At 33.7% G+C, this 576,716-nt stretch overlaps 2 protein-coding genes across 3 annotated transcripts; both read right to left on the bottom strand.

Annotated features, from left to right (window-relative positions):
- Positions 1 to 200,277: 200,277 nt before the first annotated feature.
- Positions 200,278 to 432,153, bottom strand: LOC118186575 (protein amalgam-like). 2 transcript variants are annotated; one of them, XM_035356680.2, is made up of 9 exons: positions 431,700 to 432,153; positions 309,391 to 309,521; positions 292,431 to 292,638; positions 269,984 to 270,139; positions 267,296 to 267,424; positions 244,063 to 244,353; positions 225,709 to 225,819; positions 221,613 to 221,705; positions 200,278 to 205,342 (listed from the first exon to the last, which is right to left on the bottom strand). In XM_035356680.2, the coding sequence occupies exons 1-9, from the start codon at positions 431,782 to 431,784 to the stop codon at positions 205,236 to 205,238; spliced, it is 1,311 nt and encodes a 436-aa protein (XP_035212571.1). In that variant the 5' UTR covers positions 431,785 to 432,153; the 3' UTR covers positions 200,278 to 205,235. The 2 variants fall into 2 exon arrangements, with proteins under 2 accessions (XP_035212571.1, XP_035212572.1); XM_035356681.2 differs by lacking the exon at positions 221,613 to 221,705.
- On the bottom strand, positions 321,452 to 325,997 carry LOC146996846 (uncharacterized). Its single transcript, XM_085818900.1, is given in 2 exon segments — positions 321,452 to 325,139; positions 325,142 to 325,997. Coding segments are annotated over 2 exon segments (759 nt in total). The 5' UTR covers positions 325,800 to 325,997; the 3' UTR covers positions 321,452 to 325,038.
- Positions 432,154 to 576,716: the final 144,563 nt, after the last annotated feature.

The following is a 576,716-nucleotide window of genomic DNA, read 5'->3' as shown; positions in this document are numbered from 1 at the left end:
TAGAAATGAATAAATTAAAAATTTCAAAAAATAAATAAAAGAGAGCATTTTTAAAAGGAAGTATTAAAATTTAAGAAATGAATGGTAACATCACAAAAATTCAATATGAACCCGATGGAAAGAATCTAGGAGCAGCAAAATAGTTTAATGCAAAATACAAATAATTAGAATACAGCATGTGTTAAAGAAGCTAATTTTTTGAACAAATTGTGCTTCATGATATTTTATTTCAACAACAAATTGTAATCAGTGTTATACGTAATTAAACTTAAGACCATAAAGCAAAATAATCATGAAAATAATTCAAAAGATGTCAGATAGAATAGCATGTGGCTGATGCTCATTTACAAATGAAGCATTTTCAAAAGGTGGCTTTCAATGAATTTTGTTATAGTTACATGGTGAAACATATGCTTTTATTTTAGAAGTGTTAAATTTAAGAATTTACTTTGGAAGTTTTAATTACCTTTTTCGTTTATAAATTTAGCTTATGCAGACTCTTCACATCATTAAAGATAAAATTTGTTCATGGAAAGGCATTTTAGCACGATAATATTCTTCAAGTAATCGTGCAGTAGCTGAGGTGAATATACACAAAAGGATCTCTCTTGAAATAGCGCTAATCTCTGGCTCGTAAATTCATTTTTGCTTCAATGTAAATTATCATCAAAGAGAGTTTCATGGTTCCGAGATTTCCTTTGGTCTTGATAAACACCGGATTTGATACTTTTTAAAGTCTGCTGAAATCGTGGCAGGATTATGAAGTCAGATAGTATTTAAGCTTAATTTTATAGATTGGAAAACAGAGCATGTTTCTGCCTTTCGCAGCACGTTATGGTCGTTGCTGTCATCTCTGATACGTTTGTAATTATTCGGCTCTGAGTTATTGCAGCCGATGTTTGAATCTTCTCTCAATTTAGAATCGTTTGAATAATTCTTCAGTTCGAAGTTCTGACCCAGCATGGATATAAATTGATATGGTCTTCGAATGCCATTTCACTTTTTAAACTGGAATTTGAATGTTACTTTGTTGCATCGCCACGAGTTGTGGTTGATTTTGGTAGCACAAGAATGTGTATTTATGTTCAAATTTCATATTTAAATAAAAGGGTTAATTTTAAACCTTTTCAAAGTCTCTGTAGTTGCTTTCAAGCATAGTGATAATTCGCTTCGCATCTGGTAGGGGTTTCGGACTGATTAATTTCCATCAGATCAAATAAAACCCTAGAATATCTGTAGAGTCATTAGGTTTCTTTGAAGCAAGACATTTGAAAATGTGCAATGCCATCGCCGGGACTCTCTCCCTGGACTTCAAAAACGCGTAGAGTATGCTTCCAGTTACACCAGGAAGGCATGCGGAAAGGAGTAAGGAAATATCTTATACACTCGTCCTTTGAAAGGGCGACTTAAAATTAGGGGACCCAATCACCAAATCCTGGAGGTGACGAATTATCATCCACAACCTTTTAATCCGGGGGCCACTTGTACAGTCTTATTTAATTTTTTTTATGCTGGAGACGGAAAAAATGTGCATGCCTCTCGCACGGACTTGAACCTGGATTTTTCGGACACGCGCCAAGTGTGCTACCTTTATACCACGAAGGCATGCTGGAAGAAGGGGAAAAATACCTTATACAACTAACAAATAACAATATTCATTAATTATCGTTGTATTAATTGGACTTTACATTAAGACACTTTATTGTATAGAAGCTAACGTTTCAAGAAAAGTACTTCAAATGCTGAATTTTAAGGAAAATCCTAACGGTTTTCTAAAATAAAAGATCTAATTATGTCTCAACGGTCTTTAATTAGACACTATTTAGTTACTGAATACATTTCCCCAAATGATATTCATATCTCACACAAAAACAGAAAATGCTGTCCAGAAATAATTTTCCTAATTCACTTCCCAATATGCCGATTCTAAACCAGAACTGATTTAAGTACACAATACGTGCATTTATTATTAAATTTCGTTGCGTGATCTTAATCTGCTTAATGCAGTTCAGAAGTCTTTTGATAAGAACTGATGTGAACTTCTCAAATACAAACCTTGTTTCCTGCCATTTTTGACCAGATTTTCCGAAAAATACACTAAGTATCAACAGACTATCAAGTAAAGAGAAGATATTTTCCTTAAAAGATATTTTACCACGCAAGAAGATTATGATAGAGCTTAACAATAAATCGTACTGGCCAAAGTACACTTTTTTGTGTTCTTAACGTGACTCATTCTGTGTTCGAAATATCCTTTACAGCTGACGAACCGCAGAGTACACTGGTCTGTTAATTTTTCCAGATTAAAATTAGCAAAATTTCTCTCCTGATTAGATAGATAGAGATATTATCTGCCTCAGAAGAGAAAAGGGGTTGTTTATGAATAAAACATTTTAAATAAACGGTTTTCTTGTTTGAAGTCGGATGTTGAAATATACAAGCATTTAACATATATAAATACTGACTGTTTATGAAATAAGCATTACAACTAGTGATATTACGTACTGGTCATGAAAAATGTTGTTTGAAAGTGTATAGTATTTATTTATTCAGACACAATTTTCATTGACAGTAATTTCTGATTTTAAAGCATTATTCAGTTGGTGCTTAACGATTGGCTTGATATTTTCACACCATTAACTATTTTCTGAAAATTAACCCAAGGTTTCTAGTTCTTAGGGAACAAACCACGTCCTAGTTTTTAAAAATCTTATCAGTAAAAAAAATGCCTAACATTTTTATTAAACCATCGTTTTAAACTGAGAGAAGGATACCTTTCATGTTGCGATAATGATATTTTCAGTGAAGAAATATCTTCAAATTTATTATAAAAGATATACTGTTATTCTCCTCTGAAAGTTGAAACTAAATATAGGGTAGCTATAAAATCTTTTCCCGATATAAGAGCCTTTAGCGAATGATCCGCTTAATCAATCGAAATGAAATTTCAGGTATAATTATTAGTAGGTATATACTTGACATTGTGATGATTTAAAAGAGAAAGCTCTTATAGTAAAGTTTACAGTGAAAACATTTTGAAAGGCAGCACTCCCTTTTTTTCGAAGCAAATTGATGAGAACATTGAAAAAAAAATCATAAATGCTGTTGGAACTATAAAAGTAAGGCGAAAATCGCCGGGGTAAAACATTTTCAAAGAAAAACATTGGGAGGCATCAATAATAATACAAGAGAGGAAGAGGAGAAACATTTTACTGGAATTAACAAATTTTTAACGTGTACAACGCTCCAAGATACAGTTATAGTCCGTAAATTTGTAGTTTCGTTGCCACGGAGATCCCTCAACCTTACTCCAATGAATTTCTGATTCTAGGTTTATCTTAAATCCAAAGTGTGTATACAAAACCCCCTAGATTTTGCTGTACTAAAAGATGCGGTTAAACGAGAAGCTATATAGATTCCTAACGCGATGTTACGTTCGTCATTGTTGTTAACAGTTTCTCGTATGCAGTACGTTATCTGCTGCGAAGGTGAGCACATTGAAACTTTGCAATTCCAATAAGTTCTTCCCCCCCTCCTCTCTTTTACTTTTATTGGTCCTTCAGAATTATCCTTCTTTGCAAATATTGATTCCGACAGCTGCTTTTAACACGTGTATATCGTTCGAACGCAATTTATGGTTTTTAATGTGTTGATCGATTTGCCAAGAAAAAATTGATTGTTGTCATTCGAAAAGTTAGAAATGTTTTTCACTGTAACAGTAACCGTGAGAGCTCTATTGTTTTCAGTCATCACAATCTCGGGCGCATTCTGCAAATAACAATATTTGAAATTTCATTTCGACTGGTTGAGCGGATAGGACGCTAGGAAGCTTTTTCACGGCCTTTTACTTTTGTTATCGAGGAAGCTTTTTTATGACCACTGTATATGCATTCTATTCATTGACTATACATTGCTGTATGTTGACGTATTTCTAAGCATCAAGAAGGTACACAGTTACGGATATTTATACATTAGATTTCATAATATGATAATCATTTCATACGGACAACTTTAGCTTGAAGATGGTAAGAAAATAAAGGCAGTGCACTTCTTTGTTTTTCGTTTGTTTTTAGAAGAAAACTTATGTCTTATATCTGTATTTGTGAAGAGATTTATTAAAATTTTTAATTTCTTCACATTCGGAAAATTTCTACGTGTATTGTTTGAAATTACCTATTACTGAACTTATTCTTATACTTAATTTTACATTTTATTCTTTAGACATGTTTCAGAATTAAACTTCTGTTTTTTGATAGACGAATTATTAGATTACAGGTTATTTGTTAAAGTGGCCCAGGGAAAGCTAATTAAACCAGTATCAAAATGATTTAAAAATGCAAAACGTTTCTGCAACACAAAATGCAATGAGATATAATTACCAAATGGTAATATTCAGTTAGAAGATGAAATAAAGGTTACCGTATATTAATACCGCTGAGGAAATTGCAGTTTTCGCGGAAGGTTGGCCTTTTCTTTATACGTAAGTGGTAGTGTCGTCAGTTTATGTGAAGCAATTTAATAGAAAGTTCACATGGTGTAAAAATGAGTACATTTTTAAAATAACACATTTTCACATTTACTGATTGAAGATGGATTTTAAGAGAGAACTTTCGCACTATTAGCTTCTTACCCCTGACAATAGCAACAAAAAGTTACCTTTGTGTAAGCTGAATAAGGAAGATTAATACTGCAATCATGAAATGTTAAATTCTAATAGATTTAAAGCGCTAGTGAATGCTGCATAAGCAAATTATTTACGAAACTCAATTGTTTATTTCCAAACATATGGGATACAGAATTTCTAGAAAACGCTAAAACGTTTGCAGGTAATGAAAACATTTCTCCGTATCCTTTTTACTGCCCAGGTTCAGAATAGATACTCAGCTAAACATTAAAATCAGCATGTGTCTAAGCTTTACTCACGGCCAAAAATATCCGAAAACGCAGTGGTACGGATAGTTGTAGAATTATGAGCAATTTAAAAGCGGCGAGTTAAGCTTAACGAACCGCAATTTGTTTACATTTGAAAGTTGATAGAATAGTGAATTAAGTTAGTTTGTGCACCACCTCCAGCGTCGTTTTGCCGAGTGGAATAAAGGAATAAAAATGTATCACTCATTTTTGTCCACCGAAAATTTTGCCTTCCTGCCTGATGGCCGAACTGTAATTCACACAGAAACTTTAATTTTAATTGAAAAAATTATTTAATTGTTTTCAGGTTTTCGGTTATTCTGTATTTGACAATTTTTAATGATGATGCTTTGATTTTTTATGCATTTTTGCTTTACCGTGAAGTTAGAACTGAATTGTTTGAATGAGAAATATATATCTAATAACATTGGAAGAAATACGTTTAAATGAAGTTCAACAAAACTTTGTATAACTTAATAGGCCCTACAAGGAAGTCATGTGACGTCTACATCAGGATTTTTTCCTAGTGGGTACGACTAACATAACCTTACCCTACACACCATGTCTTTAAATGTTCTCACCCGGCCTTTATTTTGACAACCATTAATCATATACTTGCAATTACACAAATGCTTTAGAGTATGCAAATATTCATATTTTTTATTTTTAAATAAAAAATAATTTATTCTGTTACTGGAAGAAATTTTTAGAACATATTTCTAAGTGAATGTGTATGTCTACGATAACTGTTACGAAACGAAAGACCGATTAAACAGTTTTGTGGGCGCAGTGTGTATATACAAACTGCTGAATCGTAGAATTAAAAAAAAATTAGCTCAACTTATTAGCAGCCTATTTTCATTTTAATTCTGCAAATTTAAAAGTTTTAAATAGAAATGAAATGATACGCAATAAAGAAACAACTCAAATTTAAGCTAAACAATACGTTTTCCATCGTAATAATTTTGTTAAGAATGTATTTCGATTTATAATATTTATTTGCATTGTTTCTTCGGGCATTTGGCCTATAACGTTTCTGCATTATTGTATTATAACTCAGGAATTATTTGTAATTTTTTTAGGCATTATCTCCACGCATAAGGTTGCAGTTCCTTATTCATACCCGAGACTGCTCAGACGGTATAGTGCTTAGGGGAGCCAACTGCGATACGAAAGAACATGGGTTCGAATCCCGGAGAAGGCATGGTTGTGACTGCCCGTCCCTTCATAGGTGGGTGGGTAGGTTATGGAGGACTGGAACTCCTGGTGTCTAACAAACAGAGGTTAAGAGGCATGTGTTCGATGCCCTCCTCTAACTACAGCAAAAGCACCCTGTAGTCCCACGAGGTAGCACCAGGAGATTATTGAGGTTGTCAAAGGGAAGTACATGGCCTTACAAGGGCATTAGTAGGATTGTATTACAGATGGTAGGTAGTTAATCTAAAAATACAATAAGACGTACACATAAAAACACATAAATACACATAAGCAAATAATACACAAAACACAAAGCATAAAATGCATAAACAGAGAACACATAAAACAGGTATACATGATCACTTAAGGCACAAAAACAAATGGAGTACATGAAGTCACATGAAGGCTGGAGCACAAAGTTAGTGTTGGGCAGTTCTGTTGTATACAAATACAGGCACATTTTGAATGATGAGTTCGTGAATGCTCATGTGTGCAGAAGAGTGCAGTTAGATTGCGTAAGACGTTGATTATTGTTGCGTCACTAAGAACATAGGAAACAAAGGTGGCCCATCAGTTAAGTGCATAATAAAGTAACCACAACCTCTGATCTTAGTAGTGGCAAAGCCGAAGTCGGCTGAGAGCCCGCTGGGGGAGATTGCACATGTGAAGCACTGAGTTGCATTCATTTGCAAATAGAATACAGCAACGGTTATATTGGAAGGATAAACGATTAATACGAAATGGTTTATGGTTATGTTTTTTGCAAGTTTGGCTTAGGTTCATGTTGCCATTTGGAGTCACACAGTTGGAGTAGGAGGACAATAAAAAATGGCTGAAACACATGCTGCAGATTCTCCTAGAGATGGAGTTGAAGGGTGAATGCAAAATGTTCAAACTCATGATGTTACCTCAGTCATTGAGTGGATTAGAAAGATAATTACGAAATCCCTTTCCAGATGTTTGGCTCAAGTTTATTAAAAGATTCACGGTCTGCTTTCTATACCTCATTCGAAGCTATAATTAATTACTTTTGGCATTGTGCCTTCTACATTATATTATATATAATAAAAACATTCAATTTGTTATACATAAGCAGGCAAACACGCATAACGAAGTGCCATACGCAACGAATGTTATTTTCCAAAATAGGTTTAATCTAAGATAGCTGCCTCAGGGGCTATATTATTTAAAGATAAAAAAATCACAGTGAAAACTGTGTTTTTATTTTTCAGTGAACTTGTTTTCCGGAGTATTGCGATTCCCCTTTTCAAGGTAACTGTTGATGTAAAAACGGAATCTCCTTATTAGGATTAAGAAGGTGAAAGAAATTTCTTTTGATAAAGAATGAGATTTCTAATATATTTCGTAAAAGCTATAATGTATTTTTTCCCTCCTTCCAGCATGCCTTCGTGGTATAACGGTAGTATACTCGGCGCGTCTTCGAGAGTTCGAGAGTTCGAAAGTTCGAGGTTCGAGTCTCAGCGAGGACATTTCCCATTTTTCACATATTCTGCATAAAAAAGAATACACCCAATGGATTCTACAGTGGAAACAGAACTAAAATATCACTAGGATTTAGCGATTGGGTCGACTAACCCCAGTCGCCCTTTAAAGGGGGAGTATATAAATTATGTTCTTCTTCCTTCCAGCATGGCTTCGTAGTGTAACTCGGCGCGCATTCGAGAGGTCCAAGTTCGAGTCCCGGCGAGGGCATTGCTAATTTTTCACATCTTCTGCATCAGAATAAACCTAATGATTCTACAAAGTCCAAAGATTGATATTATATATGATATAATACTCTATTGAATCGCTAGTGTAGAGAGTGAGTAAGAAGTTTCAGACTATTAAACTAGTTTCAATAATAATTGAAATTACTATAAATTTCACTAATTCAAGAATGATAAATATCGAAAATAGATTTCTTTTATTTGATCAAAAAGTAAGATACGGAAAGTAAGAACTCAAAACAAAATTCTAAAAAAAAAAAAAAAAAAAAAAAAAAAAAAACTTAACGCATTGCAAATTGAAAGAAATGATATGAAGATTTGTAAGCAACAGATGGCACTAACATAGTGACTCAGTAACTGAAACATTCTTTCTTTAGTATAAGTTCGAAAAATACGCAAATCACTTTCAGTAACGAGAAGCACTTTGAGTTGCCGGCCACACCTAAGTGCACCTTATGTTTCATAAAGCACCGTGCATGATCACGGGGCAAATCAGTGTGACTATGATTTTTAAAAATAAAATTAAACTTGTATTATATCATATATTTTTTTGAAACATTTCGAACATTTATTTTCTTCAGCAAACACTATAAAGTGCGTATCCACGGGAAGTGTTTTAAACTGAAAGTATTATCTGAATTATTTAAAAAGTAAATATTTGTATAGACTTGTTATTATTTTTCAAAAAAATATATCTTATGCACATTTTTGTACTAGATAACAAAGAACGAAACAAATGTTTCGTTTCAAAGTAGTTGCTATTAAATAAATGCTAAGTAATATCAGTCAAATTTGAACAGAAATTCTAATAAATGAAGTCTAGAAAGTGGCCATAAATGGCATTTTAGCGTAACGAAACAATTTTACATACAATCCTTTTGTATTAATATCTATTTTAATCAGAGAACTTCAGCGAACTTTTCCCAGCGAGAAATAAAACGTGGATTATAGATAATTCAATCAAACACTAGTCACCGTCTATTCGAGTTTTATTACCCTGTTTTATACAGAAAGAAGATGGGGTTAGCAAAACGGTATCGGAACCGTTATCGATATTGCTGCAGTTTCATCCATTTAACTCTAGCAAATGAAAGTCTTGCAAATGCAGATAGTTTCTACGTAAGGTTGTATTTGCATTTAAAGTATTACTAGAACTACAACCAAGAATTCTTTTAAAATCTAGGGATTAGTTATCTTCAGAGAAAATACTTTAATTTTAAAATCTACCTTTTAGTTTAAAACTGAATGAGTATTAATCTCAAACATTATTATAGAAAGCCAATATGTGCGCATTAAGTATTTTTACAGTGATATTTTAGGAAACATAATGGTAAAAACATATACTTAAATAAATTATTTTTAAAAATTCGAGAAAACGTTCGATAAAGTAATATATCTATTAGTTCAATTAATTCAATTAGGCAAAAATATAAAAACTTATTTCCTTTTTGAAATTTTGAAAAAAAAAAAATATTAATTCAGCAAAATTTGCATATCATTTTGTTATTTTTGCAATTTATAAAAGCTGTAAATTTAAGTTTCATTTATATTTGAATAATATTTTGTGCTCTTAATTAGTCAGAGAAGCAAAAGTAAATAAAATAATACGATTTTATTAATTAACAAATTCCAAACAGAAAGATTATTCAAGCTGAATACTACACTATTTGAATAGTGTTCTTCTAACAAAACCAGATACTCACTTATACTTTTTTTAATGTTTGAGAGAAGAATACGAAACTGGATGCTCAAAAAATATAGTTATAATACAAATGGATTAACTGAAGTTGAATGAAAATTGCTATAATGTGGATTTAAAATTAGACAAAATTTAACCTTCTGTGAACTTATGTTTCATAAACTATCTACATGGGAGCGAATTTTGCACTTATACCTCTTCTTCAGGGAGTAAAACTTCTGACTTTGAAGAATAGGCAAAATATGCTTGTATTTTTAAGAAAAAGGATTTGTGTGTATCCCTCTCAAATGCAAAGGTCTTTTCGATTTCAATATAATTAATGTCCGCCTGCGATTGAATTGAGAATAAATGCATCATTCTGGTTGGTTTTGCATTTTTTCTCGATAGGTTTCTATGATTTTTTTCCATAGAGAACAAAGAGATAAGTATTTTTGAGTCTGTCTAATACCATTATCATCCAGAACAACTAAAAATTATATATGTTCGCGTCGTTTTTGCGTTTACATGCTGCCTTTTTGTTTACAGCTTTTGAATACCCATCCAATGAAAAATTAAATGCAACATATATGCAATTTGAAAAGAATCATTTACTTCTTTTGTTTTACATTTTTTAATCTTTAAAATTCAAATGTATTGGTATATGTGATTAATTAATTTGTTGACCTAAATGCTTTAAACTAAATTAATTAAAGCGGATATTTTATCAAAATGTCCAAGAGCTTCAATCAATAATGCTTCCTGAGATCAAGAAGTGGTTCTTTGTACATAAATAAATGTTTCTTGGAGGTTTAAGGCAACAAGGATCAGCATAATCAGTGTAAATTTATAGAACTAGTTTAGAAAGGTATATAATTTCTTCTTCAGCTGCAGAAGTGCAAATGACGAAAGACAAGTTTGTTTTTAAGCGATAACAGGAGGAAAGGAGTCAAGTTACTGGCGACAGCTGTTGATGAAAAATAAAAACAGTTATGACATAATTTCTATAAAATCTGAGGCTAAAGACGGACTGAATTTGAAATTGTTACCTAGAACAGAAAGATTTTTGTTTATGTGAAATGCCTCCGTAAATCTAATTCGCCAACGAAAGATATTTTTGAATAACTTCGGATGGAAATAAATGGATAAAAAATGGATAATGTGATTTTTCTGACTATCAGTGTTGAGCAACATATGGCTTATATGTCACTTTTTTCTTAATATACGAGGCTATAACATAACAACATTTTTTTCATCTAACGTTTGTTGACCAAACGGTTAAAAAATTCTATTTCAACACATCATCGCTCGTTTTAGGAGATTATAAGAATTTTGTTGTCATTCTTTTTTTCATCGATCACCAATAATATTTCACATATTTTACAGTAATTCAAATTTCTCTTTCGTCACTTTCATTTTCACAACTGAAGAGAAGGCTAACCCTCGGCGCTAGCCCGGGGAATTTACAAATATGAAGCTATTTTTTCCGCCTTCACACTTTCAATAATCGTGATTCGGCATGTTATTTAGATTCAGATATAAATAAATGTCTGTTCTATGAGATTACTATTTGCACCAAAAATCAGAACTCTCATTAACGGTGACTGAACTTCTTAAAAAGAATTCACTATATTATTTGCAGTACTCGATATCTGCAACCAGTAATTTAATGTAAATTTGTTAATTTTATGTTCTATTTTCTAGTTAAAAACATAATATATTATTCTGAAAATCGCTTTTTGGATTCAACTGTTTACTACTTTTAACGAACATCATATCATATCATATACTTAACTGGTGTCAGCGGCTTCTTTATCACCCTCTGTAAAAACATTCAAGGTCATTACCTCAACCCTTCGAAGTAAAGTGAAACAACCCTAAATGTAGTTTAATTTACAGAACATTTATATTTTCATAAAGCATGGAGAACAGAAACTTAATAAATTATAATTTCCTTTGCATTCTGTAGTCTTCTTTGCGATCAATGATATGAAAAAAAAATGAGTTTCAATTTCTCATCATTTAAGGCAACGTGACTGCGAATCAAGTCATATAAACTGTGCGAATGTTTCAAATGAAACGTATAAACGATTATGTTGTAGATTTGCTTTCTTAATGATGCAGCTGATTGTTTAGATGATCTGAAACTTTTTTCTTCAAAATTACTCAAAATATTATTTAAATGCTATTCCAGTATTCAATTTTAAATTAAAAATATTTAATACATTTACATTAATTTAACAGTAGTCAGGTTTTCATTTAAACTAAACAGAGTTTCTTTAATTTTTTTATCTGTTGTTCCTGGTTTTCAATACTACCTGATAACCTCGCTAGACAACTGAAATTCATTTGTGTTAAGGCTAGGTGATCGGGTGTTTAGCACTGCAGTAACATTCAGGCTGAAGGCTAATGTGAGCTCAATTCAGAACAGACGCGGATTTATTTCGTATTTAAGAAAATTTAATGAAGTTCAGGATATTGAAATTAAGAGCTGGTATGACTATATAAATAAAATGATCTTTTTAACCGTCAATTCATGCGACCACAATTTAGTTAACTCGGTTTTCCTTTTTTATACCCCCTAAAATTCAGCGACTGGACATCGCTTTTTATGTAGTCTTCGGGAAACGCCAAATCGTTTTGATAATTTAACCGAGTTTTATCAAAAATGTTGCCCACTGTGTACCATAGGAAGAGTTCAATATTACTTCAGCAAGAAGAAGGAAAGACAGCTAGAGAATGCATGCTTCGCGGAGTTCGAATCCTTGCCCAACAATATGGCAGCTGGTTTTACTAACCACCGCTTCGAACAGGGCGGCTAGATAACTGAATGAATTTGATGAGACTGAAGTACGCTACTTAAGTAAACCGCTAGAGTTGTAAGTCAATTCAATTCATGATTTATAATACTTGGAAAATACTTTAAGCCATTGTTTAATAAATCCTCCGCAAATGAAACTGATCATGTTAAAACTGGATGTTGATTAGCTGTCAAATAAACCATAAATAGTCCTTGTAACTAGTAATAGAGCTTTAAATTACGATTTAGTTTTGTTTTTGCATAAAAACTATAAATTGTAAAGAGTACTTTTAGTTTATTTCATTTTGATATGTTGTTTATCTATATTATATGCCAGCTAATTTTTTTTTTCACGGAGATAAGCTACCAACAACAGCAAAGTCAATTGAGCTGATGAGCTAAATATTATAGCAAGGTCAATCCTAATAATGAGCTAATAATGAGTAACACCTAGAGCCTTCCCCCCTTGTTCTGAAATTTGCATTCCTTGTTTACTGCTGCGCTGAGCCGAAAAAGGTAAAGTATATAATCTCGCGATAGACTCCAAGAAAGGGGTGAAGACTGTGTGCCCTCCCGATGTGCCTTGTCGACGTAGCCAACCACCGTCAATCAGTATAGCGTGGTGTGGCGATTTTAAGGCATGGAAACTTGCAGTGGAAGACCAGATTGTAACAGGAACCTAGCACGGTACCAGAGATAATGCACTACGCCGCGAAGTACCAGCCGAAATAAACGAATTGTCAAGTAGACCTAACTCATATTGTACCAGTCAAGTACGTTTATCTGTTATTTATCATTTGGTTTTACTAACGTGTCATAGTCTGGCATGATATGTTCACCTGCTTTGTTAAATGCAAGGGAAGCAATCATTAAATATTATGTTTTTCAAATTACAGCAAGTGTTCCGGTAGGGAACCACTCTTTACACTACTGCGTATCACTCTCAAGAACCCCAAAATTAAACGAAAACACCTCAGTTCCGGCAACAAAAGTAACGAAAGAGAAATACACTGACTACCAATAAGTATTTGGACACCCATGCAAATGACGATATCTGCGGTCCTAAAGTACGTCACGGACTCCGCCGGTCTATATCGTGTAGGAAACAGCATCGGCTTTAGTCGCATGCAAGATGCCTCGCAGTTCGGAGCTCTCTGATTTCGAGAAGATAAAATTATCGGGTATCACAAATGTGGCCGATCCTTAAGGGACATATCTAGCGATCTGAAGTACCCAAAATCGATAGTGACCTATGCGATTAAGAAGTGGAAGGTGAGCGGTGATTGTCGGAATGTGCCCCGAGTTGGCAGACCAACGAAACTGGGAGATAGAGACCGACGAGTGCTGTCCAGAGAAATTCCGAAGAACCGCACCCAACCGATGGCCCTCATCCGCGAGGAGTTTCAACAGGCATCCGGGAGTCTTATTCCAATGAATACCATCCGTAAGGAAGCACATCTGCTTGGTTTTCATGGTCGTGCTGCTGCCCATAAGCCTTTGATCCCAAAGTCCAACCGCGCTGCTCGGTTAATGTGGTGGAAAGCACATCGAAATTGGACCATAGATCAGTGGAAAAGGGTTCTTTGGAGTGAAGAATCAAGGTTCACCCTTTCCGTTCGGATGGCAGGTTTTGGGTCTGGCGTCTACCTGGAGAACGTCTCCTGCCAGAATGCATTGTGCCAATAGTCAAGTTCGGCGGAGGTGGAATTATGGTCTGCGGGTGTTTCTCCTGGTATGGACTGGGACTTCATGGTAAGTTCAACTCCGATGCCTACTGCACTATTTTGGATGACAATGGGCTTCCTACGTTGTGGCAGTTTTACGGGTTGGACCCCTGTTGCTTTCAGGACAACAATGCCAGTTGTCATCGTTAACCAAGGCTTGGTATGGTGCCGATGGAGTTCATCGAATGGACTGGCCTGCCCAGAGTCCAGACCTGAACCCTATCGAGAACCTCTGGGACGAGTTGCATCGCCGAATTCAGGGGTGCACTAAACGTACAAAATCGGTGAAGGAACTTCTATGTCTTCTCCAAACCGAGTGGAAGAAAATACCACTAGCTGTCATACAAAGACATGTGGAAAGTATGCCCCGGAGGGTCCACGCTATAATTACCTCTCGTGGAGGCTTTACCAGCTATTAATTTTGAATAAAGGTAGATTTTCTTTTCTATCACCGGTGTCCAAACACTTATTGGTAGTCAGTGTATGTGCCTATATGGGAACAAAAGTTAAAAATTCTAGAAAGTTATTCTTAAACGAAAAATATCAAAGTCACTCGTGCCTTTTATTGAGAAAGTTTTGTTTTATTTGCCCAAAGTGCCCAAATTCATAGCCCAGAAGGGCTATCAATTTCGTTTTGCTCTTTTGCGTTGCTTCACCATAAACGGCGTTTCAAATTTGATATTGTTGCCATCAAATTATTATTTATTAGAGCCCTGCATTATACTTAAAGAAATTAAAGATTGCATTGAATGAATTTACGTTTCTCGCGCTGTGAAAAAACAACGGTAGCCAGAGACATAAATTTTAAAAAACGTATTCCTCCACTCGAATATGAGCATCTGGAAGCCCAAATTTGGAATTTGTTTTATTATCTATTTCATATTTTTTAAAACTTTAACGAATTTTTGAAGCTCAAAATTTTAAAAAGCTCAAAGATATCAAAGCGAGCAATGGCAACACTGTACGAAAAAAAAAATATTTCCAGCGCGCGAGACTGTGAATCGGAAATTCTAAAGATATGCTTGCTCTTTACAAAATTATTTCGCGATATTGCTATTGAATTGAATTTTATGGTTTATGTTTGAATAACATATTTTACAAATAAAGGTAGCACACAAACCGTTAAAAAACGATTCACTTACAAAATCTGAAAGCTTTCAGATTTTTTTATACACTTTTTTATATTTTTCTTAAACGATATGGAGCACATGCAAGAACCTCCGCTCTCTAGAAGACATTTCTTGAAACTTTAAAACTGTAGCGAGGGAAATTATTTTCCTTATACCTCTATTGGTTGTTAAATATTAGTTTAAATTTTAGCAAGAAAAGAACTAAAACTGAGGTTGCTTTTATTTGCTTAATCTTAAATTTTACACTGGCATGTTTCTCCTCCATTTCATTTTAATTCCTTTAACATTTGTTCCTTTGGCGTGCTTTGTTTTCTTATATTAAAGTATCTATAGTCAAATGACTTATATCTGAGATTAAAAAACTTTAGCTTTAACTTGCTTTTTTTTCTTAGGCAGTCATTGATATCAACGTTGTCTTCAGAAAGTCTTTATCAATAGTTAAGCCTATTAATTTAAAAAAAGAAAACAGTTTGAAGTTACTAAGAGGTGTTTACACAATGCTGGCATGTTTGGATGACAACAACAACAATAAAAAACATGCAGTTTTTATTAAATCCTTCACTTAAAATTTTCTCAAGTAGAATTCTTCGAATAAAAGTGAAGTGAAATTTAAAAAAAATTAAACGTATCAAGAAAAATAATATTAAGATCGCAAATATTTCGCGTTAAGAAGAGGGAGAATACAGATTGCGTGACAGAGACTAGGACAAAGGATTTAATTAGCGCTGCAACATAATTTTTCTCAAACAAATTTGCAACTGAAAAGCAATTTTGATTTTGCTTTCAAACTTTTAATTTTGAATGTTCTTTATTGCCTCGTTATTCTAAAGATTCCCCTTCGTGTTTTAATTTGAATTTCTTACTTTACGTACAAGTCATTTTCATTGTTTTCTTCTATAAAAAAAATTAAAAGCTTGAATGAGCAAATCAGATGCGTATTTAATTTTGAAATTCCTATCGTTTTTGTTTATGTTACTTGAATTCACTTTAATTTAGAATGTGCTTTTATTCTCTCTCCACATCTTTAAAAGGATGTTATAATATGTCGTGTAAAATCAACCATTAAGCTGCAACTGATAATAAACTAACGTTTTTATAATAAAAATACGTATTAAAAAAGTTCGTATTTTTTTCTCCATTACCGCTATTGAGTCTTGAACACGTTTTTTCATTTTTTATCCATGCAAATTAGTACCAGTTAGATGCTTTCTATGCCACTGTAACATGCAGCATCCGACTTTAAATACTTCAATATTTCAACAATTTAGACAGGAAAGGATAAAGGATCAACATTATAAATATTTTTTCGAGGTTTTAGAACATCTTTATTGCAACACCACGGTTCTATTTCAATAAATGGCTCCAATGGGATTTAAAAAGTAAAAAATTGTATACAAAAATATTTGTTTCTATTTATCGTTTTTTTTTCTAATCAGTTTCTTTTAAATACTGTGAAACTTATTACATTTTTATTTTCTTACCTTATAAGGTAATTCTCTCGCCTTCTTAGCGTGCCTTCATAGTGTAATGGTCAGCACGCTATGGTCACTGGGGCCCGTACTAAAAAATGTGGTGGATGATGATTCTCCATCACCAGGATTTGGCGATTGGGTCCCCAATCGCCTTTTAAAAGGACGAGTATATAAGGTATTTCTTCGGCCTTCGTAGTGTAATGGTCTGCACGCTCGGCGCATATTCGAGAGGCTCGTGGTTCGAGTCCCGGGAAAGGCGTTTCTCATTTTTCACATCTCCTGCTTCGAAATAACCTAATGTGCCTACAACGTGTTAAGTGAGTAACTGTTAGCGATTTTTACTGTTTTATATACAACGGTTTTCATCTCCTTTTCATTATTTTGTCCTGTTCTTTTTTCTATAGAACAGTTAACCTTTTTGATATCATCGTACTTCATTTATTATTGTTCTCATTTAACATCTTTTGCCCCTTTCAACTTTTCTTCACTGATTTCTAAATATCCAACTGGATCATCACTTATATAATTAACAGATACTATTAAAGTATAGCGAACTTCGGCCGCATTAAGATTATTAAATTAAAGAAACGCATTTTTATTGGCTACAACTACACAATGAAAATGCCAGCATACTGAAACAACAAGGGCGTGTTACAAAATCATTTAATAAGAACTTTCATAAAGCAATGGCGCATTTAAGAAAAGGGCATAGGGCGGGAGCTAGGAAAATTTTCAGTCCCTCTCCTGCTACTACATATGCACCAAACGAAAGTAAACAAAGCACAGGATAAAACAAAATAAACTGCACTAAATAAAAAATATATACAAAAAGAATAGAAAAACATGCTCATTTTATTTACGTTGATAACATAGGAACCCCAGGTGGAGGAATTTTGGTCTTTTTGTAGCCGTGTTATGCGTACCACTTTGCAGTTTGTTATATGCAAAGCCATATTATATCTACAATAATAAATACAGTATTGTATTGAAATTCGATCTGCGTTCATTAATTTAAGAAGGGTCCGTGACACCGTGACACTTAGCCGAAAACCACTTAGCCGACGGGACACTTAACCGACACCGGTTAGCCGACAGGACATTTAGCCGACACTTAGCCAACAGGACATTTAGCCAGGACACTTAGCCGACAGGACATTTAGCCAGGACACTTAGCCGACAGGACATTTAGCCGACACGGACAGTAAGCCGACAAGACATTTAGCCGACACGCACAGTTAGCCGACAGGACATATAGCCGACACGGACAGTTAGCCGACAGGACACTTAGCCGACAGGACATTTAAGCCCCGTTCACAAGAGCAGATTCGACCGGTAGCGAAAACCGGTTCTTCCAACGTGCCCCGTTCACATGGGACAAGCATTAACTGCGTCGCCGAATTGGAGGTAGAACTTGGTTGAATGTTATTGAAAAAATGCAAAAGGTTTCTCAGTTTGCATTTGCAGTTTAAAGAATACAAACTGTCTAAATAGACATTTAATAATTTCAAATCTTCAAAATTTTATTACTGAATTTCAATACACATATATATATAAATCAAACCTAGTGCTATTTATTCAATTGGTAAATATAAACATAAATTACAAACCTATTTTTAAAACCTTATGTGCCCAGAAAAATTGCAAAAACTCATAAAACGCAATATTTTTCATAAAACGCATAATTTTTCTTTACCAGTTTTTGTTTTGTAAAACACGTTCAAAACAATTTTAATGCATTAATTAATTATAATATTGTTGCGCGCGTACGGGTTTGTAATAGATTGATAATAGTTCGTAAATGATTGCCATTGCACTCAAATCCGATGATAGCTTAATTAAATTAATTTTATCAACAGAAACACTTCAAAGTTCTGGAATTTTCCACAGAAATACTCGTACAAGTTTTTAGAATATCACTAAGTATAATCAGTAATTATGCTTCAATCTAATAAGAACGTTAAACACAACGGAATGCAAAACGCATCTTTAGAGAAAGTTAACTCAGAAATATCTCCAATCTCCCGCTGAACTAACAACTGGCAACAATAACAACTTATATAGCATAAATAATGTCATAAAAATAGTGTGGTATAATGAGATTATTACTTTGAAACCGAAATTATTACTTCCAAATATAATAATAATTTCGAATTGATGCCCAAGAAAAACCAATATTTCCCATTCTGCTTCATTGCATATCTTTCAAAAAAGTAAAAAAAAAAAAAAAAAATCATCCAATTAATTTCCTTTATCATTTTTTTTAAATGCGAAATGTTTGTTTTACAAGCTGGGAAAATGTCGAAAGTTTGTAACCGATATATTTTTAGATATGAAATTTTAAAATTAATAGGCGTCAAAAAGTCTAAAAATATGAACGGTTTTCAAAAATTCTCACAAAATATTTTTAAAAAAAATTACGCTAAAAATTTCATTTAATTTTTTTCCTTCACAGTGTGTTATGGTGCAAACTATAATATTATGAGATTCTCACTTTATTTGTTAATATTTGCAAAAAATCGTTTCAACTTTAAATTTGAAAAAAAATCTAACCCTAGAAAATCAAAAGCGTGACACCACATCCACAAGCAGTGCATGTACTAAGTTTGAGTTCTATATCTTATCGGGAAGCAGTTTAAAAATCCATGACCATCTTTTAACCATAGCGACAAGCTTCAAGAGTGAAATAAATAACAGCTTATAAAATAATAATAATAATAATTAAAAAGCATATATTTTTCAGGAACCATTAGGAAAGTTCAGGTACTAGTTGCGAAAGTACAGATTACAAAATTAACAACAGTAAACAACGTTAAAAGTGTGTAAACATTATTAGAAATCTGCTAATTCGGAGACGGGATTGTTCACAGAGGCTTAGGTGTAAAGGGAAGGAAGACGGTGGTCTTCTGAACGGGTCCTAAAGACGAAACTCTTTCATGTCTCCTTTTTCTCCTCTTGCTAACGGCAGCTGTACGAAGGAGCGTTGCATGTGAACGGAGCTTTAGCGGACACACAGAATTCTCCGTCAGGGCATTTAGCTACGGCACAGATAACTGTCAAGACATATTATCAACAGGACAATAAGCCGACAGTCATGTTTAGCTGACGCGTACCCAATAATTATTTAAATTTACTATCAATTACAAAATATTTCGAATCTGGCGATCGAAAACCGTGTCAAATCTGTGTGTAATCACAGAAATCTGGAAGTTACCAGCGATAACTTAGAAAAACTTAAGCAACTTATGCTTTCTGAGTTTCATGCTTATCAAAATTCATTTAATTCAAATAATGCGACTGAAGTTCACTTAGATCACGTCAATGCTATGGAAAAGGATATACAAATCTTAGAATTATACATTAATGAAATGAAACAAAAAGAAACTCTAAATAATCCAACACAGGAAACAAGTCAATCTGATATTACTGCTAGCAAAAATCTAGAATCAAAATGAAAACCACAATAGATAAAGAAGGATACATAACCCCTAGAATAACTCATAAGAGAACTCTATCAAATTCCGAAATAGAAGGACCAGCTCAAGAAATGTAAATTCGAGGAACTAAACCCTGAAGACAATATGGAAGCAGAGGAAGGTAAATTTATTATACCCAACAAAAAAGCAGGACACATTTCCCCTATAGTCTTATCAGACTTCACGGGGACTTGGGATAAGATGAAAGAAGATTTTGAAGAGCAATTAAATATCAAAAAATATCATGGAAACCTAAGTGGAGGTACACTGACTATAAGAGTTTATGACTCAGACCACTACCGCACAGTTACTGAATACCTAACTAAACTACATATCGCTTTTCATAACAATAACTTTTATTGCATTATTCAGATTTTTCAGAACGGTCTACTCCTACTACGCTGAAGACAGCAGCCAGTTCAGTCTAGCCTACGACGTCTCTCCAGTAACTGCGCTGCGTAACGCGAAGTGAATGATCCCACATCACTGCGGATTCTCGCATGTTATTCCTAGAAGCAAAGTTATGCTTATACAGTATCCCCCAAATCACTATAATTGCTGCCTACGAATATAATTGCTCATCACCTCCTACTTCGATAAAATGGTATCTGAATGCTTCGCATTCAAATCTCCTGAAATTAATGCTAGCACAGAATAAGGTTATGCTCAATAATTTCACTTGCTATATACAGGGTAAGGCAATGGCTGGATACCTACATGTGCGAGTGCGTCGCTTCATAGGACAGGGAAAGGAAATTTCATTAGTGGGAGGAGCCAAACGATTTTGTAAGGGAAATAATGTAACATGATGTGAGAAATAAAATATTAATGAAATGTAAAGATATTAGAAATTTGAAAGCATTTGAAAGAGCAAGATTGGAAAATTATTATCATTAAGTAAACAAGGGAAATTATTAATCATGTGCAAGTGTTCAAAAGAACCCAGTTGATTGAATGAAGAAGCATTACGGATAATTTTTGAAGATTCCATGTTAAAATGTAATTAAGTGACCGTCGTACTTAGCTAAATATATTCTTTTTTCCTTTCGAAATTTAATTCATATTCTCTGACGAGAAATTCAGCGCTTTTTCAATTTGGCCAGTATACACCAAACAGCACAATGCATATCAAACAATACTAAATTAACGCAATAATTAAAAGCACGTATGAGATCTTCAAGAATCGAAAACTGAATTTTACTGATAGGTGAAAAAATAACTTAGATATTGAACTTACGGAGAAGTCGAGATATTTTGTAATTGATAGTAAATTTAAATAATTATTGGGTACGCGTCAGCTAAACATGACTGTCGGCTTATTGTCCTGTTGGCAAAATGTCTTGACAGTTAACTGTGCCGAAGCTAAATGCCCTGACGGCGAATTCTGTGTGTCTACTAACTGTCCGTGTCGGCTAAATGTCCTGTCGGCTAACTGTCCGTGTCAGCTAAATGTCCTGTCAGCTAACTGTCTGTGTTGGTTAAATGTCCTGTCGGCTAACTGTCCGTGTCGGCTAAATGATCTGTCGGCTAAGTGTTCATGTCGGCTAAATGTCCTGTCAGCTAAGTGTCCGTGTCGGCTAAGTGTCCGTGTCGGCTAAATGTCCTATCGGCTAACTGGTGTCGGCTAAGTGATTGTCGGCTAAGTGTCTGCGACCGATTTAGGACATCCTGTATATCTGTAAGATGGGGATTGCTATTAACGTTGCTATTGACGGGGTGTAATAGGATTCAAAAATTAAAAAATTTCGAAATTTTTTACAATGGCAATACTTAATAGTTTAATACTAATAGACGATACTTAATCGTTTTATTACTTATAGACGATACTTAATAGTTTAATAATAATACTTTATAGTTTGCTTGATAATTTTTTCAAATCTAGAATTATGCTTAAGAGTTGGTCTGCATTCTGATGTGATTATACTGATAATATTGCAGTTTAAAAAATAAAAATTATGTAAAAATTTTACAAATCTGATGTAGCTTATGATCTCTTCCAATTTTGATGTTTTAAATAGCAATGAGTTTTAAGTAAAGTATCATTTGTGTTTGATAGTTTGTAAACAAAATCTAATTAATTGTTTAATAAATAGAAAGAAGAGAGTGTGGGTTATGTTTTATTATATAAAATTGGTATGTGTAAAAAAGTAGGTTTTTGAATTTATGTTAATAAATCAAATGTTTGCCTTAACGCGAAACGGAGCAAAAGCTGCTGTCACTCTGCAAATAGCACTCTGAGGGATTTAGAGTGATATTTCTGAGGAATGAACATCTTTTAAATAATAACTTTATCATAACCTTTTTTCATACTTTGCCTAAAGAGCACTTGTCATTCTATGGAATGCATAGGTATCATATACAATGCCTAGGGAAAGTATGCAATAATTCTCAAATTTCATACTTTGCCTAATTATTTCTTTTTATTAAAATTATTTTATTGGACAGTTGCATAACATAATATTTAATTGTTGCTCAATGAAAAAAAAATAAGTGTTTATAATACATTTAAAGTAATTTGAAGAGAATACCTCGACTTCAAATTTTCTTCTATGTTGTTTCAGTAGTATCAACAAATCTAAATTCATTTATATCTGCACATATATCCACACGATATTTAAGCATCAATAAACAATGCTCGTTAGTTTTTTGTATTGTAGTCAGCTGATCTGAACAGTGACAACCATGCGTTTCGGGATCAATAAGAATCAAAACAATAAATATTTTAGAATTTGCTATTTGCTTTTGTGTCGCGTTACCATCAACACTGCAAGATTATAATACTCTTGTATTTCAGGAACGTTTTGGTAATATGCCTGCATTGCAAGAGTTTAGAAGCTCAATGAAAGACAGTTATGAAAGTTATTCTATTATATGGCTTGATATATATAAACGTTAGGTTTAAGTATAATAAAAATTGCCTGTTCTGAATTATTTTAGCTCATACCGTTTTGATATACCTTATATCATACATTTGATACTTTTAAGATAGCTTATATGAGAGATTATACCCTTTCTATGTTTTCCACGAAACCTGCTTAGAGTTCCAATTAAAGTATCATAAATAATTAAAATCTAATAATATATTCTCAATTATGACTGCATATGCACCATTATATGGTTATAAAAGTTCTAAATACTAAATTTGAAACGTTTTGAATTGCATCATAATATATCTTTTCATGAAAAATCTGTTTAGAGTTTTAAATAAAATATCACATCCAACTTATCGATTTTAGCCAAAGTGTAATAAGATTGTTGACAATGATATAAAACTCTTAAATGCTAAAACTGAAACTGAAAAATTTTAGATTATATTTTAATGTAGCGTTTAATTAAAAACCGTTATGGGCTCGACGTAGAGTGACAATACGGAAAATAGAAATATTTGCATGTTTGATATAAAAATTACCCCACACAGGTAGGTAGACAAACCCACGGACTCTATCAAATTGTTCGAATCTAAAACATTAGCTCCCTTCCCTATGTACGTAGGTAAACATGCTTAAGAGATACTTGAAACTTAAGTCATTTCAGCAATATTTTTCTCTTATATACTTTTAAGACAATACGAACCATTTTAATTAAGATTAGGGTTGGAATTATTTTTTTTTTAAATCAGATATATAAGCTAGTAAACATTTTAATTACTTTCAGCTAGATTAAAACTAAACGTGTTCAGCTGAGTATTTCATATTCTTTCAATATTGTCTAATCCTTTGATTTTGAATATAAATTAATTTTACTGATAGGAACTTCGTAATCTTTCATTACAAAATGTGCCTGTTAAATATTGGCTTATAACACAAGGTGAATACAAAAGTTTCATATTATCAAAGAAACAGATTAAATGTTAAGTGAAAGAATAAAAAAAAAACTGTAAAATTTAACAAGAATTATTAAATAGCTATAATTAGAAAATTAAAAAGACTATTTATTAGCAGTCAGCTTACCTGAAAAAGGAAATTAATGAATAAAGTCTTTTCTCCTCTTATAATAAGAAATGTTGAATTAAAGTTTTTTCTCACCTTCTCTAATACCAGAGTGAATGAAAGTGTAAAAGCATGAAAAGTTATGAAAAGCTAACAAAATTTCATGGTACTACGGTTTAAAATATATTTCATTAACGAAAATTCGTTCTCAGATTTTCTTAGTTAAAAGTTAAAGCAGTGATGCATTTTTAAAAGCGGATCACATACGGCTTTAATTTCAAAAAGGCATATGAAGCGATCACAAATTAGGTTCTATATGTGAAATGGAAAAATTTCATCATTTACTAAAGCAAGCTTTTTATCTGAAAATATTATTAGCGATGACGGGGCTGCATTTTTATGTTAGAATAAATATAGCTCTAAGCTTTTAAGGACTCCCAGTTCAGTCGTTTGGTTTTTACAGTCTAATTAGGAACTTACGAATACTAAACTTTAATTGATCGCTTTGGATACGTTAGAATTAGCAAACTTCGCAAGGCAGAGTTTCTGAGAAAGAGATTTAATAGAATGTATTAAAAGAAATCTCAATTCAGAAACTGAATTCAGTCCTTGCGTGTAATGTGTGAAAAAACAGTATATCTCGCTTATAACTATTTAAGGAGAACACAGATTTAACGAAGAAATGGGAAATATTTGGTTGGTACAATGTTTAAGTTTATGGGAGCATAACTCGCTTTTAACGGGCAAACCCCGGTTATAGCGAGCAACATTTTTGTGATTCATAAAATTTCGATTGACTTCCATCTCTGCTCTTGGAAATGAGCAGAGAAGAATTTGAAAATTATGTATCTGTTTACTTAAATGTTATCACTTCCGAGATACCTTTTCCCGAGGATACTCTAGCTGAAATTCAAGCTAACACAGATGAAAAAAATAATGAAAGCGACGACAATAATGAAGAATGTCTAGAATTTCAAGTTGACTCGCAACCAACATACTGAATGGTTTTTGAGTGCGCAGTAAAAATGCAATGTTGTTTCGTAGCCAGGGGTGCAAATGATAATGTTTTTGAGCCCATGAGTCTTCTTCGAAGAAAAGTAACAGAAAAAGTAACAAAAAAGAGATTAAATAAAAATCTGAAAGGTTTCAGATTTTAAATTACGCCCAAAGGGACGTTTTTTTATCGTTTTGTGTGTTATTTTTATTTATTAAAATAACGTATGCTATTCAAAGCTTGGGCATCTGGAAGCCAGAATTTGGAATATGAAATTTGTTTTATTATCGATTTCATATTTTGTAACACTTTAACGAATTTTTGATTAACAAACTCAAAGATTTCAAAGCGAGCAATGGCAACACTGTACGGGGGAAAAACATTTTGATGTCCAGCGCGAGAGATTATGTATCGGAAATTTTACAGATATGCTCATTTTAAAATTATTTTGTGATATTGCTCTTGAATTGAATTTTATGGTTTAAGTGTAAAGAACATGATATTTAATAAATAAAGGTAACACACAAACAGTTAAAAAAACGCCTCTTTGGGCGTAATACAAAATATGAAAACTTTCAGATTTTATTAAAAATTTTTTTTTTCGGTTTATCTAGTGACTGAATAAACTCTGATTTCGAATTTGAATCCTACAAAAATTCTGCAATATCTAAAGTCCTTCTATAAGAAAGTAAAAAAAAAGACTACTATTTATCATAAGAAGTTTTAATTAAAGCAAAATTTGAAACCTGACTTTAATGGAATATAAATTTAGTAATACCGTTTTTAAAAATACATATGAAATAATACAGTGTGTTGAATATACATGTTGACATTTAAAGAAGAAGATTGCAGTATAGTGGCCAATTGTAATATTTCTTTAATCTGATCCACGAGTAGTTTAAGCCGACACAGATAATGTGGTGCTGTAAGTGCCTCTTGTGAAGAAATATATCAGTGTTATACAAAATTTTGAAATATAATGGAAGATACACGGAGCAGCGAATTAGCCCGCAAGAGACGCGGTGAACAAATGTGATCTGCTCATTATGAAAGTTTGGTACCTGTTTCGGTACTAAAGTGTGCAAATCTTAGCCCATTAGTACGTAGTTAGTTTCGATTTAGATGAATTTTGTATCCTTAATTTTAAGAGGCTAAATTATTACTGGCTGAAGCATTACCTAAGTATCTTCATCTTTAGCGCTAATTTAGGATCCTATGAAAGAGATTAATTTTGAAGTGATACAGTTTATATAGATTTATTACAAGCACTTGCTATTTTTAGGACAGAAATGGAAAATACCCAAATTAAAAGGTGAATTAACGGAGTAGTTCAAAGTAGAAATTTTTAGTTACATATTTTTACCTAACGTATATATATATATATAAAGAAGAAGTATGTTTGTTTGTCCTCTAATAATTCAGTCAGTGCTGTAGTTATCGTTACCAAACTTTCTACAATTCTTTTCTGGGTCCTGAAAAAAGTCGACGTAAAAAAAAAAAAAAAAAAAAAAAAAAAAATCAGTGATATTAATTAAAACTCGGAAAAACGATAATTTTCGCCCTCATCTTTCCGAGTGGCAACAGTCTTGCAAGCTGGAGATGAAAATCTGCTTTATTTCGAGAGTTCTTGCCACTGCTCCCTTTCATATCCTAGAGTTTGTAAATAAAAAATTTCCTAGACTTTGTAAATAAAAAATTAAAAGGCGAATTAACGGAGTAGTTCAAATTAGAAAATTTTAGTTACATATTTTTATCGAACGTATACATATATATAAAGAAGAAGTATATGTTTTAAATAAAAATAGCATTGTTAAACATTAAATACATTATTCATAATTCCTAAAACTCGTGGGAAGCCATTTCAGCTATTGCCATCTTCGCAAGACTTTAATTAGCCGAAATATTAATTAAAAACTCTGAAAGTGCTGATTTTCACACTCATTTTTCCGAGTGGCAATAGTGTCGCGCTTTGAAGATAAAAATGCTTTATTTCGAAAAGCGTTGCTATTGCTCGCTTTTAAATCGTGGAGTTTGTTAATCAAAAATTGGTAAGTTTTAAAAAATCTATACATGTAAAGAAGAATGTCTGTCTGTGTGTTTGTTTGTTCGCGTTATTGATTTCTGATCAATCATGATAATATTTTGCCACATTTAATCAAGTAAAGTTGAATCTAGGTGAAATATTGGATGGAACTTGAGCCTTTACGATCATTTGATTAGAAAGATGAAAGTTATCAAAAACTGCGTTCCATTGTTGCTGATATAATGAGAGAGAATTAGCTTATTTTTCCATCGAAATTTTTTATGTTGGTTGCATATCGCATCAGACTGAAAAATGTTTGACTATGGATCATAATTTTTGTATCGTTATTAGAGAAGGATTACAGCGGTATCGTTTTTTCTGTTGGTAGATGCATTACTCTTAGGTGAACTTAACTGGCATTGGATACTTTCCGCTAGTATATATATATGTTTGTGTGTATTACTTCAATATTCCGTAACATTTAGAACGTCTTTCATTTTCGGATTTTATTCTCTTTTAAATTAGCTATAATTTATAAAGTTTTTTATAGATTGCTCTTTTATATTCTCTGACTTTGCTCAGAGTTTACTTGATACAGCCTTTACTACATTTTTAATATATATATATTCTTCATAATTTTTGAAACTTTTTATTCTATCAGAAAAATTGAACTGATATGAATTTATACTTCTGTTAAATTGAAATTGAGATCATTTTGGGATTCATTTTCCAGCGAATTATACTTCAATTAAACTCAAAGTACTGGTTTTTGGTTTCATAATAAACTATCTCAAAACTATAAATGTGGAATTAGAAAATTACCAATACACTTAAGACGCATTTCAGAAAATTTAGCGAAATAGAAAGGAGTTATTTGTTGGAGGTTGCTCTTACTGTTAGATGCGGTGTAAATGCCTTCTTTGCCAAAGGGAAACATAGACTATGTACCCATGTTCTGAACTTACTTTAGAATTGCTGAGAATTGCAATTTTTAAAGAAGTAAAATTAATTATTTTTGAACTAGATTGAAATAAAATTTTCTCTTTCTTGGGTTAAGTGTGTAGCCAAATTGTAATCCATCCTTAGTGTGCGTAGATGGCATAATACAAGAGATGCGTTTTATTAGTGATAGCATTTAATTGCTTGTTGTGCTTGGTAATTTGTTGTCTCTGTTACTGCTAGAATTATTTATTTGTAATCCAAAACGAAGACATAGTGGAAATGAAGCAGTTATTACAGCAAATACATTTTAGAAAGAATTCTAAGTGTTGTGAGATATGACAATTAAAAACTAAACTTTTACATTATTTTCATGTTGCCAGATATTGCATCTAATAAATTAACATAGTAAATACACAATAGCCATAAAACTCCGTAAGCCAAACGATAAAGTTACAGGTACGGAACACTCAGCTTTTGCAGTGGAATATTAACACTACTTTGATTATCTAAAACCATAAGAAAGCAATTTCTATCTGTATTCTAGTTTCCATTTTTTAATGACTTATGAATATCGTATGTCTTCGTTTTTAGCATACAATAGATGTTACCTCATATGAAGTACATGTATTCTATTTATAAAAGGTTAAATGAAATTAATCTTTCATAAATAGAATAAACGATCACTCTCGCTATAAGTAATATGCCATTATCATGAAGCTTTCAATGTTGTCATGTGACAGCTAGCTGGTGGTGCATCTGTGGTTGAAAATACAGACGCTTAATGTATCCGTAATATTGTGCGAAAATTACAGTCAAAAGGTGTCAAAGTGTCTAGTTATTGAGAGTTTTATTTCCACTTTAATAGCAACATGCATTTTAGTGCAAGGTACTTTTCAGCATTTTGGTGTCGTCTAGCATACAATCAGGGATACATTATTTAGAATAATAATGTGTGAAAAGGGGTGTAATACAGTTTCTTTTTTAGCACTTTTCTTTTTGCTGCAGCATTTTTATTTGTGTCTGTCCCCTATAAACTGTTATATGTAATAAAACTGGAAGACCTCAAATCAAGTCCATATTTATTAATTCCGCTATGCTAATTGCTGTTAATCCACGTATGATAACGTACTCCATGTCTATAAGGAGTAAGTGTTTTGTTTCTCTTTCCCCGATTACCCTCTTGTACCCTCAACTCACTTTTTCCCCCACCTTATCTGGCTTATCTTACCGAGCAATCGGAGCGACGATAATAGTTACCCCCTCTTCCCTGTTAGGCACGTGGAGTAATAAGGCGTGTCAGAATTACCTATTTGCAGCAGTAATTTATGTTTCGAACCGATTGATTCTGTTCTGAAAGGCCTAACTCCTGAGAAAAGGGAAATATTTGGAACGGGGTGGATTGGAAAGATGCAAGAAAAAAGGTAAATATTTCCGTTAATGTTACAGAGAGCGTTGCAGTACTAGAGAACCCAGACCTAATGCATTATTTGGGCAAAGCTGTTGTGGAAAGAAGGAATGCAATATGTGTTTGTATTGATTGTATCTGATGCAGTTCCTGGGTATTACTTGTAGATGTCTGAGATTTTGTTGCTGGTTCTTTTTATCGCTGCTTTGCTAGCTGGAAGGGAAACTGAATTGTGAGTGTGTGGTATGCTTTCAAATAATGATAGTCGTCAAATTTGCTTTCTTGTTTAAAAATTAATAATTTATTAGCTGCTCGTTTTTACTGACGTGCAAGGATGACAGATTGGCTTTTATAAAATAAATTTCACAAAATAAGTAATTATGCAACGATATCAGAATTTCAACTTTTCCTTTTTTATTGTCAGAAGAATACATTAATTTTTGACTTTTCTTCATGTAGTAAAATATTACATTTGAAATTATATACATTTCGAATTTTGTAATCTTCCTCAGAAATTACTTTTTTTTTTGTCCGTAAAACAATTTTCTATCCCAAATGAAGGTTTGCTAAACTGTACTTCTGTATTTGCTAGAAATATTTGTTTTCCTAGCAATTATGGAAGCAAAATCAAGATTGTAAATACAATTGTATGTTTTTTCCCGACGGCCACATTTATAAACACTTTAGATAATCTTTGTTTAGCTGTCATAGGTATGAATGCGACTGTACGTTAAACTCGCGAAGCAGATCCAGTCCCTTATCTCATGTTTATGCCAGAAACTTGTTGCTAATTTATATGTACCCCCACTGAGACATTTTAATTTGATAAAACTAGTATTAGATTTGCAGTTATTATTGTACGTAAAACAAATGCAACTATTAATAAATGAGTAAGTGTATTATTGTTATCACACTTCATATATCAATAGCGGTGATAAAATACAGTCATTTTCGTAAGTTCTATTTATAAAAAAACTCTTAACGATTAAAGATTTTTCAAATAAGTATTTTCTTTCTACTTTATTCTGCAGGCGCTATTTTTCTTTCTACTAATTTTATGCACGCCACTATATTTGCACTAACCAAGAGCAATCCTTTGGGATCTGAGATCATTAAACGGACTAGATGTGAAGCACAAATTTTTAATACCGTGATGTGCCAAATCTCCTAACAAATCTTTCTCTAAATAAAGCAGGTAACGTATTTTCGTAGTATGAAAAAAAAATTCAATTTTATGAAGCTTATTTAGTTTAGTTTGTTTAAAAATGATCTGTAATTTGATAACTTCTTAGACTTCACAATACTTCATTATCAAGGGACTGAAGCTAGTTGCATTCTTTGGTTTAAATTAGTTTGAGCCTCATTTTTCTAGTTTTCTTAATGCTGCTCGAGGCAAGAGACAGAGCAATGTTTTATTTATGGCAAATTTCTATGTTTTCTAAAATAAAATAAATTCTGACAATAAAAATTTTGAATTGTCACGTGTAGATTTTACAAAGGAAATAAAATTAATGTTATTTATTGAAAATAATACAGGTGGTTCACAAATATTTGGTAAATTTCACCTTAGGTTTGATTCTGATATCAAATGTAAAATTCGAATATTTGAAGGCAACTTCTAATTTTTAAAGATAAACATTTGTACCTTTCAAAAAAAAAAAAAAATCTGAAAGCTTTCAGATTTTACATTACGCCCAAAAGGACTTTTTTAAACCTTTTGTGTGTTACCTTCATTTATTAAATATTCTTTGCACTTAAAACATAAAATTAAATTCAACAGAAATATGGCAAAATAATTTTAAAAGGAACATAACTTTAGAATTTTCGATACGCAATCTCGCGCGCGGGAGACAATTTTTTTTTTCTTTTGGTACAGTGTCAGCATTGCTGGCTTTGAAATTGTTGAGTTTGTTAGTTTAAAATTCATTAACGTTTTACAAAATATGAAATAGATAATAAACCAAATTCCAAATTTGAGCTTCCAGATGCCCATTTTTGAGTAAAGGTCTACCTTATTCAAAATTGACGTCTCTAGGTACCTCTGTTTCTCACAATGGGAGAAACATACATACATTCATGAAGACTCTTCATTATTTATTTTCTTTAAATGTAATGCAAGGGTCTAATATTTGGTGACAACAATATGAAAAGTGAAGCACCGTTTATAGTGGACGACCCAAAATGCCAAAATGAAATTCATAGCCCTTTCGGGAAAATTGTCCCTTTGGGTAAATAACATCTTATTTCAAGATTTACCTTTGGGTTAGTTCATCTTATTATTATACATTCATCTTATTTTAACATATAAAATTAATATGTTCTTAAGAACGTCTTTTGGTATGGAAAGTTTGATTTTCAGACCAACAGTGCTGAGTAACAAAAGATTTCTGTGTCTTGGTCAAAAAATCACGTTTTCCATTTTTCTGCAGCCAAAATTATTAAAAAAATCTTCCATTGGTGAATAAGATTTTCCAAATGCGTTTCACGTTCAAAAACATCTTTCTGTTCTAGTTAACGACCCTAATTTCAATCCACCTTTACCCTCAGCTGTTAAGGAAATTATGTTTTAGTTTTCTTGTTTTATAAATAGATGGGGCCAGTAGCTTGACTTCTTTCCAGTCATTCTTATCTTATCACCATATTCTTCCTCTCTCATTTGCATTTAGACAGCTGAAAAAGGTGGTCCTGCATTTAAACCATTGAACCTAGTCCTGCAAAATTTACAAACATAATGCTGATTCTTGTTGTTTAACTTCTCCAATAACTTTTAATTTGTTGATAATTCTACAACTGCTGCATCCAGATTAACTAGAGGCATAAAATCCTTAACCGGAATATAAGAACAGCATAACTGAATCGCTCTTGAGGCAAAAATACTCAATTTAATAACATATAAGAGTAAGAAAACTGAGCTCACCGAGCCGGGTAACAACAGAGTGGATATATCTGGGTACACATTTATATACCTTTGTTGCGGCCGATTGCAACAAAAAGGATAGGTGCACAACTACATGTATAGCAATACCATATACAAAATCTAAACGTTGTGAGACTATTTGTTCTTAAGTTAGGCGAGATACATTCATATGTACGTAGAGATGTAAAGAAAAATCTCTTCTGAATCCACTTTAAATCCATTTTACAATCCGTTTTGGCAAAGAGGAGTCTTTTATACGCTCCGTATGTACAGATGTCAAGCAAAAACATTGTTCAAATGAATTCGAAAGTATTCATAATGGATATTTTCTTTGAAATATAATACCCGAAATTGTTTCGCGATACTTCCCTTACTACGCAGGAGGTAAAATCACTTTAGTCTAAATCGGAATATTTTAATTGCATTAAAACTTAACTGGTTTTGAAAATTTATTACACTATTTTAATATTATCTTAATTATAAGCATGAAAATAAATCATTCATTTTATAAGGTATTAATGGAAAAGCAAAATTAAATTAATGCGCCAATTAAATTTTATTAATTTCACGACACCTGAAAAATGTATTTTAAAAATTTAATTGTAATAGGTAATAATTAAACTTAATTTCATATATATTTTATCTCTAAAGCTTACGCTAAATTCCATTAGTTCTGTTTCAGATGATAACGTAAATAATCCTAACACCAAACTATAGAACTAAATTTAAAAAGAAAACATGGAATTCATAAAAAAATCCCTTGCTTGGCAGGTATTTGTGAAACATGAAAATCAATCGCCTTACCTAGGGTCTCTACAACTTTCTCTTTTTAACCCCTCTCCCTCCCCTCCAAAAAGAAAAAAAAAGAATAAAAAGTGAGATCGTGTATTAAGTAAGAATTTTGATAAGTATCTCAATAAAATTTTTTATAACGAACTCTTGATTACGGTCTTTATAAGGTGATTACTTTTGTTAATTAAAGTTTATTTAAACCTCTCCGTGAATTAAATCATTGCCCAATCTTGGCGAGTGAAAGTCAATAAATCAGATCAGATTTTTTCAAGGATATTGTATTGATGGATATTGTATTCAAGGATATTGTATTAATGGACAAGGGTGAGGCAAGTAAGGCACTTGCCTCAGGTGAATCACAAGAAGGGGCGCCAAAGTTCGCAAATTACTTTGATTATGCTTTTAAATTTGTCAGTTATTATTAGGGAAAATAAGCTAATAAAACAATAGGGAGAATTGCAAAAAATCTGAAAATTAATGCAATGTGCATTTCGATGTTATTTCTTATTTATCAAAAAATAATTTTTTAACATTTTCATTTGAAAGTTATAAATAATTGGCTATATTATTTTTATGAATTTATAAAGCTACGATTAAAAAATACTTTATCAATTATGGTATAATTATGCTATAAGAATTATGATATTTTGATTTAATACATTTACTTTTGTTTAATACAAATATAGCTATTTTGATATATATATATATAGATAATAATATACATATATAGGGGCGCGCATTTTCCTTATTGCCTCAGATAAAAAAATATCTTGGCATGGCTCTGATTGATGGCGTAGGTGGTTCCTTTTGGTTTTAGCTTCTTTCAATTATCCCTAACTTCAGAATAATATTTCATCATTCAAAGTAAAATCTAATAGCAGAATAGCTCACCGTACATCTGGTAACGAGAAAGTAGTTTGTTGGTACAATGTGATGGTTTTATGTTATTTTCGTTAGCGGTACGTAGATTGTCAGATTACGGAGTAGTAAGGCGATAGACGTCTACTGCAGATATTGATATGTTGGTTTCGGTAAACTCGGCGTGCTAATGTCGCCTATATTTCTTTTGGAGTTTATTCAGAAGGTGAAGAAATAGAAGTTTAGCAGCCAAAAGTAATCAGAGTGGATTATAATATGAAGCAAATACCTATTTGGAATCCCACTAGGTGGCTACTCTATCAGTTGGAAAAGATTTACTCATTAATTTGTCAATTTTTAGCTAATTAATAGATATCTAATTATAGATTCTGATAACTGAAGTTCAGTCATTATTGCCAAAAACAATATGAAATCTAGGAAGTTTGAATTATAAACGTATATTATGCTAGATTAAAAGAAGAAGGGAAACGTAGAGGGCAGAACGAAATTTTGGCATTGAAATGAATACTATGATTTCTAAAATTGTAACATAAAATGCTACGAGTGAATGTGGCTTAGAATCGCGCAAGAACATTGATTCTCAGAATTTAAGTTAATAGTGTGAGCTGAATATGATTTTGCTATTAAATGTGATACAAAGAAATTTTGATTTATCTTCATTAAATATTATTTTTCTCAGGTTTGATAACTCGAGGAAGTTTGGAATTTACAGCGCAACTTTACAAGCGTCTTCCAGCTGATATAATAAAGAATTTGTTAAATATGCAGCACCTGCTACTGTAATTTGAAAGTTCGAAAGATTTGAAAAAAGCAATCAGTATAATAAATTAATTTGCGATAACTGGATATGATTGCCCATTAGCTTATCTACTTATTGCGTTTAACTGGTTTGTCTAATTTGACAAAGTATTTTTAGTTCGGCTAAATCAGAAATGAATTGCAAATTCGCATATTTTTGCAAAAATGCTGCGTTTGTGTAAGTATAAGAATGTTTGGAAAAATTAGTGTGAATAATGCTAAATGTTAGTTTACAGCTGTCGGAGAAAGAGGTATAATTTCGTCGATGTGTGTAAATAGGAAAAGCTATTGATTTTGAGCAACTTTGATAAAGGCCTGTGATTGTCTGAAGACAATAAATGAGTATCTCATAAGACTTTTTTATTTCCAGTGGCGGGCACTAGACTACTGTCTGGACAGTATATAAGAAATAATTGCACTGAGAAAACTGAATTGAAATACATTACGACATTATTCTTCGAAGACGTCTATTATTATCTAGGACATTATTCGTCAGATGTTCGCGAGTTGCCGTTGTTATCACCAGTGAAAAACAGAAAAAAAGTAATGAAACCGCTACAGGTAAGAAATGGACGGGACACCATAATTTATCGTACAGAATGTACGATATGTACAGATATAGTAGTTCCATCTTACTAAGTGGCAGCTCAGTCCCATTGTTGAATGACTCTGGAGGATGGATCCGACGTTTTCTGATCCATTTTTCGCTATCACTAAAACACTTGAGAGGACTCGAGATCCTCATTATACAAAGACGCTGTACTCATCCATTCGAATCCATTCGATCATCAATCCATTCGATCTCTGAGATTTGAACCCGGGCACAACGATACAACGATATGACAGCCAACATCTCTAGACATGATACTGATCAGGAAGGTCTATGAAACAGATTGTAGATGCCATGGCATTGGAAGCTCATGCCATTTTAACGAATGAGGGACGATGGAGACTGTCTCGCTTGTTGAAGGCAAATAAGTGAATTCACGTACGAATTATATGAAACTTTTTGAATACAGTAAGTCGACTTTTTTTAATATGGTGCTCCATAGCAAACGCTCTTTCAATACGCCTTTATTAATCTAGCAACTTCGACACTGATAACTATAGCAAGCCAGTTAATATTGTGAACGAGCATTTCAATAATGGAAAGGAGTTACCTGATTAGATTACTCAAGCTTTATTTTACGTCATTGATGACTATACGCCACATGTACTGCGGGATGTGAAATGGGCGGTGATGATTCTGATGACTTTCTCAAGAGCGTTTTTGGTTTTGGTGATTATGGTTAAGACATACCATGACAGCTACAGGCTACGTGGATGCGAACGATCGTAATTCACTTCAGACTGTTAGCTACTGTGGTGACTGTTACGACTGTCAGGTGAAGCTTTCGAATTTATAATGTTTCATGTCACAGTTCTAAGGGCATCCAGCAAAATTTTCAGGTTTGGCGATATTACTGCACCCGTGTGATTGAAGTAGTTGTCACCTAAAATAACTTTAGCTTCTGAAAAATGTCAGTTTTGAGATATTTTTCCAGATCAAGAAAAATGTTTGGAAAATATATATTAATATATAATTGCAGTCATTTCCAATAAAGTCTGTAGTAATATACAGGATGTCTCAGTACCAGGATTACAAACTTGAAGGAGGGATAGGTATCCTATATGATTCAGAATCACACAGCAAAGTAAAGTCGGAAAAGTAGTGGGCATAAATACAAATAACACCACTAAAGAAAGGATTGTACACGAAATGAATATGCTCTTTTTATAAATGTACGTTTAAAAAACTAACATAAACCAAGAAAGGTGGTCAAAGTGTCCTTCACGATTTGTAAAGCACGCCTCTTTATACGTCCGAATATTTTTGAAAAATTGCAAGTATGTCTCGGCTTTCCCAGGAGGTACCTCGTGTAATCAGTTCTCGTACCTATCAACGGGCTGTCATATAGCACAATATATAAGGTCACACAATAGGGAAGAACTATAATTTCCGATCCACTGTTGGCCAAAAGTAACGTCTGAGTGTTTCCATTTACCAGATGTATATCGGCTTACCCCGTGTTCATTATTATTACCCATTCTACTACCTCTGCGTCCGTCTATGAAACGACACATCTGTGTAAAACACTTGGACCAACAGCAGGACAACATTTTGCAACCTGCATTGCTACGGCATTCCGAGTTGTTTGTGTGCACTTAATCCCATCTAACACGTTCCTGTGTTTGTATAGTGGTTAACGATGCTGGCAGTTGATGCTCGAGTTTGAATTCCAGAACAAGCATGGAAATTCATAAGCGTATAATACCTGCTCCCCATGGGGATAGCTTGAAATACGGGCCAGCCGAAAGTCTCTCGAGTGACTTGATGCAGAAGAAGAGGAGTGGGAGACCCTCGCATCAATTTCCTGGGTCAAAAATAAAGCGGAGATGCATAGTTAGTGCAAAGGGATTATAACTGCGTGATCAAAGATGAATTTCTGATGTCCCGTCCATTTCTACTTAAATTTGGTACTGAGAAACCTTGTACACGACTAAATATTTTACAATACCAGATTTACGCGTATATTCTCTCGTGTAATTTTCTGTCTAGATTTTCCAGCGTATAATATAGAAACTTCTGATTTATGGTAGCAAAGTAAAATGTATGCATAAATAGGAAAGTATTTTATGTAAGTAAAAAACGTATAACTGAAACTGATAAATCCTTTGAAATGCATAATATATTAAAGTTAGCGAGTTTTTATGCACGCTTATAATGTGCTACATTTATAATTTAAGCCATATTTTTCAGAAATTATGTACAGCATGTATTTATCTCCTCCCAGTTTTCACTTAGTAGAAAAAGGGGGGAAAATATGCTAGGAACTACGGTATATTAGAAAGTGACACATGATAAGATAGTTAAAAGTATACCTTGTTATGGGTACATATCAATATATATGATTAATATTTTAAAACGTATCAATGTATTAAAATATGTATGATTGTATACTTACTGATTTTATAAGATGCATATGCATTAAAAATACTGCAAAACATCATTCTAAATTTATTAGCAAATCTACAGTTTAAAGCGGTCTGTACTTTAAAGTGCAGCAATATATTCTTTAAAATTAATTGAATTCCAACACTGGGTTTAAAAAAAATATTAGTAAATATTTCTGTGATTAAAATTCATTTCATAAAACTAAAATTACAAAAATAGAATTCCATTCCTTATGACACGTAGAAAGAATTGTTCAGACATGTTCATTCAAAACAGCATAGAATCCAGTTTAAAAAGAAATTAATAATTAAAGCAATAGCAAAATAAACTAGTAAAGGGAAAAAAGTAAAGGAAAGGTGTTTTAATTAAAATGACCAGACATGTTGTTGGCAATTACGAGATGACAAATGAAGAGAAATTTTGCTTTTCCCATGCACTTTCTAGGTATTATTTCATTTATCTCTTAAGGAAACTGGGAAAAAATCTCCATAGAAATAAAAATAATTTGTTGTTGGACATGTCTTGTCACTTCCAGATACTCAAAGCAGTAGATATTCTTTCTTTCGCGAAGACTACATTCAAATAATTTCTCTGCTTTTTGTAAGCCTTTAGTCAACTCTAATGGCAGTTCAATAACGGAATCTGGTTAGGTGCATTTGTTAGTATAGACATGAAAATCTGACTAAGAGTTTAATTGCTTAAATATAAAATTCGAAATGATAATTTATGATTTTCCTTTACATTTAATAAATGTGAAAACCTTAAAACAGATGTTTGGAGCTGAACGCAAGTAAAGCTATGAATGTTCAGTTGTCTTATCTAGTCAAAAATTTGGTATAGTTAAACCGATTATAGTCACATTTACTATTGATCCTGTTAATGAATACAGTAACAGCTATGTTATTTTGAGATAACTACCATTTACCTTTCAACCATGAAAATGTCCAATTTTTGCGCCTTTTTTGTACAACTGGATCATGCTCGACGGATATTTCGGAGGTCCGCAGTTCGAATCCAGGTGAGAACACTGCACATTTTTCCCGTTTCTGCATCGATATTACCTAATGAATCTTCAACTGTATCAGCTCAATAAATTCTAAACTATTTTATTTTATTTAATCCTGAAAAAAAATTCAGAATTAAAAATATCAAAGCTATTCGTTAGTGAGCATTGTCATTATTTATTTATCTATTAAATGCTTTGAATAATAATAATAATCCTATAGAAACTTATGTTCCCCTCCGTTTAGTGTGTTCAATAGATCTTCGAGATATTTAACTATTCCTTCAAAGAAAGATTTTGTATAGATGTGTTAATACATTAAATTTGACGCAAAATCGCATCTAAAATAAAGGCTGTCGCCAATCGAAAATACATAAATTTTTAAATTTTTCTCCAGTTTGATGATACCGCTCAAATTAATCATACCACTTAAGGTAATCATTTAAAAATTTCACCATTTATTAATTTGTTCAAAATCAGTTATTAATTTTTCCACAAGTCATTAACAATATTTTGGAACAAGTGTTGTTTTACACAATAAATATCATGTAGAAAATAGGCTTCTGATGCCTTAATATTCATCAATCGAAAAAAATTAAGTCATCTGTGTACACTATCCTTTGCATATAGCATAAAATTAATGATTAATTTTTATATTGCCATATTAATCATAAACATTAAGCATTTTGCTAGATGCTAATGCTAATATTAAAATATAGGGTTTTAACGAAAGTTTCCCGCCACCGCATATATCGTCTGCGCAAAGAGTTGGCGTTAGCGTGTTTAATCATATTTTGTCAAAGAAAACTTAGCATTTTAAAGAAAGAAACTTGCTTTACTGCTGAGTTGTGATATTTGTAAAAAATAATACCGTTATCATTAGGTAAAAGGGGTCTGAAATGGAACCATAACGCTGCCAAATTAAAAACCATCATTTTCTTCCAGTTCTGCCGCAAAAAATCAACTACAGAATGTTACCGAGTTATGTGTACTAATGTTGTATCGTAAGACAGTGTGAAGGTTTGCACCAAAAGTTCAAAAACAAGGACTATGATATTCAAGTCACTACGCGCTCTGGCTGGCCTACTGATGTTGAAGAGTCCCATTTGCGAGAACTTGTGGAAGAAGATCAGTATGCATCGCATAAACTTGACGTACATATTCAATCACTGGATGCCGCATGAGCTGACTCAAGCATATAAGGACAGACGCGTTCAGGCCTGCACTAATCTGCTTTAATATCAACACAAGGACAAAATTCTGGACCGATTAGTCACTTCTAATGAACAACGGATTTACTTCAACAACACAGGGCAGAAAGGGGGGTGGTCTACGCCCGATCAGCCCGTCAGCAGCTTCACGAAGCTCAATTTGAATAACAAAAAGGTCATGCTCTATATCTGGTGCAATTGCCGTGGTATAAAACATATCTGGGTATCTAGAGTTAGGTGAAATCCTCGACACTAAAGTGTAGAGCGAGATGCTAGTCTGTGTTGACACTGCTGTTAAGGAAAAACGTCGAACTGAGTTCCGGCGCAAAAAGATGTTCCATGAAGATAATGGAAGACCACATGTGTCTGCATTCGCCGGCTGGATTCTGTACGGACTGGAATGGGATTTTTTGCTACGCCCACCATAAAGTTCCGACATCGCTCCTTCGGACTTCTACCTTTTTACACACCTGCAGAAATATCTTGCTGGTGCTATCTTCCATTTTGCACAGGACGTCATAAATGAGGTTGATCTGTTTTTGAACTCACGCCCACCAAGGTTCTGGGCCGAATGGTAGCTTCCGAGGTCTGTGAATTATCGTACCATGAAATTCTGCTCTCATTGATCAAATCCACTATTCAGAGAATTTGAAGTCATTCATGTGGGCCGTGAAGAGGGAAATGGTCCCCACTCACCGGTCCCAACCACCAGCAGAGACGATAGACATCATGTTTGCTTCGTTACTGGGATTCTAGAACCACATCACATTCTATGGGTTAGGAAAACAGTAATAAGTATTTGCATGTATGGTGGGACAACGTCTGAAACGAGTTGGGCTTTCAGCAAAGAGAACATTGCTTTGCTTTCTCTTCACGTATATCACATTCCTGCGCTAGTACATAGAAATAGGACCTACACAGGTATACAAAAAAGAGCACCTACACTGGTACACATTCCAAAAAAGAATGGAAAGATGGTACAGCTCTGTATCTCCTGTTTACCGAGCCGATTGACAATATTTAATCTTTAGAAAACCAAAGCCATCGCAAACCTCCAGGCTTAAAATACCGAAACGCCCGCCTCCGCCCACTATCCGTCAGGTCCGTTTCCTACTTCATTCATTAACGCGCAAAGAGGTTTGGGAATTTCAAATGACATCCTTCGTAATTCCGAACAAAAAAGCTTCCATTAACATTTCGTGAGAAGCTATTTACAGTAAACTGATATAATGCATTTCGGGGAAATGGACCTGCTACTGCATACGCTTAGAGGAAAAAAAAATAACACCGCATCCTCAGCAATTTCCGACGGCTGTGGTCGTTTGAATGAAAAGCTATCTCGGGCCTATTGACCTTCAAAGGGATAAAAAGTTAGCTTCTCAACGTTAATTTAATTTAGTATATATTTATTAATATTACTTTTTTATGAAACTTACTTGATTCCTTCTTTCACAGTTTGAAATTTAGGTTCAAGCCAAATACAATTTGCAGGTATTTTCTGGTTTTTTTTTTTTTCAATATTTGTATTTTTGAGTAATTTTTAATAATCCGTTCAATAATATAGTTTAATGAGTTGATAGCAATGAAATATGGTTTCAAATTAAGGAAAGAAACCAAACATCTGCATATTTTTTCATGCTTTAAAGTTTTGGAGTTCTGAAGACTTTCAAGTTTTCTTATTTTAAACACTTATTTGAGATATTAAACTCTACTCTAAAAGCTAGAAATTGTAATTGTTTTATTTTTTAGATGAGGCCCCAGTATATACATTCTTGCGTAAGCATGAGGATAACAAAGAGTTACAAGCTTTACAAGATTGAAACTAGTGCTCTTCAGCGATTCCACTTGCTCACCAATCTTACAAAATGGTGCCGCTAGATTTGAAGTCAGAGAAGAAAGGAAACAGCTAGCAGTACCGAAGTATAGTCTCAATTCTGTGCAATCCTTGTTGTTAAAAGTTTAGCAACATAGCCCATATTTTGAATGATTAAGATATTTTTGTGCCAAAGGATTTCAGAAACAAGCTTATTAATCAGAACTTTCTCAAAGTATTATTACCTTTTTTCTTAAAGAAGAGATCTTCTTTCCTTTGAAAAAAAATTAGGCTAGAAGAACCAACGAATCTACAAATATAGTAATCTTTCAGTGTATTTCCCTCTCTGGTATTTTTGAAAATAATTCAATCCGATAAGACTGATGTAGTGGACCAAATTTAACAACTTGCCCAAGTACTTCAGTCTATTTCTACTGTATAGATAGATTCTTGTACATTATACCAAAACAAATAGCTGCCTCACTGACACATTCAATGCAATACAATGACATTGCCCAGCGATCATTCAGATAAAGACAAGGGTATAGGTAAAAGTGTTAATAGCACCAGAACTTCATTAAAGATTGCACAAGTATAGCTCCCAATCACTAACCGAATAGAGTAAGGACAGAAGAAGAATATAACTGCTGATAGTTCTTTAAAGGGAGATTTAAAAGCTTATTTTTAAGGGAGGAGGACAGAAAGGGCGAACGATTATTAGAAGAAATGAAGAAACCTAGAAAAATGGTCATTAGAAGGTAGAAATAATATTGCAGTGGGTAAATCAAAATTATTAGCCCACCGGATGAGACTAGATCTCGAAACTTTGTACTGTTGGAAAAGGAAGGAAGTTTGATAAAACAGGTTTTACATTAAGCTAGTATAGAATGTATTATATGACAAAATTTAGATTAATTTTTAATATAGAAAAAGAAACAGAAAAAATATACAGAGAATAATACATCAAGAATAGAATAACACATAATGTGCCATTATAACAAAATTTTGAATTTTCAAAATTTGGAATAAAATTCTAAAACATAGAATATATCATGTCAAGTGCAGAATAATACTTAAAATATCGAAAACAAAATTTGTTGTGTATTAAGTATAGAACAATATAACATAAGTTATTTAACATTTTGTGCAACTAGTCAACAACACTGAGTAATTAATATTCATAACACTGAGAGTATTTATGCCAATATTGTATTTGGTAAATATGTAATAGACGTTCCACATCTATAAACAGTTTTTCAGAGAGTAATTCATGTGTTTATAACAAGAAAAGAGGTGTGCATAAACAATATAACAATTCAGAAACAATTTTATATTCTTATAACCATTTTGTTGCGTTCTGTTTCAAATAATATGCTATAACCCATTCAATTGAAACCTGGCCCAGAGACTAAAAATTAATTAAAATTAAAACAAATACAGATATGTAAGTAAACAAAACAATCTAACGTTTATTTTGTGGCAACAAATGTTCAAGGTTACATTTTAATGTGGTGGAGGCTGGTCTATTACATATTTTTGAAGAAACAAAATAAATTAACCTACCTTATGAATTTTAACAATTTTTCACCTGGGTTGGATCACAAGATTCTTGACAATTTACATTTAACGAATGCCAGCTTGTTTACAAATTCTTCTGCGGAGGGAACAACAATCCTCCCGCGAGGCTTTTGTGGAACACTGTATTATCTACAAAATAAAGGAAAGATGAAATTAATTAATTAGATCAAGTCAAGTCCGTAATCATGGACGCGGTTAGGCTCCTATTCACCGTTCGGCAGCTTCCTTCAGTCAGGGTGTATACGAGCCAGTTTCCCTTAGAAAGTCCTCTACGAAGGCATCCCTCCCCTTAGGCAGATAGCCCTAGTGTGCTTTGCCGTAATTAAATAAATCAAACCAAAACCAAACCTTCCGTCAGGTTACTGTACTTCTTTTCTCTACTCGCCATACTTATTCAGGAAGAGTCAGCAGTTGATTCTGTACTGGTCCCCGTCTACCAGAAGTAGCTCTATATCTCCAAGTTATTCAGTTAGGAGGGATCCCCCTCCCTCTCTGGGAAAATACGTAAGTCTGTCCGCCATGATCTTTTCCAGCCGTTCCTTTTGCTTGCAGGCTCTGAAGTTGCCTCGATCTCGCGCTGTCTCAATGTGGAAATTCAGATCGTCGCAGCCCTTTTCTCTCAGTCTCCTCCCAACTACGCAGCAACTCTTTTTATTCATTGGTGAGATCTTGAATACCTGGCGAAGTAACGAGCAGTAAAAAAACGCCGATCCCGGCAGCCCCAAAAGAAAAACTGAGAAATTTTCAAGGAAAGGACTTTCTCTGACTACCAGAAGTTGGCACAACTCGCTGTCCAGCAGTGCGGCCCTCCAAGACCACTGCGCGAAGTCAAATACCCCTCTGCTCGAAGAAACGGGGGCACTAACCTCGCCTATGGGTCTCTATCTAGTATAGCGAGCAACCTAACTAACAAATATTCATCCCCGTAAACAACCCCCCAGCAGAACACTTCTATGCCAGAGGTGCCTGAGCAAACAGGGCGCGAATATATGGTAATTTGTTTTTCAGATGGTGACTACTTGGCAAAGGAATTCGGGGTGCAGCAATCCCCAGATAAGGAATTCTGAGAAGCGAGTTCCAAGCCGACAATATTTGGACGGGAAAAAAATTACTGGCCCAGCTCACAATAAACAAATTTAGTACTGTAAATATCAAAACTATTATGTAAAAATCAAGTTCAATTTAATAAAATACACACATAATAAAATTCGTTTCTTCAGAAAAAATAAGGATGAGAAAACATTTTCAAGATTGAGTTTCTTTTACATTTGATTAACCTTACCACCAGTCAGAAAATATGAATAGGAGAAACTTTAATAAAAAGAGGGGTAAAAATTAAGCTACCTTAATAAAATAAAAAATTAGCACAAGAAAAGTGCAGTAACCAAACTTCAAAATAATTAAAGTTAAAAGTTACATAACCTTAAGGGTTAAAATAAACTTTACAAATCTAAAGTAAAACTTAAAGTTCAGAAACAAAAATTAAAATTAAACAACTTCACTTAAAGAAAACTTATAAAGCTTCCAACTGAAATTTTAACGTTACCAAAAGTTTACAGCTTAAAACTTACAAAAAACTATAAACAAACTAAAACAAATAATAATAATAATAACCTCAATTACTGAGCAAACTGAATAAGGAGCACATTAACTTAAAGCTTGAAATTAATAGCAATTAATACATAACAAATTTAACATAATACATAAAGTATAGAATAATACATAATGTATCATATAATAAAATTTAGAATTTTGAATAAACTGCTAAAATATAGGATAATACATGATGTATCACTTAATAAAATTAATAAAATAGAAGTATAAAATGTAGACGCGAATAATATTGTATTTTAGAGTTTATGATCACAAATAGTTTTCAGTATTCATTAAGCAGAGTTCATGAGTCATTAAAGTGTTCATGATTATACAGTTCATAAAAAGTTCGTGGTTTAAGTTCATATATTTTACATGACCCATACAATATTCATAACTCATTTTTATCATGACACAGCAAATCAATATCATGACTCACCTTTTCAGTTCTAATTTGCTGTCATGACTCAGCTTTTATATTTCATTTTGTTTATTATGTATTTTGTAAGGCCTTTTTTGTTATGATCAATACAAGTAAGTATTTGTTACAAAGATCGGCAACTGATCTTTAAAATTCTACAAGGTTGAAAATTAAATATTTTGTTATATTTCGTTTGTTGTAGATGGGGTTACTCTGCATAGATTTAATCTAATTGTGTTAAGTTTTTGATGAATTTGTTTCATATTAGAATGAAGATGTTGAAGTTTGATGATCATTCTTTCATCAAGCTTCATGAATGTTCAGGTTCATGATTTTCATGTTTGATGATCATGAAGATAAAGAAACATTAAATGGTAAAAAATGTAGACAGAACCCACTCCTTTCCACATCAAAGAAGTTTCATAGCTTCCTTTTCTTCCGAAAAAGATAGCCTCTGGGTTGGACGGCATAAATTACTCAATCAGATAGGTAATTTATGATTCTCATCAGCCCATCTTTCGCATTTTTAACAAACTGCCAATGATCAAACTTTACCTCAGCATCTTAAAAAAGGGAGGAGTTGTGTTACATTTAATTCAATGGAGTCCCAACAAGTCTAGAATCTTTTCTTCGAATCTGCGTGCTATCATCTGTAGGGAAAGCTTATGAAAATTTTCTGGTCAGTGGCTTAAAGCATTTTTTATGAAAAAAGCTACTGACGACACGGTTAGTAGACAGGGAAATCTATAGTGCATTCAATCATGGAAATGAAAATATAAAAACTAGCTAAATTAGATAAAAAATTCCCACGTTAATTCTCAGCTTAGACTTATGAAGCGTCTTCGATACTCTCTACTGGCAAATAATTCTTCAACATTCATTCAAGAATGCCACACTTAAGCCAACTTACATGAAGTCTTCAGAAATTATCTTAGAGATCGCATCTGATTGTACATAATTAACGCATTATCATCAGAAAGCAAACTAACAAAGAACTAGAGAATCATTCTATAGACTCTGCTAAGATTAAATTGATTGCTTTAGTAATACTCCAAAATGGAGCAACAATGATCAGCAAACCAATATTCTAAATAAATGGGAATCAAAGCTATTAAATAACTAGCTTCTACATGCTATACGAGATTTACATTGATGTTATGCAGAATGGAATTTAAGCCTAAAATGTAGATCATTTAAAGACTAAAACAAATTTAAGGTGGAATGTAGGTTATCAGTCTCTAAATGCAAAAACAAATGTTGCACAGTACAGTAATAGGCAATATGAGCTCCATTTCGTGCAAGGTAAGAAAGCAAGACATCTGCTAAGCATTCAGCGTTCGCTTTCAGTTGCCATTATACAAGATTACGGTAGTATATCATCTCTGACAGCCTTGCCTTTATGCATACAAGTTAAGTTAGAAGTTATATTATAAACTCTCCTACGGTTTCAGATGCCAGTGGAATATAATGACAAATGACACTTTTCAGGAGAATATAAACAACAAATTATTCCTTCGCATATAGTACTTGTGTCCCATAAAAGCATAGGCATCAGCATATCCGCACAATGAAATGTATCGCTTTCACTAGATTACCATACCGTTATTTACACTGTTGGCTCAAGTGTGGATGACGGAATAGGAAGCTCATACATTGTATTGCAATACTATGACATTTGCCTGTTTACCTGTAACAAAGGTGTGCGGTTTCTTAACTAAGAGTTTCAAATTTTGACTGTGCATTACTGTACATGTATCTATATCGTTTCACTGATAAAATGTCTTCATGCGCTGCTTATGTTCCCATTAATTACTTTTCTCTAAGCATATGTAGTTGGCCCACCTCTTAAGGAGGACGTCCTCCAAGGGAATTTGCTGAAATAATTTGCTGTTCCAAAATTTTAAATGTATTGTAATGTATTTTGCAGTAATTGTCAAAATAACACATAATATTCTTAGTAAAACATAAATTTTATTTTTAATTTACGGAGATAGATAATTTGAATACAATTTCTTAGTGCCAAAAATTTCATACAACTACTAGCTGGTCAAACTTCAGAATTCTCCTCTTAAAACAATTTTTTACGTTGCTTAACAACAATTACATCATACAAATACAGCGTTGCCACATCAACAATAAATATAGTTATTTGATAAATAACAAAATATTACAGTATTCATCTTTAGACTGATTTTCTCTATTTTCAAAACATCTAATTTGTCTTCGTTTTCTTAGTGGACTATTTCTGCACATTATGTTGTCTTTTTGATTCCTAGTCCTCGACTAAATATTTGTTCAAGGATAAATTCTTCAACCTCCGTAACTTGATTTTGATAGAATTTTATTTTTGTAATCTATTCAATATGGAAATGACAAAACAATGTATTTATCTTCCTCAGAACTAGATGATGAAATGTTTTGGCCCTTTTCTTAGGAAGGAATAATAGAACTATGATGAAACGGATTAACTTGTTTTTATACGAATAATAAAGTTTTTATGATTAGTTGAAACAGAAACATTTCTGTATTCGTTTCATCAGAACTGATTTCCGAAGCAAAACTGTCACTAGATAATCCTTGTAAAGGTTTTGCCAGTTCTTCTCACAGAAATTCCGTTCCAATGGCTTTACGCACGGTGATAAATAAGGGAAAAATTCCAGACTAAGAAAAATGGCCAGAATAGCAGTGAATGGCGCTGTGGTATAACAAGCTAACATTCAGACAGAGAAGAAGTATTAAACACGAGAATCGAATCCAGTATTTTGTTGCTAGTGAAATACTGCACCAATACAGCTAGCCATCTTGGCCACATCTGGGCAGTTTTCACTATACCATAAGAAAAATGTATCTTTTAGGCTATTTTCGTCGTTCCGTTATAAAATGCTCGCATATGTAGAAAGTTTAATTATTTATTTTATTACATTATTTAGTTAAATAAAATGAACAATAATGAATATTTGAGACTTAAGATTTAACTAACGACAATTTCCGAAAACTAGTATTTATTGCAATGAAAAACATATAAGTCTGTCAAAAATCCAAACAAAATTGACCTTTTTTAGTCCAAAGTGTGTTGGCCCGGAAGGGCTATTAGTCTCTAAACGACATTTTGCGTTGAATCACTAAAATCCTTGTGTCACTTTTCAAATTGCTGCTACCAAACATTATCGCCCTGTGCTATAGTAAGTAATCAAATCATCTGCATGAATGTATGTATGTTTCTCGCATTGCGAAAAAAGGTACTCAGAGCCATCAAATTTCGAATAACATAGTCCTTCACCCATGTATGGAGACCTGAAAGCCCTAATTTTGGAATTTCGCATTCGTTCTCTTATAATTTCATATTTTGTAAAACATAAACAAATTTTTGATTAATAAACTCAGCTAGTTCAAAGCGAGCAGTGGCAACGCTGTAGGGAATAAAACATCTTTATGTCCTGTTTACTGTCTGCCTGTTAGATTGTCTGCCAGAAATTCTAAAGACATCCTGTTTTTAAATATTTTCAGTCGGAAGGGGAGTTAGCCTAAGTGCTCTCGAAAAGTGTAATATGCGTGTGAATGCAAAAACACTTTATGGATGAAACAGAAAATCTGAAATCGTCCCCTTTTTATTAACTTGATCAGCAACAATTACTGTTATATAAATATGATATAAAAGATTTGGAATTTTATGTACCCTATATGGTAAAATTCAGTCGAACAGGTAATCTTAAGACTAAGAAGGTGTCATTTAAATCACACTGTAGTAATTAAGAAGCTCTGTAAGTAAGCGGTTTCAATTTCTCCTAATTTTTTCTTAAATTTGCTTTACGTGAGTCAGGTTTTTAAAACTTGAACCATCGCTATAAGACGGTATTGATAATAGTTTTTTGGGGTATTAATAATGAATTGCTTTTTCCTAGATTCGAGAGAATTATTGACAGGCTTACTTATCAACTAGACGTGCTACACGACGGAAAAGTGCTGTAAATATTTTGGTGAAAGAATATAGTGTCAGAATCGCAATGTGTTTCATAACAATTTTACATAACATGCCTGAATGAAATTATTGTAAAACATCTACGAAATTATCATTACTATATAAAGTTTCTTGTGAATTTTCTTTCCATGATATGAAACTACCAGTCAAATTAATATGAAATAATGCGAAGTAAAAATGAATATTATTAAGTAATTTAAGCTAAACTACCAATCAAATTAATATGAAATAATGGGAAGTAAAAATGAATATTATTAAGTAATTTAAGCTAAACTACCAATCAAATTAATATGAAATAATGCGAAGTAAAAAGGAATAATATTAAGTAATCTAAACGAAACTAATTAGAAAATTCAGAGAAAACGTTAAGGTTAAACTTAGAACTATAATAGTATGATTATACATACGAGCTGCAAAGTATTTTGAAATGTATTGGTTTTTCTTTCTCTTTGGTGAACAGTTTACGCGGTCTGAAATAACCAGCCGAAAGAAGAGGTCTTCAAATAACATTCTTTGATGTGTTAAGTTGAAATTCCTCTCCATACGTATCGCGAAACGCGACTAAAATTCAGCGACTGCAACTAACAGCAGACGTTATTTCTCAACTAACAGCAGTCAAGAAAAGGAGAAAACTAATGAACAAATTCAGATGTCCAGTCACATCTCTTTCTCCTGTCGCTCCATTTACCTTGACCACTTTAACACAGAAGGGCAGTTGGCAAGGAGAGCGTCCATCCTATGAGTGGGGAGTAGATGAAAAGGAATTACTGTCCCCCCACTCTCTATCCCTCCTTATACTAAGATCATTCGGTGAAGAGTTTATAGTAGGGAAAAGGTGGGCTGGTTACGTGATGTTAGCAATAATAACCAGAAGACGATTTCTGTAAGCCAAAAAACTGACGCGATATTCTCACCTTTGTTTTTCCCCTAAGGGATGTTGTCCTCCAGAAAAGTTTCAATAAACGTCAGAACGTGCTGAGGGTGGTTATACTTTTCTAGTATCGTTAAAATTAGATAGAGGTGTCAGAAAGAGTTAGTAAAGAAAAATATGACATTTATTTTATTCATGTACTAGAAGTGGAAACACAAGAAGACGTTTTGTCCTTTTAACAACATGTTTTTGAAGAAACTTTTAATGTTACACATCATTACGTGATATCTCCAGTATTATAATAAAATTAAATAAATTATGTGTATGTTTACTAATTTGATAGCAAAATTGTAGAAGCCTGATTTAAATGATACAAATGTACAGAAGTTCTTTTATCACAACTAATTCCTGAGAATAGGAATGGCCGGAATATTCTCCCCCCCCTCCATAATGCACATTTTAGACATAATTTAGAGTTTTTATTTAAAAAAAATGTTTTTCTATTTAATATGTTGTATTTTATTCGCCGTCTTTAATTTTTCAACTGATTCCGAATCTTTAATAAATTCGAGGTCACGGAATATTTATAATACACACCGGATCTGAATTCCAGCGACCGGGATGGCTGCATGGAAGGTTTTGTGATTTTCCCTGTGTGAATGTGAATAGGAGTCAGTTTCTTTTATAAACTCCTCTACGAAGGCATCCCTTCTCTTAGGTAACTCACGTATGCTTTGAGATATGCTAATCGAGTCCAGTGCATAAATCATTGGTTAAGAATTAAATTACTTAGAATATGGCGAAATATCCAGGCATATATACCTAAGGGGAAGGATGACTTCGTTGAGGACACATTTAGGAAAATTGGCTCGTAATCCTGTAACTCATGGAGAAATCACAAAAATTCCCATGCAGTTAGTTCATTTGCCAGGATTTGGATCAGGGTCAAATTATCAGTATTCGGAAGTTTTACCGTAATAGTAAGAATATTTATTGAACTGAAAGTTTCTTTGGATGAATTTTGAAATTATTATTTTTATTTAATTATTTAGGGAAGAACTTATTTTGATATCTATTACATTGAAATTTCGTTTGGGAAGAAATATTTTATGACTTTTCCTTCTATAAAATTTAGAAAAATGATATCACTTGAAGTCTACGTAGTTACTACAGAAGAAAATAACGATGGAAGCGCACAGATTAATTAAAGTAATAGAAGCGCTTTTTTTCAGATTTTAAAGTTTTTAATTAAAGATGCCGAAAATGTTTGTGCTTTAATTAATCTGCATTCCCACTTTGCTGTATGCTAATAGGTTTGGTTAAGTATCACGTATTACTTTAAAAATTATTTTTAAGTGGTAATGATCTTTTTCATGATTTTAGGTGTAACTTTGCGAGGTATTTTTTCACTCCTTACTTTGTATCTGCGTGATGTAATTTGAATCACATCTGGCAAGCAGTCTCAGAGCTCTAAAGTTCAAATTCCGAAAAAAGCATTGTTGAATTTCCACATTCTTTGTTTCAATAAACCCAATAATTATAGAAGTGACGGCCGAACTAAAATGTCGCGGATGATGTTTTGTCATCACCAAGACTTGGCTTCCGACTCTCCGGCTTCCAAGTCGCACTTTAAGCAGGGGAGAATGTCAGGTATTTTCTCCCTTCTTGCTTCGGCACACTTACTGACACCTGATTAATTGTTTATTCAAGGAACTGCAGAACTTACGAAATGTACAAACGTACTCAAACTAATTAAACATTAAAAATTTCATAACAGGTAAGCTAAGACACTAGCACTAAAATTTTGTTATAATATAATATATTATACTACAAAGGTAAATCCATTAAACCTTTTATTTACATATTTCAAAAATGACTTATGTGTTCGCCTTTGATAATAAGGCATAGTTCTATTTGTCATTGGGAGGATTTATTTGAATATTCTTGAAATCAGACTTATGCCTTACCTAAATAAATTATGTGGTGATTATTTCTTTGAACTAGACATTTATCTGGCACACTAACAAAGAAAATAACACAGTTGTTTTGCGACATTACCTGAATCGCCATAAAGAAATAACAGCACTTTCTGATCACCCCTCTATCCAAATTAAATCCTATGTAACGTGTTCTTGTGAGGATATGTATAGGATACTGCCTTTTTTATTTCATTTTCCATTAATCTTCAGTTGGAAGAAACGAATTATTTCAAAGGTGTCTAACATAGCAAAGGTGGACACGCAGAGCATATGCGACAATGCAATAAAACGAACTCTTCTGCGTTTCAGCATTATGAAACTCGGTATCGGTTGAGTAGTTAGTTTATTAGTTTTAAATTTTTAAAATGTTTTTAGAAATATGAAAAATTCTGCATAGTAAGCGCTGAATGATTTACATATATAAGAAATTTAATACTTAAATAATTTAATACTTAAAGAATAGTCATTATTTATTGTAATATATAACGCCGCCTCATAGTTTTATTTTTTTAATTAAATCTCTTGGTTGTTGATCGAATGCATTTCTCCAATTATGTGTAGAATAGTTATCAGATAACAATATTTTCATGAATAATAGAAAGAAAATGTGAAAAATGATTAACTAAAATTGCATGAAATGGTATTAATAATGTGTTCATAATTCAAATATTTACTTAATATATATTATAATAGCTTTGCGAGGATTTCAAGTTCCTGCTTATGAGAAATCCTTTAACGTCGAAAATGATTGCGTGCTTACGATATGTTTGGGTCTCATTAAATAACACACACTAAATAAATTCGCTGGTTCGATTCTTTATTAATTCTCATAATTAATTACAATCACTCATTAACTCATAGCTGTGACCAGCCCTTTTACACCGTCGATGGCGATTCTCAAACTCGTTAGATCATCACATTACAGATGCGCATGCGTGGATTACATTACAGATGCGCAGGCGCGAACATGCCGCCCCGCGTTGCAATGCTTAGCATTCAACTATTGTAATTAAGATATAGCATAAAAAATTAAACAAGTATATCATAAACAATTTTGAATAAGTACTATTACATAAAATAATTATTATAATTAGACATTTACCATATACATTAGCGTACAACTCAAAGCAATACAATATAACATTTCAGTTACATAATGACATTTTATGTGAAGCACATTCAATACTGTACAATAACTACATAGAGAATACTCATTTTTGTATTGGTAAGACACATAATTTGGTAATTGGTCGTTTGAAAGTTCCAGTTTGAGTTTTTACATTACACACGCGAACCTTTCCATCTTTACCATAAAATACTTCTATTATACGACCAACCGCCCAATTACAACAAGTCAAATTATCTTTAATTAAGACCATGTCTCCAACTTGTATATTGTTTTTAGAACTTTGCCATTTAGATCGAATTTGTAAATGACTTAAATAATCGGAGTTCCATTTTTTCCAGATAATTTGTACTAATCTTGTGATCTGTTGCCACAATTTTAACCTGTTAATGTTAACTTCCGTGATATCTGGCTCAGGGTTCGAATTAATTGCTCTACCAATTAAAAAATGCCCAGGTGTTAGAACCTCTAAATCATCAATGTCCGAAGACAAGGGAGTCAATGGTCGGGAATTTAAAATTCCTTCAATCTGAATCATAATTGTTAAAAATTGTTCAAATGTCAATTTTGCATTACCTACGACACGTTTGAAGTGGTACTTAAAAGATTTAACTCCAGCCTCCCAAAGGCCTCCAAAATTAGGTGCTCTGGGAGGGAGAAATTTCCATTCGATATTCTCAGAACTCAAATAACCAGCCAAAATCTCATCTTGTTCGTTCACTAGTTTGTTTAACCTCTTTAATTCTGCATTTGCACCTACAAAATTCGTAGCGTTATCACTAAATAGTGTTAAACTTTTACCTCTTCGTGCAAAGAAACGTTTCAAGGTAGTTATTAACGCTTCAGATGTTAGGTCTGTTATCAGCTCTAAATGAATGGCCTTAGTAACCATACAAATGAATATACACAAACGTTTTGATATATACCTTTTCTCTGGTTTTTGTACTTAATTAAGAATGGGCCACAGAGGTCAACTCCAGTACAATTGAATGTAAGATTAGCTGTGATTCTTTCCTTGGGTAAATCACCCATGATTTGCTGAGCTACAATGGGGTTAGCTTTAAAACATATTATACAATTTTTTACAATTTTTCTACAAACATTTCTACCACTTACAATCCAAAATTTTTGTCTTATATAACAAAGATTGAGGACCCACATGCAAATATTTTAAATGATAGTAATTAACTATTAACTCTGTTAATTTATGTTTAGAAGGCAGAATAATAGGAAATTTTTTCTCATAAGTTAAATTGCTATTTTTTAATTTACCTCCAACTCTCAACAGTCCATTACTGTCAATGAAAGGGTTAAGACTTTTAATAGAACTATTTCTTGGAACAATACCTGATTTTATAAGATCATTTATCTCATTTATAAAATACTCACCCTGTACTAATTTTATTAAAGTTTCTTCAGCTGCTCTCTCCCACTTGTAAATTACCTACCTGCTTTTGTTCTTGCTTACAATTCTTGTAAAACCTAAAACAAAAACTTATAATACGAATTAATTTTAAATACTTATTACTCCAATTCAATAAATCATTAACAAAAATTTTCACATTCAGATTTAAACATGTAGATAGTTCAGAATCAGCACAGTTTTTAAGTTCATTACTGTCCTTTTCAGTAATTGCTGCAGGTATAACTCTTATAGGGTACTCATCCTTCATTAAGAAGTCAGGCCCGTTCCACCACAGTTGACTTAGTTGCAGTTTTTTGGCAGACGTACCTCTAGATATGAGATCTGATGGGTTTTCTTCAGAAGCGATATGATGCCACTGTGCTATTTCAGTCAGATCCTGTATCTTTGAAATCCGGTTTGCGACAAATGTCTTGAGCAGGTGTGGCTCTTTGTTGATCCATGACAGCACAATCATAGAATCGGTCCAAAGGTGGATAGTAGTAAGCTCCAATTTTGACGATGATTTCACTCGATGCATTAGTTTAGCTAATAGCACTGCTGCGCAAAACTCAAGTTTTGGGATTGTAGTCTTCTTTACGGGTGAGACACGCGAGTTACTGCATACCAACCTTACTGATGAATGGTTTGTTGCTGATGTTGCTTTACAGTAGATAACTGCTCCATAGTCGGCCTCTGAGGCATCACAGAAACCATGTAATTCAATCTTGATTCTATCCGGTAATAAAATACATCTAGGGACTTCAATGTTGTTAATTAGCTGCAAGGTAGTGGAGAATTCTTTCCATTCTTTAGCCTCCTTTTCTGGCAAAACATCATTCCAGTTCAATTTTAATAGCCATAATTTCTGCATAAATATTTTTGCTACAATTATAACTGGAGAAATTATACCCAATGGGTCAAAGATGCGAGATATGACGGATAACACTAGCCGTTTCGTAACCTTTACGTTGTCTTCGATTTTAACGTTGAAGCTCAAACAATCTCCTTTTGACTTCCATAAAATACCCAATGCTTTAGATTCTTCTGATTTACCAAAGGGATATGTTTTGTCGTTTGTTTGACACAGTTCAGTAGCATTACTACACTACTTACGGAGTAGCATGCCTCCACTCTTCAAAATGCCTATTAATTGATTTTGAAGTTCTAACGCAGAACTTAACGACTCAGCTCGAGATAGAATATCGTCCATGTACATGTCTTCTCTCAGTACAGGTGCTGCTAAAGGAAATTTATCTCCTTCGTCCTTTGCCTGCTGTACAAGTGTTCTCATTGCTAAAAATGGTGCACTCACAGTTCCATAGGTAACGTTAGTTAGTTCAAAGTTTTTAACTGGCTTATCAATACCTTCTTTCCATAAAATCCTTTGCAACTTCCACTCATCTGGATGGATAGAAATAGCTCGATACATCTTTTGTATATCAGCAGTGAAAGCAAAAATATATTTCCTGAATCTCAGCATAATTGAGAATAAATCATCTTGTATCACACCTCCATTATACTGTATAGAATTTAGAGAGTTTCCTTTGGTTGTCAAAGAAGAAACGTTAAATACTACCCTCAAGGGAGTCGACTTACTTTTCTCTTCTTCCCTATATACTCCAATATGAGGAATGTAATATGAACCTCGTTCCTCCTCGCTTTCACTCACCTCAACCATATGTCCTAACTGTTGATATTCTTTTAAAAAATCTGAGTATAATTTTAAATATTCGGGATTCTTTACTAAGCGTTTCCATAAGGAATTTAATTTACTCGTTGCAATTTGTTTAGAACTTCCTAAAGTGTCCGGATCCTCCTTTAATGGCATTTTAACAACGTACCTACCGGTTTTATCTCGTGTATAATTTTCTACGAAATGTTTCTCACAAATTAAAAATTCTTTGTTTTTGGGTTTATCAGTTTCAATATTTTCTAATTCCCAAAATTTTCTAAGAGTTTTATCTAAGTTATTCTAAGAGTTTTATCTTCTTCCTTTATCAACCCACAATGAACCCTGTTTTCAGTCTCTGTTGGAATACTTCCAGACACGATAAAACCAAAAACTGTATCTTGAAAAATAAGATCAGGATTATTCATTCGAATTTGACTCGGTTTCAAAAGTTCATAAAAAAACTCCCGCTCCCAACAACATATCTACCCTTTCTGGAACATTAAATCCTTCATCTGCTATTTTAAATTAGGAAGATCTTGCACTGAAATTTTAATTTTGCGCGAAGGTGTTAAATCAGCAGTTATTTTTGGAATTACTAAAAAGTCCAAATTCTTTATAAAAGTTCCTTCTTTATTGCATATCGAAGCATTAATTTTATGCTTTATTGTTAAAGTAGCATCATTTATTCCCGAAACGGAAATGTTTGTTTTTTCTTTCTCTAACTGCAAATGCTCAATAAGATTCCGTGTCAAAAAGTTCGATATACTGCCCCCGTCCAGCAGACACTTCACTCTGTGTTTCCTTCCCTCGTTATCAATGAGAAAACATACGACTGTTGAAAGCAGAACTGTACTCTGTTTATTCGAATAATTGCTAATAAATGCCTTTTGAACAAACTCCTGAGCATTAACATTCAAGGTCGATGAGTCATCTCGTTTGGGAATTTTGCAGGCAGATACATTTGTTTTGTTTTTATTTTGTTCCGATGAAGAACATTCTTTCTCCTTTACGATATTATTTGCTTTCGGAAAGTGAATAGTTTTGTGGTGCCGTTTTTAACAAAAACAAGAATATTTCGATGGGCAATATGATACTGAATGCATATGTAGACAGTTGAAACATAATTTATTATATTTTACAACCTGTACTCTTTCTTGTACCGGTAATTTTAAATACGATGGGTATTTTGCTAATCCGTGATTCTCGTGGCATAAAATACAGTTCTCTGTTTTAACATCTGATAAAAACACTTTAGCTACACATTTTGAGCTATTATACTTACGATTAACATGAGAATTCTCAGTAAGAGGTTTTCCTCGTGACGTGAAATATAAATCTATTTCTTTACCTAACTCACTAGGTGAAAACCATGAATCACCTTGCCTCACAGCAATGTGAGAAGCTGTTCCCGCATCTAAAGATTGGTATAACCTATTTGAAACTATTAGTTGTTTGAGGGTCTCGAAGTCAGTTACCTTCCTTAATTTTAAATAATAATCCCAGGCAGTTATTAAACGTGAAGCAAACTGCACATGAGTTTCATGTGGTTGTTTAACAGTTTTTCTAAAGTTTTCTAAACACGAATATGGTGTTGGCTGAAACTCCTTCAGAACTACTTCTTTTACTTTTTCAATATTCGCGATATCCTTATCATGTAAATAGGTTATTATATTCGAAGCTTTGTCTCCTAACAGATTTAACAGAATTTCTGCTTTATAGTCCTCCGAAACATTTTTTGCAATAAACGCTCGTTCTAATGACGAAAAGAAAAATCCCCAACTCTCAGGCCGTATAGGAATTTTTGCAGTTAAGGTTCTGATACTTTTTATTAATTGATCTAGTGACTCTGATTTTGTTTCGGTTTCGCTTACACCATCAAGCTTAGTTTCTGCTTTAAGCTTAGCCAACTCTAACTCATTCTTTCATCTCTCAAGTTTTATTTTTTCTAACTCGACAAGTTTTTGCTCTTTTTGCTCTTCCTGTTTTCTATTTTCGATAATAGAGTTTGCTATCTCTTTTACTAAATCGTGTTTAGTTTTGAAAATTTCACTATTCTCAATAATATCAATCAAATCTGCTATAGTCGTTTTTTCGTCGACATTTAGATTTATTTCTAAGGCAATAAGCCTTAAATCTTCTTTTTTAGCACCATTGAATAACATTGTTATTTATAACAGAACAAAGCACAGAATGTACAGAATTAACAAGAGAGGAATCGCTTACCTCTGCAGTGATTCACTTTTGATGAATATCCTTATCCCAAATCAGCGATATTCGTTGAAAAGAACAAGCTGCGAATACTGGCAAACACAAACATTCCTGTGTTCTCAAAAACGAAAGACTACTTATTCATACACAAACTCACACTCCGGTCGACTACGACCAGATATGTTTGGGTATCATCCCAAATAACACACACTAAATAAATTCGCTGGTTCGATTCTTTATTAATTCTCATAATTAATTACAATCACTCATTAACTCATAGCTGTGACCAGCCCTCTTACACCGTCGATGGCGATTCTCAAACTCGTTAGATCATCACATTACAGATGCGCAGGCGCGAACACTATTAATGAAGTTAAAGCTTGTGAGGGTCATCTGCTAAGGAAGGAACTCTTTATAGAGCACTTTCCCAAAGTAATGCGATAATATTCAAATTACAATTAGGGAAAATGAAGACAATGCCCATGTTGCCAGCTGGTTTATAAATGACGTTTGTAGAATTCTGATCTTAGGCCATCGATGCATAAGTCGATATTAAATTTTTGTTTGCAAAATTTAGTGCACAATTTTGCACTATCTTAATAAATGTGGCTTGCATTTCATCTTAAGCTACTCCTTAGGTAGCATATAAATGCTGCTTTTGTTTATTGAAAAGAAAACATAATTAAATTTAATTTTAAAATACATTTAGTTAATTTATAGTCTAATGATTATTAATATACAAATATAAAATTAGATAATCCGCGAAATTATTGTAAACAAAACCTAGAATGTGCTTGTTATGGCAAAAAATAGTCGAAGTTCGAAAGTCCTGTTAGTATTCATTCGGACTCCAGCTTTTCTAAGAGCTTCCAATCATATAGCTGATAGTACTTTTAGACACTTTGTTTACGAATAGAAAAGTCAGACATTTTCATAAGGATGCCTCAGCATAAGTTTCCGTACCCTTAAGCAGAGCAGTTTTTAACTGAAAAAATAAAACACATTTTTACAGATGCAGGATGTTTTGTGTTGTAGCATCATTTTCAAGTGGAAATTTCAATCTCTTTGCTACTAAAATCAGCAGATTTAAACCTTATTTGCATAGCTATGCCTTTGCAAAATGATGCAGTTTAACGTACGAATGAGGACACTTTTTTCCAGGGCATCTTCAAAAAGTTTCTTTCCTTTTCTTTTTTTCTTTTTATAAGAGTGTCAACACTTTCATGTCGGGGGCAGTTATGAAGCTACCCCGTTCCCTGATTCAGTTCGGATTTGCCTTCGAGAACATAAATGTTTAAAACTATGCAAGCAGTGTTGGTGCAGTTGAAATAGATGCGATCAAGATGCCAAAAATCTAAAACAATGACGAATGATATGACATTTACAAGAGATATCGTTACAAATTCGGTAAAAATTAACGCAAGTAAAAATTAAAATCAGTAAAAATTAAGTTAATAATTTATTTTGGTGTATGAAGGAAATTTTAACTGAAATATTCACTTTTTTTTACCTGACTAACGCTAAATGGTTTTACATAACAGAATTATTTTTCATGTGCTACAGTGATTTTCCAGTGCTCTAGTGGCTAATTGCGACATACTAAAACTCTGAAAAATGGATTCTTCAAAGGTTCGATTTGATTTATTTCATTTTGCAAAGCACTGGGTAGCTATTCATCTAGGGGTAAAGATGCCTTCTTGGAAGAGTTTCTAAGGGCTATTATACCTGTTATACATGACGAAAACGCTCAGACAAAACTACTAATGTTCAGCGATTTTACCCCTCGGCCAATGGTGGGTGGATTGTTCAAAGGAACACTCTAAATTAAATTAAGAATTTCAGAGTGGCTTATAATGTGACATCAATTAATTTCACTTTATTTTTCAGAAGAATGTGTTCTGACGCTCTGAAATAATGCTTTTTGAACTTCCAGTAAAGTTATTCGCATCATATTATCCAAAGCATTACCCATTCATATCAATCTCATCATTATTATCCAAGCATTAACAATAAAATACATAAGCTAAGTTTGCATTTCCTTGACATTGCAGTCATAAATGAATAAGTTTTGATCAAAGAAGGCCTTAGAGTAATATTATGCAATAAATTGCTGAATATTTCGGGTCTGGGTCATAATCCCGACAGCCGAAATCCCGACAAGTCAGAATCCCGACAGTCGGAATCCCGACTTCCAAAACCCCGACAGGGCCGAAATCCCGACAACCCAAAGTCCCGACACGGTCGAAATCCCGACAGGGTCAAAATCCCGACAAGCCAGAATCCCGACAGGGTCAGAATCCCGAGTGTCCAGAATCCCGACAGAATCGAAATCCCGACTGTCCAAAATCCCGACAAGTTAATATCTAAATACAAACACTCAATTTAGCTTAATAAAATACAATTTTTAACTAACTATTACATATTACTAATTAAAAGTTTAAATAAAAAAATCATAAAAATTATGTCAATACTTAAAATAATTTTTAACAAATTGAAATGACCGTTAAATTTGAAATGAAGATTTATAAAATTCTTTTTATTAAGAAAAAGATAACATCACTTACACATGCAAACGACATATTTACAGTGACACATTGTGAGCGATAGCACGAAGATTTTCCATCACAGGTCGATTATCACGATTGTCCACAACAGTCATAATTCTTCTTTCTCTGTCATCATCTACCTTTCTACGTTTTCGTTGTTGTTCTCCGCGAAGAATGCATTCAACTTGTTATTCCACATGCTCCTGTTCTTTTTGAAATCCTTCTATGATGTTATAAACGCCAAAATGGGCCCGTCCAATTAAGGTGTCTCATCTTCTGTGCCAATCCTCGACAGCATTTTGAGTGCGCGGAGCATTTATAGCTGCCTTTTCTAGATCACTAATGATTCTAGATGCCCTCAGTTCAATATTATTTTCTTCAGCGAAATCAATTAAATCTTAGAATAATCTTTTGTAATTTTCTTCAGATTTGCTAGTCATCAAAGCATATACTAGTTGCAGCTGTGGAGGTTTGTTAAGGGGTCATTAGGCCTTATTGGGATTTCGCCCGTGTCGGTATTTTGACATTGTCGGGATATTGGACAATCGGGATTTCGACCCTGTCGAGATTTTGGCTTGTCGGGATTTTGACCCTGTCGGGATTTTGGTTTGTCGGGATTTCGACCCTGTCGGGATTTTGGCTTGTCGAGATTCCGTCTGTCGGGATTCTGGCTTGTCGGGATTTCGGCTGTCGGGATTATGTCCGGATACCGAATATTTCTTTCTTCCATAGGAGGTCTTATGTCGTGAGCAGAATATTCTCACTTTTCAGACCTGACTGCAACTGCTTCGACATAAAATGTATACTCAACATCTACAAATTTAAATACCATTCCAGATTTTTAAGAGCATTTATTAGAATTCTATTCACCTTTATATTTACAAATTATATATAACCACAATAACATAAAATTTCACTTATCTGAACAAGGAGTATAATCCCATCGTAAATTTTTCTAAACTTGAGACAATTTTTGTAATATATAAACACAATAACATAAAATTTCACTTATCTGAACAACGAGTATTATCCCAGCGTAAAGTTTTCTAAACTTGAGACAATTTTTGTAATTTAAATACCTCAAATTTAAAAATAGGAGTCCTCAACTTCTAAAACGCAGCAAAATTGATAAATATCCCTAATACTCGCGCGGATTTCATTTCCTCCAAATCAAATATCAGTTCCGTAACGCAATAGTATCTCAAGAAGAGTTGACTGCATTAAAAACAAAATGCAGTGAGTATCATCCGCTGTTGCCATTCAAGCGTTGCACAATTTTATATATTGCTGTGACTAATACGGTGTAGGAAAACCTTTAGCATTCAAAGCAGCTTGAAGTATTCTCGAAAGACATAAATAGATGTCTTGTATGTTTTGCAAAGGAATCTTGTACTCCGCCTGTACAACGTTGGCAGCTTCAGTTAACGGTGATGCGGTGGATAGCGCTCAGACAGATGTTTCTCCAAAATAGCCCACAAAAGTTCAATAATATTGATGTCTGGTGAATGTAGTGGCCATGGTAGATGAGAAAGTGCGCCATCATACTCAGGAAACCAGTCCTGGACCATGCGAGCTGAGTGAACGGGAATGTCATCTTGGAATACGGCGTGACCATCGGGGAACAAATTTTGTACCATGGGATGGACGTGATCAGTCAGAATGATCACATTATCCTTGGCAGTTAAGTGACCTTACATAGTAATGTAAGTCCTATGGAATACCACGATTGATAATAATGGGTTCCATGGAACAACACGATATGGCTGCCGAACCCCTGCGATGTTTCACTCTTGGCAGCAAGCGGTCCAGGAATATACTCCAGGAATGGCCTTAGTCAGATGTAAACTCGCCCAGAACCAGAGTGAAGCAAGATTCATCTGACCAAAAAAGAGTTTTCCATTGCTCTACAGTTCCAAGGTTTTGACACAACTTTCTCCTCTTACAGGCATTTTGATCACTGATAGTGGCTTTTGAATTGCAGCTCGCCCCAAAATACCCTGCTCGTGGAGCTCCCTTCGTATTGTTTTTGTGCTGACAGAGTTTGCGAGTGCGATATTCAGTTTAGCAGTCACTTTTGTTTAGCAGTTTTTAGTTTGTTTTGTACAGTTGAGCAGTCACTGCAATCCTCTTATTTTTCATCACAATCTTCTTCAATGATTGTTATGTCGAGAATTTCAATTATTAATATGTGTTTCAAGTTATTATTATTCAAATATTTTTGTTTGTATTCCTGTGTATTTTAGTCTGGAAAAAAGTATTCTTAAGCTCTTAAGGTTTTATTTAACTCATTATTCTTGAGTAGGAATTGTAACAAAGGCGAGAGACGGTTGCGAGGACACACATCTGGTTTATTGGTTATAGCCTTTTACTAACAATGGAAGCAGTTGGGAGTCGTGTGTCGCCATTTTAACTCTTGGCGTGTGAAACGGAAATCGCTTTCCTCTCGCTTTGTTAAGGTTGCAGTTTTCTAACTTCAAGACAGTGGGTGGTTAAACTAACCTTGGGTAATTGGATTCTCGTGGAGCTTATTTTCCGCTTGTTAGTTGGGGGGTCTACTTTTTCTCACGTTATGTGTGCAGATGTTTTTCGGATTGCATTGTCAGATTTTCTGGTGTTTCATTCGTCATGGGTGTGTCATTTTCTCAATTTAGATAACATAAAATTCCGGCATTGGTAAGATTTAATTTTATGATTTTTTTGAAAGCCTATGAACTCACAGAGGCGGAGAAAACGAGATTTCCTGGGTGCTTGCACCAGGTTAGAGATCATTCTGATTCTGAGTTTCTAGAAGAGAAGAGGAAAAAAAAGTGGGAGCTTGACCCTTCGGGTCTTGCTTCTCGCGAGCCGCGTGAACAGCCGGCAGCGGGTATGGTTTTTCTCTCGGCTTTTAGCTGGCGAGAATTTGCGTTGGCATACGGCATAGGGCTCAGCAGAAGAATTTCGATTTCTCTTATCCTAAGAATTGTACGGCAGATTCTCTTGGTGATCCTGACATCCTGATGCGGTATTCCTGTTTTTTACCGGCTTTGACTTCCTAATTAGATTTTGTTCCAAAGGTGCTCTACGCTTATGGTGAGTTTCGGGGTTTCCAGAATGAGAGAGACTCGTGTAGTACCCTTCTAAGGTGTGCGTTGCTGTTTCTTCTGCCTGTGCCAGCTGCGTCGATTTTTTTTTCATCATTCCATATTCTGGAATTTATTTATTGTAAGGACAGCTTCAGTGATGTTGCAACCAAGTCATCTTTAAATTTCGCAAGAACTGTCTGCCTCCATTAACGATGATTTTGTGAATAAAGGACAGCAGGAATAATGTGGTGCTCGAGTAAACTTTGGACGCTGGACGATCTGTGGAGCTGTCAAATCACCTTATGAAATCAGTATACGAAGGTATTCCCGAGTAAAGTTAGTGTTGCGGTTTGGACTTCACCCCGTGAGTGATTTGTTTTTTTTTTTTTATTTGTTTTACTTCAATAATTATCTTAATACTCAAGCAAGAATCGTCATTTTAATGTTTGTTGAAATTTGAGCAATTACTTAAATTAATTAATCGATGTGGAAATTATCAGTGTTTTTAAGGTGAATTACCATGATAAATACTTAAAGTTAGAAGATGAAATGGGAGAAAATACTAGTGTTACACTTATGATAGAGTAGAATTTGTTAATGTTAATTTTAATTAATGTAAGCTGTAAATTGGGTGTAGTATTATGCGTTATTTTCCTTAGAAAAATATGTGGTAGGATTACTAATCAGTTATCCATTATTTAATTATATAATATATTCAAGAATTTAATAAATGTGTGTTTAAAATTTAATTGCATTTGTGTATTTACGTTGTGTATATTTTACTGTGGTCTGTCATGTCCCTCCATTTGTTTGAGCCGGGAGGCTTTTAAGAAACATGGAATTTAATTGAATTTGGAGTTATTGATATTTCCTTTTGCATAGGTTACTCACAACGCAAACCTAAAAGTTAGATTGTACTACCACTATACGATTGATTGATAGATATGATATACGATTGATTGATATATTTACTATACGAATGTTTATAAGAATGTCGATATGATATATGAATATTATGAATTAGATTTTGAATGTGAATTATATGTTATTTGATTTTTTTTTTTTTGTTTTGTTAATTTATCTGGCACCACAGTCAGTCAGTTAATTTTAAGTTATAAAGGAAGAAGGTATTAAAACACAAACGAAATTTTTTTCAATATAACATTGGTGCCGTGACCTCGCGACTGGCAGACCACTAGAATAATTTTTGTGTATATTATTTGAGTATTATTTGATATTTGATTTCTATTTTGTTTTTATGTGTATGCATATTACATTTTTTGATTATAAATGATGAAAAATATTTTTGCGCTCAACTAGACATTTGATCCATTCATCATTTAGTTTAAAGTTTTGGTGAGAATAGCATTTGTGTTAATGAGTTGATTTTGCTATTGCATTTTAAATAATTGCTTTGTAGATTTCTAATTTTAATTAATTGATTAAATATCAGAGCAGTATTTTTGTGTTCGAGAAATAGTAATTTTTTTTAACTCCTTGAAGTGTGTTAATAGATTTTATGGAATTTGTGCCTAATAGAATTGATTTAAAAATTTGATTTTGAATTTATTTAAAAAATCTGAAATGTTTGTTTCTTTGATAAAGATAATTTTGGTTAGATTTGTAAAGTTGCGCGGGACCAGTGATAGTTTATTTAGGGATTGGTTGAATTTTTTTTTTTTGGAAGTTAGTTTTCAGCCTGAGTGAAGTTTCTTGTTTAGCTTGTAATGTTGCGTGCTTCCAACCTGCACGCAACAATAGTGGCTACTGCTATGAACTGGAAAGTATACAAAGTCTTGAGAAGGGTTTAAATCCATTTTTATTCAACTTTAGAAATTACGGATGTGTGCGCTTGACGCTCAAAAACTACGCCGACTCGGCGTTAAAATAAAAATAAGAAACTAAAAATGAATAATAACAAGTGACTACCTACGAGGCTCTCTAAATGTAACTAACCTAACCGCGTTCTAAGATACCGCTGACAGTTCAGCAAACTTCTGAATATTACGTTGAAAGACTTAACTTTCTGCCGAGGTAAGCACACAGGCCGAAACGCGTGGTTCTTCAATTTCTACCAAGCCACCTCCACGCTCGTGAAGCAAGAAAGCACACTTTCGAACTCGTTTCCCTTTTATTTAACTCAGATTACTTCCGCTGACAATTTTGAATACTTTGCGCGTTCTACTAAAATTTACATACTCTGGCATTGGCAATTCCAGGGGAAAGTAAGGCTTGACAGGAAAGATAGTTTAAACTTAAAATAAATGTTAGTTAAAATAAATATAAACCATACATTTGCCGCTGCCAGAATTTGGTAAACTTGGAAGCAGGTCCTAGAAACGACCTGTTGAAACGTTTCCTTAATTTTGAACTAAAGTTTAAGAGCCTCGTTTACATAAAAAAACTGTTTTCTCACAAAAGGTAGAGTAAATTTCTGTAGATACTTATTTAACCCTCTCTTCTTACAGCAACATTTCCTGGACTTCAGCAATCAATCTGTTCTCTTCCTTCCAGCATCTGGAAGGAATAAGTATCAGTATCTTTCTAAATACATTATAATTTACACTGAATAAGTTTTTGTTTTTGATCGATTTATTTACCTTAGTTACTGCTTAATTCACATTCATTCAAGTATTCAAACATAAATTTAACTTTACCCTTGCTCTCCACCACGTGTGGTGTCAAACGGGAATATTCGTGTTTTAGTATTGCAACACTTCCCCTAACCACAATGATTTGTTAGAATTCAGCGACCAAATAGACACACCTTACTCGACATTCTAAAACTCGATGAGCTATTTTAACGTTCTTAAAATTCAAGTGTAGGTGGAGAACCCTACAAAACACATTCATTCTAAATTCCCCCTCATTCATCTTTAGACACGCAGGCTTTCGCTCTAAAGCATGATTTTATCTACAGTTTAATACTTAAATTTGAATTCATTTCTTTTGAGCATTTACTTTTAGCATATAAAATTTTATGCTTCTAGACTAAATTCTACTTTTACATAACTTTCAAGTATTTACGTATATTTACAAAATTCTAATACACATGATTTTTACAATTTACCATAAAATGAATAAGAGAAAAATAAATTTTTGCTTTACGCATTCTTCGCCAAGCTGCCGGCACTGAAACTAAATTTCTTATTAATACAAGAATACGAGGTTATTTTTATGTTCGGCCAAATTTTGGCTTTAACATAACAGAATTAGTCTTTTGACCAACAGAAACTGCTTGTTCTTAGATTTTATACTTAAAGAAAATAATACTTTTGCCTTAGCTAAATAAAGTAAATCAAAACAAAGTCTCAACCGAGACAAATTGAGTTCCGTCAAAACATAGAACTTTGTATTTACGCATAACATTTTGGAACAAAAGAAAAAAAAATTATAGAATATTTTTACTTATCTTTGAGTTTTCGATGATTGGAACTCCGACATACTCTTCTGGCAGAATTGCTCCCACGATATGGAATTCATCGACGTCAGTCGTCTCCTTTGTGTCCTTCGAGTGTCGTCCATGTTGATATTTCTTTTTCGCCCTCTGCATGCTGGCCTCTTGGAGTGGTAGTCGTCGGGTTTCTGTCTTTTCCGTTTTGCCCCTGGACGGCTGGTCTTGGCGTCCTCCGGTCTGGAATCATGCTTGAATTTCTTCTGTTGGTGGTGGTCTTTTCGTTCCTCCTGCTGTCTTTTCGTTTTCGGGAACGGCGGCTTGTTTGCACCTGACACTCTGGCCCTGGAAGAGTTTTCCTCGATGCAGAATTTCTACTGCGATACGTTGTAAGTGGTCTTTTCCTCTTTACCAAAGCTTCTTCACGCGGCGGCGTTGCTTTCTTAAATTTCTTAAATGCTGGAGTCTGAACATTTTCATTTCTTCTTTTCGGTACCGTCGCATGACTTATAGCAGCGGTAGGTTTCTCTTCAGTTCTCTGCTTCTTGGGTGGCGGAGCGGGTGACGTTACTTCTTGATCTTCCACTTCTTTTACGCTTGAGTCCTGCAAGAAACTTTTAAGGATTTCAAAATCACTTTGATTATAATATTTTTTCACCTGGTCGGGACTTGCTTTACAGATTTCCCTTCTCTCGTTCTTAAGGTACAATACGACTCCCTTGACTCCCTTGATTTCCTGAATTACATAGGGGCCTTCAAATTTTGGAGCTAACTTTGTAGTAAAATTGTCTGGGGCACTTGATAAAGAAAATTTCCGCTTCAACAATTTATCCCCAACTTTAAAATCTGCTTCACGGAGTTTTCTATCATAGTATAATTTTTGTCTATTTCTTGCAGTATCCGAGCTTTTAACCGCCTGGTCAATGAGTTTTTGCACATCTTTTTGTTTAAATTCTTGCTCTCTTTGTTGCACAAAGAATAATTTATCTAATGGCGTAATTAACTTCAGTCCAAAAATAATTCTGATGGAGTTTTTCCCGTAGTATCGTGAATTGCCGTTCTTAAAGCATAAGCTAACTCATTTATGTAGCCATCCCAGCGCTTGTGATATGTGCTAACATAACTTCGAATTATTTTTACAATATTTTTATTAACTCTTTCTGCTATGTTTGCCTGTGGTCTATACGGAACCATTTTGATATAGCTTATGGCAAGTCCAGTGCAAATATTTTCAAATATTTGGCTAACGAATTTTTTACCGTTATCGCTGATGACTTTTATCGGTGCTCCGTATTTTAAAATGTATCTGTGTAAGAATGTATCTGCGACTGTTTTGGCTGACGCGCGTTTAAGTGGAACAATTTCTGTCCATTTTGAAAAATGATCTACAATTACTAAAAGAAAACGATTTTTATTTAACCCACCGGGCGGCTCGCATTCGAATCTATTTACGTCTCGAAAACTGCAGCAAAAATTAACCATGTTTACAATTTTTTTTCATTTAGAGTGAACCAAAATTGTCCTGAAAACGGCCATTGTTAGATTTTCTTCCCCCCTCCTTGTAGCATGGAGGTAGGAAAGGGAGGAGGGGCCATTCCGCGCTAGAAGTGAAGCACTGGTTTGAAGCTTGGGTCACCAGACGGGGTGTTTTTTGTTTACATTCAGAAGCTTGCTTGACAAAATTCTGATAGTATTTCGACACACGACAGTTCCATAGAAATCGAAAAAGGGCCACTCTCGCATGAAAGAAACATTCATAGTGTGATGGATAATAGCAATTTGTATAGTTTACTGACATTTACGCAAAAATCACATCTTGGTTATTTTTCGATAACTAACAACAGCGATTTTGATTATGAATTTGTTTTATAAAATTCTAAGCAGTTTGCACTACAAAAATATAGATTTTAGGAAAATTGCTAAAAGAGATCTGCCAAAATTTATTTTCTAGAAGATTTGAAAAGTTTGAAACTTGATGGCTAAATGCAAATATAAAATTATGTATGTTAAAATATTTGTAATTAGGCACATAGGTCAGATTAAGTTTTTATTAAATAGAGTAACGCATGCAAGGGCTATCGGCCTAAAGAGAGAGATGCCATCGTCGAGGAATTTTGAAGAAAAACTGACCTTTGAGTGGGTATTAAAAATAATAATTTTCATTCAAATTATATTCATATATATTTTTTATGTAAAACTTTCGGGTGTATGCTAAATTAGTGTAAATTACTTTACACGAAAAATATAGTGAATGCACAGAAATTAAAGATTTGCACATGCCGGAAATGATAAATAGGAAATATGTATGGGTATCTGTATCTGCCTTTGACAAAAGCATGTATCTGCCTTTGACAAAATACTTAAATATTCATTAAATTATTTATAAATGTATTTGAAATGAAGAATTTATTCACTTATAAACAACTGTGAAAGTACTGTGAAGAAATCTAATGATTAAATGTATCTAATTTATAATGATTATAAATGTTATCTAAATATATAATAACCTTAATATTGAATTGTAAACATAAATTGAAATCTTGTTGACAAATACGTTATAAAACTATTTAAGCAAGAATTGTTCGTATTGGAAAGCAATCTGTTAAAAGGTATTGTAAAGCAAATGCTATGAGATGCGTACTTAAAAAAAAAAAAAAAACTTATTTTATTCCCTTTCAGAAATGTTCAGAGAAAGTCAAATACTATTTTCCTAATAATTCTATAATTTAAAATGAACCGAATAGAGCATTAAATATAAATTGACTTACATTTTTCGATTTAAAAGAAGCCAAAAAATCATGTCATATTTAAGAAAGTATTTTAGGAAGAAGCTCTATAAATAGAAAAGAAATAATGCATAATTTTAATATTAATAATACAATAAACTTTGATCTTAATTTTTGTACCTTAACCGAATAAAATCGAATTACCTTAATTTTTTTTTCTAATGTAATTAACGAAAACTTGTGAAAATATTTCATTCAAATTAAACCATTCTGAGAAAACTGTCCTGTGAAAAGTATAGCATTTAATTCCGTTCAGAATGAAATGTTGTTTAAAAATGTGTAGTTTTCACATTCTTAGGACTGTGAAGTGTTGTAGAAAAAGAAAATATATACATTTATATGTATATTTGCGACGTAATTACAAAATATTTACACCCGAACGCGTCAAATCCCATAGAACTCAATGGTAAATGACCCAATGTTTTGGTCACCAGGTAGGGATCGCCGCTACTTCAGAGCAGGGTACGGAGAAACTTGTTTAGGGCGACTCCTTCTTCCTACCTCCATGTAGGGCGATCAACAAGTCGTTTCACTTAAGTGATGGTTTCTTACTGTCCTTTGATTACTGCCTAGAGGCGATTAAGCAGATGGGCTGGTTTTGCCCTTATGGAGGAAAGAACACGTTTTATGTCCATGCTTTGGTTAGACGAAAAAAGATATTTTTTCTGGAAATCCAAAACAGAGTATTGCCTTGTTACTAATTTTGTGCATATTTCTGATCTTAATTGCTTATCAGAGCCGTGCCAAGATATTTTTTCACCTGAGGCAGAAAGGTAAATGCGCGTCCATATAAATATAAAAATAACTACATTTGTATTAAGCAAAAGTAATTGTATTAAATCAAAATATCATAATTCTTATAGCATAATTATACCATAATTCTTAAAGTAGTATTTTTAATCGTAGTTTTATAAATTCAGAAAAATAATGTAGCCGATTATTTATAATTTTCAAATGAAAACGTTAAAAAATTCGTTTTGGATAAATAAGAAATAACACTGAAATGCATATTGCATTAATTTCCAGGTTTTGTTGCAATTTTTTTTTTTGGTTTGTTTTATTGATTTAAGTTTGACGAAGCCTATTTCCCCTAATAATTACTGACAAATCAAAAAACATAATTAAAGTAATTTTCGAATTCGTATAGCCAATTTGGCGCCTTTTCTAGTGATTCACATGAGGCAAGGGCCTAACTTGCCTGACCCTTTTCCCGGCTTTGTTGCTTATTATAAATGTTATTGATTTTTATTGCGTTTCGGTATTTTAATGTACGTTTATAGAATGTTAATTTGTTTTTATATGCATATTTCAGTAATGTAATCTTACGACTAGTGAGACAGTGTAGTTTAACTGATTTTCTGCTTTTGATTCATGCTATCGAGCTTTAACGCTAAGAAAAAATTTATAAGAGGCTTAAAATACCTAATTCCTACTGAAAGCTACATGTAATTGATAATTAAATTACTATTAAAATAACAAACACATGCTCCGTGTCAGTCATTTCGACATAATGTTTGTAATTCATTTTACCACAAATTTATTTCGTTTATCTTGTTTCATATTTATAAAAGGGGAGTTTATCTTTATCGCATTTGTTGGTTGATAGAAGTTATGAAATATTGAATATTTTGAAACAAATTTCAGTCATAATAACCTTATTAAAAATTTTCTACATATAGACAAGATGTCACAGATACCTCTCGGTTTCCGAACTAAATTACATGATACTGAAATTCGGTGCATTTTCATATGATTATTTTTGACAGAAAGAGTTACCTTATGTAAATCACAAAAGAACATTGTTTTAATTCTTAATTAAATATAGCACTTGTATTAAATTGCTAAAATTCATTGTTAGGAATATCTCGCGCTAAAAAATTAGATACTTTTACCTTTCAAAGTGACGGCCCACCAGCGGCCGAGCGGTAAAGACGCTGAACACTGGTAGTTCGGTCCGAGGTTCGAATCCCGCGAACGGGCTGGCTGCATGGGCGCTTTCGTGGTTTTCCCCATGTGTAACGTGTATACGAGCCAGTTTCCCTTAAAAAGTCCTCCACGAAAGGCATCCCTCCCCTTAGGCAGATAGCCCTAGTGTGCTTTGCCATAATTAAATACACCACACCACCACCTTTCAAAGTGGAATTTTTGTGGTTTTCCCTGTGCATAATGTGGGCGCGAGTAAGTTTTTCTTATAATGTCCTCCACGGAAGCATTCCTCCCTTTAGGCAGATAGCTCTCGCGTGCTTTGAAGGAAAAATAAAGCAAACCCAAAAGCTTCAAAATTGGTGTTTAACATTTTTTGGGGTTTACGCAAATTATTTAGAGATCTCAATTCACATTATCAAATGTTATTATTTAAAAAAATAAAACCAAGCTGAGGATTTCCATTTAAATTGTTTGTTTTAAAATAAAAAATAAGAACAGTAAGTTTTGAATAAATCTTGTCAACAAGCAGGAATAGGAACATGCCAATGTAAAATTTAATATTAGGCCAAAAAGAAACGCTTTGACGTAGATTTTGGATAAAACTTAATCAAATTCGCAGGTAGTCAGAGACAGGCATTTCTTCAGTAGAGAGAAAAAAATGTTTCTGAAGTATTTGTGTTTTATTACATAAATGTTTTAATACTTCCATAGCACTGCTAATCGATCAAATTTATTTGATGAAAAGTAGGAAGTTTGCTTTTAAAATTCCGATTTTTCAACCGTTTTCAGTGCCATATGTGGCATCGAAAAACACGTCTGGCCAGGAGGCAGATTAATGGCTGAAAAATTCTTAGAATTTAAAGAGGCATCGAACAAGAAAATTTAGGGATGGCGAAATTCTAAGAATTTGGCACTTGACAACGAAAATTTATTGGACGGCAAAAGTTTTAGAATGTAGAGAGCTACAGAATATAGGCAGTGCAAAATATTTTAAATTTATAGAACATCGGTCAATAGAATTAAGATCCCACAGCGATTGCACTGAGAAGCAAAATGTCTAGCATCGACCTGCTTCCCGATTATTCCAGATTAACTTGCGAAAGCTCAGTGAAGCAAGAGCTATACATAATGCAGCTATTTACAATTTCTGCTATAATAAACTGAAATTTAATACAATAATTTAACACTATATATCAGTTTACGAAAACATGATGATACTTTTGAGAAATTTTCTTTAATTCCCCAGTACACTAAAAAAATTAAAAAAAAAAAATAAAAATAAAAAATACGATAGATTATATAATGATATGACTAACAAAATGATGCCGATGACGCATTTAATTTTTACCTTTTTATTAATCTAAATAAATATGTCATTGAGTTTCCCATAACTTATAGTTTTTCAAATTAAAAATGTTCAATAATATAATATGTGACTATGGTATTATTAGTATGGTACTATTCAATTAAGGCAAAGCACACGGAGTTATCTGCCTAAAGGGAGGGATGCCTTTGTGGAGGACTTTCTAATGGAAACTGGCTCGTATACACGTTACACATGGGGAAAACCACGAAAACGACCATGTAGCCAGCCCGTTCGCGGGATTCGAACCTCGGACCGAACTAGCAGTGTTCAGCCTCTTTACCGCTCGGCCACTGGTGGGTAATATGTGTTTATGAAAGCTGTGTAAAAGAAGAAAAATTCTTGCACATTCGTCAGGCAGCATACGATGGGTACCTGGTTGAGGAAAAGGATGCGTTTGTAGATGACTTTTTCAGGGAAAGTGGTTTGGTATATTCCACCTAAAATTCACCAAAATACCAAGCAACGAACGCATTCGCCGGAATTCAAATTTAGGCAAAACTACCAGTGTTCAGTTGCAAAAGAGAGTTGCATCCATGAACAGGCAACATGTCTGAAATTAGTATTTATTGCATCCAACAGTGATATGATTTTCTGATATAATTTAATGGAATATCACTGCAAAAGAATGGGAATCTTTTTTTGTCTTTTTGTAAGGAGATTTGTTTCCTCTTTGGTTTCAATTTGGTTGAAATGCAAATTAAATAAATATTTACAAATGCAGAATATTGGATAGCTATTGATGATTTTGAGATTTAGTTTCTGAAATCCATTTCATGTGTCATTTCCTTAAAAAGGTGATACTGAAACCAACTTTCGAGGAGTAAAATGATTACTAGAAAAGAGTTTCCGATTTCTTTCATTCTTTTATTCCCATTATAAATTTATCCCGTAGTTCTTAGAACATTTTTCTATCCGTAAGCGATGATTTGCTTTCCGAGAAAATTTTCTGAAAGGAATAAATTACTTAGTCTTCAAACCATGGGAAAATCTTGCCATCGCCGGTACTTAATTTCCTTCATTTACGGAGATAACTTGCTTTGTTATAAGTATGGTACTTGTTTTCTGATTTTTACTGAATTTGCATACTCAAAGCTATCTAAATAAAGAAACGCTATTGTTAATATCAGGGTATGAGTACATATATGAAAGGGTTATATATTTTTCAGAATTCCCCTATGAGCTGTTTACTCTTAGGGCAGAAAGCTTGCATACATCGCCATTCCTGGAAACTAGACAGTACCGAAAACATTACTAGACAGTCCGGTTTACCAAACAATAGAGTTTATCTGATTCCTAGTTGTAAACGCTGACAGTTATAAATTGTTATGTTCATGGCGACCTTCAGAAGGCATCAAATTACTTCAAAAGTTTTGCTCCCTTTTCAAAACTCTCTTCTATTTGAGATGAATAAAATCATTTTGTACGTTTCTAAGTTTCTAAGTTTATTGGATAAAATAGGGCATGGAGTAAGACAGCATTTGTATACATAATAAATTTTGTTGACAACATTATTTCGCTGGGGGGATACAGTTTAACAATAGCTGAGGCGCTTTAAATGTGAGGTTAGTAATGAAAACTCTTAGTTCTTTTTTTGAAATCCTTATGTTGAAGTTAACACTTTTGTATTCTGCACATTTTGTACTCTAGCTTTCTTCAATCAGTTATAGTTTTAAAATTATCAAACTTAAGTTTATTTTTCAACTTATATAATGGAGAGTGGCTCTGATAGTGAAGATGCACTACTTTCTTCAGATATTGAATCTTGCGAATCATCAGAATCTGATAGCGATTCAGAGTCAAGTTGTGGCATCACAGATGTTAGAGACTGGTGTCAAATAAATATGCAAGATATTCCACCAGCTCCTCCAAGATTTCCTTTCCATGGAGATCCGGGAATCAAAGTATCGTTAACGAATGAAAATCCTTTGGAATATTTTGAACTTTTTGCAGACGAAGAGTTTATTGCGTGTATAGTGAATGAAACAAATCGTTATGCTGGGCAGTATTTAGATCGAATTGGACTAACACCATCGTCTAGATGTCAAAAGTGGACCGACACAAATGAAAGCGAAATCAAAGTGTTTTTGGCCTTATTACTGCTACAAGGCATCTTACGAAAGCCTAAACAAAAGTGGTTTTGGACCACAAGGCCAAAAATCAGCACGCCTTTCATCTCCAAAATTATGTCAGAGAAAAGGTATGCACTTATTATGAAATTTCTTCCTTTTTCTGACAATTCATCGGATATAATGTCAGAACAGAATTTAGTTCTTCAAAAACTGAAGAAAAGATTTAATATTTTCAGCATGTTAAATAAAAAATTTCAAATGTTTTATGTTCCCGAAAGATATATCAGTATTGACGAATCACTGTTGCCCTACAAAGGACGACTCAGCTGGAAGCAGTACATACCCTCCAAAAGGGCAAGATTTGGCATAAAAATGTTTCACCTTTGTGAATCAGTAAGTGGTTATATTTGGCGTAGTATCATATATACTGGAAAAGACACCAGTTTCGATAGTAAATACAATGAATACGGACTCGCCACGAAGTCTGTATTGTCACTGTTAGATCCTCTTTTAGACAGAGGATACTGTTTAACAGTGGACAATTTTTACAATTCTCCTGAACTAGCTGACATTTTAATACGGCACAAAACAGATATATACGGAACTCTTCGACCATCACGAAAAAATGTACCAGCGGTTTTAAAAGCAACGAAAGTTAAGAAAGGAGACATTATAGCTTTCCAGCGAGGGAAGATGATGGCACTGAAGTGGACCGATAAAAAAACAGTGTGTATGCTATCAACAGTGCATAACCCTGCAGTGATTGAAGTTAATAAACAAAACAAAATCGTGAAAAAGCCTTTAGCTGTCATTGAATATAATGATACAATGGCTGGTGTTGATAAAGCAGACCAGTCACTTTCATATTATCCTTCTGCAAGAAAACAGCAAAAACGTCATTACAAAAAAGTTTCTTCACTTATTAAATCAACTTGTATGGAACGCATTCGTACTTTACAGTAAAAGGACAGGTACAATGTCTCATTTAGAGTTCCGCCTGCAGGTGATAGAAAATTTAATTCAGATCAATGCAAGGGAAAGTAATTACTGTCCTGCATCCTCAGTCGAAAAAAATATTTTGCGATTGAAAGGCCGACATTTTCCTAGTAGTTTGAAACAGACAGGAAAAAAAAAGACCCCTGTAAGGAAATGTGTAGTTTGCAGTAGTTTGTGCTTAAAAGTGGATAAAAATGGTAAAAGAAAACGAAGAGAAAGTCGTTATCAGTGTGAGGACTGTAATGTAGGATTGTGTATCGAGCCTTGTTTTAAGGAATATCATACGAAGTAGTATTTGTGAACGTTTCTTCCTAGAAAATAATTGTGGGCGAGTTTCCTTGCATTTTAGATATAATCTAAATGATATTCTTTTTCCTAACTGAATTATTACACACAAAGTGTTTTTTTTTTTTTTTTTTTTTTAATTTGCTAGTAAAAGAACTTTTTCTGACTTATATTGACTTATTTCAGAAAGCGAGTTCACAGAACTGTATTTTTAAAATTTTTATTTGAAATATTAATAAGTTAGAAGTGTTATTAATTTTATTCTAAAAGCATAAGTTTGAAAGTATTCATTTTTTGATATGCTGCGTTTGATTATTTTTAAATACTTATCACTTTTCATTATAAATAGAATTCAGAGTTATGTCTACATTTTTATTACTTTAATGCTTTTCTTTGAATGCTTCGTATACAGGCATATTGATATCAATGGTGAAATGAGCGGCAAATTATAAATATAACTATGATTCGTATTTATATGATTTTATGGTATATGTTTTATTATAGAAATTTTAATATGTGTTTTTTTTTCTGCTTATGAAGTTCAAAGTGTTTTCATATCATACTTTCAACTAAAAATATAAAATTTAAAATGAAATATCAAACATGTGAGTTGTTAAAATGGTTTTGATTTTAGTATTTTGTTACCTATTAATTTCTATAGTATTCATAGAAAAAAAAAATAAATGTCTATTCCTTTTTAGAACTTGAAAAGTACTCTTAATTTCTACTCCTTTTAAGAACTTGAATAGTTTTGTTTAAATTTTATGTTCGTTTTCCAAATAAATAACAGGCGATGCCGAAGGGCCTGGGTTCGAATCCCGGAGAAGGCATGGTTGTAACTGTCCGTCCCTTCATAGGAAAGACGATGGTGGTGCCTTCATAATAAAGAGATCACTACATCCGGCCTTGTATAGATTAATGGACTGGGTTACATTTGTAATTGTTCACAATCTGCCATTGAAAAAAAAAATAATAATAATAACAGGATTGAAATAATAATTATGTTCTTATGTTACTAAATAAACATTTAACTGATTGTTTCTTTAGATGACCAGTGTTTGGCGGAGAGTAACAATTCTGTTGATTGTACATATAAATTTGTATGGTTATACATAGGAATGTACGTGTACTCAGTTTTAAATCGCAAATGAAAAGTCATTTGATCTTTTTAAGGGGAACAGAATTGAACACCGGATGAAATTTGACAAACTTTGAAATTTGACTGCCTTAAAACGTTATCATAGGATTTTCAAAAATCGTTTTTATATGTGTAATTTTGTCTTTTTTTATCTCGTAGATTTTCCGATTAATTAAATTAGAATATATTAATAAACCATGATGTTAGTTTTGAATTTGATTATGAATGAATTATTTTATTTTTGTTTAAGCCTTAAATTATTTTTAAACATTGCTTTATCTTTGCTACTGATAACACTCATTTTACAAGTTTAAAAATTCCCATACCTGTATGTTGTGTACTTCGTATGAATTTATGAATAAGAAATAACTAAATCTTTTTGTGCAATACATTTTAAAAAAACACCCTGCAAATATAAAGTTAAACAACTTCCTGAAACAATATTCCTTTATAAAAATAATGTGTTTAAGCAGATAAATAATAGCTGCAAAAATATCAGCATTTATATGACCATTGAACATATATGTGCAATCTATGTTCTGCGCAATCAGTACATTTCAACAGCATCAGTACTTCTATTTCTATTGCTTTCATTGCAAACAAATAGATAGTTAGATTTCAATACCGTATGAAAAAAAAGTTTTGTATCAATTGAAAAAAAATATTTACACAGATTTAAATGTTCTTATATAAACTTAAAGAAAGTATTCAATAATGTGGGTTATCCTTACCCAAAGCTAATTAATCAAACACAAAATTCTAAGTTTCCGTAAGCAGACTTAAATATTTATCCTAATAATTTTACTATTAAAAAAGAAAGGCCCCCTAGATTCAACTGTTTAGTGTAAAATTTTACCTCAGAATACTTTATACATTGACTTATTTGCGATTTCCTCAATTTCTATTTTAACTAAGTGCTGAAACTTCTATTCACACTTTAAACTAAATAGCGATTCTTTTTATACTAGATAATAGAAATAAGGAAAAAATCGATATTACTGTGTTTCTAGCAATGAATTATTCTGTGCAATGTGATATTACGCAGTACACATTATTTACTTTATGAATGGGATTTCTGTGACAGAATGAATTTTCTACATAACTGCATCACTTAAACGGAGTGCATAGAAGACCTACATCAGAGGAATTTACCTCTTCTTTCTTTCTTTTTTTTTTTTTTTTTTTTTTTTTTTTTTTTTTTTTTTAAACTTCTGTGGTAATAGTAAATTTACCATTCATCTCGAAGGTATTGCTATAGTATTAGCTATTTTATTTATCCATTGTTTATATCAAGATGAAAAAAAAAGAGGTAGGATAGTTTACAGTTCAAATATAGGGGATGAAAAGGTAACTTATGCCAAACTTAGGTTTGTTCTTTGCTAACAGGTCAGTTTTGGGCTAAGGACCAAGACGTTTAAATTACAATTACATCCACATAATCGAAAATAATTGAACAAATAATAGAGCGGAATTGCTAAGCCTGTATTCAAAGGAGTCGTTCAGGTACATTTGAAGTAGAGATTTCATCTATTGAAGCGTGCAGCATACAAGGGGTAACCACTAATTGTGGAAGTCGAGAGATAGAACAGTTTTTCCTACTCTGTCACACATTGTTCTGAACAGCTGTAAGAACAGGCAGGGCATTTATTGTTTAGGAACGTGTTTTTTTTACTTGTTCTCAAGCTTTATCTAGCATTCTTTCTATTCCAATTAGTGGTACTTGAAAAAGCCGGAAACCGCCTCCGGTGTTTCTCTGTTTTTCAATGAAACTGTAATTCCAGCCTGAGTTGGGCTGAAATCGGATATTTTATCATTTAACTTTTTGTAATTTATTTAATTTGCTAATATTTTTATTTATTTCTTAACATTTTATTTAATTTTAATCATTGACGTTTTATTATTTTATGTATGTATTTTTGTCATCATTCCGGATGGTCTTCCATAGAGCTGTAAAATTTTAGAAATTAGACCCTGCGTAATAGGTAATGTTAAACTACAATATATAGTTTTCCCTCTTCTTAAAATGCGAGGAAGGCACGAATTAGACCCGTGTATTACATCTTTTCATATATCAAATAAAAATTTAGAAATATAATTATCGCTTTTAAGTAACTCAGTTTACTAAACAATTACAAATTGAATAAATTGAAAGGAAAATTAAAGATCTTAGACTCTGCAGAATGCTGAGTTTCTCTTCTCAAGACGGCAGGGAGAAATACGCATGTTAGCGGAACCCAATAGAATGAAATGAATGTAACAGTGAAAAATTTTTAGAAGGGACTCTACTGAGGATTATCTAACAATAGAAATGCAGAACTAATGCTCAACCTTTTAATGCTATAATTCGTTTCGAGCTGATTTATGTGTTAAGTAAATAGCAATGTAAATTTAATTTTAGGAAGTAGACACTTGATATCATTTTTAATTAAAAGAAAAATAATATTAATAATAATAACAACTTTATGGCGTTTCTAATTTAAAAATTATTTTAAATATTCTAATTTTAAAAATTCTGATAGTAAAATTTTCATTGAGATATTATGCTATAAAAATTCTGATAGTAAAATTTTCATTGAGATATTATGCTATAAATTTTCAGACTGCAATTTTGTTCCTTTAAATTTTCGAAAATACCTATTTTTAAGTATTTTTCGGTACTTATATTAATATTGATACAGATAATATAGAAAGCACCAAACGCAGCTATGATGTATTTCAATTTGTCCTTAGTATTTCCTCACATATTATTAACACTTTGTCTACACGTTTCTAATGTTTCACCATAGTGAGCCTTCTCTTTCCGAATGTATTCAGTTTCTTTTCGCTTTCGTTTTCTGCTTCTTATTTTATTTTATTTATTTATTTATTTAATGTTACTATATCCTGAGTTTTACTCTAGCTAGTAGCTAGAGTAGCTACTAGCTAGCATTCATTATAGTACATTCATTATATTCATATAGCTACTAGCTAGCATTCATTATAGTACAAAAACTAATATAGCTTGTCAATATCAACACAATTTTATCTTCAATAAAATCCACGAATTCGATTGATGCTGTAAAAATTACAATTTAATACTTTAGCCAATTATTCTGATTATAGCGATTTAAATTCGATTTTATGCAACATATGCATTCTTTCAGAAAACGCGATATATTGAGCACCGCTGTTACAAGTAAATACTGTACATTCAACCATTTCATATTATGTAAATGTAGCATAACTTCTTTTCGAGTGCTTGCACTGAGAGTCTCCTTCAAGTAAACCTTAATGGAACTTTATTTTATGAAAATTTAGAAGCATTATAAAAGCCTCCGAATTATTTCCATTGCAAACATTTAAGAATTATGCAGAAAAATATATAAGAAAAACACCAATGAGAAAATATTATCGAATATACATTTCATGACAGTAGTAAAACATTTTTTCAGTACCGACGGTATTAAAAAGCTCAATATTGTGATAAGCTAAATAAAATAAAACGGTATTAAAAGTTTAATATTGTGATAAGTAAAAGTATACTAATCTATAACACTTTGATATTTTTGCCATTACAACTATAATGTAATTCTAACCGCTAAAGTAACATTGTATTTGTATTAACTAGAATTACAATTGTAATTTCAATTAAATTTATCAGTACTCGTTGTTTTCTGCATCTTGAGGGAGACGCATTATTTTTTTTTCTATTATATAAAATACTGTCCTCGGAAAAAAAATGTCTCTAGACATGATTCTGTCTACAAAATTAATGCATGAGATGAACAGAAATAATCTTGGAACAGCCTTTGGGCAAGTGCTGCGAGTATGCGAAATGTAAGACTGTAATTAAACTTCGAACATCCTGGGGACTACACTTACTTAGAATATTGCCATTCGACAAATTATAAGACCTTTCATTTATCTTTAGAGTTTAAGCTATATGTTATTGACTGAGAAAAGCTGGTAATTCATTGTAGTTACTTTGTAGTTAAAACTACAACTAATGCAGTTATAATTGTAATTGTGCCGCCCAGATGGTATAGTGGTTAGGGAAGCCTGAGTGCGATACCGAAGGGCCTGAGTTCGAATCCCGGAGAAGGCATAGTTATAACTGTTCGTTCTTTCATAGGAGGCGATGGTGGCCCACGTATTAGGTGCCTCCATAATAAGGAGACCACCCCATCTGGCCTTGTATAGACTAATGGACTGTGTTACACTGTAACTGTTCACAATCTGCCATTGGGGAAAAAATTAAAAAAGAAATAAAAAATAATTGTAATACAACGATTGTTCGAATTACAATATAACTTCAAAAGCAATTAGATTTTTCGCTCAGGAGAGTAATAAGTCTGCTTTTGAATACTACTAGTTCAAATCGGATGCCAATTTTGGCAAACAATCTAAATGTTTAGATAGCTCCGTGGATTTCCTTATGTGTAACATGAATACAAATCATTTTATTTTAGAAAGTTCTCTATGAGTGCATCATTCTTCTTAAATGTTTCGTTGCATTCAATTAAATAAAGATCTTTTCCTGCTTTTATTAACGGGTGATGTGAACATGAGCCAGTTCCCTTAGAAAGTCATCCACAGAAGCATCTTTGCAGTCTTTACCGTAATCCAAATAATATAACAATGAGAGGTGCATAAAAAACACCTTTATTTGTTGTTACGTGAAACAATGGTGGAAAATAGTTCATGCAAGTACTTTCACTTGTAACTGAATAATGCATTTTAACTATTTACGGAAAATGTGTGTTATGTTGAATAAAAGACCAATTCGTAAAATGCTTTTTTTTCCAATGGCAGGTAGTAGCCGTTTATAGACATTGATCACTACTAAGGCCGGTCATGTTATTAAGGAGAAAACTAATACGTGGGCCACCGTTGTCACCTATGAAGAGGACGAACAAATTACATTCATGCCCTATCCAGGATTCGAACCCAGGCTCTTCGGTACGGCAACCAGAGTCACGAACCACTTTACTGTCTGGGCGGTAATTCATAACAAATGGATTTAGTAAAATGTCTAGTACACACAGTAATTAAGCATACTGATTGCTGATTAGAATCCTTTTTTACCACCTAAAGCAATAGGTTGGATAAAATTATGAGACTTAGTTTAGTCTTTGATGATCCCCTTTCTGAAAATAAAAGGATAAATGTAATTTTTATAATTTAGTTCTTATGTAATGTAAACAAGACAAGCTTCCCGTAACAAATCCTTTGCGAAAACATCCCTTTGCACTGGCATAAACTCTTTGCTTGCTTTTCCTTAATCTTGTAATTTAAGTTCACATGTATATCGAAGATCATAAGCATACATATTTGCTTACTAACGTTATGTGCATTTCGGTCTATATAAAATATTTCCTTTAAATAAACTCCAATTTATGCTGGTACCACAAACTACAATATATGTAAGATGATTCAGAAGACATGACAGAAAATATTAATATTTTTCTTATAGGTGATTATCCCGTTGTATTATTTAAAAACTCATTATCCAAAATGCAGAAACATTTCGAATATAATATTATTAACTGTAATTTTCAAATATTATCACGATTTCCTTAGCCTATGTCACTGAAATTATAAGGGGCAGTTGTTTTTCTGATTAAATAATTACAATCATCTGCTGCGCAATAAGAGGTCATTACAATCGTATTGTAATTTTTGTTAGATTATATAATTACAGTTATACTGTTTATTCAATTATATTTCACAATTAAAATGCAATTATAATTAAAATGCATTTGCGTAAATTGTATATGTAATCAAACATTGTTACATTGTAATTATAAAATAATTACATAATATTATTACAATTACCATGTGTTTTCAATAGCATTCTACAATTACATTTGCAATTAAGATCATGATTTTCCTGGGCTACGTAACTGCTTTTATCAGAAACAATTGCTATCCTAATTACATTATTATAATTACTTACTGGAGTTACAATGACAGTGTAATTGTAATTAGATTATATGATTACAGTTGCATTGAATATGAAATTGGATTTCACAAATATAGGGTAATTGTAATTTAAATGAAATTACGTAAATTGTAATTGTAATTAAAAAACCTCCTACTTTTTAACTATAACTACTTAGTAATTGCATAATTTTATTACAATTGCATACTACACTTAGAATTACAATTATGATCATGATTTCACTAAATTAAGTAATTCTAATTATCAGAGACAATTACTTTCCTAATTACGTAGTTATAATTACCTACTGCAATTGCAGTTAAATTTACTTTGTAATTAGCTAATATTACCATAGTTGTGATTAGATGCAATAAAATTTGTAATTGTAATTAGATTATATAATTATAATGTTTGTGATTATCATTGCATTGTAACTGTAAGACTTAAGAATTAAAATGCAATTACATACATTATTGTTGCATTTAAAAAGTACTTTCTAATTGTAATTGCAAAGCAATTGCGAAGCTAATTACAATTTCAATATAATTGAAATCACATATTTCAAAATATTGTTGCAGTTTCTTGCAATTTTAATTTTAATTCCAATTACATTTTGTCAAACTGCATCTAAAATTTGGAGAATAATTAGGCTGGAAAATGAAAATTCTCTTTACGAACATAAACATTTAAGTTTACTATATCTAGTATAAGCACAGAACAGCTGGAAGTTTTGAACGAGCTATTTATTCCGAGTTGTTATTCAAAACCTAACGATAAAACCCATTTGCCCCTAGCGAATAGATAGTTTCCTCTCCTCAATTACCTCCCGCAGAGAAAAATTATCACCTGTCAGTTTACATTAAGAGCAGAGAGGGGACGGCACTCTAAGACAGGCCGTATATATGCTGCTTTGCCGTTTCGTGCCAAAATTTAGGTTTACGTATATATGCTGCCTTGCCGCCATGAAGACCAAAATATTTGGACGCATATATGCTGCCTTGCCGCTATGAGAGCCATTATTTTCGAACGCATATATACGGCCTTGCCGCCTGGAGGGTTAACTCACTCTGGGGAAATGGACCAAGAAGATCTATGCCTAAAATTTCATTCGGAAATGTAGCGCGAATGCTATTTAAGTACCCGGCCGGGCTGTAATTAATATCATTTATTAACTGACATTGATTGCAGGACCTGACATACGCAGTTACTATTTTGTATAATTGCGGGAAATATACCGCCTTGCGTACCATTTTTAAAGTCTTTCTGACCCCTAAATGACCCGCTGTTTTCGCGTTGTGTAATTCCTACAAAATGCTTAATCGAAGCGAGGCTGGGAAGACTGTTTTGTACTCGAGATTTTCGTTTGTTGTTTTCGTATAAAATAATAAATTATCTATTATTTCATAGTTTTCTGCTCTATTTCTTATCGCATCGATATCTGTGTGCTCAAAGCTTTCGGGGTCTTTCAAATATGCATAGATACTTCCAAATTCAGAATCAGCTTTCAATTCAGCAATAATTGTTTCTCTAGAATCTAAAATTTTTGAAGTCAACACAGCGCATTTGATTTCATTTCCTTCATCGTCCAGTTTTATACGAGATATTGCGTCAGCTACATTGTTTTCCTTACCCGGTTTATATTTAATTATGAGATTATATTCTTGAAGTTTTAAAGCCCATCTTATTAACCTGGACGTTAGGATTTTCCCCGAGTAAAGTCTACCAACAGCCGCATGATCCGAAAAGACTGTTACTGGCGCTTTGCCGAAATAAACTCGAAATTTGTGTACAGCCATTAAAACGGCTAATGTTTCTCTCTCGGTAGCTGTATAATTCCTTTGTGTAGGGTTCAAAGTTTTACTAAAAATGCCAAAGGATGGCCATTTTGCATGAGAACAGCACCTACAGCATAGTCCGACGCATCTGCTGCAATTTCCAAATTTTCGTCCGCCTCCGGGAATTTCAAAACAGGGGCATTGATGAGCGTTCTTTTAATCTTTCAAATGCAGTATTTGCTTCTGCTGTCCAGGTGAATTTACATTTCTTTATTTTAATTACTAACAAGGGTTCAACAATATTAGCAAAATGTTTTAAGAAAGACCGATAATAAGAACATAACCCAAGTAAAGAAGAAAGTTTCTTGGCGGTTTTGGGAGGTGGGAAATTCTTGATGGCTTTTATTTTTGAATCTTGAGTTTCTATACCCTTTTGCGAAATTTTATAACCCAGATATTTAAGTTCTTTAGTTGCGAACTTGCATTTAGAGGCGTTAATTTTAAGACCGGCCTTTTTTAATAAATTAAAAACTTCTTCTAGGTCTTTAATATGTTGTTCCAACGTACTACTCGTTATAATTATATCATCTAGATAGATTAAAGTCGATTTTCCTAGGACAGGCTTTAGAACAATGTCCATAGCTCTCTGGAATGTTGACGGGGTCCCACACAACCCAAAGGGCATGCGTAAAAATGCATAAGTGCCAGATTTTGTTATAAACGTGGTTATATGTATATCTTCGGGTCTCATAGCTATTTGATAGTTGACGTTAAGCCCAACGTAGTCATGTATCTTGTAGACCTAATCTTTCTAATAATTTCCTCTATAACCGGCAAAGGGTAAACTGGGAATTTAGTAACACTATTAAGTTTTCTGTAATCGATAGCAAACCTCCAAGCCCTTTTATCCGAAGGAGGAAACTTGTTCTTTTTCCTACATAGTACGATTGGACTCGCGTACTCACTCTTTATGGGCGTTATTATTTGGTTCTTTAACATTTTCTGAATGTGTTCTTCTATGATTTGCTCTTTCTGTTTATCATAGCGGTAAGGTTTTGTTTTACAGTGTTTGTCGTCAGTTAACTGTATCTCATGCGTAACTCTTTGACAACTACCAGGCCGTTCTGAAAACAAGTTTGAAAAAGTACTCACCACTTGCTGGATGGCTTGGCTTTCATTGTCATTCAAATGGCTAAGGTCGACTTGCGGTTGTTCCACTGGTTCCACCACCCTCCGATCCATCTCCAGCACAATAGAATTTCCTGAAAATTCAGTTTGGCTTTCGCGGCTTTTAAAAACTCCATACCTAAAATAAGTGGACTTTGCAAGTTTTTTACTACAAAAATTAATAGTTTAAGGCTTTCGTTTTGAACCTGTATTTTTAAAGATACTTTTCCAATACAGTGACAAGTTTGTCTTTGCGCTGCTATGATTTCTGTGTTTTTATTTTTAAATAATCGTGGCCTATTAAAATTCTTCTTTAAAAAATATCGCTCATAAAATTACCTTCTGCTGCTGTATCGATGACGGCTTCTACTGGTACATCGCCAACCACGACTTGTATAATTGGTAATTGTGAGTTTTTTACGATGACCGTATTTAAGTATCTTCTTGAGGGTTTTTTCAAAACTTCCGGGGTCTGGACCCTCGCTTTCATAGGCCCCTCGTTTAAAGCTTACCTTTCAACTTCAGTCTTCTGGGTACACGGACGGTTGTTTTCAAATTTCCTTTTTGGGCCTTGACCTTCGAGCTTCGATGAGTTAGCTTGATAGCTCTTTTCCCCGTAAGAGTGATTTGCGTTTCTGGACTGCTCATTTGAAGATTGCCTACGAGACCTTGAGAATACCATGCCCCTCTAAATTTTTCCGCTATTCTGCGATTTTGGAACTTGACCGCCAATTCGAAGAGCTCCTGCAATGTGCTTGGGTTTCTAATTTCGAAGTAATCTTAAGCAGCAGGTAGCAATCTTGGTAAGATTATTTCAATAATCTCTGCGTCGGGTTTCTTCCCATACAGCATATCCGTCAGCTTAATTTTTCGCAGAATAAAGTCCGTCAACTCTTCTATATTCCGTTGATAAAAACTATATAGTTCGGCTTCTAGCCTTGCTCGGTCTTTCACTATGGGGAAGGCCTTTAATAACGATTTTTTGAAATTTTCAAATGTATATGTCTGGCCTCCGAATTCCCCTAATAAAAATTTTCCTATATTCTTCCACCCTATCGATGCCTGTCCTCTTAGTGCAGATGTGGCGATGGCAACTCTTGTCTTTCAGGTACAGGGTAGAGCTGGAAGTGATTTTCGAGGCCTTCTAGAAATATCGCCACTGAATATTTTCCGTCGAAATTGACGTTTGGCTTGATTGACGCTCTCATTGTCTGGACCAGGTATCCAAATCCTTCCAATTGGCTTGCCATTTCTTGTTGTTGTCCAGCAGCTTCAATCCAGTTTTCGGCCATTTCAGTTCGACAAGTGTTCGGGCGCCAATGTAATGTTGCGCGCTTCCAACCTGCACGCAACAATAGTGGTGACTGCTATGAACTGGAAATTATACAAAGTCTTGAGAAGGGTTTAAATACCTTTTTAATCAACTTTAGAAATTACAGATGCGTGCTCTTGACGCTCACAAACTACGCCGAACCGGCGGTAAAATAAAAATAAAAAACTAAAAATGAATAATAACAAGTGATTAGCTACGAGGGTCTCTAAACGTAACTAACCTAACCGCGTTCTAAGATACCGCTGACAATTCAGCAAACTTCTGAATATTACGTTGAATGATTTAACTATCTGCCGAGGCATGCACACAGGCCGAAACGCGTGGTTCTTCAATTTCTACCAAGCCACCTCCACGCTCGTGAAGCAAGAAAGCACACTTTCAAACTCGTTTCCCTTCTATTTAACTCAGATTACTTCCGCTGACAATTTTGAATACTTTGCGCGTTCTACTAAAATTTACATACTCTGGCATTGGCAATTCCAGGGGAAAGTAAGGCTTGACAGGAAGGATAGTTTAAACTTAAAATAAATGTTAGTTAAAATAAATATAAACCCTACAAGCTTTTCTGAGTTTGAGTTATTAATTTTCTACCTAGTTTGTGAATTTGGTGAACATTTATTGCTGTCGGAGAAATGTGTGAAAACAGTAGAATAGAGAGTTTTGCGTTTTACAGTAATTTTGAATTGTGAATTTTTGGAAAAACAAAGATTTCTTTTTTGGAAAGGTAGAGTTGGATTTGTTTGGAATTTTGGAAATGTAGTTAAAAAGTATTATTTGTTTTGGCTTTTCAAGTAGTTTTAAAGGTAGTTTCATAGTAAGGTTACTTGCGAGTGGTTTAACATTTGTTTTAACAGTGATTTTTTTTTTTTGGTTTGTCAATTTTTGAGCTTAATAGCTTATTGCTTTTCGGTTTTGAATTTATTATTATTATTATTTTTTGGTTCAACTTGTTGCAGTGTTGCAGTATCTTAGTGGATGTGAAATGTGTTTTGGAAATTTAAACATTGATACGATTGGAAGCGAAAATTTTTGAGAAGTTAAACTTGATTTTGTGGAATTAGAAATTACTTATGTGAGTTTAGTGTTGTGAAGAGTTGAGAAGTATTTTGATTCGATTTTGATGTTTTTAAGAGTGATTAACTCCACTGAGTTTTGTACTGAGTTTCTGTTTCCAAGTTGGTTGTCTTTCAAAAACTTTTTTTTTCTGGTTTCTGGTTATACTGTGTGGTTACTGAAAAATTTGTGATTGCTCTTGAGGCTTAGTGTATTTCAAGGAGTTTTGTTTTGAAGTGGTTTAAGGAGAAGTATAGAATTGAGTTTTGTGGGATTAGGGATTTTGAGATTTTGAGTTGAGATTTTTCTGTGTAAACACTTCCCTCTTGTCTGCTTTTGCATTTTTGTGCCTGCAGTTTTGTAGTCTTGTTGTGAAGTTGTCATGCTTACGATTGCTACCTAGAGTGCAATGCATACTCTTCATCTTCTTTAATTATTCTCCAGGAGCTAGACTTTGAGAACCTTGGTGCAGCAAAATTTTCTTTAAAAATTGTGGCAAACTCTTTTGTTGGACACTTTCTTGTTTACGTGTAAATTCTCTGTGTGTGTAACCTGCTTCAGTTCTGTTTTGTTGGATTCATTTTGGCTATTTTCAAAATGTGATTTTTTTTTTTTTTTGGTTTGAGCTTGAATTGCTTATGAATTTGATTTTTTTGAAGAGTTGAAGCTTTTGAAGAGAGAAGTTTGAAGTTTTTCTTGCAAAGAATAGTTAACGGTTTTTCCTCAGTATTTTACAACTGGTTTGGGCTAGGAGTTGTCTGCATTTTGTGTGAATTTCTTTTAGTTTCGGTTTGGAGTTCTTGACACAATAGTGCTTTGCTTTTAAGGATTTTTTTCGGCTGGTCCGAATTTTAATTTCCTTGTTTCCAGTAAGATTGTCTAAATTATTTTTCCCCTTTTGCTTCTAGATGCGCTCTAGATTCTTTCGGCTTAATTTTTTTTGGTCAAGTTTCTCTTTTCCATTCCTGGCGGTGTTCTCCGTTTTTTCAAACTTCTGGTTCAGTTCAGTGTTTAATTCATTTATAACTTTTTTTGTCACTGTTGGTTGACTGAAAAGTTAAGGTGCATTTTTTTCCCTCACTAATGATTTTTTTTGTTTGTGTAATTTATTAACTGGTTTTGCAGATGGATTTTATGACACTTCACGCCTGTTGCTGTTTAATTGGTTATATGAGTTGCTTTTAGATTTTGAATTAAATTTGTTAAACTTAATGATTTGTAAGTAAATTTTTAATTTTTTTTATCACTGCTCGCCGTGACAACTAGTTTTGAGTTTATTGTTTGCATGGCATTTAACTTGGTACTATTTTGAAATGCTGTTTTGTTTTGTTTGGAAAAAAAAAATATTTGATGCTCAAAATTTTTTTTTCCCTGGTGCGTGGGGGAATATGTTATGTCGAGAATTTCAATTATTAATATGTGTTTCAAGTTATTATTATTCTAATATTTTTGTTTGTATTCATGTGTATTTTAATCTGGAAAAAAGTATTCTTAAGCTCTTAAGGTTTTATTTAACTCATTATTCTTGAGTAGGAATTGTAACAAAGGCGAGAGACGGTTGCGAGGACACACATCTGGTTTATTGGTTATAGCCTTTTACTAACAATGGAAGCAGTTGGGAGTCGTGTGTCGCCATTTTAACTCTTGGCGTGTGAAACGGAAATCGCTTTCCTCTCGCTTTGTTAAGGTTGCAGTTTTCTTACTTCAAGACAGTGGGTGGTTAAACTAACCTTGGGTAATTGGATTCTCGTGGAGCTTATTTTCCGCTTGTTAGTTGGGGGGTCTACTTTTTCTCACGTTATGTGTGCAGATGTTTTTCGGATTGCATTGTCAGATTTTCTGGTGTTTGATTCGTCATGAGTGTGTCATTTTCTCAATTTAGATAACATAAAATTCCGGCATTGGTAAGATTTAATTTTATGATTTTTTTGAAAGCCTATGAACTCACAGAGGCGGAGAAACCGAGATTTCCTGGGTGCTTGCACCAGGTTAGAGATCATTCTGATTCTGAGTTTCTAGAAGAGAATAGGAAAAAAAAGTGGGGACTTGACCCTTCGGGTCTTGCTTCTCGCGAGCCGCGTGAACAGTCGGCAGCGGGTATGGTTTTTCTCTCGGCTTTTAGCTGGCGAGAATTTGCGTTGGCATACGGCATAGGGCTCAGCAGAAGAATTTCGATTTCTCTTATCCCAAGAATTCTACGGCAGATTCTCTTGGTGATCCTGATGCGGTATTCCTGTTTTTAACCAGCTTTGACTTCCTCATTAGATTTCGTTCCAAAGGTGCTCTACGCTTATGGTGAGTTTCGGGGTTTCCAGAATGAGAGAGACTCGTGTAGTACCCTTCTAAGGTGTGCGTTGCTGTTTCTTCTGCCTGTGCCAGCTGCGTCGATTTTTTTTTCATCATTCCATATTCTGGAATTTATTTATTGTAAGGACAGCTTCAGTGATGTTGCAACGAAGTCATCTTTAAATTTCGCAAGAACTGTCTGCCTCCATTAACGATGATTTTGTGAATAAAGGACAGCAGGAATAATGTGGTGCTCGAGTAAACTTTGGACGCTGGACGATCTGTGGAGCTGTCAAATCACCTTATGAAATCAGTATACGAAGGTATTCCCGAGTAAAGTTAGTGTTGCGGTTTGGACTTCACCCCGTGAGTGATTTGTTTTTTTTTTATTTGTTTTACTTCAATAATTATCTTAATACTCAAGCAAGAATCGTCATTTTAATGTTTGTTGAAATTTGAGCAATTACTTAAATTAATTAATCGATGTGGAAATTATCAGTGTTCTTAAGGTGAATTACCATGATAAATACTTAAAGTTAGAAGATGAAATGGGAGAAAATACTGGTGTTACACTTATGATAGAGTAGAATTTGTTAATGTTAATCTTAATTAATGTAAGCTGTAAATTGGGTGTAGTATTATGTTATTTTGCTTAGAAAAATATGTGGTAGGATTACTAATCAGTTATCCATTATTTAATTATATAATATATTAAAGAATTTAATAAATGTGTGTTTAAAATTTAATTGCATTTGTGTATTTATGTTGTGTATATTTTACTGTGGTCTGTCATGTCCCTCCATTTGTTTGAGCCGGGAGGCTTTTAAGAAACATGGAATTTAATTGAATTTGGAGTTATTGATATTTCCTTTTGTTAGTTTGTAGGTCACTCACAACGCAAACCTAAAAGTTAGATTGTACTACCACTATATGATTGATTGATAGATATGATATACGATTGATTGATAGATTTACTATACGAATGTTTATAAGAATGTCGATATCATATATGAATATTATGAATTAGATTTTGAATGTGAATTATATGTGATTTGATTTTTTTGTTAATTTATCCGGCACCACAGTCAGTCAGTTAAGTTTAAGTTATAAAGGAATAAGGTATTAAAACACAAACAAAATTTTTTTCAATATAACATGATCGTCTGTCATGATCACTTAACACACATTTTCATCCGCGGTGAGATTTAGCGGATGAGCGTTTTCCGGTTTTCCCATATGAATTAAAAATATCAGATACTTGGCCGCTTGAAACACTAAACACTTCAGATACTTTTACGGAAGCACCCACCATACAAGTTCCAACAATTTGCGTACGTTCCAATTCATTTAGCTCCGACGGGATGCGCTCACAACTACACAAGCATTCTTTCGATAACGACTGACACTTGCAGCGTATTGATGATATTGTACAGGCGGCATTAGTGAGCAAACACACCAGAGCCACCAACATATTTTGCAAGAATAAACTTTTCGGTTCAAGCATGCATTTTATGAGGTGTTTCCGTATTTATATCCAACCTCTGTATAAATTTCTGTCTCTCAAAGTGATATGTATTTTTGTTAACATAATTACATATTAAAAGTGAGCATCTCTGGTAGGAATAATTGCTAATGCAGCCAGCTGTGCAGAGGACCTAAATATCTTACAGAGTGGGGGCGTGTAAGATTTTGCTCCTTCTCATGGTGCATATATTTTCTCCTCAGTAAGAGAGATCCATGTTACATCGACCTCGAAATCTATAGAATTTTATCAGAAATCTATGTCATTCTAAGACTGCCTATTTACCTAATATAGTGTTTCACTGCATATTTAAATTGCGAATATTTTAAAACTTTAACAGAGTACCTGTTTTTACTGTAATTTGACAATTTTATTCAAATGATGTAGATGTTATCTTTATTTTCGAATGTTTGATTGGAACTTTCCTACAAGATCGTGAGTTTAAACTTGAGCTATATCGTGACAAATATACCATCCAAAAGTGCGTTGATTTTGATTCATGTGGGTAATAATTTGAATAATTGAATGAATGTCAGTTCTTTGCTATCTTAATTCGTATTTCGTCAGATTAGGAAACATATTAATATCAACTGAGTTTATCTCAATATTATTTTATTTGCAGTATGAAAATTGATTTCACCAATTAAAACTAATTTTATCCAGGATATAAACGATAACAAAAAATTCAGACACTTTTTTTATACATATATTTTGCCCTAACGTCTTGAGAGTAAAAAAAAAAAAAAATGCTCAAAATTGATGATTGATCTGTAAGGAGTGAAAGAGAAATGTTATCTTGAATTTACGCTATGCCACAACACGTTAAAGTTAAAAGCCATGCTTAAGCAGATACTTTGTCATATTTTTCTTTATACGAAATTTATATGCACTATACCGTGGATAAGCTCTCTGTGGGACCTCCCATTTAATTCGTTACAAAAAGCAGAACAGAACATAAATCTCGTTCGTTAACGAGCTTTTCAAACAGCTGAAAATTATCTTCTTGATATATAATGTATTAAGTCAACGGCTTGGTCTTAATAATAAATTTACAGCGCAGAAAATCATAATTTTCGCTCAGTAAACTCGAAAAATTTTGTTACTGGGTCTTGAATAAGAATAGTGACTCCAGAATTAAGATTAAAAACAATCTACATCCGGCTTTCCACAAGCGCAGGTGCAGAAGGTAGACGAAAGAAGAAAAAAAAAAAAAAGATTCTTAATTTTATAAAAATTCGCAGAATCTTTGAAAAGATTATTACTTTCTACTTAATGAGACGAAACTTAATTATTGCATCCTTAAGTTAGAAAGAACCGTGCAAATGAGGAAAAAACGACATATTACGCCTCCAGGACTAAACTGAGAGAAAGCCGAAGTTTGGGGATAAAAATCCAGAAAAAAAAGCGAGAAATAGATGAGGATTTCCTTTTCGTTTTTTGGTTCATTGCAATTTTATGCGTTGGGAATTTCTATTAAGTGACCTGTGGGCTTATTAATCAATTCACAATGCTCAGTGTCACGTAGAATCTGTTCTTGCCATTTCATTAACATTCCGTTTGCGATAAGTAGAGAAAATGATTCGATAAAAGCAAAAACTGTGTTTCGTAATTTTATTGTAATTACTAAATTTTATGATGATTTAAATTAAATTTTTTACTTGGTTTTGGAGTAAAATCCCTCGTCATCTGTTTCTGGTTTCAAAGATGTTTTTTGAAAAGTCAGTTTATGAAATCGAAGTAAAAGATGAGTTAAAAATATTATTATGCATTTGAAACGAATGTACTATGTTCTGTATAGTATACAGAGATATGGTATACATGGCGTGTTAAACTTGAAATTATTTCTTTTTTCATTTCACATAAAAGTCATGTACCCGAGGTTACATCATTAGCCGAGATACGCAGTAACAAATGACAAATGAATCAATGAACGAATGATTATAAAACAATGAGACTGTAGTGATTACGACGTGATTTTAATGCAGTGTGTTTACTTTTTACTAAGAGAAACCAGATAATACGATTGTTGCCTTTGAAAGGACGCGCAATACTCACATCATATGACTGTGTGAAATATGCAATCATGTTTCTAAGTAACAGCGTGGATAGCTCAAAATAATCACTAACATGTTTCCTATTAGAACAAAAATATACTTATTAAAAATACACAGTGCTTTTCAATATTTTTGTATTAGGTATATGTTTAAGATCGCGGTATTTCATCAAGGTGTACATTACTTCATCGAGGTGAATGTTTTCAAAGCTTTAAAGTCTATAAATTAAAAATTACATTCAAAGACATCTAAAATTATTTTAAAATAATTGTAAAATCTTTTAAAATTAAAAGAAAAGCTTTTAAAAATCTTTTTTAAAACATGAAAACATTGTTCTAATTATAAATATTATGCTAATTAAAATTCAAAGTTAGAATTATTCTAATTTCTAATTCTAATTAGAAAGCTTAGAATCTGAACTTATTCTACTTAGAAATGCATATTATTTTTATTAGAATAGCGTGTGTGTTTTGTTAAGATGAATATTTTTAAAGACTTTCAAAAAACTTTTAAATTAAAAAACAAATATTGGCATATTATTGTAATTAAGATTAGAAATATTAGAATATCAAATTCTAATCTTTCTAATTAGAATTAAAAATTGGAATTATTCTAAATTCTAATTAGAAATATTAGTATCTGCACTAATTCTAATTTGAAATGCATAATATTTTTATTAGAAATGTGCGCATTATTTCATTGAAATGTGCTTTATTTAACTGAAGTGAATATTTTTGAAAACGTTAAAAAACTTTTAAAAGGCATTATGAAAATTTTATTATAATTAGAATTAGAAACAGGATATTCTAATCTTTCTAACTGGGATTATTTTAGTCTTTGACATCAGAAATTAGAAATATTTTAATTACATTTCTTATTAAAAAAAATTAGAATCTTAACTTGTTAGAAGTGTAGTTATTTTTATTAGAATAAAGTTTGAGTTTAAGAGCGCATTATTTCATTAAGAATAATATGACGTTCAGAAACTTTTATGTTTTTAAAATATAGAAAACCTTAAACTATAACTTCTAAAGCCTTCCTACTGCTTAACTAAACTACTTCTATCTAATTGCTAACCTTCTTTAGATGTTACCTCGATGGTGTTGGTGAATTATTGTTGCTTCTCAATGTTACTCTTAATGAGCGATGCAAGAGAAATCTTGTTTCTTTAACTTAGTTCGCTTCTGAAGACAGTTCGTCATTCGAAACATTCGTAAACCGAAACAGTTTTCCTCTTAATGTGAAATGAATTAACTCGTTCTCGGATCCAAAGGGATTGACTAGAAAGGAATACTTTGTATATAAATTCGTTATGCAGAATGAATGAAATTTATTAAATCTAGAAGTGTACAGTATTAACATATACACAATATTTTACACAATGCTGGATGCATGAAAATAGGACGAAGGAAAATTGAATTTTTATTAAATTATTATTAAATTAATTTTTATTAAATTATTTTTATTAAATTGAATTTTAAGAATATGAAGTTAAAGTTGAAAATTTTATTGCTTGAAAGGGATATCGTATTCCGTAAAAGTATCAGGTAATTACTATTCTCCTGGTTTTTGCTTTCTCTTTACACCGCTTGCTTCTGTTTGAGGATCCCTGCATCTTTGCCCATTAAACATTTATTCGCTGTTATTTATTTCTATGTTTTAAAAATTTTCTAATGCAAGACACGGTATTGTTCTTGCAATGAGTTATGCTGCGTGTAGCTGCTGCTTTGTCAGAGGGATAATGTTTTATGAAAATTTGGATTTTATTTTTTACTGTAAATAAAATTTGGTTACATTACATTATAAATGAAACAACAAATGTTACTTGACTTGGTTCATTATCGTCGCTTTTAGTACATTTAGAAGAAGTATATGGTGAATTTACATTTGTTATAAGTTTTTCTTGAACCACTATCCAACTAAAATTTCAAAATTTGAAAAGACATTATGACTAGCTTCTTAAGAAATTTAGCTGGTTTGTACATGAAAGCTTTAAAAATGCGAGTGTTCAAAATTTCAACCAAAACAAAACTATGGTAGAATCCGAATCAAACGTTTCTCTCTCTCTTTCACACACACATACGCAAAAAAGTCTAAAATAAAAATAGAAAAGCGTCTCTTAGATAACTAGCTGATAAAATCAATTAATATATATGTCATAATATGTGCTGCAGTCTGCATACATTTACTTACTTATGAATCGTACTTCACAGAAAGCTACTGAAATCGTGAGAAATTGCATGCATTTTGTTAAACAGGCTGTTTTCATACAAGGGTCTATCTTATATAAGGCCGGCGAGCGCAACGTAAGGATAATACAATTTTGATGAAGTAAAATGTGTTATGTTGCAATCTGACTTCGGGGAAGTTCAAATTTCCTGTAGTACAATTAATGTCTTCTAATGTTTAGGGGAAAAAAGAGGATGGGAAAGTTTTTTTACCTATTAGAAAGCAGGTTTTCGTGCGCTGAAAATCAAATTGTACAAAAGAATTTCAGGAAAATGATACTTAAAAATATTATTTTTCTTTTATCATAAAAAACGGAAAACTGTTTACATTTTTGGAATCTTAATTACTTAAATCATTTCATATGTTACTGAGGATTCTGTACTAAAGACTTGAAAAACTAGAAGTACTATTCAAATGATCAATTGAGTAATAATTATTTTGTCTTCATTATATGCTTCCCGATGACTTAAAAAACATATGCTGCTTTGCGCAGATTTAATTCAAACTGTGGAAATTGCCAAAAAATATGGAATTACAGAAACTGAGAAAAATAGAAGAAATATTCTTTTTGTGTGCTTATTGTTGAGCGGAAAAGTTTGAAAAAAATTGCTTTTGTGTGGTTTCCGCTTGAGGTATTATGGTGATTGCCTATGCATTTGATAGTAGGAAATTAAAAATATTGTGTCAATGACCTGTGTTTTAAGGCAGATAAAGATAAACTCTTTTTAGTGAATTGCCTTTTCTTGTTTACCTATACACTACTGGAAGTATACTGGGGAATTATAATTTCTCTGTAGGGCGTTTGCATCTGAAGTTGTATCACGTATCGTTTTTCTGTTCTTATGAGATGGTTCGATATTCATTGATTTCCAGAAAATATTTAGAAATTGGCATTACCAATGAAAACTGACATGAGGCGCGGTTGTGTTAAGTGTTTGTGTTAATTAGTAATTGAGAAACGGCATACATAGAAAGAAAATGGAGGAAAAGGTAGGAAGGAAGAAAAGGAAAACGGTGCAAGCGTATCTTCTGAAGCCAAAGAAGACACTGGGTTTCGTCGAGTAATTTCATTCAGATGCCGGCATCGATGTTTCTGTATTGTGGACTCTTGCCGAAAGTGAGAACTCTTGTACTAAGGGTCCTACTGTTTTGTTTAATTTATTGTCTGACTTCCCTTCAGGGCTTCCAGAACTAAAGATTTCGTGATGAGTAGATTGCGGAACATTACGAAAGAACATACTGTATGCGTAGCATGACTTGGGAACTGCTATTTTCAGCAGATTTTCTCCGGCTGTTCCATACGAATGTAAAACAATAAAAGCTCAATGAAATGCTGAACTCGATTCAGATATCATCCTAGTGAACCTGTTTTCTTCTCTTTCTACTTATATAAAGTAGAAACAGCGAAGTCGATTGAGTCAAAAATTTGGCAGAAGGAGAAAGTCTTTCTACTAATAAACTTTCTTCTCTTACCGGCTGCTGAAACGAAAATTAACCAAAGGATAACTAGAAAAGGAAAATGATTTCAGAATCTTATGCTGAACTTTTCTTCTCTTTATCTTAGGTGCATAGTTATCAAAACAGATTGACTGAAGGGAGAGAAGTGACATGTATGACATGACATGAGTATGAGAATAACTTCCATGAATGTACCCTGGAAAATAGCATAACGACAATCAATCAGTCAACAAGAGCAGTTTTCTAAACAACAACAAACTAAGTAACTACTACGAACTGAGAGGTTTTCCTCCTTTTATAAGATTTTAAAATAGCGCGCGAGAATTTTCTAGTACTTTCTCGAAATCAAAAAGATATATTTATTAAATGTTACATGCACGCGCTCTTGTATTTTCAATTTTCCGTCTTAGCTTTCTTTTAATATTCGTCACGCGCTGCACTGCGCGGGAAATAAAACCATTTAATTTATAATTGAACTAACATTAGCTTTTTAAATACCATAATCGTAACAATATCCTCGACGTTTTGAACTTTTAAAACTATTGTTTGGTTCTTACAAGTATTAATTTTAATTACGATTACGCGTACCAAACATTTCATTAGTAATGAACCTGAAGAATATTTTACAGTGATTGTAGCAAACTTTCGTAATAGAAATATTCAAATTATAGTCATCAGAGAATTTTCTGAGAGTAAACAAGGAGTTCATTGATATATCCTTAACGTTTGGAGATTATTGAAAATATAACTAATTAGCAGCTTCGATGCCAGCCTTCGCCTAGCTTTTAAATGTACCAAAAAAATTGGTGAAGGGAACATCAAACGCGCAGAATTTTACTCTGCAGAACAGCTTCATAAAAAAAAAAAAAAGTTATTACTTATGAGAAAATTACAATGAAATAAGCAATATCCCTTAATACAAATATTAATTATCCTAATAAATAAATTAACGAACTTCCCTTTGCAAAACATCAAGATCTCAAATGGTATAAAGGAGGTTAAGAACTTTGTTTCCTAAAAAAATCACTCAAAACTTTTCAATATCTTAAATGGGTAGAACTGCGAACACTTTCCTGAAACAGTGAAATGAGCAATAAATAACATAAAAGAATACAAAAAACAAAACATTCTCTAAAGCAAAGTATAATTAATGATATTTTATCTTATATTTTCAAGAGAAAAAAATACAATGACATAAACTATATCCCTTAATACAAATATTAATCATCCTAATAAAAATAAAATTAACCAACTTTCCGTTCAAGAAAAAAAAATCATGCAAAACTTTTCAATATCTTACAAACAGTGAAATACGCAAAAAATAACATGAAAGCAACTCAAAAAACATAAAATTCCACGCAGAATTTTACTCTGGAGAACAACTTAATAAAAAAAATATTATCTCTACATATAATAAAATAAAGAGTCTGTCTGTGTGTGTGTGTGTGTGTGTGGGTGTCTTTCGTTCGCGTTGCGCGTAAGCTAATAGACCCACGGCTACGAAATTTGGTACATAGGTACATCTAGACAAGAGCCAGTGCACTTCGAAGCGATTTTTCGAAATTCGAATTCGCATTTTTTTTATTTTATGTTTTGTGACAAAAACCGCGTCATTTTGAGACATAATGGGCTATAGGAAAGCGAGATTTTACTCTAAACACTCCATTTTCACATCGTCATGAAACGTAGGCACTTAGCTATTTTACGAACTTAAAATAAATTTCGTGTTTCAATAAATCGATTAAATACGAATTTATTTAACAAAGGGAGCTTAACACCTTTTCAACAGGTTTTTTTCTAAAAAAGTTTATTTTTAAAAATGTACAGTTTATTTTTCTTTGATTTTTGGACACGTTAAACTTTCATCCTTGCGACTGCTTTTAGAAAAAGAATTTTGGAAAAATGATAATATTTTGTATTTAAAAAAAATTTAAAGGAAGCTTCCGAGTACACTTCTCACATCTCACATCTTAAAGTATGATTTTGGCAACAATTTTCTTTTCTTATTTGTTGTTGATGGATTTTTTACGAAATCGCATCATTTTGAATAATATCATTCTTTTAGAAATTTGGATTTGGCAACAATTTTTCATCGTATTTTTTATGTCACTGTTTTTAAGAGATTGGCATATTTCATTGTCATTTATATATATATATATATATATATATATATATATATATATAAATGTATAAAAAATCAATAAAAATGTATTACATATATATATATATATATATATGTAATACATTTTTATTGATTTTTTTTTGATAAAGTTGTTCTCCAGAGTAAAATTCTGCACGGAAGTTTTTGTTTTTTGAGTTTCTTTCATGTTAAGACACAATAACACGCCGAATAAATACTAATTCAGAAGTCAAACAACAAAAATCAGCGTTATACCTACAAAATTTTCACAGGACTAGTTTCGCAAATGATTTGCGGTTTTGCAGCTGAAGATGATGGTTCGGTAAAACCATCGAAACTAGTCCTGTGAAAATTTTGTAGGTATAACGCTGATTTTTGTTGTTTGACTTCTGAATTAGTATTTCTTTCATGTTATTTTTGAGTTTATTGTATTTTGAGTTTGTTTTTTGAGTTTATTGTATGCTTATTTCACTGTTTGTAAGATATTGAAAAGTTTTGCATGATTTGTTTTCCTTCAACGGAAAGTTGGTTAATTTTTTTATTAGGATAATTAATATTTGTATTGAGGAATATAGCTTATTTCATTGTCATTTTTTTCTCTTGAAAATATAAGATAAAATATCATTAATTATACTTTGCTTTAGAGAATGTTTTGTTTTTTGTATTCTTTTATGTTATTTATTGCTCATTTCACTGTTTTTACGATATTGAAAAGTTTTGAGTGATTTGTTTTAGGAAACAAAGTTCTTAACCTCCTTTATACCGTTTGAATTCTTAAGATTTTGCAAAGGGAAGTTGGTTAATTTATGTATTAGGATAATAAATATTTGTATTAAGGGATATTGCTTATTTCATTGTCATTTTTTTATACCTAATAACTTTTTTTATGAAGTTGTTCTGCAGATTAAAATTCCACGCAGTTTTTAAATTTATCGTTTGGTGTTCCCTTCAGCCAATTTCCGGTACATTTAAAAGCCAGACGAAGGCTGGCAGCGAAGCTGCTAGTATATATGAAAAAATGACAACGAAATATGCCAATCTCTTAAAAAAGTGACATAAGAAATACGATGAAAAATTGTTGCCAAACCCTTATTTCTAAAAAATGAAACTATTCAAAATGGTGCGATTTCATCAAAAATCCATAAACAACAATAAGACAGGAAAATTGTTGCCAACATCACATTTTTAAAGATGTGAGAAGTGCACTCGGAAGTTCCATTTAAAATTATTTTTAAGAATACAAAATATTATCATTTTTCCAAAATTCTTTTTGTAAAAGCAGTCGCAAGGATAAAAGTTTAACGTGTCCAAAAATTAAGAAAAATAAACTGTGCATTTTTAAAAATAAACTTTCTTAGAAAAAATCCTGTGGAAAAGGTGTTAAGCTCACTTTCTTAAATAAATTCTTATTTAATCGATTTATTGAAACACGAAATTTATTTTAAGTTCGTAAAATAGCTAAGTACCTACGTTTCGTGACGATGTGGAAATGGAGTGTGTAGAGTAAAATCTCGCTTTCCAATAGCCCACTATGTCTCAAAATGACGCGATTTCGTCTCAAAACATAAAATAATAAAAAAAAAAATCGAATTCTAATTTCGAAAAAATCGCTTCGAGATCCACTGGCTCTTGTCTAGATGTACATATGTACCAAATTTCGTAGCCGTGGGTCTATTAGCTTACGCGCAGCGCGAACGAACACACAAATACGCAGGCAGACTCTTTCTTTTATTATATGTAGAGATTATTGATATATAATAATTTTAACACTGAAGCAATTCGATTCAATGATAATGCTATATAACGGTTAAGTTTATTTAACTATTGCCCATAATTTAGTTTGAAATAATAATATAGTCTCAACGTTTTCACGAGCAGGAAGATTGAGCATATATACAAATATTTATGTCAATAATTGCAAATTTTTGTCTTTTTGTTTCTTCACTATTTATTTCATTAAATATAACTAACGCAATATTAATCCATATATTCAGTTTCATAAATGTATAATCTGAAAGTTTTTAATGTAGGATATTTAACCAGCATTCGCAAAAAATTTCATAATTCGTTCAGGGGAGGGTTATACATTCCTCAGGAAATAAAGTGATTTATAAACTTCGTAACTTTATTCACCGTATTTGTGATAGAAATTACTTTATTTATTAATGAGTTTCACGCATGATAAGGATATTCTAAAACTTCATGCGCAATATAAAAATGGATTTCTAAAATTTCATGTGTAATTCGTAACTCTTCTTAATTGCTTTCAATATTTACTACGGAATGCTAGAGAGCGACAGCAAATATTATGTCTCAGCTGCAGGTATCGAGCTACACATTTTAATACAATATAAAACTAGTTTGCCTATACTTTTCTTTCATTAATTCAAGATTAGTTAACGAAAAATGAAAACATAAAAGAGCCTAATTCAGAAGTCAAACAACAAAAATCAGCGTTATGTTTTCAAAATTTTCACAGGACTAGTCTCGATGGTTTTTACCGAACCACCATCCTCAGCTGCAAAATCGCAAAAGTTTTTGGATTTTGCGTTTTTGCAGTTGAGGATGGTGGTTCGGTAAAAACCATCGAAACTAGTCCTGCGAAAATTTTGAAAATATAAAGCTGATTTTTGTTGTTTGACTTCTGAATTAGTATTTATTCGGAATGTTATTATAGAATTATAAAAGAGCCAATCTTTGAAGATATCTGAGTTAAAAAAATATTGCAAAGTTCATATATTCATATTCCATTTGACCCATGACCTTTCCCTTGATGACCCATGTGCTTACATAGGTTGCAGCATCTTGTGGTGCGACTTCATGAAGCAGCAATCGAAGCAACACTGTAGCAGAGTATTTACGTTACAATGATACGCCCTTAAATATATTTAATTATTTTATTTCTCTTTATGAAGATTGATAGCCCTGTAATTTTTCACATAAAACTGGGATAATCGCAGTAAGTCATACATCATTCAATCCATTCAGTTTAACATATTGAGTGAATATTGTTCTTCATATCGTGCCTTTTAATATATTTTATTCACTTATTTCATTTTAAATAATTAAATATTATACAAATTTCACAGCCATTGATTATATTTCCGGTTTTGAACAGTTCCCAATTTTTGCCTTGTAGCGAGAGAAGAGATCAGCACACGAGAATCATGCAATATCAAGCATCCTGCTTCCCCAATTCCATAAAGATAACTTTCTGCCTTTTGCTGTCTTTTATCAGTCCATTTCTGACTCACCTGTCTGTCAATCAAGTCTATCTGTTCATCCAATCTTCTGTCACGAACTCGCTTTTGTTCTTCAACTGAACTCCTCCAAACGTAGAGCGGAAGGACTGGAAAGAAAAGTGAGAAATGATTTTTTTTTTAAACCTAAGGACAGGAGTCGATAACATTGCGCCGCTTTGTTAATGCCAGGATCAATCTTGGACGAATCAAGCGAAAAAAAGGATGGAGTTTTTGTCCGGTTCGTTATCTTAAACTTAGAAATCTTTATTTTGTTTTGGCGGATATTGGAGTGTCAACGTAGAGGAAAAGGAAAGACGTGTAACTAGTACTGAGCAAATACCTGTGATATATTTTAAAATAATATCCTTAAAGTATTAAAAGTAAATATTTCTCGTGAGGCATCATTCTAGTTTCCTGGAAAGTACTTATTTAAAAATGTGACTGACCTTAGTATGATGGAACAGATAAAAGAAAGTATTTTCTAAAGCAATAGTAATAGTAAGCTCGTATCTTGTAAACTAGCAATATACGAGCAATAAAGTAACAATGATATCTTTGGGTTGTTGGTAACAGTAAGTGTTCTGCATTGGAAAAATACATGACAACAGACAAACGGAATCTGCAAATGTACATAATAACAGATAGTTGGAGTTAGCAAAAATACATAGTAGTCGCAGAAAAAAATAGAATTACTGAAGGTACATAATGACAGATAGATGGAATCGGGAAAAGTAGATAATAATTCGCAGGTAAATGGAATCAGCATAAGTATCAATCACTTCTTCAACAATATTATTTGGAGTGAAGGTTCAACAAATTTGGTAGAAATATTAAATAATTATTATAAACAAATTCAAGAAATTATTAACAAATCGCTTCGGTTTTCTTATCAAGTAGCTAATTAATAATTTTGTTCCATAATTTTTACTTTCGAAGTATTGATAAAATTTAGTATTTATGATAAGAAAAATGAATAGAAGATAATCGACGAATAACAGAATTGAGATTACGATAATGTTTTCTCATTCATCTATATGCACTCGTTAAAACGGGTAACGTGTTAATTGTATTAATAAGTTCATTATACAGCGAAAAATATACATGATTTATAGGACTTTTTACTATGTCATTTTATCACATGCTATCTCTATTAGCGTTTCATTAGCTTTATTATCGAATGGAAAACATTGGATATAATTATAAAAGATTGTAGTTTGCGAAATATTCTGAGCGCTTAAATAGTAATGAGAGGGAGGGAAATATGCAGCAGATCTGAAACATAAAATTTACGATTGCAGTCAAATAAAAGAATTCTGTTTGTTAACGGAATTAAAATATCTAATTATGAAGGCTTTAAAGATTTAGAAAAATGCATATCCAGTTACAAATTTAATTAGAACTAATTTTTATTTATTTCGAGAAGTAAATTAAAGAATTTTACGAAACTATTTTCAAAACTGCGAGCAGGAAGATTAAGTACAATATCTCATAGTAAACAATTAAAATTGCTGATAAAAGGTGCACGTTTCTACAAGAAAAATTCACGAAGATATTACAGAAAGAGTAGTACTGTCGCATAGGGCGTTCACATATGTTAGACTGATTTCGACTGCGCAAGTAAAATTAACTGAACATAAAAATCAACTAATCAAGATCTTATGTACTGCGTGATAAAATATTGTCTACTGAAGTAAGAATTTTATAAATTTAAAACGATTCATGTAATTACATTTTGGATAGAAAGCTAATTTGCGCAATTTCCAAAGAAATATATCTTAATTTTTTCAGTGAAAAAGATGTAGTACGTGTAGTTAAAGCATCTAAAGGCGCTATAAATAAGATGATTCATAATAAAGTTAAAACAGAGAATCTCAGTTTTTTACAGGATTTTTTTTTTCATTTTATCTGACTGTTGGACGCACTTACTGGTTACGCACTTCTCTACAGTAACTGAACGCATTAAATATTTAGCCGTCTCTTCATCGAAAGTATTTCCCATATGGAACGATCCATAATGTACTGAGAAGAGGAGGAGAAGAAAGACCTCACAACAACCACAGCCACGGGAATTGAATCCACAACTTTGTTATAGAGGTCATAATCTGATAACCATTAAAGCGTCCAGGGCAGTTTTATATTGGAAACAGAACGGCAATATCTATCCTATAAAAGTGTGTAGTTCAAAAACCATATTAAAAATTAAATTTATGATCCTACAAGAATATTTTAATTATTGTAATAGACAGCAATCAATTTTTTAGTTTAAAATGAAACGAAAATTTTCTTTTCACATTTTTAAAGAAAATTTCTTTAAAAGTTTCATGATTATTACTGTTTTCTCATACAATAGAACAACTAGAATTTAGAAGTGTAAAAAAAGCAAAATAAACACTGCATTTTATTAACACTATGTCTTGATGTCTATGTTTCTCAAAATGAAATCCTGCTTTTTATGCATGAAGTTATACAAAGCCACGAATCATGCGTCAATATTTACAATTCATAGAAAGAGACGTTGGTATAATTTTTGAAATATTTCTAAAGGAAAATTGACATCCTTTTCCAAATATTCTGGAAAAGTCACTTACTGGAGAAGTCACTCAGTCGTCCGAGGATTGCAGTGCTTTTTAATGGTTTAAAGTACACTTTTCAACCTCCTAGAAGCACTATACTCACCGTAGGCAGCTGATAGAGAACAGAAAGTAACACAAGAGAAATAGAAAAAATTTCTCTTGGTAAAGTTGTAGAGTCCTAAGGTTCTATTAAAAGGTCAGATATTATATTTACAGAACTATTGCACCCTCATTAGAAGATTTTGCATAAATTCTCTACCTTATTTTCAAGAATTCTGTAATTGGAAATGCATGGCTAAATTTAATACATTTTTTTTTCTTCCTTTGAGAACATACAGACTCCCCGTGCACCACATATGTACAACACGGGGCTTACAGAAGTAAGTTAACTAGAATATTAAAGGTTACATGTATAAATAAACATTAAAAATTACATGCATAAATAAAGCGAACAAAAGCAGAAAACAGCAGTCTGGACTTCACGAAAACAGATAAGTTCACTGGCTAAGTCACTCCGAACATTTTCAAATCTTTCTGTAAGCATAATCTAGGGCCATCAAATGTAGGGCACGAGTAAATCAAATGTTCCACATCCTGAGGAACTCTTTTTGAACATTCACATAAATTGTTTGATCGTAGATTAAAACGAAACAGATAACTTGCAAATTTACCGTGACCAGATAAAAACTGAGACACTTTAAAATTTAACGAGAGGAAAGACTCGGAATTCAGTCTATGGTAAATAGAAGGAAGGAACTTTTTGGTGACTTCAGCATTACAAGAGGAAATGTATTCCTCATTCCACATAGCTAAAACCTTTTTGTAATGAAAGGACTTCCAATAACTCTTTGGAATGCTAATGTTGATATCAATGGGTAAATTTAAGGCATCTTTAGCTAAGAAATCAGCTCTTTCATTTCCGTAGAAACCATGATGAGCACGCACATAAGCAAAGCAGACATCAATACCTCTAATTCTAAGTGAACTAACAGTTACTAGGGTTTCGATAACTAATTTATCGCAGATGGTAATTCTGTTCAAAAGTTGAAGAGAAGAAAGAGAATCAGAACAAATAAGATACTTTGAGATTGTTGTCCCATGATCCTGGATCCATTTGACGGCAAGATAAATGCACAGAAGTTCTGCTTGAAAAACTGTACATTCATTTCGTATACGGTGTCTAAGAAAACAAATCTCGGAATGGCCTTCAAAAAGAACAAATGCAAGGCTAACCTTGTTGTTCATCTTGCTGCCACCTGTAAAGAAAACCATATGAAAACTTATTTCAGCAGTCTCTTTATAATCGCAGAAATTTATGGGTTCTAAAGCAGCGGGATGAGGAAGATCAGTGAAGGGGACAATTCCATTAATACAGTCTTCCGAAGCATGAGTTGCCAATGACTCAAAAATATTATTCTTATATGCAATTTCAAAATCAATAGGCGGAACTCCTGCAAGAACAAAAGTAGCCTCATAGCTTAAGGTTCTATAACCACTAATAATACGAAGAAGAATTCTCCGTTGAATCTTTCTTAAATTTCTTTTGTTAACCTTCTTGGCAAGAACATGTCCCCAAGCACGACAGCCGTACGAAATGAAAGGTACAATACACTGCTTATACAAGAGTTTCTTAACATCGTAGCTTACTCCAAAAGTATTTTTGGCAATTCGGTGAAAGCCATTCATAATTTTTTCACATTTAGCAGAAATGAATTCAAAGTGCTTTTTCCATGTTAATTTTTGGTCAAGAATGACACCAAGATATTTAACATTTTCTATAAATTCCAACGGAGAATTATCGAGCATCAAAGAAGCAATATTTTGTTCATCAAACGTACTGGGAACAAGCATAGCTTTACTTTTTAAAGGATTGAAAGTGAGTTTATGAGAAATCGCCCAACTGGAGACAAAATCTAGAACTTCTTGTGCTCTCAAAAGAATGTTATTCTGAATCCTTCCTTGGAAAATTAATAGTAAATCGTCTGCAAACGCAATTTTTAAACAACCGTCGAGATGACTTAAAAGATCATTTATGATTATGTTCCAAAGAGTAGGTCCGGATGCAGAGCCTTGTGGACAGCCTTTTTCAAGAGAATAAACCTTAGCTTCGTTCCCAAGCTGAAGCTCAGCAGTCCTCTCGTTCAAGAAGCTTTTAAGAAGTTTATAGATATTATGTGGTATACCAGCATCTTTTAAAATTTTTAATATAGATGGCCACCAAGCATTATCAAAAGCTCCTTTGAAATACAGGAAAATAAGAAGTGTAGTATAATTCATTTTCTTTGCACACTGCAAGATATTACAAAGGCGAATAATGGCGTCTTCAGCGGACTTCCGAGGGGTAAATCCGAACTGAGAATCATTATAAAAGCATTTTTGTCTCAAATATCAATTTATTCTGTTAATGAAGAGAGTTTCAAGACATTTTCCCAAAGTAGGCAAAAGACTAATGCATCTGATATTATCAAGATAAGGGGTTCTTGTATCTAAAGTTATAGGAATCAAAACAACCCGAGCTCTCTTCCATTGTGCTGGAAAAACTGCTAATTGTAAACAAAGGTTGAAAAGTCTGTGTAGAAATGTGCTATCCACCGCATGAAAGTGCTGTACAATTTCATTAGAAAGAGAGTCAAGCCCAAGTGATTTGTTCTTCTTGAGATTTTTAATAACACTGTTAACTTCTGAAGTAGAGAACGGACAGTCCATAAAAGAAATACAAGGTCCATCAGACTCAATGCGCATAGTTCTATGAGATTTTCTATCATGACGCGCATTATCTCTTGGGAAATTCTTTGTCATTATAGCAACAATTGTATCACTCAAACTCGAAGTAACACTGCCATCCAGGAGTTTAATTCCCGAAATCTCAATCCTTTTCGCAAAATTGGTCTTAACCCCATACTTATATATATATTTCCAGACATTGTGAACAGTAATAGTTGAGAGAAAATTTCTCTACGACTCAAGCTTAGCATTAGCTAATTTAGCCTTGTACTTATGCCGCAATTCGAAATATTTAATTTTATAAATATTTTTAAGAAGACAGTTTCTTTCTCTCTGGAATCTACGCCTAGCAGCATTTACATGCTTTCTATAACAATCAATTTCCTTAGACCACCAAGGGACCCCATTCTTTTTACTTTTCTTCATCGGAATTGAAAGTAAAGCACAATTAAAAACAACGGTAGAAAGTCTGTTTACAACATTTTATAATGCAATATAATCAGAGCAACTGTTAAGAAGGATATTCAAGTTACACAATTATCTCTTACAAAGTTCAGTAAATAAAAACCAGTTCGCTTTTTTTAAATTAAAAGTACACATATTAGATGATATAATCGGATGGCATAAAACAAGTTCAAAGATAATAATTTTATGGTCAGAAAGAGAATCTTCCTCAGAGATATCCCAACCTTGAACGTATGGCAGCAGTCTTAAGCTACAAAGAGTAAGGTCAATATAACTCGAGCCTTGCATGGAACAGAAAGTAGGTCCGCGATTTTCATTAAGTAGAAACAAATGATTCGCACTAATAAAATCACTAAGTTTCATTCCTCTAGCATCAGTAATAGGACTATGCCAAATCGTTGATTTGCTATTCGAATCCATACAACATAAAAAATTGCATGGTTTCTTCATCGTTAAAATTTGTGAAGTTTTTAATAGTTCTGTGTCAATATTAGTTTGGGGCTCGAAATAAGCGGAACAAATAGTCAAGTCAGATCCATTGATTTTTATATCTAAAACAACAGTATTATAAACTGTATGATTTAAGTTCAAAAAAGGAGAAAGATTCTGGTTTCGAATAATAACAGCAAACTTGACAACTTCTGCTTCGGAATCATAGTAAACTTTATATTTTATTGGAAAGCCAGGAAGAACACTTTTATAAAAGTGCGGCTCCTGAATCAGTGCGACATCAGTGTCATTTGCCTCCATATATAAAATAAGTTGCTGAGTAGCAAGTTTTGATTTGTGCAAATTTATTTGTACAAAAGAAACAGACAAATTGTCGGACTTACCCATAATAAATTTTTGAAGCTGCAAGATTCATCATAAATGTATGGCTGGGGCAAGTTCCAGAAAATGGCTTATGATTTACATCAACTTTCGTAGTTGCATTTTTCGTCTTTTCATTAAATCGTATGCAATTAATACAGACTTCTGTGGTAGCCTAAACATTTAAAACATCTATTTAAAACAACAAAATCTTCAGCTTTACACATATTCCACATCACTTTAATACGCCCAATATTTAAAATACGCTTGCGCACAGCAGGATGCACCTCAATAACCACGCTTCTCTCACGTTGAAACTTTTTCAAAGTAAATCGAATTTTAACGTCTTTCAAAGTCTCTTCACTCACGGTAATTTCAGGATTTTGTTCTTCAATAATTTTTAACAGTTCATCATTACTAATGCTGTTTGGCACATTTTTAAGTAAAACTGTAGGAAATTTTCGTCTTGGAATAGAGGGATTCAAAATAGATGAGTCTTCCTGCAAAGCAGTAAACAGTTTGTCTTTATCATATTCCGAAGCACATTTCACCATTACTTTATTGTTATGAACTGTTCGAATATTGCTAATTCCAATTTTATGTTTCCGAGGGTTGATTTCAACTTTAAGGAGCTTTTTACTTCATCAGATGTACAGTTTTGGGCACTCACAAAAACACAGCAACCTGAATCAGTCTGATTTTGTTTTATATATATTGATATTGTTTTATATATATTGTTTATATATATTATTTTATATATATTGTTTATATATATTATTTTATATATATTGTTTTATATATATAGATGGCGCCACAGCATTAGCATACGATTTCGTTTGCATGACTGAATTCAATAAGCTTTCTTTACAAGCTTCACGAAAATTTACAGATTTAACATGCTCAACATACCTAGTAATCAAACTTTTAATCTCACCCAAAGCCTTCTTCGCATCATCACGAATCTGCGAATTCATATTGCATTTCGATACGATGGCCGATTCCACCTTTTGAAGCTCATTGTCCAGAGCTGCATAGAACTCGTCACCACCACAATCCGCCATGTTGGCGTCACTCAATTTAATACATTTGTGAGACGAAATGAGAGAATTTACACGTTATGACGAATTTTTGAAAAACAAATGTACTTTTAATTGAATTTCGTGTGAATGTACACTAATAACAGAGAGAGGCAATATCCCATTCAAAAGTTATTTTGACATCTGTTTAATAATATATGATTATTATTAAAATTAACAGTGCTGGAATATCCCAAATCTCACGCTGTCATATCGAACTGAAAATAAGTCTAATACGGGCTCTTTCATAGCCAGACGGTTGTGCAGCGTGAAAGCATATTGGGAACAAGGCAGTTGAAGGCAGTTGAAGAGACTTTGTGGCAGTTCATTCCACTCCTGTAGCAATATAGTTTCAGATGTTCTCAGAGGGAAATGACGAGATTAAATTGCCTTCCCAAGAGCACACTCAGACATGTCGCATAAGGTGAAAGTCAGGACGCATGGCTGGCTAATCGATGTGGCGAATATCCTCACATTTCAAGTAATTTTCTACCAGCTTAGCCCTATGTGGACGACCGTTGTCGTAAACGATTCTTATTCGTCCTTTTGGATTTTGGCCTACTTTGTCCAGGTTTTCTTGATATGGATCCAGTGACCCGATATTGTTCACATAAATTGCAGATGACACTGGGCGTTCATTGAGTACCGTAGCCACCCCCTGCGTTTGTGATTGGCTTGTTTTCAATCTACCAGACAATTCTCAATTTCATTGTTCATCCATACGTTCCGTGTCTTCTCATTTTATCCGGTTCCTTATAGCACTTACATAACTCTTGCAAGAACACGTCGAATGTTGTGAAGAAGTGCGCGTACACAAATCGCCGAAAACACCTTGTGAGCTTATATCCTCTCCAGAATTCCAACTCCGTAGACAAACACGTATACGCTTACGTATTCGACTTTGAATATTTGCATAATTCTTCCGGCGGTATAATTAGTACCTTTGGTTCAATACGTTTCTTAAAAATAGATATAATTTACAAATTTTCTTAATTTTGCACACAAGTGTATTAAAAATCAAAGTTTGTAAGCTCTTCGTGTCGAACATCTTCTGTAAAAATTCGATTCTGTGGCCAAATGTTTTGATTGTTGTAATATTTAAAAACACAATTTTATGTATTATGTACGAATATAGGCTCGGAATCAAAATTTGATTAGAATCTAAAGTAGAGTGAAAGCGATAATAAGTCAGTATCTATGTAATATTATAAATATTGTTGTATAATATATTACATTAAAAACATATGTAGGAACTGTACATATATTTTAATAATTGCCAATTCATCTCTATCAGGAATATCCGCAAAAATGTGGTAAGAGGATTAGAGTTCAAATAACACGTCGAAAAACGATAATTGGAGGATGAAAAGCAACAAGAACCAGCGTTATTTTCATAAACTTGCGAAGTTGTGAATATTACGCTGATTCACGTTGCTTTCATTCCTCCAATAATAGTAAGTGGATGTTAAAATTAATTTGACAATTCTGCCATTTTATGAACGACAACAATGGACAACATTTTTGCACATTCTTATGAAGCAATATACGAATGACTAAATCAATGAACGTCTGGTAATTCATCTTGGATTCTGTTTCTTGTTGTTAAACGATATGTCTGCTTAGGCTTTTGTAGCCATCTTTAAGTGTCACACAAATATGAGATTTCTTAGAATAGCTTTCACAGAAGAATAGTAATTAAACTTATGTTTTATCGTTATATAATAATTTAATCTAATCCAACTCTACATTCATTACAGATCTAAGGTGTAATAATTGAAAGATATCTAATAATTTTAACCGATGTGTGGAGTGTAGACGCATATATCATCCACTTCCTCGAAGGACAGAAGTATTCTTTAAAAAGAAACTTAGTCTCGTTAAATGCAACAGGCACAAAGTGATTTATTTCAGCTGAATCCAAAAATAAGAACAATTTTCCCCTTATTAAACCTTGTACTCCTAACTGATATATTTGGATTATGAATTGCCTTTATGTCTCATGAGCGGAAAATAACTAACGAATGACAGACTCAGCGTGAAAACTGAGCGGTTAGATAATAGCAATGTAATTGTAAAAGCCAAATTTTTCATTTGCCTTAAGATTAACAGAATATCTCGAATTTCAAGTTTTCTGAAAACTGACCATTTGAAGGCATATGATCAATTTTTATTTTCCACAGCTCTACATCAACGAAATATATTTACTGGAGCATATATGATACGTCCAGTTGATTAGCGATTCCGATTTCTCGCCCTATCATTCCATGCTCACGATAATTACCACCAGCAAAATCATTTTTCATTTCATCTGAAAATTAATTTTTGTAAGCGGAGAGCAACGGTTTATAAGGGTTTCCGTCTCTTTGCTAATTGCCGAGAAAGCAGCTAAAGTGTGAGGGACATTAATCATGTATATTTCATTCTCATTAAAGGAGATGGAAAGACACATTCTGCCTGATTTAAAATTCTCTTTCCGCTAGAACAGCTTATTATTCTTCAATTCTGACTGAGATAGTTCCAAAAATGCACTTGTTCTGCAGTTACAGCTCGTGAGAAGTCGTTGAATTAACTAAATGAATAATTTGGTGTAGAATGAAGTTGTAGACTAAACAACTGATATCAAGACTTCATGTAAACTGATGTTTATAAAAGGTGATAATTAATAATATAACGTGTTAAATTAAAAACTTTTTTCGTTATAAATCAGATTATTTATTTTTTAATGCAGATATTTTGAAATTTTCGGAGACATCTTTTCAGGTATTTCTTAATAAGACGTCGCTGAATTTCTTTTTATAAGAAGTTATAGTTTGTAGCTATTAGATTATTTTGATATCAGGAAGCTAGAAATTGTACAGTTCTCTCGCTGGGACACGAACCTACACCTTTCGAATACCCGAAGATGCTACCGTTACACAATGAAGACATCCTCCATACCTTATAGAAATACCTTATATACTCCCCCTTTTAAACAGCGATTGAGGATTAGAAGACTCAGTGGCCAAATCCTGGTGGTGACGAATTATCATGGACTACCTTTTCTGGAGGACGTTCTAAGAGAAACTGTCTCGTATACACTTTACACATAGAGTAATATATGAATGAAAAGTAACTACAAGCATTAAAGATCAAATAACTATAAAACTAATTAACTTAAAACACTAAGTGATTAACAGTTTAATGGTGACTAAAATTATGTATATTATTATTTAAAAACCTATTAATTACTCTAAACACAGCTTAAAATTTTAAAGGTTGTGTGCGCTAACAATCATAGATTGTGAACGAAATATTACTATTGTTAAAGTAGCGCTAGCAGAAAACTTTCGGAAGATTTTAGAAACATTTACACTGTTTAGAATGCATGGTTTATTTAATTTGTTTAACCAGTTATTTTATGCTCAGCGTCTTTACTGTCACTTCTCACTTTCCGTTTTCCCGCTTGAATGCAAATTAGCCCACATGTATTTAACTGGAGATTTGAGATTGTGAAGTCGGATTTTGTTTTGCCTAGTGAAGGGCATGTTGCTAGGTGTGCTATTCTAAGATAATGATTCCTGTCTTTGGTCACACATTACCATTGCCAATGATATTTCACTCCAGTGAAGAATCACGCCAGCAATTAAATTGCTTTGCATAGCTTTTAGATTTAGGTTTACACTGATTTTCTATTTTGAGTTCTCGCTATAAATACTGGCTGATTTGTAACCACCTTATGCTCATATTACTTAGTTTTATAATAAAGGGTGTATTACATCCTTCAAGTCTCTGTAGTACTTTGAAGACATAGTGATAAATCGCTTACAGTTGAGGACTAATCACAAGTTACATTTAGTAAAAAGCTAATACCTTACAGGTTAAGAGCTGTTATCTAAAAAATATTGTTTTTGTTTTTGGTTTTTGTATATTTAAAAGCATATACACCAAAACAGAACATAAATTGAACGGAACACCTAATATTTGGAATTAACATTCGAGTCAAGGAGATATAAAAGTATTGGAGAATCTTTTCTCACTGTTTATAGAAAGCAAATCGCATTTAAAGTGCCCAAGAGCCGCAAGGTCGCTAGTTGCAGTTTGGCTATGCCTGGTATATAATACAAAATTGCCAGTTACATGAACATAGCTTAAACACAAGTTTTCTGCAACCTACTATAAATTCAAATAAATTAATCTAATTTTATCACAAGCTATATGGCTTCGTCTAGACCGCGACAGAAATTCAGAAGTACAACTTTCCAACATACAGCTATCCTACTCTCTTTAAGAGTCGCCAACATACAGGAAAACTTTGCAAAGCAAGGCAGTTGTGGTTAGAGGTCCAAAACTCTAACACGAACCTATTTTTAGAATTTGAGACCTTGAAGCAATTGTCTTTAGCATATGAATGCTTTTACCGATATGTGAAATACTGCCTTCAGGCAGTGGCTTTAAGTAAAATATTAAAAGCGTGAATGTCGAAAATGCGAAGAAAATTTGCTAAGCACGGGCGTAATCTAGCGAGACGAGAAATGGTTTCTAATCGGTCGAGTAAATAATTTTCTACTTTGCTGCCGAGCTGGAAACGATATTTAATTAATCATGAACAATCTAGTTCAAAATCATTTTTAGAAGCTTTGGATGTTTCTCAGCATTTCTCCTGAAGAATTGGCATTCTTAATTTCTTTAAAAACGGAATTAATACCTTTGACCATCGTAATTCAGCTTGTAAAAGCAAGGCTTTCTTGGTTTAAAATTTCTAAAGAATTACTCTTTCTTAGGATTTCATTGCATTTTATTCGGGTTTGGAAGCTAAAGGTTGTTTCAGGGATTTTCCCAAGTTCAGAAAATTTTTCTTGGTCATTTGTATTGGATTTGCTGTCTTCTTGTAGAATTTCTTTGCGTTTTGGTAGAATTTCTATATATTTAGTGCATCCACGATAACTACTGACATGTGGTCTACTACAAAAAATTCAATCTGGAGTTTCTTCTTTATTTTTCTTTCGGTATTCTCTGTTTTTGCGAATATTTCGACAAATCACACATCTTGTAGTATTAGTACACTAAAGTTGAGTACTGCCAAACCGCTAGCATTCAAAGCAATAGGTTGGCCCACTGTTCTTTGGTTTAACTTCTTCATTTTGTATATTTATGCACATAATTCTCTTAACACGAATATGGCCACTTTATTTTTATTCCTTTCCAAATCGAGAAAAGAGATCGAAATTTTTCTATGTTTTTTTTTTTCTATTTTTTTTCGTGTTAATTGTTTCACTTATCGGATAGGAAAATTTCTTTAGTTGAGTCATTATTAACTGTTCCTTCCGGAGTGGAGCGGGACGTTTTAAGGATTGCATCGAGTGTCTTCTCATTACTCGTCTGGTATGTAAGATATGTGAACGATGAAATTCTTAAATCAATTTAAAATTTTTCTTTACAAGTTGTGCAGAGTTCCGATCTTAGTGTAAAACATACTTTGCTAATAGTTCCGATCTTAGTGTTGTCACAATCATGGAAAAGATTTCTTTTAACGTCATTGGTAGTTCATTTCGCTTCCTTTCAGTCACTTCATTGCTATATGGAGAAAATTTGGTGCACGAAGCTACACACAAATTTCCCTAACTTTACAGCAAAACTGCTTGCCACACAAATCCGTAGAAATTCTGGAATAAGCAAATTTTGTGGCGAAATCACGCAGACAAGAAAGATGTAAGTTATATAAAAAAACTTTTTATAAAAATTTAAAGAAAAATGCCACAATTTATGTAAAAATTTATTAGTAAAACATAACCATAAGTTCCACACGTTTACCTTCAAACATTGTGCAAACCTGCAATTTTCATTAGGAATCAACATTGTTCTGTATGCTACTGTGTTGAAAATTCTGAATTAAACACTAGTTTGCTTGACTAATTTTCTTTCACACAATGAAGGGTCTGCATCTAATAAAATTTTCATAAGATTCTTTCTACTGTTTTACACTGCACTCAGCTAAAAGGGAAAGCAGTTAGATAGCATATAATAAAATGAAAAATAAAGAAAACTGATATAATGATAATAAATAACAGAAACGGTTAGTTAACGTCTAATGTCTAGTAAAACTGGAAAAAAAAATTCATGAAACAAGCTGTATAAAAACGGATGTATAAGATGATTAGAATTCGAAGTGCTGACAAAATTTAGCAGAGTTTCAAGAACCTGGAAAAATAGCATTGGTTGAAAGATACTTATTATAAATTAAAAAGAATTCTAAAAAGAAGGATTTTGGATAGAAAAAAATTAAGAAATTAGAAATAATATATTGTATAAAATCCTTTTCAATTTCTCTTTCTTAAAAAAATAGCGATTCAGTTCTGGTTTCAATATCATTAATGGTTGAGCGGATAAGATCTCTGAGTATTGGTATTATTACACGGGTTTCGAATCTCAATGTAAGTGCGGCTGTATGAGCTGAGTAATTTCATGTTTTTCACATGCATAACGCGAGTACGGGGGTAATTTCACTTTAAATGTCTTTTTGTGAATAGCCATATAGCTCTGAATTCATTGCTATAATTAGTTGAAAAAATATCATTCTTTCTAAACTCATTTAGTTTGATGGAAGCATAAAAACTGATACACTAAGAATTTCTGATTTTTCATATTAATCATAGAGAAATGGACCGATAATGTTATTACAAATTAAAATAACCTTAGAGTTGAATTTTTTGACGGAATTTGTTAAACATGCGAGCAAAGGTTATATTTCCTGAACAAAGCCTAGGAAAGAAATATTTCTATTAGTTAAACAACCTAGTTAACAATTTCGTAAACATTTTTATTAAAGTGGTTTCTGATACTTCTGTAAAAGATAAGCTTCTGTAATTATATTTTACGTTATCTATATAGAAGTATTCTGCATTCTTATGCGCAGTAAATACTTCAAAGGGAATACTTTAATTTTACCCTTTAAACGTTCGACACTGAGCTGAAATATTTAAAAGGAAGTCAAAGCTGAACTTTTATAACAGAAAAATTATACTTTGTCTTTAATATTTTATTCAGATTTATCAAATGAATGCTACTCGCTTTCATTTCTCAGAAGAAACATGATTTCTTCTCTAATGGTATTTCTGAAATTTTCTCTCATAAATTATGCATCTATTGTTTAAGAAATAAAACACTAAGCCTTATCAGAATGCAAGGATAAACTTCAATAAAAAGTTTCAGACGTTAATGCATATGTTCTCTATTCTTCTTTGAGAAGCAATTCGGATACAAGTTGGATTTACTAACATGAGTTTGTGATCTTCGCATTTTAAAAGCAATCTGCTTAATGGTTTGATTATGAATATTTAAAAGACTTCGTTGCGAAAGTGTTGCTGAAAGTGTTGCGAAAGTAAGTTCTTATAATAACATTTTCTCTGAAGTAAGCCTTTTATTTGCATCTAGAGTCTGCAAAGTTTAGAATTCTTCCATGAACGCCGCGCTCCACCATTTGAGTTAAGACTCTTGCGTAATGAATTTAAAAGACATTTTGTAAGGAATTTGTTTTAAATCCAATCAACATTGCCCCCAAAAGAAGGTAAAAGTGAAATAATACCATTAAAGAACATGAACCAAGATATTTGTTTTGTGAGCTGGAACGTTTTCTTTAAATAGAGCTAAGATATGACAATAAGACTTGCATAGTAAATTTAAAACCCTTCTTTAGAAAATTAGCTGCAAAATTTTTTATTTATACTGATGATGAACTAACTTTGCAATTAAAGCTGATGTGAATAAATGTTTTCTCCGTTAAAAATATTTCTCACTCAATTACCACTAATGCATTTGTATCTCCTCGCTTTAAAATATATTATTTTTGATTGAAGAAAAGTTTTTTTAACTTCGTATGTGTAGGAAGGTTTAATACAGAAAATGATACGGGAATTCAAAATAGATTATTGGGAGATCTATAGGTGGCAAATGCTGTTCACCATTAATGGAAGCACAATATTGATAAGAGACTATTGGCTACTGTGCTCTGTATTTGTTAAATTGTAATATTCTGTTGCAAAATGAATTTAAAAGTAGGTAATCAATATAATGCGGAAAACTACAGAATTACACAATGATTATAACGTTTAGGAAATATGTCTTCGGGGAGTATTTTCATAGGGAATTATTGTCTGACAGATATCTATAACAGCGTTGGTATGTATTAACTTATGTCAGTCGCAGTTTAAACTAATGACAATATAAGCAACTGATAAAACATCTTCAAATATTTTAATGAGCATTTTTAACTACTCCTTCTTTTTTATTGATTCATTTTCCCTTTGTTATACGGAATACGAAGAAGATGCTTCTGCCCTCAAGGAAACATATTCTTCTAGAGCGATATTTTTTATTAATTTATTAGTATATCCTTTCTACTTAATACAATACCTGACAAAGCAAATATTACACTATGAAAATTCTGCTGTAGCATTATGAAAATTCCAAGGCATATGTGGCTTCATGCAATACCTATACAAATAAAGTATATCTATGCAAATAATCTAAAATTTAAATTGATCAAACGACTCACGAGCGAGAAGAAAAGAAATAACTTGTCAGATAAGCATGCATTTGTCATTTTCTTTCTCACCCACGGGAAAACCTTTTTATGAGATGTTTTCTCCTTTCAGAACAAATATTAAGTTGATAAGATGCCTGAGAGACGCAAAAACGAAAGAAATTTCGTCAAACGGATGATTTAACGAAGTTTCTTTTCAGACCTGCATAATGCTGACTGATTATACTGTCGTATTACCATTGAAGTATATCGACATTTGGCCAACTGTTCACAGGATTTGGAGACGATGAATTCAGGATGAAAAGTGAATCATTATAGCACTTTAGGTACAAGTTACAGAATTACTATAATTTTGATATAACCGTTTATTTATTATTTTAGCTTTTACTCTAACTTCTCCTTTCCGTTTCTTCATCAGGAATTTTAAGGGTTTAGAGAGTATTTAAGCTGAGATTTTCAGATTGTAAGACAGAGCGTGTGTCTGCTGGCAAAATTAAAGCAACGTCTCAGCGCGATGTTACTTATTTTTGACAGCTCTGATAGAACTGTAATTATTCAGCTTTGCTTTATAGCTGCCGTCATTTAAATTGTAACGCCGGGGGAAAATTTTGAAAAAGCATAGATTACATTAAACTGTGTAGTCATTGACTACTAGGTTAAGTTTTAGATTTTGAATTTGACTGTTACTTTAAGTACTGTGATCATTTAAAAGGAATATAAAGTAAATCCAAGATTCAAGATGTTTCATATTTCAAGATATTTCATCTCATAAGCTGTTACAGCACTTTCATATTAGAATTAATTTATTTTTATGTATATTTATCAAAAGATTTTTTATAACTTTATTTAATCTATATATTATGTATAATAATATATAGATGGCATGGATGTTTCCAAAATCCAGAATCCCAGTTATAAAATTTAAATAAACATGGTCCCACTGAGTGAGCAATAAAGCTGAAAGTCTTCTTGTCGGCACAGCAGCTCACCCAGTGCTGTCCTGTCTCCTGCTACTTTAAGTTGGGAATATTGCAGCTCAGTGTTAACCTGGAAACTTGCTTTTCAATTTCAGTATACACTCTCCATAACAGAAAACATTGTTTCTAATAATATAATACTTCCTGTAAAATAAAATGCAATAGTGAAAACATTTTGAAAGCCTATGGAAAGCATCTTTAGCTCATTTCGGGGCGGGATGAGAATCTCTACTCACCTGTATGATACAGGAATGTTTTTGTTTATTTCAAACATTCAATTACCTCACAGTTATAGATTATATGAGAATCCACCGATTTATTACAAAGTTTTCTCCTGTTTTAGAGAGGCTTATGAGTTCCTCATTCATGATAGTCTACATTTTTCCTTTCTTGGGGTTTTAGTTTCTTTTGCCCACCAGTAGACGAGCGGTAAAGCTGCTGAACACTGTAGTTCAACATGGGTTCAATTTCATGTAAATGGGCTAGCTGTGTGAGCTTTTCTTGTGATCCATTTTCCCTTAGAGTGTCCTCTACGAAGGCATCCCTTTCTTAGGCCAATAGCCCTCGTGAGCTTTGCCATAATCAAATAAACCAATCTTAATTTCTTAGTTAAGGGGTTTCATCTTCCATTGAAGAGGTTCTTTACTTGAGTAAACTTTTCATAAATTTACTAACACTTTTCTCGTAACTTTATTTAATGTATGTATTCAAACTTCATGTATTGTATATATTATAAAATTTAAATAAACATGGCCCCACTGAGTGAGGAATACAGCTGAAAGTCTTCATGGCTCCACAGCTGCTCACCCAGTGGTCTCCTGACTATGAGAGTATGAAACGTTTATTTTATGTTCAAGTTCTGATCTTAATTAGAAGGCTTGTTTTAAACCATTTCGAGACTGTATAGTTTATTTGAGACACAGCAATAATTCGCTTAACGTCTGTTAGTAATTTGATGCTAGTTTATGCTCTTAAAGAAGGTTAAAACCCTGTAAGAGTATTTTAACAAACAGAACGTTTGGGTAGACACGCCCAAAGATGTACTGTAGCGGCTTCATAAACTACAGTCGACATTCTGTATGAAGTATATGGTATACGAGTATGAAGTATACGAGTATGAAGGAAGCTTTGGATACTGTAGTCAAAAGCAGCTTGCAGTCAAGCTCTTCTTTGCGAAAATTGCTTTTGATACTATCCCAAAGATGTGAAAAATTTAAATCGCATGGAAATTGAGCATCTTAATATAATGAATGGTTGCAAGTATTTACAAATTCCTTTTCTGCCTTGCTAATATTAATCACTGTGTGAAACTGCTGGCGATGCAATAACAAATCGAATACTGTTGCGAATATCATGAAGCTCGTTAAGATAGCATTAGCAGTAAATGTTAATTATTACCGATTACTGCTACCGGTGCTACCTATCTTACCTTCAGAAGCTGTAAAACTCTCATTTTCAACAAAATAGGCGTAGCTTCAGACAGCAAATATCAGCATGCAAATTTTGTAAGGACTGCTTGAGAATCGCGATTTCTAGATTACTATTCACTATGTGTGGGACGTTATTGGCCATCATATGTTTGTCGTGCTACTGCACAAAATGAAGGATGAACTGAGACCATCCGTATTTCAAAATACTACCTGACGCAGACTGAATCTGTATCAAGTTCCTGATAAGCAATTGCTCCATCTACCTAACAAAGGTATGATTTTATGTCCCACTGATCATCTCATATGTTCCATTACTGAAATGCTATTCTTAGATTTAAAATCGCTTATTTAAAAAATAAAAATATATTAGTGTGTGTCATTTAGAACACATTCATCCCATTTCTTGATAATATTCTTGTTTTCACTGCCAGATAATGTGCATGACTATACAAGCATTCGCTTCTGTTTAGGTTGCTTTTAACTATTGTACGAAGTATTCTAATCACGAAAAGTTTAGGGTATCATATTCGAACAGAAACATCCATTCTGACCTTTCTCGAAACCATTTGGATGATGCTTTTTTGCGTTACGTCTGTGTATACGAACAGAATAACGGACTCTTTGTCTCAAAACGGACAGTAAAATAGATTCAAAAGGGACGTTTTTCGAGACGTCTCTACGCGCGTACGAACGTAGTATGTTCGTAATACGCGTATGAACGTAATGTAAGCATCTTACATAACTCACAAATGATTAGCCGTTGAAATTTTGTATATGGCACTACTATAACATCTAGTTTTGCACCTTCTTTCTTTAACGCAATCGGCAATAGCAAGCGTGTATGTGTATCTATGCATATAATATATTACAGCATCACAATTGTTTTATTTAAAAATATAATTATTCAAAGTATTTTCTCACAATATACTCCTAAGCCTTAAAATATATACTAAAACGAGAAAACTGTAAAAAGCGCATTTAAATTTAAGAATGCCAAGAAACTAACGTGATAAATTTCGATATTCATTTCAAAAAGACGAATAATTTTTATGCGTTAAAATACTTTTAAAGCATATGAAATATTTTAAAAGCATTTAGAGTACCTTTAAAGAATTTTATGTAAAAATGCCCAGTGTAATTTTAGAATATAAAACATTGTCGTTCTTCTTCAGCAGGAAATTATTATTCGATAAGCACAAGTTTAAACAGGCTACAAGTCATATATAGAGACTTCTATGAGCAAGTGTTTGAGGATAAATATAAATGTAGGATAACATATAAATTTTAAGATAAATGTAAATGCGGTACAAATTTCATATCGATTCTCTCAACTGAACAGAAGTATGAAACACATACGTTAACTAAATAATGGACTAAGGATGATTAAATATACAGATCAAATATTCATAGGATAATTAATTTAAAAAGAAGAATTCAGTTCAAAAAGGCACGATAACTAATTCAATAAGGCACAAAAGAAAGCTATCTGCCTAAGCGGAAAGAAACCATTTTGGGTGGAATTTTAAGATAAACTCATATTTATCTTAATAATTAAAAAAATGAAATTGAAATTCAAAGAAATATAGTGCTAAACATATTACGTCAAATATAGTGCTATAAAATACGTCAAATATACAGCTACAAGATAATACTCTAAATAACTAAAGAAACCAGTACATTCACAGCTGAAGCAAAAAAAAAAAAAATTTCTATAGCCTATTCAAGACATGCAAGGCTCACCAGCCAAGCGGCAAGATCGCAGAACACTGGTAGTTCGGTCTAGGATGGGAACCCACAGTAGGGCTGGCTGCAGGAGTGTGTTTTCCTCATGTGTAACGTGTATATGAGCCAGTTTTCCTTAGAAGGTTCTTTACGAAGGCATCCCTCCCCTTATGCAGATAGCCCTTGAGTTCTACGCGAGAATTAAATAAACCAAAACAGGATACACGAACTCCTGCTGCTAATTTATCGTTTCTTTGACAAAGTAACATCAGCAGACAAAATTGTGGGAGGGGAGAACGGGAAGAAACAATTTTCTATGGACCAAGTTTCTAAGGTATAGAGATGAACAAATTACATTAAATAATTCTATCCACTATTAAGCTCGAAATATAACTAATAATAACATGCACCGAAGCATGCAATTACACAGTGAAGCAATGGGTAATCATCGATTTAACTTACTATTGATATGTAATCAGCGAGTGTCATTATAATTTCCCTTTGGGAGTTGCAGTGCATTCTAATCTCAATCCAAACTGTATACGTAAGCCGTTAAGCTAAATTAGGGTTAACTGGACTATTTTAACTAAATGCAGTAGCAATTAAATTGGGTTTCTGGTTGGCGATTATTGAATTTTCGAGAACGAATATTCCATTTGTGACTGAAATGTTTAGATGTCTTGCCGTTTCAGAAATGAATAAAGTAGTCAGTGTGTTAGAGCTCTGAGAAATTCTTGTTCCATTACTATAAAATATTATCATTCATAGGAGAGGTTTATGTTGCCGCAGAATTTTGCCAAAAATATTTGACCAAGAATAATTTTGTTAAAGAATTTCCCACCCACCCCCCAAAAAAATTCTGTTCATTTAAAAGTGCAAATGCGATTACTTGCAATAAAATACATTATATGATCTATTAATGGCCCTGTGGTTTGGACCTGATCAATTCTTCCAATGAACGAGCTAACTCAATGAGCACTGTTACGGTTTCTCCCTTCTGTAATGTAAACATTAATTATTTGCCCCTAGAAAATACTTCTCAGAATAACTTTCACATTCAAACAAGTAAATTCATGCTCAAACAAATGTATTTATGTAATATATCATATTAAAACAGATACAACAATTTGATACGTTCCAATGCAAATATCACTGCGTTAATACTTGATTTATAGATAGTTTACAGGCAGTAGTGGCCATAATTCCGACTTCTTGTGTGCTGTGCATCATGAGTCAAAACATCGTTGTAAATAAACGTGCAAAAGAGCTAGTAGTTGGCGTAAAAAATAATATGTCGTCTATTAAAATGTTTGACTGACACATAATTCCAGACATTCCAAAGAATAGAGAATGTAGCATGAATAATACAATTTTAAATAGAAACGTGCTGATAAAGATGGAAGCATAAACACTTAGTAAATGATTAAACTTAATTTTCTTTCATGTCAACAGGCAGATAAAGTAGTAAACTGTTTCAGAACTAACGAGAGAATTCAAAGCTCATTGTGTGGTTTAGACTTCAGAAATCTCAGGTTTACATTACAGTAAAACAATGTCCTGGTTATTTCATATATCAGTTTATACACTGAAGAAAGAAATTAAGAGAATTTTCATATTTGATCTACGATCTCCAGAACTACTGGATAGATTTTAATAAAATTTGGTGTGAACATAGGTTGGTATAATACAAACAAAATAAACATTCAACAGTTATAACAGACACACATTTTTGTGTGCAACACTCATGGGAGTCTGAAGGTCTGAAACAGCGGTTGCAGAAGACACAAAAGAAATGGGTTAATAGGAGATATGGTCTCCTCTTACAGCCTCTTACAGGTTCTCGGAAAGGGTTGCGAGTTGCAATTGCCCTACCTCAGAGCGTCCCAGACATGCTGTATAGGGTTGAGGTTTGGAGATCTAGCTGGCCAATCCATCCGACGAATATTGTCACTTTCGAGAAATTCGTTGACCAGAAGAGCTCCATGTGGTCTCGCGTTATCGTCCTGTAAGATGAACTCGGGCCCACTGCATCCCGGAAAAGGCGAACATAGGGCTCCAAGACCTCATCCCTATACCTCACACGAGTCACAGAGCCTCTGTCAAGGACGTGGAGAGGTGTGCGTCCATCCAACATGATGCCTGCCCAGACCATTACACTGTCATAATTGTTGATTTCGCTGACTCTGGAGGGTAGGTACCGGATCCCTGGCTTTCTTCATATGAAAGTACGACGAGAATCGGTGTTTAGGCTAAAACGGGACTTAAATCGTATAAACTGATATATGAAATAACCAGGACATTGCTTTACTGTAATGTAAACCTGAGATTTCTGAAGTCTAAACCACACAATGAGCTTTGAATTCTCTCGTTAGTTCTGAAACAGTTTACTACTTTCGGTGAACAGAACGGTTGCCCATTGCTCTGTATTCCAATCACTATGCTGCCTGCACCATGCTAATCGCACTCTCCTGTCCGTAGACGTGAAGCGGAACGCAAACAGCCGGTCTTCTGACAAACAACCCACTCTCGTTCAGTCTTTTGGAAACAGTCACGCTTGTTACACGTGTTCTTGTGGTTGCATGTAGTTCCCGAGAGAGCTCAGAAGCTCTAGCCCCTCTGTTACGGCTCGCTAAAGTGGACGAATAGCATCTTCTCTGGCCGTAGTGGCTCTTGGACGACCTTGCCCAGGCTTTCTCTTGATGAATCCAGTATCCTGTAACTATTTCAATAGGTTACACACGACGCTGGGCGTTAAATTAAACTTAATGCATATCTGAACTCGCGATTGGCCTGCCTCTAGCCTCCCCGCAATTCGCCACCTCATTCCATCATCTGAACGTTGGTAGTTACTCATTTGTACTGTTCCGATGTGAATTTAACCTAATGCTGCAAGATAACACCAAGAATGTCGCCGAGGTGTGCTAGCGAACTCAATTCGTCTTACTCTCCACGCGCTTATAAAGCCTGTTTTTCTGCTGCTTCCGCCTATACACACGTGCACGCTTACGTATATACCATACAAGACTTGCGTTTTTATCTAGAACCAGTGGTTTTTCCTTCTATTCAGTTCTTTTCATGCAATTCGATAAAATGTGCAAATTCTTTTAATTTATTTCACCAGTGTATCTCGGCCGTATCTATGACCATTTCATATAAAAACAAAGCTGAAATGAAACATTTTAAACTACTGCTTTCAGTAGACTGGAAACACTTAGCTTGACTATATAATTGAGATTATATTTATATCTCGGTCGGAATTCAAAACTTAGATTAACTTAGTATACCAAGTGGGCAATTTTGAGAATAGTGGAAGTTCATAATGATGCGCAGTTTTGTAGTCGACAATATAACCATCGGAACGCTAGCCATTTTTAGCCGTCCAGTTGTAAGACTTTTATAATAAATATCGAGTTTTTAATTCAGCTGGCTATCTATTTAGATGTCATCATAACAAAGATTCGGGAACAGATAGCTAAGTTATACCGCAGTATTATGAGAGAACAATGAACTAATATAGGAAATCCCAAGCATAATTCATTAATCGTTCTTTGGATGCATAGTATAGCACCTGTGTTCGCAGTGGTTATGGGGGCCTACTGTGATACCGAAGGGTCCGGATTTGAAACCTGGAGAAGGCATGGATGTTTGTAAATGTATAGTGTCTTTGCAGCATGGAAGCACTCTAAATACATGGCGATCCGAAAGTCCTCTCGAGAGATTGAGGCTAAAGAAAGAGGGCTGGGAGACCCTTGAAGCCATTCCACCCCGGGGTGCTCTTCATCAAAATTGGGGCGGCAGTGGGCGAAGTCTTACTGTGACCCGTAGTCTGCTCAAGGCTCTAGCCAACGACAGGCGCAATCTTGCTTTCCTCGCTACGATGGATTTCGTGGGCTTGTTCTGATGTTTTTGTCAGGCAAATGAGATAAATCACCACAACAACCCAGCACAAACGACAAACTCGTTGATTCACAGGTAGTAAATAGAATTGGATTATGGAGTATCATATGGTGTAAGATGTTTTTAAAAAATACCGAGACTTGTTGTAAGACGTTTACAACAAATACCAAGTTCTTAATTCTGTTTTTTTTTTCTCTATTTAGATACCATCATAAAAAAGTGTTGGAGAGAGATAACAAAGTTGTACCCGAATAGTATAATATAACAATAGACTAATATAAGAAACCCAAAACACAGTTAATTAACCTTATCTGTAGAAGTATAGTATGGCACCTTTCTTCACGAAGTCTCAGAATCATGGTAGCATCTATCTTATCACTATCTATCTTAATCATTGGGTAGCATCTATCTTAAGTAAATCGACATTTAGATAGCATATCAGTTTATCACTATCTTCACATAAATTGTTGTAACACAAAAACCTAAAAAGGCAGTATCTCATAAGCGTTATCTGATCAAAGAGTATCATTTCGCAGCAAAATATGCAGGTTATGCAGAAACTGGAGGAAATGGGGGCAGACTTGTGCAGTGTGGAATAGATCTTAGTCAATTAAAAAAAATATAGAAAAACAGTGAATTTCCAAAGCAAGGTAGTACTTAAGCATCTCATGAACCACTACAGCTCCTTTTTTTCTTGTATTTTTGGTAGAGATTAGCATTTTGTATAAAATGTAAAAATTATGAAATATGCATGTATTATGGACAACGAAATTTATTTTGAACTATGTAAGGATGTATCAGGAAAGAGGATCAACGTATGCCTTTGTGTAGCCCACGAGGGGTTGTCACGGATGGTTGCGGAATCTGGAACTAGACCCAAATAGTCTAAGTAAGCCGCACGGGTTTTTAGACTCTGCTCTCAACTGTTAACCGTATGTATAACATATACATTATTTAGTAAGACGCGTGCTACAGAACCTTTCATAAATTGATTACATGTGTCGCGATGGTCATTTCAAAAATGGTCCACCATAATTCATTTACCTGTTCTCTTCGTCTGTTAGAAATTAAACAATGCATCTAGTGTAAGTAGACATGGACAGTAACTATGCAAAATGAAAAAATTATAGCACCCTGTAATATTAGTAACCAAAAAGCTTCAAATATAGGTGGCAAACGATTTTTGGTGTATCGCACGAGTCATAAAACACTTGGCATCGTAAATTTTGAAAGGGGCTTTTCTGGCAAATATATTAAGAGTCATATCTAACAGAATTCTTTATCCCTACATATGGTTAGCATACACATAAATCCAGTATATATTATTCTAGGATCCCATATATACTACAGAAGGATCCATTGCACATTTAATCCAAGTTGATAGTTGAGGATAATGTAACTATGTTATACGTGTTTTCGGTTCAGAACTATCACTACAAGCATGTCATAAATAAAGAGATGAGATATATTTATCAATCAAGCTTACATGTCAGAACAAGTCGTAAATCCGCATAAAATTGAGGGGGCCTTAACTGAACAATTTCCTCTATCGCTTCCGAGGCTAAAAAAAATAAGAATAAAAATGAAAATCGAATTTTTTTTCTTCAAAGCTAAGAGTAGAAAAGGGAATTGTTTCAAATATTTCGATGCGTGTTTGAAACTTATCATTCGGTATTTGTGTAACGTAACATTTTTTTTCTTCCCTTTTTCCAAAACCGTTTTTCCTAGATAAAGTTGGGAAATACGAAAAACGCGTTGGTATTTTATATATTTGTTTATTTTTGCTTTTTTATTTATTTATTTTGTGCCTTTCTTGCTTTTTCTCTAGGTTCGGTGAGCTTTCACTGCTATCTACTCAGCCGTATTTCAACCTCCTAAAGAAAAGTGTTGACATTTTTTCAGGAATTCTGAGTGAGATATAGGTTGCCATCAAAATATGGAATTCTGGAAAAGTTTGTACTGAAATACTTGTAGTTTATTTTAGTCTTTCAGAAACACAAAGAAATGATTCATAAGTAAAGTATAAACCTACGAATATTTTTAAACTTATATTTGGCTTTGTTTAATCATTTTGAATAAGATTAATATTGAAAAATTCAACAACATTAATTCTCTTCTCCATTTGCTCGGCAAAACTTTATTCACTCCCACCTGAATTCCGTAACATTTCATTTGTTATGAATTATACTTTTTTTCTGTACATTAATTAAGTTTTTCATTCATCGTGTCAATCCATAGTTCAATTCGTGTCACTGTCAATTAGCTTAAATATTTCTGCCATTCTCTAGTTGAAATTTGTTTAGAGCAAGCTGAGAATTTTAAATTCCAGGTGAATATAAGCTTATAGGCAGCTGACAGTGAGCTTAATAATAAATCATTGAAAATGAAATGTCATATTTTATTACATCTCTTTCTAGAAATTAAGTGGGAATGCAGAGAGTATTATTGAATAAGTAAACATTACACAAGAGGATTTTGAAATTTCTTTTAAAATGGGCGACAAAGTGAAATTCGGCTATGATATGTCGGTTTAATAAAATCTATTGAAAGCATTTTGAATACTCGAAAGATTAAACGTAAATTTTAACTTGAATGTATAGTGAATAAATTTTATTAAATGATTAGGTCAACTTTTCTTTCCACTAATCAAATTTATGTCCGCTAAAGATTGCGCTAGTATGTTTCTTGAAATACAGTAAGCTAAGATTAATTTAATTTGGGGATTTTTGTATTTGTGAATAATCTCTCGATAATAATAATAATGCTTGGTGATAAAACCTCGATATCTCTCGACGCACGTGGATTCAAACTGCAAAGATTTGCTTATGCATGGAATATTTTTAATAAACGATTTAGAAGATATTTTAAAGGTTTAAAGCAATCTCTGAAAAATAATATAGCAGACAGACTTTAAGATCTGTGAATTTAAAAGCATTAGGTTATTATGTATGATGTGAATGCAGCTATGCATGAAGAGCATTTAGTTGTTGCTGCTTTTAGATATATAGAAAGCTTTGTACTTGTACATAAAAATTCTTTTCATTTTTTATTTCTTTTGCTGTTCTAAATAAGATCCACAGCATTTTGAATTCCATAAAAAAATATTAGGGTAGGTGCCGAGAGAAGACGAATAATCTTATAAACAGTTCGCTTATGTTAGGACCGTAATGCAGAACATTATTATAGGCGCAATTTTCTTTCCTTATGACATTCTATCTTAAAAATTACTATTTCTTATATATTACTTCACTATAAGAATGCAGTATGTAATATACATATCGTATGAACTATAAGTTAATATACTGTTTAACGGTGGTATGCATGGAGTGGGTTCCAACTAACTTTTTGATGTCAGTTACTATAAGAACCGAGGTGGTATGCTTGTTCTGAGCGGTGAGTTATCCGTAGCAGTATACCTAATCATAAAAAAAAACAGATACAGAATTAAAACGTTTTAAATTTGTTCTACCTCACTGCTTGTGAGTGACTGAATTTAAGTATGCAACATAAATGTACCAACCAATTTCTACCAGGTTTGAAAACAAGGCTTCCTTTTACTAAGGATATAAATTTAACATATTAAATCTAACATATACAGATACTACGAAATTAAATAGACCACAACACAATTTTGAACTCACACTTACTAAGCAATGCCGATCTAACTTCGCCCTAAGACAATCCTAATAAGAATACCTTTTCCTCCTATCGACAGGAAAACGGTAGAAGAAAATCGGAAGTCCGATGAATTTCTCCTAGCGGAAGTAGGCCAAAAGTCGCGTTCCTAGTTGTAAATGTCTGCACTTTATAGTCAAACTGCTTGCTACACAAGATCTACTTAAATTCTATAATGAGCAAACCTCATGGAGAAAAGTCGCAGAAAGGAAAGAATAAAATTAAATGGATTTCACCTATTGAAATCGATTTTTCCTATCGAAATAGGAATCCGAAGAAATTTCTCCTGTCGGCAGAAGATTTTTCTACTGAAATCGGAATCAATTTTTCCTATCGAGATCGGAATCCGAAGAAATTTACCCTATCGGAAACAGGCCAAAACTCTCACCTTCCTATTTGTAAAATTCTACACTTTGCAGTCAAACTACTTGCACTCAAAATCTACAAACATTCTGGAATAAACGAAACTTGTGGCGAAAAGTGGCAATAAATAAATAAATAAATATTTCGTTAGTAAAATATGCATTGATGCCACAATGGTTCTAGTTAACAGCAGTAATAATAGTTAACAACTACTAATAGTCATGTTTTAAGGGGGATAAAATTTATACATGAATTTGTAACTGTGTGCATTTTTAGTGCTTCTACCTGCGAGTAATTCAAGAGTCAGTTATGTATTCCTCATAGAAAAACTTCAAAAGACACAAATGTCTGATGCTTCTTCTTTACAACCGGTATAATAATTTAAATCTAATATAATAACCAGAGAAAGTCTCACTCCGATAAAGAACGTTTGCATTTTTTGCTGTGAATGGACGGTTAAGTAGTGTCTTCCTTGACATCGAAGAAATTCTCATAACGGTGGATATATTTGTACCATCTGGTGTAGAAGCTATGGCAAAATCAATGAGTTTTAAGCCTTAGTTTTTTTAATCCAAAGTACAATGAATGAAATTAAGCGAAACTTTAATTTAAGATCATTGTGCAAAATAAACAAAGTAGCCAAAGCATCGCCAAAAGGATCTAACTCTACATAATTAAAAAATTAACTTTTGCATTATGGATCATTTTTACCTTAAGTATATAGAACTGTGTAAAATATTCTGCTTGACGATAATATGCGTGTATTATCATCTTGTTTAGAAAATAAGATCAATCATATGCATTTAAATTAGAAAATTATTAACTCAGAGTATTTATTTATTAGCTTAAGCCTCAAGTTCTTTACAAATTTTTAATCGCTTTCATGCGGAATATTTTATATCCTTCTAATGCTGCAAGCTTATTATCATCTTTGTAAACTTAAGTTTTCATTAAACCAGCAGATTCAAACAGGAAGCACTTGAGGAAGTTACAGAATTATTTTATAAAACATACAGTTATCAGTGATTCATAGACTAAATTTAGATGCGTACTTTTCTTTTGAAACAGCTTCTAAATTTATATGCGTACTGTTTAAACTGATATTGATGATAAAAAATAATATACGCATATATTAAACATAACTACTAACATAACTCCTAGCTAGCTAAGTAGTTGTATTACGTATAGTACAACATACAAAAACTGAACAGCGGTAGTACTGAAGGTGGTCTAAAATGAATTAAAAGTAAATAAAAATTAGCTTTCATAAATTTTGAAAATACCTAAATTAAATATCTATTTTAAACATTTGTGAACTTAATTTCATTCTTTTGCATATTTGCCATTAAATTGGTATTAATTAGTTGTTTTTTCGAAATATTACAGATGCCTATTTAATAGAGTGGCTTAACGCCGCCTTTTTTAATATTTTCTGAATTTTAAAGAGAAAATTAATATTACTGTTTGTGGACTAGGCTAATTCTGTAGAATCATTTCTTTCTGCATGAAATGGGTTTTAAATCTGATTACTTCTAAAGGTACATTAAAGATAAAAGTTTTCAATTAAGATACCGTAAATGATTTAGATCTTCAAATCCTATTAATGCAGTTCAAAGTGTCAACAAAGCAATTTCAAGATGATGTTAATAATATATAGATTGTAATTACCTAGCTAAATTCGAGTTTCTTAAGAGCTAGAATATTGAAGAACTGTGGAGCGACTATTCGCTGTGTTCTGTAAGCCCAAAGAAGGGTTATATTACTCTTCTTCTTCCCTAAGATTACCAGAGAATATTAGCAGGCACGTAACAATTCGGCCGAATAACAGAAAGCTTAAACTAGCAGCAAAAACATGGCGGAAAGGCAGAACACGCTTTCCTATTCTATTCTACTGAAGTGACGCAAACTTCAGTTTAAATACTCATTTCTATCTTATTTACATAAATTGAAATCGTCAAAACTCATTCTGGTAAGGAAACGTAGGTGTGAAACGAGAAGGTAAAGGAAAGGCTTATTCCAAAATAAAGATTACTATTAGGAAAATAAAGTAAACCCTACAAGATCATAGCATATACAGTTAATCAATAAAGTCTGCATACATAAAGAAAAGTAATATCAAATCCAAATTTTAAGTGGCGAAAAGGGTAGTTTCTTAAAATTTTATTTTTTAAATATTTAGTTTCAATAAGGGACTTTGAAATTATTTAACTGTAATATTTTCATATATAATAATTTATGCACACTAATTTTTAAAAGATAAGTGGCCATAAATCAAAGCGAATAAAGTTTGCGTACAACGCGAAGGAGGCGGGGGATTTCTTATCTAACTTTTAAACTTCAAACTTGAGAATGCAAAGAAGGTTACACTTTAAAGGTCATTGACTTCCGAAGCAAATTTCACGTTGATTGGAAGTTGTTATTTCTATTTTCTTTGACGAAAATGACAATCAATAAAGAAATTCCTTTAGTTACGAGACAATTAATTATCAAATTGAGAGATGGAGGTAAAACTCTTCGTTATATTGGTAAAAACCATTGGAAAACCATTTTCTAGTGTGCAAAGAGTTATTCAAAACTATCTTGACACTGGTAGTCTTGCTGTAAAACCAAGATGTGGGAGACCGAAGAAGCTAACGCAGAGAGAAGAAAGAAAAATTCTTTTACGAATTATACACAATCCTAAACTTTCTGATGCAAGCATTGCAAAAGACATTTTTTAACTAGCAACAAGGAAATTTCTTCTGAAACTGTACGAAAAGTGCTGCGAAAGGCCGATTATCATGGACCCAAACCTAGGTCTAAGCCATACATTTCCGAGACAAATAGAAAGAAAAGAATTGCTTTTGCCAAAACATATTTAAACTCTTCGCAGGACTTCTGAAACAATGTAATTTGGTCAGATGAAAGTAAATTTACAATATTTAAAGTTAATGGCCACCCTATTGTATGGAGAAAACCAGGAAAAGAATTGAATCTGAGAAATTTAAATCCAACTGTCAAACATAGAGCTGGCGGTGTGATGGTATGGGGGTGTATGTCGTCGAAAGGAGTTGGAAATTTTCACATTATTGATAAAGTCGTGGATAAGTATGTTTATCTGGATATTTTGAAGAAAAATCTACGAGGCAGTGCTCGAAATTTAAGCCTTTCTAATACTTTTATTTTTAAAAAGTCAGTGACCCGAAACATACAGCTAAAATTGTGAAGGGATATCTCCTCTAGCACACTCCAAGACAGTTGCGTACTCCTCCACAGTCACCAGACCTCAATTCAATCGAACATTTGTGGGCAAAATTGGAGAAACGAATTCGAAAACACAATATTACGTCGCGAAATGAGCTAATTAGTAAATTTCAGGGAGAATGGGCGAAATTTACATCGGATGACACTGAAAAAATAGTTCAGTCAACGCCCAGACGTCTGCAAGCTGTTTTGAAGAATAAAGGATGTCCTATAAAGTATTGAAGTAATGTAAAAAACGTATACTTTGCTTTTTTTTTTAAAGTGTGCGCAGACTTATTGGAGGTAATTTCTGAGTTTTTTTGACAAAATATATTTTTGAAAAAATGTAAAAAGTATTACACTGATATTATTTACTTTTTATTTAAGCTTATAATTTTAGCTAATAGAAGAAAAAAATGCAATGATTAAAATACATTTTTCTATGCTTTAAGTGTTTTTTTAATTTAAAATTTAGTCTGTACGCAGACTTTTGTGGCTAACTGTATATCGTAGAAAATATTTTATGACAATAATTTTTAATAGTAACGAAAATAGCCTGAAACCTTTAAAATGCTATTTAATTACTGATGCGTATTAATGGTAAAATTAAAGGAGCATAAAAGGTTTCCACTTGAGTGACTTTATGACGATTATTAAAACTACATTAGATTAATGATTTGTAATTATTTGACTGGAACGTTTACTTTTAATTAAATAAAATTAGTCAAAAGCTTTCTTTTCATAATTAATGGCCTTGGAAGTTCTTTTTTATTATGTTTAATCTAGATTGGTTGTCTTTGTTATTTATTTACTTGTTATGTATAATTTCTGCTTCGAAATGATTTATAGGAGTGAAATTTTAATCAGCACTGTTGCTCTGATTACCTGTGTCTAACTTTTTCCCCCGAAGACAAAAAATATCTACAGTTTAAAAATGTATCGAGAATAATAGCTAAAATGAATAAATTAATTAATTTTAGCACCTCGCACTCTTCTGAGTTGTAAGTAATAGAATACTTTATTAAATCATTTTGATATTGCAAGGCTCAAAATAACAGTCTGTGGAATACTTGCGAATCACAAAAGTTTAAAAACCAAAGAGAATATTGAAGAAAACATTAGTAAGGAAAAAAATGTTCTCAAACGGCATAACATTAACATCTGCATTTAAATGTAAATTTTGAATGAAATTATTCTTTTTCGGACAGAAAATTCAAACAGAATTTTCAGAAAACAGAACTTTCGAAAGTTCCATCTTTAAGAATCCTAATGTATTATAATAATATCAAAATAAAACCATAAAATTTGTAGTACTTCCTTTCTGAAACTTGTGTCATCTTGAAGAAATTCGAACTAGCAAAGAATTCAATATTAATACATATATTGTATTTTCTTAATTATATTTTATAACATATATTATGTTATTTTACTCCCGTGGGAAATTGAGTTATATAGAAGTCAGTATACTTTCATTGTCTTAAAGACTTGTAAAACTACTATTTAAATATAGGTTTTAGACATTTTGCTAATGGTAAATTTTGGACTTCATTGTGTTTTACTTCTAAAAGGCAATTAGCCAGTGGGATTACTCGTTAACTTGTTACTTTCTTGCAATAGATAAATTTCAGTTAATTATCACCTAAAATAAAAATAACGAGTTTGTGTAGCCCAGAAATACCTGCATACATATGTAACAGCTGTACGACAGCCATACCATAGCTCAGCATTTTATTTATTCATTTATTTTATTAACTCTAATTCAAATCTTTCATGGTTCACAAAATATACAAGGAGGCTTACATAAGTAAGATATAACACTTGTAGGGTTTATATTTAGTTTAACTAACATTTATTTTTAATTTAAGCTGTCTTTCTTGTCAAGCCTTTATTTCCCCTGGAATTGCCAATGCCAGAGTATGTAAATTTTAGTAGAACGCGCGGAGTATTCAAATATTTAGCAGAAGTAATTTGAGTTAAATAGAAGGAAAACGAGTTTGTGGGTGTGCTTTCTTGATTCACGAGCGTAAAGGTTGCTAGGTAGAAATTTAAGAACCGCGCGTTTTGGCCTGTGTGCTTGCTTCGGCAGTTAGTTGAATCTTTCAACTTCTTATTCAGAACGTTTGTTAACGCAGATTGTTAATCTTTCAACGTAATCTTCAGAAGTTTGCTGAATTATCAGCTGTACCTTAGAACGCGGTTAAGTTAGTCACGTTTATAGAGCCTCGTAGGTAGTGACCTTGTTATTTATTCATCCTGATTATTTATATTTAGTAGTACTTTTCGATTTTTAGTTAACCGCCGGGTCGGCGTAGTTTGTGAGCGTCAAGTGAACGTATCTGTAACTTCTAAAGTGGAATAAAAAGGGAGTTAAACCCTTCTTAAGAGTTTGTGTAATTTCCAGTTCATAGCAGTCACTACTACTGTTGCGGGCAAGTTGGGGCCACGCAACACCACATGCTAACAAAATAAATAAGCAAATGTACAATAGAACTGAAAATGGGGAAAAATTATTAAAAATAATAATAATAAGTTTAAAAATAAAATAATAAAACAAAGGAAACTCAATCATTTAAATTGAGAATAAAATTCCGAAAAGCAGAAATTATCTCTTTAATCCGAAAAATTTCGGAAAAATTTGGTTCCCAATGTACAGACAGACATTTCAAAGTTCCCTAAAGTAACTTTCTCTGCTGAACATGATGAACTTACTCAAGAAAGATATGCTTTACATCTTCATCGCCGCCAACTCAGCTGCACAAAGCACTTGAAGTAAGTCGAAGTCGCTTTAAATAGTTCTTAAAATTGTTATGCCCAGACAAAAGTCAAGTTGCTTTAAAATCTGGTTGAAAATTGATCAACTTATCAGTTAAAAGAATTTAATGCATTTTGAAAGGAGGACTCTTGTTTTCATGAACAAGGACTATTTACAATTGTAATTCTGATATAAGAAGAATAGTCAGAATACTTTAAAGAAGCACTCTTTAAAATACATTTATGACTGACAAATAGTGAAAAGGCATGGATAATATGTATAAGCAGTTAATGAAAAGACACAAATCAGCTCTTTTAGTAAATGCAAATTAATTTTAGATCATTTGTGCAATGCACCCTTCTTCCATCAATGCACTATCGTCTTCGCCCAGCATTTCTTTGCACCGTCCCCAGCACTCGTCTTGAGCACAATATGTACCAAAGTGTGTTATGTGGACCAAGTTAATTCTGTCAGCGGGGCTATGTGGCTGATATGCTGATAAAAATTTAGATAGTCAAGCCACTTTAAATACGATTGCTGAAATTAGAAAAAGTACAGTATTAACCGAAGAAATAAAGCAGCACATAAACCATCGAAGAGATCTCAAAAAACGTTTTATTTTCTCTGGATAGAAAGTCATATGGCACCTTTCGAACTGAAAGGAAGCAGCAAGAAAGGGCAGAATTAAGTTTATTTTAAAAACTCCGATTAGAACCATAAAATACGAAGTTAAAAAATCTAAGCATAATTGTATGATAGAATAGACGAAACGATTAGTTATGTAAGGGAAGTTTTACACATATTCTATTCTTACCAGACTTCTTACTACGAGATGCATTTTAGAGAAATATCTGAATTTCAGATTCATATAAATCTTTTATACTATATAACAATTTTAAAAGAAATTTATTTATTAAAAAATAAAACATGTATTAAAAATAAATTTATATTTAAATAAAAATATGAATTTATTATTATTTAAATATAAATTTATTTATAATATTTAAATAAAATTTTAATATAAATCTTTTACAAATCATGTACACTTTAGGATGTATAATGGAAGATATAACATACATTATTGTATAGTCTATGTGATAGGTCGGATGCTCATATGTTCGTGATATTCTAGAGTATTCTCGCATTTCAAAGAGTATGGAGAAAATATCCTCCTTTGATAATATCAACTAATGATTTACAAGTGAGTTGTTAGTGTGGACTGCAAAGGAAGAAGGTTCCCTGGTATAATAAACTATTTGATACTTCAAAAATGCTACGGATCAGGTGAACTTATCATAATTAACTCTGTTATGCTCATACATAATGTATATGTTTTGTTTGTATTATATATCTCATTTTTATACATGTCTTGTTATATTTTTTAGATACGGAAACAAAGCTATGACATACCATTTAATGTTGCCTCAAATGGGTAGTGGCATCAATAACCTCGCCACGTACGAAAATTCTAGTCAGCTTTAAGAGACACACTTCGCCTTCTTCTTAAAAGTCCTAATAATCCTTAGCGGAACATTAAAAAAAACAATTTGTATATATATATATATATGTATGCATATATATTACTAAAGCGTATAACAAAATATTAATTATAAACTTAATAAAAAACTATATTTTTGTATACGTTATCCAGCTTAATAAGTATCTAAAATGCATTGGTGGTTAAATAACTAAAGTAAAAAAATATATATTAGTAGGTTTTTCAGAGATTTAATTACTGGCGAATAAATTGATTCCTTGTATGGAATTGTTACTGTTCTCCCCACCTGTAATATAAATATATCATATTTTCTTTGTAAATGAAGTACAGAGGTAGTACTGAGCTTAAGTAGATAATATATGCGCTTTATACAGTTAATATGTCAATAAAATTATTAAAAATATTTTTAAATATTTGAATCGTTTCTGACTGTAGTTTTGTCAAGACGGCCAATCAAGAAGACTTCTATTGTTCTTTACACATTTTCCTTAAATGTTTTGTCTTGAATGATAAATAGGTATGGTTCATGAAAATATTTTTGTGTGTGCCAAAAATTTAATTAAATTAATGCGAAAGTATAATAAGTAAATTAATGGAAATTCGTTTTTGACATGAGAATATTTAATAAACGCAGAATTATTTTGGAATTTTTTTATGTTATGTTCTTATTTATGAATTACTGTTATCTTGTTGTCCGATCCTCTCACAGCACGGTCCCGGATATATGAAAAAACACAACGCAATTGGCTACATTACAATACGATCACGCAAATGTTGAAACTAACTATCACTTGTGAGTCTAATTCAGTTTCTGCTAGTTAGCTTAAGGTTTAATAAGTTATTAGGAACTTAGTCTCGGATTCACCAATATTACATTGGTGTAGTCTTGTTACTTTTTCGGTCCCACCTGTCTGTTTCTGTGTCGGTATTGTTTTTGGATACCAAACAGAAACAGAACACCATCTAGGTGCAAAACGAAACGTGAAATGTGAATCTTACAATATTCTCAGCCTACACGGACGGGATCCGTATTGAAAATAAGAGAAATAAACTTACGTACGCTATTTTCACGCGACCAGTGTACGAGACGGATTTCGTATCTCACGGAAATTGCGGGGGCCGTACGCGGAGGGATAAGGGTTTTTACACCAGTTAATTACACTTAACATGTGTTGCATTCCGGGGAAACCCGACGGTTACATGTGAAGGTCGGAAATTAATTAACATTAAAGTTGTTGTTTTCTTAAATAAACATTAAAAGCCCACGTTCTGAATAGTATTGAAAATGAGAATATATAAGAAATTCATGATAAAAAGGATCCACTTAAATTTAACATAAATAATACTCTTACTTTAGTTATAACTTGAATCTTTTAATATTTGGAAATATCAATTTTTTATTTCATGCGCAGAATAATTATTGAAGCAACGTAGCTGTAAAACAGTTTAAAATTTTTTAAATTCTTAGAATCTGATGGAAATTACTTTCTGATTTATTTCAATTTTTACACGTAAATATTTTAATATGATTTACGTAAATGAATATATTTTTTGTTTGATTTATATATTCACATTTTATAGTTTGACTCTGAAATCCAGCATATACCATTTGGTGATACAATTATATACATATTGTTTAACTAAATTGATGAATCATTATTATTTACTTATATTGTATTTCACTTCGCTCACCAAGATTACTTATTTATTTTTCTAGTACTTCAATCTTACGTTTCTGATTTAATTTTTTGGTAATAGTAATAAACACTTCAATAAACACTTCTTGATTTCTATTTTCATTTTCTCTATAGTTTAGCGATTGATATTTTAATGGTTGTATATTTAGTTGGCATATTATTTTATTTTAAATGGGATTAAGAAAAAATAGCCTATATCAGTACACTACAGCATTAAAATTCTTGCAGCAGAAGAGGGGGATACTCAGATAACCGGCACTTGGCGAACTTCCTGAAATCGCGTTCACCTACTTGAGCGATAGGCGCCTTCCGAGGATTTGGCGATTTTCGCCGATTCAAGATGGCGGAAAAAATTGCGCCAGTGCCGGTTATCTGAGTCTTCTCCAGAAGAGAAAGAATATAGCATAATACTATTCATTTCACACATATAGAGTGTAATGGAAGAAAGTCATGATTCAGTTTGCAGGTGATTTGGAGTATACAGCGTGAAAAACTCAGTACATAGAGCTATCACCTCTGGTAGCAACAATGACTATAATCCGGCAGGGCATCGAGTTGAACTAAGCTTGGATGACAGATGAGGGTGCTTCATTGCATATGGCTTCAACTCTATGCGAGAGTTCATCAGTCGTAATGGCTGGCGGATACAGGTAAAAGTATTGGAGGGCATCATAAATGTACCATGGGTCAACTGGTATTGCCTTCTCATTCTAACTAAACCTTTGAAAAATAATAAATAAAATTTTTAAAAAATGCAAGCTTTATAAGAATTTACAAAGAAAGGTTGAGCAAATGAGCTATTGAAGCTTTCCAAATGATCTATTATGGTTCATCTTGCAATCCCACCATACGCCTCGCATCCAGTATTTGCTGAAAGTAATGATTTAGGACATAAACATGATTACAGTATAGTCTTAGTACAATTTGAAGTTCATAAATTAAATTGTACATCTCTTTTGGTGTCACAAAAATAACAGATAATCGTAACTAGTATACAGATAAACATAATGAAATAACTGTAATATGTACTGGAAACACAATGTTATAATGAACTGTAATAATAATACTAAGGAGGTGGGTGTCCTAGAGGTTATTTCAGTTATAAAAGGTTATTATAGTTGTAAAGGTTCACTAAATTTATCCAGCACGAGAACTTATATTTAACAAAGATCTAGGCCGCAGGAAGAGGGTCGTTGCATAATTTTTTGAAACTTCGGATACTGGTGTTTATCTTTAATTGGAAACCTCTGGAATGCCAGATGATCAGTTTGTGAGCATTTTATGTGAATATCCTCACTTAAACGGCATGAAAAAGTGTAATGATCACGAGTTCCCATTTCCCCACATATGAAGTTATCGAAGTTCGCCATATTTCGTGGGCAGAAATATGTGGAAAGGGTCTGTGCCTGTTATATGGTAATTTATTGAAGGATTTAAGTACAGAGATGTGAAGCTTGAGGATTAAGTTATGTGTGCGTCTTCCATGTGAAACATTATTTGCCTAACCATTACCAAAATGGCCACTATGTCCTTTGATCCTTGAAATTTGAATTTTGTAGTTTGAAATTTTAGCAAGAACATAATTTAATGTGGGAAATCAGGCAGTGGCATGCTAGCTTCTCGGTAACTCATGGCCAGTCGGTGAGTGTTTTCAGTGGGTGAGATGTCTGGAGAACATGCTAATCGGGACAACAGTCGAATACTCTTTCTTTTATACATGAAAATCTGGACAGCGCGGGCAAGATACTGTTATATATTATCTTGCTGCATCACGCAGGTCTCGATAATAGGTCACAGCCATGGGCCTTATGCATACATGCTTTGTGCGAAATAGCTTGAATGATGATCATTTGCACATCCCAGCATACAGTAACTTTCCTGCAAATTTGATATCTGTTGCATGCCGTCTAAGATTAGTAATTTTAAGTCTCAACATTTTATATTAAAACATGTGACGTCTTACCTACTTCAATAAGATCAATTATATCTTTTTTCTTTTCTTTCCGATGCAACATCGTGGAGAATAATTCTAAATTAAAAAATAAATGTGGGAAATATTTACTTTTAATTTGGTACACATTTGCTCAATCGTTTAAAGAAATATGGCAGAAAACTTTGAATGAAATCTGAGATGAAAGCATGGTAATAATAATGAAATTTTAATTTTTATATCAGGTTTCCATAAATATGTCTTGAATACATGTTTAATATAACAATCTATTTCGCATTCACATATACTTGTCAAACATTTAATAGAGAAAATTTGGACTCACCGATTTTTTTATGGACTTACGCATACATGTACCAGAAAATATGGTTAAAAATAACAGTTACCAGAACTCAAATATAAGTTTTCTCTCTCAAATATTCTTTCATTTCCATAGCAAATAAAATGAAATGTGCAAAATAAGCGATTGTGGAGAAATATTTAAATATTTAATGCTTCGAGGGAAGTGCCGTTCAAGTGAAAACAGGAATATCTCAATCTCAACAACAAAAATAATATACGCCAATAAAGAGAAAACCTCTTAATATCATGAGAATAGCGCATAAAGCTTGTTTAGCATACATACCTTCCCACATAAACGACACATTCATTCAACCGTAGAAAACCAAAGCAGCAGAATAAAAACCCACACCCGGAAATAAAAATGTATAGAAAATCACAAGCGCATCTGTCAGCCTGATGCCAGCAGGAGATATCATTCCTTTGAGAACGAAAAGAAATAACCAGAAAACGTGAAGAAAGAATAAGAAAAAGCAACAAGAAAAGAGAATCAGTCGTGGCGGAATTCCCAGCACAATTGAAGAACTTCCAAATCCTGTCTTTCCCCTACTATCTCTGGTTACATTGCAAAAATGATTAATGTGGCGGTGCGAGAACAACGAGAAAGGATATGGACGTGGAGGGATGGTTGGTTATGGACGATTTTGAAGAGGAACCAGACAACTCAATCTACTGAGATGGGTTATCTACCCAGTGGATTGGAAACAGGGATTTTTCTCGGTTATGAGTGGGAGCATGTTGTCGTCGCTTCGGAGACAGTGGGAAATGATTATTTGTGGTTGGGAAAGCGCGCGTGTGTAGAAAAGGCAATATTCCTCTTCTTTTTCTTTTTCTGCTGAATTGTCAGCTACGTGGGATTTTGTGTGGCTCTTTTACATTCGTCATAGTGTAAGGCCACTCCGATTCGGTATAGATCAGCGCCATCGATCTTTTAAATCGAAAAATTTCCCATCGATTATTTAGACTGTAAACTGATTTTAGGACTGAAATATAAATAACCAAATTTGCTCTAAACATTCTGAAAATATTTAGTAAAACTCTAATCTGCAACAAAATTTAGCGGATCAAATGAGGCAACTAAATTTAATTAGATTTTATTTTCAAATTTAATATTTAAAATTTTGCCTATTTCTCAATTTTAATACTTACATCCAATGTCCCAGCTTCGATCTTTGTCAGAACAAACATCCATTATTATCGATATTTAACTCTGATTTGTTTGAATTGAATAGTTCGAATAATTTCAGTTAAGTGCAAATACTAAATTTCACTCATTTACGCAATTTTTCTTTTTAAATTTAATTACTCAGGAAAAATGGACAAAGTTTCATTGAAATTTTATTTCTGCTTTTCATTAAATCCACTTATATTTGCAGCGAAACATATAAGAAAATCTTATGTTATCACGAGATTAAATCCTACCTATTTTTATCTATTATCTGCTGTCTTTCTGCATTATATTACAATGGATTTTACACAATTTTTATTCGCAGATTATGAAGTTGTGTTTGAACTATTGATATTACCCTAAATAAATTACCCCACATTTTAGTTAAAGAGCTTAAATATTGTAAAAAGGTATTCCTAGAGAGAGGGCTTAGTGTAGTTTCGTCGTTTCCCGTTTTACCCAAAGCTTGAAATGGTGCCATTTCGTCTGCTACCTTCCCTCGATTCTTTATTTCCTATTTCACCCGAAGTTCGAAAAGTCACGTAACAATAAATAAACGCATATTTTCGACTATTCAAACAGTTTAGACAATATATCTATTAAAACTTTGTAATGAGCGTTTGTGTTCTAATATTTATTAAATATTTCCTTTAAACAAATTATTCTGAGCAGAATAATGAATTTCAAGCAGGTTCAAAAGGTGTGTATCTGAAACCAGGTACATTTATGTTATGTAGTGTCCATTTTTAAATTTCGCGTATTTTGAAAGAAAAGGTACCAGACTTCCTCTGCTCTGAAAGCAAATAACAAATGCATAATTAAGATTATTGTACATGCTTTATTAAAAGTACAGTGAACCCAATTTAAATCTATCCACAGTTTTAGAGGAACTTGGAGCACTGCGGATTTGGTGGTCTTCAAAAGTTGATGTTCATTGTCAGTGTTTGCTTATGTTCTCAACATACAGATCTCTTTCAGAAGGCCAACTCTCAGAGTTGTCTCAAATAGAAGATTAACTATCTTCTATTTGCTATTTATTATATGTATAATAATTATTTTCTAATAGATAACGGAATTTATTTAATCTAAGATCAGAAAAAGCTCTTTATACTAACACATATTTAAAAGAAAAGCATTTTTTCCCCCACAGTATGTTGTTATATAAGCTTGACTATGTACTGAATATTTTTCATTGTATATAAATGTTGTAAATAACATTTATATACAATGTGCATAAGATAAATTATTCAAAACTTCAAGTTTGAGCCATTGATAATAATTGTTCTATTATTATACATAATACTAGTAATGAATAATGAAGTTACGTAATATCATATACATACACATATATAGAACCTAAAAACAACGATTTCTGAATTTTACAACTTATATAATTGTAAATATATATTCAAGTATTTACGGAATTTTATTCGAAGTCTATTAAATGAGTAATTATTCTTTATATTTAAAAACTGTTATAACGTGATTCATATTTATAACTAAATTGCATTATGAACCAAACAAAGTATGTTTTACATTTTTATAAATGTGCATGATAGATGTAATTTTTCTTGCTGCATATACTTAAGTTTCCTAAAGACATGAGTGCAGTTCAAGCAGATATCATTGCATTTTGAAAAATGTTATGAACGCGATTTTGTTATTGAACAACTTTGTCACTCCCTTCTTTCTTCTTCCATTTGGGAAACAAAAAGAACTGGGCTATTTCAGTAATTTTTTTGCTCATGAAACTGAAAAAAATAAGGGATCCTTGTTTCCTGTCGAAAGAATTGACCTAAAATTATAATTCTCCTCTGTTAGTTATTGTCATATAACTTAATGTTTCTCGAGCATTCTAGAACATAAGCTTAGCAAAACAGTAAAATTAATTCATTCTCTTCAATACAGAATATTAGTCTTCAAATATTACACTTAATGATTAAAACTAGTTTTTATACACATGCACAATAACAGCAATAATAATAATAAATAATATTGTGTACGCAATAAAATAAGCAAAAACAGTATTCTTTACTGTACTGACTACCAATAAGTATTTGGACACCTGTGATAGACAAGAAAAACTAACTTTATTCAAAATCAATAGTTGGTTGAGCCTCCACGAGAGGTAATTACAGCGTGGACCCTCCGGGGCATACTTTCCACATGTCTTTGCATGACAGCTAGTGGTATTTTTTTCCACTCGGAGAAGACATAAAAAATCCTTCACCGATTTTGCACGGGTAGTGCACCCCTGAATTCGGCGATGCAACTCGTCCCAGAGGTTCTCGATAGGGTTCAGGTCTGGACTCTGGGCAGGCCAGTCCATTCGATGAACTCCATTGGCACTATACCAAGCCTTGGTTAACGATGACAACTGGCATTGTTGTCCTGAAAGCAACAGGGGTCCAACCCGTAAAACTGCCACAACGTAGGAAGCCCATTGTCATCTAAAATGGTGCAGTAGGCATCGGAGTTGAGCTTACCATGAATGGGGTCCAAGGGTCGCAGCCCATACCAGGAGAAACACCCCCAGACCATAATTCGACCTCCGCCGAACTTGACTGTTGGCACAATGCATTCTGGAAGGAGACGTTCTCCAGGTAGGCCCAGATCCAGACCCTGCCATCCAGACCAGACCCAGACCCTGCCATCCGAACGGTAAAGGGTGAACCTTGATTCGTCACTTCAAAGAACCCGCTTCCACTGATTTACGGTCCAATTTCGATGTGCTTTGCACCACATTAACCGAGCAGCGCGGTTGGACTTTGTGATCAAAGGCTTATGGGCAGCAGCAAGACCATGAAAACCAAGCAGATGTGCTTCCTTACGAATGGTATTCATTGAAACAATACTCCCAGATGCCTGTTGAAACTCCTCTCGGATGAGGGCCATCGGTTGGGTGCGGTTCTTCCGAATTTCTCTGAACAGCACTCGTCGGTCTCTATCTCCCAGTTTCTTTGGTCTGCCGACTCGAGGCACATTTCGACAATCACTGCTCACCTTCCACTTCTTAATCACATAGGCCACTGTCGATTTTGGGTACTTCAGATCGCTAGATATGTCCCTTAAGGATTGGCCACATTTGTGATACCCAATAATTATACCTTTCTCGAAATCTTAGAGCTCCGAACTGCGAGGCATCTTGCATGCGACTAAAGCCGATGCTGTTTCCTACAAGATATATACCGGCGGAGTCCGTGACGTACCTTAGGACCGTAGATATCGTCATTTGCATAGGTGTCCAAATACTTATTGGTAGTTAGTGCACATTCTTTCAGCTGTACTATCATGAATAACTATCAATTTTGTATTGGTATTTTTATGCCAAAATTAAATCACCTTGAGTCCAAGCTGTAAAAGACAAGTATAATTCATTATGCCAATGTCTGTGCATCGAAAATTTTACCGATTGAAATTTAGGGATTTCTGTGAGAAATATAGTTCCAAATCTCATGTTTGTGATATAGTATCGTTATAAATTTGCTGAACTGGAGTAAGTTCATCAAAACCCAGTTTCTTGCACTTTGTGATATATTTTTCTATTCCCATCTTAGCTATGTTATGACTGCAAGTGTGATTTTCTGCTTGCAATACGTCACCTTCAAAATGTATCAATAAAATTCCTTTGCGATGAGTTTCTTTGGAAATTCATCGTTTTTTGTCATTTTTTTAAAAACTCATTTTTAATGTATATGATCTACTTTCGAATATTACAGCTGAACGACCCCATCTGGTTTCAATAAACTCGTGATAACGCTTTAAAGAGAGATGAAGGAAAATATCAAGGGACAAATTCATAATAATCACATATGATTGAAAACACGATTGCATTTCATGTCCATGTATCGTTCTGAATTTACTTCGCGGCAATTAATGTATAGAGGCAAAGAACATTATGTTTATTGCCTCCGCATATTATCCTCTCAGCACCGATCTTTTGAAAAGGTGATGAATCTGAGATAATTCAACATTTCCTCAATGGGGCTGTTGATGAGGGGGACGGATGAGATCAGGAAATGAAAGATTTTGTCAGCAGGGATGAGGGTAGCAGCGGATGAAATGGCACGATTTTGGTCACAGGACGGAAAGGTGAGAACGGAATGGGAAATCCCGGATCAGAGTATTCAGGTTTATTTCGAGGCAGGAGAAATGAGCAATGTCATCGCCGGGATTCAAACTCCGCACCTCCCAATGCTAATCGAACCTGTTTACTATTACATCTCAGGGTACGCAATAAGAATGGACAAAATATCTTAGGTTATTCCACAACTGAAGCTGGAATAGAGACGCTGAATGCCAGTTCTCAAATTCTGGTGGTGACGAATTATTGTCCATCGCATTTAAGTTCGTGTGCCACAGTAAAATCATATACTATTTTAATAGGTTAAAATGAAACTTTTAACTAAATGCACTCGCGGCTTATAACTTAAGTCTCCATAGCTTCTGGGATTTTAGGTAAATTCACATCCATGTTACCTAAAATCCCATAAGTTATGGAGAATTAAGTAATTTGATGCTGGAAATTTACAATACAAAAGCCTAACAAGCGTTGACTTATGTTTAACTAGATGGGTGAGTGGTTGAGCAGTTTGTCTAGCAAAAAGACTAATGTAGGATAACGTAAGTCGGAGAACCGAGGGAGAAGTATTACGGTCACATTTACATAAATGTAAAACAAGTATTTGCATAAATATATATAATATATATATATGTACGTGTGTGTGTGGTGTAGTATATATATGTAATAGAAATAAACTTAGAAATAATGAACAGCAGGAATTTTAATGGTGTAGAAATGTTGATCCACAGTGAATAAGAAATTTAGCTTTGGAGGCAGTTTTAATTCCACTTTTACTTGAATCCCCATTTATAGCCGCAGTTTCGTTGGCACTATAATCTTGCTCATTTCCAGAACATTTACAGTTTTGAATACTATTAAACAGAGCACAGCGAATTAACGTCAGGAAACAGGAGCAGGAACAGAGGAACAGAGCACAGCGAATTAACATCCAAGCAAGCAACACAGTTACAAGCGAAATGACTTTATCCAACACGGCAGCTCACCAAAGGAAAGTTGGCTTTGGTTTACGTTAGAAAAGTTTCAGTTCTCAGAGTTTAGGTTCCGAAATAACTACGTCATTAGCTTTACGCAAGCTTTGTGACATAAATTAATCTAGAAATGACACAGTCCAGAAATGCTATTATTATTTTTAGATATGTAATATAAAAAATATGTAAATCAAAATTATGACTTAAAAAGTCTCTTAATTGTTAATTTTTAATTTGGGTACTTTCTCTCTAGTAATAACTTTCTCAAAACGGCATCATACCAGAAAACTAATTTCGCATTACGTCATCTTAAACTTCTGTAGTGCCTATAAGATTTATCCAATCAGATTAACAAAAAATTTTACTATAAATACCGTTGCAATCCAACTACCCTCCCTCTTTCTCTGCCTAAGTTTGCTAGCTAAGCGACGTCTCTTGCTTGGCTGCTTATGTTAAAAATGTAATGCGTCATCATAAGAATTGGGTAGAGATTGACCCTATTGTGATGTGCCATACCATAGGTTGATCAACAAGTAATAAAAATATATTCGAATTATTAAGTGATTTTTGTAATTCTTCAAAAGTTGTCCCGAATCTTCCTCTACGTAATTGATATTTGCAGTGATGATCTAACGTCAATTCTCTCGCGACTGCAAAATGTCTTCTCTAGCTAAGCACTCATCTCTCAACAAGTTACTGCAGGGAAATAAATCATCATCATACATATACATATATATATTGGCAGTATACTTACATTTATATATATACAGAGAGAGAGACGCAATATGCTTAATGTTCTTATTATATTATAATTCTCAAAATAAATTCTACAAGCAAAATAAAATAAATAAATGTAAATATAGATGCAATGTTAAGTGAAATACATATACTAATAATAAATTATTAAATAAAAACTCAAATAAGTTGGAATACAGAGCTTAGAATGTTGCAGACAGGCTGAAAGAGAAAAGTTCGGGATTCGAACCTCAAAATTTTAAGAATTCACCTTATTTCTACCACCATACTATCATCATACGTATGGAGTATTCAGATTTAATGTACATCGTCCGAGTAAGTAAATGGGCTTTTAAACTAAACGTTTTGGTCCAATTTAAATGCGCTGCCCCCTAAAAGGTGTCATCACAGTCAGTTTTAAAGCTGTTATAGCTTTTAACTTAAACACACCCACTCACGTACATATACACAAAAGAATTAAAGTGGCATTTTGATTAAGTTAGAGTGACTGGAAAAGATGTATATGCAAAATAAAAGATCTGCTTACCGTTAAATGTAAACTAAAAATTGCATTTGTGAGTCAAAAAGACACATTTAACGTACTTTTAATGAAACAGAATATTTGAAAGGCTATCAGATTTAATTTTTAAAGCATGTTATTAATATTTTAACTATTTTTAAAAATATGCTAATGCCCTCTGAAATATTCAGCAGATTGATTTTTTTTTTAAAATGAACTTGTTCGTAGAACTAGGACTGAGAAATAACTATCAGAGAAAATTTTGGTAATTAATTAACTTGAATTACATTTTTATACTTAAATTTCCTTACACTAATTCCTGTTCCGTGTGAACTAACACTGCTATCTTTTCAATATGCAGATTTTGTACTGTAATGCCTTACGTGTTTGAAATTCAGAAACAAGCATTTTCAGTAAAATATTCTTCCCTTGAAGCCCATCGCTGTTTCTGCTCCCATCATGATTCGCTGAAACCATCAGATTTCTGCTATTTTTCCAAATATCTACAATTTAATTACACAGATAAGGATATAAGTAGAATATGGTTTTGTAGTCATATCTTCCGTCACCGCATCAGAGATATCAAGCAAAGTCAGTTCGGTCGTACACTGGAGAAAAACATATTCAGTGCATTCGTACCGCACTAATGGAAGCTAGGCTTACATTAGTACATATGCCTAGGAAGTTCATATCATATATGCACGGTATGGATTCTAAGCGAGCACCGCTTCGTTTTAGCGATTTCTTGATTGCTCCCAGCTGAATAGGCTTCATCGCCAGAGTAGTTTGATCCATATGGGTAAGGTGTACGCTTTGGCTAAAGTAACTCAGCGACGAGCTAGGCATAAACGGTATCCTTATAGTGATTAAATGGGATACTGTTTTTGAGGCGTTAAATCATAATTTTATGGGTGGTAATTTTTCACCACTGGTAACTCGACCAGGCACATGTGCCGAGCTTGCAGTTTTCGCCCATTACAAGGATTATTAAATAATCAGTATGATAAAATGAAGCAAATACTGAATTATGTATAATTCAGTATATGAAGCAAGTACTGAATTATGTTTCCACATTTATCTTTTCCTCATGCAAACGGAAATCCATTTCCGATTTCTTTAATAAACATAAAAACGTAGGAGGGTTATTCGGAAACTAATCTCCATTGTGGCGTGGTGGTAGTAGTAGTGAGCTGAGCACAATTATCGTTACATCAAGCAATCTGTGATTTAGTAAGCTTCTTGTGATCCTAGTGAGTGTGTAGTACTGTTGAAAAATGTGCATTGCTATTGAAAATTCCGCCAAATGCGGGGCAAGAGGAGAAATACAACTTCCTTTGGCAAAATAACTGTCAGCGGCAGACATTGATCGTGAATTTTGTGTCGTATGTGACCCAAACGTTATGAGAGAAGGTGTCAGTGGGTGAGAGTTTTCAAAGAGGGAAGAAAAAACATTCATGATAAAAGGAGTGGAAGGCCGTCAATAATGAGTAATCACATTAAACGAATTGACGACAAAATCCGCCAGATCCATCGATTCACAATCTCGGAACGCTCATAAGAATTTCTGAACATTTTTTGGACTGTTTGTAGAAATGTGGTAATCATCCGGAAATTATGTTACCAGAAATTCTGTGCTCGATGGGTACCGAAACTTCTCGCAGAAATGCACATAACCAATCGCATGGGTGCTGTTTGAAACTTTTTTTCCCGGCACCATACGGAGGGGGAGTGTTTTGATGAGAATATTGACTGGTGATGGGACTTGCGTAGAGAGCATGTAAGCACTGAGACAAAACAAAAGCTAATGTCACCATGTCACAAGGTTTTACCAGTTCTCGAACTCAGTTGAGGATAAGCCCATCGAACTTTGTCAGCGAAAAAGGTTATGGTCAGCGTGTTTTGGGATGCTAATGGAATCGTGCTTGTCGAATTCGTGGAACGCGCTGCGACAATCAGTTCTGAAGTTTTTATGAAAAGTTTGAGAAACCTGAAAAGAGCCATCCAGAAAACATTTCCCGGCCTGCTGACATCTAGGATTGTGTTCGTGCACGATAACTCTCACCTCAGAGTGATCAGCGAATACAAGATCTTTTGCGCCAGTTCAAATGGGACGTGTTTCAGCATCCTCCCTACAGCCTGGACATGGATCCTCCTGATTACCTGCAATAAAGAAGTATCTTGGGGTACAACACTTCAAACACCTGTAACGATGAGGAACTTCAAACCTTTGTGACAAGTGGTTGAAGCCGCAGGCGGCTCAATGTTATGAAGAAGGGATTGGTAAGCTGGTAAAACTCCATGACGAATGCTTAAATGTACATGATGATTATGTTGAAAAATATAGGACAGCTATACCTTTCAGATGTAAATAAAGAATTTGTTGAGTTTATGCGGATTTTTTATTTGTAGTGAAACCAAGGATAGTTTCCGAATTACCCTCGTATATAAATCAATCTTCCATAAAAGTGAAATGTACTGAGACGAAACGTTTCCAAAAGAGGAAGCTTGTAGCAATATACTTCACATTTTTTATTACTTATGTTAGAGAATATATAGTATCGACTATATATTCTCTAACAATATATATAGACTATATATTCTCTAGCTTAGAAATATAACTTCCAGAATGTTGTTCTGATGAGTACAATAGTTAAAAAGGCTGGTTGTTAAATCACAGGGGTTCGGGTTCAATTAACGGAGAAGATATGAATGTTTGTAAACGTAGTGTATTTGCAGGATAAGGACATAAGATCTACAGAGGAACTGAAGATCTCCTTGAGAAGATGATGTGATAGAAGGGAAATTAGAACCTTTTGGATCTGCCTTTCCGAGTACTGTCCTCTACCAAAAACTGGGACAGGGCTGATCAGAAGTATACTGCCATCTCTAATATATCCAAACACTTGGCCGAAGACAAGCATTCTATCTTTTTCTTTTCGACATAATTTTGTGTTGAAATCAGGCTTATGTAGCAAAATACACTATTATGCCTTATAAGCATCGAAAAACCAGTAAATCTGGCATTTCATTCTTCTGACAAGAAAATCATGGTTACTACGATTTGAATTTACCCCCGTTTGCCATACATTATCAACGCAATGACAACAAATGGGTTATTACAAGTGTGTAAGGTTTATTCTAAGTTTATAAAAGTTATTTTTTAGTTTATGCACCTCTCCTATCTCTCCTAAATTCATCTTACATTCCTTACCAGAATGCATTTTTAGGATCGCGTTAAATGCAAATGAGGAGTGATATTTAAGTCGCAGTTCCACAGAGTTTCTAAATAGCGCGCGTTTTCCTTTTGGCTACGTCTCTCTAAGCTGTTACTACGCTCGGCCGTATTAAGTGCCCTTGATAACTCAGCTAGCTAATTCGATATTTATGGGCCAACTGGTTTAGATTTATGGGCCAACTAGCTTATATTTGTGTTAGCTTCAGCTAAATCTCTTTAGTAAGTCATTAGTTAGTTCGTATTTCTTACACTTTTGAATATAAACCTAAGTGAAGGTTTTGCTGTACGCCCTGAAAACGGGGCCGACTTTATATCTTTATTTTGAGCTATAATGCTAATACCGTTCTAGAGCTCACGTTTCTTTTTCTGAGCTTAAGCGATTATTCGCTTAGCTGTTCACTAGGTTCGTCAACATTGAGTTAATAGGTAAAAGGAGAAGAACACTACAGTGGAATCAGGTGTTTACATGAAATAATTCTCCTACAAACCCCAACCGACATAAGTGAATAAATGTAATGGGACATGTTTTAGGGAAAGTTTTCCGAAATCTTGTACTTCATTTTCTTACTTATTAAGAAAAAATTACTCATAGATTTAAAACTTTAAACATGAAATAATAACTATCAAATATCGTTAGGATTTAAACCGATATCCTGACGAAACTGAATTATTATCCAATCAGAAGGAGGTAGTGGAGGGGGCGCGAAATTGTTGGAGATTTGCATATAAATTGGAAAACCTCCTTTATTTATTATGCAGTGTGCATATCCAAAATTCCAGTTCCCGAAACTATTTTGGTCATCAGTTTCACGTTATTTCTATGTTCTGGATCCATTATGATGCGTAAGAATTTCACCATCCTTTTATTTTTTAAGAATATTGCCTGGCGGCACGCTTTCTGTTAATTCGATATCGTGAATTGTTTCTATACAAAATAAAATTATTCCTTAATTTTCAGCCAAATTTATTTGTTTGTCGGAAGTTATTAACATTTCTTCTTCCCTCGTTAACTTCATCCACTGCCTTCCAAGTTTTGTTCTTTTTGTTGTTTTTCTTCTTCCTAGATTCATTTCTATTTTAGACACTTAATATACGCTAGGATGAATTTCTATTTCGATGCAAAAAGGAAATACAATTTGTGCTCATGTTTTACATTTTGCTACATACTTTAATTTGGAAAAGCAATTTATATTCCTCAGGAAGCAGTAGAAGAATTTCGAATGTTTTCTACAGAAAAGTGAATTTAAAATACAACGAAAATATGCATCATTTTACTATGGGAATATAGTGATTTAAATTCTAACCATTCACGTGTACTTTTCATAATTATAAAAATACTCATGAAAATTTTATGAATTACAAGATTGTTATAAATTACTTGTCTCTGAATGAAATTTTTTCTAGCTGGTTTCTAAAATTTTGTAGCTAGTAATTATGCAGAGTGTCCATAAAATCTTGGGAAACATTTAATATTAGCGGCTTTCGATGTACATAGAAAAAAAGTGAAACAAGAACAGCAGCAAATAAGTGCTTTATTTTTTTAAAACCTTAGCAGTAGAAACAATCATATGTTCATATAAAATTACTATGCTGTATTTTGCTTGATTATGATGTTATTATGATGCTGAATAAATAAATATCATAAGTTCAAATTTCAATTTTTTTCATAAGGCTATTAAATTTTATTGTAAGTTATGCAAACCAGTTTTCATAAAAAGTGTGTTAGCATAACGTATAATAAATGAACTGAAAGTTTTGTTCATGTGCCTTTAACAGACTGCGTTCATTTACCGCTTCTTTCTTTTATTATAACTATCATTATAAGATTAAATCACGTTACCGATATTCACAGCGCAGGTTGACAAGCATCTGAAAATTGTTAATAACTATACGTACAGAGTTTGCGCTCAAGTTACGCAAGTGAGAGGGTGCCAGCATACACCGGTTGAAATTTCGCACATGATGTTCTCCAAAATATAAAACTGGACGCTTTACGATAACAGACGTAAAACATATTGTGCTTAATACGTTATATGATTTCTTCCTTTGAAAATAATTTTAGATTTATTCCTGCAAAAGAATTATTATTTACGCGTACGAAGTTTTATTCGTTGATAGTAACGCATACAATGGGACTATTATATTGTGTTGTTGTGGGTAATCTCACTTGTCTGATCTAATGAGAAGAACCTCGCGAAATTTATCATGGCAAGGAGTGCAAGATTACGTCTGCCGTTGGCGTGAGCCTTGAGCACTAAGTGATTGTACGAATTTGCCCACTTCCGCCTCAATTTTGAAACAGAACAGACACCACTGGAGAAGAGTTCGAAGGCTTCCCACCCCTCTTCTTCTATCACTAAAGAACTCGAGAGGACACTTGGCTTTCCGTATATTTTACGTGCGCCATGCCGCATAGACACTCAACATTTACAAACATCACTTCTTTTCCGGGATTCGAACCCGGTAATTTGGTGTGGTAGTCAGCCACACTAACATTATTCCGGCTGGGTGGCTTACTTTATAGTAATAAGCTTAATGGCTGATTGCATTAAGCTTACAGTAGTAATTTATGTAATTTGTAAAACCTTTTTGAGGTAGTCCAACATAATGGTTCTCAGAATGGGTAACGAGACATTTGAAATTTTAACTAATAAGTAGGCGTCGAAAAACTTTAAAACTTTGGTCTGGATATATAGCATGATTTGTTTTTGCTCCCTAAAAGTAAATTCAGTTTTCAGTTAAGTACTTTATATGAATTTAAAACACTTCAGACCACAAATAATGTAACAAATGCAATGAAAAATAACTGAAACAACAAGAATCATAGGCTATTGAAATGCGTAATTTACTAGACTGATGAGTTATGCAAGCGGAGACGGTCACCGCATGGAATTTTAAGCAGATCTTTCCAATACCCGAGTTCACCAAAAATGAAAACCAAATGAAAAATTATTTAAAAATACAGCACATATGGCTATTAAATAATCATTATTTACCTCCATTTTTGCTGTCATTTCTATCGCTGGAAAACATGGATATGGGAAATCTGAAGTTGCCAATATAGTATTGGGAATATAGTGTACTAATTTTACACAGCAAATTTGTGTTAATTTTATGGCATTAAGGAAGGAAATAGCTCAAAATTTATTTACATGCATTTTAAACATTCAAGCTACAGCTAAATTTGCATATTTAAGAAAGTTTTATGCTGTTTGGTTATTACTTTGTAAATCTTCAAAACATATTCCTCCTATATATATCTTGAATAATATCTCTGCACAAGCGAACGTGCATAATTTAAGTCTACTAGTTAATGAGTCAATTATATTATTATATATAAAAAAAATGAATAAAATGTGAGCATTAGTAAAATAACGAAGCTTTTGATAAGAAATCTTTAATAACAGGGCCAACTTGAAAATTGTTGCAGGAAGCCTTGCAATCTATCGATATCATACTGAACTCTGTTCTCTTGTTATGTAACAGAGTGTCTCAACATGATTTTAGCACGAAGTAGCTCTCAAATGGGTCATAAGCTCATGCTTTTCAGTTCATGAAATGAATCCAGTTTGGATTCCAGTTTTTCAATTATAATTTCGATAATTTTTCAATAAAAGCAATTTCGGTTACCTGAAATCGTTTTAGTAAATAAATACAAACTTAATTTTGTTTTCGGGTTCCACTGAAGTAAATCAACGAAAAAAGCTTTTCTTGCAGATAAATTACTCAAAATTGTGAGAATAATCTATTTCTTACAATCAAATTTACTCGATTCATAATTAGTTAAAATACTGAGATTTGTTTAACAATATAATAATAATAAGCTGCTTTGCGTAGAGAGTTTTCAGATGAGATTTTCCATAAGGCGTATTTTGCGTTAGATAGTCATAAATTAGAAGCACCATTTTCAAAATTTTCAATTTGCTTTTTACAATTAATGCTGTTCAAAACCTTTCATTTCAAGAAAACTAATCTCTGTACTATCCGTTAGTAATCTTTATTTTCTTTATGTAAAGTAATTTCATTTGTATTTTAATGATGTTTTTTGGATCGCAATATTATAGATCAAACAAAAAAAAATTCTAAAGCATTTTTAATTATATATTGAACAAACGTATTAAATAGATGTTTAAAAAATTCTTATGAAGAATTTGATTTCATATATTTTTACTAAAGATATTAAATAGCCATAATTATCTCATTGCTAAAGCACATCTTATCTGATTCATTTTTTGAAGTGCAGCAGTTCGTGTAGATCTGTGACCAGTCCGCTTAAGAGATGTTTAACTGTGGATTCCTTTTGAAGTACGTAGTATATTTGAAACATGCTTCAAAGATTATTTATATATTTATATGACAACTTGCGTTAAAGATTTGTTACAATGTTTTGGGAACTACATATGCTACAATAAACACTGAGTCACAAAGGTATCCCAGTATAAATATCTTTGCTAGACTCCAGATCCCGTGAGAGTGTTTCATTTGCGCCTTTCTTACGAATGTTCAAGTTGTGTGACAAGGAACCCATTTTGCTTCTCTTTGCTTAAAATTTTGTAGCAATATTTATCCTCTTAAATAAATGACCATAGATTTTATGATGTTTAAAATTTGTGCAAATGTTTTGATGTTTGAAATAACTCATATTTTCAATATCACTCCATGCTTTAGCAGCAAAGTTTGTAAGTATCTATATGAAATAACGTAATTTTCTTATTATTTTAGCATTGCTATAAATTTTACTGTGGTCTATTTCCACCAGAATACGAATAGTCTAAACATAGAAAAGCTTCTAGATTTTATCAAGTTTTTCTGAGCACTTTGCGCTTCAGACTGCCTGATAAACGGTCCATTTTGTATCCACGCTGTTGCAGTTTGACTTGCTGGTTCAGAATTCGTTAGCTGAGTTTGATTCGTGACCACTTTGTTAGGAATGATCCAAGGGCTAGTTAGACGTGTTAATCTTATACTTCGCATCATATTTTTTTTGAACCTGTGTCTAGCTTACACTCAAGTTACTGGAGTTTTGTTTCTGTCAAAATTTAAATTAGTATAAGCGTCAGATGAACGTGTTAGTTAATAATTTTAATTTAACCTTTTGCTTTAGTTTTTATCCTTTTAGTCAGGAAGTGGACGGAGATAGTCTCTTACGATTGCATCCTAGTTTTAGCCTACTTCACTTGCTTTGCTCTCATTGAGCAAAGTACGAACAAGGTCATTCAAGAAAAGCATTAACAGTAAACTAATTATTAGTAAAATTTAAATAAAGAATGTCTAAAAATTGTTGTTCTGAAAATAATTTTAAAACTTATTGAACTGTAGCAACGAAAACCAAAAAAATCTCTGGATGCACATAAGCCTCCAAATCAAGACATGAGAATTAAATTCTTAGGTTCTATACGTAAGAAAACTTTATATTTACCAATTCAGAAAATGCAACCTTAAAGTAAAAAGCTTAATTTATTACATACGAATGAAATACCTTTTAAAATTTTAATTTTAAATACATCATAGCTCTATGTTACAAGCACTCACAACACAACACATATCATTATACTTCTTAAATTCCTCAAAGTGAAATTATTGCTAAAAATAAAATATTCGTTAAAAAGGAACATTTGTCTAAATCTTTGACTCAAAGACTTAACAACAGTAACTGAAAATGAATGATATATAGACACTTAATAAAGATATCCTTGGCATTTTATCTATCTTTACTTATCTAGCTTTGACTCATAGATTTTTGCGAAACTATTATATAAAATGTACAGCATGTTTAGTACCATAGTTACTAGAAATACCATAGTACCATAGTTACTAGAAATGAAAAAAAATGTAGACATTATTTAAGGTATCTTGGACTCAGAGATCTTCGATACTTTATCTGTTTTACCCACATATATCTTTTTTATCTATCATTGACTCACATATATTTCCGATATGTGGTTAATGCTTAAACATATAATGTACAATATACGCTCTAAAACGGCAGCAATAGTAAAATGAAAAAAACTGTAGATAATTAAGGTGATGTAACATTAAATGTTATTTTATGAAACGATGAACTAATTAGTTGTGAATAAAGCTGCGTGTTTCTATCCACTTAATTCCATACAGGTTGTTCGGGTTAAATTTGACAGTTTCGTAAGGAAAAAGAAAATCCGCTTGTATCAGTAGTAGCGAAAGTCTTCATTGAGTGCAAGCTTCATAGTAAAGGCTGCAACATTCATTTCACGTGACAAAGCCCGAATTCCAATGCCAGGGCTCTTCAACACCTGTTCCTGCAGATTTGCGAGGAATTCTGCTGTACGAACGCAATCCGATCGTCTGCTAGAGATCTCTCTTCTTGCTACATCCTCGTAGTCACCATTGCAAGTCTCTAGTTCATGCCTGATTGCTTTTACTGTGTTTAGGAAGCATTGGGCAGCAGTCATAATATCCTTATTTTGATGTCCGGCACGAATCATCATGATGCAAGTTATTCTCTTCTATGATTCAGGTGGGTTCCATTCATCCATCCTTTCTGACATCTTGTATATGAATGAAGAAGGGTCCAAACCTTTAAATGACGAGTAATGTGTGTAAATACCTCCAACCTACGGAAAAATATAATCAATTATAAATATGTCAAATTTATCCTGAACACCCTGTATATGGTAGTGCAAGACTTCTTTGTTATAGTGGTTCTTCCCGATTAAATCGCCAATCAACCGAGATATCTCGCCAAAATTCAGCTGCGTGTGCTTATACGCTGACTACCAATAAGTATTTGGACACCTGTGATAGAAAAGAAAAACTAACTTTATTCAAAATCAATAGTTGCTAGAGCCTCCATGAGAGGTAATTACAGCGTGGACCCTCCTGGACGTACTTTCCACAAGTCTTTGTAGGACAGCTAGTGGTATTTTCTTCCACTCGGCTTGGAGAAGACATAGAAGCTCATTCACTGAGTTTGCACGGGTAGTACACCCCTGAATTCGGCGATGCAACTCGTCCCAGAGGTTCTCGATAGGGTTCAGGTCTGGACTCTGGGCAGGCCAGTCCATTCGATGAACTCCATCGGCACCATACCAAGCCTTGGTTAACGCCGAAACATGACAACTGGCATTGTCGTCTTGAAAGTAACAGGGGTCCAACACGTAAAACTGCCACAATGTAGGAAGCACATTATTATCCAGAATAGTGCAGTAGGCATCGGAGTTGAGCATACTATGAATGGGGACCAAGGGTCCCAGCCCATACCAGAAAAAACACCCCCAGGCCATAATTCCACCTCCGCCGAACTTGACTGTTGGCTCAATGCATTCTGGCAGGAGACGTTCTCCAGGTAGACGCCAGACCCGGACCCTGCCATCCGAAAGGTAAAGGGTGAACCTTGATTCGTCCCTCCAAAGAACCCGTTTCCACTGATCTACGGTCCAATTTCGATTGCTTTGCACCACATTAACCGAGCAGCGCGGTTGGACTTTGTGATCAAAGGCTTATGGGCAGCAGCACGACCATGAAAACCAAGCAGATGTGCTTCCTTTCGGATGGTATTCATTGAAACAATACTCCCGGATGCCTGTTGAAACTCCTCGCGGATGAGGGCCATCGGTTGGGTGCGGTTCTTCCGAATTTCTCTGGACAGCACTCGTCGGTCTCTATCTCCCAGTTTCGTTGGTCTGTCGACTCGGGGCTCATTCCGACAATCACCGTTCACCTTCCACTTCTTAATCACATAGACCACTGTCGATTTTGGGTACTTCAGATCGCTAGATATGTCGCTTAAGGATCGGCCGCATTTGTGATTCCGGATAATTATACCTTTCTCGAAATCTTAGAGGTCCGATTTGCGAGGCATCTTGCATGCGACTAAAGCCGATGCTGTTTCCTACACGATATATACCGGCGGAGTCCGTGACGTACCTTAGGACCGCAGATATCCTCATTTGCATAGGTGTCCAAATACTTATTGGCAGTCAGTGAACAACATCAAGTAACCTTATATTAACACTGTGGTTGCATTTTTACTCTCGCGAAGCCATATTATTCATTTTTGATGAGGCTTTCAATTCGCAATGTTTATTAAAAATATATTCATTGTATTTTTTGTGTGAATATGATGTTAACAATCTTTAATTTACAGAGTAATAAACTGTGGATGCCATATCATTTTTTATAAGAAAGAAGTCTTTTACCTGACAAACGAATATGCGAAATTGGCCACAACATGTAGCTTTATGTTAACGACGAAACCATTTGGAGGTGCAATGTTAAAAATTGCTAAAAGAAGGAGGGCCTCCGTGTTGGATATTGGTTGAGTGGTTCCAGAATATCGTTCGTTAATGCTGTTTGATTTATGTATTCGTGGACAGTTAAGTTGACGTCCATGGAATGGTGTAAAAAAAAGCTCAATATGTGTAAAAATGCTGCAGTTGACTGGAACAATTACATGCGATGAAATAATAATAATAAAGATAAGCATAAAGATTCTTAAAAATATTCTTAGGAAACGAAATGTGAGTATGAGTGCTATTATTATAAACTGTGTTGTTTATTTTTACATTCGCACTTCACGAGTTTGGTGAAATTATAGCTGAGATCTTGGTGCAAATAAAAAATCACCAAATATGGTTAGGGGCCACTATAACAAAGAAGTACCGGTAGTACTATACAGGAAAGGATGTGGTAGTTATTATAACTAAATTTAATTAGTTCATGTGTTTCTGAACATAAAGCCAAAATATTTTGCATTCCTGAAAAGCATCATATGAATCATCCTGTTGTAACATAATCATCTTGAGTTTCATAATTTAATGAAGTAAAAGAATTTTACTTCAAAACCTGTAGCATTTTTCAGAATGTTTAAAAATACTGTAATAAACTTCGCGATGATAACAAATATTACGATCTGAAGAAAACATTGTTTAAATTATGCTTTAAACAACTTCTTTATATTTCATGACTTTACCGAATAAAACTTTTGTTTAGTTGAGAATCTTCTTTAAATTACACGTATCAGCAGTTCAAAAAATAAAACCACTGAACAGTGCAATTCAACTTATAGCAAATGAGCTGACTACATGGAAGTTTTCATGAATGTTCTCAAAGCGTACCGAGTTCAATTTCTAGTCTTTCGTAAAACCACCCTCATCCTTAAACTGATAGTCCTTAGCATTTTCGCACATTTTTTAGACGAGTGTGCTTTTCTGTAAAAAACTCGCCTGCGTAGAAAACCCTTTTTAACTGCAATTATAATTTTTGAAAGTGTAACTTATCGTCTACTACTGGACAATTTTGTTTTCTTGCAAAATGGCGCTTTCAAAGAAGAAAGGAACGGAAGGCTATACTTGTGCTCTTTCCGAAGAACATTATTCGTATTTAGTTATTAAAAATGCTGTAAAAGCTATGAATTTTCGGTATCTAAAATAACGATAGATAGTATTGAAACAAGAAAGGAAGAAAACGTCAAAGTTTGGCTTCAAGGAGAAAATTGTTGAAAATAGATATCCAAGGAAATAAAAAAGGAATGTTTCGAATGTTGCAAATGTAAGAGATTTAATCTTAAAAGAAAATCTATGAATTCAAAGGATAATTGCATAATCATTAAAATGCTCAGTGTCAACTGCAAACAAAGCAATTTATGCTAATTTGAATCTTAAAAAGGTGGAAAGCAGGAAACACTGCAGAGTTCTCCATGAGAAACAATTAAGCGCACAAAAATGGAAAAATGTTGTTACAATGAATCCTGGGTATAGGTAAATGACCGCAACAAAAAGATATACAATTATTAGCGTCAAACAACATAATAAAATTTTAGAATATGGTTATAAAAATCTAAAGAAAGTTTTTCAAAGGGATTTATGGTTGTTGCTTTTTATTGATATAACGGCTCAGACAAATAACGGCTTAGACAAGAGACAGAAAACTGTTAAGGTCAACTACACATACTATCAGAAACATATATGTTATACCCGATTTTCAAATATGGAATACCTTCTCATGACGTACAGGGCCATCAATCAGTAGAACTGCATCAAGGCAAAACAAGCAGTCCCACGTTAAAATCCAGTGTTAATTTTCTGGAAAAAAACAACAAGAAATGTGTATTAAAAGGCATATCCTTCATTCATATCCCTGCTAAATCACCTGATGTATCCTCCACGTATTTTTGCACTTTTGGAATTTTAAAAAGCGGGTTGTCCATATGTCGACCTGCAAGTCTTGTCGGTCTTTTGAAAGCTGTTCAAGAGGAATGGGATAAAATACCTCTTTCGATACTAAAAAAAGGCTTTATTGTCTTTGAAATTAAGGTATAGAAAGATAATGAAGAATAAGGGTTATCAAATGGAGCATTTAAAACAAAAAAAAAGTTTAGGTACAATATTTCTGTAAATACAATGAAAATCGTCTAAAATATGTACGAGCAGCCTCTGGAAACTCATTTCTTCTGCATTGTAAACAGACATCTATACAAGAATCATTTTCATAAAAGATTCTGCCCATTCTTCTAACCAAGAGTATATTCTTGCCTTAACAGTCTTATCGTTTTCATTTGCTCATTTCAGAGTTGTGTTAATGAAAGTCTAAAATTTAAAAATGAAGCATATGTAAGAGGCATGAGTGTCAGTAATTGATTAGCGTCCAAATCAACTTGACCTTTTTGAGTAAGTTTCTTTTGTGTGACAATTACTTTCATGCGATTATTGCTTATTTGCCAAGTGTTAGCTCTTCCTTGGACGACTTAAAATTCCTATGGAGTAAGTGATTTGGAACATACTTAAGTAAAGCTACAATTTCATGAGATTCAAATTTGTATACTTGCAGATTTAATTGCAATCCGTCTATTAATGCAAAATGGTTACATGTCGTTCTGAATCTTCTCTTATGTACTATCCGCTGTTCTGAATATTATTGTAAATCATTACCTAAAGCTAACTTAGATATTAAATTATGTTATTAAAGTAAAGATTGCATTTTATGCTTGAAAATGTAGGTTGTAGTCAAATGAATTTAATTTCGCTGCTTTATACTTGTGCATGTACGCAGATTTGTGGTCTACGTTTTAGCATTATCTCTTCAAAGAACGCACAGGAAGACGAAGGTTTAGTTAGTGAAAGTCAGGTAAATTTTGCACGTACATTTAATTTCACCCAAATTAATTAAACCTACCCAACTAAAGTTGATTTGGAAGTATTCTTTCGCACCTTTGAAATTAGTAACACTTAGCTTAAACACAAAATACGCTATGATTTATGTAACCATTTGCTGAAATGAGAAAATTAGAAACGTAAAACAATCGTTGTTAACTATTACACAATATCTAACCTGGTTGCTCATATTGCAAAGTCCCTTACACGAAGTCACACCTGCTTTTATCTCCTTAAGCCTAAAGTCAGTATTTGGAAGACGCCTTAATACAGCGCTTCGTTATAACGTGTCTTAACGTCATCAGTCTTCATTAGAGAGGACGACAGAGATTTCATAAATGTTTACAGTGCTTTGCACGTGCACTCTTGGAATCTCATTTTGCTTGCGCATCTATAAAACCCATTATTTTTGCAACGCCGGCTGGAGCTGAAGGATTTATACCGCTCGTCATCAGACGACAAGTTAATATCCTTATTTTAAAACAACCCTCCCCAATTCTCTAGTGAGCTGGCAGTGCTGGCAGCGATGAATATATGTTGCTCGTCTTGTTTAATCGATCTGAGAACTACGTGGTTTGCGTTAATTTTGGTTGTTAAAGGACATGTTAATGTACGTCGACTATTTGCGAAATACGTTGATCTAATGAGTAATGAGAATTCATTTATAGTCTGTTATATGTCTTTGAGTATTTTTAACTATGTAATTAAAAAGACATAGATAACTCCAAATAAATAAGAAATAATGTGGATCTAACAGTTATTTATAAATGAGATAAAATTTATTTATTGATATTAACAATAAATAAGAAAATGTAGCATCTTTTAAGGAAATAATTGTAACAAGGGGAGGAAGAATATCTAAGTTCTTTTAGGATTTTTAAATTTAATAATTATTATAAATAATTTTAGGTGTTGAAAAATGTTTCGTTATAGTGCAACATTTAAAAAAATACGTCGGTATGAGCAAATTCTAAAATGAACTGATTAATTTAAAGGTGAAGTTATTAGCAGTAAGAGAAATGTCAACTGTCTTTGAAACAGCAAATTATATTTGTCCCTCTTCAGGGAGTTAAAAGGAACATACTAAAATAGTGTAATCTGTTATTTTCAGCCAAATGTTTCCCTTTCTCTGTTGATAAGCAATATACATTAAATGAAAGTAGTAGTTATACTTTCTAATATTATTCGGTACTCGTCTGTTATCGGGACCAGGTTCAGAAATGTATGTATGCATGTCTATATGAATATATGTGTTCATATATGCGTGCATATATTTACGTACTTATGCATGTACGTGTACACACACAAATATATTTGCCCATAGACACACACACGTGAATACATACTTACATTCCTGAATCCGGTCCCAATAACAGAGGGGTACGTGTTATCCTGATGGTTCACTTACATACACTCTTTTGAAAACAAATCGAAGCATCATGAGGGAAGTGGTTGTTTTTGATGAAATTGAATATGTGTATAGCTTAAAATACAGATAATAAAATGATTAAAAATCAAGGTCGTAGTACCTGTTCACGGTTCACAATCACCCACTAAGTATTCAAATTAGTAGTTGGTCGAAACACCCCCGGCGGCAATGCATGCTTGAATTCGTCGAGGCAAGGAGGGGTAGAGGTTCCTAATGTTCCTAATGCCCCGTCCTCTCCAGACACGAACACGGGGGTCATCTGCTTCAAGAGCGAAGCGGGATTCATCGCTGAACACCATACGATGCCAGTCTGATGGCAGGCATTATGATCAGCTGCGACAGCACTTCAGACCACTCCGCCGATGTTGTGGGGTCAAAGGCAAATGTCTTAAAGGCCTCTGTGAGCGTAACCCGGACAAGATGCCGTGAGATAATGGACGGTACCACGGGAGGTATAGACGTGGCTGTAGTACGTTGAATAGTCGACAATCGTACCGTTGAGGCGGTTGGGGCCTGGCAAACAATCATCCTATCTTGCCTCGATTCATTTCGTCGGCAATTTCCTTCTAGCAACCATTGCTGCCGACATCTTTGCACATCAGGGTCTGTACGCTGCAGGTGGCGGACTTTCGCTTGGTATGACCCCCAGCTTCACGCAACCCTACAATGCGACCACGACTTTAGTCATTTAGTTGTCTGTAAGGTCTTCCATATCGTGGTAATAGCATATTTAGTTGCTTCTTTACGGAATTACAATGGCAGCAACAGAAAAAAGATAAATTTTCTTCCTCTATTACTGGTTTTATACTTCGCGAATTGCGCACTAGAAATGAGCGCTATTATCGCAACTCCCGTTCATTTGCCTTGAAACTTTTATCATTTGTATGTTCGATCAAGATGTTTTTCCATACCAAATTTTGTCCTGATCGCAAGCGTCCTTCTTAGTGCTTCGATTTTTTTTCAAAAGAGTGTATTAACGCAACAACCTTGACGCAAGATGGCATTTCTTGACACATGAAAAGGTAAAAGTTACTCATCCTGTGCAAGTTTCTCGTCTTTTTTAGAAAGATTCCCAAATTATCGATATTTATCGTAAGTTGGTAAACATTACAACGTATGAAAAGGAAACATACCTAAGCAACTTAAAATAAAGTTTAAATAAGTAAATAACAATTACGCAATACATTAAGAAACAAAATACTTACAATCTCTTTTCTAGAGGGGTTTTTTTTTTTTTTTTCGCTGTTTCTCTCCCGAACTACACAGTGATCTGTATTCGCTTAAAAACATCAGAAAATTGGTGAAACCTGGCTTGGTATATGGCAGTTGGTCTCATTCCTTCGGTAACTTTGTTTTCGTGTACTAAAGTGTTCTTGGAGAACTAAGACGAGTTGCAAATACCCTAAAGACCTTCCTAGATATATTCGATAAATTATAGGTCTGGAGATCTGGTTGGCCTTACACCCAATCAATATCTTCAATTTCTAGCAAATAATCCTCCCGATTAACCCTATATATATAAGCGTTTTATCCATAAAATTAAAACTGAAGGTAAAATGTACCTAAAGTCTTTTCTGTTTACAAGAAGACTTGATGTTTGTATCTTTGCTCCTTTCTGCGCACATAAGAGTCTTATTAGTACTTCACAGAGAATACCGACTTTAGACTACGTATCAGTGGCTGACTCTTCTTTCATTGATGTCATGATTGGTTCATTGAGTCATGATTCAGCCTAACTATTGATTCTTGACATATTTTCATCTGGAAAGAACGAAAAACTTGCTAGTGTTGCGAAACACCCAGCTGCGGTAAGATAGCTTCCCCGAAAAGGTATTTTGGGTTAACAGAAAATGGCAAGAAAAGGCAGGATTGCCAGATTTGACGCGAAATCGCCCATTTAGCGACATGCCATAGACAGAGCGATAACATTCTAGAAATAGTTCTTTCCGGTTTTCCTGAGAATGTTCTCTAAAGGCATGTGTAAAACAGTAATGACCTTGCCTGTACGCGGAGTAGCAGTTTATCGTGAGTAATATCTAGAGTATGCTGAAAATGGTAGAATTTGAATTCAGAAATTAGCTCGAGAACGATCAAGTACTTTTGTCGTGAAGCTGTCTTCATCATTTATAGCCTGATGGCTGTATTGCTGATTGTTTCAGAGTGTTTGTCGTAGGTTTTCGACAACTGTGACCCTTCTTTGGAACTATCCTGTTAAATACTGACAAATAAATTCTACTCGATTCTTCATCAAGTGTTGTCTTCAATTTTTCCAAATCCAGAAACCTGTAGAACACAACACTACTTTTCCTCCAACATACGGAAAAAGGGCCAGTATGGAAGCTACAGTTTAGAGATCTGAGTCATTTTGTCGGACGGGTGTATGGACATTCATGTTTTTGATATAGCCTCTGCGATTATTGCAAAGTTGAAGAAGAGATCATAGAGCTTTATATTCGCCATTTCTGGGACCAGTTGGCCCTCCATTTCATCTACATAACGCTGATGGATGCCACTTTGGAAATTTATAATATTTACGAGGTTTGGCGTCTTCCATACACAAACTATTTACTTCTTCAGCACCCGTTTTTGCACCTCTCAACACTCATCAAAGCACTCATCCTTCAAGAAATGCACCAAAATGTTCTGTGAACTTTTGGAAAAGACTGAAGCACAAAAGTTTACTTACTCTTCCATCAGACATAGATCTGGGGAGCCTGCCAATCAGGAGTTTTTGTAGCAAAGTTAATTCCGTCAGCGGGACTAGCTGGACGATTTGCTATCTGCCCGAGTGGATCAGGTGCCACAACGTCGGTGGAAAGAGAGAAAGAAAGCCAGATCATCTCTATATCTAATCAATACAGAATATATATCTGGGACGCTGTTGATAAGGCGACAATTTACACTCGTCTTCTTCCAGAAACATTAAAAGACCCAAAATCAGCATTGATTTAGAAGATGGAAGATTTCCCACAGGGTCTCATGAATTCCCTCACTTCCATTACGAAGTCAGGTTGTGAAAGCGGTAGGACTGTTAAAGAGGATTATGCATTCTTTCAGCCTCCTTTTCTTATTCTTTCAACCTCTGTTTTCGACCTTGTTCCACCTATAAACCTTACGCACCATCATGCAATATGTATCAAGAATGTTATATGTTATTTTGTTTAATATTAACCTATGTCTATAACAAATTACATTAAATTCTATCCATTAATTATGGAGATAATTTTCCAATCGTGAAAATTCTGAGTACAGGTTGTAGAGTCATTAGTTAATTGAAAGCAGAATGAAAACTATGCAACCGCCTTCGCCGGGAATCAAACCACGGACCTCTGGAATACCGGCCCAGCGTGCTACCGTTACACTACGAAGGCACGCTAGGGAAGTGGGAGAAGTACCTTATAAAGTGTTTGCCAAATGATAAATACTAATTCAGAAGTCAAACGACAAAAATCAGCGTAATATTTTCAAAATTTTTACAGGACTAGTTTCGATGGTTTTACCGAACCACCATCCTAGGCTACAAAACCGAAAATGAACAAGATCCGAAATAATGATTAGATAAGATAAGAAAGCCTGGACAAGAAGAAGCAAGTGGCGACATCTGTTGGTGAAACCAGAGCTAAAACATAATTTCTTTAAAGGCCGAATGTAAAGATGGATATGAATTAGGATTGTTAACTAGAACAGAAAGATTTTTTTTAATGTGAAATGCCTCTAGAAAATCCAGTTCTCCAATGGAAGATGTTTGAATAATTTTGGCAGCAGAAAAATTGAAAGTGGGATTTTCGGACCAACAATGTTGAGCAACAGAAGACTTCTGTGTTTCCTTTTTTCTAACATATGCCTCATGTTCCTTGACGCGAAATTTACGTTGGCCAATGTAAATCAAACCACATTGGCAAGGAATCTTATAAATACCCCAAGAATTCATATCCGGAATGGGGTCTTTGAGTATGGAACTCGGAATTTTATTGATGGGAGAATAAACAACCCGAAAGTTAAATTTCTGCAAAATATGTGCAACTTTATAGCTAATTGATGGAAAGAAGGGAATGACAACAGAATTTTTATGATCTCCTAAAACAAGAGTGTGTCTTTTAGTGTGTTGAGATGAGAATTTTTTAACTGCTTGATTAATAATGTTTGGTGAAAAGCCCCTGTCAATAGCTATTGCTTTTAAATAATTCAGTTCTTCATCAAGGGCTAGTTTGGAGGAACAAACTTGAAGAGCACGAAAAACATAGAACTAAAATGAAGCTAACTTTTGTTTAGTCTGATGACATGATTTAAAGTGTGGTGGAAGGCAAACCTATGATGGTTTACGGTAAACCTTAGTACTGAAGTTGGATGTGTTACGTGCGATCAGAATGTCGAGAAACGGAAGAGAATTGCAAGTCTCAAGTTCAAAAGTGAACTGAATGGCAGGATCAATAGAATTTATTGTTGAAAGAACTTTATTTAAATCATCTTTATTACCTTCAAACAGGGTAAAAGTATCGTCTACGTAGCGGAATCATACTGGGAAGTTTAAAGTTTCAAACAATTTTGATTCATAATAATGCATGTAGATATCAGCCAGGATTGCACTGAGGGGGCTTCCCATGGCTAACCCCTCAATTTGCTTGTAATATTTATTTTGGAAAACAAAATGTGTTTGTTTCAAACAGAGTTGAGTGAGAGAAATTAGCTCATCAATTTGGATGCAAGAAAAATGAAATTCGCGAAGTCTGGTTTCTAGACATTATAATGCACCCTCCACTGGAACATTGGTGAATAATGATTTTACATCAAAAGAAACCATGAGTAAATTTCTAGGAGAAATGGTTTTAACCTTTTTTACAAAATCTTTTGAATTTTTTATGGTGTAAATGTTATTGTCTAATAGCTACAATGCGCGAAATTCATTCTAACTCGGATATTATGAAGGTGGCCAGATAGTCGTCATGGATAAGAACACTTACATCGATGGTGTCACTATACTCTTAAACGAAGGACCATATAATCCGATCCCTAAGGATCCTTCACCTTCGGACTGGTCAAAAATAAAAACTGCGATCAAATCTTCACAAATCATTTCAAGTAACTTCTCAACAGTAATTCGCAACTTACTGTTGAGTATTCTCAACTTAATTTCAAGTAATTCGCAACTCGCTTATCCCATGTGTTGCGAATTGTGCCAGATTATATGCTCTTCCCAAAATTCATAAAAGTGGTAATCCTCTCCGCCCTATTGTATTAAATTTAGGTACTGCCTCGTATCCCTTAGCTAAATATTTAGTTTCTAGATTTTCAACTCTATTAGACAATAACATTTACACCATAAAATATTCAATAGAGTTTGTAAAAAAGGTTAAAAACATTTCTCCTAGAAATTTACTCATGGTTTCTTTTGATGTAAAATCATTATTCATCAATCTTCCAGTGGAGGGTGCATTAAGATGTCTAGAAACCAGACTTCGCGAATTTCATTTCTCTTGCATCGAAATTGATGAGCTAATTTCTCTCACTCAACTCTGTTTGAAACAAACACATTTTGTTTTCCAAAATAAATAGTACAAGCACACTGAGGGATCAGCCATGGGAAGCCCCCTCAGTCCCATCCTGGCTGATATCTACATGCATTATTATGAATCAAAATTGTTTGAAACTTTAAACTTCCCAGCATGGTTCCGCTACGTAGACGATACTTTTACCATGTTTGAAGGCAATAAAGATGATTTAAATAAAGTTCTTTCAACAATGAATTCTATCGATCCTGTAATTCAGTTCACTTTTGAACTTGAGACTTGCAATTCTCTTCCGTTTCTCGACATTCTGGTCATACTTAACACATCCAACTTCAGTACTACGGTTTACAGTAAACCTTCATCGGTTTGCCTTCCACCACACTTTAAATCATGTCATCCAACTAAACAAAAGTTAGCTTCATTTTATTCCTATGTTTTCCGTGCCCTTCGAGTTTGCTCCTCCAAACTAGCCCTTGTAACAGCTTTAAATAGTATTAAAATCTTGTAGATTAAATAATTTAAATAGATTAACATTAAGGTATTTGTGAATGGCAATATTTGAAACCAGACTCGAGTGCCTCGTGCGACTCTCGCACGAAGAATGTAATTTATTTTCAAATGATAGAATATGTTTTCTCTTTTTGTTTGTATGTCGCCATTTTTTTAGTGTTAAATAAAAGTTATTGCTGTGTTCCATCATTGGAGTTGCTTCATTTCGCCAAAGAAGTATTACAGTCTTAATTATTTTGGAGGCACCGACGAGATTCGAACTCGTGATCTCCTGTCAAAATAATTAAGACTGTAATACTTCTTTGACGAAATGAAGCAACTCAAATGATGGAATACAGCAATAACTTTTATTTAACACTCAAAAAAATGGCGACATACAAACAAGAAAAGAAAACATATTCTATCATTTAAAAATAATTTACTTTCTTCGTGCGAGTGTTGCACGAGGCACTCGAGTCTGGTTTCAAATATTGCCATTCACAAATACCTTAATGTTCATCTATTTAAATTATTTAATCTACAAGATTTTAATATTATTTAAAGCTGTTACAACCTAATTAAGACTGTAATACTTCTTTGGCGAAATGAAGCAACTCCAATGATGGAACACAGCAATAACTTTTATTTAACACTAAAAAAAATGGCGACATACAAACAAAAAGAGAAAACATATTCTATCATTTGAAAATAAATTACATTCTTCGTGCGAGAGTCGCACGAGGCACTCGAGTCTGGTTTCAAATATTGCCATTCACAAATACCTTAATGTTCATCTATTTAAATTATTTAATCTACAAGATTTTAACACTATTTAAAGCTGTTACAACCTCTCCCCCAACGGAGAGACTTTTTCCGAAGGGAAAAGTTCTGTAAAATTTGACAGTTTAATAAGCTCGGCTTGCTCATTTGCTTAAAGAGCAAAGGTAACTTCCCTCAAGTTTCCAAATTTCAGGTCAAAAATTTAAAGCTTTAAACAAATATTTTTACACCACATTTAAATAGGAATAAAATGGACAGTATTCAAATTAGTCTTCTTTTTTTTTTCTTGACGGCGCCTAGATCTCTTCCATGGTGGACCAGTTCCTCCGCTATAATTCACAGCAAAGCCTTTCCTCAGTTCATCTGTGCCTTTCGGATAATATTCAATTGTCATTTGCTTTCGACAATTGTTTTCTTCGTCTATTAGTAGCGGCTTTGATATTAAATCAAAAGCCGAAAGATGATGATAACGCTGCATTGCAAAATGATTCTCAATATTAATTTCTTTATCGTTTTTCAAATTTTCGTGAACTTCTTCCACGTTTAATTCCGGTGATTTAACTTCCTCTTCAAATACATCTCTGGATGCTTTATTTTCGTTCTTCATCGGTTCCAAGATCTGCTCTTCAGCTATTTTTCTTTTCCTTTGAGCTCTAGTAGAGACGGCATTAACCTGGTGAGGATGCCTATTAGGTTCCTTTCTTTGTTTATTCAACAGTGCAAAAGTTCGATTGCCTAATAAATACCTTCCCTTGTCGAGTTCATTTCTAATAATGGCAGCCTTAGTTATTACTCGCCCAAGATCGCAATGTAGTTCGATCTCAGCCAATGGTAAACAGATTGGATTCAAATCTAATGGCTGTTGCACCCACACATTTTCACCTGTCAGCATTTCCGGCGTGATGTATTTGCGACGAACTATATCAATACTAGCACCTGAATCCCTTAATACAGGAATTTTATGACCATTTACATAACCCATACTAGTATAAGGTAATAGAAATGTATCCTCTGGTTTTGCACTAATTCTGTTAAGATTAGCAGGAGATTCAGTACTATTCCTAAGTTTTGGACATTGGGGTCTTAAATGTTGATAGGACCCACACTGATAGCATTGTGGCGTTTTTCGTTTTTCATATTTATCATCTGGACGTGGACTTCTAGGTCTATGAAACCAGTTTGCGAATTAAATCCTGATGACAATTTTTTTTCAGTTTTATTTTTATTATCAGAACTCAATTTACCTTGAGTTAGTGCATTGTATCTTTCTTTCTGCCGATCCACTACAGGCCTTTTTTGAAAGTTTCCGCAAACGTTTTCATAGGCATCAAGTTTTTCAGCTAATTTTTTAGATGAAATCATCTCTACCCATTCATCAAGAAAATGATCTCGAATTTCAGGAGGAACTCGACGTTTAAGTTGGTCAAGCACCATCAAATCTAGCAACTGATCAAAAGTCTTAACTCCTAGACCAGTCACCCATTCTTTGCAATAATTTTCTATTTCATAATTGAAATCCACCCATGTAGATTCGGTACTCTTTTGATGTTTCATAAATTTCTGCCTAAACTTTTCCGGGCTTAGTTTAAACCGTCTTAACAATAAATTCTTCACGTGTTCATAGTCTTTAGCTTTATCGGAGGGTTCTCTAGCTATTAACTGGGTTACTTCGTAAGGAAGTAGTCCTAGTAAATGAGATACAAATTCTTCTTTATCAATTTTAGCCCATTCAGCTTGCCTTTCAAACAATAGCAAATATAGACTGATATCTCCTTTCTTGTCATCGAATTTCTGCATAAGGTGACGCAGCTCCGTTTTCGGCCAGATCTGTCCGGTATTTTGAGACTTTGTCTCTACTTCAAGTCTTAATCTCTCTAATTCATACTGTTCGTTCCTTCTCCGCTCTTCTGCTTCTTCCTGTCTCCTACGTTCTTCTCTTTCCCTTTCCTCCCTCTCTTTCCGTTCTTCTCTTTCCCTTTCCTCTTTCTCTTTCGTTCTTCTCTTTCCTCTCTCTCTTTTTCTCTTTTCTCCCTCTCTTTCCGTTCTTCTATTATTGTGTCTAAGACTCCTTTGACGAATACTTCATCATAATCACTACTTTCAACAATTTTCTGTTTTAAATCGACTATTTTCATATCTGCAGTCACATGAACTCCCAGTTCAGCCGCGAGATTTTGCAAATCTTCCTTACGAGCTCTTCCCAAGTAGGACATTTTTTTTATGTTTAAAATTAACGAACACTGTGTTCTTCATATTTCCTCAAAATAGCTCAATTCAATTACTTTAGTTAATTAAAGCAGTCAGGAATCACGAAATTAAATGCACTTTGTTAAGTACGTATACCTCAAAAATGAAATATTTAAATTATATGAAGTTCATTCTCTGTACCACATTAATTGTGATTAAAATAAGAATAATAACATAGAGCACTATATATATCTACCGTCTGGACAACTAAAATGAATATTAAATACAATATCAAATACGGTAATAAAATAAGACAATTTATTATTAACAGGAAGTAATAATCTGGTATCACTAATATTGCGTTCAGTGATGAACTAATAACATAAAGCAATTCTATTTAAACATTAAGTAATAATCTGGTATCACTAATATTATGTTCAGTGATGAACTAATAAAATAAAAATACGCACGATTATTCGATCTCGGTCAGTGCCTCCAAAATAATTAAGACTGTAATACTTCTTTGGCGAAATGAAGCAACTCCAATGATGGAACACAGCAATAACTTTTATTTAACACTAAAAAAAATGGCGACATACAAACAAAAAGAGAAAACATATTCTATCATTTGAAAATAAATTACATTCAAAGCTGTTACACCCTTGATGAAGAACTGAATTATTTAAAACAATAGCTATTGACAGGGGCTTTTCACCCAACACTATTAATCAAGCAGCTAAAAAATTCTCATCTCAACACACTAAAAGGCACACTCTTGTTTTAGGAGATTATAAAATTTCTGTTGTCATTCCCTTCTTTTCATCAATTAGCTATAAAGTTGCACATAGTTTGCAGAAATTTAACTTCCGGGTTGTTTATTCTCCCATCAATAAAATTCCGAGTTCCATACTCAAGGACCCCATTCCGGATATGAATTCTTGGGGTATTTATAGGATTCCTTGCCAGTGTGGTTTGATTTACATTGACCAAACTAGGAGAGCCTTAAAATTTCGCGTCAAGGAATATGAGGCATATGTTAGAAAAGAGGAAACACATCTTCTGTTGCTCAACATTGTTGGTCCGAAAATCCCACTTTCAATTTTTCTGCTGCCAAAATTATTCAAAAAACACATCTTCCATTGGAGAACTGGATTTTCTAGAGGCTTTTCACATTCAAAAAATATTTCTGTTCTAGTTAACGATCCTAATTCCAATCCATCTTTGCCTTCGGCCTTTAAAGAAATTATGTTTTAGCTCTGGTTTCACCAACAGATGTCGCCATTTGCTTATTCTTGTCCAGGCTTTCTTATCTTATCTAATCATTATTTCCTATATTGTTCATTTGCGGTTTTGCAGCTGAAGATGGTGGTTCGGTAAAACCATCGAAACTAGTCCTGTAAAAATTTTGTAAATATTACGCTGATTTTTGTTGTTTGACTTCTGAATTAGTATTTATTCGGCTATTAGTATTATTGTATCTTAAATGATAAATATTTAAATATTGAATTTCTTATTGTTTTGCTTTGCCGAAAAGATTAGCCGAGATCTGAGTTATAAAACTCACAGAACTCAAACAGATACATCTTTTTTTTAATTTTAATATACAAATTCTGAACAACCAAGAAGGAAACAAGCATCTTGACATCATATGAATTTTTAGAGTTTTCTTTAAAATCGAAACGTTTCGCCTAATTTTGCTGAAATGAAACAGTCATCAAGGATTTGATAATACTCTAAATGTAGGGTTTTACTTATTTTTTACTAATAGTTATTTTAATTTGGGAAATTTTCAAAATTTCTCTTATTCCTCTAGCGTTTCTATAGTAAATGTGTGAAGTAATATAGTAAATGAAGGTGTAAATGAATAAGGGTGAAAGAGCGTATTTGCACTGTTGGAGCGAAAGGTTTAGTCAAAACGTGGTCTCAAAACGTGAAAGGTTTAGTCAAAACGTGCTATTGTGAACGCACGTTGCTATTTTCTTCTAGCTGTTAACTTTAATATCGGCTAAGCATTCTTGCCTCCAGTTAGTATTCTGACTGTGTTTATTCTGAGTCAACCTGTCAGTTTAAATTGCACTAATAATTATCTTTAAATTTAGTTGTTACCTTATCTCTTAAGATCGTCACCGCAAGTAGTTGGTGTTTGTATATTGTTAAATGTTTTCAACATATAGGTATCATCGTATTTAATGTAATTTCTTCTCAATAGGGCACCTTTTTTAAACCTATTTTAGTGATCGCAGAGATATGGAGCTCAATTTTATATTTTTTTGGGCAATTCCTTAGAATGCTAGTGACGTTAATATGATTAAAAGTTCGAAATTAGAAAATAGAATGAACTAGCTGTATGTAGATGCCTACTGAATTTTAGAAACAAATACTGGTAAGAGAAATAAAATGGAGCTCAGGTTTAATATTAATATCCTCCTTAAGATGGCTATTAATAATTTCAGATTAATTTGATCTTCTATGAGCGTAAACGTCAGACAGCAAGAATATTAGGGATGTACGTTATCTTAACGTTTCATCTTTATCTTAACGTTTTCATTTTCCTGAAATGACCACTTATAGAGATCCTTCCTGATATAGATCACTTATAAATGTTATCACTTATAGAGGTAATCGCCGTGAAGTTTCATTGTGTTATTTTCCACTACATGTTTAGGAAAAAAACATTAAAAGCTTTCAACCCTGTGAACTTCAGATCATACTCTAAATTAAACACTTATAATCACTTATGTAAATTATCTTAAAAGTTTATTAAAACATTAATAAAACTCTTATTTTGCCCCGAAAATAAAAAATGCTGATTAAAAATGCAAAAATTAAAACACAGCTTTATATTTTTATATTTTTTCTCATCTCATTCTTATTTCTCACACCTGATCCCAAGTGTTTGAACACCACTTCGACTCCAGTGGGTTAACGAATACTGCAAGGACAAAGAATTAAAAAACAATAAAACTTAAAAAAGGAAAGCATTTAAAATAAGCCATTCACATGTCAAGTTAAAGTCAGAATTTTAATTGATTCAACGCGGGATGGCAAAAAAAGTCTTTAACGAAACCGGTTTAATCAAAATATTTTTTCTTTCTATGAAATGCTATTTTTTAACGTTCATTTATCTTATTTTTTTAATCTCCGTTTCTTTGCACCATCGAGTCTTTACGGTCTCAAGTGTACATACATACCCCTAATGCTCATCTTTTTTTAACTGCCTCTTGAAGAAGTTTAAGGATCTTGGCATAATGAGTCTTTGGAACTAATTACCTCATGGAGATTCCATACGGTGAGGGGTCCTAACTCTTTTTATTCCATACCCTTCGAAAGGGGAATTTAATGCTTCTAGCTTACATAACATTAATTCGTGGTTATTCGCTTCAAAGACGGGCTCCAGAGAATTATTTTGTTTGCTGGGATTTTCATTCTTTTATGTTATTGGGCTATACTTAAAGGAAGAAAAGTTCCATCTGGATTTCTCTTGTGTAACCGTGAAAATGACAAGCTATATGAGGTTATAGCTAATCTTTTTGATAGAATAACTCCATCTATAATAAAATACATCTGCATAAATGTAATGCTATGTCTTTTAACTGTAATATCTCCATCAATAACTAAGCGCATAGGAGATTTTTGACATAAAATGTAAGGTATTTCCCCTCGTTTCCGCAAGCCTTGGTGTAACTGGAAGCTCGAAGCCTATTCAGGAGGTACGAAATTTTAATCCCGGCGAGGACATTGCACATTTTTTACATTCCAACATCGATCTAACCTAATGACTCTACATAACTATGTTAGTGAATTCATTAGAGATCATCAAAGGCTGAATTTGTAGTTGCTGGTTCTGAGTTTGATTTTTAGGTTCAAAGGATGATTTTGATAAACAGTGTTTCTCCCCTGTTTAACATTCTCCTAATTTTATCCTCAGAAAAAATTGATGTAGAAATGTAAAAATTGCTTAAAATTCCCTGACTGGCATCATTCATCTTAAAATACGTGCATTTTAAAATATTTGCATCTTATGATGTTCAAAGAAATTAAAGCAATACATTCAAAGTACGTAAATTCAGATGTAAAGTATAAGAAACATTTTTATTCTAAAAATCAAGAAAATAGTTCTTTCTCATGGTAGGTTGGGAAATTTATGCTTTTTTACAGAAAAACCATGCCGATCAGAGGGTTAAAGAAGGCGGGTATTTGTTAAAGTTTAATAAACCAGACACAAGAGACCTCCCGGTACACGAAAACATCTTACTTTAAAGATGGAAACGTTAATGTTCGAAGAATGTCGTTCTATAATTTGTTTTTTTGACTTATGAAGAATGAAACCCTCTAAAATTCATTTTCATTCGAGTAAGACATATGACACTGTCGTTCTGGATACGAAAAAGGAACTGCCATGGGTGCGGTAACTGAAAGAAGGCTGACCATAGAGGAAAAACAAACCAGAGAAAACTCTGACATAAAACTACTCAGTCGGACAATTTTACTGTATAAGTGAAACTGCTGGTTATAAGAGACATGATAGTGGGCATCAATATCTATGAAGGTATTTTTAAAACAGAGTTTGACACTTTGACGCGCGGTGGTCGCGCCCTGAAACCACCATTTTCCAAATTTTTTCTCTCCTCTTTTTCCCGAAACTTTTGAGTGAAAATGAATTGATTACTGATCTTTTACATTTAAATACCACAAAATGACTGCGAAATCATATATGTTTTAGGTATTAATACTTCAGATCGGATGCCTTTTAAAATTCGTTTTCGATGAGACAAAATAACTTCCTTTTATTAATATAAGCAACTTTAAATTTCAAAAGTTAGTCATCGCACATCATGATTTCTACCATAAACAAAAATTTGCAGTAATTAAACTGCATATATTAAAAGAAAACCTCTATATGTATGGCATTTGCTATATGGTTTCAGGCCGCGACCACTGCGCCACTAAAGCATTGTGTCACAATGCTTACAATCCTCTAGAGCTGTGTTTCCCAACGTGGGGCTAACGCCCCACAAGGGGGCAATGTGACTGTTAAGGGGGGCAATTCGGAAATGGACTCGTCCAGAGTTTAAGGGGACAAAGGACGTTCTAAATATGTTTCATAAAGTCAAAATTGTTTGAAATTTCATTTTTTATTCCCCAAAATAAAGAAAAATGTAAGTGATATATATGTAAAAAGTTTTTAAATTACGGTGCATTTTAAATATTTTATAAAGAATTCTCGCTGCAGACATGGACATTTAAATGCTTTTAAAGGCATTTAAATAACTGACACATTATGCTTTCCAGACGTTTCTCACACATTTCAGCTAACTAATTTATTTTATTTTTTACTGTAAGAATGGCAATCGGTATATTAGTATTTCCTTATATGGAAGCTTTGTTTATATTGATCTCATATTTATTTCTTTCAGCCCTTAGTGAAATGAGGAGTGCAAGCAAGGAAAAAAAAAACGTTCGTCGGTATTCGGAGGCATATTTAAAATTTGGTTTCATACCCGGTCCACTAAACGGTCCACTTTTGTCTTTTATGCCAATAATGCCTGACCGACGAATTGATGAAACTAGGTCGTCTTGAGGCACATTTGAAGGCGAAACATAATGTTGATATTAATTCAGATTTGAATTATTTTCACACTTTAAGGAAATTTTTTGAAAAAGAGCAATATTAAAGTCTCTATTTACTGCTCATAATGCAACTGTTAATCGTACCTTTGAGGCTATCAAATTTCATTACTCATCGCTTAATCTGGAAAAAGCTGTACTATAGGGTAGAAAAGAAATCAAACCATCAATATCAGCATTTAAAACTGTTCTAGAAAAAGATGACAAAGATGTTAAAGCTATGCCACTAAACAACAATACTGAATCAGAAGAAAGATTAAATGAGGACATTGAAATACAACTTGTTGAAAAGCTGAAAATAAGAAAATTTTCGGTACAAATGGATGAACCAATTTTGAGAGACAGTGAAGCCGTACTTGTAACTTATGCAAGATATATTCATAAAGGGGATCTTGCCTAAGAAATGTTCTTCTGTAAATCATTAGAAAGCACCACTACCTCCAAAGATATTTATAGTAAGCTAAAAAAGTACTTAGATATAAAAAATATAATACATCTTGTACTGCAGATGGTGCTCCTAATATGATGGTTGAAAAATAAAATAAAGCACGGAATAAGAAAAGGGTTGCTTAAAATTGATAAAAGATGAGAATCCAGAAATGCTTCTTGTGCATTGTGTTATTCATAGAGAAAAACCTGCTAGCTAAAAACAATTCGCCTGTTCTTAAATGAAGTACTAAATTCAGTTATAAAGTGTAGTGTTATAAAGTGTATAAGTAAAGTGTATAATAGTGCTATTAAAGCTAGGGCCAAATGTGAACGTCTTTTCAAGTTATTTTATGAAGAACAAAATGAAAACTATATGAGACTTGTCCTTCACACTGAAGTAAGACGTCTATTGAAAGGGAACTGCTTGGAAAGATTTGTAGAACTATTTGATACTCTTAGTTATTTTATAAGCGACAAACCTGAAATGAAAAATCCGTTAATGGATGATAACAAGGGAATTGTGGGTTATTTAGCCGATATCTTTGAAAAATTAATATATTAAATAAACAATTTCAAGGAGCAAATAAAACTTATGCCGATGCAAAAGGAAGATATTTGGTTTCATTATCTTTGTTGAATTATGTCAGGCATATACTATTTACCACAAAAATTTTGAAAAGTCTCATTGGCTCCAAAAATGTGACGTGACTACCTCTATACTTGTTATTGATACCGCTATACTTGTCGATCATCTGAAAATTTTATCGGCTGATTTAAAAGATTTTGTAACTTAAACAAATTGATTTCCCAACTTGAATGATGCATGCTAGTGGATTTGGCTGATATTTCAAATATGCAGTAAAACGAACTCGCAGAAATGCAAAATGATGAGTCAATTAAAACTTTATTTAATATATAAAAGGAGCGATGACATAGCTTTGTGAGGAAACCAGAATCAGATATCCAAATGCAACAAAATTTGGAAGAGAACTTCATATTTTGCTGAATGCGGATGTAGTGCCTGCCATAAATGATTTGCTGCTAAAAAAAAAAAAAAAAAAAAATCGGTTGGATATAATGAAACCGGCAGACTTGAAACTCAAGTTATCTAAATTGGAACCTGATATAAAATTTCTTTGCAGCAAGTATCAAGCGCAAGGAATTCGCTAAATTTAAATAATAAAAATTGCTAATACTTAAAATGAAAAACTTTCACTAAAATGAGTTTTTTTATTGAATTTCAGTTCTCCATGTTTTTAAAGTTCACTTACTGTATTTGCTCACAAAACTTTGTAGTCATTTCTTCCTACAAGTTTCTTTCGTGAATATTTCAATTTTTAAATATTAAAAATTATGTATATGCTAGGGGGAGCTTGAAAATTTTAGAGAGGATTAGGTGGGGCATAGCACAAAAAAGGTTGGGAAACACTGCTCTAGAGGCTCGGTGGTCGCGCCTTGAAACCACTGGCGTTTGCTTCTCAATGGTGTTCGCTTGCATTTCAAATAGTTATGTTTATTTTTACCCGGATATAGATAAAGGGCTTTGAAACCACAGAGTTATTTTATTACTAAACAATACATGCACCTCCCCAGAAAAAAGGTCTTTCTTTTCCAAATACTTTTCTCTCACATCAACGCACTTGCTCCTCAAGCTAGTATTGTGATTTTATAAATTATTTCTTGTGGTTTAAATTTAATGTAAATATACTTTGCTATAATTAAAAATAGAAATTGCGTAAAAGTTTTATTTAAATTAAAAATATTTTCTGAATATTTTGGGACGAAATAGGAATAAAATAAGTAGGAATGGGAAACGAACGATCCGTACAAAGCCAAAAAGACCAAGCCCCAACCCCCATTAACATAAAAAAACCACAAATTTGATATGCCAGATGAAAAGAAACTAAATAACGCTGGATATACACCAGTGAAATTTAAATCCAGGCAGTGTATATTTTGTAGCACAAGGAAGAAACCTCATAGAACAAGATGTATGTGCGAAACGTGCAGTGTGGGTCTATGCATATACCAAAGAGACAAAACATGCTTTGAACAGTGTCACAAATAAAAATATGTTCTTTGAAATTAAAAAAAAACCACTGAGTTCTTTTTTATCCTTATTTTATTGAGTTTTTTAATCCATTTATCCAAATGTCCTTATTATGTAGGTACTTGTATTTTCACTGCTATAGAAAAATTACATAAATGTTTATTTTTTAATTTTTTCTGACGATTTACTTAGTAAAATAATGTAAAAAAAATATTTATAATGCAATTCTTACATACCTTTTTTTTTAAATCCGTAAATTTCTTTATTTATTGCAAACGCGCGCGAAAAATGGTAAGTTTTTTTTTCCTACTACATCAGTAAGTTTCAAAGTCCTAGGCGTGCGGTGGTTTCACAGTGCGACCACAACCCACAGAACAATGAGCAAGAATAGATTTTTTTAATTCATATATTATTTGTCTCTAGGATCATAATATTCAATTTCTAGAGTTTTTAGCTAAAAAATTATAAAAATAATATCGCGCGTCAAAGGGTTAAAGGGTATACTGTAAAGAAAAACTTTGCAAATGGTGCTGCCTTATTCTTCCAAGAAACCTTCGTGCGTCTCGTGTTTAAACGTTTTTTAATCATAACATATCTGAAGTGATCACTCATATTTTATAGTTTTCTGGTCTATACAAAGCATTTGCTGCAGCTATGCAATTTCTGCATCAAGGTTGAGAAAAAATATTTAGCTATAGATGTTATTTAGTATGTTGGAAAGAAATTTACCATCCATCTAGTAAAACGCGTTGAGGTACAAGACATTTTATGCCATCAAAAGCAAGCTTGAATAAGAAATGATATACCAACTTGTGAAGATTTGTTGCTTAAATTTACCATTATCTGGATAAAATGTTATCATCACGAAATTAAATTAGCTCTGTCCTTTCACAAAGATCGAAATTTTATTTTATTTTATTTACTTTTGAAGACTGTTACGTGTTTCATTGAGAATTCGTATGCTTTTTTCAATGAAAAAAGTTAACTGGTTAAGTGGAAAGGTTAACTGTTTAACCTTTTTGGTTTCAATCAAAAAGGTTAAGTTAAGGGGTTAATGAGGAATAGTCAACGTTCTTCAAAACCTACTTTATCATTCTTCTTACAGTGGCTCAAAATATTGTTATTGTATTAATTTGAAATTCACGCTGCTAATAAGGCGTTCAGTTCTGTTAAATTTTGTTTATATGCTTCTAGATTCTCAACATTACAAACAGCTTTAGATAATAAAACTAACATGCAGTGGCTCTTCATTTTAACTGACACTGTTTCATCTGATTTGCATTGGGGCTGAGGAGAAGTTGCAACGTCACGCCTAATCAGGAATTAAGATCAATGAAATTAGAAAGAATAATGTGTAGGAACTTTAATCAAATTAACATTTAATGTCAAATTCAAATGAATTATCTGGATGCATTTTGTGAAATAAACGAAATTTTAACACAACGAACAATTCATGCATTCCATAGACAGTTTAGTAAAGATATTACATGTCCTAGAGATTTAGTGAATTAACTGAAAAATCAGTTTATATGGCAAAATGTGAGACTAGCATTTTTGAGTATTTTTAATGCGACATGAATTTACATTAGCTACTTAGAATTAAGAAATTTTCTGTCGCAACGTATTGTTTTATATATACTGGAATTTTTCCTAAAAAGCTTACAAATTTCACTTCAGTTAAGACTACCATATTCTCATAAAAAAATCTTCAGCTTAAAAATTTCATTTCAGTTAACACTATCATATTCAAAAAAATATGTTTTGCTCCGCCAGATGAAACGTGATATTTTCGATACATCATTTAAATCACATCGGTTTTTGGCGTTCAAAATCATTCTTTACGTTCATTCCAAAAATTGATTGCTGTGCTATGATAATTATAGGTTGAACTTGCTTGATCTGAAATTTTTCAGAATCTAGTGTATTTTGAAATATCATAATTACACAAATTTACAAATTTTGAACTTGATCTTATTCATTACTTTATCACTGTGTTAATAGTACTTTGTATTAATATTTATCTTTCTACAATTAAGTGAATTCTGTCAAGGATGACTTCCTCCTATAACTGCAGATGAATTTGGACTTAAGATGTAGAACGTAGTACCATAGCAGAGGTCGCAATCAGCAGAGGACAGCAAAGGTCATTTATGGTATTAGAAATGCTAATCAATTTTAGAGATAGTCGTCTGAAGGAAGAGTTTTCCTGTACAGGGTGAATAACATATAAATTCCGTATGATTTAGAATGGGTAATGTTAAAAAGTCATGCATCATTTACAAGAGTGTCTATGGTAGTGATATTATAGCTGATTGATGAGTCACTATATACGAAATTTTTTATTAAAAATTATTAAAATTTATTGTAAAAGTAAAGACTCTTATTTGTGGTGCCCAGTGAGTTAGTTTTCCATCTGAAAATGTACGACATGGTTTTAAAGGTATTAAATAATTTTTTTTTATTTATGCTTAAATTTGACAGAAGGCACAACTTGTTTGTACGATCAAAACTTTGCTACTTGGATGTTGAAGTTGAATTTACAATTTAAAAAGGGATCCCCATCCTAGACAACGCAAACACGGACGGCCGAAATAAGTTAGCTCAATTTTGACGGCGCAATTTAACTTCAGCTAGCAAATGCCTAATGCCGGAAGACGATCTCCGAGGTGGGCGAAAATACCGCGAGCATCGGGGTCAAAATATATATGGCGGTCATAAAACAATTTCTCCGATATTTGAACCGCTAGTGGCCTGTCCGCTAACAATCAAAATGAAATTTTAGATATTGTTAGTTGAACGTATGCGCTCGAGATTGTGATGATATTTCGAAAGGCAATGTTCACTTTTCTCCTGCGCAAACTGATCATCAGTACATTTTGAAAACAGTCTTTTCTAAGCCCGTATTTCTTATCGGTGTTTTGTATTTTTCTTTCAAGGAAATGAATGTTAAAATAAACCCTTACAAAATTAAAGGATTAAAAATTGCATTAAAAGAGTATTTTTACAATAAAAATTTTCCCATTGAATATGATTAAAATACTTAACATTGTTTATGAAACATCTATATGTTTATGAAACACATTAGGTTTGCTCTTTTTGAATATTTCTTTGTTTCATAGAAACAGTAAGGTATGTACATTATTAAAAATATTGCATAAGCATGTTTTGCAAGACGCTTGAATTCTCAATTTAACTGAATAAACTTTCAGAATTTGTTTCCTCTTCTTCGCCTTTAGGCTGCCTAACTATATTCGTTATCCTATCACGTAGCAGTACATTAAGAATAACTCGTAATATTATGTTAAGACTTGGTAAATATTGTTTCTCTTGGGCAAGATTACTATTTAAACTCTACTGTTATGTTTACACAGTTTCGAAATGGATTTTAATTTTATTCAGTTCCTACTTCCACAAATTACTAACTTGTTCCGTTTATGAATAATATTTTATTTAATTTTTTCCGAAATCTGAAGGTAATTATAGAACACTGGAAGAAAGATACTCCCTAAATATTCAAACTGATGTGAAATTTTGATATCAAGTATATAAATAAATAGCTCTTTCGCATATACTTTTACCACATAAGTGATTATTATTAATGAATGAATGCTTTCTTTGCTTTGTTAGATTATGGCAAAGCTCGAGCGCTATGGACCTCAGGGAAGGGATATCTTTGTGAAGGATTTTCTAAGGAAAGCTGCCTCGTATACATGTTACAAATGGGGAAAAACTACGAAAACGCCTCTACAGCTAACCTGTTCGCCAGGATTCGAACCCCGGACCGAAATATCCATGTTCAGCGACTTTACCGTTCGGCCGCTGTTAGGCCTATGAATGAATAAATATCCATGAATATATGAATGAAGCAATTATTAGATATATATTCTTCAATTATTATTAATATGTATTTTACAGGAAAGGGATAAAGTACACATTTAACCTCTGGAGTTTTAAAAAAGGAATTTTTAGCCCAAAGGAGAGTTAGTCTAGAAGGACTATTAGTCTTGTTAGCATTAATCTCCGTTATTAATCTCAGGACGGGTAGGGGTAAGTTGGTCTTTCACCTTTCATTCAATCGGGATAACTTTTGCATTTTATAAATGCTTTATTATTACAGTAAATATATATATATATATATATATATATATATATATATATATACATATCATTATGGAAAATTCCTAACCTTAATCACATTCTCTCGCTTTCCGATTCTCGATTGATATCGTGCGCCCTCTATCGGCGGCTTTTCTACAATGCCATATATCGGCTGATTACAGTCTCTAAACGGCATTTTGCATTGTCTCACTGAAAGCGTTGAGTGACTTTTCAAATTGTTATCACCAAATATTATCGTCTTGTACTATATTTAAAAAAACTAAATAATGAAGAATTTGCATGAATGTATGCATGTTTCTTGCATTGTGAAAAAACTGCTGTAGCTAGAGCCTTCGAATCTTGCATAAAGTAGTACTCCACCCAAATATATGCACGTGGAAGCCTGAATTTTGAATTTAAAATTTTACTGTCTATTTCATACATTTGAAAGCTTTAATTTTTTGTTAACAAATTCAACGATTCCAAAGCGAGCAGTGACAAAAGTGTACGGAATAATACATTTTTATTTTCAGCGCGCGAGACTGCCTATAGGAAATTCTAAAGATAAGCTGTTTTGTATACTTTTAGCCCAAATATTTTCGAAACTTGTGCATGCGTTTAAATGGAACAAAATGCTCCTTTGGGCGTAATATAAAAATCTGAAAGCTCTGTTATTTTTCTTTAATGATGCATTTGTAGAATATGTTGTTTTGCACTGGTACAATCTCTTATTCAGTAATCTAATTGAGAGTCTCCCGCTGCCCAAATTAGATAATCAAGTAAAGATTAAGTGATATAATTATTTATTTCCATTTTTCCTCTTCCTTATAAAACTGAGTTTCAACTAGAATATATTGATTTTTTGCCTCTTCTGTTTGCCAGTGTATGACGTAATACAGGCTAACCGGCCCATTGGCATGGATTGGCATATTAACATTTACTACTAGGCGCATTTTAATTTTTTTTAATGGTATGGCATGTTGTTTAATAAGCGAGACAGAGATAATCACGTTTAGTTAGCTAACTGACCTGAAAATCCTTTTTATTAAAAGATTTAACTAACCTTTCGGTAAGACATAAAAACGAGAGGAGGAGAAATTTTAAATTTTCACCAACTAGAATAACATCTTTTTATGGATATCAATTTATATTTATTTATTTATTCCGATATCCAACAGCAAGTAGCTGCGAACTAACCAATCGAAACCGCATATCCCTGGCTTTCGAAGGTACGTAGTTAATCGAATGTTAGTTCTTCCTTAATCCTGTTACTGAGAAGGTGGACATGCAATTAGTGTTCGAGAAAGGCAGCCGAACGAATCTCTACTCTCCTACTTAATTGCTTGCATGGCTCGCTCGGAAGCCGGAGGGCTAAGAAAAGGCGCTGAAGATTTATCTGGTGTAAAAAGGACGGAGCTTAACCTTGTTAGTGGAGTAGGAATGCCTACGAAAGTGGACTGGCTTCACTTTTAATGGAACCGGGTGATTTAGGATAGGTCGCGAAGGCATTGGGTTATTGGGCCTGTCCGGATGGTGATAGGTGGTTCCTCTTTTTTCCCTCTGTTGATCTCTCGCTTTTCTTCTGAATGGACTCAGAGTTCTTTTGTGCAGATCTACATTTTTTTTTTTTTTTTTGAATTGTCGGATCTATACTTAACACATTTCCTTCGGTATCTAAGCCAGTTAAGGAATTTGGGAAGATGAGTTTTATGTTGGAAAAAGGAACCAAAATAATGTCTTTGTTACGGATTTCTTATTATAATAAGCTTTATAATAAGTTTATGATCATTTCAGGCCTATTGTCGCAAATAATGCCCATTTCTTCCGTTTCTAAATACCTTGAGAAAGAAATTGTTTCTTTGGTAAATGTAATAAAGTATAATAAAAAGGCTCCAACTTTAATGTAAATTATTAGCAATTAAATAATATTTGTCATTGCTTAATTATCATTAATGTATAGGATGCCGCAAAAGCAAAATTAATTTACAGAATACATATATTTATTACATTTAATAAATACATATATTTATTATATTTAATAAATACATATATTTATTATATTTAATAAATATATGTTTACATATATTTAGTTCTCTTACATATATTTATTATATTTAACAAATATATGTTTACATTTATTTCTCTTACATATATTATCTCTCTTCACATTTATTTATTATATTTTTCTTTTGATGATTTCATATCTCAATTTGATTGAATTTTTCTTACCTTTTGGACCTTTTCCGAGAACAATTAAATTGTTTTAAATTAGATTTTATATCTTGACGCGCAATAATTCTGTGATTTACGCATCGATAAAATTTGTTTATTTCTCTGCTTAGCTGAAAACGCCAAAACCCTCAAGGCGTAAGGAAAGTAATGCTTCACCTTATCTAAAAACATTTGGCTCATTTTTCATCACACGTCCCTTTGCTTGGAATACATTACTCTGTTATTGTTGTTGTTACTGATCCTAAATGTTTAGCCATTAGACTGTGTCCACTTAGAGGCCTCATCAAAGTAGTCTGCTGAACACTTGCCCAGGAAAGCAACAGCACCTCTCGGTTGCCTGCCAAAGTACCAGTCATGTGTCGGGGGGGGGAATGCTAGGAAGAGGCAACAGTAGATTTAATTCTCAGTAAAATTTCTGAACACTGGGAGTTCAGTTAAGGGCTCAAATCCTGGTGAACAGGCTAGCTGCTCGGGCGTTTTAATGGTTTTCCTCGTGTGTAACGTGTATACTAGCCAGTTTCCCTTAGAAAGTCTTCCACGAAGGCATTTATTTCCTTAGATAATTAGCCCTCGACTGTATTGCCGCAATTAAATAAACCAAACCAGCTACTGTAGTGCTCTTCCTTCCAGCAAAATACTAGGAGAAAATACTTTAACTCTTTAAGAGTTACATCTTTATCATCGTAAAGAATCACTGTTCGAATTTTCAAAGAAGTTGCTTGCTGAACCCTCTCTCGAGGTAGCTTCATTCATTTCCTTCTCTTTACAATCCGTAAGTGAGGATGATCAGCAAGTTGTGAAACACACGTAGCGAATAGACATGAAATTTGAAACGGAGATTCTGTTATAGGATTTTGATAACAGAGATTCTGTTGACACCGAAAATATCTTCATTACTTGTTCAACAACAGAAATATAGTTTAGCCATGATTTTTGAAAAATAGCTTATTTTATTTGAGGCTGCCGGAAATAACGCTCATTGTTTCCTTGTTAAACGGTTTTGTTAAAGCAGAAAGTGCATTTTTCGCCCTCATGTTACTTATTACAAAAGTGAATGGTAAAGGCATAAATTATTCTTTAAAAATTTGAAAATTATACTATCTGTGTTTAGAAAAATTCATTTTGGATTTAGTACGTACGAAAATTTTACATGTAAAAGTTTAATTTTACATTAATAATTCATAGAGTTATTTTATTTTATGTGAGGGAATATTATTTTATTGCCTTTTTTATTTGTTCTAAATTGCCTTTAATTTGTTAAACCAAAATTATAGCGCTTCTTAATTTATATAATTCCTGAGATTCAAAAGATTGAGAATTCTTTATAGCAATTTGTTGGAAATTCCAGGAAAGAAAATTTGCATATTTAAGACACTCTAGTACATATTATGATACTTAACGTCTTAGTTCCCTAAATGTAACAAATGGTCAGGTGACGGAGGACGAGGACGCCTGGCGTATAACATAGGTAAACAGGCATATGTCCCACGTACTCCACTATCTCGAAGAAGCAACTCGCTGGAGCCCCGTGAGGCTGCACCGGGAGTTTACATGGCCATATAGGTGCTAGATGTCGGGTAGTTTTTACATAGGACGTTGTTAATAACACAAAGTAACTTAAAAAAGAATATAAAGGATAGCATTAAAACACTAAAACACTCATATAAGCTGAAACACGTAGATATACAAAATTAAACTTAAAAGCATAAAAACACACTTGTAATTACGTAACATAAAGACATAAAAACACACACGAGAATACATATCATGACACATAGAATACATATGGAAACACGTAGAGCACATAAATGCAAATATTACACACAGAAGAAACATATGAGACATAGTAACGTGTGCGTAAAGCAGTAGCGCTGTGCGGAAATATGCTCAGTTCACATAATACATAATGTACATACTTTCATTAGGGGCTTCTGTTGCATGAATTACATATTTCGTTGCATACACTACATTCGTACATTGTACGGATATTATATATTTCGATTTACGATAACACATCATTCCATTGGGTGCCCAAAGCTTTACACTGATAAACATGTCAGTAACATTATTTCTGCAAGTTGGTGGCTACTGAAAGCAGATGTTAACACGAGGCTCGAAATTGAATGTGGAATGTGTATTACAGAATGTGTGCATACTGCGAATATCTAATCGTTGAGTACATTGTCTGCAGTACCATGCTACTGTGGCTCGCAATTGTCTTGCCCTAGGGCGTTGATTTGCTGTACAACTGCGCAGATACTCCTTATAGCTGGCGGGTGTTTGATTATGAAACGATAGTAAAGTGTTCTATCATTCGCTGGATGTGGTAAGTGGTGGTTTGTTGTTAGACCGCAGTCAAATAGGTAGTGCTCGGGAGAACCTAGCATGCCACAGACACAATTGTCAGATGCTGAGATGCCATGACGCATAAAATAAGATGGAAATGGGCCATGACCCGTTATGTACTGTGTCAGTGGGGCTATTGTTATAAGACGTTTCGTGTCTACCTTTGGTAGGAAGTTATACGTCCTTCTCCCTGTGTCGCAACTATTCCATTCTTCTTGCCACTTTTCTTTACAGATATTACGCAGAGTTTTCTTGAGGTGTGAGACGGGGGTAGGGGCTCTTATAGTTTGAGCGTGGATGTTGTTGGCAGCCTCATTAGCCAGTCGGTCTGCGACGTCATTCCCTTCGTTGTTGGAGTGTCCTTTCACACATACCATGTTAAAGCAGGCTTGATGATTATTGCGTAAAAGTTGCTGTATATCTATGATGATGGGTGAAGTGTGGTGATGATCCCTGAGTGCGTGTAGCACTGACATGCTGTCCGTGTAAAAAGTCGCATTGGTAAGGGAAAGGTTGAGGGCATGTCGTAGCACATTCAATATTGCTAGTGCCTCTGCTTGGAAGATACTATTGCTGTTAGTGAGATGTCCTTTCCATTCCTATACTAGTGTGCCATGTTCGTAGTGAGCAATCGCGCAGCCCACTCCCTGATCATGTTTTGATCCATGAGTGAACAGTTGTGTAATCGCAGAGGAAGTGTGTTGTCTGGAGTGCGATTGCTGATGTTGGATTTTGACATGGATCCCTCTACCTTTGATGGCAGGGTGGATGTGTTGCACACTGCCAGGGAGTTCATAGTCTGTTGTTCTGAACGTAATTCCTGCATATGTGGCTTCTTGTCTGTGATGGGTGATTCGTACATAGGTAGCCTCTGCCTCTGCCTTTATGTGTCATGGCAGCAGGCCTGCAAGTATCGTGGCGGAGCTGGACGCTCTTGTGCGATAACCTTGTAAGGATCTTAAGTTTTACTAACGTTTATTTTATTTTAAATCTTTACTATCACTTCTTATTTTCTACTTCCGGCCAGAATTATAAGCGTTAATGTATTTATGCAAAATTTGTCTGGCGAACGCCAAGTATTTAAGTTGTGGCTTTTTGCCAAGCGAGAGAGAGGAAGCAGTTAGTCGAAGCAGGCCGCTTACCTTAGAAGTTTACTCAGTTGCTGGTTGCCTTCCAGGCCAGAGGTTTTAATCCTCTTGATAATTTTTAAACGTATTGTAGTGTTCACAGTTCTTTGTACTACATACGGCTTCCTGTTAATATAAGGCCAATCTTCCACGTTATTATTTCAAAGTTAAATTAGAGTTTAGTTTTATTTTTATATTTTTACGTTAGACCACAAGTAGCGGGTCTGTGTATTCCGAAGTACGGAAGTTATTGTAAATAGAGAAAAATAAAGGGTTTTGTATACCCTTCTTGTGTATCCTGTCTACTTCCCACAGTTTTGAACATAGCTTTAGTAAGCTCTCTGTTCCGAGTCAGGTCCTTGCATGTTCCCGAAGAAGGTAAGACGGAACATTGAACCTGATAACCTCCGCAGATGTTTAATGCAAACGGCCGTTGAATTTTGGTCAGTAGCTTGGTCTTTCGGCTGCTCATTGGTTGTGCCCATATGACTGCTGCGTAGAGAATTATTCTCTCTGCCACTGTCAGATATAATAGTTTCCTGATATGGGGGTTTTGTCCCCAATTTCTCCCTTGAAATTGCCTGGCTTTCCTTGCGATGGTCGATGTTTTTGTACGTATTTCTTGGAGGTGCGGTAACCAGGTGAGTCTTTGATCCCAAGTGACTCCTAGATATTTAATCGTCTTCGTTATTTTTAAGTTCTTGCCCAGTAGCTTTATACATGGATGTCTTGTGGGATTTGTGCCAGGACGTGGAATTACGATGGCTGCGGACTTTTGTCGAGAGATGATTAACTTAAGTTTATTGCATAGGTCCGTGAATATCGAGCAGGTTTCTGTGGCATTCCGTTCCAGTTCATCTCTTGTGCGCCAGACACCAGAAGAGCTACATCGTCGGCGTATGCTATGATATCTGTGTGCAAAGGACATTCATGTTGTAGTATGGAGTTAAAGGTGATTATCCAGAGCAACGGACCGGCGCAAGAGTCTTGTGGACACCCTCTTTCCTGCCGCTTGATAGTGAGGCCATTGTTGTTGGCTACTATGAGGCTACGTGCATGTAGATAGTCCGTGATGATGTTAAAGATGTTTTGGGGACAATGTGCCTCTCTAAGTGCTTGCTTTATAGCAGGCCACCAGAGGGTGTCAAAGGCGCTTTGCAGGTCCAGGGATATGAATGCCGTGTGAAGATTTCTGCCTCTATTTTGTTCTATGCTATCTTTAAGATGACTCAGAGCATGCGTGGTTGACAAGCCAGTTCGGAACCCGTATTGCCGTGGGCTGAAGAAGTTGGTCTGCTGGAGATGGAATTTAAGTCTGTTTACCAGTAATTTTTCATAAATTTTTCCCAGAGACGAAAGTAGGCAAATTGGCCGAAACGAGCTTGGGTCATCTGGGGATCTCTGCTTCTTCAGGAACAGGACCACTTCTCCTTTTTTGAAAGCAGTAGGGAAGATCTGGTATTTTAAGAGCTTGCTGAAATATTTCTCGAAAAAGGTAGGGCGGGATGTGTAAGCCACCTTTATTATTGCATAGTCTAGACCGTCTGGTCCCGGAGCCTTTTTTATGGGAAGAAAACGGAAGATTTGCTGTATTTCAGCTGAGTCGAAGGGTATGTCGTCTGGTGTGTTAGGGATGGAATGGTTGTCCCGTATCTTCTGTTGTTCTGTTGAGTCATCATCCGGGTTATCTGCTAGGAAGATTGCATTAAGGATAGCAGATGCTGTGGTTTCTGCAAGATTGGTGTTGTCTGAGTTATTGGCTGATTGGGCATAAAGCTGGTCAGGCTTGTAAACTTTATTTGTAGCTAGTTTATGCAGGATTCCATAGACGTTGGTATTAGCTGTGCAAAATTTCCGCCAGCTATTGACTTTGGCTCGTAGTATGCATTTTTTATATTGCGCTCTTTCCCTGCGGAATGTGGTCAGCAATGCCATTTTGGTGGCTTCGTCCATTACACCTCGGAGACGCCGTCTTAGAGCTCTGCACTTTTGCCGTAATTGGCGTAGTTCCTTAGTCCACCAGCATATGCCTTGTATGCGTTTAGCAGTGCGTGTCTTCAGGAGCTTGTCGCAAATACATCGCAATGTATTGAGGAGATGATCTGTATAAGTGTCTAATTCATCTGGGCTGTTTATTTGGTCTATTACTTCCTCTTCACTCTGTAGGGTATCCGAGAAAGCCTTTGTTAGTGCACGCACTTTATTGTCTGGGATCTTGAAGCGCTTAAGGATAGTGATGCTTGTGTCGGTATTAATTGCAAAGTGGATATATTTATGATCAGAGCAACTCTAAATGGTCAGCACGTCCTGCCACAGAGAAACTCACTAGCGGCATAGTGGTAAAATCGTTGAACACTGTTAGTTCTGACCTGTGTTCGGTTGAAGGCGAAAGAACAGGCTGCATAGGTGTTTTCTTGGTTTTCCCCATGTGTAAGGTATTATAAGTTTTCAACCCTTTCTCTTGTAGCTATGTGAGTGGAACCTCAAGCGAATAATCGCTTTAGCTCAAGAAACAGAAACGTAAACTCAAGAAGGGTTAATTACCCTTCATTTCTCAAAATAAGAATTTACAGTTGGCTCTTCGTTTAGAGAGTACAAAAAGCCTCCACTTGGGCTTGAACTCAAAAGTACTAATAAATCAAACTTAGCTAATGTTTAGTTAAAACGATATAGCCGAAGCTATCAAAATTCTAAAGGAGTTGGCTCCTAAATGTTAACTAAACGGCGAATCTAGCAAGGGGCTGAAATACGGCCGAGTGTAGTAATAGCTTAGAGCGAGTGTAGCCAAAAGGCAAACGCTCGCTACTCAGAATCTCTAGCTCTCTAATGAAGTCAGTGGAACTTCAACTCAAATACCGCTCTTCCTCATTTGTATTAACCGCAATTCTAAAAACACACTCTGGCAGGAAATTGTAAGCTGAAATTAGAAGGGACAGGAAAAGAGCTTTAACTAAAAATAACTATTAAAAACTTAGGATAAACCTTACAGTCTATATGAGCCAGTTTTCCCTAGAAAGTCTTCCACGGAGGCATCCCCTCCTTAAGCAGATAACCTGTCTTTCTTACAGTGTGAATTAAATTCATGTATTTTGTCCTTGACTAACATACATAAAAACACCAACACTTGGTGAATTCGGCGAGTGATTTTTGCTTGTTTAAACAAGAATCTCCAACCCTCTAATTTTAGACTTTTCTGCTCCATACTCAAACGTTTACTGAAAATTATTGGCAAGAATTCATTGAAGAGTGTAATTAGCATATTTTAAAAGTCCAACAAGTTCTTCTAAGAAAATATGCGTATTGTATTAAATGTTTTGTTTATTCAATGAATTTTATAAGTCGCCGTTCAAAATTAAAATTGATATTTTCGTTCCTATTAGCCCATTATATTAATAAAACTTCATTTACTAGAGATGCTCTTTTAAATAATATAATGATTTCAAAATAGCCATACTATTTTTTGAAATAAGCAGAGCTAATTTTAATTTCAATGAGAAATAAAATTTGAAATTATCAGAATTTTACAAATTAGTAAACTTTGATATGATCGGTAAATCTCACGTTGTTAATTTTCTGAAAAGGATTGAGGCCGTTTGACTCAGATTTTGATTCGACATTGTGTGAAAAGTAAGTTTTCATGTTGAAGGAGATAGTTTTATTTTGCATTATTAGAATTTGCTTCTGGTTATAATTTTATAAATATTTTTCTCAAACTGAACATTTTGATACAAAATAAACTGATTTCTACTCTATAAAAGTCTTGAATCAATAGATAAGCTGTGAAATCTTAAATCATTCTTTAAAAATTTGCATCAAAATAGAAATATATTTGACATCTCTTAACTTGTAAATTATACAACTGCATCTTGTATCAAGTTCTAAAAATTGTTTATGGCTATAATTTTAATACAAAATAAGCCGCTTTGTTACCCTTTTAAAATTTTGAATCAGTAGACAATCAGTGGAACCTTGAATCAAAATAGAAATGTTTTTGCTTACCCGTAAACGGTAAATTATACAATTGCATTATGTACAGATCTACAAATGCTTCTCAATTTAGCAGACATTAGTCTCCATTTTGAGCTACACGCGTATATCCTCTTGACCTTTGCTATCCCAGTTAAAAGGCCCACTATTTAATGCCCGTGGTAAATACGAATGTTGCTTTAATTTACTCTACCACAACCTGGCTTAGAGATGCTGCACACAGGCAATCCCTAGCAATAGCGCATCAAAGGACGTTTAAGTAAGCACGGGAATATATAGCCTCCTATTCATTTTCCTGCGTCCTGTGTCCAACTTATCCGCTTGACCGAGGAAGGAAGCCTTTTAAATTAGGTTAATGCAAATTCCGTCAATCGCAGCCCTTATCACTTAGTTGGAAAGGAACTGATTACAGTGGAAACCTGTGCGAAAGGCATTCACGACGAAGGAAAGCCATCTGGTGTAATATATATCAATAATTGACTTAATTTCAGACTTCCTGTTCGTGATTGCTGTGATTGAATTGAGAGGCAACGCCATCTACTTTTAAACGCATTTAAAAATAATTAATATGTCTATATATTTTAAATTATACAGCCGATTTCATTTAGATTAAAATATAACGTAAGATTGTAGTAATGAAATTTTGATGTTATATAATTAGTCTAATTGTTGATCACAGCAAAACTCGAGACTTCAGGAGGGATAACATTATGCAGGACTTTAAAAAGAAAAATAGTTCATATTTTTAGTACATGGGTAAAAAAGCTATGAAATCAAAGGCAAGCATACTTTTCACTGGGTAAAGGACCATGATCAAACTATCAGTGTTGAGGGATTTTTATCCATTTGGCCACTAGTTTGCCCGTTTTGTATAGTAATACTCGAAAAAGTTCCTTACACAGAAAAAAAAACTGCATGAGTGTTTTGCTACATAAGCTAAATTTGGGTAAATACGCAAGTTGTGAAGTCACAATTTAGGATATGCAAATGTATTAGTTACTTAAAGTAATTTAAAATATTTTGTTTATTTATTTAATTAAATATGATGGAACACACGAGGGCTATCTGGCTAAGGATTAAGTTAGGTTAGGTTGAGATACAATAACACGCCGAACAAATATTAATTTAGAATTCTAACAACAAAAATCAGCATTAAATTTTCAAAATTTAGATTAAAATTTATTAATATAAATTTATTAATATAAATTTTATTAATATTATATTTTATTGTAAATATAACGCTGATTTTTGTTTTTTCACTTTAGGTTAGGTTATGCTAATATGGCAAAGCTCGCAAGTACTCTCTGCCCCAGAAAGATGAATTAAATATCTATTACTTTAATGCATAAAACACAATGCATTTGGTTGAGGTAGCTAGTCCATCATGGTTTGTGGTATTATCGTTGTAAAATTTATTATTATTATTTGGTTAAGCGTACAAAAGGATTCAACTTGCGTACAATTTACGTCAGCTGCCAGTGAGCCCGATTTGCAATGAAAATGTGAGATTATTTTGACTGTCTTGGTTAGAGGTGGTAGAGTTACTAGATTTTTTATGCTGGAGACGGGAAGGATGTGCAATGCCCTCTCAGGAACTCGAACACCGGACCTCCCGAATATGCACTGAGTGTCTAGCATACGAAAAGGTGGAAGAAAACACCTTATAAAGTGAATTTTTGCCAAGATTCTACTAAAGTCTACTAAATATTTTTGCCTATTTTTTGTTGAGATAAACACAAAACTTAACCATGTGGCTACAAATTTACCATCACAGCTTTTAAACCAAAGACCTATCCAAATACTGTTTTGTAAATTAAATGGAATGTAAGCCAAATATATTTATTTATAAGAAAATACGGTAAAAATAAAGTATTGTTCACATATATTATCATTGAATGCATCTGGATTGAAAGTCTGATACAGTAAAACTTCAATAATTACCAAAATGCAGGCTTTCATTTTTCAAGACAGTTTACTCCTGCAGAACAGAAATTTTATAGGTTATCTTTCCGAATACACGTTATTGAAAGAAAACTATTTAAAAATTTTAGTGAAAGAAAGGTATTTCAAAATTTGTACAAGTTCTTTATTTCCCAGTACGTAAACATTACACTAGCAGACTAATGATTTAGAATGCATAAATACAGGAAATATATTATACATAGAAAAATTCACAAATGTTTCGAAGGACAGCACAAGTAATATTAAGGAAATTCAGCACCTCAAAAATCATTTCTTATATTGATATGAATACAAAGTACTTCGCTAAATATTTAAGGAAATATATCATGCAGTTGGCACCTTTGATGGCAATAGAAGGCATTCAGCATATATTTATTTTACTAAGATTACACTGAAACATTTATTCAAAAACGATTTAAAGAGATTTTCAATATCGTATTTTCTGAAACAGGAAACTTTCTTTTTCCTACCATAACGTTTCTAATTTTATTATTAAAAGATATGTTTGTTTTTGAAAGATTTCTTAAACTGCACTACAATCTTTGCTATGATTGAAAAATAAGATTCTGCTATTGTAATTTATTTAAAAAAATAAATAATTCTAAAAATGTGCTTAAAATGGAACACATAAACTTAAATAAGGAAATTCAAAATACAGTATCATTTCTTATATATCTGAAACTTTTGAGATTGGTATTAAAAACAATATTTCAGCTGATCACGGTCAGTTTGAACACTTTTATACGAAATAAATGTCGATATCCATTTTAGTTTATTCATTTCATAGACTACTGTACTTTAATACATAAGTGTGACTGCTTCACGTGAAGAAGAAATCTCGTACAAAGTCGATTCCAGAGCCAATGGTTTTAGAGAAAAATTAAATGTTACTCGTATCTGTAATTTTTCAGTTTTATAAAATTCAGTTACATTTTGCTCAATTTTAAATTTAAAAAGATTCAATGATAAAAATATAATACTAAATATTATATTAATCAAAAAGTAATATGCAGACTAGCTTTAGTTAATGTTAAATTTAATCGGCTTACTGAAGCTTATAAACAATTCAGTCCTAGTATCAACGTTTTTAGATTTTTCAATAACAGGAAGTGAACATTACGCCACGAAACGAGTTCTAAGGTATCTTAGATTCTAATTTTAATTAGAGCTACTGGATCTTAATTTAAATTAATTAATTAAACTGAATTAAAAGTATTCGATGAGGGTACTTGTTAACGTCAATCTTTAAAATAATAACAATAATAATAATGCAATTCTTGCGCCTTTAAATTGGTAAAATTTGTACTTCTTATGTGGCAATTCTCTATAGCTATGTTAATGTAATTTAAAGAACTTATGTAGTTCTTTCGTTCGTTATGCTTCATTTGAAAAAGGTTAAAAATAAAGTTGTTAAAATATTTTAAATTCTTTTGTTTTAAAATGTATATTACATCCTACAACGGAGAAAGTTGACTACCAAAGAGCTATGAAAGTTGCCGGAGATCTCCGTCAAAATTACTCCAGTGTCTAATTTTCGTGTAAGGTACACACGGGATTTGACGATTTTTGGCGACATTACGATGAGCGGTATTTAAGATCAGTAGAAAAACGAGTCATTTTGGTGTTGACAACAGTTTTCAAAATACGCCAAGGCCGTACCGTATACTAGGATTTTATTTTGTTTTAATCATTCCTGATGAATTGTGAAGATATATAGTTTCTCTTTATTAAAAAAAACGATTAATATTCCACTCACTTCCTTTTTGCATTAGAAATAATCCACTGCTTATTTTTCTATAGAAGGCAGGTCCCAAATTTTAGTATTAGTTTACAAAATATAAGAGAAAAATCCAACCATAATAGTCAATTTATATTCTTGATCATAAAAACGAAACGTGGCACATTGCAAATCAATTGGAGTTATATTAAACAAAAGCGAGGGTGTTATGATTTTATTGCTACATCCTGCATGTCTAGAATTGGCGCTAAATCGCACTGCTTAGCGGCACTTCTACGGTCGAGGGGATAATATGTGAAGTATCCTTTCATTTTCAAAAATGCTATATCTACTGAAATATACTGAAATTCTTTTACAATTATTAATTTTGACTACTATGACGCATTTAGTCATGAATACGATTCAGAGAAAAATATGCTTTAAATAGCTTTCAGTCATTAAAGTTTTAAGTAAATTTCTTAAGCTAATTTCAGAAAAATAATTTTTTGAAGAAAGTTTTCAGAAAAGTGTTATTTTACTAATATAAGAAACAGTAGAAATCATCTTAATGCACACAAACTTTGATGAAATAATTTACGCACAGATTTATGCAGAGTTAGTAAGAAATCTGTACTATTAGATCTGCGTGCGTTCCTCTGTTTGTGACATCATCTCCTCCGAACAGCGGACAGTTGAGTTTTGACAGAGGTACTGCCGAATTCCAAAAATTCGTGGGAAGCCATTTCGATCTTTCTCATCTTCGTAAGCCTTTAATCAGCTGAGAAAGTAATTAGAAGCTTTGAAACTCTAATTTTGGCAATTATGTTTCCGAGTGGCAAAAGTCTCTCTCGCTGGATTCTGACGTTGAAGAAATCACGCGATTGCATGCGACGTTTATTGTATGTCGAAACTTTTACGTTAATGTCAACATTTTAAATAAGTAGCTGCTGTTGGCAACTTTTTTCTGTATCAGGGTAATATATAACTGACACGATAAGTTATTGCCACATTAATTCTTTTATTGATGTCGAGAAAAAGTTGTTATATTACATTAGATTTAAATCATGACGTTATACGCATACCGCAAATGTCAAACGTTTTTGTTTTCTGATTTGGCAACAGAGAATTATTTACGAATTGGTTGTTATTTGGAAAGAATGAACTGATTTCATTTATATTTTAATGTTTTAATACATTTTTTCCAGGTGTAGATATAACGTATAAATTTTGCTTTGGCAGCCGCCCACTCATCTGGCGAGCTTGCTTGCTAGTCTATAAGTAAAAGTGATTAGGTGTCAATAAAAATGTTCAGTGTTAACTTGCACTACAGAGTTATTCATGAACCGTTAACAATTTTAAAAATTCCTAACAAATAACCTGCAAAACATATACCAGAATTCATTACACTGAAATAAGAACGAACTCATTAAATTGTTTTCATATACTTCACGAACGCTCTATGTACCACCTTTGTTGATGCAACACATATCTAGGTCCAGAGGATAGTTATTTGATGCTATCAGTTGAGAGAAAGAAGTGATGATTATTTCTTTCAACAAGACTATCCATCTCATTGAGACCATTATCGAGTTCGTTTGGGGTAGTATTGCGATCAGAATTTACCACAAATACAATTTGCGAGAAAGTCTCAGTCATACAAGACAAAGGAAAGATTTATTTTCGTTCACGCTAGAAAATCTTATTAAAATAAAATAATTTTATATTGGTATTTATAAGAAATACAATTACTTTTATTAAATGATGCCTTGAAAAGGTAAGATTTTTCATTCTGCTAAAACCTCTTATCTTGTTAAGGCATTAAAATTGTTTCAACTTTCAAACAATCCCCCTACAAATGATTTTTAATAGCCTTAAGAAAGTAGGATTTTATGACCTACGTCCATTGGGCAGATAACTGCTGAACATTTTATTGAATCGATCTCATGTTAAATTCATAGTTTAATAAGCTTGGATTGATACTGTCCAGGAGTAGTCTCTCTAAATGACAGAACTTTATTAAACCATTTTGCCGCCCATACCAGTGACGGAGAGCGATTTTTTTTTTAAATTTCCGACGATGAGCAAATACGCATATGCCACCGATGTGTTATCTAACCAAACATTTCGAAACGTATACATCTTGTCAAACACAGGGTATAATGATCTGGAAAGCCATCTGTTACGGTAGCCTGTCTCCTTTGGTTCGTGTTTAAGTATTGTCCGCTATATTCTTGATAACTTTAGAAATTAGATTACACTTTTTTTAGCTGGTGTAAGCAATGCCTTATTTCGATAACGTGAAGCACACTTATATTTGAAATATCTGATATCTGAATATATATAATATCTGAAATAAAAATTACCAAGTATTACTATGTTATCATAACCTGCGAAAACCCTAGATACTAAAATGATTGAAAGATCAATTGAAAACAGCTGATATATTTAATGTAATATAAAGGCTATCTCCAATAAGAGAAAATTGTTCTTAATAAGTTGGCGAAGAATGCCATAGAAATTATAGAACATTTCCAATCTTCATTTTTCTCATAGTGAAATCCACTACACGACAATATTACATCTTTTCTTCCAGGCATTAACATTTTGTTGCATATTTCTCCCGTATTACCAAGTATTTTAACAACGTTCCGAGAAAACCGCATTGCCTTTATTTAGGGTCGGAATTTAAGTTTATTAGCCTAAGGAAAAAAGTGGAAAAACCCTAAATTTGTTTAAAAATATAGTTATTTTTTAATATATGAAAGATTTTACACGTTTTCAGTATTTTTTAAATTTAGATACTTTTGTTGTAATTAGTAAACGTTTTGCTTAAATATTCCTTATTTCAATTAAATTGAACCGTAAATTTTGCAGTTTTCTTCTAGGTATATTCTGAAGAATGCTTGATTCAAGGTGTTTCATTAATCATATTATTTTGAAATGAGTCTTACATATTGATTGCAGTTCTGCATTTTATAATGCATTTAGAACTTTCGTTACATTTGACTCCAAGCTACTTCATGCAGATTTCATGAATACATAATGCACAAGAGTATGATATAACTAAAATATAGTAGTTCAAAACTACACAAGCAATTTTCAACTGCGTTTATCATCAACATTTGTATATAACTTATTCATTCCCATATCATCATTAATCACTGTCAAGAAATGGTGACAAGATATAAAACTCGAAAGCTAGGGAGTGAGTAATGCAAGGTTTTATTTGTACAGCACTAACTTTAAGGTGTTCCGAAGATTAAAAACGGTTTTTGGAAGAGTTAAGGATATGATGAATAATTCAACACTCGTCATCTGGTTCAGCAAAGGCATTTGACTGATGGTAATAATCAAGTTGTCCTTCTTTCCAGTATTCTACGGAAGAGGTAAAAGAAGGTGAGTATCGAAGGCGACAGAAGGTTGGACTGGTTATAGAATCGAGCACTCTTAGAGTAACCTAAAATGAGAATTTAAAAAAAGCATATAAATCATTAAGTTTACAAAGTTAAATAAATCGAAAACTTTTTCTTAAATGTATTCGCAAGAAATACTGGATGGATTCAGCTGCGAATAATTATATGATATTTCATTCTTTTAGGTTTACAATTGTTTGACGCATTCGCAATAATAATTTGCTTTCATAAAAAACACTATCATAACAAAGGAAAATAAAATAAAATTAGTAATGAATATTTTACTAAATGTTGTCGGGCAGTGATCTCAAACTCAAATTGAAAGCAGGCCAAATGTACGATCTAATAATACCTAATGGCCCACATCTAAAAAAAATGAAATCGAAAAAAAAATTCATATTTATAGCCATTTTGTCTTGAAATCAAGCTATTATTAGAAACTAGGTCATTAAATCTAGCAAGCAAACGGCATATCTTCACGACTCTAACAAGGACATTCATCATATATGCATATTCGCTTGAGATTCAGTTACTGAGAAGGTGTTGCACCAGGTGCAAATACTGCAGTATAAGTTTTTGAGGTTAGTTGCGGACAGGCCATATTTTATTAGGTACCAGAATCTTCTTCAAGATCATTAAATAAAGCAAATTAAGGAATACCTATAAAGAATTAAGAAGCAGATTTTCGCAAAAGCGAGAACTTGTAACATGATCAGCTTCGAGAAAAATCTAAAGTATGTGATATTCCTCGATGAATATCATCCTAGGCCGTACACTGCATACGCAACTTGAAACTCTAGTACAATATGTGATATTCAAACAGGAGTTGAATTAACTATTACCTTATAAATACAGAATCAAGGGAAACGGGCGCCGCGGAAAGGTTCTTAGGTATTAAGGAAAGAGAGTACCAAAAAATTTACCATTGCCAGTTTTATTAAAGAATGCTTGGCTCGTAAACCAAAACCGACAGAGAGAGAGAGAGAAGAAATGAAGGAAAAAATAAAACTGGCGTAAACATATGTATGGGCACCAAAATCTTTTAAGTGCTTAGGACCTCTAAATTCTTAACTGGCCCTGTTAACTGCGCCTAGGTTACTCTCTGCCATCTACTCTAGATCTTAACTATATTAACTCTCCATATTGTTATGTAGGCTTCTACCTCTTTTCTTCTCTCTCCTCCAGCCCCCTCATATATCAATTCAACAAAGAAACATGATAATGTCAGTGAGGTATTTGTATTGCCGTAGCCTGAAAGAATTTATTTTACATACACTATAAGGCGCTACTCAGTGGATTCTAGTGTAACGTAATGATTCGAGAATAGTCACAGAACTAAGTCTTTCGTCCATTATTACAGAAGTTTCGCTAAATGGAAGAGCGTGGATTTTGCAGCTGTTTATTAATGAGTATTATCATTTAACGAAACTCAGCTGTAGCTTCTTATAGTTATTTAATTATTTCTTGCAATTTGTAATGCATCAGCGTTAACTAATTGTGCCAAACTCCTAAATTTTGTTGATCTATCATAGAACTCCGGCATATCTCTACGTATTTGTGAAATAAAAATTACACATACTAACGGACTTTATCAATAATCCTTAAATCTCCTAGACAACTTTTATTAATGATATTATTTCCTTCTGCTCTATACTGTTTAACCCTTTGAAAGCCAAAACGCTCGAAACGACTTTCATTCAAACGGACACAGCCGCCCGAAATGGCCGAGTTTGCGATGCTGATTTCTTCCCTTCCTTAAAGCGCGCAGTATCAGGTGCAGTTTCCCCAAATGCATCGTATCAGTTTATTGCTGACAGTTTGTCCTGAAAGGCTAATGGAAGCTTCTTTGTTAAGAAGCAGAAAGGATGTCATTTTGAAATCTTCAGAACTCTTCGTGCGTTAATAGACGGGGAGGGAAGAAAACGGAAGGGACGTGCAATGGATGGTTGAGGAGCGTTTCGGTATTTTAAAAAGCATGTTACCGAAGGCTTTGGTTTCCTAAGGGTTAATCAAACACTGTAAGGTTTAACAAACACTCATCGGAAGAAATGTTTTACTCGCTGCCAAAGAGTGTCCATAAAATGACTCAAGGGTCTAGGGATCCCAGAAATGTCAATGATGTGTTAGATTCTGGAAAGTTTTCGTGAAAGAGAGGTGCTCTTTAGCGAAATTTCATCTACAATTCCTTATAGCTGTTTAAGTATTATCTGCACAATTTCAATGTATCAAATCTAATTAGTTATGCCATTTCTAGTCAATTCTCTCTTAGATCATGGAAAACAAAACATTAAATCAACTTAATTTCATTCACTTTCTTCGTTTTATTAAAGATATGCGTCTGTGTGCGTCAAATTAGCGCGTCATCGTTCAAAAACACTAGGAAAAGGGCAGAAATAAGAATACTAAGAAATAAGAGCACTAGAAGAAGAGCTTCAATTATTTCCTTTTTGATTCATTATCTGAAGAGATGAACAAAGAAAAGAAGCTATTCATGTAAAAAATAAACTCACATTTTTTATTTAAAATATTTTAAGGGTATTTCCGCCATATTTCTTCCATTCTCTTGCCGTAAGTCTTTTTCATCTGTGAATAAGTATAGCATTTACTGAATGATTTTTTCCCTCCAACGGAATAAAGACATTTTACAGCTAATTCTATGGGTACAAACACAAATTAGTAGCAACGCAAACAAAATTTAAAGCAATTAGTGACTCTTGATATGGGGTCAGTTCACTTTTATCAGTATTTCGTATAAAATTTAATTTGCATTTACCTTAGTATTTTTGTCAAGGATTATTGATTTTTAACAGCAATTAAATGTGAAAAAGTTTAAAAATAAAATATGAAAAGTAACCAATGATATAGTAAGAAAAAACTATCGATTCACTGAATTTCAAAAATCATTTTCAAGTGAATTAATTTTAAATGCCTATCATATTTAGAAACTGGTAAGAAAGCTTTGCAAACCCTTTCGGCATACAGTGTGTAAATAAAATATTTATTTGTTTACTACCATACATTATTAATGGCAATATTATAAATTATTTCATACTTACATTTAAATTAATTGCCATACTAATTAATATATATTAATTAGTATGCAAATATGTTTTATTAAATTCACTTACATCTAATTATAATTGTCATAATAAGTATAATTTTTATATCGTAACACAGTTAATTACAAACTTTACTAACTCCTCTCCGGACAATTATCTGTTATTAGCTATCATGATATTTCATACACAGTCGAACTCACTTATAACGAGCGCAAAGAGACAGCGATATTTGTTCGTTATAACCGACTGCTCGTAAAAAATGGTTTTATGAAAGTGTCATAAAAGTTCATATAGAGTGGGTAAATAAAGTATTGGCAATTGTCTATAATTGATCATATTTCCTAACAAAAGAAATGCTTGACAATTTTAGCTAGGCATAACACAGGAGGTAATAACACCAAAATCTAATAAAATTTCAATTTAATATGTCATTTACACAAAATATACAACAAAAACATAAATTTGCATGTCAAAAATGCAATAGTAAAGTTTTAACTCCTATGCAAATTTTTTTATGTTGAGGTCACGTGTTTAGAATGATAAGAAACCATGTTAATATAAAGTCTGCAATGCTAGTTCAAAACTTTTAAAACGTTATTTTGCTGATACTATGATAAACTGTCTTCGAAGTCGGAGGAGGTGGATGTTAGTGTTAAAAACATGATTATTCAGCTCAGAAATGAGGCTTTAACTAATAGTGCTGTAGAATTACGGTTGAACTTAAGTTTATTTAGAAGTGGACGGCCTCGAATATTTTCTGCAAGCGAAAACATTGCATTATCAAACATGTTAAGAAAATCTCTAAAATAAGTGCACCCCAGTTAGCCAAAGATGTTGGTAATACTTTGCATAAAACGTTTAGTGTTTTACACTATACGGAATATTTGAAATAGAGGAAATTATTATGGGAGAGCAGCAAGAGAGAAACCTTTTATTTCAGAAATAAACAAGAGAAAGAGATTGGATTTTGCAAAATATCATGTTAATTTATGACGAATTTTGGAATGCAGTTATTTTGTCCGACGAATCAAAGTTTAACATTTTCGAGAGTGATGTACAAATATATGTGTGGAGAAAGCCAAACACTAAACCGGAAAACAACGTTTAACACCGACTGTAAAACATGTTGGAGGAAGCGTCGTAGTTTGCGGCTGTACGGGCACAAACGGAGATGGTAATCTGTGCTTCATTGATGGCATTATGACAGCACATACGTACATTGATATAGGACGCTATAACATGAAATTCAGTGCTCAAAAACGTGGCTTAGGTACATCATTTGTCTTTCAACAGGTTAATGACCCTAAGGATACAGTGAACTTCACCTGGCAATAGTTAATCTATAACGCTTCGGGTCAGTTAAAGACACTGCCTCAATTGCCTTACAAAAATTTAATTGAAATGTTAATGGCACAAATTAGACCTAGAAGTCAGGAAACATAAAATTTCGTGTATATGTTGTAGGATGGCAAAATATTCCTAACAGGACTTTGGTTTTCACAGCAGGACTTTTTTCAGCAACCAGGACTTTAATTTTCTGTATGAGAAATATGTTACAAGTTGTTAAAAATACAAAAGGTATGAATACAAAGTAATAAATTTTGTTCCCACATTTTGCTATATGATCTTGCCAATACTTTTTTGACATACAAATTTACGTTTTTGTTGTACATTTTATGTAAAAGGCATATTAAACGAAAGTTTCATTAGGATTTGTGTCTTTATTGCCTCCTGCGTTCATTATGTCCAGCTGAAACTGTGAAGCATTTCTTATGTTAGCTAGATTGATCAATTACAGACAGTTGCCCAAACATGTTTTACCCACTGTGTACTTACTATATTATATATGCTTTATTTAATTTTTATTTCTGTGCAGTACAAAAGAAGTTAGTTAATTTGCTTCGAACCGCCTTATTGTCTCTTTCATGTGTTACTGTTCTTCGGAGAAGACTCATGGCCTAAAAAACATCGCCATTTGCACCAACGGCTAATTTGGAAAACATTTGAAATTTTTCTGCGCACTCAAAAGCCATTGAGTATATTGCGGCGGTTCAACTTGAAATTCTTCACCTTCGTCGTATTCGTCGTTGCTTTCATTATATTTTTCATCTGCTTTAGCTTGAATTTCAGATACAATATCCTCGGGAGTAAGCTAGATAAAAGTTATAGAATTCAGTGGTAAAACTTCACGCCTGATAACTCCCCAAGATAAAATATGGCCGCCGTCACGTGTTCGCAGGATTTAGGGCTCATCACTAACTTTCAGTTGACTTCAGAATGTTAAAGAAATTTTCCCAAAAAAAAAAGGATTAGCTCAGCTGGAGAGGTGGAAGTAATTAGAAATTTTATGAATCATAAAAATATTGCTCGGTATAAGCTGAGTGTGCTTGTTAAAAACGTTACGCTGCTCGCGAGAGCTATCCTCCTAAAGACAGAGATATTTTTGTGGAAGATGCTGTAGGAGAAACTAGCTCGTATTCATGTTACACATGAAGCCAGCTTTTTGTTCGAGATTTGAACCCAGTCATACTAGCAGTATTCTGTTACTTTATCATTTGGGTGCTGGTGAGCATGAAACGATGCAAAACTTTGAAACTTTGGGTAACGGTTTTGCTTGGCGACAAAAAAAAAAAAAAAAATTGCTACGATACGTATCGTATTGAAATTTCTTTACGGGATCTGGTTTGGTTTATACTCATTTTGGCAAAGCTCTGGAGGACTATCTGCCTAAAGACAGAGATACTTTCCTGGAAGATGTTTTAGGAGAAACTAGGTCGTATCCGCGTTACAGATGGAAAAAATGCCCATGCAGCCAGCTTGTTCTCCTAGATTTGAACACGGCCGAACTACGAACTACCAGTGTTCTGCGAGTTTAAAATGAAGCGCAAGTTGCTGGTGAGCTTAAAATGAAGCATAACCTTAGATAACTGTTTTGTATAAACACAAAATAAGTTTGCTAAGATACGTACCGCATTGAAATTTGCCTTACGAAACTGGGAACTGCGAAACAACGCACAAAAGTATGTTAGATAGATTACGTTTTGGTATCGTCAATGCAAAAGAATAGAAATATATATAATTAACAACAAAAGCAGTACTTATATTACAATAATACGAAATTGTCAGCAGACATGGTCAAGGTATGTAAAATAATAGTTTTGATTAAATGAGACAACATTTTTGTTAAAAAATAAATTCTTAAACAGAAGTGACTCATACCGCACAATGACAAGTGAAGTGACACAATCTACTGTACAATGTATATTGCAAAATACTTACGAATGTTTCAAATTTTCCAATTATTTTCCTTTTATTCAATTTAAAAAAATATATTCTGTAAATTTAACTAGCTACAACGGAACGAAAAACCATAATCAATTAATTCTGAACCCTTGAAACTTTCCCATCTCTAACATTTCTACAAATCTAAACAAAACCATCAGAAAGAGTTTTCTTCCCTGCCAATTTTATAACCCTGTTACATTTCAGACACAACATTTCAGATTTAATAAATCAGTTTTTTTTAAATGCCCAAAAGCAACGTTCTATCCTAACACAAATAATATGTACAGTCAGTGTAGAAATTATTTGTTCAAGAGTTGTTTCGTAGAAAAAAAATATTGTTTTGGCATGCTAATTCTATCAAAACTTCTTAAAAAGACAAAAATTAATAATAAAAAAAGTTTATCAAATACGAATACAAAAATCAATGAGGAAAAAATATTGAATTAGTTTCTAAATATATGGGAATCTGAAAATTGAGGATTTATTGGCACATAAAATGTATTTTTACATTCCAACAAATGCAAAATTTTGGTAGCATTTTCCAATTGGTTTAGTCAGTTTTTGGTTGAATAACTGATATCATTTATTTTGCGGGTTATACAAATGGCCGGCTGTGAAATGTGATAAAATTTTAATATGGGTCGTAAAGGTAAAGGAATGAATGTTTTCGAAAGACAATTAATCTTTAAGCTTCGTAAAGGCGATAAATGGTAAAATGAAATTTCAGTTTTAGTCGTCAGATCACATTCAACTGTGCAGTCGGTTATTCAAAAGTTTATAACCTTTAGAACAGTGCTCGTTCAGGACGACCATATATGCTTACATCTGTTGACAGACGATTTCTGTAAGTTCATTGAATGAAGATTCAAAAGTAAGAGCTTCTAAGCTTATAGAAAAACTGAGAAACATGGGGAAAGAAATAACCTTAAGTACAACTGGAAATGCATACAGAAAACAAGGTTTCTATAGCTGTCTTGCGAGACAAAAGTTCTCAGTGAGTAATCGGAAGTTACGATTATACTTCGCTAAAAATACATGAATGAAAGCCCAATAACGTTTATAGGACGGGAGGCGAATGGTCTGGAGAAAACGAAATTCAGAAATATATCAGAGGAGTTTACTATCAAGAGTGAAACATAGAGGTGGAGATATGTTGATTTAAGGTTGTATGTGTGTGTGTGCGTGTATGATTATGGCAAAACCTCGAGAGCTATCTGCCTAAGGGGAGGGATGCCTTCGTGGAGGACTTTCTAAGGGAAACTGGCTCGTATACACGTTACACATGGGAAAAACCACGAAAACGCCCATGCAGCCAACCCGTTCGCGGGATTCGAACCTCGGATTGAACTACTAGTGTTCAGGGACTTTACCGCTCGGCAGCTGGTGGGCGAGTTGTATGTGTGTGTTCGGGGTTGGTAAATTAGTCATTATTAATGGTACTATGAATCGTCTTATTTTGAAAATAATTTACGGTCTACTACGGCAAAAAACGTAAGATACTGAAGATGTTTTCTTGCATGATAATGACCCCAATCATACAGCCCTAAATGTTATATAACACCCCAAAGTTTATGAAATTTCATCCTGAATCTATGAGAACTTCTTGATAAAAATAGGGCCCACCAGCGGCCAAGCGGTAAAGACGCTGAACATTGGTAGTTCGGTCCAAGTATCGAATCCCGCGAACGAGCTGATTGCATGGGAGTTTTCGTGGTTTTCCCCATGTGTAACGTGTATATGAGTCAGTTTCCCTTAGAAAGACCTCCACGAAGGCATCTCACCCTTTAGGCAGATATCTCCTTTCACCCTTTAGGCAGATATATTTATCGTGTTCTTTGCCATAACTGATTAATTTAATCCAATCCAATCCTTGATAAAATATCAGATCCAGGCACATTTCTAAGAAAAATGACTTAATAACTGCTCTTAAATAAGAATGGATATCTAGTTCGGTAACAGAAACTTTGATTGAATCAATGGCAAGGAGACTCGAAGCCGTTATTCAGGCTAAAGGATATCATACAAGGTATTAATTGAAATATATTTATTAAAATTTCAACATTATGTATAATGTAGAATACTTTTTACACCACAAGAGGATGGATTTTTTGGGTTTGTAAGCATGCATTTATTTTTATGCAAATTTCGCATGGAGATATTAAAGTGTTTTTCATTATACATATCTAATTACGTATTATTGAATTTAAGCTTATAGCTGTTATCAGCAAAGCACTTTTAGATCATAACACTTACTGTACGAATACTTTCTACAGTTACTGTATAAGAAATTTCGATTCCTATGCTTTCATCATCTAAGACAGGCTTACATTCCAAAATTACTTCCTAAAATTTTGGGAAAATATTTCTCGATTTTTCTTTTGCGATGCTCAAAATAGAGAGCAACTTGTTAAAATAAACGGAAGAAATAAATGTAAAGAAATTGTATAATCTAATAGCTAATTTTTCATTTCTCTAGGTTTGAGAAACGAATAAACCATTAACATATTTAAATTCTGCCCAATTTCATTCCATTTCCGCGTTCGTTGGAACTCAAAAAAGCTTCATAATAATCTGAAACCAAAAACCGGAGCTTGTTGTATAGAAACGTTCCAAGAGTATTTATTCAACGAGAAAAAAGAGATTATACTCCATTTATCCATGAAAAACCTATGAAAATGAGATTTTGAGGACACTGAGGAAAGATTTCTAAAAATGGTGTTATTAAAATAATGGAAAAGGTAAACTCTGGACACGTTAATGAAATTAAAAGAGTTCCTTCAGAGCATACATAACTGCAGCCAGTGAAACTTATGTAACTGATCGAAGTTACTCTGTAAAAGTTTAAGCTGCTTCAAGCTCAAAAAACTTATGATTTTCAAAAATGCACTTATTAGAGATTCTAAATCTCAGGTTTTCTATTAAATATTAATCAACAAAAAATAAAAAAAAATCATTGAAACATCACTATTGAAGTTAGTTTTCAGCATATTTTATATGCATATATATTAAATATTCTGATTTTAGTGCAATGTCTAATTTTAACCACTTGCGCTAAAAAGAAGTGCCACGCACGTCGAGATGTTTTTGTCTCAAACCGCGAGCGATACCACGTCGATAGGCATTTATCGCAAAAATGAAAATAACGTGGTGCACACGTCGCCTAACAACGAGATTGTTTATTTCTCGAGTTACAGCTCTGAATTGCACTCGCAGATGCGGAGCTGAGTAAATGAGACACTTTACCGCTTGTTATATTGTAGCGCAAGGCACCGCAACCGTGAAGTTTAGTCGTAGCGCAAGAGGTTAATGTATTAATCTTTCCTTTCGCGTCGATTTATCAAAAATTTGCAGTTGACTCAGAATTAACTGTGTAATTCCAGGGATAATGTCTACGATAAATCAAAATCGCGGCTACGTTGACAATCTTGTTTTAGACGAACAGTATATGATAAAAATTTTTCAATCATTCCGCAACAGACAATTTTTTTAATACAGACCCGTTTAACCGGTGTTATATGTTTGTCAAAAAGATTAGAAAACTGAAATTTAATGCATAGAAATTGTTGGCATGCGTGTTTATAGATATTCAACCACTCTCATTGCAGTACGATTTTTATTAGCCCAAAGTTGCAATTTGCCCAGAAAGGCTATTAATTTCGTTTTGGCATTTTGCGTTGATTAACTATAAACAGCGAATCACTATTTAAATTGTTGTCCCCAAATGTTAGAGCGCTGAATTATATTTAAATAAATTAAATAATAAAGAATCTGCATAAATGTATACATGCGTCTCGCCTCGTGACAAAATACCGATACCTAGAGCCATCAAATTTTGAATAACGTACGTCTTCACCAGAATATGGGTATCTGAACACTCAAATTTAGAATTTGGAATTTATTTTAATATCTATTTCATATTTTGTAGAACTTCATCGAATTTTTTATTAACAAACTCAATTATTTCAAAGCGAGGAATGGCAACACTGTACGAAAAAAAATGTTTATCTCCAGAGCGCGAAATTGTGTAATGAAAATTCTAAAGATATGCTCTTTTAAACATTTTGCGATATTGCTGTTGAACTGAAATTTATGGTTTAAGTGAGAAGGACATGGTATTTAATAAAAACGGTCACGCACAATACGTTAAAAAATCGCCGCTAAAATCTGAAATCTTTCAGATTTTCTGTTTCTTTTTTTATGAAATCGTTTTATTAAGGACTGACAGATTGTATAGAAGTGATTAATGACTATGGTATTACTGGTTGAGCTTTTAAAACTCTTGATGTAAATTTAATTCAGCCTAAGGATAGAATATCATATCATGCCGACTACACACGATGGTAGTAACTCGAACTGCTGATCTCCGAAATTCAAATCTCGGAGAAGGCATGGCTGATTGTAAATGTATAGATGGCATAAATACACTCTAAATACACAGCGAACCGAAATTTTCTCGTGTGGTAGGATAGAGGAGTGGGAGACTCTCGGACCAACCCTCGAGATGGAAGTTGGGTGGAAAAATGTTGGGGTAGAAGTATATGCCCAACCACGTTGAGGCCCTGGCAAATATTGTTCCATTAAATATAGACTCGACAACAACAATAGAAAGTGTTTGGACCAAAAACTGAGCCAAAAGAGAATGAACTTGATATTCACCTTGAAAGAGTCCGGAATTGGGTACAGTTTAGAATTTGCTTTTGTTGTCTATTATTGACAATGAAAAATTTAAATTGGAAAGTTATAACTCTATTTTTCAAGGAGAATTGTTCGCAAATTTTTAGTGGGTACAAAAAGAAGATAACCTGTAGTAGGAAAACTACTATATATTTCTGATTGTGTCTCGGTTTCGCAGGCTCTTTCTAACCCGGAGCATCCAAATATTTTAATTCAAACATTTAAAGAACTACATAAAAGCCTTCTTAAGAAACGCGAAATTAAGCTTAAATGCATAAGCCCATTTTGTGTATTTGATGAGATGACGTTAGTCCTTGCTAAAAAGCGGCCTTGAACCTAATGTAATGTGTAAACCTAATTTAATGTGTAACCTAATATATAAATGTGGAAACACCAGGTTCAAGAAGAAATACCATACGAATTATGGTAAACAATTTGTGCAAGAATTAGGATATGCTATGGCAAAACTCTCAAAAAAGAAAAGACGTTTTGAATAATTTTACCCCCCCCCCTTAAAAAAAAAAAAAAAACGAAAAGAGAGAAAAGAGGAGAGAGAAAAAGGAAAAATACAAATTCTGCTACGAGCATAGATGTTAATCAAATGACAAGAGGTCATGGAAGATTTCGCTAGTATTTTCATATATTTGGGCTTCGAGATAATGACAAATGGAAGTTATGCAATGTGATTGGTTGACGAGTATGCTGTCACTAGAGACACAGGAGGAGCAGACAAGTATTTCAAAACATTGAATTACAATATTGTAGCAGTAAAAAAGACTTAAGAGAAAATTATGGCAGGAATGGGTCAAAATAGAGACAACAGAATGAGTCAAAATAAGTATAATATACTAGTTTGTGCTAGTGTTTAGAGTGTAATTTAATTTTTGTTTCTAACACTCATTTTTTAGATGGTTGGTTTTGCTTTTCTGCTCTTATTTATCAGTGTTTGAAATGTAAAAAAACAGAGCTCTATACGGTAGTACCTTCTTTTCATATTTTATGATTTTTCGTTTGTGATGTTTTTCTAAACGTTTTTGTTGCGGTTGTTGTATTATTGCATCACTCAAGTTGTTATTGTTTAAGGTTTGCTCATGCGCAGCCGACGAACAGACGGTAGAGCGATGCAAAGTCTTCCAGGAGGATCGGGCTGCAACCCCACATCACATCACATAAAAATTGTATATATATCTTGGACTTTTGACAGCATGGAATTTTGCCCGTCAGGCACTTGCATCTCTCTCTCACGTAATAGAAATGAAAACAGTTGACCTATATTCATATTCAAGCAATTCTCTCTGCTATTTAGCGCAATAGAATAAGCCATTTTTGTAATAGTACAAATAAGTATGTTTTTCTTTGATAATAAACATTTTTAATTAAAGTAAAATTTGAAGTATGTATTAAATAAGAAACATTATTAAGAAAACATATTTTAAAAACATGCCTATATTAATTAAGATGATACAAATGAAATTTATTAAAAGAAACAAACTAAAACCGTTGAATGTCCATATTCTCAACATAGTTCGTCAAATTCCTTTTTGCATAATAATTAAAATTATTTTATATTCTTCAATTTTTCATATATATATATATATATATATATATATTATATATACTAAATTGAACTGCTCCTCAATACACTAAACAAGAAACATTAAATTCTGTCTAGGAAATAAAAAATAATGCGTTTAGAGGCGCCATAAGGTGATATTGGTAATCTAGACCCTGTCAAATTGCAGTGATCATATTCCTCGTTTGAAGAATGCTTCAAGTGGATTTCAGTAGAGAATGTATTTTAAAATTTTGAGTTAAATTATTTAACGGTTTGATCCTAGAAAATACAAATATCTGAGTACTTTTGCAAGATTTGTGGATTTGGAGATTTCGAGGGTTCTAGTATTTTGTCCTTTTTAATGAAAAGAGTAATTTTTAATTGTTGGTAAACTTGAGTGATGCAATAATACAAATATCACGACAGCTACTAAGTGCAATGATAGGATACTATATCACTTTCTTCGTTAGCAACTTCACTCAAGGGGCTCACCAGCGGCCGAGCGGTAAAGTCGCTGAACACTGGTAGTTCGGTCCGAGGTTCGAATCCCGCGAACGGGCTGGCTGCATGGGTGTTTTCGTGGTTTTTCCCAAGTGTAACGTGTATACGAGCCAGTTTCCCTTAGAAAGTTCTCCATGAAGGCATCCCTCCCCTTAGGCAGATAGCCCTAGTGTGCTTTGCCATAATTAAGTACACACACACAAACTTCACTCAAGGGAGATGTGAGACTCTTCTTACGATCAGCAGTTTTCACTATATCTTACCCTATCAGTGAGCTTATTTTGAAGGATTTATCCCAGAGAGCTATATTTCTTCGAAGGATATCACCACATTGTCTGCTCTTCCCCATGTATTAAAACATTTAATTTTACCTAAACTAAACAGTTTTTTCCTAATTTTATTCTTACAAGGAATGTCTATATCTAGACTCGTCACAGAAAAGCGTGCGATTGCCCGAAAGGTTGAACTTATGCTTGTTGGTCTACGGAAGGCATTTATATCCCTTCTACCACCCAAAAGAAAAACCAGTGAAGGCATTCTCCTATCCGTCACCTGGGGATGCGCTGTCTAGGGTTTACAGGCTGCCCCGAGCAACACTCATTCCAATAAGGCACCAGCTCCATAACACCAATGGTCTACTTATAACTAAAACCATAGTCAGACTTAGAACTGGCCATCACAGAGGATTAAGATTGACAGAAAGGGTAGGAAAACCTATAGAAACTGCGATGACTGACCGGATACAGAACTGACAACTGCACACATTTTTGATTATCCAGCCATCCTTGCTTGAATTGCTAAAAATCGGGGTCTTGTTTAAGAGACCGAACCTCTGCGATGATAACATTTTTCAGATTTGCCGTCATTTTCGCCCATGGCACAATTTGAATACGCTTTTCCATAGGCTCGACAACAACAAAAACAATAAGGATGGTCTTCTAACCTCTTAATGTTTCTGGATGAAAATGAATATAAATGTAAATCTACCTATTTAGAAATACATAACAATAAAAGAATTAGCTGCTAATATTCTATAGGTAAACATTGAAAAGGTGTAAACACATAATAAGATTTGCCGAAACAGCGCTATTTAGCAACTTTCAAAATTTTTATATTGATGTTTTAAAAATTTCATATTCCTGAATGTAGGAATTTGAAATAGTATCCAGACTACACTGCATTTTTTACCTCTAAATACAGACGAGTTTTCGAAAAAAAAAGTTTCTTTAATCCTTATACCTGCTAATAAGTTTGACAGGTAATTAAATAAAGTCACATGCAGCTTAAAAATAATAAATATTTAAAATAATGCATAATAAATATTTCTATAATGTTACATAAATATTTCTATAATGTTACATAAATATTTCTATAATGTAACATAAATAAAGTTTAAGGAATTTCGTTATAATAAACTTCAATGCTTAGCAAAGGGAAACTCTGTGCTAATATTTTTTGACCCAATGCTATCGGAACAAAAGAGTTCTTGAAGTACAAACGAATCTGAGAACAAATTTGCCCTGGGTAACTAAAAACGTTTAATTTGTTTATTTTGAACTCTTTACAGGAACTCAGCCGTCAAATTTAACACAGAGCTTTTTTTCTGAAGCCTTCATAATCAACTGTATTTCCCGCCTCCAAATCCGTTTAAAGTTCACGCAAGTGCAGATTGCCATTTTGCTGAGAAAGTGAGAAAGTGGTTTGGATGAAACATTAAAATTACTGGAAATAATTTAGTACATAAAATAGCTACAAATGTTTTTTCTCATTTGAAAATATAATGCTAAAAAATTTGACTGTTAAATCAGCATGAAAAGGAAACAATAAAAAGTAAATGCAACTATGGCTATTCATTGCTGTTTCGGAAAATTTAATTTTTGTCAGAAAAGAAAAATTTACTATTTGAACTTGTGAGAAGAGTAAAACTGAAAACCGAAAGAATTCACTTCTTCTAGATCAAATAAACGATATCTCATTTTTTATCTTATGCATTTCCTGAATACGAATTCTGTTAAAAGTAGTAATAAGCTATTGCAATCTCACTAATAGCAGCAATCTTGCAAATTGAATTTAGATTACATGCATATTGTGAGGGTATTTGTAAATCTAATCAAATTAAACGACTACCGAAACGTGAGTTAACAAAATGAAAATTATTATTGATATAGCGTAGGGATATATGAGATGTATACGAAAATTTACAGAGATTATAAAGACATATAGGAGAAAATTATAAAATTTTAAATTTATTTTACACCTTTCAAAGAAATAAAGCAGTGCTTGTTTTGAATATAGTCTTTTAATGTAAAATATAGATCTAATATATTGGCTTGTAATAACAGTGGGAAAAGGTAAGCAACAGGGGAAAATTACAATAATGAATTTATTAAGTTAACGGAGAAGTATATAAAAACACTATGCTTGTTGAAATAAGTAAAATGAAACATTCCCCATATAATATGTAATATAATCTAACATTTAAATGAATATGCTTGGTACTTACGTGTTATCGCAACCACCTTGGTAAAATTCACTAAATTTTCTGACTGCGACAAATTCTGGCAACCATGCGCATAACAATCCGTGCTCGCAACAAGCAACTTCGCCATTTTTCGCACGTGTTCTTTATGTCGTATTCCAAGTTTCAACGGTTTTTATAAATGAATCGTGATACTTTTTGCCTTAAACTTGATTTTAAAATATGCGCTTATAGAATTTGCCAGCAAAGGAAAAAACTTCGGTAAAATTTCTACAGGTATATAGAATTTTGCCGCTAAATATCTAAAGGTAACAGCGAGGAGATGCGTTTGAAAGACAGCTTGTTTGCGCGGTACCAATGCTCTGGAATTCTCTGATGCTTTTAAGCGAAACTAGATCGCTATGTACTCAGTTAAAAGAAGAACATAAAAACATTAAGGAAAGATTGAAAAAGAATGTAAGCGTTTTATTTTAATGTCTCATGTAATGCTTATTTAATAATTCATGTATATATTAAAATTACTAAAGTATTTTGTTATAGGGTGATAATGTTTATCGACTTTCGATAAATATCGATTGGACTTATTTGTTTGGGAACCTTTTTAGAAAAGGGCGCGAAAACCACCAACTTACAACTAATAAGGAACTTCTACATTTTCATGTGCAAAAAATCGCAAAACTGCGCCAAGTTTGTTGCGCTAATACGTAAGTACTACAAGCTTAATTAATTGCAGCTTATTATATTGCATGCAAATATCATACCTGCTTCCATACTTCCCTTTTCTATTGGCTGCCGAGTATCGGAGCTGAGAATACGATTGTTGTTACTATCAATAGAAGGCAGAGTTGGATTACCTAAAAAGTGTAGATAGCATTAAGTTTTGACACTTCTAAATTAAGTTTACCTTTCTAATTTAAACTGGAAAAAGAAAATTTATAATATATGATGCCAGAAATATCTTTCACTTATGACAGCAAAAACTGCAAACGTTCAGAATAATTTTTAGTTGGGTATGTTGAAAACTATATAAATTAATATACATTATAAAAATATAAATGAAAAATATTTATTATTTGTAAATCATCCATTTTTTTACGAATGAAAGTTGTCATTTCAAAGATAAAGGTGATAATGAAACATCATGTAGAGACATTAGGATTATTTCAGAAGCAGGCAAGAGGAAAAATTTGCAACCGCCTTCGCCGGGAATCGAACCACGGACCTCTGGAATGCCGGCGCAGCGTGCAGAACCACTACACCACGAAGGCACGCTAGTAAGGCGGGAGAAATACCTTATAATCAAATAAAAAATTCTGAAATATGGCTGTTTGTCAGGCGGGGTGAAAGATATGTTACATCTCATCTCATCTAAGCTTGTAAATGTTTGAATATTCCATATTCCACTAAGCTATCAAGCGAAAACTTTTCACTCAGTAATTAGAAAACGTTTTGTTGATGGTTGGATTATACACCATAAAAACAGTCGCATATTTCTAAATTAAGGATAAGGAAAAAAATAAAATATGCTTTTGATAATTGAAATTAGTAGTTGTATCTTTCAGATTTCTTGAATATATTACAATAAAACATGAAGTAATTATTAGAATGTCCTCATTTCATTTACTAGGTATTCATATTCATTTGTTAAGCTTATAACAATCACAATAAATAAACTGTTTTGAGTTAAATATCGGACATACAGATTTTCTATATATTTTCTCGTATAAGTCTAAACCTTTTCGCTTATATTTTCTACTCAAATTTGGGAGGGAGTATATAAATGAGTTCAAAGTGATTTACAAACTATTCATTTGCAAAAATTGTATTATAGATGAAACAAACGATATAGAATAGTTTTTTTTTATTATTATATGTATTAACGAAGTAGAATACTGTATTTAACTTTCGATTTTCAAACAATTTTCAAAAGTCTGTCTCGACTAAAGTAGAGTGAGATTTAGTCTTACCTTTATAGAGGTAAGTGCAAGTCATTGTTCTCTATATCGTGATTAGCATCATTGTCGTTCGTCTTTAAGTAATGCCATTTTTAACTAAGTGCTCAGAAAAACATATACCTTTTAACTTAAAACTATCAGAATGTGCAGTTCAATTTTATCTGGGCATCTTTGTTTATATATCAGAAAGGAAGCATGAGATGCATTCCGATGACGTTACAGATCACGTGACTTGAATACAGCTAATGTAACCAATGTAGATAACCTCGGAGATCACATGACTTTTATACAGCTAATGGGAACAAACAAGATCATTCTTCCTCTTCTTCTCTTGCAGAATGTATCTCATTGTCTTTTTTTAATCATAAAAGCACAAACACAATGAGAGTCCTTAATTCTTAATTTTCCTTAAAAATATATATGAATCTACTTATGAAGGAAAACATGATGATAAGGAATTAGATGCTAATATTCTAAGGAAATCGTAGAAGAAATTGATCAAATAAAGCATTTTGATCGCCAGTGGCGAAATTTTTATCGAAGTATACATACTTTTAAAATTTGTGAAAACTCCTACTACAGAGTTACATTATCAAATTTAATAAGAAATAAATTTTCAGTTTGTTATTTATATCCATTTAGCTCTTAATTCTTTTAATATTATGTATTTTTAAATAAGCTAAACAGTTGCAATTTTATCTTTACTCCATTTGTTTCCCAGTAATTTCAGTATTTTATCCAAAATGCTTCCTCTGGTTTTTAATAAAACTGCAGTCTGCACTTACTTAAATTTTAAAAAGGATCCAGGAAAAAAAAAACATTATTTTCTGTACACTCAATTAAAAATACCTGAACCATTATATTACGCCTAAGAGGTCGTTTTCTTCATTTACACATGCATGCACGTTTCGAAGGCAATTGTCCTAACGCTCCTTTGTGCTAAAAATATTTAAAAAACAGCTTATCTTAAGAAATTCCGACAAACACTTAGGCACGTTGGAGATAAAAATACTTTATTCCCGACAGTGTTACCACTGCTCGCTTTGAAATCGTAGAGTATATTAACCAGAAATTCGTTCAAGTTTAAAAAAAATATGAAATACGTGATGAAACAAATTCGAAATTCATGATTCGGACTTCCAGGTACCCATTTCGGATGGAAGACTATGTTATTCAAAATTGATGGCTCTAAATATTATTGTTTTTCCGCAATGCGAGAAAAATTTACACATTCGTGAAGATTCTTCATTATGCAATTTCTTAAAATATAATACAGGTCGATAATATTTGGTGGCAAATTTTGAAGAGAGATACGGCGTTTATAGTGATTCTACGCAAAATGCGGTTTGAAGACTAATAGCTCTTCTGGGCTAACGCCCCTTTGGGCTGAAAAAATATGAAGTTGCTAAAATTAATTACTTTATTCCTGCCAGGAAAAAATACTATTTTTAGTCATCAAAGAAATATTTTCTCTCAGGATCCACACGATTTAAGAAATTTTCTCTTTCAATACCCTTTTGTCAAACAAATACTTGTATAAAATTTTGCTTTACCAATTGTTATAATTATCTATACTTCATTTATGCTGCCTTATAAATATTCACTCACATGCAAAAAGGTTAATTTTTTTTACAAATAGTTCTATTTTTGCAAGCTGAAAATAACTTTAAATAACCTGCAGGCAAGTTGATTACTGAAGCCTAAGATTAGACAGGCATTGACTCAGACTTTAAATTGTAAAATGCGTAATAAAGTACACATAATGGGGTAGGGGTTTTGTTTCAAGGTTACACAGCCAAGGATTTGAAATTAACAGAATCTAAGCAAGAGAAAATTAAACTGAAAAATCCGATTTCTTAAATTAAAAATATATATATATATATATATGACTTAAAAAGTAAAATTTTAGTGTATAGAGCAACCGAAAAAGATCTCTGTCTCATCAGTTGAAGAGACTTACTTCGATAACTCGTTTTAAAGTGAACTGAGAGCTATTTCATAAAATTATGAATCTGGGAAAAATAGCCTTTAATTAAGACAAAATAAATTCAAGTGGCTGAACATTTCCAGCATTCATATTACTGATATAAAAGTTTCATATATCTGGTAATTGCAAAAATAATTAAAAGAAACTGAGGGAGAAAACCATAAAACTATTTATTATTTTAACCATACCGTGCTATCAACGTTTAGCGACATTACCGCTCAACCTCTGGTGCCTTGAATTCCTGAAGTTTGGAATTCGATTCAGTTCCCTGCTAGCAGTTGGGATAAAACAGTTGCCTGCTCTTATTATTAAAAAATTACCTTATCTGTACGATACATTAAATTCTTAATCAACCTAAATAGTATGTCCTGCTGTAATGCTCTTAAATGACTACCATATGACATACTTTTCTACTATAAGTCACACAATTTTTCAGAATGTTTTCCATTTGGGCCTAATTTTTCAAAGATCAGATTTTGTAAGCAGAGTAAAATCCCGTGATTATTTGAGAATGACTACAACATACGAGAAACAAACAGAATTGGCTACGCTGTTGCCAAAGAATCAAATAATGTACATAGTGAAAGGTTGAACGAATTCAAGTGCAAAAATTGTGGCACCAAATAATTCTGCAGTGATTATTCCTCCATTTTCGAATGGAAGTGAGGGTGAATTAGACTCACCTTCAGCTCGACTGACAAATATAGCTAAGCTATAACAACTTAACTTTATCTATATTATTCGCACAGTTGACAATATATGACTGGATTTATGCAGCGACCGCTTTCGTTATATATTTTAAATTTTGATTGAATTTTTGCTCTAAAATTTACCGCTTTATTACACAGATCAGCTTACATTCGGAAATGTACGGTAATGACATTGTCTTTCTACACAGAAAATTGTATATGATACCTCCAAAACTTTGAAGCTCTGAAGTGTTTTCTCCGTTTTGCAGCTTTTTCGATTTCATAACTGGTGAAACTTGATGTGAGTTAATGTCTGCCGTAGTAGGTGGTGGAATTTCTGTGAAAGATACAATTCTATTTTAAGTTAAAATAATATTTATGTAAAGAATAATGGAAATAGTATTACATAAACATGAAATTTAACAACAGATTTTTATAAAATTACACTTACATAGGAAATAAATGCCATGTGCAAAAGAGGCGAATTACATATAGGCAAATGATATCTGTTACGTACAAGGAAATAAAATTTTATATTAATACTGCTTTTTAATATAAGTTTTTAAACAGGTTATATTAAATCGCGTTGAGATATAAAATATCTTCTTTAATATTCAGTACCCTCGGCCAGAAAATTTACTCATGTTCAAGCTATATTATTTGTAAACAGAGACTATGTACTTTTTATACCATAAAAAGCGGCGTACTAAGTTGGAGTTATCTAATTAGGACGAAATTAGGTAAGCACCGTACCTTAGGATAGAATATGCATATAAAAACCTTTTGGCGTCCAAACACTGACTAGTTGAAGCTCCAGTGCATTGCAAAGGAGCATCAGCATCGTGTATAAAACAGACGGTATTGTACTGTTAAGGCATACTTTTCCAGCGCCTATCTGGAATTTCTCCCTTAGTGTTACAAATAGCACCAGATGAATGATGATTCCAGCTGCTTGAGAGACAAAGCGCCTTTCTCTTCTTTTCAACATTCAAGACGTCTTACATAGGATATATTTCACGTATCATTCCTTCTCCGGTTCCGTAAGAGTTGTGTAATTGCTCTGGGAAGTACTGCGTTAGGTAGCAGAGCCTCAGAATAACACTACATTATCGCTAAGGCACAACTCCCGCCGAATGTGGTTTGTTTGACCCCCGTTGGACTGTACCAATGCCTCGCAGACGGGTTTGCGAACAGTGAGAGCAGATGTCATCATCTGAGAGAAGACATATTATTAGATTAAAGAAAGCCGGGTGGTCAGATTGCAAGATGGCTAGATATTTGGATCGGAGCGATGCTACTGTAATGCATTTTGCAGTAATTTACAAACAGACAATCTTCTTAGTAGAACATAAATTTTATTTATAGTTCACGGTGATAGACAAATTTTATACAATTCTTAAGTGGCAAAATTTTTATACTACTCCTAGCTGGCAAAATCTTCAGAATCTTACCTTTTAAAACAATATCTCACGTTTCTGACTTTTTAATACAAATATGGCGTTGCCGCTTCAACAATAATTATATTTATTTATTAAATAACAAGATATTACAATCTCTCCCCCCTCCAGATAAACTTTAATTTATTTTTTTATAAATAATTTATATTTTTATAAACTTTAATTTATATTTTTATAAACTTTAATTTATATTTTTATAAATTAAAATTTACGTTTTTTTTTTCTTTCAAAAACAAGAATATCAGCACAATACAGAATTGAAATACAAGATATAACATAATAACATACACTGAGGAAGAGAGGAAGGAACAAAATATTTTTTTTTATCTATATAGAGAAACAAATTATTTAATTAGGCCAGGGAGTACGACTTAACGCGTCTACATTTTTATGGTTTTTATCACTTCGATGAACGATCGTGTAATTGTAGGGTTGTAGTACTAGTGCCCATCTCATAAGTCATGGATTTAAACTCACATTATTTTTTAGCCAAACTAAGGGATTATGATCGGTCATGATGAAGAATTTAGTATGCCCGTCTAAATAACATTGAAGTTTCTTTACAGCAACTATTATGGCGGCGCATTCCTTTTCTGTGGTAGAGTACATTTTTTCAGTTTCTGTAAACTTCTTACTGAGGTATAATACTGGATGTTCATTGTCTCGTTTACCTTTTTGAGCTAAAATGACACGCATACCAGAGTTTGAAGCATCAGTTTGCAAAATAAACTCCTTATTGAAATAAGGTGCATGTCGTATAGGCCTTTGAGACAGTTTCTCCTTTAGCTCTTCAAATGCTTTTGTGCGCTCTTCTGACCAATTTATTTTCCCTTTAAGTTTCCTTTCAAAGTTTCTGTTAAAGGTGCTGCGATAGATGAGAACATGGGAATGTAATTATTATAATATCCCGCTAATCCTAAAAATGCTTTGACTTGATTTTTTGTGGATGGCACTGGAAAATCAAGAATAGCTTTTACTTTCACTTCACTTGGCATTCTTTTACCACGACCTACAATATGTCCTAGATATTTTACTCTATCTTGAGCAAATTTACATTTTATTGGTTTAATAGTTAAACCAGCGTCCTTTATTTTGGACAAAACGGCTTTCAGGTAACTTACATGTTCTTCCCAGGTGTTTGAAAAGATTGCCACGTCATCTAAATATGGAACAGCAAAGTTTTCACAACCGTGAAGGATTTCGGCCATCATTTTACTAAATGAAAATGGTGCATTTTTAAGTCCGAAAGGCATCCGTAGAGGTCTAAATGTGCCAAAACGTGTAAGAAATTTGGCTAATATTTGAGCATTAGGTGTTAAAGGTTATTTGCCAGTATCCCTTTGTTAAATCCAAAAGAGTTATATATTTTACGCCTGCTGCCGTTTATACTCGTTGTTCGATGTTAGGCAAGGGGAAGAATTGTGTTTTAGTCAATTTATTCAATTTTCTATAGTCGATACAAGGTCTTGGATACCTCCCTGCTACTTCTACTAAAATCATAGGAGAAGTGTAATCTGAATCTCCTATTTCAATTATTTTACGCTGAAGCATTTTATCGTTTTCTGTTTTTAATATATCCGTTTGTCTAGGAGGCATTCGGTATGGTTTACAGTGGATTGGGGTGATTTCTGTCAATTGAATATCATGCGTTATTAAATGAGTTTTTCCAGGTTTATTAGAAAAGATTTTTGAAAACTTCAGCAGCATATCATGCAATTCTTGAATCTGTTGTTCATTTAGCTTATCACTTAGGGAACTGTTTTCTTTAATGTCCTCAAAATCGAACAATGTTGGTTCAGAGTCAATTGTTGGGAAATTTTCCTCCATATCCTCAATTTCAGATTGATCTTCTGTAATCATAAGGTTAACCGATTCTGCTCGCCTACGATAAGGTTTTAGCATGTTAACATGGTAGACTTGGTTAAAGTCATTTTCCCTTCGAAACTCACAAAATAATTAGTTTCGAATAATTTCTTCTCAACCTTCCCAGGACCTTTCCATTCAACTGCTAGTCTGTTTGGTTTATTCGTTGATACAACTAATACTAAATCTCCTTCAGAGAATTCTCTTTTGATAGCTTTACGATCGTACCACACTTTTCTTTTGGTTTGCATTTCCAGCATTTTATCTGTAGCCAGCTCTTTGTATCTTTTTAACCGATTTATTAATTGAAAAATGTATTCAACAACATTATTTCCTTCGTCTTCAGGATTCATCCATTGTTCATCTAATAATGTTACAGGTGTTCTAAGATTTCGACCAAATACTAATTTTGCAGGTGCAAATCCCGTACTCTCGTGCGTTATTGTTCTTAAAGCAAATAGAGCTGCGGGAACTTGCTTCTCCCACTCAGGGGCTGCTTCGATATATAAAACGTTTAAAATTCGTTTAATTGTTCGGTGAAATCTTTCAACAGGGTTGCTCTGCGGATGGTGTACTGAGCTTCTAGTTACTTTTATTCCAAATTTTTCTACAAATTCAATGGCTAGATTGCTCATAAAGAAGGTACCTTGATCAGTTTGTATTTCTTTCGGGAAACCCATTCTACTAAATATTTGTAACATGGCTTCAATTACTGACGTTGTGCAAATATTAGGAACAGGTACAGCATCCGGATATTTTGAAGCTAAACAAATAGCTGTAATTAAATATCTATTGCCATTCGGTGTTATTGGTAAAGGACCGCATGCGTCAAAGTTAATTTTTGAAAATACTTCTGAAATAATTGGTACTAAAGTCAAAGGTGCTTTGGCTTTATCATTAGATTTTCCCACTCTTTGACATGGATCGCAAGTTTTAACATACTCTTCTATTTCTTTATAGCAATTAGGCCAGTAAAAGTATCTTGTTAATCTATCTTTAGTTTTGACGACGCCTAAATGTCCAGATGTGCTATCATGACATAATGACTTTATTTGATCCCTATATTTTTCAGGAATAACAATTAATTCCCTTTCATTTCCACTTTTTATCTATTTTCCTTTTCACCAACAATCCGTTTCCTTTTACTTTTAAATCATATGTCTTGCTGGAATTTTCATTTTTAGCTTCGTTAAGCAGTGACGCTAGATCTCTGCTTTGATGCTGAGATTCAATTAATTCCTTTGAATTAACATTAATCACTTTCTTAATTTCCTTGTCTTCCTCATCAGCTTGCGGTAAAATATCTTCGTCAGTGTCAATAAACGTCAGTTCCTCTATTTTCTCCATTTCTGTTTCTCTAGTTCGATCTTCTTCACGAGATCTTTTTACCTGAGATCGTGTCAAAACTGCTTTTATTTTTTTTAAATTTAAGAATGATTTATTTTTGAACAATTGGGCAGTTTTGTTACCCAATACATATCTGCCTGGAGCATTTGTAACAACAGCTGCCTTTGTCTTTATATGACCAAGTTCGCAATTAATTTCAACTTCCGCTAACGGTAGACACACTAAATGGTCATTTAAAAAATATTGTACCCAGACATGTTCTCCAGTCATTTTTGCGTTATCTATGTATTTCCGAGTAATAACATCAACAGTGGCTCCTGTGTCTCGAAGAATAGGAATTTCATGCCCATTAACTAAACCGTTAATTGTATATGTCTCTAACAAATCATCATTCGAAGATACGCAATTTACTTTTTCATTTGGTTTTAAGCGAGGACACTGAGGCTTAAAATGTTCGTATGATCCACACTCGAAACAACGTGGTCGATATCTTTTGTCATATAAATTTTCTTGGTTCTTGTTTTGAAATTGACTTCTTTGTGGGTGTTCTTTCTGGTATTTTGAATCGTCCCATTTATCAGAATGCTTAAAAAGAGGCGGATGCTCTATTTTTTTTCACAAAATTATCATAACGCGGTTTAAATGATCCTTTGTTAATTTTCTCAGTCTGATTGACAGAAAATTTCGGTTTTATTGTTTTTCTCACATCTTCAAAATCTTCAATTTTCTTAACTATTTAGTTGGTGAAATGATGGTTGTCCATTGATCCATAAAATGTTCTTTGAAATCAGGAGAGGTACGCTTTTTTATTTGATCAACCAGCATGAGATCTTTTAGCTGTTCAAAAGTTTTAATGTTTAATCCGTTAAGCCATCCTTCTAAATAATTCTTTAATTCATAATAGAAATTATACGAAGTACTTTCATTAGATTTTTGGTGTTTATTAAATAGTTGTCGAAATTTTTCCGCACTCAATTTAAATCGCTGTAACAGTAAAGTTTTTACATATTCATACTTTTCCGCGTCCTCTTCTGGTTCTCTAGCAATAAGCTGAACAATGTCAGGAGGCAGCAATGAAATAAGTTGAGTCACTTGATTTTCAGCAGGTATATTCATTATTTTAGCTTGACGCTCAAATAACACCAGAAATAAACTTATTTAATCTTCTTTAGGGTTGAAACGTGGCATGAAATCGTGAATTCTGATTTTTAAAGGCTGCTCAGCTAACTGCGTAGTTTCTACCGGCTGTGCTGTTGCAGCCATTGCTTCCAATTGAAGTTTCTGTAGCTCAAAGGCTCTAATTCGCTCTTCTTTTTCACGCTCTTCTTTTCCACGCTCTTCCTTTCTTTCTCTTTCTTCTCTTTCGCGTTTCCTTTCTCTTTCTTCTCTTTCGCGTTTCCTTTCTCTTTCTTCTCTTTCGCGTTTCCTTTCTCTTTCTTCCCTTTCGCGTTCTTCTCTTCTTTCTTCTCTTTCACGTTCTTTTTCTCTTTATTATCTTTCGCGTTCTTTTTCTCTTTCTTGTCTTTCGCTTTCTTCCTTTCTTTCCCTTTCTTCTCTAATTGCAGCCAGTAGTTCTCGAGTAAAGTCCTCATCATAACCGGGACTTTCAGTAATCAGTTTATGCAACTGAGCAATCTTAAGTTCAGGTTTCACGGTTAAACCTAACTCTTCTGCTAGTACTTTTAAATCCTGTTTTGTACTCCTAGCTAAGAATGACATGTTGACACAAGTTACTTTTAATAGGTTTCCTTTTGAAATTAAATCTAAAAGCTCGTACTTGTATTAAAAATATATAATTTCTGGCGAGATTTAATTTCTCAAATACGAAATTCACACTAACCAATTGGACAGAATTATTTAAACAACTTTGCCAGGTTGGCACAAAATACTATAATACTACGTCGGGTTGACTGTTTAACTCACTATTTACAAGCCGCGTTAGCTATAACTATATAAACACCTTTGCCAGTTAGGCAATTACCCACGTCAGTTTGACGATTTTACTATCTATCTCCACGCTTCGATGGCGATAACAAAAACAATTTTTTGCCAGTTTGGCAATTCAACTTTTAGAATATACAATCCGTAATACGTCGGGATGACGTTACTATCTACCACACGCCTGGATGGCGAGAACTAAGAAAAAACCTTTTGCCAATTCTGCAATATAATCAAATCACACTACAGGGCAAAAATTGCCCTGTCTCTCCTCTCCGTTTAAAGTTTAGTTGCCAAAATTTCGTCACATAGCTTAATTTCTGTAATGAACACTTTTGTAAAAAAAATTAATTTTCTAATGTCTCGTTCTTCTTTGGTACACAGGTCATTTAAATCTCTTTTAGATGGCATTGAAATTCAATATTTGGATCTCACCTTATACAGCCATATCCGTTGGCTTTGTTGAGTTAATATCTTGAAAAAGTTTGTGTCATGCACGGAATCTAATACAGTGTTTCTTAATGAGAATTCTTCTCATGCAACATTTCCCCGAATTGAATGATACCGAATGGTTATGCAAACTGGTGTTTCTGGCTGATATAACTAAACATCTCAATGAACTAAGGATTGCAAGTAAGGGGCCAGACAGCGCTTGAATTTTTTTAATGTTGAGATGACTTTGCTACAAAATTATTTTCCCGCGGTATTAATACTAGTATCGATAAATACATCTTGAATGTAAAGCTCTTGAAAATACATCGACCTTAGAAAAAGATGAATTTCAAACATACGTTGAAGCACTTAATGAGGAAGTTTCTAAAAAATGCAAAGACTTTGAAATTTGTTTGATTACGCGTTTCTTCCTAATCAAACCGGATGTAATAGACCCATTAATAAGCCCATTCGAAATTTTTTAGTGGATGAAAGTTAATAATTTTGAAATGGAACTTTATTGAACTGACATCTTCAGAATTATGGAAAGCAAAATATATGGTATCACGAAAAAAATCTAGAAGATAACTCTGACGATAAATCGGCGGATATTTTAAATTACTGGATGTCTTTACTTGAAGAAAATTGCATGTGCTCTGCTTTCCGCTCCTCTATGTGAACAAATCTTTCTCATATGAAAAATATTTTGATTCTACATAGAAGTTATTTAATAACTGAATATTCAGAATCATGTGTCAAATTGGAAGTCACAAATTAAACGACTGGTATTTCGACAATAGTACAGGGACATAATTCGGATTCAAATTTTAAATTTTTATTTAACTATATTGAAAGCATATTTGTATTTCGTTAATTTTTGATTTTAATAAATATATTTAAAAGACACATAATATATGTACAATTTTTATTTTTTTATGTTAAAGGAATAGTAATATTTTTGTTGTTTATTTTTATGTTAATAAATATCTTTAAATGGTATATAATTAACATATAATAAAACTATAAATCTGTGTTCTTGTCCTCTATTCTCTAACTTTGCATACATTTCCGCGGGAATTGAATTGTTTAAAATATTTCCTGGTGTGCGGCATCCTGAATCATGTTGGTAAATTGGTTTGGCACACCACATCTACAAGGTTGCCGATCCCTGTTACAGAATTAAAATTAAAAGTATTCACTTACGAAAAATTCGTAAAGGTTTTATGCACCTGCTCACAGATTGAAATCAAAATGAAAATTAAAATATGAATGATATAATAATTAAACAAAGAATCGGACATAAATTTGCATTAGAATCAGAGAATCTATATAAATTAATAATACAATTATAAATTTATTATTCTGAGTTGGAATTCTACTAAATAATAAATCTATTAAATTTGTTTATTCTAATAATTAAACGAAGGTTCATTACTTTTTGTGAACTGATAGTGTAAAATATTTGATTATTTTTTTAACCTAAGCGTATGCTTATAGCAAACGCCTGCTAAGGTACGAATGACAGATGCCTAGAGACATTTTCTTGAGCATCTAATGTGATTTAGGTCACACGACATATACTGCATTATTATTAGACAGTCTTAAAATTTTAAAAAGTTGCAATATGAAAATTTTACATTAAAGTTTGATCCATCGTAGTGTTACCTTTACAGTTTCAAGACTATTTAAAAGTCTAGGAAATATAAAATTTCTAAGACTGAAGGTATTATACGCAGATTTCAGATGAATGTCTGAAATAATTTTAAGTAGTTACGCTAGGCCTACTGGCTTAAGAATTAGTCCTCAGAAATTAAGGTCTAGAACATTAAACCTTATAATGAGGTGACGAGGTTCAAAATGGCAAAGCCAAAAGGTAATAAAAACATTTAATATGCTATTATTTCACCTTAATTAAAAGGTACCCGGTAATTTGTGTACGCTACTCAAGATGTAGGCAAGAGTTTTAATTATTCAAAACTTACCTAATAAAACAAAAACTTGAATAGCACCTCAGAAGAAACCTTTTGGAGATTTCATTCGAGATATTTTAGAAATCTTGCAAAAGTATAACGTATATATTTAGATTATTTAGTAAAACACTTTTTTGACGTACGATAATACAATAATCTTATTTCTGTTAAACAAATATAAGTTGGTTTATGTGATTACGGCAAAGCTTCAAAGGCTATCTGCTGAAGAGGAGGGATGCCTTCGTGAAAGACTTCTTAAGGGAACCTGGATGGTGTATACACGTTACACATGAGGAAAACCACGAAACCGCGCATGCAGCCAGACCGTTCACGACATTCGAACCTCGGACTGAGCTACCAGCGTTCAGCGACTTTAACCGCCCGACTATAAGTGGGCAAAAACAAATTAAGATTGGAGATCATGGAAAAAAAGGGTCTGGTATTCTCTATTGCTTTCAGCGGGTTATAGAAAAGATTACGCTTTCATCATCATATCACTCGTATTACTTTAATAAAAAAGAAAATCAGATAGGTTATGTTAGGTTATTTTAATACAACATATAATTTGAGGCAATCTGCCTAAAGGGAGGGATGCTTACATGGAGGATTTTCTAAGGGAAACTCGCTCGCATTTAAGCCCCATATAAAAAAAACCAACCATGCACTGGCCCGTTCACCTGGGTTGGAACCCGGGTCAAACTACTAGTTTGATCTGATTTGGTTTGGTTTATGTGATTTTGACAAAGCACTCGAGGGCTAACTGCCTGGGGAAAACAATGCCCTCTTTGAGGAAATTTTAAGGAAAATTGGCAGGTATACATGGCGAAAACCACAAAACACTCATTTAGCGAGCCCTTTCCCTGGTATTCTAATATCGGACTGAACTGCTAACGCTTAGCGACTTTACCGCTTGGCCGCTGGTAAGCCTTAATCTATCAGTATTCAGCGGCTGTTTGTGGGGTCGAAAAGAAATAAACATTCCATCAGTTAATTAATAAAAACAGATTACTTTAACCACACACAAATTAGTAGTTATTTATAACTAAGACTACTCATTATGCTTTTATGGAAGAAAATAAAGATATCCTTACGTTATTACAAACTGAAACACAAATCACATTATGAATTTAAAATATCCTGAAAATGTCATTAAAGCATGTAATAATTGTTTTCAAAGAAAATAAAATTCAAATTTCGTTCGCTTTGAAAACTTCCCATAAGTATTCTGTTTGCTTTAGTAAATAAGATTGTTAGAAAAATTATGCAAATTACATCTTCTTTTAAATAAAATGTACCTAAAAAAAGAAAATTAATTTCATAAGCCATTAAAACGTTCCATTAATTTAAAAAATGCATTCCTAAAACTCCACTGTTACTTAATATTAGAAGAGAATGACATATATTCCCTCATCACTTAATTTGCAAAACTTCGTGACAGTGCTATTAATTTTTACGAGTTTTAATGACATCGTTTCATTATTTGACAAAGGAGGGTATTAGAACTCCCTCTCAAATTCTTATTGAATGTAAAAATTTTATTAAATGAAAAAATTCGCTATTGCACATTTTTTACTTTAAAATCTTGAAAACGTATATTTATACATTAAGGAGTTAAGTTAGGAATTGCAAATTTAATATTATGGATGCTTTTGAAACAATCGCTGTTAAAAGGGAAATAAATTGTAATGGACGATACCAACAGAATGTAATACATTTATGAAGTAATTTAATTTTGTATTAAAGATGTTGAAAATTCCTTATAAGTTTTCGTCTTCATATGCACAACTACTTTTTATTTTTTAATCTCTAATTATAGTAACAGCGTACCATACATATATTAGTCAGTGAATGATTTGCTCTTTGCCGAATGAAGGTCTGGTACAATGACGATGGTTTGGTCTCATTTAGTTAATTATGACAAAGCACACTAGAGCTACCTACCAACTTCGATATTGATTTGGTATGGTTTCAACTAGACGGGCCAGCAGCGAGCAGAGATAGAGAATGCATGAACTTTTGTAATTTACTGTTACGGTAATATATCTTGATTTGAACCTTTTCTCCCAATTAAATATGTAAATTTCTATTATGGACGTACCTCAAACAAGAAGGTTTCGAAACACTATTTTCCACAATATTGGGAATGAAAGACGTGCCATCGCCAATACATTTCGCGACATGTTATGATGAATAATGGTGTAGAGACATTAGGTATTTTTTGGAAGCAGGCAAGATGAAAAGTTAGCAACGCCTTCGTAGGGAATCGAACCACGGTACTCTGGAATACCGGCCCAGCGTGCACAACCACTACACCACGAAGGCATACTAGGAAAGTGGGAGAAATACCTTATAATAGAAAGTTTCTTAAACCACTTGGAGAAAATGTATAATGTAGGAAGATCATCATTTGACAGAGATCGTATTCAATTACTGACTGCAAAATGACATTTCTGTAATTACACTTCGACAAACAGAATAATAAATAGAAAGAATTTGTTCACTTTTGGTGTGATTTGATTAATACGCGGTGGATTCTTCCGCATCTTATATATCCAGAAAACATGTCCAGCTTGGTTAATTGAGTGGTGCTTGCTTATATATCTCTTACATATTATAAAGTATTTATATTCATCTATCTCTAAATTAAGTCTACAAATAAGATGATGCAAAAGGAATTCCGATGAAATGTTTTTTTAAATACCTTTGTAATGCTTTTAGTTGATCATTTTCATTGATGTCTGTACTTTACTCAAATTCCTTCGAATTTTCGTTCAGTTTTATGTTTTTAAGTTTTAATTTTAATTCTGAATTCTAAAATGGTGATTACTTAAATATTTGAGAACTGAAAGATGAAGTTAAAAGATTAAAGATAGAATTTGGAGTTAGAGAATCAGAAGATTGAAGTCTTAAATATTACAAGCTTACATAATCTCTACAGCAATGCTTATCATTCGTCAAAAAACTTACTTCAATAGTGTAAGTAAATTTTACTTCTTATTCTAACCCAAAATCAAAAGTTCGATTTTTTTGTTATTATATAACAAACGGAACCTCTTACATTCCATTTTGAAAAACAACGGTAAAAAGAAAAAAAAAATGGCCGTTTTTCAGAACCGCATTTTATTTTACTTCTTTGCTCTTCCGAAAACTCTATTAACTGTGCAAACTGCAAAAGTCTTGACTGATTGCTTTTTTCTTCTACTTTTTTTTCCTGTTCGCGTCTTCCCATGCATACATTTTACCGAGAAGATCTGCAAAAGAAAATGCGGAGAAAAAAAAATAACGAATAAAAAATACAGTTCTTCTCCCTTCAGAAAATTTATACTTCTACTACTTTCTTTCCATAAGAGTATTCTGAGGACGCGGAAATATTAAATGCAAAATACTAAGTAAATCTTCCATGCTGTGAATAAAATGTCTGCATTTCAGAACTTGTCAAATATAATCTGCATATGCTCGTTTTTTTCCTTGCTCACTAAACATACAAAGACAGATTTTTTTTCCGGTCATAGCAGTTGCTTGGACCTAATTTTAGAAGTGAATAAAATTCAATTATATTCTTCTTAATTAAGTCACTACTGACTAAGCTAGAGTTCATTAAGTAAAACAAATAAATAGGTTAACTCAGTATTCGAAATGTGAAGGTTTTCTAATATTCTAGTTTTATTCCCAACAATTTAAATCTTTACTCAGTTCTCCTAAGAGTTATTTATATTTCAAAAACCAATGCTTTCCTTCAAATAGATGTATTAATAAAAATAATTCGCATTAACGACCACTAGCGTTTTGAAGAAAAAGAACGTTATAACAAGTTATATTGCAGAAGAGAGATTTAATATAATTGCGCAGCTAGAAATTTTTGCACCGGCTCGTTCTAATAGAATGGTGTCACTATGAGAATTGACAGTATTTTCAAACATTTATCTCAATGTAAGAAAACTACTGCTACATATATAACTTTAATGTTCAAAAGCATGTTATAGACTTTCGTATTCTTTAGTGGTATCATACGTACGAGAAGTCTTAAGACTAAAAGCGAGCTATCGTTATGTCTTGTAATTATCGCAGAGACTAAAAAAGGATATAAAGGACCTTTTTATTTCACTAAGCCAACTATTATAGCTTAAATCAAAGATAATTGATTAATTAAAACAAAGAAAATTAAATTAGTCTAACGATTTCTCAATTATACTTACGTGATAGATAGTTTTGACCTAACATTGGCGTAACAAGTCTAAAGACGAGAATAACGCAATGACTATTTGCAAGAAAATCAAATTAGCAACTTGGCCTTCAGCAGGCAAAACATGCTCTGATTCTACCCTCTAAAACCTTCCCTCAAATACGCTCATCTTTCTATCTCATTTGAATATCACGCGAGCTAAGAATTTATATTCTAGCAGGAAAATGTAAAAATGGAAGATAGGAAAGTTTAACATAAACTAACTGGTTAAAACTCAAACGTAAACTCTACAGTGTAAATCCTACTTGTAAATACTACGTGATGTTCATGAATTGACAATGCGACCGCTTTGAAAGAGTTACGTTTCAAAACCTTAAATTATAAGAAAATGGAAACAGAAAATAGGCTAAGAAATTTAAGAAAAAATCATTTTTATCCAATAGAAGTTGAAATTTCCGTCTTAATAACATTATGTCTAATATTATTAAATACATTAAATGCTTTTGCTTTTTAGTAGCATCGAATTTCGAAGGGTGTTCTAATTAATAACTAATTTAGTGAACACATGTTATTCAAGAACTATCAATATTGTTTCTCAGTTACTCTTCAGATCATCCATTTATTAAAATAAAATTATTTATGTCAACGATTAATACCTTCTGCTTAAGTCTATTTGAAGATTAGATATTTCCATATACATCTGTAAACAAACCAGAAGTAATCTTAGATATCTGAACTTGTGATTTGCTTTTTGAGCTTTTAGCAAAAGTGAAAAAAGGAAATCACAAATATGTAAAATAATTTTAACCATGATAAAACTACACAAAGTAGCTCTTTAAAATTAGCATTTGTTTACGTTCTTTACAAAAGCTTTGTTCATAATTGCTTTCGTGTCCTACAAATATCATTTTTTCATGATAATCTTTCTACACATTCCAATCAAAACAATGATTATTATGATTGTAAACAGGGTGGACAAGGGGTTTACTCTCTAGCGGACTTGAAGATTTACATTTGTAATTCATTAAGACAAATTTGCATACAACAAAATTTTAGTTAATCTATTATATGTAGAAACTTATAATATTCATTTGTGCTTTTATAAATGAAACTTAAAAAAAAAGGCTATACATGTTTAATTTGATTAATCGAAGGAGTTTTCATAAGATGATTACTGTACACTAGCGGGCAAGCCCACCAGATGAACGGAATGCGGCCAAACCAAATTTATAAGTTCTATATACATCTGGAAAAGAAAATGAATAAAAGCATTTCAATATGAATAAATCAGTCCATTCTTTCCAAGGAACAACCAATTCGTAAATATTCTTTTGCTATCAAACCAGGAAAGAGAAACTGTTAACACTTCAGGTTAATGCGTATACATATGACATCATGATTCAAATTTAATGCAATATAACAATTTTTTCTCAATATAAATAAAAGAATTAATGTAACATTAACATATCGTATGAATTAACCTGACCTGAAATATATTTGTCAAAAAAAATCTGAAAGGTTTCAGATTTTAAATTACGTTCAAAGGGGCGTCTTTTTTAACGTTTTGTGTGTTATCTTTATTTATTAAATACCATGTTCTTTGCACTTAAACCGTAAAATTCGGTTCAATAGAAATCGCTCAAATTGAACTGACCTTCTGATCTTATATGCGAGAGGCTCATCACTCAATCTCAAGAGAATTTTTCTCTCGTCTGATTATTGCCATGATATGCTCAGCTACTGCCGTTCAGGAAGATCTCCCAAGCAAACAGAGAAACAACAGATGGACAGACTCGTGCAGAATTTAATAGTATAGATTACCTCTAGCCATTTATGGAAATTTAATAAATTTATTTTTATAGTGAGAATTATTCATGTTTAAGTCTGACTATGTATACAAACAGGTTCGCGAATCTTATGAATTGAAGATTCACCGTTAGGCGAATCTTATGAATTGGGCTTAATTAAACCAATTTATTGCTTATACTCATAAACAAGAATTTGAGATAATTGGAAATTATACACAGTCGCTGATAAGAAAGGTGAATTCTAGCATTTTTATAAAATTTACTAACTTCATTTTGGTACTTCAGGTAGAACTGAGAAATTTCGTTATACTTATCGAACTCACCAAGATAATTGAAAGTTATACATAATTTCCAGCGTTTATTCATTGGATTAATCATTTTTACCCATAATGTATGTTCATTACATTAGGAGAATGGCACAAAGACATAAATTAATAATGTATAAGAATAGACTTTTTATATTAGTAAATGTCCATTCTTATACATTATTAATTTATATCAGCAAGTTATTTTATTTGAATACACTGTTCTTGGACATGTGCTTTTAAATGTAAAGTTTATAATCTAAATTTAGATATGTGTTCTATTTGAATGATATTAAATATTCGATGTATTTAAATGGCTAAATGTTCTGACGAAGTGTAATTTAGATAACAGAAACTATCAAAGAAGGTAACAGCATTCCATATAAAAATGTTTTCATAGGCAAACTTTTAAGCTACAATCTGCAGAAACACAAGAGTTCAAAAATATGACACTTTTAAAACTTCTCCATTCCAATTCAGCGCACTTCTTCAGCAGTATATCAAACACGTTCCTGGAACGTTATTGATTGCAGCAATTAAACCTCACTTGCAACTGCTGTTATCTGCTGTTACGCCTCGAAGTTTCTGACGTAATTCAGAGAACTTAGAGAAATATGTGACAGACGTCTGAAACTTGCTTTTACTTCAAGAAATTCTCTTGTACATTTAGCGCAGAAATGAAAGCGAAATCGTACAAGATCCAGTCTGTTAAAGTTGGAAAAACAACTTAAGGAAGATATAGAATACTTAAGAATTAACAAAGAATTAAATATCTTTTTACTGCTGATCTTTATCCTTGACAGAAATATTAGATAGCATAAAATTTAATTAAATCTTTAAATGTCTATTAAAATGGTATTGAAAAATATTTTCATTTCCAAAAGCGTAAAATTATCAAAATACTTTGAAAAGTGCGGTGCAAGTATAAAATGCATCGAGCAAAATGTTTAATAAAATATTTGTCGTATTATGATGATATTTCAATGTCCAGAAACTTTACGCATTACCACATATCTGTTATTTATCTGTCCATATCTATATCCATCTATCTATCTATCAATCTATCCAAATCTATATTTATATCTATCTATCTATCAATCTATCCAAATCTATATTTATATCTATCTATCTATCAATCTATCCAAATCTATATTTATATCTATCTATCTATCAATCTAATCCAAATCTATATTTACATCTATCTATCTATCCATCCATACCTATATCTATATCTACCTCCTACAGGTGTTTCAGCAATGAGGTGTTTCTTACAGGTGTTTTAGTAATGCAAATGAGGTGTAGCGATCTTGCTGACCAATGAATCAGACCACCTCTGCTGATCCAATGTTAAGCATATGTTGTGTTCAGGTGGAGACGAATATCAAGGCTGTTAATGTAAAAATCAAGGATATGCAAAAATTTAACTTTTAACTTTTTTTAAAAAATATTACGTAAACGGTGACCTTTCTCTTGTTTCAATGCTCAATAATTTTTTTCAAGATTTGCAAGATTGCAAGATTGCTAAATTTCATCAAAATCGGAATAAAACTGCATATTTGTATTAAACCAATTTAAGGGCTGACAAATTTAAATTTCTACAGCTCTTGATAAATTAATGAAAATTTTAGCTGCCGAGTTGTAAAATCGTGGAACATTGGTAGTTCTGACCTGGCTTGAATTCAGGCGAACGGTCTTCCTTTCCCTTAGGCAAATAGCCCTAGTGGGATTTGCCGTAATAAACCAAACCAAATCATATGGGATTTTCTGAGCTAATTATTGAGAAACATTATTAACCAACATTTAACCAACATTTTAGCTGCACTGAGCATAATAAGCATGTTTTCTCACCCTGTTAGTGTTCATCCTTTCTTGTATTTTGTATCTTCACTACCGTGCCAAGAAAGCGTTTCCGACTATGCTTGCTGTGTGATTTTCCCTTCTCTAGATGTACTCTATCTTTCCTAAAAGTTCGTAATCGAACTGCTGAAACACTCGCTCTCTCTCTATATATATACATATGTACATTTCAACGACTAGCACAATTTGCCTGTTAATATAAATTTAAATTTAAAATTGTGAGAATTTAAAATAACACAAACATGGGATATTTATGATCATAGTAAGTTACATCTTCTAGGTATTTAAATTTATTTTAATCCTAATGTTTAAAAGCGGATATATTCCAAAAAAGCGAAACATGAAAATATGAAAAAAAAAAGAATTTGCATACAAAAATATCTACTCTTAAAACTTAGATACATCTATATGTAAATCACTATCTTACTTAATGTATGTTTAAATAATATGCATCTGCTTCAGAGCTGATAGCGGGAGTGGTAAAACGGTGATGTGAACCTGAGATGGGTGACATGATTTCAACATTAAAACTGTGTAGAAGTATCAATATTTATTTTTTGTAAATTTCTGGCACAAAATGTTTGATTTCGAATGATAGCGGGAAGGCAACAATGGATATTTAAACCTAAGATGGGTCGAGTAACCGCAACCTTCGAATATAAACGCCCTGAGAGTGGAATCCGTGGTTTTTAAAATATTACGTAAACGGTGACCTTTCTCTTGTTTTAATGCTCAATAATTTTTTTCAAGATTTGCAAGATTGCAAGATTGCTAAATTTCATCAAAATCGAAATAAAACTGCATATTTGTATTAAACCAATTTAAGGGCTGACAAATCTAAATTTCTCCAGCTCTTGATAAATTAACGAAAATTTTAGCTGCCGAGTTGTAAAATCGTGGAACATTGGTAGTTCTGACCTGGCTTGAATTCAGGCGAACGGTCTTCCATGAAGCCATCCTTTCCCTTAGGCAAATAGCCCTAGTGTGATTTGCCGTAATAAACCAAACCAAATCATATGGGATTTTCTGAGATAATTATTGAGAAACATTATTCATTTTCGAATTAGCATAAGAAAATCAATACTAACCTAAAATTGAAAGAAAATCAATTTTACTTTTTTCCCAACTAAATATTCTAGTGCGCACAGGAAACACTAAGCAATGTGTTGTAGATAAATAAAAATACTATTAAAGTGACAGTATATTACAAATGCCAAAAGTTAGCTAAATAAATTAGTTATATCATGGTACAAAAATAAACTAGCTTGGTAACATAATCAATATGAGAAGTTGTTTTGTACATTTTGTACATTAAAGTTTTAAAACTCTGCGATATTTCTGTTGATCTATTTTCAACAAACTTGTGGTAGATAAAGAATTAACGCATAAGATGAAAACGAAAGAAAACTCGTTAACTTACCATACAAGCGTATAGTGCCTTTCGTTTCTCCTAAGGAATTTTTGGCCACGCACGTGTATGCTCCAAAATCTTCTGGGTTCAAGTTATGAATTATCAGCTTCATCTGAACTTTATAACTCCCGGACACAATATCTAAACTATCAAATTTAGTTCCAGATGAAACTATGTGGACATGTTCTTTAGTCCAGAAAGTGACAGCTCGAGGATGAAGTTCAAGGTTGCAGTCAAGTGTTATATCACTTCCCAGTGGTGCTCCGATAAGCTGATTAGGGATCCAAACCATAGGAGGAACTGAAATAAAATATTTAGACTTTTCGTAATAAATGGCAAATCAAATATTATTTCATTTAGTCCAGAGTACACATTATACGCAAACGTTCGTTGATATTTTTTTGCTTTTCACCCTTCCTTTTTCTTCGCCATTTTTTAGTGCTATGAAAATGCGTCCTAGGGATTTGCCAAACACAGAAGAAGATGCAATTTTATTTTTTCAAAAGAGAAATATTTTACCAAAAAAACGAAAATGTACCAATTCGTATGATATGAAACTTTATTTTGGTAAGCGTACGTTTCGGAAATGTAATTTAAGACAGTGTGATCAGCAAGTGGGACTTAGAAAAGACAAACAAATAGAAGAGTACATGTTAAAGTTAATCATAAATACAATTTTATTGATCTTGATACAGGATTTCAAACACAAACAGTTGAGAGAATGTGAGGCAGTGCTAAATGGGGGACAAGAGACATAGGGGGACAGCGAGATATCATTTAGAATCTTATTTAGCAGAGTTTATATGGCGTCAGCATCAGGGCAAACAAAAATAGGGACTGTTTTGACGGCCCATTTTCCACCGAAATCCGATTGACTACTTTGATTTTAAATAAAGTATTTTGATTTTAAATAAAGCGTTTTAATTTATAATTTGTTGCACAAATTTTATGTGTAGATTGGTGGCATATAAAAACCGCCAAATCTGCAGCTGCGGTGCCGTTAATACGTAAGTACCATTAAATTATAAATTTGGATATTTTTCAATATTTTCAGGTACTGTATCAGTATTTTTGTGTGTTAACACTTCGTATACATTTTTTAAATAAATATACCAGAGGAGCTAGAAGTTAAACAAAACTATTGAACATTTGTTTCAACTCCAAGCAGTAACAATTTTTTCAGATGAAAATACCTTGATAAAATCATTTGGATGCTTTTATCAATTTACATCCCAAATATTATCCCAAATAGTACAGTGAATACATACTGTATATATATATAAACTGACAAGACTTAACACTCTTCAGACATGCACATAGATCAGCTGATTTCCATCTGCGGCGCACCCATTCATCTTTGGTAATATATAAGATGAAGAGTTGATCTCGTCGTATTCAATTCATGAAAGAAAGCAAACTGTTTTCAAGAAGGGTTTCACATGCTGTTTTTGTTTAAATGATGAGCGACGTTGGAAAGATGGAGATAAGAACACGTTTCTCTTGCATTGTTTTGTAATAGTGGCTACCAGTTTCTGTCCGCTGGATGGCCAGTTTAAGCTGTATTTTGGAGCAGTGAGCTACACAACATGTTATGCCCATATTCAGAAATTCTATCGACAATTGTAAGTTTTGTTAACTTAGTCACATGTCGCAAACAACAACGTCATGGGCCATTTGCTGTCTGCAGACTCTCAATTAGCCATAATATATCTGTTGTAACGTAATCAATCTAACCACAACCTTCGCCTACTTTCGTTATAATCAGCTGAGAATTAATGATAATAAGCATTTATTTGTACACTAGCAGTGTACAGAAATATCTTAGTGAATTTTAATTTACATAATCAGAGACAAGCTTACTTACATGGAAAATGTTTCCAATTAAATAGCGAAGAACTTGGAAATAAAAATGCGAAAGAATACAAATGATTTAATGTGTGTAAAAGTTAGTTGCGTCATTCTTCCTGGAGTGTCATCATTCCATATGTTCCTAATACTGTGACAAAGTTTAACGCAATAAGAACGTCTCTGGAGAAAGTTTTTATTTTTAGGATGAATACGTTGTGTGAAGGAAAAATAAAGTATTGAGTTATATTGTTTTAGTATGTGAATATTATGTAGCAAGTGTTCTTACTTGCTACGCAAAAAATTTGAAAAAAAATTGAAAATTACTAAGAGAACAACTTTTATGATAGTTAGAATAGTAATGCTTTGGAGATTCAAAATAAAGTTTTATTTTTATCAAAGTCATATGCCAATAGCAAATTTTTGTTTTCAACTGATATCATAATTAACTTACCCTCAGCACTACCACATTCCAAATAAACAATTCAGTAATCAAGTACAACCGCAAACAATTAACCCAGCTTCCACAAACAAAGTAATTTAGAATTATTTATATTGCAACATGCTTACATATATATTTCTATAATTACAGACATACATATTTATTTCTTTAACTCAATTTTAAGGTTTCTCTAAATTCCAAGTTTACATCACATTTCATAATAACTTACCTAATTTTGGAACTAAGCACCATTATTGATATTCAAAAATGGAGATTTGCTTCTCCTCTCTGCATACTAGGAATGGGTAAACGGTACTTAATCAGCAGAATTCAACAGGTCACGCATAAATTCATGGTCTTAATTCGCAATCCCTGTCGAGAGAAAGGTCTGCACTGATAGCCAGTGAATACATCACACGAATTATCAGATAATCATCCTAGTCAGAAGCCGAGACTTTACACCATATAAGGACAGGAATTTTCACGCTCACGTCCTTCTTCGTCATCACTTACCATTTATCAGTCTCGAACACCATTTTGGTTGATCATCGTTCACTTAGTCATAAATTCAGTATTTAGCTGCTCCCAACAAGTCGTAGATAGAAACACTGCATACGGATCGTCGCATAACCGTAATAAACGGAAGATAATATTCTAAGTCACCTGGTCTGGAATTTGCTCGATAGCGTTCTTTTTTCCCTTACTAAATAAATGTTTCGAACAGACTTTTTGTCGATATTTATTCAAGGGTTAATGCAATCTATGTTTCGTTACGTTACGCATATCTTAATAAGAACACAGCACAGATAATCCTTCCATTGTTACCATGGCTTTACATGTTCAAGTCCTTCACTAAATAATTCGGTTGAGAGCTGATCATCATTTACGAGGCTAATGGATATATTCCTTAGATTTCTCTTCAGAATCATTACATCACTTCCCTGGTATATGTCTTATGTTCCGACACACATTTCTATCAGTTAGCATTTACACTTCTTTCTTCCTTTTTTTGTTTCTTTTTAATTTTGCTAAACACTTCAGAATACCCATTTGTCAGAATATCTTCTTCATTCTCGCTCTGTTTTCGCCGCTGCATCTTTTGCTTTTCTCATCAAACCAAACAAAACACTTTTTTACAGTATCCTTCTTATTCAATCCCTGGTTTAATTATTAATTAAAAATCATCTTCTGATGAAACTACGCCTCACTTGAACTTAATTGTTCCAGTTACCCCATAAATTTCACAAATCAATCATAGCCAAGCAAAAATTAAATTTATGCACCGCACCTTTCTTCAGTTTTGCCATGAGAGAAGAGACACAAGCATATCAATGACTTTCAAAAGTCATACCGGCAGGAATCTTTTAAAAAATAATAGCCTAGTAGACAGTCTCTCTACAATTTTGTTCCCTGAACAGTCCAAAGACCATTTAAACAAAAAGAAGTTCGTCATATTTCAAGTTATGCCAATTTTTGAAGCGTCTGGCATCACTGAGCTCCTACAACAAATTTGTTTGCAATATTTTAAAACTTTGAATTCTAGGCTTTCCGGCAAGACGCCTATTATTTCAAAGCAATATCGGTTTTTCTAAGCAGCCACTGCGGCTCACTTTACTAATTAAGGCAGCAGAATGTATTCAACCTCTCTATAGCTGGCACAGAAATCGAATTGATATCATTATTCACGATTTGTTTGTATTTCTACTGGCGTTATTAAATTGTACACTCATATCCCAATTACTGATGCATACTATCATGGAATGGAAGAAGATTTAAAATACAGCCTAAAGTCAGATCTCTATATAACATTCCTCCGGGACTAGAGGAATTTGTTTTTCCTGTACGAAATCAGAAGGAAAAAACTTATATGTCATGCACAGAAACTTTAAAAAATAACTCTCGTTACTTCCATCCAGCAGGTATAGCTAAAACGCACTAGTCTTGGTTTACATAAATTAATAAACAACTACATAATGCGCATGGATTATGAAAATAATGCTACATTTAAGGCAATGCATTTCATTCCTCAGTACTGTGTGAATCAGCGACGAAAATATAAATGCGCATATAATTGCTGCAACTGATTTTTAAGAAAAACAGCATTATACTGTTATGCAATCTTCTTTATTATCTGAAATTTATTTTTTAATTTTTTGTTTCGAAGAGACACAACAAGCACAATAAATGACTTTAGGAACTTTAGAGAGAAATAGTAGATTGTTTTTATATATACAAGTACGCATCAGGATCCAGAAACCCTAGTTTATATTAACTACACAAAATTTCCCCCAATTAAATGTCTGTTTACATACCTTCCTGTTCTTACTTCGGGCACTTGAACTGTCTCAAGTTCAACAACGTCTGTTTAACTTCACTGCCCTGAAGTATGATTAGGCAGTACAGTTTCGCGGTTTTCCCCATGTGTAACTTGTATACGAGTCAGTGTCCCTTCGAAAGTCCTCCACGAAGGCATCCCTCCCTTTATACAGATGGACCTCAAGGCTTTGTTGTAATCACATAAACCAACCAATCATTTTTACTCGGTTACTGAGAGCAATCATTAGACAGTGACTGATGAAAGTAATTATTATTAGTTGTGAAATAAGTCATTAGATATGACTGGTGAATGCAGTCCTTTTTAGTTGTGAAAGCAGTCATTAGACAGTGACTGGTGAAAGAAGTCACTAGACAATACCGCAAAAATCCCTTTTAGGTTCTATGCACTGAACATAAGTTTCCCTCTGAGAAGGTGGTGTGTCCTCACATTTAGGTGATACGCGGCCAATTCACCTGTTTAAATTGCAGGGAGAAATAGTAGAAGGACAAGTGAAAGTATCAGTTTAGATTACATATATTCAGTTGCTTTGCGACGAATCTTGAAGTACCGCTAAATGTGTCATTTGCTGCGAGAAGCGTTAACACACTAGGTCAATGACTTAGTATGTTAACATTAAGTCATTGACTTAGCGTCACATTAGGTCAATGGCTTAGTGTGTGAATTAATAATTATTTTGTCATAGCAGACTGTACGGTTATTATTTTTTAAATTAACCGGGGTTTTATGATTTAGATCTTTTTTATGCCTTATCATTTCCGTTTTACTTACCAGAATGTAAATGAGTTAGCTAGTATGTAGACTGAGGTTTCTGGAGTTTAAAATAAAGCGTGTGTTACCATCCTGTGCTTGCATGCTACCTTTAGTTCCTGCCAGCTCTTTTAAGCTGTAATTATTCAGTTAAGTGTTGATTGCTCTCTCTTTGACTCTGTTAAGTTGTCATTATATCGCAGTCGACACTTGAATTTTATATGCCAGTAGAATTATTGAGCTAGCTAGTCTTTGACAGTATTGTATTGAGCAAAGATTTCTTATTTGAAAGCACGAACATTTAAAATTTATCTGCCCTAAAGTCTTCTATACAATCTGGTGAGAGACGATAAGGATAAAAGATACGAGGACACCATTTCATAGGTTACTCTTCGTTAAAACAAGGATAGATATCGACTCAATAATATAAAATTAAGAAGAAGTGACACTGTAGTCTTTGACTGTTAGTCCCAGTGTTAAGGTAAATTTTGTAGCCTTTGACTTATAGTCTACGTTTTTAATTGAATTTGACTTTTTCTTTAATAGCATAACAGGAGCTGTGGTTGATATTCTTAGTACAAGAACGCTCATTTATACTCTAAGATCTGTTTAAATTAAAAGATGTAAAACCTCAGAAGATGATCATTATTATAACAGTATTGATAATGGTTTAATAGGAAAAGCAAATGTGTAGAAAATACAATTAATATGCTATTAATTTTGATTTTATAATAAATATTTGCATATATAATAAAAGTTTCCACATATTTATATTTTGGACTATATTCTGATGAAACATTTTATGCTATTTTTAAATCCAAGCTTTTTGTATCATAATAAGCACAGTGACCCCCGAATGTGAGTAGAACAATGCGACACAGATTTCGTGTCACCGTTCTTAAAGCCATTAGGGGCAGTGTCACTTCTTCTTAATTTTATATTATTGAGTCGATATCTATTCTTGTTTTAACGAAGAGTAACCTATGAAATGGTGTCCTCGTATCTTTTATCCTTATCGTCTCTCACCAGATTGTATAGAAGACTTTAGGGCAGATAAATTTTAAATGTTCGTGCTTTCAAATAAGAAATCTTTGCTCAATACAATACATTACACTCACCAAAAGCAAGATTTGAAAACGCACAATTGATGTTTGGGCAACTTTTGCTGAGCACAAAACTGGCTGAGAAGCAATTAAGTTTTTGAACAGTTTCATTACATGCTCTTCTCGAAAGTTTGGATAATATTGATCTGTCCATTAAATTTGCATAAACATTCTATGACGATTCAAAGGCATCAACACGGATAAAATGCGATTACTTTTAAATTTTAATTGTAGAAATCATATTAGAAATTCATATATTATATTACTGTTTCACAACGGCGTGAAATTCAGATGCAGTAGAATGCGTTAAGCGGATCTTTGTTATTTACAGATTTCGAAGAATTTAAAAAACTTTTGAATTGAGTCATGCAAACGCTTGCTTATGCAACAAAGATTTGAAAGAACACTCCTTATTCTCGAAATCTTTCAGTCAATCTTTAAAACGTTACTCTTTGAGAAAATGATTTATGCTAATACGGATTCATTGGTGATTCCAGACGTTTCTTTTATTCATGTCCCTCGACAAATCACAGTGGAAGAAATTTTAGGAAGATATTGGCAATAGCAGAAAAACAAATTCAAACTCTGTGCAAATGCGCAAAGGGAACATTATTTCGTTTAGCCTGTATTTGGAATAAAATGAATAATCGATTTAGATCAACAGTAATAAAAACTGTTATACAAAGGCGTATTTAGTGTTGGTGGCTTGCGTGTGTTGTGTATAAGCAATTATTAACAAAACATACATACAATTGAATGTTGTTGCTCGTATTAAATTATTTTTAAAGATTAAAAGATCATTTTCTCCACGCTATTTGCAATACATTTCGCTTTAAATTTTGTTCATGAATATGCAGCAGACACGGTTAGATATTCATAACTAGATAACCAAATACGAAGAATTGAATGAATTCAAATCTTCGTATGTAAATAGTAACAATAGTCTGTAAAATTTGTAGAAATCTTTAGATCAAACGTGAAAAGTCAACTTTGTCCTTCACGGGCTTCAAGCTATGCATCTTACAGCACTAGTCAGAAACATGAAACATTAACCATTTACACACGACAGCAGACATGGAGAAAAGCGATAATTCTTACGATTTTATAATATTTTACGTACAACTTGTAAGGATTATGCTAATTTTATTAACAGTTAAATTTTGATTTAAACTTCCTTTCCTATCGATTCTTAATTTCAACTTACCACTTCAAGCAGGAACGTAGTTTTAGAATCACGTCTGAATGCTAATGAGGAAGAGCGGTATTTAACGCAAAGTTCTACTGTCTTAGTGAGAGAGATACCAGATATTCTGGCTGCACGTGTCTGCCGTTTTAGGCTACTCTTTCGTAAGCTATTATTACTATTGGCCGTACTTTAAGCCCTTGATAGCTTCGCAGTCAATTAACGAAAGTTAAGGGGCCAACTCTGTTAGAATCTTTATAGCTTTGGCTATATCTCTTTAGTTAAGATTAGCTTAGTTTTATTCTTAGTATCTTAAGTTCATAGTTTAGTTTAACAAAATTCCAAAACGGAGTTCTGTTAAATTTTATTTGAATAATTCTTTAAACCCTTCCCAAGTCATACTTATTATCTCACGAACTCAAGCGATTATTCGCTTACTAGTTCTTAAGATTCTTCACTTTTAACTGTAACTTAGAATTACACAGTGGAGAATCCTACAATTGGCGCCCAAAAAGTTTTCAGCGTTAGAGTCCGGGAAGTTTACGTTCACCCCTCTGACCTTTCAGGTCCCTCAGACGGCCGAGAATCCAATGGAAGGATTTGGACTCATAATGGAAACGATGCGTGCTGCTATGAAGCCATCTGCAACATTTGACGGCAAAGGCTCAATGATGACCTTCCTGGAGCAATTAGACATGCATTTCACTTTGCATCCTGTGAACCAGCTGCAGAAAGTGACCATCGCTACTACAGCCCCAAAAGGGCAAGTCTTCAGCTGGTATAAAGGAATTGAAAATTTCTTGTTGGGGCAAACAGGTTCAGAATCGCACAGCTGGGAAAACTTCAAGTCTGCATTATCAAAATCATTTCCAGTTGTTAAGGACCGTGCGAAACTAGAGTGGGAATTGTTTAGCAAATGTCAAAATAGTTTCGAGGATTTGACGGAGTTCATTCTAAGAAAAATCCAAATATTCAATTTATTAAACGGGAAGAGCCCGATAGTGAACTTATCGAGGTAATTCTACCGCGTCTATTGTCAGCTCAAGATTTCTTCGAAGTCCTTAACCCGCAAATATTGGAAGTTCTATTCCAGCTCGCGGTGAAGTTCGAAAGCAGAAGAAACTTGAAGAAAGCGCGTGTGAACCAGTTTGGCCAATATTCAAGGTTTCCTCCTGAAACGAAACCACAAGTTCAGCAGAATGCGTATCGGCAGACGGGAAAAGGTGCAAATTCCAATAACAAAAGCGCGGATACAAAAATCAGCGAAAAGAGGGGGCGAGGAACCAGAATTTAAACGAAAACTGATGATCGAGAAGGGGGAAAGGTCACCGAGTGGAAAGAAAAGCCCCTCCGAAATACGTCTAAATACAGTGCTAGTGCAAAATCTGGCCATGCCGGAGATACATATTCTTGTAAATAATATACAAACCACTGCCCTCCTGGACACCAGGGCTCAGTGTCCATTTCGTTCAGAAAATTTCTTTAAAAAACATTTTCGTCGTTATAGACTATTTAAAACTACAGGACAAAAAGTAACTGCCACCGAAGGCAAACAGTGCGTATATTTGGGGAAAACCGCACTGCATGTACAAATAAAAAACGAGGTGTTAAAAGTTAACTTTTTAGTCATAAAACAATTACTCACATCCGTAAGAAGAAGGGTCCATGCCGGAAATGGGCTTGGACCACCTGAAACTTGAAGAGAAAGAAAAGATTGAAAGGCTGATAAGAAAATTTAACTCTTTGTTCAGTGATAAACTCGGCTTCGGCCAAGTAGTGAATCATGCTATTGGTACAAGCAATGCCCCTCCAGTCCGATCGAAACCTTATCGATATGATAGAGCCAAGGAACAGATTCTGGAACACCTTATAAAAGCAATGTTAGAAAGTAAAATCATTGTGCCAAGCACCAGTCCATACGCAAGTGGTCCTTTACAGAAAGACAAAAGGGCTACCGCCCGAGCAGCTGGACGTGTCTAGGTTTGCAGTTGATTATCTCAAACTTTACAGTATAACGAAGTATCTTACCTATCGTCTGCCAATAATTGATGAAATCACCAGTAAAACTCATTCGACTAAGTTTATGACAACCTTAGACTTAACGTCTGGTTATTTTCAAATCGCCGTAAAACAAGAAGATGTTAAAATGACAGCGTTTATTACAAAGTCAGGTGTCTATGCCTTCTTAAGAATGCCGTTTGATTTAAGCGGAGCGCCTGCTACTTTTCAAAAAGCAATGGACATAGTTTTAAGGCTAGTTTTGGTTAAACGTACAATCATTTATCCCGATGATATAATAGTCATCAGAGAAACAATAGATAAACACGTGAAACATTTGGGAGAAGATTTTCCTTTGCTTAAGGAGGCCTGTTTCAAAATAAATGGAAAAAAAAAAAAAAAAAAAAAAAAAAAAAAAAGCAAATTCGCTGCCAAGGAGTTGGGTACAAGATTTCGAATAAAGGCATAGAGACCGATAATTCCAAAATATTATAGATTAAAAGTAATCTTAATATTATAGATTAATTCCAAATATTATAGATTAAAAGTTACCCTCCCCCAAACATGGCTAAGAAATTACCTTCGTTTTTGGGCTTGTTCCTATTCCAGAATGTTTATTAAAGACTTCGCCAAAAATATTGAGCCTCTCGTAGTGCTGAAAAGAAAGAAAACTAGATTTTCTTGGACAGCCGAGGCGAACACCGTTTTTGAACAACTTAAAAATGCCCTAATTAATGCCCAAGTCCTCAAATTTAGTCTGAGGAGTCCCCACTCCTCAGATCTAGAGATTGCTGCAGATACGTCCGATTACGCAATTGGATTTGTGCTTTCCCAGAAGGAGCAACCGATAGCTTTCTTGTCGAAAACGCTGGATTCTAGCCAATTGAACTATTCAGAAACAGAGCGAGAAATACTCGCTGTTTTATTAGCGGTTCATTTTATTAGCGTCTACTTCGGAAGTTCTGCGATAACAGCATACTCAGATCATGCGACAGTCAGTTGCTTGTATTCGGGGAAAAATTTATCGCTTCACCTGCTACGGTGGACATTAAAACTACAAGAATTTAATTTAATTATAAAAAAAAAATGTCAGGAAAAGAAAATTTATTTGCCGATGCCCTTTCAAGAATCAAAACCCATGAGGAGGGTAATACAGTTAAGCGTGCTATGCTCACTTCAAAAGTTATCGAGTCACATGAATCAATAGTTGAAGAATTAAGAAAGGATCTGGAATTAAAGATATTTAAGTATATTATGAATACCCTGAAAAGTATGAACATATAGATTTAACAGCTATTCGCAATAGGGTACATAATTACGAAATAATTGACAAACTGTTATTCTATACAAAAGTAACAAATGATAATCCGGAATACCGGTCAGTGATCCTGAGTCTACGTTTAAATATTTTAGAAGAATTGCATGACTCCCCGATAACTGGTCATCTCTGGAATTCGGAAAACCGTGTAGAGTCCGAGAAGCGGTTTATTTTCCGCAGTTACAAAGAATAGTTTTGTGTGTTAACACACAAAACAGCCGAGGCACTGTGCTAATTAATTTATGCCAATTAATAAATGATGTTAATTACAGCTCGGCCGGGTATTTAGAAAACATGAAGACCACTTTCCCAAATGAAATGGTTGGCATTGATTTGCTCGGACCCTATCCTAGAATAAAAATAAATAAAAATAGATATTTGTTAATAATTGTAGATCATTTGTCAAAATAGGTAGAAATAGTCCCTCTTAAACGAGCTTCAGCTAAAATAGTCGCAGATTCGTTTTTAAATAATTATATTTCAAAATACGGGGCCCCACTAAAAGTAATATCAGATAATGGAGTGTGTGTGTGTGTGTGTGATTATGGCAAAGCCTCGAGGGCTATCTGCCTAAGGGGAGGGGTGCCTTCGTGGAGGACTTTCTAAGGGAACTGGCTCGTATACATGTTACACATGGGGAAAACCACGAAAACGCCCATGCAGCCAGCCATCAGATAATGGAAAACAGTTTGTTAGCAGTATATTTAAAAATTTGTCCACAGGACTTGCCATACCCCATTTAAAAATGGTACCATATAGACCACAATCGAATATTATAGAATGCTTAAATAAAAATATTGTAAAAAATTATCAGGGGATACGTTAAGAATTACCACGACCGCTGGAACAGCTGTGTCAATGAGTTAGGTTTTGCCCTGAGAACAGCAAAGAACGATACTACACGGAAGACCCCGAGGAGATATTTTTAGGAATAAAATCCTAACGCCTTTGGATAAGCTGTTCTTTGTGCAACAAAGGCAAGAAGAATTCAAGTTAAAAGACATACAGAGAATTATCGCTGAAGCAATTAAGAGCTCTAATGTAGCAAGGCAGAAACAAAAGTTATATTATAGAAATAAAAGGGAAATGGAATATTAAGTAGGCAGAAAGTACCAAAGTTGAAACACTCATTATCATCCGCACCCGAAAACAGGTTTGCGAAGTTCGGACACAGGTTTGAAAGCTCATGCATAGTTGAGAGAATACGGAAAGTCACTTTTTATTTAAAAACCGAAAGTGGCCAACAACTGGTTGCAAATATTGGCCAAATCAAACCTTACTACTAAAACCTTAATGATTTTCAAATTGTACAGGCTTTATTACAGGATCCTCGAAGGGAGGAAAGAATTCCGCTAGCTCAAAAGCCCAGCTGGAGTCCCCCAACACAAAAAAGGAAACAGACGGATCAAGCACCGACCAAGCGGATCCAGCCCGGAAAAGGTCCAGGCGCACAAAAACGGAGGAAGGTAACGCAGATAGACAAACGAGGCAGAACCGAAGATTCAACAAAAACACCAGTACCGCCCGCTAAGAATGTGAGGCCTGCTGAGGAGGTTCCAGCAAAACAGCAATTTCAACTACGGGCGGAATCAACAAGACGCAAGCCACGCTTCCCAGGGGTAACAACTACGAGGGAGGCTCAAGGAAGTCCAGATTTGAGGACGAAAAGGTATAAAAGACCAGCCGATACAACCGTGCCTGACCAAGAAAATTTATCAAGAAAATCTAATGAAAGACATATTTTATGTAAGTATGTTGAAAATATTTTAAACATGGACATTTATTTTATTATTGAAGATCTTTAATTTATTCAGCATCTTTCCTAATCATTGGCCTAAAATTTCCTAATTATTTAGGCGAAAATGTCATTATATGTCTTATTTCTTATTTTATGCAGTTTTAAAATTATTAGCCACCAACTACACTAATGAAAAGTTAATTCAACAGACATATATTATACGTATATATCAACATATATGTTGCTACACAGTCAAGAATCCTTCTTAATTTAGATTAATATTACTGTCTAAATTATATATAGAGTTGAGTACAGTGATGATAAATTTAAAGCTATTAGATACAAAATTTCATACACTAAATCGAACAGGCCTTTCTAACTTCTTACTCAATCATAAATGTGCGATACATTACAATAACTGGAGGTTTTGTGTGTAAGACAACTGTGTTTGCAGCGAAAGAAAAGCAGCGTACACTAACTCTTCTCATGCCCATTTACACAAGCACATCCCAGCTATAGACCACCTACAAACGAATTCGAATTTAGAAGATAGTTAAGCTGAATTAACAGTATCCAGTTTTATTTTTGATATTTGTACATTTTAAGGAAGGTCACCTAATTGCTGCCAGTCTAACTTTTAGTTTTGGAAATCCCAGGCTTAGTTGTATCCCCCTCTGGACTGATTAAATAAAGATTGTCGATTTTTAATGTGTATATTCGTAAACTGACTATAGTCATGCTTATGACTCTCCGACATTGAGTCACTTACTTTTATTGATGCATCTTTAAACTGAATTTAAAAATAGCTTAAAGTTAGAACGAAACTAACAACTTTTAACCATTTGGTTACTAGCAGGACGTTTAGTTAAAACTAAATTAATCGTTAATGTTAATAACGATGCATGTGATTTTTATGAAAGAATTTTAGATTAATAGTTAATAACAAAATGATATAATCTATATTTATAGAAAAATTAGTGACTAAAATTTTTGAATAAAAGTTTTCTGTTCTTTAATAATTACTTTAGGAAAAGGAAAAGAAACTTCTTATAAATTTTAATGAACTTAAATTTCTATAAATAGATTTTTTACTGAACTAAAATGTGTGAAAGGCGCAGAAGCTTCGTTTCTAAGCATTGTTATTCCCGGCACGTACTTTAAGAAACATCTAGTGAAGATAATTTTGAATGATAAAAATAAGTAGAATCGCAATTTTCTTCGGGCGTCTGCTATTAAAGTTGCAAGTATGGGTGTTAAAATTATGGAATTTCCGGATAAAAAATATTTCGGAAACAATCTCAGAAACGCAATTTGTTAATTGCGGATACTGAACGGAAGTGAAACACTATTAATACCAATTAATTTTATTTTCGTTTACTTTCGAATATATTTAAATACAAAATGAAAATTAATTTGGTAATTTTATGTAAACGAATTAGGTGTAACTTCTGTCTTTTCTTACTCTATTCTGTTTTTGTTTTTAAATAATATCTTTAATTTAAACATGAGAATAAATATTTGACTGTAAAGTACATAGTAGCTTCCAAATAATTTCTAACTCCTCCATATAAACACAAGGAGTGGAAGCATAGAAATCAAGAAAATAATTTTCTATACAGACATGTTATCAAAATCACACGTCTTGACTACCAAGAAGCCTCATTTAAGAGCAAATATGATACATTTTTATCGTATCTGCATTTTTTAATCTTGAAATATGCAAAACTCAGTCTTTTGTAAGCGTTTGATTCAGTTCCCTAAGGTATTTCAAAATCAAGAGGCCAGGGCAACTTACATTTTTGTAAACGTCCAGGTGACCTGACATTAAAACATTTTCGTGTGCAATTTTCGCTTTTTTATGAATCATGCCAATCACGCGATACTGTTAATGTGATAGGATGATTGCTCTGTTGTATTATTTTTAAGATAACAACGGCGCAAAATGCGGTAGATGGGCAATAAAACTGACTAATCTCTAGCTTGGTTTATATTTCAGCATTAATGTTTGGATTGATTTATATATTCAAACATATTTCAGAAATAATGGATCAACGGTCAAAATATGACACCTTTCTCATACTTTGTTTAATAACAGGAGCAGAGATATTTTCCCTTCACCAAACATTATAAATTAACGAATAAAGAAAGACTTTCAGAATAGTAATACACAAACAGAGTTACAAATGATATTAAAATTAATGAGAGCAAAATTTCGGGACAGCAGATTAAATATTCTAGAAAATTCCGCAGAATACACTTTTATTTATACTCGTGTTATGAAGATTAAGCATTAAAAATACCTCCAGAACATACAGCAAAACTAATGAGGAATTTAAAAACAGAAATATTTAGAAAAACTAGTTCAGACAAAATTCGTATATTATCTTAAAATTATTCAGTTTAAATACCAAGATGTGTTTTGAAGATGCAGTTCTTCCTTGCATCTTGCCATATTCAGATAAATTAACAGAACCTGTAAAATGTTCGATATACCTATTCACGTAAAATATTTTTCCATATATGGTACATTTTTAATCGCATTATAAACGAAATCAAGCATATCTGTGAACATATAAATCCCTGCAATTTCAGAAAAGATGCATTTTATTTCGAACTTATTTAAATAATCAGTGATGTAATTGAAAGACAAAGGCTTTAGAGTTTCTCATAGAAATAGATTTCAAGGACGTAATATGAAAACCATGGAATGAATATATTGTTAATATGAAATCTATGGAAATTCTCAGTATTTTGAAAATTTCTTTGTGTTTTAGAAGGCGTTATTCATTGGATTTAGAAGTATTAGTAAAAATGTAGCATTGGAACTGTTCGTAGAGCATTCGAAATTGAATTGTTCGTGTCTCGTAGCTTTCAAATTTTCAAAGCCTCTAACAGCTGCCTCTATTTCTAGGAAACAGCTCTGTTCTATCTTTGACCGCAGAATGTTCTAGGTGTTTAATTTCCATTCGCAGTGTTTTATTCTTCGCCTTTCATCTACAATCAGTTTTGCCAAGTAGTAATAATTTAGCTTCGAAATTCATTTCAGCAACAATAGTTTCGTCTTCCGAAATCTGTGTTATCTATACAGGTTTCAAACATGGGCAAAATAATAGTATTTAATGACCTTCGTAACGGAAGGTTAAATGCACTCATCAGCATGGAACGGCAGATGCAGGTAAAAGCTAGGCCAGTAATCTGTAGTACCATATGTGATGGAGATATTGCTGTACCTAGCTAAGTTATTAAGCGCCCTCCTCAATTTTAAATTTCGAAAAAGAATCCCCGTGTGCAGTTCCAGGACCTCCCACATCTTCTTTCCTACCGGCAAACTCACGAAAGAACGTTCGGCTCGCCGTGTAATTTGAGTGTCTTTTTGTCGTACAGACATTATACGCTTACGTTCCTACCAAAAACGTACCTAAAAAATTCGCAGTTTTCCACACAACAAATTATGCTTATCATTTTTTTAACATTTACGAGATTAATACTAGTAGGTAACGATTTTACCGGCTCATCTAGAACTACAGCGTTATGAACAATGAAATATAAAAACAGCATTTTCTTTCAGGGTTTTAAAATAAATTTTTAAACTTAAAAATCTTCTAATATTCTGTTCTGATGATCCTGTGAAATGCAGTACATGGTATTAGCGCTGTAGTGCGATGCGATATTGCTTGAACATAAATAATTTTTAAAACGTTTGAGAAGACAAAACAAAATTTTCCATGGAAAACAAAGTAATAGTATATTCTGGAGTTTCGGACACTTTAGAAAGTGACCTAATAAATGACAACCGCTTGGAGTCAAAGCCTGTTTCTTCAAGAAACATTTTGTCAATAAATTATGTTAGGATCATAACCCTAAGTAGGAATATTTCACTAAACCTTAAATCCTTAGGTTTGAGTTTCCGCCATCTATTTATAAACGCTGTTCTATCTTCTCTTGATTCACGTTATACACATTTTCTCATACAAGAGGTTTCACAAATTAGGAATATCTGAAAGCGAATTCAAACGCTGATTTGTTTAATTGCAGCTTCTGCCTAGGCGTCAGAAAGGTGCAGTGCTGCTTGCAAAAATGAGCATCAGTCTACATTTGTCGCAAGCCGAAGCATTTCTCATTTGACATCTGAAACTAGTAAAAGCGTTTATAATGATTCATTGAGAGAACGACAAGGTATCTAGTTGAGAGAATTTACTTTGTGACAGTTGTATATTACATGACAAGTTGTCTAATTTTTAATTAATCGGCCTTTTAGTTGTATATCATAGCTTTAGTTGTAACTCACCAGGAGCAGATAAGTAAAGTTTTGTTGAATTTCGAAACTATATATTGTAAGATTTAAGATAAAGGCGATCAATATTATATAAATAAATCAACATAGAGATCTTTTAAGTAGGCATAATTTGGAAAAATAATGCAATAACAGAGTGATGAGACATTAGGTATTCTTTGGAGGCAGCCAAGGTGAAAAATATGCAACACCTTCGCCGGGAATCGAACCGTGGACCTCTCAATTACGCGCTGAGCGTGCAGACCACTACAGCACGAAGGCGTGCTAAGAAGCGGGAGAAATACCTTATATACTTCCCCTTTTAAACGGCGACTGGGGCTTTTTGGGGAAGGCAATCGCCAAAACCTTGGGCGAGGAGAATCATCATCCAACACTCTTTCAGTTCGGGCGTCACTGTACAGACATTAGGTATTTTTTGAAAGCTGGCAAGATGAAAAATATGCAAAGCCTTTGCGGAATCGAACCGCGGACCTCTCAATTATGCGCTGAGAGTGCAGACCACTACATCACGAATGCTCGCTAAGAAGGCGGAAGAAATACCTTATAAGAGTTATATGCGTCTCTTCTGAAAATAATCAAGAATGTAATGCATATTTAAATCTGACCAACAGCATCGTCATCACGTTCAAGATTAACATCCCTCAAAAGAAACTGCGCGGAGATTTGCTAAAGTTAATAAAAGATTAGGGAGTAATCACAGCAATGAGAATTTAAATAATTTATTGCGCTAAAATTAGAATATGATAATCTGTGTAACTAAATTGTTAAAACGAATTCAAAGTGTATGTTAATCTTCTGATCTTTCCTTTTTAAACTTAAAGAGACATACAATATTTCACTTGAAAAGAAATGTTGTGCAGTGGATATAGATAATGTATAAGTAAAAGTGATAGGCTGAAAATTTTGCTTGTTCTTATTTTTTTATTTTATGAAATAAATATTAAAAACTCTCATGTTTGTAATTAAAAAAAAGATGAACCTGCTTTACAAAATATTGTGCATTTTAACAGGAATTTTACTAACGTTTAACATTTAAAGATTAATACTTGTGAGTGCAAAAATAAATGTTGTACAGAAATAGGTTACTTTTATTCAAATTAGGTAGAAAATATAATGCACAGTAAGAACTTCGTTTCTTAACGCAGTTGCATACTTCGAAAGATATCTATTAAGTAAACTGCTATTAAGTTAAACTATTATAAAATGTTCCTTTACGATATTCTGTAGAATGTGTGAAAAGTAACTGCGTGTAGAAGAAGCTAAGAGGAAATAGTATTTAAAATGGTACTAAATTTCTTCGAGTGAACCATTTGCATAATTTCTTGTAAAACCAGCTATGCGTTTAATTCTCTCCAATTAGTTAAAATATCACTATCTTTGTAGACTAGTAAAATTATTAGTTTCTCATTTAAGAGAACCATGAATGCAGGTGACATGTAAAATAAGGGGATACATACGCTTATCAAGCGCTTCAGCAGTAAATATATCATTACCTACGCATATTTTAAACTGGCATAATAATAGCTCTAGTTAACATTTAAAATTTATTTTATATATATTCATTAATAATGATATAAATATAATGAATTTTTTACTAATAATTAAATATAAAACTCTCAATTACAATGAAAAAAAAAACTGTTATAGGCTTCCTTGTTGACTTACACATATTTTTTTGCTGAACATGTTTAAACTTACCTCCTCGAATTTCATTAGATGTATATAATATATATATATATATATATATATATTCATTAGATATATATATTTCTCATTCAATCAACCCACATTAGGCCTAGCGTGCTTTACACTTTTTTAAATTTGTGACAAGGAAAAATGCATAAAAACTCAAAACATCTTCAGTAAAAATTGTTAAATACGAAGAAAATATAAAACACCAAATACAGTTAATTTTTTTTTTCAATTAAAATTAGAATTTCAAATCCAAAGCAAGCAATTCCGCCAAAGTGCAAAAAGACATCATTTTCGATGCACAAAAAAATTAATGTTAATTTTTGATTCCACGTGGCAAACGTATGCTACAGTTGATGCACCAAATGACTTCATTTACTATACTATACTACCAACAGTTTCAAATGTAAACAAATAGCCGCCACATTAGGCCTAGCGTGCTTTACACTCTTAAATTTCTGATAATTCTACAGCTATTGCATCCTATTACTAAACACATAAAAGATTTAACCAGAACATAAGAACAACATAATGCAATTACTTTTAAAGCAAGAACTCAAGAATTTACCATTATATAAGAATGAAAAACAGAACTCACCGAGCCAGGTAAGAGAGTAGATAGATGTTATATGTACGTTTGATGCGGCCAATTGCGACAACTTGATGTCAAAGCCCTCCCATATACAAAATTTCAACTCCTATCTACATTCTATTTCTTTATGCACAAGAATTTTACAGCTAATATTTATATTTAATTACAGCTAATATTTTACAGCTAATATTTTTACAGCTAATATTTGAATTATGCAAGATACATACGTACGTGCAAATGTCCCAAAAAGTTCCCTTCTGAACCTATTTTGAATCTGAATCTTCTGAATCTATTTTTGCAATCGTTTTTGGAAAAAAGGTTCCTTTATTCTGCCCATACTTACAGATGTCATGCAAAAAAAAAATATCGTTTAAAGAGATTCGTGAATTGTCAAAATGGATGTTTTCGCTGAAATATGATACCTGACATTTTTCGCGATTACAATACTTTCTTCACTTCATACAAAGAAGTAAAAGTTAACGCATTCCACAATAATTAAGAATTTCTAATAAAGCTTTTAAGCAAATTTTCGAATCTTTATGGCTTGCATAAATTTCATAAAACTCCAATTAAATTCAGATTTAGTGCAAAAGATACCGAAAATTAAAAAGAACATACATTTTGTTTTTTACAATGCCCATACTTACAAATTAGTGCTTGACCACGACTAGATTACTAAAAATAAGAAAAAAATATCAAAATAATTAAAAAATTTTACATTAATTATGTGCTTTTGAAAATTTTTACACAAGAAATTTGTTTACGTTCCTGTGTTAGAATGGCGCCGAAATAGATGACGTAGTTTCGATTTTAAATATCCTTAATAAATTCAACGACTCTCGGTCTATTTAAAAGAAACTGCATACATTTAATAATAAAACATTATACGTAAACATCTAGTTATAATTCAGCAGTACAGATAAGCTTTAAAATAAGATTACAGCAGTTACAGGTCAGCTACGCTTTTAGCGACCGAATTCTACGAACGACAAATCTCAAAAGCTTGTTGCCAACGCAGGGCAACGAAAAGGTGGAAATTAATTCGATAGGCGTGTTAGTGAAAAAAATTAATAATAAGCTTTTCAAATTTTTCGAATTATTTCCATCAATCAATATCATCCTTAATTTCGAAAAATGGATTACATAACTTGGATGTTTACATTTCCATAATTTTCTCAAATTGAAATATAAAATGTTTCTGCAAATTAAAGGCATTCACATGGACACCAATTATTTAACTTCTATCTGCAATCTATTTCATTACGCATAATATTTCGATTTTAAGAAAAAATTGTGTCAAATAGATAAATTTAATCTTACTTTTAGATACTTTGATGATATTGTCACTTTGAGTAATAATGGGTAATATAAGCAGCTAATATTCACAGATGTTTATATGTTTAAAACATAATAAAATCTGTTCCAATAATAAGAAAACTCATTAACTTTAAAATTCTTAGCTGTAAAGAAATTAAAGGCTACAAAATTAAAAATGACTTTTAAAAAATAATGATAAAAAAAGACTTTTAAATTTTTTACTATTGAATTCATACATTGAAATATAAATATTTTCTTAAAATAATTGCTAACATCATTATCAACCAGATTTTTCAGAATTAAAAACATTTGCACTACAGTTAAATATACTAATCAAGAAATTCAGTATCTATAAAACACATTTAATGGACAAGTTCTATTCTACTCTCCATTACCCACATATTACTTCCTTTTACATGCAAAACGTTATTTAAATTTTTTTTATCTTTGTCGCACACAATTTACTTCTGTTATTTAAATATTTTTTTAATAAAATTTTTAATATATTGCAATGTTTTTAGTTATAAATTTTTTAAAAAATTCTGCTGGTTTTTAAGAATTCATTAATTTATACAAATATTATTCCTACTAATTTTTTACCTTTGTATATAACAAAACGAAATTTACTCCCTTCCAGTTTTATACTATGTTTACATCCATAACCCACACAAATTTTTTTTAATAGAATTCTCAGCAGCCATGACCCACTCAATTTGATATTTTTCTTAAACGGATTCTCAGCAGTTACACATATTGCTATGTGGACGTTGCATTTCATTCAAGTTGGATTTCTTTTTAATTTCTCTTTAAATTAATTTACTTGAATTAATAGATTCGCTTTAATTAGATAATAATTTTAGAAATTTTTAGGCAATTAATAAACTTAAAAGGAAATTTTCCCAATTGCCTTTTTAATTTTTCTTTTATTTATTTTACCATTTTTAGCTTGTCTTCCATTTTTATATGGTATTTTGTATTTCCTCAAACTAATAATTCTTCTGCATTTTTATTTAGCTTTTAGTTATCCAAGGCTTTTTCTGGTTTCTTACTCCTGTGGTCTTCTTTTAATGTTTAATTAAATAAATTTAATTCTTTAAATAATATTTCTCAAATATTTATTGAGTATATTAGTAAATTATATGATAATTAATTAAATGAAACATATTGTTGCGTGCGTACGGGTTCGTTATGAAATGAATGCACAAGTCCGATGAAAAATGAACAAAAATTTATTATTATCACAACAAAAATGCTTAAATTTTCTCAAATTATCATGCAGTATTACAATATCTCACAGTAGTTTTCTTTTAACTACTCAAATGTCCAATAGAACGTAATTCAAAACAGCTAAAGAACGCTAATCCGCGAATTCGCTACAATCAACAACAGTAGTTTTCTAAACAACAACAAACTAAGCAACTACTACAAACTGAGATGTTTTCCTCCTTTTATAAGATTTTAAAATCACGCGCTAGAATTTTCCAGTACTTTCTCGAAATCAAAAAGAGATATTTATTTATTTAATGCACGCGCTCTTGTATTTTCAATTTTCCGGCTTAGCTTTCTTTTAATATTCGTCACGCGCTGCACTGCGCGAGAAATAAAACCATTTAATTTATAATTGAACTAACATTAGCTTTTTAAATACCAAATTTGTAACACTATATTGAAAAGTTTTTACTTTGTCGCATACTTTTAAAGCATTTTGATTATTTTAATTAAATATTCTTAATTGGTATCTTCTTTTAATTTTTCTTTTGAATTTTAAGAATTCACAGTTATCTAGATATAATTCAGAAAGGTTTTTGAAAATTCTTCGGCTGCTCCTTGATAAAGGACAAGGGATTTTCAACAGTTTTATTTAATTTACGTTAATTTTATTAAGTTTAAATAATAATTATTAAGTTTTATTAAGTTTTATTTAATTTACGTTAATTTTATTACGTTTAAAATAGTGGTGGAATAGTTTGTGGAATTGTTTTTATTTCAGTTTTGAATAGTTAACTTGATTTTTGGTATTCCTATTGGAAAGTTGATCCGTCTTTTATGATCCTATTTTGATTTAATTTTTACCTCTTGATTATTCAATTAATCTGCAATTTTCTCAAATTTTGATTATATATGTGTGTGTCTGTGCTAGATGATTTTGATTACAGAGATATGCTATGCCATGCTAGATGTCGATGATTAATACTGACATCAATCTCTAAATTGTATTTCCTTATCATCCGCTTCTGTATAACATAAACTCTTTCATATTTCTGTTAAGATAAATTTTACAAATTACGAATTGACTCAGAAAATGATTTATGAAGCTATTAATTTAGTAAAAGATATAATTAGTGAAATTAATTGTCAAAAGACAATGCAGGCATTTATATGAGGAAACTATATCAAAACATATATCACACAGTAAACATTTATCATAATAACATGGCTTTTTGATGAAGCTCAACTTACATTTAAAACTGAGCTATGTGTACGCTGACCATAAAGCGGATAATGATGTGATTATATGACTGATCAGATGGCACTATCTCACACCACATGTTGCCACTGTATATATGTGCATGCATTAGACGCCACACAAACATCTTCATACATTACTAAAAGGAAATAGAGAACATGTACCTACAGTTGACACTGAGCTGTATACGCTTGCTTGCTGGCGGATGCACTCCATTAGTCGCCATACATAAGTAAGCTCCCATATCCAGTCTGCTTACTTTTGTGAGATTAAGTGAATTCCCATGAATGATATTCTCTAAAAAAATGAAGGTATAAAATGAATCTTTTGAAATGCAAAGATTCAATCACATTATGACGTGTCAAATAAAATGAGTTTATGTAACTACATGGAAAGATGGCTATAAAAAATATCTGAAAAATTTAAATTTTCAACGGTCGCCCAAGAGTACTTTTAACGCTTTCTACGCTCTCGCTGAGCTCGCAGTATAGCAGTCTGCTATTACACTCATTCGTTAAATCACTCTTTTGTTGATTCCAATACAGTGCTTTCGAACATTTCAAAACTTTTAATATCTTAATCGTGCGTATTTCATTACTATATTCCAAGAAATATGGCGCTGCCTTTTTGTTCACCCGTCGTTTCTAATATAATAACCGTCACGGTTCCTCTCATCTTCGCATTAATCCCTGCAAGACTTCAGTCTTATATGCAGCTCCTTCCAGAAGATCAGTATGAAATCAGGAATGAGCTCTGAACACCGAAGCAGTTATTAAGAGTGGTGGAATTCATCGGAACTGCTTCACAAGTGTTCGACTGCGTTTCTTATGCTAAACGGAACGAACGCTTTTTACCGCGTATGTCGTTAGGGGCTATCTTCAAGTTATTTGAAGTCGAGTTCTCAATACAAATTGTACTCCCCCCAAACTCCTGTCTCAAACAGACATATATAACAGTGAATTGCTGGAATATCTACTTTCTATATAAATAAATTAATGCTGGAGTTCCACAGGTCACATGCCTCGGTCCAGTTATTTAACTATTCTACGTGGTTGATTTTCCGAGAGAAATACTCAATTATAACTCAATGGTGGCAAGATATGCAGATGGCACCGCAGTTGGCGGATAGTTCAATACTATAGAGTAAAGCAATTAGGCAATTACCGTATTGCAGGACTTTGTGCTTAGCATTGAAAAGTGGTTCTGACGCTGCAGAATATCAATTAATACTTCCAAATCAGAGCTGATAGTTGTACTCCGGAAGAGAACGCAGAATATGGAATTTGCGACTATAACTTTGGATCGCAAGTGTCAGTTGCTTGGGGGTTCACATGAACCAGAGGCGCATTTCTAACACCTATATCAAGAATGCAGCTGCAAAGCCCAACACTTCTCCGGTTAGTTTCACACGCTTCTGGGAAAGAATTCAAGACTTGGTTCTCTTTCGTTAGAGACAGATTTGTATTTCCATAATCAGACCGATAATACGCTGTGTGTCACCGGCTTGGGCTGCAGTTGCAAAGACCGACCTATGCAAGCTTCATGGAGTGCAGAATGAAACATTCAGAACTATTGGAGGACAATTTTACGTTAGGAAAAAACTGTTACATCAGTATTTCTGATTGGATTCTATCTGCGAATAACTCAGGAAGTGCAACGAAAAAGTTTTCAGTAAAGAAGTCAGCAGATATATGAGCAACGTCTCAGCCTTATTATATCGCGAAGCCCTCCCTTGGAGACTTAAATATCAAACCATGTGCAGCTCACAACCTCAGAGACAAATTTCGTCATCCAATTGCTAATTTTCGAATTTGGCTTTCCTTATGCAAATATGATTGATTTCTATTACTTACTGCAACACTAACTGTATTTCTGCATCCTGCATGTATATACTGTAGGTAATGTATTATTGTATACATTGACATTTCTATTTCGCGCATTTTAATTGCGAAGTTCAAAGATTTAGATATGCAAATCAGTTGCATTTTATGTTTTTCCGGGAAAGCGTGTTACCTGATGTTATTAATTTTGTTGATTGTCGCCATCTACAAGGCACAGCCGTCCCACATTTGCCCACATTCTTCCAGTTTCCTCAGGGCGCGCATTTGAAAGTTATGACGTGCCCCCAGGCGCCACTGCTTAAACATATGAACACGGATTGTTTCTGCAATATGAACATAATCATTCGAATATCAGAATATACCTTTCTTTTCAGAATTATATTGCGCCTGAAGAGCAGAGACTTGTGCCTTATCGTCCTCTAATCGACAGAGTTTTATTAAAAATCTGCGGCAAAATAAAATCGTTTCTTTCTGCCTAATTTCAGGTGTTACATTGGAGTGTTTGTTACCTTTCCTGTTTGATCAAGTACATTGCTTCCGAATTTTACGTATAAAAATGTTTTATATAACATAAAATTTATTAATTTGCAGTTTTGTATTTAATGTAAGCGAAATTGTATTTAATGTAAGCGAAAAAAATTCTCCAGTCTCATTTTGTCTTATGCCCAAACAAAAATTTGCAATTAAACAGTACTTTTTTTTTGTAAGCAGATGATATTTTCATAAAAGTATAGTTGAGATTTGTAAGTAATCATTGCCACCGTTGAATTATAATGGCTTTATAAATTCAGCCTTAAAATTTATTATACGCAGTACTTGTATCAGATAACAGGTAACAGAGTAGTATGTCTCTTCATATAATTATTAGGGAGCTAGAAATGGAAGGTCCTAATAGATATTAAACAAGTAGTCATTTATTTTGCTATCATTGGGAAAAAAAAGTTTTCTTTTAAAACTTAATGCGACGAAAATACAAACTTTCAAAATATGTTATTTTTTTCACTGAGGAACCAACCTCTGTCTTTCCCCACAGGTATGTCAACCTCATCCTCTCTTCGCCACTTGATGTCAGGATTTGGTGCTCCCTTGGCGATGCACTTGAGAGTCACATCACTTCCCTCCCGTACTTGCATGTCCGAACTTGTTTGTTCCTCGTCGATCGAAGGTGGAACTGTTGAGGGAAAGAAAAGAGCAAAACAAACACAGGGATAAAATCGTTTTGTTACGGAGAGTCTCTTGGGTTCTAAATTATTTCTTTATAAGATTTATACAGTGGGATTTGGTTGTAAAAGCAAACAAATAATTTTCTCTGCAGATAATCACAAAATAAGCAATACAATCACACTGAAAGCGATTTGATGACCTTTAGTACGTTTTTACGAAATAAGTCACATATAGATTGTGCAGGAAAACCTTTTTCACACAGTGATGTAATAAACGTTGTTAAGAAAATTTATTACATTTAAACATTAAAATATGTTTAAGATATTTACTCTTTCTTAGACGCTCATTATTTTTTACATACGCGTATGAAACTTTAGAATATGAGATTTTAAATATATGAAGTTTAATATCTTATGTATCACGTATAGCGCAATCGTATTATTCTATATTACTATGGTGAAATTTACTTATACTTAAAATGATAAAACAAGTAATTTGTACTGCACAAATATAAACCTGATTATAATCTACTAGGATTTACGAAACATTTATCTAGAATTATTTCATTAATGAAGATTATGCTTAAGAATGATATTTCAGTGAAACTGCGTTATATCAGCGGTATCAAGTTATCAGCTCGCGGACTGCATGCGACTTCCGAAGTAAATTTTACAGCCTGCCAACAGATGTCCCGTAAAATAATTAACATTATTATTTCAAGAATATGAAGAAAAAGTTTAAGATTTAATAGTTTGGAGTCCAGTTTTACATAATTTTCATGACCAAAAACGAGCGTGAGTAGTTTTTTGGAAATCTAGAAATGTATCTAATTAATTTACACTGTGATTTAAATCTTATTAAAAATTTTGAAGATATAAATTTGATTAACTTTTATGAATAGCGAAAAGAAACATTTCCTCATTTGCGAGTTTTTCTAGTAATAATTGCTTTGTTTGGGAGTTTTTTTACACGGAAACATTTTTTCGTAAATAAAAATTAAGAAGACTACGAAAAGAACCAGAATGCCGATGATTATTTACAATTTGGGGTGAAGATACATTTTAGTAATTTCGTTCCAAGATTAAAACCTTTAAGTAAATAGAAACGCCATGAGATGTTTTAACTGAAAAGTATAATAAGAAATATATATGTTTATATTTATTTACATACAAATATTCTCCTTCGTATGTGTCATAGAAAAATGTAAAAGATAATAGAAAGGTAATAGGTTTCATTATTTATTCTTAAATTTTGTCTCTCGTGGGAAGTTTTCATTTATCTCTTTTTAGTTTAAATTATTTAGTGATTACTTCAATATTTTACAATTATTTGAATAAATGTTAATCTGAAATTTTAACATTAAGATGTTAATGCGTTTGAATTACAAATTGTGACCAACAGAAATTTCTTGCAGATACGAAATTTAGATTTCAGACATGAAATGCATATACATTTGGATTTGTTTTGCCTTATTTTGATATATGTATATATTTTGACAAATACGAAGTAACAATTTTTAAATTCACTCAACAATGTTTGTTTCGTTGAAAATTTTCTTTCTTTCTGTTTTTGATTGCGGCCCATCAGCTACTTTCGGATCATGCAGTTGGCCCACATGCAATTTGAGTTTGAGGCCTACACAGTCAACAGCAGAAAACAAATTATTTCATTATAAAAATATTACACTTTATACTGGCTAATATATTACATCAAGCTCTTAGTTAAAATAAATTAAGCTATTGATTAAGAAAATATAAAAGCATAAATATTCTTTATTTTATTTACTTTAAAATTGATGGCTTGTAATACGCTCAATTATTATCAGTCACAGTTTCTATGCAATACGGATTTTAAGAAAATCGTAATTCTAATTTTTTTCCGACTCACTTGGGCATGTTAATTCTTAAAAGAAAAAAATAATTTTGGCATCTTTAAAGTTGTAAATAAATCAACAGATGAAGCAAAAGGTGTCAGTAATTTAAATTCTGAAAAATCGAACAGAAGATAAAATTCTTGAGCAATGCAGCCATGTGATTCATATGTACATGTAATATATGCTTGTGATTACATACATAAAATAAAAACATGTGATATGCTGGTCCGATAAGAGAGGACGACAATTAATTCAACAGCCATAAAACGAATGGTGATACCGTTACAATGTATAATGACGCATCACCTGTAGCCAAGATCAAATATTTCAGTTTTATTCTGAACAAGAACAATTCTTTAATAACACGTTTTTTCTTAACTGCTATAACACTAGGGTGCTAAATCGGCCTCACAATTTTATGTACGCAGTTACATTTTAGAACAGTAGATGAAAAGTCGAAGAACTTCGAACAAATCATAACAGAGGAGAAAGTATCAAGCCATGTATTAAGTAAAATGTGTAATAAGCCAGCAGGTTCTATAAATAAGCTCGGTTCCTTCGTCTTAATCCTGCACAGCGATTGGAGAAAAGCTTTCGCAATGCGGAATACTGCAGGGAAAGAACGATGTCAGTGCAAATGCCATGAAGGAGGTTGTATTTAAATTGAAATTAGGAATTTAAAAGGCTGTTGCCAATTAGGTTAATAATTTGTTAAAAATTTTTCTTCATATTTTTATATCTAATATATATATATACGTATTTCTAGCTGAAAAGGTAATTTAACTAGAAAGCGTATTCAGCCTGTAATTATATTTTTGTAAACATTTAGTTAAGTACGCATATTAGACTATACGAAACAACACGAAAACAATAGTCAGGTTTAGTGAGAGATCTATCAGTTCTTACGTATCAGGTTGAACAAAACTGAAAAACATTACACTATCCAAAAAATGAGTTTAAACTTTATTTTAAATATCAGGATAAATATATTTTTTCTCATTTATGAAAGTTCTTTTCTGAAAGTCACTCTTTTCGTAACACCCCTACTTGTCTAATGCTCTTTTCCGCTCTGAATAGGTTATAACTACACTTTTTTGAAAGTTTTGCGGAATGTTTTTGAGAGTTGCGGTTTTGCGATTTACGTATAATTTCTTCAATCAATGCGCTATACGTAACATGTATGCCGAGTTCAGAATTTATGCCGAACCTCATGTAACTAATGAAACCTTTGTTTAGTAGTATACTGCTTAAATATAGTTCATATATTAACAAACGATGACTGGGAAGATAATGTTTTGGAGATAATCCGCCAGAGAATGTAAATAAATCGTAAAAGCTTGAAAAGAAGAGAAAGAATGATAGACAGTTAAATAAACAACCTAGTCATGAAACAATGTTCTGTAAAATTAAAAAGTCTTAATTCGATTCGTGTAAAACCTTTATGTGCGTAAACACCAGATATTAATTAAAGTATCTGATAATTTTGAAATACATTCATTACTATAAAAATTTGCACACTGAGAACTAATCGCCGGATAATAATGAAACTTGGCACGAAGCTACATGTCAGGCAGAGATATACGAATGAGTAGAGATGCTACTTGTGTAGTGTCACCATAGAGTGCTTAATGTCGTGTTTTTAGCAAATAAAAAAGTCTCCAGAGGCATTTTGCCTATACTATATCAATTGCAGAAATACGCATTTTCACTACAGATAACGCCATACCTTCATAAAACACAATTTGATCAGTTGTCAGAATTAGATTAGAACCAGGTTTTCTTCACCGATGAATCGAAATTGAATTTTGGGCAGAGATAACAGCCATCTACGGGTCTGGATGCTCCGTGGTGAGCGCGTCAATCCTGCCTTCGCTTTATAGTGGCACACCGCTCCGACAGCTGGTTGGTTGGTATGAGATCTTCATACAGTAAATCCCTAGCCTATACGGAAAATTGTATATCGCCCAAAGCAAGCGAGATAAGTCACAACAACAACGCACAAGTAAATAAGTCAACAACAACACACATGTTAATAAGTCAACTACAACACACATGTTAATAAGTTAACTACAACACACAAGTAAATAAGTCATCAGATATAATTTCCCAGAAACTCTCTGCAAGAAATAATTGCATTTATTAAATGATTATAAAATTACAGGTTTTAAAAACAAAACCTATATACAAATATTTCTTCTGAACAGAATAAGTAATTTTAACTATATTCATTAATTTCTGTTAAAAATACACTAGTCGTATATGCTTAAATAATTAATACGAATCAGCCTGCTTCTTATTATATATTTCATAATCCCTTAATCATGGTAGGAAGAAAATATGATGTGTGATATTTAAAATGTATACTCAGTCTCATATGGAATAATTTCTAATTGCATCTAACAGAGCCAGACGCAGTATAGTATGAAAAATAAGTATAACTTTTAAAATTTGATAACTTGAGTGCTTTATTTCTTCAGTAGATAGAGTGTTTAATTATTAATTAATTTACTGAAATTGTGCAAGCATATTTTCTGTATGAAGTTACAGTTTCGATTGCGAGTTTTGCAATTATTGGTTAGTTTATTTCATAATTTATCGAGTTTAAACGAAAAATTCCCTCGACACAAATATCGTCTGCGTAAACAGTTCGCGTCGGCGTGTTTAATTATATTTTATTAAGCTATTCTTGGAGAAAGAGATTTGCTTTAGAACACTGTGTTGTGAAACTTGTAAAAAAAAATATCGTAATCATTAAGTACAATGTGTCTGAAATTTAACTATCACAGATTAGAATCATCATTTACTTCCAGTTTTATTGAAAAAAGTCAGCTACGGTACATGAACAAATAATGTGTACAGCTTTAGGTACTAATGTTGGATCATGTGACACTGTGAAATTTTGGTACCGAAAGTTCATAAACAAGGACAACATTCAAGAAGCAGAGCCCTTTGGCCAGCCTACTGACGTTGATGAAGCCTTCCTGCGAGAACTTGTGGAAGAAGATAAGTATGCGAACACTCGAAACCTTTATTAGGAGTTAGACGGTAGTGCAATGTCCATTAGTCGCTTTATGCATCGCATAAACGTGACGTACAAGTTCAATCGCTGGGTGTGCATGATCTGACTCAAGTAGATTAGGACAGACGCACCAATATGCTTTAATATCAGCGCAAGGACAAAACTCTAGACCCGATCTTCATTTGTGGTGAAAAGTGGATTTACTTCAACAACACAGGTCGAAAAGGGGGTTGGTCTGCGTCTAGTGAGCCCGTCGGCATCGTCAAAAAGCTCAGTTTGACTAACAAACAGATCATGCTTTGTGTTTTAAAAATGTTTATGCCTTATTTTATCTTTTTCTATACATGACGCTGCCCTCGATCCAGATGTTTAATTCGTAATGTACTTTTTAATTTTGCCGTGTGTTTGTAGTAACAGATTAAATAAAACTAAACGACTAGTATTCGATGCTAAGAAAGAATGAACTCAAGAAAGAATGAAGTCAAAATCTTATTCAGTTCTTTGTCTCTTTACTGTGTCAAATCAAGTATTTCCAGGTAGCTATAAGTATATAAAGCTATTTAATAATTATTAATTATTGAACGTAACATTGGAGCCACCAATGAAGTATTCAATATTAAAAGCCGGAAATCCAACTCTAGTACTTCATTAAAGTTACTTGGTTTACAAAAAAAAATCGACATATGCATTTTTATATTGTAAATGAAAAACTATTAGAAAGTTTTAGTTATATTCAGTTTATTTTCATGTAAAATTCATTATTAAACTCTGGTTTCTATTACACATTTTTTAAATATATGTTTGAAGTATATGAATTACATTTGTAAATAACTATTCTATACGTGATTTTATTCTTTAAAGTAAAATAAATATGTCAAAAAGGAAATCATCAGTTCCGTTAATGCATCGAAATCAAATCAAGCAAATTGGAAAATTTGTTGGAACTGTTGACGATGTTTTAACATCAGAAAATTTAGAGAAAATTCTTACATAAAATCAAATCTACAAACATGTGACAGCTTGAGGAATATTATTATGGATGTTCTATTCTTGAAGATTTTGATGAAGAATCTGAGTTTAAAAATTAGTCCGAGGCTCAGGATTTGGCAGACGAATCATTAGTGAAAATAGAAACATATCTAAATTTGTTTAATAAAGAATCACACCTCAATGATGATAAGACGGTGAAATCTGCCACATCCTGTGTGAATATACAGATTTCGAAGTATGGTCATCCAACGTGTTCTGGCCAGTTTGAATCCTGGTTGAGTTTAAATTCCATACTTTTAAGTTCTGGTGATTCTTATGCATCTTTGACTGACATTCAAAAATTGCATTATCTTCAAAGTGCAGTTTCGTCTGATGCTGCACGACTTATTAGGGGATTCGCAATAACATCTGAAAATTATAAAAATGCTTGGGATACTTTACTCGACAGATATGATAACCAAAGGGAATTGGGATTTTCTCAGTGTAGAAAATTACTTAATTTAAAATCCGTAAAACCAACATCTGATTCCATTCGAACAATGATAGATACCTGCAAATGAAATTATTAGGAATTTTAAAATACTTGGTCTAGAATGCAATAAGTTAGTTGAAATTCTTCTGATATCTGCGCAAGATAAGCTAGAAGATTCACTTAAAATAAAGTAGGAAATAACGATAGAGAATAAAACATCTCCATCTGTAAAAAAATTTCTTTCGTTTCTGGAAAAACAAGCTAGAAACCTTCAGAGAGTAAGGGGAAATTATAATATTCAAGACAAATCAGTAAAATGCATTAAAAAAACTTTTGCTCTTAAAACAATTGTAAAGTCAAGGCAGGATTCTTGTGCACTTTGCCAATTACCACATGTTTTATATAAGTGCGTGAAATTCCTTAATGAATATTGATGAGCGTTGGAACATCATAAGAAACGAAAACCTTTGTTTCGACTGTCTGAGACCAAATCATGATGTATCTTCATGCCGATTCACTTCATCTTGCAGTGCATGTAAACAGAAACATCACACAATCCTTCATACTTTTCGAACTGATAAAAAACATTCACCTGAAAATCAAGTACAGTCTACCCCAAAAAAGTCTATCCCCAAATCAGTCTTTATATCAACCTCCGGCTAGTACCTCTGAAGAGCAGCAGTTTTGCTTCTCAGGGAATGTAAAAAATTCTAATTTCATTTTAATTGCCACAGGTGTAATAAGAGTACAAAATATTCAAGGACAGTTTCTCGAAAGTCGTGCTCTAATTGATAATGGTTCTCAGACATCTTTAATCACTGAATCGTCTTGTAATCGACTAAAACTTTCATTCTGAACACACTATCCTAGGACTTGATGATGCAGTTGCGGCACGTGTTACGAAAGTAGCTAATTTAAATTTTACTCCCCAATTCAATGACGAGAACCTTTCTGTTAAGGCTTTATTAGTCAAAAAGCTGACGTCAAATTTACCAAACTTTGATCTTTCAGAATTCAATTTGCCTCATCGGAAAGGATTACAATTAGCAGACCCTTCGTTTCACATAAGTAAACGGATTGATATCATTCTGGGGGCGAATATATTCTTAGATTTAATTCAAACTGGAAAGATAGTGGGAAATCAAAACCAACCATACGCTCTAAATTCAAAATTGGGTTGGCTCATTTCAGGAAGGGTGTCCGTTTCAAGTAGAATTCAGAATTCGTTAATCAATTGTCATGCTTTAATAGACATTGAAAATTTAATGAAAAAATTCTGGGAAGTCGAATCAATTCCAGAAATAAGTACACTGAATGATGAAGAGCAAGATGTCGAACATTTTATTTAAATCACACTAGTCGAAATTCTGATGTTAGATTTGTTGTCAGTCTCCCATTTAAGAATAAAACTCTATTGGGTGATTCAAGAAATCAAGCTAAGAAGAGATTCTTTTCCTTAGAAAGGAAAATTCAACAGAATTCAGAGCTTAAAACTCAATGTATACATTTCATGCAAAAATATCAAACTATGAATCATGTGTAGATTGTTCCAAATGCCGATTTTTCAAAATCACCGTCAGAATTTTTCTATTTACCTCATTTGGGAGTTACTAGAGATCAAAGTGAAACTATCAAATTACGAGTTGTATTCGATGGTTCTCCAAAGTCTGATTCAGGCGTTTCTTTAAATGATGTTCTTCATACTGGTGCAAAACTTCAAAACGATTTGTTTGACATCCTATTGAAAGTTAGAACTCATTGTATCGCACACACTGGAAATATTAAGAGAATGTTCCGACAAATCATCGTCAATAAAAATGACGTTGATTTCCAGAGAATCGTTTGGAGAAAAAACCCTGATGAACAGCTTAAAGAATTCCAACTTCTGACATTTACGTATGGCATTTCTTGTGCTCCATATTTGGCTATTCGAACATTAACACTAGAATGACTGAAACTTAGTATATACCTATATTGCCAAAAGGAGTCCAAATGACTTCCTTGGGTAATCTAGTGCTAAAACATCTTGCCATAGAGAAAACAAACGAATTTTCTAGAAGCTTCGAGAGTTATACCGGAAGATACCTACGTAGGTGATGCTCTCACAGGAGCGCAGAATAATGAGGAAGCAAAACAGTTAGTCCCACAAATTATCGAATTAATGAAGGCCGTTTTAAGCACTTTGTTTTTTGCTTTTAATAAAGCCCCATGCCCTTTCATGCATGTACGTTTTTACCTCCATACCTATATTATTCAGTAAATTATTGAATTTTCAAATATTAACGCACTTTGGACTTTGACTTATTTTCAAATATTAACGGACTCGTATTATTTCGATAGAAGAATCTTTTGCATTTTATTTCACATAAGAATATTTATCTGCATGGTTATAATCAATTAACTTATATTAATATTATACATTGTTTCAGTTTTTGATTAACGTTAAAAGCGTAATCATGATTTTAATTTGAATATAACTCTTAAGTAGTTTTTATTATTGAGTTTAAAAAATGAGAGCAACATTAGGTTAGGATAAGGTATAAGGTATTTCTCCCTGGATAAGTTATAAGGTATTTCTCTCTCTCTCTTTGTGGTGTGGTGGTTTGTACGCTAGTCGCGTATTCCAGGGGTCCGCGGCTCGATATCCGGCGAGCGAGTTGCTCATTTTTCACCACTCCTGCTTTAAAAATAATCTAATATCTCTACAGTGGTGTCCGAAGTAAAAAGGATGGTGGATGATTATTCTCCACACTCAGGATGCGGCGATTAAATTCCCTGAAAATCCCAGTCGCCCTTTAAAAGAGGCAGTATATAAGATATTTCTCCCGCCTTATTAGCATGCTTTCGTGGTGTGGTGGTCTGCACGATGGGCGCGGTTCGATTGCCGGCGAAGGCGTTGCTAATTTTTCATCTTTCCTGCTTCCAAAATACCTAATGTCTCTACAAAGTTACGAACCTTTCCGCTTATTTGAAAGCAATTATTTTAACAGGAGTGCTATAACATTAGCAGGCTAGAATTCAGTATTTTTATTGAACTGTCAAAAGAAAATTTACATATAAAAATGAATTTTTACTTAAAACATGTTATATACATATACCATATTCAATTACGCACATGCAAAAATTTAAAAGAAAAAAAATGCTTAAAAAATGTAGAAGCACAATGTCAAGCTGCAAGTAAAAAAGGCAAAATACTCCAAAATCAAAAATAAAGCAAATAAAGACACAAAATTGAATTCACCATGACAACAAGAGCCATCGATTCAATGACGAGTGATTGCTATGCTATATTAATAATTAACGTGTGTCTTCTTTAATATATAATTTTAATAAAAATGGGTTCATAAATTAATTTATGATGCATTACTAAGCTATAATACCGTTACAGTATAGTGTTTTCCGAAAGAAAAAAATTCCCTTTTAAGATCTGCTTTAGTGTTCACTTTTTGCACCGCCCCAGCCGGTACAGTGGTTAGTGGTAAAGCACTGGTAGTTCTGTCCGAGGTTCGAATCCCACCAACGTGCTGGTTGTATGATCGTTTTTGTCGTTTTCCCCATGTGTAACGTGTATACGAGCCAGTATCCCATAGAAAGGCCTTCACGAAGGCATCCTCTACTCAGGCAGAGAGCTCTCGAAGCTTTTCCATAATCACATAAATCAAACCAAGCCCAATGGAATCCCAGAGAAGTCCCAGAGAGAGGATGTTTGTAAATGTGTACTGTCTGTGCGACATGTGGGCCCTATAAATATGCGGCAAACAGAAAGTTCTTTCTAGAATTTGGTGGTACGGGAAAAGAGATGGAAGACCCTCCGACCCGTCTCCCCGGGCTGCTCTTCATCAAAACTGGAGACGGAACAGAACCCAATTTTGATGTTAGTACAATCACCTGTATGGTGCTCAAGGTTCTTGCCAACGATAGGCACAATCTTGCGTTCCTTGCCATGCAGATTTTCGAAGGATTTTTGTGATGTTATTGTCAGACAAGTGAGATAAGTCACAACAAAAACAACAAGTTTTTGCACTGAGTCGACAAACTCCTATCGATTCGTTATTTCCTGACTTTTCTTTAACACCTTATTAAATTATTTTTAAGTTTAAAATTTTAGTTCTTAAATGTACAGTGTTTGGTGGCCAGTTTTCTTCTCTAATATGAGTTATATTCGAATTCACAGATGTGAGAAAAGCAACGGAATGGAATCATCCGAAATGCAAAGCACTAAAATACTCTTTTTATATGCTGAATTCAAGTAACGTTTACGTACTTTTTGAAATGTAGATCTCACCCATGCGCGGAAATCTCTTTATAGAATGAGTAAGAAGGGAGGATGTTGATCGAGAGGCATTTCACCATCACGTATCCCCTCTTCGACCGTGTTAGTCAGTCGATGTACAGGAAGTAAGAAAATAGACAGATGTGCGTGCCTTAGTTGGACTGACAGGACATTCCATGCTTTACTGCCCATTTGATTGATAGTCCTCTCGGGGACAAACACAATGCAAGGGAAGAGATTATTTTTTTTCCTTATCCTATCAAACTAATACTGTTCAATATGTGTGCCATGTTCAGTTGGTCAAGATCAATTTGCAGTTACTTGTAAACGGTCGTAACATTAAGCGTCACTCTACTAAAATGGAAGAAATAAAATACAGAGTAAAAAGGGTATACGTGTAAAGAGATATAGAAAAATTTTAAAGGCTAGGCAGAATACCTTTCTTTCATGTTCAACGCAAAATTCTGATACTGGATAATCAGAAGCATGAATATGGAAGACAATAAATGATAAAAAAAGTAACTGACAATAAACAAGCCTAACATTTTATAAAAGTAATCTAATATTAACGTAATCTAAAGTTTAAAAAATGAGGTAATTTTAAAAGTTAAATAATGAACTAAAATAGCGATTCAAGCAGTTCAAGTGAAACTAAATTAATAATGAAGAGTCTGACGAAAAATGGATTGTAACTGATGATAAAAGGCATATAATTTTGGAAGATTCCATTCAATACTTTTGGCCCATTATGTGATACTGAAAATTATATGTTATACTGGGAAAGAAAGTTTGGGACATTTCACGTTTCAAAACTACTGGACAAATTGAAAATGAATAGTAAGATATACTTCAGCTAACGCTTTATTTGTATGTTAATTCTTTCCGTATGATCTGTTTCTCCCATCAGCTTTCCCTAGAATATAGAATAGCTTGCGTTTAAATAGTGAGCAAATTTGTAGTTTAGAGGAAGACTGTGGAATGATTTAGGACTAAGTGATCGCCTGAGAATGCAAGCTTTCTACATAATTGAACTACTCATCTGCTAGAAGCGAAGCCCCACCAGCGGCTGAGCAGTAAAGTTGCGAAATACTGGTAGTTCGCTCCGGATTTCGAATTCCGGCAAACGGGCTGACTGCAAGGGCGTTTTTGTGGTTTCCTAACTTGTCACTTCTATACGAGAAAGCAGTTTCCCTTAGAGAGTAACGAAGTTCCTCCACGAAGACATCCCTCACCTTAAGCAGGTAGCCCTTATGTGCTTTGCCGTAATGAAAAAAATCAAACAATATGCTAGAAAGCAGAGTTAGATAGTCGTAGAGGAGTTAGTAAATGAAAATAAGACTGTGTGTTGCATTTAGATAACTATTTAAGCTACTGAAACTACACAAATAGTGGTAGGTAGTATTAGACTTGCATATGAAATTTCTCTTGAACAATCAGATTCAAATTAATAAAATAATTTTGGGATTTTTGTGACTGCATTATTGATAGGCGGATAAACAAGATAAAAATATAAATTCACAAATATTACTTTTAGTATTTCCTGAAGGTAATTCATTCAGTTTACAAGTATTTCCTTATAGCTTCGTTATGTTAGCCTAAACTGATAATACGTGTCAAATTATAATATTATTAAATTACCTCAGAAGGAGCTCAGGCAATAATGAAAAATATAGAAAATATATTTGAGGTTAGCCCTAACTCTGGGACATAATCCAGACTGATAAAACACATTTAAAATTATATTTAGATGTACGATTAGTCTTTAAAATTACCAATAAGATATATATTTCATAGATATATCTAGGAGAGGATAGTTATGCTCACGGACGTTGGGGCCCTGGATACTAGTGAAACTCTCATGGAAAGACAATAGTGCCGTATACTTTGCCATATTATCAAACGTTTCAATAGTCTTCCGATAGTGTAGCTTTGGGAGCTGTGTGGTCCTTTTTCACCCCTTTCCACTCGAAGTAAGCATAATTCGGTGCATGTCGAGAGAAGGAAAATTTATCATTATTACTCGAAAAATTATTCGAAGTACCATCTGATATTTATTTCTTTCCCACTCCAAGGACAATTCTAAAAATGAATGGCACCGACCATGTAAAGAAACCATTTTGAAACCAACCACTTATACAATTACCATTCTATAACTAATTTGGATTTTTTTTATTTCCTCATTTCAGATGTACGACCATCAAGCTCGAAGGGGCATTTTCTTACACAGACTGAACAGCTATGAGCAATAAATTCTATTTTCTAGTAAGAAAGACAGGGAATTGTTTTGTTACGCTTTGAGGAACTAAAAGATAAAGAATGCTTGACTCAAATCCTTTCTTTACTTTTCATCGGCACTTACAAACCTTTTCACTGTCACACCAAAACTATCTGTCTTTCCTTTCAAATAATCGAAAACAACCTATCCACCGTCACGTCAAAACTATCTGTTTTTCCTTTTAAAGTATCTAAAACAAGACAGATAACATTATTTAACCTTCCTAGAATTCAGAATCCTGCGTATCATTTGTTAACTTTTAAATTTATTATATGGGGTACTTTAATCAACTCTTTAGCTTCTCACTTTTCGCAATAATTAACTCATTGATGTTTTTACTGAAATTGAAGATTTTTCAGTATTAGTCTGAAAATTCGTCAATCAGACACTTATGTATCTTTATATGTGAATCATATTAAACATCTTCAAATACGTTTCACTTAAAGTACCTGCATGCTTATCTCAGTTTCAAATGAGATATAATATAAAATTTTATTCGACATCATATTTCTTGCATGCACGTAATAGAAATTTTGTCAAAACATTTTGAAAACCTTAAGGATAGCTTTTTGTGTTTTTTTGCTTTTATATGAAAACGAACAGCAGAGTAAAAATGTCAAATGAGAATCAGGATAAATTTAAAAAAAATTTCTTTTCACCAGGAGGTAACGGAACTGAATGGAAAGGAACTGAATGTTATGAAGAGTCAAAACAATTTGTGGGAGTTCTTATTAACACATCTCCTTTAAAAGTAGCATTCAAGATAGATATACAAAACTGAAAGAAAGACTCATTGAATAAATCGATATTTTAAATTTTAAAGTAAAATAGTTTCATATTTACTACATACACCTTTTAACACTTATTCTTAGTTCCTACTAACAATTCTGTTTTGAGTGCCGCCCAACTGGATAGTGCTTAGCGACGCTGACTGCCATACCGAAGGACCGAGTTTCGAATCCCTGCGAAGGCATGAATGTTTGTAAACGTGTAGTGTTCATACGCCATGGGAGCAGTCTAAGTATGCGGCGAGCTGAATGTCCTCTCGAGAAGTTGATGGTAGGGAAGGAGGTGTGGTAGCGAAATTGAGCAAAGTTGTACTATCACCTGTATGATGCTTAATGCTCTCGCCAAACGACAGGCACAATTTTGCGGGCCATGAGGAATTTCATCGTCTTTTTCTGATGTTAGTGTCAGACAAGCGAGATAACAAGGTTTTGAGTTAAAGCCTCTTCTATTTTTTAGGCTTATGCCACATTTTTTGCTCATTCCAGAACGTTAGGCAAATTTAAAGGCCTTTTTAAGAATTGCAACCCTAAATGGAATTTTTTGTAGCGTTGCTCCATTACTTTTGTTTCCCTGAATAACCACTGTGAGTTCCTGACGAAATAAAAAGTCAAAAGCAGGTAAGTTAGCTGTTATTGCTGGAAGTGATTTATGACGTTAGAGGAATTGTAGACCAATCAAGAGTTTAATTTCTCATTAGAACTTTAAGTTTCAAGTAAATTACCTCAAATCTGTAATAGATTTATACCAAAAGTCATCGTTTGTCGTACAAACATTGGTGTTAAAAACGTTTGTGCTAAAATTTCAAGTGCAGTTACCAAGGAGTGGCTTAATACTAAATTTAATTTGGAATTTATTACAGTATTACAGTTGACTTGTGTTTTTTTAACAGTTAAATTATCGTTACGGATAACAGTTTATTAGGTTGCATATTCGCTTTAACAGAAACTCAAACTACGAAGTTATAAATTTGGTTTTAGGATATTAACAAAGTTAAAATTATATCTAATTGACATATCGGATACTCATATTTCCATGAAATAATTAAAAAAAAATAACAGATAAACTATACAGCCATATTTAATTTTACTGAAATAAAGACCAATCCAAAAAGCTTCTGCTACATCTTTTACAAATGCTCAGTCAGTCAGTCAGTGATTCTTAATACGTCTGGGATATACGAGAAAATCAGTTTCATCACAAAGGCATGCAGGGATGTTTTTGTCAACTAGAGCCGCAGCATTTCTGATAGGTTTGCGAATATACGAAAAATAATCAGGAAATGACCACACAAATAAAAAAATATCCACAAGTCACATAGCATTTAATCCGAAAACTGGGATAGCCACTAAATTAAACTCTTCCTCTTACACACTTTGGCGACAAATATTCATTCTTTTGGGCAAATACTAACAGTCGCAAATGCGTTCTAACTTTATGGAAGATTTTTGACTGAATTATTATCACAAATGGGTTCGATAACGGTTTTTGTGGTAGCCAATCGACAATTGTCTTGTTGAAAGAGCTAATCATCATCGTTTTAGTTCCCTTCTACTAAGCAGATTGCTTCTCAGTATGTCTGATTAAATTCTTCTGATGACACTTAGATGTGTGTGTGTGTGATTATGGCAAAGCCTCGAGGGCTATCTGCCTAAGGGGAGGGATGCCTTCGTGGAGGACTTTCTAACTCCTGTCTGAGTTTTCAACAAAAGTGGAATTTCCTACTTTTGAAATGTTTATTCAATTTATAAATGATAGATGTTCCTCTTTAGAAATTTTCCACAAAAAAGAAAGGGAAAAAACTCAACCTAGTGTTAAAAGATTTTCTGTGAACAAAAACATCAAATGTATTATGTGTAAGTCAGATCATTTTCTTTTCAAATGCCCCAAATTTAAATCACTAACTGTCAAAGAAAGAAATCAATTTGTTGGGGAAAATAATCTTTGTTTAAATTGTTTGTCTAGTCAGCACAAAAAATCTGAATGTATGTCTCCACATCGTTGTCATTATTGCCAGTTATTGCATCATAGTACTCTGTGTGAAAATCAGTTAAAAAGTTATTCCACATCTGCGTCTCTTTCTGAGAGCAGTTTTCAGTCAGAACAGCAAAGAAAGAATCCAACCGCGAATGAAATACCAGATATTGCGTTTACGAATGAAAACAAAAACTGAACTGTAATTCAAAATAATAGCGTTCAAACAACTTTTGGCTTATTGCCAACTGCGTATGTAAATGTAATTGATTCAATGGGTCAAAAACATAATATTAGAATGCTTTGTGATAGTGGTTCCGAATGAACATTATTATCTGAATCTTGTATTAATTTATTGGGATTTAAAAGAAAAAATGCGCGTTTTCCTGTCAAGGGTTTAGCTGACTCAGAAGTCGCAGTTACAAAAGGTTGCGTTGAAACTGAGTTGATGTCAATCCATAATACATCAGTGAGAATGCCAATTAAGGCATTTGTATTAGATAAACTAACTGCTGCGCTTCCAAGCCAAAAAGTAAATGAGAAAGACTTTTCGCATTTGAAAAATGTAAAGTTAGCTGATCCATATTTTCACATTCCGGATAAGATAGATATTATTCTAGGATCTGACTACTTGTTTTCTATTTTACTTCCTGGACAAATAACTTGTTCTCAAAGTGATTTAATTGCTCAAAACTCAATTTTTGGTTTCCTCATATCCGGAAAACTACCGGAATCTCAAACGAAATCAAATTCACTTTCAAACTTGCATATTTATGAAATAAATATTGATAGTGAATTGAAACGGTTTTGGGAGTTAGAAGAGGTACCGAATTCAACTAACACTGTATTCTCACCTGAAGAACAATTTGTTGAAACTCATTTTCAGGAAAATTACTCAATTAATTCAGATGGTCGTTTTGTTGTGAAGTTGCCATTTTTAAAATCTAAATCTGAATTAGGTAATTCAAAACCAGCTGAACTTTCTCGATTATATGCTATGGAACGTAAATTTAAGGAAAACTCGGAATTTGAAACCCTATACAAGGATTTTATACATGAATATGAAAATTTAGGTCATATGGAATTGGTTACACAAAACGGTTCAATTAGATTTCAGAATGAGCAATATTTCCTTCCCCGTCATGCAGTGATCAAGCCGTCTAGTAGAACTACCAAATTAAGAGTCGTTTTCGACGCTTCATGTAAAACTTCCAACGGTAAATCATTGAATTCAATCTTGGGTGTTGGTCCTAAATTGCAACGAGACATTTTCGAAATTTTAATTAATTTTCGATTTATAGAAATAGTCTTTTCAGCAGACATAGAAAAAATGTACCGTCAAGTTTTAGTGTCCGATGGGGATCGGAACTACCAACAAATTCTTTGGAGGTTTAATTCTAACGAAGAAATACGCACATACAAGTTAAACACCGTAACATATGGTTTAGCTCCAGCTTCTTTCCTAGCCACTAGGTGCATTAAGCAAATTGCCCTAGATTATTCACAAAATATTGCTGTTTCTCATACTTTACTACACGATGTATACATGGATGATTTGCCATCGGGTTCAAGTACCGATAGTGATGCAATATCACTTTGTAAGGAAATTACCAATATTTTACAAACGCACGGTTTCCACCTACGAAAGTGGAATTCTAATTCAAATGCATTTCTTGCAGAATTTCAAGAACATTGTTCAACGGACACTAATTTAGAAAAATTTCTAATGATAAGGAAAGCACGAAAGTCTTAGGATTATTTTGGAACTCTTCAACAGAAACATTCATTTTCAAACCCGCACTTGCACTCACCTCACCGCTGACAAAAAGACATGTTTTGTCCCAATCGGCACGCATTTTCGATCCATTGGAATTAATTTCACCATGTACTGTTGTATTTAAAATTTTTTATCGAAAGCTGTGGCTTACAAAAGGGGAATGGGATTCTCCTATTCCACAAAGTCTTGCTGAAGATTTGTTTAAATTTCAAAAATCTTTCAATGCAGTTGAACATTGTATCGTTCCTAGAGGTGTCACGCTTATTTCCTCTGACAGATTTGAATTGCACGGCTTTTGCGACGCTTCAACACTTCCTTACGCTGCTGCAATATATTGCAAACAAATTCGCGGAAATGAAATAAAGGTTTCTCTCAGTTTCTAAAACTAAAGTCGCACCTATCAAACAAGTATCTATTCCTAAATTGGAACTATGCAGTGCTCATTTGCTTTCAAAGTTATATCGTGCAGTCATGAACACTCTCAAAAAATATAAGTTTAATGTTTACGCTTGGACTGACTCCAAAGTCGTACTTTCCTGGCTTTCGGCACATCTCCGTAAATGGAAGACTTTTGTTGGAAACCGGACGTCTCAAATAATCGAAGTACTTCCAACAAAATACTGGAGGCATGTCCCTTCCAAAAAGAACCCAGCAGATATCGCTTCGCGTGGTATTGATCTCAAATGTCTTCCTAATTGCAACTTGTGGTGGAATGGCCCAAGTTGGCTTTTTCTTGGATTCCTCTCAATGGCCGAAAGAGGAATCCGCTTCCAAAGAAATCAAGGATCTAATTAAAGCTGAACAAAGATCTGATCGTATATTTTCATTTCATAGTGCTACATCAAATGAATTATATAGTGATTTATTTGAAAAATATTCATCATTTCCTAAGATTATACGCATTTTAGCATATTGTTTAAGATTCATCAATAAGTGCAAAACCAATAACAAATGTCAAACACTTATAACTGATTCCTATTCTCCACTCACTTACACGGAAACTAAAATGCAGAAATAATCATAATTCGGTGGGTTCAGAAAGATTATTTTAATGAAGACCTAAAATGCATTAAAAATCAAAGATAGCTAAGAAAAGTCTAAGAAAAGTCAGCTACACTCCCTCCATCCGTTTATAGATGAAAACAGTCTTTTGCGGGTGGGAGGGCGTTTACAAAATTCAGAATTGTCTTTTAATCAAAAGCACCCAGTGATTCTACCTGCTAAACACAAGATAAGAGAGCTCATCGTAAAAGAAAAGCATGTGACTTATTTACATGCTAGTGCTTCATTACTGTCCCACATTATTAAACAATTCTATTGGATAATAGGTGGAAAAAAGCTCATTAATAAATGTGTTCACAAATGCATCAAATGCTTCAAATTTAAAGCAGCCACCGCATCCCAGCTTATGGGTAATCTACCTAAGCATCGTGTAACACTCGAGAGGCCTTTCTTTAACTGCGGAGTGGACTATGCCGGTCCTATTTCAATCAAATTCAACAAGTGTCGTGGAGCAAAATCAACCAAGGGTTACATTGCTCTATTTATTTGTCTCGCTACTAAGGCACTACACATCGAGGCAGTCAACGATTTAACCGCTGATGCATTTTTAGCTGCTTTGCGTCGCTTCAGTGCTAGACGAGGAGCTCCAAGTCACATTTACAGCGACAATGCAACAAACTTCGTTGGGGCTAATCGAGAGCTCAGCGAAATACAACGATTGTGGGCTTCCCTTCCTAAGAACGAAGCCGTTGCTCATCATTTAACTCAAGCATCAATAGAATGGCACTTTATACTTCCAGCATCTCCTCATTTCGGAGGAATTTGGGAGGCCGCAATTAAATCAACCAAATATCACTGTAAAAGAGTAATCGGTGAAACTCTACTTACTTTCGAAGAATTGACAACTCTATTGGCTCAGATAGAAGCCATTTTAAATTCTCGTCCGTTATGTAGTGTAAACAATACTGACATTGATTGCATTAATATTCTCACTCCTTCACATTTTCTTACAGGAGATGTGATCTTATCCCCTTCTGAACTACCTCTTACTAGTCCTGCTAATATACGGAATAGGTGGGATCTCTTTCAAAGGATACGGAAGGACTTCTACAAATCATGGACCAAAGCATATCTATCCTCTCTTCAAACCAGAAAAAAATGGAAGGACACTCACCCGAATATGACAATTGGAGACATCGTCCTGTTACTAGATGATGGTCATCTTCCAGGTTCTTGGCCACTAGGACAAGTGGTCGAATAGTGCTAACAGACTGGTTCGTGTGGCCATGGTTAAAACTAAAAACTCTATTTTTAAAAGAAACATTCATAAATTAGCACCTTCCCCCATACATCAGGACTAATGCCTGATAGGGTGGGTCTATGTTTCGGCGCGCCGGAACAGAACAACTCAACCTGACTCTTTCGCTTTTGGAACTATGCCAAAGAACATTGATTTCAGTTGAACAGTCAGACTCAGACGAACGCATTCGCAAGGCAGATGGAATGCTGTCTATTTTTCACTATTTTTGTTGTTTCTCGTGTTTATACCTTTTATATGACATTTTCTTGTTTATACTTGTATTGTGCAGTTATTTAATATAAGTTGTGTGTTTAAACGAGGAGTGTAAAAGAGGAAAAATCTTTAGATACATATTTCGAAAAATTTCATCAGTTACCTGATTTTAATTTGAAAAGAAACAGGCAATTTTTCAATTTACCGTGACCTGATAAAAGCTTAAATTGTTATAATAAAAAGACTCGAAATGTGGAATAAGGAAGAGGGGACGTTTTGCTGTTCTCAGTATCACAAGTTGAACGAATTGTTATAATAATAGGACTTCTAATATTACTTTACAAATATTAATGCTGATGGAGAAATTTAGAGCAATTTTTACTAAAACATAAATCCTTTTATTTCCATAAATACCATGATGGCTACGTTCATAAGCCCCCCCCCAAAAAAAAAAATCAGTTTCTCTATTTCTAACTGAATTGACAGCTAAAGAGAATGAATTTCAGTACAAGTGGTATTTTAGATTCATGAATGCGACAAGTCAGACGAACGGAGTTGGACATTCTATTGACAAACAGACATGACGACATAGAGAGAAAATGTTATGGGCTACAAATGAAGACTATCGAAACCATTTACGAAATTTCTGAAGGAACTTATTCTGGCCTTCCAACAATTCTAGAGGAAGATTCGGGGACTTTCGTTTTGTCGTTTTTGTTTCCACAGATAAAGAAGCTCTTAAAAAGTAATTCAAGGGATAAAATATATATTTCAATGATATGGATGAGATGCAATAAAAATACGCTGCTCGCATAGAATAAGTACGCCGTTTAAAGAGCTTCAGAGCGGTTCACATGTTTTCTGCAATCGGCAAAAGTGTACGGATGATGATGTAGAATATTTTGAATAAGATTAAAACATATAGCATGAAAAATGTCATATAATTTCTTTACAAAACTTTTTGTTTCAATGGCAGGAGCAGGCTCTAAACACTACTGAGGCTTGAAGTGGTGGTTTCTTTATCATGGAGGCACTTAATGGGTGAGCCACAGTTGCCTCCTGTGAAAGAAGGGACAAACTACATCCCTATCTTCTCTGGGATACGAACTGGGCTCTTCGGTACAGTAGTCAGAGTCACTAGCCACTTTCCAATCTGGGCGGCTAATTCCTTAAAAGAATTCTAGGTATTTCTTGGTAATCCCCTTGTAAATTTAAGATACCTGTTCAATATTTAATTAATAGTTATCAAAATTTAAGTTTGGTTTTATATTTATTTCAAATGCCTAACCTCAATGACATTTGAAAGAGAAGCAAGACATTAATCAAGGAACAAACATCTCCTTTCTGTTCCAAAAATGTTCGAACGTCTGCCAAAATGGGTATCAAAAATTTAAGATCTTCAATTATTAATGCCTAATTTGTCGTGCAGTTGCTGCATTAGCTATTTTTAATATTTGTAATCGCCCACCAGCGGCCGAGCGGTAAAGTCGCTAAACTCTGGTAGTTCGGTCCGAGTTTCGAATCTCGCGAACGGGCTGGCTGCATGGCGTTTTCGTGGTTTTCTCCATGTGTAACGTGTATACGAGCCAGTTTCCCTTAGAAAGTCCTCCACGAAGGCATCCCTCCCTTTAGGCAGATAGCCCTCGTGTGCTTTGTCATAATTAAATACACCAACACCAATATTTTTAATCCACGGTTGCAAAAATACAAAGAGATGGATAATCCACGGATGCAAAAACATAAAAAACTGGACGAATGTTTATAAATAAGAAAAAGATTACTAAAATACAAATAAAACTCTTTCAAAATAATCACTAGAGGATTTTATAGAATTTTTACGACGGTTCTTCAAGTCATCCAAACACTTTTTTAAGGGGTGGTAAACAACCGTTTCCAAAATACGTGTTAACATTTGAAGTTGAAAGGGGATCTACCTTTGCTTCATCTAAAACTCTTTCGCGTCCACATTTAAAGCGGTTATACTACTCATACACTTGTGCTCCTGATAACGATGCATCACCATGTACTGTTCGATTCGTCTCTAACGTTTCGGTAACAGATTTGTTTCATTTATAAAAAGAATAGTGTTATATCAGAAGTTCATCTCAAAGCAAATTTTTTTGTACAAGGTGTCTTCTCTGTAAATGAAAATTACTCCGGAGTTTTGATGTGCAGATAAGAAATAATCAGTTTTAAGTGGCTTTCACAAGAGCTGATGTGTTACTCTTCCTGAACATACATTTACTCTTTCAGTTTTTTAATTTATTTTTTGTTGTAGTTTATTATGTTGTCTAAGCAAATTTTATGTCTAGCGTTTTATCACAAAATAACCAAATTTTCTTACCTAAAACTTGTAGGAAACCCGTTTGACTAATCATGGGTGTTGTGTTTATTTGGCACATGTATTGTCCAGTGTCTTTAGCCTGGACATTATCTATATGCAAATACCAAATCCTGTGATTGTTGTGCGTCACCCTATACTTGGAATTTCGAATGATGACTCGAGTTTGTATGCTTAACAAAGTGTTTTCATCCTTACGAGACCAAGCTATCTGAAATAGAGAACATTATTATTCTTTGCATAAATTATGATTTATTACGTAATAACGTTATACATGAATTAAAATTTAATGAATTATACATTAATTACGTACTGCAATTAGCATTTTGATTAGAATATGTTTAAGAAATAATTGCTTGAAAATGCTTTAAAACTAAATCTTTGGAGTTACAACAAAAGTTCATTAATTAAAATCGTAAAATACTAAAAGCGCAAAGTCCAGTACTAGGACTTTCTTGAATTATTCAAATCAAAATTTCTCTTATAAAAGAATAAGCGATTTTGGAAATCCATAACATATGCTCAGTCTAAAGGAGTTCCAAGACTTTAAGTGAACGTAATTTGTGCGTTACTGTTATATTCTTTTAATTTTGAAATATATTTAAAATTACTATCAAGATGCAGAGAAATTTAGTTTAAATATTACGCTGAATAACACAATCAGAAGCAAAAGAATTAAGAATCAGTGTAAATTTTTTATACATTTTTTACAGTATGCAAAGAAATGCTATATTTTTGAAGCATATAATTTTAACAATATAAAAATATCAGATTATTGTTTTTATTCAATCTCTTTCAATTTTACACTTTTGAAATAATCTCGGAAGAAAATAACAATTCTGTTTAGAAAAGTCAAGATAAAATGTCTCTGTTTTAAACAGAAAAAATCAGCGTTATTATTAAACAACTAGGAGAAATAGGTAATTGTTTTAATAAATAGTAAAATTAAAATACGTATAATGAAAGATATTTTAATAAAATGAGAAACATTTTGTGATTTAACATAGTTTCATCAGATGATAGCGGATCTTTAAAGTTACGATTTCAAAAATATATCGAACAAGGCAAGCTATGGCAATTTCATTAAGCTGGCACCTATTTTATACGGGTTAGATATTTTGTTTGATCATTTCTCGAAAACAAATTAGGTAATAAATTATCTCTCATTATAGCAAAGATGTTAGTATTTAAGATTGACGCTTGAAAATAAAATTGTCAATATTATGTGATTTTATCAATTCCTGTGTGTCTGACAAATTCGGGTATAGCAAGGATTTTATTCTTCATAGTGGTTTATCCTGTGAGGCCTGTATGAATATTAAATTTTTGTACAATAAAAAGGTATTATGTGTCCAGAAGTATTATAGTCTGAAAGCCTACCTTATTTGAATCATATGGCCATTATCATTGTCATAATCATTAATTTATAATAGTGGTTCTCAACACGTTTTGCCTCACGCACCCCCTCCTTTCTCAAATTCGAAAAAAAAAACATATAAATTTATTTAAATTTAGATCATTTTTAATGCGTTTCATTACTTATATAAGAAAAAATATAAACTTTTGATAAATAACAATACTTCAACAAAAGTAGTTTTTTTATAATCATGGACTAAAATTAAATACTTAACAGGTAAACAAATCCTTCTGCTTTTTACTCTTGCAAGTATGAGTTTTACTTCTAGGGGGAATACCTAGTCCATCACAAACCAGTAAATATATATTTAGTCTAGTAGCACTTTTAACAACAACAACATATACATCTCTCTCTCATATGTATTAGTTACCGTATATAAATATTGGTTGTTTTATGATGTTTTGTCTATGACAAAGTGCAATTAGATAGCTCCGAAGCTGTCAAAGACCGCTTTTGCAACCTCGTGAGCTCTATCAGTATAAAGTATGTCCACTGGGTCTTCAATGCCGATGTTAAACAGTCTGGCCTGGATTGCTGGGCAGCTGAAGATGTGATGGCGAGACAGTGGGATGTCATCTGGGCAATGAGGACAAATGTTGGTGTAACTACGCTGTCCGCCTGCAGAAATCCTCATCCCTTTTAAGTGATTTGTCTTAAGTCTGGTTATGATAGTCGATATGGCTCTGTCACAGTTCAGTTCCGGGATGGAGTTTCCTTTAACTTGAACGATTAGTCTTTGGCTGGCAACTGCATTGGCATCAACGAGGGTTAGGCAGTTGGATGGCTGAAGAGAATCAAGGGGATGGCTTTGCAAGCTCATCGGCCTTCTCATTACCAAAAATATTTACATGAGCCGGTATCCATTGTAAGATGCAGGATCTTTGGGCAGCAATGATTGACAGCTTTGGGCATCTGAGTTGACATTTGCCCTTCTGGATCGTTTGCAATGCTGATCTGCAGTCAGAGAAGATGATGATTCCCTTGGAACTCTGGTCTTCTTTAGAGAGATAAATCTCCAGAGCACTTTTAATGGCGACGAGCTCGCATGTTTAGTTGGAGGCGATTTTCCCTACAGGAATACTGTGGCATTTCTGCACTCCGTCTTGTCCGATGAAAAAGACTCCCGCTCCTCCTCTGTTCAGATTGGAATTGGAAGAACCGTCTGTGTAGGCGATCGTCAGATCTTGAGTTAAGGTCGCGAGTTCTTCAATGGTATGGTCACCCTTTTAATTGATTATTGAGGTGGGATCTTTCTTGGTACAAGGCTGTAAGAGATATAAATAAATTTTTGTTTGAGGGAGAGGGCACAGAATGTTGTAACACTCTTTGGAAATTTTGAGAGTTCCATATTTGAGGTTGATGTCATTTCTGATATCTTGGTCATGTTGGAGGGTTGAGGATCTCTTAAGCCTTTGATTGTCACTCCATGCCCTGAAGGTTCTACTTCAGATATGATGTTCAGCAAGGATTTGTATTTTGTTGGTAAATTTAATTGTTATTAATTTTCTTCTGCTCTCCAAGGGGGCGAAGCCGCATTCCTTTTCAATTTTGATGTTATTCGTTGATGAAACAGCTTCAGTGATGATTTTAGAGGCCCTATATTGAACAGCGTCGATCTTTCCTTTAACAGTAGACCTTGCCGATGCCCATATGGGTGCTGCGTATTCTAGAACAGGCCTGACAATGGACGTGTAAGTATTCTTGAGGGTTTTTGGTCTTGATCCCCAAGATGGGATTATCGGTTGTTTGATTGATTTGATTGGCCTTTGTGACTGCTTCCTAATAACGAATATACTAAAACCAAAATACATCCTAGAAGTACATTTTTATGGATACATTTGTCTCATTTATTATTAAAAACACTTTATTTTGTTACTTCCATATCAAATGTATATATATTTTCTTTTTTGCACTTGTTGGTGTCTGCAGTTTAGCCACGTGACCTGTGATCTTGATCAAATCTCCACTGATGGAGTACGAGACAGATTGTAAAAGAGTCGCTTTGACAGCCATGAGTTATAAAGTTTCTAACTGTGAGTTTGAGAGATTAAAACAAGATAGTTACAATCCACTGAAGGAGTTATTTTTGCATAAAACGCATTTTTGGTCTACGTCGAGCAAAGAAAGAAGTCAAGTGATTTCTTTACTTCAAGAGAGTTCTTTACTGCAAGAGAGTTCATTTTCGATTTGCCGTGAGATATAACATAATCTTTATTTTAATTGTCTTCTTCTAATTACAGTGGTTAAAACTATAAGTCAAAAGTCTCTTGTTTTGAGGGCAATAAAAGTCACCACATAGTCTTGCATTTTTTACGGGAGAAGAATAAAAGCAACTCGAATGTCCCGTGTCTGATTGCAATTTCAATATATGTTGGAAGGTTGATGAGCTGAGAAGGGGCGGATCCATTCAATCAAGGTCACAAGCACTCGACAGTAGCAGCGAGTTAGTCATAACAAATTAAGAACCGATTTGTTGAGTACAGCTACTTTAAATTTCATAATGAAAAAGCCTGTGGATAGGCTTCAGCTAAAAAGAGAAAAAACAGCATCATATTTTCTTATTTGAATGATTCATCAGGGAAGATTAAGGGCGGTGCTGAAACGACAGTAACAAATAAAGATTGAGAATTTCAGAGAAAATTAGTTTTTATAAATTATAATTATTTTATTAATTAATGTTTTTATAAATGTTTTTATAAACTATCACATTTAACACAGTATAAAATATTTAATGCCTGTATAGAAGGATAAAATAACATAGAATTTGCTGATGTTAATACCCCAAGTAATACTGACGTACTCTTAGGGGCAGGAGATTTTTATGGTTTGTTAAGACCAAAAAAATTACAACCACAAGGTTTGCAATTAATTTTACGGAACGCAGTGTTCGGATATGTAGAAAGTGGCCTATTTAAAAAAAAAAAAGAAAAAGAAAAAAATGAAGAGACACAACTACTTGTTGTAACAGACCCACATACATATTTCGACGTTCTACGGCTATTCGTTTCTGAGTTATGAGATATACATACATATGCACGTACGTAGAGACGTCACGGTAAATCCCTTCTGAATCCATTTTAAGTCCATTATATAATCTGTTTTGAAAAGAATAGTTCTTTGTTCTGTTAGTACAGATGTCTCGCAAAAAGTAGCGTCTAAATGGATTCAAGAACGGTCAAAATAAATAATTTCGTTGAAATATGATACCTGAATTTTTTCGTAATTACGATACATTCTTTGCTTCGTACATAGAATTAAAAAAATATTTCATCTAATAATTTTGAAAGTCTTGTCTTGTTCATCTAATAATTCTAAAATGCTGCTCTACGATGCTGCCAAAATTTCCCTAGGTATTCAGTATATTGCAAATGATTTACATAAAACAAAACTTCTTCATAATGACCTGTACTTGTAGAATTAGCGGAGTTAATTGTGAAAACATTTATTCTACCTGGAATTTCTTTAACAGTCGTAATAAAACATACACTCTTAAATTCGAAATATACGTTATATAATGTACTAAATCTGAGGTATTTTTTTAATCTACTAAATATAATTTAATTTATGGCCGTAGTATTAACAAAATATACAGTTTCGGGTAACAATGTATACATACAAACACAGAACTCTAATTTTGACCTAAAATACCGAGCTTCAGAAACTGCCTTCGACAAATTCTATATGAATCAAACCCATTGCGAAGGAAGTTTTATAGATACTCAAAAGACACGAGACAAATAGTGCTACAAATGCCTACCTAATATACGCTTAATATCGTTTCGTGAATTCGACATGCTTCTGAGTTCCTGAAGGATCGATTGTAATAACTGAAAGAGAAGCCGCTATTGAGAAAACTATTCGGCAAAGGAGAGAGAGCATCGGCGAAAAATCTCATGAATAATTGAAATGAAGTCTTCAGAACGTGCGCAATGTATCTCATCTCCATACATTTAACATTGAACTGTTCTCTTTCAATGGACGTCTTCTTTCCGATCATGCGTCTCTTAGAAAATTTTTCTTTGGAGCATTTTTGTCTCTTTAAGGCAGAACACAACCCCGGATAGAAAAAAAGATATATTCAGTTTTTCAAGAACAATACGGTAATAAAAGGACAAATGCAGTATGATGGAATTGATTTCTTTTTTACTTTTCCTTAAAACACAAGAAAGGGGAAACATTAGAATTTGTATTTGATTTAGATAAATGTAAGCAGAAGAAAGAATAGCCACAAAAAAATTCTTCGGAAACCATAACATTGTTTCAGATATCCATCCATATAAAAATGTTTGATTTTTATTTTCGGAAAGCATAAAGGCAGATGAAACAAATTTTGTTTGCCTGAGATGAGCTTAGATTTAATATACTGTCAGGTAAAATTGTAAGCGAGACGAAAATAATATGTAGACAATTTTTTTGCGAATTTTGTAATTTAAACGTATTCAAAATAAACATTTAATTAATGTCTTAACACTGTTAAACATTTTTCACCGTGGCTAAAGGAAGGTCAACCAATCACATTTAAAATCTATATTATTAAATTAATTTAAGGTCAAACAGTCTCACTCATTTTGTAAACTCAAAGCATAACATTTTAACATATCTACGATTTTAATTACCCGATTACAGATAATTATTAAAAAGATATAAATAACCGTTATTAATATTAACGATTTTGAAGCATTCATGGGTGAAACAGTACTTGTAAAAATACATTATCTGCAACTCTTCAATTTAAAACATACTGCTATCAATGTTATGTAGTTTGCAATGCAGTTCCGGTTTAAATGCTAGTTTATGTTAAACTTCGAGGCCTGCCCCTCGCAATACATTGTCCTTCGAAATGAAAAAACAACCTCAGCGATTTAAAAGAAATGTGTTGTCACTGCTCGAATTAAAACAAAATGTGTTGTCATTACTCGAATTAAAACATTTTTATCTTCCACGCGGCAGTGTTTTGCCGTTCAGCAAAATGTAAGATGCTTATTTTTTCTTTAAATTGTTTTATATTATTAATTAACTAACTAAGCTATTAAAAAGCAATAACCGCAGATTTATTTCAGTTATTATTAATTACTAACTGGACCTGTGACATTACCTTAGCTGGATTCATAAAATCATCTGTATTGATAAAGAAGAGTGTCCGTTTATTTGTTTGCGGATGTGTGTGTAAGTCATACAAATATAGAGTTTTATTCCGTTCTTGATGAAATTGGGCACACTTGACCTTCTGAACAAGAGAAAGGTCACTGTTTACGTACCGCATTAAAACACACTGGGTCCACACTCGGATAATTTATTTTGGAATATTGAGGTTACAAGACCTATCTTAGGTTCAAGTGTTTATTCTTACATTCCCACTTGATTCTTACGTTCACACTTACGTTCCATAGTGGAAGTCAGACTTTCCAAGCAAGAATTTTACAAAAAAGAAATATTGATACTTCTGCACAATTTTAATTTAGAAATTGTGTCATCCGCCTCTGATTCACATCTTCTTTTTTTCGCTCCCGCTGTCAGCTCTTACTTAAACGCTTAGATGGCGTCATGTTCGTTTACGCTTTAGAGCAGCGTAGAACTTTCCAGAACTGTGTAGAACCTTTAAAGCATAATTTAATTGTCCTTTTTATAAGTTTTTCAAGAATATTTCAAAAAAGGTCAATAAATTGGCCAAACTGGACGGGGATTTCCAGAAATCACTTTTTCGAAAAACGACAACCGCTAACAAAGCAATTATCAGCCCTTATTAAAACCATTACATGATGCAGATTATCGCTAGTTTCTTTCGAGCTTGGTAAAATTTTGCACAATTAACCTTGAACCAAAATAAGAGGAAAACCTCTGCCTACCTGAGATTTCAAAAAACTTCCGCAGGTTACTAATACAGGAAACTAGGCTAGCTTCCTGTGATATAACACGTTAGTTACAGCATGTAATCGGGCATACCTACAAGCTGTTACAGAGATTAGGGGAAGAGATTCCTCGAGTGCTCGTGCTTCACGAAATTTAATAATTGGTATTGTAACACCTGAACAAAAATACGGCGGGGAGCGATAATTTTTCGTTAAATAACTTTGGTCGACTGGTTCTCGCTCCTATCCCTAGTCGCTCGTGGGGACTATTATGAATTACCGCATTCCTCTGAGCTTGTGGACGTGGTTTAATGTGATAGCATTTCCCTTGGCCAGTAACAAGATTTGTGCTTGGAATCCCTCCAAGGGCAACGTTTATAAGTTTATTTCACCCATTTCTGGTCTTCGGAAGCCAAGAAGGGTAAGAAATTGTCTGCAATTTTTCCTTTCGGAAAATTAGAAATAGAGCAGAGAATTTAAACTTCAGATGTGTTACGCATTGAATCATTGGTTAGTATGAGCTAGAACAGTAAGAGTTCATCAAGGATTGAAAAGATTGAGAATACTAAACATTAGTTGTTTTTAACTATAGAATTAAGAGATTCATCATTGACTGAAGGAATGAAATTACTAAAAATTCGTAGTTTTACATAGGCTGATTTCTTGATGACAAAGTAGAGAGAGTGCATTGCACGTTTGAGCTTTTCCTTATCAGTAGAATGAATCTGAACATTTGAAGTCTTAGTTCTTAAAATTCTTAGTCCGAAAGGAACGTCAGTACAGAATGGGATATTAATCTCGAAACGGGATTTTGTGTTGAACCACTATATACGGCGTATCATTTTTAAAATTGTTGCCACAAAATATTATCTCCTTGCATTATCTCTTAAAGGAATTAAATAAGGAAGAATCTGCACGAATATATGTAAGTTTCTTGTATTGTGAAAAAACAACGGTACCTAGATCCATCAAATTTTGAATAAACTAGTCGTCCACTCGAACATGGGCACCTGGAAGCCGAATTTTCAATTTCGAATTTGTTTTATTATCCACTTTAACGAATTTTTGATGAAGAAACTCGACGATTTCAAAGCGAACATCGGCAACACTGTAGGGAATGAGACATTTCTATCTCCAAGTACGTGGGCTGTGTACTGGAAATTCTAAAGATAGGCTGCTTTTAAATAGTTTGCGATTTGTCCTTTGAATCGAATTTTATGTGGCATAAGCGCCAATAATGTGATATTTAATAAGTAAAGAAAACACTGAAAACGCTAATAATAAAAAGACAAAGAAAAGTTTTGTAAAGCTATCTGAGTAATAAAACTGAACATTGATATGAGAATCTGAGAAAAGGCTGAAAAAAAGCAGAAATATATTATGCCAATGTTGCATCGGGAATTCTAAACATATACAGCTATGCTGCTTTTAAAATGTTTGCATTTTTGCTGTTGTATCGTATATGGCGTAAGTGAAAAGAAAAAGGTACTTAATAATAAAGCTAAAAATGGAAAAAAGGGTTAGTAGGCGTGAGTGTGACAATAGAGTGGTAGATTGCGAGCTTAGCGAGAGTGTAAAAAAATTAGTAAAGGGACCTCTGAGGGACAGTTAAAATTTGAAACCTTTCAGATTTTTGTTTATTATTATTGCATATATCTTATTTAGTATATTCTTAAGTAATAATTTAATAACATTTTCAGTAAATCAACAGCTCATTGTTCAATTAGCGCTACAATGGTGCGAATTTTCCACATAAAGGAGTAACAAGCAGAGATTTTGCAAAATCCTGCTTAGAACTATACTAGATGATTAGAAGGATGTGCTAAATGTTTTAAAATCCAAACTGAAATTTTCTCATTCTCGCTATCACAGCTATTACTAGTACAATATAAATATCTCCTAAGCATTCTTATCAAATTTATAAAACACTTTGCATAGCAACATAATAAGAGTGCAATCAATTGAAATACTTTTATGTTTAAAAACTTCAATTATATTATCAAATGTTAAGTAAATATTTATCACATATTTAAAATTTAGTATTTGAGTACTTCACTCTTCCATAATTCAGCAAATTAAAGTACCAAACTAACTCCAAAATATTAAAAACCAAACCATCTTAAGTTACTGTACTTGCGAACCAATAAAGGAACTTCTACATCTCTTCAGTATTCCCTAAAGCACTCGAGATCTCGGAATTTAAGGGCAGAAGAGCACTTCTAATACACTAATAATTGCTTTTGATGCTACTCCTCCGAAACCCCAAAGGCTTCTAAGCTAGTAGTTCCGATTACTTTGACACGCAAACAGTAGCACCGTAGGCTAAAGCAAAATTACTGCTATGATCATCTCCATTTCTATAGCAACACGTTTCGCTGTAGACAAATATTTCACACATCAAGTTCTCTAGAGTTTGTCTTCTCTTAAGTCTTAATTTTAACACGAACATCTTCGTTGCAAAAATTATACCTCTCTTGTAGTAGGAATAGCGAAATTAAAGTTTTAAAAGCAATTATGTGTAGGAGAGGTTGAATGGAGTTCGCTTAAGATATATGGTGTTCCTATTAAAACCGATGTTTGCCGATCAAGAAGCAATTTGGAAAGAATTTCCAAGGGATAGTTGGGTACGTTTATGTTCATGCACTTAAGACTTTTGAATTGGGAACCCACGTTAATATTAGTTATTATTAATGGCAGAATTATAAAAGGGAACTTATCGCCAAGCTGTTTGATTCTTCTTACCTTGAAAGATAATTAAATCTGCAGAAACCGCAAAAGTTTGGGTATCTGGAGACAAGAGGTGAATTTTGCTTCTGGCAAACAACGCGTTGATATCGGTGATATTTTAAAACTTTAAGCATATTTCTACAACTACACTATAAACATAAAGCATGGGAAGAAACCAATAGATAAAGGATTGGCTAAAAATTGGAAGTTTATAAAATTCAATTAACTGATAAAATATTTCCAATTAACATGAATTTTATGTATTTCGAGGGAAAAAAAAAAAAAAAAAAAAAAAAAACGAAACAAATAAATAAATAAGAATTAGATCTTTGAGAATTTTTTGAATAAAATTGTAATATTTCTCTCATATTAAGATTATTGTTGCAATGTAAGTTTTGTAATGGTTTTAATTAAAAAAAAAAAATAAAAAACTGGCGTCGACACCACATGACGTCTTTATACAGCTTTTTATGTTACACACTTTTTTTTTTTTTTTTTTTTTTGTTGCTGCATTTCATTTAAGCTTATTTCCTCAAATTTGATTAGAGATATATTTCTCAATCAATTAACTGCGTTCACACTTCGTGGCAAGGAAAAATACCTGAAAACTCAAAACATTTTCATTAAAAATTCTAAACTACAGAAAAAAACTGAAAACACCAAACACAGTTAGAAACAGTTTTCGGTGCACAAAACTGGATGTTTTAGTCCGAATCGGCAAAAGGACATTGAAGTTGATGCAGAAACTCATTTAATTCCCTATTCTAGCAAGTTTCAAATGTAAACAAATGGCGGCTTTGTTAGGCTTAGTAGCACTTAAAGAAATTTTAAGAAATTTTAAATTGTTGATAATCCTACAAGAATTGCATGCAGGCTAAAAAAAGGTATAAAAAAGGCTTAACCGGAACATAAGAAGAATATAATTCAATCACTTTTAAAGCAATAATTGCACAGTTTACCACCATATAAGAATCAAAAACTTGAGCTCACCAAGTCAGGTAATAGAGTGGCAATATATACGGTTGGAATTATGTATGATTAACAGAGTGGCAATATATATGTTTGGTGCGTCCGATTGCAACAAAAAAGGTAGGTGCACAAACAAGTGTTATAGCAGTCCCATATTCAAAATTCCAACTTTTTGAGCTACTCGTTTTTGTGTTATGCAAGACACATACATATGTGACGTCTTTACATACCACGAAAAAATTCTCTCCTGAATTCATTTTATATACATTTTACAATACGTTCTGGAAAACCCGGTCCTCTATTATGTCCCATATGTACAAATGTCACGCTAAAACGACGTTCAAATGGATTCGAGAGCAGTCAAAATTGATATTTTCGTTGAAATATGATACCTGAAATTTTTCCAGATTACAAAACCTTCTTTACTTCGTACACGGAAGTAAAAAGAAAACAAAATATAAAAGGACTTAGTAGATTTTAACATCGCCACCAGATGAATTTTTAACTTATTTCATGACTTAAAAATACTTCTGGTAGGCAGATTACTGAGCAGCGCAGATTACCAGTCTGCGCTTCGACTCTGTGCTGTTAATGCATATTTTTTCGTCTTTTCAACTTTATGCTTTCAGCTTTTTATTAAGCTTCGCTTTCTTCGCATTTAAGAGACATGAAAATCAAGAGCAAAATCATAAAATATTTAAAACAAACATATCTTTAGATTTTCCAATACAGTGATACGGTTTGCCATACCACTTTTTTTACATTCGTTATATAATTTCTTTGAAAACTAGTCACTTGAGGGACCATCCGACTGAAAGAGTTACGAGAAAACGGAAACGTACGTAATGATTTTAATAAATTCATCTAGCATGATAAAAAATTATGGATTGTTTCTTGTTAAACATATCATGATTTTAATGCATTTTTATTTAAATCAATCAGATTAAAAAGGAGAACAAAAATTTTAAGAACAAAGTTTATTATTTTCAAATAATTTGTTTTATTACTCAGTAAGAGAAAAATTATAATTGAAAGATAAATATTTTACGCTTTACCAAATGACAGCATGCTAGTGCGTGGAGATAATAAATATTCTTTTCTGAGGCAGTCGCAAAACTTTACGTTCAAATAGCTTAATTTTTGGTTTGAAACTGACTGCTAAATATCGTACATTTTGCTGAATGGCAAGCGTTTGTCGCGCTGGAGGTAAAAATGCTTTATTTCGAACAGTGTTGCCTCTTCTCGCTTTCAAATCTCGCTGAATCTGTTAAACAAAAATTCGTTAAATTTGTGCAAAATATGAATTAAATCAAAAGCAAATTCGAAATTCAAAACTCAGGCTTCAAGGAGCATGTTCGGGTGGAGGATTACGTGTATTAAAAATTTGGTGGCTCTTAGATGCCGTCGGTTTTTTTACAGTGCGAAGTACGAACGTATATACAAAATTCTTCATTATTTAATTCTTTTAAATATACCACATCGCAACAGCATATGGTGGCAAGAATTTGAAAACCGTTTAGGACACATAAATCATACGGACAAAAGGGAATTTTGTGACTAACAGCATCTCTAGTGCTCAAAAGTGTACATAGAAATAATTCTTTTAAGAAAATTTGTGTGACTTGTAATTTTTTCAGATTACTAGAAAACCATAAACTTTAAAATAATTTTACCGGTAAACGCAATTTTATATTCACACTTAAAACCAAGTCAAACGTTTTACTTAGCATCTTTTATCTATCAAAGTATTGTTAAATATCTGAAAATTTGGGGTTTTAATACCCTTTTAAAACTTTGACTTTGATTCAACTTGTGGTGCCGGACACACTAACTCAAAAATATAATATAAAACATTCATACATCATATCGACATTCTTATAAACATTCGTATAGTGGTAGTACAATTTAACTTTTACGTTCGCGTTGTGAGTAACCTATGCAAAGGGAAAAACAATAACCTAAATTCAATAAAACTTCATGTTTCTTAAACGCCTCCCGGCTCAAACAAATGGAGGGACATGACAGACCACAGTAACTTATACACTAAATTAAACAAATGAAACATAAAATATATATCAAACACATTTATTAATTTCTAGAATATTATTATATTACTAAATAATGGATAACTGATCAGTAATCCTACCACATATTTTTCTAAGCAAAATAACACATAACACCACACCAAATTACAGCTTACATTAATTAAAATTAACATTATCAAATCCTACTGTATCATAAGTGTAACACTAGTATTTCTTCCATTTCATCTTCTAACTTTAAGTATTTATTATGGTAATTTGTTTAAGAACACTGATAATTTTCACATCGATTAATCAATTTAAGTAATTACTCAGATTTCAACAAACATTAACATGACGACTCTTGCTTAAGATAATTATTAAAGTAAAACAAATAAAAAAAAACAAATCACACACGGCGTGAAGTCCATACTGCACACTCCCATTACCCGGAAATACCTTCGTATACTGATTAATAAGGCGAATTGACTGCTCTACAGATCGTTCAGCGTCCAAAGTTTACTCGAGCGCCACATTATTCCTGCTGTCCTTTATTCACAAAATCCTCGTTAATGGAGATAGACATTTCTTGCGAATTTTAAAGATGACTTGGTTGAAACACCACTGAAGCTGTCCTTACAATAAATAAATTCCAGAGCACGGAAGGATGAAAAATCGACGCAGCTGATACAGGCAGAATAAACAGCATCGTTCACCTTAGACGGATCCTACACGAGTCTCTTTCATTCTGGAAGCCTCGAAACCCACCAAAAACGTAGAGCCCCTTTAGAACAGAATCTAATTAGGAAGTCAAAGTCGGGAAAAAACAGGAACACGGCATCAAAATCACAACGAGAATCTGCATTTCAATTCTTGGAACAAGAGAATCGGAATTCTATGCTGAGCTACGCCAATGCAAATTCTCGCCAGCTAAAAGCCGAGAGAAAATCATATCCCCTGCTCGCTGTATACGCCGCTCGCGAAAGCAAGACCCATAGGGGTCAAGCCCCGCCACTCTTTCTCTTCTTTCTCTTAGCTTGAAAGAATCAGGAATAATGAACTCTAGCCTGGTGCAAGCCCCCAGGAAATCTCGGTTTCTCCGCCTCTGTGAGTTCATAGGCTTTCAAAAATCATAAAATTAAAATCACACCAATGCCGGAATTTTACGTTATCTAAACTGAGAAAATGACACACCCATGACGAATCAAACACCAGAAAATCTGACAATGCAATCCGAAAAACATCTGTACACACAACGTGAGAAAAAAAAAATGGACCCTCCAGCTAACAAGCGAAACTAACGTTTGATGAACGTACTGTGAATCAAATGCTTTTTGCCAAGTGAATGTCTGAGCGAATTTCTGCAATATAGAGTTTGATTTCAGAGCGTTATCAAACCAGTTCAAGAGAACACGAACTGATGCGTTATGGTCCCAAAGCGGCATTTAGAATCATTTGTTAAGTGGCGAAACGTCGGCCGTTTAGAAGCATGTGAATGTTCTCTACGTGCATATCAAAACTCTGGAACTGTTGTAAGGAGGCTTCCTGGAAAAGTTCGTAAATGAATAACAACTACTTCTCAAGATCCATAACTGGCAATATCACCCGTCATAATAAGCAGTCTAAAGCTCGGCAGTTGTGTTGCAGCCTACACCTGCTAATGTCATCAGGACTGGATATTGCGGCCACGAACTAAGTAAAATATCTGTCAATGTTCTTCCTGAAACGCTTCCGCAGTGTCTGTACGAGCAAATGTATGATATTATCCACCACAACCGCAGTGCTAACGAATGCCATTAGTGCCAGAGTTGCAGCAGTAATAAAATAGGTAATTAATTTAATTAATTACGTATTTAAGCAATAACATCTATTAAGTATTCAAGTTATATGATTTTATGTATTCGATGTAAACTATGATACATATTTATTTTATATAAAGAATTATGGTATATATGTATATATAAAAACGTCGAGAAGCGTACTCAAGCACTCATATAATGAATGTATATAGGATAATGTAATCGACTTATCAAATGTGTCTATTGCAATCAAGTATTCAAGTATATAACTTAACGCAAATTCTAAAATAATGAATGTAAACAGTTTTAATAAATTCGAGTGTATTAAGCTTTCAAGTACATAACCAATGTATGCACATAGCTTAATCATGTATCCAGTGTATTAATGTATCTAATTGACAGATCATATTTAATGTAGTATTGTAAGTATTTGATACACATAAGAATTATTATTAGTAGTATTTGATGCATGTAAGAATTACGGCAACGTGCGACCAAGAGAATCGCCAATACATTCTAACAGCTAAAGCTTATATATTCATGCAGCTAACGCAGTCATGTAACATCATCCAGGTCTCCGTTTGTTCATGCGACTTCACAGAGAAGCAAAAATGTATTCCCGAGGCAGGCCTCCTTTGTCTTGGGAGCTGCAGGTTTAAGATAGTGGAGGGCGTGGGATCTGCTTACCTTTGTTAAACACCAGATGTCCTCGGCATCTGCACCTGTTTTCATAGAAAAAGAGAGATTGCTTTAATTGGTGAAAAACAAAATCAGAACAGGAGTGCCCCATTTTCTTCTCGCAGATGCGGGGTTAGTTTAACATCTAATTCTAAACTTGTTTGCAACTGGAAGATGTCAGAAACATGAAATCATCCTTAGAACATTATGAAACGTGACCGTTTTGGTAACGAACGAGTGTTGATAAGGGGAGGAATAGTAATCGATGGACGTCGCCCCTACAGATTTTCAACAGCTCCTCTGTGACCGGTAAGAGATATTAAACCTTATGCAAAACTATGCATCTGATCTTTCATTTATGGACGGTAATAATAGCCCAGTTTGAGCAACCGTTGTTGAAGAAATAATTGAAATTGAAGACACTGAGCGAATAACTTAGCCAGCAAAAGATCCTCACCTTAACCAGAAACAGAGCTTACGCGACTACATTGTAAAAAGCAAGTTGCACAGTATATAGTCATCCTAGAGATATAAATGCGTTGAAGACCGCATTGCTGGAGGAGTAGAACTTAATTCCCCAAAATGTGGTTAAAAACCCCATTGCTATCATGAAACCATGTTGTGATATGTATGGACAAATCAGAAGAAATCACATTCAATATTAAATTCTTTGGCGTTAATTTCTTTCTGAATTATTCTTGGTCTTTCGGGCACTTTTATAACATATTATTACCATTTTTGTTGCGTCATAGTCAGTTTAGTACCATATGCAGTGCTCTTAATTTGTATCCTTTGTATTATACTATAATACTATGTATTTTCTTCACAAAATCATTGAATTATAGTTCGCAGTTTCTAAGAAATTTGAGATTTTATGCACGTAAAAGTAATTTTAGACATGAGCATGTTATAGAAATTCTAGGACCCAGATACAGAGAAACATCCTTAAGGTCTCTTATACGGCTTTGCAGGAATTTCGTCTTCTGCGGAGCTTTTTAATCTAGAGAACGTAATTATCGATAATAGTAAATGGAATTTTTCTAAATTATAATCACTTTTAAGTGGTCGTATTAAGAGGGTAGACTCTGTGAAAGGCTTCATTTTATTTGGCATCACTGATTGTAAAATGTGACTTACCTTTATAGGTAGTAATGCAAATTGTTTAAAGCGCTAGAGCTTTTGCAGATTACGTTAGATTCCACTATTTTATGAATACTGAATATATTTTTTCATCTTCTAATAAAACAAAAGATTATCATTTACTAATTCATATAGATATATATTTGGACACATATAATGCAATTTTTAAATGATGGTTAATTTAATCTATAGCCATTATGAATGCGGTGAATATTAACAATAGCAGATTTGCTTTAAAATTTAGGTAATTAATGTATTATTATACTTACATCATAATAAAACAGTCACATATAAACTTAATTAATAAAATCATAATGGCTTTGCTTATGCAAAGTGGTAGGCAATAATAGTATATCCACTCACCCTATAGCTTCCAAGATTTTCTACGGTGCAAGGCAAGCTGACATCACTACCGGCAAGGACAGTGACATTCGGAATGATGTCAACAAACGTCGGCTGAGGATGAAGTGGCACTGAAGATGTTGACGATGTTGCTAAGTAATAAACTGCGTTCATCAATAGAACATTCTTATGTTTACATCAAAACGCATTCAGATACAAAAATTATACGTATGAATAAAAGTAGTATAGAACAATAAAAAGTTCATTTTCAAATTAGATTGACGCTGGAAATTAATTTAATGCCATTCACGTGTGATTTTATAAGGTGATAAAAAGAAATAAATTGAACAGTTACAGTGCAAAACTGATTTGAATTTTTTCATGCTACATTTATCAAAAATAAGCCTAACGGGACCAAGTAAAACTAATTTTTATATCTTGCATCCATCCTCTTCAGATAGGAGTGATTCAATCGGTTCTGAGTTACATTCTATATTAAATTTAGTTCAGTCAAATGTTGTTAAACTTGAATTATAATACTTATTAAAGCAATTTATTGTTATTTTGTCAGTTATTTAGGCAGCGAAACAGTTTTTAAAATTTGTGAATTTCTTTAGAGTACTCGCTCATATCTATATTTATATTGATGGTTAGATTTCAAAGCTTACTTCGTGATTGGAATGTTCTTTAGAAGTTGCCACATTGAAATGTAATTACCACAACCTTCGATTTGACTAAATGTGTGAGTCAGGAAATTTTTGCGAAAAGTACGCTAATGTAAGGTAATCTTTTAGGAATTAAAAGAGCCACCTTGCATTGTAAAAAAACATTTAAGCAGCAGTCAGGAAACCTCAGTGCTTCTCAGAAGGTTATTTCACAATTAAAACTTCGAAGAATGAAATTTAAACATTGCAATGTAATGAAAATAGCTTGTTAAAACACTAAGAGAATCCACAATTTGTTTCTGTGCAATACTGGGTGATATCTTTGTTGCTAGAGTAAAAACTTTTACTATAGATTGTTGCTTTAGAAAGACATTTCAAGGTCATCTTCATATTCTCTACCTTTGTAATTAAGGTAATGACAGTTGCCAAAAACATTCGAATTTTCCAATTTGCTAAAATTCCCAAAAGCGTCCTGTGCTAAATTATGATCGCTAATGAAAGGGGGTCGAGACAGAGTAAATATTCATTTTTATTTTAATTGAAATTTGCGGCCACAACTCACTTAGCAGTCTAATTTTGCCCGCATCAAAAGATTTACATATTTGGTAGCTTTGCGGAAGAAGGGAAGCAGCAAGCAGCAGTATAGCTGCTGCTGCGTACCCATATTTTTTTGTGTTTTTAATGAAGACTAAGAGAAACGAGAGTAGCATATAGTTCTTACAAAACCAGGACAGACAAAAGTATATTTGAGGAGAACACACTGTGTCACGCAGTATTTAATGAATCTAACGATGTTAAGGATTTCCTTGATTTCTTTCAGATTTATTACTTAAGCAAACTGTCAGACAGAGCTCTGTTCAAGATTGTGTAGGGAAAAAATTATTTGTTGGTTTGAGGCTTTAAAAAATATATGCATGATATTGAGGTAATGACAAGTTCACGTAAATAAGGATCGCACAATAACGTATAAGAAACACCCCTAGTGTTGAGGTTGCATATCGAAGTAAATCAAAATAATTAATAATTATTAATCTGTCCTAAAATTTACTTTGGATCGCGTAGTGTACTCTATAACTATCCTAACAGAACATTCTTACTCCAGCTATCCTCAGAGACTTACATTCAAAGAGGTTTAAAAATCAGTGGCTAGTCGAAAACCTTCCATTTGCTAATAAGTACTATACTACAAAATGTTGCAAGAGAGAAATTCTTTGTATTCGACCCCATTTTAAGGGCGAATGGTGATAGGCATGGTATTTAGATAATGAAAAGTTATCGTTCATTCACACTTACTGTAGGAAGGAATTTCAGAAATTGATAGTCCGCTATTAGGCTTCTGCAGAGTGACAAGTGTGAAACATTAAGTGTGCTTTTCTAGAAAACTAAACCATAGACATTTAGTACTAGTTGGATAAACCAACCATAACACACAAACAAGCACATTTAAAGAATGGCAAAATTCGTCATCATTTCACTTAAAATATAGTATTATAAAATCAAGTAAGATTATATAAAAGAATATAAGTTAATTGCCTTAAATGTGTTAAACTTTACCAACAATATGTTTCTTGAAGAGTAAATGAAATCAGATGGATGCCATTTTTCAGGTTCGTCAGAATATATGCTTCTGCCGAATTTTGCAACATTGACATATTTTTACTTCCTTGCACGAAATAAACGAAGTATTGCAATCTCAAATGTTTAAGTATCAGATATCAAAGGAAATATCCATTTTGACCGTTCTCGAATCCAATTTGATGGTTTTCTGCATGATATCTGTACGTACAGACAGAATAAAGGAGCCGTTTTTTTTTCGAAACGGATTGTGAAATGGATTTCAGAAGGATTCATAAGAGCTTTTTGTGACGTTTGTACTTACATGTATACATATATCTCGCATAACTGAAAATCGAGCAGCCGTAGAGAATTGAAATTTTATATATGGGATAGCTATAACATCTAGCTGTGTACCTCCATTTTTAGATTGCAATTCGCAATACCAAACATATATCCATGTATATACACAATATACCAACCATATATATGTCCAATACCCTTAACTGTCTGAAAAGTCCTTATCCGGACTTTATTTTCACAGTTCTGGTTATATACTTTCAGTTTCAAAAGTGCTTTAAATGACGAATATATTCATGTTTGGCAATGTCAAATTAAAACAAAATCGGTGAGATAGCGATATCTAACTTTTAATGCGGGCTCCAATTCCTATATCTGTATCTGTGAAAGTTTTATACTCGTTATGAAAAAATAAATTTATATGATTTGACTCTCGTATGGCAAAAACTGAACGGGATATTTAATTTCCAAATTTGCAGTTTTTGATTGCATTTTTAATTTACCTCGAGGATAAGTTAATTAAGTTAGAATAATTGGAGCAAATAAGTTTAAATGAAGTTCAGCAAATGATGTGTATAATTTAATAGCTCGTACAAAGAAGTCATGAAGTGTCCAGATGAGACTATTTAAATGCAAATTATTACATATAACTCATAACATTCATACAAACATTAGTCAGATATTCTTCTTTGACAGAGATAGCAAAAGAAAGAAAGCAGAGGAAGATTCCCCCCCTTCTTTAGAAAAGAAGGGGAGAAATAAAAGCCATATTTTTATTAGCTCTTGAATAACATGGCGTTAACTTTATTTTATATATTGCCTCTGGAGAGCGATAACTGATAGAAAAAAAATGAGAAATCATGCTTGCATTTCCTTCTTTCCTGGAAAAAAATAGAAGAAATACGGGCAAAAAACATGAAGGAAAAATATCTTCAAGAAAGAATAGGAGATCAAGCAAAAAAAGGAGAAGTCTTAGTTCTAATTCCACGACTGAGCGAACCGGGATTACCTTTCTGTCTCTGAGTCCACGGCTAGAAATCCACGCTTGAACCTAGCTCTTGTCGGATATGGGCAACGACCAGAACAAAGGAAGGAGAGATCGGAAAGGAGATACTCAGAGGGAAACTATACTAAGTCCAGGAAAAGGAAGCATATTATTGTAAAATTTTTTAAGAAGTAAATGTAACATATGGAATAAAACCTAGGGGATTTTCTTTTTGTTATGTTTAACCTCAGTAAAATAAGGCAGAAATATATTGAAACGTTCAAATATACGTATTACAATACTTCAAGTAGTAAAAGGGGATTATAGCAATAGCCTCTGGTTTGAACAATGATACAAAAATTAGTTTTCCTGCTAGGTTGCATTCCTACATATCTAAGCAATGCCGGAAAAAAGGTTATTATATATATATGACTCGGCTAGTGCATTGAAAGCATTAAAAGCTCTTGCTGTTACACAGAATCCAATACCTGTTGAAGTCCTAAGGCTAAATTTAAATTAAAGGAAAGGTGGGTATCGTATTCCTATCTGCTGGGTTTCCAAACACCTGGAAATAAAAGAAAATGAGCTGGCAGACATCACAGTAAAGTCTACTGTTGTATCTTGTCCACTTGTTCCTTTGAGAGATATCAGCAAGTAGAACAAGTAGAACATTCTAACTAAATAGAAACTAAATGGAATCAAAAACTTAAAATTAAAAATTAAAAATTAATTTAAATTAAAAATGCAATCAAAAACTGCAAATTTGGAAATTAAATATCCCGTTCAGTTTTAACTAAAACTAAATGGAACATTCAATGAAAAATAAACTGAGAAACGTAAAATAGTATAATTAGAAGACAAATTTTGGGAGGCTAATAGAAACCAGAGTGATGGTTCTCTTTTGACTCGTCTCAGAATTGGTCACTCGGTCTACTCATAATTACCTTTTAAAAGCCCAGATTGGTTCCATTTGCTCAAAACGCAATGACCCTCTATTAGTGAGTCACATCTCAGTAGAATATTTATATTATTAGAATCTTTGCTTAAAATATTTTAATAGCTCTGAATTACCTATTGACAGTTTAATGGAAAAGCGGACAGTTTTAATCTATTTCAGTACCTGAGAGAAATTGGTTTATATTATTTAATTTGATTGACTTTAAGGACAACAAACGTTTATTTTAAACAACAAACGTTTATTTTTTCTACGTGTTATGTGTAAGTAGATAGGTTATAAAAGTAGAGCCTATCCGATACTTACCATAAATGAATTGTATTGATATTTTACCTGGTTTTATATTGAAATTTATGTTATTTTGAATGTTGTTTTCGATGTTATGTATGAGTTTTGTTTTGGATTTTATGTTTAAATTTATGTTGTTGTTATGCTGTTTTGAATTTTCGAACTTTCTTGAGAATGATGCGCAGGTTTCCTACCAAAGGAGTACGGTTGCTATAAGTTGAAAACATAACATTTAATGGGTGCTTTCCTTGCGTTTACCAGAACAGATGAACATATCACCTCAGACTATGACAGGTTAGTAAAACTATATGATGATAAACAGATGAATGTACTTGACTGGTACTACATGATCTGAGTATACCTGATAAACAGTTCATTTAGTTAGACAGGTACTTGGAGGCATAGTAAATTATCCGGAATACTGTACTAGATTCCTGTTACAGTCTAGCCTTCCACAGCTATATTCCATTGAAGATTCTCATGCCTTGAAATCACTGCATCACGCTGAAATGATTCATGGTATTGGCCACTTCGGTTAGGCACATCGGGAGAATCGGGAGGGCAAAGTCTTTTCACCTGCGCATCTTGTGAATTCTACCGCGAGATTATATACTTTACTTTTTTCGGCTCAGCACAGCTGCAGAGGAGGAATGCATATTTCTCAATAAAATTTATCATGCTCATTTGTAGCTATTTTTTAAAATTAGAGAACATGACCATGTGTTTGGCATATTATAACATTTTAGGTTATGCATCAGGAATACCACCAACCAAACATACAACAAAACTTCTAGGCTGCAAGTTGGAGAGGTTGTGCATTCACTTCTATGCACCGCTGCTTTTCGCACACTTATATCTAAGACAGAATTTAAGCATGAATTGCACTAGTGCTTTGAAGTTTCAGCCGTTGGTTGCATCATAAATACACGCAAAATACTTCAAATAAATAATTTTTAATTTCGAATAGAGGGGCATAACGCAAACAAAGTTTGAAAAAAAGAGTTTTATCGTGTTATGTATAATGAAATAAAAAGTCACACATATATTTGCCAAGCAAAAGAACACTATAATAACGTGTCAGTTAAACACCATGTCTTTGTCAGAAAATTATACGCAACACCGGTAGTTCAAAGTTTTAATCATTAAATGATAAGGATCTGTAAGGATACGCTTAAGAACACAAGGCTATTTAAACAAGGTTCTGTAAGTAAAAAAGTCTTAAACTAATCACATATAAAACGTATTAAGTCCTAAATGATGTATGCCAGAAATATTAGATAGAAGCATGTTTCTATTTTAGGGTATGATTAATTATTATTAAATGATTAATTACTGAGTAATTAAAATCATGAACTTTAGGGTTATTATAAACAATAGTTAATGCACTATCTTTCCATATTCCCCTTCAAAAAGGAATGCAATGAAAAAAATGGTTTATCAAAAGCGATAAAGGAAGAATCAAAAGCTAAAGCAACAAGGAAAAAAATCTGATGTACATACTACATGACTGACTTCTGTGTATCGCCTATTAAATTACACACATTTTCTGCTGCACTTCATTTAAACGTATTTTCTTATTATTTTATTTTATTACTTTATTCCCTTATTATTTTATTATTTAGTCTCACATAATTAAGTTTATGTGATTACAACAAAGCCTCGAGGGCTATCTGCCTAAGGGAGGGATGCCTTCGTGGAGGACTTTCTATGGCAATCTGAATCATTTAGACATTACACATCAGAAAACCACGAAAACGCCCATGCAGCCAGCCCGTTCACTGGATTCGAACTTCGGATCGAACTAACAGTTTTCAGCGACTTTACCGCTCGGCCTCTGATGTACATCTCAATTAATTGATGACAGGAGCCAGTCCATTGCGTCCTTCAGTTTGTCGTCTGAGATGAAGAGCTTCCGTTTTTAGCAAACCAAACAGATGGAAACCCCAGATCGACATATCTGGGCAGATGCTCAAGCTGCTCCCATTTGGCCGTTACTCTTTGTGTCACCCTAGAGACGTGTGGACGCGCAGTATCGTGGAGCAGAATAACTCCCGCCGTAAGCAATCCAGGCCGTTTGCTCTTGATGGACTTGCGTAGGGTACGAAGTGTCTCACAGTACACGTCACTGTTAATTTTTTTTCCGTGTTCGAGGAATTCGATGAGTATCTGGCCTCGGACATCGAAAAAGACGGTGAGTATCACTTTGTCTGCTGAGGCGACAGCTTTGAATTTTTTAGGCTAAGGTGAAGACGCATGCTGCCGTTGCACGCTGTCCCGCTTATTCTTTGGCTCAAAGCGATGTCACTAGCTTTCATCACTGGTGATGATCCGCTCCAGGAAAGCGAGATGTTGATGATACTGAAACAGGTGTTGCAGTGTTAGCGCCATACGCAGTTCTTTTTTGCTGTAAGCTGAGCTTCATCGGAACCCGCTGCGCGTACACCTTCCGCTAACCCAACTGTCGTTCACTATTGCCCACGCTGTTCCAATGCTGTTCCTCACTATCACTGCCAAAATTAGCGTCGTGACACGCCAATCACATCTCCCCAAGTCGTTCAACTTGTTGATGAGTTCGGCCGTGATTACCGCTTTTGCCTGGCCTGGTATCCGATCATCCCGCAAACACTCCCGGTTTTCACTAAAACGGTCACTCCACTTTCTCACTAACTTGTCGGGTACACAGTATCCCCCGTGTACGGCCACGATCCAGCGATGAATACTGGCCAGGTTAACCCTTTCCACAGTCAGAAATCTGACAATACTTCACTATTCCTGAATCGCCGAATTTTGCAATCTGAACAGCATGATTTCCTCACACTCACTGCTGTATCAATTGAACGGAACATATAACTATCTACCTCTCTCCTGCATCATGTGCAAGCGCCCGAGTAGCCGCACAACCATGCCTGACACTATGTTCTGGTTCTATATCGGTATCTGTAGGAAAATACCAACACAGAAACAGACATGTGATACCGTAACAAACTAAATAACTTCCAAGCTGAAAAATAAACTTCTAAAGGCTAGTTGATTTCAAAATTTTTAGTAATCGTACAAGTGGAAAATTTTGCGTTGTGTTTTTTATGCATTCGGGACCGTGCTGTGAGAGAATCGGATAACAAGAGGTAAATACAATATATATAAGTAAAAACATAAATAGATATAAACATAAATAGATATAAATAGAAAACAAAAAATAGGTTTCCAGAGTAAAATACAAGTTTATTCAGATTCCGCTAAATTTTTATTAAAATTTCCCATCCTAGGTAATCAATACTCAATTCCTTATTTCAGTTACACATATGAACTAATCAATTTAAATCATTTACACATTCAAATTAAGGATTTACAAATTTCTTTTTTTTTAAAATTAGCTTAATGAATTTAGTCTCAGATTTGCCTTTATGACACATTTAATTTAACCAGAACTACTGCAGTAACTTCTAGGATGGTCAAAAATATATTTCTTTCTTCAGGTACACCTCTGAAATTCAACATCTGTACTAAGGATAATTTCACAAAAACAAACTGTATTTTTTTACCATAATTAACTTATTAAGATTTTCCCTTTAGTCTTTGAAAAGAAAGAAAACCGAAGGGAGCGAATTTTCAGGCATTTAGAATTGAAATGGAGATTCAATATTAAGTATAAAGTCCTAAAGAATGTTTTGGAATTTCCTTAAAGTTCATAGGAATAAATTAAAACACACGGAAAAACTTATCTGTAACGTAGACGACTTGAATTGGCGATTCAATATGAAGTGTAAAGTCTTAAAGAATGTTTTGGAATTTCCTTAAAGTTCATATGAATAAGTGAAAACACAGGAAAAGACTTATCTGTAATGTAGACGACTTGAAGAGGGCATTGAAATGACTGGGTATGACCTTGCCTTCCCCGAAAAAACACATCCTTTGGAAGAAGTGTTAAGCGACGCTTCAGCAATTTCAACAGAGGAGTACGCCTGCAACTAGTGTGCATAGAAGAAAATTTTTCCCACTGGAAAGCAGAACAGTTTGCGTCGCAAGGGTGTCGGAATAGAATCTCAGCTCAACAAGGGAAAACGTAGACTATTAAGCTAGGTATTTAAGAGAACGGAGGACGCAGGTCTTCATTAGTCTACGGTAACATAATTAATTCCCTCGGTTTCAAGTCGAAGTTCAGAGAACATCATCCTGGCCTTAGCGATCCAGATGAAGACCAAAGTCTCCGTTATTTTTTTTATTCGCTCAACAGTTTAGTCGATCGCCCCTCAATATCCTCTTCTCAAAATTTTAGCTAAAATACGCGGCCGCGGAGCATAATTGCCGCTCCCCGATGTAAGCACTACTCGAAGACAATCTACATCTTTTCTTTTTTTCTCACTTCACAACAAGAACAAGTCTAAAATCTGAGTGTCAGTCAAAAAGTAATTCAAACTCGAATTTTCTTCGTCTCCTTCACAAACACGGGCTCCCATAGTGGCTTCAATTATTGCCCCCGTTTTCGGAATAAATTCCAGTTTCTACCCTGAATGACCGAAATAAGGTTCACCACGCATGTGCACTTTTCTCTCACTTAGCCAAACCGGACACACCGATCGCCAAACACAATGACTTACGAAGTTTAAGTGGCAACCTCTGTCACGTACATCCTGTCCAAAAGGTCAATTGCACAAAATTTGTTCTAGAACTTTCCAAGAGACAAAACAACCCGCGAAATCATGACTTGGCAAAATCGCCTCCCTTTCCGAATTCTTTTCACAATTAACCGAATCTTGGACAAAAATTTTTAAATAAAGTAAAATAAATAATATTCTTAGAAGCTAAATATATTCTTAGAAGCATCTGATTTTCCCCAAAATTAAAGCATTAAAATAATAATTGAGAATTAAATAAAATTAAGATTTTCTTAAATGAGAAAAATAATTCACCTGATTTTTTATAACGCGATCAAACAATCATGTACATTCACGTCCCTAGATGTCTCACTTCGTTACCTCATAGCGGCATGTTCAAATTTCAACCGGTTTGGTTGTTACGACCTTTCGTAACTTTTCATTTGAACACACTTTATAAATTTTATAATAGTACACCATAAACAGATTTTTAACATTCTATGGCTATTCGGGTTTTGAATTATGCTAGACACATACGTACAAATAACATCCAAATGGATTCGGGAACGGTCAAAATAGATATTTCTGTTATAATAGTATACCCGAAATCGTTCGCCATTACAATATTTCGTTTTTTTCGTGCAAGGAAGTGAAAAAACAAAAGGCATTATTACAGCATGTAACAGTGTAGATTATGATAACTGCAAGGGCACTTAAATTTTTTAAATACACTAATATTGTGTGTATAATATAAAATAAAGTTCACGTATAAAATAAAGCAATTTATTAGTATAATATAGCAATTCATTAGTATATTCTATGTCATATATTTTAACATTTTTATTACAGATATCTAAAAAGACTGCAATATCAGCCAATTTCTGCGTTAAGTTTTTTTGTGATATTACTATGCCACGTTTTTCAGCACCAACATTGTCCACACTGAATTTATGGTTCTGAGAATGAGAGATGGGATTAGTTTCAAGAGTCATCATCACTCTGATATCATCAGAATCCAAGGTAAAAGAAATTGGAATCGTCAAAGAAGAAAAATAAAAACATCAAAAGCTGAACAACTATTATTTTAAGTACAGTTACTTACAAATATCGGGTTACTCCATATCTCCCGAAATACGTTAAAAATTGCAAAAATCAGTTCACTTTCAAATTGAAACTGAGATTACATTTAAATTAATTTAACTCTAGAATTTATACAAAGCACTTAATAAACATCAGCCATTAAAAAATGTAGTCCAATTGCTGACTTCGCCTAGATTATTTGCCACAACCCCAGCTGTTTCTTTGAACTTAGAATAAAATCTAGGGATTTAAAAAAGATTCTTTAAACATTTACTTGGCGAAACAGAGAGCCTAGAATAAACACGGAATAAGAAAGCAAATAGTTGATATTGGATTAAATTACAGCCACATTCATTTCTATTAGTTTCTATTCTTTCTTCAGAGAACGTCCGTCTAAAAGGCATTACAAACATTAGAATGCTGAGTGTAAAATATTTTAAAAATCTTTATCATGTTATCATACTATAAATAACATTGAACAATATCGGAGTGGTATCTGAAATAAAGCAATTACTTTTACTAGCTTGAGGAGCTGAATTCAAGTATAAGAGTTCAAACTATTTATTCGTTTGAGTTTTGAAGATCCATAGGTGTATTGGTGCACTTAATTAAAAACCGCCACGATGGCCAACAAGGGTTTATTCTTATCACATATTAATTTTATGAGACATTCTCTTACGAATAAGGTATATTGTTGTTAGTTTATGCAAATATTTGTCTTTATTCTTCTGCAGCTTGGTTTTTGCATATTGTTATAAAGATAATGTGACAATATACGCAATGCTAAGCCCTTATTATGTAACCAAATTGGTGATGCCGTATGTTATTTACGTTAGTGTTTATTTCTTGTGTAAAGTTGTTGATCGTCGAATTCGGATTGGATATGCTTTGTATAAATCAATCGATCAGAAGGAAAACGTGATCATACAAATTAAATTTGTAAAATTATTGTTAATTAAGCAGGGGTTTCTCAAATGCTTTCTTTCGATAAACTATTGAAAAAAAATGTGGTTTCGTTAGGTAGAAGTTTAAGATGTTTTCTCTCTACATATTGCATTTTAGGAGAGCTTAAGAATAAGTTATATTTCATAATTTTGATATTTCTTTTTTTCTATTTCTTTATACAAATATATAGTATCATTTCCTTATATATATATATATATATATGTGTGTGTATAAAATATATCATATATATATAATAAAACAATAGACTTATTTTAATTAAGTAAGTAGATTTTGGAAAATGATGATTAAAGGCGTAGAATGTTGATCCATGTTGAAAAGCAAACTTAGCATTCCAGGAAGATTACATATTCATCTTTGTTTTAATTGATATCTGGGGCAAGGACGCAAAATATAAAATAAGAAATTACATCTCTAATAAATTACTAACTTAATCAGCACTAGCTCCTTAAATTTTTTTTCTTTAGATTTTTATATGTCCCCATGCTAGCATCGGCAATGCATCAAATTCATTTCTAGATTAGTCTATACATATGAGTTCATAACGAGGACGTCGTTACTAAGTCGGAATTTAAACCGAAATTTTCCTCCTTATAAGCTGCTATATTACATTAACTGCGCACTTTGACTTCTACCTCCCTACTCGCCTGCAAAACTAAACATCGTGTGGTCGTTGTTTGGTTTTCTTTATTATCTCAGAACTGTTATAAATAACAGATTAATCCTGATTATTTTCCGCCGTAATGTAGTGATGCGCAAAAAATATCTGTAGGAGTTCCATGGTGAGGCAAGACACAAGTATAAAATATATAATCTTTATTTTACATATCAATAATAACATTCCGATGAAAAGGGAAATTTCCGCTCCATACACACCGCTCTCTCCTTACCATCTGCCGCTCATCCGAGGCGGGCATGCGCAGAACTCACAAAACTTCGTACGGTGTTTCCATGGCAACACCACAGAGTATCCCCCCAGTGAGGGAGACCGAACGATACGCAAGAAAAAATGATACAGCATTTATATTATACAATGATAATGTTGAAGGTAAAAGGTACAATATAAAACACATAATAAATTAAACTACATAATGAAATACTGAATAAACAACAATATATATAAATTATATACGAGTAGTAGGTGGTAGATAGATGTTGAGGGAAATTGACATGTCGTCCAGATTTTGTGACAGTTTTAGGAACATGTGACATGGTAGGTTTTAGTGTGTCTGCCTTATTGGAAGGTTTAGTGTTAGGGACAAAGGTTTTATCACTAATGAAAAATGCAGGTTTGAGTCGATCAATTGAAACAGTTTGATTTTTACCGTGCACGGAGATGATAAAGGTTTTATCATATCGCTCAATGACTGGATGAGGACCTGAGTATGGTTGTTGAAGAGGAGGCTTGACTGAGTCAATTCTCAAATAAACATGACAGCACGATTTTAAAGATGGATGAAAGTGAATAGGCTCTGAACAGTGTTTTGATGTTGCGATGGGAATCAGAGATTGCATGATAGATCGTAAACGATTTACATATGTTTGGTGTCAGGGATGGCGGAGAAAGCTGATCTGAGCACAAAATGTCCGAAAGCAGTCTTAAGGTAGTACCATAGACTAACTCAGAACAAATTGCTTGGATGTCTTCTTTGACGGAAGATCTAATACCCAAAAGTATAAGAGGTAACGATTCTGTCCAGCGAGGATTCTCTTGCGATTTTATGCTGTTTTTCAGTTGGCGATGAAAACGTTCAATGATTCCATTTGATTGAGGTCTATAGGCAGTGGTACGAATACGATGAGCGCCCAGCAGGTTCGTGAACTACCTGAAAAGATGCGATTCAAAGTTCCGAGCCTGGTCAGTAGTGATAGTGGAAGGGCATCCAAAACGAGCTATATATCCACTAATTAGAGCTTTACAAATTGTTTCAGCCGACATATCAGATGTTGGAATTACTTCCGGCCATCGCGTGAAACGATCGATTATGGTCAAGCAATACTGATAACCTTCAGAAATTGGTAATGGGCCAATAAAATCTATGTGAATATGAGAAAATCTGGCATCAGGAAGTAAAAATGTCGAAATGGGTGATTTTGTATGCTTGTGTATCTTGGAACGTTGACATTTCTCACAAGCGTTCACAGAGTTTTTGATAAAAGTGTGCATGTTAGGCCAAATGTAACGTCTGCGGATCAATTTTGAAGTGGCAGATATACCTGGATGCTTTGGAAAAGTTGTGAATACTTTGGAAGATGCTAGGTCTAAATGAAAAGGGAATGAAAGGACGAGGGACATTGGTTGTGAAGTCACAATAGAGATAAATATCTTCAAGCGGAAAATACTGTTTGGAGAGCTTCAAAGAAGAAGATTTAGAAGTTAGTAATTGTTGTAGTTCATGTTCTGTAAGTTGTGCTGAGGCTAACTGTTTGAAATCCAGAATAGGTGAGCGAGAAACAGAATCTACTTCTATTCGGGAGAATGTGTCAGCAATAACATTTTCCCTACCTTTAACATATTGTATATCAGTAGAAAATTGAGAGATATAGTCAAGGTGTCTCAATTGTCGAGGAAAGCACTTTTCTGCTTTTTGTCTGAAAGCGAATGTTAGTGGTTTTTGGTCGGTAAATATGATGAATTTGCGACCTTCCAACATGTGCCGAAGTTTCCTGATAGACTCATATATTGCCAGAAGTTCGCGGTCATACGTAGACCATTTCCGTTGACTGTTATTCAGTTTTAAAGAAAGGAATGCTATTGGCTCCCATTGACCATTTTGGAGTTGCATGAGAGAGCTGCCAATAGCAACATCAGATGCATCGGTCCAAAGACTGAGTTGAGCATCAGGAATTGGATGTCTTAAGAGGGTAGCTTTTGTAAGAGCTTCTTTAGCTGCTAAAAATGCCTTTTCGGCGTCCTCAGACTACGGAAGAGGATTTTCAGTCTTCTTAGTTGGACGAAATGATTTCTTTTTGTTAGAATGACCTTCGAGAAGCTTAATTAAAGGGTACAAAATGCGCGCTGCATGTGGCACAAATCTGCGATAAAAATTTAATAGGCCAAGAAATCTGCGAAGCTGTGTTAAGCTTGTTGCTCTAGGAAATTTAGAAATGGCATCAACATCGATCTGGAATGGGAGAAATACCTTCTTTAGAGACTTTATATCCTAAGAAATCTAAGGTAGGAACTTCAAATGTACACTTTGAGGGTTTGATTGCTAAACCATAATGATCTAACCTTTGAAAGAGAGCTCGTAGATTGTTAATATGCTCTTTGTGGCTTTCAGAGGCAATCAAAATATCATCAATAAATGCATATACACCGGTTAAACCTCTCGTCACTTCATCGATAAACCTTTGAAAAGTACTTGATGCATTGCACAAACCAAATTGCATCCGAGTACTCTCGAAAAGTCCAAATAGTGTGCAGATAGCAGTTTAGCAGTTTTATGGACATCCTCGGGAGCAATCGGAATTTGATGAAATGCTTTGACTAAATCTACATGGGAGAATATGTTGCACCCATGGAGTTCACTTGTTAAATCAATAATACTAGGGATTGGATATTTGTGCTTTTTTGTCTGAGCATTAAGGGCCCTAAAATCACCGACAGGACGCCAATCATTCATATCTTTTTTAGGGACCATATGCAATGGCGAAGCATAATTGCTGTTGGATGGGCGAATGTGGCCTAAATCTAACAGATGTTGAAATTCCATTTTTGCAATTTTCAAACGATCGGGTGCAAGCCGACGTGGTTTGGCAAAAACGGGAGGGCCAAAAGTTTCAATATGATGCTGAACTGAATGTTTGACAATTTGGTTTGCACAGGGAGCTTGAACAATACAAGGAAATTCATTTAACAACTTAGCATAATGATCATTACAAATTGCAGATTTCACTGAATATATACTAGCAACATATAGAATACCATAAGAATTTAATTTGGTGCAAGTATCGTTTAAGCGACGATTTCTAAGATCTGGTTGTAGGTTAAAATAATGTAAGAAATCTGCACCAATTATAGCAGTTTGAACATTGCATACATAAAAAGGATAAACAAACTGTTTTTTAAACCTAAATCGAAAGATAATAACTTTTGTTTATATACATTTATCTGAGTACCATTTGCAGCCAGAAAAGTTTGAATAGGAGTAGTCAGTTTATCAGATCTTGAGGCTGGAATTATGGAACAATCACTACCGGTATCAATTAAAAAATTAATATTGGTTTTACGATCACGAACAAATAGGCCACGAGAACTAGAAGGCGAGGCGTATGTCGCCGCTACTCCTTGCCCTGGAAATTTCCCTGAAAATTGCAGGGTGGGGTACACTTTTTTGCTCTAGAAGCAAATTTTTGGTGGTATCAACATAGATAACTTTTTCAGATTTCTCACGATTTAATGCATGGCGAAAATTACGATTACGAGACTGACTTCTTGAACGTCGTAGAAATGCAACTTCCTTGCGAAGCGATTTTATCTCTTTAAGCAGTTCAGAGTTCGGTGTAACACTAGATGATGCACAAGAATCAGAAACTACGCTTACCTGAGCAGATGACATATCCATTATTTTATCTGCTATTTCAGCAGCCTTTTGTGTGGCTAGAGGGGTGATCGATGCTAAAATAGATTGCACATGTGTAGGTAGTTGCTGCAGAAATAATTCCAAAACAAAAGTATCCGTCACGTTATGATTTTCTGCACGCCGCTGCATAACGCGTAAGAGTTCAGACGGCTTTCGATCCCCTAGTTGCTCACCGGCAAGTAAGCGACGTATTTCCTGTGATTTGCTTTCACCACATCGAGAAATGACTTCATTCTTCAGTTTCCCATATGGATCCGTGTGGTCAGGAGAAATGATGATATCCCTCACGGTCATAGCGATGTCAGGAGGTAAATGCGCCACACAGTGGTTATACTTGCTTCTGGATTCTGTTATACCCTTTGGAACCGCTAATTCAAAAGCAGATTCCACCATCGTGAACCAAAGAGATGGATCAGAAGGAATGAAAGGAGGTATTTTCACTGCAGATATTTCATTCATTGTTTATGATGTTTGGATAGTTTCGTTTTCGTATTTTGTCCAGATTCCAAGAAACGATCAAAAGATGTGCGTTGTCCAACGTCAGTCACCAATGTAGGAGTTCCATGGTGAGGCAAGACACAAGTATAAAATATATAATCTTTATTTTACACATCAATAATAACATTCTGATGAAAAGGGAAATTCCCGCTCCATACACACCGCTCTCTCCTCACCATCTGCCGCTCATCCGAGGCGGGCATGCGCAGAACTCACAAAACTTCGTACGGTGTTTCCATGGCAACACCACATATCTTTCAAGAATGTTCAAAAGTAAATTATGTGTTTACGCACGGAACGATTGTCTGCAAATCATTCACCTTTCTATTACGCAGTTATGCCATCACCTCGCAGTCATCCGTCAAAGGTTCATTCTATCGCCATTATGCTTATTTTCATTATTTTTTTTTCTTACCCGTATCTATATATGTATACGGTCTTTTATATTTTATTTATACTAGGTCGGTTAATTAATTTTGGCAAAATATACGAAGCCTGCTTGCCTAAAAAGGAAATCTTTGCAGACATGTGAAAAACATTGTGCAGCTTACGAATGACAAAAGCCTACGTTTCCCAACAACATTGACGTATGATATTGTATAATAAGTCTGATATGATATTGACGTATGATTAGTGTCCAGCTGAAGGAATGGTGAGCACTGGACACTAGTGAATAAATGTTAAATAGTGATTTGCATATGTTTATTTTTATTTAAAACTAATACAGTTTTTTTTCTCTTATATCTTTAAATGAGTATGGATTCCCGTTACATGTATACATTTGCTTTTCTAAACAAAAAAAAAAAAAAAAATCATGCGCGTTCCTTATACGGAACAGTTTATTGCCCTGTATGTAAACTAGTCGTAATTTTTTCGTCGTGTTATGGGAATTCGCTTTTTATGGGAGCGCGTTACACGTGACTACACTGTATTTCATCAGACATCTTAAAAAAGTCATCCATCACGGCATTGCAGTACCATCTGTAGCGTCATTAGGCTTTTCTGAAGCAAGATAAGTGAAAAGGTGCAGTGCCCTTGCCGGGAGTCGAAACTGGACCTCTCGAATACGCATCGAGTATGCTTCCAGTAACACAACTGAGACACGCGGAAAGGAGAGAGAAAATATATACTCCACCTTTTTAAGGGCGATTGGGCATGAAGGGATCCTATCGCCAAATCATCGTGATGAAGAATTAAGGCCCGTTTCCACTGCCACGTATACGTTGCGGTGCATATGCGTTTCTCCAATCGGCGAGCGACTTCACTTTGATTGACATCTGTAATCCGGTCGATGTGCAGTGACGGATGACGGACGGATGAATTCAACTACGTTCAACTTCTATCCGTATGTGAACGGATGCTTTGCGGTCACATGCTAAAAAAGAAGCAATCAGGTGTTGTCACCAAAAATTAATGGCGGCAGGAGTAGCGACGGACGCTAGCTTAGGGAAAGAATGTTTTGCTAATTTCTGAATTAACATTATAGAGAAAAATGTGCGTACTGAAAAAAAAAAAAAAAAAAAAAAAACAGCAATTAGCTGAATTTAGTTAAAAAAAAAAGATAAGAAAAATAAGATAACTGCAACTACAGTACTAGTTCGCAGAAAAAAATCAGACATTCAAAAAATCAAGAAAATCAGGCGCAAAAAATATAATTCCAAGTCTATGAAATGGCAAAATTTGTCCTGACAATTATTTCCTGGTTCTCCATACACATTTACCTTTAATGAAAATGAACGTCTGACTATATAAAACTGCTACATCAAATCAGATATGGCATTAAAAGATTTGTTATTTTTTCTTGTGAAGCAGGTAAAAACTAAAAATGTTAATTATAAATTAAATTTGATAGCCTTATAAATGTTTTACTGCATTGAAGAGTATGTTAAATTTGTATTTCTCTATTTATAAATATACTTTTTCGGCTAAAATATATTTGTAATCACATGGAATATATTTTTAGCAGCCCGTTTAACTTCAATCGGACCACTTTAAGAGATAATGTTTTTTTTTTTTTTTTTTTTTTTTTTTTTTTTAGAAATGTTCTGGAAGCTGAAAAAGAATGAATTTTTTAGACGATATCACACTGAAATGGGACCCAAAAAATTAGTTTTAGGAATTCATTTACTTGATGGTGTATATAAGCCAAAATTGCGTACTATACCCGTATGATGAAAGCTCAGTGGTAAAGTTGACGTTTAACTTTTGGGGTTGTGAGTTCGAATTCCATACGCTTTTTCTACCCTGCTTGCAACTTTCTCAGCTTCTTGTTCCAATTTGATCTATATTTGTGTTTTATAATTAATTTCTATTATTATATGCATTAAATTTAATGTTTTATTTATGTTCTTATTTATTTAAATTTTTCCCGAAAAAAAAATTGAAAATTATATAATAGGAATTTAAAGCATGTTCCCTGTACATATACACATATTTTTCTTTTCACATTTATGTGAATGCAGATACATGTGCTGAGAGTCTGGGAGGTTTCCAGCTCTAAACTTTCACTACCAATTAACATGAGACAGTATTAATGCTCTAAATATTTTTTTTTAAAAAACTTACTATAATAATTGCTTTAAATTCAGTCCTCTCCAGCAGAAGCGCAGGAATTAATTAATTAAATATTTCCATTTTCTTTACTTGATGTGTGTGTGTATATATAAAGAGAAAAATCTTATTTTTATAACTTCTTCTATAAAAAAATATATGAATTAAAAAAATTTTAATTAAAAATAATATTTTTTGTTTTATACATAAAATATAACTGCGCATAGTGCATTTTAAAACAAACGAGATTTCTAATAAATTATCCAACTATGTAAATTATCCAGCTTGTGTAAATATTACGAACCTTTCTTTACAGTTGCTCTGTATTTTTAAAGTACCAACTACTTTTTAATTCGTTTAACTTCTTTATTTATTTATTTATTTATTTTTTCAGTAACAGTACGTTTTAGTTTTAATAATAATAATATATATATATATATATATATATATATTATTTCATTAATATTTAAAGCTTTTAGAAACGCAAAGAAATTTTTAAAATTTACTTCAGCTTCTATGCAATTAGTGATGTTCATAATATGCATTACAACCTTACTTATCTAAAAACTGCTAGCCTACTTTACTTTCACAGTTTATAAGCAGAAATAAAAATTTCCAATAACATGGAATTTAAATATCTTAAGAGTCCGAATCTCGTAAGTTAAATACAGAGACATCTGGTGGCAATAAATGCAATCCAGCACCGAACTTCCGTACGCGTAAATCCAACGCAATAGTGTAAACGGTCTTCCGTCTGAGTATGCATTTCTCCAAATGACGCTAAGCGTTCGCAACGCACTAATGGAAACAGGCCTTTATCGTAAACTATCTTGCAGTTCGGGTGCCACAGTAGAGTTATTAGGTTCTTTTAGAACCAGGAGATGTGAAAAATGTGCATTGCCCTCAGCTGAACTAGAACCGTAGCCCTCTCAAATACGCGTCGAGTATGCTCCCAACTACACAACGAAGGCATGCGGAAATAATGAGAAAATACCTTATACACTATACACTACCTTATACACCAGAATCCAGAAATGACACCAGATCCAGAAATGACGCAATGCAGAGAAGTTATTACGATTTTAGAATAGAGAGGAAGAATTAAGGCGGAGCGACAGAGAAGCCTTTTGAAAGAGAAAAAGTTAAAGCACTAGCAAATGTTAAAAAAAAAAAAAAAAAAAAAAAAAAAACCATAAATCATAAAATTTTGTCCTGTAAAGTATAATTTATAAGTTGTTTTTTTTAATACATTTTTAATTTTTAGAGTCCTTTTGAATTTTTCAGCATTTCAGTCCAAAAGTCTTTTTGTTTGAGAGTTTACATAATCATAATTCTTCAGGGAAGGTTCTTGTTATTACAGATTATCACAAAATAAGCTTTTACAGAGTCATTACTTATAATTAAATGTAATGCACATAAATATTTATGATACTTATTTCCATACTGATAAATTATAGTTTAACATCATAAATAATAGGATTAAGATTTTCAGAATTTATGGTTTCACCGTTATCATCTTTCATTTGCAATTCCTGATTTTACCAAACTGGAAGCCTCGCAATACTTCTAAACAAACATATCCATCAATAGGGCTGTCCTCTTAAGCTAACCAGTGTGTTCTCTGCACTGATGGCCCAGGGTGCCTAGGCAGTTGCATGAAAAGGCCTCCGTTCCTTGCATTAAGGTAACTGGCCTTTGAGAACTGCACTAATACATTTTATAATAAAAAAATATAATAATAATAATATAAAAAATTACACACACTCATAAAATGAGAGCTCCCAACATTATCTTACTTCAAGAGGGTGAAGGGAACAACTGTACAGAGGTAATTACAGGCCTCTGCTTAGGAACCCAGTACTCCCTCGACATACACTACACTTAACATACAATCACCCATAAATGTAACATGCATTTACCATAATTTCATATTACGTATCTGTAATAATTTCACTTATTTTCTACTCCTACTTCATTTTTAGAATAATTATAAAATTCGTATTCAAAATTCTCAACAAAATTTCAAAAACATAAAAACTTATCTTAATATCCTTCCCTATGAATAATTTAAATAGCTTAAAATTCTTTACTTAATTTGCTCACACATAATTATGAAAAATTAGAAAAATTAATGAACAAGAATTTGAGATTTTCTCAAAAAAAATTGCAGAAATTTTAACCAAAGTTGAAATGAAAACTATAGAATCCGCAGCACATTAAATAATTTAGTTCCTGAGCTAGATTCACACGAATGTAATAATTTTTGAGCTGTTGAAAAATCGGAAGTGCAAATAATTTTCTGTCGCACATACTTGCAAACATTAACTCAGATCGACCTTGAACCCGCTGTAATGCTTAATTCCTAAACGGTAATTCACTGATGATTTCCTTTTCACTAGGCATTCGAACTTCTCAATTTATCGAGAGATTACTTTCAATCTGTAAACACTACGCGTGATTATTTTTTTTTTGAAGCACTTGCAAAACACCGCAGCAGAAGAATGATCTGTTATTCTTTAAACACTGAAAAAGCAAATTTGATGATTCACTTCTTTCACATTATTTGAGCTACGAGTAAATTTTCCATTGAGGTTTCAGGCTGCAGGAAAAAATCCTACCGGCTTAATTGTCATAATAAAAGCAAAGGAAAAGACGGAACACTGTAGATGCGTGATTAGACCCATAATGAAGAAGATTTTGATTGCGTAGTATGCTAGTAATGCTAGTAATGCTAACTTGGTAATATCTAAAGAACTTGGCAGTCGAGGCAGTTTTAGTTCCATTTTTATTTGCAACTGATATTTGTGGCCACACTCACTTGGCACTCTAGTCGTGCCTTTCCACAGAAGATTTACATCTTGATATTGTTGAGATAGAAAGCAAGCCATCGAAATTACATCTTAGGACAGTAGAGAGCAAAGTTGAAGTGCGTAGTTACGAAAGATGGAAGCACGGCGAAGAGAAAAGTTTTGGCTTACAAGGGCAGTTTTAGTTCCCAATTATTACGTCATCAGAGCTGCGCGGGCCATAGAGTGATCTAGAAATGACGCAATACAGAGAAGTTATTACGATTTTAGAATAGAGAGGAAGAATTAAGAATTAATGTTTATAGTTTAAACTATAATTTTGATTCATATATTATCTTACATATATATATATATATATATATATATAATATATATATATATATATATATAATAATAAAATTCCATAGTCAAAATTACACTTAAATTTCTAACTGTATGTTCTTTTTTATTTTTAATGGCAATGGTCTCTTATTTGAAAGTACGTGGAATTAAATCTACAGCGCCGTAGCCAAGTTGTTTTTCCCGCTTTTTCTACACGTACAGTTATAGAATGTTCTGGAAATATTTAAAGCGAACTGGAGTGGCTGACGAGGCTGACGTCATTTCTTGGAAGCTCCGCCTTTCTAGAGGCTATAAAAGGACTCGCAAAGGAATATCGGGGCTTTATATTAAATTCACGATGCAGTAAACTTCATACAAAAAGTTATTAGTAATTCTTTTTATTTACTCCGGATATCTGATATTGTAACTGCTATTTCTCCTGAATAATAATAAATGGATCCTTTTTTTTAACTTATCATCTGATAATTTATGCTACGACTAAAGCTGGTACATCGTATATATATATATATATATATATATATATATATATATTATATGTGTGTGTGTGTGTGATGTTGTAATTTTGACGGAAGATTAAACCAATTCACATTTTAGTCATGGCCGAAAGGTTGTAGATGGATGTAGCTCTCCCATACATAAGATGCCTCATGGAAGATAGCTTGAAGTTGTTGCAGACAAACGTGCTGGATTCAAAATTTAATTTAGTAATTTCTTAGTTATATCCCTTATTGATGCAAAACATGGGCTGTTAAACGCGCCCCACAATTTTATATACGCAGTTTACATTTAATGCAGTAGAAAAATAAGCTTAGCGAAGACACTTGGCTTACTTATGCATAAGCAAGCAGTAATAGCGTATGCCTGCAAGGCAGCTGAAGTATTTATAGCTCGGAAACTCTTGAATTCTGGATAGTGATCGGGCAAGAGTTTTCGAGATGAGGGATACTTCAGGCGTCAGTGCGGATGCGAAGGGGATTGTATTTTATACACTCATGGACAAAAAAATTAGCGCACCAAGAAATAATTGCGGGATCGTAACGATACGTGCAATGAAGGTACATGTCGGGAAGATATGCAAATGATTAGAAATGCAGCGTGATTGCGCATTACGTATAGCCGGTAGAGGGCGTTAAATGTCGTACTCTGTGGAGTATAAAACAGGTAACCAAAGCTTGTTTGAGTGAGTTGAATCATTTACAAAGGGAAGAGCTCAGGTAGACATGCCATTACGCCGTGTTCGAAGACAATATGAGCAGTTGTCGCAGTTTGAGAGGGGGAGAATCGTCGGGAAAAGGGAAGCTGGGTGGTCAGCTAGACGAGTAACTCGTTAATTAGGCCGCTTTGATTGTGTTGTGAGGAGGTGTTGGGACCAGTGGACATGAGCGATGTCATGTACATCGCTCATGAGACATGAGACATGAGAATCCCCAAGCTGACATGAGAATGCCAGGCTTGGGACGCCCTCGGCAGAACAGTCGTCGAGAAGACCGCCACATCGTAAGAAATGCACGCGTACAGCCAACTGCTTCATCGGCCGCCATCCAGGCACAGGTAGCACCTTCACTAGGGGCCCCTGTGTCTTCTCGAACCATACGAAGGCGCTTGGATGAAGGACAGTTTTTATCGCAGCGCCCATTACCTGTGCTGCCCTTGATGCCCACCCATCGACGCCTCCGTTTGGAGTGGTGTCGAGCACAAGGAAACTGGACTGCAGCGGAATGGAACCAGGTCGATTTTAGCGGCGAATCCAGATTCAATCTCGGCAGTGATGACAATCGTGTTCGTGTCTGGAGAGCCCGTGGTGAACGCCTCAATCCTGCCTTTGCTGTACAGCAACACATCGCTCCCACAGCTGGTGTGATGGTATGGGGTGCCATTGCCTACAATACACGGTCACCCCCTGTATTGTTCCGCGGCACCATGACAACCCAGTGGTATGTTCATGAAATCCTGCAACGCCATGTGTTGCCACTCATGCAACGGCTCCCAGGAGCCATTTTTCAACAAGACAATGCTCGGCCTCATACAGCAAGGGTGTAACAAGACTGTATCCGCGCTGTTACTACCCTTCCTTGGCCTGCCCGATCCTCGGATTTGTCTCCAATCGAGCATATCTGGGACATTTGGGACGACGAGCTGTTCATCACACGAGTTTGAACAACTAGAGGGAAGGTTACAGCAAATATGGAACGAAATGTTTTAAGACAGCATACAGAACTTGTATGACTCAATGCCCGTTCGTATCGCATCGTGAATCGCTAGAGGGGTCCAACAGAGTATTTACTCCTCCGTTCTTTTGCCTTTTTCTCTGAAATAAATAATATTTTTCTTTGATTTTTTTTATCATTTACTTATATCAAAGTAGTCATTACGTATGTAAAATTTCGTTTCATTTTGACGACTGCATCTTGGTGTGCTAATTTTTTTGTCCATGAGTGTATTTTAATTGAGAAGTTCAAAGGTCGATTGTCAAAGTTTTGTTAGTGATTTTCTTACTATTTTATATCTCACCTATTGCGTACCTTCAAGGAGAAAAAAGGCTTGGCGATAGAAAGTCTTTTGAGGAAAACCATTAGAATGTTAGCAAAGGAAGAAATTTTGTACAATATTTACATTTTCAGCGAGAAAGCAAATAAATAATTTGAAGATGCAATTTAGAAGAAGTCATGGTTCAGAAAGTTAAATTTAGACTTTAATTTGAAAGTCTTTAACTTACACTGGTGTGCAAAAATTAAGGACGAAGTCGAAAAATTAGCATATCAGCTGAACGAAGAGGCAGAGCGGACAGAAAGACCAATCAGGAGATTAAGTAAGGTGATGTACGGTAGCACATGTGCAGATATGCAGGTAGACGTAATGGGGGAGTGTCTGAGTAGTATAAAGCATGTTGTCGGTGTAAGATCAGTATTTCTGGCAAAGAGATTGCACGCCGTATAGCAGTTAAAATCACACCGAGTTGCTGCCTCAGCGAGAAAGGGCGAATCTGTTAGACGACATCTGGATGCTTTTACCCGATGTCGAATCATTGGGAAGTTGGAGGAAGGCCGCAGTGTGACAAGTGGGGCTGCAGAGTTCGGAATTGCTCACCAGCATCGTTTCACGACTTTGGAGACAATTTCAAACTACAGAAACAGCTATCCGGGGGTTTAGTAGTGGTCGTCCACGAGGAACCCCACCCGCAGATGACCGGTATATTGCCTTACAAGCCAGAAGAAACAGGCGGCAGACAGCGGGAGAAATCGCTAGACACGCGACACAGGCGACTGGACGACCGATATCGCGTTTTACCGTGGCCAGAAGACTGCACGGTGGTGGTCTGTTTGCACGACGCCCTGTACGGTGTGTACCTCTAACGCCTGCCCATCGGAGAAGGCGTTCTCTGTGGTGCCGGGAACACCGGAATTGGATAGACAATGAATGGTGACGAGTACTCTTTACAGATGAAAGCAGATTCAGTCTGAGTAGCGATTCTCATCCCATACTCATCTTGAGAGAGCGGGGAAGCCGCAATCATCCCTCGAACATCATTGAAAAGGGCAGGTATGGAGGTGGTGGTGTTCTCGTTTGGGGAGGCATCATGCTTGGTAGTCGTACAAACCTTCACATCTTCGACGCAGGTTCAGTCAACGGGACCCGTTATTTTAACGAGATTCTTCTTCCATATGTGCGTCTTTTTAGAGGCGCTATCGGTCCGCAGTTCCTTTTCATGAACGACAATGCACCATGTCATCGCACAGTAGCTGCCGAACAGCTCTTAGAGAGTGAGGATATTGAACGTATGGATTGGCCGGCAGGATCTCCGGATCTCAATCCCATCGAGCATGCATGGGATTTTCTAGGCAGACGCTTGGCAGCTCGTACCTTACCACCAGTAACGATTCCGGAGCTTCGATTGGCGCTGCAAGGCGAATGGGCAACAACTCATTGACACCCTCATTCTCAGCATGGGCAGACGCTGTGAAACCTGCCTAGCAGTCAGGGGAGATCATATCCCCTATTAAAGACCGGATGTTTCTTGCTGGACACCCATCACAGGGATGTTTCGGCCTTCAGTCGCTTTGCGCTCCATGCTACGTATTCAATAAAGCTTCTTTTTATCCCTCTGATTTCTCTTTTAGTTAGTGTTGCTTACATTACTCATGTCCTTACGTATTGGGGATCTTACGGTATTAAATGTGTTGATTTGGAAAGCTTTTGTACAAAGTTATATTGAAAAAACCGTCTCGTCCTTAATTTTTGCACACCAGTGTATAAATTGGTAATGTTCAGATGGTTGTAGGATCACATGAGAAATATTGCAGTATTGTGAAACTCTTTGGTAAAAAATAACTGTTAACAATATATTTCTGTTACATATTCAAGAAATTCTATTAAAATTAATAATTATTTGTTTATTATGAAAAACAATCAGATTTCCTTATTGTACAGTAGTGTAATAATTATTACACTGAAATAAATAAGCACAGTATTAAACACAGTAAATATATGAATAAAATTTGGGCTGAAATAGGAAGTCCCTGTACAATCAAATCAGCGTAGCAAGTTGCTGATGGCGACGGTGCTTACATACAATTGACATAAAAACCTCAGTTTCTTGTACAAGGTAGCCTTTTAGTGTGGTATGAAAAAAATCAAAGTTTTTATTTACTAATTATGACCATAAAATTCTTTACATTATTTATTTGAAATATAAAAAAAATTAAATTCAAGTTAAGAAGAATATCCTGTACACTGAAGTCATATTCACTCAAGTCATCCAGTCAAGTCATCCTGTACACTCAAGTCAAGACCAGAACATAAGGTGACCTACCATTAAAATCAATGGTTTTTGACATGATCGAATGTAAACATTTTGTTATTACATCGTAAATATACGTATAAATGCACATATTGTCTTTTTCTACAATATTTCAGAGTCCAAAGTATGTGGAAAAAATTTATTTTTAAATAACATTTCATTCTGAACAAAATTAAATGCTATACTTTTTCAGAACAGCTCGCTCAGAACAGCTTAATTTGAATAAAATATGTTCACAAATTACATTCGAAAAAACGATCAAGGTAAATCAACTTTATTCTGTTAAGGATTACTAACATTAAGATCAAAGTTTATGTTATTATTAGCATTAAAATTAGTCATTAATTCTTTTCTATTTACAGAGCTTCCTCCTAAAATACTTTCTCAACTATCAGGTGATGTTTTAGCTTCTGACGCATCATTTAAATAAAAAATCTGAGTCACTTTATAATTAATGTTCTGTTCAGTTCATTTCAAATAAGAGTACATTTTATTTAAAAAGTGAAATATGTTAAATTTGGTGCGGATTTCCATGTACTTTTTATGAATATTTCTGAAATGGAATAGAAAAAGCATTCTTTTCTATAACATTAATTTCAAACTTGTAACTGAATTATTATAAAATGTGTAGGGTTTATATTTATTTTGAGTAACATTTATTTTAAGTTTAAACTATCTTTCCTGTCAAGCTTTACTTTCCCCTGGAATTGCCAATGCCAGAGTATGTAAATTTTAGTAGAACGCGCAAGGATTCAAATTGTCAGCGGAAGTAATCTGAGTTAAATAGAAGGGAAACGAGTTCGAAAGTGTGCTTTTCTTTCTTCACGAGCGTGGAAGTGGCTAGTTAGAAATTGAAGAATCACGCGTTTCGGCCTGTGTGCTTGCCTCGGCAGATTGTTAATCTTTCAACGTAATCTTCAGAAGTTTGCTGAATTATCAGCGGTACCTTAGAACGCGGTGAGGTTAGTTACGTTTAGAGAGCCTCGTAGTTAGTCACTTGTTATTATCTCTTTTCAGTTTCTTTTTTTTATTTTACCGCCGGGTCGGCGTAGTTTGTGAGCGTCAAGAGCACGCATTTGTAATTTCTAAAGTTGAATAAAAAGGGATTTAAACCCTTCCCAAGACTTTGTCTACTTTCCAGTTCTCAGCAGTCACCACTATTGTTGCGTGCAGGTTGGAAGCGCGCAACATTACATTGGCGCCCGAACACTTGTCGAATTCAAATGGCCGAAAATTGGATGGAAGTTGCTGGACAACAACAAGAAATGGCAAGCCAATTGGAAGGATTTGGATACCTGGTCCAGACGATGAGAACGTCAATTAAGCCAAACGTCAATTTCGACGGAAGAAATTCGGTGGCGATATTTCTAGAAGGACTAGAAAATAACTTCCAGCTCTACCCTGTGCCTGAAAGACAAAAAGTTGAAACCGCCACATTTGCACTAAGAGGACAGGCCGCGCTATGGTGGAAGAATATAGAAAAATTTTTATTAGGGGAATTTGGAGGCCAGACATATACATTTGAAAATTTCAAAAAATCGTTATTAAAGGCCTTCCCCATAGTGAAAGACCGAGCAAGGCTAGAAGCCGAACTATATAGTTTTTATCAACGGAATATATAAGAGTTGACGGACTTTATTCTGCGAAAAATTAAGCTGACGGATATGCTGTATGGGAAGAAACCCGACGCGGAGATTATTGAAATAATCTTACCAAGATTGTTACCTGCTGTTCAAGACTACTTCGAAATTAGAAACCCAAGCACATTGCAGGAGCCCTTCGAATTGGCGGTCAAGTTTCAAAATCGCAGAATAGCGGAAAAATCTAGAGGGGCATCGTATTCTCAAAGTATCCGAAGGCAATCTTCAAATGAGCAGACCAAAAATGCAAAACGCTCTTATGGGGGAAAGAGCCATCAAGCTAATTCATCGAAGCTCGAAGGTCAAGGCCCAAAAAGGAAATTTGAAAACCAACGTCCGCGTACCCAGAAGGCAGAAGTTGAAAGGAAAGGTTTAAACGAGTAGAGGGGCCTGTGTGGAAGCGAGGGTCCAGACCCCGGAAGTTTTAAAAAAACCCACAAGAAGACACTTAAATACTGTCATCATAAAGACCTCACAGTTACCAATTATTCAAGTTGTGGTTGGCGATGTACCAGTAGAAGACCTCATCGATACAGGAGCAGAAGGTAATTTTATGAGTGATATTTTTTTAAGAAGAACTTTAATAGGTTTCGATTGTTTAAAAGTAAAAACACAGAAATCATAGCAGCGGAACGACAAACTTGTCAATGTATCGGAAAACTATCTTTAAAGATACAGGTCCAAAATGAAAGCCTTAACGTATTAATTTTTGTAGTAAAAAATTTGCAAAATCCACTTATTTTAGGTATGGAGTTTTAAAAGCCGCGAAGGCCAAACTGAATTTTCAGGACAGTTCTATTGTGCTGGAGATGGACCTGAGGGTGGTGGAACCGCAAGTTGACCTTAGCCATTTGAATGACCATGAAAGTCAAGCCATCCAGCAAGTGGTGAGTACTTTTTCAAACTTGTTTTCAGAACGGCCTGGTAGCTGTCAAATAGTTATGCATGAGATACAGTTAACTGGCGACAAATCCTGTAGGACTAAACCTTATCGCTATGATAAACAGAAAGAGCTAATCATAGAAGAACATATTCAGGAAATGTTAAAGAACAAAATAATAACGCCCATAAATAGTGAGTACGCGAGTCCAGTCGTACTATGTAGGAAAAAGAACGAGTTTCCTCTTTCGGATAAAAGGGCCAATAAATACCAATAAAAGATAAAATGCCCAATTATAAAATTGGGCACTTTTACGCATGCCGTTTGGGTTGTGTGGGGCCCCATCAACATTCCAGAGAGCTATGGACATTGTTCTAAAGCCTGTCCTAGGAAAATCGACTTTAATCTATCTAGATGATATATTTATAACGAGTAGTACGTTGAAACAACATATTAAAGATCTAGAAGAAATTTTTAAATTATTAAAAGAGGCCGGTCTTACAATTAACGCCTCAAAAGGCAAGTTCGCAACTAAAGAATTTAAATATCTGGGTTATAAAATTTCGCAAAAGGGTATAGAAACTCAAGATTCAAAAATAAAAGCAATCAAGAATTTTCCACCTCCCAACACCGCCAAGAAACTTTCTTCTTTCCTTGGGTTATGTTCTCATTATCGGTCATTCATATAAGATTTTGCTAATATTGTTGAACCCTTGTTAGTAATTAAAAGAAAGAAAAGTAAATTCACGTGGACAGCAGAAGCAAATACATCATTCGAAAGGTTAAAAGAAGGGCTTATCAATGCCCCTGTTTTGAAATTTCCGGAGGGGGACGAAAACCTGGAAATTCCAGCAGATGCGTCGGACTATGCTGTGGGTGCGGTTCTTATGCAAAATGGCCATCCTTTGGCATTTTTTAGTAAAACGTTGAATCATACACAAAGGAATTATACAGCTACAGAGAGAGAAACATTAGCCGTATTAATGGCTGTACACAAATTTTGAGTTTATTTCGGCAAAGCGATAGTAACAGTCTTTCCGCATCATGCGGCTCTTGGTAGACTTTACTCGGGAAAAACCTAACGCCCAGGTTAATAAAATGGGCTTTAAAACTCCAAGACTATAATCTCATAATCAAATATAAACAGGGTAAGGAAAACAATGTTCTTACACAGATACATTTTAAAATACGGTGCACCGATAAAAGTCATTAGCGATAACGGTAAACAATTTGTTAGCCAAATATTTGAAAACATATGCACTGGACTTGGCATACGCCATATCAAAATGGTTCCGTATAGACCACAGGCAAAGATAGCAGAAAGAGTTAATAAAAACATTGTATAATATGTCGAAGTTATGTTAGCACACATCACAAGCGCTGGAATGGCTACATAAATGAGTTAGCCTATGCTTTAAGAACGGCAAATCACGATACTACAGGAAAAACCCCAGCAGAATTATTTTTAGGACGGCTGTTAATTACGCCATTAGATAAATTATTCTTTGTGCAACAAAGAGAGCAAGAACTTAAACAGAATGACTTGCAAACACTTATTGACCAGGCGGTTAAAAGCTCGGATACGGCAAGAAATAGACAAAAGTTATATTATGATAGAAAAAGCCGTGAAGCAGATTTTGAAGTTGGGGATAAAGTGTTGAAACGGAAATTCTCTTTATCAAGTGCCCCAGACAATTTTACTGCAAAGTTAGCTCCAAAATTTAAAGGCCCCTATGTAATTCAGGAAATCAAGGGAGTCGTATTGTACCTTAAGAACGAGAGAGAGGAAATCTGTAAAGCAAGTCCCGACCAGGTGGAAAAATATTATAATCAAAATGATTTTGAAATCCTTAAAAGTTTCTTGCAGGACTCAAGCGTAAAAGAAGTAGAAGGTCCAGAAGTAACGTCACCCGTTCCACCACCCAAGAAGCAGAGAACTGAGCAGAAACCTAGCATTTCTACAAGTCATGCGACGGTACCGAAAGGAAAAAATGAAAACTTTCTGACTCCAGCATATAAGAAATACAAGAAAGCAAAGCCGCCGCGTAAAGAAACCTTGGTGAAGAGAAAACACCACTTACAACGTATCGCAGTAGAAATTCTACATCGAGGAGAACGCTTCCAGGGCCAGAAATTCAGGTGCAAACAAGGCTGCCGTTCCCGAGAACGAAAAGACAGCAGGAGGAACGAAAAGAACACCACCAACAGGAGAAATTCAAGCATGACTCCAGACCGGAGGACGCCAAGACCAGCCGTCCAGGGAAAAAACGGAAAAGACAGCAACCCGACGACTACCACTCCAAGAGGCCAGCGTGCAGAGGGCGAAAAAGAAAAAGCAACGTGGACGACACTCGGAGGACACTAAGGAGAAGACTGACGTCGATGAAACATATAACGTGGGAGCAGTTCTGCCAGAAGAGGATGTCGGAGTTCCAATCATTCAAAACTCCAAGATAAGTTAAAATCTTCTATAAAATGTTTTTTTCTTTTGTTCCGAAATGTTATACGTAAATACGAAGTTCTATGTTTTGACGGAAGTCAATGTGTCTCGGTTGAGACTTAGTTTTGTTTTATTTTATTTAGCTAAGGCAAAAGTATTATTTTTTTAAGTATAAAATCTAAAAACAAGCAGTTTCTGTTGGTCGAAAGACTAATTCTGTTATGTTAAAGCCAAAATTTGGCAGAAGATAAAAATAACTTCGTATTCTTGTATTAATAAGAACTTTAGTTTCAGTGCCGCCAGCTTGGCGAAGAATGAGTAAAGTAAAAAAATTATTTTTCTCTTATTCGTTTTATGGTAAATTGTAAAAATCATATGTACTAGAATTTTGTAAATATACGTAAATACTTGAAAGTTATGTAAAAGTAAAATTTAGTCTAGAAGCATAAAATTTTAGATGCTAAAAGTAAATGCTCAAAAGCAATGAATTCAAATTTAAGTATTAAACTGTAGATAAAATCATGGTTTAGAGCGAAAGTCTGCATGTCTAAAGATGAATGAGGGGGAAGTTAGAATGAATGTGTTTTGCAGGGTTCTCCACTTACACTTGAATTTTAAGAACGTTAAAATAGCTCATCGAGTTTTAGAATGTCGAGTAAGGTGTGTCTATTTGGTCGATGGATCCTAACAAATCATTGTGGTTAGGGGAAGTGTTGCAATACTAAAACACGAATATTCCCGTTTGACACCACACATGGTGGAGAGCCAGGGTAAAGTTAAATTCATGGTTGAATATTTGAATGAATGTGAATTAAGCAGTAACTAAGGAAAATAAATCGTTCAAAAACAAAAACTTATTCAGTGTCAAGAAAGTGTAAATTATAATGTATTTAGAAAGATACTGATCATTTCCTTCCAGATGCTGGAAGGAAGAGAACAGATTGATTGCTGAAGTCCAAGAAAGGTTGCTGTAAGAAGAGAGAATTAAATAAGTATCTACAGAAATTTATTCTACCTTTTGTGAGATAACAGATTTTTTTTATGTAAACGAGGCTCTTAAAATTTAGTTGAGAATTATGGAAACTTTTCAACAGGTCGTTTTTAGAACCTGCTTCCAAGTTTACCAAATGCTGGCAGCGGCAAATGTAGGGTTTAGATTTATTTTAACTAACATTTATTTTAAGTTTAAACTATTTTTCCTGTCAAGCCTTACTTTCCCCTGGAATTGCCAATGCCAGAGTATGTAAATTTTAGTAGAACGCGCAAGGATTCAAATTGTCAGCGGAAGTAATCTGAGTTAAATAGAAGGAAAACGAGTTCGAAAGTGTGCTTTTCTTGCTTCACGAGCGTGGATGTGGCTAGTTAGAAATTGAAGAACCACGCGTTTTGGCCTGTGTGCTTGCCTCGGCAGATTGTTAAATCTTTCAACGTAATATTCAGAAGTTTGCTGAATTATCAGCAGTATCTTAGAACGCTGTGAGGTTAGTTACGTTTAGAGAGCCTCGTAGTTAGTCACTTAATACTATTTTTTTTTCTTAGTTTCTTATTTTATTTTACCGCCGGGTCGGCGTAGTTTGTGAGCATCAAGAGCACGCATTTGTAATTTCTAAAGTTGAATAAAAGGTGATTTAAACCCTTCTCAAGACTTTGTCTACTTTCCAGTTCTCAGCAGTCACCACTATTGTTGCGTGCAGGTTGGAAGCGCGCAACATTACAAATGTAAGGAAATAAATCTTTTATTACTTATCAGATTTTTTTACACTTTATTTCAACAATACATACTCTAAACCCTCGAAATGAAAATCGACTTTTCATAGTCTAGGTTAAAACTACATAAGAGGTTTTGCCTATAGTTCAAGTAATTCCGGAAGCCGCTCACATTTTAAATTTAATTTCAATAAGGGTGCCGTAGTACCGCGCCCGCAGGTGAAATTGAAGAGGTGATAAGTCATATGGAAGAATTTCGTAATTGTTGAATAAATACATATTAAAACATCAGTAAATGGTCGTAAAAATTACGCGTAAGGGCTGGAGCAGTTTATCTTAACGAGGAACTTCATCGACTGAGAATGAGCATGGATACGTGAGAGTAGTTAACGTACATGTGACGATAGTGGCAATCGGGTTGGTCGATCATACAAAAGTAGTAAATCATTCTTAAATAATTCAAATGAGTTTCCAAAACCTCTTCTTTAGAACTGCCTTAAGTACACACCTCATAGAATTTGCTTTACAATACCTTTTAACAGATTGCTTTCAGTATGAACAATTCTTGCTTAAATAATGTTATAAACGTATTTTTCAATAGAATTTCAATTTATATTTAAAATAAATGGTAAGTTTATTATATATTTAGATAATATTTTTAAGCATTATAAATTGAAATATATATAATGACTAAAATTCTTCACAGTAACTTTCACAGCAGTTTATGAATTAATAAATTCTTTATTCCCGAATACATCTGTAAATAATTTAATAAATATTTACGTATTTTGTTAAAGATACATACTTTTTTCAAGCATATGCATAAATACCCATATATAATTAATACACTCAATTCCAAGAGATAAGCACGAAGATGTAAAATGCAAAAAAATCAACAAATACTGCTTTGATTGACACAAAATTCGGCAAAAAAGTAACATATATATTTATGCATAAATCAAAATTAATAATTATATACAGAAAGGAAAACAATATTATATTTTTGTAAGTTATCAGATAATGACATACTGGAGAAACAGAATTACGTAAAGTGAAAAAAACAGCATTAAATGAAAAAAAGGACATTGATAGGGTATGTGACCCCCCTCCTCATCTGTATACGAAGTTTACACCTTGTGACCATGCTTTCAATTAGGTGGTCAATCACCGCATAATTACGAAATCGCCATTCTTCTTGTAGAGCAGTTTCCAGCTCAATAAGAGTGGCTGGAGATGGGAAACGTAAAGATACAGCACGGCCGAGAGCATCCCAAAGATTTTCAATAGGATTAAGGTCGGGCGAATATGCTGGCCACGACATACGCGCAATCCCTTCACTCTTCAGGTAGTCATCTACGATGCCAGCTCTATGGGGCCATGCGTTATCGTCCATTAAAACAAAAGTAGGGCCAACTTCTGCAGCGTACAATCTCAGAATGGGTTCTAGGACTTCATCTCGATACCGGACAGCCGTCAAAGAACCCCGTTTAAAGATATGCAGGTCGGTGCGGTATCCTAATGAAATCCCTTCCCACGCCATAATGCTTCCGCCTCGGAATCTGTGATGTTTTGGGACTGATTGCGTTCACGCCATATCCTCGAGGTACCCGGGCGTACAGTCCACTCATATGTAATCTTCGGCGTACAGTACCTGCAGATATCGCCTTACCAATGGGCGCTGTAACCATAGATGTCACACGTGTGGAGGTCGCTCTGCGATTCCGCTTGGCTACAATAGCAATATATCGATCTTCCGGGGGAGTTGTAATCCTTGGGCGACCGGCTACGCGCCTTCGTACAACTGTCTGTGTGGTTTGGAATTGTTTCCATAAATGTGAAATTACAGAATGATGAACGCCGAAGAAAAGAGCAGCATCTGCGATCGACTGTCCTGCTTCAATGCGCTCCACAGCACGCCAGCGCTCAGAATTTTCCATTCGTCTTCTGGAAGTCATAGAAACACGTATGTCGTGAAAACAAATTGTACGAAAGTTTTAAATACCTTCTATCAGCAATTACAATCAACTTCTGTAACCCTTCATAAAGTTGGCTTCTTATAAGACTGCCCATTTTGCATATTTCTTGACATGAAAGAGCGATTGGCTGTTACCTAACATATTTGCATACTTCCATCTACCTCTGCAGCGAATTGCATCCTCTTCAATTCTGATTAGCTTCCGGGAATTAGCATTTTCCTCTCCGTGCTTAACTTTTAGAAGTGAGTGTATTTTTCATTTACGGCGGGTGCAAATCTTTAATTTCTGTACATTCACTATCTGTTTCAAGTTTTAACAGTAATTAACAATAATTCAGCATATGCCAGAATTTTTTATATAAGAAATATGTATAAATATAATATGAAGGAAAACTACATGCATTATTTTTAGTACCCATTCAAAGTCAGTTTTGCTTCGAAATTTTTCCACGATGGCATCTCTCCCTTTAGGCAGACAGCCGTTGCATGCCTTACGCTATTTAATAAAAATTTAATCTGACCTATGTGTCTAATTACAAATATTTTAACATGCATAATTTTATATTTGCAACTAGCCATCAAGTTTCAAACTTTTGACTTAAAGCACATTTTAGAATACATTCATTATTAAATTCAAATTTTCTAGTAAATACATTAGGTCAGAGGATTCAGTACCTCCATAATCGATTTTAGCCCAGTTTAATGTTTCTCTGATAATATAATAAATCATAACTATCCATTTCACGTTTCGAATTTTAAACATTAATCTGACTGTCATCAGATCGCAATCTTGATTGCCTTATTTGCATAATATTGATTCATTTTTTAAAACAGTTAAAACAACTAAATGATATAAATTCACAAATTCCTGAAATTTTCAAACTGCGAGGTAATCAAGAAGGTATATTGACATACAAAGTATAATTGAATATGCAAAGTATATTGCATTATTGTACTTTGTACATACTGATATACAAAACATAACTGAATATGCAAAGTATACTGATATACCGATTAATAACACTGATGTTGCTTTTTTCGTGTCTTGAAACTCTTCCAAAAATAGCAGACCACTTTTCAAGTACATGTATTGAATAACAAAGAATTTTCGTTCGTAATTTTGTATTACAGTTAGTCATCAACTAAACATGTTTCTAAATAAAATTTTAAAAAGAGAGATATAAAACTATTTTTTTTATTTTTTAATTAACCCAAAGTAATTATTTTTCAGTATATAAAAATAAAATGATAATATGTGGATGACAGAACATGTATTTTATTTAAAAGATTTTGGTGTTTGGAACATAAAATAAAAATAGCGAATACTCTATAAAGGCTATCGAAAGATGTGTACAATTTTAAAGGTACCGCAAAGTCCCTTTTGCAAGTTATGGAAAAGTAACCAAGATGTGATTTTTGCATATATGTCACTAAACTATACAAATGTTTATTATCCACACAACAGCGATTTTTTTTTAAATGCGGAAGTGTCCCGTTTTTCGAACTGTCGTGTGTGGAAATAATACCAAAGCGCTGTTAAGGAAGAACTAAATGCAAACAAAAAAACATCCCATCTGGAGACCAGAGCCTGGGAGCAGTGCTTCACTTGTAGTGCGGGGTTGGCCCCTCCTTTTATTCTTAACTCCATAATTAAATCAGAAATTTAAAAGTCTATTGTTAAAATTTTGTTAGTGATTGTCTTTCATACTATATATATATTATATAATTTTATGTTTCTTTTAATCTAAAATTGCCTTTTTACCTCTTTACGGAAAATAGTTTTATGACTATGGATCGCAGTGTGTAAGTGATTTAGACTAAAATAGGGGCATGATGTCAGAATGTTCATGAAACATTAGTTTTACTGCTTGACGGTTAACAATGACACCACGGAGCTTGCATTTTTTAAATAAGAACGCGACGTTTCTTTAAAGAAATCTAAGAAAAGATATATCTTTAACCTTTGCTCTGCCATATTCAATTTCCTTTAATCTCATGGGCAGATTTAATATAATTCAATAGAAATTCATCGCATTTTATAGCTTTTTAAAGAATTTCATTTTTTTTTTTTTTTCTGCTGCTAGGAAATGCACAATGTTGTTCAAGAAAATCCAAAATGATTTCGTGAAATGCGTATGGAAAATTTAGGGATTCAGATTAGTGTATTATCTGATATCTTGGTTAAAATTTAAACATTAATGAATATAGAGTATTTAATTTTAATTTAGATCTCAATAAGACATAGTATTTATATGTAATGTTTGGAATGAGCTCAGTGGATTCAAGAAAACAAATATAGGTAATGATCATATTCAATTAAGTCCGCATCATTTACAAAACAGAATACGATAATCAATAGCTACTTGAACTATGTTTCTCATTAAAATACATTCATTAGAAAGAAAAAATGCTTTGTTTCAAATTGAGACCAAATACGAAAAAAGAACTTCAAAGAGAGTCGTTTGTTCTAGGTTTTCTCGAGTTTAGTTATTTATTAATGAGAAATAGCAATGATTCATACATTTCTTTGCAAGCTAGAAAATAAATTGTACCATATAATGAGTCACAAATAAATCAAATAATGTTAGAATAACAACTCAATGCTGTGATGTTTAAGAAGTGTCTGAATGATATTTAATTTTATGAGTAATGAGCAAATAAAGGAACCGTCTATGGAGAAAAAAAGGAAACACTGTTTAATCTTTTGTAGCAAACACTGGGCTATAACTAATCATTCAGTTCACATTCATTGTAAAATGCTCTCAAGAGTAAAAGAAAATGTTACGTAATTTCCAGAAAACTGCAAAAATATGCTAATTTTGGGATTTAAATACTTTTGTACGACAGGCTTCAAAGAAATGCATTACGCGAGAAAATAAGGCGTAGTTTGGAGGCTAATTTACGCCCTTTTTCATTTGAAGAGAACAAGAGTTAGGAACATAAGGACCGTCGAGTAAGTAAAAAGAAGTTAAGGAGATGAACTGAAACTTAAACTTCATGTGAAAGGAATGAGGACACACTTCCTTTCAGGTAAGGAAAGTAAACTCATAAGAAAAAGTATATATACGAAAATCTTTTGGCTTTTCAAGTCTTTTCAAGATTCTATTATTTCTTTGATTTCTTTTCTTTTAGTGTAGATAATGACTGAAATGTATGAAGTGAAGAAAACCAAGTACGCGAAAAAAAGAAATAAATTCAATCATAACATTGAATCTGAATAATGCGATTATGCTCCCGATTACACCACGAATGCATATGAAAAGGAGGGTGAAAATACCTCATAAGTTAGTATAAATGCTTCATGTTCCAAACTGTGAATAAATCAATAAAAAAAATTACAAAGCAACTTAATATCTGAGATATAAGGTAAAATTAAAAAAAAAATCTGAAAGCTTTCAGATTTTACATTAACCCAAACAGCATTTTATTTTTCACTTACAGACAAATACACGTTTTGAGAGCAGTTGGGCTAACGTCACTTTGAGCTAAAAGTATTTAAAAATAGGGTAGAATTTCGGATAGATAGTCTGGCTCTAGAGATAAAAATGTTATATTACCTGCAGTGCTGCCACTGTTTTCCTACAGTGTTGCCACGGTTGTTTTTAAGTAAAATAGAGCCTAATTAACAAACCCTTAAAATGAATCAAATTGAACCTTCTCACTGTACAAGTAATAAATTCAATGCCTTTTGAATGTTAATAAAATAGTTTTAATATAATTAAATACGTGTTTTAATTGTTCTAATTTAAACAGTCTTCTTTAAACTCACAAAATAGATAGGGTCATATCCTATCTTACGACTCTAGTGTATAATATTACACGTTTAAATATAATCGTGGCAATAGGTGTTTCAGATTCGCAAGTAAAATAATTAGGGGTCTTTAGAAAAAAAAAATTCTCAAAGTGGGCGGTGAGAAAAGTAAGAATAAGAACCTATTGTTCATCATTTGGAAAAAAGTTATTTGTGTGGACTCTAGTTTATTGAGCAAATGGAAGTCTGAAGTTTCTCATTTTAATGATTAATGGTCTGACATTAAAGAAAGCAGCACTGATTATTAAATATGCAGCTGGTTCCACAAAACTATTAATTGCGAATATCACTGTGAGTCTGCACATAAATTTGTGAAAATTTAATTTATTTATCTTATAAAAACACGGCAAATACTTTACTAATCGGCTTTTTTTGTTTTACGGGGACCATACGTTTTTGGGGAGTATCGCAAAATGTGTAATTTTTCCCCTTGAAATTTGGCATGTTTATACTTTTATTAATTTATTTTTTCAGTGAGAACTTTTTAATACGAAGCCCATTTTAATTGCCATAACACGTAAGTAAATGAAAATACTTCCTAACCAACTTCTGGACAGAGATTTCAAATGCTTCTGGACAGAGATAATAAAGCTAAAAAGACAAAAAGAAGCATACATGATTTATAATATTCAAAATACCTGATATGGAAACCACATGACTTTCATGTGTGGCTTATAAAACTATACATAGTTTTTGCTGCGCTTCAGTTAAACATGTTTCCTAGAATTTAATTACAAGTATATTTGTCATTCAATCAATTTCGTTCTCACAACGCGGAAAGGCAAAAAGAAATAAGAAATCTAAACATCTTCATTAAAAACTAAAAAATAGAAAGAAGAAAAACAAATACAGTTAGAAAAAGTTAAACACTTTTATTTTACAATTAAAATTACAGTTCCTACGCAAAAACAAGCAAATCGGCCAGTGAGCAGGAGGACAAAATTTTCGGTACACAAAACTGAAAGTTAACTTTTGGTCTCACTCGGAAAAAAGACACTAAATTTGGTGCATCAAATGATTTAATTATCTATTCTACTAAAAGTTTTATATGTAAACAAATGGCGGCCTCGTTAGGTTTAGTGTCACTTAAACTTTTAAATTGTTTTAATTTTACATCTATTGCATGCAGATTAACTAAAGGCGTAAAATCCTTAACCGGAATATAAGAACAAGATAACTGAATCACTTTAAAGACAAAATATGCACAGTTTACAACCAACCATATAAGAATAAAAAACATGAACTCACCGATCTTGGTATCAGAATGACCGTATCACAATATATATCATATATATAGTATCACAATTTTTTTATTTAAAAACATAAATATTCCAAGTATTTCCGTGCAATATACTGCTGAAAGCTGATCAGTATGAAATTTAGAACTAGTTTTAGGCGAAGACCCAAAAGAAGTGCAAATAAATTTTAAAATAGTCTATAAATATGCAAAATAAGAATAAAAGGAATGTGAAGAAAAATCTAAAAATTCTAAAAACCGGAATATGTATAGATACTTTTTGTGCTGCCGAGTGCAACGGAAAAGGGAAGTGCATCACTACATGTTAAAACAGTCCCAGACACGAAATTTCAGTGTTCTACGGCTAGTCGTTCTGAGTTATGCGAGATACATATATACATACAAACGCACGCTCAGGCGTCATGAAAAAAAAATCTCTTCTGAATCTATTTGAAATACATTTTACAATGCGTTTTGGAAAAAAAAGTTCTTTTTTTCTCTCCATACGTTCTAATGTCACGCAAAAACATCTTTCAAATGGATTCGAGAGCGGTTAAAATGGATATTTTCGTTGAAATATGATACCCGAAATTTTTCGTGATTACAATATTTCCTTTACTTTGTACGAGGAAGTAAAAGTATTCAAATTACACTAAACAATATATTTTTAAATAATCAAGATGTTAGAAAAATATTTAATGCATGATTTTCTGAAATGTTTTATTAATTTTTGGTTAGGCATTTTAGATTAAAAACCGCTATTGCTTTAAATTGGTGCAAGCAGAGTGCAATTTTCATAAGAAAATTTGAATGGCTTGTCTTATACACAATTATTTATTTGCCATTAGTACTTTCTTAAATAGTATAAATTCCTGTTTCTTCCTATTTATTGCTAATTTTTAGAAGCTAGAGTTTTGCATCTTTACAAAAGGTTAAAAGAATTATGAAATAATCAAAAGAACTATTTTAATGACCATTTTCATGATATATCTGATGGCTAAATTTGACGTAAACTAAAAATTGCGAAAGGTTTGAATTGATTTTAAACTAAAATGATTTATTTCAAATTGAAATATAAATAATCCTTTAGTTTTCATTTTAAATTATATATTTAGCATCATAAATTTCACAATAAAATCCATTTATTGTCGATGATATTGAAATTTTACGTAATTGCGTAATTTAAAATTTATTTTTACGTTAGCAGAAACATTCCGTTGCCTTCATGGAGTTAAAAGCTATTTGAATGTAATTTTTCGGAAGTCAGAAACCAACAAAGAATAAAAAAATGAGGTTGAAACTAAACACCTTGAAAATATTAATCATTATGCATTGAATTATTTATTCATATCATGAAATTTGAGAATCACCGTTTATGATATCCAATCATCAGAAAATTACCACGAGCATTTTCTGAATATATTTGCAAAGTTTTATATTCAGTAAATTTTCGCAATTCTTTTACATGTATAAGAATGACAGCAGGGATATAAAGAATTCCATTGATAAACGCGAAATGTTTTCATATGCATTTCGAACGACTCTGATTCAGCAAAAACATAAATATTGATAAGCATTATATTAAGCAATTCAATCGCGTCTCTAAAATGGAATTCCAAATCATTTACGGAGGAAATGAAAATTTCATTTCTTTGTCTACTCATCAAAACGGAAAGCAAGAAAAAGCAAATTTAAAGCTAAGTATATTGGTTAACACTCTGATTCATATTTTTCTGAAGCATATGCTTCATCTGCATTATGATGAATAAACTTATTAAAATAAAATTCTCATTTTAATTTACCTGCATTAATTAAGTGTTGTGATTAGTGTACTTCCGATGGTTAGCAGGGAATTCGAAAAAGAGTTATTAATAATACTTTTCGTAAGAGCAATTTTTACGAAAAGGAAACTTCATTTTTGATGACAATATTAACATAATTTTTTAGTCGACGTCATTTTATTCAACCATAATATTTTAAACATTCTCATTTCAATTATTTTGAAAATTAGAGTATATATTAGACTTACGATAGCTTATGGCATATGATTCTCAGTAACAAGATAATATCAGTAATAATTTTATTGCAAACATTAAAAACACCTTATTTAGTTTGTCTTGAAATTGTACCTGTTATGAATTTTTCTACAGAGTGTTAAAATATGTATATTATTTATTCTTTCATCCAGGAATGGCCAAACTGTTTTGCAGTTCACGGTTAGATAAAGCATGCACTGAACCCCGTAGAAAAATTTTAAAACAATTAGACGCGATTTATATCTATGTAAAGGCCGATTAAAGCTATAATTGAATTCTTCATTGCAAATGTATTGCAATTATTTTATATATGCTACCTTTTGACGCAAGGAGCACATGAAAAGTGCTCAGAAGCGTCACTAGTATCTCAGTTTAGAGTAATTTTCATAGCATAACTTTTCGATAGGCTTCTTGATTGGAGGTGTCAGAAAACTGCTATGTTTATACGCTAATACATTTTTTATGAAGAGATTTAAAGTTTATGATGGAATTTCTGTTTCCATGAAGGTTTAATCAGCTCTGCAAATTTGAAAACATTTCTTTTTTTTTCATTTTGATCGATGTCAAGTTTCTTAATTTTCCTTTAAATTGCTCATTGCTCAGTTAGTTGATTAGCATCAAATAATTGCAAGTTAACACGCAATATAAAACACGCAATGTGAGCGTGTTTTTATGTTTTAAAATCCTTCTTTTTTATTTACGTATAACTAAAGTATTCTCGAAATTTAGCTCATCGTAATAAAACTTTCGTAAAGAGGGTGATTAGCTTTGTGAGATTAAAGGCTATTTTATAATAACAAGAAGTCTAATGTTCCTTCAGACATAGTACATCATGTGAGCAATGAGAAAACTCTCTATGAAATGGGTATATACATATATAATCAAGAGATAATTAATACAAAATTAAATCTTTCAGCAATGGCAAACTTACTAACAGGAAAGAAAAATAAAAAATATCTAAGTTTATACAAATTCATACAGTTAAGTCGAGGTTCATGGAGGCAGGATTATTCGTTTTTTGTCTTGGGAGAAAAAATCTGAAAACTTTCAGATTTTTTATTACGTTCAAATTGGTGTTTCTTTATTGTTTTTTGTGATACCTTTATTTATTAAATATCATGCTCTTCGCACGTAAACCATAAAATTCAATTTAACAGCAATATCTCAATATAATTTTTAAATGAGCATATCTTTAGAATTTGCGCTACACAGACTCGCGCGGTGGAGATAAAAATGTTTTCTTTTTTTAAAGTGTTGCAGGTGTTCGCTTTGAAATCGTTGAGTTTCCTAATCAAAAATTCGTTAAAGTTTTAAAAAATATGAAATAGATAATAAAACAAATTCCAAATTTCAAATTTGGGCTTCCAGATCTCCATATTCTAGTCTAGGATAACTTATTGCAAATTTGATGTCTCTGGGTACCATTGTCTTTTCTCAGAGCGAGAAACATACATACATTCATACAGATTCTTCATTGTTTAATTTTTTTAAATATAATGCGGGTTTCTAATATCTGGTGGCAACAATTTGAAAAGTGAACGGACATTTATAGTGAACAAACGCAAAATGCCGAAACGAAATTAATAGCTCTTCTAGGCTAACGCCGTTTGGGCTAATAATTTAAAATAAAAATAAAAATAAAACTGATGCAAAATCAATCAATATAGCAAATAAATACAAAATTAAATTAGTAGTTGAAAACTACTAATTTAATTGGGCCTACTAAGTCAATTAAACTTTTACATCAAATTGTGTTTGGAACTTTGGGTGATCGAAAAAATAGAGCTAGATTGCGTAACTTTTGCGGTTTTCCATCTGATTTTAATATTGAAGAAACAAAACAAAAATTACTTAAAACTTTTACTGCAAACGATTTTATTTCTGTGTGTAATTTGTTACATCTTAATTATGATTCAAATCCTGATAAAAACTGTGATTTAATATTGAATAGTCTTTGTGATTTTAAGCTTTTAAAATCCGAAAGTGATGACGATGATGAGTTATCTGAAAACGAAAGTGTTTATGATTCTGATAAAAATGATGATATTAATTCTGTTCGGTCAGAATCACCTTCCAGAAATAACTCAGTGAATGAAAACATTATAATGCCTAGCAATATTTCCTTACATTTTCGCGATATTTTAGAAACTGTTTCTGAATATAATGGCATTGATACATATCCAGTTGAATCCTTCATTGGTGATTTAGAAGAAGCTTTTAAATTATTTAAGTTATCGGAATTACAGAAAATTGTGTTTGCTAAAAAATTGCTTACTGGTTCTGCTAAAGTGTTTATTAGGTCTTTGAAAGGTATAATATCATGGGGAAAATTAAAAGAAAATCTTTTATCTGAATTTGGTTCTAAAATAAACAGTGCACAACTTCATAATTTATTACAGAAACGACACTTAAAACCTGGTGAATCACTTTCCGAATATTTAATTGCCATGCGTGAAATAGCCAGTCGCGGTTCTGTTGATGATTCATCAATTCTTGATTATGTAATCAATGGGATACCAGATCAGAGTAGTAACAAAATTGTTTTGTACGGTTGTAAAACTATTTCTGAATTCAAAGAGAAATTAAAAATTTATGAGAAAATTCGCGTTCCAGATACGAAGAATAAGGGTTATTCAAGTACTAACACACAAAATAAAACACGCGCTGTACATAGTAAGATTAAAGAGCCAAGGTGTTATAATTGCGGAAGTTTAGGTCATAAGTCTAATTTTTGTAACAATAAGAGTAAAGGATTTAAGTGTTTTAAATGCGATTTATTTGGACACAAGGCCATAGATTGTTCGAAAACATCATCTAAAAGTATCCAAGATGCCAAAGCTGTTACTCCGATAACTCAGACTTGTCAGAAAGAAATGCATAAAATTGTTAATTTGGGTAATTTGCAAATTGATGCTTTAATAGATACTGGTAGTCAGGTAACGTTAATCCGAGAAGATATACATAAGAAGATAGGTTCTCCTGAACTTAAGTCGGCAGATCTACAGTTAACGGGGTTTGCTAATGGAAAAATTAAGCCTATAGGAAGATTTGAAGGTGAATTCGAAATTGATGGTTCTTCATTTCGATCAAATATTTGTGTTATCGCAGAAAACGAAATGTTTTTACAAGCGATCATTGGTACTGATATTATAAGGCAAGGGGAATTAACTGTAAATAAAAAAGGAGTCGAAATTAGAAAATTGCAACCTGAAAACTATTTGATGTGCATTCGTGATATTTATAATGACGAGGAAATTGATTTAAGCCATATCAAAGACGGAGTACATAGAAATGAAATACTACACTTAGTAAGGAATTATGAGCCGAATAAAATAAAAACATCTGGCCTGAAGATGCGAATAGTGCTGACAGATCAACTTCCAGTTTATTGCTCGCCGCGACGCTTTCCCCCAGCTGAGCAGCGTGAAATTGATAAACAGATTTCGGAGTGGTTGGAGAAACAAATCATTAAACAAAGCTGTTCTGATTACGCAAGTAATGTGCTAAGTAGGAAAAAATGTGGCTCATGGAGACTTTGTGTGGATTATCGGCGTCTGAATAAAAAAATAATTCGCGATCGCTTTCCTCTGCCATTAATTGATGATGTTATTGATAAATTACAAGCAGCAATGGTATTTACAACACTAGATTTAAAGAACGGATTTTTTCATGTTGAAGTGGACGAAGAAAGTAGAAAATACACATCTTTCGTGACACAAAACGGACAGTTTGAATTTCTGAGGGTCCCGTTCGGTCTTGCCAACAGCCCAAGTGTTTTCCAAAGATACATCTACGATATATTTCGTGATCTTTTAAAGGACAATATTGTTGTAATCTATATGGACGGCATCATTATTCCTTCCGAAAATGAAGCTCAGGGAATTCAAAAATTGAAACGCGTATTACAGACTGCATCGGAAAATGGACTAGAACTAAACATTAAGAAATGTCAATTTTTGAAGCGCGAAATCGAATTTTTAGGACACAAAATTAAAGATGGGAAATTATATCCCTCTTCTTCTAAAACGAAAGCAGTAATTAACTTTCCAGAACCTAAATGTGTAAAAGTTGTTCAAAGTTATTTAGGTTTAACTGGTTACTTCAGAAAATTTATACCTAATTATTCATTAATTGCAAAACCGCTTAGTGATTTACTGAAGAAAGATTCTAAATTTAAATTCGAAACTAAAGAACTTTATGCTTTTAACGAATTGAAACGCATATTGACATCAGAACCTGTTTTGCGTATTTATAATCCGAAAGCAGAAACCGAAATACACACTGATGCTAGTGCTGACGGTTATGGTGCGGTTCTGTTACAGAAATCCTTAATTGATAATCAGATGCTTCCGGTTTATTATATGAGTAGGAAAACTACAGACATTGAACGTAAATATTCGAGCTACGAATTAGAGGTTAAAGCAGTAGTAGAAGCTCTTAAAAAATTCAGGGTGTACGTATTAGGCATACCATTTAAAATCGTGACAGTTTGTAATGCATTCAAACAAACTATGAGCAAGAAAGACATTTGTACTAAAATATCTAGATGGGCATTAATGTTACAAGATTATGATTACACAATCGAACACAGATCTGGCACCCGTATGGGACATGTGGATGCTCTTAGTCGAAATCCTGTATGTATTGTAATTCAAGATGGTATAACATTTAAAATAATTCAAGCTCAAGAAACTGACGAAAATATAAAAGTTATAAAAGAAGTTTTGAAGTCTAAGCCATATGAAGATTATTGTTTGCGGAATGACGTGCTTTACAAAATGGTGAATGGAATTGAAGCACTAGTAGTACCTGAGATTATGCAAATTGAAGTAATTAAAGACGCACATGAACGAGGTTATTTTGCTGCCAAACGTACTGAAGAACATGTGAGACAACATTTTTATATCCCTAAATTGAAAGAGAAAATTGAAAAATGTATCGCAAATTGTATTACCTGTATACTGGACAACCGGAAATCTGGAAAGAAGGAGGGATTATTACATCCTTTACCTAAAGAAGATATTCCTCTAAACACTTACCACATAGACCATTTGGGACCTTTGGAGAGTTCTAACAAGAATTATAAATACATTTTCGCGGTTATTGATTCGTTTACAAAATTTGTTTGGTTACATCCAACTAAAACCACCTCTAGTAAAGAAGTGAGAGCTAAACTTGAAATTCAAAAATCATTATTTGGAAATCTCTGCAATATAGTAGCTGACAGAGGTACTGCATTTACTTCTCAAGAATTTGCTGATTATTGTACTAAGGAAAATATTCATCTATCCTTAATCACAACAGGATTACCAAGAGCCAATGGACAAGTAGAGAGGTTGAATTCCACTATCATATCAGTCATTTCTAAGTTGGCTATAGATGACCCTACGAAATGGTACAAACACGTAAATGATGTCCAGCAAATAATTAATTCGACTTTTCAGAGGAGTATCAATTCGACACCTTTCGAGCTTTTGTTTGGTACGAAGATAAAGACGAATAAAGACAGGAAGATTAAAGAACTAATAGAAGCTGAAATTCAGAGGGACTTTATCGAGTCTAGAGAAAATCTACGTAAAGAGGCGAAAGAGCAGATTCGGAAGATCCAGGAAGAGAATCGAAAGACTTACAATCGAAGTCGAAAACTCCCTCCTAAATACAAGATCAATGATATGGTAGCTATTAAACGCACTCAACTATGGCCAGGTATAAAGCTAAAATCCAAGTTTTTAGGTCCATACAAAATCACCAAGGTGAAACCTAATGACACATACGACGTGGAGAAGGTTGGTTTTACCGAAGGACCTTTCAAGACTAGTACCTGTTCTGAATACCTGAAACCATGGACAGACGATCTTTGATAATGAAATACCAATTTTGATGATTCCTGATTATAAACTTTTTCCCAGGTTGACAAATTTCTCCCGATTTGACTAATGGACTTGGACTATTATTTTAAAGACGTGAACTAATTTAAGAAGACTGAAGATGATGTCTAAGGATGAAATGTATGAAGAAATACGGCTTAAAGAAGATGATTTTGAGAAGACGCATTCGAATGACGGATCTTGAAGATATCTAAGACGCATTCAGAAGACGTATTCAGATGATGTTTAAGAAGACGTAAATACGAAGATGAATTGTTCCAGACAACATCAAAGGAAGACATGTTTGTAAAATACATGTATTCAGATAGACTGTTAAAGATGAACGAATACTGAAAGAGCATTGAAGAAGAGCTAACGCCGTTATTTCTGAGGATGTTAAGATGATGAGAAAAGATGGCTGAAATAAACCTTTTAAGATGACTTTTCCCTCAATAGTAACTAAAAACTTTTTTTTTTTTTAATTTTATTTTTCAGATCCCTAGATGTAGATGGTGTGCTACGAGAATGCGAGTCCGCATTCCATCAGGATGGACGAGCAGTTGTGGGATGGCATCGTTCATTATAATCAGATGACGCGACAAGCTGTGAAAATAAATCTTTTACTTTTCCGATGATGGAAGGCAGACGATTCCGCCATTAAGACGATGACGCGACTGAAAGATGTTTACATGAAAAAGACAGTCGATTCTCTTCATCTGTATATATCATCTATGTAAATTCATCTATTTCCTTCTACGTATGTAATTACTTTGTAGTTTGTTGCAACTATTCATGTTTCATTAAATATTCAAGTTTTACATAAATCGGACTAGTTTATTAGCCCCTAGACAGCCACATCGGAAGTAAGTTTACAAACATCATATTCCTAGACAGTAAGTACAGATTCTACATATATATGTAAAGAAATATATATATATATATATATATATATCAGGGTGATTTTAAATTGTTTTTACAAATTAAGAGAGGTGATAGTATTCATCCAGATGAGCAATAGTACCATAGAACATAGGGTATCTAATCAAAGCCTGAACATCTAATCAAGGGCTGAATATTATCAACTTACTCCAAATTCCGCTGTATACCGAGATTAGCATGAAAAGTTCTACCTTGATACTTGATATCAAGGTAGCAGTTTTTTGCCCCTAATAATTTAGATAATTAACTTGTTGCAATCGTTTGCGAGGTTGAGACCTTGCCAACCAAAGTCTGAGCTCAAATTAACACTCGAACACCAAGTTTTCGGTTTTATTTGTTTTCTACACTATCTGGGAGTTTTTCACTAAACTGATTGTGCAACTTTTGGTCTCGTTCATTCGCTCTCCCAATACTGTTTAAGTTCAGGTTGGAATCCTAATATTCCTCTTTTCTGCCTCTCAGAGTGGAATGCTACCATATGGTCTATAGAAATTATTGCTTATCTGGATGAGTACTATCACCCCCATTATTTTGTGAAAACAATTTTTAACCAACCTGTATACACTGAAGAGACATTACATTATGATCACCCAAAATGTTATGAAAATGGGCTTTTTGATTCCTTTAAAATTCATTGATTTTAATGTTATATATATACGAGTAAATATACTATATAGAAATAGAAAGAGAGGGAGGGATGTTATTGTAGGTACTTTCAAAGTTTTAAATGAAAGTATTTAATGTAAGGGAAAAGAAAAACTATAATTACTTAATGGAAACTTGAAATATATTTGCTTTTGCTGAACTTGTAATGCTTGGTGTTAAGTTGCTTATTCACATCATTGAACAGTTTTCCAGTTTGCCTGTGGCAAACAACGCATTAAATTGAGAATATTCGGCCACTTGAAGCAACACTAAAAACACTTCTTTTGTAGTATTCACTGACATCTGTTAATTAATTAATTGACTGCAAAAGAGCATGCAACGTCTGTCTGCTTTAGGATGCATTCTGTATTGAACGACGGTAATCGGAGGGTTGGCTCGTATTCAAAATATACATGGAGAAAAGGAAAAGAAATCCTTCTTTAGCAAACGAGACTCGAAGCTGGAACGAACTAACAGTGTTCAGTCAAATTTTTCCCTCACACTTCGATGCGCGTATTACTAGTATGACTGTTATTAAACAATGAAGGTGCCTGGAGAAAAGTATAATGTTATTTATTCCCTTTTATATATTAAGTTAGAAATCACTGACGTGTAGAATGCCGAGAGAGAATGAAGCTACATCTTTTCTGCTCAAATCATCAGATAATTAAAAGCAGGAAAAGAAGTTCTTAAAGGAAATTCAGACTACGCGGCTGTACCAAACACATAAATAATAAACACAACGTGGAGTACAGATTTTCTATACCGAGGCTTTTCTACTTCCTTGTACGAAGTAAAGGAGCTGTACTCTGGTGTTTCGCCGCGAAGCTGTCTTCACCGTAATAGTCTGATAGCCTGAAGGTTGTATTGTTGATTGTTTCAGTGTGTCTGTAGCAGTTTTTGCCGACTGTAAACGTGCTTTCGGAGCTGTCCTGAGTAATACTGGCTAATAAATTGTGTTTTCATTCTTCATCAAGTATTGACGTCAGTCACTCCAAATCCACGAACCCGTAGAATGTAACAGTATATATATATATACCCACTTGGTTACCCGAATCGGTGAGCTTAGTTTTTTATTCTTATATGGTGGTAAATTGCGCATTTTCTTTAAAAGTGATTGAATTATGTTGTTCATATGTTCCGGTTAAGACTTTTGCGCCTTCAGTTAATTTGCATGCTGTAGTTGTAGAATTATCAACAATTTAAAAAGTTGTTTAAGGGGTCCTAAACCTAATGGACCTGCCATTTGTTTATATTTTAAACTCTTAGTATAATAATAAATTAAGTTAGTATCTGCCCCAACTCCAATGTCTTTTTGCTGAGTGGAACGAAAAATTAAACTTTTAGTTTTGCTCGCCGAAAAATTTATCTTCCTGCCCGCTCGCTGCATTGGTTGTTTTTGCGTAGAAACTCCAATTTTAATTGTAAAAATTCTCTTTTAAATGTTTTTATTGTATTTGGTTTTTGATGTTTTTCTGCATTTTATAATTTCTATGAAGATGTTTTGTGTTTTTATTTATTGCGTTCCCGCATAGTTAGAACTGAATTAATTGAAGAGTAATATATTGCTAGAAATTCGAAGAAATAGATTTCAATGAAGTGCGGCAAAAAATGTGTATAATTTAATAGCCACAAGGAAGTCATGTGGTGTCCACAACAGATGTTTTTATTAAAAGCCCGATGTATGTATTTGTTAAGTTAAGAAGGTGACAGCAAAATGTAAAATATTATACTGTTTAAAAATGTAAAAGGTAAACTTTAATATACCCAACTGTTTGTCTAAAATGTATTGCGATTTTTGATATGGAAATAATTTTTTCTTGTTTTGACAAATCATGTTTATATTTAATTGCTAGAAACTCTTAAAACATCATCAAGATGAAATTAAGTAAGTCGATATCTGTACAAATTCCTGGCATATTTCATTTTAAAATAGACTTATTCACAAAGATATGTTGAAATGAAAAATGGTAAAAGTCTTTGGGCACACATTTATACTAGCCTTTTATTTTTTAAACATTAACTTTCTAAAGTCAACGTACTGATATTCTTTTCTCCTTTCTTCAAAAAATGTCTTTTCAGAGCTCTTATCGTTTTTGAATTCTATGAATTCATCAAACTGAGCTACATAATGCTCTCCGAATGCAACTAGTTTTGTAACAATTTTTACTTCTGCATTACAGGGGTTTTCCACAAGCAACAAACAACTCTCAGTATTTCTAATTTTTGAATTTGCTTTTAAACTTCTTGAAAAAGCAGCTAAATAATTTTAAATATCGTGCAGCTTTCTGGAAATATCTGAGCCTCATATTGTTTAATATTCGCTATGTTTGGGAAATTATACGATATTTCTTTTTGCTTTCCTGATAAAAAACGTATAGTTTCTCTCCGAAAGCAAAAAAGTAGTTCATTAATTTTAATCACAACTCTAGACAAACTAGACCTGCATGCACTAATAATAAATATTGGTTTTGTTAAAAGTTAGTTATTGTTCTTTACTTGCACAGGGACGCATTATAGGATACTTTAAGGGATTGCTAAACAGGTGGCGAAAGATTATTAAAGTGAAAATAAAAATTAGGAAATGCGTCTGCAAAATTTCTGAGACAGAGATTAAATATTTAATACATGAATACTTAATCAGTTTTCTTTGTTCCATTTCCAAGGGCATGGCAACTTTTAAAATTCATTACGTCACACTTTTGGCTTAGTGGTAGAGAAAACGAGTGCTGTAGTCTTGGTTCTGTTTCCGTATCACGATCAAGAGTGCTTATAAGAGTATAGATAGTGTCTTTGCGGCATAAGTCACTTAAAATGATGTCGACCCGAAAGTGTTTTTGAGAGACAGGGGCGGAGACACACGGGGCAAAGACTCAAAGATCAATCCCCATTCGGATCGTTCATCAAAACTGGGTTGGAACTGAGCAAAAGCTTACCGTCATCTAACAGGTGCCCAAGACGAAAACGAACAACACAAAGCCTTGGATTTCGACTAATATAAATTGCGTGAGTTTGATTCAGTGATTTATAAGTTACTATCGGGCAAGTGAAACAAGTCAGAAAATTCTTTACGATGCACACAAAGTTTAAGTTTTCTTACGATAGCAAACATTTATAATAATCAAAATCGTCTACTCTATTTATAATAATACACAAAACACAGAAAAAGAAAAAAAGAGAACTTGCAGTTAAATACCAATATATACCGTTGCTGCTTATACGACGGAATATACAGCAAATATTACGGGGTATATAAGCAAGACCGGTGTATAACATACACCTCTAAATTCAAACGAATTTTTTTAATTTTAGGTGTATTTGCCGTGTAACGTGTACTCTTCTCGTTACGAAGAAACCTGAAAAATACATCGCTTGAAATTAAGCATGTTAAATTTCAAGCATGTTATCGCTTGAAATTGTTCATTCGGAAATTTTTCCAGGCTTTCTGACAACGGTATACTGTATTGACAAGCGAGAAGGAAAACAATATATATTCGGGGAAATGCTTGAGGAAGTAAATAATTCTGAAAGAGGATGGATCGTATTCAATGCTGGTGTGCCCAAGAATGTTATTCTAAGACGGACCAATTAATTCGGGATACAAAGGGTTTTCCGACACGAATGAAGTCGCGGAATTAAGAGTCAGATGTTTTCTTTTTCTGTAGACATCTGGAAGCGTATTTTGAAATGAACGTCAAATACTTTAGTGGATCGCATATGCTTTAGCTCAAATACTGTTGATCTAATGTTCCATTTAGTAGTAAATATGGCTCGTACCGAACGAAATAAGCTGGTTTCAAATGCAAAGTCATTCGGTCCGAGAAATAAAATGGAAATCGTGCTGCAGCAAGGGTCTTTGGTGTTGGTGGAAGCTCCATACTTGAATGGAAGGAAAATGATATCACAATAATTAATATGCCAAAGAATGAATGTGCGTTACGGAATAGAATAACGAAATTACCTATGCCAGAAGTACGACTTGAGAACTGGGTCCTAGAAAATCGCAGGAATCGCCAGTAACAGCATATATACGTACATATAGAAATCAAGAACAGTACCTTTAATATGCTCATCTTTTCTTTATTTTTAAATCTATCATATTTATAGACGGCGCATAAAGCACACCCTTAAATTTCGATCTCATTTTTTGCATTAAAAGTGAGCGTTACATGCCGGAATAAAGGTACTTACAAGTCATTAATATATTCATATGAGGTTTCATCTGATGAACATGTTTTTGAATAAGAAGTACAGTGAATTCAACTTCGAAAGAAAGCATCATATCAATTTGAAAAAACGTTGCACATGAAATTTCTTCCCGTATTGTATTAAACACATCCAAAATTCATTACGTTTCCTAAGATCCCCGAAACCGACATGAAAAGAATTCGTAAACTTTCTATTCCCACACGTAAAATCCAACGAGAAAATAAACTAAAAATGAAAACTTGAAAAGGGGCCGCAAAATGTTTATATATATTCAAGACCAGTGAACTTTTGGAAAGCCATACGCACTTTGAGGAACTAGAAAACCTTTATTTCCCAATGGATCGGCGCACTACGGCAAGAATAAAAAAATTATATAAAAGCATATTTATCCAACCAGTCTTGACTTTTTTATTCTGCTCTATATTTCATGTTCTTTTCTTCGGCCTATAAAAGATGAGTTCGGTGCAAAATATTATCTCCGATAGATGTGGCATCATTAAGTAATGCTGGCGGCATAGGCTTTCTTTTCTTATTATTCCTAAGGTCTTTTTCTTCAAATAGTGGTCAGAAATATAATGTGAACGATACAGTTTTCTGTGAGCCGCTCTGCGATGCTGTTTGCGGAAAAGACATAAAATTGATGTCTGCACCGAAGGTGATGTACAATTTTATGCTCCTTGTAATTTTCACAAATAAATGAGTTGGAGAATCTTAAAGTCAATATTTTATGAACCGAAATCTCGTAATGTTTCATTTTTTCCTTTGAATGGATCTCGCAAATGTACACGTCCTAATCTGATCCATGAGTATGTTACTGAAAAGAGAAATTGAATAAATTGTGAATTTTTTAAAATTTTATTTTGGTTTAAAGTTTTCAGACAAACATTTATAGTTTGTGTTGATTTATGGTAATAAATTTATGAAATATGGTTACCTTTTTGTCCATCTACATCGAACTATAATAAATGTGAGTTCAAAGTATAAAATGTCTCTTGAAAGATATTTAGACTTTTGTTCAGCATCATTCTGTATTTTGTTAAACTTATTTAGATACTTAATGGTTTAAAGCATTACGTATCTAAATAAGGTTAATAGTTTAAACTTAAATAAGGTCGGTTAATGGTTTAAGGCATTAAATAATTTTAAAACCCAAGAGAACTTTCCTTTTAGCATTATCGTGACTATTATAGTATAGTCGCCAATCTATTAGGAAATTTGTATATATTTTCATAATGAAACTCGATGAATCAAATGCAAAATATTAAGTTATTCGGATATAGTTAAGTATGCAGTGGTTATCTGCCTAAGAGGATGTTTGCCATCTTGGAAGACTTTGCAAGAGTAACTGGCTTGTAGAAAAAAATGACGCAAACCAACCATGAAGCCAGCCTTCATGGGACTTCATTCACTTGGGATTGAACCAACTTGAGCTCCCAGTATTCAGCGGTGTTAGTCACTAGGTCCTAGTAGGTCAGTCGTAACAGGAGAATGAAACAAGCATTCTCAGCCAGACTTAATGCTTTTATATAAATACTTTCATTATTCCAACAATGTGTCATGTCTTAAAATATTGTTTAACAGGTCTGTCAACAAGGTTTGAATTTGAAAATTATAGCTATTTTTACGAAACGTATTTATTGAACGACAGGTGCTAATAATGCTGCCTAAGAATTATAAAATTATTCAGAGTCGAATGCATAAGCGTACATGTGATTGTGTAGATAATCAGCTCACGGGAGGGGGATTTGGATGATTTGTGTGCTCGTATGCCTTCACGACATTCGCCGTAATTATCGCAAGAATTGGGTAAATTTTATAACGTATCAAGTAAAATGAATAGGCATGAACGTATGGATGATGGAATAAGATGGAGAATTATCAGTAGATAGGAGGCAGGTTAATCACATGCGCATGTGGCTAGAGAGCCCCATGTAACGCCCATTGTCGTTTGCAGTTTGTGGAAACAGATTTAGGGCCCTGTTGTCTGGACATGTTCCACCAAAATCCACAACGACAAATAAGGACCGTTATTTGGCACTTTCAACGAGGCTACATAGGTCTGTTAAAGCTTCACAGCTCTCACGTGAACTTTGTGTTGCCACTGAGACCCGAATTTGCTCTACAGTTGCTCGAAGGTTTCATGCGATAGGGTTGTACGTCAGAAGAGATATGAATTAGCCAGCCAGATTTCAAGACCAGAACACTACAGAGCATGACTCTTGGAAGGGCAGGTCACATCTAGCCATCCCCCTCCGAGAACCATCCAGGAGTTGAAAACTGTGTAGCTACAGGAGTGAGATGGATTGCACATTGTAAACTGCACAAACTGCACTAGGCATAGTAAAAATAGGGCACGGACTAGCATTGTCAAACAGGGCTAATGGGCTAATATTTCGAGCCTAAGCCATTAGGACATGGTTGATGATGCATTTTTGCAATATAAGGTAAGTAATAAATTGCATGCTTTCTAGTTTGTGCATTGAACCAGTACATTTACTTGCTTACTATGACGTTGGCAACTATTCGATCCCACATATTTGTAACAAATAAGAAAACTTAGTTAATAAAATGTAATATGGACACTATCCTCGAATTTTTTTAACTTTAGTAACTGATCTCTCAATACAAGTTGAAAATGACATCCAAAAGTGCAAATTTTGAAATTAAATATCCCGGCCAACTTTTGTCGTATGGGAGTCAAGCTTCTTGTGGTTTTATTTTTTTCCAATCGAGAAAAAAAAAACTTAAGTAATTATACGTATAACAAACGGGAGACGGCATGAAAAGTTAGATTTAGTTATTTGTCTAAATATAAATTTCGTAAAATTTGATCCTGGCAAAATCTGAAAATTTTTGTCATTTACAACACTTCGGAAATAGGACTTACACGACTATGACCAACGTTTGCAAAAATAAACGCCGGTTATGAAATTTTGAGCCAGATAAGGGAAGGTAGGTGTGTGTAATACATTCATACATATACGTTTGGTACTGCAAAATACGATAAAAAACGGAGGTGCATAATTAGATATCCGGTATACAAAATTTCAGCGATAACAATTTTTTAATAAATTTGGCTTCTCCATAACATAAATATTTTCATTATCAAAAACACTTCTGTAATAAAAAATATATGTTTAAGACCAACGATTGCGAAAATAAGAACCGGATAAGGGGGGCGGGCGTATATGTACATATACGTTTGCAATAAAAAATGGATATACACAACTAGACATTATAGCAATCCATATTCAAACTTTGAAAGTTCAACGGTTAATCGTTTTTGAGTATTCGAAACGCATGCATGCATATGGTCGTACGTAAAAAATCAAGAAAAAAATCTCTTTTGAATCCATTTTACAATCCGGTTTGTCGAAAAGTATCCTTTATTCTATCCGTACGTGCAGACGCCAAGGACAAGAAATTCATCCAAATGGATTCGGGAACAGTCAAAATGGATATTTCCTCTAAAATATAAAAAATATCAATGCTTCTCTTACTTCATAGAAGGAAGTAAAAATGTAATCCTTCTTAGAATTACCTTTTTAAATAATAATAAGTAGAAGTTTTGAAGGAAAACCAAATTTGATTCTTATTGCAGTTCGGGTAAAATTGCTGCTCAGTTATGATACCTTCGAAAGGCCTGATGATTATACAGTTTATCTGCAGACTGTGCTGGATTTTAATATTTATGTGAAGTTTCATTTCAACCTTTTTTTTGCTAAAAATTTAAGGCATAATTTTGGGTAATAAAATTTATCTGCCTCGTTCTAATTTATTTTACATCATGAAGATATTAATATAATGGAAAGAAACATAACACACTGCAGTATGACTTAGCTGTGACTGTCTTATATGTTATCGAAATATAGTATCTTATTTGAAAATTGTAATTATTCATTTTGTCTTTTTGTGTGTTTCATACATTTTTTGCGGATTGATAAAACATCTCGAATTTATTTCAAGAAATTGATGCATATCGTACAAAAAGTTTCAATACTTCTACGTAGAAACCCTTTTGGTTACATGATTAATCGATAGTTTCGAACAACTTTGAGATTTTTATTCATCATGTGAACTCACTGAAATTTAATCCAGACAGAAATATATGTCTGCGGTTTTCGATAACTTTCGCCGAAGAATTTCTTAAGCAAACATTTCATTCCTTGATAATTTACTTTCCAGTATTGCAAGTGGTTTACTTTTTATTTATGCTTTTTTCCCTCCTGTACATATATCTTCACTTTACTAGTCTCTAGTTTTTATTTCAAGTCGATATTTTGTATATCTTATCTTACATTTCTTTCTTAAAGCGGGGCGTACATAAACATGCAAAGTTTCCAATATTTCCTAATTTTCAGAATATCGTATTTGTAGAATTCTAACTAGGAATGTAAATAAGTAAACATATACCATACGCAGGCAAAGAAGAAGAAACGAAGACGGAGAAGCAAAGATACTCTTATTTTTAAGCATTCTCCCGAATTATTCTGAATGAAACTTGGATAGCTTATTTACGATAAAATGTCATAATTAATATAATTTCAAGAAATGTTTATGGTTTTAATTTTCTCCATGCTTGAAAAGTTATTTTCCTTTATTTAATTGATTAATTACTTAATAAAATATGCTGATACGTTGCGTTTCATTAAAATGTTATTACGTATGGTACAAAAACTGTGCATATGCTTTCGTATATGACATTTTATAAGATTTCCTTGCTTAAAGAAGCAACATAAATAAATATAATTTAGTATGTATTACAGATATATTTATATATATATAAAGTGTTAGGAATTTTATACATATGTAAGTAACTTTAGTGAAATTATATGTGAAATTACAGTATTTTTTTGTATAATATAACATGGAATGCTTGAAGGCGACAATGCTCTCCCAGAAAAATAGGATTACTGAGGAAAGGCTCTTTAACGTTGAGATATATGGCAATCTCGCTAAACTAGGGAATATTGCCCAGCTGGCGACTAATTTTTTCACCAAATTTGAAGAAAATCTTTGTCGGTAGAAACTGCCAAGTAACCAAACTTGCGACCATTTGCCGCCATTTTGATCCGGCGCTTTTATAATTGCAGTTAGTATTGTAAATAAATAATTATAATTCATCCCTAAATGTAAATGTAATCGTATCCAGCCCTTGTATGCCTTCCAGTAATTTCGAGAAGTGGAAGTTACTAGAGATTTCTCGGCTGCTGGGGGGGAACTATATAAGATTATATAAGAGAGCACCAGGTTTTCGGTTCAGATACGACGGCAGAGTATTGAGAGATCTCCGCGTGAGGCTCCTTTTTTAGATGCGCTTTTTTCTGCATTGCGTTGTGTTTAATGTTCTTAGTAGTTTGAAGTGTCACTACTTATTGTGCTCTGTGATACTAAGAAGAGCTGTACGAGTATTTTTGTTACAAGTTCCAGAACTATAAAGTGTCTCTTTTGGTAAAATAAATTTCATTAAGCTATCATCGGTACTGCGGGCATGGAGTCTGCTACGAACCCGTACGCACGCAAAGGAGTCATTAAAAAACACGATATCTTCAATTTTCTTTTACTTCAGCATTATATGCATGTTTTTACATCTTATACAATGATTTAGTTTGTTTAGTTTATTACGGCAAAGCCCAAGAACGCCGTCTGCCTAAGGAAAGGGATGCCTTCATGGAGGACTTTCAAATGGAAACATGTTCTTATATACGGTACACATGGGGAAAGACAAGAAAAATACCGACGTATTTGCCGGGATTCCAATCCCGAAAAAAAACCACCAGTGTTCAGGGACTCCACCGTTCGGCCGCTAGTGAGGCTTATCCATAGCAAAAACATTTTATTCATATATAGAAACATTGTTATGACAATAAATGTTATATCGTTTCTTTCACTTTAGTTTTCGCAAATGTTTTGAGGAATATCATTAACAAAAATTCCAACTTTTATAATAAAAAATGAAACCGTTATATAGAGGCACCATTTATACAGTAATTTTATTAGTGACTTAATAATACCAATACCAATCATACTCACTCGCTTTGCTACAGTAGCGTACAATATGCATCTAAAATTTGAAAAATTCAACAATTATATTGCTCGATTGATAGAGAACTTTTGGCAGCATTTGTGTTTATTCCTTTCTTTACGATTTTAAACAAAGTATTATATATATATACAGCTTTAGCTACACAGCTAAATAGCAATAAATATGTTGCAAATTAAATTCTACTTCTTATCAGTTATTTGTATTTTATATTTAACGCGTTTTTTTGAGATCCATTATTTGTTTTCTGAGAACATGTATTAATGGTTGCTGTGCACAATTACAGATGATGTTCTTTCTGTTATCATGAAGCATTAGTAATATTGCAAACAGATATCTTCTATCTAGGAAGAAACGCCCAGACCCTAGCGAGTTATAACAATTTCCTTTATGTGGAAATACCACAAAAGCACCTAGAAAATAATCATGCTTATAGCCATGAGAAATTAATATTTCTATTGCATAAAATATACTGTTAAGCTGAATACATATGTGTGTATATATATATAAATGTATAAATAAAAAATAATAAACAGTTCGAAACCTAATCCAGCTGCTTGTTGATAGCAGCAACAGGCGTTGGTAATAATAAAAACGCATTAAAGGTACGTTTAATACTCATCACATTCTCAAGTTAGAATAATATTCATGCCATAAAAAAATTAAAAAATTCTACTTTTAGATAATTATCTTTCAGTTTTAATCCACAAATTCGGCTATTTGAAACCAATGTGTTGCCACTGCCTCAAATAGGATATTTATTATTTCCACTCACCAGTAAGTTTCCATTGAATAAAGCATAATATATTTAACATTCAAATTAAATCTTCCTGCTACTGAGCGGCAAATGAAGTGAATTAAAACCAATAAACACAGTTCTTAAAAATATTTTTTCTACTTTTTAAGTTGACTAATTTAAATAGAAATGGATTTTCTATTTAAATCCGAGGTGTGTAATTAGAAATATTAAATACTTTTCAGAGATGAAACTAGCTGTACTCTTTAAAATCAATATATACATTTTAGTCTAAAGGGGATTTGTCCCTGAGAGACTATTGTTTTCGTTTTGCGATTTTGGGTCGAATCACTCTGAATGTCCTTTTAACTTTTCAAACTGTTGCCACCAAATATTATCACCCTGTATTATATTCGAAGATATTAAATAATGAAGATTCTGCATAAATGTATGTATTTTTCTCGCACTGTGATAAAACAACGAATTATATTCGAAGATATTATATACGAATTATCAACGATATTATATACGAATTATATTCGAAAAATTATATTCGAAGATATTAAATAATGAAGATTCTGCATAAATGTATGTATTTTTCTCGCACTGTGATAAAACAACGGTACCTAGAGCCATCAAAATTTGAAAATGACGTAATCCTACTACGAATATGGGCATCTGGAAGCCCAAATTTGAAATTTGGAATTTGTTATATTATCATTTCATATTTTGCAAATCTTTAACGAATTTTTGATTAACAAACTCAAGAATTTAAAAGCGAGCAATGACAACATTGTACAGGGAAAAAAAATTAATCTCCAACGCGTTAGACTGTGTATCGCAAATTCTAAAGATATGCTGAATTTAAAATTATTTTGCGATATTATTCTTTAACTGAATTTTATGATTTAAGCGTGAGGAACATGATATTTAATAAATAAAGGTAACACATAAAATGTAAAAAAAACCGCCTCTTTAGACATAATTTAAAATCTGAAACCTTTCAGATTTTCGTTTTTATATTAATGAAGTCAGACTGATAGGCGAAAAGCAGCTAAGATCTGGCAGTTGTATCAATCAGGATTTTTTTAAATATTTTTTTTTTGATCAAGCATCAAGATATAATATGTTCCGACGTGACTTTAAACAAATAATATTGAATATAAATGAACAAGATAGACTTTCAAGGTTATCGAAGTATAATCAGTATTTTGTTGGACTTCCTTTTATTTTTTATCACTGCTGCAATCCTTTTAGCCATGCTATGAACAAGAGACTGGCAGTAATATTGAGAAATCTCTGAACACGACACATGCATTATTGCTTCAACAATTAGGATGTAGCACTTGGATGGTAGCTTCTCCGCGACGCTGTTTTTCACAATAAACCACAGGATTTCTATGGGATCCAAATCTGAGATGTTACCTGGCCAATCAAGCACTTTAATTTGAGTAGCCCTCAGATAGTTCTTAACATTCCTTGCCCTGTGACACGGAGCCCCATCATGCATGAAAATTAAACATCTGTGAACATCCATGTGAAGCTTCAACTTGTCACGTAACAAATTAAGGTACCGATTGCTGTTCATCGTGTTTTAGGTGGCAGGAAATACAGAACAGCAGTACCAGACGCAGACATTGCACCCAATATCATCTGGCTTGGAGGGTGTTTAACTATTGGAATCGTATATCTGTCATCATATCATTTTCCAAATGGGCGACGAATACATTTAGCACGCGTAGAAAATTGCTGCACACTTGACTCATAGGAAAATAACACTGTTCTCCACTGTTGTTCGGTCCAACACTGTTGCCTGGTCCAACACTGTTCACTGTTCCCTGGCGAAAGTCAGTCGTTTCTTTTTCATACATTGAGTAAGTTCAGGCTTCCTTGCAGGTTTATAGAAAAACAAACCATAATCGTTAGTCAAACGTCTTGAAGGAGTACTCGAACTAACGTTGGTACCCTTTGCAGCCAGAGCAGCTCTGATTTTATCGCAGGAGGTTGTTAGGCATCGAGTGACCATCCTTCTTTTCACACAATCATCAAGTGTACAAGTTATTTGGGGGGGCTACCATATAATTTCTCAAAATTTTGAATTTACTGATAGACTGATGCACGCTTGTTTTGCTGACATTTACCTTCAAATTACCTTCAATCTAGCTCAAATCATAACTTAACGCCTAGTTAAAGTCTTCAGATAGTAATTTTATTTCGGACCAGCTGCTTTTCGCTAATGGTGAAGCGTGATGTGTGTATGTCACTCCAAACCTTAACTTTACCTGCTTGCTTCTCAAATATATTTAATTTTCCAAGATGAATGGATCTCTGGTGAAATGAGACATACAAGAAAGATATAAATTAAACTGTTATTTTCCAGTGAAATCATCTATATTGTAAAGATAATTTCCCTATTTTTATCCAAAACTTAGAACTATTTTATCACTTTCACTTCTACAGATTATGTGAAAAATTGTATTAACGGTGTCCATGACAGATTTTGCATTCTGTGTTCTTTTCGGACTATGTTTTTTTCAACATTTCCATCAGCATCAGAAGAAGAATCCTAGACGTCAGCATTTTTCATTTAACTTCTGTTACATTCTTTAGGATTTTTGAGAGTAAAAATATCATCATAGCATGTTTGTAAAATCTCTGTATTACTTTCTAAAACTACATAAATGCCATTTTCGTCTGGTCGCTTAGCGATAGGCGAATGCTCGTTTTCATTTTCTTTCTCATCAATACCTATTATTAGACCTGCATACTGAAAACACTTTTAGATTGCAGCTTCTGTAATAAGTCGTCAAGACTAACGCACTGCATCAAGAAATAAAGCATTATAATCTACTTGACTGCCATCTTCTTTAAGAGGCTTCAAACGAGACATTTAATGTATTTCAGATCCCGCTTTGATCTATAGATTCAGAATTGAAGTTGGGTTTTGGAAAAGAAAACAGTTTTACTCTATTCAAAGTTTTCGACAAATGCAAGTCTTTTTTTGTCGTTAGTTAAAAGTAAGTAAAGTCTTCTCGAAATTAGTGGAAGGCATACGAGGCTCAGGTACGATTACGCCTAATATAGTGATCAGTTACAGTTATTCAATTACTATATTTAATACGGTGATACAGGGACCGGATTTGGCGACAAAAATTAGTTGCTAAAGCCGTTGCCATTTTGGCAATATCTCACCAATTTCGTGAGCTAGCATTCTCTCTCTAGATTTTCATGATACGTTATGCAGAAAAGTACAACAATTTCATTCCTAATTTCACTAAAATTATCTATCTATGTACAAAATTCGTAACAATATTAAGGTAATCGTTCGAGAGACACTTGAACAAAATATAAAATTTCAGGAATTCTAATAGTTGAAATTCAGAGATATGTTACACGTGACATTTAAAGAGCATTGAACATGCTGTAATTTAATTGCATATAGTTATATGAAATCACATATTTCACTTCAAAATATATATTAAATTTTTTAGCATAATGGTGTTAGTAATCAGTAGCAAGATCATAAACTTCTTACAGCATTTTACAGTATGCTATGTTGCCATGCATTTATGATCCAGGAAGCTTGCTATGTCACTGAATAATTCATGACACCCTTTATTCATGAGATACAATTCTCTCAAATATCCAATTTCCAGAGAGATAGCACCCTCATGATAAAAGGTCTAAGGTCATTACTTACAAGATGTTTCATCTAATTTAAAATTTGATCATTCTGTATATGCTTATAAAGTGAATAGTTAAAAGCAATAAACATATTTCATAGCAATTTAAGGCTTTACATTTTTAATAGCAATTTACGTAAGTTGAAACAAAATTATTTTATAACGTAGTCTAATAACGATGAATATTTGCAACGTAATCGCAGTTAAAAAAGGATGTTTCTTAAACCATATGTTACACATCTCGGAACAAAATTTCTTCTTTTTATAATTCATTTTTCAAAAAATTTAATTTTATTATCTATTTGCTAAACATAGTAAATTATTTTTAAGCAAAATTTCATTTTATTGCAATCATGCTTATAAAAGTATTATTAACCATATATAGTCAAGCTTTAGAGAAGATAGGTTAATTTTGGAAGGCGGAGAGATGAACAATTAGCAACTGCCTTCGCCGGGAATCGAACCACGGACCTCTGGAATACCGACCCAGCGTGCAGAACCACTACACCACGAAGGCACGCTAGGAAAGCAGGAGAAATACCTTATATACTCCCTTTTTTAAAGGGCAACTGGGGTTTTTAGGGGGCCCAATCGCCAAATCTTGGGTGAGAAGAGTCATCATCCACAACCCTTTCAGTTCGGGTGCCACTGCAGAGACATTAGGTATTTTTCTGGAAGCAGGCGAGATGAAAAATTAGCAAACGCCTTCGCCGCGAATCAAACCACGGACCTCTTAAGTACCGGCTCAGTGTGCTGATCACTACACCACGAAGGCACGCTAGGAAAGAGGGAGAAATACCTTATAAAGCAAATTTGCCATTTTTGCATACGTTCTTTATATATTCTAAAGGGTTTTACAAAGAAATCATGATATTTTGTGCCTTAAAGTTAATTTTAAAATATGAGCTTGTAGCATTTGCCAGTGGTGGAAGAAACTGGGGTAAAATTTCTACAGGAGCTCATAATTTTAACGTAAAATCTCTAAACGAAACACCGGTTTAAATTTTAGTACTGACAAAAGCACTAGAGGGCTATCTGCGTAAGGGGAGGGATGCCTTCGTGGAGGACTTTCTAAAGGAAACTGGCTTACTCGTGAACACATTATACATGGCGAAAATCATGAAAACTCCCATTCAGCCAGCCTGTTTGCCAGGATTCGAACCCCGGACCGAGGTACCAGTGTTCAGCGACTTTACCCTCGGCCGCTGCTGGACTCTAAACGGAACAACACGGAGATGTGTTTGGTAGATAGCCTCTGTTGTCGGAATTTGGGCGTTTCCGTATCTCTGCAAATCTGTAATTTTTTTTTTCAAGAGTAAACAGGCCGTTCTGGAGAGAATAGCGCAAAAAAGTGACAGAGAGATTTGGAGAAAAATGCAAGTCTTTTATTTTCTAATGTATCTCGCAATACTCATTTAATGATTAACATCTGTATTTCAAGTTATTAAAGTCTATTTTCATTTCATATGTTTATAATGTTTGCCGGCTTGCAATAAATATCGATAATTTGGGAATCGTTTAAAAAAAGTCGCGTGAAAAATTAATTTGCTCCCGATAAGTAACTTTTACTTTCTCTTTTGTAAAAAAATGCCAAATTGTGCCAAGGCGTTTACGTTAGTACGTAAATACCAGCAATATTTGTAAAATGAAGTATACTTAATATTACACATATTATATTCCTCCAGAAGTGCATTTCTAATTTTTATATCTGATTGAAACTACTATGATTAATAGCTTCCTTTACGTACGCATTATGTTTGCGTTTCCTGTTAGCATAATGAAAAGGCTGTTGCTTAACAAATCGCGAACGTGTACATAAACAATCATATATCCTCTCAATTAGATACGAAATGAAACTAGAAGTTATCTACGAAGCATTTCTCCATAAGCCATACCTAGATTCGTGTATCTCAAAGAATTATCTTCAATTCCGTTTCAAAAAGCCAATTACCATTATGATTTAAAAGTGAATGTGTGTTTATGTGTTTAAAACAACAAGAAAAGAGACGGAAACTTTCGCTGGGAACTGATTATAGTATCGATCAGAGCTCACGTGGTCTTACGACTTGCGTTCATCTAAATTATTAACGATAACGAGGAATTCCGATTGTGCTGTAGTTTAGCTTTGAGTTCCGTGGAGCTCTTCCTTAAACTTTGGCAATTAATTTTGAAAACTAAGCACCCATAAAATGTGTACAAGATATTTCGTTGCTTCCACGTAATGACTCAAGTTCTCTAACATTTATTATCAGTAAACAGATTTTAAGATTCAGGATTATGAATCCCTAAACATAAGTTCTGAATGCTTTCATTTTGGATTTTTACAAAGTACAATAAATACTATTACCTTCGTAAAGAAAGAAATGCCATCGTGTGAGTCTTGCTGTTGAAAACGTTCTTGTATGCACCTTACAAATAAAAAAAGCCCTCAAAAAGCTATACATGTAGGCTGGTCACAGCATTTGCATACAGGTCGAACCACCAGCGATCATGCCTGCTCTGCTATTGGTGAGTTATAATGATTTAAATGTATTTACAAGTACTAAACAGAGAATAATTGCTTTCAATATGTTCAGTGGAAAATTTTCCTAGATCTGTTACAGCTACGTATTTTAAAAGATAAAGAGGATAAAGTATGACTATTTTGTATTTTGTAGAATTTCAGTATCATAAATGCTTTATTTAAACGACCGGTGAAATGTCCCCAAATGGGCTATTAGTCTCGAAACGGTATCTTCCATTGAATCACTATAAACGGCGTATCATTTTGAATTTATAATTTTTCTCGCAATTTGTAAAAACGACGGTACCCAGAGATATCAAAGTTTGAAAAATGTAGTCCCTCACCAGAACATGGGCACCTGGAAGCCCAAATTTTATTATCTGTTTTGTATTTTTATAAAAATTTAATGATTTTTTGATAAACAGAATCAACGATTTGAAAGCGAGCAATGGCAACACTGTACGGAATAAAACATTTTCTCCAGCGCGCGAGACAGTCTATCGAAAATTCTAAAGATATGCTGTTTTTAAATGTCTGGTGTTGAATGGAATTTTACGTGGTGTAAGTACGAAAATCATGATATTTAATAAATAAAGTTAACGCTCAAATTTTTAATAATAAAAATACAAATAAACATTTCTGTTAGCCATCTTATTCAGAAAACTGAACAGTGATATGATAAACTGGAAAAGAGTGAAAACATATAAAAAGTATGCCAGCAGTTAGCACTGCACAGAGAATTCTAAATTTTGTTAAATGAAATAAAAATTTTGTGATTTTTCTGCTGAATTGCATATGGCGTAAGTGTGAATAAAGCGATGCTTAATAATGAAACTAAAAATGTAAAGCAAATGGGTTAGCATGAGTAAGTACGACAACAGACTACAGTAGACTGCGAGCTCAGCAACAGCGTAAAAACACCTTAACAAACAATTTTGGGCAACTGTTAGACTCTCGAACCTTTCAATGTTTTTTGGTTTCTTATTCTCTACTTCCGGTAGTTTATTATTGACATTAAATATTAATTAAAATCATCTATTTAAAAACCCATATTTAAGCACTAAAATTGAGCAACAAAAATTCGCCGTATGTTGCTTTACAGTGATTTTTCTTATTTGTAGCAGGTAATTGTTGTTGCTCATAAGAACTTATCTCAGTGGCGTGGGGTCAGATTATACGTAAACTACTTGCAAACCGACGACATAATGATTGATTTCTGCAATAAAATTTGCATCTGCCACAACAAAAACTATTAATACATTGAGTAAATGATGTTTGCGCCACAAAAGTCTATATTGAACAGTTTCGATACAAAAGTTAACTACGCCAAAGGTAATGAAATGTATACTTAACTGCAGCTTTGAACTCGTCTACGTTTGGCTTAGTTTGGTTTGTTTGATTATGATTTATTTGATACAAAACTGGCGATGGAGATATAGTCTCTAACTTCATTTACGAGCTTCCGAGCTTCTGACAATAGCGGGGACACTTTCCTTTTCTGATCAAACAAAAGGAATCGTTGTCTTATGTGACTCAAATGCAGCTCTACAGACAATCCCAAATCACCAACGGGATCCACTCTTTCGCATAAACGAGCTTCAGATGTTATATAAAGTCTGCATTGTCAACATCGCAGGTAAGGAGAACGCAATTAAACTGGCAAAACAGGCTCAAAATTTCAAAAATATTAATAACGTAAATGTTACCATTTCGGAAGCAGATGACATGGCCAAATACAGATTGAAGGAGCTTTCAATTCTAATAAAGCACCAGCTCCATAACATTCATGGAGATCGGGTTATAACTAAAACCATTGTCAAACTTAGAAATTGCCATCAAATAGGATTGAAAATTGACAGATAGGGTAGCTATGATGATAGCATTTTGAAGAATGCCAGTGCTGTCATATTCGCCCGTCTTCCCCATCTTCTCCCACTATTTGGATACACTATTGTTAACATGACAAACCCAACAATGTATTATACATTTCAGCAATGCCTTAAACCAATCATCGTGTTTAGACTGCTAAATTGGCAAATTTAATCGCTCAATCTGTAACGTGCAAATTTCAAATGTCGCCAAAATTTTATGTGTTGATCTGTTTAACATGGAATTTGAAATAAATATAAGATACCTGTTAATTGCATATTATACGCTGCATGTGCTAGTATTCCATTTTTAAATAGGTGAAAATGACTAGGATAGAAAGGCATACGCAAAAACCTTTATCAAATATACAAATTTGCTATGGAAATGTTCGGTTTAAGTTTTAAAACTGAAATTTCATTTCTGTTTTATTTTAAACAAGTAAAGCAATAAGAACTCAGGATTATTTGCTATTCTAAGCAAAAATCAGTTGCAAGACCTAAGCAATTACTTTGAAGCCTAAAGTTGTTAAATGCACAAACTTATAAGAAAAGACTTTAATCGCCTTTCTGATTATCTGTTATTAGATAAAACATATGTATGAAAGATGGATGCCATTTTCTCTTTTATTTTTTTGTCAATGGATAAGAAAACCTGCATATTGTTTGTGTTTATTAACGCATCGTAAAATTAATTAACTTTCAAGATTCCTCTAAGGTTTGCACTATGATGGGTTCTTTATTTTCTGATTAAGCAGTCTGTAATAAACTTCAGCTTAATTTTTTAAGTGTGCTTAATAATTTTTATTGACAGCTTTGAAGTAAGAGTTCTTTTGAGTAGGTCTAACGAGGGTTACTCGTTGCCAAAATAATAAAACAGAAAAATTTCAATTTAATTAAATGCAGTCTTTAAAGTACGTATACTCGAGAAGCTAATTATTATATGTTGCATATAAAGTACCCATAAAATCGTTAATTTATGGATTTTTTACTCTTTAAATATTTGATATTACAACATAAATAATTTCTGATTCCAGAATATTAACGTATTTCAGTATTTTTTTTTTTCCTTACACAAAGTAAATTGCACGAAGTATTGTAATCGCGAAAATTTTTAGGTATCATATTTCAACGAAGTTATCCATTTTGACCGCTCTCGAATTGAACGATATTTAGTACGTGACCTCTGTACTTACGGACGGAATAAAGGATTCTTTTATCCAAAACGAATTGCAAAAAGGGTTTAAAATGGATTCGGAAGAGTTTTTTCGTGACGTCTAATTTTGAATACTTAAAAGGAAAACTCACATAACATAACCCTGAATGGTATAAAAGTCGAAAGGCAGGTTCTGTATAACCGAAGCACAAAGCCTTTAGAAACTTTTTTTCGATGATAAAATAAAAAAGTAAAAACATAAAACTCACTTGCAGAACCAAAATTTAAATAATTAATAATACGAGATTAGAATATTATGAACAGACTTTCAATTGATCTAAAGCCTCTAACAGCGTATGTGTCGGAACGTAGCTACTGCAATATCTCGAAGTTAAGCTGGTAAATCGTTAAAAACCTTCTCTCCACACTTTACTTTTAACACGATTTTTAAGTTCATAAATATAGAAATTTTGATTTTGTTTCTATGATTTTTCAAATTGTTTTAACTGACGTTTTATTCGAAGTACGTAGCTTTATTTCGGTACCTTTCCAACATCCATCGAATCATTATTAGATATGTCACAATTAGATGGCATATTGCGATTGTGGTAGGTTCGCGTATGATCTCGGAACCATTTCCCTGTAAGGAAGGGCTACCAGCTTATGAATGTTAAAAGCAGATGATGCTTGGCGACGGTACTATTTAAACGATTCTTTTCATTACAGCTGTTACATTTACAAGTGATTATAACTTTATCATCATTTTCAGGTTATAATTTCTGACCAAAGAAACGAGCTAACTGTGCTTAGTCGCAAAATTACTATGGTTATATTACCACGAAACATTTATCTGTTATTTGAAGAATGGAATCGTCTGAAACCACGTGACTCGAACTCTTTCTCAAAGTCGAACTATATACCTTATAGAACGATTTTTGGTAGGGAATCAGATAACTAGTTGATTAATAACCGACATTCTAATGAAGCTCGTTTACCCTTGAACGGCTACAGCATGTAAGCTAGGAGAGAAATCTGAACGGACAACAGTAATACAGAAATCTAGAAATCCATACTTTAGAATCAGAGGTTATGTCCGAGTGCCTTTAATCTTGCTATCAGAAATCTAAAGGCTATGCTTTGCAAATAAAGAGTTTAATATAAGGTAAAAAAGAGAGCTGATACATCCAGATGTAGATTAGATACTTGTGATCCCATTCTGCTTCAGATTTTGCAAGCAGGAAAGTGCATCTCCATGCCTGCTATTTCTTTCTGCACTTTGCTTTTTTTTCAGAAAAAAAAAGACATCAAAAGAACGAAAAATGTAATTTCTATCTCTTGCATTATATCAGTAGGAAATACAGCATTTCTTTCTATTTTTAACACATACAATCTCCTCGTACACTATTAGTGTATAACACGGGGCTTCCAAAATTAAGTTAATTAAAATATTACATGCATATATACAATGAACAAGAACAGACAACAGCAATCTTTACTTCACAAAAACAGGTAGGTTTACTGGTCAAGTCACGCCAAGCTCTTCCAAATTGTTCTGCAAGAGTAATTTAGGGCCATCGAAAGTAGAACAAGAAAAAAAAAATGTTCCATACTTGAGGTATGTTTCTGAATAGTTAAATAAAATATTTGATCTTAGATTGAAACGAAATAGGTAAGATGCAAATTTAATTTGATCAGATAAAAAGAGATACTTTAAAATTAATAAAGAGGAAAGACTCATAATGCATTCTATGGAAAATAGATGAAAAGGGTGGCCTCAGCATTACAAAGTAAAATATATTCTCCATTTCACCTACATAAAAGCTTCTTATAATAAAAGAACTTCCAATAACTCTTTGGAATGCTAATATTGATTATGACAGGTAAATTTAAAGTATTTTTAACTGAGAAATCAGGTGTTTCATTTCCATAAAATCCATGATGGCCAAGCACATAAGCAAAATTTACATCAATTACCCTATTTCTAAATGAACTAAAAGCTAATAGCGTTTCGATCACTAATTTGTCGCTGCCACTAATACTCTATAGAAAGTGAGGAGAGGAAAGGAAATAAGAGCAATGTTCTGTAAGGATGTCGTCCCATTATCCATGATCCACTTGACGACAAGATAAATTACAGAGAAATTTTGCTTGAAAAACTGTGCATTCATTTCGAATATGGTATTTAAAAGAGAAAACCTCAGATTGGTCTTCAAGAAGTACAAATGCTAGACCAACCTTATCGTTCATTTTACTGTCATATGTAAAGCAAACTAATATTATCACTTTTAGAATAGTCTCTTTATAATTGCAGAGATTTATAGGATCTAAAGTAGCTGGCTTACATTTTTTATCTTTATAATACAGTAAACATAAAAGTAAAAAACATACTAATAAAACCAGATTTTATGAATTCTTAATCACAAGCATTTTATTCTTGAGTGCAAAGCTTGGTGTTAATCCTGTCTGTAACATGTTTCTGAGAGAAATGTGCGAAATGTTTAGTGCTAATAAGATATGAAATTACAATTTTGGTTGTCTAATCGTTATTAATATACAGGGTGTTTCACCAAATTGGTTACAAACTTTCAGAAAAGATACAGTAATCTAGACAATGGAAAATTACAAGCAAAGCATGGTCAAAAAGGCTTTCCTGGTGCGGTAGTGACAACACAAAACAGAAGAAATTAAGAACAGGAACATGGTGAAGAAACATGCTTATTATAGTTAGTACAGCAGGAATCAAGAAATAAGGACAAAAATAGATAATGATTGTCATCAAAGGAGGTGTTCGAAATTACGGACTCTGACGCAAGCCTCACATCACCGGCTCCGGCTGATGTTCTTGAAAATACCGGGCATGTCCCGAACTTCCCCAGTAGCTGCCACGATGCGTGCAGCACGTTCCGTGGCATTTTTAACCCAGGTTTCGTACACCAATGTCTTGACGTACACCCAGAGGAAGTAGTCAATACAGGTGAGGTCTGGCGATGTTGCTGGCCAGTGCACCGGACCACCCTTGCCTATCCCATGTTGAGTATACGTTTTGAACGTAATTTCGAGCGCCTTCTTTCTGTTTTTGTACTTATTTCTTGGTTTCCGCTGTGCTAAGTATAATAAACATGTTTCCTCCTCCTGTTCATGTTTTGTCTTATATGCTTAATATTAGACAGACATGCATTGCTATGTGTTTCTCGAACGTCTAAGTGTACTCTATCACACCTGGAAGTTTGTAACGATTTGCTGAAACACCCTGTATATAATAAGGCTATGGAAACACAAATCGTTTGAAACACAATTTTAATTTCAAATCATGTTCTTCAGGATCAATGTTTTTGCTACTGTTGCTAATCCGCATAGTATGGACATGACCCTTATCAGGTCGAAAGATTCGTTACGGTCAAGATATAGAAAAGGAATCTGCCATTGGCCAAGAACTTGATGAGCTTGCCTAGCTGTCCCTGTGTGTATGAAGAAAATACGAGGGACTGATCCAAGTCTCTTTCACCCTTCTTCGCCTTCCACTTACTTCTTAACGGGTCATCCGCTTCGACAGTATCTTAAGTACTTCTGTGCCAAGCAAAAGCTATACTATATTTACAACTATCTATCCCTTCTTAGCCATATGATCCAAGGCCTAATGAAATGAAAATTGGAAAAAGGATTTTTAAGTAATCATAGTCTGTTACTATAAGCGTACAGCTTTTCGCTTCTAGCAAAAGATTTCTCTAAATGTTTACGACGCGTTAACTCTATTGGAATAGGTTTATGTATGTATACTAAATAGTTACATTTACCATTTAATTTATTACATTCATGGTCTCTTAACTCATTTTATTGTATGTTTATAATTTTGACTTGAACTTGCATTGCCCAGAAAGGAAAATAATTTAATTTATTGATAAGTTGAATTTATTAATAAACCTGAAATTCCTACAGAATTTTTTTTCGATCAGATGAATATAATAAAAAATAGTCTGGTTCAAATATCAGCTAGATAATATTTTCGCACGACATAACTCAAGTGAAGCGTCTCAGTAAATCACAAAGTGAAAATAAGAACAGATATTTTTAATAAAAATAAGAAAATCTTACCATGAAACAGGAAACTGATTCGTAATAAAGAAGATAGTAAATTTTCCACGTGAATGCTCTTTTTCAACTACAGTTATCACTACCAGAATTATTGATCCGTATGTCTCAGACAGAGATCAGGCTTTTTGAACCCGACAGTACTTTCAATTTGTCAAGAAAAGCAATGACCGTAAATCGAAATTGCCAAACGGAATGAGTTAGTCTCTGTCAAATATGCTCTAACTTTCACAGACCATTCGTATGAATGAATATTAGTACAGGTTTCATTAATTTAATTTGGGAAAAGCGTAATTTAATGAAATTTAAGAAAAATAATTTAAATACTTATAAGTTTTAAATTCACCAGCTAGCATTAAAATTATTCGAGTTATAATTGCGATTTTATTGTAGGATGACTAAAGCATCATAATTGTAATAAGTAATTATGCTGCAATTGCGAATAAGTTGAGCACCTAGCTTAAATTATCAGAAACAAGAAATTACACATAAAAATATAAAAGTGTTCCATAAATTATTGACTTTACTCCTCCAGCAAGACATCTGATCTATTTGGGAATTGTGTTTATTCACGAGTTTAAACGTATTCAGACATTCTTTCTGTATCTTCTGCCCACGTTAGAGTTCCTTAGAAACTGTGTTTATGTGAAAAAGCAGTCTAAGAGCCAAGAGTTATCCAAGATTCTAAAATATTCCTATGTATTTATGTATGTGCTTAGATGTCTAAGCTTAATCCCAGACAACCGACTTTCACGAATACCTCATGTCAAGTGCCTTGCGTACCGCATGTCATATTACAAATACAATGAAATGGACAGTATCCATCAGTTGAGAAATGTCCACACATCTGCTTAAATACTTGAACGGAATAATCACGGACAGAGTAATACTCAATGACAAGGCAAACTGAAAAAGTGAAATGTCAGTAAATGTGAGAAAGAACCTTCTATCTATTCAAAGAATGCCTCTTTTATTGATCTTTCATGCATATCGCACAGCCTAAACAATAGCCGTCTAATAGATTCCAGCAATTTCCCTCTAGACTTCGTAGTAAATAGGATACGTTTGTAAACATTACTAGATTGAAACAGTCAACCCATCTGTGGGGCAAGATTTTTCATTACTCGGATTATGATTTAGACAAATTCTATCATCTGACCACCTATATATCAAATTATATCATCTGGTCACCTCCAACTTAACTAACATCATTAAAATAACTGCCAAGAGACAACAAAAAGGCGAAAATGTAATTTATATACACTACTGGCCATTAAAATTGCAGCTCCAAGAAAGAATGATCTGGAGAACGTAAAAATTACATGAAAGGAAGAAGAATTTGGGATATGCAAATGATCAGTATGTCAGAGCATTTAGACGGCGCAGGAGGGAGAAACGACTATCAGCAGGGTGACCATTACTTCGGCTTCCCTTGACAATGCATCAGAGAGAGGGACGACGAGTCGCGTTTTCAAACAAGTCCCGGTTCTATGTGCAGTATTCTGATTGTCGTATACATGTCTGGAGTGTCCGAGGAGACCGCACATCGCCTTCTTGCATTCGATATCGGCATAGGGGTCCTGCATCTGGTATGATGGTTTAGACAGCCAATGGGTATACGATACATACATCTCTAGTTCGGAACGACGGTTAATTTAACGCAGATGGATACATTTCTGACATCTTACATGCAGTTGGTGTGCCTTACCTTCGAGGCCCCCAAACACCATGTTTCAACAAGATAATGCAAGACCACATGTTCTATGTCGTGTTCTGACCTTGCTCGATACACAGGGTATTCAATTGCTGCCCTGGCCTGCTAAGTCACCAGATCTGACACCCATTGAAAAACATCTGGGCATGGGTTGCTGACAGACTGACTCGAATACGGTTGATGAGATGTGGCATAGACATGAAGCAACATGGAATGAGTTGCTTGTTTCTGTCATCTAAGCCCAGTTTGACACCATGCCTAGTGCAAGAACGACCGTTTTAGCTTCCGGGAGTGGCAAATATTTCTACTAATTTTGCACCCCTGTAAACCTCCAAAATGCTTAAAAATTTAATCGTTTTGTCTTCACGCCATACTGTTTACGTACAATAAATATCATTTTGTATTGGCTTTTCTTCATGGTGTTGCAATTTTAATGTCCAGCAGTGTAGATGGGTCAAAGACTGAGCTGTGGACAAGAGTAGAGCAGTACATTGCAGCTTATTAGGGCATCATATTCGAAAGTTTCACCTAAATACATCAGCAGCTAGTAAACCATATCTTCAATGTATCCAAGCACACATAGATATACTCGGCAATGAAGTGGTAGACACAGTAGGCCAAGCAGGCAACAAATGATGCATCGCAAATAATGCAACACACAAAACTTCCAATATCACATGTAAAGTAATTTACGTATAAGAAAGTAATCGAATTGTGACAAGAATATTGCTCTACAGCTCAAGTCGGACGTAAGGCGAATAATAAGGTTTCAAAAACAGAAACTGAACTGAAGTTCCAGAGATTCAGTAAAATCTAATTTCTCCCTGGTTATGGATCATTTGAAACATACTTGTGCAGTTTGGGACTTAAACACACAAAAATTTGTAAATGTGGTAGAGAAGAAACCCTGCCCACACTGAATGCACTAAACCACAAGCGTGACACATAATAAAACCACAGCGCCGTGCCTGTTCCATAGGTGCTTTTAATACGATATATAATAGCAAAGTGCTGGATAAGATTCGCAGCACTGCTTGATATTGTTCAGAGTAGAACTCAAGAGCACCAATCATGGAATAACTAATAAGACTAGTTTAGTATTAGTACGAGTTTAGTGCATTTCTTAATTCCACTTCAATATTTTCAAGGATTCTGACCTCAAGACATTTCAGTAGCCTTTAATTAATGTACTTTAGACAGTTTTATAATGATGAATTCAGCGACAAGTGTTCCAATACGGCTTCTTCATTATTGATGTTAGGGTAGGAACTGATCTTTGCAGAAGATATTGTAAGACATCTTCAGGACTAAGTAAAGAACTTTCTTCATGTGTAATAGAACTCCAATACTGCGATTAATTTTAATCGTAGACATTTTATTTCAATAAAGATTAACACATCTCGCGCACGTGCATTGCCAAAATGCATTCTTATGAATGAGCTTTGCTGACATTGTTAAGCTACAACTGACGTAACATTCGACATCTTAGCTTCCAGTTATGCATTGACATTAATCTCAGGAATTGAGCGGCGGATGCACTCTATACAGCCGTCAATTTCGCCAAGCACCCACTGCTCGTACGTTGTCCACAACTACGCCCGCGTAATTGAATTTCGTTCTTAGGAGTTTCGATTTAGAGCTCGTGTGTTCCCAGCCTAATTTGAATTTGTTGACAGTAAGTTTCTAAGGATGGGCAATAATAAAACATAACGCGTTGATAAAGACTTGTGTTCAGATAATTTGTCGAACTGCGAAGACGATGTTATCGATTATGATTATTATGAATACCATATAACACATCGTCCTAGGGCTATTATCCGACAATGTTCTGATTCAAGCCCGGATTCTGATGATTCTGATTCTCAAGAAGAATGGTGAGGAGAAAACTCTCAATCTTTGGAAAAGGTTTTCTTTCGCTCAGGAATAAGTACAGAAAACGCTCCAGACAGTGTAGCGGATGCAGTAGCTTTATGTATTAGCAAAATTTTTTTTTTCATTTTTTTTAGAAATGTCAAATATATATTATTACCAAAATGTTGATAAATTAACAACTTCAGATAAAGCCCTCGAATGGAAAGACATTGCGATACAAGAAAATGGAGAGACATGAAGAAGTTTTGAGGGCTTATTCTTCATTATGGGACAAGTGCGTAAGGACCGGAGAGAGGATTATTGGAGCATGGCTTCTTGTGCAGAAGTGCCAATTGTTCCGAAAATAATGGCAAGACAGATTTCGTGTATCATAGAAAGCTCGACGCTATAGCTAGTTTAAGCAGGTGTCATTTTGCGCGCGAACAGCAGAAAATCGGCCAGCACCTGGTGGAGAAATAATCGCTCAAGATGAGTTAAGATGACATTCAAAATCTGTAAAAGAAAAAAAAAAAAAAAACTTTTCATCAAAACTAAAACAGGTGGATTTTTAGGAAAAACATTTTTAATCCAGAAGGCTCAGAAAAAGTTATAGACTAGAATTTGTGTGTATATTGTCAGTCAAAAGTCTCTTGTATGAAGAGGAGCTTGAAGTTAGATTGTCATGTTTATTTAAGCATCTTTAGCAAAACAAACATTTTTGCGGGAAAACAGTGGCTCATAGTGTAAATGTCAAACTGTAAATCTATACCATACATGTAGATTTTTTACAATAATTATATATTTTACTATACAATAACTATATATTTGCAGTATACCTATACAATAACGAGTAAACCAATACAATACATATACGTTTTACCAGTATGCATGTACAGTGTCCATATATCTGCGTTAACTACATATATAACTATATACCATACTATATATATATATATATATATATACTTTATGTAACTATATACAATTATATGTACTATAACAATCTATTTATAAAACGATATGTTTGCTGAATTTTTTAAGCCATATGCTCGTTATGCATCTACATTGTAATGTTGCGCGCTTCCAACCTGCACGCAACTATAGTGGTGACTGCTATGAACTGGAAAATATACAAAGCCTTGAGAAGGGTTTAAATCCCTTTTTATTAAACTTTAGCAATTACAGATGCGTGCTCTTGACGCTCACAAACTACGCCGACCCGGCGGTAAAATAAAAATAAGAAACTAAAAAGGAATAATAACAAGTGACTAAATACGAGGCTCTCTAAACGTAACTAACCTAACCGTGTTCTAAGATACCGCTGACAATTCAGCAAACTTCTGAATATTACGTTGAAAGATTTAACAATCTGCCGAGGCAAGCACACAGGCCGAAACGCGTGGTTCTTCAATTTCTAACTAGCCACATCCACGCTCGTGAAGCAAGAAAGCACACTTTCGAACTCGTTTCCCTTCTATTTAACTCAGATTACTTCCGCTGACAATTTGAATCCTTGCGCGTTCTTTTAAAATTTACATACTCTGGCATTGGCAATTCCAGGGCAAAGTAAGACTTGACAGGAAAGATAGCTTAAACTTAAAATAAATGTTGGTTAAATTAAATCTAAACCCTACATTTGCCGCTGCCAGAATTTGGTAAACTTAGAAGCAGGTCCTAAAAACGACCTGTTGAAAAGTTTCCATAATTCTGAACTAAATTTTAAGAGCCTCGTTTACATAAAAAAACTGTTTTTTCACAAAAGGTAGAATAAATTTCTGTAGATACTTATTTAACTCTCTCTTCTTACAGCAACCTTTCCTCGACTTCAGCAATCAATCCGTTCTCTTCCTTCCAGCATCTAGAAGGAATAAGTATCAGTATCTTTCTAAATACATTATAATTTACACTTTCTTGACACTGAATAAGTTTTTGTTTTTGAATGATTTATTTTCCTTAGTTTATATTAGAATAGAATGCTTAATTCACATTCATTCAAGTATTCAAACATGAATTTAACTTTACCCTGGCTCTCCACCATGTGTGTTTTCAAACGGGAATATTCGTGTTTTAGTATTGCAACACTTCCCCTAACCACAATGATTTGTTAGAATTCATCGACCAAATAGACACACCTTACTCGACATTCTAAAACTCGATGAGCTATTTTAACGTTCTTAAAATTCAAGTGTAGGTGGAGAACCCTGCAAAACACATTCATTCTAACTTCCCCCTCATTCATCTTTAGACATGCAGGCTTTCGCTCTAAAGCATGATTTTATCTACAGTTTAATACTTAAATTTGAATTCATTGCTTTTGAGCATTTACTTTTAGCATCTAAAATTTTATGCTTCTAGACTAAATTCTACTTTTACATAACTTTCAAGTATTTACGTATATTTACAAAATTCTAAAACATATGATTTTTACAATTTACCATAAAAGGAATAAGAGAAAAATAAATTTTTACTTTACTCCTTCGCCAAGGTGGCGTCACTGAAACTAAAGTTCTTATTAATACAAGAATACGAGGTTATTTTTATCTTCGGCCAAATTTTGGCTTTAACATAACAGAATTAGTCTTTCGACCAACAGAAAATGCTTGTTCTTAGATTTTATACTTAAAGAAAATAATACTTTTGCCTTAGCTAAATAAAGTAAAACAAAACCAAGTCTCAACCGAGACACATTGACTTCCGTCAAAACATAGAACTTCGTATTTACGCATAGAACAAAAGAAAAAAAAATATAGAAGATTTTAACTTATCTTTGAATTTTCTATGATTGGAACTCCAACATCCTCTTCTGGCAGAACTGCTCCCACGTTATAGATTTCATCGACGTCAGTCGTCTCCTTAGTGTCCTTCGAGTGTCGTACACGTTGCTTTTTGTTTTTCGCCCTCTGCATGCTAGCGTCTTGGAGTGGTAGTCGACGGGTTGCTATCTTTTCCGTTTTGCCCCTGGACGGCTGGTCTTGGCGTCTTTACGCGGCGGCGTTGTTTTCTTGTATTTCTTAAATGCCTGAGTCTGAACGTTTTCATCTCTTCTTTTCGGTACCGTCGCATGACTTGTAGAAGGGCTAGGTTTCTCTTCAGTTCTCTGCTTCTTGGGTGGTGGAGCGGGTGACGTTACTTCTTGACCGTCCACTTCTTTTACGCTTGAGTCCTACAAGAATCTTTTAAGGATTTCAAAATCATTTTGATTATAATATTTTTTCACCTGGTCGGGACTTGCTTTACAGATTTCCCCTCTCTCGTTCTTAAGGTACAATACGACTCCCTTGATTTCCTGCAGTAAAATTGTCTGGGGCACTTGATAAAGAAAATTTCCGCTTCAGCACTTTATCCCCAACTTTAAAATCTGCTTCACGGCGTTTTCTATCATAATATAATTTGTGTCTCTTTCTTGCCGTATCCGAGCTTTTAACCGCCTGGTCAATAAGTTTTTGCACCTCTTTTTGTTTAAATTCTTGCTCTCTTTGTTGCCCAAAGAATAATTTATCTAATGGCGTAATTAACTTCCGTCCTAAAATAATTCTGCTGGGGTTTTTCCCGTAGTATCGTGATTTGCCGTTCTTAAAGCATAAGCTAACTCATTTATGTAGCCATCCCAGCGCTTGTGATGTGTGCTAACATAACTTCGAATTATTTTTACAATGTTTTTATTAACTCTTTCTGCTATGTTTGCCTGTGGTCTATACGGAACCATTTTGATATGGCGTATGCCAAGTCCAGTGCATTTTCAAATATTTGGCTAACGAATTGTTTACCGTTATCGCTAATGACTTTTATCGGTGCACCGTAATTTAAAATGTATCTGTGTATGAATGCATCTGCGACTGTTTTGGCTGACGCACGTTTAAGTGGAACAATTTTTGTCCATTTTGAAAAATGATCTACAATTACTAAAAGAAAACGATTTTTATTTAACTCACTCTGGGGGAAAGGACCAAGAAGATCTATGCCTAAAATTTCATTCGGAAATGTAGCGCGAATGCTATTTAAGTACCCGGCCGGGCTGTAATTAATATCATTTATTAACTGACATTGATTGCAGGACCTGATATACGCAGTTACTATTTTGTATAATTGCGGGAAATATACCGCCTCGCGTACCTTTTTTAAAGTCTTTCTGACCCCTAAATGACCCGCTATTTTCGCGTCGTGTAATTCCTTCAAAATGCTTAATCGAAGCGAGGCTGGGATGACTGGTTTGTACTCGAGATTTTCATTTGTTGTTTTCGTATAAAATAATAAATCATCTATTATTTCATAGTTTTCTGCTCTATTTCTTATCGCATCGATATCTGTATTCTCAAAGCTTTCGGGGTCTTTCAAATATGCATAGATACTTCCAAATTAAGGATCAGCTTTCAATTCAGCAATAATTGTATCTCTAGAATCTAAAATTTTTGAAGTCAACACAGCGCATTTGAGTTCATTGCCTTCATCGTCCAATTTTATACGAGAAAATGCGCCAGCTACATTGTTTTCCTTACCCGGTTTATTTTTAATTATGAGATTATATTCTTGAAGTTTTGAAGCCCATCTTATTAACATGGGCGTTAGGTTTTTCCCCGAGTAAAGTCTACCAACAGCCGCATGATCCGAAAAGACTGTTACTGGCGTTTTGCCGAAATAAACTCGAAATTTATGTACAACCATTAATATGGCTAATGTTCCTCTCTCTGTAGCTGTATAATTCCCTTGTGTAGTGTTCAACGTTTTACTAAAAAAGGCCAAAGGATGGCCATTTTGCATGAGAACCTCACCCACAGCATAGTCCGAAGCATCTGCTGCAATTTCCAGGTTTTCGTCCCCCTCCGGAAATTTCAAAACAGGGGCATTGATGAGCGTTTCTTTTAAACTTTCAAATGCGGTATTTGCTTCTGCTGTCCACGTGAATTTACTTTTCTTTCTTTTAATTACTAACAAGGGTTCAACAATATTAGCAAAATCTTTTATGTATGACCGATAATAAGAACATAGCCCAAGGAAAGAAGAAAGTTTCTTGGCGGTGTTGGGAGGTGGAAAATTCTTGATTGCTTTTATTTTTGAATCTTGAGTTTCTATACCCTTTTGCGAAATTTTATAACCCAGATATTTAAGTTCTTTAGTTGCGAACTTGCATTTTGATGCGATAATTGTAAGACCGGCCTCTTTTAATAATTTAAAAACCTCTTCCAAATCTTTGATATGTTGTTCCAACGTACTACTCGTTATAATTATATCATCTAGATAGATTAAAGTCGATTTTCCTAGCACAGGCTCTAGAACAATGTCCATAGCTCTCTGGAATGTTGACGGGGCCCCACACAACCCAAACGGCATGCGTAAAAATGCATAAGTGCCCGATTTTGTGATAAACGCGGTTTTATGTATGTCTTCGGGTGTCATAGCTATTTGATAGTAGCCAGACGTTAAGTCCAACGTAGTCATGTATCTTGTAGATTTAATCTTTCTAATAATTTCGTCTATAACCGGCAAAGGGTAAACTGGGAATTTAGTAACGCTATTAAGTTTCCTGTAATCGATAGCAAACCTCCAAGCCCTTTTATCCGAAGGAGGAAACTCGTTCTTTGTCCTACATAGTACGACTCTACTCGCATACTCACTATTCATGGGCGTTATTATTTGATTCTTTAACATTTCCTGAATATGTTCTTCTATGATTTGCTCTTTCTGTTTATCATAGCGGTAAGGTTTTGTTTTACAGTGTTTGTCGTCAGTTAACTGTATCTCATGCGTAACTCTTTGACAACTACCAGGCCGTTCTGAAAACAAGTTTGAAAAAGTACTCACCACTTGCTGGATGGCTTGGCTTTCATTGTCATTCAAATGGCTAAGGTCGACTTGCGGTTGTTCCACTGGTTCCACCACCCTCCGGTCCATCTCCAGCACGATAGAACTTTCCTGAAAATTCACTTTGGCCATCGCGGCGTTTTAAAACTCCATACCTAAAATAAGTGAACTTTTTACTACAAAAATTAATACTTTAATGCTTTCGTTTTGAACTTTAAGGCTTTACTTTAAGGCTTTCGTTTTGTATCTTTAGTTTAAAGATAGTTTTCCGATACATTGACAAGTTTGTCCTTGCGCTGCTATGATTTCTGTGTTTTTATTTTTAAATAATCGTAACCTATTAAAGTTCTTCTTAAAAAAAAATAACACTCATAAAAGTACCTTCTGCTCCTGTATCGATGAGGGCTTCTACTGGTACATCGCCAACCAGGACTTGTATAATTATTAACTGTGAGTTCTTTACAATGACCGTATTTAAGTATCTTCTTGAGGGTTTTTTTCAAAACTTCCAGGGTCTGGACCCTCGCTTTCACAGGCCCCTCTACTCGTTTAAAGCTTTCCTTTCAACTTCTGCCTTCTGGGTACGCGGACGTTGGTTTTCAAATTTCCTTTTTGGGCCTTGACCTTCGAGCTTCGATGAGTTAGCTTGATAGCTCTTTCCCCCATAAGAGCGATATGCGTTTCTGGTTTGCTCATTTAAAGATTGCCTTCGGATACTTTGAGAATACGATGCCCCACTATCTTTTTTCGATATTCTGCGGTTTTGGAGCTTAACCGCCAATTCGAAGAGCTCCTGCAATGTGCTTGGGTTTCTAATTTCAAAGTAATCTTGAACCACAGGTAGCAATCTTGGTAAGATTATTTCAATAATCTCCGCGTCGGGTTTCTTCCCATACAGCATATCCGTCAGCTTAATTTTTCGCAGAATAAAGTCCGTCAACTCTTCTATATTCCGTTGATAAAAACTATACAGTTCAGCTTCTAGCCTTGCTCGATCTTTCACTATGGGGAAGGCCTTTAATAACGATTTTTTGAAATTTTCAAATGTATATGTCTGGTCTCCGAATTCCCCCAATAAAAATTTGCCTATATTCTTCCACCATAGCGCGGCCTGGCCTCTTAGTGCAGATGTGGCGATGGCAACTTTTTGTCTTTCAGGCACAGGGTAGAGCTGGAAGTGATTTTCGAGGCTTTCTAGAAATATCGCCACCGAATTTTTTCCGTCGAAATTGACGTTTGGCTTGATTGACGCTCTCATCGACTGGACCAGGTATCCAAATTCTTCCAATTGGCTTGCCATTTCTTGCTGTTGTCCAGCAGCTTCCATCCAATTTTCGGCCATTTCAGTGCGACAAGTGTTCGGGTGCCAATGTAATGTTGCGCGCTTCCAACCTGCACGCAACAATAGTGGTGACTGCTATGAACTGGAAAATATACAAAGTCTTGAGAAGGGTTTAAATCCCTTTTTATTAAACTTTAGCAATTACAGATGCGTGCTGTTGACGCTCACAAACTACGCCGACCCGACGGTAAAATAAAAATAAGAAACTAAGAAGGAATAATAACAAGTGACTAACTACGAGGCTCTCTAAACGTAACTAACCTAACCGCGTTCTAAGATACCGCTGAGTGAGTGAGTGAGTGAGTGAGTGATTGATTATGGCGCAAAAACCAGAGATGGTTATGACGCGCCAAACACAAGATGGGATGATTACAATTGATGACATTAAAATTCAATCAATAAAAACAAGTAGATAAATGTACCAAATCCAGAGAATGAAGTCATATAAACACAAGTTAAAAAGCACATATTAAAATTCAAGACACAGTCTTCAAAACAAATTACATTTGGTAATAAAAGCCAATCTCTTTTAAATAATAAAATAAATTACAATTCACCTCTCTTCCGATTAAACGGTCGAGAGGTAAGTCACAGCTATTAAAATATTTCTGGCGAAGACTATTAAAACATGGACACTCAATTAAAATATGACGAACAGATAAACAAACATTACAATTAAAACAAACAGGCTCATTTTCAGCTTTGAGAAGATAGTTATGTGTGACTCGAGTGTGACCAATTCTGAGGCGAGTCAAAAGAACGTCCTCCTTACGATTTCCAACAATATCCCAATGCTCAATTCTAGGCTTGACGTTTCTCAACTTGTTGTGATGCTGAACATCCCAAAATTGCTGCCATTTTTTTCGGACCTTTCCCTTGATGACATTGCAGATATCTCTAAAAGGGATAAGGCGACTGGACAGTTCAACAGCAGATTTGGCTGCGATATCTGCAAGCTCATTTCCTTTTATTCCAACATGTCCAGGAACCCAGCAGTACAGGACTTCATAACCTCGAATCGTTAAATTTATATGAATTTTGAGAACATCCACTACCACAGGATTCTGCGTGTTGGGAAAAGCTTCCAAGGATTTAAGAGAACTATACGAGTCTGTGTAAACTATGAACTTTTTGTGGCAGAGCTTTGAGATATACAAAAGACCATAATATATAGCAGTCAGTTCAGATGTTAGGACTGAGAAAGCATGGTGCAGGCATCTGCCCTCTATGTAATTTTCAAATACAAAAGCCATCCCAACATGATCATTTGTCTTTGATCCATCTGTGTATATCGGATAATAACTGCTATATTTGTGCCTGTGCTCAGCAAAGAGTTTTCTATAAACGATCTCGTTAGTGCTTGCCTTCACGTGATGTTTGAAAACATCAAGAAGCTGAATCCGTGAATTTTCCCAAGGTGGGATTTCAAAGTTCTGTACTGCTTGGGGGCGCATATCAGAGAGGGAAAGTTCCTCAATGATAGGGCGAAGTCTTAAAGGAAAGGTAGGAACGCAGGATGGACGTGTTTCAAATAAAGTGTTACACTCATTATCAAGTAAGCACAGCTTATTGGGATGTTCAGGTTGGGATAAGATATTAAAATATTGTAAAAGGGACAATTGCTCACGCCTCAGATAAAGTGATGGTTCGTTACAGTCAACATATAGGCTCTGCACAGGAGAAGTCCTGAATGCTCCTGAACAAATCCGCAGACCTTGATGGTGAACAGGATCCAGTTTTAACAAAACAGATGACCGAGCGGATCCATACACAACTGAGCCATAGTCCAGTTTAGAGCGGACGAGCGCTCTGTAAATGCGAAGCATGGAGCAACGCTCTGCACCCCAGGAGGTGTTCGCCAACACTTTTAAAATATTTAGTGTTTTTAGACACTACTTTCTCAGGTTTAAAACATGAGAAAGGAAAGTCAATTTTCGGTCGAAAGTCACTCCTAAAAATTTTACTTCAGGCGCAACTGGAATAATTGTACCATTCAAATATAACTCAGGTTCAGGATGGAAACCTCGCTTCCTACAAAAGTGCACGCACACAGTTTTCTGTTTCGAAAATGTAAATCCCTGTTTGTCTGACCATTCTTGGATCTTATTCAGAGCCATCTGCAGTTGCCTCTCTACATATCTCATGTCTGCTCCTCGACAGCTAATCTGCAGATCATCAACATATAGAGATCCCAAGATGGTGGGAGGAAGTTCTTTTAGTACAGAATTTATTTTTAAACTAAACAGGGTTACACTGAGCACACAGCCTTGAGGCACACCCTCTTCCTGTTTAAAAACATCCGAAAAAACAGAGCCAATTCTTACTTGAAAAGTTCTAGTGTTCAAGAAATTTTGAATGAAAATTGGTAGGTTGCCGCGCAAGCCACTCTCGTGAAGATCCCGGAGTATACCGTATCTCCATGCCTTATCATAAGCTTTTTCAATGTCGAAGAATATCGAGACAAGGTGGCTTCTTCTTACAAATGCTTTTCGAATAGATGTCTCTAAGAGGAGCATGTTATCTACAGTTGTTCTTCCCTTTCGAAAACCACTCTGATAAGGCGATATAATATCATTCTTTTCCAAGAAGTAGACTAGGCGGCTGTTTACCATCTTTTCAAACAGTTTGCAGAGGCAACTCGTAAGGGCAATTGGCCGATAGTTGGAGGGATTCCTTGGATCTTTCCCTGGCTTAGGAATAGGAATGACAATAGCTCTCCTCCATGCACTGGGAAAGGCATGCTCCTTCCACACCCTATTGTAAAGAGTGAGAAGGGCATTCAGTGACTTACAGGACAGATGCTTTAGCATTTCATAATTCACTCCATCAAGACCCGGAGAAGACCTATGTGTCTGCAATAAAGCACTCCTTAATTCAAGCATAGTAAAGGCTCTATTGTAAGGCTCAGATTTGGAAGAGTTGAATGCGATGGGATTTATTTCAGAGTGCTGCTTCATAGAAAGAAATGCAGGTGTATAGTTTCTGCTGGAAGAAACGGAAGCAAATGTCTCACCGATAGTATTCGCAATTTCTTCTATGGAGCTAATCACTCGGCCATCTTTTTCCAAAAAGGAAAGTGAGTGGTCTTTATATATGCCGCATGCTTTTCGAACTCTTTCCCAAACCCGCTTGCTAGGCGTGGAGGATGTTATTGACGACACATATGAAATCCAGGAATCCCTCTGGCTCTGCCTTCTTACTTTTCGTGCATTTGCTTTGGCTCTTTTAAAGGCTATGAGGTTTCGCAGAGTAGGATATCTACGAAAAATACCCCATGCTTTTTTCTGTTTTTTCAGTGCTTCATGACAGTCGCTATTCCACCATGGTTTTGAATATTTTAGTAGTTTTCCTGATGTTCTAGGAATGGAGAGCATAGCTGCCTGAATAATAGTATTAGTAACAGCTTCAACAGCGTCATCGATATGCGCATCTTCTACCATTTCATCTGTGAGCTCTGCAATGGAAGAGAAGAGTTCCCAGTCTGCCCTGTCCAGTATTAATCGAGGGGATCTCGACATGGGGTTTGCTCCTCTTCGTGCAAGAGACACAAGAATGGGATAATGATCACTGTTGTAAAGATCTTTACCCACATTAAAAGTGCAAAAAGGCAACAGAGATGGTGAACAGATGGCAAGGTCGAGAGCATGGAATGTTTTTGAAGGCTCATGGAAGTAAGTATCTTGCCCATTATTGAGGAGACAAAGGCTATGATCTTCGATCATCTGCTCAATTTGTCTTCCTCGGCAATTAGTATCCTTACTACCCCAGAGCGGACTATGGCCGTTAAAATCTCCTATTATGATGAAAGGCTCAGGCAGCTGCTCTAAAAGACCATTTAAATCTTGCTGATCAATATGCTCATTTGGAGGCAAATACAGAGAAACGACTGTAGCAACAAAATCAAAATTTGTTTGAGTAGCGACAACTTGGAGGGATGTCGTCAAAGAAAGCACATTTGAGGGATAATCCAGTGAGGTGAGGAGACCTACACCTCCACTGGCACGCTCACCTGCAATGTTGTCTTTCCTGACGAAAGAAAACCTCCGAAGTTTTGCTTGTTGTTCCGGTTTTAGATTTGTTTCCTGTATTGCGAAGCATAAAGGTTGATGAACATTGATTATAGCTTTGATGTCGAGCAGATTTCGGTGGAAACCACGACAGTTCCATGATACGAGGGTGGCCATTATGAATAGTTTTTGTTCTTTCTGTGCTCTTGTTTGGTTTTTCGTGGAAGTAGATGCTTGGGAACTTCCAGACCCTCTTCTACTTCCATACCGTCTGAATCCGCAGATTCAGAAACCATTCCATCAAGAGAGCTATTGCTGGAACTTCTATTTTTATTTGTTTCTTTTCGTGTGGTAGTTTTGGGTTTGCTTTGAATTACTATTTCTTTATTTTGTACTGTATGGGTTGGGTTTTCTTTCTTCTTGTTTGTAGTCTGTTGAGTTTTGTTTGGTGGCGTCTGCATACTAACTGATGTTTGGGTAGCAACTGAGCGAGATTTTTTAAGAGCATTGGCGTAAGATGTATTTGGTCGTAGCTGTGTGCTTTGGACTAATCTTCTGGCTTCGGCATATGAGATGTTCCTCGTAACCTTTGCAGTCTGCACTTCTTTTTCCAATTTCCATTTTGGACAGAGGCGTGAAAATGCTGGGTGCTCACCCTTGCAATTTATACAAAGAGGCGCAGCGGTACAATTTTCAGAATCGTGGCCAATCTGAGCATCGGGCGCATGTGAGGCTGCCACGACAAGACGTCTTAGAATGGCCGAAACGCTGGCATTGGAAGCATCGCATAGGGTTGGGAATATAGGGTCTTACGGGACAATTTAAATATCCGGCCTTAATATTCTTAGGCAGATCAGGCGTGTTGAAGGTAAGGATCACGTGTTTCGTATCGATCAACTTACCTTCCTTACGCATCTTGATCCGCCTAGCACCGCAGACATTTTGGTCGGATAGCTCGGAAGCGATCTCTTCTTCAGGAACATACAGAAGGTCGAATTCCGATATAACGCCACGACAATAATTCAGTGTCTTATGTGCTGTTACATTGACATTCGCTTGCCCAAGCTTAGTTATTTGAAGTAAAGAAGCAGACTGGGTGGCTGAGATTGTATCAATAAGGAAGTCTCCGGAGCGGAGACGCTTTATATTTCTCGGCTCACCAATACAAGACTGGATGTATTTGTTAATCACGAAAGGAGACATCTTATGCATTTCGCCAGAAGGACTAGAGATGACTAGGAAACGGGGACTATTGTTATGATTTTTTTTATTTGCATCTGTCCGTAATTTTTTTGCAGAATTTTCAGAACTAGATTGAGTGACTGGTTTAGTAGTAGACTTTTCAGAACTAGGTTGAATGATTGGTTTATTAGTAGGTGGTTCAGAGCTAGGTTGAGTGACTGGTTTAGTAGTGGACGTTTCAGAACTAGGTTGAGAGACTGGAGTGACTTCGAAGTCTTTGATCAGAAAAATTTGAGAATTAGCCATATTGAAATAAGAAAAGATTCGGGTCCGACGGCCCCGCCCACCACGGAGCCCAACAAGGGAACACAGATTCCTGTGTTAGGGCTAGCCGGACCTATACGCAAACTGAAGCCCCACAGTCGGCTTTCCCGAAAGCAGGTACTCCCGAGAGCTTGACCCCAAGCCACTGACACAAGGACTAGTGACCAGCCGATTGACACCCGTGAGGACGACTAAGGTGCCTCCCGTTTAGCTGAAGCAGAGGCCAAAGTAGTGTGTTGGGGACAGTACCTCGCCCCTCAACTACCAGGACCCTCCTTTCCAGCGACACGGGTCTCCACGCACGGCAAACACGTGGGCAGTTTTCTCGCCACTCGAAGACTAGAGACAAGGGCTGTTCCAGTCTTTCGTGACGAGCCCCAAACTCCGTAGAGAGAAACCACGAGGGAGAAGAGAAGGGAAAAAGTTCCAGCAAAGAGGAGAGGAGACGGAAAAGAGGATAGATCACTGGGGCTCCAGGATCGTGACACCCGTCTCACCAAGAAGATGATCCCCTGAAGGGCTAGGGTACCTCGGGATTGCCACACCCGTACTCACAAAAGTGAGCCCCTGAGGGCCTAAGATACCGCTGACAATTCAGCAAACTTTTGAATATTACGTTGAACGATTTAACAATCTGCCGAGGCAAGCACACAGGCCGAAACGCGTGGTTCTTCAATTTCTAACTAGCCACCTTCACGCTCGTGAAGCAAGAAAGCACACCTTCGAACCCGTTTCACTTCTATTTAACTCAGATTGCTTCCGCTGACAATTTGAATCCTTGCGCGTTCTACTAAAATTTACATGCTCTGGCATTGGCAATTCCAGAGGAAAGTAAGGCTTGACAGGAAAGATAGTTTAAACTTAAAATAAATGTTAGTTAAAATAAATCTAAACCTTACAACATAATTTAATAATTTCTTTAAAGCATATAATGTACTGTATTGTTGTTTCATGTTGTTCAATATATCGTTTCATGTTCCTATATATATATATATAGGAACATGAAACGATATATATATATATATAGCGAGAGAGAGGGGGGATCGTCCATGTGCTGAGATCTGCGGAAACCTATTTCACGATTTTGGTCTGTTTCTTAGATTTCAAAGTGTTCCATAACTCACCAAAGTTTCATTTAGCTGTTAGCTGTCAGAGAAAGTAGTAGCTTATGGATTTCCTTCATAATATTATTTTTGTAGCGCCGTGCTTGAATGGCATGCAAGCTGGATGCTGAGTTAATATAGTTCGGGAAAGAATGCTAAGTTTTACACCTTATAACAGTTCAGAAAGATTTGGATCGTTGTATGTGTTGTTTCATATTTAGCTATATTTCAGAATATTTTATTTCAAACTTATATATCAGATTTACAGTAGGAAATATTTTAGAAACAAAATTTTTCTTACATTTACATATTGCTATTTGCAATGGTTATTTTCAATCATATGATAGTAGAGTAATAGTTAAAGTATATTGCTTGAATAATAAGGATAAATACTTATATGTTTTGAAGTTTGTAAAAAAATCCTTGAAATCGTACACAATCTGATTCACACAAATCACACTTAGAATTACATGAATAATAGCACTGAGAAATAATTTATAATGAATCGAAGATGAATTATAAATAAAATTATTTTTAAAGCAATTTTGCTTTATTTGTTCAAGAATTAATTGCATTCTAAACATCAGGATGGACACAACATGAATTAACTAACAAAAGTACCTACAATTTTAACTCTTTGTGAAGAATACTTGTTACAAACAAAATTTAACTTTCGTTGCTATGCCTAAGATATTTCATAAATTTATAAGGTGTTTTCTCCTTCTTCCAGTATGCCTTCGTGGCGCAAAGGTAGCACACTGGGCATGTATTCGAGAGGTCTAGGGTTCGAGTCCCAGCGAGGGCATTGCACATTTTTCACGCCTCCTGAATCAAAGTAACCTAATGACTCTAAAAATAAAATACTTAAAAAAAAAACTATGTTTTCTTCTCTCTTGTAAGGAAAGTAAGTTTACACGTATTTACGCTTACGTATTATATTAACCTCCTCTCATATCATTTTTAAAGAACTAAGTTATTTTCTCCCCATTTTCTGTAAGACTTTGTAACTAGAAGCACACTCGACGCATATTCGGGTGGTACGGAGTTAGAAATCCTGGATTGGGCATTGCACATTTTTCACTTATTTAGTATCAAAAGCCTTGACTCTACAGCGGTGCCCGAACAAAACTTGGTGGACGATAATTCTTCATCGCTATGATTTGGCGATTGGGTCCCTTAATCTTTAGTAGCCCTTTAAAAGGGGAGTATATAAGGTATTTTTTCCCTCGTTTCAGTATGCCTTCATAGTGGAACTGAAAACACACTCGACGCGTATTCGAAAGGTTCGAAGTTCGAGTTCTGGCGAGGACATTGCACATTTTTCACGTCTCCAGCATCAAAACCCTAATTACTCTAGGTACTGAAAAACATTTTCTGTCGTAGAAACGTAATACCACACTTTTCAAATATTTTAAATGCAGTGTATTTTATATCTTAGTATTTCTCATATTAAAAACATTTTCTCCTTTATATCATAAACGTTTTAAATATATATTTAGTATTAAAATAAAATAAATTATTATCTAATTATTAAATCATTTGCGACACAGACATTTCTTTCCAAGTGAAAAATGAAAATGAATCTCTCATTCAGTGCTAAATGAAATTTTAATCACTAACTATGCTGTTTTTTATACGTACTGAAAGAAAAGGTTTTGTTATATATTAACAAAACGTTACTTTCTGATAAAAAACACTTCAATATATGTAACGAAGAGTTCACAAAAAAGGTGGAAATTTCCTCTTCATTGTCGATTAATATTTTCTGGAAAAAAAAAAAAAGGACATTTCATGTTCTTCATGTAACGGTAAAAAAATAAAATGACGCTTCCTAATTTTGATGTTCTAACTACAGTGCATTCTAATTAAATTAGCTTAACTCTAGACATTATTAAAACGTAAATTAAGTTAGAACAATTATTTCTGATGGGCTGAAAGCACGAAACTCTTACACTTTGGTACAATAATATTAACACTGTTATCGAAAAAGAGAAATATTTAAGTATCTCTAAAAGGATTCTCGGAACATTTTGAATTTTTCGAAAAGAAAATATCTCAGCTTTTGAGTTTTTCATAAGATAAATTCGATCATATGATAATTTTTAGCTCTCAGTCACAATATCTGAGCATGAAAGGCTTTCCATTAACTTTTGTTACATTTTTTACATATTAATTGAATGAATTTAAAATTTTCCATGCTATGTTGACAAACGTTGTGAACATGTACACTGCTCAAAAAAAAAAAAAAAAAAAAAAAATTGGACAGTGCTATATCTCCCGTTCTACTGGGCCGATTGACAAATTTCAAACTGCGTTTTTCATGTCTCGAAAGCGCGACTTAGGATATATATTAGATTTATATATAGCACTATTCTAACATAGGTATTTTAACACAAAATCGGACTTTTTCTGAAATAACATACCAATTTTTTTCCATATTTCGATTCTACGGCTCAAATTATGCCAGAATACCAAGTTTTGTAAAAATCGTACGAGTAGTTTTTAAAATATTAGCTCTCAAAATTTTAGCTCCTCAATGTTAATTGAATTTGGCAAATATTTATTAATATCTCTTGTTTTACTAAACTTTTTTTATTTTTTCTCTCACATTTCGAAATTTAGGTTCATTCCAAATAAAATTTACCCATTTTTTGTGTTTTATTTTTTAAATTTCTATTTTTAAATAATTTTTATATATTTTTCGAAAAAAATTTTGAATTATAACCTATAAAATTTTTACCATCATCATAAAGTAGGTGTATTTTTAAGCATATCTGCAAAAAATTAGACTTTTTTATTCAAAATTTTCTAAGATATACACGAATTTACATATTTTCGCGTTTTGAAATTTGGCATCTTTTTTTTGAGCGATAATAACGCCAAATGTGGATTTTTGTTACACTGTATTGCCACAGCTATTTTTAACCTTAAATTTCAAGTAAAATTTTACGGAGAATTAATTATATGAAATTTTTTCCCACAATAAGGCGTAATAAATATTTATTAATACTATATGAAAATCTATTTTTTAAATTATAGATGATATTATTCAAATTTTTAACAATTTTTTTAAATTTCTCTCTTTCTTCCTTTTTTTTAAAAAAATAAGAGTACGTTTTTCTAAGAGTAAATTTTTACCTTCGGCGTTTTATCGTCTGCTACTTTACTTCGTTTAAATCGAATTGTCTAAAACTGAGAATTTTCGTTTAATGTTTATTTGAATTTAATGAAAATATTTTATGACATTAACTGCATAATTTATTTCTAAACAAACTGTTGCTTTTGAAGTGGCCGAAAGAGCGGCAGATACTATCATCCATATTTTTAAAGCACAGTATATTTTTATAGAGATATAAGATTTAGAATAATCATTTTTATAAAAGTCAAATTATGATATAAACATACAACCCTGTAGAGACTGAATTAATGGAAGTTCAATGGTTATGTAGAAATGATCTGCAGCTACTTAATGGCTGGATAAGTCAGCAGATTCTGTGGACAAGCAAGAATAATTATATAAACGACACCCAACATTCTGTATTTTTGTATTTAATGTCAATTTAATCTGTAAAAATGTATTTTTGTGCGTAGCTTATTTTCATTATATCCTTAAAATTCTAACTTAGAATGTAATTGTCAAGAACTGAATCCTAATCATCAGTAATATAATAAGTAATTATTACGGTTATTAATAAATCCTTCTTATAAAGTAATTGCAAATATTTCAGAAAACTTTCTGTCTGAATGCAAATATTTTTCTATGCAAAATTTTTAATTTATATTAATCAAGATTGCACACGATATTATTTATTTGCACTTCAATTTTTACCGTCAGCTCTAGTAGAAGTTACAAATCAATTATATTTAATTAAGGATTGGATTGGATTATTTAATTATGGCAAAGCACACGAGGGCTATCAGCCTAAAGGGAGGGATGCCTTCGTGGAGGACGTTCTAAGGTAAACTGGCTCGTATACACGTTACACATGGGGAAAACTACGAAACCACCCATGCAGCCAGCCCGTTCGCGGGATTCGAACCTCGGACCGAACTACCAGTGTTCAGCGACTTTACCGCTCGGCCGCTGGTGGGCCCCCTGGGTTAGACTTCGCAACAAACAATTAGTATTTAACAATCTTCAAATGCTGGCAACTGGTGAGGCTCCAATTAAATCTCCAATTTAATATTTTATTTGTAAATATTTAAAATATTGTTGTATACTTAGACACAAAAAGCAGAACTACCAAGCCGTAGTGCAAATGAATATTCATTTTCTTTTGCAATAATTGTATTCACTTAATATTCTTGGAATATGAGCTAAAGAAGGAACGTTCTCGGAAGATTAAAGAAGTGTTTAAATCCAGTGATATAAGGTTTGTCTTAGAAGCTCAGGATCAAAACGATTCTGCAATTGCCCCAGTAGTTGACTTGTAAATGGTTGTGAATTAAGCAGATGACTTTTAATCTTACGTTTTCAGTCAGACAACGTATTCCAAATGTTTTGTATTGCATGATAATGCATCTTTTCATTATTCAATAACCAGTCGGAGAACCGCTTGTGTTCCGAAAATAAGTATGTGTACTCAATCGTCCTGCATGTTTTTCAAATTTGTCTTCTTGTGATTTTTTTTCTTTCCCAAAAACTAAAGTTGCCTCTCAAAGGAAAGTTTTTTGATATTGAAGAGACAAAAGGAGTATGACATCTACTTTTAGAGGCATGTCAAAAACAGATCTCTACAAGCCTTCTCTTCCATTACATGTTGTGCAGTCAGACAAAAGGTTGCATCAGCGTAAATTCTATAATCTATTTTTATTACACTCTGATTACTTTACTAACATACAGTGAATATATACTAAATCTTTTACATCAGCTTAAGTAATTCGGAATTTTTGACGAAATTGTTGTCGGAACTAGGACTTAGAAGATAGGTCATATTGAATATTTCGATAATCCAATAAATTCAAGGTCGAAGTTTCAATATTTTATTTTCGGAGGTAGGGGAATTTTTTTCAGTTTTGTTCCATTATCCTAAGTATATTTGCTTCGATTCTTTATTTTTTCTATAAAAGCGGAAATCTTACGCATGGTACACATATAACGCATAGCTTCAATTAAAATTTAATAATATACAGGGTGTTTATAATTAAAGTTCCACATTGAAACGGTCATAAAACAAAAACTACTGGATCAAATGTTATCAAACCTGGTAATCGTGTAAAGGAGATATCATAGGAATTTATTTTCCGCGAAAAAAGGGAAGTTCCAAACCTCACCACCAGGGGGAAAATGGCGCTGTATGCAATATTATTAAACGAAATATGGGTCGGAATCTAACTTAACCTTTTGTTACACGGGTTTAATATGTTGCATACCCTTAAGAAATTTTGAAGTAAGAAAATTACCATTTAAAGGCGTTAAATTCGATAAACGTCGAGTGCGCCATCCGTGTAAGTGAGAAATTCGTCCGTGAAAACCACGAATTAGCGATTAGAAAATGTGAAATCGCAAATCACTCGCACAAGTGCGTACAATCTGGAAATCGTTTTCTTACCGATCGCTAATTTGTAATTTTTGAAGCCTGAATTCGGCCCTAAAACATGAAGATACTGATTCAAAACGCTTTTAATCGATTTGAGGTAAAAAAATTCCTCATGTTATCTATCTAGTTCCATTGCATTCTCCTACTACATTCGATTGCATAGCAGTCATTCCACACCGTTTGGTGTGGAATGACAGCTAGTTTTATAACTGAACCATTTTTCTCTGAAGAACAGTCGACAGCTGGACCACTGTGATTGCAGCTCACTTAGAGTCAATGTTAAAATGTTTCGTGATACACGAACTGCAGTAACGTGGCATTTTAGATACTACGATTTTTATGCACGGCTGGGCCCCACCTCACGTGTGTCGCACAGTTACTTAGGCAACATTTCACGAATGAACGCCTTATACGCCAACACTTCCCCTCTTCCCACCAGACCTCAACCTCTGTGACTTTTAGCTATGGGGTTTTCTCAAAAGCACTGTTTATGGTGATAATCTAAACAATTTGGCAGAAATGAAAAATGTTAAACACTGACATGTCCGTAACATTCCTCCCGATATGCTAAGAGCTGCTGTTGAGAAAGCAGTAACAGGATTTAACTTGCTTTCGGAAAATGCTAGACGCTACATTGAACATGCTTTGTAACACGTTTCGGAAAATATTAAACACATTTTAAGCAGATGTTTTCGTGTCTTATTTCATTTAAGAATCTTGTATACAGCGTCATTTTCCCCCTGGTGATGAGTTTTTTTAACTATTTTTTTCTCGCTGAAAATAAATCCCCATTACCTCCTTTACACGATTCCCAAGTTTGATAACATTTGGTACGGTAGTTTTCCTTTTATGACCATTTCAGATTTGAACTTTAATTATAACCACCATGTAAATTAAACTTTAAAAATTTGACAGTTTGGTTCAAGTCCCAGCTTTAAAAATATACATATATAAATATAATCTTTTATAGTAATCCTCTTAGAAAGAATGTTTTAAGAAGCTAATTTTTCTCTCGCGTTATAGATTGTATAAAAAAACATGATCTTTAATATGATTTAGATTGTTTCAGCCGATATAAGAATCGGATCACTCGGTGGTACAGAATTAACCCTGCTGGACTGTTTTATTTCTTTGTCATTTAGCAAAAATCTTTTAATTAAAATATTTATCCTTTGGACTTCGCTTTTTTTTTATTTATAGTTAAAATGACTAGAAAATGAAAAGCTGTCTTCAGCTGAAACGCAATTCATGCAATTGATATTTTACAAAATTGACAAGAAAGCAAAATTTATGGAAGTCTAGCAATCGAAAAATCTTAATTTTCTTGTGTGTGCACTGAAAATAACTGTAGAAGGAAAGAAGAAAATTAGGGAGAAAAGTAAGCAAAAATTTGCAGGGAAACTTGGCTGTCAGACATACCAAGGTGTTTAAAAAAGTTGGACGCTTTTGAAGATACTTTCAGGATACTTCAATGAATTTAGGTGTTCAAAGAAAAAACACTTGGACGTGTACACCAAATACCATCAATTGAGCTTGTGGTTAACAGAAAAGACAATATGGTTTAGACTATTTGGTTGTATAAATTTAAATTACGTTATAGAACATCATATCGTATCATAAATGGAGAATCCCATGATTTTCTCATTCTAATTATTTGAAGATTCAGGAGTTTATCCAGTGATGTATGTGGATGTCACCTAAAGATGTTTTTTTTTCCTCCTGATGAAACAGCGGCCGAGCGATAAAGTCACTGAACGCTGGTAGTTCTGTCCGAGGTCCGAATCCCGCGAACGGGCTGGCTGCTTGGGCATTTTCGTGGTTTTCCCCATGTGTAACGTGTATGCCAGCCAGTTCCCCTTAGAAAGTCCTCCACGAAGGCATCCCTTCCCTTAGGCAGATAGCCCTAGTGTGCTTTGTCATAATTAAATAAACCAAAACCTCTTGATGAAACCAGTCTTTCCTTTCATCTCATACCTTCAAAATGTTTAGCATCTAAAGACTGATAAAGGCTCTGGCATGCAACCAACCTGTTTACCGGGATTCGAATCCCGGAGTGAACTATCAGTGTTCAGCGACTTTACCGCTCGGCCGTTTGTGAGCCTTTATGAAATGGAAAGCGATAACTTTATTTAAAATGATTGTCAGAAATATCAAGATATTTCGAAAAATTTGGATGCTTTTTAATATACTTCCGGAATGCCTAAAGAAAAAGAGCAAGAATGAAGTAGAATGCCTGAAGAAAAAGAGAAGAAAAAATACATTTTACGGTAAAATTTAGTATTTGTATTTTTTTTAAATTTAAAACTTTTTAATCTTATGATATTTGATTTTTACGATTTCAAAAATAAAATATTTCACTAAAATATGAATAACATTTAAGAAACCAAATGTAGGATAAAACTGTGTAAAGCAATGGGCACAATGATAAAACTGTTTAAAGCAGTGTATGCAAGTCATCCTAAGTTAAAATGTCGCAATCCTAAGTTAAATGTCTCTCTTAGTATTTATATATATCTTTTCTGAACGGAACATTGAAAGGCGTGTTAACTGTGCTTTACTGTATTTTCTCTTTTAATATATGCAGTTTTCAAACGCATCGTAGTCTGGGTTACAAAGTAATCCTCCGAAAGAAACGCAATTCAAATAAATAAAATCAAATTCTGGAAAATTTATATTAATAAATATATTTAAAATGCTCAATTCGAAGGAATAAATAGAAAATTTTAAAACAACTATCTGAAGAGACAATGCAACACAAACAATTAAAATAAAAGTTAAGAATTTAAAAATTACCTAAAATAATAACTATGACAAAAAATATATATAAAGAAAACTATTTGAAAAATATAAATGCTGCACCTTTATTTACGCAGTTCGAATAGGTAAGTAGAAATTTTTAAAACAGTTATTCGAAAAAAAACCATGCAACTTAAACAATTAAAATGAAATTCGAAAAAGAAAAAATTACTTAAAATAATAAGTTATAATTGAAAATATAATATAAAGAATATTATTTGGAAAAAAGGAACGATGGTGACTTTTTTTCCGCTAACGGAAAAGGAAACTAGGTTGCCATATATTAAGAAGTTCGCCAAGTGAACTATTCTTGGCGCAAACTGACAAAAAAGTGCCAACATAAATTTGTGAATTTCTCCGTAAATTTCGCTCCAAATTTTACAAAATTTCATATTTAGGCGTAATTTGAGTCGTAGAATCGAAATATGTAAAAACAATTGGTATGTTATTTCAGAAAAAGTCCGATTTTGTGTCAAAATACCTATGTTAGAATGCCCACCAGCGGCCGAGCGGTAAAGACGCTGAACACTGGTAGTTCGGTCCGAGGTTCGAATCCCGCGAACGGGCTGGCTGCATGGGCGTTTTCGTGGTTTTTCCCATGTGTAACGTGTATACGAGCCAGTTTCCCTTAGAAAGTCCTCCACGAAAGGCATCCCTCCCTTTAGGCAGATAGCCCTCGTGTGCTTTGCCATAACTGAATAATCCAATCCAATCCAATCCTATGTTAGAATAGTGCTATATATAAATCGAATATATATCCTAAGTCGCGCTTTCGAGACATGAAGAACGCAATTTGAATTTTGTCAATCGGCCCTGTAGATCGGGAGATATAGGACTGTCCCATTTTTTTTTTTTTTTTTTTTTTTGAGCAGTGTACATCAAACACGTTGAGAGATATTTGTAAATGAAGGGTAATAGTAAATATCAGACAGATAAGCTAAATTGAAATAAATGCATTTAAATGCAAGCAGGCAGTAATGAAAATAAATGGTTGTCAAAAATTAGTTTAGATTATAGTGTAAAAATCATTGTTCCTGAGGGATACTAATCCTTTCCTGAATGAAAAATGTGTGTATTATTGCAAGCTGAAATAGGATTCAGGGAGAAGTTATTTATTTGTCTTATGTATCAATAAGATCAGTTCTGTTTTCTTTCTTATTAGTGTTATAGTTTTATGACTTAATTTTAAAAAGAAAAAATTATGAGTTTTTTTTTTCCATTATAAATGTAATGACACAAATGATCAAATGATCTCCTCAGATTTTAAAAAATTAAGTGGGAGTACAAATAAGTCTCCGCCGTTTTTATAAAACAATGGGCAGTTATTGTGAAAGAACGATACGATATGTTTTATTCAAAGTACTATTAGTTGTTAGCCACTACGTTTTCCCATCTTTCTGGCAACACCCGAATACCTCCATGTTTCGAGGCTATTCACAAGTGAACCCAATTTTTGGTATCTAGTTATGATGTGAAGCGCTGCTCAGACAAGCCATGCATCATCAATCGAAGCAATTAATAATCAGAAGGAGCAATGTCTAATGAATACAGCGGGAGGGATAATATTTCTGATATGAGTATTTCCGAGTAGGACTTGACCAGCGTCACAACATGTGAATGAAAGTTATCAAGCATGAGAATAATTTTGTCATGTCTGGAGTAGTAGTGAGTAAATTTTTCTTAGTGATAGGCTGACTCTCATCAGTTGTGTTTGTTAGGATATCCCCAATAATTGTTTAGTACGATTTGAGTAACTCACAGTTCATGACCCCAAGTTTACCCTACCATAGACATAACATGATTTGTTTTTCCATGAGTATCCGGCTTGGATGTCGATGTTAAATCATGGCTAGGAGGTTCCCATGATTTCGTCCTTTTGGGGGTATCGTAGTGGGTCAATTCTGCATTACCATTGACTACACTGTGAGGAAAAAAAATATTTATGCATGCAGGCAACATTTCAAGTATTAAAAACCCGCGTTCGATGTTTCTTGGCCATTTTTCACATGGAGCCCAATTTTCTTGCTTTTGAATCATTCACAATGATTTTAAAGGACGTGAAAATGCTTGTTGAGTCAGTGTTAATGTAAGCGCATGTCGTACATTCATTTTGCACGAATCGTCATCCAATAATGCTTCCAATGCCGTGTAATCGTCCACTTTAATCCGTCCGTTACGTTCTTTGTCTTCGACGTCAAATTCGCCGTTCTTAAACTTTTGGAATCACTCTTGACAGCTTCTCTCACTTAAGGTAACCTCACCATATGATTCCATACGCAATTAATGTGCCTCAGCTGCAGATTTATTTTTGCGTGCACTCATACCTCACAGACTCTATACACTTACCATTCTCCGAGACTCGAACTCGAACCCAACGGTACAGTAAAAAAGAGAATTAAGGTCTATATTATTCAGGCAGTCTGAAAGAAATATAAATAAGTCACATTTACAGAAAGTAGGAAAAAAAGAATGTTTTTGAACTGTTCAATCATTAGGGTTTTTTTTTTTTTTTTTTTTTTTTTTTTCGTCCAAAGGGACTTTGTCTATGAAGGACTATTGTTTTCGTTTAAAACTGTTGCCACAAAATGTTAGAGTCCTGCATTATATTTGAAGAAATTAAATAATGAAAAATCTGCATAAATGATTGTCTATTTCTCGCATTGTGATAAAACAATGGTACATAGAGCCATCGAATTTTGAATGACGAAATCCTACTGCGAATATGGGCATCTGAAATCCCAAATTTGGAATTTGTTTTATTATAGATTTTATATTTTGTAAAACTTTAACGAATTTTTGGTTTACAAACTCAATGCTTTAAAAGCGAGAAATGGCAACGTTATATAGAAAAAAAAATACTTTTATCTCCAGCTCGCGAGACTGTGTATATCGGAAATTCTAAAGATATGCTTAATTTAACATTATTTTGCGATATTGCTCTTGAACTGAATTTTATGGTTTAAGTGCAAAGAACATGATATTTAATAAATAAAGGTGACACTCAAAACGTTAAAAAAACGCCCCTTTGGACGTAATTTAAAATCTGAAAAATTTCAGAAATTTTTTTTTTTTAATATTGGCTAGTATTATCATGAATTGAAACTTATATTTTAGCTATTTTACATGTACAAATGAAATAAAAAAATTCACGTGAATTAACTTTTAAGGGAATCTTTTTGCGGGAACTTGGGCATCCAGTATTTTTTATAAAACAGCAGGAAACAATAAAAACTTGGGAATTTCAAGACAAATACTTATGAAAACTATGTAATTTTTATTAACTCGAAAAAAAATGAATATGTGCCTTATCACTGTAAATGATCTGTACATAGAAGTAATAAGTAGCATTCGAAATATGATTAGATGAAAATTATGAATCACTAAGTGCATTTCAATAATTCTAGACACTGAGTACATTTCAATGAAACTTTAAAGTTAAGAAAACATACACAAATCAATTTAAAATTAACCACATAAGTTATTTTGCAGTTTCTACTTCATCTGTAAATCGGAAGAAGAATTCTGGAAACTGAATTTTTGTGGTATTTGTAATTAATATTTCTGGGAGTAGTTGCATAATTAATGATGGTTCCCTGACACTTAGCCAACAACCACTTAGCCGACGAGAGACTTAACCGACACCAGTTAGCCGACAGAACATTTAGCCGACACGGACACTTAACCGACAGGACAATTAGCCGACACGGACACTTAACCGAAACAGACAGTAAGGCGACAAGACATTTAGCCGACAAGGACACTTAGCCGAAACAGACAGTTAGCCGACAAGACATTTAGCCGACATAGAGAGTTAGCCTTCAGGACATTTAGTTATGGGATATTTAACTGACAAGACATTTAGACAACAGAAGATTAAGCCGACAGTGACGTTTAGCTTACACTTAACCAATAATGATATTAAAGTTACTATCAATTGCAAAGTTTCTCAACTTCACCATAAGTTCAATATTAAGGTCATTTTTTTCATCTATCAGTAAAATTCATTTTTTTTTAATTATTGAAGATCCCATACGTGCTTTTAAAGTCTTGTGTAATTTAGAGTAGATTGATATATATATCGTGCTGTTTGGTGTATATTGGCCAAATAGAAAAAGCGTTGAAATTTCTCGTCAGGGAATATGAATTACTTTTCGAAAGGAAAAAAGAATTATTTTTTAGCTAAGTACGACAGTCACTTAGTTACATTTTAATATGGGATCTGCAAAAATTGTCCGTGAAGCTTCTTCATTTAATCAACTGGGTTCTTTGAACACTTTCACATCATTAATAATTTTTCTTGTTTACTTGATGATATTATTATATATAGTATATTCAATCATTTTTCTTTCCTAAATAAAAATTATGCAATAATTCAGCCCTCTGAGTATTAACTTTTCAAGTTGTATCATAATGGCCAAAGCTGGTAGGTAAGAATGAGTATGTCCGATTCCGACACTTTAATAGAGTTGCTTATTTTTATCTTAAGAATGCAAGATGAACTGCCTGGTGACGATGAGGTGACAATTATTTTTAAGCATCTCTTGTCAGTCACAATAATCTTGAAAATTCTTTTCTTTTATTATTTTTAGCAACAAAATAAAATAGAGTTTTTAATAATAACACGCCACCGCCAATATTTCTTTTAAAAGCATAATTCAAGAATAATAGTGCATTTTACATCGGTATTATTCTTATTTTCTAGTAATGCATTTATAAAGGTCTAGCCTAAAAAAGCAATTTTCATTGGAAGAGACTGGTTATATACTCGTATGAAGTAAAACGGTCACTATTTACATTAGCTGAGCAGCGGACAAGCGGTGAAGTCGCTGAGTACTGGTAATTTGGTCCGAATTCAGAATCCCGGGAAGGGACTGGCTGCATGGGTGTTTTTGTGGTTTTCCTCATGTGTAACGTGTATACGAGACAATTTTCCTTAGAACGTTATCCACGAAAGTATCCCTCCCCTTAGGTATACAGCTGTCTGGCTTTGTTGTAAGCACATAAACTAAACAAAAGCAAACCTAATTCTGTTAGGTGGCTGTAGGCCACGAGACTCGAATTCCTGGGTCCCTATCGCAGGTTAATAAATATGCGATGCCTAACGTGTAAATACTTCATTTCAGAAAGAAAACGTAGTTTTAGTTTGGCGAGGATTAGAGTAAACCACTCTACTTCTTGAAAAGAAAAGGAAAATTCATTAGTGGGAGGAGCGAAATGACTTTATACTGGAAAGAATTATGATTTTTATGAATGCAATATGTGTTGAGCAAAGTAGTAATGAAATGTGAAAATATTAGAAATCTGAAAGCACTGGGAAGAGCGAGACTCATTGTTGGCTAACTGTCCGCGTCGACGAAATGTCCTGTCGGCTAAGTGTCCTTGTAGGCTAAATGTCCTGTCAGCTAACTGTGCTTGTCTGCTAAATGTCCTGTCGACTAAGTGTTCGTATTGGCTAAATGTCCTGTCGACTAAGTTTCCATGTCGGCTAAGTGTCCGTGTCGGCTAAATGTCCTGTCGGATAACTGGTTTCGGTTAAGTGTCTCCTCGGCTAAGTGTCCACGACCGATTAATGATGTCTTGCTTTGCTCAGTACGAAACCCAAAATCACCTAAAGTAAATTTAATTTAATTTTTTTCTATAAATCTCAGCAAAACTTTTCTTATTTAAAAATTATTTATTAATTTGATTTGAATTATTTAATTAAAGAAACTGTCGAGGGCTGTCTGCCTAAGGGCATGTATGCCATGATGAATGACTTTCTAATGTAATCTCGCTCGTATACATGTTAAACATGGGGAAATCCATGAAAACGCCCATGCAGCCAGCCGGGTTTCGAATCAGTGTGTTCAGCGACTATATCGTTCGGCCGCTGGTGGGTTGTAAATTATCTAGGTCAGTTAATTGGTTTCTTATTCTGCATATACTGGGTATTTTGTAGGTAACGTTTGAAATCACGACGGGCATTTTACTAATTGCATTTTTTATTCTAGGAAAGAATATAAAAAATTAAATTTGTATTTACTAAGCTCTTTTATTACTAAGCTCTCGAAACAGCTGACACCAACGTTGCGCAGAATGTGATTAAATTGAAGGTCAGAATCCTACCTAAAACTATATTCAGTTCAAAAGTAATGGGCATAAGACGCCATCTATTGGTCTTTGAAGCAGTTCAGAACACAAGCACAAATATGTGACAGCCGGGGCGGGTGACGGAGAAAACGCTTTGGCTCTGGAAACGTGCCGGCCTGAAAATGACTGCGTTTTTTTTGCTGGCAAATATGCGTGACAGTTGGCGGGAAAGGGTTAGAAGAATGGATGAGTTTTATGCACAGACTGATATAAAGCTTCGTACAGTTTTGGAACTGAAAGTGCACCTAATAACACAACGGTTTACAGACTGCAGAGAAATCTGAGGGCAATTGTTTGAAAGCAGAAATTAAATCACCGCGCTTTTCATCCATCCGCTCTGTTTGAAACATCGCTATTGTGCGGGGCAGGGTCATTGCAAGTTCCAAAAAATTTGAACTTAAAGAGAGCAAACTGGATTTGTCATTAACCACCTCGATAGTCAAATATGTAAAAAAATGTGTTTACGAATTTCATCAAGACAACTGGGTACTGAAGAACAGGAAGTGGAGGACAAGTGCAGACATTATTTTTCATTCTGAAACTGGAACATTGACTTTTAGGTAAAAAAAAAAGGCTTCCTTTTTTAAAAATAAAACTTTGCATATACTGGACGTAATAAATCTGGCACTTTTGTTGGGACACCCTGTACAAGTAAGACCAAGTTTTCGACAGCAATGCTACTGCATTTAATTTTGATCATATACATTCTAGATATCATTAAGTATATTCTGACAAATCTGAAAGAAACATTGTTAATTTTAATACCAGTATATTTTTAGGTGTGTCTTTAAAATATGCAACATTTGAAATGCAGATCACTTACCGAGGGAAAAAAGGTCTTTGATTCCTAATTTTCAAGTAATTAAAATTCTCGAGATTCAAGTAAATTAAAATTCTTGATCTGTTGGTAATGATTTAACTTTATGCAAGGATTTTCTAGTTAAAATACTTTCGGACATGTAAAATTAACGTAATGCTAATCTAAAATTATTTAATATTATTCTTGTCCAACATTTGTACATGAACGTTCCTTCTCCTTAAAGTTAATAGCAAATGATATTTGTCATTGACATCTAAAAGAAAAATTTGTATTTATTAATGAATCATTGCAGTGCATTTATAAATAATAGAATTAAATTAAATATTTTTTTGCAGAAAAAACTTAATGAGTTTGATGTTTGCGCATACACGTCTAAAATGCCTACCAAGTAAAACAACTGATTAAGAAATTGTGCATTAAATAAAATGTTTAAAAATATGCTAATGGAAAAGATTGATAAGAAATTTTAAGTAATGACCAAATGGATTGTGTACTCGTGCTTTATTCTATTTATGAAATCATATTAATAAGTCTTAAGTTTAATTAACATTCTTTTTTATTTATGGAATAATTCGATTGTTTTGTATTTATATGTGTAGTTGACAATAACAATAATACTTCTGTTATAAACTTTTTTTGAATATACAATTTATAAAACTACCCTTTAATTTTCTGTTCAAAATGAAAATTCGCTACAAAACTGCATATCAATTTAGCAGTTGGAAAGATGAAGGAAAGGTATTTCAGTATGTATTATTAATTTAACCGAAATATCATGTAAAATTGGGCACATGATCCTTAACCTAGTATGTCCAAACACTCATGACTTGCTACGCATTTGAATGAACTTACCTTCACCTGTACACATATTATGGGAGATTTTATGATAAGGTTCAGTTAAAACATTAAGGTAGATAAGATCCGAATAATTTTGCAAGAATGCGATACAAGAATACAAACGATACAAGAATACAAGAACGAATTGGAACTAACCAATGAAGAAAGTGAAATATAATAAAACAAAGCCATAAGTCCACTTAGTGTGTGACAGTTGTAATGGCAAGAACGTGCTTTTTTCTCTATAAAAAATAAACAAAATCTGAACACTTTCAGAAATTATATTACGTCTAAACAGGCTTCTTGCTTTCTTTTACAGACACATATGCGTTTTGAGAGCATTTGGGCTAACATCACTTTGGGCTAAGATAATTTTAAAACAGCATATCTTTAGAATTTTTAATAGACAGTCCCGTGCACTTAAGATAAAATTATTAATGTGTTGCTACTGCTCGCTTTGAAATCGTTGAGGTTCTTAATCAAATATTCGTTAAAGATTCAAAAATATGAGATACATAATAAAACAAATACGAAATTCAAGATTCGATCTCCCAGGTACCCATGACGGGTGGAGGATTACGTTATTTAAAATTTCATTGCTCTAGGTACCGTTGTTTTCTCACAGTGCGAGAAATTTGCAGCATACATGCAAATTTATGCAGATTCTTCATTATTGAATTCCTTTAAATATAATACAGGGCTATAATATTTGGTGGAAACAATCGGAAAATTTATACAAGGCATTTAAAAGTCTTTCGACATAAAATGCCGTCTCGAGACCAATTCCCCTTCTGGGCTAACGCCTATTTGTGTTAAAAATAAATTTATTTATTGCAGATATGAATAATTCGAATTTCGGTGTGTTAAATCAGTGCTCCGCAACCCGTGTGCCGCGGCACACTGGTGTGCCATGAGTAGGATATAGGTGTGCCGCAATCAAATACATATATTTGACATTTTGCAATTTTTTATCATGTATTTAATACACAATGACAATTTTTTTCCTTAATAATATCTATTTTAAATGTTTTTATATATTTCCCTGTTGTGTGGTTGTGTGTGTGATTGTAAGTGTGTCAGCATTTGAATTTTTTCGGCACTTCCTTGATAACTCGGAACTCTTTGGTGTGCCACGAAATTCCAGAAAGATTTTTTATGCGTCGCAAGTGAGAAAAGGTTTCGGAGCACTGTGTTAAATGATAAATATTAATGCATTTGCTAAATGTTAATGCATCTTCAATGCACAATAATTATTTTCATGTTAATTTGTTTTGTAGCAACAGCAATGTATCTCTTGAAAGAGTTGTTGATTACATTTAGATCTCGAAAGAATTCAAGAATAATCAGCTCAGATTATATATATATATAACAATTTTTCTTCGGAAGTTTCTTTTTAAAATTTTATTAGAGGTCATGCTGATTTGGATTGATTCCGTACAAAAAGAGTGTCTTTTGGAATCGTAAACGTTTGCAGCTCTTATTAGAAGAATTTGAAATTGTTGTACTGTTAACGCCATAATTCATTTCGTATATTGTATCACTAGTTAAAGCATATTTCTTTGCAATAATGCATAGCTATAAATTGATTTGAGTTTATATGTTATATTCATTAACTATACGTAAGCTAGTTATAACAAACCAGATAAACTCTAAAATACTATACATGTATTTTAAGAGGACATAGCAATAGAGCAATATCAAAGCAATAGAGGGGTATATTTTTAATAAGAGAGAAAATTTGGTTGGTTGGTTGGTTTTTTAAATGGCACAAAACCTCGAGGGTTATTATGCGCCAGACAAATGGTGAGTAAAATTCATGATGCATAAACACACTTTATCAAGTGGATGAAATGAACCTGAAATACTGATGAAAGCATGGACCATACGAAAGCAAACATTAAGGAAATTTACTCAAATTTCGCTACTATCAATTAAAATTCAAAATACTGATCTTTCACAGCCCTACCACTCAACTTCGAAACAATCATGAAAAATGTTTCATTTATTCAAGCACGAGAAATGAAGGTATTTAACTAAGAACTAAGTAATATTTCAAGTCATGAAAGTATTATTAAATGACGCCCAGTAACCACCCATGCAAGAGACCACGTAGAGGCTGCTGTAACATTTATTTTTGGGGAATTAATTTATTAAATTGTTACCAAGATTCTGTGATATTAATTTCAAGCTCTTTGAAAATTAAACCATGTGGTTGCCGCTTTTTGTAATACTTGCAAAATCAAGAAGCAATTGACACTTTATACATTACCTCGAAGCATCAGCTGCCGTTTCTTCAAACGGTTACTGACAGAAAACTTGATAATATTGATTAACTGTCAAATTCCTTTCATTTCTGGTGGATGAAAAGCAGGGGGTGTAGAAAAATGTGACTAGGGATGAATTCTCGTGCAACAATTTCTCCAGTAATGTCGTTGCCAGATCAAACACTGGGAGAATTCTGAAAATTCCTTAAAGCAGGCGGAAACAAAAGACAACGAAGTGTTTACACAACTCAACTCTGCTACAACCATTGTTTATTCTGCCGTACAAAATTTTCTACCCCGAGTTTCATTTTTCATCGGAGCACTATTTTTCACTGTCATAATTTTAACGATTTGCTCCCGTCTTTCCCTGGATATTTCTTGTAGGGAAGGGGGGCGTTTTGTGAGTCATTTTATTCCTTCGTCGCATTTCACCCCATATTTCATCATGTTCGGTTTTATTGGGTGATTCTTTTGTTTGTTTGTTTTATTTACAGAAATCGCTTTTTACAGCGGTTTGTGATCGATTCGAAATGCGGTTGTTTATCGAGGAAATAAATGTGAAATATTGGTTTATTAAATGTCACTTTAGTACGACTGGTCTCTGTGTTTGCAGGTCAAAGGAGTAATTTTTTTTTATATGATGTCGATAAAAACATTAGACTTTTAAAAATATTTAAGCTTTCCTCTGCATAGTAACTTCCGAAATAGAATAAAACGTCAAGAAACTGAGCCCAAGAATGCACTGGAAATCATTTTATTATGTTTTCCAGAAATTTTTCTTCGGTAATCATTTACCCTTTAGTATATTAATCAAAGGGTTCCATAGATTATTATTTGTTTTCTGTATTTACTTTGTAGAAGTTATTCGAGCATTATGAGTGTAGCAAAAATTTCCGATCCGTGTTTAATACTTTGCCTCATACATTGCGTAAGAAATAAATTTTTATATTAATATTTAAAATAAATATTTTTCCCGCACATTTCAGTGTCGATAAAAACACTGTTGGAAGTTCATTCACTTTTGCCAAAACTGTGTTTTTGTATCATTTTCTATTTTTTTTTTTTTTTTGTAACTGCAATACATTTTAATAGGGGTAAGAAAAAATAAATGTATCAAATTACATTTTGTTTCGTTTAGAAACTAAACTAACATTTAGTACAGTTATACAGTTATGCATTTTAGTTGAAATCTTGGCTCACGTGGAAAAAAATATTATAGGTCTTAAGCACATATTTCGGCGTATATGCAACAAATTTGTGATTTTATGCCTGAAATTAAATTTGTACTACTAATATTTTGGTTGTCTGAAACGTCATGACGCATTTGCATGTTCTTCAAAAATTTTATTGGTTTACTTGATTATGGTAAAGCACTCGGGAGCTTATCTGCCTAAGAGGAGGGATGCCTTCGTGAAGGACATTCTAAGAGCCATTATGCACGCAACTTTCAAGTCTTGAAAATTTTTTTGCTCCTGATGAAAAGGGGTCTGTATGCTCTTGAAACCGATTGAGGTTTTGTCTAAATCTATGCCAAATACAAGGTTATTTCTTTACTAATTTTAAGTTTCTCTCTGGCGTGTTCCTCTTCTGATATTCAACTTTGCTAAAATGTGTTATAATCGTTAAGTTATTAACAAAGCATCAAATACATTCTTAAAACAAAACTAAAGCTTTAAATCATTATCAAAGCTCTTTCTTTCCCAGTATTTACATAGAATTAGAGCTTGTTTATATAATTGCAGGAAAGAATGGTAAAAGTATAACTATTACTTCTTTGAAAAAAGATTTCCTTATGAAGATTTTCTATGGAAAATTGACTTTTTTTTTACACGCATCAGAAGCTGGGGGCAAATAATCCTTTATGAAGTTTTCACGTATTTGAAAAATATTTTGGACAGTTTTTAGCTATTTTGACATTTTATTTGAAGACTCATTTTCCTTGAGTTCAGTGAAGATAGTTTGCATAGAAAGTGACATGATTACGTCACGGGCTTGTAACATGATGCTCTTATTGCTACAGTTTAATAAATTAGATGTGTTCAAAGATTTTTGACGCTGAAAATGGTTAATATATTCGATAACTGCATTTCTTATGGTATAAAATTCGTTTTACGTATTCAATTTAGTTACAAAATATCATTTTATCTTCATTTCCTTCAAATTTCCATGCAAATGAATTTTTTTTATAATTTTGCATTCCGAAATCTATCTAAATTATAGAAATATTTTTGTATTTGCGTTATCACAATTTTTTTAAGTTACTGTTATAAGATCATGAATATATAAAAAAATTGCTTTTTATTTTTGCCTCTTATTAAGTTTCTTGATATATATATATATTATATATATATATAAATTTATGCATGTAATGAAAACTGATACCCATGTAAAAGCCGATTCATGACGAAGCAGATGGAACTGAGACCGATTTAGCATTTTTTCAATTGTAGGCAAACCCATTTCTGATGAAGACAGCTAAATCGACAAAAAGACATGCACCCAGTCTTAAATAATTGTATTCATATCTTTCATATGTCTACAGTACATCTGAAGCAAGTACATTTGAACATTTAGTGCAATACATTCGAACATCCTGAAAGGACCACACTTACTGCTAATCAGCAAATGCTACAGAACCTCATCAGCTGCAGCTTTACAAGTAGTCACCGGAATTCCCCCACTTGACCTGATAGTAAAAAAAAGCTTTCCCGACTTATATACTAAGATTCAATCAAAATAGAAGGTTTTGGAATTCTATATATTTTCACACAGATTACGAAAAGAAACGCTCAAGTCTTCTATGTCATCCAAGCATAAATAATGTTCAAGAAAATATTAATACGGACTCATCAACTGGCATATCTATATTCACAGACGGATCTAAAACAGAAACAGGTATAGGCTCTGGTATATGCATATATATAGAAAAAGATAATCAACCAGTCTATAAATGAAGAAGAAAACTACATAAAACAATTAAATTTTCCAAGTTGAATTAGTAGCATTAAAAAACCAATAAACTTATCCAGTCGATTTAATAAGCAAGTTAATATTTACACAGATTCTTAATCTAGCTTTGAAGCTATAAGTGGTATTTTTATTACAGAAATCCTATAGTTTACGAAATTCAAAAACTTTTAATCAATATGTCAATAGTACTGAAACCAATGCCAAATTGGGTTCCAGCCCATGCAGGTATGCCAGGTAATGAACTAGCAGATCCTCCTGTTAATCAAGCAGCAATAAGATTAAATCCACCAGAATTTACAATACACTTTCGAAAATCACATGTTAAACATATCACATTCAAAACTCTATTATTACAGTGGGAATCGAGATGGACTAATACTAAAACAGGGCAAAGAACTTTAAAATTTATATTAAGTGTTTCAACTAAATTAATATCATTGTCCTTTACGATTACATTTTAAACTGGACATGTTTTTTTTTTCACTGGACATTTCTAACCTATTTAAAATAGATTCAAACTCGAAGCTACTTACATTTGTAATTTTGGTAAAATAGGAAGTCCCGATCATTATGTTTCTGAATGTGAACATACAAAAGAGCATCACTTAAATAAAACTTCAAATCAGTACTGGAAGGAATGAACCCAATAACCTATTAAAACATACTGCTTTATATAATAAACTTACAAAAACAATGGAATATTGTATCAATCGTAACAAATAATCTCAAGAGTTATTTTAATCAACTAATTTCTTTTTTCGGATTCTAATATTAAACATAAGAGTCTATTATTTATTTTATTATTTATTTCGCATATATCAAAATTAACTTAATTCAGCAATCATTTATAAAAAAGACTATAATATTCGGAATAAGATCTAAATTGAAACTGAAATTGAGTTGTTTTATATCATTCAACCAAGACCTCAACCAAGATCATCTGAAATATTGAACTATGTACGAAATCTTCGGTCAAAGGAACTTAAAACTTCAAAACTTTATATCTCAAGAACTTTTAATCTATTGAACTTCTGTTCAGTTACAGATCTTTCACTAATTCTTGAACTATTGACGTTTATTAAAATCAAATTGAAATATATAGCAAAGTTAGATCAACGTAGCATATAAATGCAAAGAAGACTGTACATAATTTTCCCTGTCATATGTAAACGTCATGTAAATAAAATCAAATTGAAATATATATCAAAGTTAGCTCAACGTAGCATGTAAATACAAAGAAGACTGTAAATAATTTTTACTGTCATATGTAAACGTCATGTAAATATATTCATTGTAAAAACTCTCTGTAAAAAGGATCTTTTCAATAAATAATTTCCACTGGGTGCGCTTTTTCTGTTAGGTATCACCTTAGGTCGGAAGCCCTCTCAGTGGTGCAAAGTGCAAAATGCAAAATACATTTGAAGCAAGCTAGAAGCGCCAGGAGCAGTACAGAAAAGGGGAAAAGAACTACATTGATTACAATATGAAGAATTAGTGTTATTATTCCTTTATTCCTGTCGATTAATTAAGGTTTTAATTTTAGTTGCAAAAGTGGTTACGTAAGAACCTGCATCATTAGGGTTATACTAGAATATACAACTAGGAATCATTTTTAAAATGTAGTTTAGAGTAATTTATTATGAGTATGTTGTTAATTTTATCATAGAGAAGGGGTATAACGAAATTAAAAAGAATATTTAAGGCAATTTTAATTTAAAATTAGCATTTTATCTTACCAATTTTTCATCTTACATACACGCACGCATATTTTATTAATTTGCACAATTTCTTTCCTAGGAGATAATCAAAAACTACTTAATAAACGCATTCATATTTAATTACTTAGTGGCTTTAGAGCAAGTTTCAGGCTTTTAAGTCCAAATTTGCTAAGTTTTATATATAGATGTACACAGGATGATCATAAAAATACCTTTCTTCCCCAGTATGTGAACTCCTAGCAGCCTATCCGCTCAACCAATCGAAATAAGATTTCAAATATCGTTATCTGAAGGTATGCGATCGAAATTATGATGGTTTAAAATAATAGAGCTCTCACTGTTACGATGAAAAAATTTCGAAATTTTCGATTAGCAATACACTACTTTTTTCTCCTGCGCTAATCGATCAGCGCATTGAAAACCCATAAATGGTGTCGGAACGATATAATGTATGACAAACATTGCCGGTGTAAAACATTTGAAAAGAAGAGCATTGCAAAAGACCGATGACAACACATGACAGGAGAGAGAAAAAACATTTATTGGAATTACAAATTTTAAACTTGTACGACATTTCAATATAGACATCTCCAGTAACTTTGTAAATTTATGGACTTCGCGATCTCCCGACCTAAATCCGACGAAATTTCTGGTTTTGGTGTTATTTGAAATATAGTGTGTACGCATCAAATCCATGGGATTTGTCAGAATTAAAAGTTGCTATAAAACGTGGAATTATACCGATTCCTCTTGCGACATTTGTCATTGTTCTCAACAATCTGCGGCATACAATTCGTCATCCTCTTTTGTGACTGACGGGTGCGTTGAAAACTTGTAATTCCAATCAACGATTTTTTCCCTCTCCCCTTGTGTGATGCCATTTGTCTTTTAAAATGCTGTTTTTGCAAATGCCTTATGCCGACAATTTTCGTTATGCGTGTATTGTTCTAACGCCATTTATGGGTTTTCAATGCGCTAATCAATAAGCGCAGGTAAAAATTTCGAAATATTTTTTACTGTAAATAATAAAAGCTCTATTATTTTAAATCATCACAATGTACAGCGCATACCTTCATCAGATATAAATATCAGAAATTTTATTTTTTATTTTGACTGGTTGAGCGGATAAGACGCTACAGGTTCATATATCAGGGAAGTTTTTTTTTTTTTTTTTTTTTTTTTTTGTGACCATACTATATATATTAAATGTAACACATATTCTTCATTCTTCTCTTTTTATTCAATCGTAAATGTAATTACGGAATCTTATGAAAACTGGATATATATATATATATATATATATATATTAAATGTAACACATATTCTTCATTCTTCTCTTTTTATTCAATCGTAAATGTAATTATAATACGGAATCTTATGAAAACTGGATATGAAGAGTTTAGTAGTACTCAGAGCATTCGACTAAATTTTAGAAGCTTTATTAGAAATTAAGACAATAAGACAACAAGAAATAAGAAGAGAAAATTAAGACATTCGTATACTAGTTTTCGAAGGTTTGACTAGAGCTAATGTTCGTTTGTCTCTGGCTTGACAACAAACTGAATTTTTGAGGTCACAAAACTTTCGTTTCGAAACTTTGCGCCAAAATTTTTTTGATATCGACAGAAATAAAAGTGATTTGTTTACAATGAATAAAAAAAACTGAAATATAATAAATAAATAAAAATATGAAAGGTTTCAGATCTTAAATTACGTCCAAAGGGCCGTTTTTTTAACATTTTGTCTGTTACCTTTATTTATTAAATGTCACGTTCTTCATACTTAAGCCATAAAATTCAATTCAACAGCAATATCGCAAAATAGTTTTAAAATGAACATATCTTTAGAATTTCCGACACACAGACTCACGCGTTGGAGATAAAAAAGTTTTTTTTTTTTTTTTTTTTTTTTTCTGTACAACGTTGCCATTGCTCGATTTGAAATCCTTGAGTTTCTTAATCAAAAATTCGTTAAAGTTTTACAAAATATGAAATCGATAATAAAACAAATTCAGATTTCAAATTTGGGCTTCAACATGCCCATATTCGCAATAGGAATACGCCATTCAAAATTCGATGACTCTAGGTACCGTTGTTTTATCGCAATGCGAGAAATACACATGCATTTGTGCAGATTTTTCATTATTTAATTTCTTCAAATATAATCCAGGAGTCTAACATTTGGTGGCAACAGTTTGAAACGTGAAACAGACATTTATAGTGAACCAACGCAAAATCGCAAAACGGAAATAATAGTCCCTCAGTAGTCCTTAAATGGTCCCTGAGTCCTAAAAATAGCCAAATGATTAGAAATTAGCACAGCATTTACGAAAACTATGGTTTTTATTTAAATGAAGGAATTTTTTTGTGCAGAGAATATGAAATAATTTAGGAATTCCTTATCTTTTGCAAAAAGCCGTTATCATAAGAAAAGAAGATGCCAACTAAAAGGCAGAAAAAATTAATAATGATATTCAGGATTCAGAATTTCGCCTTCGGGTAAAAGCAGCCATTTCTCAATAAAAAATCTAAAATCTTGAGGAAAAGAAAAAAGTTTATGAGCACATTATATTTGTCATTTTCCTCGAGTTTTCATACATTTAGAGAGTAATTTTCATTAACATGCGTAAAAGTTATTCAAGCACAGTAATACAGATAATTTAATGGAATATTTTACTCTGAATGTTTAATTTAGTCTGAATGCTACAGACATGAAACATAGTTTTGCTTACCTGGAACATAAATGAAATTTAGTTTAAAAATTATAAGTCAAAATTTGAGTTTTTCTGAAATTTAAGCCCAGAAATGTTTTTGTTCATAAATAATAGTAAACGATCAGAAGTTAGAACATCATTGCAGAAATTAGCTCATTTTATGAATTTTACAGAAGTACAACAATTCTATGTCCTCTACTGAAAACAAAATTGGACAAATCTTGTCTCCCTTCTACTGGGCCGATCGACGAAATCTAAATTGCGGTTTTCATGTGCTAGAATGTTTTCTGAAAAGACAGAACAATTGTTTTTTCATATTCGATTCTACTACACATATTATACATAAAGAGTAAATTTTGTGAAATATGGTGAGAAATTTAGAGAAATTTAAAAATTTATCTTGGCGCGCTTTTTTCAGTTTGCACCAACAATAATTCACATGGCGAAATTCTTAATTTATGGTAACATATTTTCCTTTCCCTTTACTGAGCACAAGCGAAAAAGAGCCGTTTTTTCCTTGAAATAAATTTAACAAAGTGCGTAATCCACATTTGGTATTATTATCGCTTATAACAGATATACAAATTTCAAACCACACACACATATATATACTCCCGCGTAAGGTAAATTCTGAAAAAAAAAAGCTAATTTTTTGCAACTTTACTTAAAAATACATTTACTTTTAAGAGGATGATAAAATTTTTATAGGTTGTAATTAAAATTTTTTTCGGAAATTTATAAAAATTACTAAACATAAATTCAAAAAATAAATCGGAAAATATTTGCGAATTTTATTTACATGGAACCTAAATTTCGAACTGTGAAAGCGGGAATCATAAAGTTTAATAAAAGAGATATTAATAAATATATACCAAACCCAAATAACGTTGAAGAGCTGAAATTTTGAGAGCTACTTTTTAAAAACTACTAGTGCGAATTTTACCAAATTTGCACTTTGGCATAATTTGAGTGGTAGAATCGAAATATGGAAAAACATTTGTATATAATTTCAGAAAAATACGATTATGTGTCAGAATGCCTAAGTGAGAACAATGGTTTATATAAATCTAATACCTACTCTAAGTCATGCTTTCCAGAAATGAAAAAAGGAAGTTAAATTTCTTTAATTGGCTCAGTAGAATGAGTGGTATAGAACCGTCCACCCCTTTTATTTGTATGTGCAGACTGAACATTGTAATGTTTCCCTTAAAGATACAATGCTGATTTTATAAAACTCCTTGAGATTTAGGTACTTACATATTATACCGTCGATCGTGAAACTGTCGCCAAAGAACGTAATTTAGCACCAGCTATGGATAAATGTGTTGTAGGGACATTGCGCTTCGTCTGAACTCATGCAATTTCGTTTGATATAACGTCGATTGACTGTGCCTAAAGCACGTTTTGTTTTTATGAACAAGGCTAATTATTATTGCTGTATGTTTTTTGTATTTTATAAAAGAATGGTATTAAAACTCAGGAATCTGCGTTCTGTAAAACAAAAAAGCAGTGGATCAGTTTCAAAATTATGGGATCCTATTATACAAAATGTGTGTTATTAGACACGGTTATAGTATATTGAATATGGCCGAAAAAACAATAAAACATTGGAATACTTGCCAGCGACAAGTTTCTGCTCATAACGCTCTAAATACAAGTTCCGGAATAATCGGCGCGTCTAACAAAAGAATAGAAATGAACGAAAGTCTTAACAAAACGCCAAAACGAAGCTATCTAATACTGATTGTTTATTGAATAAAGAGACCTCAGTTCCTACAGAAGTCCAACAGCAGCCGAGCATGAATGCTGATAGCTCCGACGTGGGAACTACCAGGGTTTCAGATACTGTGCCTTACCATAGTAAATTGAACCAAACCAAACCTTCAGTTTTAAGTAAGAAAGACTAGTACAACTTTGATGGGATTTCCAAATTTATTTCATAATTCAACTGTAGCCAAGTTTCACGGTCGACAGTTTAAAAAACCCTTCGGGTGAATCTTCGGATTATGGTAACTTGGCAGTTTTTTGGCGACCAACCTTGCTACAGCAACCTGCTAGTATTTTTTTGGACGCCATTTTGTTTTCACGAAGTAAAGGCCTTTTTTTTTTTCCCTCAACATTTTTGTCAACAATCTGCTAGCCGAATTACCCTTATGCTAGAACTTTTATGGAACAAAAGTGCTTAATCAAGATTAGGTGCGAAATTGGGAGAAAGTGCAAAATAGCCCACTGCTTGTTGCGTTTTTAAGAATTGCACATACACGGTATTCATGTGCAAGTCGACCTATTTTCACTTAAAAAAATCCAGAATTGCACGAAAATGGCACTGCGCACACTCTTGACTTGATCCATGTACACATCGACTTATTTTCACTTAAAAAGTCAAAGAAAATTGACAAAAATCCAATTCTTCTTTCTCTTGTAAAAGCGCCAAACAAATAAGTGGGCGATTCTGCACTGTAGCAGCGAAATTGTTCCTAAGTGCTTATTAGCTAAAATCACGATCGGAATTTTCCGGAAAATGTCTCTCATTTCTCTGAGACAAAATAATCTGTGATTCGAACTGTGTACTTCTCAGATTATTGCTAAAGTCCTAGCTAGTAACCTTTATCGTCTTACCAAAATGTCGCCAAACTACCTGTTACCATATTCCAAAGATTAGCCACCCTTCGTTCTAAATTTTTTTCTACATTTTGATCTTCTAAAGTTGTTAAAAAGGAAAATGATGAAATCACACATATGTCTATTTCAGAGTATTTGGGGGGAAAAAAGGCATTTCATTAATTTTAGGATTTGACCAGAACTTTTGAGAGAAACTTAAAAGACGCTGATATCAAGGTTAGGTTAGGTTAGGTTATTAATTACGGCAAAGCCTCGAGGGCTATCTGCCTAAGGGGAGGGATGCCTTCGTGGAGGACTTTCTAAGGAAAACTGGCTCGTATACACGTTACAAATGGGAAAAGCCACGTAAACGGTTATTCAGCCAGCCCGTTCGCGGGATTCGAACCTCGTACCGAACTACCAGTGTTCAGCGACCTTACCGCTCGGCCGCTGGTGGACCGCCGATATCAAAGATTCTTCGCCTGATATTGATCAAGTGAATATGAAAAGTCAGTGCGTATCACCTCAAATGTCAAAATAACGACGTCTAGCATTAATTGGTTTTAATCATAAAAACAGTAGAACTGAGAGTTCTTAAAACGTGTAAGGATACTGTTTTCTTGGAATCATTAAACTAACAGAAGATTTCACACTAATTTTGTTGTCAGACAAAAATTAAATTTAGAGTTAAGCTCATCAACATTTTTTATCCCTTATTTTGAATCAGTTTACATGTGTTATACGTAACATGAAAAATCATAGTTAAAAAAACTTATTTCAGAATGAATTATGCCTTTCAAATGAAAGATCGGAACCATGTTTGTGTTCAATACTTTATCGCATTCATCAGTAATGAACTATACCCTAAAAAAGAAAAGGAAAACATTTAAAAAGTGCGCATAACAGTAGTTATGATTAACATGACGTTTTCTCATACATTACTGATATATCCAGTAAAACCACCAATATAACATGAATTTGTGTACGCACCTACACTACACATTGGATGCATATTAAAACAGTTATATAAAAATTCTATAAAAATTAAGAATCCGTTTATATTCACCATTATTTTTCGATGTATTTTCTGTACCATTTTTAAAAAATTTAATTTCAGTTACTATTTTTTCAAGTTTACTAGTTTTTAGAGGTTGTTCACTAGCATTTACTCGGTCATTTCAAATTTTGCAACCATCTATAACCCGTTGTGAATGAAATTTTGTTACATCAAATCAACAGTAACTTTTAAGAATGTTTTAGATAGTTGGCATTTTTGCTTTCATTTATGATTCAAATGATACTTATGTCTTCAAATTATAAAAGAATACAGAATAAGAAAATATGTTATACTTGTTTACATTTCACACGTTTATAGTTCACAGTCGCACATATTTATAGCATATATGTGCGCATAAGAAAAAGCAATGCGTTAGGGGAGTGTATATTGATTTGTAAGAATTGTTGAGATATAATATTATGTATTTCTGTAATTGTATAAAATAAGCAATCAAATTTGTATATATATCACGAAATTTTTAATATATATATATATATATATTTGTATATAAAGAAAGAGAATGATTCAGATTTGCATTGCAAAATATGGTAACATATTTTCCTTTCCCTTTACTGAGCACAAGCGAAAACGAGCCGTTTATTCCTTGAAATAAATTTAACAAAGTGCGTAATCCACATTTGGTGTTATTATCGCTTATAACAGATATACAAATTTCAAACCACACACACATATATATACTCCCGCGTAAGGGAAATTCTGAAAAAAAAAAGCTAATTTTTTGAGTGAAAAAATAAGCGAAAAAAAAAACTGAAATTTCCTTATAAAAAATCAGTTACATTTTAGCAATTTCACTAAACTGTACATGCGTGAATATTTTAAATTCATATATATGAATTAACAGATAAACAGATAAAAAACAAATTTTGCCAATAAATAAATGAGTTCTATTGGAAAAACACATTAAACTTCCTCATACTTTGCCTTCAACTTAATGCCCCAAAACAGCCGTATCTATAAACATCATACCTAAAATATTAAACATAACCTACCAACTGAAACTGAACTAAAATTAAAGCATTATTTTATTGTTATTTACATATTCACAGTATGCGGCGGAAACAATGAATTATTACTTTGTGGTAGAATTTAAAAACAATATACATAAAATTTCTTACCTTTTCTAGCTATACCGAAGAGCATTACCACAGCAAAAACTGTTTTAGTTCTTCGACAATATCTTATTATTGATAATACAGACATGAGGAAAAATTTATTTGAATATTAGTTTTTTTTCTCTAATTTTATCTAAATTCTAGAGAGGAATGAAGCGAAAAATTCTGTTTGCTTCTTTTACTTCAATTATCTGCAAGCAATTACAGAACGGGAAAAAATCTGTGTCTTAATCCCTGAATTTTCCCTACGACATCACGTGCTAGGGAAAATCAGTAACGCACGTGCGGGAAAAGCTAATGCTGGGAAAATCGCATCAACGGTTTTTGTCCTTTTCCTCTCCAAATCATTTCTGATAATAATGTTCACTGGAGGTTAATAAGCACTGAACGTGAAAAGAGCTAAAAAAGAAGAATGGTTGACCAAAATGCGCGGTTTCCCAGAAAACTGCGAAGTCACCCACTGCATCAGCCTTTCTGCTGTTTATATAGGCACGGGAGGGTAGGGAATGTTTCTCATCGTTATTTCAACTTGCGCACGCAGGTTAGTAGAAGTATCGGTTTTTCGTTTTTCACTTTGCTTTTTCTTCAACGTGTTTATTTTTTAAAAATATAATATTCTTAGAAAGTTTTCAAACGGAAAAGAATTTATGGCCTCTCTCTCTCTCTCTCTCTCTCTATATATATATATATATATATATATGATGAAATTAAATTATGTATAATTTATGTTCAACAAACAAAGAAAAAATTAGCAATCTGCTGCTAGAGAAAGTCGTAAAATTTTCATGGTAATGCAATGTGTTTAATAAAATTATGCAGAAAATTATGTTTTCGCAAGTTCAAGCGTTGGAACCCTTTCAATATTGGAACGGAATTTTTGCAGTGTTTCACACTTGTTCAAACATAATATCTAGACATAATCATACATCAGAATAATATGAACAAGCCTGAACAGCTTCACAACAGTTGAACATACTATTCTAAGCAGAAGTATTTGTGTTCATATTATGCTCATATGTTTACTCATATTATTGAGCAGAAATTTTAAGTCATATGGAAAAGTATTTTAAACATACAATGCTGACATACTTGCTCAAATATCAGGTAGGTTAAGTACCTTCAGTTATCTGTAAGCGTGATTTACATATCACGAACAGAATTTAAAAACGTATGCAATTAATAATACGTAAAAATAAAATTACTTTAAGTGCAAATGCTTTGTCACGATTCGGCTCTAGCTTTGGATTTTGTTTCGTCTCTTCCTTGTGTTACGAAATTTTTATCGTTTTGCATACCACGCATTACTTTATTTTCCCTAAGAAAAGTAAATGATTTTCCATGAATTAAATACACATCCTTCCTTATCATCAAAATTCCGTGAAATAGATTCACAATGAAGTAAATAAAATTACCTTGAAGATTTCCAGTCTTTGAGATAAACTAACAGAGATATATAATTTACGATGGATGTAATATATAAACAATTTATGCTTTTTAAATGATAATTAATATTTGATGACGATTAACACAATAATAACACATCAAATTTAAAACAAATTCAGCTGCATTTGAGAAATGTGAATGGAGGACTTAACATTGGTTGTTTAAAAAGTCATACAGGCACTTATTTCAGAGCAGGACACAGGAAATATGTCCATGGACATGGAAATATGTCGGAATTCGAGCCCTGGACCTTCCGATTGCTAACTTTCTGAGCTTCTCAAATACGCAAGGAAGGCACGCGGTGAAGAGTAAAGAATCCCTTACAAGGTGTATGTCTTAACTGCAGTTCATTTGAGAGAATCCTGAAAAACTCAAGATTATTTTTTGTTGCACTAAGATTACTTTTGATAGGCAGTATAATTCATGATTCATTCTAATTCCATTCAGCATCTGCATCCATTTATTGTATGCAGATCATGGTTTTTGAAGATTGGCAGAACCAAAGATTATATATTTTCAATTATGAATAAAAATTATTTGTTAAATGTTGCTCCTGAATTATGGTGCATATAAGAAACAGACATTTTGCGTTTTATTTTAATTACATTTGAAATTAATATACTAAACTCAAATTCAGTCCTTTTTTATATATAAGGGAACCGAAGAGTTTCTCAGAAAACAAATCAAGATAATTACTTTTTCAATGACACTTCTCAAAAAACCTTTCCTTACTATGTAACAGTTTCTAACAGCTAAACCCATTTTCACTAAGACAGGAGAGAAACACGCCAAAGTAAAACATAACTTTATCAAAACAACAGGAATTGCGCTTGAAGTAGATTTTTAATTTTTGATTAAAATCTACACCAAACAAAAGGTTACTGTTTTGACAATTTTATGCTTTATTCTGCCGTACTTCTCTTGTGTCTTGAATTTTGCTAGCCACCGGTATTTTAGAGAAAGTTTTTCCACTTTGGTTAGTTTGCTCACTTGAGCCATTTAGGTTTTTCCTTCGATCTTCTGCTATGAATTCTCCTTTTCGGACTAAAGAGCCCGCTAAACACAAGGGTGTTGATTTGCTAATTTCATTATCACAAAACACTTGTATAAATTAAATTATTTGTTTGTTGCATGTTTTTGAGAGTTCTGAGTTTCAAGAGTTTGAAACTTTTTTTTTAAATTTTTGAAACACGAACTTACATTGGCTGTGGTCTGTCAGTGCTCAAATACTTTCCATAAAATAAGAAAATTTGTAAATGAATTTATACCTCGGGTTTTATTTCATTACTGAATCTTTGATGAATATCTTTTAAGACAATATATTTTGCATTACACGTATCACTTTTAATAATTCAACTTATTAAAATTAAAAAAATCCTATGTGGCCAGAACACGTGACTTTCCGCCATTTCCGTGATTCCGCCACTTCCGGCTAACTGTTTGTAAACAAAATATATTTTCCTTACTAATATTAGAGACTCAATCATAAAAAGGAAACATTTTGTATCACATTCTGATATAGTATTTCCTTAAAAACTACCATGGGCTTCAAGTAAAATACTACTTTCGGTTATCCAGTTTTACCTAAACTCTAATCAATTCTAGATTCTTTGATGCCTTAGTTGCGTATTCTGGTGTTCAGCAGGAATTTATCCTGCTCTTACCAGAGCTTATCACGGAACCCCACTAAGAGCCTCGCACATGACGGCTCTTCATAATTGTTTCACCATCAAGGAGACGCGTTGTCTCTGCAGACTCACTGAGCTGAAGTCCAATCAGGAGAGAGAAAATAGTCATTTGAATTCTACTAGGCAAACGTGAAAAGTATTAAAGTCCTGAGTATGCTTTTCAATACAGTTAATTTGAGTGAAATACTCCTAGTATGCGGGCTAGGCAGAACGCTGTCTGGTGGTGATGTCATGGCTCTGCATGTTCTGACTTTCGTGAAGAAATGCTGCGTAGGGCTTGATATTTTGTCCTCGTCGAGTATTTCTTAGGCAAAAATGTCTAAAAGGCAGGCTGGCATATTTCGGATGGCCTTGTAATAAAATGTTGAGTTTAGGTTGTGCAGAAACTCGGAGATGAGCTCAACTTTGAGATCTTCGTGAATATTTTTATTTCGTACGCAGTACGGGGTTCCAGTGATAATCCTGAGAATCTTATTCTGTATTATCTGCAGAGACTGAATATCCTTTTCGCTGACATTTTTTCATGTTGGAGAGGCATATGTAAGTATGGGCCGAGCAACAGAAAGCTATATATGCCTTTTGCGATTTAGCGTCAGCAGTTAATCTTTAAGGAGGGTGCATAGTCTCAAGACAACTCCCCAGGCCTTGCTACGAGCTCATCTGATGTGCGTTGACACATCAGCTGAGTGAGCGGTTTAACATAACTCCTAGGTAAACAGCCTGGTTGACTTTGGAAACATGATGTCCGAAAAGAATGATGTTGTTGGTGATTTTATCCTGCGTAGGATACTTGCGTATCAGTAGAACTTGGGATTTTTCTGGCTGGATGCATGTTTTCCGTTTCGCACATCAGCCCTCAATAATAGAGATATTCTCTTATAGTTTGGCCGTTGCATGATTTGGGCGTCTTGATAGGAATCGCCGTGTCATCTGCATAACAGGCGAGCAAGGTATTAATGTCGTTTCTGAAATCAGGGAAGTCATTTATGTATAGAAAATACAAAATTGGCCCAATAACATTCGTTGCGGAATTCGTTGCGGGACGCGTCTGAAGCTATTTTTTGAAACAGAGATGTCATTCTCTTGACGAACTGAGAATGTACGATTTTGTAGGAATGACCGGAACATTAGAATAATTCCTCTCGGGAAGTCCATCTGGATGAGTATGTAGATAAGTCCTGTATTCCAGACGTGGTCAACAGAATGGCGATAGTCATTTTGTTGTGCAAGGCACTACCGATAAATTCTGTAATTCTCACAAGCTGAGTAGTGGTGGAAAGCTCCTTGCGGAAACCATACTGATTGGAAGTAAATACACTAAGATAATCCTTGAAACGTTCATAAATAATTCTCTCTAAGATTTTACTAAGAACAAACTGATGGGCCGATAACTTGCGGGGTTGTTATGAGTCTTCCCTGGTTTCTGAATGAGGAAAATGAGAGCATGCTTCCATGCCTTTCAACTCTAGATGTGGAAGCGGAAAGCTTAAATACGGAAAACAGATATTTTTGGTAGTTTGATGTAAAAGCTATAGGGAATGAAACCATTTTCTTACACACGTACCTTGTACACACACATGGGCTAATCTTTATTCTACGGTACCCCTACTGGTTACCATGATATAGTTTTTAACTTTGTTTTAGCTTCTTGACTTTTTTTTAACTAAAAATAGATCGATGTGTAGATAGACAAAGTTAATGCAGTACGCAATGCCTGGTTTGTGCAATTCTCTGGTGTTTTTTCAAGTGAAAATATATTGATGTGTACATGGGCAGAGAATTTGTGCAATTCTTTGACTTCTTATTGTGGTTTTGTGTAGCGGCAATCTTGAAATTATGCCTTCCTGGCGCCGATCTTGGCGTCAAAAAGAAACGATTCCGCAATGGTTGTCGTACAATGAACCTTTACTCACACATGCACAAGCACAAAAAAAAAAAAAAAAAAAAAAAAGAAAAGAAAGGGGGAAGGGAGGAGAGTTCTATATCTCACTTTTTACTGGGACGATTAAGGAAAAAATTTAACTTGCGTTTTTCATGTTTCAAAAAGAGGACATTTCATATAGTATATCAGATTTATGCATAGCATTGTTCAAACCTACGCATTTTGATACAAAATCGGACCTTTTCTTAAATGACATACGTTTTTTGTCCATATTTCGATTCTACGACTCAAATTATGTACAAGTTCCAAGTTTTGTAAAAGTCGCGAGTAGTTTTTAAAGCATTAGCTCTCACAATTTTAGCTCCTCAATGTTAATTGAAATTTGGTATATATGTATTTTTTTTTATTAAATTTACTTGATTACTTCAAATTCACAATTCGAATTTAAAAATCCGTATATATTTTCCGGTTTGTTTTTGAAATTAATATTTTTTAATAAATTTTATAAATATTTCGAAGATCTTTTTGAATTATAACTTATAAAAATTTTACTGTCACAATATAGTAGATATATTTGCAGGCATAATGTGGTTTACTCACGTGTTTAAAATTTGAAAGAATGAAAACTGCACTTTTTTTCGCTTGTGCAGTGTGAAAGGAAAAGAAAATAGGTTACCGTAAATTAAGAATTTCTCCAAGGGAACACGTTTTTACTATTCATTCTTGAAGCAAAATGAAAAAATGTGCTCGAAGATAAATTTTTAAACTTCTCAAATTTCTTAAGAAGTTTTATAAAATTTAATATTTAGACCTAATTTGTATAATAGAATCGAAATAGGGAGAAAAAATGGTATGTCATTTCGGAAAAATTCCGATTTTGTGTCAAAATATATATGTTATATCAATGCTATATATAAATCTAATATATGTCCTAAGTTGCTCTTTCGAGACATGAAAAACGCAAATTAAATTACTTCAATAGTTCCAGTATAGCGGCAGATATAGAACTGTCTCCCTTTATTTTGTGTAGAGTGTACATATATACACAGTTTTTTTTTCATTGCAAAAATAGTAAAGCTTGTTCTGGGTACTCTAGTTTATGCTTATTCACTGAAAACTCAGTATCTAATTTTAGAATAGAAAAGGTTACCTTCCTTATCTATGTATATAGGTTGGTGGGATGTAAAAATGTAATTAATATTCGTAAAACGTATTAACAAAAAAACTCCTTTCATGAAATATTTCGAAAATAGTCACGAAAGAATTTTCGCTTTTATAAGGTAATAGGAAAAAAGAATACAATCTGGAATTTATCAAACTTTACACCCACCACAATATATTTCTTCAACCTAAGTATTTATATAAGAACAGATTACCGAATTCTATACCGCAAATGTTACACTGTGAATAATTTTTCTAAATCCTTACCGAATAAAATAAAAGAATTTTCCCATTTGCATTTACGCCTTTTATTATTCAACATACTTATCGTCGAGCAATATTAAATGGAAAACAAGAACATTATATCTTTTTCTTTCCATCGTCTTCAAATGTTACGATATGTTATATTTCTTTATTTATTGTTTTATTTGATGAATTTTAATTAAGCATACTTCATTTACTTTTATGTGGCATCTAAAACTATTCTGAGACGTTCTGATTATAACCAGAAGAAACAGATGCGTATTCTATTAACTCTAACAAAAGAAATAATTGAGGCGAATTCTAACTGTCAAAATCAACACAAAAATTAATAAATCTTAGTTACATAGAAAACTAGATTATTTAAAAAACAGTTTTGTTCTCAGATCAGACGGTGACATGGTGAGCTCTATCGTCATTTTATTTACAAGCTGCCAGAAATTATTATTCCAAATTAAAAATTATTCTAACTTTACTAGAATATTATACTTTCAATTTCAAAATTTTTAAGTGGTAATTGATATAAAAAAATAAAAGCAAATATGAGAATTTACGACAATGAATTTAATAAATGAAAATTTTTTACCTTATTAAATTAATATAGAAAAATGACTGTAGAAAGAAAGAAATTCTCACTAAATTTTCTTTTTCAAACTACTTCAAGGAAATGAAATCTTTAATTAAGTTATTTAAGGATTTAGCATTAAATTTACATTCAGAAATAATTTTGGGGACATTAGAGGTTTGATTGCGCGCTGTTCAGGTAACACGTGCAATTGTAACAATGAACTCGAAAATATTCATTAATTGTTTACAGGAAACTTGATACCATAATAACATTACTAACTATTTCAACAAGAAATTAATATTTAATATTTTTAATTGTTTAGCTGTAGTACATAGCCAGCATCTAAAGGAAAGTATAGTTAATTTTCTTTATCGTGCGAAGATACAAACAATTCTGTCTAGTTGAGAAATTCAGAGCGTTTTCTTTTACTTGCTGTGTCTGGTACGTTTTGCAAACTGGATTTGCCCCACCCATATTTTTCTGTTGTATTTCACGTCCTCCGATTCGTTATGATTAAAAACGATAGCATACAGCTGATAATAATTGGTCGATGGACACTCTGAAATCGAGAGGTCTTCAATTGTCAACGCAATGCAGTTCTCAGAACTAACTAAGATTTTTACCGAAGCTCGTGAACCCAATCACATTCTGGGAACGGGAAAAATCCCGAAAGCGTCACCCACCGATGACTTGAAACACTCCTGCTGGGCCCAGGGTCCCACACCCCAGAGACACCAACAATTTTATGGAATCCTCTATTGATCGCTCAACGATCAAAAGCCCACCGCTAAACACGGGCCGGTCAAGACCACCGTCCCGGCCGGACCGAGACCACGGTGGGGTGGGAGATGGAAACTTAGGGTCGATGACCGGCCGTAAATTTGGGTACCTGCCAGCACTACACGGGATGCCCCTCTCCTTAGGCTTTACATGGAATTCCAAGGACAGCAGTGACCAGACGCTCAATGGCCCAGTTTGCTATTTGGCTACCAATACCCTGGTGGAAGGGTCTTACACCTCCCGGCCCATGAAGAGCAAGTATAGACTTACCCCATGGACCATTGGGAACCGCCAAGTTCATAAATTTTATACCCCCCTGGCCGAGACTGCCTAGGTACAGATCCTAGCCAGTAGCTTCGCAGAGTTCTCTACGTCGACCCCCAGGGGGCAGTTCTCAGAAATCTTCTCATTCTATTGGCAAATATATGACTTTTGTAATGTTTAACAGAAGTAGTATTGACATTACAGAAACAAGTTCTCATTCTGGAATGTCAGAACATGTCGTCTTACATCTCTTCTCTTAACGGCTTTATTGTTTGATTTCGGCCTCTAGATTGCGACATGTAAGGGGACAGCACATTGGTTTTATGTTGACGTGGACCGCCGCAATTTTTATAAGATAACATTTTTATAAATTAAAGTAAATAATATCATATATATTTTTTGGCACGTATTTAAATTTATTCACTTATATATCTCGTTTTGAGCACTTACTTTCCTATTTTAATATGTGTCTAATTCTGGTATTATCATAGATCTAGTGAAAATTCAACGTTAACAAAATGTAAGCATTTACTTGGAAATGTATGCGATTAATACAAAAAATAAGTAGAAAAATACATCGTAGTCTAGAAGTCAGTAAAAATTTCAAAATGTTTAAAAACTAAACAACTAGGATAATAAGCAAGATATGAAAAAGAAAATTAAAGGAGGTAGAACTTTCGTAAGAGTAATAATATTTAGCTGGACAATTCATTTATAAAAGCGTCTTGCTCATAGCTACAATCGGACGAATGTTAACTAGATTTACGTATGCAAAAAACCCAACATATATTATATTTGTATAAGTTTTCTGCCAATTTAACAACGCAATTAGTTTTCTAGTAATTTTTGCTTGTGATCATTAGTAACATGACCTGTATTGAAGAAAATATGAACTGTAAATATCCCCGTTCTAATTCCTCCTCTTTATGATAAATTATAGAGCAAGTGAAACTCTATAATATTTATATATATCGTATAAAATATGTATAATATGATAACTGAGCATTAATTGAAAAATATTTCAATTTGAATTGCTAATAAAATATGTATAATATGATAACTGAGCATTAATTGAAAAATATTTCAATTTGAACTGCTAATAATTCTCCAAAAATAGGAAGTAATATTTTATGCCGTCAAAAAATTATATTTTCTGCCATTTCTATACGTAAAATTCATTACTGATATTAACTTTATTCATAGTATAGCCATTAATGCAGAATGATTCTTCAACTTAAATATCAGATTCTTATTTGTTAAATAAATTATTTTTTATATCTAAATATAATTAAAAATTAGAACATTACAAGTTTTAGTAATAAATACATTTTTCTTAGATTAAGTATCTTATACCTACAATACATAATAATTAACTAAAATAAAATTTTTGAGTGAAACATACTTTGTATTATAAACTTCATTAATTCTTCTTGTTTCTCATAAGAAGAAGTATTAACTAGGTTTGGAATTTATACATTGGAAATGGTATACTTGAATGTTCAGCATGAAGTATTTCGCTATAATGTCTTCTTAAATGTTTTTTTACTGCTCCTTTAATTAATATGAAAAAAGAACAGTTTAACTAATTAGGAATACAGAATGAAACTAAATAATTATTTCAAAGTGCCATTTTAAGTCAATAAAATTATATTTCGCAGCAAGCATCTGTGCTATTAAAAAGACTTATTAAAACGCTTTTAGATACCAATATTAGATGTTGAAACCATGTAAAAGGTTTTGAGAAGGTTGTATAAGAACGCATAAGCCCTCATTTAGACAGATACGATGTTCAGCATTTGGTCACAACGAGTGGAAGAACATAATGGAGCAATTTGTCGTGGCGAATAAGAAAGACATATGTATGAGTGTACTGTAACGCAATTAGTTTTCTAGTAATGTGTGTACTGTACAGAAGCGAAGCGACAGAACTGTATATTTAGCTTGGTTGTAGTGCGGACAAGCACCTGAAACATTTCAGTAAACTTATGGTGATAATACGTATAGCCGTGCTCCAGTTTTGCAGAGGTAAAAGCATGTAAAATCGATAACACATGAGTGCTCTACAAAGCATATGTCAGCAGAAAATCCACCCGGCTGCAGATGTCAATGTTACACAAACTTGGGCAGATAGTGAACAGGTAACAGTTAGGTCTATTTGCGAGGAGATGAAAAGAACATAAGACTAGATTTGCTCAAAAACACTTGTTTTATTGTACTTCAATAGAAGGCAACAATTTGCTACTGTTACATTAGCAGGACTGTCTTAAATGGATTTATCATCACAATATTCTGCATACTTCATAGATTTTATGACATATTCCTTTTGAACATTCTGAACTCTGAAAAGGCAACTTCGCTGAAAAGGGTTCTCTGTGAATGAGGAACTAAAACACGCCAGCCTGCATTGCTAGAAAGATATCGAACCTTTTATGAACGTTGTGAAAAATGTGCTTTATATATTTGACGACATACGAAAGTAAGCTGACATCATAAATTTAAACTACGGAGGGTATAACTATATATATACATATATTTGTATTTTTACTTCATTTACTTTAATGCTTAAAATACTTAAAGAGATATACTTGAAGGAAATAAGTTAGGAACACTTTTTTCATATTATCACATACAGGGTATTTTAAACTAGCTGGAAAAAGAAAAAAATATAAAATAATTCAAAGGGTAAATAAATATAATTCTGAAAGGGTTCAGATTTTAACGTTCTCTCAAAAAGCTCTTTTATAATGAACATATTTTGTAATGGAATGTGATAGTAATATGAGATTTCTCACAGTTTCCACTTAGGAAGCGCTTCTCATTTAAGACACTTCCATTTAAGACGCTTTAGTTTATATTTTTGGAACAGCTATATAAAAAAAAATGCATACAGTTTATCTCTGCGTCCTTGAAGAGATGCATATTGTTTAATTAGCTGAGAATGACGACTTAGATCATGAACTACCGATTTCAACAGTGTCCTTTACTACTTCGACGCGCCATATCTGCACCTACATTCTTCTACTAATTCTACATATTTCTAGTGTAAAGTGGATGGAAAGTAGACACACACGTTCGTTATTGCTCTTATTCGTCGTGAGAAGAACAAATTGGTACAATAGATATAGTTCGGCGCTCGCAGGAGCCCTCTTGGGATTCGGGACGGAGATTCGGAGCTGAGACAGTGAGTGTGTCGAACGCATAGCAGTTTGCTCTTATTCTTTTGCTGAAACTGACCCCGTAACCGTAGGCGGTCAGTGATTTATTTCTTCTAACTACCTTCGGGTACTTCATAATGTCCTTTTTTATGACACCTGGTGATCTCACAGATGAAGATGAGCTAAGCGAGAGAAGTTCTGTCAGTTCTTTCAGGTCCAACAAAACTTTCCCACTAAGGAAAGAAGACTATCTGCTTTCTCCGAAGGGCAAGAAATTGAAGAAGTGAATTTGAAAGATGAACATGGACATTGCAGCGGGAACAAGCACTGTTTCGGCAGAGGATAAAGCTAAAAAATATGAAGAGTATATAAAGACCGTGCGGGATATTATCGCGGATCATGGAATTCGGAACTTCCTAGGATATTTGCGGTCTCCCAAGGATCAAGCTGCAAAGAAGCCAAGGACGTATTTAGAGCAGTCGCGCGATGTTGAAGGTTTGACTCAACAAACTAGTGATGGGGCTTGGATTTCGCCGAAGAAAACGGCCAAAGTTGTGGGAAAAGAGGAAAGGATGGAATTTTTGCAGTCTAACCGGTATGAAACATTGAGGTAGCCAAAAACCTAGAAGTAGGAGGAGCCAATCAAGAAGAAACTCCCCCACCGATCGTTTTCCAGCAGCGAAGCGTTGATTGGATGCAAATTGATGAACTTTTGCAAAAGGCGTGTGCAGAGGAATTTGAGGCTAATGTCAAGCCAACAGCGATCTACGTGAATGTTAAAACTGTAAAAGACTATGGAACTGTTACGAAGTTGCTGCAGACGAAGCGAATACCCTACCACACTTTCCGGTTGAGAAGTGAAAAACCATTAAGGGTCATTTTAAAGGACTTGCCGAACACCATCAAAGAGGAGGCTGTATTCCCTGACTTAGAAGGGAGAAAATTTCCTGTTTTAAAGGTGAAACAATTCTGCCGAGGAAAGTCAAGGAACTTTGAGAAGCTGCCGATATTTCTCCTGGAATTGAAAAAGAATCAAGCTGGAAATAACATTCACCTGCTGAACAACATGTTCAGTTTTACTGTGAGAATCGAGAAGTTAAATCCCAAGAAGACAGTGCTACAGGTGTCAGGAGTGGGTTCACTCCCAGCACCTGTGCACAAATCCTGAGAGGTGTAAATGTGGGGAGCCCCATCGCAGCAAGGAATGATCGCTCAAGTCAGATGACAAGCCAACCTGCATTTATTGCAAGTTAAATCATGCAAGCAGCTATCGCGGCTGTAGTCACTATCGAAGGATATTTGAGAAAAAGAAACCGACGGTTAAACCAGCACCAAAACCTGCAGAATTTAAGCCCCAAGAAAAAGATTTTCCTGAACTCCCAACTAGGAGGAATGCTACCTCCGGAAGAAGTCTGTACACCCCTCAAGAGGAGCAAGTGAAAACATTTATTCAACCCCCACCTGAGGACTTTAAGGAAGCAGTCAATTGGTTGCAGGATGAAAAAGATAACAACATCTTACGAAGTATGATAGTGCTTATCGAAAGGATAAGAGCAGCAAAAAAAGCAGCGGACAAGTTTCGCGAAGGATATAGAGCAGTCACGATGCTCTTGAAATTTGCGGAATAATTTCCGCATACAACACTTGATCACCAGTTCAACGGCCTTTTCTGACCTTCTGTTAAAAGAATGTTTACTAGCTTAAATTTACTAGTTTTTAAAGCTAATTACTAGTTTTTATCGTATCAAAATTTTTCTTAAATACTTTAACGTTTCTTTATTTAATGCTCCTTACAAATTATTTTCTGAACAGTTAATTCATGTTAGTTCAAGACTTGTGACCAGGTTATTTTTTGTCACTTTTCGCAATAGCTTAACATGTTCTACAGGGGATAGGGCCTTTGGCCCAGGTACCCCGGGTGTCCGGAAGCACCGCTCTACTGGAGGCGCTCTCTTGCAGAGAACAAAATCGAAACTTACATAAACTCCCACCTTGAAATACTATTTCAACATTCAGTGATTAAAATTCAACAAATTCCAAAAACACAATACAATATTAAAATCATGATACAATTCTTAATTTATAATACATATAAGTTAAAACTCAAATTGGTAATGGACACAGTTTTGTAATATTTCTTTTGACTATACCATCTGAAGTCTTAATAGTCACAATCCTAACAATTTTATCAAGACCAGGATGTAACTGAGTAATTATACCCATTTTTCATTTAGTTGGAGGTAAGTTATTCTCCTTTATGACACACAGGTCATTAACTTAAAGAATTCTAGTTGGCAAAAGCCATTTTGGTCTTTGTTGTAATCGACACAGATATTCTTTGTGCCGACGCTTCCAAAATTGTTGAACCATTTTTTGAATATGTTGCCATCTAGTGAGATGGGAAACATTAACTTCAATATAATTTGGATCAGGAATACTTGTTAATGATCTACCGATAAGAAAAATGACCGGGCGTCAATGCTGATAAGTCATTTGGATCATTAGATAAATTTGTTAAAGGTGTGAGTTAAGACAAGCTTCTATTTGTAAGAGAAATGATTCAGATTCTTCATATGTATATATCGCCTCACCAACTACTCGTTTTAAATGATATTTTGTTTATTTTATACCAGCTTCCCAGAGTTCACCCACATGAGGCGCACCTGGAACGTTTAAATGCCATTTAATGCCATTATCAACCAAATATCTGCTAACGTTTTGGTTATATGTTGTAGATCTAGTAAGGCTTTCAAATTCCATGAGTCTGCGTTTTTCTCCAAAAAAATTGGAACCGCAATCTGTATATGTATCACTGCTTTTGCCTCTGCGGGAAATGAAACTCTTCAGGGCTGCAATAAAAGCATCTGCTGAAAGATCAGTTACTAAATCTAAGTGAATAGCTCTTGTCGAAAAACCAACAAATAGAGCTATATATGCCTTGAATGACCTAGAGCATCGTTTCTTGTTTGCTTTAATTTGAAAAGAAGCTGCGTAATCCACTCCATAGCGCAAAAACACAGGAACAAGTGAAACGTGAATAGATGGCAAATCGCTCATCAATTGATTAGTATGATCAATTGATGCTCTAATTCTGAAACACTTTATACATTTTCTAACGAAATCTCTGATGATAGCTCTAGCACCTATGATCCAATATTGTTCTTGAATACAAGATGAGTTGTGGACCTGCATGACTTTCATGGTAATGTCTTAACAATGCGATGGGTTAAAATGTGTAACTTTGGCAGTAAAATGGGATGCCTAAAGCCATATGCAAGGTTTGCATGTCGCAAGCGACCCTGAAAGTACCTGAATTATCTAAAAAGGGATTTAAAGATAAAACTTTGCTTGTACACAATAATGATTGATTTCTGCTTAAAGTGTTAATTCCATTCTTAAATTCAACATATGCATATTGCATTAATTTAGTTAACACGTCCATAGCTTAATTCACTAGTTTTTAAAAATCCATTTACCTTATCTTCTGAATTTCTGCGGTTATTTACAAACCTCATCAGACGTAATGCTATAACACGTTTAAGTTTGGTGAGAGCAGAATGTTAATAAAATAAATCATGAACGTCTATCAAGTGACTGACAGCAATTGTTAACTGTAAAGCACATCTTTGCTCGGAAACAGAATCATTCAGTAGTGGTGCAGTTGATACTGGCTAAAAAGGAAATAATTAATACATTAAAATGCACAGTTTAAAAAAGTAAAAAATATAATGTTCATTAGTTTTTGCTGAGATGTGCTTCAGCGCAGAATATTTTATAGAATCGTGTATAAAAACTATTTAGCAGGAAATAAATAGAAATGCAGTTTTTCCCTTGATGAATCATGGATTTACATAAATGACTACAACAAAAAAGGTCTCTATATTATCCAAGACGAAGAAGGGACAAAAATGTAAAATTCTAGTCCCGTTGATAGAAAAAAATGTTTCAGTAAGGGATTTAAATTGTCGTATGATTCTTATACAAGTTAAAAATACTAAGAGTGGAAAAAATATTAAAATCAACTCAATGTACAATCAACAGAAAGTTTTATGTCCAATATACAGAAGAAATTCCATTTGTTTGTCTGAATGGATCAAACGGTGAAAATGCTTCAAGAAAGAGCAATAAGTCATAGCTCGAAATGTACCACTGCATTTGTTGGAAAAATTAAGACTGATACAGTTATTACATTACTTTTTAAACTTATTCCTGCCAAGTCCTCTGACTTTTCACTGTGCATTTACTTTGCCTCTGGTCTCTTGGAAAGTGTTCATTCTAAGTTCAAACCCACCTAGATTGATGGGCCCTGGAATGCAGTGACTGGAAAACGGTAGCACTGGCAATTTTACGAAAAGGACTTTTATCATGGAAATCACTACGCAGATCTATAGTGCAGAATACGAGTAAATGATCCAGTCTGTTAGAGCGAGAATTTAAAAAACTATTCTTTATATTTTAAATATTAATTGAACTGTCCCGAAATTATTCTAAAAATCTGTAGACAGCCTCTATAGTTATAACAAACTTCTCAGAAAAATAATGACATATGATACATACCAGCATCAAGTTAAGATCAGTGTGCGGGGTTTCTAATATTGAACTTAAATGATTTGACACAATAGTAAATTCTCTAATGTTATTAGTTCCTTTTATAAGCATAATATTTAACTGAATATTTAGTAGCCACTTGGAGAATCAGGAATTGATATAAATGAAGACCTAATATCTCAAACTTTACATTGTTTCATTAGAAATTTCGTAATGATTTTTAAAAATGTGGTAATAGTTCCTTAATGAATGTAGTGCAAATCAATAAAAAAATTTTATATTCCGTAATTAAAATAAACTGATTTTTGAACTGTTCAATCATTAGGGTTTTTTTTTTTTTTTCGTCCAAAGGGACTTTGTCTCTGAAGGACTATTGTTTTCGTTTTGCGATTTTGCGTTGGTTCATTATAAATGTCCGTTTCATTTTTAAAACTGTTGCCACCAAATGTTAGAGTCCTACATTATATTCGAAGAAATTAGATAATGAAAAATCTGCATAGATGTATGCATATTTCTCAAATTGTGATAAAATAACCATACATAGATCCATCGAATTTTAAATGACGTAATCCTCTTACAAGTATGGGGAAGCCCAAATTTGAAATTTGAAATTTGTTTTATTATGGATTTCATATTTTGTAAACCTTTAACGAATTTTTGATCAACAAACTCAAGGATTTCAAAGCGAGCAATGGCAACGTTGTACAAAAAGAAAAAAATAAATTATCTCCAACGCGTGAGTCTCTGTATCGGAAATTCTAAAGACATATTCATTTTAAAACTATATTGCGATAGTGCGATTGAATTGACTTTTATGGTTTAAGTGCGAAGAACGTAATATTTAATAAATACATGTATCACACAAAATGTTCAAAAACGTCCCTTTGGACATAATTTAAAATCTGAAACCTTTCAGATTTTCTTTCTTATAGTATTTTTTTAACATTTTGTCTGTTAATTCATTTTTCTTTTCAAAAGCAGAAGACTTGAAAAATGTGCAATGTCGTTGCCAGGACTAGAACCCTGGACCTCTCAAATACGCGTTGGTATGCTTTCAATTACGCTACGAAGGTATGATAAAAGGAGAGAGAAAATATCTTAAGATATAGCTTATCCTCCTTTTAAAATAACCATATCCTTATCCCTGTCTCTTTGCCTTTAAAAAATAACTCATCCCCTTTTAAAGAGCGAATGGGGACCCAATCATGAAATTGTGGCGGTGACAAATTATCGTCCAACAGGGTTTGGGCGCCATTTGTAGAGTCATTAGGTTTTTTAAAGCAGGAGACATGAAAATGGGCAAAGCCGTCACGGGCACTTGAACCCTGGAGCTTTTGAATACGCATTGAATATGCTTCAAAGTACACCACGAAGGCATGCGGAATGCAGGGATAAAATGCCTTATATTGACCCATTTTCAATTTTAGGGTATAAATGATAATAATGTAACATTTTTTCCTTAATGTAAATAGATAATGAAACCTGTACTTAATTCCCTAAAATTTCTTGGCATAACAAGCTAATTAAATTTGAATAATTAAATCGCATTACTGAAAAATATTCAAAAGGGGATAAAAGTATGAAAAGCAAGTAAATGAATGAATTTCTTTACTAATATGATGTAGTACTGACTTTTGCATTCAAACTCTTCAGAAGTGACGAAAATACTGCCATTTAGTTGTCAGATAGTGAAACGCTATACCATTCCCCCTGTAAAACTTGCTTAATTCCTTGTAAAATTGCTGGGGACATATAATGCACTTAAATCCTGTTTTCATAAGCTGGCTCTAGGAAACATATAATATTCAGGTGAAGGGACCCTAGAAGATTAGAAATGCCATTAATTTGCTCTGCAGATCACGAGTGGATGAGATGTATGAATTGGGGGCTAAATTATCTTGATAAATGATATCTTTACTGGAAACAATGTTTGCACAACAGGGTAGATTTGGTAACTCCAATTACTTACACAACCCTTAGTGGCGATATGACTTGACAAACTAATAATATGGCCTGTAGATTATTATTATCAAATGGCTGTTCAACCATGGCTGAACCTTCATTAATGTACACGACAGGAAGAATCAATAGCATGAAAACAGTAAGTTCGGGATGTGAACTTGCACATAGTTTAAAATCGTGACAATCGATAAATAGACTGGATCATAATCTTCATTGTATTATTTTTCAAGTTGCTCTAATTTCTTCTCATTCAATTATTATTTCCATTAGTTAGTGATTTCGCAACCACAAATTCACCGTAAATTCTTCGCTGAGTTTTTGTTTTGCAAAATGAGAAAGCACGTTATTTAACCTTTTAAAACCTGGCTTAAATTCTCATAATACCTCTAGGAAGGCGAGATCCAAAACACTTTTCTCCCTTCCTTTACTATTCCTTAATGACAAAAGTCATTAAGGATGGTCATTTTCCCCCTCCGTAGATGCCATGGAGGTAGGAAGTTAGACCTTTCTTGCCTCCATGGTAGATGCAGTGAAATTTACATGTTTGTCAGACGCTGGACAATAGTGTCTATGTAACATTTACTATTTCTGATTAATCTTGGCAAAAATTTGTGAATTTTATGTCTTTCTTTCTACTAGAAATTAAGGAGCGAGAACATAACTTGACGAAATATAACAAATATGAACTAGCTTTATATGCCTGAAGGTCGGAATGCAATTTTGATAATCTATTTTCATTAATAAAATAATAGTAGTAAATAATTTAATGAATTCATAATAATAATCATTACTATTAGATGATTCATTGCTATTAGATTTTAAGATAAGCTTATAGTAAAAACGCTTTACAGTTTTCTTTTTCATAATTTTGCTATTGTAATATAAAAAAGAAAATCAGAGATATATTAGTTAAAAAAGTTTCACTTTGGACTATCGGGCAAAGGAGGTATATCTGTAGAAAGAATTTGCTTTATAAAATTGGATTTTGTTTACGTTAGTAGGGGAAAAATTCTCTTATGAGATAATATCTTAAATATTTGCATTTTCGTGGTGTCCGTACAGAGAGAGAGAGAGTTTTAGACTTCTTTTTAATATTTGCTGAAGAGAATTTTAATCTATGATTTAAAATTTTACGTAATAATTTTTTCTAATTTATTTTAAAAAGATTAATCTTTCATGCTTTCAAAAGAATAATGTCATACAGAGTGTTGACATTTACAGTGTAGGAAATCTGTTTTTTATATTTCTTTCAGTGATTGAAACGATTACCCAGGAATATTTTCAAAGCAAAATTAAGAAAATTGTTCATGACAAATTTTTCATAAGGTATCCTCTTATGGGTCAAAAATTGGTATGTCAATTAAATCATTCGTGGGCCAATAATCTCGAACGCTATCTTTTTCAATATTTGCCATCAGTAAAACTAATCAAAAAAATTTCTGAAGCTCATCAGATGTAACTGGCGTCCAGTCCATGCCTTTTTTTTTGCTTTCATGCTTTTCATTTGGCCGCAACTCTAATATTTGAGAAGCATATCGATTAGTTTCTCTGGTTAAAATTTTAAACAATTCATCTGAAAAGTATAATTTTAAAATTCAACAGCAAGATGAGTTTCGGAAATTTCAGTCTTTATAACAGGATTACCAATAAAGGTCAATAGGTTAGCTTTGTCATGTTCATTTTGCTGTCTCCATTCAAATGAATTATTAGCGTTGCTTTTGAAGTTATCGGCAACTTTATCTTCATTAAAAGATTGGTTAAAACATATTTCTTATGTATCTGAACAGTCCGAATCTATATCAGCAAAAGTTTCCTTTTCTAAATTTCTTAGCAACGTATTAATTTCATCCTGACTGAAACCTTTGAAACGATGTCCTGTAATAAGGACTGAATAGCACGAGAAAAAATTATTCTAAAATCTCGAGAAAAAGCTCTAATGTTTGAAAGAGAGACAGCATCTGTTTTATTTTCAAGTACATTGGGGCGAGACGAAACCTACAGTCTTAGCCAAAACTTAGCCAACCAGATAAGAAACGGGAAACAATGCATAGCCAGTGGCTGCTCTGAACGGGAAACTAGACCACCTAGAGAATCTAAAGATAAACGATTACTCTAAAAGGGGTGTACTCATTTTTGTAAAGTACTTTTCTGTGATATTCCTGATTAAGAGCAATTAATGGCACTTGGTCTTTCAGCCATTGCCTTGTTGTGGTGGCTGCTTGTTGTTTTTTTCCCCTCATCAGGCATCATTCCGTTCGGTTTTACCTTAGGTCGAAAGCCTGATCAGTGGCGCATAACCATAACTCATAAGCGCATAAGGGGGGCACAAAATCTTGGTACAACAGCCGGATTAAAAGCAAGTAAATTTTGCGGTACAACAGCTGTACCGTTAGCTTTAGAAAGTTAATTCAGCTATTAATTTAGCATTTGCAGTCTTTTGGTCTTGGTCACAATCTTCTGCAATATCTTTCTGTCTATGAAGTTTTCCCTGATGTTTTCGGATCGTCCCTTTCGTCCACCCTGATGTTTTCGCTTTAAGTTTATCCGGGCCTATAATGAAGGTCATGACCCAGATTATGGTACTTGAGATGCAAATAAATTTGATACTTCCCATCATATGGGTTCAAACGATTTCCTCTTTTTGAAACTTTGTAGTCTTTGATCTGTATGTATTTCCAACAGCAAAGAACAATGCGTAGAAAATAACTATGGATGCTTACTAGTTGAATAGTTTTTTATTAATTTTGCTAAGTATGATAGTCTATTAATACATCTGATATAGGTGGTGTTACCTACATTTTCAAGTAGATAATTTTATGCGGTTTTATTTTGATTAAACGGTTATCTTACTGTTTTGGCTTTTCTAATCTTACCATTTTGTCCTTTCAACTTTTCTGTTTTCCGTCACCTTCCTTTCTAATGCAAATCAATTTAAAATATGTGTAAATGTCAAGTTTCAAAGTCTGTTGGAGAGCGTTTGGCAGCTTAGGTTGACTGTTCACGTTTCCTTCTATTTTCTTTTTATTAGCTTGCTAGCAAAGTTTACGCCGCATACGTTACCAACGCATACGTTAAGCTTCGTTGATACTCTAAAGAACATTTGATTTAACTTGGCTTTCAAGTTGGTAATCTACTCGCTGGTTAGTGGAGCTATGTGTCGGTTAATTTCAGTTTGTAAACTATCATGTTGGTGCATTAATAAACAATTTTAACCTGTATTTTACTTTGGCTATGATACTTGTAACTAGGTATCAGACGGGTCGAAATCTGTCCGACAGTCATTTGTTATCTTTGGTGAGCTGGTACTGCAAATTTAAACCTTAACTACACTCACTTCCAAATTTATCTGTAGCATAAAATCACAGATTTCTCAGAAACTGTGAACTATTGTGTGAAATCATACATACTATCATAGCACATAAACACGGAAGAAAACATTTAGCAGCAGTGCATATCATATTAAACTCTAGCATGAAACAGTACGCATGGAAATAATATATTACAAGGTGAGTTAAAAATTAAAGCTTTAATTTAATATGGAATATGATCTTTCCTGACTTGCATGCACACATCACAACATGGTTTTATGCTAGCAATGGCATTTTTAACAACACACTAGGCAATTAAGTTCCACTTTTCCAGCAATGCGGTCTTCAAGGATTTTACATCTCTAGAAGAAGGATTCTCCGTGCAACTGCTTTCCAAAGGTAGCTCCTTTAAGCTCATTATTGGATTAAGATCAAGAATCAGGAGATTCTGCTGGCCACGGTATTCGCTCAGTGTATTCAATTTCAAGGAATTTGTCAAAGAGGTTTGCTCGATGTGGGCGAACATTACCTTTCATAAATAAAGTTTCGGATACACAGGCACCTGTATTGCATAAGGTTTCTAAGACCACATCTCAATATCTTTTGCCCGTCTCAGATCCGCTGTTGAAAATGTGTATGGACGTATGTCCATGGATCATTATTCTTCCCGTATCATTACACCTTCAATACCGAAACGGCCACGTTTCCCTATAGTTCGGAAGAAGATTTCTCATTCCTGACTCTCTCCAGAGGTAAACAAGTTTAGAATCAGATGCTAAACTAAATCTAGAGTCATGTGTAAAGAGGACATGAGACCATTAGTGTTCTGTACACTTCTGATGTCCTTTGCATCAATTAAAGCGATCCAGCTTGTGTTAAGACAGTGAAACTTTGGCTGTCTTACCTTGGCTCTGTGATACCTTGGCTTTCTGGCTTAAAGGCCCTTTTATTAAGCTTACTGCATGAAGTTTGTAGTAATACAACACTTTCAATTTTATGGATGCAAGCTCGAACAGTACACTTCCAGTTACGACGGGTGGTTATTGCGAGATATGCTTCTTAAGAAGCAGTTGTTATTCGTTTATGAACTTGTAAAAGTCTTATGACAACAAGTCAAGAGTTCTGAACTTGTTTACATAGCGTAGAGGTTGTCTGTCTATCTTAAAATAGTCACGTGTCTTACTGTTTCCACGATTGTCTGCCTTGATTCTAAACGGTCGATGAATCGACTCTTTACAGTTTCTTCCAAATAATTCTTTGGAGATATAATACGCCATTGAAATCAAAAGCTGTATTGCAGAAATTAACTCTAATATTTACTTTGCTTAAAGCACTTGATTCACCATCTTTATATGTTTATCAAAAGCCGTTTGATCACTGTTGATTGGATAATGCTAATTAGGCTTTTTTCTTACAGTCACTTCAAAAATGGATTAATCGATTAGATATTTCATGGAATATCTTTATTTTGAGGAATGTAAAAGTAAATGTGGACCTCAGTGTGTATAACGTTTTCCATTTACTAAGAGTATGTGTTTTTTTCTCCATTTGCTCTATATGAAAATAAATGCATTTGTCTCAAATTTTAATTTATTTATACATATGGCTAATTTGACGTATCAGAACTGATATTTATATAGTTAACTCTGACGAAGAGACTATTCTCTTTCAATAATTTCACAGATAATAGTCTCTACTGAATTATCAAAATTGCAAGATCCTCTGACGCGAGCAACGTATGACTAGATTAATTGTATTTCTCAGCTGACTAGTGAGCATCTTAATGTACCTAAGAGCTAAGGATTGGTTAACTCCTGTATAATGTACACTTTCTAAATTGATGCATGTGATACCAAACTAGGTTCTGGAATCTGGGAAAACAATTACCTCATTTAAATCAGATTATTTCCCAAAGAATATTATTATGTTTAAGCATTTCTTGGGCAGAACACAATTAGCTTATGCTTTTTAATTCCTTATACGAAGTAAAGGAAGTATTGTAATCGCAAAAAGTTTAGATTATGAGTTTACAACGTAAATATCATTTTGACTGTGCCTGAATCCCTTTTGAATATTTTTATGCATGTTTCTGTACGTACGGACAGAATAAAGAATTCTTTCAAAATGGATTTTAAAATGGATTCAAAATGAAGTTTCTCATGACATCTGTAGGTATGCGCTTACATATATAACTCACATAACTCAAAAAGATTAGCCGTACAACGTTGAAATTTTGTGTATGGGACTGCTTAGCTGTGGACCTCCTTTTTCTATTGCAATAGTACTAAAAGTATATATATATTATATATCCACTTTCCTGGCTTAAAATCTTTGTCGTTGAACGTAGAAGTTTTTTTACATGGAACTGTTATAACAACTAACTGTGTTTTAACTGTCCTTTTTGTATTTCAGTCGTCAGCACCAAATATATACATATATAACATTAAAAAAGTGTTTCAAATTGCGAAAATATTCATGCTTTAAACATAAATTAATTTAATGCATTTCAAATTATATATGCGAAATTTAAAAAAAAAGGATATTCGGCAAATAATCAAATCTAACTTTTAATATAGTCTCTTAGTTCTTCTATTTATATTTTCGAAGGTTTTATACTCGTTATCAAAAACTAAAATACACGAAGTTTGATTCCCGTACGTCAAAAATTGACCGAGATAGTTAATTTCAAAATTTGCAATTTTTCATGTCATTTTCAACTTGCAACATATCGGTTAATTAAGTTAGAATAATTGGAGAAATAAATTTTGAATGAAATGCAGCAAGAGAGGTGTATAATTGAATACGTCCTACAAGGAAGTCGTAATGTGCACATCAGATTTTTTATTTGCATATAATTGCCAAACCAAAATATCATCGAATAATTGTGTCTGAAGAGGTTTGAATGTAATGAACTACAGCGCTGCAGTTACCTTTCTTTGAAAAGAAGCATTTAGATGGCCATTACAGTTATTTACAAGAATAACAAGCACATATAAAACGGAAAACTATCGCTATATAAGGAACATTTTATTTTAATCTCCATGAGAACGTACCAAACCTTTATTATTAGTACCAGTATGACTATTAATATTAGCATTTGATATATTATTATTATTTTGTATGTATATGTATTATTATTAGTATTTGCTGATGTATCTCAGAATTATGGCAATGTGCGTTCAAAAGCATCACCAACGCATTTTAACAGCTTACATTCATGCAACTAACATATTCATGTAACATCATCCAGGTCCCTGTTCGTTCGTGCGAGTAGCAAATGCATTCCCGAGGCAGGCCTCTTTTGACTCGGGAGATGCCGGTTGCAGCTAGTGCAGGGCGTGGGAAATATACCTGCTTACCTTTGTTAGACATCAGGTGTCCCCGTCGTCTGTCACCTGTCACCTGCATGAGAACGTGCTTGTATGTGATACTGAGGTATATATTAAATTATTTACTGAATAATATGAGATAATATAATTACTAATACAAGTGAGAATGAGTAATATAAGATAATTTAATTTTAGTGATATTATATGTAAATTGTAGTATCTCTTTTATAAGGTAACATAAAGGAGGTGAGAATGCGAAGTATCCTCTGTAAACATGATTACCTGGGTAAGACCATTTACAACTGAGGTAAATGTCTATCTCGCCAAGTTGTTGAGATATCGACAAGCTGCAGACTGTTTTGCAAATAATTTTTATCACCAAATTTAACTACCATTTGGCGACACTTTGGCCCAATCCCTGTGTAACTGTAACTGGTCCGACACCTATGGAACTGTAACTGACTCTATGTAACTGTAACTCTATGTGACTAACTCATTATACCTTCCAGCAATTTCGAGAAATCGAAGATTTTGGAAATTTATTGGTGAACGGAAGGAAACTATAAAGACCAAAGAGAGCATCAGCTTTAGTTTCCACCTCTGCAATTTTACCTCATATGGAGAACTCTCATCTTTATACTTCATCATATGTCAGGCCCAGTCGGGATTTTCTGAGGATACTGACAAGAAAAGGAACGAATTACCCTGTTGAATGCCAGGAAAAACACCAAAGTATCTAGCTGTAGTTTCATTTCAGAGCTAAGCTCAGGGTACTGAGAGATCATCGCGCGAGCTCGAGTGCTTGAAGCCCTTTATATTTGCTTGTGTTCAGCGGTTAATAGTTTGAAGTAGTAACTCCTGATTTTACTCTCTCAGGCTGAGAAATGCTGTACGAGCACTTTTGAGTGAAGAGTTAGAGAATTCCAAAGAATTTTTGGAAAAATAAAATTTCATTAAGATAACATTGGTTCCCTGCGCATTCAGTTCATTACGAATCCGTGCATGCGTAAAAGTATCATTTTCGTATCATTGGTTATGAAAATTCATTGTAAATATATAACAGCATATTACTATTTAAATAAACATATCAGCGTAGAATAAACAGGGTTAAGTAAAAAAAATACCTTGTTACAAATGATTACTACAGTAAGCAACTTAACAGACACATAATGGCCTGAGATATATTAAACGGAACTTTGATCATTAGGTTTCTTGCCGAATATTAAAATTTCTGTTGATCAAAGATTCTTGCAAAATATAAAAATCTATGTGTGAAATCATTTTATCACTAGACAGCCATACATTTCAATCCACACATTTTGAAACGTAGCTAATCGGATGTAAGTGTTACAGTAACATGGATAATGTGATTATGTAGAGTTCACTTTGGAAGATGGTAATAGCGGCTTAGAAACAACATATATCCCCATATACGTATAAAAAGGCTACAAAGATGTATCACATTTAAATATTGTATATGTGTTTTTGCATATGGAATGCGTGGTCTTCAGTAACAATTTGTAGCAAGATGATTCTTTTTGACTTATCCTGTATACAGTAATTAGTTACTTTAATCAAATGAAATTGTGTGTTCAAAGAAATCAATCTATAGCTTATATCGTGAAAAGCTCTCATTGATTTATAACCTATTCAGTATTTACTAGCAAACAATGTTTAAGATTCAACATAAATGCAGCCTATTATATGCACCTTGGAGGAGTACACCTTATCTCGAATTTTCAAACAAAGCTTTATCTTTTTCAGTAGCTAGCTATCTAGACTAAAATCTCGGTAAAGTCTCACGACAAGAAAAAGACACTGAGAGATACAAAGTAAAATTGAACGCAGTTTTTTTCCCTTCCCCTCCTTTAAATTCTTCCCCTTTCTTTAACAAAGCCATTTAGTCTCAAAAGCGAACTTAATTTCCTGCGTTTTTGAAGAAACACAAAACTATCTCCCTTTTTTCCCTTATTTTCTCCTTTATTTATTTATATATTTATACGGGAAAAGAAGGGAGAGGAATGCATTTAAATTCAGCTCACAAATAGAAGCATAATGGAAGTTTTCGTCAGCTGTGAAGCTAGCAAGAAGAGAATTGGGGGTGCTCTTTTATTCTCTAAGATAGCAGAGGAGTCAAAAAAGCCATATTATTATTCCTTACTCTTTACTCTTTTTTTGCCTCTTATACTTCCGTTACCTATTGTATAGTTCCCCATTACTGAGATTGATTCTAAAGTCATTATTATGGAATGTCACCCTCAGTTAAGCTTGAAAAAATCATAATGGAAAAGGACCTGGAAAAATGTAAAGCTATATTCCCCCTAGGGATCCCTGTGGTGGTTTGTTTCGATAAAAATTAATCTCTGCTAAGTTGAACCAGCCCTCCATTACCATAATGCATTGCTATTACACTAATTTCTGTACAGGTGTTCAAAAATTGCTTTTTCTCCTCTCTTTCATTTTTGAAAATTCTTATGTTACAGAAATTGCAAAGAATTTGTTAGATGATAAGAAATGACTTCCTCATTTTAAGAGCAATGCACTTTTATTAATTAGGGATTAATGGGAATGTACATTTTTTAAAAGGAATACGACTTAGCTTAAATTCAATATTACTATTTTTCCTTTTTGTAGATATGTACAGTAAAAAGGGAGTTGATCCAAAAACATGTGTATGATATGGGAGTAGCTGTTCTTTTAAAAGTGAGAAATCATTTCGTCAACCATCATATGAAAAAAAAATGCATTTACAAAATAATGGAAATTAACTAATTACCAATAGCGAAAGCTTATGTGGGTACCATTAAGGAGAAGAAAAAGCTCGTTAGTTTATTAAACCAAACATTTTTGGAGAGATGTCTATAGATTTCAAATATTAATTATTTAGCATATTGTGTGTGACAATCAGAACTAGTTCTGTATTAACATAATTCATTTATGCTTGCATTCTTGCGAAATGCAGTTAGCTATGTAGAGCCATTACGTTATTTTGAAGCAGGAGACATGGAAAATGTTCATTGCCCTCACCCCGACTCGAACTTGGAACTCGAATACACGTGGAGTGTGCTACCGTTACACCACGAAGATATGCTGGAAGGAGGGAGAAAATACAAGGCGACTGAGAATAAGGGAACCCAGTCGCCAAATCCTGGTGGTGACGAATTATTGACCACCACCTTTAAGTTCGGGCTCTAATGCAGAGATATTATGGTTTATAGAAACAGGGGACATGAAAATTGTGCAAGGCTTTCTCCAGGACTCGAACCTTGACCTCTCGAATACGTGTCAAATCTGTTATTGTTACGCTAAAGACATGTTAAAAGGAGGGAAAAATGCCTTATACGTGCTAAAATACTATATTTTTTTTACAGCAGAGAATTAAATGGCATTCATGAATTTTATATAATGAAATAATAGTACAATTTTAAATATTTTAGCTCAGTAAGCGTCTCTTGCTTTACTTTGCTCATTCTTTCCAACTCAACTATATTTAGAAGTATGCAGTTAAGAACATAATAACGACACAGTGATAAAAAAGAACTGTTTTTTGAGAATTCTTTCCTGTTTCTATATACTGACAGTAGTTATCAGTATCTAAAGGGATGAAAGCACTGAACTCTGGTAGTTCGAACCGGGTTCAAATCCCAGCGAACCGGCTGGCTGCATAAACATTTCCGTAATCTTCTAAATGTGCATTGTTTGAATACGGGTTAGTTTTCATTAGAATGTCCTCAATGAAAACGTCTCTTAGTATAAAGACACGGTGGATAATAAAAAGGACTAATCATTGTGAATACTTTTTATCAATCTACACTTTCAGCAACTATCTTTATCTAAGTGGATAAAAGCAAAGGACTCCAATAGCTCGATCCTGTTTCAAATCCCAGGAAACCGGCTGGCTGCATGAATAGTTCCGTCGTCTTCCACATGTGTATTGTAAGTAAGATTTAGTTTTCATTAGAACGTCCTCCATGAAAACAACCCTCCGTATAAGCAAAGAGCTATAACATGCTTTGGCAAAATCCAATAAATTCCATCAAATCTCAGTATATTGGTTAGCGTTTATTAGCGTGTCGAGTAACGGAAAAAGAGGAAATACTGACTAGATTTTTGAGGTTAAAATGTTTTAACTCGAAAGAGCTTCTGAATTTGTTATGGTTCTTTCATCGAATTAATATTAATTAATGAGTTTTCAGTTTGAGTTTAATCTTTCTGTTCTACAGCAAATGCAATTGAATTGTTGCCACAAGAACAACAGCATTGCAGTTAAATTCTGTGTATTACCAAAATCGAAAATAATGTTGAATATTTTTAAACTGGATTTATTACCTCAAAAGGGGCGTTAGTTTCGAATGGGATATTACTCTCGATACGACATTTTGCGACGAATCACTATAAATGGCCTTTCACTTTTCAAATTGTTGCCACCAGATATTATCGTCCTGTATTATATTTAAAAAAATTAAATAAGGAAGAATCTACGTGAATGTATGCATGTTTCTCTCATTGTGAAACCTCGACGGTGCCTAGAGCCATCCAATTTCGAACAGCATAGTTCTCCACCCGAACATAAGAATCTGGAAAACAAAATTTTAAATTTCTAATTACTTTATTAACTATTTCATATTTTGTAAAACTTCAGTGCATTTTTGATTAACAAACTCAAGATTTCAAAGCCAGCATTGGCACCTAAAGATATCTTAAAATTGAGTATTTCTATGATGGACTGAGAAAAGACTAATGTGGAAAAAAAGGTGTTCCAACAAACACTAACACTGCATCGGGAATTCTAAATGTATACTGCTACGCTGCTTTTAAAATGTTTGTAATTTTGCTGTTGAATTGTATATGACGTAAGTGCGATGAAAATTATGCTTTAAATAAAGCTAGAAAGACAGGAAAAGTGTTAGTAGGAGTGAGTGTAACAACAGACCGTTAGACTGCGAGATCAGAGAAAGCGTAAAAAACTTCACAATGCTTTCTGAGCGACTGCTAAAAATTGGAAACCTTTCAGATTATGTTTTAAGGTTTTTTGTTATTGTTTTAATTTCTAAGTTCATTTGTATGAAAAATTAATTTATAAGACAGCAAGGTTTTATTAGAATACAGTCGACTTGCGATTTTGCGAACTTACACAAACCAAAGAGAAGAGAACAAAACAAAATGAAGCGAAGAGAAGCAGAGTTAGTAAATTGAAATGGCGCTAAGAAAATTATCAGCTGGTCAGTCATTTTGATAATTCATAAAAACTATAAGTACTCTGATATGTATTTGTTTAGTTATCTGTCTAATTAATTAAACAATTGTACTACATTCCAAAATCATTTTCTTCGTCACGAAAGGTTGTAAGGATCTTAAGTTTTACTAACGTTTATTTTATTTTAAACCTTTACTATCACTTCTTATTTTCTACTTCCGGCCAGAATTATAAGCGTTAAGGTTTTTATGCAAAGTTTGTCTGGCGAACGCCAAGTATTTAAGTTGTGGCTTTTTGCCAAGCGAGAGAGAGGAAGCAGTGAGTCGAAGCAGGCCGCTTACCTTAGAAGTTACGCAGTTGCTTGTTGCCTTCCAGGCCAGAGGTTTTAATCCTCTTGATAAATTTAAACGTATTGTAGCGTTCGCAGTTCTCTGTACTACATACGCTTCCTGTTAATATAAGGCCAATCTTCCACGTTTATTATTCTAAAGTTAAATTAGAGTTTAGTTTCATTTTTATACTTTTACGTTTTGACCCCAAGTAGCGGCTCGGTGTATTCCGAAGTACGGAAGTTTTTGTAAAATAGAGAAAAATAAAGGGTCTTGTATACCCTTCTTGTGTATCCTGTTTACTTCCCACAGTTTTGAACATAGCTTTAGTAAGTTCTCTGTTCTGAGTCAGATCCTTGCATGTTCCCGAAGAAGGTGAGAAGGAACATTAAACCTGATAAGGTAATTTGTTGTGGAGTGTGGGCGCATTACGTCATAGCGTCTAATGCAATAATTTCTAATATCTGTCTGAGAATTTTGGATTTATACGACGCTGCATATTTCTTTCCTGAGACCATTGTCTTCAAAGCAAGTGACGGTTACGGTATGATGTCGCGTTTGTTTCGCAATACTGAACAAAGACTAAAGCGATATGACATCCGAAGATGAATCATCTCAGACATATGCATGTTTAACAAAATCACGTACGACCACTTTTTGAAATTCCTCTCTAGACGCTATATCAGCAAAAGTAAACATTTTTATGCATTGGATTGAGGGATTTGCATGTTAATAATTTGTATTTATCAGCTGCGCGGCGCATGTGACTAAACATTTTAATCAATTACAGAGCATACATACGTGCATTGACTCTGCAGTTTGTTGCATAGTACATCTTTCCCATGTTCAGAAAGTATTGCATTTTCTTTATTAAGCTGAGTACGTTTGCATAATTCTGTTGAAAATAACTTATCATTGTTCACACGCTTTCAGTTATCTTATTTATACTAAAATCAAAATTATCTGGTCCTCTAACAATTACGAAGCCTAAAAAACATTAACAGCAAAGTCGTGTGTTTGATTTTGTTTTCCGCATATGTAACAAAACAACATTAATTGCTTATAGATAATAGTAAATTCTCCGATATCAGGGAAAATAATTTAAGTTTTTAATTTTAGTTTTTAAACTTCGAGTAAAGACAATGGTTTTGTTTTCTTCCCCTCATGCGATTAGCAAAAAGTAGTTTACGGGAAGCATTCCCACACGAAAGAAACGAGAAGTTTTCTGGTTTTACGTGGGAAAACAATAGATCACATTACCTTTAAGGATTCGTTATTTCAGCGGGTTACCGACTACTCTTCGCATAAAGCAATTTACTTTCAAACTTTTGTTTGCAACAGGAAATGTAAATGGTTGGTTTAGTTTAGTTCATGTGATTACGGTAATGCCTAGAGGACTATCTGCTTGAGGAGAGGGATGCCTTCGTGGAAGACTGTCTACGGAAACTGGTTTGCATAAAAAACACTTTACACATAGGAAAAAAAAAACTCTTCACTAATCATGTCATAAATTAACAAAAATGTTACTAAAACTTGATTCACTAACTCTAAAGGGATAATTTGCTCTTAAGAAAAGGGTAAATAATTTAGTTATTCTAGAATAAAACATTCAACAATTAACCCTCTGAAATCTGGTATATATAAGGAGGTTTGGTTTCGCTTACTTAGGTTTTGACAATGCAGTTGAAGGCCTACTGCCTAAGGAGCTGGATGCCTTCGTGGAAGACTATCTAAGGGAAACTGGCTCGTATACACGTTACACACGACGGAAACAATGAAAACGCTCATGCAGCCAGCCCGTTTGCCGGATTGGAACCTCGTATTAAACTACCATGTTAGCGAATTTACCACTTCGCCGCTGGTAGGCTTGAAAGGCAAATGTATTGCTTAACCAGTTGACAAATTTGACACAAACATAACTGATTTTTTCGCTTGATGAGTGCGGGAAAAATTCCAATATTAAGTATATTTTCCGGACACTGGGCCTTACGTCTTCAGTTTGACATAAAGAATTGATATGGAAGAGAAACCGCTTTGTAACATAAGTATCCGGCCTTTCTTAGTGTGACTGTCTCGTATCCACATTACACGTGGGGACATATGGAATCAAAAATGGGGAAATCCACGAAAGTGTCCATGCAGCCGGGTTTTTCATCAGGATTTGAATAAGTGCCGAAATATAAGTTTTTCGGAGATTTTAATGCGAGGCAGCTGGTAAGCCTAATCTTCGAGGATACAATATATTATTCTGTCTTCACAAGAAACATCTATCATACTAATTCAGAAGTCAAACAACAAAAATCAACGTTATATTTACAAAATTTTCACAGGACTAGTTTCGATGGTTTTTACCGAACCACCATCCCCAGCTGCAAAACTGCAAATGAACAAGATTGGAAATAATGATTAGATAAGATAAGAAAGCCTGGACAAGAATAAGCAAGTGGCGCCATCTGTTGGTGAAACCAGAACTAAAACATAATTTCTTTAAAGGCCGAAGGCAAATTTGGATTGGAATTAGGATCGTTAACTAGCACAGAAAGATTTTTATGAATGTGAAATGCCTCTAGAAAATCCAGTCCAATGGAAAGTCCAATGGAAGATGTTTTTTGAATACTTTTGGCAGCAGAAAAATTGAAAATGTGATTTTCGAACCAACAATGTTGAGCAACGGATTTTCTAGAGGCATTTTACATTCATAAAAATCTTTCTGTGCTAGTTAACGATCCTAATTCCAATTCAAATTTGCCTTCGGCTTAGGGCTGTTGTTAATGGATGCCATTTTTGATTGCACGTTGAATGTTAACAAAATCTGACTAGGTAATATTAACATTTATATTTAATTCTAGGATGATATATATTTTAACATATATTCACTTATACACAATCACATTGCATGTAGTTACAAGATGAGCATTTTTCAGTTCGCAAGTCCGCATAAGTAAAAATCAAGAAAGTCATATTACAGCTACGATAACATCACGGAGGGAAAGACATGTGAGTGCGTGCTTCACCGACGGCAGCCAGGAACCGAGTAACCAGTTTGAATTTTCGTCCAAAGAGGAAGAGGGAGAAAGCTGGTAGCGCCCTCTCTCGGGGCAGCGGACAAATAATAATAATATAGAGTTCTCCACAGGCCTTTAAAGAAATTATGTTTTATTTCTTATGTTTCACCAACAGATGGCGCCACTTGCTTATTCTGGTCCAGGCTTTCTTATCTTATCTAATCATTATTTCCTACCTTTTTCATTTGCAGTTTGCAGCTGAGGAGGGTGGTTCGGTAAAAACCATCGAAACTAGTCCTGTGAAAATTTTGTAAATATAACGCTGATTTTTGTTGTTTGTCTTCTGAATTAGTATTTATTCGGCGTGTTATTGTGTCTCAATTAAACATCTATCATATTTCAGTTTGAATTACTAAGAGAATAAGAATCATTGTGTCGTAAACTGTTAAATCCCAAAGTAAGTAAATCTTTAGTTAAATCCTAAATATTGAATTGAGTGTTTCATTGCCAGTTCAGGCAATATACTTTTCCAACTGTAACATGAATAGGAAGAAAAAGGTGCAGCTGGTGTACTACGAATTCCACATAGTTAGCAATGGATTGTACAAAACGATCGACAAAAATTTTAAAGTAATTTTAAATAACTAATTGAAATAGAAAAGGTCGAAATCACTTAATTTTAAATATCGAAGTTTTAAATGCTATTATAATTTAAAGATAAATATTCTAAAAGTGTACGTCTGCTTATACTAAACTCTAAACCTCCCTTGTGGTGTAGTGGCCGAACTCGCTACCCAATCTCCTGCTGTAATGCAAGGTTTGAAATTAATATTCAACTCAAGTTACACAACAGTATGAATTTAATGAAACCAAAACTTCTGCTATTAATAACAATTTGGACGTAGATACACTCAGTAGTTTCAGAAATTGTTACACAGCAATGTGATAGTTCTACGATAATCCTGAGAAGTCATGGTTCTTGTGGACAAAATGTCCATAGCCCCAGCAGGAAGGTCCAAGTAGCCGATGATCTCCTGAAAACCACTTCACCTCTCTCTCCAAAATCTTAACTCACTTTCACGGTGCCGACACTCCTCCGCTGAATCCGGTCGGAACGGGGGGATTCCTCCTACGGTAGGCGACCACCTTCCAACCCCAGTGAAAGTTTCTCTTGAAGTGACCTTGGAGGTTGAAAGCAGAATAATTGTTCATGGGATCTTGTTATAATAGGATTTCACCTCTAGTAATAAAAGGACACGATTGCATTCCGAGTCCTGTCCCCCTGAGGGGGAACCAGACAAGAAAAATCTATGCGACTTTGTCACACCCTTTTTTACTGTATTGTAGGAAATAAAGCAAGTCTTCGAATCAGGAAATATTTTTGATATCATATATCAACGAAAATGTATATTTTGGCCGTTTTCAAAAACATTTTGACTTTCTATTTGCGTGGCATCTGTACATATGAGCAGAATAAAGAAACCTTTATTCAAAATCGAATTGTAAAAGGGATTCAAAATGGATTTTTTCGAGACACCTGTACATACGCATGTATCTCACATAACTCAAAAATGATTAGCTGTATAACTTTGAAATTTTATACATGGGACTACTTTAGCATCTAATTGGGCACCTCCCTTTCTTATTGCAATCCGCAAAAACAAAAGTATATATATATATATATATTATATGTATATACCACTCCCCTTACTCTGCTTATAAATCCATACGTGGCCGCATATTTCGTAAATGCAAATCTGTATTGCCATCAAGAGAATGGCTTTTTGGTCCAAAGGGTTTCCTGTAATATTTCTCTCATTTCCCATGATTTTTGCAGGGCATTAAGCAAGATGCATAAAAATGTTTTGCCATGCAATTTCCTGTGCAAAATGATTAAACCATGATGGATTTCTTGTGAAAAACTTCAGTGCGAAGTTCGATCAAATATAAGCATAATTATTTATGCAAATAGTAAAAGTTATAGCATCATCTATTGCATTCTATACGAAAGAGATGTTCTACAGTGATAGACAATTAACAGTTTTATTGAAAGTGATTTTACCTAATTTGCATTACTACACATTTACTGTGTTAAATTTCATATTGATAACTAATAACTGTTTATTCTTATATGTATTGCCTGTACAAGAAATACTCTTCAAACTGAATGAATCTATATTGTTCACAACGAATGTGTTCAACGAACGTGTTTAATTTTTTAATGCTGGCACTAGATATAATCGGATCATTCCCAATATATATTTTGAATCCTACACTTTCAAAATCAAAGGCATGCAAAACATTGAAATAAGAAAATACTAGATTCATTGCAACACTTCCAGTTATTATCAAATCAATAAAAAATTATACACTTGAATTCTGTTTAGCCACAGGTGTAAGTAAAGGCATAATAAACGAGGCTAATTGAAGCCTGAGTCATAATTGAGTTTCTCGTTATAAAGACCGAAAGTTTGCCGCGAACATTAATCCGAACATCACTGTGTGATAAATTTCGCGAAAGTTAAATGTTGACACTTAAAAAAACTTATAAAATGAAAGCGATACAGGATTTTCAACTAAAATGATAGGAGCATTTATATGCCATACATTTACTACTGCGAAACAAATGCAAAACGAAACGTATGCAGCAAAGTGCGATCATAAGCACAGTTTCAAAGATTCAGTGTCACACGAGCAATAGAAGCTCACTGGTTCAATTTTGAAACCCCTCCCTCAGTGGTGATACTGATGTGCACTTGTGAATTATGCTACCCGGCTTTTATTTTCGCATCCAATTGCAGAAGTGTTTTAAACAGCAAAAATATTCATGTTTTGGAAATGTCAAATTAAAAAAAAAAAATTAATGTTGGACGAATAACGAAATTTAACTTTTAATGCGATCTCCTATGTTCCCTTACATATATACGGTAAAGTTTTAATACTCGTTATAAACAAAATAAAGGCTCAAGAAGTTTGCCTCCCAATGAGGAAAATTGACCAGGATATTTAATTTCAAAAGCTGAAATTTTGAATGTTATTTTCAACTTGCCTTGACCGATCGGTTAATTAAGCTAGAATAATTCGAAGAAATAAATTGCAACAAAAAATGTGTGTAATTTAATAGACCGTGAAAGGAAGTCATGTGGTGTCCACATGAGATTTTAAAAAATTTTAAAAACATTGTAATTCGACTCGACGAAAAGGCTGAGGTTGTGGAAGTTCTCGTTATACTTAACCTGTGAAAGGGATATAGGAGCCAATTTCTTTGAAAATTTCCTCAACGAAGGCATTACTTCCTTAGGCAGATATGCTTCGTGTGATTTGATATGATTCAAATAAAGCAAATCAATCCAATATTGCTGTCAGCTGTTAATGTGAATAAGAAGCGTCTGTCTTTGAAGATGGTGAAATCACTAAGAACTCCAATTGTTAAACAAATTTATACAATTATGGAGTTATTATTATTTTGCATTAAGCAATTATTTATAATTTCAGCCTTTTCTATAACTTTTTCTATCTGTTTCTTGAACAGAAATTAAATGAATATTCAAGCTGAGGTTTTTTTGGATTGTAAACTAGAGCATGTTTCTGCCCCTGCAGGCGACGTTACTTAGTTTTGTTAGCTCTAATCAGATGGTAATTATTCGACTTTGCGTTTGCCGTCATTTAAAATATTACACCGAAGAGAAATTCTGAGGAAACATAGATTATATTAAACTGTGTAGTCCTTGAGTAGTAGGATAAGTTTTAAATTTTGAATTTGATTGTTACTTTGAATTGTGACGCGACAACAGGTGGCTGATTATGTGTGAACAAGACGTGCCTTTTATGTTTATATTCCGATTTAAATAAAAGGGCTTGTTCTAGATCTTTTCAAGACTCTATATTTCATTTCAGAAACAGCGATATTTCGCTTAATCTCAGTTAAGCGTTTGATGCCAGTTATTGTTCAAAAGAAAGACAAACTCTATAAAGTTTCATAAGATAATAATATAGAGATACATAAGTTGGAGGTAGAAGCCTTAATCATTATACATGTTTATGTACAAGACATGTTAAACGCAAGAAAAAAAATAGTTTATGCGGTGCAAAATGTACTAAAAGTAATAAAAAATGTGTATTAATTTATTGTCAAAATACGTGATGAACAATGGTTCTTCTGTGTCGCTTATTTCTAAATAAAATTATTATACAGTATATGTACAGGACAGGTTAAACACACAAGAAGAGAATTTATGCAATGCAAAATTTATTAGAAGTAATAATATAATATGTATTAATTTAATATCGAGATGTATGATGACTTATGATGCTTCTGCATTTCATATTTCTAAAGTAAAAACCAGAGCAGTTACCAAGAAAGATAAAGCAAGTACAGGTGTTTTGTGCTTTCTTTGAGCATAATTCTCAACCCATAAAGAAAAATGCATTTAAGTATAAAAAAAAGGAGTCATTAAAGATTTCCCTGCCATTTTGGGTCTTCAAGTGCCACAATGTAAATTGCGCGAAAGGAAAATACATATAAAAAAATAGTAATTTTCTTTTATACATGTTCTTTCTTATCAGCATCTGATTTTTTGCAGACTTCTTTGTTTCCCGAACAGATGATCTGTGCTTTCAGTTCTTTCTTGTTCTCATTCATCAAATACTCTTAGTGTTTTTTCTGAAAATGATTCCAACGTAGTGAACATTTTCTTCTGTTGTCAAGTTTTCTAAAGTGATTTATTTTTTGTTTATTCTTCGTAAAAACCAATACAAATACCATAAAAATATAAGCTAAAACGTTGATAGCATACATTTTTCAATCTCTGACCTTCCGGATTTTTACTTTGGTGTCAAAGGATGATTTTTTACAAGACATTAATGACAAAAAATAAAACTGTCGTTTTCAAAATGTTTTTTGTTTAAATTTGTAGAATGTTTAACATTTTGTGCGATAGAAATACGTATACGAAGCACGTAACAATTCTGTCAAACAATGAATATTAAATATGAAAATGTGCTCCTTAAGAGTATATAAATTAAAAAAATTAAAGATATATACTGTTTAAGATTTCCTTCTTCAGCCAGATAAATACAGTACGCATAATTTACATTGAAAAATTTAGAAAATATGCGTATAAATACTAGTACTGATTATAATATTATTGCTTCAATTCCGATCGTCAAGTCTTACAAGCAGTATTAAAATCACATCAGTGATTCTTATGCGTTAACATCTTTCCATACCATGACCTCAAAAGCTAACAAATTAAACATAGCTATATGTACTGTGAATTTTTTTTAATCTAAGGTGGGCACCACGTCACTTCTATGTACGGCCAATTCAATTATGTACATTTTTGGCTGCACTTCATTTAAACTTATTTCTTTAAATTTCGTTAGAGATATATTTCTAATTCAATCAATACATTTCTTATTAAGCGGCAAGGCAAAAATACATAAAACTTCATTAAAATAGTAAAATACAGAAAACTTAAAACACCAAATACATTTTAAATAGTTAAAAACAAATTTTAGAGCTAAAGTTAGAACTTCTACACTAAAACAAGCAATTCGGCTAGCGCGCGGAATGACAAAATTTTCATCGCAAAAAATTAAAACTTAATATTTGGTCACATATAGCAAAAGGACACTGAAGTTGGTGCACCAATAGACTTAATTCCCTTTTCAACTAAAACATTCAAAATGTAAACAAATGGGGGCTCGTTAGACTTAGCCACTTAAACTTTTAAATTGTTGATGATTCTGCAACTATTGCATGCAGATTAACTAAACGCACAAAAACCTTAACCGGAACATAATTCAATCCCTTTTAAAATGAAAAAAAATGTACAATTTACTATACATATAAGAATAAAACATCTAAGCTTATAAAGCCGAGTAACAGAGTGATAATATATATGTATATATATGTATAACTTTAGTGCTCCCGATTGCGATGAAAAAAGTAGATACACAACTACTTGTCATAGTAGCCCCATACACAAAATTTCAACGCTCGTTTTCGATTCGTTTTTGAGATATGGGAAATACATGGCTACACACATATATAGTACATAGAGACGTCAAGAAAAAGATTTCTTCTGAATCGGTTTTAAATCCATTTTGCAGTCGTTTGGGAAAAAGGAATTCTTTAATTATGTCCGTACATATAGATGTCCCACAAAAACATTATTCATATGAGTTTGAGTGTGGTCAAAATCGAAATGGTATATAAAGTCGAAAAATATGCTACCCGAAAGTTTCGCGATTACAATGCTTCCTTTACTTGCTACAAGGAAGCAAACAGTACGTCTGCATTCCTAGTCTCAAAATAAACTTAGTAACTTGGAAATATGACAATTATCACTAATAGCGAATTTAGGGTAATGCTAAAAGATTTTAACTTAAAAAGAAATATTGCATTACCTGTTTGGGTTTCAAGTGGTTATCACGTGCAGCCAACAACTAAAAGATAAATGCTTCCGATTCTAGCCAAGACGTAGTTTATTTCACATGTTTCACGTATTGCATTTTCTACAAATCTTTCAAACTATTTATTGTTAAAATGCTTTTAGAAAATGTTTGAAAAACTGGTATAATCTACATCACTTATTATTATCCGAACTCATTTCTTCTCATGCGATTATCTGTTTATATCTCAGATACACGAAAAATCCTCGAGATAGAAACAAAGTTAAAAAGTAACTTCTTCAGGATTGTCGAAATTTTAAATTTTCTCTAAAAATCTCTAAATTATGGAAAGTATTTTCTAAACTGCTGGACTAACATGAAGAAAAATGTTTAGATAACTATAAAACAGTCCCAATAATCTTCTATTTTAGTTTCAATAAGTAAACATTGATTATTATTTATTCCTGTTATGCATTCTGCTTTGATAAATGGAGAGAGCATTAAAAACAAAATAATTTTGAAGTACGCTTGAAAACTAGAATTGTTCGGGCGAGTGAAATCTCAAGCTTCAAAAACTGTACAAGAATCATGAGACAGGAATCCTCGGAGGGGCAATTAGAAGATGGATGACTAAGGGTTTGAAATTAAGAAGTTTCGTGGATAATCGGGGAAAACAAATGGGACTTCGAAGAAAAAATGCAAGATTCGGAAAGAATGGCGTAGCTTATATTCCCAGTCTTAATAAAAACGAAGACAGGACATCTGAGCTACTGGACAAGTATTTAATTTGCTAAGCGGAAAATTTTCAGCAGCCTCGAGGGACAAGTAAAATTTCGTTGCAAATGATCCTTGGCTGCTGAGTTAACTGCAACATCATGGTATGCTAAAGTTGTAATCTCGACTAAAAGCCGCTTAATTTGTAAGCATCTTCCTGCGCGTGATTTTATATTGTAAGCGGATAGCATGGGCAGTTTTCCATGTGAAAGGTCCTTATTTCGAACTTCGGCAAGAGCTTTTTTTATGTTTTCTTTCAAAACATGTAGTAGCCTCTGAACAGTACGCATTAGGAATCGCGAAAATTTTACACAATTTTGAATTGTTTCGACAAAAAGTTTTGCTCTATGTGTTTTGAAAAGATTTTGAAAAAGAAAAAGAGTTAAAATTGAATGGAAAAATATTTCGTTGCTGTATTTAGATAACGGAGGAACTCAACATTTTGCTAATACACATGTTTAAGACAAGTAAATCACTAAAACGTACAACCGTTACCATTCAGATTTCAACAATGACGAATTTTATGATTTGTTACTGAATTCAAAGGTAATTTCTGAAAGCAGTACTTGTTGTTGGTAATGTGGTTTCTTCTTTTAACATTTTAACTTGAAATAGTACATAAAAGTATATTTTAGCAAAGACATCGTCAGAAAAATCAGCTGAAATACATTCAGTGAGTTAAAGGAATCCACTAATTAGACTATTCTTTGTCACAGTTAATACTTTCTGAAGGCAAGATTAGATTTTTAAATGTAAAAATTAATAGCATATCCTGTGTTCATATCCAGTATAGACAGAAAAATTTGTGCCTCTATAGTTTTAAGCAGTTGGGGTATTTAAATCTGTAAGTTCAAAAGTTCTCTTGAGACATCGTGGTAGAGGAAGACGCGTATTACATCCCTGGAAAATGGAGAAATGGATTCGAATGAAAACTGGAGTTAAGCTTAAGTATTCAATTTTGGTGCGCATTTCTTTAAATTAAATAACTAAACCACAAACAAAAATAAATATATAAATGGAACAATTTGAAAATATCAAAACATATCTGCTCTTCTCCGATTATTTGTTAAGTAATCTCTTTATATTTATCTTCCTGCTAAAAATTTTTTGAAGATTGGGAAGAATTTTAAGATTCGTGAGAAACCGTTTTACTTCCATTTAGAGTGATTATTAAGAATTGGTAATTAACGTCGTAAGTATTTAAGAAAGGAAATTTTAAAAATAATTGTGAATGTATCTACATATTTACTAAGTACTAATAAGACAAATTTCTCTAACAGCGTTCAGTCTTTTAAATTATTTGATTATAATTATAAGCATTAGAGAGCTATCTACCTAGGAGGAGGGATGCCTTCGTGCAGGACATTCTAAAATAAACTGGCTCATATGCACGTTACACATGGGGAAAAGCATGCAAAGACGTCAGATCGTTCGCAGGGATTCGAACCCCAGGCCGACCTAACAGATATCAGCGACTATACAGTTTGGCCGCTGGTGAGCCTAACAGCATAAATTTGATCAATGATAATAATAATTACGTGTAATCCATTTACATTGATAACTTGAAGATCTTAATTAATTAATTAAGAAAGAAGAAATATCTTCCAATATGGGTTCTCCTAGATAGATGTTATTTCCTTTATCGGTGTGAAGTAAAATTGGTTTAAATCATGTCTTTAATGATGATAACTTATTATGATTCTAATGATCATGACTATGAATTAAACAATGACCATTTATCATTATTAAACCATATATAGTGATAAATCACCATTAGGGTAATGATTATGAACATGACCATAATTTAAACCATGATCGCGAACACCTCATGGTGGTTTAAACTCTGACACTGTGCTATAAATTTGAATGGCTCAAGGTTTATTTAGGTCCTGTAGCACACTATTCCTGCTCTTCTGTTTAGGAACTATTTAATGTTATATGATATTTATGTTAAGATTTTGCAGCAGAAGTGCAAAATGTCTCGTAAAACCAGCACAACACGTGATTCAAGAAAACTGTGTTAAGTGTCAGTTTTCATTACTTGCGTTAATTTCATTATACAGCACAAAGTATCATCATCATCTAATATAAATTAACAAATTTCAAACTATTGACTTGGGGGAACTCATAACCAAATTTTGGTGTATGTGTATTTTTGGAACTTTTAGCATTCTCAGCAAAATAAAGTGTACAGAAAGCATTAAGATGTATGAAGTTTCTGTACACGTTATAATGAAATGGAAAATTAAATCATTATTTATGTTCTTTCTTTCAAATTTTCGAATCCCACTAATTTTGAAAGTGAATCAAAATTTAATAACTGGTAGCTTTGCCTTTTTTATGTCATTCAAACCATTTAATCTCTTTAAAGAAAAACTGTTTGGAACCCATTTTTGAAGTTTCAGTAATCTTGAATAATCAGTATACTTGTAGATGGCCTTGAATGTAACATGCTTAATTTTCTGAAAAGAAATTAGGGTTCTTTTTTTATATTTATCTATTCTAAAGTTTAATAATTCATCTTCCTCCTCTCTATAGCCCACAGCGGTCGAGAGTTGAAGTCCTTGAATGCTAGTAGTTCGGTCAGACATTCGAATTTCTATGAACGGGCTGGTTGCTTGGATGGTTTCGTGGTTTGCTCCATGTACAAGATGAATACGAGCTAGTTCCCTTAAAATGTCCTACGATAGCCAGATAGCCCTCTAGTGCCTTCTCGTAATTAAATAAACCTAAATCTCCTCTCTCTATATTTATATCGATTTAAGGTGACTGCGACTGTTGAAAATTAATAAAAAATATTAAGTTCTAATCAAACTAATATTTAGAAGATAAATGAAGGTCAAGATTTTGTAGTTTTAGATATGTATTTCGTATACTAGTTTCCTTCGTATCTTAACTAAATATACTTATAAGAATTATGTTCAGAAATTTGCTTGTCGATAAATGGAGATTTCAAATTTGAAGCGTTTAATATTAACTTTCTTTTCTTGCTAAATATCCTTATATGAAAGAATTTTGAATGATTTGAAAAAATTTTAGGAAACGGCCTCTTTCTAAGTATTTCTTCGTAATTTTACTCATAAAAGTAATCTATTACTGCATACTATTTTAGGCAACAATAATAGCAGAAGCAAAAATATTATTTGATTAATTATATCAGTCGTTTAAGGATTTCTCTCCGATTCCATGCAAATCATCTAGTTGGCTTCCTTGGAGTACAATTTTAAGGTCGTTGTCCACACATATATCTAAATTTAGAAACAGCTATTAGAAATAACATAATAAAATCGGATCGCAAAGACAAAATTTCACTTCGATTCATATCCTACCATATTTCTTTAATTCTTTGATAAAAGTGCTGTGATAAAATTTTCAAAACGTATTAAGTTTCATAAATTAATACTTATACAAGCACGTTCTAAAACGGAAGGCTCTCTTCACGGAATCGAGATCTAAGCCCACGCACGAAGTCAAACAAATCATTATATCAATATAATTTGCTGTTGAAATTTTCTTTGAAGCTCATTTTAATCTGCAGAACAGCTTTCTTCAGAGATATGCTCTTATTCTCTTCGCGCTTTATATTTTCTTTTCAAAAGCCTAAATAATACATAAACAAAACTGTCTTCTTTAGACAACTGAAGTAAAGCTGAAATGTTACAAAGTAATAAGGGATACTCAGTAAAAAGGAAAGAAAGAATTTTTGACTAAAACTAGCAAATTAGGTTTACTTTTCATCCTTATCACAGAAAAAAGAAATTGTTCTTCAAGATGTTTCTTTCTTATCTATCTTGCAAATTGTAACGTCGCTTGTTGTTCCGTTCCTGAAACAAACAAACCCTACTCCTTTGTTTTCTTCAATTTACGAACTCAATTGGATTTTTAAGCAGCATCAGAAACAAGACAAAGTTTTCGTTTAAAGTAGTACGAGAAGTTTATGTTCAAAATTTTAAAGCAACAGATGCATTCATGTTACTTTTTTTTTCAATCTCTGGAAAATTAGAAATTCTTCTCTTTTGAGATAAGCAAAATATTTTCGATTGGATTAAGAGTCTATTTTAATTACAAATGAGCAATAGGTCCAAGTTCGCTTCTTTTAATTATTAGTAATATTTTGGAGGAGCTGATATAAAAGTGAGAGCGAGAAAATTCCATTCCTATTTTTAAAAAATGTCGAGTCTAATATCTATAACTCAGTCTCATTTTCATCTACATTTATAAGATGAATAATTTAATTACTTTTTAAGTATTAATATATTAGGAAATTACCAAGTAAATACCTTTCTTCCACTAAAACGTTTTCAGTTAAGTACCTGTTACAAACTTTTATCCATACTTAATCCCCCGAATATGTAAAGGTTTTGTTTTTTAATTATTTGTGCCATTCAGCATCAAGTTGTACAGTTTTAGCCTATTTTAATTTTAGCTGAATCTCACGTAGCTATACATGATTGACTAGTTTTTATTACGGAGGACGGTGTACCGCAAATTTTAGATTTAATTTTACAGGAGCAAAAGAATCATCTAAACCAAAACTAAAACCAAGCAAATGATGTTTAATAGAATCTCTAGCTAGATAAGCATTAACGAAAGCTAGAATACGACTTGAGATTGCCGTCTGATGGCGTGTTAGGACTATAATACTGTTTGCAAATTTAGTAACAGTTGTTCAACATTAAATCCTAGAATGTTTCGAATTTCATCCAAACTTAATTGAAGAGGTTTTTCATGCAGACTTGATTTACGTTTTTCACATAGACTTGATCTTATAACTAGCAATTAAATTAACTTGCTGCTTTAGTCACTCTTCGAAATTCAGATTAACGAAATGCTTATTCAGCTTAGACAAATGCAGTAATGATAGGCTGTAAGATTCTGTCACATAGCTTATCAGACTTGACTACTAACTAACATATCTTAAGATCTCAGTTACACTTAGTTGCAAGACCACTGAATGTTATTTAATTTGCTGGTCATAAGATATTTGATACTGTATCTGAGTAAATTTGTAGTTACCCTTTCAGTTGCAACAAATTCTTCCTCTATTTTATTTCAGTTGTTTAATCTCCCCTAATAGAAATTCCTTCTAGAAAACTTGTATTTACATCAAGAGCACATACTGTAATATTTGTTTCGGAGCACAGATATATTAAGGTCCTTATGCATTTGCGAATGTTTTGTTTATTTGTAATTTAACTAATTGCAGTTATGAAATATGAGTTAGAATATGTATGGTTCACTAATAATCTTGCTTAATGGTATTCAAGAATTAAAGGATTATAATTTTCATTCTGATTGCGTATCATCATATGCTATTCAGAATGAATAGCATATGTGCAATACCTTTTCGTGGGTTACAGTAAATTGCTAGCATATTCATTCCATGCTCTTTCAATAGTTATTTGCTCCTCAACTCATTTGCTCGAATCTGACATTTCGTGATTAATTTGTCTTGTACGCATACATAAAATTATATTACGTTTGTGTGGGTAACAACTATTATATTTAATCCATGTTATTGTTTTAACAATTCATTTCTTTAAGTTCTTATTAGTCTAAAGAGGAGTTAACGTGGTAAGACCTGGTAGTCTCGAAATAGCATTTCTCGTTGATTCACTTAAATGCGATATGTCATTTTCCAAACTGCTGCCACAAAATATTATTGCCCTTTATTATATTTAAAAAAAAACTATATAATGAAGAAGCTGCATGAAGATATGTATTTTTTTCGCATTGTGCAAAAAGCGACAGTATCTAGGGTTATCAAATTTTGGATAATATAATCCTCCACACGAACATGGGTACTTGGAGGCCCGACTTTGGGATTTGAAATTTGTTTTATTGAATATTTTATAAACTTTAACGAATTTTTGATTAAAAACAACTCAACAATTTCAAAGCGAGCAATGATAACACCGTAGAGAACAAAACATTTTTATCTCTAGTGCGTGGGACTGTCTATCGGAAATTCTAAAGAAAGCTGTTTTTAAATATTTCTAGCCCAAGTAATCTCGATTAGTCTGTTAAAATTTATTTTTCATATATAATGCATTTGCTTTGTTGTTTATGCTTGTTTGGCTTATGGATTAGGCTACTACTGTAGATGGCTGGTGCATATTTTCTTTCGCTAGCTGGATATTAACAGCTTTGTGCTTATCATAATTTAGACAGATATTGAGTTGGTGGCGTATATAAGCAATTATAATTTAAATTTAAATTAATGCTGAGTACTTCTGCGGTAGAATGAAATAGAAATAAGGAGCAAAGAGTAGCAGACTAAAAAATAATTAAAAATAAACAGTTAGTAAGTATATAATTAAATAGTTAGTAAATAATTAAAAAAAAACAGTTAGTAAGAAGAAGAAGCCTTAGCAAGGGTCAATTTATTTTTAATAAAAAATAATTGCCTTTATTCTAATTCATTTCGTATCTAATAGTCCTATATAAATTTTACTATATTAAATTTAATTATTTAGAATAGCAATAAATTGGATCATCATTTATTTAAGAGCAACTTAAAATAGACTATAGACACACAGAGGAAAAAAAAACCAAATTCACATAATTCATCCAGTACAAAAATCATAAAAAATTTATTATTCTACGTAACTATATCTTGAGCATTGTTTCTGAAATATAACAAACACTCTTTGGAGTGAAAAAGCAAGAATCTTAAATTTATCAAATTTAATGACTTAGAAAAGCAGAGAATCGAATGTAGCAATACACTAGCAATACTTAAATCCGTTAAGTATTGCAATGTAGCAATACTTAACGGATATTGTTAATATCTTTTTCAGTGAGCCGGACGGTTGTTTTATTAAAAGGAACAAAAATAGGAGATACAAGTTTTTTAATTGGTGCCTGGGCCTAAAAAAGCTGATAGGCTGAAATAATGAATACTTCAAATTAGTGAGGTTAGAAAAGTGAAACTGAGAATAAACTAATAATACGTTTTTTTCAGTAATTAAATTGCTCAATAATCAACACTTCAGAAATATCTGTGAGTGGCATGTTTTTGGATCTGAGCAAACAATCCAAGGTAGAGATTCAGAAGTGATAGACACATTAGAAAGAATATTAATGAATGAAATTAAAGTCTACTTTCTCAGCGGAATGCGCCCTTTAATATTGACATCAGATACATTCGATTGTCTTGATGCAATGAATAAAATATGCGTGGAAATCGACACATTTTTATTTGATACCTTCTCATGATATTTAAATATTTCTTGCTGCAATCTAAGCAAAGTTATTAACACTACTTTCAATTATATTCTCAGTCAAAGTAATTGCTTTGTACTTCATTAGCAAAATACAGCCAAGTAAGAAATGACTGTACCAGTGTCTAAATTAAGGCAAAACATGCGATATTTAAAAAAAATAATTAATTTATTCCAATGCTATTTTGCACACGAAAGGTATGAGAGAGATGAAAATAAAAAAAATTATTTTAAATTTATTAAATAGGTGGCTGCTTAATTTATTGGGTTGGCAAGAAAACAATATCGATTTGCACAAATAGATAGCGTTGTGTTCGTTTCGTTAATCTTCTGTCAAATTTATAATGTTTTGCTTTTGAGATTTTGCAGCTGACACCTTAGGTTGTTATGACAATTAATTCTGTAAATTTTTTGTTCACAGCTGTTAGTTATGGTCAGTTTTAACATGGGGTGCAAAAGTAAATATTTTCGACATATTTTCCTTTTTACTTCCTTGTACTATATAAAAAGGAAGTATTGTAATCGCGAAAAGTTTCAGGCAGCATATTTCAACGAAAATATCCATTTTGACCGCTATCGAATGCAATTTAACGATGTTTTCGCGTGATATCTGTTACGTAAGGCCAGAATAAAAGACTCGTTTCCTCCAAAAAAAATTATAAAACTGCTTTAAAATTAATTCTGAAGAGAATTTTTCGTGGCGTCTGAACGTACGTACGTACGTACGTACGTATCTCGCATAACTCAAAAACGAGTAGCCTCAGAACGTTGAAATTATGTATATAGGACTGCTATAACATGTAGATGTGCACCTCGTATTTTGGTTGCAATCGGCCCCACTAAACGTATATAAATATATTAAGCAAGGTAGTAATTACAATTTTGAAAAACTAATTTTGGTCTAGAAAACATCTTGCGCAATATGCTGCAAAATAAGTAAAATATAAAAAAATGTAGTAAGCTCGCCTAAAAGTTACCAAGAGCTGCTGCTCCAAAAGGTTCAACACGTTTTAAAAAAATAATACATATGAAAATCAAACCATTAAACATGTAAAACATTAAAAAAAACATAATCAGATAAAAAGGTAAGCGGAAAATGGTAAATTAGCCCAACTCGACTTCCAAACTGGCTTTTCAAGGGAAATTTAATTTATTTGAACGTCGAATTAAGCTAACCCCATTACGCGTTTCGCCGAAACAGACAATTGAAACTTTTTCGCTACAAAATTTTTTTTAAATTTAGACAAAGTGCCTTGGAAATTTTAATAGTCTCAATTCTCGTTCCAATTTCCCGACGCGTCCGCACAGAATGACACTTTAAGGTGTTAAAATATGTTAAACAATACCTAAACATCTTAAATCTAGATTAAAATCAAAATTAAAATCAAAAAAATAAAATAAAAATAAAAACGAAAATAAATAGCGGTCAGCTATTAGCCCTAAATATACAAAAAACATACGGGCTGGCCCTGCAAGCTTAAAGATTAACAATTTAATTTTTTATATATTTTAGAAATCTGTAATGAAAAACTGTAATTAAAATAAAATAAAAGTAAATTAAGATGATAACAAACTAAGTGGGTCTTGCTAAGACCAAGAAAAAGTTGTAACAAAAGAAACAAAAAACTGACCTGTGGCTATGCAAAGCTCTCCCTCTTAAAACTAGTTGAAATGTGGTTGCATTCCCTTCTGTGTATTTCATCCGAATGACGTATGTAGGGGGGTGCGAAGTTCTGTGGGCATTAGCCAATACGAAGAGATTTTCGTTATCTGCAACTCGTCTCCTATTATCGAAGGGGGCCGGAAACCTCGGAAAAACGTGAAAAGATCTCAAAAATGGCGCCTGGCATGAAGTTGGATGGAAAGAATTTTTTGTCTCGAAGTGAAAATGGCTAATTCAGCTAAAACTACAAAAACTTGGCCATTAAAGCAAGAGTAAAAGGAAAAAACAGTCATTTGTTAAAAAAGTCGTAATTCTTCAAGCTAGCGGGCGATCAAGCTACTATGAAAAACGAAAAGGCCCGATTTGTTAATAAAAGCAGTAAAATTGGCCATTATAGAAATTTAAAACTATGTACACAATAGTATTTAAAAGTAAAGTGCCAAAATTTTGGAGGAAAGAGAATGAACAAACAAGAATTATCTGTACATTTTTACATTAGATTCTCTGAATTAGTCTTCCATCTTAAACCGTCCGTAGCTTTAGGCATAAAATATCATTATCTAATTCAAAAAATCTAAAAATATGTAAGGCTAATGCCAGCTTTTGCAAGGGTATTTTTAATTATTTTATGAGGAATTAGGTTACTTTTAAAAATAGTTACGAAGTATAGTATTTCTTCTTGTAAGTGTTTCGCAGTATTGCATATTCTTTATTCTAAGTAGCTGTGAATAAACTGTGTTGAGTATGACTCTTTTGGAAATATTTGAATTCCAGTTAGTTAATTTAAGTGTGGAAAAATTAAATTCTCTTCTTTTGTCGTAAACTTTAATAAAATTGTAATCTATAATATGTAAATCAAGGTAGACTACATTATGCTGTTCTGTATTTGTTTTATTTAGTTTTAAGCATGCAGGGTAGATATTAGCTATTTCTATTTTGTTGTAGTTATTAAATGCAATGACATCATCAATATATCTATAGATGTGTTGGTAAAAGAGACGTTCTTCTGTACTGAGTGAACGGACATAGGTCAATTCTTTAGTAAACAGGAATAATTCACAGACAGAGGTTGAAAAATTACCGCCCATAGGGATACCCAGTACTTGTTTATAGATGTTATTGTCAAATTGAATAAAATTATTGAAGAGCACGCTGGTAAGGAATAGTTGTCATGCTGGTAAGGAATAGTTGTCATTTTTCGTTGCTGAGAATGCTAGAAATTTGCGGAAATAAATCTGGAAGAGCAAGTAAACTTGTAAAAATTTCTTCGAGCGGTAGAGATGTATAAAGGTTTTCAAAGTCGTAGCATTGGATATGGTTAATTTTAAGTGAATTCATAGTTTTAAGAACTAGTTCGTTACTAGAGATCATCCAGTTGCAATGCAAACCCTCAAAATCATAGTTATTGATTAGGTCACGTATTATACGAAGTTTTTGAGCAAAGAGATAATCTATTTCTTTGAGATAACTTTTGGTACTATTCGCTATAAACCTAAATTTTATTGGAGACTTATGAAATTTAGGCAAAGCATAGAGATTGGCAAACCTGTTGTTATATTTCTGGGGTTGTATTTTTAGTCTTTTATGGAGTGCTTTAAATTTATTCAGAAGAATCTGAGCACTGGTAGTGATTTTTTGGTAAGTGCAGGTGTTATTTAACTCTTTATGCAGAAGGTTGTAGTAGAATTGTTGTCAAATAATACTAAAATTGTTGCTTGATTTGTCAATCTTCGTGATGATAAAGTGATTTTGCAATTTTTTAATTGGATCCTCCAGGCGTTTTTTATTGTGTAAAGAGTTGAAACAAGGTGCCTTGAACAGCAAACGTTGAAATTCTTTAATAAGTGCAGCTTTCCATTCAAGAAAAGTTGTAGTGGGTAGATTGGATCTATTACTAGCTAAAATAATAAATTTATCAAGATCATTATTGAATTGTTTGAGGCAGAAGTGTCTATTAATGCCGAAAGTAGGACGAAATTTGGTGCCAAGTTGCAAAAGGTTACGTAATTCAACATCTTCAACAATATTAAGATCTCCTGTAATAATATGTTGGTGGAAAGGATCGACATATTTTTGTAGACAGTCAATTGGCAGTTACATTTGCTATTATCTTGAAGAACGTGGTGGTTGATAACTAGTTGACCTAAGGTTTTTTCAAATTTAAAACAGTTTTAATTTGGAGTGGTTGGTCAGGAAGCAAGTGCTGATATTTTTTAAAAATGCTAGGTATTTTTAACTAATCGTAAGAAGGGTGTTTGAACTGAATAGTACAAAAAAGTTTTTTGTGAAAAAAATTACTGTTCTTTAGTTTAAAATTGCAGAAGTCTATAATTAGATCCTTGACTATTTTGAAGCATTGAAACGGTTAATTTACTGTTTTTATCAGATTCCATAAGGTAGTATTCTTAAAGGTATGAAGAAGTTTTATGGCATTTTTTGCGAATTCTTTATGTTCAAGGTAGGAATTAAGGTTGTGAATAATTAATTTCAGATCTTGTGACGAAAAAAAGTTTTTGTTCTTGGTATCACCTCCTCTAGTTCCTCTGGTAGTAGTAGTGCTAAAAAATCTGAATTGTCCACATATAGAGATCTCGTGCTGTCTATTGGTGGTATTACTGAGTTGCATTCAGTCCGTAAGGATAAAGTGACTTTTTTTGAAGTATGTAAATCGATTCCTTAAACAGTCGAAGTTTGGTGTTTGGAACAATATCAAGCACGTTTATTTCTATGTTATCAAAATTATGTAGATTATAATGATCAAGAATAGCTGTAAGCTGATAATCTTTGGTGCTATTATTGTTTTTATTTTTAAATTTTTTGATATGAGATCTATGGTTATTAATTCTAAGGTTGAGAGGGTGTTTTGTTTAATCTATATACGTGAGAGAACATTCTTTACAGGTAATTTGGTAGATGGTTTGATTTTCATATGTATGATTTTCATATGTATGTTAATGGTTTCATATGTATGTTCATATGTATGATTTCATATGTATGAATGGTTTTCATATGTATTTGATTTTCATATGTATGTTAATGGTTTGTTTTTCATATGTATGTTAATGGTTTGTTTTTCATATGTATTATTTTTTTAAACGTGTTGAACCTTTTGGAGCAGCAGCTATTGGTAACTTTTAGGAGAGCTTACTACATTTTTTTCTATAAATATATTTATATATATATCCACTCTGTTACCCGGCTCAGTGATCTCAGTTTCTTTACTTTTATATGTTTATAAATTGTACATTTTTTGCTTTAAAAATGATTGAATTATGTTGATTTTATCTTCCGGTTAAGAGTTTTATGCCTTTAGTAAATCTGTATGCAATATTTTTAAAATTATCAATAAATTTAATTGCCGCTAAACCTTTTATTTTATGGCGGGCATTGATTGTTTACATTTGAAACAGCAGACTAGTGGATTTATTGCCAATCTAGAGAAACTTAGCTTCGCAACAACAAAGATAACGCCTTCATTTATTATTGCCAATTAAATCATGCTTAATCCTTCCTGGAATTTTTTCGAGGAAATAAGTGTTTAAGATTTACTTCGTAATTTTTAATATAGATATTTTGAGTTTTTATGTATTTTTGCCTTCTCGCGAAGTGAGAACTGAATTAATTGAATGAGAAATACTCAATCGTCTGCGAAAAACTGTTTCTTTTTTGTTTTGTTTGCTTAATTTCTTTTATACATCATTCTAGCTTTATTATAGTATTTGAATAGAACATGTGGCGACAATTACATAATTCTATTCTTTAAATGATATAAATGTTTTGCGTTTTGAGTTAAAATATGAACGAAATATTATACTGTTAATTGGATCTAGCGCCAGAGTGTCGCTATGGTAAACAAATACTAGAGTGAATTTTAAAGAAAGCATTTATTCTATTGTGGTTTATGCGCTGTCGGCGAAGTAGATTTAATTCAATCCAATAAGTTTAAATGAAATGCAGTTAATATTCTGTACAAGGAAGTCATGTGGTGTACACATCAGATTTTTTTATTTTCATAAAGTCAAGAAAACAGCTGAGGCTTACAAAAAGGTATATGACTTTTACGGTACTGAGTACACGTATCAGAATTGGTAAAACGTTCCGCACCGGAGATTTTTCCCTTGATTACCAACTTTCTGGCTGAACATCGGAAGTTGATGATGACAAAATAAAGTGAATCGAATCGTCACACAACTCTGTGAAAGTTTCTTTGTATTAAATGTATCGAACATAATTGAAAGTCACATAAGCTTTCTTGGACTCCATAAGAGTTTCGATATTTGAGTTTCGCACAAATTGAAAAAAAATTACTAAAATCAACAAAGCAATATTTGATATATGCAATTCACATATAATTCATTCGATCATTATTTCAAATGAGTTTCCACTCGTGATGGAAAACTGATAGTCCACAATAATAATAATTGAAAATGAAAGCATTCATTTGCTTTAAGCAGATGCTCTTTTGCTCTAAGCATGATGAATTAGCACAAATCATATCTAAAGCTAAATTGCATCAGAAAAAGATTATGCTGTCAGTCTGGTGGTAAAGCTGTTGTGCATTTTGAGCTGTTTCCAAACAATCAAAAGATCAACTCAGGTATTTACTGTCCAAAACGTATAAAACTGGAAGAAGCAATCAAACAGAAAATGTCAGAATTGTGAAGTCTCAAAGTAATCCTGTTCCACCTCGATAATACGAGGCCTTGCACATCTTTAGCATTACATACGAAGTTACTGGAACTTATTTGGGAAGTGATATTGCATATAATCGAATTGATATCCATCAAATGGCCTAGACTTTGCATCATCGAATTATCAATTATTTCAAAGTTTAAAAAACTTTTTAAATGGTAAAAATTTCAGTAATGACGGCCACCTCAAACTGCACTTGGTTGAGTTGTTTCCTGATAAAGACCAGAGGTCCTATGAGCGCAAAATCATGAAGTTACCAGAAATATGGCGAAATTTCATGGAACAGAATGAAAGATATTTTACTGATAAAAGTTCAGTTTTTATATAAAAAAACTGAGTTTTACTTTAAAAGACCGAAGCTACTTTCTTGCCAACCTGCATACTTTGTCCTTTTGTTGCTCACTTTCTAAATAACTTCACAAATTCCAGCAGAGTACAAAACCAGGTTGAGTACAAGCAAACGGGCGTAATGGACATTTTTTGTGAGTTCCTCTACCTGCAAAGTCGATACCACCCAATCTTCCTTATAACGTCCTTCACAAAGACATATCTACACTTAGAAAGATAGCTGTCCTGCCTTATTCCGTAATCCAATAAATCGCATCAACCAAATTAAACCAACTGAACTCTCGTACAACAAAGATCGGAGGGTTAAAGGCCTTAACAACAAAATTTTATCAAATGAAGAAGCAAATAAGCACTGAGAGTTATAAATAACAACTTCTTAAACTTTTTTAATCAATAAGTATTTTGTAAAGCCTCAGAAACTTATGAAGAATCATGAGGAATTAGAAAAGATACATAAGAATTTTAATGTTCCATCGCTGGGATTAAAAACTCGATTCTTTTCAGCTTCTAACTAGGCTAGCCACTTATGCTGCGACATAATGCAGAGTAAGTATGATAATTCTTCACATTCGTGTCTACTTATACGGCAACTGAAGACCATGAGAATACGCATAGGGGGTGTAAGGATCTTAAGTTTTACTAACGTTTATTTTATTTTAAATCTTTACTATCACTTCTTATTTTCTACTTCCGGCCAGAATTATAAGCGTGAAGGAGTTTATGCAAAGTTGTCTGGCGAACGCCAAGTATTTAAGTGTGGCCTTTTTGCCAAGCAGAGGAGAGGAAGCCGTGAGTTCGAAGCAGGCCGCTTACCTTAGAAGTTACGCAGTTGCTACTTTGCCTTCCAGGCTAGAGGTTTTAATCCTCTTGATAAATTAAACGTATTGTAGTGTTCACAGTCTCTGTGCTACATACGCTTCCTGTTATTATAAGGCCAATCTTATTCTAAAGTTAAATTAGAGTTTAGTTTTATTTTGATATCTTTTAAGTTAGACCCCGAGTGGAGGGTCATTGTATTCCGAAGTACGGAAGTCATTGTATATAAAGAAAAAAAAAATAAAGGGTTTTGTATACCCTTCGTCTGTATCCTGTCTACTTACTACAATTAGTGAACATAGCTTTAGTAAGCTCTCTGTTCTAGTCAGGTCATTGTATGTTTCCGAAGAAGGTTAGAAGAAACATTGAACCTGATAGTGGCGCCCGACGAAGAATAACCATGGCCGAGTTTCAAGAAGAACCTGTGCTGCCTGCAGAAACAGCTCAGAATCCAGAAATGCCAGCTGCCGCCCTGGAAGGATTTGGGTATATTGTCCAGACCATGCGCGCTTCGATGAAACCAGAAGCAACGTTTAATGGAAACTCACAGGTAACCAGTTTTTTGGAAAAATTGGATGACCACTTCATGCTCTACCCCGTGCACGAGTTTCAAAAAGTTACCTTAGCTACCAGCGCTTTGAGGGGCCAAGCGCTTAACTGGTTCAAATGTATCGGCAGAAGTCTCTTGGGTCAAGCAGGAAGTCCCACCTATACCTACGAAAATTTCAAGACTGCCCTACTAAAAGCCTTCCCTGTTGTAAGGGATCGTGCGAAATTAGAAACAGAACTTTTCAGTATATATCAACAAAGAATGGAAAACCTCTCCAGGTTTATTTTAAGAAAAATTCACGTTTTCAAGCTCTTGTATGGAAACCGTCCGGATCCTGAAATAATTCAAGTGATTTTGCCGAGGTTACTACCCCAAGTGCAAGACTTTATTGAATTGAGAAATCCGACTACACTGGAAAAATTATTTGAGCTAGCAATCCAGTTTGAAAGTAGAAGAACGGCGGACGTCGAAAGAAGACGCCAATATCAACAGCGAAACCAATTTGGTACGCCAAGACTACAGCAAACTCAAGCACATGGCTACGGAGAAAAAGCGAATCAGTGGGCAAGGAAACCCGAGCATTCAAAAACAGCCGGCGAACGTCGACAGTTCAATAGCAACCCAGAAAAAAAGTCTCAAGGCCAGTGGAGAAAGAAGGAAAGCACCGAAAGAAAAAATAATTTAAACTAAAACGGATTTCTGCTGACGAGAGGGTGCGGAAATCCGAAGGCCACGAAAACCCCTCTTCCTACAAGTTAAATACAGTAATGGTGAAAAATTTAACTCTTCCGAAGATTGAAGTCTTGGTAAATAATATCCCGGCCACCGCACTCCTGGATACCGGCGCGCAGTGTTCCTGTGTGGCAGAAGTCTTTTTTAGAAAGTATTTTCGCAAATACCGCATATATAATGCGGATAATACAACAGTATTAGCGGCGCAAGGAGAACAATGTAAGTGCGTAGGTAAAGTACCTTTGTACATCCGTATCAAGGACGAACAAGTAAAGGTGATGTTTTTTATAGTAAAGAATTTGCAAGCACACTTAATACTAGGAATAGACTTTCTTTCAGACGCACAAGCTACACTGGATTTTAATGAAGCGTCTCTTAAGCTGACGATGAAACCAGTGCGTGTAGAAAAGGTTGAACCGCCAAGGGTAAATCTCGACCACCTGCCTAATGACGAGCAAGATAGAATCCGACAAGTGGTAAGTGAATTTGCTTCCTTATTTAGTGATATTCCAGGATTTACCCAGGTTACTAACCATAGTATTGACACCGGAGATGCATTGCCAGTTCGTCAAAAACCATACCGGTATGATAAGAATAAGGAAAAAATTATAGAATGGCATATTACCGATATGCTACGTAAAAAGATCGTAACGCCTATCTCAAGTAGTTATGCTAGTCCGGTGGTTTTATGTAAGAAAAATAATGATTATCCTTTGGAGCATCCAAAAAGGTGGAGATTCGCTATTGATTACCGTAAATTAAATTCCATAACGAAATATCCGGTATATCCGTTACCGATTATAGAAGAAATTTTAAGGAACATAAAATCAACCAAATTTATGACAACTTTAGACTTAACGAATGGTTATTTTCAAATAGGGATCAGGCCTGAGGACGTGCCTAAGACTGCTTTTATAACCAAGTCTGGCACTTATGCATTTTTGCGAATGCCGTTTGGCCTTTCAGGCGCCCCAGCAACATTTCAGCGATGCATGGACATTGTGTTAAGACCTGTTCTCGGAAAGTCCACATTTATCTATTTAGACGATATCATTATTACTAGTGATAATCTAGACCAACATGTACAGGATTTAAGACAGGTGTTTTCTTTATTAAATGAGGCCGGTCTAAAAGTTAATGTCGAAAAATGCAAATTTGCAGCCCCTGAATTAAAATATTTAGGTTACAAAATATCGCAAAAAGGGATCGAGACAGATGAATCAAAAATAATCGCTGTACAAAAGTATCCGACTCCAAACACGGCAAAGAAGCTCTCTTCTTTTCTAGGACTTTGTTCATATTATAGGTCCTTTATAAAAGATTTTGCGGCTATCGCTGAGCCATTGTTAAAATTAAAAAGGAAAAAGGCAAGATTCTCGTGGACGGCCGAAGCCAATAGTGCTTTCGAAAAATTAAAACAAGCATTAACGCAAGCCCCTGTGTTGAAATTTCCTGAAAAGGATGAAAATTTAGAAATTTCAGCGGATGCTTCGGATTATGCGGTAGGAGCGGTACTTTCGCAAAATCAGCAGCCAGTAGCATTTTTTAGCCGAACTTTAAATCAAACACAAAGAAACTATTCCGCGACCGAGAGAGAGGCACTTGCAGTTCTGTTAGCAGTGCAAAAGTTCCGAGTCTATTTTGGAAAGGCGCCGTTAACAGTATATTCTGATCATGCGGCGGTAACTAGATTGTACTCTGGAAAAAATTTATCCCCAAGGTTAATAAGATGGGCACTCAAGCTGCAAGAATATAATCTGGTAATCAAGCATACCCCCGGAAAGGAAAATATCGTAGCAGATGCCCTGTCACGAATTAAATTAGACGAACAAGGTAATACCGTAAAAGTTGCAATGCTGACAGCGTGTACAATAAATTCCCGAGAAACTGTTATAACCGAACTGGGTAAGGATCCTGAGTTTGGAAGTATTTATGAGTATTTGAAGGATCCTGAAAATTTTAGCCACCAAGATATTGTGGCGATAAGAAATAGGGCGGCCCATTACGAACTAATAGATGGTCTATTATTTTATACAAAAACTACGAATTCCAACAACGAATTTCGACCTGTTATCCCAGCTAGTCTTAGATTAAATATCCTGCAAGAGCTCCATGACAGCCCTTTAGATTCTCATGCTGGTATTCGAAAAACTACTCAACGCGTACGCGAGGCAGTCTACTTTCCTGAACTGCAAAAGTTAACAAGGGCGTATGTCCAGTCCTGCCCAACATGTCAAGCCGTTAATTATATTAATTTCCGCCCGGCCGGGTTTCTAAATAGTATTAAATCCGAATTTCCAAATGAAATAATCGGCATCGATTTATTGGGCCCTTTCCCAAAAAGTCAGTTAAACAAAAGTCGCTATCTCCTTGTTATAGTTGATCATTTTAGTAAATGGACCGAAATTGTTCCCTTAAAACGAGCCTCCTCGAAATTAGTTACCGATTCTATTTTAAATAAATATATTTTAAAATACGGGGCGCCCCTAAAAGTTATATCGGATAATGGTCCTCAATTTGTAAGTAATATATTTGAAGACATGTGCCAAAAACTGGGCATACGTCATTTAAAAATGGTCCCGTATCGGCCGCAATCAAATATAGCGGAACGGGTCAACAGAAATATAGTGAAAATTATCCGTAGTTATGTTAAAAATTTTCATAAAAGCTGGGATAACTATGTCAATGAATTTGCTTTCGCCCTTAGGACCGCAAAACATGATACAACGGGAAAAACTCCTGCTGAGTTATTTCTAGGCAGAAAGATTATAACACCGTTAGATAAACTATTTTATGTGCAACAAAGAGCCCCAGAATTTAAAATGGGTGATATAGAAAAACTAATAAAAGAAGCAAAAAAGAATACAGAAGTAGCACAAAGAAAACAAAAATTGTATTATGACTTGAAACGACGGGGAGTAACTTATAAAGTAGGGGATGAAGTACTAAAAATTAAGCATTCACTTTCTTCAGCACCAGAAGATAAAACTGCCAAATTTTTCCCACGCTTTGAAGGACCATATGTTATAGAAAAAATAACTCACGCTGTTGTAGTATTAAAGGCAAGAAATGGTGAAACCTGTTCCGCAAACATTGACCAGATAAAACCATTCTATGACCGTAATAAAATGCAAATCTTTTCAGATCTTTTGCAGGATCCGGTACGGCAGACACCGCAGGTACAAGTTCCAGAGGTGGGAAAACGACAAGTACAAGGGCAAGCCAATGAGAGACAGAAGCAAGTGAAAAGAAAATTGCCCCGCGGAAAAATTGAAGGTACAAAGAAAAAGAAGCCGTTCCACCGTCCAAAAAACAGAGTTCACGAACACCCCCAGAATGAAGAAGGGAGAAGGACGACGTATGTGGAAAAGACCGGGAGAAAGGACAGCAACTATAACCCGGCTGTGAAACGGAAGATTGACTCATCCGACAGAACTCTCCGCAGCAAAAGTCGCCGAACTGCGGAAGGGCCATCAGCGGCGGAGGAAAAAGTACAAGAAAAATTTGAACGGCCAACAACGAGGTCCAAGCAGGATCACGACAGAAGTTTCTCGGTTCCACCAAGACCAGCTGCCTTCAAACGGCCAAGACCACAAGCAGAGGACAGAAGGAAGATGTTCAAGGGTGGCCGTAGTGGTGAAAAACGGAAGCTTCCAGAGGAAAGCACTGAAGGGCGAGCCCGTACAAGAAGGAGGATCAACCAAGCTACGGTTTGCAGCACCTTTAAAGACTGGGCCCAGAAAAGGATGTCTGAATATTACAAAGATAAGTAAAATTTTGTGTTACTTTACAAACTTAAGTTAATCTTTCATTCTTACTGCAAGTGGCAGATTTGAAGAAGTTTTACCTCATGCGAGGTCTACCTTTATCGCCAAAAGGGCGAGAAATGAGTTGTGACCGATTTTCTTATTATGTTTTTCAATTACTCGCGCGTAAAACTAAAGTTGATGTATAATAGCGTTGTATAAAGACTTAAATATTGTAAAAAGTTATTGTATAAATTTTATTTAAAACATTCTAACAAGAAAGAAGTTTTAGTCTGAAAGACTTTTTGAAATGTAGTATTATTTCAATGTAGAAAGAATTGGCACTTGCTTTGAAAAGAATAGAAGTTAACAATGTACTACTAATGTATGTTTTCAAATGTGTAAAATTAACGGCATCTTGATATGTTCTTGTATACATGTGAACTGTTATTTTGAATGTTTAGAAATAACGTGATATGGTAAAAGTGAAAGTAATGTTAAAAAATTTGTTATTCGTGTGACTGTAAAGATTAAATCATGGTGAATATGTGTTAAAGGTTGAATGATGTAGTTAGGCTCTCTGACGCTACACTTTAGAGTTAGCCACTTTCAGAATAGTACCTCAGGGTCTAGAGTTGAAATTAGGGTGTGTTAAGAGGTCTCGTATGTTGAATTTTAACACGTTAGTGTTTTGATTGTAGGAGGAAGTGTTGAACACATAGACAGAAACACATTCGTGTTTGGTGTTTTTACAACACATGTCAGAGAGCACGGGGAGAGATAATTAAAATAGTCATGAATGAAATAAGAATGTTAAGAAAAGTATATTCTATATGTTATTTGCAATGTCATTCTGTAACATTTCATTAAACTAGTTTTCCTTCCAGATCTCTGGAAGGAACCAGAATTGAATAAAGCTCCTGTTTTGATGCAGTACAGATGAAAAAGAAAAAAGATTGTTGTATATTCCGGGAGCTGCTATTGTAACAAATTTCTTTCTTTTAAAATTTTCTAGTTTCTAGCTAAGTTATGTTTGTAAAAGTTTGGCCTCGCGTTAGTTTCTAGAGCTAAAAGTTTTCAACAAGGTCGTTTTAGACCTCAGTTTCAAACTAATTAACTCTGGCGGGAAGTATGTAAGGATCTTAAGTTTTACTAACGTTTATTTTATTTTAAATCTTTACTATCACTTCTTATTTTCTACTTCCGGCCAGAATTATAAGCGTGAAGGAGTTTATGCAAAGTTGTCTGGCGAACGCCAAGTATTTAAGTGTGGCCTTTTTGCCAAGCAGAGGAGAGGAAGCCGTGAGTTCGAAGCAGGCCGCTTACCTTAGAAGTTACGCAGTTGCTACTTTGCCTTCCAGGCTAGAGGTTTTAATCCTCTTGATAAATTAAACGTATTGTAGTGTTCACAGTCTCTGTGCTACATACGCTTCCTGTTATTATAAGGCCAATCTTATTCTAAAGTTAAATTAGAGTTTAGTTTTATTTTGATATCTTTTAAGTTAGACCCCGAGTGGAGGGTCATTGTATTCCGAAGTACGGAAGTCATTGTATATAAAGAAAAAAAAAAATAAAGGGTTTTGTATACCCTTCGTCTGTATCCTGTCTACTTACTACAATTAGTGAACATAGCTTTAGTAAGCTCTCTGTTCTAGTCAGGTCATTGTATGTTTCCGAAGAAGGTTAGAAGAAACATTGAACCTGATAGGGGAATGCAATAATTTTCAACATTCTGGAACTACATAAACAACTGGAAAGAGATATAAGACTCAGTGGGCTAATTGTGCCTTCTCTAATATTCAAAGAACAGATCCTGCAACTGTTATCTGCAAACGTTAATCACTTACACTATGAGATCACGTACAATGTAACTCGATAACCCTTTGCATTTTCACGTAAACCATAAGTGACGTTGGAACGACACACGTACGACGGAAACTGCTGGCTTAAAACATTTGAAAAAAAAAGCATTGTAAACGCCCAATGACAACACAGGTTTGGAGAGAGAATAAACTTTTATTGGCATTACACATTTATTGGAACGGCAAAGTTTTTATTAGTTCTTCAACCTAATAAATTTGCCCAGATCATATAACAGAAGCCCTCCGTTGTTTACGGGATTAACAGAACATAAGTGGGAACGTCGAACTTAATAGGATATTCACTAGAAATAGTCCGCCTGTAAGTTTTCGCTTAGGGCCCTCAACTCACGCAAGCAGCCACAGCTGGAAAAGCAAAAGTGGATTCAAATCTAGAAGCAGGAGCAAAACTCTACTGAGACAGCCAAAAAACAAACAAAAAAAAATATCTGCTGAACTCCCTGATCTTATACACAGTAAACTAATTTTCATCCTGTTGGTAGCAGACTAAAGTATAAGTGATAGTGCAAGGGAATTACTAAGATAATGACCGTAAAACCCCACAAATGATATGTCTGCGTATCAGCAACGTAAATACTACCTAGGATGTGAGTGCTGCAACTGCAAAAAAAAAGAACTGTATACGTACCTCCAATCCTTTGACGAAATTTAACTTGTGTTTTTCTGTCTCGAAAGCGCAATTTAGGATATATATTGGATTTATAAATAGCATTGTTCTAATATCGATATTTTACCACAAAATCGGACTTTTTCTGAAATCACGTGCCAATTTGTTTACCATATTCCGAATTTAAAACTCACGTTGTTAAAAAGTGCAAAATTTTGTAAAATAGAACAACAATCAGTTCTCAAAATTTTAGCTCCTCAGTGTCAGTTTAATTTGGTATATACTTGTATTTATTAATATCTCTTTTTTATAAAATTTGATTCCTTCTTTCACACTTGGAAATTCAGGATCAATCAGAATAAAATTCGCATATATTTTCTGATTTATTTTAAAAATTTATATTTTTATAATAATTTTTATAAATTTTTTAAAAAGCATTTTGAGTACAACCTTTTGATTATAACCTGATTAAATTTCTTACCATCATCTTAAAGTAGATTTTTTTCTAGGCATACGTGCAAAGTAGTAGAGATTTTTATTCAAAGTTTCCCAAGTTATACGTGAATTTGTATCAGGCGTGTTTTGAAATTCGGTATATTTGTTATATGCGATAATAACAACAAATGTTGTTTATGAACTTTCTTAAAATTATATCAAGGAATTAACAAAGTACCTTTTTTTTTTCTTTCGTGCCCAATGAAAGGAAAACAGGTTTCCATAAATTAAAATGTTTGCAAATTTTATCTTGGCGAAATTGAATAAAATGGGCCAAGATAAATTTTTAAATTTCTCGCTAAGTCTCTCACCAAATTTTACAAAATTTTATAGTCAGGCATTAGTCGAAATATGGCAAACAAATGGTAGTTCATATCAGAAAATGTCCCATTTTGTATCAAAATACTATGTTAGAACAATGTTATGTATAAATCTAATATGTATCCCATGTTGCGTTTTCAAGACATGAAAATGACAAGTTAAATTTCGTCAGTCGGCCCCGTAGAAGCAAATGTAAATTGAAGTGATATATATGCATATATGAATTGAACTAAAAATTATATTACAGTGTACTTATAAATCTACTTTTATGGTTTTTAAGATTCTTATACTTAATTATATCTTTCATTTATTAAGAAAAGTAGAAACAGATATTTTTATATTAAAAGATTCTTTAAGGAGTAAGTGTACGTTTTTAAACTAAATATTGTCTCAACTTCCATTTTTATACATCAGTTTAATAAAAGTGTAAATTTGTATTTGTGCTCTTTCTAATTAAGAGTCTGATTATTCTTTTCTCAGTAGCAGCATTTTAGCAAGTTTTTGTGAAATTAAAGTAATATTTAACTTCCGAAGTACTCTCTAACAATGGTTTAATCGCAAACGCCGCAGCACTTTCCCTTATCAGTTTTGCAAAGCGCCTCTTCTTGACATATAATGCAGATTGTTGGCAACTGTTTCAAGCTGATCCTACTGTTTTACTTTTTAGAAATAGAAGTAACTTTTTTCTTTCCTTCTTTAATGCTGCAGTACTAAGAGCATCTCCACAAACACTCGCATTCACCTGTTTCAAGCATTTCTCTTTTTTTTTTTTTCCTCCAGTGAAAAAACTTTGTTTTGAGGCTGCTTTTCTTTCTGTAATGCGAATTTCTGCACTTAGGCTTGGACTAGCTCTTACAACTGTTCTTTTGACTTTTTATCTTGCAATCATAATGGCTTCTAGTAATACGTGGACAGAATTGAAGCTCTGTCATTACAGCACTTATTCGGGGGGGGGTATAACGAGAAAACTTTATCCGTGTTCTATAAGCATTTTACTTGAATTCATCTTTCGATTGTGAATGTTATGAATAACGAACGAATGCTCTATTTTATATGCTATATGTTTAATAATGCTGTATGTTTTGTTTATCATAGAGATAAGCGTACTGTAGAGATATTTTAATAATAAAGATAGTAGTCTAAACATTAAAATTCTAACTCTTACATTCAGAAACTTTATTTAATATTGAGCAGTATCTAGCGAGTTTTCGTTGCCAGAGAGGTTAAAGTGAGATGTATATCCATAAAAATAATTAATAAATAAAAATATTTGCTGTTGTCTAGTTTCGTAACTAAAATAAAAATAACTTAAAGATGTCTGCGTTTTAAATTTGAAGTGCAGCTCTTGTAATCTATTGTTTGCTTCGAAAGGTGGTTACAAATTTGATGTATGATAGCAGTTTGAGTTACATCATAGAAAGAAATAGGTAATGGTTCATTAAGCTTAAAACTTCATTTTCTCTTTTGAGGGTCACATGTCCGAGTTCTATCAGTAGGCAAATTGGCAATGAGTATGAAAAAAGAAATTTTAGTTCCAACATCGGCATTATCAGTTGAATTTATCCATATTAAAATTTATCATTGACCAAAGTAAACTGGACAGTAATCTCATTCATAATCATTTATTGTCCAGACTGGTGGTGAAGTGATGGTACTGAAGAAAGATGACGTACAAGGTGGTCAGCAAAGAAGTACCCAATAACAAAATTAAAAATATCTAAAATATGGAAAAAATATCGAGGAAAAGAATAAGAGCCATTTTTATTGTGAAAGCCGTAATATAGTTATATAGAAGTTTCAAAATAATAGTTAAGAAAGCTGCCAATAGATGGTGCTGTATGCTGGCGTCTTGTGACTGGCTTTCGAATGCAGACATTTCTAGTCTGTCTCTGAGTTTTTTCTGCGTGCTAGAACTCTTCAAACCACTTTCTGCTGCAATTCTTCGGTAGGATGTCCTTGCATTTTTCTGAATTCAAGAAACAGCGGCGAAGAATTTCCAGAAGTAACTACAATCTGCCTGGAACCAAAACTTCTTCCCAGATCATCGGCCATGCTGCCTGTTCGACGTTAGTGAAGAGCTTTTGAATGGTTTTCACATCAGGTCTTTTGGGAACATTCAATCATATCTGTAAACTACTCCTTGTTGTCATAGAAACATGATCTAATCTCCGGTACTCCAGTACCAGAAACACGTTGTTCAATGAAACATATGATTTCAATCTCTTCATTCCATACGCCAAACTTCTTTCATGCTAGAAGGGCGGAACTGATCGCTCTTATTTTTACTTCCGGTGTTACAGCGGGAAAAACCAAGGGGCCTGCGCACAATGCGCTACCCCTTCTAGAACTAAATTATGGGCGTAACTTACATTATATTAATTTTTTTTTTTGTAAATTAATTAATATGTTGAGGTAATATTTTAGAACTTAACAAATAAATAAGTTATAATCAGCGAATTTAAGCAGAAAACTCGTGGATTGGTGGCAGCAGCTATCGCTCATATTAATTCTTCGAATTTCGCGATTATACTGGGGCCCTAGCAGGTAATTCTAGGCTCCTGTTATCAATTCCTTATTTAATCCCTTTCTGGGCCTGGCGCTGAGGACACCAGATAGAGTGTTTCTCCCGAAGAGGCTCATCTGAAGAGAATCGCTCTTAGGATCTAGGATTGTATCTATGCGTATGGCGTCAAATACGAAGAGTTCTTACCAATAAGTTAATCATAATACCATAAACCAATAGTAAAATATGTATTAAAAATACACAAACCCGAAGGCGAGAGCAATGACATGACTAAACTCAGTAAATATCAATTATTTGAGTTAATAATCTAGCGCATATCAGGAGGAGTCGATAAGCAAGCATCATCAATTGCAGCAGCAGTCGAACTGAGAGAGAGGCATCAGTGAGTGAGGCGTTAAGCATGGAGTCACGTGATTGGTCCGAGAGAATTTAAGCGATTAAATCATGAAATTGCAAGTAAAATCATAACGAAAGTCCTCAGAACAATAATAACTATAAGTCTGAAGAATTAAAACAGTCCTTAATCTTTTAAAAGACAGAGATATGTTGTGGAAATAAAGTGACTTGCGGGAAAAATAATTTCCGAAGTTTTGAGGAGTTGACACCACGTGATGTGTGTTAGCAAATAGCGAGGTAGAGAAGTCTTGAGACCATGCACTAAGTTTACATACAGTATGCGATTAATAAACAAAGTCTTTCCTTTGCAATAACAGTAAGATACGAAAAGTTCTTCATTTTATAGTTAATAGTAAAATAAATAAATGTGCGCAATGTCCATAAGCTTTGATAGTAACAAAGTCCAATCTTTGTAAAATAGAAGCATTAGTGAGTAAAATAAGTCTTGAGTAGGAGATAAAATGAAAACCTTAAAATATGTACACTATTACACTACCTCCATAACGCATTATGGAGGATAGTTCGTGGCCTTTGACAACATGCTCTTCAGTAGGATCATAATCAGTAAGTTCATTAGCTGAGTAAGGGTGCCCACCAGCGGCCGAGCGGTAAAGTCGCTGAACACTGGTAGTTCGGTCCGAGGTTCGAATCCCGCGAACGGGCTGGCTGCATGGGTGTTTTCGTGGTTTTCCCCATGTGTAACGTGTATACGAGCCAGTTTCCCTTAGAAAGTCCTCCACGAAAGGCATCCCTCCCCTTAGGCAGATAGCCCTAGTGTGCTTTGCCATAATTAAATACACCACACCAACACCATTAGCTGAGTAAGGCGAGTTTTTCATACTTTCGAAGAAGTTATGCGCAATAATGAGGATTTGGTCATGGATGGGAAAAATTTGTAAAACTCTGTGAATTTGTGCATTTCTCACAAACCAATGTGCATGTCTAATGCTTCTGAGGATTTTCTTTTGTAGTACGCTAATTTTTTGTCGGTCTATTTTACTGGCTGTTGCCCAGGCAGGAACTGCATATAAAATAATAGGCCTGATAAAGGGGATATAGATTGTTATTTTTGTACGTAAATTTAATTTTGATTTCCTTCCGAGCAGGGAGTAGAGGGCCATAAAAGCAGCATTTGCTTTATTAATGACATAATATATATGATCTTTGAAATTTAGCACTTTATCAACATACACACAGAGATATTTATAACCGAAGCCTTTCCAGCCTGTAATAGACTTACTGGTTTGTAGTTTTTAGCATACTTAGGGTCTTTTCCTGTGTTTAGAATGTTGATGATGATAGAATGCCTCCATTGTGAAGGAAAATAGCAGTGACAGATACAAGCATTAAAATATTAGTTATGAGTACATTTCATCTGTTAGGCAGGGCTTGTAGTACTTCATTAGAAATGTAGTCGAAACCTTTGGCCTTTCCTCCTTTTGAGATGTTTGATTATGATTTTAACTTCATTTGGGAAAGTATGGTCAATAAATTCGGTATTTGGACTATTTAGAATATTTGAAAACTTATAATTAACTTCATTTTCTTGGTCTGAATTAGTAGACATGCTCTTACGTCTTTTGGAGCGCTGTTTATAAGCACTACGTATTTCGATCACAGCACAATCTGTTTGGCAGCTTTTGTAATTATTACTTGGAAACTCATCCATAACAATCTTACAGCTTTCATAATATACCCTGGTTATCATAAATTAAGGAAAAATCACAAAAATAGCGATAACTCCCTCAAAAATAAGCCCAACCGTGTAAAATTTGAATACGTTGCCAAGTAAGAGTAGCTGAGTAAAACTGTGATATGCAAATTCGTGGCGCTGCTTTCGGAATCATCTGCGAGGAGCATAAACATCCATGTTTGAGAGCAAGCCCACACATTTCACTGTGACAGTGACATCAGAAATCTGAGATAGACAATTCGTAACAATGACCTCCAGGCATCATTTGCCTGCAAAACTGCGATGGAGAGCCATTGGGAGACTAGAGGCAGGACAAAGTCAAGCAGAAGTAGCCAGATGGCTAAATGTGAGTCCTTCTGTGGTTCATAAACTTTGGAGGCGATTTCAAACCACAGATTCGGCATCTAGGAGGTTCATCCAAGGACGGCCAACTGCTACGACGAGCGCCGATGACCGATATTTGACATTATGTGCACGCAGGAATAGAACCGCTACTCCGACTATTCTTAGATCCTTCCTTGCCGTAGCTATCGGAAGGTTCGTGTCAACGTCAATTGTGCGTAGAAGGCTTCACGAAGGTGGTCTGTAGGCGAGGCGACCAGCCATTTCTGTGCCGCTCACGTCACCGTTTCAGAGGGACCGTTTTCAGTGGGCACAACAACTTGTCCACTGGATGCCTGATCAATGGAGGGCTGTTCTCTTTACGGATGAGTCCAGGTTTAGTCTAGAAAGCGATAGTAGGCGTTATTTCATATGGAGAGAACCTAACACCCATTATCATGCGTCAAATATCCGTGAAAAAGATGCATACGGAAGGGTCAGTGTTTGTGTTTGGATTGGCATCTCTTTGGGTGGACGCACAGACCTCCATGTCTTTCCAAGGGGAACCGTGAATGGTCAGATCTATAGAGATGACATCCTTGATGTTTATGTTCGCCCATATGCCGGGGCAATAGGTGATGCTTTCTTGTTACAGGACGACAACGCAAGACCACACAGGGCTCGTATTGTAGATGATTATCTTCAACAGGAAACAATTATGTGCATGGAATGGCCAGCTCGATCCCCGGACTTGAATCCTATTGAGCACGTTTGGGATGCTTTAAGGAGACGTCTAGCTGCTCTCAATCCGCCCCCTCAAACCCTTGTCGCGCTTGCAACTCCTTTATAAGAGCAGTGGCTTTCGCTTCCTATGGAACTGATAGACCGCATAATTGAAAGCATCACACATCGCTGTATTTGCTGTATTGCTTCTAGAGGCGACCATATTCCATATTAAAGGTACTTTTCCTATATTTCTTTTTATGTTATTTGTTACCTTACTATGTGTTGTATATTGTGGGTAAGTTTCATTAAATTCTACATGTAACTTTTTCAGTAATCGTGATTTTTGCGATTTTTCCTTAATTTATGATAACCAGTATATATATATATATACCACTTGTTGCATTTCACCATCGATCTTCGTTTTCGAGATTTTTAATTCTGAAATCAGGTACTCCTTTGATGGACACCCTCTAAATAAAGCATTACTGAAATCAACTGTAGGAAATACAGAAAATGGCTGCTTAGAGCAGGAAACATAAAAAAAAAAAAGAAATATGAAATGACTTAGTAAATCAGGTGCAGCACCATTTGTAAAGAATGGAGATGTTCGAACCAACGAGTCGTTTGAGGCAATAAACTGAGCTTATGTGGTATATTGCTGTGTTTAAATTTTTAGTTTGATGAATGGTCATTCGAATGGCACTATTTAAATTTTCTTCGCAGTGATTCTGTCATCACATAGCCTAATCAAATTTCTAGCCATCTTTCTAACTCATCCTGCAGTAAGCAGTAATTGTTGTATTTGCGCTCATTACAGTTGTACTTCTTATATTTCAAACAGTAAAGTTTGAAACATAAGAGGTATCTATAGAAACCTCTCTTATGAGCATGTCACTGAACAGACATGCTCATTTCTGCACACTAAATACATGACGTTGTCAAACAAATAACCTGTTGAAGTTAACTGGGTAACCAGAGTCAGCGAATAGCCACTGCATGTCTTTGTACGAAACGTACATTAGCCACTGCATGTCTTTGTACGAAACGTACATTAGCCACTGCATGTCTTTGTACGAAACGTACATTAGCCACTGCATGTCTTTGTACGAAACGTACATTAACCACATAATGTGTTTCTTTCATGAAATTTTAATTTACAGTTTGCATTATTTGAAGCTAAAAAAATTAAATAAAACAAAATCTTGATCGATTACTTGAACTCGAAACTTTACATATGAAAGAACGCCTTTCGAAAAAAGAGACTACCTTGAAAGCCCCACAAGAATTTGCGCTGAATAAAAAAAAATGATGTTTCATACATTTCTTGGTTACGTAGTGATATATTATGGCAAGTTGAAAAATTCTGTTATTTGACTGCAAGAACGTTCCCCGTACTTTTACTTCGGATGTTCCTTAATTTCATACGATAAGCCATGTTCATGAAGCTTGGAATCGGTCTGATTACGCTTTACTATACGCCGTAGATATATATATATATATATATCTAGATTACGCCCTATATATATATTATTATTAGAAAAGATGTTCTCAACCACAGAGATTTTCCCCTACGGGCCCACCAGCGGCCGAGCGGTAAAAGTCGCTGAACACTGGTAGTTCGGTCCGAGGTTCGAATCCCGCGAACGGGCTGGCTGCATGGGCGTTTTCGTGGTTTTCGCCATGTGTAACGTGTATACGAGCCAGTTTCCCTTAGAAAGTCCTCCACGAAGGCATCCCTCCCCTTAGGCAGATAGCCCTAGTGTGCTTTGCCGTAATTAAATACACACACACACATTTCCCCTACGAGTGAGTCTCATAGTATGAGGGGAAATGCGGTCAGCCGTTTATATAACTATTTAGTTTTATTTCATGAACGCTTGATAACTTTATATTCAGTAGCAAAAACCTGAGAGCAAATAACTTTAAGCTAGAAGAAGTAATATTTTATTATAAGAAATATAATATATCAGAGGATCATATCTTAGAGGTAATTCAGGATATTATATGAAATATAATTTCAGTGTTAGAGGAATGCTTTAAGGGTTTCACTTAAAGTGGCAAAAGAAAAGTTAATATGAAGAAATTAATGCAAATGAAAAAAAAAAAAAAACTCCACCAAAAATTATATTTAGGTTACTGGAACGTAAAATGTGTTCTTGAGTAGTTCTAATTCAGACGGTGTAATTCATGGAAATTGCATCAAGATGTTATTCTTTGATGTTAACTGATTTTATCCGACATTTCAAAGTTATCTTAAATTTGAAATGTTAAAAGCCTGAACTGTAAAATCACCTGCATTCTAGTAAAACATAATCCCAGTGAAGTTTAGCCCCCTTTCCTTCCAACTTCGCAAATTAATGTTCCAAACATATGAACAATATACAATAGATACAATAAATATATGAACAAACAAAATAAGATTCTTTGAGTGATCTGAAGATTTAAATTGAACCACCTACCAGAAAACAAAGAAAACTCAGAGAGCTGTCTGCTCCTCTCTCTTTATGAGTGGGAAGGATGATGTGTGCTGTTTAATAATCCTGTTTTTGTAAAAAAAATTCAAAACTAAATAAAAAATTGTATCTGCAATAGTGTATCTTGTATGATCAGTTTAACTGAAGATGCTGCTAAAAGGCTGGGAATAAATTTAAGACTGTTTAAGGGTATTGTTGCTGAGATAAATGGTTCAAATCAGCATGCAAGGTTTACCACTGTGTAATTGCAGTCACTGTAGAAAGTGACGAATCTTAAGAAATAATTAGCAAATAATCGCTTAAGTTCGTGTAACAAGAAATAACAAGATGGAAGGGTAACGAACCCTTTATTATTCCAATAAGATTTAAGAAAACTCCGTCTTGGAGTGTACAATAAAAGCCCACACTTGGGCTTGAACTTAAGAGACTAAGAAATAAACTAAAGCTAAGATTAACTAAAGAGATACAGCCGAAGCTATCAAGATTCTAATCGAGGCCCCTTAACTCTATTTGACTACGAAGCTTATCAAGGGCCTGAGTACGGCCGAGCGTAATAACAGCTTTTAGAGAGAGTAGCCAAAAGGCAGATGCGGGCAAATCAGAATCTCTGATTCTCTCTCACTCAGCAAGCAGACTTCGGGGCTTAAAGACCGCTCCTCCTCATTAAGTATTCAGAGTGATTCCAAAACCACGTTCTGGCCGGAAGTAGTAAGTTGAAATTAAGAATTTGACAGGAAAGGACCTTTAACTTAAAATTAAGCTGTTAATAAAATTAACATAATTCTTATAAGCAGATGAAATACACTTTAACTGTTGAGCTTTCAAATGAACGGGAGATACATTTACGAAATATAGAATTTTCTGTTATCTCAAAGTTAAAAATTATATCCCTATTACTAAACTTGATATCTCAAATCTATCATTTCATGAGAGAGCGGAATTGGAAGACACTAATTTTCATGTTCCTCTTCAAGTAGGTATATTTATTTGAAGTGAATTAGTTTTTGATGAATCTGGAGACCGGACAAATTCGTTTGGTGAATGAAAATATACTTTGTAACATTCTGAATTCGAGTATTAGGTAGCAGGCTCATTTCCTCAGTTGTCGGATCAGTCGTACTGATACTTAATGAATCAATCTAGTTTAAATGAGAGGCTGAAAAGTCTTTTCAGCTAGAATCTCTTGACATTAAAGATGGTCCTTTCTTACACGGAGACGATCCGGTCACTAAGGTATTTAAACAGTGCGATATAATAGCCGATATACGTCGGAACTACTTTTCCGTAAGCTTTGGAAAGAATTACTAGTTAATGTACCTGCACCCATAAAAGATTTCTTATTTTATGGACTGGTTTAAAAAAGATGAAGAATTTTATTTGCAATATAATGAAAACTAGTCTCAATTATTTAAATGAAGGAATATATCAGGAAGCTGAAATTTTCGAAACGAATGAGAATAAACCAGAATATTATTTACCACAACGTCAAGTAGTGAAATAATGCTCAAGTCATAATCTCTACAAGTAACATTCCTGATGCAGCATCTCATAAATCGAATGAGGTGTTGTTAAATGATTGTCTGTGGATGGGTCCTAATGTAAATACAAACCTTCTAGGTGCACTGTTAAATTTTAGATTGCGTCGAATTGCGATATTCGCCAGGTCTTTTTTTGTTGGCAGCTACCATGAAACAGTGCATTGAAAAGTATACAGAAAAGTATCCCACAACAGTACAGCATTTGAATTCCATCTTGTATGAAGATAAATGGATTATAGCTCAATATGCTTCTTATTATTTCTTTCGCTAATAAATTCTCATTATGTTGAACAAATGATTCAGTATACATAGTGGGTAGCTTAAGAGTTTGAAACTTACCCCTCAAATACATCTATCCATCTGGGAACTAACAAGACGAATATTTTGAGTATGGCATGGCAAATTCAGAGTCATTGGAGATAAATGTTTTTATTTACTAGAATTCATTTCAGCCGAAGAAATACTAAATGATTTTGTTCTGCAGACCATAAAAAACATTTTCTGCACTCATTCGTTTCTTACATCTTTTGCTATAAGAATGAAATGCCTTATGTAAGAAGTCTGGAGGAAAATATTGCACGGGACCAAAATCTGCTTCCAGAAATACATAAAAGATGACCAAATTGGTGAAGAGTTACTACATTTCGATGAATCCAAAATGCCCAATAAATTCTAGATTCTACAAGTGAAGAAATTAACGATGCTGATTAGAATTCATACTTTTAGCGATGTATAAAGAGCATCAGTTTATATGAAGGAGGAAAACAGAATAAAGTACTTATAAGCGTCTTCACTTTTAAAAGAACACTAGTGTCGCTCAAAGTTATTACGGCTCAAGAGCAGCCGAGCGCTACAATTGCTGAATACTGGTAGTTCTGACCTGGGTTCGATTCCGGACGAACTCTTTTGGATAAAAGGTTTTTCTAAAGTTTAGAAGATGTTCGTGGCAAATCGAGTTCAGGAAATAACAAGGTAGACAAATCCTGATTCTTAATTTCACTGTTCCCTAAAAGACATTCTTTCAGATTTCTAGATGTCTCAATGTTGAATCCCTTCTACACGATGAAAGGAATGGTGGCACCGACTATTTGTACTAGCGAACTTGCAGAAAGGGATTATTGAGCGCCTAGTAACAAATGAGGTGGAGTACCTACCAGAACCGGAACCTAAGGACTCTAAAAAAAATACTGTTTGAACTTTAATTTCTAATAAAACATTTAAAAAAATTACTTAATCCTAGTAATAGGTTTTAACTCCATTCCGGATTTTGAGTTAGGGTGAAGTGTATGTTAGTTGAAATGGTTTAAAGTAAAGGTTTCATAATTGTTTCCTCTAATTACTTTTACAGAATTTAAGTAACAACTAATTTTAAACAGTCGCATAACTGTTTTTGCGGTGCATTAATTATGGAAGAGCAGTTTCAATTTTAATTACTTGAAATTTCTGATAAAATAAATTTTAGCAATAGCAGATGTAAAAACTGACAAAGGCATTTATAAGAGGTTTTATTTTCACCAGCCCGAGAGGTACTGCCTAATCAAAATTAAAGTTAATTTATAGTTTTTTCCAATAAAATATTTCAAGAGTTAATACTTCATTCTGTAGGAATAAGTAGAATGCTATAAAATGTGTTACTTTTTGCGACAATTTATTAAAAGGAAATTATATTGCTTTCGCTCCAAAATGTGATCCTAAAATTTTTACTGATTGTTTCCAGAATCTCTAAAAAATTTATGATTAATATAAAGCAATAAATAAACAGTGTAAGTAATTTGTTTTCTGTAACATGTTGTTGGTTCCCTTTTAAGAATGATCTGAAGCTTAATAGACATTTCTAAACCTGTTTTGGCTATAACTGTGCAGTGCAGTTCTGTTCGGCGGTTTGTAATGCAAAAAATAGAAGAAATTATAAGCAGAAAAATATGACAGAAGAAAACTTTACATGCTTTTCTTGCATATCTCTTAGGTATGAGCTAAAAGAAAGCTTTTCGACGTTGTGTTATCGACGTTACGTTGTGTATTTAATGCTGTAAATATGTAATCCTTATGCTATGCTATATATATGGTCACTTTACTTAACCTGTTCCGCCAAACTGAGTTAATGGCACTACAGGGTTAGAAAGTCATCCTAGTCATTGCTAGCAATATGACGGTTAGGCTGCCTTTCTACATTTTACATTAATCTGTAGTTTCTTGGATATAATTATTTTCATTCACTTGCTTCATTATCTCTAAGATGCCCTTGTTGCAGTAATGGTCCGTGAACAGTCTATTCACAGGATATGTGATGTAGTCGGAAGGAAAGAACTGCTGTCGAAGGTGCTCTGTCAGAGGGCAGGAGAGCAGGTAATGAAGTGCGTCCGCATCTTCCCCGCGAAAACCGCAAGAACAGTTGACGTCCCGTCTGAGGAATTGTCTGTAATACCCTGGGAATTTCCCGTGGTTGGTACAGGCTTGGAGGAAGAGTCGATTGCATTTCAGCCTCTTGAGAGAAAGTATTGGGAAGATGTTGTAAGTAAATCTTCCTGTCGCTTCTTCCTACCATCGTGATGACCATGTCTCTTGAAATGCTGTCTTGAGGAGCCTTTTTGCAACTTCTGCTGAAAGCGGAACTTCCTTGTCAATTTCTGGTTTGAGAGCTGCAGTCTTAGCTAGTTCATCCGCTCTTTCGTTGCCTTTCTGCCCGGTATGTCCTTTTATCCAGTTGATCTTTAAAGGTATGGAAGAGCCTAACGTCAAGAAGATCTCTCTAAGTGCTGCCGTGTGCGGATGTTTTGGAAAAAAGGAATTCAGCGCATTCAGAACGCTCATGCTATCTGTGAAGAATGAATTGTGAGCTGCTGATTGCGTACCTAACCATAGTGCTGCTTCTTTGAGTGCTAGGGACTCGGCTTGGAAGACTGATGCATGATTGCTTAGACGGAATTGTGTTTGATAAATTTCTTCATTGTTCGAAAAGACCGTGAACGCTGCCCCTACTCGTCCTGAAATTTTTGAACCGTCAGAAAAAATCTCTCTTTGTTGTCCTGAGGGTGGCGATTTGCACCAGGAAAGGATGGGTAGATCTCCTGGGTGTAAGTCAGGGGGGATCTTGGAAACTTTCTATGCTGGCATAGGATAGATGTAAATCTGTTTTAGTGTGAAGATCCTCTTTATAATGTAGAAGTAGATAGATTGATCTTTCTAATTCTGCTTTTAGGTCGAGTGGGAGCGTGCCAGCTAAAACCTGAAGTGCTGCGGTTGACGTGGTGCTATACGCACTGGTGATTTTTAACAGGATTACTCGCTGTATTTGATGTAGTTTTTGACATATTCTTGCTGTGCCATTCATCCAGACTGGACAGCCGTATAAGATCATGCGTTCAATTGCATTAAGGTATAGATGTTTTAATAGGCGCCCCTTTTGGCTCCACTTGTCTGTGATTTTTCTGTTTAGTTTATTGATGATTCAATGCGTCTTATCTCCGACTTCCGTAAGATGTGATACCCGCGTGAGCTTCTTATCAAGCGTGAATCCGAGGTATTTAATGGTATCCTGGCTTCGCAGTGGATGCCCTTCCCACTTTATGCGTAGTGGATTCGCGTCTATTTTTGAACCTTTTGGAAAGACTATCATCTGTGTCTTTTCAATACTGAAACACAGTTTGTTGTCTTGACTCCATTTTGTAAGCAATTTGAGTGCTGCGTCTGCTTTACGCTCTATTGTTGTCCTATTGCCTCCGAGGCCCACCAGCGGCCGAGCGGTAAAGTAGCTGAACACTGGTAGTTCGGTCCGAGGTTCGAATCCCGCGAACGGGCTGGCTGCATGGGTGTTTTCGTGGTTTTTCCCATGTGTAACGTGTATACGAGCCAGTTTCCCTTAAAACGTCCTCCACGAAGGCATCCCTCCCCTTAGGCAGATAGCCCTAGTGTGCTTTGCCATAATTAAATACACCAACACCAACCAACCTATTGCCTCCGTCTATTATGAGTATAATATCGTCGGCGTAAACTTGTATCTTGGCAATGTCTCCAAAGTTGATGTTCAGCGCTGAGTCTGCAATTATGTTCCACAAGATGGGTCCGATATTAGACCCCTGTGGGGCTCCTTTGTGGTAATTCATCGTGATATTTAAGCCGTCTCTTTTGTAGGTCACTTGACGTTCTGTGAGGTAGCTTGTGATCAGTTGGTAAAGATTCTTTGGACATCGCAAGTCTTTTAGTTTTGTTTTGAGTGCTGGCCACCATAGTTTATTGAATGCGGAAGCTACGTCAAGCGATATTATACACGTATGGAGGTTATTTTGTCTGTTATTTAAGATGATGTCTTGAACACGGTTGAGGGCGTCGGTGGTGCTCCGCCCTTTAGTAAACCCGAATTGGGCGGGGTTTAGTAGTTTGTTTTTGACCAGGTAATATGCTATGCTATGTCATATCATGTTGCCATGCTATGTCATGTTATGTCTACGCTACGCTATGATATATCATCATGCAATGTCCACCTGTCGCATAACTCATGCCACACTGCGAATTGTATGTTGTAAATATGTAACCTCAATATGTTATCTCGCTATGTCTTATCTATGCTTAACTATGTCCACCCGTCCTGCAAGTTACATTACGTTGTGTATTTAATGCAAATATGTTATGTCGCTATGCAATGACTATATTCTATACTATGTCACGTCGAATGCTATGCCATGTCATGTTTATGCTGACATGGCATAGCATTCGACATGTTATGTCGCCATGCAATGCCCTCCTTCGTGTAGGCAATGCAACGCTAGGTATTTTATGTTATAAACATGTTATGCTCTAGATGGAGCGGGTCCCGGACTATACCCGATTAGTCTTTGAAAGCCGTCCGGTTATCCGGCCCTACTGTCATTTGTCCCCTGTCTCATGTTCGCCTTTCCCTTGGTGATTTAAGTATTAAATTTGTTTTCGTGGACAACAACGCACAATATTCCCTGTCCAAGATTGTCTAAGCAGCTACAATATTCAAAACCTTATATGGCCAGCACGTTCTTCAAATCTAAACCCATTGAAAATATTTGGGATGCTATGGAGAAGCTACTTGCTGGTCGAAAACATGTTCCAACGAACAAGAACAGCCTCTTCCGTGCGCTGGTAGGTGGTGGACATATTCCATACTAACTCCTTTCTGATAGATACCTGTTGTCGTTCATATAAATTTTCCCATTTCTCCGTACGTAACATCAATAAAACATATTTTTTCTTTGAGATATTTCAAAACCTATGGAGGTCGAACGGTGTGGCAATAATATTTCATTATGCTTACCCTTCACCTCTGCTTAATGTTGTGTTACACTGCAATTTGAGATACGTCCTTAGCAAATGTTCCAGTAGTGTGTAATAAGGCAAAGTTTTGACTACAAATACATATGTAAACCTGAAATACTAAAAATCTTAAAGTATTATATATCAAAAGAGAAAATTTTAACGTTAAAGTTAACAAGAATATACATGAATGTATACAATGGCTTGACACAGCTGAAGGTGTAGTTACATTGTAGCATACTAGTGATGCAAATCATAACAATGTAGCTGTCAATATTAAATATATAAAATAATTGAGTTCTGCGAATAAGAAACTACAAAACTACATAACTGTAATCAAATTAAATACCTTGCTATTAGAACTACAAACATCGCTGAGGAACATAATAATATTTTTCATATTATATTACATCATTTTTTATTCATCGTATGTATTTTAAAGCTTTAAAATATAAGCATATTTTGATTTTTGTGCTGGTAAAATTTTCTTTTCCTAATGTAGTTCCTTGTCGATAAACGAACAGAAACGTCAGTCAATATATTTTCTCTGTTCTTACGAAATGGATTACAACTCTTTTATGCTAGAGTTTTATATTGCATTATCTTATTAAGATTTTATTATTTATTTATTGGTTTATTCTTTCAAACATGTAATACTTTTTATTCTTTATTGCCAAAATATTCTTAAAAATATTGAGTTTTCCGCTTTAGAAAAGTGTCAGATTTAGTCACTTAGACTAGAGCTTCTGTATAAAAGTGCACATTATTTGTCAGATCTTAAGATTTGCTTAGAGATGAATATTATTATTTCCCCTTTGTTTTAGCTTAAAATTTGCAGTTTGTTAGTTGATGGCTAGGTTTCGCAAAAATTCCATTTTGATTACGAAAAATGTTTTTTTAAATCAGTCCAATTTTATGTTATTTGAAGATTTTTTATCAACATGCGATAAAATACTAAGCTTGTTTTTTGTTTATTACTTTTAATTAGAGAATTAGAATTTACTTTTAAAATATCTCAGTTTAGAATGAAAACCGTAAACTTTCAGAAAACTTCAAGCATCTTCGGGTAATCCTATATACAGGAAAACATTAATTACAGCGAAGAATTAATTAACTCCCTATTTCTAGAAGCATCTCTCAGCAACTGCATAATTTTCAAGTGCTGTAGTTTGATACTTGTTTAGGCGAGAAATTAAGAGATCTGCGGATTAGAAATTTGAGTGATTTCATGTAAGGGCTTATATAATAGCAATAATTATATCGAAAATTAAAATAAGTATGTTGTTATTCTTTGAGAAGGCTTCATTAACTGCTTGTCATTGTTATGGTTCGTTTAGAATTCAAGTTTTATTGTTTAAGCTTCGCACATGCTACAGATATCGTCCCATGCTAACGAGTTATACAACTTTCAAGTAATCCTGTTCAGTCCTACTGCATATATTGTGAGATGCAAAAGTTCTTGCGTTTTTCATTGAAAGAACTTCGTTAGGTTGTAATACAGCACATTAAACTGTATTTAAGTCTACCATAAATTTTTCTTAGCTAGAATTTAATTATTTTCAACTTCACCATAAAGTTTACCTACGTTCTCCGCCCTATGACTATCTACTTAACACTTCGCCATACCTATAACTTCAAAAATTTATATAATGGCAGAAAGAAGCGATATTCGATGTTTTTCTGACGCAAGAAGTCTTAGATTAGATTCCAATTAAAGACCATGTTTATTACTAGCCTTTATGGTTTCGTTTTATTTTCTTCTATCTCTTATCACTTAAGGTTCATGAGGAGACATATCTTTGCACGAGCACCTCTAGGCGACTGCGGGGCCTGCGCCAGTCCATCTACACTGGCAAACATATATTCGGAGCATCAGTTATGTCTACGGCTCAGTGGGAGTCGTTATCATTGCGAGTGGCTGGATATATTATTGTGGGAGATATATTTGTCGGCAGCCAATGAAATTGCGTATGGAAATCACGTGCCCGAAAAGCAATGGTGGCTGAATCTGTGTTTAACTCGTTGAATAATATATGCCACGAATTGTTTGAAGGATGCGATATTTATTTCCGATCTCTGCGCTGGTTTTCGGCCCGATTGCGTGTTGTATTTCAACCCTTTTCACGTTGGAAACTCTTTTGCTGGAGTGGTTTGATTGCTCGTTGGTTCTTGTCGTGTGCGTTTTGAAATGGCCTATGTTGCAATGAGAGACGTGGTTGCAAGAGAGTCTGGGAGATTATTTTTAGTGGTTGTGCATGATATAAGTAAGGAAACGCTGATGCAGTGTATTAAAGAGTGGATTGAGCTTTGTACAACTACTTTTTCGGACGGCTGGAAATTTTACAAGGATTTAGGAAAAGAAGGTTTTGAACATTTATTTGTGAACCACAGTATGAATTTTGTGGGTAGCGAGTCTGGCTGTCATATCAATACCATAGAGAGTACGTGGCGGCATGTTAAAGCTACGTTCTGCTGTCCGAAGAAGCATCGATTACGGTAAGTGCATTTTATTTTATTGTTTTTATTTTGTAGAATGTTATGTTCATTGTTTTTTACTATGAATTTTTGTTGTTATTGTTGTTTTTTAATTATTTGTAATTTATTTTAGTTATTTTAGTTTATTTTGCTGATTTGTGCGTAATGCCTAGATTGTGCAATTCGTAGATTTTTTTAAAGTTTAAACAGAATGCTGTGTACATAGTATTCTTTGAAATTTATTGTTGTTATGTTAATTTATTAAAGCTTGGTGTGCGTAGTTCGTAGGTAGATGTTTTCTTTAAGTTAAAACATATCACTGTGTACATGGATTCTTGTCAAATATTCTTAGTTAGAAACTTTACGTTTTTGCTATCTAAATTTTTTATTTATGTTTCGGATTTTTAGCTTAAATTGTGTGTTCAAAATGTGGTTTTTGCATATGCGAAAGTCGCGCTTTTGGAGACATTTTAAGCTTAAATTTCGAAATGTAGATAAAAAATTTAGATAGTAATATGGCACCGTGGAGTTTCTCGCCAAAACTGTTTGGCGAGAAATTTGTTGCCGCATTTGGCGACCTGAAGGCGCATATAAGAGTAGTTCCATACCGAAAAATAGAATACTTTTTCTGATATATTTTTTAACTTTGAAGTTAATTTTGATAATAAATCTAATTTGTATTGTAAGCCATAAAGCCAGACATTTTTTCACCTCATTTGTTAGCATAAATCTGGTAGAATATTTTTCCTGTTTAAGAGGATTATTTTATTCTTAATTTCTGAGAAATTAGACAAACCAGAAAAGCCTTATTTATCGCCTGTTTGCATTAGATTATGATTCCAGTTTTTTGTTGTTAAAGAATTTTTAAATTTCGGCGTAGACCTACTTAGCCCGGTCACTTGAGGCATTTACTGAAGTGATTAACTTCAGTAAATGCCTCAAGTGACTGTGATCTTGCAGATTCTGAGTTTGGATCCAGCTGATTTCTGTTTCTTTGCTCTGTTTATATAAGTTTTTATATTCAGTTATTTAGTATTTCAGTTTTTCTGCAATTCTGTAATTAACAGGGTTCTCTTAATATGAAAAATATTAAAACTTTTGCATGTATTATCGACTGATTTTACGTAATTTGATTTATACATAAAACTTTCTATCAATTATTTACATAATTTACGTTAATTATATAACTAATAAATTTTTAATTAATTTATAAAAAGATAAGACACGTTTTTCCTCTTTCATGTTACATCAATCTACTGCTTGATTATTTATACAGCAATATAAATGCATACCCACAGTATTTTAACCTTATTCCTGAATATTTGATTCGATGAAATACTGAATGCATGCTACATGTGGCCTAGACCTATTTCCGCATAACGTTTTTTTTTTCACTTATTTATTAAATATCCTGTTCTTCGCACTTAAACCATAAAATTCAGTAGTTCAAGAGCAATATCACAAAACAGTTTTAAATTGAGCATATCTTTATAATCTCCGATGCAGAGTCTCGCATGGAGGAGATAAAAATGTTTTTTCTATACAACGTTGCCATTGCTTGCTGCTTCCACATGCCCATATTCGCAGTAGATTCATTCATTCAAAATTCAATGGCTCTATGTACCATTGTTTTATAACAATGCGAGAAATATACATAAATTTATGCAGATTTTTCGTTATTTAACTTCTTCAAATATAATGCAGAACTCTAACATTTAGTGGCAACAGTTTGAAAAGTGAAACGGACATTTAAAGTGAACCAATGCAAAATCGCAAAATGAAAACAATAGTCCTTCAGGGACAAAGCCCCTTTGGACTATAAAACAAGCTGGGCTCTGCTAGTACATTTCATAATTCATGAATAATAAATTCACTCTAATACCTATTTTGAAAGTTTGGATATGCATGAATGTTGAATAGCCATGTAAAATAGATGAAAAAAAAATTTAAGGATATATTCTTTTCACAATAACATTAAAATATCTTAATAACAAAAAACAATCATTCAGTATTAGTTATAAAAAAGAGTCACACTTTAAAAAATATATTAAACATATTTTTCAATTTATGCTTCATATTCAGGAAAAATTTGGACCTGTAGGACTGATTCATGTGGATGCTCATGCAGATGCTAATGATACAATGATGGGATGCAAAATAGCCCATGGTACAACTTTTAGGCGTGCTGTTGAAGAAGGTCTTTTAGATCAGAGAAGAGTTGTTCAAATAGGTCTAAGAGGTACATCATTTACCAGTGGAGTGTGGATCAGGTAACTATACATTGTTTAGAGAATATAAGATCAAGTTTATCAATTTAGAAAAATTAAGACGAAGTACTTCGCTATAATTTATCTTATCAATTAATTGTAAATTAGTACTTGTGAAAACTTTAATAATTTCACCTTCACACTTATATAAAGAAATAAGAAACTTAGTTTAGAGAGAACACATCAACATTTAGTTAAATGTTAAAAAAAATTTAGATCATATAATTTTAATTCACCTTCACACTTATATAAAGAAATAAGAAACTTAGTTTAGAGAGAACATATCAACATTTAGTTAAATGTTAAAAAAAATTTAGATCATATAATTTTAATTTCATTTTTTAATGAAAATTAAATTGTATCATATATAGAGAGTATGTGCGTGTGTAATGATAATAAAATAGAATGCTATATGATACAGTATGTACAGTAATTTTTAGAATGGAAAAAGTATTTGAATACTACAAAAATAAAAAAGTGCATTTTATTTACAATAAATGCTGATAAAGAAATGTAAATATAATAAGAATAATATGATAAAGAAATATATCTGTTTAAAAATTACACATTATAGTCTGTTTAAGAATTACACTTAATTACGTAGGGGTTTAGGCTTGTTTTAGCAGAAGAATGCTGGCACACTTCCATGGCACCACTAATGGATGATATAAGGAAACAAATGGGAAAAGGTCCTGTCTACGTTAGTCTTGACATTGATGCATTAGATCCTTGCTTTGCTCCTAGAACAGGTATCCTAGTTATAAAATAAGTAAATGATAACATGTCTAAAACATATTTCTATTTTGTCTTAACATTTGCAGAACCAGAGGCTCAATTTTATGGTCTAATAAGTTATCATAACTTTTATTTATTACCTCAAAATAGAAAATTTTATTTTAGCATTCCAAGTATAAATTATCAGAAACTGTCGGTGTAGAGAACATAGAATTTTTTTCCCAATGGCTGCTCTTTTTCATACATATTCTAAATGTCAAAAATGGGAAGAAGATAAAACAGAGTTCTTATGGCTTTTGAAAATTAAGATATGAGGACATGTGCACTTGGTATAGTCACTGATACTATAAGCTTTGAAGATGTATGAAGAAGGTGTAAAATATATTCAGTATTAAAAAATAAGATGCATTAACTTAATATTCATCATTACTGAAGTAATGAAGTAAAGTACAGTAAAGCATATTATAATAGTAAGTTCCTTTGTAAGAGCACTGAGAAATTTTATGAAGATCTTTTGGCCCTCCTAAGTGCTGTTAATATGATCTTTTTCACTCTCAAATGAAGTAGTGTGGAAATGAGAAATCTGACATTTCTCCAAGAAAAGCCACTGTAAAGCATTTAAAACGAGCCAAAGCATCATCACTGTAAACTTGTTTCAGCAAACCATTTTAAGTTGTTACAAAATTTGATACACATTGATGGAGTCATCCTTATTTTTGAACATCATCTCAAATGACACATATAAGTGTCAATGCTCCTAATTATTCTCTTCTTTCATAGGAACATTGCACACCTTTGAAATTAACTTGTGACAAATAGGAAACTTCATTTCATATGAAAATCCATAATTTATTTATAAATGATGCAATTCAGTCATCATTAGTCACATTAGTCCAGAAAATTATGAGAAACTCCATATTGATATCTTAAAATATGGCCAAATTCATTTTTATACTTTTTACGTACAGAAAAATGTTTTGCATACCATGTAGTAGTAATAAAAGTTCACTGAACTCTTACAAAGGATTACTGTCTTCTGTAGAGGTAGTCACCTTAAAACGGTATATTCAGTACCACTGTTTATTTGTGCACTGTCAGAAATACTGATTGTTTTTAGAGGAGATCATCTTAGACAAGCAAATGGGAAAAGGGTGCGCTATAGTACCAGATAAATAAACGTACTGAATCACATTCCGTTAATATACTTCTTTCCCCACTTCCACAAAAAAAAAAAAAAAAAAAAAAAAAAAAAAAAAAAAAAAACTTTTCTGTTTACACTGCAGAGCATTCTAGGATACAGCTAAGCTTGAAACTCAACAACTCAGCACTCTGGTCCTCAAGATGTTAAGATTAAATACATAAATATTTTTACACATATATATATATATATATTTATAATTTTGGAATGTTGAAGTATGAAAAAGAGGGAACATGCAGTAAAGGCAGATTTAAATGTCTTCTTTTTATTCATGATTGAAAGCTTTTTTCAGTAAGCAAATATGTGGGCCTATTTGAGAACTTTCTACATTTTTGAAGAGAATGGGGAAAGATTGACAGAAGAATAACAAAATGAACATAACATTATCTATTCACGCAAACCCAAATTACTTTCTTACCAACCCAATACAGTACAAAGTCCGAGAACCGGAATGATCTAAAATCCGGACCTCAAAGTCACCATCAACTTTTTTTTAATGCTTTACGCATGTGCATTTGACTTTTTCCTTCTCCAAAGCATGTGGAGCGTCTCAATTCTTAATTTCATTTCGGCACTTAATAAAATATCTTGTTACTGAAGAAACAATTATTTTAGCATACATTTGTGAGATCGATATATTTGGCTCTGTAGCTGTGTATCTGCTTGGCATCTCAAACCAAAACATTCTACATAGAAAAATTCCTGGTTTTACACGTACTTATATTTTATATCCCTGACGCCAACCTGGCGAATCATTATTTATCATACTTTCCTTTCATCTCTGCATGCTTGTCAACACATGAAAACTTATGTAATGACTCATGTAGCGATGTCTAAACAAGTTTTTTTATGTTAGTAATTGAATAACAAAGGAGAATGGTAACCTTTAATGTTGACATTATGCTTCGGGATGATTACAGATTTAAGGTAAATGCACTAAAAATGTTGAAGAGGAAAAAGTTTAATAAAAATTTCATTCCATATGCTAAAAATAGATTTTGTTAATGATATTCATAAAGTAAAAGATTATGTATAGTGTTATTTGAATTGAGAATAACTGATTTGTTATTGTTATAAACTCAAAACCGGCATCAGAGCTCAATATGGTAGAATTGAGAGAAGATAAAATTTTTGGAATTTAGAGGAGCAACAAAATTAAGCCATGACAAAATTTTTAGAATTTAGGGGCGTCAAAAATTTAAAATTTAGAGCAGGGCTTGGTAGCAGAATTTAGGACCCGCAGAGATTGCACAGGCAGTAAGATATCTAGCGTCGGACCTCGAGTCGCCTAAGTATAATTAGGGATTTATTTATTCTGGACTCGCATAAGCCTTAAACAAGTGCAAGAAATAGACATTAGCAAATTAAATAACTACAATAATACAAATACAACTGAGGCTTAATTGTCTCAGTGCGCAATAGAAGCAAGGCAAAATTTAGCGGAAGAACTTCTGATTTTATCCAGCTTATTAATTTTTGCAGCAATTTTATGAAAATTAAAGTTTGAACTTTTGATTATGTAGAAAAGAGTTTCTAATTCTGAAGCTGCAGCAGGACCAATAAAAGCGAAAGCATGTTTTGATGTCCATTAAACAAAAAGTGGAATTGCTTCAAAAAACTGGATAAAGATATATCTGTCTCAAAATTACGAGAGGCATTGGAACGTCAGTGTTGAAGAAGAAATAATATGACATAAGGATATCAGAAAACAGAACTTTTTGAATTTTTTGTCGATTCCGATATCACACTCGCAATGAATAACAGAAAAATTATTCATTATGCTAAAAATGATGATCATGACAAAGTGATGACTGAATGGGTCAGATAGCATTGCAGCGGGGGAGTGCCATTGATGGGTCTAATGCTAATGGCTCAAGTCAATATATTTCTTGAAGCAATTAACTTTAAATTTGGGTGTACATATTCAACAAGTTGGTTAACCGAATTTAAAAATCGCCATGGTATATATGGCAACTAGAAATTTCAGGTGAAAAAGCTTCAGCTGATACTGAAGCTGTTATCTCCAGAAAAAAATTGCAATGCTGTTGAACTGGTCTTTACTGGCAATGTGTACTATGAATACTTAGTAACATCTACAGAAAAGACTCCAACTAGTGTCAAAGATTCCAAAGCGAGACTAACAATTCTAGCATGCGCAAATGATGCAGGGATGCACAAGCGCAAACTTTTCGTAATCTGAAAAAATACATGATCTTGAGCATTTAAAGGAGTACAGATTTTCCAAGTTATATATTGTGCAAATAAAAGAACACGGATGATATAAGCGTTAATGAATGATTGGTTCGAAAATCTTTTCGTACCCGAGGCTCAGCAACATATGAATTCGGTTGGTTTACCTGATGATGCAACTATTGTCCTGATTGTAGATTGAACTGTTCGACTCATACTTCTTAAAGTTTTAGTCAATGATAATGTATCTGTATTATTCTTTCCTCCAAATTGTATGTTCATCATTCAACCTATGGGTATTGGAATAGTGTGCGTGCTGAAATGCAAATATAAAGTGGAATTTTTAAAATCCATGTGAAATTTCTTGAATAATGGCAAGACTATTCAATAATGTTTGAAAAATTTTAGCATAAAATCTGCTGTATGTAGCATCGTAAGATCGTGGGAAGATGTATTTCCAGATGCTTTAAAAGTTTCCCCCCTCCAAAGGCCGGCACTTGCCTATAAGAGCTTTGGCCACTTCTAAGGCCAGAAGTGCTGGCCATTTTACTGTGGACCTCTTTCATGTATTTAAAATTTTTTATGAACAATCTAATTATCATCGTTATGTGCGTGTGTTACTTTTATGCTACGTATGAAGTAATCAATATTCCTCCAAATAAAATTGGGATAATTTGGTTTTAAAAAATATATATTGTTATGGATTTTGTACATAGCTAGACAGATGATTTTAGTGCAACTATATGTGATTTATCTTATAGATTTTTAAATTTTATATAGCTTTTTAGATTTAACTATCATATCCTTTTTAGATTTATCTTCATGGATCTATATATAATGTCCTCCTACAGAACTGTAGGGCTCACCAGCGGCCGAGTGATAAAATCGATGAACACTGACAGTTTACGACCTGTGTTCGAATCAGGCAAACGGGCTGGATGCATGAGTGTTTTTGCGGTTTTCCCAATGTGTAACGTCTATATGAGCAAGTTTGGTCTAGAAAGTTCTCCAAGAAGATATCCTCTCCTTTGGGCAGATAGCCCTATTGTGCTTTGTCGTAATCAACTAAACGAAACCAGCTGCAGAACTGCATTTACAATTTAGCTTTCTCATTAAGACATCTCTATCTGTGTGCATATAGATGGAATTTGTCATATCACAGTAACTCTAGAATCGTTCATATATGTTTTAGTAGCTTTTGAACGCAATTCAAAATCCATACTTGCAATGCTTTCATGATGAAGTGCCCGAAATCTGTAAGGAAGAATTTTTCTTGGGAATTTTTTGAATTTTCCTCGATTTTTAATTTAATATCCTCGGAGTCGAACGTTTCATGAGACATTTAAAAGTGGGTCTCATAATAAAGAAAACATATTATAGTTCATTACTATATGGCAGATTTTGTTACGAATGGAGAAAGTAACGTTAAAAGCATTTACTTTTCATTATCAATAACTTGATGTGAAAAAGAATTAAATTATTTACTTTGAAATCGAGAGTACTGAAACCTTTTCCAAACTCTTATTTATCAACAGGACATAGAAATGAAATATGGTATATTTATAAAGATGTATTGAGAGATTATGTTAAATAAAACGCCATATTTGTATGTGTATTAATATGTAACTGATTACTGAATAAATAAATAAGATACATTTTTATAACGCTTTGTTTATGAGATGTGCAAAAGCGCCTTTTTCAGGCTTTTAGGCCACGTGAGTTCATTTACGCGTTAGACGTCCGCATTTGTCTACAATTTGAGTCTACAAATCTGAAGTCGAGTAATTCTCCTCTGTGTCCACATATTTCTGCTTCTGAGGAATTTTGTATTGGTTCCAACCCCCTACTTGATAAGTATGCGAAAGTATGGAAACATTTGTGAGACTGAGCAATAATTACCTTTTTTCCATAGACTGAATTTATTTAAAGGATTCCCAAGGAGAAAAAGTAAGTGTTATTTGTTACTTTGTTTTCCTTATTTACTATACATATTTTATTGATTTGTTAAATGCCTCACATTTCGTCTTCATTCGTCTATAATCTTTAAATTCAGATTCGTAAGGCATCCCTCAATAAGATTTCTTATGAATGCATTAGATTTATGCATTGTTTACTATATCTATGACCTGAAGAATGCATTTCTCTAATCTTCTTTAACACAATTTAATTTAATTATCGCTCAGGAAGAATATGAAACTGATTAAAAAAAACTTGCATTTGAAGATGATTATTTAATATCCAAAACTTTCTTACAGAAGAATCTTATCTGTTTTGATAATGAAGAGTCTTATATCAAAGAAGAAGTTACATTAGCTTTCAAATTTTTAGTAAGTTAAGTGAATGGAAATCTTGTGATTGGATATTAAATTTTTATTTCTACCTGCCTTGAAATGAATTAAAATGTTTCCCTGCTGAATAAAAATATCGTTTTAAAACCTGGAGGAGAATCTTTTGTTTAACTCACTAATGTTGAAAAGTAGAAATAAGAAACAGAAATGTAATTTACTAAATAAATGGATTTTTAATCAATAGGAAAAGAAGATTATCTCAACTTTCATCGAAAATAAAAATTAATGAATTATTATTATCTTTTCATTAAAAGCGTTATGTGATTATAAAGTAACTGATGTTATTTATAATGCAACATCCGATTACTTTTCTTTCTTCAGATGTAAAATTTTAAGTTCTGAAAGAACACTAGAGTTGCAATTTTCAAGGGATTTCTGTGCAAAAAATGTTTATAACATATTTCAAAGTAAAAGATTTCATAAAAGTTCTGTTATTCATTTTTCTAGATGAATTATTTTATGTATTAAACATGCACATTTCATGTTAAAAATACAATTAGTAAGTAATTAAAATGGTAGTTTTTGAAGCATATTCAACCACGTAAATTTGAGCTCAATTATTGGCCCAAAGGGTATTGTTTTCGAAACGGCATTTTGCGTTGAATCACTTAAATGCGTTGTATCACTTTTCAAATTATTGCCGCCAAATATTATCGCTCTGTATTATATTTAAAGAAAATAAATAATGAAGAATAAGCATGAATATATGTAAATATATGTATGTTTCTCGCACTGTGAAAAACAACGATTCCTAGCCATCAAAGTTTGAATAACGTAGTCTGCCAACTGAATATGGGCACTTGGAAGCCCGAATCTTGAATTTCGAATAGGTTTTATTATCTGTTTCATATTTTTTTAAACTTTAACGAATTATTGATTAAAATCTCAACAATTTCAAAAGGAGCAGTGGCAACACTGCAGGGAATAAAACAGTTTTATCTACAGCGCGTGAGACTGCCTACAGAAATTCTGAAGTTATGATGTTTTTAAATATTTTAAGCCGAAGTGGCATTAACCCAAATGCTCTTAAAACGTACATGGGTCTGCAAATGAAAAATGTTCGTTTGGGCATAATACAAAATCTGAAATCTTTCAAATTTTATTTTTTAATTTTAATTTAGTTTATAGTTATTTTTTATTCTTATTTTATTTGTTTATTTATTTATTTTTAGTTTACTATTATGCGTGACAGGATTAACAATTTCTGGGTCTTAACATAATGGAAAATAGAGTTGTACAGGAAATTCAGATATTTCGGGAACCTGTTATTTTCACTAAAGTATTTTGTGGTTGGTGATCGTGTAAATTGTCTCATGTTGAGAAGGAAATGAGCATCAAGCTCTAAGAGGTTTCAACGGGCACCTATAAAATGGCAGAATATGTTCTGAGGGCGATCACAATGTGTTCTATTTGAAGGTTTTCGAATGCTTCGATGTATGCCGTAGTAAAATTCTTCATGCGGGAACGAATTCCTCAAAAAAATACAGCAAAAGCAAAATCATGATATGCATGTTTTTAATACAAGAAATATTATTCAATTAGCGTTTAAGCATTAGATACATTAGTTAGGCAGCGTTTAAGCATTAGATACATTAGTAAGATACATTAGTTAGGCAGGTTCAGCAAGGGCATTGTTTTTTTTTTTTTTTTTTTTTTTTGTAATCAAAATTGTGTGCAGAGGGTACGATACATATTTTGACAGCGACCTTCCAATTAGATGAATTAGAATAATCTCAATACATTATTAATCCTTTTTGCTTTCTTGTAGGATGTAAAAGAATTAATCGCGAAAAATTGCGGGTAACATACGCTTTTTTGCAAAAACGTCGAAGCACCAGGAAGGACTTTTGCGATCGTGACGAAATTTGGTATGTCAAATATCTTGACCAAGCATGCAAATGATCAAAGTTTCAAGGCAAATGAACAGGAATTACGACCATTGCGCGCATTTCCAGTGCGCAATCCGAAAAGTATTCTGTGGATATTCGTTAAAGTTAACAACAAGTAACAGAGGCGAAAAATGTATCCTTTTTTTTTTGTTCCTGCCATTGTAATTCCGTAAAGAAGCAACTAAAGATGACATTACGACGATATCGAAGACCTTACAGACAACTAAATGACTTCGAACTTGGTCGCATTGTAGGGTTACGTGAAGCTAGGTGGTCATACCGAGCAATAGGCCGCCACCTGCAGCGTACAAACAGTTGGCAGTGATTATTGCTACAAAGAAATTGCCGACGAAATGAAGGCTCTGGAAAGCCAAGGAGCACAAATGCGAGGCAGGATAGGATGATTTTTAGCCAGGCCGAACAGCCCCAACGGTATCATTGTCGACTATTCAACACACTGCAGCCACGCCTATACGTCCCGTGGTACCATCTCCACCATCTCACGGCACTTGTCTGAGGCGGGGTTACGCTCACAGAGGCCTTAAGACGTTTACCTTTGACCCCACAACATCGGCAGAGTCGTCTCTCTTGAATTGCACTCTTGAATCGCTTCACTCTTGAATCAGATGACCACCGTTTTCGTGTCTGGAGAGGACGGGGCCAGCGGACCCAATCAGCCTTTGTTTTATAAAGGCATACAGCCTGTTACATATAAACTTCGAACTATCAGCGCCACCACATCTAAACTCCGAACTATCAGCACCATTACATCTAAACTCGAGAATAATCCTACTTAAGAACGTAGTTAGAACTCTGAACCCGAACACGAATGATTGTTAGAAGGTGAGTGCGTAATTATTATGCAACCTAATAATTGTATATAAAATGTATAAATCAATCTAAATATAATATATTTATTTATACAGAAGTGTCAGTCTTTACGCAAAAGCATGGAATTATTTAGATATTTCATCGAATAAGAATTTGGAATGTTACAAGCTCGGCTCCCGGGTGAAAGAAAAGGTAAGAGATCTTTTTTTACCTTTTAGAATTCTATTGAGAGATACAACAATTTTTTTTGGCATACATGCCCGGACGCCCGAGCTGAGAATAAGAATTTAAATTAGACAATAAATATTTAGAATACAATTATTGATTATTTTTTGAATTTTAGAACTGTTAAGAACATGTCTGAAGAGATCTTAAATAAGTTAAAAAAGAAGCGCGCAGCTCTCCGAACATCAGTAACGAAATCGCTTAAAGATTTGGAATCGCAGCTTTCGGAAATTGATCCGAAAATTCATGATTTGGAAGAAAATTTAGAAATATTAAAGAATAATTTCGTATCGCTTAAAAGTGTCGATACAGAATTCGAACCTCTTTTTAAAGTCGAAGAATTTGATGCTGAATTCCAAAAATCTGGAGAATATCGTTAAAAGGTCGTTAAATGCAGTTTCAGTACCTCCAAAAGAATCGACGAATTAAAACGCAAATCTACTGAAACGGTAGTACACTCATGTCCATAAATTAAGGATAATTCGGAGTCACGCGGAAATCGAACTGTAAAATAAATATATCACCTGTAAAATCACTACACATATCTTCAAAAATCATATGCAAATTTCAGGAAGTAACCAGATGACACCGATGGTACGTCACAATGACGAGAGTGTAAAAGAGTGATATATAAGGACACAGGCAAAGATGCTAAATTGTTCGCAGGCGCTTTATAAGCATTTCAGTGCAATAACCGAATAGTTATGACACAAAGGACGCATTTGGATGATTTTTTACGTGGTAGAATTATCGGCCGTCTGGAATGTGGGTGTACCCAACCGGAAGTATCAGACGAACTTGGAATTTCCCAGAGTGTCATCTCCAGGCTTTGGCAACGATTCCAAGATGATGGTAATGTGAGTAGACGTTACAGCACAGGTTACCCCAGAGTTACAATGCCGAATGAGGACCGGTATTTGGCAGTTACTGCCAAAAGAAACAGGCGGAGCACAGCCTCAGACCTGTCTTGTCAGCTCTCTTCAGCCACTGGTACGACAATTTCAAGGCAGACCGTGTACAGACGCTTAGGGCAGATTGGTCTATATGCTCGTAGACCTGTCAGATGCGTTCCACTTACTGCAACTCACTGTCGCCTGCGGTTAGCCTGGAGTAGAGAGCATGCATCGTGGACACCGCAACACGAGGCTTGTGTGATGTTTTCCGACGAGTCCAGGTTTAGCTTGCAGTCTGATTCTCGCCGGACTTTCATATGGAGAGCTCCAGGAACCAGTTACCACCAAGGAAACATCATTGAACGACACCGTTACGGTGGTGCAAGAGTGCTCGTTTGGGGTGGAATTATTCTGGGTTCCAGAACTGACCTGCATGTTCAAATTGGAATCATGGCAAACCAAATCTATCGGGACGTCATTATGGAACAACATGTACGTTTGTTTCGGGGCGCCATGGGCGCACAATTTGTGTTTATAGATGGAAACACCCGTCCTCACCGTGTAAACATCGTAAGCGAATGTCTTCAATCGGAGGAAATCACCCGTATGGACTGGCCAGCATTCTCATCGGACTTGAGTCCATTAGAGCACGTGTGGCACATGCTTGTCCGACGAGTTGCAGCCCATCAAACTCCTCCTACATGTCTACCGCAACTTCGGAGAGCATTGTTTTTTGAGTGTTGTAATATCCCCCAAGATCAGATTGATAATTTCATACTCAGCATGCCTAGGCGTTGTACGACTGTATTGCATCGTCTGGGAGACATACAATGTATTAACAATCATACCAACCATGTAACATTGGTTTTTTGTAAATAGGTTTTTTTTTTTTGTAATTTGCTCCAGGGAGAAAAAAATCGCTAATTTTTTTAATAATATCAAACATATAGCATCTTTTTTTGCTCTTTACCTTTTGTTTAATAAATAAGCTTTACAAATAAGTCAAATTTGTTTTGCTTCTAACTCTTCCTTTGCCTGATTTTGCATTATCCTTAATTTATGGACATGAGTGTAAATAACCAGTTCAGTACTGACAGTCAGAGCGAACCAAAACATAACGAATCTGTTCGAATTAATTTACCTAAATTAACTTTAATTCTACGGAGATATAAACAACTGGCTAACCTTTTGGAACAGTTTCGAGTCTGCCATTCATAAAAATGATTCATTAGATAAAATAGACGAATTTAATTATTTGAAAGCTCATTTAGGTGGTTCTGCTTTAAATACAGTGGATGGATTACCGATTACTGCTGCTAATTACGATTCCGCAATTGATCTTCTAAAAGAAAGATTTGAGAAAACAGATGTGCTCATTTATACTTACATAAATAACATTTTGAACACTAAACCGTTGAAAATCTCGAATGATATTCGCGCCTTTAGAAAATTTCATGATAATATTTCTATCAAATTAAGATGTTTAGAAAATTTGGGTCAGTCTCTCGAGAATTTATCAAGTGTGTTATGTCCAATAATTCTGAAATCACTTCCCCAAGATATTTTGCTTGAGATTAACAGAATGAGAAATGGAAGTGCGTATTGTAATATTAAAAGCCTGTGCTTGATCATAGCTCAATGTTTAGATTCACGCGAAAGGGCGGAAGTCTTAAATAAGAATTCAGAGCATTCGACAGGGAATAGTGGGCGCCGTCAGTCTGCGTATGCAGTCCAGAAAATAAACACTCGTCATTTCAGCGATGGAAAGAGCAATAAATTAGAAACGAAAGCTCCTTCTGCTTCTGATTTAGTGTCTACGGGTTTAAAGATAAATTGATTAAGGCATGCGTTTATTGCGGAGATTTTTCCCATTCAAGCTATAAATGTCCTATCGCCCAGAAACTCACGAATGACGAAAAGGTTGAAATACTACGAAAAAATGGCACTTGTTTTAGGTGTTTCCAAAATAAGGGTCACATCAGCAAATTTTGTGATTCTAACATTTTTTGCTCCCATTGTCACTCTAAGCATTCTACGATTATGTGTAATAAAATTAATTCCGAGAGTAAAAAGGGAACGATCAAAACTGTCCAGGAAGTTGAAAATAAAGTACTTTTGAATCAAAGTAACCGTTCTGAAGTTTATTTACAAACTTTAATCATAGGGGTAGCTGGGAAAACCTTAAAGGGTTATTTAAGACTGCTAATAGACACCGGAAGTAAGAACACGTACATAAGTCAATATGCTGCTAAAACGTTGAAATTAGAAAAGATAGGAACTGAAAGAATTAAACATGGGTTATTTGGGGGTGTAGAAGTTTCGGAAGATCATAATCGTTACCAAATAGATTTAACGGTAAAAGTTTACAGTTGGGTGGCTCCTGTTTATTGGAGATTCTTTTTTGACGCCAAGATCGGCGCCAGGAAGGTACAATTTCAAGATGGCCGCTACACAAAACCAAAATAAGAAGTCAAAGAATTGCACAAGATCTGTGTCCATGTACACAGCGATCTGTTTTTACTTAAAAAACATGCTAGAATTGGACAAACTAGGCTTTGCGCACTGCTTTAAATATGTCCATGTACACATCAATCTATTTTCATTTAAATAAAATCGGGAAGCTAAAACAAAGTTAAAACTGTCGTGGTAACCAGAAGTGAGGTTTCATCGCCAAAATTTAAAAAAAAATGTCGCCAATCGAAGGGGCACCCAATTCTACACTAGAGCCGATTTAACTAGTTTAGATGGAAAGTACAGGTGTAAAATCGAAGCACTAGACCAGAGGAAAATTTGTTCGTCACTACCTAAGATCAAAGACGAAAAGTTGATTAAAGTAATGGAAAAAAGGGGAATCCTTATCAACGACAATCATGAGAATGGAAATCTCTGTCTGTTTCAAGAAACTCTGGAAGAGATTCATATGCTGATCGGAGCGGACACCGCAGCGCAATTGTTCACTGAAAGAATTGCACATTTTGCGGGGGATTACGTAGCCTTTGAGACCAAGTTAGGCTGGACTTTAATGGGCAAGATTAAAGAGAAGGCGAATACGTCAAGTTCCCTGTCCGTTCTTTCTTTATCTTTACATGTTTCCGATACAAATTTGTCCAATCTTTGGCGTTTGGACACCTTGGAGATTTCGAAAGAGGAAAACAAAACGAAAAGTGTCTTGGAAGAAGAAACCCTAAAACATTTCTTAAAAAGTGTAAAACGAGGTAGCTCAGGGAGATATGAAGTAACCTTACCCTTTATTTTAGATAAATCCGTCTTATCCAGTAACCGTACTATGGCAGAACGACACCTCGTCAAAACCGAAAGTAAACTAATTAGCATACGCAGAAGAAAAGATTACGAAGAAATATTTGATGAGTGGGAAGCGAAAGACATTATTGAGATAGTAACTGAGGAAAAGGAGGAAGGAGTGCAATACTTGTCACACAGACCTGTAATAAAGGAGTCTAGTGAAACTACAAAGATACGGCCTGTTTTCAATGCATCTGCACGTTCTAAGAATTCATTATCTCTCAATGATTGTTTGAGTAAAGGACCAAATTTAATAGAAATTATTCCACGTATATTGAATCGTTTTCGAAAATATCGCATAGGAGTGTCATCGGACATCGAAAAAGCCTTTTGTCAAAGCTTAAATCACGTAGATGAAGCCGAAAATTTCGTCCAAGAGGCGAGATTGATTTTGGCTTCAGGGCATTTCAATTTGAGATGTTGGCGATCAAATTTTCGCATTGACATGATCGATGAGATAGAGAACAAGACGAAAGTTGTCCCAGTATTAGGATTAGTATGGGATTTAGAAAAAGATAGTTTGAGTTGCAAGATCAAAGAAACATTTAACTTGAGGGACCCTATTACCAAAAGAAAAGTTTTGTCAATTACCCAGAAAATTTTTGATCCCATTGGCTTTACTGCACCGATAACTGTAATTCCTAAACTAATTTTGCAAGAAACCTGGAACCAGAAGATTAAGTGGGATGCAGATCTTTCTCTTCCCCTAAATCAGCAGTTTGGGACTTGGTTGAACCAATTGCCTCTGTTATCTCAGACTGAACTTCCTCGTTGGTTAAATATTGATTACGAAAACAAAGATACCGTAGTGCTCCACGTTTTTTCAGATGCTAGTAAAAGAGCCTATGCCACATGTGCATTTTTAAGAGCTGAAACCATCGAAGGTGTAAAGGTTCAGTTAGTAAGCGCGATAAGTCGAATAGCCCCAATTAAGGAACTTACGATTCCACGTCTTGAACTTCTCTCCTGTCTGATAGGTGCCAGGCTTGCCAAAACAATTCTGTCAGATTTGAAACTTAAGAACTGTGGAACAGTGTTCTGGAGTGATTCTTCTACAGCTTTGGGGGTGGATAAGAAGAGATCAAGCGTGGGGTACGTTTGTTCACAATCGAGTACGAGAAATAAGTTCGCTTACCAGAATATCTGACTAGGGGCATGTACCTGGAAGTTTAAATCCAGCGGATCTCCCATCGAGAGGATGTACTACTGAGCAATTACATAAATAGACATGGTGGGAGGATCCATCGTGGCTTTGACTACCAGAAGACGAGTGGCTCTATGTGGAAGAAAAGCCTGATGAAGAACTTATAAACAAGGAATAAAAGGAAAACGATTCTGACTCTTCTAGATCATGAAGACAATTTGAACTGGTACTACAAATACTTCTCTTCATATAGAAAAACCGTGAGAATGATCGCTTGGATTTTTAGGTTTTATCACAATTTAAAGAACGAAGATATAAACCTAACTTCTGATGTCTCAGTTGATGAATTGGAGAAGGCTGAAAAGGCACTTTGTAGATTGGTACAGAAAGAATCATTTACAGGCATAAACGATCGCGCTATTCGTGCGCTGATACCAATCGTAGACCAAAATGGAATTTTAAGAGCCAAAACGAACGTCCTACAGTGTCAAGATAATGAAAATTTCCGATATCCTATCATTTTACCTTCAAAACATATTCTTGTTGAGAGACTAATTTACGAGAAACATCTAGAACTCCAGCATGCTGGTGTCAGCACTTTAATAATAAATCTTAGAGAAAACTTTTGGATATTAAAATCCAGGAAAAGTATTCGAAATATTATCAGAAAATGTGTAAGATATAAAAGATTTGTTACACAAAGAGTGGAAGTCGAGCCAGGATTTCCACCTGAAGACTGAGTCAGAGAAGGGGCGAATTTTGAAGTCGTCGGTGTAGATCTAGCAGGTCCCCTCTATCTCCGTGAGGGGTCTAAAGCGTGGATAGTCTTGTATACGTGTGCCATTTATAGAGCCATTCACTTCGAACTAGTTACTTCTCTATCTACGGAAACTTTCATCCAATCTTTACGTAGATTCATTGCCAGATGAGGTAGACCTAATTTTGTAGGGACTAACAGTGTTCTTAAGAAAGTTGATTGGAACGCCATATGTTCAGCTGCTTCTATCCAAAGGATACGATGGAAGTTCAACCCTCCGACCGCCGCCGGGTAAGGAGGTTGGTGGGAGAGGCTTGTGCGAATGGTGAAAGAAAATTTAAGAAGAGTATTAGGTCGAACGTCCTTAAATTATGAAGAATTATGTACTATATTATGTGACTGTGAACAAGTGATTAATTCGCGACCTATCACATACGTATCAGAGGATAATCGAGATCCATCACCGCTGAACCCTATGATGTTCCTCCAAGAATTGCCGTCATCGGGAGTTCCTGATATGAACTACGTAGATTCCAATGAACTAAATCGCCGAGCCAAATGCCGACAGAGAATAAGACATAATCTACGAAACAGATTTCGTAATGAATATCTTGGTCAGTTGAGACAACAGGCAATAAAGAAGGGAAAACTTCAACAGTTGCAAGTAGGTGATGTCGTTCTGTTGGAAGACAGCCAGAGAAGACGCATACATTGGCCTTTAGCCAAGATAGTCGAGCTTTTCCTCAGTAAAGACGGGATAGTTAGACTAGCGAGGGTCAAGACAAGAAATGGAACTCTGCTTCGTCCAGTGCCCCGGCTTTTCCCGTTGGAGATCTCTACTTCCGAATCCGTTGGCCCTCCGTTCCCCGACAGAGCACCTCGAGATAGAAACGACCAGGCAACTGGTCAGGCTGATCAGGCTGCTAGTATTCCAGAACCTGCCTCAAATCCTCGAGCCATTACCAGAGCTGGACGAGTTGTTCGGCCTCCTCATCAACTGGGCCTGTGTGTATTGAGTTCCTCCGCATCGTCGGATCTCAATGGTGGGAGGTGATGTTACATCTAAACTCAGAACTATCAGCACCACCATATCTAAACTCCGAACTATCAGCACCATTACATCTAAACTCGAGAATAATCCTACGTAAGAACGTAGTTAGAACTCTGAACCCGAACTCGAATGATTGTTAGAAGGAGAGAGCGTAATTATTATGTAACCTAATAATTGTATATAAAATGTATAAATGTATCTAAATATAATATCTTTATTTATACAGAAGTGTCAATCTTTATGCAAAAGCTTGGAATTATTTAGATATTTCATCGAATAAGAATTTGGAATGGAACAAGCTCGGCTCCCGGGTGAAAGAAAAGGTAAGAGATCTTTTTTACCTTTTAGAATTCTATTGAGACATACAACACAGCCATAACTCGTAGTGTGATGGTGTGGGGCGCTTCTTCTTATGACATCAGGTCATCTTTAGTCATTCTCCGTACAACTTTAATAGCTCAACGATATATTGATAGCATCCCGCGACCGGTTGCATTACCCTTCATGTCACGTAATCCTGGGGTCATTTTCCAACAAGATAATGCCAGACCACATACTGCTCGCATATCTCTGGACTGTCTCCGTGAGGTTGATAGTATTCCTTGACCAGCAAGGTCAACAGACCTTTCTCCAATCGAACATGTCTGGGACACGGTAGACCGCCAAATTCGGGCACCACAAAATATAGCAGATCTGGAGCGACAACTTATGAATGCCTGGCAGAATGTGTTCGCTGGTTGATATTAGCAACCTCTACCACTCCTTGCCTCGACGAATTCAAGCATGCATTGCCGCCAGGGGCGGTTCGACAAACTACTAATTTGAAAACTCAATGGGTGATTGTGAGCCGCGAACAGGTACTATGACCTTGATTTTTTAATCATTTTATTAACTGTGTATGAGCTATACACATATTCAATGTCATCAAAAACAACCACTTCCTTCATGATGTTTCGATTTTTTTGCAAAAGAGTTTATTTCAACGGAAATATCCGTTTTGACCATTCCCGAATTCTTCTGGATTATTTTTTAACTTAACAACTGCACATAGCAGCAGAACAAAGGGCTCTGTTTTCCCTAATGAATTGTAAAAAAAGGATTTAAAAGGGACTTTTCATGACGTCTGAACTTATATACGTAGGTATATATATATATGTATATATACAGCATAATTCAAAAACAATTAGCCGTAATACTTTGAAGTTTTGTATGTGGAACTGTTATAACATCTAACTGTGCACCTCCTGTTTGTCTTGTAATCCGCAGTACCAAACGTTCAAGGCGGTCACTAGCCATTTTTAGGTTTTTGCAACTAACAAGACACAAACTGGTGGTCATTTTAATCTGGAGGCACCTAATAGGCGGCAACTGCTACCGCTTATGAGGAGACAGACAATTTGCATCCATTACAGAATTTCTACAGAATTCGAACCCGTGCCTTTTGGTTTTGCAGTTGGATCTCCTAACCATTATACCGTTTGAGCAGCATTCATATATATATATATATAAATAATATAAAATAATCGTGATATATATATATATATATATGTATATATATATATATACTTATATATATATATATATATATATATATATATATATATATATATATGGAAAGAAGATAAATTGTAGATAGCTCGCCAGAAAGTTACCAGGAGCTGTGGCTCCAAGAAAAAGTTCAACACAGTATTTGAAAAAAAAACAATGACATTGAAAGGTTCAAAATTAGACTACAAGCGAAATAAAATGTACAATATAAAACACAACAAAATACCCATCGATGTGATAAGTGAAAAGTTAAAACATATAAAAAACCGATCCATGGAACAAGTTAAAACTTATAAAAAAATAAAAACATATGAAAACATAAAAATTATAAAAAATTATAAAGCGAAAAATGAAAAATTAGCTCAGTTCGACGCATAACCTGGCTTTTCAAGGGAAATTTCTAGTTAAACGTCGAGCCATGCTAACTCCATTACGCGTTTCGCCGAAACAGACAATTGAAACTTTTCTGTTACGAAAATTTTTTATAATTAGATGAATTGTCCTAAGAAAATTTTTTTAGTCTCAATTCTCTGTTCCAATTTCCCGATGCGTCCGCACAAAATGACACAGTAAGGTGTAAAAAATGTAAATGCAACTCCGATGTACAGCAATAATAAAAATAACATAAAATAATAATATGTAGCGGTCTGCTATTAGTCAAACTATACAATAACGTACGGGCTGGACCTGCAAGCTTAAAGCCATTCCCGAATAACCCTTTATAAATTTTAGAAATCTGAAATTAAATTTAAATGTAAAAAAACACAGTGGGTATTGCTTAGACCAAGAAATTTTTTGCAAAAGAAACATAAAAAACAGACCTGTGGCTATGCAGTTCTCTCATCGTGAAGCAAAGCTGAAAAATTGGTTGTAATTCCCTTCTGTGTCCTTCAACGCTATACCACTCGTCGTGTGACGTAAGGCGTGAGAAACAATGTCACTGGGCAACAGCCAATGTGATAAGACTGTCCGTTGGCATCAACTCGTCCCCTAGAGCTAAAAAAGGGGGTGAAAGACTCGAAAAGACGTGGAAAGATTTGAAAATGGCGTCAGTCAAGTTGTTTGAAGAATAAAACTGTTTGTAAAAGAGAAAATGGCTAAATCAGCCTAAGTTACCTAACATGGCCGCAAAAGTAAGAGTAAAATGGAAAAAACAGTAATTTGTTAATAAAAGTCGTAATTCTTCAAGCTAGAGGGCGATCAAGCTACAATGAAAAACCAAAAGGCCCGATTTGTTAACAAAAGTAGTGGAATTGGCCATCAAAGTAATTTAAAACTATTTAAACAATAGTATTAAAAGTATTGTGCCAAAATGTTTTGGAGTAAAGAACACGTAGTGACCAGAATTATTTGTACATTTTTACATTAGATTCTCAGAATCAGCCATCCACTTTATACTGTCCCATTGGGCTTTAAGTATAAAATTCCCCTATCTAACTAAAAAAATCTAAAAATTGGTAAGGCTAATGCCAGCTATTTTTTAAGGTATTTTTAATAATTTTTTGAGGAATTAGGTTATTTTTCAAAATTGTCACGAACTATAGTATTTCTTCTTGAAGGTGTGTTGTTGTATTGCAGATTCTTTCTATCCTAAATAGCTGTGAATAAATCGCGTTTAGAATGACTCTTTTGAAAATATTTGAATTCCAGTTGGTTAATTTTGTGTGTTGAGAAATTGAATTCTCTTCTTTTGTCGTAAACTTTTATAAAATTGTAATCAATAATATGTAAGTCAAGGTAGACTACATTATGTTGCACTGCATTTGTATAATTTAGTTTTAAGCAAGTAGGGTAGATATTAGCAACTTCTATTTTGTTGTAGTTGTTAAAGGCAATGACATAATCAATATATCTATAGATGTGTTGGCAAAATTTATGTTTTTCTTTATTGAGTGAACGGACAAAGGTCAATTCTTTTGTAAAAAGGAATAATCCCCAGACAGAACTTGAAAAATTACCTCCCATCGGAATTCCTTGTATTTGTTTAAAGATGCTATTGTTAAATTGAATAAAATTATTGAAAAGCCCGCATGAGAGAAAAAGTTCCCAATTTTCGGTACTTATTATTGTAGAAATTTGCGGAAATAAATCCGGTAGAGCAAGTAAGCATGTATATATTTCTTCAAGTGGTAAAGTAGTATAGAGGTTTTTAAAGTCGTAGCATTGGATATGGTCTATTTTAAGTGAATTTATAGTTTTTAGAACTAATTCGTTACTGGAAATCATCGAGTTGCAATGTAGATCCTTAAAATCATAGTTATTAATTAGGTCACATATTAGGCGAAGTTTTTGTGCAAAAAGATAATCTATTTCTTTAAAATAACTTTATGTACTATTGGCTATAAACTTGAACTTAATCGGAGAATTATGAAATTTTGGTAGTGCATAGAGATTGGAAAATCTGTTATTATATTTCCGCGGATGTATTTTAAGTCTTTTATGCAGTGCGTTAAATTTATTAAGAAGAATTTTAGTGCTGGTAGTAATTTTTTGGTATGTGCATGTGTTAATTCAATATGCAGAAAGTTGAAGTAAAACGTTTTTGAAATAACACTAAAATTGTTGCTGGCTTTGTCAATCTTCGTGATGATAAAGTTATCTTGCAGTTTTTGAATAAGATTCTCTAGTTGCTTTTTACTTTGCAAAGAGTTGAAATAAGGTGGCTTGAAAAGCAAATGTTGAAATTCTTTAATTAGTGCAGCTTTCCATTCAACAAAAGTAGTAGTAGGTAAATTGGATTTATTACTAACTAATATGATAAATTTATCAAGATCATTATTGAATTGTTTGAGGCAAAAGTGCTTATTAATACTGAAAGTAGGATGAAATTTGGTGCCAAGTTGCATAAGGGCTCGCAATTCTAAGTCTTCAATGATATTGAGATCTCCAGTAATAACATGTTGGTCGAAAGAATCAACATTTTTATTGTAAATAGGCAGTAGGCAATTACATATGCCATTTTCTTGTACAACGTAGTCGTTGATAACTAGTTGACCTAAGGTCTTTCCAAATTTAAAACAGAGCTTAATTTGAAGTTTTGGGTCAGGAAGCAAGTGTTGATATTTTTTAAAAATGCTTGGTATTTATAGTTGATCGTAATAAGGGTGCTTGAACTGTATAGTACAAAAACGTTTTTTGTGAAAAAAAATTACTATTTAGTTTAAAATTGCAAAAGTCAATAATCAGATCTTTAACTATTTGTGAACATTGAGAATGTTGGTCTATTATTTTGATCAGATTCCATAAGGTAGTATTCTTAAAGGTATGAAGAAGTTTTATAGCATTTTTAGCGAATTCTTTATGTTCAAGGTAGGAATTAAGATTTTAATAATTAATTTCAGATCTTGCGCAAAAAACATTTTTTTGTTTTTGGAATCACCTCCTCTCTATCCTCTGGTAGTAATATTGCTAAAAAATCTGAATTGTCCATATATAGAGACTTCTGACTGTCTATTGGTGGTATTACTTAGATAGGCATTTAATCCGTAAGGATACAGTGACTTTCTTTGAAGTATGTAAATAGATTTCTTAAACAGTCTAAGTTGTGTGTTTGGTACAATATCTAGCACAGTAATTCCTAGGTTATTAAAATTATGTATATGATAATGCTCAAGAATTGCAGTTTGCTGTCTATTTTTTGTGTGATTATTGTTGTTATTTTTGAATTTTTTAATATGAGATCTATGGTTATTAATCCTAAGGTTGAGAGGGTTTTTTTGTTTGACCTATATACTTGAGGGAACATTCTTTACAGGTTATTTGGTAGATACAATTGTAAGTCTTTCATAGTGATTGTGTTTTACTAGATTTAGTAGGAGGAAGAGTAGCATTAGCCTTACAGGTTTTTCAAAGCATGTTGCTTCATTTAATTATTTCTGTTTTATTGATCTGAGCCAGTGATTGAAAGTAAAGAGGGAGCTAGTCTGCTTTACAGTGTTTTTTGGAAGGAAGACTAACTTATCGTAAAAGTGGAACTGTAAACATTTTCCGGTAACTCATTAGCTAAAGCTTAAAAAGCTTAAAAAACTAAAAACCATCTAAAACTTACTGAAACATTTTGCGCTTACAGCTGCTAAAAAGAAATAAAATTAATAAGCTAGGTAGTAATTACTATATAAATAGACCTATTTGGTCTAAAAATTTTTTGCGCAATATGCTGCAAAATTAAGGAAATGGGAAGAAGGTAAATTGTAGTTAGCTTGCCAAAAAGTTACCAGGAGCTGTGGCTCCAAGAAAAAGTTCAACACAGTATTTAAAAAAAAACAATGACATTGAAGGGTTAAAAATTAGGCTACACGCGAAATAAAATGTATAATATAAAACACAGTAAAATACCCATCGATGTGATAAGTGAAAAGTTTTTTTTACGCATATCAAATTATCAAATCATCCTTTTTCAGGCAAGGTGTTTCCTAATTTTATTTGAATACATAAATTGCATTTTGAATTAGAACGTCATCTTAAGTATGTAAGCAGCAGCAGCATGGTTTAAAAGCGTCTTGCCAGCAGGAGAGCTATGCGGAAAAAGGGGAGAGTTATAGTACTTTCAGAGAAAGAAGGTTGGGAGTGAGAAAGTTTCAGTTCAGAGTTTGGGTTTACAATTGATTTGATTGGACAAAGAGGCATCTGCATTAAAACGTTACGTAAGATAGCAAATCTGAAACCTGTGAGGAGATATGAATTTAGGGGCAGATCACTAAATTTAGAATGTTAATTTTGAGGTAGCCAATTATTTTTTGAGACAGCTGTCATATTTTGTTATATCTTATATATATATTATACTCACCCCTTTACTGGGCTTTTAATCACAAAATCGTTGGTCGTAGTTATATACTTCCAGTTACAAACGTGTTTTAAATGATGAAAATATTCATGTACTTTAGCAGTGTGAAATTTAAAGAATTAATTTTCAACATGTAACGAAATGTAATTTCATTAATAATAGCAGTTTATAAAATCTAACAATAGATGTCTAACAATATTAAATATGAGTTTATTATTTTTTAAGAAGAATATGTAATAGATCGTACAAGGAAGTCATGTGGTGTCCACATCATATTTTTTATAGGGAAGAGAATAAACTCGTAGATTATTATCCAGGAATATTACAATTACATGAACTTTTGTAAATTCATTAATCTGAAGCCATTGTTCAAGCTCTCGGTGGTAAGGGCCGAATCCATTTGGCATTTAGCCATCTTATCGTTGAGAACGTTGACGTTGCATCACAGAGGAGGCGACCGACATTGCATTCGTATGATGGGCGCTAAGCAACTACAAACATACAAGCCTTCTTTATGATTAAAACCTGCGATTACCAATGATGGCAGATACGGCAATCGGGCTCATTAACCACTTTACCGATCATGGCAGCTATGTACGAATGATTAATTTTCTATAATATCATTCTAGCGGAAGCCATAATATAACATGAGATTTTGATAGTTCTGGAGAACCATCAACATTCGATACGACTGAAAGCAGACAGCAGTTGATGTTATTCGAGCTCGTAATGTTGTTCATGTAACTCTTTATTATTTTCAAGGCAATTAATTAAGTCGTCCTTGAAAAGAGTTGCATAAATTATTGTTGACATATCGTAATTATTCGAAAGTTAAGGTACTCGCAAATGAACTAATAGCAGATTTTGAAAATACTGAACAACGGTAGGAAATCCTTTCGAATTTTTATGTACGATTTTAATGTAATTGGTTTACGACGTCATCGGGAGCAAAGAAATTTGCAACGAAGGAAAAGCCATTATTGTATTTATGCTTAAAGCGAACGAAGAGATAGCGCCATCTGTTGAAAGAAATTATAATGAAAATTGAAGAATTTAATTGCTAGAATTTTGAAATCGTTAACTTAATGACTTGAATTCCAACCCAATTCTTCCTCACGCTTTTAAAATTCTTTTGACTTGATTCTTCAGTTGTCTTTACTATTTCCGACGAAAGATGGCGCTAACTTCCTGTTCGCTTTACTCATGTTGGGTACAAATAGCATTGTGATTTTCCTTTCGTTGATACCAGCATTTTGATACCAAATATGCCCATAATTGCAAAAGATTACGCAATTTTACTTATAATTGCTATCTTCAACCAGCGCTACTAATATGTTTACTTCGGGGAGTGTACTTGGGTGGGGGACCATTCACGTGACAGGCCTCAGCCAATCAACTGCTTCAATTTCCGTTTCCACAGTTCACAGCTTTTTCCAGATGATTTAATGCAAAATACGTATTATAAATACTTGCTATAGCTTCTCCTCTGTGGCGCGGCGGTTATCGCCTTCATTTAAAAAAATTTTAATTACCGACGCGTAAGGGCACAATCCCGCGACAAGGAAGAAAAGCAGTCCTGCTAAAGGCTGCTATAGCTATTCAACTGTTCTGTTTCCTGTCGTTGCGGTGGAGCTACTTCCCTGTCGCTCCAGTTGTAGTCTATTCGATTTGATTCCATTGTTGCGGATTTCTTTGCTCCCGATGATGAAGGACATGTACCTGTTTGCTCTCGAAATCGATAGTCTTGACGAAATCTACATTAAGCGCAAGATTGTTGCTTTGCTAATTTTATGCCTCTCAATGGAATCTTTTAAGAAATTTGTCACATATAACTTTGCTGACTCTTGATCTCTGAAATTAAATTATGCACAACAAATTTATTTGAGGCCATCTGCATGCGCATATTACCACATTCCCACAGATATGGTGGAACAATGCCAGGGTTTGTGTTTATGATGCTTGTAGATAGGTTATGGTTAAAATGTTGCTATTAATAATGTTTTGCATATACCATTTAATTAAATGTAAAATGTTGTGATCAATATTGTTTTGCGTGCATTATTTCATTAAATGTATTTTCTGTAAATACGAAAATATATTTACTTCGGTTATTCAAAAATATAATAATCTTCTGTATAAAATGATGCAAAATTTATCGAATGAACTGCTTAAGATGCCAGTCAGTGAAAGCCAAACATATAAACTGATTGGAACAGTGAAGTGATAGCAGTTAAAGATAAATTCCTTTTCTCCAATGACATTTGAAAAAAAAAACAAAAATACTATATCCATACGAATTTTAGTTCGGGCATCAAATTTCTACTTCTCTGAGGGTACACGAGTAAAATTTCTCAAATAAAATGTTGGTGCAAAGTTTGAGACGACAGATGTTTCATTATTCAATTTACGTTGGAAGTTGAAAACTCAAACATACCGGAAATTCAAATTACTTTTTTCTACAAACTTAGAAGAAATGTTTAACAAACATAGTGCAGAAACGCCAGTGAGCTTTGGATTCGTTCCTTCATATTATTGCCTCAAGAGTGACGATATTTCTTTTCCCCTTTGTTTAGATAAAAATAATGAATTTTCATAAAATTTGTAAACAGGAATATTTTATGAAAATTTCATTTTTTGAACATTAAGCATAAGCTTCAGATCTGATCTTTCCCCGCATTTCAGACTAATAAAGGCAGCAATGTCAAGATAAGAATTAATGATTTCAAGCTTGTATTTAAATATCTGAGAAATGCATCAGATCAGAGGCGGAGGAGTAACAGATCTAGAATATATTTATTTACGCAGAACTGTGCAAGCAAATTGCGCAAACAAAAAACTTGAACTCTACTGCAATTTTAAAAACACTTAAATATTTCTTTGACAACTCAGTAAAGAACGGAACTTTTGGAGTGCTACTTTATGCAAACTCTCGCATAGCTCTGCATTTTCTTCTAAATAATAAATGAAGGGCAGATTCAACACATTTCGACAAAGCTTTTGCCAATAAGTCACGTTTCTGAAACCCATACTTATGGTTCTTTGGCTATATTGCAGTGCATATTATCAGTTTCTACCTAAATTGTTAAGATTCGTGTATTCAAAATTCATTTTAATAACTCTAAAAAATCTGAAAATTATAAGTATCAATGAATAATCGAAGAGTTATTTAAAGAGTAAGTATAGCTAAAGAAAATACCGCTATGGTGGTTTTCAACAGAATATAGATTTTTTTTTAAATGGAGGGCGGGTAATAGCCATTTTAGGCTTTTGCTACTATTAAGGCCAGAAGTGGAGATCATTTTATTATAGATCACTTAATAGATGAGCCACCGTTGCCTCCTACGAAGAGACACACAGTTTACATCCATGCCTTCGCCGGGATTCGAATCATCTGTGATTTATCTGCATATTTACCTGTTCCAGAGTACAGTACCATCATTCTCCTTACTAGTATTTTGTTTTTCATATACGCTTCTCCACTCTGCCTTATTTTTTTGGTAATGTTTCATGTTTTAATACACTTTGAAGCAGCATGTGCTCGGATCAGAACTTTGGAGGGTGACTTATCACGTGACTGGTATCGGCGAATCCGATTTCGCGACACTTGCACTTGCCCAGTTCCTCTATGTTCCTAGTCTTATTTCCTCTTTTGAGATGTATTTTCACATTCATTAATCCGTTCAGGACCAGCGTCCCGTATACTCGATGCAACGATTCTGCTCCTACGAGTCCAGCGTCGTGTATATGTGACATTAAAACGGAACTATTTATTTGAATTTTTAAAAACCAGTAAATGCAGCTAAGTGGTAATTGTTTTCACATGGGTTGATTCATACGATATTTGACCTTCATGTACTGGCATTACTTTCTGTTTTATGCTTCTGGTTTTAAAACATTTATTGAAATAAACAAACTGGAAACCACGGCTCTTTATAATGTGCCTGTGAATTAAAGGGGCACAGACGTTTTTGTTTATTTCCTTAGAATTTTCACTTATTTATTTATTTTTAATTTTGAAACTTAACATAAGCTTTTTTGTTTAATTAAAAAGTAGCCTTACAACATTATTACAGAAGGGGAAAGCTTTCTCGACGCGTAATGCGTCTTGCTCGCATTTCTCAGGAAAGAGCCAGCGTTTTAGTTTTTCTTGCTCAGTTTAATAGGTCATTATATATAATGCTTTGATTGGTCATTATATATAATGACACAGGCGTTATATTTTGGTATATAATACATTTACTTTACATATAATGTATACATCGGCGTGATCAGTAACAGATATCCCGCCAGTGGGGGTCTTTCCTTGATCACTAGCCGGTCATCGTGGACGCTGTTTTCGATTTAGAAAAACAGGAAGGTTTCTAATATAAACCTGATGTCACACAGGGTTTGAGGATGAAATATTTCTGAGTGTTTTCTGAAGAAATTTTGGAACATGTGTTGGGATTATATTCAGTTTCATTCCGTTAGCCCTGGCTAAGAGACCTTACTTAATTTTTTTTTCCAAAATCACCGGACACTCCACTTTTTCGTCTAACTGGAAGACAGTTTCCAAAAATTTACGTTGACGAAAAAGGTAATAAAGGTAAGAGAAGATGCGTTGTGTGTGCTAAAACCAAGGAAAAGCAAACAACATATTTGGAATGCGAAATATGCAATGTAGGATTGTGTGTCGATCTTTCTTTTCAGTTATTTCACACACAGCAGAATTTTTAAATTAGAATTGAATTATCTACAGTTAATTCATGTTCAGTTTTTTTTTTTTCTTTTTTTTTTTTTTTTAAATTTCGTATTTGTAATTTTTTTTCATGTTTATAGTATTTATTTCTGCGTGTATAGTTATGATTTTAGTATTTTGCGTGTTTAATTTATTTATATTAACGTGATATTATTTATAATAATACACATTTAAAAAAGTACATTAAATACGCAACTTCAAAAATTGAAGTCAAAATATCAAAATGCTGATTTTATACGATAATTTTTTGTAAAATTAGGTTTAACTGCTGAAAACGTTCGGGCCGGGGGCGGCAATCCATTTCAGCGGGTTCGGTCCCGTGACTGCGCTTCGTTCTGCCGGCGCTTGTCCTTAGGGGTTAATACATTTTACTTTACGTTTACCTAACACTGCACACAAATTTTACACATGTATGGGCCTACATACACTATTTATCGTATATGCAGCTCACCCATATGGACTCATTTTTGCGGAACATTTATGTGTGGTTCCCTTAATTCGGGTCATTTGGGATAGCGTGATGCATTACGCACTGATGTCATCATAAATGTATGTAATCAAAGTATCAAAATGATTCGAACTCGGGCTCAAAGTTAACCCTCTGTTTAAGACGTTCTCCTAGGACGAAGGAGAGTCGAAAAGAATGTTCTAGACAGAAAGGGTGGTTTTGCGTCTCTAAGCCTAACTTTAGGAAAAACTCTTATAAAAGGTAAATTTGTAACTTTATAATTTTTGGTAATTAATTATTACTTAATCTATCACATATTATTAATTATATAAAATTAGCATGTAATAATCCCTTTTCTTTACTTTACATGAAATTATATTAAGAAAATTTCTTACTGTAAAAATAATTTTCGGATTAGCTATTCAAATTATTCCGAAGTTTTAATTGACAAAACGCCTTAGTACATTTCAAAATTAATTAAAAAAGTACAAAGAAAACTATTTACAAGAAAAAGTACCAAAATCTTTCAAGTGGAAGGCAGGCAGTTAGAGACCTCAGTCTCTGATAAATGCCCATATCAGAATCACTACATGGATTGGTTTATACGATTACGGCAACGCCTCGAGGGCTATCTGCCTAAGGGAAAGGATGCCTTCGTGGAGATCTTTCTAAGGAAAACTGGGTCGTGTACACGTTACAGTAAACGAAAAACCACGGAAATGACCATGCAGCCAGCCCGTTCACAGAATGCGAACTTCGGATCGAATTACCAGTGTTCAGCCACTTTACCGCTTGATTGTTCTTGGGCGTCAGAATCAGTAGAAATATCACTTTAGATAATTAATTATTTCTTCAACGTCAAGCATTAATTGGCTCATTTATTCTGGTATAACTTTCCCCTGATAAATAACTTTTTCTTGTCATAATAAACTGGAATCAAGGCTTTCCAAATTAAAAAGGGAAGGACGCGATATGTATACGAAAGCAACGCAAAGTGTAGCAGAACTTCGCGCAGTAACCCTAAATCTCCCTACAGAATGGAGAAAAAAGAGTAAAAGAAGGATTCAGAGAAATATCAGAAACGCGAATGTTTATATAACGTGGCGAGTTAACGAGTCGCCCCTCTTTTGATTTACATTATGCTTTCCTTGCAAACCCTGAGTGAATCAAGTTTCTCTCATTTCGAGTAGAAAAAATCTCATTTCGAATCTACATGTATCTTAAATATTATCGATATACAATGCTATCTTGTGACAAAAGTTATACTTTGTATAAAGTTTCAAGACACGGCACAATTATGTGGTGACCGGGAGTGAATGAGAAAACGCTCTGACATGCCAGTGTGCCGGCTGAGAAATGAGTGCGTTCTTTGTTGGCACGTATGCGTGGCAATCGGCGTGAAAGGGTAAAGAATTGAAAATATACTGTCACATAAATATATCAGTCTTAAAAAAAAACAATGTTTTTTTATCGAAATTAGAAATGATTATCAATTAGAGGAAGGTTAAATATATATTCCAACTTGGAAAAGATAATACCATATTTGAAATTTCAGTACGACTTAGGTTAATGGACAATGAAAAAAGAAATCAACTGTCACATTCTATTTATTATACACGAATGGCTCCAGAAGAAAATGAAAACAGAAACGAGCACCTTCAAGAGAAGGACTCTACAATAATAAACTTATTTGACATCTAGAATGAGTTAAACTTTAAACAGGCTTTTATATGCTTCCGAAAGAATAGAGGAGCTTTCTCAGCAAATGACTTTTATCGAATGTTAAAAGCGTTGTCAAATTTTCTCCGATCAATTAAATTATAGTTAACGATCTTGTACACTTAGCCTCACTCACAAGAATAAAAGCACTTTAATATTACAATAATTAAGACTTTTTTCAGCTAAGGTTTAACCTAATTTCTTTTCTCTTTGCTCATGTCTCTAAATGCCTTCGTGCTCAACACGGACCATGGACAACTTAATTGTATTATACTAAGGATATTTATTTATTTTTTCTTTACACATTATTTTGTGGAGAAAATGTTTGATTTTATTGTTCAATATGCAATGCCTGAGAATGTAATGTGGTGCCTGACAAATATGGCCTGGTGGATTCCAGCTTCAAATTTTGGTATTTTGATTGCTGAACTGATAACTACATATATTTTCATTTACAGTAAAAGTGAGCGAAATACTTTATACAGTACACAGAAGTCCACTCTAATATTTTTACATTTATTTATAATACAATGTTAAACGATCACGTTGATAAGATAACTTTGTTACTTTATATGCATCCGCTAAAGCAATGTAAGATTTTCATTAAGAGGTTACGATTTGCTAAAGCAACATATTTTGAGAAGGCTAAGAAACAACAAAAATGGCAGTAATAAGTTTTATATTTACTTGCGAATTGAATTTATTTATTTTTCTTTTAATTTCCACCGAAAATCTCGTCATAATAGTAACATACATATAATACTGTAAAAGTATATATGAACGATTGTTTTATTCGTACTCCAGACCACTTTTCTAACACGACTTTGACTAAATATGTCTCGATATATTAGAATAAATCATCAACCCATTTCTAATATTGCTTATAAATATTTCTGTCTAAGCTTTGGCAACATTCATGAAAGCCGCTAAATACGCGTCAAGTTCTTTAGGCTCGATTGGAGCTCAAAAATACATACTTTCCAGTCGACTGATATCACTTTTACGTATATTTCCGTATACTCTCGAGAGCTTGAGTTACGAAAGAAGGAAAACTCCTTGGATCGCACCCGAGTGTTCTCTCTCTGGAATTCCCCATGGCGAGGGGGAAAAGACTAAAGAGTGAGATAGGTACACCAGTAATTACTTACTTACCTATTGCCACTGCTTCAATCACCTGTGGCAGTGGTGTCAATCTAGTGGGCCCTATGCGACAGTCAAAGCAATTTTATGCGGCACGCGAAGACCTTTCAATAAGATTTGTTGCAAGTATAATGTGACAAAGATTTCAAACTTTTAATTATCTGAGGTCCAAGTTTACATTATTTTCATTGCAAATAAAAACAAAAGTGAATAAAGCATCAGAAAATCTATAAATTGAGTTACAATGTAACATAAATCTTATTCAAAAATTTGCAGACACAGATTTGTTTAATTATTATTCGTACTTGTAAACAAATAGATAAGATCAATCCGAAAATTTTGCCCTAAGAATAATCTCTTTGTTCCAGAATACGTTCATATGTTAGCAACTTTTTTTTCGCAGTTAAAACTTAATAAAAAAAAAAAACCTAATTGACTCAGAACGTCTAAAATCCGTGAGGTTTGGTTTAGTTATGTTTATGTAAGTACGGCAAAGCCTCGAGGGCTATCTTTTAAAGCGGAGGACTTTCTAAGCAAAATTGGACCGTATACACGTTGCGCATGAGAAAAAGCACGGAAACGCCCATGCAGATAACCCGTTCACGGTATTCGAGCCTCGGACCGAATTATCAGTGTTTAGTGACTTTACCACTCGGCCGTTGGTGGGCCTTAAATCCGTCAGCAAGATATTTCTAGTAACGTTTCTTCTAGACTAAAAGCTTTGCAAGTTTGCATTTTCTTCCTCTAAACCATTATTGTTTATGTATGCTTTGAAAAATACTCAGTAAGAGAAATTTATAACTGACTTAAAATATCTCTTTATTTTAGTTTAAAATTCCACGCGGAAAAAATATTAATTTTAGAAATCAATAACAAAATCAGCGTTATATTTGCAAATTTTCACCGAACCATCACAAAGTGGAAAAAAAAAATCTTTTGCACTTTGGCAGCTGAGGGTGATGGTTCGGTAAAGCCATTGTGGATAAGGTGGCGTAAAGGTTCTTTGTCTAGGATGAGTGATTTGAGAGTGCAACAGTTTTCATATCATTGGTGCTATCCTGGTAGTCAGGTGCATGCGCGCAGGAGTTTACAGAGAGCGAGTGCAGAAGACTTAGATTCCAGATCGGAAGAAATTGAAAGTGTTGTGAATAATAGGCTTTCGGAAGAAGAGAAGTTAACGAGTAATACGGAGGAGACCATTGAGATTCCAGTCATCAGTTCAGAAGAAAGGTCTATCCTTGTGGATGTTTTGCCAGCAGAATTCTCGGAAGCACAAAAAACATGCGGTAGTTTAGCGGCGTTCTGGAAGAAAGGGAAAAGCAAAAATGAAAAAGAGTTTATAAATTTTAAAGGAGAAACTACTCAGAGTGGTAGGTTCTAAAAAAGAGGAAAATAAGCTTTAGTTGTGTGTGCCTCTGGTTTTGGGGAAAGGGATCTTGAAGTTATGCCACGATGAAATCTCTGGTCATTTAGGGGTAACAAAAACCAAGAATAGAGTTTTGACACACTATTTCTGGCCAAATTGTTACCAGGAAATTGAAGAACTTGTGAGAACGTGTGATATTTGTCAGCGTGTAGGTCACAATAGGAATAAAAAGAAAGCCCCAATGAAGGTTGTGTCTGTTATATCATGAATGTATAGCAGATTGAATATTGACGCAGTAGGACTTCTGATCCCCAGTTCACGTGAAGATAAATACTTAATTACGTCAATTTGTGTTGCTTCCAAATATCCAGATGCCATTCCTGCACAGAATTTAAGCCCTAAAATTGTGATTAAAGTCTTGGTACAAATATTTTCTAGATCAGATTACCCTAAAGAAATTCAGTGTGATTTGTGTAGATCGTTTACCAGTGAACTTACATCTGAACGTTTTAGTAAGTTCGGAATTAAGGTGTATCATTCTTCGGTGTGTCATCCGCAGAGCAATTATGTTGAAAGTTTGCATTTCACATTAAATTGATTCTGTTGAAAGTTTGCATTCCACATTACCACATTGAAGGCTTTGTGCTTGGAAAATGGAAAAGAAAGGAAAGTAACTTGTGTGAGTTCTGAAACCAACTATACCGTAGAGATTTCGGGTAAGCATAACAGTGACCATTTTTCAGGGGAATTTAATTGAACCTTATCATCATCAGTGCCCTGAGTTTGTAAAGCTCATGATGGAGGATATCAAGGGAGAAGTCGATATTCCTTATCCTTTGGCTGTCTCAACTCAGATTGATTCGAGGAAAATGATAGTTGTCTTAAAAGGCTTTTGTGGTGTTCTGGCATTATATTATTTTAAATTCAAAGTTATTTGCATCGAGTGTTTCTCTATCAAAATAGTTAAATTAAATGTTTTGTCTTAAGTATTAGCATTTTGTAAAATTTGAGGAATGTACTTTGTATGAGGCAGACATTAAGGGTAGTTTAAATTGTTTTTGTTGTATTCCTGTTTTTATGTTTATCTGTCTCAAGATGATGTTATCTAGAAATAAGTGCAGGTTAAAGTAATTGGCTTTTCTATTATCACTTAAATGTTTACCACTTGTGTTTTGAAAGCAGTGAAAAGTATTTAGAATCTTCCCTTCCATAGTCTAGGAAAATTCTTCTATGAGGAGAGGACTTGTGATAAGGTGGCATAAAAATTCTTTGTCTAGGATGAGTGATTTCAGAGTGCAACAGTTTTCATATCAGTGGTGCATATACCTTTGTTAATAATTCTGGTTGCAGCCTCGTTCGTCACTTCGCTGGACAAAGAGTAAAAGAAGTCTTTTCATCAGGGTCAGGAGATGGATACTTTGTTATGTATGAGTGAAAGGATCATCCCCCCCCTAGGAGTTTAGCACAAGTAAACACAGGGAGATATATAAGGTGGTTTTCTGAGAAGAAAAATAACTTTTCTTGTTTAGAGCTATGGGCATGTTCGTCTGCTAAGAACGATCATTCCAGTGTATAATGCGTTAGAGCATTTTTTCCGTAACAAAATTCTGAAATTACGAGAATAAATGTACCTAAGTCCCATTTTGTCAAGATATGCAACTGTTAAGGTTTTCATCTTATTAAAATTCATGTTATTGTTAAAACTTGAGTTTGAAGTTCATTTCATCCCTCTGTCGCAAGCCAGAGTTTGCGCAGCGGTTTCGGCCACTACACCACACCATCGGAATTAGTCCTGTGAAAATTTGTAAATATAACGCTGATTGTTGTTGTTTCATATCTAAATTAGCGTTTTTATTTTGTAAATTAAAATCTGTAATGTTGTTGACAAAAAAGTTTGACTCGTTAGCTCAAGCAATGACATCGACCATGCGGTCCGCAAACAATTTCAGTTTGAGACCACTAACATGTAGTTATACTACAGTGGGTCTTGGCCTAGCTTCAGCCTGTTTCTGCTCAGGCCAATGTACATAATTTAGAGATACTATGCATTATAAGTTATTTTTTTCACTTTCACTGCAATAAATACAAGATTATTTACGCCCAAAAGCATAATATTATATTTCAAGCGTTTAATAATGTTACAGTTTAGTTATTTTCCCATTTCCTTAGGATATTCTTAAGCCTTAATAATAAGTTAAAAGCCTTAATGAATAAATTATATCTAATCTGTGCATGTGTGTTTGTAAATTATGTTTTTATAGATGGAAGTCCTTTTCGCAAACGTTGGTCAACGACATGAACTTGAAATTAAAAATGTGTTTTAAAATTACACAGACTCATGTTTTTTTCGTTTTAAAATAAATGAAATTAATTTTAAAAATTACCATATTTAAATTGTTAAATATTCTACCATTTTCTAGACATATATTTTAGAAAAATTTATATTCTTTATTATAAAAAAGGAAACACAAAATGTTTGAGAACTGCACGAAAATTTTTGACCGAGATATTTTATTTTAGAATATTTGCTATATTTTAAGTTTCAAATTTAAATAAAATTCAAAATAACTTCGGATAATAATTATATTATAGTAATCCTCGGTTAATTTTCCCCTTAAATGCCATTCAGTGATATTCTTTAGTATTCATCATTTATTTTATTTAAGATTTTTTTATTTGCTATGCCAAAAGAATATCACACAAGTTATAATTTTTCAAAATCTAAAAATATTTCATTAATTTTCAGAAAGTTTAGTAAGTATGTTAGAATCATAATCTGGTAATAGTAAATATATTAGTTAAACAGTTAAATTTTTTTTTATAAATAACATTACTAGTTAGCTATGTGCCAATACTTGAAGCTTGCCAGTGATTCTTATAAGATTCTGTGAATAAGATCTCCATTTTGGAAAAAAAAAATAAAATAATAGCTATTATTATTTTTTATAATAATTTAAAATGCTGATCATGTAATCTTTTAACATGAGAAATCTTTTTGTTAATGATATTTTATTTTTAGTTAAGTACAAATGCATAAACGTATGTTAGTGTACGGCCTCTGAATATAATGTTCCTCTGAATATAAAATCCTCTGAATATATCCTCTGAATATAAAATCGAGTATCTCTGTCAATTTTTGTCGTACAGGAGTCAAACGTTTTATCTTTTATAACGATCACAAAGTGGTGTATATATGTTTATCTGTAATATAACACGGTAAAGTTGTGCGTCATCAGTAATTTTTGTGTTCTCACTCTGTAAAGTATAAAATAATTATGCTTGAAATTTAATCATAAACCTCGACGATATAAAGCAGTGTGCTGCCCAAGCAATACATTGGTCATTCGAATTTAGTTTCGCCGGGGATCGTTTACTGTACTGGCTCTGACAGTACACATAAACAGGGTAGTCATAAACAAAACTTTCGTCGTATATGAAACACTAGTGGCCTCTGAACCAATCGAAATGAAATTTCGGATACTGTTTTTTTGAAAGTATGTATTCGAGATTGTAATGGATTTAAAACAATATATGGCTCATAATTACGGTTACATTGCTAAAATTTCGAAATTTTCAAAAGCCAACATCCACTTTTTCTCTACGCAAATTGATCAACACTTTGAGAAACCATAAACGGCGTTGGACGTTGCCGGCGTAAAACCTTTTTCAAAGAAGACTATTGTAAAGAACCAAGTAATGACACTGTACGAGGAGGGGGGATAAGGGAAAAGGAAGAACAAAAATCTTTTATTGGTATTATAAGTTTTCAACGTTTCCACCTTTGCAAACGATAACGCATTGCATTGTAACTTCGCCGAGCATATAGGATGGAAAAACTATAACAGGTTGCCTTTTTATATCTATTTAAGAAGCAGGCATTCTTGACTAATTAAAAGGGAACATTATGTCATTATTATAGAAGGGGAAACACGACAGTTTTCCTGACGATGGAACGAATCTTACTCGCTTGGAATTTAGCAGACAAAAGCCACCTTTTACTCTCACAAGATGAGTCACAGAAAACACCGCCAAAGAAGGAGTCCCGAACAAGTTTATCACTTTCATCGGCCCCGCAGTGGATACTGGGATTCATTCCCTAGAAAACAGGAAGTTCTCTAAGAACATACACATGTCATTTTGTTATAACATGCGGGAGATTTTTGAAAATAATGACGAACGTAATATCGCTGAACGAATCTGTATAACTTCATGTTTTAAGGTAATATTCAATTCTGACAGCGGCCGAGCGGTAAAGTCGCTGAACACTGGTAGTTCGGTTCGAGGTTCGAATCCCGCGAACGGGCTGCTGCATGGCCGTTTTCGTGGTTTTCCCCATGTGTAACGTGTATACGAGCCAATTTCCCTTAGAACGTCCTCCACGAAGGCATCCCTCCTCTTAGGCAGATAGCCCTAGTGTGCTTTGCCATAATTAAATACCCCAATCAATTGTGACAAATCTTGTCGATTTTATGCTTCAGATACCTCAAAACCAGAAATCCATCGGTGTGTGGTCGCGGAATCGCGATGGCCATGAGATTGCAAATTTACGGAAGATGAACTCTATCTTGAAATGTATACTTTGAAAACTTTTAATTCTATATAAAAAGTCTTTTTCCTCTCTTCTCTTGCATTGGCCCTTTACAATGCTGTTTATTGCAAATGATTTATGCCAGTAGTTTTCGTCATATGTGTATTGTTCCAAAGCCATTTATGGTTTGGACATGATTGTTCTGGCATTTTGGCATGGTTATTATTCTTTCGTGTAAGAAATTCTTTTCATGCTTTAATCGCTGGCAAAGCGGGCAGATGTCTGAAAATCTGTTCAAGCAAAATGTCTGAAAAAATGTACCTATACATATCTGTAAGTTTAAACAGTGGCAATAAGTACTGCTCTTTCTTTATATTCATGGCGGAAAGAAGCTAATCTGAAACAAAACCAACAGAAATAAATAGCAGCAAAATATGGAATATGAATATTTAAAGTATCCATTTAAAGTGTACTTAAATAGTCTGAATGAAGCTTGACAATAGATAGACAATAAATATTTATTTTCATTCTTAGAATTCATGAAAGAATTCTAAAATATTATTTATGGACTTAAAACATTATCCTAGCATTCTAGTTCGTTTCTTTAATGAAAAATTTGTTTGAAATGCGTTATTAAATATCGGTTTACTTCTCTAAAGAGAAGAAATTCCAAAGGAACGCATTTCGTATTTTGAAAATTGTTTTAAAAAATAGAGCGCTGCTTCGCCCGATAAGTTTTCTCACGAGCGCTAGAGCTGTTTGAGCTCTTGTGATTATGTTCTCTTTACGTTTAATTTTTTACTTAGAAAAGTAGAGAAAAGATAGTTTGTGAGTAACACATTTTCAAATGTAAAACTGAGTAATAATGTTTGAGTTAACTTGTAAATATGCCAGTAAATGTATTTTTGATTCATAAAGTAGTGTTAGACGAAACATAAGTGTGTTTATTCAGTACATGACACACACACACAAAAAAGCGAATGCGATGAGTCAATAAATTAAGTTTCTCACGTATAGTTATTATTTAAATTAAACTTATGTGGCATTATTATATCCCTAAGTTCTTAAACTATTCAAAAAAGGTTTTAGAATATTTGATACCGTCTAAATCAGTTTGGGTGGATATTGAGGAGTGCACTTTAATATAGTATGTTTACTGTATTTTTTACTAAATCTGGTGATATTTTTGCAACATTTTTTTTTTTTTTGATTTGATGGTTATTCTTCAACGTTTTAAAGCTTTTGTGCAAAAAGCAATCAGTCTTTATTTATCTAAACTCCACATCTTCAAAAGCCCGTTCAGGACCATTCAGCACACTTATCTAGTACATTACAAAGACATTTTTTAGATATTAAAATGCTCACTATAGTACAATAAATATCCAGCCTTTTGGGGAATTACAGAAAGAATTGTTATAAAGATTATGCATAGTTTTTTGGGAAGGTTCCAGTGGAGTTCAACAGAGAACAAAAACATAAATTTCTTTTTCGAGTAGAGCTGGCTGTGAAAAATAGAGCAGAACCTTAAAATGTAAAACTGTACTACAACTCACATGGATTAAGTATCCCTAATGGATATGATGTGAATAAAAGTTGAAAGAAACTGATTAAAAATAGGGTCCTCCTTTTCTTCCTGTCCTTTCAAATCGAACGTGGATGGAATTTTAAAAAGGGGCACACTGTTTTTCGCCGGATTAATCTTTATAAAATTTTCTACGAGTGAAGGAACTTTTATTCTTCCTCCAGATCCCCTGATTTTCATTTCGATTTCGAGAAATTTTTATTTTGCTCATCTTCCAAACTGGTATAACGTCAGCTGGATGTAATTCCAACCGCTGCGGGTAAAGAAAAAGAAGCCAAGTAAAGTAAAATTGAAAGAATAGAATTGGCGAACCTTAAATTGGGCGAAACGTGATTTTGATTGGCTCCTTTTCCCTTTGCTTAGACCAAATTGCTTTCCACTATCCGCATTTTCCCTATCTTTCACTAACTCTCTTTTTTTAAATGAAATGATGAAATAAAATAAGGCATGGTATCCAGCTGAGCTAGCAAAAAGTAAGAAATTAGAATTTTTTTATGATGATTTTTCTTTTTTTTTTTTATTATCTAACTGCATTTAATGATTGTTCACCTTGCTGAAGATTCCAAAGAGTTTCCATTAAAGAAGAATAAAATCTCAACAAACGTGTGATTTCTGTTAAAAAATATAGACTTTTTTATTTTTTAACTAAATATGTGTAAAGATGCATTTTACTCTTTAATATCAAATGCGAAGCTGAATTAAAAGTTCGAATTCTAAAACTTGTATTGTTGCAAAAGACGTAAAGTTTATAAACAGATTCAGCAGTCATCGGTTCGACAATGTATAAGCCATAAAGAATTTCTGAAATTAACTATTTTGGAATATGTTTGATACATAGAAATCTTAGTAAAAAATAAAAAGAAAAAAAGAAGAAAAAGATAAAATCTGAAATGTTTCAGATTTTAAATTACGTCCAAAAAGGAGTTTTTTTTAACATGTTGTATGTTACCTTTATTTATTGAATATCATTATCTTCACACTTAAATCATAAAATTAAGTTCAACAGCAATATCTCAAAATATTTTTAAATTGAGCATATCTTTAAAATTTCCGATACACAGTCTCGCGCCCTGGAGATAAAAATGTTTCTTTTCTGTACAACATTCCCATTGCTCGCTTCAAAATCCTTGAGTTTGTTAATCAAAAATTCTTTAAAGTTTTACAAACTATGAAATCGATAATAAATTAAATTCCAAATTTCAAATTTGGGCCTCTAGATGTTCATATTTGCAGTAGGATTATGTCATTATGTCATTCAAAGTTGCATGGCTCTAGGTACCGTTGTTTTATCACAATGCGAGAAACATGCATACATTTATGCAGATTATTCATTATTTAATTTCTTTAAATATAATTTAAATATAATACAGGCGATTTAAATATAATTTAAATATAATACAGTTTGAAAGGTGAAACGGACATTCAGAGTGATTCGACGCAAAATCGCAAGACGAAAACAATAGTCCCTCAGGAACAAAGCCCTTTTGGACTAAATATGAAGATTAATAATGTTCATCTAACATAGTATTTTAAATCTTAAGTAAACAATGTAATTTGGTTAGCATGATTAAGTGGTTAAGGGAAGTTAAAAAATCCTTTTTTTTTTTTTTTAAATGAGGTAAATATATTTTAGATTTATATTTATTATGCATATTTTTACATAAATACATAATTTCATAGTGATAGAGCTAATAATTTGATGAAACAATGAAAGCAAAAACAGTTATTTTTAGGTTTGTTTGTGTCTAATACCACTCGATCTCGGAAGCCCACGGATTTCATCCTGACAAGCAGTCAAGATTGTACGTGTCATTGGCAAGAACCTTGAGCACCATACAGGTATTACCATATTATTATATTACCATTACGACTTTGCTCAGTCTCGTCTTCAGTTTTGAAGGAGAGCACGCCGGAAGGGGGCGGGTCTGAGGCTTTCCCCTACCTCTTCCCCTACCAACAACCTCTCGAGAGGACTTTCGACTTACTGCATATTTAGAGTGCCCCTACCTCAGAGACACTGTACATTTACAAACATCCATGCATCTTCCGCGATTCGACCCCGGGCCCTTCGGTACGGTAAACAGCGTTGCTAATCCTATTCCGGGTGGGAGGATTTATTTTCATGTTTTTAGACTTCGTGAATATAGTCGTTTACGCTTCGGATTTAATGATAAATCTACAATGTTTTGTATAATCAATCTAAATCAGAATGCAAATTAAACAGCGGATTAAAATAAAATAAAATGCCACCGAGAAATAATTTATACTTGGATTTTACTCACACTTGTTTATTTTAATTATTCATTATTTTACGGAAAGTATACCCATAATTCACGCATACGTTTTTGAGTAGTAAAGTAGCACACAAAACATTCTCTTATGAATAGTATCGTGATCATATTAATAAATAACGAAAATACTTGGAAAAAAAATTAGAAAACAAAGGATAGTTTAAATGCCTGGAATTTTCAAAAGTTCTTTTTAAAAGCGCTTAAATGACCTTTCTGTAGCGAAAAATTTCTTATAAAACGGTTAAAATTAATCTGTTTAAATATTATTTTTTGTACCTATCTTGAATTCCATACACGTTTTCAATTTCAGTTGTGGAATCTTACATAAAATGACGTATAGCATTGGTCTAAAACTCAAATTACCCGCGGGTTGCAAGCCCAATCTGAAAACAACTGACGGGCCAGAATTTTTTTTTCCACAAAATTAAAAATGTTTTATTACCAAAATAAAAAGGTATTTTAAATAAATTATAAAATTCTATTACTAGTTATTTTTCAAAATATTCCTAAACAATAATAATAAAATCGCAAAGGAAAAATATCAAAACTTATATTTATTTTCTATCTGAAAAATTAAATTTAGTGCCTGCAAGAAATTTTTGTGGATTATACTTTATAATTCATATGTATTGACAGCTAAGCATTAAACTTTCATACTGACATTTATTTACAATATTTCTAAAATGATCAATTAATCATAAAATAACTTAATTTAAACTGAAAGAAATGATGGAAATTTTCTTAATGTTTCAGGGGAAAATTTCGGAATAGGACAGAGCTTGAGAATGAATAAGAAGAAGTTAATATATTTCTCTTATTCATTAAATTTTTCTTCAAGGCATAAATAAGCATCCATATTTTTGTATGTAAAATAATTGTAAACCTCTCTTATTTCTTACTACAGCTTGACACTTGATACGTTTTGATTTTGATTAGGCATGTAGCCTACGAAAAAAATTACTAGGAATTATCCTCTTCACGGACTGTAGAGGCTCATGAGTCAATCGGGTTTTGCCTTAGTAATTTTTCACTGTGAAAAGAAGTTGTTCACATGTGACTGCACTCTCGAACAAAGAGATTCTTCTTAGTACAAAAATTTCTTCTTAGTACAATTTATTTAATTACGTTAATAGTTTTAAAAAATTATTTCTGGAAATAGAAACGAAGGCATTAAACGCGTCAGAAATAAAAACTTATTCCGATACTAATAAAAGGTCGGGAAAGCGGAAAGAAATATTTGATACAGTTCATCATGATGAGGATGACAAAACTTCATGTAATCAGTGTCAAGAAGCCTTTAAACGAAATTGGTTTTACGTAATATGCAACAAAATATCTTTTGAACTAAAACTATGTAGCAAAAGTTACGAAGATATTAATGAAATTTTTAAAATATTTCATATAGACTCAGATGACTACGTATCAATTGAATCTGAAGATATCACATTATTAAAAAATGGTGCGGTGAAGACATCGATACAAAAGAATGGATTAAGAGCTGTTACAATTTCTCATACGTTGTAAAAGCCAAAATTTAACGCTGTCATTTGACATTTATTAAGACTACAAAAATTGTATCGCCATATCCAAATACGGAAATCATATTACGTAACTTTGCCTGTATCGAATGCATCTGGGGAAAGATCGTTTTCGGTGTTAGAACCCGTAAAAATCTATTTACGGAACTCGTTATACATAGAACAAAATGCGTTGGAAACTATTAATAACGAAAAAATAATTGATAAATTTGCAGAACTGAAAAACCTGAAAGAGGATATTTGAATTAATTTCAGGATCATTGTTTTTACAGAATTTGCAGAATAACATTGACATTTAACAGAATATTTTTTTAATTTATGATACATGAACAAAAAGTTCCAATTATATTTATTGTTGATACATAATCAAACGCATGCTTATAATTATACTAACAATGGAAATTGCATTAAAGATTTTTTGAAAAACTAACTGTTTTTGTTAATTATTATTATATAAGACCCCTCGGGTGTAGGGGGTCCGACAGGAAAAAAATGTTTAGGGGCCTAAAAATAGGTTAATCCGTCCCTACTTCGGAGTTCAACCGTGCAGGCATAATATCCAGAGGACTGGAAGTTAAAGCACTTGCCGCTAGTGAACATTGGTGGAAAGGGCCAGATCTTTCAAAGATAAATATACCTGTTCTTCAGACTTCGCAAATTTTTAGATTTTGAAGAAGATGCAATCTCCTAAAACTCAGGAGCACATACATGCGAATAATATGAAGGTGCAGAAAATTATTTGCTAAGACACCTACAAGTAAAGTATTTTCCTGCGGAGATATCAGCTTTAGAAAGGAGATCATCAGTTCCACCTACGAGAAAGCTTAATTTTTTTAACCTTTTTTTAGGTCCATCAAACGGATTAAAAGGGATTCGGAAACTTGCAGTGGTGTTTAAGTCTAATAACCGAAATATTTCGCGATTACATTACTACCTTTAATTCGTACAAGGAATTAATAAATACATTTTCTGCTATAGATATAGTCATTCACTAGCAAAATTTATTTCGAAGGACATCTCAGTTCTTTCATCTGCAAAATTAAGCGTAGTCATTAGATTGGATTAAAACGTTTTTTCTGTGTTCAGGAAAATAAGACAAATATGTTTCTTATTACTTAACTAGAGATTACTTACTATTTCACGATTTATTCAGGCCAAAAACTGATTTTTAGTGACTCCAACAATTTGTCCTAGAAATGGCGTTGCATGAATTACGTACTAATTTATTCTTACCCACTTTATAGAATAATAAAGGTCTTTCTATTTACAATCCTGACGGGAACATTTATCGTTTTAGAAATTAATTAAATAAACAAATGATGAGAAAGCTTAGCATTAAATATTTATAAATAGTAACGTTTCTTGTCAAATGAATAAACCATGTATATATTCCTGTTTTAAAGACAAAATAGATTCCTCTAGCTCAAGTAATCAAAACGACAAATCCTGTTCAATGTCCCTTATAATGAAACAGAATAGACGGATTTCGTAATAAAAGTCATTACTTTCCCTTATGTTATTGACAGGAAAATTATGTTTCGATAAAATTGAAAGCTTCTCGAAAGTCCTCCGACATTTTCACAATTTTTAAACATTTTTATAGCTCAAGTTATGTTTCGAACTTTTAAAATTGCACTTAGGGATGTTTTGGCGGGATTGTACGTACTATGGGATTTTTGGCGGGATAAAAATACCAAGATAAAGTAGGATTTAACTTTAACTGTATTTTCTGACAGATTCATTATCTCACTAGTTTCATTGGGATGAATGGCATATTTTGATGTATCGGAACATTCGTATTTCATTATCATTGTTCCCCAGATTAAACCGCTACCAAACCAACTTTCAAAATTCATTCGCAGAGCGAAACAAAGTAGTTCAAAGAAAGAAAAAATAAAACATTTGTAGTTATAACATCCGAAGCTGAACATCAAACGTGAAACGAAAAGGCTCTTTGATTATCAAAGCCTTCGTCACATTACATTAGTATACAGGAAGAAAAGGTCATGAATTTTATATTCTCTTGCAAATAGAAATAATAATCTACGGCTTGGTATGAATTTTTAGAGTCATTAGTATTTTTGTAAAGCAGGATACATGAAAATGAGCAGTACCCTCACCGGGATTCGAACCTAGACCTCTCGAATGCGCGCCGAGTGTGCTAGCATTACTCCACTAAGAAACAAAAGGAGGAAGGAAATACCTTATAACTTCTTGGCTACATTTGAATCTCACAAGACCCTTAGGTCATTCTTTACGTTAAATTTACGTTGGAAAATCACGTGAAAAATACGTAGTATCTACCAATATCTCATAAGCTGAGTTCACTGAAAGTATGCCACACAAATTTGACATAGTTCAAAACGAAGCATAATGTATTCAAGTAAAGCACAAAATTCTCAAAAAATGCGGTTTCCAAAAGAAATTAAAAAATAAAGGGAGTCTTGTGTTAATTTTAAAACATTCGGCTGACGACATGTATCTGAAAAACAAGCTGAATATTTTCACAGGGTAATACATAAAATTTCCAAAGACATTAACAGCGGGGCGAAACTTAAATTGATTTAAGTGCCTACATTTTGGAAAATTTTAACGATGTATCCAAACTTCATTCCATATGTATTTCAATTGTTGCAGTCTATAGTAAAATTTGAAAACGCTTTATCAATTTTAAATTAGAAACACGTTGTTTGCCTCTGTTACTTAATACTGGCAAATATTTCCACATATGCAAAAATATCCCTCTCCAGATCTCATCGTGATGTATTTCTCTATACCTTTTTATAAATTTTTAAAATTGTGTATACTTCTTTTGTAATAACCCTGTATATATATGAGGATAATTAAATCAGATGTTGAAGAAATTCTTCACTTGTATGATATAAATCAACAAATAGGTCATTGAATAGTATCGTTACTCAGAACTCATTTGAGAAAGTACATAAAAGACTTTTATAAGCAATTGAGTGAAAAGTATTAAGCTGAACCTCTCTTAAATACTTAAGCAAAATTTTATGAAATATTCAAAATTGTCACTCAGAAGTCTAGCTACAGTAAAATTGTATTTTTTTATTTTTTATGTTCAAAGAATGATTTGCCTGTAGGTGATAAAAATATATTTATAATGAATTGTTACGCTAAACTGTATTCAGTTCCCTTTTCGCATTTGCATTCGCTTAAATGAAAATTTAATGTTTCTGGAAATCTCTTGTAAAAAATATGATCATTAAGACTTGGTAAGCTTAAATACATAGTAGAAGACTTACTATGTAATAAACACCTTTTTTGTAAGAATTCACTTATGTATTCTTCTCTATTTTATACATTTAATTATAATTTTTTATCAGAACAGATATAAATGACTGTAACTTAAATGATAGAGATCATCACAATTAATTAGATTCATAATAATTTCGAAGATTTCAAAGCACATTCAACGCTCTTAATATGATCACTTTATTTCTGCAGTGACACTGTTGATATATGTATTTTTTACATTTACTTCCTTGTGAGTCTGGCATGAATCTGTCTTCTCTAGAAAACAGGCTGTTTTTTATTTTTTAAAGAAGAGTAAATGCTTTATCCTAGCACCTATTACTTTTAAATATCAACTACTTAGTGTTTTAAGCTGTGATGAAAATATTTTATTTCATATAGTTAATTGGATTTAAAAAATGCTATTTGAAGAGGAAAAAAGTTTTACTTCCCATGTAAATGGTATTAACTAATAGACATCAATTTACGTAAGCAAAAAGCAAGAAAAATTTAAATTCTTTAAATTAAATTACTTTCTTTTATTATTAAATGTAACCAAATCTCTTTAAAATTAAAATAACATTTCTGACGATTTAAACTAAATCAAGTGTTCACAGACAAGATTACTAATACATTTGTTGGGAAATATTTGCAAATAATAAAATATACTCACATTATCATAGGAAATCATGTACATTAATTTTGTACACATACATTTTCAAATTTCCAGAGAAAAATTATTTTTTTAATCCGAAATCCTGATATCCTTCTAAAGACACAGTTACAAATTATTTCCCCGGGAGTTAAAAAAACTTCAGTTTCAATGTTAAATTTATAGCCTGTTTAAAATATTTATCTTTTTTATATCGAACAGAATTCGGCACTTTCAAAATTATAGGTATCATAATTATGCAGTGTTTTCACAATTAGATGAGAAAGAAAGAGTTTATGTGTTCAAAATATTTTTGCTCTTATAAATTGCATATTTACAGCAGTTTCTTTACGCAAAAGTTTAAAAATGCCATATTTATGTATACATTTTACATTTTGGGGGGGCCTTTTATTTCCTTACATTTAAATACCGTTTAGATATTAGAAGATTTTACATACGAAGTAATTTCATTTATTTTAAAAATAAAATGCATGCTTCAAATTATTTACTTCAAAGATAATTGAATGATAATTTTACTGATACAGATACGTTTATACTTTACAGAAATATATTGCGAAAATACCCATCTGCGCATATTTTTATACTTCTGTGCTTCCAGTTAATGAGTTTCACTTTTGTGTTTCGTATTATGTACACCGTCCTCGTATAATACCATTTCAATTTTATATATGCTTAAAAATATAAGCATACATTAAGAATTTATGAAAATTTAATTATAATTCAGAGCTCACTTTTAAATTCAAGCATTATTGCTGAAAGAACATAGCAAATGTTTTTAGAATTTTAAAATTGTCAGTACGAGCCCTTTGATTTAAACAGATATGCATTGATTCTGATTTAATTATGAATTTCAAAGAAATATTTCACTTGCACTAATAATTCATATCTATGTAAGAAGATGAGAATAAAACTTTCAGAATTTAATTAAATATTATTTTACTTTTGTAGATGTTTCTAAAGAAAATGAAATTCTGCATTTCAAAGCCGGAACGGAAAATAATATTCTTAAATTCGCCAAAAAGCTACTAAATTAAGAAAAGCATTCAATATTGTTAAGTCGAAATTTTTACCCATTTCAAAATAGGACAAAATAGGAGAAAAAAATCAACAGTTTTTTTAGCTGTGAAGCATTCATAAAACTTCATTGCATTTGCTGCAGGTATATAATTTCGTTTCTTGCTAATACGCATAGCTAAATTTGTTTTATTATGAATTAAAATAGTGCTTCTACGCTTCATAATTTTGCCTTATTACAACCAGACTGGAATGTATATATTTTAATTTTGAGCTACATTTAGCCCTAAAATGTTATCGTTAGAAACTTAAATTAGAAAAATAAGACGTTAGAAAACACGTCTTAAATTCTCATAAAATGTCAGTACTCGCATTACACATTCCTTGTGCTGAAAGTATTTTGTTCTCCATGTGTATCTTTTCCCCATGTGTAATGTGTATACGAAGCAATGTCTCTTAGAAAGTCCTCCCCAATGGCGTCTCTTTCCCTAGGCAGATAGCCCTCGAAGCTTGGATGTAATCACACAAACCTGTAAGGTTTATCCTGAGTTTTTAACAGTTATCTTTAATAGTAAAATCGCGGTTAAATGCAAATGAAAGAGGAGCAGTACTAGTGAAGTCGAAATTCCACTCAATCGCTAGAGAGCCAGAGATTCTGACTACCGCGCCTTCGCCTTTTGGCTACACTCTCTGTAAGCTATTACTATGCTCGGCCGTATTTCAGGCCCTTGATAGCTTCGCCGTTTAGTTAACATTTAGGGGCCAACTCCTGTAGAATTGTGATAGCTTCGGCTATATCATTTTCGTTAAGCATTAGTTAAGTTTCATTTCTTAGTATTCTTGAGTTCAAGCTTAAGTAGAAGTTTTTCTGTACGTCCTGAGACACGGCGATCTGTAAAACCTTATTTTGAGCAATAAAGGGTAATTAACCCTTCTTGAGTTTACGTTTCTGTTTCCTGGGCTAAAGCGATTTTTTGCTTACCAGTTCTCAAAGTTCCGTACACTTAGCTGTAAATTAAAGGTTGAAACCTTATAAACCAACTAAACCTAAATGTCGCAAATTGACTTAGAGTCTGATAGTTGTTTTCTGTGAGTCTGATAGTTTCACCAAATAAATCACTCAGATGTAAGACAAATAATAATGAAGCTTTATTTATGTACACCTTCTAGTAACTGACTGTGAAAGGTGCGCTGTTAGTTATAGTTGCTTAACAATATCTTACGTGTGCATACAAAATCTCTTCTAGTTAGGGCAAGGCATGATTTTCACTGGGGTAAAAGGGGCATTTGCCCGCATCTACGTTCTCGAGCAGGCTTCCAGATCCTCCCATAATTTTTAAATATATAAAATGTTAGCTTTTTTTTTCTTTTCTAAAATAGAAAATTAGAGGTAGGCATAGGCTTTAATTTTAAAGAGATAATCCTACCCTGGGCTTTGAACTAATTCAAAGAGTATAAAAATTTAAGTGATTTCGTTTTGAATTTTAGAATATTAAATAATGATTTGTAATAAGCGCAATGACCTGATTTTGAAATATTTCAAAAATAAACTTTCAAGTTAATCGCGATATAAATGTTGTGAAGTGAACCATGAAAAGAATCTATCTTTACACGTTTTAAAGGAGCTGAATTTTCTAGTATTACATTTTATTACTTTATTACAGAACTAGCTGAAGTTATTGTTTATTTCGCAAACTGAAGAAGCATCGTTTGGAGAAAGATGTATGTAAATTTTTCGACTTATCGTTTTCAAAGTAATTGTGTAAAGCTGATAGAGAGGGCATTTAAATTCTGCTCCTAAGGTTCTTCACAATCTCTATTGTGACTGGCTTTGAAAGAATAATCACCATCCATTTGAAAGAATAATTCCATCCGTGCCGTAAAAGGCTCAAAAATTAGATACGCAGAATCTGGAGTATTAACTGATCCCGTTGGCCTCCTGTGCGTTTATACATAAGGAAGCCAAACCCTCCCGTTTGGGGATTGAGTGCAGGGTTAACACCTCTACTTTGTAAGAACCTTCTTATTACGAAATCCTATAAAGAAAAATCTGGGTTGGCCCTACGTAAGCGAATTGGTAAACAAAATAAAGATATGAGAATTGGTAGAATGAATTGAGAATGTTATGTCTCTTCACAGGCTTTGCGTTTGCATTTGGGGCAAAGAACAGACATCACTTTTGAAGACAGTGACCTTCCTTTTGACTTGAAGTTTACGTGTACCAAATTTCATGAAGATCAGAACAAAACTGTAGACATGTAGGAAAAACAAACCTATGAATACGCCTCTTTATTTATATAGATTAGTCAGCAGAACAATTGCTTTCATTTAGTCATATCTCTACAATTTAAGCAAATAATAAAATCAGAGGGAATTCTTCAGTTATTTTCTTCTTTTCCCTTAAAAAAAATGACTTAGTGTGCAAATTTTTATTTTAGGCTAAACTGAAATCGTGAAACAAAACGTTAAAAAAAAGGTGAAATATACTTTTGTGGTACGACAGCTTTGAAGGAAAAGTATTAAGTTATATTAAGAAATATGTTTATGAAATACAATTTGAACCAGGACAATACACATCATTCAAAAAATTAGACAGGGAGCTACCGCATTTGGATCCTTCTCCGAGACTCCGATTTTTAAATGTGTCTGTAGTTTAGGACTACAGACACATTTAAAAATCATTTATCCTTAACTCGTATGCTTTCGGGCTAAATTCAGATTGGTTTCTTGGTCTTGAAATATTGATGCACGGAAAGATTTCTTCTTCCATAGCATACGCTTTGATTAACATGTCTTTATTATTTTATTACTTAATATTTGCTTCAAAAGATCAGTTTCTAATTAATTAAAAATATATTTCTTTTAATCGACTTTCTTAGTAAGGAACTGCAAAGTGACTTGAATCATTTCAAATATCAAGAAGATTTTAATTGATAAACGGGAATTCCTGGCTATCGAATTTAGTATTAATACGCCTTCTGAACACTTCGGGTTAAGTTTTTATAATAAATTTCGGGTTGTCAAAACTAAGAAAGAGAATTGCTCAAAGGAAAAAACATTATCAAAACTGATGAAGATGATTCAAGTATTTAGGGAATTAGAAATTTAAATTTGTCTCTTACGGAATTTGGAAATTCGAATGCTTCATATATGCAATGCGAAAGTATTAGGAGAAGAAAAGTTCTTGAACAACGCAGACCGTTAATAAAACGCTTTCCCAGATGAAAGGCACTTCAGACACAAACAACTAAAGGAAGGCAAAATTTGTAATTTTGCTTTATGAAATTATTTTTATTATTTAATTTTTCATAATGTTATATTTTAAATCAGATCAGATTGTGTTGAACAAGAGCAAATTCTTTACTGATTTTACATTTTATTCATTGCCATATTATAGTGATTTGCAGGTGTAAACATAGCGGATGAAAACGTCACGGAAAAAAACAATGCAAGACGAAAACAGAGTATTACAAATTATCGTAGGAAGAAAGAAAACAATGATAAAACATGACAGTTCTAAAAATATCAAAGTATGAAATACCGTCGTCGAAAGTACAATGATTTAAAAACATCCCAATTTTGAGATGTAAAAAATATTGTGGTAAAATGTAAACCTAACAAATCATCCCAAGATAATAACATCGCAGAAACGTATTTTTCAGTCTTTAAAAGTTGTAAATGTACATTTGTGTAGTGATTTGTGAACGCAAGAAAGAATGAGGAATATTTTTAACCTTTTAATTCCTTTGTATTTCATACTTTGAATTAATTGATATTTTTTTCTGAAAAAAGGAAAATTAAACTTAAGCATTCAAAGACTGAAAATAAGACGAAAATTAATGCTACGCATAGCAATTAACAAAATTTTAAATTTATGTACTTAACTATAAAAGGTTATTGCCCCTTTTTAAGTTGTCGTGTGGTGAATGCGTGATTGCGCTTTATGTAATTTTGGTTGCCTATTTGTGTTTGGCAATGCAACATCTATCAACCTTATACATAAATTGTATGTTTTAATTCCCCTTCTTACATTCGCACATTTTCTCTAACGTTTTTTGCTTATTACGCACGAGAGTAATATTTTTCCAAATCTTAAATGAAATGTTAATTATAATATAAATGTTTTAAAATATCATATGAGAATTTATAATAGCAATAATGAAAAGGAACTGTTCCCCTGCATATGTTAAGAACGGACATTTGCCTGCTCATATTAATTCTTGATATATCTATTATCTTTATAAAAATAATAAAATCAGCATCATTTTGTGATAATCTATGCAATGCAAACATAAACTTTATGTAAAAATATATGCTTTAGATAATAGATGAAAAAATTTTTGTTTTAAAACTGTACGTTAAATAAAAGCTTCCTTCCATTTGTATTTCATCTTGTGATAATACCTGATAAAATGCTCATGTTTTCATTAAGCACATAGAATAAAGTACCGGAAAATGGAATTCGATAATGGGACGTTTTGATTTTCTCATGTTTGCATTCTGTGGTTTGCGAACGGTATATTTGTGACCTGATATATTACTAAATGCTTTGTTTTCCACTTTCGTAGACCATGCCAATTAACTGAATATAACATTCCCTCTTCATATAACGCGTAGTGGTTTTTTTAAATAAGAGTTTTTGTTCTGTTCATAATTATATGTACTGAAAAAGCTTTACTGAAGCAAATATCGGTAAAATAATACTTAAAGTTTCTTTATCAGTGATTTAATTTTGTACTAGGTAGCTCAGTTTCTTCCCCGTAATACCCATGACGTTCATACCCATGAAGCACATACTGAGACTAGACAAGCTCATATGGTATTTACTCATATTCATGGACGTGTATCTACACGTAGCTGCCCAAACGGTATAGTGATTAGTGACTCTAACTGTCAGGACCGTATCCTGGAGAGCGCATGGAAGCTTGTAAATGTATAGTACCTGTGCGGCAAGGGTTACTTTAAATATGAGGAGAGCCGAAAGTCCTCTTGAGAGGTTTGCGGTAAAGGAAGAAAAGTGGGGAACATTTGGACCCATCTCCAACCCCTCCGTGTTTTTCTTTAAAACTGGAGGCGGACAGGAGCAAAGTCATACTCTCATTTGTATCGTGATCAAGGCTCTTGACAACGATAGAAGCAATCTTGCCTTTTTGCCACGATGAATTCCGTGGGCTTCTACTGATACCAAACAAGTGGATTTAGTCATAACAACAACGATACACATCTGCTTGTAATGTATACAGGAAATAAAAAAATGTCAGCAGCATGGTTTAAGTATATTAGTTCATGCAAATAAATTTGTTTATATTTAGGATTTTTGCACGTTATTTTATCTTCAATCTGCAATGTTTACGGTTTTTAATGGCGAAATCACGCATTGAGGTATTAGAATTTAATCTGCAATTTCCACATTGCGAATTTCCTTTTATCCTAAAAAAGTAATCCCATACTCCCTTTACAAACTAATTTTTTGTTAGGTTTCCTTAATTAAAGAAAGCTATTTTTTAAGATGGAATTCATGAAAATTAAGCTGTTCATCAGCAGTTAATCCAAGGATAAATGAGTCTCATAATTTTCCTTTCTTTAAGTCTTTCGAGAGCAGTTCAAAATAAAATCTAAGCATTAAAAAACTGCCATGTAATATATTTCCATTTTTGCTAATGAGACATTTAAGTTTGATACTTAAAATAATAAATACCTAGAGAGAGAGAAAATAATGCACTGAGCGCATCTCATTAGCATATTTCATAATTCCAAAAAAAATGTACTTCGAAAGAAATTTAATTATATAATGTGATGTTGCGAATTAAATTTATGTTAAAAGAATCAAGAGTAACACAACTTAATTTGTATTTAATTAATGCATTACTCTTGCGTCACATTATCTTAGAATTGAATATTTATTCTTCTAAAAACTAGAAATGAGGTTTTTGGGAGTTTGTTTTTTTACCCCTGCAGTCATTTCTTAGGAAAATACGGTTTCTTCTAACCATCCATTCTAGTTCTGGACCTAACAATAAGTCAAACTTGGACCTAGACCATTGTTTCTTTGAAAGAGCATGCATTTGCTTTCACAGTTCGGTCGAAGCATAGTGAATACAGAGTAACATCTCCGGGGAGTTTTTCATTTCTCCATATGTAATTAGAGAGGTAGATACTCTCGGCCTGGAAACTTAAGTCATTAGTGCTTCTATTTTGCATAAAACAGAATTTTCTGTTTTTTTTTTCCTTTCTTCACTCCTTCTCTTCGTCTTTTCCTTCGCATATTACGAATTTTATGATATTTTGCTGCCAGATTTTGTATCCGCGTAAATCGTTCTTGCATCTTCATGCATGTATGACGGTGTATATAAAAGCATTTGTCTTAAAGTCTCATGATCCTGGAAGGATTTTGAAATAATCTTGTTAAATTACTTTCTCCGAAGGGTAATGCATGTTCTAAAGTGTAATTATGTTCTCTAGATACTGGATCGTAAAACCTAAGGTAGTTTCAACGGCATTAAGGACTGGTGTAGCATTTTTTTTTCTTTCGTGTTAGCTGAGAGTGCGTCAGGAGATTATGCGAAAAGCGAGAACTCAACAACAACAAGGAAGTAATTGAGTAATTTTTGAATTTGCATTAATATCTTAAGTTTTTCAATTTCCAGTTAGTATCTGAATGTTTACAAGAATAGGTTTCATAGATACGCCATTCGATTTAACTGTCTGTTTGTTTAGAACCAATCTACGAATATACACGGTGTTTTCCCAACAAAAAACCCCTCGATATGTTATGCTAAATAGTCTGTCTGTTAGTTTTTATTTATAAACATTTTATTAAATAAAAATGAAATTCGTTCTGTGTGATAAATGGAAAAAATATGTGAAAAGTTATATATATCTGCATTATGGAGTATCACTTCATTCAGTGATAAAAAAATTATTTTGTTGCATTATTAATATCAAAAATAAATAAATATTCCCTTGGTACTTACTTATTAAACCGGCTACCGTATTTGGTTGCAAAATTCGCAAATTTAATAGCCCATCTCTAAAGAGCGGGTTTCAGGTATCTTCAAGGCTGGCCGCTTTGATAGGGAAATAAACTGCATTTGATATGGCCCCTGTGCAGCAAAAATTATAATTAAGAAATTCTTAATTTTGCTAATAACTTGAATAAAAAATATTCCATACCTTTATGTACAAACTCCGGTATGGTTTGAATCTCAGCTGGCGCTGGAGTATTGTTTACACAATTTGGAATTAGAGATTTCTCTTGTTTAGGAATTCGTTAGGGTAAAATATATGCTGACTTCAGTCTGTCTACCGATACATTTAATTCTTCATTCTTCGTCTTGATAACAGAATATGGACCTTCGTATGGTGGTTCGAGTTGCTTCCGAACTCAGCCCATACAAAGATAATCGTGAGAGGTTGATCGTAAATCTTTATGTAAAAATAACTTAGGGATACCTTTCTATTGAGTTTCCTTCGGCTGGATTAATTACATATATTTTTCTAATTTATTTAGGAAAGTCCCAATTGGTATATGATTTATTTTTGCTTCAAGGAATCCTCTAGAAAGTTTAATATTATCTCTATACAATATCTCTGCATTCTATGGTTAGTATCGCCATGGATTGCTTTTCCTAAGAGAACCGTTGGTAATGTTTCACCCCAAATTATACTACTACGGGCTTTTAAAGCAACCCTTATTGATCCAGGTACCTTTGATACCTTAATTGATAATTTATTTATTTGTGGAGCCATTCCATTTTGTCCGCGGGTGATAAGCTGTAGTATGTGAAAAATTAATGCCGCAAATTCTTGAGAAGGTTTGAAATATTTCAGATGAAAAGAGTGCCTCGATCAGTAATTGGATGCAAGGGTATTTCAAGCCTTGTTATTCAATTCCTGTAGAAGGCTTTTGCTACAGTTTCTGCCGAAATATTTTCGAGCGTAATAGCTTCCAACCAATTCGTATATCTATTTATACATATCAGACAGTAGGTGTTACACCCATTTGATGGTGGTAATGGATCACTAAGATCAATGTGTACTTCTAGAAATCTTTCTGATGGCTTCTGATTTTCACCAAATATTGATTTCGTATGCCGGGATATTTTAGATTTTTGACACTGAATACAAGATTTCGCCCAATGCTGAACATTTTTCTTGATATTTGACCAAATAAATTTTTAAAAGGTTAATTGTACTGTTGATCTACGATTATATGTACTGTAATTCTGTTGTGTGATTGCTTCTTGGAATAAAATTCTGATTGGTTTTCAAACTACCATTTTCGAATATTTGTAAAACTGAACCTACTGCCCGATCCGAAGCATCTGTGCACAAAGAGAAAGGTAATTCTGGGACTGCGTGAGACAGAACAGCAACATTTGCTAAATTTACTTTTCATTTTTCAAATTGTTGAATGGCCTTATCCATCACAGTTATTTTCCGATTATCACTATTTTGTGCCTTTTAAGTATTCGTGTAAAATGGCTTGAATACTAGAAGGCATTTTACAAAAAACGACGGTTGAAATTAAGCATTCCGAGAAAGGTTCGTAGTTAATGATCAGTGTAAGCAATTTAATATAACAATATCAATTTAATATAACATTAATCAATAAATAATAGTTTTAACCTTTTCAGAAAGAGGGTTTGATACCTCAGGTGTGATTAGAAAAACCTAAGTATTCCAAAAACCAGATTTAGAAATATTAATTCTCAATCCATATTTTTGCACCTATCGAAAACTTATTTAAAGTATTTTTTGTGTCCCTCTTCAGTATTTGACGCAATCACATCATCCAAATATGGTAAAATTTAGTTCTAAATACCTCTAATAAAATTTTTAAAGGGGGATTGCAAACGCAACCCCAAATTCATGTAGACCGAAAAGGTTGTAATGACAGTTTTCGGCTTATAATTTTCATTTAATAGGAATCTCGGAATGTGCTTTATGGAAATTAGTTTTAGAAAATATTCGAGTATTTTTCTTAAAGTGGTTTTAAATATTTCTTCTCTCCGTTGCCAAGAATTTTACCACGCTCAAAGTCAATGCCGTCACGCACCACGGTGTGTCAAATGTGGTCAGGGGCATGAGTCTCATGACTGCACCAAGCCCAAGGATGTGCCACCAAAGTGCTGTCATTGCGGACTTCCTCATACTGCCAGTTTTAAAGGTTGTTCGTTCTACCCCAAGCCTCGCTCATCCTTTGTGCAAAAAGGCATATCATATGCAGATAGAGTAGTCAACAATAGTAATGCTACTCCCCCACAGATGGCGCCACAAGCAATCTTCCCACAACTCAGTGAGCTTCAAGCAAAGCTCGACGAAGCTAATGCGGTAATTCAAAAGCTCACAACAGCCATCTCTATGTTTGCTGATGTAGCAAAGGCACTTCCTACCGCCTCTATGATAGAGGACACAGTCAGGCCAGCTTCTCCCAACCATGGATAATCCCACCTCCCGGCAAAGTTCTCCTGTTAAGATCCTGCTCTGGAACACGCAGAACGTTACCTCCAAGATACCGGAACTTCATGAATTTATCCAGCAAAATGACGTAGACATCTGCTTAATTACAGAAACCCATGCTAACCCTTCGCACTCCTTAAGGATAGCCAATTATTTCAGCTACCGTAGTGACAGACTCCACCACCGTGGTGGCGGAGTGCTCATTTATGTTAAAAGGACATTTGATTCATATCTGAAAAGTGCAGAAAATTGTGATGGAATGGAAAGTGTTAAAATGATGGTGAATCTACCCAACATTGGGGATGTCACTTTCTGTGCGATGTATAACCGCCCTGGGAACAAGCTCAGTGCTGAAATTCTGGATAGACTTATTAACTCAGACTTCCCCACCTTTCTAGGTGGCGATTTAAACGCCAAGCATCTCGACTGGGAATGCCGCAACTCGAATTATAATGGACACATAGTGCATGATTTTGTGTGTAATTACCCTGTCTTTCTGCATGTGCCGGATGAGCCTACCTATAGGCCAAATATACTCAACCATCGGCCTGACATTCTGGATATTTTTATTACGACGTTCAATATTCCTATGGCTATTACGGTAACATGTGACATGTCTTCTGATCATGTACCTGTACTTGCTTACCTTGGAGTGGAAAATGCTAAGAACCTACCGCCAATTGAGCATACTGATTGGAATCTTTATCATAATACTTTGATGACCACTGATTTTAATTGTGACTCGTTACAAAGCACTACGGATATTGAACGTGCTATAACAGACTTTACTTCGTACCTGCATTCTGCTAAGTCCCTAGCTACGACTGAGGTTGACCGTGTCAGACATGAGCACACGCTTCCTGCCAATATTCGTGAAATAATCTGCTTTCGAAATCATCTCCGAAAGGAATTTAATCTCACCTGGGATCCTGCTATCAAAACTCAAATTAACAGGCTTAATAGAAAGATCAAGCAAAAGATTCAGGACCATCGTTCTAGCTTATGGCAGGATAAGATGGAAAAGATCAACGACGAACCTGGCGCCATCTGGCGTCATACAAGGACACTAAAACGCCCCTGCTCTGCCAGAAAACCGCTTAAATGCGATAACGGATTTGCTTACTCCGATCAAGACAAAGCGGAACTTTTTGCGGAACACATTTCTAAACAGTTCATTCCAAATTCCTTCCCCTCAGATCATAGTTCGGACATTCAAGTTCATTACCTTAACGATCAATGGCTGCACTCCCCTTCTACGGAACCTTCTATCAAACTAACCACGCCGCACGAAGTGCAGAACATTATTAAGGGACTTAAATTAAAGAAAGCTCCAGGGAAGGACAAGATCACGAACCAGATGCTGAAAAACATGCCTTTTAAGACCGTATGCAAATTAACAGGCATTCTCAATGCATGTTTGTATCAAAATTATTTCCCGCTTTTCTGGAAGCAAGCACGCATCCTAATGATTCCTAAGCCAGGGAAAACACAGGATTACCCGGCAAACTTTAGACCCATCAGCCTGCTGTCCTCCATAAGGAAGATCCTGGAACGTATTATTTATCTCAGAATGCAAGGAAACTTGGACTTTCTCGTTGATCACCAGCACGGTTTCCGGAAAGGACTTTCGACCACAACGCAGTTAGTCAGGCTCACGGAGTTCATCGGCGCGGCTATGCACAACAGAATGAGTGTTGCTATCCTGATGCTAGACGTGGCAAAGGCTTTTGACCGCGTCTGGCATCCAGGGCTAATCTATAAGCTAATTCATCTCGGTTTCCCCAGAAATCTGATACTCATTATCAAGTCCTTCCTTGAAAATAGAACTTACACCGTTGGAGTTGGAAATGCAACTTCATGTGTCAAAAATATTTACGCAGGTATTCCTCAAGGGTCAATTTTAGGCCCGCATTTTTACATCATCTATACCAACGATTTCCCTTGCTTTTCCGAGGATACAAATGTTCTCGCAGCCAGCTACGCTGATGATACAGCGATAGCCACCAAGTCTCTAAACCCAGAGTATGCCTTGTCAAGAATTCAGGCCAAAATCCCTGCTATTGAGGGGTGGTGCAGTCGCTGGAAAACGTGCATTCAGCCAGAAAAGTCCAAGATTCTACTCATTCGAAATCGCAGACAGAGGAAAAGGGTCAGAACTGAGGTTAAACCTTTTGGCAAAATCATCCCTACAGTTGATAAAGCTAATTACCTGGGAGTTACCCTTAACAAGAACTACAGTTGGAAGGATCATATGCTTAGAGTAAGCGGAAAAGCACACGGGATCATTTTCAGGCTTTTTCCTCTCCTAAAGAATGAAAACCTCACCCTCAGACTGAAAAATAAGATTTATGAAACTGTAATCCGACCCATTCTCACGTATGCTTCCCCAGCCTGGGCAAACTACAAAGCAAACGAAATTAGCAAACTCCAAGTGCTTCAAAATAAGGTGCTAAGAATCATCACAAAAGCTCCTTATTATGTTCGGAATAGGACTCTCCACTCCGACTTGAAAATAGATACTATTCAGGACTACCTCAGCAGAATAAACAACAACTTTTTTAATAATATTATCAATGTGAATCCCGCTAATTTCACGGACATTCTTATCTACGAAATCCTGGCTGAAGACAAAGACCTCCGCCCATTTGCCGCCCACCTCTTGAGTTCAGAATTCTAAGTTCCAGTTTTCTGGTTTTCAAGCAACATCGATCGGGGTCAGTTTCTGGGAGGGTGACCTCCCACGTGACTGGCTCCGACGAATGAACAGTTAGTATTCGGGCTATCTTACACAGGTCATCCGAAGTTTCTTTCTCCGGCCCCTGCTAGGCGGATTCCATCCAAGATGTAGCAGTACAGGAGCAAAGTGCTTCTTTTTCTCTTTTTTATCTCTCCAGCACACTTCTACCTCCACGAGAGAAAATTTCTTTCAGGTTTCTACTCTGTCAGGCCCCACATGGGATCACATCAGGAACTGGCAAGAGAAGGACTTTAATTTCCTGCTGAAAGCCAGTATAACCGCAAAGTTCCAAAGTTCCAAATATTTCTTCTAATCGGGGTTTGGGATCTGGTATTGTTGGTGAATTAGCGATAATCACAGCGCAGCCGGAAGGAACCAACATTCTTACGAACTATGTGATAAAGACTGACCCATTGTGATTTAGACTGACAAATAATATTTTCTAATATATACTGAAATTCCCATTTTGCTATTTGTAGTGGCTTGGAATCTAGTTGTCTAGGTTTGGTATAAACCTGTTGCCCTGATGTTGTAGTATAATGCTTAGCATCATGCTTAAATATTGATACTGATAAATTTGGTTTTGTTAAATTTGGGTATTGTTATAACAAATTAGCATACTTAGAATTTTTATCTACAGTACTACTAGGAATATCAAAAAACGCTGTCGTTGCCTTACTTCGAACAGACATTCCATTAATTAATTGTTTATTATGAATGCCAACTAAAACTTTAAATTTATTTAGGAAATCAGCTCCTATAACAGCCTTATCAACTTTAGCTAATATAAACGCGAACTGGAATTCTATTCTAAGTCCCAAATTAAAAGTCAAAATTTTAATTCAGTAAGTTGGAGTTTCTGTTCCATTCGCTGCGTGTAACTTAAATTCATGTACTGTTGTATTATTATGAGTTTAGTAATGAACTATCATCAGCACCTGAATCTGCTAAGAACCGCAGTCATGTGTTTTGTCCTTAACAAATAAACAAAACTTGTGACTGTCGTTGATATCAACAACAGCACTAGTCGCTAATCCTGCTGCGCTATAAAGTTTTCAGACTTCTTTTGCCAAGCATAAGACGAATAATATTTCTCAGGTCGACAACGACCGTCAAATTTAAAATGAAAAACACAATATTTACCTTTTATATTAAATCTCTTTTCCGAACGGCTGCGACTTTAAGATGTATTTCGATGATGATTGAAGTTTCATTGATTTAGAACGACTATTTATTTGCATTGAATCAATTTTTAATTCTAAGGAAGCTATTCTTGCAAATAAAGCATCATTAACATTAATGCTTGACGAAACAGCATAAATTTCTTTTTCAGATTTCATCCCATGAATGTTTCAGCCATCGTAGCCAATTCGTCTAAATTTTCATCACTTGCAAGGAGAATATTTTTTTTTAATAAAATCAGGCAATTTATTCAGCTTTAAAGATTCTAACATTTTTTTCCGGAAAATAGTCTATAGGTAGACGACTTTTCTCCTGCCAAGGCTGACTTGGCTTATAATCTTCGAGTTCTAATTCAGTTATCAGACGCTGAATTCGCTGATTTTCACTTTCTTTGAAAATATTTAAAGCCTCTCCTTCGCCATAGAATATTTATTAGGCTTAGTGTCTTTAATAATGCCCCATATATTTTCAACATTCTTGGGTTCAAGCTGCGATATCAAATAATTGAATCTATTTTCTTCAGTGGTGATTTCATTTATTTGAAAGTAGGCTTCCACTTTGTAAAACTCAAATGTCCCGGTTTTCTCGCCAAAATGGCGGGATTTTAATACTGACTTTATTCGCTTTGGCATCCATTAATGTAGTTGTTTCTTTTTCGCTTTCCTTATAGCCATATTAAATAAACAAGTCGCCCGCTACGGGTCACCAGTTGTTGGTTCATAGCAGAGACAACGCAATAAAATACAGATTAAGACTCACTACCTTAACGGTATTTTAACAAACTGCAAATAACACTACCATATTAACATCAAATCCTATATTTTTCAACTTTAGTAGCAAAACTCAATATTCTCTTAAAAACAAAACATTGGATTCTTAAAGAAATCCAGGAAGAAAACTGTTGCCACGCAAGGATAATACAATAGTGTGCAAATTGAGCATTTGTAATTATTAAAATATTTGTGAGGTACTTCTAAGTTAATTATTTACATTTTGTACCGTTACATTTATACATTTTATGCTGTGTAAACCCAAAATATTTTTTCTACCTGGTTAACTGTAAAATTCCTTAAATGACGCCAAGAGTGCTCACTTGTTGCTAGCCTCAAGGAAACTAATAAAAGAAGGTGTTTTTAAACATGAAGAATTCTTCTATAAACCATTGACAGATATTTACTGATAAAATCAAACACGTTTTGATTTATAATCATTTAAGCTGGTTATATCTTCTCAACAAATCTTGCATAATCCAAATTTAAGAAATGAGAATAATCAGTTAATTTTAAATCAAGATAACTATTTGTCAGACCACATCTTTTATTAATCCGCCACTGAACATGTTGGGTCTGTGAAACTCAGGCAAACGGGTTTTTAATTTTTTCAGACAGAAATCTGTATTTCTGATGTTCCATCACGTGGTGCCCTGGTAAGGCTAAGAAAAGTCCCGAAATTGGTGTGTAATTTTGAAAAAATCATATCTTACCTCCAGTTGCACCTAGGCTTACCTGGTTTTCGGGAAAAAGGTATTTTTTTCATGATCTATTATTCTGTACAATTCTTTTATTGCTAACTATTGTATCTTCGGACTTGATCTTTTAACTGAAATTTCTATTGTTCTATTAATTGGTTTGCAAT

Source organism: Stegodyphus dumicola, chromosome 6 (genome assembly GCF_044657685.1).
Source record: "Stegodyphus dumicola isolate Sdum_Otavi_A_Nest chromosome 6, ASM4465768v1".
Lineage (NCBI taxonomy): Eukaryota > Metazoa > Arthropoda > Arachnida > Araneae > Eresidae > Stegodyphus > Stegodyphus dumicola.
The sequence above is the reverse complement of the archived record's forward strand: the minus strand, read 5'-3'. Positions and strand labels throughout refer to the sequence as shown.

What these genes read in the sequence shown, in the direction of transcription:
- LOC118186575 (XM_035356680.2), bottom strand. Translation starts at nt 431,784, where the DNA reads ATGTCTGTATTATCAATAATAAGATATTGTCGAAGAACTAAAACAGTT. An exon ending in AAAATCTTGGAAGCTATAGG is followed by an intron (nt 292,639 to 309,390) that starts GTGAGTGGATAT and finishes TCTCTATTTCAG; the next exon opens with ATAGCTTGGTCTCGTAAGGA. An exon ending in AGGCACTATACGCTTGTATG is followed by an intron (nt 225,820 to 244,062) that starts GTAAGTTAACGA and finishes TATCTTTCACAG; the next exon opens with AAATTCCACCACCTACTACG.